Source organism: Thunnus maccoyii, chromosome 20 (genome assembly GCF_910596095.1).
Source record: "Thunnus maccoyii chromosome 20, fThuMac1.1, whole genome shotgun sequence".
NCBI classification, from domain to species: Eukaryota; Metazoa; Chordata; class Actinopteri; order Scombriformes; family Scombridae; genus Thunnus; species Thunnus maccoyii.
Window position 1 is genome coordinate 8061106 of NC_056552.1, and position 576716 is coordinate 8637821.

At 40.2% G+C, this 576716-nt stretch overlaps 4 protein-coding genes and 2 long non-coding RNA genes across 14 annotated transcripts; 1 reads left to right on the forward strand and 5 right to left on the reverse strand.

The window, feature by feature from the left end:
• Positions 1-18318: 18318 nt before the first annotated feature.
• On the reverse strand, positions 18319-26806 carry pmp22b (peripheral myelin protein 22b). The gene is made up of 5 exons (XM_042398252.1): positions 26659-26806; positions 25768-25858; positions 25315-25408; positions 21865-22005; positions 18319-20788 (listed from the first exon to the last, which is right to left on the reverse strand). Exons 2-5 carry the CDS (start codon positions 25843-25845, stop codon positions 20628-20630), a joined length of 474 nt encoding a protein of 157 aa, XP_042254186.1. The 5' UTR covers positions 25846-25858; positions 26659-26806; the 3' UTR covers positions 18319-20627.
• Positions 26807-35479: 8673 nt separating this feature from the next.
• tekt3 (tektin 3) lies at positions 35480-41073 on the reverse strand. Its single transcript, XM_042398033.1, has 8 exons — positions 40988-41073; positions 40132-40732; positions 39044-39127; positions 38865-38935; positions 38581-38724; positions 38028-38250; positions 36886-37040; positions 35480-35927 (listed from the first exon to the last, which is right to left on the reverse strand). The coding sequence occupies exons 2-8, from the start codon at positions 40699-40701 to the stop codon at positions 35711-35713; spliced, it is 1464 nt and encodes a 487-aa protein (XP_042253967.1). The 5' UTR covers positions 40702-40732; positions 40988-41073; the 3' UTR covers positions 35480-35710.
• A 33186-nt stretch (positions 41074-74259) lies between these two features.
• On the reverse strand, positions 74260-95234 carry cdc42ep4b (CDC42 effector protein (Rho GTPase binding) 4b). Its single transcript, XM_042398062.1, has 2 exons — positions 95002-95234; positions 74260-78382 (listed from the first exon to the last, which is right to left on the reverse strand). The coding sequence occupies exon 2, from the start codon at positions 78201-78203 to the stop codon at positions 77202-77204; it is 1002 nt and encodes a 333-aa protein (XP_042253996.1). The 5' UTR covers positions 78204-78382; positions 95002-95234; the 3' UTR covers positions 74260-77201.
• A 4045-nt stretch (positions 95235-99279) lies between these two features.
• sdk2b (sidekick cell adhesion molecule 2b) lies at positions 99280-372655 on the reverse strand. Of its 7 annotated transcripts, none has more exons than XM_042396795.1 (46): positions 371583-372655; positions 179971-180130; positions 164850-164956; positions 160161-160308; positions 150945-151078; positions 147857-147968; positions 147067-147257; positions 145612-145695; positions 145167-145361; positions 141868-141984; positions 141325-141492; positions 140873-140975; positions 138069-138245; positions 136970-137106; positions 136069-136216; positions 134813-134953; positions 133905-134086; positions 133226-133341; positions 131890-132085; positions 131393-131491; positions 130245-130436; positions 127886-128007; positions 127593-127702; positions 126444-126594; positions 126049-126286; positions 125055-125170; positions 124674-124863; positions 124123-124221; positions 123287-123481; positions 122529-122730; positions 121933-122036; positions 121403-121473; positions 120658-120790; positions 119905-119961; positions 119028-119129; positions 118573-118688; positions 117964-118150; positions 116419-116556; positions 115808-115969; positions 115590-115715; positions 114561-114725; positions 114279-114419; positions 112407-112566; positions 107416-107545; positions 102106-102162; positions 99280-101510 (listed from the first exon to the last, which is right to left on the reverse strand). In XM_042396795.1, exons 1-46 carry the CDS (start codon positions 371719-371721, stop codon positions 101088-101090), a joined length of 6741 nt encoding a protein of 2246 aa, XP_042252729.1. In that variant the 5' UTR covers positions 371722-372655; the 3' UTR covers positions 99280-101087. The 7 variants fall into 7 exon arrangements, with proteins under 7 accessions (XP_042252729.1, XP_042252728.1, XP_042252727.1 ...); XM_042396794.1 differs by having other exon boundaries at positions 112407-112545; positions 115808-116017; XM_042396793.1 differs by having other exon boundaries at positions 115808-116017.
• LOC121886638 lies at positions 239433-240591 on the reverse strand. The gene is made up of 2 exons (XR_006092800.1): positions 240432-240591; positions 239433-239694 (listed from the first exon to the last, which is right to left on the reverse strand). It is a non-coding gene; the product is annotated as an uncharacterized LOC121886638 (long non-coding RNA).
• Positions 293655-303589, forward strand: LOC121886636. 3 transcript variants are annotated; one of them, XR_006092798.1, is made up of 4 exons: positions 293655-294017; positions 294341-294453; positions 300844-302626; positions 303118-303589. It is a non-coding gene; the product is annotated as an uncharacterized LOC121886636 (long non-coding RNA). The 3 variants fall into 3 exon arrangements; XR_006092799.1 differs by having other exon boundaries at positions 300844-300940; XR_006092797.1 differs by having other exon boundaries at positions 300844-303589.
• Positions 372656-576716: the final 204061 nt, after the last annotated feature.

Consider the following 576716-nt stretch of genomic DNA (forward strand, 5'->3'; position numbering starts at 1 on the left):
ACATAACACAACTGTATCTAAATGACACAGACTTTATTTGCAAAACAAATCATTGTCTCCATTATATAGCTGCAGTGTTTGAACTGTGTCTTAGTTTGAGTAAAATAGAAGTGTTGACAGAGGACTATATCACATATCTTTGAAAAAGGAGTCAGGACAATTTTCAGCTTTTCAAGTCATCACTCTGTTTTGTCTTTGCTTTGTGACTCCTGACATGTGATCACTGTCTCCAAATCTATGTTTGAAAAAAAAACAGAGCACTCTAAAATCTCTGCTCATCGGCTTGTGGTGGAGTATAGCGACTTATCTTCAGAGGAAAGAATAGCTTGCATGAAAAGCATGTCTCTTTTGATCTGCTGTGAACATATCTCCATATTTGAGACGTGCGTTCTGTATCTGTATGTTTTCATCACTATAGAATAAGTAGTTTGGTCTGAAATGCAAATCCAAGCAAATATGTTAACATTCTCTTCTAAGGAAATAGAGCAATGGGCTTGAGGATAACTAGACCTCTTACGATCAGTAGTCACCTCCTCTTCCAAGCTGACATGAAAAGACTCTGTGATATGAAATGAGCACAAAGCACAGACCCTCTCCAGGTAGCTAAATGATAGATTATTCAAATTCCAGCCTATACCTCACAACCAAGAGGTTAGAAATCTAAGAACATTGTAATTACACTCTCACCGGGGAAGCTTTGGCTCATCAGCACCCACAGCTTCAAGGTTCAAAGTGAAACGATCCTTGGACCAGGTTAATAAAAGGACAAACTCTATGAATTTCATAAAACTGAATAACTTTCCATTCCCCTTGGGGTAAGCAAAGTCATTCTCAGAAAGTTTAAAGAAACATTTCACGGCAGCTTTATGATTATTTTATTTATTATTGAACCTAATAACTTGTAATACTGGATTAAAACGCAATCCGATTTGTTAGTCCTCCGCGAGAACAGAACTTCTGAAAGTAGTAGCCAGTGCTAAGTGACCGGAGACTCATTTAAACAACTGTAAAACTATATCATATTACCTGTAAAAATTCAAATAAACTCTAAAACCTAATAACTCAAGCTAATGCAAACAATTCAAGTCATGTGTTTCCATTCCCATACCAATGTATTTTCACAAAGAATATTACTAAAAACTTTCACAAATTTGTTTTACACTCATGATCAACATTCATTTGAATATAAAAGTTAGCATAAATGGACAGTATGTATGTTTTTTAAACATTTTGATATTGTTTTGATACTCTTAAAAATGCCCTCTCTGTCTGGATGGATGTAAACTGAAGTCATAACAGTGTATTTGAATGTATGCCCACTGCAGCTAATTAGAATATACCCGAAATTTTTGAATAAAAGCTGAAATGATGGTTTTGTCGAAAGAGAAACACTGTCTACTGTTGTTTCCTGTAAAAGGTAGCAAAAGAGGAGAAGCTCCCAAAACGGTCAAAAAAGGTTTAAAATTTATAATGTAGTAGGAAATGCATTCAACATGTATGTAAGACCTTCAAGAACTCATACTGTGTGTTTTGATGAGAAATGTTGAATACAAACAAAACTTTAAGTGAAAACTCCATGGGGTATGTTTTTTTAATTTGTCTGTTCCCAGCATCACGGAGGGTTATGAAGGTCAAAGCCACAGTGGTCATTAATCGTAAGTTAGAACTCCTCACCACAGCATATGATTTGATTTGAGATTTTCCTCCAGCATTAGCAGAACCACTTAGAGAAATCCAGGGACTCATATTTACAGTATTGATTCTTGAGTTATTAGCACATAATCAACACTATAATCACCCTGTTAACAGCTTTTTGCCACCACAGCACTCCCAACCTCATGCGGCTGAGAAAATCCTTGTATTATTCAGAAAGAAATGCTAATTAATTACATTAACAAATGCAACGGCTTGCAGCATGCCAGTAATTAAAGCCAGAGAAGTGATATATGATTAACATTCAGTGGATGAAAATGACTATGATTATTCCCACCGATGTTGAGTTCATTAAAAACCATGTAATCCAAAGGGGATAGCAGTATGTGGTGATATTGCAAATGCAAATTAAATAAGGGAATATGCTAAATTATAACTGAAAACATAAAAAAAGAATTGTGAGTAAAGCTTATAGTTGGTGTTCGAGCAGTCATTTGTAGAATTAACATTTACAGATTGCCTCATGACAATTTGTGAAGAACCATTACGTGACTTGATTAGGGATGTTTAATGTAAAGGAATTGTTCTTGTGCATGTGCTCATGGTCACATATAAGTCTTCATTTTCATTGTATTTATCTGTGTGGATTTCTGTCTTTCTCATCCTATAACTGTCTGTCTGTCTTAAAGTCTGCCTATACAAGCTTCTTTTTTTTTTTTAATCAATCCAGATGAGTGTAGTTGTGCCCACCATAGCATACAGCAGCTGTTCTGTATTGGTGATTCATCATTTGATTAACTCGAACAAGGCACCCCAACATATGGCAGCACTGCTTTTAAGTACACTGGCACACTTAAAAACACATTAAACCAAAACAGTAAATAAGAAACACTTGGGGTTTATTGTTTCATATTGTTCCCCAATCAGCATAGAAGTTAAATCCTCTTGCGCTCCTCTTTTCATGGGATGCGGCTCTCTTGAGTAGTGAAGAAAAGGGAATCCACCTGATCCATATTAATGTGTAACGGTTTACAGGCAAAGCTTATCTTTTAATGTTTGCCACCCCCTCCTTTTGCAATCACATTAAGCAGCTCTGCAAGCCTCTACATGATGTTTGCATTACAGTCGCACATAAGAAAGTACCAAGTGTGCAAGGATTAGAGTTAAGCAAAGGCTAAACCCATACCTGGATCATATTAGACACGGCAAAGCAGCTGGGATCAGCTGGAATATGTTTCAGTGTTAAATTGGCAATAGTTAAAACAAGACTAACTGCAAATTGCATACAGGTGAATCATAATTGTGTTGGGTTAAGAATGTTATCTACATCTATGAATATAGTAATTAGCTGGGAATTAAATTTAAAGCCACTATTTAGCAAAGTTACTGGGAAAAAAACTATAATAACCAGAGTATAAAGGACAACCATGTGAATAGGGTTGAGTTCTGATAGCCCGTTTCATTTTGGATCACCCCAAACACTATCGGTGAATTATTTTGGTATCAAGAATTTAAACACTTTTGGTAAATAGTGTTAGTTCTGTTTCCCCTGCACGTATGTCCACCCTCAGGGCTTTGAGATCCTACACACATCTATTGATCCTCCTCTGTCTCGGCTTGTGCTTAATCAAAGCTTTGCCACTGATGTGTGCAAGAGCGTCCAATCACTTTTATGATCTCCTCGTTTTAACCTCCATTGTGTATTCACTCTTGCCCCACTTTGTAAAATTCAGGTCCTCCTCCTTTCTTTCTGAATGGCGCCATCACCACCTGGTCTCCATTCACTTATTGATTGCCGCAGGCTATGGTGATCAGCTGGGTCCGGCTTGGTATTTAGCATTTATAATGCCCCTGTGCTTCAAAAGAGGCCTCCGTAAAACACTGTCAGCCTTCTCTACGCCCCCCAAATATCTGCATGATCCTCCATCAGCATTCACAGGAGATCAAGTTAACCCACCAGAGAAAAGGCCAGGCTGCACATAAGGTTTCTCTACTGGGACTTCTTTCTTTATCATTATGATTATGTGTCAACACTATGCCCCTTGCCCTTTCTCCTTTTGGGACCAGCCCATTAAGGTGTACCCTTGTTATTACTGCCTTCTCTCTTGACACTTTGCGTATCCAAAGTTGCCAATCAAACCTATGAAAGTCTCTGCAGCCCTCATTTTCTTCCCATCCAACAAAATCCATCACTCATAGTACAATAGGACAAAAGGGGGCTGTACCGCTGGAGGGTAGTTGGTCTGTTGCGGAGGGTGGTGTATGAGGTGTATGGGACAGGGTGTTATGGTGGAACTACCCCATTCTCCAGTTTCCAGAGCCAGGCAGAGGGGTTAATGACAGGTTGAATGGTTTTCTGCCCCTTCTTCTGAGCTTGCGTTATAGCTGGAGATAGGGCTTCCATTGTAGCCTTGTGTCAGTGCACTGGGACAATGGGGACCTCAAAGTTCAGGGCTTACCTCTAAAAGCTCGAAAGGAACCTATCAGTTTTTCATGTGCAATGGGGTGTGCTGGCACTCCAGGTCTTTTCAATGCCCTCTTTGATTCTGCTTTGGGTTGCAGGGACAAAGGAACAGAAAGTGAGTGTGCATGTGGGAGGAGATGGGGCTTAGGGCAGGCATCAATCTTTAACCTGTGCACTGCGGACACCAAACACAGCTGAACTCTGACAGTGGATCTCACTGCTGTGTCCGCCTCCAGTAAGGTTCAGCAGAGGGCCTTAACAAATTCCTACATACCTACTCTTTAGTTTTGTCCGATCACAGTCTCTTTGTCAAAGATGTTTTTGTCTCCTTAATGTTTTAAAACACTGCATGGCATTGAGGCTTACCCTCAGAAATAACAGTCTGCATGCAGCCTTTGCTGTGCTTAATCAAATCCGCATGGTAATAAATTTTACACTGCAAGGCCCATTACTTCTAATTGGGCCCTAATTTGGCAAATATACATCACAAGTGACATGGGGTATGCTGGCAATGTTAGACATTTTAAGGAAAGGTGTGACTTGATAATTGAGAGTCTTTTGGCCTATGCATCATAGTTCCATCGACCAAGCATGTTTTTAGCAGTTATCTTCTTATCTACAGTTAAAACCAACATGCCACACAAACAGGCCCTAAAATGGCCCTTTGTATGGCATGTACCTACTTGCAGGAGTTTTAGTTCCAGTTAATGATCCTCATTTGGTTTTTCCTGCCCCCATCAACCACAGCATGTTGACATTCCATGACGTCTACAGCTTTCCCCTTTAATTTCTGATAAGTGCAAATTGTTTGTGCTGTTTTATGGCCATGCCAAGTTTTCAGTGTTTTGACAAGGTATGTTTTACAAGCAAAGAGTCAAGATTGATGTGGCTCTAAACCCATTCAAAGAACCCGAGCAAGGTCCCTTAATGTTAGTCTGTCTTTGGATTGAGGTAAAGATGACAAGAATGTGAAATACATCACCTATCAACCATACATCTTTTACTAACTCTCACTTTTAAGAATATATTGTGAGCTGCTGAACAAACTAAGAGTTTTAATAGCTGATGTGGCTGATAGTATCTGATTTACTGCATATGAAAGCACTTTCCCTCTTTGGTCAAGGAACACAGAAGACAGGGAAAAAGAGTGAAAAATTGTTAGAAAATGACGTTAGCTAAAGAATAAGTCCATTAGACCTCATCAATCTGCCATTATCCTCTTTTACTGGCAATTTAGTGGGCAAAGGGCTGTCTATAGCCTTGCTGAGAGAGTAGACCTAATGCTATTGTCTCACTGCCTCCTCTACCATTCCATCTTTCCTGAAAAGAACCCAGAAGCCTCACTGGAGTCACCAGCAGGTCCCATGTCTCATCTTTTAATAGGCAAACAGCCCAATTATTTCCCTTCTTACTGAGTTGCATGGCCTAATTGGGGCCCAGGCTTAGGTAGCAATGCAACTATAGACCTGAGAAGGAGGGAGGAATCTGTTGTGGAAAGAGTTCTTTACAGTGAAAGTTTCCTGTGAATAGGAATTTGTCTTCCCCTCACCCCTCCTGCTCCTCATTCCCACTGGCAAAGACAATGTGTTTTTACAACAGCTCATTAATGACAGAATGACTGATTTGATGGCACTTTGAAAGGAAGCTGAGTCTCATTGTTGAGCCACTGTCTCCTGTTGAAAATTGGTTCATTTTGAGGTGATTGTTGTGGATTAGGGCACTTAGAGCCTTTCAGAGCTGAGGATAACCTTTCATTCTGCTTACTCACATTATCATCCAAATGTCCCAAATGACCCCAAGTGATTTACTTGATTGCTCTAAAGAAATAAACTGTAATTTGCATTTGACTTGTGGTTACTTTTAACTCCAATACAGTAATGAGTTTATGCAGCATTGTTGGAAAACAGGAAAAAAGGATATTACCCCAAATTAAGATATAAAGTGCACATGTTTGTGCAGAGGTACAGAATATGGGTGAAAACATTTCTTTCAAGCTACAAAAAATAGATGTGTTTTGCATCCCAGTCAAAAGTAGAGAGACTTTTAATCTTGTTTTCTCTTGACTGTTTTAATTATTTGCATGTGTACAGCTTATGATATTCTGAAGACATTATCTCACTGCCCTTTATTTTATTACTGGTGACATTTTTTGTCCACATCATAGTGTCCTATGTGACAATAAAAATATTATAATAAAAAATATGATATTAGCCATCACTGACACTATGTCAAATCATGACTTTTTATTCTTTTCTAAAGGTATATAGACCCATTATCTTTTTTGCCCATTTATAATTCTCTGACTTTTTTATGTTGTTAATTATCTGTGGTTTACCTTTATTATTGTGTTTACTTGTGATCTTGCAACAGATACATTCGTTAATGAGACTGAGGTCTCAGTAGGTTTTCCTGTAAATAAAGCTTAATGAATATGGGTTTACTGTAGTAAACTGTTTATTTAATTTAGTTAAATCCCTGTAAGCTGTGTAGTAAGTCATTTCAGGCCTTGCTGCTCTGTTCTCTGAAAATTTATTATGCTCTGAATTTGTCCTTATTTGATGCCAAACAGTGGCGTTTTTACACTAGAAGGGTGCAGGACTGCAGTTCTAAATGAGTTAAAGTGACCTCTCCATGGTGGTTATCTTGGGGTCATGACTTGTGGAAGTGGGACACAGCTGGTGCCCACAGCCAGATGAAGGAGGTGAGGTGACAGGACAGGAACCAAAGAGCTCTGCTGTCCACCTGCCGCCTTTAGAAGTTGCCCTGTCACCAGAGAGCTCCTGCTGAGTGGCACCATGGCAACCAAAGAGCTCCCCACTGATTGGCCAAGCTGTTACAAATTAGCACATCGGACAGCTTCATAGAGTCATTAACATATAAAGAGGTGAGTTGAGGGCACAGAGACGAGATCATCTGGGACGTCCCCTGTAGTGCCCCTGGTCCTCTGTAATGACCACCGAGCACCTCGCAGAGGTCCCTGAACACAGACAACAAGGTGCTTGCTCTGTCAGTCATTTGTCACTACTACCTGCAGGCTATGGTGGGTCACCAGGGAGGGTGGAACAGCATCTAGGAAGGCGTAGACAGGGCCTGTGGGATCAGCTGGGAGACAGTGCCCCAGGGTAGAGAAAGGGCAAAGAGTGCAACATCAGCATCATCGTTACCATCCCTTTCACCTTCATCATTATTATTTCCGACCTTCGCCTTCCTCAGCTCCTCATTATAATCCTTATGTTTATTTCTTCCAACCTCATTTTCCACCTCCACCTTCTCTTCCTCTTGCTATATGTGTGGGCCTACAATGACAGATGCAGAGCAGCCAGCCTCATATAAAACTGTTCTGGCAGGTTTACAGTTTAACCACTGTAACTCAGGGTCCAAAGGTCAAACAGTAGGCAGTCAATGGGGAGCAGTAGGATCAATTCTTATCATCAGTCTTAATGAGAGGGGACATCATTAAAAGCTAGTTTCTGTTAATGAAAAGCACTTCCAAGGGTCCCATTGCATTTACCATCAGTTCAATAGAGGATAATCCAAGAGCTCCTATTGATTCCATACAACTAAAGAACATGTTTGCCATCAACCATTCCTGATCCTGTCAGTAATGATTCTCTGAGATTGCGTAGAGAGCTTATCGATAAAAGTTGCCTAATAGAAGAATTCCCATCTTACTCCCTTGTTCTACACGTCTTTTATTTTTAGGAAGAAGACTGTCTTGTTTATTTTATATGGAAAACTGTAAGAAATCCAAAGAAAGACAGCTACGAGTAAGAAAGTTTTGTTGTGATCCAAGCGAGCCAGAACATATGTGGTGCCAGAGGCAGTGTTTGAACTATTACACAAGCAATACATCACGTATGGTACCACTTGGATCCCCTGCCTCTGTCTACTTTCCTGAGAAAGAATGACCGCTCCATATTGATTCTATTTCCTTCCCTGTAAGCAGTGATATGCCGAAGTCCCAGAAAGGCGTACATTCTCTAAGCAATGCCATCATGGACCTTTTCTTTATAAGTGTGCATGCTCATTAAAGAGTAATGGTCCTGTTCAAGACAATTTCATTGTGATAACATGAAATTTAAGGGTAAAAAAAAGCCAAATGTATTTTAAACACTCATTTTATCTGCTCCAAATTTCCATTTCTGTATGTAATTTGCCTCACTGACTTTGACCAATGACATAATATTCGCTGTCTGATGCCATCTTTTTGTGTGCCTGGATTCTAATGATTTCTTTAATTAGAAAACTGAGAGATGCAGCAGCCATGGAACAATAGCCCTCAGTAACTGCACCTCCCATGGTGCAATTAGGTCTGGATACAACATCCTGGTGTTTCCTGCAGCTTGCACCTGAGACTAACGACTCTGTAATCTGTTATCAATTATCACTCCTTCAGCTCTCACATCCTCCGCATCCCTGCCTGTCCTTCACTATCCCATCCTCTCTCACTGCCAAACTACCTCATCACTTGATTAACTCCCCCCTTTCTGCCATGGTAACGTCCCCTTTTATCCCTCAATCCACCCTTTGAGTCTTAAACATTTTGCTCTGTTTTCACAGGACCTTGTTTACTTCCTGTAGCAGGATCTCTCATCCTGAGTGTTGGGTCCACCCCAGGGCTCCACTGAGAACTCTTTCAAGTGTTTCAAGTAGTCCAGAGCACTGAGCTCCCTCTTCACTGCTCTCCCTCCTTTGTCCATGCATTGTTATCCCCTTTTTTCCATTTACATTGGGCACTACACTTGCTAGCAAAGATGGTACATGTTCTTTCAAGGACACTTGTTTTCTATTTGGTGTGGAATGTTCCTCTTGACTCCTTACCCTTCACCAGAAGCTGTTTGCATGTCTGATAACAGAAAGACCCTTTCAACTGGTCCATGTCAGCTGAGAGATGGACAGAATATAGGAGAATTTCAAGAGGAAGAGGAGGATGTTATTGGAATGGCTGCCCCAAGGGAAATAGTTACTAATAACATCTAATCATTTCCATCTTCCAAAAGTACTTAATAGACCATAACAGAGGATTTCTCGATAGAGGGCCTCTCGCTTTTAAAGTGCTTAGTGATAAGTGGTTTGTGAGGAGTATTTAATCTTTCGTACTGCTGAATAAGCTGTATGATATTAATCACCAGTTAAAATCAGCTCTCCAAAACACGTTTTCTCAGTTAATCACTTTCTGGCTTATTCTTCAATCTAGTTTCTTCCTTCGCAAATCACCCCTGTCTTTCATTCCTGCATTGTAGCAGTCCCCTTCATCACCCCTCCTCATAGTGACCCCTCAAAGTGAAGGAGGAAGTTTCCAGATGGTTTAGCACTTGTCAGGATGACTTTGGTGACCCCAGATGCTGTCCAGATGCAGGTCAACGGCGGGGTGCAGGACGCTGTCCAAGTGACTTACAGCATGCTGTAAAAAGCCACCATGGAAAGAAAGGAAAGAGGGTAAACTCTAAACTCCACCTTGCTGAATGAGCCAAATAGGCATGAAATGCCTTGAAGATTGAGTTCCTTATTATTGTGTTTAGTTTTCCTCTAATGTTGTGGCAGCTCGTTTTTGAGAAAGTTGACACATTAGTCTGAGGGTTGTCACCAGAGGTTCTGCTCTGGATCAGTGGAAAGCATTAAGTGGCAAGTTAAGGTTTCCAAATGTTGTTGAATTATTGCTCCCTGCCAGTAAAGGAAAACATTGCTGCAAATATCGTCATGTTAACACCTCTGCTCCAGTGTGTTTTAGCTTTGATGGCACTTGGCTGTCTTGGGCACTCTTGCCAAATATTGTGGCCCATTAACTTTTGAAGTAGATTAAATTACCTTTTATGCAGGCACTTCAGAGCCCAAAGTCACTTTCATGTATGATTAAGACACTCCAAGCAGAATGTAATCACTTTTTGTTTGCCTGTCGAATTGATATGGCCACTGAATCTCCCAGTGAAGCACAATTAGATCCAGTGAAGTGATAAAATGATGCATAAAAGAACTGATGCCCAGGGAGCAAATGTAGAGGTGCAGAAGAAACCAGCAGCAGTGTGCCATTTACTTTTTTTAAAAACACGTTATGTGCTTATGTTTTTCTTTCCTAATTAACCGGGGGGGTTCAATGGTCCCAGAGTGCCTAGTGACTGGACTAATAGAAATAAAGGCTCTCTAATGGACTGAGGGCAGACTATATTATTTTGCCCTTCAAACTGGCCTCCGGAACACCCCTCAACCAAGCTGTGGCCCATTCTTTAAACAACAGCCATAAAAGCCAATGAACCATAGGAATATGTTTGCCATATGGCCTTTGATTGTTAGGGGGAGAAATAGAAAGAGAAAGCAAGAAAACATAAAGGGGCTGAATGGTGTGTGTATGTGTGTGTGTGTGTGTGTGTGTGTGTTGAGGGGAGTGTCCTCAAAATTCCCAATGCTGCATGGGGCTACAGCGAAGTGGTGGCAGTGTGAACATTATCCAGACAAACGTGTGTGTGTGTCTGTGTGTGATTTACAGCAGTGACCTGCAAGTGCAACAGTGTTTCTAGGGATCAAGGGGAGGGGTTTTATGTAGGTGCTGAGGGTCAAGCTAACAGGGGGCTACACAAACCAGCAGTCCTGTGCATAGCCATTCAGACTTAACACCTACACACACATATACACGCAGACATATATATGACTGAGGCCCATCAACATGTCTTTTTGATAAATAATCCACTGAAAGATTTTTAAAACAAAAATTAAACCAGTGAAAGTGATATCATTGAGTCTATGATCTTTGCATTTGTGCATTTTTGTGTGTGTGTGTTTGTGGGGAGGGTATTTTATTACCATATAACATAACAGTGATTACATCTATACTGAAAAAATAAAAACTTACTTTGTCCAACTTTTTTTTTCCAACTCAGTTTTGGATTTTGACATTTGAACTAGTCACCGTCTACCACCTACTGTTTTTCAGACACAGTGACTTTACCAGACGGCAGTAGGTAGAGCTTTATTTTCAATATTTGTATTGAAAAAGAGGGTTGACATCTGGGGAATTATGATTGACATTTTCCAGTATTTTACAACATTTTAAGGACTTGACAATTAAGTTATGTTGAAAAAAATTAGATTAATCAATAATGACAATGTTTTTTAGTTATAGTACTAGTGTTTAAAGAGGACCTATCATGCACATTTTCATGTCTATATTTATATTCTGGAGCTACTAGAATATCTTTGCATGATTTACAGTCTAAAAAACTTAAAATTAAAAAAAAAAAAAAAATCTTATACTGGCCCTTTATGCAGCCCCTCAGTTCAGCCTCTGTCTGAAACAGGCCATTTTAGCTCCTATCTCTTTAAGGCCTCTGGTTGGGCCTACTCTGTTCTGATTGGTTAGCTTCCGGAGGCTGCATCTTGGCAGACTTTTGGCGGCTTACAATGCTGTCAACAAACAATAGTAGTAGGATTTCACTTCTTTTGACAATGTGAACAACCTGTGGATTAACCTTAGCAACAAAGACTATGGAACAGGCGGCCATTTGTGAGCATGCACGAATAATCTGGAATCATCAGGAGGAGGAGGTAGAGGTAACATTGCAAATGAAGTGTTCAGAGGAGGCTGAAGCCCTGGCTTTTGACTTTCAGGGAGCATTTTTACATACATTCACCTCAAGTTTTGGAACTTTGACATGTTTAACATAGTTCCTGCCATCACCTCTTAATATCCATGGGGTCACCGGTGACCCGCTTAGGCCAGTTGTAAGTGGCTTAGCATCACACAGTAATGAGTAAAAGCAATTGGCACAATTTGGCCACTAGGAGTGTCCACTTTGGAGAGGTTTGGGGACACCAGTGACATCACAAACTAAAAACTCCCAAACTCCTATAAGGTTAGGTCTTATGGGATCTGGAATTTTATACAGGTGTGGTTGACAATATGTACAAGGTATGTGGTGATTTACATAGTCCTGGCATGAAGCATGTCCTAGTTATTGTCATTTAAATATGACTCATTATAGACAAGGATGAAAAACACTTTTTTGAGGTATATTTGAACTGTTGCCAAACAGTTTTGGTTGTGTTTTAGCCAAATGCAAGCTAAACAAACACATTTCCAGAAACTAGAAGATGTTTCCTTTCAAATGAAGCCTAATACATGTATTTTGGCCTCATAGTTCTTCTATTATAAGCTTTTCCGTTTGAGTATGCCAAATAGTTGAAAATTTAAAAAAAATTAGCATTTTCTCACTCTTTTCTTTTCACTTTCTGTTACTAAAATTATTTTCTGAGCTGTTCTTATTTCAAGAGCAGATTATTTTACTGTAAACTGGTGAATAGTCTTGCGTCATGAAACAGAATTTTCTTGATGTGTGGATATATAAAATCTTAAAATGCAGTTGGGATTATATGAGTGGTAATTATCATATTGGATTAGACTTCATAGCTCTTCATTTTAATGTCATGGATTTCTGAATGTGTGAGATGTGTGGCTTGTGTATGGCATGCATATACAGTATACTGTATGTTTTCTCTTTGTTCTGTTGCCATGCATGCATAATGCAGTATGGTCTTCACTGTGGATATTCATGTCACTGCGGGCCTGTCTTATCTTCCCTCAGCCCTACTCGTTTGTCCTGGGATTCCACAGCTTTCCCAGCTACATGGGCACTTACCAGCTTGACAGTCCCCTTGCTATCAGCCCGGGCCCGCTATCTCCTGATGGACCATGGCAGACACTGCATTGAGGGAAGATTACAGCATTCGTCTTTGTTCTACTAATCACTCTGTCTCTATTTCATGTACATGAATGGTGATTTCAAAACATGCAAAAGCTGGGAAAGTAGCTGACTAATTAGGTTTAATAATCACAGTTTCATTAGCCTTTGGGTCTGAATCTATTCTTCTGTTTCTAAGGACAGAAAGACTTTTTTGGTTCGGCTCAATAATTCAAAAGGTGAGTGATATTATAATTAGGATTTGTGCATGCGCCTTTCAGAGCTGTAAATAAATCATTTGGGTATTCATCTCAAGGTGTCCTCTAAGAGTTCTAGGACATGCTTTGTTTGGGCTGATGATACAGCTTTGTCACACCAAAACACACAAAAACATTTGGTGCTGTCACACACTCTCTCCAGATAGTGGCAGCAAAGCTCATACTTGGCACTGAAACAACTGCATCAAAACAGAGTGCATAATGTTATTATGTAAATGTAATATTTTATATTCAAGTGTTTCTCTCTCAGCTTATCATAGTTCAGTTCAGCTATAACAATGTCAATAAAAGTACAGAAAAGACAGCTACAATAGCTTTCAGAGTCTGCTGCAGTACTAACCAGTGCTAGGATTGCTGCATGATGAGGCACTATACAGGCACTATCAGTAATGACTCAAAGCATACTGGGTTTGAAGACGCCGAACATTTTGCTGAACTTTGCAGAGTCAGACGCATACGTGGCATTGTGCAGGTTTACACAGAGGAGTGCACAGTGAGAGGAATTTGATCTTCTAATTCTTTGTCTTCCAGGACTGCAACAGTTTTATCTGTGGCTCATATAGCTGTCTTCTCCTGCTCTATCTGGCTGATTTAGAGCCTTTTGCCCTCACTGATGAGCAGACAACTTGCTGCACTCACATGTTAAGTCCAATGTTGTGGTTGCTTAATGGTATTACCCATATCTCTCAATCTTTGCTGTGTGCAAGTGTGCACATATTTGTGTGTACAAACACTTGTTAGTGTCTTGTTTGTGCGTGTGTGTGTGTGCACGCTATAGTAGAGTGGAATGGATGGATCATAAAAAAAAATATCTACATAACCCCCAATGAATGGGGCTCTCAAATCTGCCTGTTTAAAATGCAGCACAGCTCCAAATAACTTGGCTGCTGAGTATTCCATTCCCATAGGAGGCCCTGTTATTGCCTGGGGAATTTATGAGGCTTCATCGACACCATTCAGAGAGCTTTTACTGCCGTCCATCCGACCAGTATGAAGCTTTACTGGACCTCATGAGAGCCGTCTGTGTGTCTGTCTGTCTGCGGAGATTAAAAGCAGCCTTGTTCAGCCTGTTTAATGCCAAACTTTCTGGCTTCTCTTCTTGACGATTCCAGCTAGCAATTTTGCAACCGTTTCTGTGTGGCTTTGTGTGTGGTGTGAGCATTAAACGCTATAATTACAAAGGCACATTGCCTGTGTTATTTGCTCCATATAGAGCTGAGAGATTCCTATCGCTCCCTTTTCAGAGCGGCCTTCATTGAAATGAAAATCCAGTGCAGGCACATGCTTTGACCGTCTTGTGTGGCATGTGCCCATCATGCTGCTCATGCATGACTCTCAATTGCTTATGCTACAACACATATGATCCATATGGGTGGATCCACACTGCAGATGTTCTTCTGTCAGGGGCTTTTCAACATAAAAATCATTGATCTTTCAAAGAATCCTTGGGATTCAAATATGTGTGTGGCTCGACTTCCCTGTCAATATAAGTGTTACAAGCGCTACTTGAGTTTCATGAGGCAGAAAGTGAGCCGTTTTGTTGGCTATCATATGTTCAGTGATGTTACCCAGCTGCTAAAGGTGCATTCACTGATGCTTAAGTCATCACCCAACCATATTCACAGACTGAAAGGCACATTTCCACACCACTGCCTGCTCTAAATCCACCACAAAGCTTCTGTCCATCTGACTGTGCCACGTCCAGCACGCTGCTTCATCCTCTTTGCTCTTTCAATCCTGATAAAATGATTAGGCCCTCATTGTGAGTGCATGTTGGCGTAAGTGATTTTGATGTATGGCAGAAGCTGAAGTTGATTTAGTCTGCGACTGCATCAGCTGCCAATCTTTGCTTTATTCCCTGAGCATGATGGACGCCTGCAAGGTCGGGGGTCATGTATGTGTGGTGATGACCTTGGCCCAGTCTCGACCTTAGGAATGGGTTGGTATGGTGCATATTAGAAAGTGTTGGGTCTGTAGGTTCAATAAGGTCCTTCTTTTCCACATGACAAATGAATGATTGCGTCAATGGGGAAAAAGGAAGAAAAAAAACACACTGTGTCCACTTTGACCCCTTCAAACAGCGCTCCAGGGAAAGTAAGGGCTTGAATCAGCTCTTGGGGTTATGGCTCAGCCCCCAGCGGCTAGTGATCATGTTCATAAAGAACCCCCAGACATCCTCAGGGATTTATGGACCCACTCGGCCAGAAGTACACCTCAGATCAGGGTCAACTTTGATGAAGTATAGGCAAGTATTGTGAAGGGGTAGAAGCGAGAGTGAGAATGGTGCGTGTGTGTGTGTGTGTGTGTGTGTGTGTGCGCCTGCACATGTGATGCATGTGTATGCATGCTTGCGTGTGAACATGCAAGCGTGTCTATGCCTGTGCTAAAGTATAAGTGGTCAGATCTCCGTGTGATCTGACCAGCTAATCTAAATCTAATCTTAGCCAGCTGCATGTCCTCGGACCCTTCGGCCCCATCTCCTCCTTTCTTCTCCAGCTGAGGGAGAAAATTATTAAAGCTACAAATTACCAAGGCCCAGAGGTTCTTCCACTGGTGGTGATAGCAAGCAGATGGCAGCAAGACTAGAAGAGACCTAGCCCTCCTCCCCTACCCAAACCCCTCACATAAAGCACCATTTGCATTTCATGAGCCTTAATTGCGTCTATTGCCCTCCTCCCCACCGGCTCTGCGATTTTGTGCCTGTCACTGTGCACCCCTGCACCCTTGAAGGAGCTGTGATAGATTAAGGTGGACCTTCTGTTTGCTTCCCCCTCATTGTGCTCCATAAATTAGAAAATATTATCTCCTGGTAGGCTCAAAGTAAAAAAAAGGGGGGTGATAGTGATAGTGGGATAGGGCAAGATGGGGGGAGTTTTTAAGGCATTAATGGGAAAAGTGATTATTTTGAAAGCTCTTCTTTGACCCCATGATGGCGAAACAATGATGGGTGGAACCCCCAGACACCTATAAAGCACTGAGGTAATAATGTGTATCAGTCAATACTTGACAGACACAATACACTGATTTTGTGATTTCTCCCTTTTTAAGTAAACTTTATAATAATTAAACAGTCTGCAAATAATACTGCACTGAGGAAAGAGTGCTTGAGGGTAAAAGTTTATGATGTCCATTGAACTGCCAAAATGAAGAGGCTAAATCAAATGGCATGCTACGACAGGATGTTGATCTGTCATCGTCACCATAGGTAATGTGACAGGGACCGGACCATTCTTTCCAGACTGGTGTTGGTTCAGGATGACATGACAAATATGTCTGATGTCTGCCTGGTTTGGCTCTCCATATGTGTAGCCATTTTAGTATGAGCACTTATGTATGAGAGGTTCAGTCAGTAAAAACATCTCCAGATTTTAAAGATGATGTGAAAGGGCATTCTAGATTAGAGAGACATGGGTAAATTTGGGGGTCAGAGGACAAGAGGGAGTTATTTTGCTCCCTGCTCTTATGTATTGCACTTGTTTTTCTCAATCACTTTTTTCTACATTTGTCTCACTAACATCGGGTATAAGTTAAAGATACTTTAACTGTTTGTTTAAGACTATTCAGATGTAGAAATTGATGAGGTTTACCACATTGGCCTCAAGGTTTAAGCAATCAAAGTACTTTTAGGTTTGTTTGTTTGTTTTTTGGTATTAACAATAGATACAGATGGTGACAAATTAAACGCAGATTCTGACTAAATTAGTGAAAACGCTTCTGTACAGATCACAAGGGGTCAGTGAGTGGTTTGAATTTTGTAAGAATCATATCTTATATAACTCATAACTCACTAGATCTCCAACTAACTGAACACTGATGTTAGATTTTGGTCCAATGTGTTAGATAGCATTCACCATCAACAAAACACCAAATGAAGAAGACGTCTTGTGGAGGGATGTTATTCATTTCCAGAGACTTGTAGAAATATGTCAAGGAGCAGCGAACTGTTCAGGAGACTGATTATGTTGGTTTTTCCTTTAATTGTCAGCTAACCTGATCTGAACTGACATGTTGGTGCTCCACTGGAGCTCTTTTGTCACCTGCAGGTGAAGACTGGTTGTAAGCTACATCTCATCTTCCAGATCTGAATGTTTTTTGTTGATTGTAAGTGAAGCAGAGCATTGCTAAATCTGTGCTCATTTATTTAATAGATCAAAGGTGAAAACAGATGAGAATTGGCTTTAAAAACAGATTGACTCACTGCATACCTAATTTTCTTCCCCTTCATGAATATTTTATTTGCGACAGAGAGTTTATCATTTTTTGTCTGAATTTATCAAGTAATCTGTCAAATGTAGAAGAGTCATTTGTCTTCTGCCTTTACCTCTAATGATGTTTTGTGCCATAAAAGCCTTCATAATGGCTCTGGAGGAGGAGCATTCATTAGACTGACTGACAGATAATAGAGAGTAGACAAGTAGGAGAAATCACCTCTTTCTATCACATGTGTGCATACTAATGGAGGAGGATATCCACCCTCACAAACAAGCTGAGTTCTAGACAAGGCTTAAAGGTCGTATATAGAGTTAATGAGGTTTAACACACCTCAATAAGAAAATAATGATCCGCTAAACCCAAGAGAGACATTGAGAGTCTTCTCACTCTCTTCAGAGTACCATGGCAGAAATTGTAGTGCTACTATTGTACCACACAGAGGCAGTGTTTGCTAATGCAATGTGATATGTACATTTTGTTGCTGTTACTACCTGCAGCCACCAGGTGGGGGTATTACAGAGGACATTATAGTCTGCCTGGTAAACCTGACTGTAGACATATTTTAGAGATGGAAGTGTACTTGTGTACCCAACAACATAGAATAAGGTGACATCAGAAAGAAAGTATACATACAGAGAGATGCAGACTTTTCCAGACATGCAAACACATTACATGAACTAACACGCACACACACACCCAAACAGACCGGAGTGCAGTGTCCCCGTTTAACCCAGTGCTAGTATGCCAGAGGGGGAGGTTGTGGGAGGCTGTGACCTCTCAGGCCTGCAAGAAGAATCCTCCTTCTCAGAGTACTCTTACATTGCCAGAGATTTAGATGCCTATCACCAGCTCAGTGCAGAAGTGCTGGTTATATACTGACTGTTGTTTTTAAAAGGAATAGATATCATTCTAAACCATTAGCTATAATCTGTATAGTTCAAGCACTTCTTCATCAAAACAGGCAGGTTTTGTTTCTCTAAAAATGGACTGGATATTTTATACATGTGTGTAGTGTTATTGAAAGACACAAAAAGCTCCATCGTGGTGGTAAGAAACATCCTTTAATGATTAAACTCAAAGTAGCTTTGGTAATATCAAGAGCATTTGGAAGTTTAGGTGTAAACATGGCATAGACAACTCTGTAGCTTTACACAAAACAGTAAAGAGGGCAGTTGTCATTAGAGGCATTCTCTTCTAACTGAACCCAGTATTGAGCATCATGCTAAAACCATAACAGAATAGCTAGTTTAGGCTACAGTAAGCGCTGAATTAAATACTTTAATCCATCACAACATAGCTCTGTTTTGGCAGGATACAGGATCTCACAGGAAATGTCAAGTGGAGGGCAGACGCTTGCTTACAGTGTTCAAAACACATCTATGTCCTCTGATTTCTGATGCTGTGAGTGACACTGTTGAGGCTGAAACACTAGCTGCATGTTTTGCATATCTGGCATCGGGTGCCAACCGCCATGCCTTTGCCCCAGTGTGTGTAACACAAGTCACATAAAGCATTTGCAACCACATGCACAAGGCAGGTTATTTGATCTACCAGAGTATGAACACATACTGTAAGGTAGACTCTCTCTGCTAGACTGCACACAGGAATTTACATGTTGCATGCTGCATGTCAGTTGTGTTGTGCACTCATATCTATGATCCGTCTCTTAGCTACTGTTGATCATAACAGATTTATCACTACAAATGATTCAGAATTTGCTGTCATTTTCATATCTTCTCCCTTTTCTTGGGAGTTTTTCCACATGATGTTTTTGTAGCCTAGAGATGTGTGTTTCAGGGTTTGCAGGCAGACAGCATAACCGTCAGTCCAAGCTGCATATGCATCAAGTGTTAGCATGAATCGAGTCCCTCGTAACAGTGGAATACACAGTATTATGTTATGTGAGAGTAGTTTTATTGAGTAAGTGACTCTTTGAGGCTAGATTGTCATTGACATATGTTATGCACAACATATAAACTGTTTTATACAGTAGAGGAGAAAAACATCTGGATGTCAGTGGGAAGAGAATGCAGCATGTCAAACTTCAAGTATATGAAACAGACATTTGTATCATCACTGCAAACCTCTCCGTCATTTCTCTCACATATTGAGTTAATATTCATATTGAGTTTTTTTTCCCCTATCCTCTGGTATTTTCTTATATGGCTTCAACTCATTTATTGGCATTTGTTTCTAGTAGTGTTAAACGTATACTTTTTTTCTTAGGCTATAATGCCCCACAGTGTTAATTTTTATGGTATTCTACTCAATAGGCAAGTTGGCTTCTTGAGACTTTAACAGTCACACACACAAGGTGAACATCAACATTAGAATGAGGGAAAAAGTCAGAAAAATATCTAAAGTAAAGTTCATGTAAAGTAATTTAACTGTGATCCAACTCATAACAAACGCGCAAAATAATACTGACGTTCCAAATGACATTTGATTTCATCAATGCACCACCCCAAACTTAATTATTCATTTTATACAGTAGCTGATGAGGAAAAAAATCAGACACTGCAAATTGAAATAGGCTGTGTTCCCTAAAGAAGCAGTCAGGCACAGTGGTGTACAAGTGTACCTCTGTCTGATTCTCACTTTAATTAATGGCAAGCTGCTTGACAATAACAAAGTAACTGTTGTAAATGTTGGCTATCAGTAAGAGGAATGATAAATACATAGCACCATCTTTTGTTGAAAATAAGAAATAGAAAAATACCGAAAATAAAAACACTCAAACTTGCAAATTCACAAATAGAAAAGGACCAAATCTATAATTCATGGCTATGCTACATCCATGGATGTTACCACTCTTTTTGTAAAGCAAGCCCATCAAAAAAGAATCTTCCTAACCCTTCTATTATTATACATGCACTTTGGTTAATATACTTCAAGATACTTTTTTCATTTTACTAATTCTTTGGCAAAAAACAAAAAAAAAAAAAAAGGCAAAAACAAAAGAAAACACAACAAAATAGCGTCTAATTATTTCATCATTACAAACAAACACTGAGGCACTTAATCAGCTAAAACAAAGCTCATACGAGTATCCGTTGACAGAGCAACACAAAAACTATGTACATATATGTAAAAAGTGTTATAAATAGGTTTTAAACCATAGATACTATATACATCTTTAAACTGAGACAGTATTGGTTGATTTTCTGTTGGTTTGCTTGTTGATTTTTGGTATTACCCCCCCTCCCCTCACTGTGATCTGGGTTTATAGGCCTGGTGGCTTCATGGGCCATTTGTACTTAGGTATCCCTACTTATACTTCAGAGGGGGACTGATGACACTTTCAGTTGGGCAGAGGGGTTACTGGGAACACTGGGATGGAGTGATGGCTCATTCTCGCTTTCTCAAGATGACATAGATGAGTCCGCTGATCAGCGCCAAAGGGAAGGCCACCCACGCCAGGATGTAGGAGTAGCCGAAGGCGTCTGTCTCCGGCACCCACTCCGGACTCATCACCGTGTAGATGATGGCTCCGCTCATCACAAACAAACCTGTAGAAAAGGAAAAAGTGAATGGTGAGTAATGTTGGCAATCATATTGTTCAGTTATCAGATCATGTGTCTCTGCTATCTGACTTGTGTCCTGGGCTGAACCCTGTCTGGCAGAGGAGGAGAGCAGGTCAGTGTTTCCCAGAAGGCACCCCTCCGCATTACATCACAGTGATTCATGTTTACTGAGCCTCAATCCAGCCTTTGCAAGCCTTTCCTGCTCTCCCCACCTCCTTGGTCTGACATGGCACGGTCTGTTTGTCAGACCCCCATACTGACAGCCTTCCTGACATTTCAACTTGTGCGGCTGGCAGCATGCCCAGTGTCATTCCTGTCTGGCTGAGTGGGCACCTGCGTGCCAGGCAATGCGTTGGCACACTATAGAGCGCAAACCTGGGATGTTGGAAAGGGCTGCCAAGAGGAGACACAATAGACTGGCAGTGGCCGCTCTCTGGCCAAAGGGCATGAAGTACAATGGACAAGTGGAGCATTAAACCATTAGTATCTGGCACAGACTCTCATAATTTAATTCTCTGCCTACAGAAGATGCAGTGTGAGCATCTGCTATTGGTTTGTCTGTGTAGGTGGATTTGTATAAGTGGTGTTTTTTCAGACAACTCAAGGTTTGCTGTATTAATTAAGCACATTGGAGAAGTGCTGAAAAGATTATTCATTTAGTTTATCAACAGAAAATGGCTCAACAACAATTTTATAAGTGATCAACTGTTTGTCTTTTTTCCAGTTCCTCAAATTGAGAAATTTGCTTCTTTTCTCTATTTTATATCAGTGTCAATTGAACAAAGAATTTGAAGATGTCAGCTTGGATGTCAGATGTCAGCTTGGATATTTTAATGTATTTTATAACATTTAATGGAATAAATGATTGCTCGGTTCAAGAAGAACTACAGATAGCCTGATAATATAGTCACACTGGATCCAGTGAAAATCCCTTTTTACATTTTGTGTTGATACCAGCCAAAAATATACCCGTGCTATGTCTATTTGATCTCTGCAGTTGAGTATCAGTTATGTTGTATGCGGACGGATTTGTGAGAAGGCGTCAAGGGGGATAAACTCACTGGCAAGGATCTGGAAGGTTCCAGTGAGGAAGAAGCGTCCACCCTTCTGCAAAGTGAAGAGCTGGCAGAAGAAGAGGAAGAGAGACAGGCAGCTGAAGATGATGGACAGGATCATGAGTGCCTGGACTGCCTGGATCCACTCTGCAGGGAGATGAGGGAGAAGAAGATTGTTGTCAATAACTGATAATCATTAGCCAGAGCATAATACACATAAAACATTGAGGGTAAGAGAAAAGACAAGAAAAACAAATGCCAAAGTGTGCTGTGACTGGCTGAATTCAAGCATCCTCTCAAAGAGAAGGTAATGAGCTATAGCCTCGGCCATGTTTGCTTCTGGGAATTTTTTCTGGGAGTGAATCCATACCAATGAGAATTAAGTATCTTGTTCCTAAAAGCTCTGTGCGCCCCCCACAGCAGGACCTATGACTAAATGTACTGTATTGATCTTTATGGCTAGTCCTCCAAGGCCAGGCTGTTGGAAGCCATTAACCCATTAGACACCTGTATTGACATCTATCTGTGCTATCTATCTGGGTGTGTGGCTGTGTTTTTGACCGTTTGTGTCTATGCTTCATGTGTGCTTCCATGCCAGGAATCCTAGGATTTACAAGTAGGGTCTATTTCTTGTCTGTGGGTTATCCATTCTGCCTTCTTGGCTTCTCAGGTTTCCTAAGTACTCACTCTTTCCCTCTCTTTATTTATAAATCCCTTATTTTTGCTCATGTGTAGCTACTACTCTCCTGTCTTAGTGCTCTGCTTGCAACAACAATATGCCTGATTTCTAACACAACTGCTGCCATGTGACAAGATGCTTGAAGCGCAGCCTCAGTTTGTCCGCTTACTAGCTCCTGTCCTATCCTAGCATCAGCAAATATTCCTCTAAGTCTATAAAAAGTAGGGTTTATGACTCCATCTGTATGCACGCCACTGCTCAACTATGACATTCAAAACATGTGTCCTTCAAAGCTCTCAGGCATCTGTGGTCTATTGATTCTCTTGCATTATGTAAATCAAAGGCATGTTGTGGTTTAATGGGGGGGCATTTAAAACATGGAGAAAAAGATGCAAATGCACAATTTATTGCTTACTGCTCATACTCGCAAACAAAAAGGATGATTAAGTGGCGGCACAGCTTGCTTTGTGTAATGTTATGACTGACAAAGTACATTTTAACACAGGCTAAAATAAAAACACTTATGCATTATTTTTCAATCTGTGGCCATTTACAAAGAATCATGCACTTTTCCTGGAGAAAAACTGACATATATCTCTGTTATAGATTTAAAAGGAAACTGTATAATGACTAATTGCACAGGGTTACCAGGTTGGAGTCAGGTTTCCCACAATAACAATGCTGCAGTATGTCCTGATGACCACTGGGTCAGGGATGAGATATGGGAGGAAACATGATACGCTCAGGCTATTTGCTGAAAATCTCCATCCATAAAATGCAGCCAGCAGAATAACACACCGGAGCAACAATTAGATTCCACAGTAATGATCCTGTTTTCAAACGTTACATAATACTGTATGATTACATTGTAAGAAATGGGTGAAATGTTCCATCCCTGTACTATGAACAGCCTTCACCTATTTATAGGTGGCAGTATATACAAACAGTATATCAGTGCTTTCTGATAAACAGACATCTTTTCCTCCTTCCTTCCTTCCCTGACTACCAGTTGGAAACACTGAGATGGGGCATTTCCTTGCATTAGGTGTGGTGATATTCAGGACTCAGAATATCACTGAAACACAAGTGTGGCTCATATTCAACAGCTTACATGAATGACGTGGTTTATCATTGTGGTATGACAATGCAGAAATATCAAGCATTTTAACCGTAAATCCAAACAGGAAAATAACTGTTGATGTCTGTTTCTGCCTTCTATTTTGAGACCCAACACCCCACTCTGCTGACAAGTAGTGCACAACAAAAATAAAACTGCTGGACTGTTTACCCTGCTATGTTTATGTACTGTAGGCCCATGTGTAAGGGGGGCAGGCACAGAAGACATTCTTCTTCAATAGCTAAATTTAGAGCAAGTAAATTCTATGAAGTAATTTTCCTGGCTGTAAGGACGTGCTGTTTAACTCAAGCTCAGCATGTGATAACTGTGACATGAGTATCTGTCACCCAGGCGTCATCAGAACTAAACACAGCCATTATGTTTGTATCCAAGGCAACAACAAGGGGAAACTCATGAGTTTCAGATCTGCCCTAAAAATAACCACAATCGTGATTCACTTCACCTTCTCAATCCACAAGAAAGAAAGAAGGAACTTGATTGCTCAGCAAAGTTTCAGAAAGCCCTTTTGAACACAGGCTTGGCCCCCACGTGAGAGCTGACCACTATCTTCCATCTCCCCAAGCCAAAGCACAGACCCGGGCACACGCGCCTTCTTAAATAAACATTGTGCGTCAGTGAGCTAATGAAAGCAAGTCAAACAAACTGGCTTCGCCATCCAACTACCTGGCAGAGTATGCAGGCGCTGCTGCCCTGACAAAACACACACTGGCTGAGCACCTCATTCTAGAGAAATGACATCACCCAGCAGCTCTTGCACCGCTGTGACGGCACATTAAGCAGAAAAACATACAGCTAGTCAACAATGATCTCACATGAACTTGTTGCTAATCATTCATTTTAAGGCAGTGGGGATTTTATTAGGTTGTGTCTTCCAAATATTCGGCTCTATTATCCATAATCAAGGACCGATACATTTCTAAATAAAACATGTAGAGGTGGCTGACTGTCTAAATAAATCTGCAGCTGCTGCCTTAAATTGTCCTAATGATCCCTGCAAACTAACACTGGACACTATGATCTGACACTGGGCGTGACCCATCTTCAGCCCTGCTATGTTCTCCATGAGGTAGTCCAAGGTCTGCCTGCTTTCAAATACTCACACACAGACACACACACATATACAGATAGATCTAAAACTTTAAATACTCTCTGGAGCCCCACCCTGGTTCACAACTCCCTATCCCCTGTCACTATGGACTCCAAACACGAGACCTGAATATGGATATCACACCACGACTATTTATACAGCAGCAGCCTATCAGCTAGCACTTCAAAACAGCACTGCCACATTCTCTGCCCTAGATGGCACCAGAGTCCCAGAGGAGCTGTGACACACCCACATCATCATGATAAATGATGGATTTCAGCAAGTCATTTTCCAAAGTTCAAGTCCTCCATTAATATCAATGCACATGGTTTCAAACCAGGTTTAAATGTTATCGGCGTTTTTAGCTGAGTTGCCCAAAGGAAACCTAAAAAAATGACTAATCAGTGAAAAAAATCCAGAAATGCATCACAGCTTCATAGCAGAGCAATGATTAAAATGTCCAGTGTTTGCCATTGTACTGTAAATACACAGTAAATAAGTAGTTAACATTGTCTTAAAGGGAAACAGTAAAAAGTTAGGCAGGTGTCTGACCTCCAGTTGATGCTGGGTCACAGTGGTATCCTCCATTGGCAGTAGAGCAGTTTATCCAAAGGTCTGAGGAGCTAGTTTCACTTGATGTCCATACCTGTTATCAACAACATACAACTTGATTAGTAATATGCAGCAACAAATGGGTCAGAAAAAGTTTGTTTGTTATATATATGTGTGTATTCTGAAAGAAATCCAAGTACATCTTTACTAATCATAAATATATATCAGATTATATATATAAAAAAACACACACAACATTGCTTGAATATTTCTTCCTGTGGGAATCTTAGTTTCTGTAAACCTCAATAGTTTTAGTTTACATTTATATCTATTCATAATAATCTTCTATATTATAATATTCCTTTGGGAAGTGGTGAGATGGCTCATGATCAGTTTTTTTTTCTTTTAAATGTTATGTTGTCAAAATTTATGATAAAAAAAAGTTTTACTCACGCTGACAATTGTTGACACAAACAGCAGAACCAGAGCAGATACGTGCAGGAGGATGATTCCCAGTAGTAGGAGCAGCATCTTTACAGGCGATCTGGACAATAATGAGAAGAGAAGACAGTCTCTGTCAGTGTCTGTGTCAGTATGTGTGTTTGTGTATGTGTGTGGGGGTGTGTGTGTGTGGGGGGGGGGGTGTGTGTGCGTGTGTTTGTGTGCATGTCAGATTGGTGGGACATGGTGACATGGGTGTGTCGCTGCAACACGTTTGATACGGACAGATTTTGAGAAACTTAATCCGGAGCTGTCTGTCAGATGTCAGAGTCCATGTTTACACAGCAAGTAAATGATTAATAATAACACCATATTGTTAGTATGATACATATTGTGACGTGTGTTTGGCGACGAGATTAAACTTTGTCGCTCATCTCAAGGATGTGTGTCTTTTGATATGTTTTAGTTACTCGTGAATCAAATCAAATCAGCTCATTTCAAATTCCATCTTTGTGTTTTTCGCGAGAGCTCGTCTAGCATTTCTGTCATTTTAAGTTGGCTTTATATCATCGGATTGTCAGCATGTGTCATCTAAAAAATGAAAGTGATTTCAGCAATGACCGTTGAGCTCTAGAGAATATTTTAAAAAGCAATGCAAGAACCATTTAAAACAGATCATTCAAGTAAAACTCCACATAATTTCAGTATATTTGTCGAAAACAAAATCATTTTTGACTATCAAAGAACAAGCTTTTTGCATTGACAACTGAGTCCTTCTGTCTGAGCGCTCAATGGAGCGCTGTGTATCCCAACGAAAAGCGCGTTTCCTTCATTAATCCGTCAAGACAGACTGTGAGCGCGGCTGAATAAATGGAAGTTCAGAAGAGATTAAAGTCCACTTACTTCGAGCGGAGAGCTTTTATTTCCACAAAAAGAGGTTCAGGTTTGCAAGAGGCAAAATCAAGTTTTTCCCAAAAGAGTCCAACAGCGGTAGTCCCTCAGTCCTAAAAGTCTCTCTCTGACTAGATTGATGCCAGGGCTGACGTTCTGTTATAAAGTGTCTCATTATGGAAGAACAACGCCCTACGTGCGTCGCTGCGTCATGGAGTGACCCTCTGGTACATAGCCAAGGTTCCCAATATAGACGCGTCATGCGTAATAGCGCATGGGTTGCCTTAGTTACCAGTGTATGTGTAGTGACCTGACTGATCATTGTTTTGCTCTTGTGGTAACCGAGCGCAGCTATCTGCTTTCGAGGATTTTTTTTCTTCTCTCTGACACTGTTTCCAGGTTTTATTAAGATTTGTACAAATTACATAAAACTGCACTTTGGAATTCCTTTTTTTATGTTATTTGCTGTTTATCTATCATTTACGCATATATTTAGTGGAATTAATATCCAATATGCATTTTTAAAAAATATTTTCAATCAATTAATATTTAGCATTAAATAAGAACATTTTGACAAAACACTTAGTTTGATTAAGACGCTTATATTTTAGTCTTGACTGCTAATTTATTTTTTTCACTCTTAACCAAGCAAAATACCCTCATTAGGCTTTTGGTATATTACATTGTTTTTATGACTGTAGTACTATCCAGTAAGAGTAAGGTATTTTGGCTTTCTTCCAAAATGGGATATTTCCCCCTAAACTCATCTTTTCGTTGCCTTGGCGATAAAAACAACACAAACATTGTTGTAATGTGGTGTAGTGTGGGTCTTTCCTCCCTAGTGGCCATGTAGAGAGCCTCGTGACTCACACTATGTGTGAAAGTGTGGATGGGTATGCCCAGCGCACCACCAGTAAGTGATAGCATCTGGGGCTCTCCTCTGTTTGACATGACTCATTTCCAGAGGGAGTGAGATAGTGTTCCACCCTGAACAGGGACGTCAGCCCCTGTTGTTAATGTGCATGTAAAGGTATGCAGTGAAGTTAGTCATATTAATATGGCTTTTGCAACAAGTGGAATTCCAGGAAATATATTCAGGGAGTTTGGGGAGTGGTCAAAAAGAATAAATTAACTGCCTTATGTACCACTCCCATTGGATCTTCTTCTGCGCTACAGGATTAACCCATGTCTGTTGTCAGTGATAATTCAGCAGAAGCAGCTTTTAGCCTTGCATGTTAAAGGCATAATTTCCAAATGTGATGGTTGTGGGTTGCTGATAAAGCTGTTACTGGAAATATTACGCCTTTAAGTTATCGTATGTATATTCCTTCACTTCTAGGAAATGTCAAAAATTGATTTCCCAAGCTGTGCGGAAAATACTTGGCTTCCTCTATGGCCAGCACTGAATGAAACACACACTTTGCTCATCATCAGCGAGCTGGTAGAGGAACTTAGGAGCTGTCCGACCTCAGATAACCCCTGTCAACGTCCACTCTCTATTCTTCATCACTTAGCTCACACTTCCTGGATGCCTCACCGTGTGTTTCCCACACACTGGCATGAATATGGAGGCCTTTCTGCTGCGCTCATGTCCACACACACAAAAGGGACAGTTACAAGACCAGATCACAGACATGAAGTGCGGCTCTGAGTGAGAGCTTTGTGGCTGCTCACCAGTCAAAGTATGTGACATTCTTGTCATTCTGCGTCAAAGTGCCTCTTTGTCTGATATGATTATCTGTTGTGTACTTAACCCGGTGCAACTCCAGTGTTTACTAAATTGTCAGAGAGCGAGTCGATAGAAAGAGCAACCAGAGCTTCCACTCTTATTGAATGAGCTGTGAACTGGTCAACAGTAAAGGTTTACAGTAACACATACAGGAGAAGTCTTGTTAAAACCTTAGAGTAGCTGTACAGGCGCTCCCCATTCCCATCCCTTATATGTCAATGTTTGTAAAAGACTGACAATCAGTGGGCCGGGTAGACATGGGAGTGTTACGTTTACTGCGTTTGTGAAACCGGGGTTGAAGCCAAACTTTCTGGGGAGAGCCACATAACAAACATTCAGAGCGAGATATTGAATAATGTTACATCTGGAAGAGCATCTAACGTTTCACCTCCGTCGTTAAGATTGCATGACTTATCTCCAAGTTAGCACGGCAGACAGTGAGAGAGCCTTCAGCCAGGGGGCATGAAGCTGGAGAGCAGACATGATTGAGTTACAGTAACTCCATCCACATACCAAGACAGAAATGAGTGTTAAAATAGATGCGGCTATCATGAGTGGTGTTTTTTTTTCCCCACTAAAATAATTCATAAAATCTGTAAAATAAAGAAGCTTTTGAGAGATCACAAGGCAGGCGACCTATTCCCAGTAAAACGTCCCAGTAAAATGATGCAATTCTTATTGATTTTAAAATAATATGACAGGCTGCCTTCTTTCACTTGATTGTATTATTTACAATTTCACTGATCTTGGCTCAAATCACAATTCATTAGCTGTGTAGACTGTGATGAATAAGCGGCGCATACTCACAGCAGATATTTTTCAGCTTGACTTGGAGACATTTGCATCGCAGCTCAACCACTGGGGAATGGGCCTTTCTGCTTTCTTTGTCAAGTGGTGGCAGCTGTCAGTCAAAGTTGGGTCAGTCCTTGTGTCCTGTCATCAGCATTTGAAGTGTCGTTGTCTGTCAGTCCACTGAGTTGCAGTTGTTTAATAGCTCCCCTCCTGCTTCAGCCCTCTCGGACTCGGACTGCCCCTTTCCCGACTCACATTGGTCTACCTAACTGTTTACAGACCTGGCTAGTCCAATTCAGACAATACTAGCATATTCGATACTTGCATGCACATACACAAGAATTTGTAAATATAAGATGAGAGCACATGATGCCGATAATTACAATAATAGCAGCAATATTGCATTGCAATATTAAACGTGCAAATTGTATATATGAGCGGTTATGAGTCAAAGCTGTACAGACAATCTGAGTAGACATGGAGACAGACAGGCTTAAAGAGAGATCAGAGGTAAATACAGTCTGTTTGTTTGTGTGCCGATACTTTTTAAGCTACCCACAACCCTTGTCTTGTCATCACATTTTAATCAGACTAGACAACACAAAGGGGGTGCACAGAGGCCTGTCCTCATAACATACACTAAATACACAACAGATTGCCTGTGATATGAGTACAGATAGCTTAGTCTGAGGGGGAAGTTTGACTGGAAGCTCAAATTAACAAGATAAAAGTGAGAAGATGAAAGATTTAATTCCAAAACTATATCAAAGTATGTCATTGATACAGCATATTATCATAGAAATGTTAAATCTATGCCAATCAATTAGTAACATAATTCTAACTCTAAAAACTCATTATTTATGGGCGTGTGCATGATTGCATAATTTCATTTCTCATTTTGTAGCAAAGCTCTTAAGAGAACCCTCGCATTAAATCATCACCTTGTAGAATATAAAAGGCTTGTGTCATCTGACATTCACACTGAAATCATGACCGTCATGATCATTCACACACGTTATTCTGTGTCATTGAATCTGTAAATGTGGGAAGATGTGGAGTATAAGCATGAAAGTGCGGAAGGAAAACTGCAATTTGATTCGAGTGATTTTTTTTTTTTCCCCGCACTGAGCTTGTTCCCTCAGTACCAGATATATAAATAAAAAAATAAAAAAAATGTGATGAATGTGGCTTTAAGTCAGACTACAGTGCATAGCTCTCAGTCATCATCATCCCACTGTGATTCAGCAGGAAAAACTGCAGTGCTGTATCCTAACCTCTGTGTTGTTCTATTATCCACCCACTCCCACTGGCTGGGGCCTTTATCGAGAAAAGAATAAGACTCGCAGATCAATGTTATGGATTGTTCCAGAATTCCACTCACACAAATGACCCAAAAGACTCCCGTCTCCTCTCTTGCGCTGCGTGTCCTGGTCTTTGTGGTTGACCTGTGAACTACATTTAGGAGTTGGGCTTCTCTCGGCTTATCACGGCTCCCTGTTTGGAGACAGTTATTCGCAGAATGCTGGGGGAAGATAATGTTGATTAAATAAAAGTGTAGGGAGGTAAAGATTTCTCATGTGAGCAAGGATCAGCAGACAGTCACACACAACCATAGAGCCACTGTACATGCGGTTGGCAGTTGGTGTGGAAAACCACATAGAATATTATGCGACTTATCTGTCTGTCTCCAGCTTCCCCTCTCTAGCTCGTAACAGTTACTAGGCCGATTACTCAACGGATACCCATTTACTTTCTCTTCTTATTTCAGTCTAGCAAACAGCTATAGACAAACTTCACAGTCCATCGATGGCGCAGTCAAACAGCCTCTTGAGAAAACTCAGAGTTTTGGCACAGATCCAAAAGCCACAGGAAGAGCTGGTTCCCATGAATGTTTAGTGTTCAGTCCAAATTGAGCTTTTTGGCAGTTTGAGTAGATGGAAATGAAGATGATGAAAGAGATGAAATGAGACATGGTCCATATCATAGAGCTAGAGGGATTTAAACTATATGCTAGTAATAGCCATGATCCCTTGACAGCATTTTGAGGTAATTTGAATATTATATTATATTAACATCTGTGACCCACACAATTTTCACCACAATTTATTATTTATAACAATATTTCCCATGTCATTCACTACTCATGATACTGCCAAAATAGCTCAATTACATTTGTACGTTCAACTGCCATTTATATGGCAGCAACATTATAATTGGATATTTTCAATGGTTCATGTGCACACATATACACATTGGATTTGATGTATCAAATATCTACATTTAATGTGATATGGTTCCCTTACATCACCAGTGATGAGCGCACAATAACTATCATCCCACTCTGCAACTTTACAAAGCTATTTAGCCCCTTTAGCCTCTTTTAGCTCATTGTTTTGTTTTTACAGACAGAAATGTAAAGTTACTTGAAGGTTGAATCTCACCACTCTCATCAACCCCGTTTCCAGCAGCAACAGGAAACCATTTTCAGATAAACCCACTGTACCGTTCTTTAGCAGACAGACGATGTTAAGTACTAGCTGGTGAGTAAAGTTGCACATCTAGCAGCTAAAGACCAAAACATTATTCTCAGGAGTTAGTAGTGACCAAAATAGAGGTAAACAGCGCTGTGAGAATTGGAATTACATTAATTAGGTGGCAAGAAATACAACTTCAAGTGGATGATAATGTTGCTCTCTGTCCGCTTAATGTGTAAGTAGGCAAGTTAGCAAAACAACTTTATAGCTTGTGTCAGAGCTGTGTGTCTCTCTCCAAGTCTGGCCCCTAGTGGCAAAAAATTGATTAATATGGCTTTAATAACAAGATTAACAATTTAGCATGTGTTTGACTATGGACTAGGAAAAACTAAAAGTAAGAATCAAGTGTCCGTACGAGGGTAACAAGTAGTAATATATTGTCAAACATGTGCACTTTGTGTTTCCATAACGTCCACCATGTCTCTTCTTCAGTGATGCATGCTCAGTCCGAGTCTGTAATTACAGCACAAAACTTTCAGTGACTGACACCGGTCTCAAGTGATCTGAGATCAGCTCTTTAGTATGGTATGATGGTATGTAAAAAATATAAAATAACATGGGGCACACGGCATCTATAACAAGCGCAAGTGTTAAAAATAAACTGCCAATATGTTTGGACTGCAAGAAGAATTCCAGAGTACATTCCCCATATGCGGGGGTGGCAGAAGGGGTAATAATAGGAAGGCCTATTTGTGTACCATCCAAGAAGACAACCATAACCTCAAACTAAGCATGAGAGACATAGAAACAGGGATTCATCCCAGTTAACTGAACTGACTTCATGGGTACCTCCATTACGTATTTCTGAGCCATAAAAATGGGAGAAAGTTGGATGGGGGAAGCAAAAAGGGGATAGATGAGGGGGAGAAAACCCTAAACTCTTTGCTATCTGTCAGTATGTTTGATTATGTGGTGATGAGAGCAGGGAGTCTTTTGATGTAAGCTAGACAACAGGGGGCCTTTCTTTGCAATACTGGGGCTCAGGAATGTGCTTGGGCAAAGGAGTGGACTAAGGCCCGCACACACATTAAGACACGCATACATGTAGGAAACCATGGCAGAGACCTCCTGGCATTGACTTGCTCCTAAGGGTTGTAGTCAAACACAAAGCTGTTTGCATAGGAAAGAGAGCTTCTTGTGACTTACAGTACAGTTGTAAAACATTACAACCAAATCAAAGTGCAAGTTAGACCCACATGCACTGTGGTTTAACTTTATGATCGTTCCCTCCCTCCTGTCAGGAACTGGTATAGTAAAACTACTCTCTATTTACACTGGCGATTTTATTCTTTTATATTAATGTTGCAGCCACTAAAAGGATTTAAGTGGAGCCAGTTTTCAACCTTAAATCTTAGATTCCATATTTGATTATTATGCCAGCACAGCTAGCTTCTGTGTCCAACTTCCAGTTACATTGTCTGCAGGCACTCACTCAAACTGTGACATATTTTGGTTTTAAGGCATATCCCCTCTTAATACTGGAGCTATAACACAATAGTAAGGTGTCAAAATGAACATTGACACGTTTTTCTTGGTGTTATCATTCCTCCTGTTCATACTGGCCAGTAAGAGATCCATTCCTAATGCACTTTCAGCTGTCCTTCTGTGCAAAAATCTATTTAAAGGTCAGTGTGTAGAATTTAATGGCATCTAGCGGAACAGACCTGGAATATAATATTCATAAGTATGTTGAAAATAAGAATCGTTGTGTTTTCATTACTGTAGAATGAGACCTTTATATCTACATAGGGAGCAGATCCTCTTCTACGAAGCCCACCATGTTGCACCACCATGTTTCTATGGTAGTCCAGAATGGACAAACCAAACACTGGGTCTAGAGAGGGCCTTTCGCATTTTTCGTGAGTGTCGCAGTCACCGTTGGTTCTCATACACACTTGGAAGGGGAGGGGAAAGGGAAGAGGTATTCAATTGGTTGCGGTCTGCAACCTCACCGCTAGATGCTACTAAATCCAACACACTGGACCTTTAAACGTTTATTAGAAGCTAATATGAGGCTTCAGCCATCAAAATTACTCAAATCATGTCAGAGTTGGTAGCGTTTTTGGTGCCAAATTCCCCTTTCTTTGTTACAATCCGTCCACTGCAGCTGAACAAGAAAACACTGTCCGTCAAGACATAAATTGGGAATTTTTTACTTAAAAGACTGTAACTTTGGAAGATATCCTCTTCATTTGACTAACTCAGATGGCTGAAGCCTCATATTATCTTCAGATAAACTTTTAAATACATTTTTGCTCAAAGTGAAGACTGTGGATTTTGTCCCCCATCACTTACATTGTAAGTGCATTTGTTGAGGATCTTCCAAAGATCAGTATGAACAGGAGGAATGATCACAGCGAGCAAAACCTGTTTCAATGTTCATATGGGCATCTGACTGTTGTTTTAAGACAGACTTGAAATATTGTGAACCTATACTTTAACTGCAGGGGAAAGATTCAAAGAGTTGGCATGATGGAACAAAAGTACAGTTTGAGTTTACAAATCGAAAAACTGTGTCGTGATGTGGTCACTCCTTAGATCTGATAGTGGTGATCAATTTAACGATTGGAGACGTGGTGACTGCTGTACAGAAAAGGCCACGTTACACTCAAACAGTACCGGTGATTCAAGCAAAGTTTACATTCCTCAGTAAAACCAAAGGTTACGCAGGAAGTGCATGCAGTAGTGTTGGGTTGGGTCAAGGAGTATGATAGTGTCCATAGTGTGTTCAGGCTCTGAAAGGTGTTGACTGAATAAACAAAATGAAATGAAATCGATACTCTACACACATCTTTAAATGTTTGGGTCCAAGCCAGGGTTGACTCAATTCCATCCTTGTCTCTACTTGAACATGAAGGCATCAGCAAGGAGAAGGGTGAAAGAAAGAGGCTGATAATAAGTGAGTGGTATAGGGGACCAAGGCCTATAGGATGGGTGTGGGGCTTTATACGTAACTTAGAAGTTATTTGCCCGGCTCCTCCTGTAAGTGAGGTAATGTGTCATGGGCCACACCAGTCGATAAAGATAAAGATAAAGACATAAAACTCCTTCACATGTCCATATTTCTGACCTGGGTGGAGGGTGTTTGCTTGGAGCCCCACTGTCAAATCACAGTTTCTTACATGTCACTGCTCCTCTGAGGTGACATTCAGGTCAGTTTGAGCTGACAGATCTGAGTGAGCCTTCAGAGAGGTGTGTATTTGTCTTCCTTGCTTTCTGTGCTTTACGTGTTAATCCAGGCTGTTTGTTTGGAGATTATTGTCACAGGTGCTACCAGGATCACTGTTTGTGCTTCACTGAACTGTAGCCTGTCACCAATGTAGTGCAAAGAAAAACACAGAACGCTGGCTTGGATGGATAATCACACTGTGCCATAAACCACTTCACATGGTTTTAAAAGCAAAGGTTACATTTCAGAAATGGACTGAAAATGTGTGATATATGTCATTTTTGTGGATGTTGTCATAGAGCAGATATTAAGTGATTGTTCATAATCAAATACAATTAATATGAATGCTCCTTTTGAGTCTTGAGGTACCTCCTCCATCTTCTTGTACAACATTTAGACATTTACAGTAAGTGTGAGAGTTGAATGGGCAGTAAATATCAGTGATCAGTCTCAGTTATAAACAAGTTTTAAATATATAACTTTCAAGTATACACACTTGAGGTGTCCAGCATTTTTTAAGTTAGTTGTATGCAATAAATCTACCATGTAAAATTAAAGCAGGAGTGCTACCTGATTAATCACCATAGCAGGTTGATTCCTCAACATCACTACATTATACCTTTTTTTATTTTTGTACATGTTGCAAGTATGTTACAGGAACAATACTCAAAACTACGCAAGACCATTCTTTACAATCAGAATTTGACATCAGTGCCTTTAAAGTTAATTCATTTTGTTTACATTCAAATCACCCAAACCACCCTCTAAATCACCCCAAAACCATTAAAACATTAACAGTTAATTGTGTCTATTACAAGTCATTTTTTTTAAATACTTGATTTAGGTGTAGCCCACCAGACGGGGCATACTGGGAAAGCTCTTGCGCATGCTCATGCACTTCTCCTGGTCCAGGAAGAGTGAGTTGGCCTTGATGGACAGGTCATGCTCCAGGGTCACTTTGGTCTTGACCAGGGTCTGCAGAGTGTTCTCAGCCTCCATCAGCCTCTCCTGAAGCTTATGAATGGTGTCCTCAATCTCTCTCACCTCACTCACAAGCCTTAACAAGGAAGGACAAAGAGAAGCTTAAAGAAATTTTTGAAAAAGAAAACTTTCTCTACCAAGTAAACATGCAATTCGGTGACATTAGGAGCTACAAACTATAAAAAACATTTCCTTCTATAATAGTATTAAAGTTTGTGTAATATTGGAAACAGAGATGGGCTAAAATGTTACTATTTGTAGAATTGTTTGTGATTAAAGCATATTTTTAATTGTCCCGATGGCATTAGATTGTTTGTAGATAAATTAGATAATCCCTGTGATAATCGGTGCAATCAGTGTGGGCTAGTGGGAAAGTACATTGCTGCTTGCCACAGTGTCATTCTTAATATTACCACTGAATGTTGCCAAAGTAAAGACATTTGAAATCCTACAGCAGGTTTAATTTGGCTAATATCAAACATATTGACCTATTAAACCTTTTACCATATACTGTGTATTTTAAAAATGTCTTAGTGTCAAATTAATTGAGGTAAATTGTAGTTTATCAATGAGGAAGTAGCCACTATAGTTAGCCAATTTAATGATGATGCAATTGTACTATCTGTAGCTAATTAATGGTTTATTTGTCATTGTAGTATTACATTTCTAGGAAATTTTATTTAATAAGCTACTGAAATTTAAAATGAATGATTTCAGTTTCTGAAATCCTGGTTTTGTCTCTCATAACTACAAGTTCATTTTACCACGCGCAAAACAAATGACCAAACATACAAAAGCATTTAAATCCATATTTTAATTCCATTTAAATGAACACTTCTCATCCCTAAGCTATACAGTGATACTGTCATAGAACTTTTGAGTTTTTCCCTCTAATCTCCAACTTTCAACAATCTTACTGAGCTTGATAGATTTTAGGGAAATGTGTAGAAAGCATGTATTTACATGTCATCTGTGAAATGACACTAACAAATGTAAACTGCCCATTGGCAAAGCAATACTAGTTCTGTAGCTACCTGTGGTGTGGGTTGTCCCTGCAGAGCTCAACGTTGGGTCTGCGGGTTCTCTCCTCCAGCCTGGTTTGGGCCACTTTCAGTGGGGACTCTTTGTCTCTCAGGGCCTTCTTCAGAGACTCAATCAGCATCTCAGTCTGAAAGATCTCTTGCAGAGTCTGGGTGAGGAGAGAAGTAGGATACAGAGTAAAATGACCAAAAATCAATGAAATGTTAAATCATGGCAATAATAGCATGGGTGTCTCATTCATGAAAATAGCTGGTCAGCACATGTGGCAATTAAGGTAAAGGAGGAGTGATTGAAAAGAGCAGGAAAAAGAGGTGAGAGTATCTATGGAAGAGGCAGAGAACAAGTTTAAAAGCTGCAAACTGCAAGCTTCAGATCAGTTGAACACAGAGCTGTACAGGACTGCCTTGTCCAAACCCATTTGATGTAATTTAATTCCAGCGATGCACTACTTCTTACAACTGACAGTGACTGAGGTTTATTAAGAACTGTGTGCCTTGTATCACGGCTGCTGTCAGTGTTTAAGCCCATCCAGCTGCTGATATAGATTCAGAGTGTAACCCCTGGCAATTAACCCGAGAACAATGAGATCCAGTGTATAATACAGCACAAGCAATGAAAGAGACATCTATAACCATTCCCCTCTTTTGACAGGAATGTTTTACAGTAAATATGCAAACATTTCACCGCAAGCCATGTAGCAGACAACAAAGATTTATCTTATCTGAAATCCCTGCAATGTACACAATTTTTACAGTTGATACTTAATATAGCACCAAAGCACACCAAATGTTTGTGGTGTGTGTAGAAAAGAAAAGAGAATGGGACAAACACATGATCTCTTCCTTATAAATGGCAAATTTAGTTACCCACTGATGTGAGAGAGTAAATGGATTTTGTCTTTTTGCTTTAAGTAGACCCATGTGATTGCCTTCTTGAACCTACTTTTTCATTTTTACTTTCAGTTTTTTTTTTTAGTTTCATAAAACATAATCAGATCAGGACAGAGCTGTGATATCTAAACAAAAAAAGTAGAAAAACTAAAATTAAAATTAGATACCAATTTACACAGTTTAGGTAACCAAGACAAAATGGGAAATTATGATCTTGTGACACAAAATGTAAATACAATGGTGACCTTTGCCAGATGGGTCTGCAGGCTGTTCTTAGCGTCAGCAATTTCAGATATGCGGTTGGTGAAGGCGACATTGACGTTGTTAAACTGGTTCCACATCTCATTGGACGTGGTGCTCAGCAGGATTTCTATCTCATCCCTGAGCTTGTGGGAGGAGGCTCGTTCACTCTGGGAGTGCAAGATGTTGTCGTCTGTGAACTTGGACCACGAGTCCGGCAGAGAGAGTCTGACAGAAGAAAAAGAATGACATACTTTTCTGGAAGTTGATACTCCCACTGTCTTTAAACATGCTGTATATGGAGAAGTATTGGGTGGAACGTTTTCAGATACTTTTTATGGTATGGTTTAAACCTATTTTGAGAACCTGATAGGTCTTGTTCATGATGATTGGGCAGCAGATAACCAATGTGACACTTAAAGACTGACTAACTTTTCTGTGATTGATTGATGACAATTTATCTGAACACCATCCAGTACTCCAAGCTGGTGTGAAAATGTGAAAAATATATGATGTAACAAGATGATATTGTATTTGATCACTCAAAGCTATACTCACGAAGGGTCTAATCTATCAATCCCTCTACAGTAGCCGATACCATCAGATGTGTTCCTCAGACGATGACACCTGTCATCTATCCTCTGAGCTGTCACTTTATCACTCATGTCTCTTTCCAATTCATGCTGGGCTGCTCGGTTTGACCTAAGGAACCCCAAAGAAACAACACGGAAACAAGAAGATAAATATATCAAAATACATGTCAAACTTCATACTTTTAGAAATAATTATCAAATACAATCCTGCATTTAGTAATAGTTCATTCATTGATTTTCCACACTCACGCCAGTTGAGCAATGGCTCTGTCCAGATGTCGCCTCATCCTTTCCTGACATGACTTTATGGCTTCCACTTCCTTGTTTTGGCACAGGTAAATACAAGACATACAACCTGCTTATTTAGTTGATCAGGTTGTTATCAGATGTCACACATGCATACACTTTGACACATACTTTGTTTTTACCTTTATGAGGTCTTTCTCTACATCGTCATGTACCAGATCGATGGACATCCGCTTCTCTCTGTGGTACAAACACTCTTGAGACACCTATTGACAGAGTGATCATGACTACAGCAAGTTAAGAAGGTTGTATCAAAAGCATAATTAGAAGTCACTCAATATCCAGTATTTTTGTAGTTACAACATTCTCATAGGTGAGAAATTATGTTCATATTGGACGGTTCTTTGACTCATGATTTACATCCAATGCTAATGTTCAGTGCTAATGCAGGAAGTAATGTTCCCATTATGTGGCGATGGGGAAAATGTAGCAGGAGCTTGTAGCAGGAGATCAGACTTTGCTTACTGTTATAGACTCGAAATTTTCTTTTTTTAATTAACCATAACTACAATTTTTTCCTTACCTAACAAGTGTTTTAGTTGCCTAACCATAACCCTTCTTTAACCATAGTTAATTTGCCACAACTACAATCTTTTCCTAACCTTAACTGCCAAATGTAGATATTGTAGAGGTTGAGATTTTTGAAACCTTTTTTTGAAATTTTGCGGAATATTGACTCCAATATCTAGGTTCTTGTTTGGTGATAGGTTTGCATATATAATGCAATGGTTCATCTGCATTCTCCAGTTTCAGTTACCTGTAGAAGTCCCCAAGAAACCCTCCTGCCACATGATCTAGAAAGGTGTCCATGTCATTAGATCTCCAGCCAGATCAAGTTGACTCACACAAATGACCAGTGGTGCTGTAACAGCTTACTAATGTGACCTCATTAAGAGTTTGACCCAATAAGAGCATGGCTGCATTTTAAAGTGTTGTGAAGGACCAGAGACTGTTGCTACAACCAAAGCGGCCACCCTAGTCAAAACTGTTTCACCACAGATACTGTGACACATCCTGAGACATGATATGCATGAATGATAAAGTGAGTGCACTTAATGATTTCAAGACAAATGCAATATGTCCTTGTAGAAATGTAAATATTTTCTGCAAAATCTTCCAGTAAAATAACTCAAATTTCTGATAATACTAACCAAAGAGGAAAAATTCAAGGTAATACACACTCACTGAAGTATATTCCTTCCACCCTCACCTGAAGGGGCCCCTCGGTCTCTGCCAAGGCTCTCTCCAGCCTCCTCTTGACCTCAGTGAGGGCTGCTATCTCTGTCACCATGTTGTCAATCTCATGGCTCAGCTCAGACCTCCAGAAGACGATGTCATTGAGCCGCTCGCCAATGTTCTTGCTGGTATTCTCCTGGGTTCGTCTGGTCAGCTGCTCCCTGTCCTGCATCAGCCGCATGGTGTCTCTTCTCAGTCTCTCTGCACTCTTCCGGGATGACTCAGACTCCCTGTAGTTGTTTTGGTTGGACTTGTACCAGTCATCAGGAGTGTAGCGGGTGGTCAGCGCGCTCCTGTTGGATGGGTAGAACATGGTCTTGGCTCGAACCAGATCTAAATTCTCTCGCTGTATGGAAGAGGGGGTTGGGATAGCGCTGCTGCTCTTGTAGTAGCTGTTGGTCCTCCACTGGTTGGCACTGGGATTCATCGCTAAGACAGGCTGGGTGTTGCGATAGCTGGATGCCATGGTGGAGATGGCAGGGAGGAAGTGGCTGGTTTTTGGCCGAGCGTATGTGGCTGTGAGAGTGGATCCAATGAGCTCCATATTTAACCTCCCTCAGGGTGCTTCTGGTTTTCTGAGTCAAGTGCATAAAATAACTTTTCACAACTTTCAGTTTTTTCTACATTTAAAAAATGCATTACTTTTACACATACAAGAATTTGAAGACATTCAGATGAATAAGATTTATCAGACTGATGATAACTTAACATTGATACATAACATCAGTATATTTTTAGAAATTATGAACATTTGTTATGTAGCTCATTAGAGTAACAGAAACACAATTAAAGTCAGAAAAAAGTATCATAACAGAAAAAGAAAGGCTTACCAAGATGAAGAGAGGTTTTTTCTGGATATTCAGGCGGCGTCTCGATGCAGGCAGGCTCCCTCTCTGCTGTGCTTACCTGAAATGAGCTCAAGAACACACTAAAGGTAAACTGACATGCATAATAGATAGACAAGTTTGCAAGTCATTCATTCAGCCAGCCAATGGAAATGCACACTCTACAGGAGCTGGCCTGTCCAAGATTTCTGTTGACACAAAGGCGGTTGCCATGGGTTACTGCAGCACACTGCATGGGATTTTCAGATTAATGGTGAGCAGGTGTTTTTACTTTGTTATACTGGGATTGTTTTTTGTAATTTGTCTTGTTCTTTCTGTTTGGCTGGAGGTATTGTTGGTTCATAGCAAGTCCAAATAAGCCCACTCTACTTTTCCCCTCAAAATGATACATGTAATGAGACATTTGAGGCACAGGGCTAAAATACAGTGAGGACAAGACACACACTGAAATTTTCTGTGTTACAAATCTCTGGTATTATGATCCCCTATAGATTCTGTGAATTTGTCTATATAAACACCATGGACTTGATGTTGCTCTGCACCAATAACTTTATTTATATAGCACTTTTTTCCATACAGAAAATAGAGTAAAATGATGAAAGTCATAGGGAAAAAAGACACAATGCCAGTTAACAAAGCAAGTATTTCAGGGGTAATTACATATATGAATGTAAAAACAATAAAAACAAACAGACTAAAGGTTAAAAAAAAAAAAAGTAAAAACCAAGATAAAAACATAAATAAAAACATCAGAATCAAGAATTAAAAGCAGTTTTATACAAGTGTGTTTTGAGGAGTGATTTAAAACATGGCACTGATCTCCTCAGGCAGGACACTTCAAAGTCTGGGGGCTCTAACAGCAAATGCACAGTCAGCTTTAGTTTTTAGCTGTGACTTTGTAATGGATAACAGACTTTTGCCTGAGGATCTCAGGCAGCATGTTTGGTCATAATGGGAGAGCAGCTCAGAGATATACGGAGGTGCCAAACCAGACAGGGCCTTAAAAGTGATTAAAAGTATCTTAAAAATCGATTCTAAAAGACTTGCACTTTATTAAATGCCAAATAGACTTGTCTGATGACAAACACATTAGGATTCATCTTCCATCATTACAAAATAACTCTATTTGTACTCAGGTCCTTTATTGTTTTATTTCTTATTAGATGGTGAGCAATCTGAGCTTTGTCTTCGAAGCAGAGCGGTTCAGTTGGTCTCCAGGCAGCATCAGATACCTCACCCTCACCCTGAGAACCTAGCTGTCTGTATGGATTACAGTCACCTGTTTAATGATTCATGCCACAGGAAGAGTCCACACAAACCCCTGTAGCACAGAATAATAATCTGTGTTGTGTTACCTACCATTGCAAATGAGGATCATTTACACTAATCTGTTCTGAAGGGGTAGGGCTGGACAGATGATAGCCTGTTTTCCACTACACAGGCTAGCAAAGCTGTAGCCAAGAGTAACTCAGGTGGCCTATCTTTACTACACAACTTTGACTTGATGGGTTTCATCATTTAATCTTTCTAAAGTTCAAATTGGTTGGTGCTTACATGCTCATTATATAATGTCTTCATCATGCCTTGTCAATATTTTGGAGCCTTTCTTTCAGCCTCACATACACAGAAGTAAATCATTCCTCATTGATTGTTCATCGAACCTCATGTCTGTGAAGTGTAGTGGGGTGTTTTATGTTCATGCTGCTTACAGCACAACTGGAGTACCAGTTACCTTTGCATGATGCAGGTCTTTCCTTGCAGATGCAGCAGCAGCAATGTTTTAGTTAGATTAGTTAAGCTATTACCTTCAAATCTATAATAAGTTTTCTACAGGTTTTGCCACCAGAGCTGGAAGAAAACTATCTAAACTATTACAAGTTAATGTCCTGTATTACTGCATATTTCACTTATAGGCCCAGTCTACATTCAGTGGGGTATTTCAGATGTATTTACATAGATAGTTGAAAATATTTCATGTGTTACTGATCCAACAAAAAAATAAAAAGTCCTGCTATGTATACAAATCAAGTTTAATGCAATTTTTTGGTGTTGATGACATCTTGATGCTCATTTGTGTTCTAAAACCCGGACACTGTGGGATTAATGAAGCCAATATTTGAGAGCAAAAAAAAGAGGCTAAATAGCATTAACACTATAGGCCAATTTTACTTTATACCCCCCCAAAAAAGAATAGTACATAAAACATTGGAAAAAAAAAATCTGAAATATATCCAAGTGCTGTAAAATAATGAATCTATGTCAAAATAAGATTATAGCAATGACCAAATGCGTGTAGGCTGAAGCCATTTCGTATTATACATTAGTTATAAAATTCGATATGTACTGAGGAAGATTTAACAGTATATGACACTAACAGTAAATATAAGGTGATAGGAAGTTTTGAACTGTAAACTTACTGTCCGACCAGTCGAGGGAGATGACCGCCCACCTAGAGCCCAGTTCTGCTTGAGGTTTCTTCCCGTTAAAGGAGAGTTTTTACTTGCCTCTGTCACCACATGCTTGCTCATGGGCGAATGTTGGGTCCTTGTAAATTAAAAAGTACAGCCTTGAAAAGTGCCCTGAGATAACTTCTGTTGTGATTTGGCACTATATAAATAAAATTGACTTAACTGTATAAAACTATTTTTAATATCTATGAAAAATATGAAAATATACAGTAGGGAAAATATGGTTCAAAAATATGTAAAACTGCAATCTGTAAATGTTAACTTGAATATCTACTATAATTTACATTGATACTAACATATCCTTAAAGGCCAATATTAGTGGACAATATGTGGATATGTCAGTCAGGCTGTAGTTCTGAATGTATACATACAGTATCTGCTCTATCCACTTGTAATAGCAGACCTTGTAATTTCAAGCTCAATAATCAGTGTTGGGCAAGTTACTTTCAAAATGCATTATGTTACATATTACGACTTGCCTTTATTTGAAAGTAATAAGTTACTTTGTGTAAAGTAGCGCGGTACCTATTACACTACTTTTGTGTTACTTTCTCCAAAATAACTGCAGAAGTATAGCTAGGCATTGTAAAATGGAAGAGGGTAATGATGTTTCATAGCGGGTAGTCAACAGAAGCACAGAAGCTCAAGTTTATTGCAGTTCATTATAAATCCAATGGTGGGCGATATGCGTGTGCAACATCTTTATAAATTATCTAAATACGGTATAATAAAAGGAATCATAACGGAATCACCGGTGCTTTTATCCTGAAGAATTATGCTCATCTCTGACCACAAGTGTTGATGTAGTTGATGTAAACTTGAAGTTTCTGGTCAACAGAAGGTCGAGTAAGACAACAGTTAGCAATTAGCAGAAAATGTTAAATGTGAGGATTTATTCACTTTGAGTGGGAAACTGGCGACTTCCAGACGCTGTCTGAACTGTAATAATATTACCGAAATCCTATAAGTAAAGCGTTATATTACTTTGTTATTGCTAAAAGTATATTACTGTAACAATGGCTGTGTGATTGGCTTGCAGGTTTATGTTTCTTGCCCTGAAACCTTCCCTGTGTCCAGTATTTTAAAGGGCAGGGTTTGGTGGTGGCTTCAAAGAGCCCGTGCTCTGCTCACTATTTTGCGGCTCGTGGTCAGGCTACTATTGTTATAAACACGGAGGTTTAGATTTAGAATGGAATGATATGCCATTGCTCCACCCCTGTGGCCTCAGCATCACTTAACATGGCTAGGTTGAAGAAGGCCATCCCGCATGCCTCTGCCGCCCTGACCTCAGCCGCTATAAATACGCCCCAGAAAAGCATGAAAAGCCATGCCTCGTATGAAATTCCTCCCCTGGATAGAGCTGTGAGCGTCCTCTGGAAAAGTGCTTCCTAGTCCATCTCCCCACTGGTTTCAGAACGTGAGGGAAATGTTAGAGGGGCCTATATATACTCCTGCCTTGTGGCCCATGACAGTATGTTGTGAATTACTGCATAGTAGAAATGTCTGAGGGAGCAAGCATGCTGTCCACTCCACTTAGAGCACAGTGACACTGAACTGAAGGCTGACATGCTCATAGGAATGAAAACCTCAATAAATATCAGCTTTTACTTAAATGTTGGCCAGAAATGTACAGTATGTAAGAAATATTTCCCCTCCCATATGTGGTATCATAGCCATTTAGCATGACAGGTGACCAAAGCGGGAAAAGGAAAGTATTACAATTTCTATAACTTATGTCATGTGGTTTGGCGGAGGTGTTTGGTCCCGTTCTCATTTTGGCTAGGATGAGACATGTGGCGAATGCTCACATTTGGACAAAAGAGACAAAATAAATGATGCAAGGAACCTCCAGTCGGTGATATCAGTTGACAGGACACAGACACTTGGATATCATTGATCAGGAAGTGAGAAAGGACTTCTGGCTCGGACATGTACACATTTTAATTCTTTTATTTATGTCCACATCGTTGCAGCCTTCCTCGTAATGTAAATACTGGAAGACACGCACTTTGTCTGACATTTGAATATGTGATGTCTTCAAAACCACAAATCAGTTTGAATCACCCCTCCAAATATGGCAACGGCAGACACAAAGCAGCATATAGCAAGTAATTTTAAGGTTCACAGTAGAATACTTTTGTAATGCATGCCTAACACCTGCAAACCCCTCCGTACCAATCTACAGACATTATAAAGGCTGCCAAATATAAACACGAAGAGTTTGCATCTCTAAGTAAGCTGCCAGACACCATCAACTAGAGATTGATGCTTTGCAACCTTAGTGAGGAACTCACGGTCAAAAATACATCCCACCTCCAAAACAAACAGTCAACATCCAGTGTGTTTGCTGTAACGTTAAAAAACTAATCACCACCCAGGAATGACTTTACTTATTGATGAAGAAGACCTTAAGGCCTTCATTAACACGTCAACAATTCTGTTGTTTATTGCCGTATAAAGCAACACACACCCACTCCACCCCTGCACACACACTTCCTAAGGTCTTGACACATCCTTCACTTTTCACCATTGACCTTCAGCTTATCATGTAAGAATAGACAGGAGGTGGAGGTCAGAAGTTGTTTTCTAAACATTCCCACCTAGTGACAATAAGTCCTCGTCTGTTGCCTCTCCAGCGTGTAGTGTTTTAACTTCCGGCCCCCAACGCTTTCCATGTCAACCTGGCAACCTTCCTGTATGGTCACACCACAGCTTCCCCTTTTCAAAACCTTCATATCAGTAGTCCCACCACGCTTGCGTGCTCTTCTGACTGCATTTTAATGGGTAACATGGTAACACTCGCAGCTTTTTTTTTTTCTTTTTCTGTCTGTCACAGTATGCAGGCCACTGTAATGGCATCAGTTTCCTCTCATGAATTGTGCATGGAGCAGCCTTTGCGAATGGTGGCCACACCTGGAGAGGAACACAGGAGAGGAAATCAAGCATTAAATCTGATGACAGTATTAGAGATCCCCCACTGAGCTAATGGCATGTCCAGATGGGAATATCACAGCCTCCAGGGCTCATCTCAGGTCATCACCAATCATTTGAGACAGAGGTGGTGTGCAGTCTGGCTCTTTCCTCTTATAGCCACGATACACCTCTCTTTGTCTTTTGCCTGTCTTGATTTAATGCTGCAGTGGTCTCCATGGCCTCTTTTTTTCCTCCAGTGGTACCAAGTGAGCATGGTAACAACTGAACTTGACCATGTGGGCTGATAAAATTTGACTTTTACAAGCTTCTCAGGGGTGGCGCAAAAATCAGCACAAATGTAACAACTGTACATAAGTGGGACTTCTCTGTTGGTACACACTGTTGATGCTGTACAAAAGCAATTAAAGACTGGATTCTGCAAGCCAGCTAAGCAACATTCTGTAGTCTCTAAAATGGACCCCAAATTAATTTGCTGGTTCAATTTTTGGAGTTGCTCATGTGAAAAATGGGCAATGGTATGTGCAATTCCAATAGATTCATTTTTTTATTATTGGATCTTACATTTTATATTTTGTGGTATCTTAAGTTAAATTATCAGGCTGGTGATATTCTATATTTTTGGGGTAATGATGAAAAGACCAAAACCAACAATGCATAAGTCCATGTCTCAATTTCCGACTTCCTGACCCTGTTTGTGGCATTCAGCCCAATTCTACTGTTTCCTTCAGAAGACGTAAATCTATGAAAATTATTCACATATACTTTCATTCTTAAAGCTATAGTCTGGGACTTTTACATATAAATGAACATCTGTTACATTTAAGCCCTTGCCAAACGAGTTCACACAATGCTGATTAAGCCTATCAATGCCAAATCTAAATCTAAATCTCTCTGTATTTCACAGTATAGAGTTTTTAAATCTGGTGTAGAGTTTGACATTCCTGTGCTGGCTGGATGAACACATACTGCACATATGGGCAGAGCATGTGCACCAGAGACTTCCACTGGCCGAGCCGGCTAACTTCCGATTAGTCCTCTGTTAACTTGAATGGGGATTATATAATTTAATCATGCGGATCTGCTAGACTTTCTAAATGTTATCAAGCCGAATGGATCAAATTCTTATAGTAAAACAATATTTTGCGGGGGTTGTGTGACAAAACAATGTATCCACCATTTTACAGCTGCAACAGTAGCGACAGAGTAGGCTGCCGCAGAGCCTATGATGTATAATGTCCTTAAAACTGCTGGGCACTGTAGTCACTAACAAACATCACTCAAACAGGAGGACATAGTGTGAGGACTGTTTTCAACCATGGATCTGGTTTGCTAAGAATTTACAGGAACAAGAAAGTGTGTGGCCTCTACTCAAAGTAAAGCGCCGGTGTTAGTTGTAATGAAGGAATCTGTCACTCAGTGTAAAAGTGTGGCTCATTTATATTATATGAATATGTTACATCAGAGTTTGGCTACACAGACAGTACATGAAAGGCCTGTTCATAAGATTTGTTGACAATAAGAAAAATATACTATATCACTAGACATATGCTTTTAGAAGAGCCACATTCATTTATAATGTATATCAGTGCGCATTTGTTAGTAAAATGTTGCATAGCAATAAGGAACCCATCAACATGCCTTGTGCATGTTTATGTGGCGTTGCATGGTAACAACTGTGTTTGTAGTTTGATGTCTGCAAGTATAGCGGGAAGGCCTCTGAGGAACAGCATATTCTATGGGTTCTATTATATTATCTACACAAAGGAGACAAACGGATACTGTATTATTATCACGCAGAGGAAGCAGAGAACAGACAGTCAGTTAGGCAGCAGATGATCTATGTGTATAGCTTTGTTTATCTTTGTTCAAGTCTTAAGAGACTATAAACCAAAATTGGAGATGACATTCTCATGCACACAAACTAAAACCATTGAGATTATTGAAAACCCTGATTTAGTTTTCTCTCCTTAGCCCTTCTTTAAATTCTCTCATGCTACCATTAAGCGTAATAGATGATGGGCTGTTACTGGTTAAGAGACATCATAGAATGAATTCCACTCTTTGAACCTGCTTCATTTCCAAAATGCACACATAATTATTTACTCTATTCCTGTGACACCACACCAAACCCTTTCCATTTAGTAAGTCAGCTAAGCATACACGGGAAACATAGATCCTATGCTGCTTTTGGTTGTGACTGTTTAAAAGATTAAGTTTGTACCTCAGCGTTTTGGTTTTTTTTGTTTGTTTGTTTTTTTATGGCTGTTGGCAGTCAGATGGTGGTGCAGGGGAGGGCAACGCGTGTCTGACAGGACAGGCGAGGGGTGGATGGACTCTGGCCACCCCCCACTCTGTAATCAAGGCTCCCAGTCGCAAACTTCCAGAGTGGGACGAGGGGCCATGAATGCAGGGCTTTGTCCAGTCCATGGTCATCACATTCCACTGGAGCCACTATGTGGCGCGCAGCAGAGCGGAGGAGAGGGCAGGCCAGGGCAGGCCAGGACAGGGCAGGCATGGAGAGGAAACACTGACCAGACTCTCTTAACGGCAACACTGTCATCAAAGATGCATGTGATTCTGCGCCACTTATTTATTAGACATTTTTTCATATTATTTTCAGCTGATGGTGAACCGTGTACATGATGAAGTTTTCTGAATATTATCTGTGTCCAAAGAATTTGCAATGTCAAAATTTATCTGTAGTTAGAGATCTCCTCGCTTGAAATCCCTAGTGTCTTCATTTTCAACAGATCAGCACCTCTACCAATGTGTGGAGCAATGAGAACTTCTCTTTGCCATGATGGAGCACTTCCTGTTTAATTCTCTGACTGGGTCCCGGCCAGTGCTGGAGGGTATGAGTCATTGGCCTCAGCAGAGTGTTTGCTACTGACACAGAGAAATCCCTGCATAAAAAGCCAAATAATTGTTTTCCATTAACACTTCCATTGGTGTGCTGTTTCTCTCAATATTGAATTTGTCCGCTGGTTTGTCTCTCAATAACCTTGAAAAATCCAAATTTTTAGGCTTTGTTACTTGGCTTGAAATAGTAAAAATGCATATATGATATCAAAGTTGAGTGTCTCATTTAGCATCCACTAAAATCTTAGTGAAAATAAACATTCATAACTATTAAAAAACAGCTCATTTTGCTGTTAAGACCATTTGTCAAGACTGTGCAGGCATGGCAAATCACATTTTGATTGACACCCGCTACAGTAAGTAACGACTGGGTTTCCATCGTGCAGAGCCGCGCTTATAACTCACTGAGCCTTGGCCCCAACACGTTAAATATAAGAAACTTCCTACCGCTATGCAAAAGTAAAGCAAAAATATCTCCTTTCCCAGAGCTGCCATCTTGCTCATGTGACGTCATTTGGAGCCAGAGTCTGTGCAGTAGAGTCAGGTGGTAGGATGATGGCCTGCGGGACACGCCCCCTCAGCCATCCTGCTGCCTGACGGAGGTTTGAGATTGGCTGTCACAGCTATCAATCATGACATCACAACTCCTTTTTATACTGTCAAATATCTAATTAAAAACAAACTTATCAGAAAAAATAAGCACTTGAACAAGCATCAGCATGATATGAACTACCTAAAACGACAGAAACCATCTTTGGGAAAAATGTATTTGACGTTTACTTTGATTTTTTAGTTTGGCTCATGTCCCATCCACTAACATGGAGGGGGCGGGACTTATGACATATACTGCAGTCAGCCACCAGGGGGCAATTGAGATGTTTTGGCTTCACTTTTGGGGAGCTGCATGGATGTAATATGAGAGCTGGATAGGGCGCCGCCGCTCAGCATTGCGGTCAATTTTTCCCAATGGTCACTCTTGGTATTGCAGCTCAAAAAGCATTTTCCTCATAGACGACAATTGTAAAAGAGACGTCTGTAAAACTGTTAACAGGACACCTCAAACTTTAAACAGGGTTAGTTATGACTCTTTCTATCATGAATTTTTGATCCATGGAAGTTTTATATTTGTAAAACTTTCCTCAAGCCAAGAAAAGTGATTTTAAAATCTGTGACATCATCACAATGTAAAGTCTATGGGCCGAGCGGGAACTCGTGAGCGGGGCCAGCGGGGGAAACACCACCACGCATATTCAGTGGGCGAACACAGAAGCTAGAAATGTTTTTTGGCGTATGCGTTAGCTGAGCGATTCTTAGTGAACTGAAACGGCGTCATTTTTGGTCCGGTATCCAGCTCTTATAATACATCCATGTGGAGCTATCATGACGTCCATATTTATATACAGTCAATGAACCAGAACTAGAACAAGAACTAGAGTACATTTAAATGTACAGCAGGTAATTGGCCACAGTAATGAAGAATATAGCAAAATTAACTTGGTCTAGATGCAGATATGCTACCAATAACACAGAAACTCCAGCAACCAGAAATGAGACAATACGCTTATCCCAGAACATCATCACGTCTTTTATGATTGGTTGAAGTCCCAATTCAAACCCGATATCAGGAAAGTATACAAAAACTTTATGACAATACTTCAAATTTGGATTGAACTAATTTCTAATACTTTTTAGATGTTTACTATTATGTAGATAGAACCAGATAGGACATATTTAGAAGACTATTGTGGATTTAGGTTTCCAGTTTAAAGCGTGGCATGAAAGAAGTGGCTTTTTAAAGTCCAAGTTTCTATAAATTGAGTTAACAATGTGCTTCGAGGTTGTGACCAGCTCGGTGCTTGTAATTCTAGCTATTTCTGTCCAAACGTTTATAAAGGGGAGAGAGGTCTAATGTTTCCGTGCTGACTCAGGAGTTGAATTATTCACCCTGGGCGTGCGTATTACTCTCACACACAGACCTCCACCCCAAATTAGGGAAAATGCAGCTTGTGCTTGTCATCTACGCAAGACAGGAAGGGAGCATGAATGATAGAAACCTCAGATGGTTACACAGTGACTCATGATCATGCAAGAAATGGTCAGAGAAATATCTTGAGCCTTAATCATGAGGAAAGGACCCCGCATTCCTCATGTTGGTGCCACTTAGGAGTGAGGGTGTGAAATGAGGCATGTTCAACATGTGGCCAGCTGATGTGCAAATTGTATTGTGCATCAGAGCCAAAAAGACAAATAAAGACAGGAAGGAAACCTGGAAGTTAGTGTCTGTGTCTTGTTTCCTCTGCTTCCCTTTTATTTTTCCTCGGCTATTTCTCACGCACCGACTCCCCCTTTCCATATTCCTCTGCCATCATTCTCTTTAATCACTTGTTAAATGTTCCATTTACTACAGTTCTCTCAGTATTCTTTTTATAGCTGGCTGTAGTCTATGTCCTCTCACAAAAAGAAAAAGTGTCTGTCAGTGTTGATGAGAGACTGTGCACAGCTGGACCTTGGCAGCATGGGAACAAGGGTTGGAACTGGGACTGGGGCTGTTGGGTCCAGATGGACTCTGTGACTGGCCATTTCTGCCACACGATTAACAGCTTTCCAAACACACCGTTGTCTCCAAGAAGAGAGGTTTTGCCACGATTGAAACTGAGGGCAGAACAGCTCTTCTGTTCTTTTTTGGCAGGAATTTCCTACTAAAGTTTTTTGCTGATGTCTTTATCTGAAAGCCTGGAGTCTGGCTGCATAATGTAACTGTTTTGTTTTCTTAATTAATGCATTACATGTTGTTTCAACACTGACTCTTGGAGTCACTAGGTGCAAAGTTTGGTTTTGGTAACACTCTTTGGTGATTTTGCCCACTAGTTGCAGTTACTACTATGAGAAGTTGAAAAAAAGCTAAGTGTATTGTCATCCACGTGCTTTTTTTAAACTACATTCCCAATGGCTCATTGAACACTCACAGTAAACCATAATTTACAATTAGATAAGGAAAAGATGCTCCACAGGCAAAGTTTGACTTGATCTTGCACGCATATGTACTGTATAGTGACACAAGGTATGCAGTGCACTTACACACATTCGATATATACACAGCTGCTGCTGCTACATCATTCCCTAGTCATGCATTCTCTTTGTATATTGCCAAAGGTTAGAGTGCATCAAGTAAGCTATCAGATGAATTCAAAGGCATGTTCTTATGTTAGGCCTTCAGAGGGACACACCCTGCTGCAATGCAACCCTGCTGCCATTCAGCAGCTTCTAATTAGACTTAAAAGATGCATAGTGAACATTTAATTTTTTCTGTTTTGCTGTTTTACAATGCCAGTATTCTTCACAGCATGTGTGGAAAACTGAAATTTACCCTCAAAGTGACCGCTGTAACAAATGCTTCTTCAGTTTGAGTGCATTTATAGAGCTATTGTCTATTGTAGTTGCTCTTTTCCTGCACAAATATAGGCTACAGTGTGTACTTGACCATGAAACATTTTTTTTTGCATAAAACATAACTGAATGCTCTCTGATTTGCACAAACACACACTGTCTAAATTCTTCTCTAATTGCTCACACTAGCCAAACAAAAGGCCAAGGAAGATTCAGATTTACCGCTACAAGGCGGAGAAAGGCATTTAAAACCATGGCTTTTTTGTTCAGAGGCATTTTCCAACCCTTGTGCCCTTCCTCTCCCTCTGAAATGCCAAAGGCATCTGGTTGACAGCTCCTCACAAGCTTTCAAATTGTTCTCCTTTTCCCAAATTTGGACTGAAGCAGAATGGGGCTATTGTCAAAGAGTTTAGCGGACTTGAGAGAAATTCATTTATCTTTCCTGGCAGCTTAACAGTCTCACAGATGAAGTGGGAACTCTTCATTTTGTTAGACAAAATTGTGTTTTTTCCCACTTTTTACTGGACCCAAGGATGTAGGATGTGTTTATCAGAATCACACTGTGGTTCATTGGTATGGCATTCATTCAGTAGAGGTACCAGCATATCATAAATGCGGTAGGCATGTGACAATTATGGCCACATGGTTCCCAATTTGGGCACCACACAGAGAGATGAGCCGTAAAGATGTCTCAGTGGAATTCCAAGTGGTAACCTCTTCAACCGCTCTCCACAGTTCCCCAGCTTTAAGTGTTCACTTGGCACTCGTCGCGGTCATTTCTGTGATTATGATGATGTTTTAGTACTGTATGTGGGCATATACTGTGCTGCCATGTCAGGTGCGTGGGCCACGTGCTGGGTGCCTTGAGCTGTGAGTTAGCCCTTGCATGTCTCTGGTGGATCTGCGGCAGCTATACGCCCTCATCTTGTGTGTGGACAGGACAGGCCGCAGCAGCTGGGAATGCACATTGACCTCAGTGGGAGGAGCCAAGGTCAGCAAAAGTGAGGTCAATAGAAAGTTAAAACCTGTTGCACTGTGTCCAGAAATCTGTCCAGAGGTAAATTGGACATTATCCTGTCCCTAAAGCCAAATAGGACACACCAGTGCCAAACAAGGCCTTTTTTTCTGATGAAACCTGTCGCTGAACATATTTTTTTTTTCAACCTATTTCAGATGTGACCACTATGTATTTTGCCACAGCCCTATTTTGCCACATTCTTCATGTTTGTCAAATTTTCTTTTTGCGTAATTTCATAATTTTTTTTTACAAAAATTTACAGAAGATTTTTTACAATCTTCTGAGACTATTGGTGCACCAATTGTAAGGGAACCTCTAGCACACCAACAGAATAATAACAACAAACCGTGCTCCAGAGCTGAATTGTCAAGAATTTGCAATATCCAAATATTTTGCACTATAGTAAACATTTGCCACTATTTCAGTTTCTTCTGTCTCTAATCCTCAAGTACAAGTGCTGGCAACTCTCCTGCTCTGAATCTGTGTGTAACACAAGCTGCTGTGGTGAACTCTCAGTTGTTTAACACAGCTTTTTTTTCCATGCAGTGTTTGGGGTGACCACCCAAGGCCTCTGACCACACTGCACATTGCTCCCAAATAGAGCGGGAAGCGGAGGAAGACCTTCAATGTGTTACCGCCTCATTCCTCTCTCTCTCTCCTCTCGTTTACCCAGCACGGGCATCACATGCCCATATAGTTGATCCTGGCTGCTGAGGACAGCAGGGCACAGCTGCACTCAGGACTGGATTTCACCCACCTCACTTTGGTAAACCTCTTTATACTCTCCCCTGGACAGCTGCAGACCGCCAACCATAGGCCCATATGGGTGGCTGGGTAGACTTAGCATGGTGAAGAAATATAAAGAGATGTTGTCAGCTCCATGCATACATCTGTCTGTTAAAACTGATTTATGGCCACTGAAGCACCAAGGTAAACATTAATTTCTTGTTGTGTTAATGATAGGAACAGAGACATGCATATTAAGCTGTTTGCTATATTCAGTAGCAAACAAACATCACACAGCTTCTCCAATATGTAGCGATATATTACCTATGCTTTGTGCTTTTTTTATGGATAGCAATGTTGGTATGTCAGTTGGTCCACCACTTTGATCCAAATTAAAATGTCCTAAAAACTATTGAACAGATTTCCATTAAATTGTCTACAGACATTCATGGTCCCCAGAAGAAGAATCCTACAGACTTTTCCTATAGACCTCAACATCTACTTACTGAACTGGTACAAAATCAAAGTCTCAAAGAGCCGCAGCCAAGATAAGTGGGAAGTGGAGTAGGGGCTTTGTAAATTGGATAATTCAAATAGTGGCAATTCATGCAACACCTGAAAATCTCATAAAATAATAATGTAATGTAGTCTATATTTCAGTGGTATCCAGATTTGTTATCGTCTTTTTTTCATTTCATTAAATTGCTTTAGCAATTAATAATAAAAAAAAAAAAGTTTCTATTAAAAATGCATACAGGTTTCTGCTTAATGCACAGGGCAACAAGGAAACAGAAATTGTTCTGTGTATACAGCATCTGTTAGGTGCAGGAATGTAAAAAAAAAAAACAGATTTTTTTCCGCAGGTAAGTTACAGAATACATTGCTTTTGTCAGTGGCAGTCACCCTGTTAACACTATTCAGTGAGCACAGATACACAGACACACACATTAATTCAGCTATAGACTGCTCACAACCATACAGTGTAGCATCTGTGCACAAAAACTGAATTGTAATCACAATGGCTACATAGAAACTAAGTCACATTGTCTTCTCTTGTCCTTAGAAGGTCTGCAGATGGAGAACTGTTGCATAAGTCTTTGCTTGTATGAGGGAGGTGCCGCTGCACTGTTTATTAGGTGCAGTTTATTAGCCATGACTCGCTGCTATCTTGGCTAATGTCGTGCAGTGGGCGCAGAGGAGCCAGGATAGCAGCCCAGTGCCCCCTGTCTGCTAAGGCAAACAAAGAGCTGCCTCACCAATCTGAACCCCCACTATGCTTCCAGTCTGCCAGTGCTGAGAAGAGAAAATGATAAGCCCACCAACACTCTCCCACCTTGCAAATTGATATCATACCACCAACCCACTGTGACTGCCGTTGTGTTAGTCTGCAGAATCTACTCACTGCAAATCAGTGTGGATGTATACAACTGCATAGTCATGTCAGTGTGTGCTGGTCATCACAGTTCAATGAAGCAGCTATGACGTAAGGTATATTTACAACATAACTCTTCCTCCCCTCCGTGTCCTGTCTGCAGACGGGAATCCTGTGGGAGTGGCTGCTATGAACATTAGGGGTGGGGAGAGGCTGTAAGAGCTTTTTGGAAAATGCTCTCAGGAGGAACTGTAGGATGTAGGAGGAAGGTAGAAGTCATCCATCCGGCTGAAAAGGGCTGACGAATTTGAGAATTTAGAAGTGGATGGTGAAAAGTGGAAGGCAGGGCTGAAAATACCCAAAGAGGATAAGAGCCAGAAAAAATACATGCGTATGAAGAGGTCAGAAAAACAGGAACTGTGTGAAGGATCCTACCAATACAGGGATGCAGGAAGCAAATTATCTTTATAAGAGAGTGCCACATTTTAGATGAAAGGGATTGAGTCACTTTTAGTGCATTGTATTCTGTCAAAAATATAAAAGGAGCTCACTGTCGCCCCCTGTAGTTCATATATTTGAATGAGAGTGGAACACTGCTCCCTTTGTTTGCTGCCCCCCTGCTGCTTTTGGTCTATTTCAGACACATAGGTAATGTAGGCAGGCTGTCTCTGAGGCTGAAGATACTGACTCATACATGAGAGAGCAGCATTGAGAGAGGATGTCAAGGATACAGTTGGAGAGATGGAACAAAAAAAAAAAAGAGCACAAAATGAATGTTGAGAGGTGGGGAAAGAAGGGGTACAGGAAGGGAGATGGCAAAAGATATAAAGACAAACACAGAAGTTGGATTTGGGAGCTAACTGAGCTTGAATTACCTGGTCTATCATTAGAGCAGTAATGAGGAGCAGACAGGGCAGCAGCTCACCCCCTGACAGGGAACACTGCTTTCCTACAAAGAGTAACATTGTTTGAGTTCTGAGTTGGTAGATAGATGATGGCAAGAAGCTTTGATGTATGCAATTAAGATATCTCTGTTCCCTAATTAGATTGAGGTGATGTATCTGCACTTAAGGAATCCACACCATCAACATTAACATAAGTTCCCATCCTGCTCCTGACTGTGATTCAGATAAAAGGCAACGGCTCTTGTTTCTCAGATGACTGTTGCTGTTAAGGGTGCTTTATGTTATTGTGGGTTTTGATCTCCATCATACTAGCTAAAACAGAGGCAAAACTGAGCAGGATTTAATCCCATGGTTTCTGTCAGAGAGATAGATTATAGTAATATATTATGAATAAAAATGCATCACTGTGAATGTTCACCACAAGCAAAGCAAAGTTTGCTTCTTAAAATCTCATTTCCTGATTTTAAAGCCCGGGAGCACAAATTCCTCAGCTGTGCACTGCACATACAACGGAAGAAAGGAAGTCACCGGGCATCCTGGGCTACACTGTGCTGTACTGTATATAGTCACACACAGCGTATGGCTTTTAGACGTACTTACACATACACAGTTGTATATTAACAGTTTCCTGAGTAGCAGTTGAAGCTCCAGTGCAGCTTTAGGCATTTAGCCAGTGCATAATTGAATCACTTCACTGTTTCAGTGGTATGTTACTACTTGCCTTTGAAATGAGAAGTCATTCTAGTGTTTATCACTTTATTGGAGTTGTAGGATAACAACAGTAAAATATATGAAGCAAATTCCTGCCTGATGGAGGATTTTGCGGTTTCCCCTACCATCTCCATCATTCGTTCTCCGTCCTCCTCTTCACATTTCTCTTTCTCCCAACACCCTCTTTGGCCCTCTTTAGTTAAGTTGCACAGTATGTGTTTCTTTTTTTTCCCACCTCTCTCTTCTGACTCGAGGCATCTCCCCTCAGCCTTTAAAGTGAAATTACATCTCCTCTGGCTTCACAGCACACTGGTTGTAATGCTACCTGTAGGGATAAGCTACAGGGAACATTTCCCAAAATGTTGAGCTGTTAATTTAATGTAATTTAAGATAATGATTACAGGCACAGACTCTGATTGGCACTACTGAGCAGACATTTTAACATGAGGTAGGTGACTTATGAGTGTACACATCTAGAGGCCTGATCTGATTCAAATTCAACTTTCCAGAAAATTGAAATTTGCCGTTAAAAACCGCAGGGATCTTGCTTACAGACTGCTGCACAAACTCCATAAGATTCCAGTCTGTGTTCTCCATGTTTATAAGTGGTGTCAAATTATTAAGCCTCCAGCTGTTGTCCTGCATTAGAGTGTGTGTTTTTTGATGAAGTGCTGCAAGACTAAAAATAAGTACATTGGATGTTTTTATTTGAAACCGCGGACAGGGAAATGGAAACTTTGCATAGGGTGGATCGCAGCCAAATCTGCCTAATGTGTGTGTTTGTGTTTGAAATGAGAGAGGGCGGGCAAGCAAGCATGAGAGAGAGAGAGAGTGGGATGCTATTTTCTCGACATGCTAAAGAGGAAGGTGCTGCCCTCGTGACCTGACATATACTCGGATCAGTCAACATGGCAGACACACCCAATCAGCTTTACAAGTGACCGTTTCCAGTAAAAACTCAATTACACAACTGTTGATTTGGGCATAATAGAATATATATCTGAGAACAATATGTGAGACCTATATTTGACACTGAAAGTCAGAAAAATGTTTTCAAAGCTAGCTCTTTTGTGTCCAACATTGATAGCTTTAGGAATGCTGCAGGGCTTTATTGGTGCCAGTTCTGGTAACACCCAAAGCATCCAAAGCATGCCAGGCTGGGTGGGCTTGCAATTTATAAATACACCCCTCTAAACATGTCTGAAATTCACTGTGTGGTTTTTACTGCCACGAGGTTCACTCCTCAAATAATATGAAGAGGAGGTCCGTGTGTATTTGCATTTATCATGTGCTTGTATGTGCATGTGTCAGGGCAACCAGTCAACAAGATATCAGACAGGTCACTGCTACAGTAAGAGCAGTGATGATTTACGCTTCCTAGTCATGTATTTACAGCCAGTGAAAAGCTATCCTGGATTTATGTAAATATGCTTCACATACAGACACATCATTCAGCTCCAGTATAGGATCTGTTTATGCAGCTATAGGTCACATCTACGCCTTGGCTGGAACAACTCAATCAAATTTAGGATAGGTCTGGATTTTTTCAAGTCCATCTTAATACGGCACTCACATGCCATAAGAGTTACTGGACTCATTCCTCCTGTCCATACTGGCTGTGAAGTGATCCCTTCATAGCAAAACTATACTTTGAAAGATGGGGGATACAATCCACAGTCGTTTCATGCAAAAATGCATTCCAAAGTTCAGCTGAGGCTAGATATGAAGACTTCAGCATTTAGCCAGATCAAGTCTTTATCTTCCAGTTTTTGTGGTGCAAAATCCCCTCTTTGTGTGTCGTTGAACAGTGTTTACTTGGTACTTACTGATACTCAGACTGCTAAAGGCTCAGATTTGTGTTGGCTTAACTTTGGAGTGCAGGTTTGAACAGGATCACTCCTCCTGTATGGACAGATGAAATCATTACAGCAACCAGTAACTCTCAAGGTGCATCTGTAAGGAACTGCAAAATGATGCATTGCATTTTGGGACTGTATGGAGGATAATGATACAGAACGGTGCATATACAAAGGTGCGGGTGAGGAGATGTGAGGTGCAGGGTGTCATTGCAGTAAGCTATTCCCACACCAGAGAGCAGTTGTCCATCGAGGGGTCAAGCCTTGCAGGTGGTCTGGGAAGACTCCGATAACACTGATAGGAGACCAATTCTTTCTAGGTCTAAAAGATGGTTTCCTATCCTTCCTAACATTTTTAAAGAAACACGTTACGGTGGAAGTTTTTATCCTTCTTTTTGTGAAAGAAGAGACAAACGTCATAACTAATATTAGGGTAATTTTTCTTTACTACAGGGAAAGTCATGGTTTATTTTTAGTTAATTAAATAACTAAATTAAGTAAATTTAATAAACCCAAGGATGCTGCCCCTAGGGTATCACTTTTATCTGTTAATTGCTTATTTCCTTACTCTACATTCTCTTCAGACTGCCTCTGAGTATCTGAAAAGGGGGTGTTAATTAGGGTGCATTTTACCATAATGCACAGAAAGGCAGCTTTTCTTATCATGTATTAATTATTTTTGTTCAAATTAAGATAAAGTGCAATGGGATTAAGACACAGTGTCCATATGGGCAAGGAGGTGCAGTAAATACTGTAAGGCTATAAGTTCCAACCCCTTAACAAGTTTCACTGCACACCTCCAAAATAGCTGCACAGTTTCTAAGCCAAGACATCAATGGCCTTTTGACCTTCTGCAGCCCTGCTAGGAATGTGCAGAGGCGTAGATTTAAGGCCTCTGAGTATAGTATGTCTGAGTGACACTTCTGTTAGATTTGTTGAGTACAATTGCAAAACATGCATTACTCATTTGTAACTTGACATGTCACTGGGATGTTACTGTGTGAGTAGAAACATGACACAAGGCAGCAATTAAAGGGGATCTATTATACTTTTCCTTATTTTCAGTCATATACATAATGTTACAATGATAGATGTTCATATTAAACATGGCCGTGGTTTCAAATAATGGGGTAAACGTATGTAGAAGTAATCCTTATGAGCAACAAGCACCAGCTTCAGACTGCTCTGAACGCTCGGATTCCAACGTTTTTTTCTACTTTCAGCAAGAGCTGACATCAACTCATGACAGATTACTTTATATGGTCATCTGTTCCACGCACGGTGCCAGTTCTCTGCTCCACTCCGCTAACATTACGGCATTTTTCCATTGTTTTGGGGGTAGTAACGCCAGGCCATGTCTCAAGTCGAGTTAGCACGCTGTGACTGTTTTCTCATTACACAGCACAGCAAAGTAAAATAAGTAGTTTACCTGTTGGATGTGTGCTGGTCATCTGCAGCTGTCCATCAAATTCTCACTGTGGCTGTTTCTGCCTGTACTTTTCCTCCCTGCATTATTTCTAGCATTAATTCTAATTTCACATCTTGTTGTGTCGACCAGTTTTTAGTGCCGTTAACGAAGCTCCGCCAATTCAGTGAGGAACTCGTTTCATTTCTTTCTTCTTCACAATAAACGTCTCCCATTATTTAGTCATTTAAAAGCTATTAATATGAAGCAGTGAAGCAGGAAATGTTGAGTTTAAAAAGACAGGCACTAAGACTGCCTGAGACAGAGGCTGAACTGAGGGGCTGCATTAAGGGACAATATAAGAAAATAAGGAGTTTTTTTTAAACTGTGACTTATGCAAAGCTACTCTAGTGGAGTCCCAGAATAAAAAATGTAGAGCTGGAAATGAGCATAATAGGTCCCCTTTAAAATGTGAGTGTGTGTGTGTGTGTGTATGTGTGTGTGTGTGTGTGTGTGTGTGTGTGTGTGTAGGGTAGGGTAGGGTAGGATGAAAAATGGGCAGTGTCACAGACTCTTTACATGTGACAGTTCTTGGATGAAGTCAGACATTTTTAGAAACAAGCAGGAAAATAACATGTCAGAGGGTGGATGTCTGGCGTTATTCTTACTGTAGCTGAGGGTGTCAACTGAACAGATCATGTTAAACCAAGGAGCTGGTTGGTTTGCCTCTTTTTCCTGAGATGGTTCTTGTAGTGTTTATAGGAACGACAACAAAAAATCCTTTGAGCTCTAAAAAATAAAATTGTTTTCAGATGTATTTGATTTTTGCATTTTTGAATGGAGGGATAGTTGCAGTGCTTGTGTAAATAAACCCTTTAACCTAAAGTGGAGGTGTGGGATTTCACTGTGTGTGTGGTCCACAGTCAAACTTCTTTGCATGCTCAACATAAAGTTTCCTGGAAATGAAAAGGATTGAGAATGATCATCATACTCTGAATTTCTCCGTGGTTTAAAAGGCTTCTGTATCTTTCCTTATTCATGCTAAGTTATTATTCTGGTTAATCATTGAAATACTGACATGCATAGGTAGAATTGTGACCCTTTTAAGGCAGGACAAATTACTGTTAAACTGCCTCCTTACAAGCAACCAAGTTTTCTCTTGTAGTTTTAGTTTCTCAGCAAAGGCCTCACTTTTCCACAAATGCTGGTTAGACTTCATGTCCTGCACCAACTTTCCAGAGCGCAAAACATTTTAACTGCTACTCTGCACTTAGAGACTGTACTTTTTCCATTGCAAGCGCCAACTATCCAACGAGCCAGCAGTGTCACTGGTGGTGATGCATGACCAAGGAGTGCAGCCGAGGGTTTGCGAATGGCTGGCTAAATGGCTCATTAATCTGCCAGTGGCTGTGACCGCTGTCAGTCAACACAGGGCCTGCTTGGTTTGCTAAGCAAATGTAAGGGATTATGATTAAGCCTGTAGTGCTCCTCAAAGCACACTGTCACAACCTGGCTCAAGGCTGGACAGAAGAGGAGAGACCACACATGAGTTGTAACTAAACTAGATTTATTGTACTTTAAGAGATAAATGAAACTTGACACAACCAAAACCAAGCACGGTGGAAGCCAGAGGAGAGGGGGCAAGTGACTGACTGTCACCAGCTTATATAGAAGTCTGTCAGTCCAGATGATTTGAATCTCCCTGACAACCCAACTCCACCCACCGGGCTCCTGCGGGGAGAGGACAAGGAGGAGTCTGTCCAGAGAGGGTCGTCGCACCCTCCTCATAAAGGCATGGTTCCACCACGAACTCTGGAACTAAAAACAAGGTTAATACATTTAAAACTGGCATTCCACAGTGAGCCACTGTGTTATTTGTCCCTTTTAGCCAAACAGTTGAAATATGCACAGTATTATAGATAAAGTACACCTCCTACCAATCTCTGACACAAGACCACCTATATCACAAGTTTCACCATCTTGTCGAGCCTCAGACATCTGCAACCTTGGTACCAGAGTAAGCATCTTTAAGACTAATAAGGACACAAGAATATAGTGGCATAAGCAGAGATAAAGGACGGCAAAAACCATGTGGGATAGTACTGTACATATGACAAACATGGATGTGTCAAGGCCAACTGCCTGACTCCACAACACTAAACACAATGCATCAGGTGAGTGTCAGTATCAGGGCCCAATCCCTGACTACATGACACACACAAACAGGAAGGTAACTAACCCTTACCATTAAACAAGCCTGATACAAAAACACAAAACCAAAGTGCTGGATCCCAATATCCCAATATGTGTCAACAAAACCAGAAGGTAGTCCATACAAACAAACTGGAGCTTCCCCACTCTAGGCTCACGAATACATCTACATAAGCTCAACCCTAGTCTTCAGGCAGCTACTGATGGGGGGATTTTCACTGTAAACCAGTGGGTCTAGTAAGCACCTGCTATGCAGTTACTCATAGATCCTGAGTATATAGCTCTACTCACTTTCAATGCCACTTTAAAGGGTCAAGCTGAAACAAACTCACTGCTAGAGCTTGCTACCAAAACCTAGTAGGAAAAACTCCAGTAACATAACAGACACCAAAATGTACAATAGACAAGCACTTACCAAATTTCAAACAAAAACAAATAAAGGTATTAGAAATTTGCTCTCCCCCTAAAGAAAAAAAAGCTTATTTATGATACTCCCCAAATTGGTAACCAAGTAGGCCAAGTCTTAAGTCCAGACTTTCCAAATCCAAATGCCTACAAACAAACTGACAAATCCCCATCATCACAGGAGGTAGCAAAAACAAAAGCGGGCCAAATTACCACAAAGACTAGATTTCATCTTAACAAAATGGTTCATTTGATCCTGGACAAGCCCCCAGTTTGTCACAACCTGGCTCAAGGCTGGACAAAGGAGGGGAGACCACACATGAATTGTGACTAAACAAGATTTATTGTACATAACTAAGAAACTAAACACAAGCCAGAGGAGAGAGGGCAAGTGACTGACTGCCACCAGCTTATATAGAAACCTATCAGTCCAGGTGAGCTGAGTCTCCCTGGTGACCGAATTCTGCCCACCAGGCTCCTGCAGGGAGAGGACAAGGAGTCTGTCCAGAAAAGGTCATCACAACACTACGAACTAAAATACAGAAGAGGGCTATGTCACAGTAAATTTACTATCTCTAATATCTCTACAGCTTAAAGGACAAGGCTGGCGATTTTCTATATCTTTGTAATTGTCAACAAATCTTGTGCAGAGTCAAACCAACAATGAACTGATCCCATTTACAGTATTAAGCCTGATATATCATCTCCCTCTGTGCTGTAGACCTCTGTTGTTGTCCAAAAACTATTAAAAACATGCCAGTAAGCCACACTGCTGCACTGGGTGACATGTGACTTCACTACAAAGAGTTTGTTGAGAAACAGCTCCAAAGAGTAATAACAGTGATCACGTTTTCAGTCCCCAGAGAGCAGTTTCTTGTACAGCAGACGCCACTGCACATGTGCAGGAATGCAGTTCCATTTACAGAACTTCAGTACAAAGTCAAGAAGTTGTAATATGTAGCACAAGCTAGCGAAGCTCTGTAAACAGAATCACATTCTTGCACATCTGCTATACATGGAACTACTCTCCAGAGACTGAAAACATGATTGCTGTTTTGGAGTTGTTTGTTGTTTGTCTTTGGAGCCATTTCAACACAAACTACTGTGACCTTAATCTTCAAGGTGAAGGAACATGTTACCCAGTGCAACGGTGTGACTCACTGACATGTTTTTAATAGTTTTTGGACAACAACAGCAGTCTACAGCAAAGAGGAATAAGATATATCAGGCTTTGGATACACACACAATACTTGGATGAGTTCATTGTTGTTTTGGTTTTGTATATGAGATTTGTTGACAATAAGACAAATATAGAAAATTGCCAGCCTTATCTTGTACAGGAAGAGTACAAGACTTTGCATTTGTATTGTCTTAGCTCATGGGCCTGAATTAGCATTTCAAGTCTAAAGCCCCTTTACCCTCATTATGTAGTAAAGGCAGCACATTCCTGAGGAGGAGGATACAAAGACAATCCATGAAATGAAATTCAGGCCTCGTCATCCTCATACAGTATGAAGACAATCCAATTTGTAGATGGAATGACTTTTGGAGCACACCCACTGATTCAGCACTGCATCGTGCTGGAAATTCCTATGAGGACCAAAATCTGTCCAGAATACAGAGCCAGGTCACAGATATGTGACATAAACCAGTGAGACTACTTACTGTCTCATGTCTACAGTCTAATAACTGTGAAAAAAGGATAGCAGCCTTTTAGGCTATTAGAAATTTGATTTAGAGTATACTTGACCTTTCACCTGAATCTTTATTCTGGCGACTGAGTCTGTCTGTCATATCACTTTCAATCCTTGTATAACAGAATAGAGAGCATTTTACCTTCACATCTCTTTTATGTTCACTTATTTCAGTTCTGCTTTTTTTATTTGATAATGTTATACCTGAAAAGAAAACTGGAACATTGGATGAGGAGTGGGTGGAGGGATGTCATCATGAGGGATATCAGGTTTTTCTTTGTTGGAATCAAGACTGTAGCCCTTCAAATCCTGGAGCTTTGGCCAAAACCATAGGAACACCTCCTCTTGGTATGTTCAAGCACACACACATGCACATGCACATCTGGCAAAAAATAGACACTAGAGGGAAAAGGGAGGTGCAGATGATGGAGTAGTGAAGTATCCGTCCAGTCCATTTCCTCTTCTGTGTTTCGTTATGAAATCCCTCTCAACCCCACCCCAGCTTTTTCACTCAGAGGGAGAGAATGTGAGGGGCACGCCTATGTTTTCTGTAAATATCTTCAGTCTCCTCTTCACCACCTCCCTCCCAGGGCAAAGATGGAGCCAGTCACATGCCCCCTTCCTCCCTTTGAGCCTCCTCATAGGGAAGGAAGCTGACCCTCTCTGCCCTGTAAGAGGTTAAATCCCAGAAGGGGGAAGAGGAGGGTGTCGCCCTGGACCCTTCAAATGACAGCAGGAAACACTAAGAGGAAACTGAAAGGGATTGTGCCTCTGTTTTTCAATACTAACAGACAGGATGTGTAATGTCAGAGTGGTGTTGTGAAGCTGCGGTATGCCCGGGCTCTGTGACCTTACATTCTGTGAAAACACCCACTGTCTAATCATTTGATATCACTGTTACTACAAGTGGTTTTAACAACCTTTCTTTTACTGCATGTCTCCCTTGGAATTTAAAAAAAAAAGGAAACTCTTTACTTTATAGACCTATAGGTCCAAAAATGTAACTCTTCCAAACATCACTCCTCAACAAAACACTTGCAACTAAAAACAATCCATTCAATTAAAAGCCAAGAAGCAATATTTCCTCTTAGAAATACCAACGTGCTGCTTGAACGTGATAAATACAAAAGGCTTTACACTGTAACGTTTACTTAAACAGGGGCCAGAGCCAGACCTTTCTATCCAACATACCAGTGCTCACCACATTACCAAGTGTCATTATTATAATCACATCCAGTACTACCCCATACATTCCAGAGCAGGCCAGTATCCAAGGCCGCACTGTACTCTGTGTTACATAGTTGTTCTTAGCCTTGATATTCTTTGGATGCCGTCCAAGCAACGAAACTGTCAACAGTTTTCATCTAACACGTCCTTCACCTCTCTGTCAATTACATCAAAAGGAAGATGTATAACATAAGGATATTTTATTCACGTTTTCCTCCATTTCGTGTGTGTTCGTATTTGGATGACATTTCATTTATGTATAATTTTAATAATTCAGTACAGTTTGTTGTCTATTTTTTATGAATTTTCAGTATGATTTAGTTAGTTGTAATTTTTAAGAGGGTCATATTAGTTCAGGATTTTGTCCCAATTAAGGGAAATTTTAAAGCTACAGCACACAACGATATTTTAATTGGGTGCCTCCAGCTTTGTGGTAACAGTTTGGAGAAGGCCCTCCCCTGTTTCAACATGACAGTGCCCCCATGCACAAAGATAGGTCAATATGAATTCTATATATAAGGCCAAGGGTCATCGCCCAACATCAGTGCCCATCCTCACTAATGCTCTTGTGGCAAACTCCTGTGCAAAGTCCTCCCAGCAGCATGGAGGTTGTTTTATCGACATGTTAATGGCCATGGTTTTTGATTAAGATGTTCAACAATCACATATTGTTCAGGTGTCCACCTTCTTTTAGCATATGGTGTGAGTAATTTTGAAACCTTATTAAAATATTTATCAGCGGTAAATGTTAAATGCCAACCTTTAGACAATGTATACTATGCATTACTGAAAGGTTAGATTGAATAATTTATTCAATGTTTAATTGAAATGCAGTGACCCTGACCTACACCTTTTGCAGCCGACATCGACCCCCAATCAGTAGAGCTGGTTTACACTACAGAAAGTGTTAAAACTCACAGTTACAGACCACAAAGTGGTCAGTTTGTCACTATCAAGCAATTCATCTTTAAAATTTGGGTCTATGATGAAATGCTAATGCTGTGTATCAGCTCACCTCCAATGTTGGAAGTATGAAGTACAACAGTCAATTGTGCCATGTTGGACAAACATGAACAACATGAACCATGGTTGAAAATATTCTCAGCTGGTTTCCTCTCAATTTGAGGGCTCCCAGATCTTGAGGCCTTACCAGGGCTAGAAGAAAAGGCTTTGTTCAAGCACTCAAACCTACACCGGGGGGCCATTTCCGAACCTCTGTTATTTCAAAGTGCTCAACTGAAAGCCCTTAATGTGTGGCTGTTATCCCTTCACTTAAATGTGCTTTGCTCAGCTGAAAATGACTAAGATAGCCCAGGAAAAAAAAACACCTGCCAGACTCATTAATTATAATTTATGAGTACCAGACCTCGGACCTTGACTTGATGGATAATTTCAAACAGCTTTCACAATCAACCTATATGTTGATCAAGGTTATAATCAGAATGGCAGAAGAAATAAATTTAGTTGTATGATTCTTTGTAGTGAGTCACTGCATCAATGTACTTTGCAGTAAGTGCAATCGCACACATACATCAGGGGCTGGTGCTTCATTATCCACCCATCTTGGTTTGTTTGACCACTCTCTCATTTGAAAAGATTAATTGTCCAGCCCAGACTGGCTCAGCTCGACTAAAGTAAATATTTAAGTGTTTGAGGTACATGCGGTTGACTTCAGACCCCTCGGTGATGGTTTATACTTGAATGTGGTTTGTTTTACTCGGCCCACGCAGCAATCACACCCTCGACATGGCAACTCCACATTATGTTCACATATAGAATAATAAAAAAAATGTACGTCTGTACAAATGCAGACGATAGCCACAGAAAAGAACAATAACTCCAGTCACTCCAGCTTGTTATTCTACATGGATTGTACTGCTTGGTGTGCACACAATTCCCCTTTACTGCTTTCTTGCTTGTGAATACAATTCTGTCTCATTACAGGATAAAATGGTGGATTACAAGGAATACATGTCTGCTAAGACTAAACAAAAGACAAAATAATTGTTGGTAAGTCTGGTAAAGATTTTCAATGTTTGTTCAAAGGTGCATTTACTGTAAATGATGCTGCATGAAAGGACTCAACATAAGAAGTTCTCCATAAGAATCACTCTCGAAACATATGAACTATAATCCTAACCCTCCAAAATTACAACCACCAATCACACCAAGCGCCAAATTCAGGTTAAATTCAACCTTTGCCAAGTCAATTTTGCAGACTAATAGCCAAAATGTGCTGATGCTTCTAAAGAGGAATATTCTAGACAGTGGCATTTTAAGTATTTTGACTGATGTTACTTCTAATACACCTATGCCATTGATTCATTATACATGTACATCTATCACTTTTGCACGAAAAGGCCTTACAAATCCCGTGATATGAATATTCAAAGCATGTTATGTCCATCAAATGTTTTACAGCATCAGTGGTTTGCTACACACATGTGATTGCTTATGTAAAGCAAACACCAATCTATATGCATGTTTGTGTGAATATCAGACTTTCAAGTATGAATTGCTGCCAAGTGTAGATGAGTTAACGTGGACATTTTACCAAAAACATTTGATCAACCAAGATGACCTTTCATTCACTCCTTTAATCTCCTTAGTTACAGAGAAACCTCTAAACACCTGGAAACAATTCTTTAATAGTAAATGGCTGAGAGCAAAACATTGATGGAAGAAAAAATGACAGCCTTGTATTTGCTTGTTTTCACTGTTGCTCCAAGAAAAGCAAAAATTGTCAGATGAATAAAGAAAATAACTCCAAGAATGCCAACAGAATTAAAAAATGACACATAAGACATTCATCATTTGGTTATGAAAAGTTCTGTGATGTGAGAACAGAGTATTTTCATCAAGACGTTCAAGGTCATGTAAAGTTAGCACAACAATGATCTGTGAGAATTATAAAGAATGCAAAACAGCTGAAACAATACTGTCCCAATCATTTCTTACACTTTGATAGGTTAATTACAGTAATCACGCTATGAAAGAAAGTGTGATGTTGGGTGGGTATCAGCAGTTGAGAAAGAGAACACGGGGTAAAGTTTCAGACAAAAACTGATCCCAACAAACTTTAAGCTTATATGATTTTAATATTCTTTGTTTCAGCTGTGATGGGCAGCTGTAGAGAGTAATATGAATAACAACTCACACATGCATTTGTACACATAAACACTTACATGACACTATGCAGTATGTCATAAGAATCTGTAGTCACAGCTTTTGTACTGGTTAAATGATCAGTAGGCAGTCTGTACACTAACCACTGGCTCCATCTAGTGGTCATGAATAGATGTGATTTAGCCTACAGGTCCAGATCAGATTCCAGTGTCACCAAAATGTATTTTTTCCTCTATGAACTGAAACCTCTTTTTCATTTTAATGTAAAACCTTTAACAGTAACAAAACTGGAACATTTGAGTGACTGCTGGCATTAAAATTAATCCATATACAGTATTTTCACATTGCTGTTTTGTTTTCTAATACTTCTTGTTGGCTATATTGTAAATTTATTTAAGAAAAAAAAGAAGAAATATAGTAAAATCATTTGTGGGTCTAAATAGAATTCAAATATGTAAACATATATGTATACAGATGGAATGAGCTACAAAAACTTTGAAATTAAACTTTCATTTCACTTGAAGATTTTAAAAGGCTATACTCAAGTATTTGCTATTCCACTTGTAACTGCTTTTCTTAATGTGAAAATAATGTTAAACATGTGTGTTTTCTGTGTGTCAGTCCAGGTTAAAACTGTTTATTCCACTACACAGGTATGTCTTGAAAAAGAGATCCTAATCTCAATGACACTATCTATCTATTAAATAAAGAAAATTGAGACAGTAAAAGAATAGGTCTCAAAGATTTTATAAATCAAGACATCACATGTTAAACAATAGCAAACTTCTTCAAGAAGGGCATAACTCACTATGAGGGCTAAACTTTGCTAAACATGACAAAACTACAACCTTAAAAAAATGAATGCAGAACTGTGTTAATATATTGTTGACAGCAGGGGTTAAATCAGAGTTTGTTATGTGAGGGGACTCTGTGGTTTCAGGGTTGCCATGGGTGCACAAGTGTGTGTGTGCATAGACTACAAAATCTGATTGATATAATCTGACAAACTGTAAATAAAATCTAACAAGGTGAAACAACCCTTTGCTCTGAACACTAAAACACTAATCAGTCATTCTAGATACTGTTGGCACTGTGCAAAACTACAGCTGATGGCCATAAAATCTTTCTCTAAGTGCACTCTCCTGTATATCTGTATCAAATATAGGAATGGTGTTGTTACCACTAAAGGAGAGAATAATAATACAAAGTAATATAAATAGAGCAGTGTTTTTAAAAGTTACTTTAAACTGTCTGCAAGCTAGCTTCTTTTCCTTAATAGATGTTTATAGCTAGGAAATGGTAAAACTATCCTGTATTACCTAGCCAAGGTGTAATTTGAGTTGCTCTGAAATTCTGCTCAAACTACAATTGTCCTGACAATGCTGAGTGATTATATGTACTAACTGTTAGCTTGCCTGACAGTTTAACTTGAACTGGAGCTTGCCAGCTAGCTTAATGTAGCAGTTAGCTAGGCCAGATAGATTGGAGGCAATGTGCCTCCAATTCATCTTGTGTTAGAATATCACGACAATTTACATTCCTAGTTATTAAACCTATCCGTTTCTGACCTATTTTTCTCCCTACCTTGCCATCCACCTATCACTCTACCATCTGTGCTGTCTGACTGACTGACATGTGACTGAGGTCACTGATCCGCTGGGCAGCTTTTAATGAAACCCACTGATAGAAACAAGGGATCCCAGTGTAAATTCTGATGTTCCCAAGTTCTTACATCACCTCATTTAGGCCTATGTTCTCTACAGCTACAAAGAAAACGTGTTTTAGTCATTATTTGAATCATTATGACCGAGAAAAGTGTAAAAAAAAAATATATATATATATATATGTTGTTGAACATGTGCGTAGTTGAGCGTTCCCTGATGACTAAAAAGAATGCAGACCTATGTGCCGGCCCTGAGCCCTGGACAGCCCCAGCCCAATTTAACCCCTATTTAACAGTCTCAACAAACATTATAAAACACAAGCTTTACTAATTCCAGGCTAACACTGCTTATATCAAAAGTCAGCTCACAAAAACACAAAAACTGAATAAACACGTCATGTTACACCTTTTTTCTGATTTCTGGGTTTACATTTCAAGAAATTATCCTCATCATTCAACTCATAATGTATGTAATTCATCTCTATGATAGGTATTACTTTATCATCCTTCCCTGGCTATTGCTACTTATACTTATTGTTATTGTTATGATTGTTGTTATTCTGTCTGTATCACCCAACCTTCATTAGAGTGTAAGTATAGATTTCCACTCCCTTCATCAAAAACCTATCCCATAAAAAAGCTAGTTTTTTTGTCTTCACCAAGAAAACTTTATTTTCCAACAACACACAGTATAAGAATTGTAAAACAGCATTTCAAAGCAGTTTTGAAATGTTCTGAAAAACCCAATAGCACAGCCTCTCTTTAAGTATTTGCTATTTATGACTATGCATGAAGATGTTTAAAAATGAAAGAAAATAAGCAGTTGCGTGATCTTGCGGCCTTGTAGTTGATCAATTTAGACGCTCATCAAATATACAAGACATCATAGACAGGGAACATCAAACAAGAAGAAAAGCAGGGTAAACATTTCCAGCATAGCACACAGCCATTAATTTTTTAGCAGGATATTTCATCTCACTGGCAAGAACATAGAATGTTCCTCATCGTTGCTCCTGTGAGTCACCATGCTGATCCAGCTATTTGTCCTCCTCCAGACATCCGAAATAAAGGAGGTACATTACTGAAAGCACAATTTCGAAATCCTCTTATCTGCCCATGCAAATACATTTTGTATGGTTTTTGCTGTATTGTGTAAATGACAAGCCATAGGGGTAGGATATTAGTATTATTTGCAATTAGAAAACCTTTTATCGCTTTAGTTTTTGAAGATATATACAGGAAAAAATAAATGTGTCATTGATATTTCTTATCTATTTCTAGAGAGATAATGAGAATCAACAAACATAGCTGTAGCATTCTGACCAATACTGATATATATTTTTTATGCTTATATTATACATTTTAAATGTAAAATAGAACTGTAAAGGGAAAAAAGGCAAAAGTTTGTGTTCGAAATGATTCAGTGAAAGTAGGGATTTTCTAGTGCAACGAGAGAACTTAGATTTTCTCACACTCTCAGGATATTTCCTTAAAGAAAATTCACAGAAACAGTGATGAATGATTGCAGGTAATCTTAAAGTCACATAACACACTCACATTTGTGGAGGCTATGTTTTATTTTCACATTAGGTTACTATAAGGATTTAAATCCCATGAATAGTTTGCTCTGCAAACCCGTTTGAGGGATCAGCCGGGGCTTTGCGTGTTTGCAGAATATCCTTCCTCTCAATACAAAACCAACAGCAGCAACAACAAACCAGATATGATGCCCTGACTGTGAAATTGATGCGATTCAAATAAATCAAATTTCAGCCAAGAGTTCATCATGATTTGCTGGACTGGACTACCATTTGTTGCCAGATGTAACATTGCAGGGACCTTGAATTAATTAATTAATTTCTCACTGAGTCATGTGAAATTAAATAACAATGTCGACCTTTCCAGACTTAATTAAGACCATAATATATTATTTGTAGGCTGGATATAATTACACTTGAAGATAATAAATCTGCTGAAAATGTTTACATCATCCTCCCTTCCAATGACTGGTGCATTATCCAACAACAGCAGAACAATGGACATCTGCCCTCTACAGCTGTAGTTTGATAGATCTAAGCACTTAAAATGGAGGTGTTAAATGCTGTGTATACTCACCTGTGAGGTCTGCAGAAAAATAGTCCTTCATTTACATAGAACTGACACTAGAGGGCGATAATAACACACCTACAAATAAGTGCATTCACTTACAGTTCTTGTCTACTTAAGTGCTGAAATTTAAACCAACAGTTTTGCAATTCATGTCATCATTTTATGGGTTGTATAAAGAAGCTTTAGAGTAATCTGCCAAGCTGAAAGAAAGAGCTATCTGTTTTCGTCAAACTGCACTGAATCGTCCAAAGCTTGTGTCAGTTGTTACGTGGCTTTGAGGGCAAATATCCACAGTAAAATCAGGATATTTTTTCCCCCTGTTTGTCTCTGTAAAGTTTGCATTGATATCGTAACACTTCAGCTATTGTTCTTAGACCTGAGATCATGATGCTCTTCATGAAACTCTCACATAAACTTTCCAACTGTACTGAACATGTGTATGTCACAATATTGGCACAGATCCAATGTGACACCTCATATATTACATGTAAGAATAATGGAGAGAGTACTCTGTGTCATCTCATATCCAGATGGTCATCAACTGGAGAAATTGGATTTGTTAAAAAAAGAGAAAAAAGCTGTGATGTATTCCATCTGTACAGTTAATTTACTGTTCTCTCCATTCATCATTCATCATGCATGCACCATTTCAGCTTCATTCACTCACCTTTTGTTAAAGATACAAAACTAATGGGATTATATTAAAAAGAAGTAAATGTGCCGTCTTAAATTGCTGCATAATATTTGTAGGGTTCATGGCACGTCAAGAAATATAAGGTATGTCTGAGTGTTTTATGCATCTTTATGCTTTATCAACCAAGCTCTAAAGCCAGTTAAAATCAATGTCAGACTGGAGCTAACTGTAATTAGCTAACAAGACAGATCTTGCCCGTGATGTGGAATCTGTTACACACAACAAGGTTTTATCTTTCATTTCAGGGTTATTTATGTAGTATAATCCCCTCCAAGTGGGTGTTAGTTAAACTGTGGATGTGCCTGGAACTCTTTCAGCGACTCCCTCAGTAAAAATTCTTGGGCGTGCTTCAAGGTCAGATTTCGTATGAGTGTTCTGCCTGTTTTGGAAGCAGAGTGTGAATAAACTTGCATAAGAGTTTGAAAATGAAGGCGCCTACTGTAGTAACAGGCCTTCTAGAGATGAAACAAAAACAGCGGAGTCATAGTTAAAGATTACCAGCTTTCTCTTTTATTGAAAAATATAGCTGTTATTTCAAAGAAAGGAAAGTGAGGGAGGTAAATATATTAATATACTGTAAAACCAGACTGAAAAAGAGGAAGAGAAAACAGTACATACTTGGCATAACACTACAGCCACTGAATAGAAAAAAAAAACACATTCTACAGCTGAACGTTGAGCCAGTTGTTTTTTCGCAGTCCTTATCTTTTTTTGCCACTCGCCAAACCACAGCCGTCAGGGCACAGAAAACTTTTAAGCAGACCTGGGGCAGAAAGTATTCGCAAATTCCTTTATATGGTTCTGGCCTACTTAGAAGTTTCCCACAGAAAAACACAACAAGTGCCAGAAAGTTCAGACAATTACAAGAAAGTATGTCAGAGTAATTTTGTATACTTTTCCATAATTCTCTATTTACATCTTCCAAATTCTAAATCCCAAATACAATTATGCCAAAAATGTGCTATTTAGTGTTTAAGCCGCTAACATTTTTCTGGTTCTCACACTAGTACCACATAGTCACACTGCCGATAACAAAGATTGTTCACTGTAATTGTAATTGTAATTGATGGCACAAATTATATTTACATTACTTGATTAAAACAATGGCAAATAAGGAGTGTTTTCGTTCTTTTTTTAGTGTCCATTTCTTGGTGATGAACATGAGGGATTGCAGCTGCCCAAAACAATCCACAAACCACATATTTCACAATGGATCCAAAAAAAAAGTAAGACATCTTAAAATTTGGCCCATTTACATCAAAATGTGAAAAAGATCTGACTCAAATCATACTGCATATCTATACATTGGTAAAAAATAAACATAATCCAATATCCTGCTAACCTTACCCAATAATATGGTTAAAATATACTTGGCAATTACCTCTGAACTTCTCGCAACCTGCTCATGTAGACATGGTTCCAAAACAACAATAACTCAAGGCAGAATGGCACAGCATCCTGGTTCTAGCAATGTACACACCCCTGCATCAGTGTCACAACAGAAAATTCAAAGCTCCCATTTGTCAAATGTGGCAATTAGTTTTCTAACACCTAATAAAAAAAAAAGGTCAGACCTTAGTCATGGATACCAGACAGGAAAGTACCTCTCTTTCTGTCTTAATTCATAACTGAAACTGAGCCTACTGATTGAGCTTGTATTGTAAAAACCAACTAAACACAAAAAAAAGCCAAAGAGAAAGAGCCCACCTGTCTGTCCCTGACCCTGCTGTTCCTGGAGTCGTTCCAGTTGGTTGGGGGCCAATAATCCAGCACATTTAATGAGTAGACTGGGAAAGGCCAGATGATTGGTTGATTTAATCATCTGTTCCTACTATGTGATTTGTGTTGTGTAGAGGAGGTGAATTTTATCACTTGTGGTGCCAGTTCAGGAGTATCTTTCACTCTCACTGCCCCGAGACATACCTGATGCCCAGCTGCGCTCTAATAACACTTTGTACCTGTTTTACATCCTTTCTCTGCTTGTAGAGACAAGTATGGACAGATGTCTAGAGAGAAGAGATGCGTTTGGATGAAGCCATGACTATTAATTTTGATATAACCATGCAGCGACTCCCTTTCAGACATTTCTTCATCGTCTCTCTGCTGACCTGCTAATCCTACCAACCGCAGTAATGACGTGGAGTGAACACAGAAATACACATCAGTTGTAAAGTCATATTCAACCACAATCACCACTTCTGCCCTTGTCAGTTTTAAAACGTGTTTAAAAAACAGTATAGGACACGTAACACATACAAAAGGCCTCTTTTTTTTTCAACTTTTTTTTTTTTTTTTTGCAAATTAAAAAACATTCACTAACAGCGAGGGATTTTGTAAAATAGAAGTCATTGTCAACTAATACAGCCTTACCATGACAGTGATAGCAGGAGTGATGTGATTATTGACAATTTTATGTCTACTTGAGTCCAATAATTAAGTGCAATTTAGCCAATTTCTATAGAAAAAAAAATTGACCCACTCTGTAGTACCATTAAGAAATTTTGTAAGAAATTAAACATATCAGAAAAACCCAAAATCAAAACGTTTAAGACCTAGCAGTGCACATTAAGTATGATCCGTCCCTTATGAAAATTAACAAATAAATATCACAGATTTGTCTGTGAATTTAAAGAATTAAGACCTTTCCAATGATAGACAGTTGCAAAACTATAAACTACTCAACTCAAAAACAATGGGCTTCTGTAGACCAACTGCCAAATACTGTATGTACCTAAAATAAAGTAAAAATAGCAGAAATCACCCCTTAAAGTCAGATGTGGACAAAAGTATTATCTACTTTATCTATTTAGTGTCTATGCCAAAACACTGTATTTGGCAAATGAAGCTCAATCACTCCAACACACAGGGATAACAAAGCTATCTGAGTTTCACTTCTTGTCCTTTCCCTCTTCCTTCCTCAGAACTTGTACTACACATCCACATTCAGTTTGTGACCTTGCGTATCCTGTTTTTTTCACACATCACACTCCAAATGTGATTGACAGCTGGGGTACAGTTCTGTAATCTTGTGGTCACCCTTTACTTCTTAAAACGAGTGTGAGAAGGACAGGGTCTGAACACGAGAGCCAGTATTCTTTGATGATGGAGAATTTTCCAATACATACGAGTTCAAAGTGTGATGTTGCAAATAATTTGCAACAGTCACCGCCCACTTTGTGAGCCAGTCTTTCTGCACTCTAGCACACACTCAGATCACATCTCCTTGCTACAGTAGAGTGAATAAGGCTTAATTGGTTTCATTTTTGATGTTTGACAGAGATTAAATTGATCTACAAGAAGCTTAAATCAGATGCTGCCCTGCCTCTAAATCCCTCCCCTGCCTTTCCCAGCTTGCGATAGCCTCCCAACGTCTGGTCCTCCTCCATTAGTGTCCTTCAAGACTGTTCTTAGCAGTGATACCAGGTCAGCCTACACTCGAATCTCATCATCATCCTCATCCATGAAGGTGAAATCTCTGTCTTCCTCTCCACGTGGCGAACTGTACTTTGCACTGTCCGTGTCGCCGTCATGGATGTGGTACTGAGGTTTCTCCTCAGTGGCCGAGCCGGAGCTCGACACAGAGCAGCTATCCAGGTTGTGGTGGTTGTTCCTGGTGCGTAGCTCTGGGGTGTAGGGGTCCACCATGGCCTTCTGCTGGTACATACTGCGAGGTGGCCTTGCAGGGGCCTGCTCCTCCTCCTCATCATCTATGTGGGGAATGAGGGAGGGGGACCCACGGCCCTCGCTACCCTTGCCCTCCTCGTAGCCGAGGTCATCCTCCTCCCAGCCTTTCTTTTCCATCACACTCAAGATATCTCCGAGCATAGAGGGCCCCAAGTCAATGTGGAAGGACATCATAGATTCTGCGTGCTTCATCCCGCCTCCCTTGGGCATGGATGGGGGCAAATCTGTAAGTTCACCGAAATTACGTTCATCAAATTCTGCATCCAATGTCGCCATCGCTGCTGCTCCATTTACCGGCTTGGTGTCAATCTCCATCAGCTTCTTCATGGGGCTAGAGGAAACACTCTTTGGCATTTGGCCACCTCTGTTAGTATCCTCATCATTTAGGTAAGGCAGGGATATGGCGTTTTTCACATAGTTGGATGAGCCACCAGATTGCGCCATCATATTGTACTCATACTTGTCTCCCCGGTTTACTGACTGAGAGCGCTTGCTGCTTCTGAAAGTGCGGGACAGTAGCCCTGGTTTGGGGCCCGGGGAGCCCTGCTTCGTTTCCGGCTCTCTGGGTGGTTCCCCTGATCGTGTGCTAAGAAATGAAGTGTCCCCGAAGGCGTCACCTCCCCGGCCCACATGCATGGTGTGGCGGAAGTCTCCCAATGGAGCGCTGATCATCTCTGCAGTAAGGTCAACCCGAGACCGCCGCTTCGACTGGTTCGAGTTGTTCACCAGTTGCTTGAGAATAGGCATGATGGCTGTCTCTTTCTTATAATCCACAGACAGATGTGAAACTAGGTTCTGTAGGAGTTCCTTCCAGAGTTCTTTGGCAATTCTATGAGATGTTGTCAAAACAAGTAAAATTCCAGGTGTTTAATGTGTGCAGCCATTATGGTCCTCCAGCTCTGGTTTCATCTTATGGTTGGATCAGCCTATGAAGAAGAATAGAGAGCATTAAAGTCACATCAGTAGTTATGTAAAGCAAGACTAGCTCTGCACCTTGGCCGGCAATGTGGAAACATGCAATCAGTTACATCAGACAGCATTTTATTCTGATGAAAATGCAACATACTGCTTTAAATGCTTCTCTAAAGAGCTATATCTATTCATTTCTCATCACCCACTATCACATAACTCTCTGTTAAGATCATCATAAAGTATGGAAATTTGTGTTGCAAGCACTTCAAAATGAAGCTTCAATTTAGTGGTTCTAAATTAGCAAAAGCTTTTAAATGGAGAAATCTGTAAAGGTGTTATGTAATGGTGAACAAAGGGTTCCTGGTACAAAGTTCCCAGAACCCTCACCTTACTTCAAACCAGTGATAATACTCCCTGTGAAGTTTACCATGGCAAGATAAGTTCCCATTCGAATCTGTTGGTACAGTTCTTCTGGTACATTTTTGAGCTCTTTCTAAAAACCTTAATAGGCTTCTGTCACTTTCAATTTTTCAAGTGGCTGCAGTGTCCGCTATCACTGCTGTGCTTTAGTTCCCATTTAGGCCCCTGACTGTTACATAACCACCAAAACACAGGATACTGGGAGCCGGAGCGGTTCAAGCTGCCAGGAATAAAAGAATGAGGAAAAAAAAAAAAAAAAGAAGAATGAAGTGGAACAGCATTTCTTCAGCTCAGATCGACTTACAGCACAACTCAGAAAGTCCAGATCTGCTGCATTCTGTAACCCTCCTATCATCAACGGATAAAATGTTTCCACTGCCACTTTATGTTTCTCTTTCATTTTTCGCTTTTGCCTGTTCAGCCTTAAAGGTGAGATTTGAGCACCTCCAACTGAAAATTTTGGCCTGTTTATCACTGCCCTCATTTTATCTGTTCTTAACTCAACACACATCAATGGGCAACTCCCAGTACATACATGTGTCTACCAGCTCTGGAAATAGCAGTGACAGATTAAAGGCTGGGTAATCTTGATTTAAGGCAGGTAACTTTGATCCTGAGCTTCCATTGATGATCTTTGACTCATTTAACTGATAATATGGCTGATTTCAGCAGGATTCTTTTACTCAGACTAAACTGTCCTCAACTCACCAGTGAAGCAAGCCTTGAAACATGATCTTAACACAAAACCAAATGGAGAAGAGGTTGTAACGCCCACTTATGTGCTAGCTACAGTCCGCTAGCTCCATGTGTTACTGACATTAACAAGGGTTTCAATTGTTTCAGCCAGACAGCAATCCCATCATTCTCAGTGTTTTCAAACTGGAGCTGAAGCCCACGCTCTAGGCCTGAGTGCGTATTCCCCCTGTGAATGAATGGAGGCTTCACTCAACAATATTCCAAAGGAACGTCACCCATGAAAACATTTGCATCTCTGACAAGAACCCATTCAGCTGGAAAGCCAACTGTAGCACTAGAGGGAACAGAGGGGGGGTTTGAGAGATGATAAAAGCTAGTGCTGGGGTTTTTGTGTGCTCCTCTTTCTCAAGAGAGATCATCCCCAAAGAAGACTGAACTCTATCCACTGCCGAGGTTTTATCGTCTATAATCAACAACTTCATTCAAGATTTCTTCAGTAGCTCTGGTGGGGCTAATGGGGGACATGCACCCTATCCCCTACAGCAACAAAAAATACAACACAAAAGGCCTAACAAAGAGCAAATAACAAACTTAAAAAGCTTGTCTTCAAGTTCTATTGTAAGAGCCATTAGAGTTCACACCCTTAAACGTCACAACTGGAATGGTTACTGTTACGAAAGCTATTTAACAGCAACTGGATGCCAAACTATAAGATTATAGCTTAGACCAAACAAATACCAACAAAGTCCCTCTGAGCGGACCCATAGTTGTTAGATTAATGCCGTATGATCTATCATTAGCTAAACCCTTTATTACTTCACGCCTTGTGCAGTAGCCAATTAGCATCTGATGCACAAAAGGCTGCTGAATGTGTGACTGGCCACTCAAGACAACTCATCAACTAATATGTTCCTCCCTGCTGCCCATAGTTTTGTATTTCTCTATGGCAACATCAGAGCAGAGCACTGACTACCAAGCGAGCTTCCTGTCTCTAAGCCGGCCGGAGACAGAGAGAGAAAGATTTTATCCCCTACATGGAGAGATCAACTCATTCAGATGGATTAACCCTTCTTGGTGGCCACATGCAGGGCGATAAGACAATCACCACAGTGCTATAGCTGAAGGGGAATGCTTTTGATGTGCCTTGACACTAGAGGACATTCAACCTCAGCATAAAAGATGTCAGTGGGAGCTCAAATATCAAAAAGGTGCAAACCTCACACCTTAATTCATTCAAGGAAATGGCCCATTTTATGTCTGTGGGGGCCCCTTGGTGTTTGATGAGGAATAGTTTCACCCTCCTTCTCTTCTCCCTCCCAGGATCATCAAGACCCCATTATTGTAGGCATGACAAAAGATGAAATATAACCTGCAGGCAGTCCTGTCATATTCACTTCTAGGCTTTCAGTACTTTTTAAAAAGGTAAATCATGAAGAATGGCAGTGTCATGCACCTTCTACTGTTTCAAAATAACATTCCAAAGACCATTTGAGAAGTCTAAAAAAAGAGCTTTAATGTTCTGCATATTAAAACGGAGCCTTAAATGCTCTTTCACATAAAGGAAGAATATTTTATGTATCCTTTTCTGAATCTATTAACACTTTACTGCTAGACTGACAACTTACTGCTAACCTTTTCCTTTACCTGCTCCGCTCGCATTGACTGTCACTTTTCTGTCGCTTGCTCTCTCACACTCCCTCAACCACACACTCGCTACGCACGTATATTACGCATTTCCTCTTATAACAGTACCTTTCACGTAGATGTCCTTTGAAGAATGAGGAGAGGGAGGATGACTCAAAACAATTCCACAGTAAATAGGGTGTCATCATGGTCACACAGTGTGCGAGTGAAGATAATTAGTAGCCCATTGATATTTATGATCGTGAGATATTTTAGCAGCGGTGCTCATAAAATATAGGAGAACACTGCCTTTGTTTATAGCTTTTAAATGTCATGCCTGACAAAACACTAATCCTAATTACATGCTGTGCAAAGAAATCTTTTCTGTTATCCTGGAGGAAATATCTCCAATGTTTAGGATCCTTTTATTTCAGATCTGGAAAATCTGTAGATGATTTGTTGATTTATTCAGTGTGAACTGTCAGGTAGATTTTATTCAAGGATACAAGAGTTGGAATATGTTTGGTTATATATGGCTTCCAATCTTCATGTGACTATCAAATTAGGGCTGCGACTAATGACTATTTTCATTCTCAATTAATCTGCCGACTATTTCCTCGATTGATGGTCATTTCTGTCCATTGACTAATAGATTAATCGACTAATATATATCTCAACTCTTTGGACTTTTTCCCTTCATTTTTATTATTATTATTATTATTACAGCTAGCTTTTAGACATTTGCATAGTAAGGACTGAATGTTGCTGGACTATTCCAACATTTTACCTTACTGTATCTTATGTTTTTACTTTATTCAGTTATTTATTGTACACAGAAAATGGGGTATGGATTGGACTGCTGGTGCTTTACTCAGTGAGAATTTGTGACTATAAGGAGGATAATATATGACTTAGTCATAAATAAATCAAAGTCAGAAAAATGTGTCCACTTCATTGTCTGGACACAGAAAAACACATAGTCACAGCTGTGTGTTTGCTCATATATTGTGCTGACGTGGTGACCAGGGATTTCAGTCTGGCCTGTATGGCCCATACCACACATGCTCTGAGTTCAGCTGGGGGCAAAATTCCATCTCAGCACTCTTTCACAAGCTGACAGAGCTATACAGACAAACAGGTCATCCCACCAGGACACAGTGGGATGTGGACACAAACACACACACATTTGTTTGAACATGTTTGTGTTACAGCACTCAGTATACACAGAGAGGTAATAAGTATGATCTTATTTGTCTCAGTTGAGAATTTAATGCTCAGCCATCGTGCCATCCAGCGACAATGCCTTTATGTAACCGAGCACTCAAAGTGCCACATGACACCAGCTCAAACTGAGACAAGTGGTGACAGGGCCATGAATGATTAAGAGCATCTCATGTCGCCCGCAGACTCATGCGTACAGAATGACATCACAGCCACCACCATGCTCATCAGCGTTCAGTCTTGCTCTTGTAATCCTGTGGATCACAGGCGCCATACAGTCCTCGGCTATCCCATGCCACTTTCTCTCTTTCCACTCAATGCACAGGCAAAAGAGGCTTTGGCTGCTCGTCCAATCACAGCTTGACTACTATCAAGTTAACCAACAGGCATGCACTGACTGCAAGAGTGCCTTGGTTTTATTTTTGACTGCATTTAAATTTTTAAAGCAGAGACAGAGAAAGAGCCTATCTTTTATTCACAAGATAGAAGCCTCCATGCGATCTTACATAAAGTCAGGTAAAAAGCAATTACATAACAGTTATGGGACACCATATATTCTTTAGCAAGTTACCTTGATATCTATAGACTATAGTATGGATATGATGAAAAAATATGCTTCCCCAGTTCCAACCAGTGACAATAGTGGGCTTATGTATCTAGCTATTTATTCAGATAACCAATACCAGCTTTCCAAAGTACTTTATACAAGAGTTCCACATGGCAACATCGCATATCTGTGACCACAAATACCAAAATAATCGTCATATTAAGTCAGTAAATTGTACATGCATGTGTTTATCATGCTGCAACTCTCAGTGTATTTTTAGAATTGCATTTCTAACTGTGCTATAATTTTTCTTCTTCTTTTTTTTATCCTTTTGTAGCTTACTTTTATCTTCTATTTTATCATACTTTTTTAAATACTATTTAACTGTGTTTCTATATAGCCTTCTCTTTCTTTAATATCTTGTCTTAAAGCACTTTCAATTGTCTTGTTGTTGAAAGGTGATACACAAATAAACTTGCCTTGCCAAGCAGAAATTTTAGCAGTCATTTTGTGATTTTAAATACTACGATATGTGTATTTTTACATGAAACTCTTATGTAGACTGGTCCTCAGTGGTCTGTTTTAAATATATAATGCTCAAGACAGAGACTCTGCTGTCTGAGCAATAAGAAAATCTCTGCTTTGTTTAACCTTGAACTAGCCACAATCTCCTCCATTGTTCACTCCTATTGTTAGCAGCATTGATATGTAAATGAACATACGAGTTAGGCAACGCCGTCTATGACATTGCTAATCAATTAATCAATGGGGCCGCATAAGAATGGAAAAGTTCTCAACTCTGACAAAGAAGATCGGCAAACTTCATTTGTCCCGACTTGACTGAGAGGTCCGTAACCTTGAGCCCAAATATCTGATTCCCACGGGGGGAGAGGAGGCTGCCAAGTGTCAAGTCTTGGATAGAAGTTTGCACATTTTATTGACATATTTTATTTTATTATACTGTGCATATAAGTCATATATATCTCTAAATTTAATTATTTCTTACCTTACTCTAATTTTAATCACTATGAGTGCAGTTAGCTATAATGCTGCTACAGGAAGCTAGTTTCTGTGTTTACTTTTGTTCAGACTCTGTAAAAATCATGTTTATTCCTAAAGCAGTAGGAGGCTGACAGAGGTTGCCCCGATAACTGTCCGAATCTCAATCTGAATTGGTGTACCACCCATCACCAGCAAAGCCTCCATCTTATTTCACAGTATTTTTCGATGTGCCTCAAATTCCCCTCTAATCCACCTTTACTCACTACATGGATGATAAATAAAGAAATATGCTGTTTTCTCAACCTCGCCTAACACACCTGTAATACCTGAAAAGTGAATCATAAGGTCTAAAAATGTGTGACTTATACAGTGGACAACAATGTGTCGACCTATTACTGACACAAAACACTGTGCAGTTAACCATCCTTAGTTCCTTTGTACTAGCTCATTACCGCCTGCTACAGAAAAAAACCTGTTCTTCCTGTTAAACTTCCTATCTAGTCACACAGCTCTGAGGCTAACCCTGGATGATAAACAGCAGAAATATCTGGAACCCAAACAGACAAAAGGATGGGAATGTTAAGAAAAAGAAGCTGCATGGCCTCACCACCCATATGTCTAGGAACATCCCTTTTTCACAAAGGTGCAACTCTGACTATTAGAAAGTATGATCCCATGGTAAACAGATCCAACGCATGTAAACACACCTGGGGGGCACTGTACTAGGGATGTTACCAGTCACACCAGACATTTCACAAGATAATATATTTGTCGATGACGCTCAATATCTGTAGAACGCTTACTTTGATCTTCAACGTTAGATTTTTAGTTCAGATCTACCCCTTACGGCGGGTTAGTGACAGCAGGCTTCAGGCTGCTGCTGCTCAGGATCACCGGTAGGACACGTGTACAGCCGGGCTGTGGTGCACACAGATGCACGACCACCACTTAGAAGCAGAACCAGAGCAACCATAAGGAGAGAGACACACTGAGAGCAAGCTGAGCAGACAGAGAGCAGGAGAGTTTCTGCCAAAAACAAGCACCAAGACCCAGGGAGAGATGAGAGCAGCTACTCGCTAACAGCTACGTGTGTTTACAACAGAGAGCAGGAGGGAGGACAGACGTCTCACTCCGATACATTGCTGTGACTCTGCCGCTGCTGCAGATGGTCACGGAGCAGACACTTTCGGTTTACAATTGTAGCACAACAGCACAACTGAGCACTCCAACAGGTGCTGGAGCTGCCTAATGTCCCATCATTACCACCTTAACCTGTTTGTTTTGCTGATGAATTGATCAATTAAGCTGAATAAAGGTAGCTTGAGGAGTTATTGACCAGTAGTGATCATGTACGGTATATTTAGTGTTTTTATTATGTGTTCCACCGATGCAGCAATTAAAGCGGAGAAAAAAAGTGCTGCAATCCAAGGCAGTAGCAACACACTTTCTAAAAGACTGAGGAAATCTTAATTCAAGGTCCACTTACTAGCTTTTCCTTCCTTCCTTAGCGGAGTGTATTATTATGAATGATACAGTTTTATTATATTCCACTGAGGAAGGCTGTGAGCTGTGTCAAATTTGAAGAAGTGTTCCTGAGATATCACGTTCACGAGGATGAGACACATGGACAGGCGTACATACGTACGAGCAGACAACCCGAAAACGTGATCCCTCCAGCCATGGCTCCAGCATGGAGGAATAAAAACTAATTATAGAGGGTATATGTGCAAAAATAAAGTTTATAGCTTGTGGGAGTTTCCACCATTATGTCACTATATGGAATGCAAATGTGTCAAGCTGGTGGGTTCTAATAAGGCTGTTCAGGCTGGCAGAAATTGGTATGAAGTCACTTTGGAAAAGTGCATCAATATATGCAGAAATGTGAGCAACTATACAAATATTAAATGGTTTGCATAATTACATTTAGAGACTTTGGCAATGTAAGAGCAAAAAGTAACCTGAGACATGCAACAGGTTGGACTTGGACAGAGGTCAGAGGTGAGTCACTTTGAAATGTTGAGTGTTTTATCTGCTGATGACTCACAACAAGGTGAACACAATCATATTCATGTAAAAAAGGCTTTAGGAGAGAAGTTAAAACGGCTGAGCTGGGAAAATATACCTACATCAGCAGGACTGCTGCCCAAGTACTACAGGCCCTGTGTGTGTGTGTGTGTGTGTGTGTGTGTGAGTTTGTGTGTAAACTGCACTGTATCAGCCTCCAGGGCCCCAATGCCGCACAGGCAGAAACAAAACCACAGCAGGATTAAGGGCAGCGTGTTCAATGTGAGCAAATAAAGCCAGTATGCCTGGGCCGGCCCTCCACGCTGTGTGACGGGAGTTCAGGACAGCAAACACCACGCCTCTGTCCACCAAGATACACAAGCAAACCAACCACTAACTGCCTCACCAAGCCAGACCTCCTCAGTCTGACTCCAAAATCCATCTTCTATCTCTTTTGGTGTGTTGCACAAGCTCCTGTTATGACCCCCGCACACTATGTAACACAATCACCATGTGACTTTGTGGACCGATTTTTTTTTTTTTTTTAATCTTTCCAAATCCTAATATCCAGAAGCAGAGGACAGGCTTCCAAACGATTTCTCTGTGTTTCCAGTCAAGCTGGCCTTTTATAAAGCTGTTACTCCTGCATGGTTGGGCAGCGTTTGGTTGTATACTGGGTGGGCTGCCATGCTGTGCCAGAGAGGGAAAAGAGGAATCTTGGCTAAGAAAACAATAAGATAGATAATGAGCATTTTTCTTGACTGTAAAAATCCGCCTTTACGCAAAACGAGTCTCCTAAGAGTTTGTTTTGGGAAAAAAAATACCCCTCCTCTCAATGTATAAATTTACATTCTGAGTGAAAATGTGAGGGGGCACAACCTTTCCCATGTGGAGCAACATTACTGCAGGGACTTTCACAAAAAAAAAAAGGAAAGGCACAGATGGAAGCACTGAGGAAAAACACACCCTCAAAGGGGCGGTGGAGGGTGTCACCGCATTGGATTCACTCAGTCATGCCAGCACAGTGACAGACGTTCTTTCACCGTGCACTGCATGAAATGTACCCAAACCCTCATTACGCCCACAGTGGAGGGATTGTACTATAATGTGTGTGCGCATGCAGGTACATGTCTAATTAATCGCTGAAATCCTCCCCATCAGTATCTGACAAACAGACAGCATTCATGACTGGTACCAGTGGGCAGGATCTGAGCCAAGTAGTTGAATTAACCGTCCAATAGCTGTTGGATGACAAAACAAAGCAGAATTCCTACTGAGGTTTGTCCTAAAAAAAGACAGAGAGAGAGTCCAGAATGTTCTGTTACAGCGGGGACGCCAATATCACAGTTGGCTTGCACTATGGTTAATAAGTTCAAATGGTCTACCGGCCATACCCGCCATTGTTTTTCCAAATAAAGAGGGTCAGGAGTGCTAACAGGTTTGTTCTGAATGAGGAAACAAAATGTGCCAAATCACCAAAACGATAAGCCGATGCCAGCGTGACAACCTTCAGACAAACAGGGCACACGCACACACAAACACACACACAAACACACACACACACACACAAACTTTGGTGAAATCAGCAGGAGGCCTCTCAGTGCGACTGCAAGATAAGTGACCGTTTCAGCGCTGTGTCAACTTCTCAACGGCTCCCCGGCCTTTTTATCAGCGGCCTCCCCGCCGAAGCCAAACACACAAACCGGCAATAAAGACCTACAGGCACCGAGCCCTGACTGACAAGATGAGTTAATAAACCCCCGTGGTGTTACCTTTAATGACACCGGCGGCAAACAACAAAACACTCGCTGACAAAAGAGAGCTCACCGGCCCACAAACACGGCCACTTCAGCCTGATAATAGCAATTCACAACAGTTGACAAGCTGAAAAAAAACCCAGAACAGGAGAGAGATAAAGGCCGAAACATGTACACAGCGCCTTCCCTCGTAAAGCGTGTTGTTAACGTAATTGCTTCCTTGCTCGATTTACCTAAACCCACCGTGATGTGGTTAGTGCTGCGCGTTGCTGTGAGTAAGCACATACAGTGTGTGTAAGGTCTTCCTAAAGTGACTCTTAAGGAATGTCCAACTAAGCACACAAGGATTGGTTACATATCAGCAGCTCAGCTCACTGAGATAAAGTTGGTCAGTGTGCATGTGATCTATCTAATGTGAGCTAAATACTGTGTAAGCTCTAGTGACTAAGAATAATGCGGAAACGATGAGTCGGTTGATTATTCGATTCATATCGAGTCATTTATCAAGAAAAATGTCATAGATTCAGTGTTTACAACTTGACAAATGTGAGGATTTGCTACTTTTCTCTGTTTTATATCACTGTAAACTGAATATCTTTTGATTTTGGACTGTAAATTGAACAAAATAAGCAATTTGAAGAATTTACCTTGGGCTATTGGAACTCGTGATGGGGAATTTCCACTATTTTTAAAGATTAAGATTAAGATTAATTGAAAAAATGAACCTATCTAACTGATTACAACATTACAAACAAGGTACTTAAAAGTCACATCTTCACATCATACTTGTAATACATAGCTCTTCTGAAACCCACAGATCTTATTGCCAGATGACAAATGTGCCAAATTTAGAGCGCTTTCGGGAATCACTTCAGTATCATCAGTGTCATCTTACTGGAATCAATCTTCCTTTTATTTGCTTTTGTTAAAGATAACTTTCACGTTTGGTTTGCTTTGATTTGCCAGTCAAGCGACAATTTGTGTTTCCTCTGAGCTCAGAGTCTGCAAACATGATGTTTCTATTAGGGAAACATATACAGATGGCATGTTGCGTCTTGCTGTGTTTACATGTATTTGAACTGTGTGTGTGTGTGTGTGTGTGTGTGTGTGGTTGTGTGTGTGTGGAGGTATGAAAGCGTTGGTGTGTGCACAGAGTGAAGTCTAAAGTCCATCATCGGTTCCCGCTCAAACGGCCTCGTGCTTATGTTAGATAGGTTCAAGGGTCGTCAGGAAGAGTCGGCCTCTGTTCACTGAGCGACACAAAACGCACAACTCAAAAGCAAACAAACACACACACACACACACACACACACACACACACACACACACGCTCCCTGTTGGTTCAAAAGCCGCAGACAAAATGTCTCCACAGCCGAGGAACCCGCGATGTCACACGAAGTACAATAGAGGAGAAAAAACAAAGCGGTACTGAGGAAGATTGGAACCAAACCCTTCCAGGAAAAACAGAGAAATACACACAAACACACACAAACAAACTCAAAGGTGACCCACACATGAACAACACCCATTATTAACAGTGATTCAAATTCATTTCATACAAAGAGACAAAGGCCTGAGATGTTTATCTATCAAGGTATTGTAAGTTTTCAGCACAATCCATTCAAAGCACCAGATTGCTGACCTAGAAGTATCCTCTAAAGCCTCGGGCCAGGAAGATACGTGAGTCTTTATTCATAAGGAAACCAGCAATTCTCACAGGATCATCAGACGACCATGATAAGATCCCACAATAGGTCATGTGACCGTTCTCATCTCAGAAACCAGTTTCCCGGCAAAGATTTGTCATCCAGTGGGCACAGAGGTGACCACAGTTACGCAAACAGTCCTCCTTTGTCTTTTCAGTACGCTTGGGAGAGACCACCTGTTTCTGTGTCCATACAGAGCTGCAAAACAATGAGAGCTCGCTGGACTGTAAACAGGCCAAAGCCCGGACCCAAAATGGCCAGCTGCACACCGCCAGGCATGTGCGTTCTCAATACAAATGACTCAGTCGTAGTCAGGTCAACATATTGCACAACCCCGGTCCTGCTGTTAAAAGCAATATCAGTGACTAAGGGAGGAGGGGAAACTTAATGCAATCATACTTGGTTAATGCTTAACTAATGCACGGAAGCTCTGCGTTAATGTTGTCACAGATGACAGAGCTGGTGGAGGAGTGACTGCACTTGAATGTGAGCAATGTTTAGCAAAGAAAAGTAGGTCCACTGACTTCCTTATTGGACTGTTTCATTTACATCATTCGGTTGACAAATCTTATGAATATACATCACCTGCTGGGTTATTATCAGTTTCACACTGCAAAAAAATTATAATTAATTTAAATTAAACAAGGAGATGATGGTTTATTTTGCTTAAGACAAAATTTGAGGCATTTTTAGCACATTTTAAAAGCCATGTTGTTACTTGTCAACCTATGTGTTAGCTATATTTTTGTCCATAGCGGCTACTGGCAATGATAGCATTTTACTCACCACTTCCATGTTGGACACCAGCAAGAACAACTCCAGTAAAGGTGTTAGTATGCTTCAGACTAGGTGCTTGCTGGATTGTCAAACCTCTCACATCACCTAGGAATCAGGGAGGCTGCAGCCAGTACACCCATTTCATGCAGGGATGTGAAAATATCCTTGCATTAAGTGGATGTATTTGAACTTTTCATTCTTCACGCACCACCTCCTGTCAGTATTTGACCCTACAACAAAGTGGAACGCCGGTGTCGAAGAAGAAACTTTATCTTAAAGCATACGCCATTATCTCTCTTATAGGACTCCTCGAAATCATCTCAAACACTTGACATTGAGTCTGACTGAAAATAAAAACAGAAGTAGTGCGCTGGAAATCCTTGTGGCACTCGGAATCAAAGTTGAATAGTGAATCGTGAGCTGTAGGAAGCTTGCACTACCTCGTTCAAAATTGTTCTTGCTGGCATCTGTGTTTCCCAAAATCTCTACAAAGGAAGTGAAATGTTATCATGACCAATAAGCTTATCAGACAGAAAAGGTTGACCTGAATTTCCCTTCACTGGTACTAGCATACCACCAGGTCCTCATTAGTAGAGGTGCAACGGTATGTTTTGGTCCCCAACTGTCATGGTACAGACGTTACGGTTGGGTGCATGCAGTCATACCAAGAATACGCTTCATGAGCCAAACAATAACTGTCAAAACAGTTTAATGATCCACTTACTCTGACATGCGGAACTGTTTCAGTAATGAACCACTGTTGTAAGTTTACATTTTTCAAAATAAAGACCAAAATGTTATTTTCTACCTTTCTTTTTTGTACCAAACCATGACTTTTGTATACCGTTACACCCTTACTCATTAACATGCTGCAATCACAAAAAAAGCTATGACTATGTTTCAAAAATATGCCTGCATGATCACGTACTGTAAACAGAGAGGATTACAGAAGAGCTGGACAGGTGTGCCAGCTGATGATTGATGTTTTGAGAAGCTACAGAGGATGATCTGGAACTTTCGTAACGTGGGAAATACCCACCGTGCTGGCCGTGTTCGCCTTCACTGCAACTGCTTTAACACAAACATGATAATTATCTGAACCGGTTTTACAGCCTTAAACAACACAACGAGGTAAATAAACAATGACAGTTGCTGTAAGGGGGAAGGTGACGTGCCAAAAAAAATATACAGCCAAATTTTCTGAACATGTCACTATGAAGCATGTGTTTAGGAGTTGTGGAGTGATACTGATAGTGTTATCAAGCATCGAGTGAAATGCCTTCAGCGTAGAGTACTGTTACACCGCAAAGCAAAATAATTCCTGTTAAACTGGTTATTTTTCCCCCTACAATGATCACGTAACATAGACAGTAACCAAAACAACCACAGATGTGAGCTATTGAGTATCGGGTGCATACGGGTTGTTGTTCAAAACAAGAAAGAGAAAGTGGCCGTTTTTTTGTGGGAACAGCCGTGATATATTGCTGTTAGATGAGATGGTTAAAGGCCTGTAGCGTCACTCTGCCAGAGTCGGCTATGGTTTCCCTTTCAGTCTTGTGCTGAACCTTGAATGTTGATATATTTTCAAGAGGGTTTGGCCCAAAACAGCTGACGCAGTTCTGACCTCTTTAACGATTCAATAATCAAACTGTGTGATTCCAAAATCAGATCATTTGAAATACATCCACTCTAACTTATAATATAAACTTTCTAGAGAACAAAAATGAACTTACGGTCTTAGTCGACTAAGTCAGTTGTTCCTAACCTGGGCTCAGGGCCCCACAAGAGGTCACAATATAAATCTCAGGGGTCGCAAGATGATTGACAGGATAGCAACCATATTCTACCATATTTCCTCAAATCTTTGTTTTTTCTTGAGGATTATTGGATCATTTTACCTTTAAAATCACTCTTTGTTTCGCCTCAACATATTGAAGGGAACCTCTTTTTATAGATAATGATTGATGAACTTCTAGTTAATTTGTTTAAATATAGCACTGATGGAATTTAACTTTCCATTTGCTTAAAGTACAAAGTTAAATATTTTCTGCGAAACGCCTGAAGACACTGACATGATGTTGGGTTTCGCTACCTCATAAAGTGTGTTTAAGAATTAACTCAAACTTCCTCAACATGATTTCTCCTCACAGTTCAAAGACCTCGGTTCTTTCTTTCCATGCGGAGAGATTCCTGTAATTGTCTGAGACAAACCAACACTCCTCGGGTAGTTCAACAAAAGCCTCATTACTTTCCAATATCAACAGCTGAAAAAAAAAAAAAAAAATGACACATCCTTCACCTTGTAAAGTGATTAATACTTCACAGTAATTGTGAAGCTCCCACTGCAGAGCTCTGGAGAGCATTTCTGAAACACTTCCAATAATGTTATCAAGTTGTTTTCCAACGTTCTACTCAATGAAAACTGAAAAAAATTACCTTTCGTTCTGGGCAAACTGCCCTCTTTTTTTCTGTTTCTCATGAAATTATAATGAATTTCCACTCAAACATCATGTGTAAACCTCTCAAAACATGCTAAAAATAGCTCATAAAAACTTACTTGGGAGAATGTCTGGACATTTGGTCAAGACATCAAGACATTCTCCCATCCTTCCCGGATGATCTGCTATGGAGCTTGGGATAAAGGTGGGTGGATTACGCAAATAATTTTCCTGAGGCATGGGAAGCAACACGTACATGCAACATGCTGTAAGTTATCACATCTGATTCCAGCTAACATGCTCTATACATTAAACCTCCTCGGTTTTAACGAGAACCCGGGCACCTACAAATAAAACACTGACTCTGTGTTGATTCACAAGGAAACGAGTTGCCCTCCGCTTTAACAGTACGCAGGAGAAACTGCCTGAAGTTAACGTTTTCATGAGAAACAGAGTGCGAGTGAGTCTAACTACTTCTCCCCAACCCCCCACTCTTACACGCCCTCTTTCCAGTATAAAACTGTAATGACCTCAGCACAGTCAGAGTCGGGCAGGTAGCCAGCTTCCTCACTACGCAGCAGCAGTGTCCCCTCCAGACCAAACTGAAATAGCCTCCATTGCAAAAAAAAGCACAGTCAGAGATGACACACACACACACACACACACACCCACCCCTCCCCTCTGACTCTGAGACGCATACAATAGATCTTGATGGAGAGAGATCTGCCTGGCAGCTCTGGAGAAGCCTTACACTGAGGAGCTGGAAGGCCTGGAGCGTGTGTATGTGTGTGTGTATTTGTGTGTGTGTGTGTGTGTAATAATGCACCACTTCTATCAGAGGAAAGTCACAAAGAAGAGCAAGAAAAGTCAAACTCACTGCTGGCATGATGTCTGACCTTGGCCTTAATCTCTCTACTTAAAAGCGTCTCATTTCTCCATCACATCAGAGTGTTGGGGAAATAATTCATCAAGCTAAATGACAACTACTGACAGAGCTTAGGGCTGTTGTTTTGGGTGTGGTTGTGTGTATGCAGGAGGGGGTCAAAGGGCAGGAGCCTGACAACGCCAAGCCCATTACTCAATATGTCCACTTCAGTTGAGAGTGATGGTTTAACGAGAACAAAAGAGTTGATTACTGATGATACGCGAGGAATAATGAACGTTATAAAGCAGACCCCGCATACTTTATGGTCAGCGTAGTTAAAGTCAAGCACACACTATATTGCCTTCAATTAGAGCGTGATGAATGAGGCCGGGCAGGTATACAGCTGTGATGGCAATCCTAGAGTAAATTACCCAGTTCATCAGGCGTGATGACCACGAGGAGGCAAGCGCCAGCGTCTGTAAACACAAACAGGAACAACAAACTAATGGAGCGGGAAAGCAGACAAATTTGAGAGGGGGAGGGATGACAGTGAAAGTAGCTGCGTTTGTTTGTTGAGCTCTTGGTAGAGATTTCCAACTCCAAACTGTGTTCTCGCTGCAGAGTATTAATGTTACGTAACTGTCAGTGAAGAGGACTGATGCTTCTGAGTCCATCTGCTTCGCTCTGATTAAACCACATCCTGTCCTGAAAATGGTAATTTGGGACACTTATTTTAGACAACCTGGCTCCCACTATGGGGTAATCTTCAACCTGAATAAGTCAATTATTATGAGTCCAGAGGACCCTTAGGGGCCCTTAATGGGGCTCCCGGGGGTCCCTCCAAAAATGATGAATAGTTCAATATCAGTATTATTTAATTCCCTAGAATTAAACCCAGTCAACGACTCATTTAATCTGTTGATTTTGTTTTCGGCCTTGCATCTAGAATAGATGATTATGTAAATGTCTAATGAATTATACAAAGCATAACTTCTTGTAAAACGGGTGCTCTGTGCCAAAATCTAAATGAGGTAATTTAAAACTTCAATATTTGGAGATTCCTTGACATGAAAAAAAAAAAAAGATTTCAAATAGCAAAGTTCACAAAGTTTAACCAGACATAGAATCAATTGTAAAGCAACTTTTGACCCAAGTAGATGCTTCTTTTATGCTTAGGTGGTGACTTTCATAATGTTATGGTTTTGCCCTTTTACTTTCTGGTCTTCTCCAGGCTCATGGGGGACAGAGAGGACGCCAAAGAGCTCATTGTTGTGTCTCCATACGGGACAGCCAAGAGCCTGATGCGACTGCCAGGCGCTGATTGTCCTCTAGCAGATTTGACATTCAAATGAGATGCAGATTTCACACCGTTTGCTTTTTTTTCTTCCTTTTTTTTTTTTTTTTTTTTTTTAGCTTCAACCTATGTTTGCTGTCCGGCTTCACAGACTAGTCTGAAAACTATATTAGACACACTTGCTGTCGCCGTGTAATTAATAAAAGTCGAGTCTAATGCAAGACGACAGTACAGCTTACTTCACCGCTAAAACTATAATAGTCACACCATGAAGAAATGTTACCTTTAGGGTCCGAGCGACTGGGAAGTTTCAGGTTGTATTCCACTCAAGCTTTCGTAAACACAGGAGAGCAGCGGAACTGGGAGGAAAAACCTCTGCGTCCTTCCAAATTCAGGTTAGTTTCCTCAGCAGGAGAGCGGCAGAGTTGCGGCAGGACAGTCCCCTAGTCGATGCTCCAATGTCCGTAGTTTGCATCTGCTGTGTGGCGCACAAAGCGGCCCTCCCCCTCCCTGCTCGCTCTCTCTCTCTCTCTCTCTCTCTCTCTCTCTCTCTCTCCCCCCCTCCTCCTCCTCCTCCTCCTCCTCTGCTGGAGAGCACCACCTCCTGCTGCGTTTTAAAGGGACAGAGCCCCATTTACCCGTTTACCCCCCTCAACACATCACAATAGGCAGAACTTCAACTTGGTGGGGCTCCCAGGCCATTAGTTCAAGACTAATGGCGATGAAATAAGATCTTCAAATAGTTCCGTGAAAAACACACCAGTTTAAAGGAATAGTTTGGGCTTATTCGCTTTCTTGCCTAGACTTATGAGAAGAGTCCAATACACTTTTGTAAAAGTATAGAGAGACTGGAAGCAGAGGGAAAACTAGCCTGGCTCTGTTCAAAACTAGCAAAATAAGTCTATTAGCACCTTTAAAGCTCATTAATTGGTATGTAATATCTTTGGCGTTTACAGACTATTTCTTGGCTGAGTGCAGTGACTTGAGTCACCTTTTGGTTGACTCAACCAGAAGAGACTCCAGCAGTTACTATGCCAAACCAGTAAATAGTCTGACACATAATCCCCCCTGAAGAACCCCAACTTTCTCATTTGTACACTTTTTTGTACAAATTAAACAAATAAAGATAACATATTAGTGAGCTTTAAAGGTGTTGGTAGGTCGATTTTTTTTTTAAATCTTTTGGACAGGCTAGTTATTTCCTCCTGTTTCCAGTGTTTGTGCTAAACTAAGCTAACGCCACGTGGCTGTAGATTCATATTTACCATGCAGACATGAGAATGGTATCAACCATCTCATCTGACTCTGGACTAGAAAACCGACATGGGCGTTTCCAAAAAATGTCGAACTATTCCCATAACTCTCCCTCTGTAGTTATTTGCTCTCTAAACTGGACTTCTTCATATTTTGGAGTGAATCATTTGAACCAGCAGATGTTGAAAGAGGAAGTCAATGAATGTATTTCACACAAGCACAGTCTGTGAGAATTGGAGATCTGTGTGTTATGGCTTTATTATGTCTCCTGAAATAATTGGTGGACGCTTAAAATTGGATTTGTTTGCATTCATATTGTATGTAATGGGTTTCTTCCTTAAATTAAAGTATATATATAATAATCTATACATACATACATATAATAATAGGCAGATTTTAGACTTTAGGTAATATAATAATATGGTAATTTTTAAAAAAGTATGCTAACAACCCCATTCTTTCTCATGATTGCCACAACACACAAACTTTAATACACATGACCATGTAGGCCTAGTACCTGTAACAGGTATTGACCATGAACATAGCCCATAAAGTTCAGTTCAAATTAATGCTCCTCTCATTCATGATTTGTAGCATAAGGGCAAGTGTACTGCAAAGTAGCCCATTACTATAATTAAAGGTCCAGACATATTGATTTATATGATCACTAACTCATAATATCTATGAAGGTAATTAGGGTAGACGTGGTGCCCTTTACAGCAATTATTTTTTGACAATCTCCAAATTGCATTAAAAATGGCCTTTAATTTCACACACACAAAGCAAATTTACGACCTTTGATGCGTAACACATTTAGGTCATGTAGAAATGAGCTTGTGCTTGTCTGGTTACAATACTCATCTGGTCCTCAGGTGTGAACTTCCACTTTTGTTACCCCACTGACGCCCACCTGTCTATTAAAGCCTCCTTCGGCCACCTGTAAATATCATCAGGTCTTATATTGTTACACGATGGACCAATTAGTGGTGAAGTGTTTTATGGCAGCTCTGTTTGGTTGCCTCAGAACTTCAGTGAGGTTGTGCAGGAACACAAATCTTTGATGACGCATTACCCTGAAGTGGGCCCCTTATTCAGTTATTACTTCCTTGTGTGGCTTTGTCTTATGCGTTATGTAATGCATACAGCCTGGAAAGGCTACAGTAAGAAATTGGGACATGAGATACTCTCTTGTCAACAACAACAAACCAACGCAGGGATAACTCCAAATGGCATAGAAACAATTGTGACCAAATATGACTTCAACAATTTCAGCAATTTATGTCACAATTTCCAGTTGCCTCACATCTCTAATTAAATCTTGCCTGAACCAAACCACATACTGTGGAAAGTAGAGTCTGTCCAAACTGCAAGAAGAGTGAGATTGAAGTTGGCTTGGGCGAATGGACTCGCCAACATGGTTATGAGCACACAGCATCATTTTTGGGCTCTTTATCATAATGCACATTAAGTTAGAAACCAATTTTAGGCATCCACCAAACAGCACATTACAAAGGCATTCGTGAACAGCGCTCAGGGAACATCCCCTTTCTCAAATTAGTATCCTTTCTCCAACTGCCAGTATATCCTCTTCAAATCCCCAAACCACCCTCAGTGAAGCTCACAAATGAGGCAATTAAATTCAGGGTTTCAACTCCTTTGAACTACACCTTCTGTCTGAATCCTTTAATATCCCAACCGTGGGTTCTCAAAGCTCATCAGGGCTATTTAGTACCTTGGGCTCCCTTTTTAACAGGGACCACCAGCTCACTCTTTACTCTGTCATTCATTTCCTGAGGGAGAGAGAAGGAAATGAACATTTCAGCGAGTGAAATACCTTCCTGTCTGTGATTCTTCTGTTGGAGAGAAATTTCCCATGTGTTTTCAAAAAAGGGATTAGCGCTCTGGATGTGCTCGTTCCAATTCCCTGTTCCATCCCATCTAATCTCCTCTCTTCTCATGCCTATGTGTTTAGTAGGTTAGCCCTGGATCAAGTTGACTGTGATCCAATTAGCATCTAACACCATCTGATACTGTACATGCACTTCTGTCATGCATGTATATGTGTGTTAGTTTAGTTCCTATTTAAAAAAAAAAACATTTCTGTTCCATCGTTACTAACAGGGGTATCCCTTAACTCCAGGTATCCCTTAATGTGATGGGTTGAAAGGTCCAGCAGAGACAGTTTAGTTGGTAAAAGAAGAAATGATGAGCTAATGAATGGTTTTCCAGGAGTGGAGAAAAAAGATGAAAAAGTCAGGAGGGGACATTTGTAACCAAATAACAGGATTTCACAGCATCTGCACTGATCCAATTTATTGATGCCCTTAATAGACCTAAGGTTAAGTAGAATTTCATCAACTAATTGGCCACTGACTAATCCAACACAAACATTTAAACACACAGCACCGCTGACATGTTATTCACACTAGCATTTTTGCATGTTTTATATTTTCCATATATGTTTTTATGACATGTCACTAAATGTAACATGGTTTTTGTTCTGATTTGATTGTGATCAAAGTTGATGTGATAAACATGATATGATATCCTGTGCATGTAAGACTTTTATTGTTTACTATGTTCAGACTAAATACTGGTGTGGACATTTTGCTATAATTACCCGTGAGAAGCTGAAATACAAACCAAAAAGTCCAGTTTGTCTAAGTTTGAGGACTAAATGAGACATGTTTGAAGGTTTATCAGATACTAAACCATTGCACTTGTATATTATACTTGCACAATGATACATGTTATGTGCTCCAAGGTATTCTATCTGCAATAAACTGTACATTTGCTCAGATGTGTTACTTCTTAGCTAAAAACTTACTGAAAGACAGCAAAATCCACATAAATAACTACGATGCGATGACTTTGTCACAGATAGCTGGTTGCTGAGCTTTTAATATAACAAACAGTATTTATATTTAGACTGAACTGATCAAAACAGCTTGACAAGCAACAGACTGGTTTTACTTATAATCCAAGATAACTTAAAAAATGAATGAATGACATACAGCACTCATTAAAAACTTTGAACTGAAACGTATCAGCAAAGTGATTCTTTTAGTATTTGATTTGCCAACAAAGTTTTTTTACTTGATGATGTTCCATTGCAACAAAATCCAAGATCTAGTCTCACTAAAATAGTCATATAATTAGAATTTCCATTCCATTTCCCCATTCAATTCTCCTTTCTTTCTCTCTTTAGCGGCCTTACTCCAGTTTTATTTAGCCCAGCATTTTCACTCTTCCCCTTCTCCCATCTCCCATCTCCCTTGTCCAGTTTGCAATTGAGCACCAGAATCGCTAACATTGAAAAATAATTTATTTCAGAAATGTACTGTGATCATATATTCATTCAGATTCTGCATGATAAGCTTTTGTTGCGTACAATGAAATCACCCCACAGAGAAGAAAATAAGTAGAATGACATTTTTTTCCTTTTTTTTTTGTTGTTGTTTTTGGAACTATGGAAACTAGGAACACACCACTGAGTCTTCACTATAGCGTTATGAGTGCACCTGACAGGCGGCTGGATGGCGCCAACTCTCTGTGGCGTTACTCCAGGCAGGTTTACAGTTGCTGCAGGACAATCTCTTTATAACCAGACACACAGTGAATGATCTGTAAAGCTTACTCACGAAAAAGTGTAATCACATGCGCACACACACACACGCACACACACACATTAGCATTTGGGACGATACAGTCACACCTGAATAGTACAGAGTGGTTGATTACACAAAAGGGAAAGAGGTGAGGCAATTCAATGACATCATCTCTTGGCGCAGACTCAGCGCTGCCCCGTGATAGTGGTCAGTGACAGAGAAGAGTTATACCAGCAGGGAAAGAATCAGGAAAAGAAATCCTCTTTGTTTCTTGTCAAAAATCACACTGCTAACATTTGAGCAGGGTAAGCAGCTGTGCCCATTTCAAAGCATTTCAGTAGACATGTGCAGAATGAGACTGATGTGTGTTTATGTGAGCCAGCAAAGGGTGGAAAAAAAAAAAAAAACATGAGTTGTGTATGCAAATTAATTCACAGCCCACATCTGTCAAGATTAAAAGAAGGCTCTTGTAGCGCGAGGCCAGCCATTACGATGCCACAATCAAGGGCACTGTCAGCAGTTCAGTCACAATTGGTGCCACATATCATAAATGAGTGTTTCTCTATCAAGGCATCGTTGATCCACTGATTACACACTCACAAAAAAAGACTTTTACACTTTCACTTTAACAGATATACACCCATTTCATATATCCGCATGATCCTTCAGGCACAGAACAGTCTTTGACATTCGACCTGCCATGGCCGAATGTTGTCCGACTTTTCCATGTATTTAGTGTGCTATTGACCAGTGAGCTGTTTCCATGGAAACGTGTGATTGTTGCTCAAATGTCCGCTAAAAACTCTCCTGGCCAACACATTAAAATTTGTTCGATTTGGCATGAATTCAACATCCACGTCTGTCTTTCATCAGTTCCTTTTTTTTTTTTGTTTGTTTTTTTACATCCAGTTCATCTTCCCATCATTTCAAACGAAAACGTGTCCTTTCACTTCCACAATATGGCTCCGTCATCTTGTTATATCAGTCTCCATCAATGCAGAGTCCGCACTGACTCGATAGGTACATCTACTATATATATATATTAATATGTGTGTTTTCAAAGATTCTTGTGACTTTGTACAGAATCAAAGAGATTTGAATGTGTTCAAAGAAAAGAAACCGAAAAGGGAGGAATTAAATGATAAGAAAAAGTCATGCAAATAGTTCAAATAGCAAAATAAAACTGAATAGATATTGCAGAGAGTATTTCATTAACTGGTGAGAGAAATCAAAGTCTACACTGGCACACTTCCACGCATTAGACAAAAAAAAAAAAAAGTGCTCCAAAAAGTCTCATAGTGTTGTTTCGCATGTATCAAGGCTGACCTAAGAAAGATAACATTAACAAAAAAAAAAAGAAAAAGATAAAAGGAAAAGTAATCAAATGAAAGAGAAGCATAAATGACTTGATTCGGTTGACTGCGCTTTATGCAATGCTGTGTTTTTTTTTTTTCAACACAAGTTGGGTAGATATTTCCAGAAATCTCTATGTCCTTTTCAGCATTTTTCACACAAAGGAGGAGAAGCCAGCAATGGGGGCCCGTGAGCCAGGGGCTAGGCTGCTGGGGGGCCTGTAGAGGGTGCTGTGCTGGCTGGGGGGGTTGGAGCTCTGCTGGGAGGGGGTGGGAGTCCGGCTACCTTTGGGCCTGAACAGGCTGCCTTGGCCCTGGGGTTGTCCCTGGGCCTGCTGAGGCTGGGGGCTAGGTGAACTGAGCTGGGGTGGCAGCGGAGGTAGAGGAGGCAGCGGCGGCGGGGCGCAATGATCCGGGTCGCCTGACTCGGACTCTGTGTAGCTGTAGGCCTGCGCGCGGGATATGCCTTTCTGCTGGCGGCGCCAGGAGTTGTAGTAAGTGGGGTCACTTATGTAGTGATTGACAAAGGAGTGGGTCTTCTGTCGGTTGGGGTCCACCTCATACTCACTGTCGCTGCCCTGTGAAAGAAAGAAGAAGAAGAAGAGATATTGGTTTATGAGGTTAGCATGGGATGATTCTGCAGTGTTTCCATGTGGAGCAGTTAGAGTTGCAGAAGCTATAAATGTAAATGAACATGAAGTTATTGAATTACTCTGAATCATCATCAGTTCAGAATCATCCCTACCTAAACAACATGCACACACACACACACACACACGCACACACACATACACGCACGCACTTACATTTACAACACATCACAAGTACACACGGACACCAAGAATGATCAAAGATGGTCAAAGCATGATTATGGAAGGATGACTTGTTACTGAAACGTGCATTGTAAACGGACCATCAACACAAGATGGCAAAGGTCAAATTATCTTTAGGATTTAAAGCAATCAGTCACTGGATCATCTATATATATTCAGGATATACGATCTTTGTATCCACACCACACCAGCAAGACGGGGTTAGGTGTTGTATAGCTCATTGTACCACATAAAACCTAGAATGGGAATCAGAGGGAGAGGATTGGATGGGAACTAGCAATAGGAACCAGTCACCTATCGGGCTACAAACATTCAAAGCAGGCAGCCACAGGAACCTCACCAAATGCAGTGGAAGTGTATGTAGACCACCTGTCCCATATGAAAACACCAGCGCCTCCTATGGGTGAACAGAACAATGGGTTTTACAGTACATCACCATAACAGAATGATTAAAATGGCCCAGAAATGACGATGATAATACTAGAAATATGTGTACATAAGGTATGTAATGATCCTTTGTGTCAGTCTGTGTGAATAGTGTGAAAAGCTAACAAAAGGTAGAAAAAAAAGATTCTGCAGTGCATTTTCAAAAGAAAGTGTGATTTTAGGAGCTCATTGAGAAGGAAGTAGAATTGTTGTTCTTTATGTTTCGAGTCAGTTTGAAGTCTGTTAAGCCATCTGTAGAGAAATAACAATAATCCTCCACACATTCTCATCCCTGACCCACTACCTGGATGCAGACTGGGCTGGAAACACTATTGTGTTCAAGTAACATTCCACATGTCAAACAGGAAGCAAAGTGATCATTGAGCACTCAGTGGGAAATGCTCATGGTCAACTAATCGCCATGAAAGCAAGCTGCCAATTGACCAGCTAGCCTGTTATTAATCACCTGCCTCACAATGAACTATTGTACAGTCAACTTTGCCAAAAATTGTTGCTGGATCATTTCCCAAAGAGGCTGCCTGAAGTATGAATTAGGTGTATTACAAAATCCCTCATATTATCATGTTCTATCTTCTTACACAAGAACATGGGCGCTGGCACGCACTCGGAGGATACGCTCCAGAGCACAGCTCTAATGCTGAATATTGCACAGCACATATGTGATACATATGTCGGTAGGCTCAGATTTCCCTCCATGCCTCAACATGGTTCATGTCACCTATGCCAAAACCCCCATATATAAAGGATTTTCCTTTTTTACTTGTCAGTAGAGTTTATAAAAGTACAAACATACATTGCTTGTGGTGAATTATAAGGAAAAGGTCCCGCAGTTTTGATCCTTTTTGTTTCTAAACAAAGGAGAGTGATCCCCTCTCCCCCCCCTGCTCTTCCTTTACCACAAATAAATCAAAGGCAGATTTTGTGCACAGAGAAGTTTCCCTCAACATTCGGAAGTTGATCACAATGATCCTACTTTCTTTTTATGTTGTTGTTTCTCTCAATAAGGAGAGTCAGATGCATCATTGGCTGTGTGTGTTTGTGTCCATTTTCTTTAATGCTGTTACCTAGCTTTAAACACTTAAGGCCAGCTAGCGTTGAAAAGCATTCCCATCATGCCAGCGCCTTTAGCAACACAACAACACAATAACAAGATCCATTCACAGTGGACCAACAAGGCATGCTGAGCCACTTCAAGTGGTATTACCTCACTCTGAAAGAATTAACACCGCATTGAGAGATGAAACACCACACAAAGCATGGTTGTGTGTGTTTGAGTGTGTGTGTGTGTGTGTGTGTAGAAGTGGGAAAAGACTGAGTGCAGACCAAGTGTTGACAAAGTGAATTGCGTCCTATTCCTGCGGCTGTGGAGTGTGTGCAACAGATGTTCTGACTCTTGAAATCATCTACATACAAGTATACTCTAATCCACTCATGCCTCCTTTTGCTTTTGGTTCAACAGCAGACTAAAAACAGAAATAACTCAAGGATCCAGTTGAGGAACCTACAGCGGAGACAGAGATGCTTGAAATTTTGCCTCTGGGGCAACACGGCCTGTGACACAGCTCCTTACTTCAACTCATTACAAGCTAATTACTAGAGCTGAATGCTGTGAAAGAAATAGACTTTAGGCATGAAATGCAGCATTGCACCTCAGCCTCAAGGGAAACCACCATCTTATTTATGCAAGGATATGTGTAAGACAGACACATACCAGCCCGCGAGTGTCAATTATTAAACATGTTTTCATCATTATGATGTTAAATTAGGCAGAGAGAGAGATTAAGAAATCGGTCCAATTAACTGTGGAAACCTCTTGACAGTTTATTTTATAATCAGCATAATAAAGTTTTCCTGTATTCCTGTTTATAATCGCTGACAACTTAGTAGGGAAAACAATGTGAGAGATGGAAAAAAGGGGAAAATCAGACAGTGGAAGTGCTTCAAATATGGGTAAAAATGTCTATTTGTTGGAGATAGTTTGATCATTATTGGCAAATAAACTTGTTGAGGCAAACTATCTGAAAGAACTTTGACCTTTGACCTCAGCCTGGAAAGAGTTCAGCAGAAAATGCCATATGCTGTCATCTCCTATTCTTTTTTTTTCCTCTGCATTGGTGCCTCAAGTTGCTCCACAAAGCACTTCATGATTAACCAAGTGTTAAAATGCTTTGTAAATAACTATAAATCATACTATGGTTTATATGATGGCATGAGACTGGAACAACAATCTCCCGGCTAGCTGGGTCCCCATCCCCCCCCCCACAATTGATGCATACCCTAATACCACAGAGTGGGTCAGTCCTTTGTCCTCCGGTTATGGATTATTGCAGAAAGGAGGGGGAGAAAAGGGGGGGCTTGTCTATGTCACTCTCATTGATGAAGTGAACACAGCGGGGGTCTCCAGAAACAAAGACAATAACACTATATGTGGGTCTGGAGGGGGATTAAAAAGTCCCAACATTTTCACAGTATGAACATTTTTGTACTGTCTTAAGCAGTTTCTGTGTAGAAGGGAGGAAAAAAAAATAGAAACAGGAAGATGCAGCTGTGTTTTTGGCGTGCTGAAATTCCTGTTACATCCAAGTGAAGTTGATTTTGTCATCATTAAAACAGGGATGTAGGGCCTCCTTAGCAGCTCCTATCCCTATCCCTACCACTAATGTATGTTGCGTCATCAGAACAATTATAATCAAAAGGGATTTGAGATTTTGTGGGGAATTAGTGCTGTCCCAGACTGGTGGACTATAATGACGGTAAGCATGTGTGCTCATTATGTTTCTCGACTCATTTTTTTTGGGGGGGGGGGAACGTTTCCTTTAATTCGTCACCCCTCTTTAGTTTAAGGGACTGCATGAGTTTGTGGCTAGCTTTCATCTCACGTCATTCCTCCTTTCACCCACCGTCGCCGGTCTCTCTCCTCTACCCTGTAGTAGCGTATGAATCGATGCCATAAAATTATTAAAAACAAAATCTAATTTATTCACGGTCATTACACTTTCTTGTAGGCTGTGACATCATACTTCAGGCCGGGTCAGTCAAAACAAAGCTTTGCGTTGTCACTAGAGACAATCCAAACATTACAGACAGTATTCTCAGTTGAGCCTCAGCCAAAAAAAGCTACAGTAGCCAAAAAGACAGGGAGGGTGAGGGTGGAGAAAGAGAGAGATAGACAGACAGAGAGAAAGAGAGCATGCGAGAAGAGAAAGCAGACATTTTCATTTCTCTCCCACGGAATGCCACTCTGCAGAGAGTATAATCTACTATCTTATCTCTGACTCAGAGATGAGATCATCTGTCTTCGACTGGCTTCAGCCTCATATGACAGACAAAGACAACCTTGGTAAATGAGAAAGCCTGTATTATAAAGAAAGAAAAGTCAATGGGTCTCTACCTGCAGGGGAGCACAGCAGTAATGGTGGCCTTGTTGCCTTGCCAAGTCAATGTTAGCTTCGCCCAAATCCCCTCTTGAGGAGGAGTACAATAGTCAACTTATACCTGCTGGTGGAGGCCCCAGGGATTAAAGAGGACAGACAGCACAATGTCATACTGATAGCTTGAAGTTATCTGCTCAATAAAACTTCAAAGAGCATTCCTGGATTTCTCTGAAGCACCATTGGGTGCTGATATGGTGGCCTGTCAGGGGTATGGCAGCGGAACCCTGGGCTAACAGGCACGGCTCTGTGTGTTTTAGCCCATCAAAGCCAAAGGCTGAATGTGCAGTGTGGCATCAGGCAGGCGTCGTCATCTCAGGCTGAGGGGCGGGGGGGGGCAGTCACTGCATTAGGGCCATGTTTGACAATGCACAAGTGCGAACGGTAGATATGTCAGACAGGTGATGAAATGTCGAAATGCTTCATTTGAGAGGATGTTATCATGCTGCGAAAGGTCCTGTCTGTAGCGATTCATTGTAGGGAGATTTTCATTTGATCTGGAAATAGGACTTAGGTGCCGATAAGACCAGGTGAGGAGAGATTTTTGGCTGTGGCACTGACACCCGGGGACGTTTTTAGCTAAGAGATGTTCCGAGATAGTTTGGGAAATGCCTAGAGTAAAGAATTCCTAGATGAAAGAAAACACTGAAGGAAGGCTGAAACCGAGGAGATTCGGGACCACTTCCCCCCCCGATGCTTTCATCTGACTATGATCAAAACCAGACTGCGGACCGCAAAGATGTTTCACAGAGAGCTAGGGAATTGGGTGACATAAACAAAAACAGAAAAAAAACATATGCATATAAGACATCTGGGACAAAATTATTCAGATCAAAGAACAGGGGTGAATAAAACCCTGAAATGAAAAAGACAACAGTGAGGGAATCAGACACATGAGGGTGAGCGGCACACAGACTGATCAATGGAAAGATAGAGACAGACGGAGTGGAAGGCACAATCCATCGATTAAACTCACTTACTGGGCAAAAGCAGTTTGGCTCGGCACATGGAAAAGGCCACGAGTTAAAAGACATTCTAGTGATACTTTTTAGTCTTTTATCAGTCTTGATAGTATCTGTTTAGACAGAAAATACTTTCAAATACATTCAAAATACGTTAAAAACTATCATTTCTGACTGCTCACAATGCTTATAAGGCTAGGCTCTGCCGCAGAAGAAGAGCCACAGTAATAAAGCCAATACAGTATTCAGTGGTTTTCCTCATGAGATGATTTTTACTGACCTGACTGACTGAATCCAGTAGGAAAGTTGGATAGGCTGCCTGGCCTGAGCAGCAAATTCCAATACGTAACTAGCTCTAAAATAAATTTTGTAGAGTGCATCTGCGCTCGCCGTCTTACATAACAAGTGCTGTGGCTGAGTGCAGTGGCCTGGATCTCAGGTGGATGTTCTCAGAGTGACATTCTCCACAGGTCACTGCCTGGTCTGAAAACTGCTTTGCCGCCAGTGTTCAGAGTCATTAATCTCTCATCTCTCCATGTGCATTACTGTAGCTATATCTTATGAGCTCTGCAGGCCAAACGCATTCAGGTGAATGACAGAGAAAGGACACCATATTATGAACTGACACAACACACGGTACAGCCAACAATGCAAAGCCGAATTCCTGAGGTATTCAAGGAGATGACAGTGTGAGCACATCGACGGGTACGAATATATAACATATACACACTTTATGCAGACAGATAGTGAGCCTTTTACATAGAGAAACCATACACAATGGAGTATAAACTACAGATGTTGCTACTGCACCTGTGAGTCTGAGATTTCTGAGGGTTTCTCAGTCAGGCTGCTGCTCTCTGCAGGGATCAGGTCGTTGTACTTTGTGCTGACGTCCTCGTCTGAATAGTGGAGACTGCCTGGGCTGGGCCTGGGAGGAGACCTGGGTAAAGGATAAAGGCAAACAATCAGAATAATTCAGATGGTTACTCTCGTTCACTACAGAATTTTATTGAGCCATACATCATTTAGGCATTTCATAACCCTTAAAAATCTTAACTTATATTCATAGTTCATAGATCAGTAATAATAACGTAAACATAATTGCTAAGATTTGGGGTGGGGGAGGTTAAACAAACTGCCAGGTTAACCAAATGTATTTAGAAGAAAATGTTTACCATACTGTTTGTTGTAAACATCCATCACAGATTACAGACTAACTTGCTATTTCAACTTTAACCTTCCTATAATGGTGCATGCACAGTTTCCTTCTGCAATTATTACAGCATTTCAGGAGCGTTCTCTTTGAGTTTTAGCTTCAGATAAAGTAGTTTAGATCATCTGGGTAAACTGTTGAGCTGGCTAAATGTGTCCCTGTGGTCTAGGATGTCCATGCAATCACAACATCCTCAGTTCAATTCCAGCAGGGTATGTTTGTTTTATGCTATACCCATCTTCTAACTACAAATGTTTCTTGTCCTTTTATGTACCGAAATCTCAGCAATTACGTTTGTGAGTACAATTAATATTAGAGACAAAGGCCAAAACTTAGCAAATCACACTCATGTTGTCATAATTATACTTTTCAAATCGTAAGACCTTCCGTATTTAACCAAGAAAACAAGCAGATTCTGATAAACAGGCAAATTAAGCCGTGCAATAACTCTAGGCTTTTCTCAATTTCCCCAAATATCTGAGGAGCAAAAGTGAACACTTCCTTTGAAGCTCACATGTATCACTGTCGGTCTGTGCAGCTTGATGAGAATCATGGGACACTCATGAGATGGTTGCCTACAGTCAGTGTCTCCTGAAATGAATAATTCCTCCTGATTCACTCCTCACTGTGGGCTGAGGAATGTCAAACCACTGGGCCCTTGTGACTAAATTATAAACTGAACTCTTGCGGCGCTCAAGGGGTCATCAAACAAATGGCAGCCTCAGGCTTTGCTCTCTGGCAAATGTTATCACAGCCTGCATGAATGATTGCATGGATTAAACTGTCAGTGGCATGCTGCAGCGATCAAATATGCCACTGAGGTGTACGTTTAAAGAGCGTAAGTGATGGAACTGAGCAAAGGGAAGGTCCTTGAAGGGAGTGCGAAGTGAGAATAAGGTCAAAGCGAAGCGTTAAGTGAACCTGAAAGCTAAAAGAGAAAGTCTAAAGAAAGATAAAATACTGGAAAAACATTTCCTAAAATGGTGAGCTCTAGTCAGGGGTTCTTTAAGTAAATATGAGAGGAAGAAAGGCTCTTGTGCCTAAGCTCCTCCGTACTTTCCACTGTCCTGCTAAACAAACACCCATCTGTTTCTGCTGATTGGTGCTGGTTTGGCTGAGACTACTGGGACATACTGACTCCTGTTGACTTTCCAGGCCACAGTATCAGCCGCCAGTTGTTGCCAGCGGAGCTGCCGCAGCACACACAGCCGCTTTACACGTCAAAACCGCATTTGCATAAGTATTTTCCAAATAAATATATTTTGAAAGCATCTCAAAAATGTTGTGGGCAAATTCCAACAGTTTTCACAGGGGTGGTATTTTGTATGTGGTGTGGACAAAATGGAAAATCTCCACAGGGAAATCACAAAGCAATCTGTAATTAAATTACACTTGATGAGTTATATCAAACTAGATTAGAGTTAATTCATTTAAGAGCTATTGATGTACAATGTACTACAGTTTGGCTAATTGTGTGATATCCAGACTTTCTCTGTTTATGTGCATGTCTGAGGATGTTTATCAGAGTTTGAGTGTCTCAGTCTGTGCAGACATTTTATCTGGCTTTGCTGACAACTTAAAATTTGGACACTCCTCCTTTTTCTGATAGAGATGCAGTACACTCACCACTAAGGATACAACCCTCATGTGAAACAGATTAGATCTCCCTGTTCTGTGTCTACCAGCATAACCAGGAGTAAAATTTAATGCATTATTGAAAACTCACAAAGCATAATTTAACTGGGCAATTCCAGTAAACAACATCATATTAAACACATTACAGCTGCAATGAATAATTAGTCTCAATGTGTGCTAATCTCCTACTTTACATTACACAAATCAGATTTACTCTTTAAAATGCCAATTATAATAATTTCCCAGGACATGACGGCTGTTAAAAAGAACAAACTGTAGTAAATCAAAAATGTAGAACGTGATACTGATGAATGAAAAGACATTTGTACGGGCACGCATACACCGAAACAACAGCTTCACACTTATGGAAAGAGTATGTATGGAAGATACAGATGATGTGAATAAGTATGTGTATATATGTGTATATATTCCATTTAAATGCTCGCTGAGTTTCACTGTATTTTTCTTTTTTATTTAATTAATTTAACTTTTCTTGTTCTACTCTATTACAATCATTTTCTTTTAATGATTAGAGTTCACACTACTATACCTAGACTGTTAAAACATGATGAATGAGGGGTTGTGATGATAGTAATGGCATCATTAATGAAGTAAAGGAATGATCGTAAAGCATAAAAAAGTTAGACATGTTTTAATAGCTTTTTTTGCTTGATTAATTAATTAATTAATTAATTGGATAAATGTTGAAGCATTAAAACACATTTTTTGAACACTTTGTTGTTGTTGTCTTATCTAAAACCTCTCAGATTATACTTGCAGCAAGATAAAAAAACAACGGCATTTACGAGCTGTCTTGCCATCAACACCTGAGTGAAAGTGCGGAATGACTTTTTCAATAATTGCAGAGAAAAATTTTCTTTCTAAGATTCAGTCCAGCTCAGAAAACTTCACAACAAAGTCTTAATCACACTTCTGAAGTACTATCTCCACTTATTCTCAAGAGGACTCTGCACTGTAACCTTTATCAACTTGCATTTCTCAGCAGTCCTTGCAGCGAGCCCCCTTTGTAACACAACCGAACAAAGAGCTGGAGCCGATGTGAAGAAATGCTATTGTGAGCCTACAGGGACATTATGATAAACTGCCTGTTTAAAAACATAGAGGAAGCTCAGCCCACTTTCACCCCTTCTCCTTGACTCTCACACACTGTTGAGTGAGGCGTAAATTATTTATCAGCTCTCTCACTAGGATAGAGAAGGGTCCACTTAATCCTCTCGCAGCAAAATCCAGTCAGCGGCACATCGGGTAAGAAATGAGAACCAGGGGGTGAAATCAAATCTGCCCCCGGTCTTTACTCATTACCAGGCTCTCCTTTTGCTACAATCGCCTGTAGGGACTCATTAACATGTCTGAAGTGTTCAAGAGCTTTGTCACTCAAGAGTGTTTAAAACCATGTTAATCTACACTACATTACTTCACCAAGACCTCCTTAAACCCCAAACCAGTTTGTCAAAGTGGGTTTCAAACTAGGGGAATGTTACAATGCCACAAAGACACAATAATGATGCTGTTAATCCTTCCCTCTTTGTCATAACAGCAGTAAAACATTGACCTTCTGGATGTTAGACCTCAGACTCAAAATATGCAGTCGGGCTTCTTTGAATGACTCCAAGTAGAAGTTTATATGCTGTCGGAGTGGATTTAAAGTGTTGTCTTACATAAACTGTAACAGCATATAATAATTTAACAGAACCAGTTATGTGCTGTGGAACAGATAGAGTATGAAAGTGTTACTATTTCAGCAAAATGCAGAGTCAAAGCCAGCTTGCTTCAATCGTTGCAAATAATTCTTAGTATTAGCTTTAATCTCCTTACAGTGCTACGGGCATATTGACAGTTTAAGTAGTGACATATTAAGTTGTCAGTCACTAAAAGAGAGCCGCACTGACTTTCTTGTGATGGTGATTGAATCTACTTTAGTGCATTTTCCCCCCTTTGTGTTAATCTCTGGACAAATGGCATTTGCTGTCTGACACAGCTCTGAATTAGAACAAATACAACGGGATTAATAAAGTGTTTGATTTCTGATCCTGGTATAAGGCAGAGGACTTTATCCCGTGTTTGGTATTCTGAGAGCGGAGATCAAGATGTGGCATTAATGTATAATCGGACGCTCAGGTGTTGGGATTTTGGGTCCTCTGCTATGGGCTGAGTTCAAAGAGTGCTGATTCTGAAAGTACATCTGTGCATTCTTTCACTCCAAGGCTCTGCCTTCAAGCCAGACAGAGACATAATAGGAAGCTGCCTGGAAGCTCCTCAAAGACCTGGGCCTTCTTTGATCTGTCCTCAAGGTCACACTCACATGCACACGTACAGATGCGCACACCCAAACAACTCTCACGTCCATTCTCACGTGTACGTACACAAAACAATGTACTTTTCGCAACATGGATGTGCGGATTCATGCGCACACAGAGGAGGCTAATCCCTTTTTTCGAGTGCACCTGTCACCTAATGATATGATATCCATATGAAATAAAGTCACTGCCGACACGCCTCTTCAAATCTTTCAACTGTCTTCAACAACATGACTGCGGCTTTCTCTAAAACCACCTCTTACCTAAAGAGGTACTAACGATCTTATGCAAAGTGTACCCTCGGATCCAAAATTGGACTCATGACTCAGTCCCTGCGGCACTCTCAGCCCAGGTGTCAGTCAGAATGATTGGCTTTAAACAAGGTCATGTTCTCAGCATGCTGCATGTCTTACAGCTGGAGATTCACTAAAATACAGAAGCTCGTTAAAAGAAAATCAGCAATGAGTCTGTTTATATGCCACTTTTAAATAGCAGGGAGGGAGGATTTAAGTCCAAGTTATCAGGGGGAGAGTAATTTAATTTAATTTACACTCTAAATTAAGTTTTGTCTGGTACAAACATTTGCACTTTACATTGTCTGTTGTATATAAGCTGTGAGTATGTTGATCACTGACCTGGTGTAGACGCCGTTCTTGCGACAGAAAGAGTTTTTCACAGACAGCCGTCGGTTGTTGAGCTCCAGAGCGGGGAAACGGCCTTCGTCCAGGCTGACCATGTCTCCGTGGGTGAGGGCGTTACAGTTGGAGTTGTTACCTGGACACACGTACAGAGACACTGTGTGACCACAGGCCAGACAGACAGACAGGTTAGTGTCTGGGAGGCTGAGTGGAACCGATCAATGGTTTGATCAGTGAGTGAGTGAGTGAGTGAGTAAAGTTATGAATTAAAGGGTGAAAAATAGACAAATGAATGAATAGCAATGTTGTTATATAAGCATGTATGCGTGCACCATTGAAAGAAGAAAAGAATGAGTGAATCATTTTTCTAGAAAGGCCGTGGTTATAGAGATGTTGTTATGTCTCGAGGTATATCTCAAGATCTCGAGGACAAGTACAAGTCTGCATAATCAAGTTCCGAGTCAATTGCAAGCCTTTCAAGTCCCAAAATGCTGACTATTAAAATAACATGGCATCTGAACATTTTCCATTTAAAGCTGTATTAATAGTGTTTGTTACATAGCTTTAATACGCAGCCCTAATACACATTGAAGGTGTGTGGTAATGTGGTAATGTGGTAATGTGGTAATGTGTGGTCTGCCTGTTGCTGTCCTATTTATTTTCCATGACTTTACCAAGTCAAAACTAAGTCAAGTTATGTCTACAGGGAATCGAGTAAGCTCTCAATTCCTCATTTTTCATGACTTCAGTCTTACTTGAGAACCACTCTTCAAAGAAGTGAACTTTCACATTGAGGTCAATAAGATGAATGTGATGGAAATAATATAAACATGAGTCTGAAGCAATCAGGATGCTTAAAGATACTGAGAGATAGACGTCCATAGATACGGATGGCGATGGAAAATTTTACAGCATAGGTGTAATGACAAAGGTCATGAATGCATGAGTACAAATGACAAATCTGTAGGAAAACTTGACCTGCAAAATACACCAGAATATGATATATGAGCGTGCCTCTCTGTGCAAACACTGTCTGAGGATCACGCATGAATGGGCAATAACACAATTTTTTTGCCTCGACTCTAAGTGTCCCTCAGGATTGATCAAACGGCTCACACTGTAAACTGAGAGTGACAGGCTTGCCATGCTGCTCTATACTAGATTAATGTTAGGAGGGGCTGTTGCATGCCATGTTATAGGTTAAAAACACTTTCAACTATCCTAAGACTTATGGGGGACCAGAGCGAGGCCGAGACCTCCGCGGTTGCTCCAGGGCTACTTGAGGTCAATTGGTGGTTATGCAAACACACAGAAAAAGAAAAACCACTGGGTAGGTCCAGCGGCCCGGGCCAGATTCCTAGAGGGGGATATGGAGGCTTTGAGAGCGTCTTTGTGCTGGAGTGAGAAGGAACCTCTTGTTTTTCCTCTGTCAGTCAGAAAGATGGGCAATGACCCGTAGGGACCCCCTACCCTCCCCTGCCTGGCAGCTAAACAGCCATGGCAGAATTGCTGAGCTGAGGGAAATACCCGCTGATGTCAGAGCTCCGCTGAATGGACAAGTATGGCCCCTACTCCTGCTTCCCTACGTCTCTCCTTCGCTGCCTTTTTGTTCCCCCGCTACTCGGTCAATTATCTGATTCATTCCCAATCAGTAGAACTTTCCCTTTTTTATATTACCCTCCTCCAAAAATAGTTCACTGCTCAGTGTTTCAAAACTGCAAATCATTAAATCCCCTTATAATATGTTACTGTTTTATGAGAAAAAGTCATCAGATTCTTGGCCTTCCATACCACTGGCTTAGAAGCAGTGGTAGGAGGTTTCAATTAAAGTTAAATGCTCCATTTCATTGTGCAATTGTGTGCACTCACCTGATTCGGACTTCTTGGCGTACTTCTTGCTCTGTCCTCTGATAATGAGAATGAAAACCAGCAGCAGGATGAAGATGAGCCCCACCAGAGCCACCACAACCAGGAACCACCACTCCTCATAGAAAGGTGCCACTTTTTGAGCTGGATAAATTACAAAAAAAAAATGGAATTTATGTTTGTAAGACTAAACTGGCCACAATTTTGTGATGTCTGATTAATTATATGGAATTTAATTTAGTCTTTAAATGATTCTGATTTGTATAAAAATACAGGAAAACTCACCAGATATAGAAGGAGAGGGTAGACTTGGAGAGCCATAGCCGTAATCGTTCACTCCTATTACCCGGAAGTCATAACTGACACCTTGCTTCAGAATATCCATGTTGAATGTGTGTGATGTCACTTCTTTCGGGATGTCCTTGATTAGGATATCCCACAATCCCTCATCTGTAATGGAGTTAAGGTTATAATTTTGGGTGAGAGGAGACTATGAAACTTGTACAACATTTGAACAATATCAATATGTCATTGTTAACAGGTTGTTTGTTTGATCTGCTCCGGTCTAGCTGGCAGCTCCCGGGGTAATTCATAATTCTTATAAATATTACACAATCCATCAATTTCCCTGGTCTCGTAAAATTTGCAGCAACCAAATCCACATCATAAATAGTGGTGCAGCCATATTTCAGATGAAGAAATGTTTGATGGCTTGCTGCTTGCTTTGGAGATCCTGCCAGAGACCATTTATTACACATTGCTGCTTGTAAACATCAATGTAAGTTTGACTTTTTTAATGGGGTACACAAACATAAACAAGCTCCAGAGTTCATCTGTCATGCTGCTGAACTTTGGCAAAAGTTAGAAAAAGCTGATGTAATTCAACTTGTAGACAAAAACAAGTCATCAAGTAATATGATACTGCAGAGATTTATGGCCCTCTTCAGCATCCCCTTGGCATTAAGCGACGCCATACATTATCAACAACAGTGCTGCTAACCCTCCTTAAAATCTAGGGCTAGGTAACCCCCCACAATTTCCACTCACATATGGTGAAACACAGCCCTCCCTGTGAGTCATCTACCATCCATCACCCTCCTAACCCTGGCAGGGACTGTCAATCACAACTGCAACCGGATGCCAATTGTCTCAACTGCAGCGCCGCGATCAATAACCCATTAAAATACCAGTGACACAGACGCTGGGGCAGCAGATGTTGACACTTTACACTGCTTTCCTTTATCAAACTATCAAGAAGCCTAACATAAGGCTAGGTTTACTAATTCATGAGGAGAACGCAGCTGAACCACCCACCTGAAGGTCTGGCTTCGATAACGTAGCGCGTGATGGGAGCGCGTCCTGGGTCCCCGCTGGTCCAGTGGATGGTCAGCGCCGCACCATAGCGTGTGATAAAAGGCTCTCCTGGGGGCCCTGGGGCTCCTAAAGGATAATAATAAAGTATTTAAGTGAAGCATTTAAAATGACAAATCAAAAGCATCTGGATTTTCATAAAAAAACATCACTTCCACTACCTTCTCCCGGGCCGGTGGTGATGTTGGCCTCCACCTCGGGCCCGTAGATGAAGGTCTTGGCCCGGATGCGGAAGTTGTAAGTGATGCCATCGACCAGGTCTTTGAGTTTCAACCAGAGGGGGCCGCTTCCCTTCACGTCCACCATCACTGTCTTACTGACGCCTGGGGGGGAGGGGGAGTGAAGACAGTCGGCACAGGCCACTGAAGACTCTAGACAAACACACCACATTTAGAGCAGGTCTTATACAGGCCAGGCAAGGTGGGAAAACACTCGAGACAAGTGAACACACAGACACACACATACGCAGTAATGGAATTAGTAGAGGGACACATGTTGGCATTTTGGCATTACAGTCATGTATTATTTGTGATGATAGCAGAAGAGTGTCAGAAAGGAGTACAGTGACATATGAGCTGTTAAAGTGATGGTTAGCTTATAGCTCAAGAAAAATGCACCCCACAAGACAGGTTCCAACCAGCCAAATTGATCTAAACAATAGTTAACAATCCTATACCCATCTGAATTTGTTATCCCAAAAGATCTTGTAGTGTGCATCAAGCTTTTATGAAGCTAGCAAGGAAATGTGTTATGGATAAGAATGAGGGTTTACCATCTACAGGTGTGCAGGGTTCATAGATCAGACGGTAGCCTTCAATGATGCCATTAGGAAAGGTGGGCTCGCCCCAGGACACGTTGACCGAGGTGGTGGTCAGCTCACTGAAGTGGATGAAGCTGGGAGCGCTTGGAGCTGAAACATAGAAGGGTAAGGGGTCAATATACTTGGTATGTGTAAGGGATTTTTATTTCAGCTGCTTGGAAGGTTTTCCAATGGCAAACTGACATGTGGCAGTAACAATAGATGCCTACGTGTGTGGGAAGCTAGGTAAACTAAGATGTATCTGTGAGAGAGAGGGCTCCTAGAGATACCAGAGGAAAAAAACAGTCATATGACTGGTAAGGGTTATTTTAGTATTGGTATTAGCCTACATAATACATCTTTGTGTGTTTTAAAAATTGTAGAAGCTATTACTCTTCTTCCTTGTATTTGATACATGTCAGTATATAGCATACATCTACAGATCTAAACTGCTGCTGTTGTTACTTTTCTTTATGCAGGTCCATTGCTGGCACTGCAGCTCAGCAAAACAGATGACATTTGTTGAGCCTGGTTTTGTGTGTGTCCTTGCTCACCAGTTGAAATGCTTTGAACATCAAAAAAATGTGCAACACCACATTTTTTTGCTATACTGCGCACAGGTTAAAAAGCCTAGATATCACTTCAAAATACTATCTTGACCCGGGTCATATTAATTCACATCCACAATGACTAGCCTGACTCAGCCTCCAGGCTGCATTACAGTTGAGTGAACTTGTGACACCACTGTGCTTGTAACACAGTCTGCCCTGTTGTCTTTAAACTTGTTGAGCAGGAGTCGAGATGCTTGCAAAACACAAAGCTCCTTTGTCTACTGAGAAGATGGGATAACTATCTCCACAGCGCTCCTCCCTCCTCCTCCCCCTTCCGTCTTGTCATCTGTTTCCTCCTCTCATGACAGTGACCCATGAGGAAGAGTTCACCTCTTCCTTTTCTCCTTCCTGCCACATAAATGATTAAAATATACAAAATTATGAAAATACTTTCCTTTACACCGAGGTTTGAGGATATAAATAAATAATTGGTGTAAATGTTTAGACATGGCGTGTCTGTAGAGAGAACGTTTGCTCCGAGAAGTTTCACACCATCTACTTTCCAGACAAAACAGCAGATTCAGATTCAGGGGATGACTTCAGAGTGGGGTTGCTGATTAGAAGCGTATGCTCAGTGTGTGGTTCCGCTAACATCGTTTGGCATGCTGACAGCAACTATTAGCATCATCCTCACATAAAATTCTTTCCTCATGGATGACTCATCCACTTTTAGAAAACTCTCCGGGTTCCCCAAACTAACATCAGCACCACAAACACATAAATATGACAAACGAATGAACACAGCTGTGCATGCTCTAATTAATCCGCTTTGGTCTTGTTGTTCTGTTACCTCATTGCTTTCTTTTTCTCAGTACCTCTCCATCAAGTGTTCATTCATTACATACAGGCATATTTGCATTCAGTCATGCTTTTATAGGGAGTGAATCATTTGAAATTCGAAACGTACCTGCTTGCTGAGTGCGACCCCTCGTCGCGGGGCTGCGGGGTCCGTCCCCAGCAGCATTGAAGGGGGCTACGCTGATCATGTACGTGGTGTAACCAGTCAGGTTCTTCAGCTTCACTCCTCCTTCAGGCATGAACAAAGTCCGCAGCCTCTCTGTCTCATTCTTACGCTGGAACTCCCAGAAGTAAACCTACAAGGAATAAGAAAGGCATAAATAAATATTAATGTATGTCTACAGAAGCTGCTCAGGGAATATATAACTTCTGCTACTATAAAACTCAATCACATATCAAACTCCCTAAACGATAGAAATGCAATTTCATATTATTCCCTGTAAATGTTTTGTGGTTTTATTTGCTAAGCCTTTCATTTCAAACCCCTCTGGAAAACTGTGCCAAAAGTGTAAAAATGTGCATCTAGTGGCAATTAACATCAAATAATAGTAATCTCCTATGAGTCACAAACACATTTAAATATTTGTATAATGATGAAAACAGAACACGATACTGCTGCACTGTTGAAAAGTGATTTTCAATAATGCAACAATATTCATATGTTAATATAAAACATTTTGCTCCTGGGCCTAGTAAGGCACTGTCAATTTTTACTGACCTTGTAGCCCTGGATGTCTCCATTCTGAGCGTCTACAGGAGGAGGTTCCCACGTCACATCCAGCTGGGTGGCTGTTGCGGACTGAATGACCACATTCTGGGGTGGGGCTGTGGGTACTGTCGAGGGCCATCACACAAATTAACCATATATTTAAAGTCAAGGACGTTTTTTTCTGCACGATACTATGTGTTTATCGTAGCTTCTTTTATCCCCTCAACTTAAAGCAGAAAACCTGCACAGAAAAGCCGCGGGATTTAATAAAAGACAAATTACACCGGGAATCTTAGCATGCTTTTGAAGGAGATCACTTCAATACACACATTGCCGAGAGCAGCTGCTGTATAGAAAAGCATAATCTACTTGCTTTGAAGATGGTCTAATAATTTTGCATTTGAGACGCTGTTGATAGAAACGACGGAAAAAGCACTGTGGTTAAACGGTACACGCATACACACCTGCTTCTCCCACAAACACCTCCTGCGGCGGACTGGTTGGCCCCTCGCCCACGGCGTTGTACACACTCATGCGTATCTCATACCGCTTGTGTTTACTCAGCTCTGCAGTAGAAGTAAACAATCAGAAATATAGCATCAGGAATTGTATATAGCATCAAATAACTGTACTTTTTCATTTTTATTTTCCCACGTTGGAATATCCAATTCCCTATCCACAGAGCTCCTTGTCATTGCCTCACTTTTAGCCAATGAGGAGGTCAGCTGACCTATCACCCCCGTCTCAGGCACCCAAATAATCAGTAGGAAGTGGTAGGACACTGCTGTCGGGAATTGAACACTATTTTTCTGAGGTGATGGGTAATAATTTTGCCCTAAATGGGCATTTCTACTTCATTTACAAATTACACATTGTAACTTATACAAGGACATTGTAATTATGAGGTTGTTGAATGCTGTACAGGAGAAATATGTGACCATCTGCTTTCATAGTGCTTATCCAAAATAGACTGTCATAAGCAAACCAAAGAGTGCGTTGGACTAGGCAGGCTTGTGTACTCGATGTCCAAGAATCTGTGTGTACAGAGTGCCTCTGTTGGCCTCAGTAGGAGTGTTTATACCAATGAGATGTAAATATAAGCAATTTTGTGTTAATCTGCTCAACAATCTGCTTTTCCTGTATCGCTATTCAAAGCAGCAGGGCACTTGAGACATATAAGATCCAAAAGCAAGACAGCTTTTTTTTTTTTTAACCTGATTAGATTAAGGATTGAATCTCTGTGTGTGTGTGTGTGTGTGTGTGTGTGTGTGTGTGTGTGTGTGTGTGTGTGTGTGTGTGTGTGTGTGTGTGTGTTTGTGTGCGAGACATAACAAAACTTACTATTCAGCTCATACTGGGTCAGAGTTGAATCACTCAGATTCCGGATGCTGTACGGGGCTGTGGTGGAGAGGCAGACAGAAAAAAAAAAAAAGATGAAATAGAGAGGGAGGTAGTGGAGAGACAAATGTATTAGTATCCAAAGCCTAATATTTTCGTTGTTAAGAAGGGTATCACTATTGTCATAAAACCCACTATGGTCATAAAACCCACACAATCACAGTGATCATAGCTCTGAGTGAGCCCCAGAATGACTCAATGAGAGTAAAATTATAGGCTAAGTAACACAGAGCAGTAGAAACAGAGTGGCTCCTGAGTAAACCTAATAATAGCCTGCAGCTGATAGCTACTGATCACAAGATGAAATGTTTTGCTGCGAAGTGTCAGGACCAGCGGGGAGATCTTGTGAGCAGAATAGGCCTGTGTGAAAACTGTCCTCTGAAGGGAAATAATAGTGCAGCTGACACATAAAGACGACGCAGGAATAATCAACCATGATGGGAGTCTCATATTTATGTCAAAGTGTTACTGAAGTAAAGCCAGCATAGAAAATTACACATGCTGAATGATTGGTTAATTTCTTTAAATGTAGCATTTTAAATCACACACTGTACATATACAATAATTGCAACATACCAACAATTATTCCAAATTAAAACGTGACACTGCATAATGTATGTGTGTAAGAAACCACCTGACTGGCTGCTATATAAAATAATAAAATGTGTTGTTGTGTAAACTGCAGTTATTGCTCACCAGTGAGCTCAGCCCAGGTTGACATACTGTTGATGGTATGAACAGAGTAACTGCGGAGGCGGTCATACAGCAGCTCCCGGTATCGGATCCGAAATCCCAGCAAAATTCCATTAATCTTCTCCTCAGAGGGAGGCTGTTAGAGAAAAGATAAGGAGTTAAGGTCCAGTGTGGCCCCAACAAATCGCTTAAAATACTAATTATAACCCAGTTTTTCAGTTTTAATAAGGACATATGAACTACTAATGTAATTATTCATGTATGTTTATTCAGTGTATTATTCCACTTCACTACCTTGTGTTCTGTCTGTAACTGGAGAGACTTACAGTAATTGAGACACACAGACTCTCAGACTGAGCTCATCCGCAGGTGAGTCACATTGAGAAATCCCCCCCCACGGTTGAACATGAGAGAGCAAGCCCAGAGGGTAGAAACACAGAGAGAGAGCGAACAAGTACCTCTCTATCCTTATAAACTCTACAAGTGTTCTCCATAAAAGTGAAAATTGTGGCTTGGAGCCTCCTGTTTTCCCCTTTTATGACCTGTTAATTCAGGTGTGAGTGTGGGATAGAGTGTTTTTATTAGACACAGGAAGAGTAGAGGGTGTGTGTAAAAGTGTGTAGCATTCAGCCTATAAGTACAGGCCTACCCTGTATACCGTCATGGTCTCTCATTAGAAGCCACTTTCTCAGACAGATTTCACTAACAATGAAACATAAAAAAGGCACTTATACTGTCTCTTTCTTACCTGCCAGCGAATCAGCACTGACGTCGTTGTGTGCGGCGTGACGGAGAGAATGGTGGGTGCTTCGTCGGGCGCTGAGGCGATAAAAGTGAGATTAATGAGCTAAATTGACCTGAAAATGTGCACAATTCAATCTATCCATGTGCAGTGGCATTCATGGGGCATAAACACACAATAGCTAAAACAGAAAAGCCATTGACAGATAAGTCAAAAATAGCTTGGGGAAAAAAAAAACAAACAAAAAAAATTTCTTGTTTAGCAACACAGAGCAGGTTTTGCCAAGGTTTTAACGCTGGTGTCTTGTCTCATGGTAACTGCAGATGGTGCGCACATGATATCACCTGATGCCCTTGCCAGTAGTCTCTGCGTGCCAGTTTATCTCATTCATGCAGATATTAAACTCTTTTCATAGTGTTATAGAATGAAGCCACCCCTTTGGCTTTGCTTTTTTTTATACATTAGCATGTTAATATCAGACTTATAAACGTACAAAGGCTTTACGGATAAATGTTTCCTCATGATGTCACTCTTACCATCCTGTAGGGTCGTGATAGCTTCACTTTCCTCGCTGTACTCACTGTCCCCTATGTCGTTGGTGGCTTTCACTCTGAACTGGTAGGATGTGAAGGGTTTCAGCCTTAGGGATGGAAACACAGGAAAGCAAATCAATCTTGATGATAAACCACAGCGCTGGATCTTAAACCTTTTGTGTCACAAAGAGAAATGGACTTTGGAAGCAATAAGCTTTTCAAGTAAACTAAAAAAAGAACAAAAACACAATCTGGAGGCCTTAACAACAACAATAATATCACATTTGCATTTGTTGAATTTCTTTCCCAATACCCTTAATGTTTTTTGAGTAGCTTAAACCATTGTTTATGTTCTAAACCAGACTTTTATACCCTGAAAACATTAGTCTGTATAAGGATATTGTTGAGTTGCCAACTTAACTATACAGCTGTAGCTGAGAGGATATTACAGCAAATGTAGCAGTGGGGACTATAAAAACATAAAGCATTATCATCTACAGCTAAAGAGCACAAATAGAAAAACATTTGTCATAACAACAAGGATGAAAAATTAACCCCTGACTGTAACCAGAACCTGTTAGCTAATAAATACACTCTACCTGGATACTATGTAGGAGGTGGCCTCATGGTTAACAGAGGCAGAGTGGACAGTCCAGTTGCTCTCAGGAAGCTCTCTTAGCTGCACGGTGTAGTAACGCACAGGGGACAGGCCGTCGCTGCCCGGTTCCCACGAAAGCAAAACATGGCGTGCCTGAACGTCTTTCTGAGGCACTGTGGGACGGCTAGTAGGCTGGGGACGAGCTGGAAAGACGTAAAAGCGGGGTCGAAGGATTTAAGGAATGAAGGGAAAATGGAAGTTGGGATGAGAAGAGGCAGAGAAGGATGGAAAAAAAATGAGAAAAAGTTAGTGGTTTAGAAATGGATTCCCTCACATTTGCATGGGCTACGTTACACAGACAAGGGCAAATGTACTATTTTGATAAATGAAAAGTAGGTGAGAAATGAAAGTTGTAGAGTAAACAATCCACGAAATGCCTTGAGGCAAGCAGATGGACTGATTCGTTCTCACAACTGCATCAGAGTGCTTCTGATAAACACCCAGAGGGCACAAACAGTCCTTTATAAAAACGCATCTGCTTACTGGACTGTTAACTGGAAATTAACTATGCACAATAAAGGCTTAGCACAGCTCTCTACAAGTTGTGTCATTACCGAGATCACACACCTGTGTCTGCTCTCAGAACTATGTATTGATGTTTTTTCTTTCCTGTTTGCTAGTGAACTACAAATTATATTGCTGTCACTTTGCAAAACACCAGCAGAGAATCACTTAGTCTTAAAATACAACGATGGTTACCTCTTTTCTCCGTGGTGACCACCAGCGCCTCGGCGGCTTCGCCCCAGCCCTTCCGTGTCTGCGCTGTGATGCGGAACACGTAGACGGACTCCGGCTTCAGGCTGGTCACTGTGTACTGGCGAGCACTGGGGTTCAGCACGTCCACTGTGGCTGCGTTGCTATTGGTGGAATTGAGGTGGTACGTGATCTGGTAGGCTGGAGAGGACAAATCATGTTATTGGAAGCATCATAAGGTGTCATAAGGTTCAGTGTTTTAAATTTATTGTGGGCTGAAAAATGTTTTTTAAGGTATTTAAAGCATTTGTTGTATGTGTTGGTTTTCCTAACAATAGGAGGGAAAACAAACTGTGTAACAAGCAGCTTTGTCTCTTCTCAAATGATTCCATTAGCATCTGCTCCTGTACCACTGTGAGGGTCTGTCATACTGTACAATTTAAAATAAATTATCTGACAGATGTATTATGAATCAAACACTCACAAGGAAATCCCCCTGCTAGCTAACAAGAGAATCCAACTCCCTTTACAGCACTGCCGGAAAATAACAAGACCTGATTTCCCCCAACTAACATCGTTAATCCACCCAGTTATAAAAAACATCACCAAAGTATGTTGGAAGTCATAACGAACTACACCTACGGGTCTAGCACTCCATTAAATCTAAATAAATAAGCCTATATGTGTACAGAATTTCCATGGTAGTAGTTTCCATGTCATTTCTTGATACTAACTGCAAAAGATACAGATGTTTATAGGTTAGATTCTAGATTTTCTAGTAAAAATGCACAAAATAAATGCAACCAAGATATGAGAAATAAAGGATTTTGTATATTACTAACCAAGTATAATGCCATTGGGCTGTGAGGGAGACTGCCATATAAGCCGAACTGAGGTGGTCCGCACTTCAGGGAACAGGATACCCACTGGAGGTCCAGGAACTGCAGGAAGGACAAAGAAATGATTCATAACACTTTAACAACTAGAGACAAGGTTTCCTACTTCCATTAGGCGACCAAATATCACATGAAACTAAAGATATATTCCCCACTACCTTTTATACAACATAAATAAATCTAACTGTGAACTTGAACTGTAAATCTCCCTCAGAAAGCACAAAGGCCATTAACGTAAAACAAAAAATAATGTTCCAAGAGACATTACATCTAGGACTAGAAAAATGAAAGGTAGGTTCAAAATTTTTCTGTTGTCACTCCCTTCTTATCGAGTGTCATGGATATTTTATTAATCTTTCATGCTCTGATCTTGTCAAAATGTAATGCTATTTAACTGTAATGCTTGATGTACTTTGTACAAACTCAGGGTTAAATGGGAAATATTAATTAAAGTTTTATAGATGGCTATAAATTCATGCTTCAGCTCATTTCCCTACCATCATCCAAAGTCCTCTCCAAGATGGGTGGAGAACTGGGCCGTCCGTCTCCAATTCGTGTAAAAGCCAGAACCTGGATCTCATAGAGCACATATTTGCCCAGACCAGTCAGCTGGACACTGTGTGTGGCATTGCCCTCCACTGTCCAAAAGTGGACTGCACTGTCAGAGTCCTTCTCTTTATACACCACCTGATAAAGTGAGGAGACAGGAGATAAAGGGACGCCGGGGGGAGAAGTGAGCTTGGAAATTAAATAGAAGAAAAGTCCTTCTCATACTGTCACTCTGTTACTGGCTAAAAATAGCTGACATTTCTAAACACTAATTAGAGATTGCTGAATAAATGGAGAACAACTGTAAATTATAAAAATCACAGACGGACCTTGTAGCCCAAAATGAGTCCATTTCTGTCTGGCTCGGGGACTTCAAACCAGCGCACCAGTATACTGCTTGAGGTAGTGGCGAAGGCAGAGACGTTGGTGGGCCCACAGGAGGGAACTGGAAAACAAAGAGATGGAAGAGGTGAAAAGATTTTGCCTGAGGACTCCATTGTTTGTGCCATATATTCTGAAAAATATATTTCCCATGGTTCATGTGTGTATGTGTATTTACTCTCTTGTATGACAGAGATGCAGTTTGAGTGATCTGTTATGGTTATATTGTGTGTTGTATATTGTGTGTGGACTAGCCTTTCATATCCTGGTGTACCCTGAAGGTCTACTGAATTACCCAAGAAAAAAAAAAAAAAAACAACAACTCAAGAATAGGCCTTTTCTCTTCCCTGGCAATCATCCCTGGACATAATGCACTGATTCCTAAGAATTTGCTGGAGTGAGTGGAAAAAGGAGCACAGGAATTCCACATTTGAGTCCATGTGTTCTCAATTTTCTCAGACTCCTTCCATTCCTCACTACCCCAGCGTCTGGAGAGTGGTGTGAAGGCACAAGCAAAGCGAGAGGGAAAAGAAATGTCTTTGCCTGAATTGAGGTGGGCTGTTAAAAAGGAGTCTAGCAGGGCATTTGAGCAGGAAATAGTCTGCTCGCACATAAATCTCACATATGGCAGAGTATAAACCATAAGTGTATCTCTTTTACCTCTGATATGACTAATAAAGTAGATATTACACAAAGATGTTGCAAATATAGCATTATAAAAGCTATAGTGCTTTCATTTTTAGCTATATTTATCACATGCAACAGAATAGAACAAAGAAGCATTTATGTGCTTTTGGGTAATTGAGCAAGCAATGTTGTGTTTCAGTAATTCTAATAATATCATGTGCAGCAATTTGTTTATTATTGTTGGATCAGAAGATTTACATAAAGCCAAACACACTGTGTTTTTCACAGAGGGTGACTGATGAGGTGCAGACTCACCAGACTCCCTGGTCCTGCCTCTGACTGGCTGGCTCCAGGGTCCCATCCCGATACCGTTGACAGCCTGGACCCTGACCTCATACTCCGTCCACTCCTCCAGGTCCTCAATGGTAAACTCTCTCTCCAGGCGGTCAGCAATAACATGGGTCAGTGCTCGGCCCTGTGAGCCCGCACGGGAGTACTGTACCCTGTACCCCAACTGCTCTGCGTTCCCATTGTATTCCCATTCAGGCAAAGGCTGCGCAGATGAACATTGAGACGGGGGGATAGAGAGGAAAAGTGGGTCAAAACAAACTAGACTCCTTAGTCTGGGAAAGTTTTTCTTAAAGTGCAACATCATGATTATGAAACGGAGTGGATAATTCAGAATGACGGAGAAGCAGATCCCTGCTTACCATCCATCGTAACCAGAGGCTGGTCTCGCTCGCAGTGCGCAGGGTGACATTGGCGGGAGCCATGTCTGGAGGAGCTGGCAGGGTCTGGATCTTTCTGGAGGGCTGGCTGGGAGGACTGGTGCCCACAATGTTTACCTGACGCATGCGGAACCTGGTTTTTGGAGTTAAACATTGCATAATTATAGAGAACATTATTTTACTGCAACTTCTGCAAATTGCCTTTTTCATTTCAACTGAGATGATAACTACTCAAAATCCTCAGCATTATCGTAGTACTTGCAGTATGCCTCCTCTTACATGAGGCTTATTGCATTTGAACAGAGATCAGAGAACTGAATATGAATATAGTATGAATATGCTGAGTGGAGGCTTCATTTGCGTTACAGCCTGAATATGGAGAAAAAAAAAAAACTACATTTTGATCCAACATGAGCATTTAACTCTACTGAGATGTTAAGTGGTGATGTTTGGAATGATGAGAACTATAGCTGATGTGGGTCTTCAGGGATTGCCTTAGTGAAATGTTAATTGGTTATATTGAATCTGATCATGTAAATAAGCAGACTGCACTCAGATAAAGATCATATGCAAACTGTAAAAAAAAATAATTTTAAAACCACACCAACCATCACAAGCTTGAACCCAAATCAAAGGAAGAGAGAATAAGATAAGGCTCCTGTGATATGCATAAATCAGGTAAAGATACTTAAGCACACATACACCTGATCTGTCTTGGCACAATCTGCACAAGCTTAATTTTCATGTTATCTGGCATTAGTTAAGAACATATTGGGAAAATCATAAGCAGGTTCATCCATTATAGGATCAGTCTATTGCGATAATAATGGAATATGTTGTGTATGCATGCCCTGTATATAGAGGTACATAGTATGGTAACAGCAGATCAAAATTGTATCTGTTTTTGGCCTATGTTGTGCTATTGGAGAGTATATACTGAGTGTATTTGTTGTTGTGCTCCTTTATAAATGTTTAGTTTGTGACAAATATTATATTATTTTATTTTTAGGGGGCCTGTCTTGGCTAATTCTGGCATATTTTTTGCTAACCAAACACTGATTGCATTCAGATGCCCATTACAGATAAATGGAGGCAGACGAGCTGAAGTAGATAGAGTTCCCAGCAGGATACCTGTAGTAGGTGTATGGGTTGAGACCTGGCACTTCTAAGGAGCGAGCATCAGGCTCATTGGACACCTGGTGGACCATCACCCAGTCCTCATTTTCTCCCACCACGCCCACCTAGGACGGAGACAGCAGAGAGCATGACAAACACAGCAGAAAATGGTGATGAGCAAGAGTTCTGTATTCAATTTTGAAATCATACTGAAATCAAACACCTAAAATAAAAGAAAAGATGACTGGAATGAAATAATATATGATTAAAGGAAATGGAACTTCAGCCCTAGATTAAATCTGTCTCACCTGGGCCTCCACCTGCCATCGGGAAATGGAAGTTTTACCATCATAGCCGGGTTTGAACTGCAGGGTGACAGAGCGTGGGCCAATGTTGGAAATTGCCATGTTGGTAGGAGGGCCAGGAAGCTCTGTGAAGAGGCAGAAAGACTTAAAGTTGAGAAAGACAAAAAAATGACTGAGGGAACAAATAACTAACACTGCAATACGTGTATTTTGTCTGGCTGCCTCTCACACAGGGTGGTTTTGATTTGTAAGGGTTTGCTTGGGGAAATCCATCTACCACAGCGCTCTCTTGTGGCCGTACAGATACTGCACACAAATTAATGTCTCGGCAATCTCACTATATTCTCTACCTTGCGCTTCTAACTTCAGCTAAGACAGCAAAAGCAGATTAGATTTGGAAAAGATGCTTACACACAGTACACAGGCACAGACAATGCCATGAATGTCAATTACACTGCAGTTATCTGGAGATACGATTCAATCTGATATCCTACTGTTTACACTTCAGCTGAGTAAACAATAAAAATGGATTATTCCCTAGAAATCCTGGAGGGGAAACAAAACTGCAAATGGTAAAATTCAGAGAACAGCGGTAGGACATGTTTGTGTATATGAATATTATTGCTTCTTTGTGTGTGTATGTATGTAGCGGTGTTTTTGTGTGTCTGCGTGTCTAGGCAGGTATGTATAAAAATGCACTAGTGCATAAAATAATTCCTATTTTATCTTTTTTATCCCTTGCTTCCCTCGAGATAACATTAAACCCACCATTACATATTCCCATTCCAAAGCACAATATACTGTAGGTTACATAAATCCTAGTTGAAGATATTAATGTCAAACCGTGGTATACTGGAGTGTGGACAGTGGCCTAATATTAAAAAGACATAATCACTCCCATGGGCATACTGAGCAATTTTTTCCCAAGATTGCTTAAATGCGTGTGTATTCAACCTTAATGAAAAGCAGATTATACATGTCGTAGTAAAATTACCACCTCTAAATCATTTGCATGACTGATTATTGAGGTGGCTTTTAGCTGGATCATTACAGTACAGTTGCAGGCACATAGGCGTTTTCTTTACAAATACAAAATGGGAGTAGTCGCCATTCCGGGGACTATAACTGCTGCTCTAAAGCCTGCTTTCAATATAACAGCCTATCATTTCAAAGGTTTCACAGATGTACAGGCTGTGTACATCTGTGTACTGAATGCTTCTCTATTAATTGACACGGGCATTGTATTTCTATTACACAGTTTTGCAAATATGAAATCATTAAATACCGTAATTGTCCTTAACGCTCTCGTGGGAGCTTTTATTCTCGCTGGTGTGGGACAGATATGTGTATTTGGTGGTTTTTTGGTTCTGTCCCAGCTGAGGTGACTGGGGTTTGATTTCATTGTGTCTGGCGCCAGACACCATGGAGTGTGCTCATCGGGTTAAATGTGAAACACTAAATCTGCTGGAAGGGAAGGTTCAATAAAGACTCAAAAGGTATTCATTGGATTGGAATGGCAAAAAAATGAACAAAGTTAGAAAACCACAATTTTGGCTTGTGAATTAATTGAGGGTGATTATGCTTTATGGCCTTTTAGTGCAACATTTTGGATTGTCTTGGTGTTACAAATAAGTCTAATTTGCATCACTCCACATTGCTTGACAATGGAAGAAATGTCCACACTTAATTTGCAAATTTTTCATCCACAGAACACAAGATCAGGGACTATTTGTAGGGACTATTTCTGCAAGGGGCACTCACATGTGGAGGTAAAAAGATCTCCCTGATGATGTCATCAGGGTTGGGTTATCTTGTTGAGTTTGAGACTTAACATTTTCAACAGAAATCCTGGGGCTCTAATGAAAGACACTCCTGAGTGTGATCAATGAAATGTAGGATCCGGACGTTTTTGTAGCTTGACCCGTCCAAACGTCTAAAAGTCAGGATGTCTGGGTCTGTGTTGCATTGATTTCTTTTGTTAATCTGTCTCTTACAAGAGTGCAATAATAAATCTCCGAAGCACCCCGCTCGGTGGAAAATAGTGCCGATGAAAACTGTTGACAGTGACATCTGTGGGTTATTCAGAGTAACCAGGACATTGTTTCTGGAAAAGAAATGTCAAGATTGTCATTTTTCAAATTCAAAGTTTCACTGCTGTGAGCATCACAAATTAAATTTCATTCACTTCTGACATAGTGAGATGGAGGCAGATATCTCACAACCTGGAAAAATAACTGCGTGGCATGATACCACAAGGGGGAAGTGACTATATACAGTACATTTTCTTGCAATTTGGGTGAACTGACCCTTTAATACATATCCATATACATAGGTTTAACGTGTTGTTTGTTTGGATACCGACCTGGCGGGACGCCTGAGGAGATGGTGGAAGAGGACAGTTGGCCCTGGCCTTTGGAGGTCATGCCTGCCACTTCAATGGTGTAGGTGGTGAGAGCAGTGAGTCCAGTGACCCTGTACTCTAAGGTGACGTTCGGCATGTAGTGGGTGACTCTGGTGTTCGTGCGGTTGTACTCCTCCCACGAAATGCGGTAGCCTAGGAAGAAGCAGAGATAGGTTGACAGACACAGACAGAAAATCCTCTCAGGGAAAATTCGACAGCAGTTTTACTATAATACCAACTCAGCTCGCATGCTACAGGGCAAGCTAACCGAAATATTAAATTAACTTCATCAAAAATTGAATATAGCAAATTAAATCAGACTGTGATTATACCTCCCTGCACACACACACATCCTCACACACGCGCACATACACACACAAACACGCATGCTCACCCTCTCAAAGTTAATGCAATTTACTCCTTGGCCAGCAGCTCTTTTCATGTGATTGCATAAGGCATTAGGCGGCATTTCTTGCCAAATCAATAATTTCACATGGCGTGTCAGTGTTTGTCTCCTGGGAGAGTGCAGCACATTAAAATGTTTTGGAAAAACACTTAACAATATGCTGCTAAATCTCAACCCCTGTCATCATTTGAATGTCAGTGTTACTGGTGGATTCTTTACTTAAAGTTTATACTGGGAGAAGTCAGAGAATTGACTGGAAATTGGAACAGAACATCACTGGTGAGACCAAAATCTTTTTTTTCTATTTTTTTCTATTTTATTTGACTAATTTACCTTTTATTTTTCAAAACAGGTATAATATTTATGACACTGAGCACAAATTCTTCCAAATGTATAAAGAAACACAGTCTATTGATGTATGGTAAAAACCTAAACTGCATACATATTGTATCATAAAAAAAATTGTATTTGGCGTCTTATCTGTCTCAACCTTAAGCGCTACATCTGCTGGGCTCACTAACTAGGGTGAAGTAGTTTTTAGAGAACAAAGTACGACAATATTATCCATTTTCAGTTCCACCATGGTGCTACATTGTGTGACTGGTCTCCTGCAGTGCAGCTCACATATCACCTTGGACAAACTGCTATTTCTAGCCTTTCTTGCCTCACTACAAGTATAATTTCGGGAGTGAAGTGAATGTACCTGTGAGAACGCCATTCTTCTCGCTGGGCTCGCTCCAGCTTACTTTGAGTGAGGTATCCAGGATCTCAGTGAAACTCAAGTGGCCCACAGCACCGGGGGCTGGACGGGGACAAATAAGAGTAATGGGCAAGGTCAGTGGACAATTGATCCACTTGAAAAACAGTAAAAGCTCATTACTGATCAGACATACACACAAACTGGTGACAGCATTTGCATTTTAACAAAATCAGTAAAAACAAGGAAATTTCTGAAAAAAACTTTTCATGACAACTTGAGGTAAATTAAAAGTTTTAAAGCTTAACCAATAATCTTCAAGGGATTTAAGTCCCAGTTATGATGATCCTGTGTGGAATCAGAATATACTCATTCATTAGCACTTCTCTACAACTTCGTTCTCCATGAATAATAGATCTTGCCCAGAGGATGTGTTACTGTGAGATGCTCATGTCCCCTCTCTGCCATGGGAGAGAGAAAACTGTGGAGGAAAAGTCACTTACTGTCCTCATGTGTCCTTAATGCTCTGGGCGGGCTGCGGGGGCCGTCTCCGGGCGTAGTGAAACACAGCACAGAGGTGTAATACTCAGTGAACTTCTTCAGACCTGTCACATATCCCACATGGACGCTGTCCTGGAAGTTTGGTCGCACAGTTACCATAGTAACTTCTTCATCTTTGCCTGGCTCCCAAGCCAGCAACTAAAACAGGAAAAAAAGAGAAAAAAAAATGTGAATGTGAAGAAAATTACTGAGACAGACAAAAATAAAGAAGCTAATCATTTTTTATGTAATCATTCTCGCACATTTATTCTCACAAAACTAACAGTAGTGTCTCTCTCTGGAGGTCCTGGCCCGCTCTGAGGAGTCATTTGGTATCATAGCTGCCCTGAAGAGATTTTGACTTGGAAGTAATGACTGAATAGCTCCGCTAAGACAGGCTGGGAGGGGAAGAGAGATAAGGCTCAAGAGGGGCATGATAGCATCCCATCATGCATGTTGATTGCAGACCATACAACATCCACAAATGGGAGATTGAGGCCTGGATTGACCAATTAGGTGCTTAGGTAATGAGTCCCAATGGCAGGTCTGTTGGTTTTTTCCAGAGTGGTGAGTGAACTTGCAGTGAAGTATAGAGTTGGCAAAAGGATATCAGACAGATAGATGCTTGACTGTCTGCCACTCTTTCTCTTTTTTTTCTCTCTCTCTCTCTCTTAGTCTTCTCGGCCTCTCCCTGAAATCCTTCCTTTGCCTCAGTTTCTACCACTTTTCACGCTCTCTATCTCCATTTTTCTCACTGCCGCTTAAGTCTCTCCTTGGAGAAAAATCTGGTATTTAAAATTCAGTTTGAGTTTGTACAGTGACCCCTCTACCCAGCTGAGTAAGGCCTGTAAAGCACTATTGAAGTAACAGACAAAAAGGGAAGAAAAAAAACCCAATGACATAATTAAGTCTCAACAGAGTCAAAGGAAAAATAGAACTACCATATGGATTTGGCTTTATGATTCCCTCTGGGCTGCATTAATTTCAATGAAGGATACACACGAAACTGAGAGACAGTCTACATTCAGCCCATGACAAAATAATGAAGACATTCATCATTATGTGCACACAGCTTCACAATAAAATATATAAAAAATGATTGCAAAGATAAACAGAATGACCTCAGACTGACAAATGGGTGAACAAAGTCCATCATTCACTATGGCACCAAATACCTTTTGCCCTTTGGCTTCTCTCTCTCCACTGATACACAGGATATGTGATACTACAAGCTCAGCTTTGACAGTTCTGTCAATGGAAGTGATGGCAGGTAGTGATGGTACCATGGCAGCTACTGACCTTGTAGCCCTGGTTGATGCCGTTGATGAACTGAGGGTTAGGGGCTGTCCACGTAAAACGGATTGTTGTTGAGTTGACTGACTCGGCCTGGACGTTGCCCGGGGTGATGGTTGGTACTGGGATGGACAAGGAGAGGAAGAAAGAGGGAGACAGAGGAGATGATAAAGAAGAAAAGGAAAAAGGGAGATATGATAAGACAAAAACCAGAAGTGTGAAAGCCCATTTCGTTGACGGCTGGAAGTCTGCCTGCATCTATTTTGATGTCAGTATTGATCGCTGCTGCACAGGTCAGGGCAGAAACTGCCATCACTCTCTTTCTGATGACACTTACACCTAATACCAGGGCTCTCTGTGGGTTTGTTTGTGACTGTGTGAGCTCTTTATGGATTTTAGAGGGATGTCACACCTTTGTGTGGTCCTTAAAATGAACAGTTAATGTTAATGCAATTGGACATCAGCATTAGTTTACAGTAGATGATTTCAGTCAGAGACACATAACACTGGATACCAACAAGTAGATAGTAGATAATAACAACACTACACTTTCAGGATAGTTCAATCCAGCCTTGTTCATCATGCATATTCATTATTCTTGAATAAAAAGCTTGCTTAAAATTAACACATATAAATGCGGACTCACTGAAAATGACACTGTAACACTGATGATGTGAGCGCTTACCTCCCTGCAGAGTCCATTCAGTGACCTTATGGCTGAAAGTGCCCAAACCTGCCCCATTATAGGCAGCCACCTCAATCTCATAGTTAGTCCAGATGATGAGGTCCTCCAGCAGCAGGTTGGTCACATCTGGACTGGAAATGTTCTTGATTTGGTAGTCCACAGGCAGCCCAGTGAGACGGTACCTTAGATACAAATACATCTAATTTGAATGCTGGACTTAAGGGTGCGTGTGTTTGCTGTATAGTACTTTCTTGCTTTGGCCACGACTTGCAGTACACTATACTCCTTGCTAGGGGGAGACAAAGCACCAGCAAACAAGCAATTAAAAATCACTGACAGCACTGACTGTTGTCTGGAAAACACCTGCTGTTTCATTTGGATGAATAAAAAGCCTGACAGAAAACCAAAGTAATTACATGTTTACAGGATTTACAGTCAGTTTGGCATATTGCTGACTCTGCCTATTAGAGTTGCTAAAGTTTTTTGAAGTCAAACCAGTCATTAAATGTTAGTTTTCTCTTAGACTGAATTATTTTTAAATGTAGTGGTGTTAACTTGTCACTGTAGGGGTTCTTATGTGAATCATACTGTGTGTGATTTAATTGCAGCAGCTTACCATAGAAAGATAATGGACTGAAACTTAGGTTAAAAACTGAAAATGCAATAAATCAAGAACAAAGAGAAACACCATAGGGGATGAGCAGATATGCACAGCTTCTTCTACTGTATCTTGCTTATAAAATCAAGATATTTATATTATTCTATTATAAAAGCTGTCTGAAAGTCTAACAGGTCTTGAGGGTGAACCTCATGTTAAAACTGAATGTTGACTATTCAGTCCAACGTATCAAAATAAGAAGTAAGAAGTGTGTGCTGTCAGTAGAGGGGTGGATGAGCAGGGATCTTACCGGACGGTGTATCCCCTGAGGATGCCGTTCTGATGGCTTTCCGGTGGAGGTTGCCACTGGATCATGATGGACTGGTTGGTCCGACCGCTAGCGATAACATTCTGAGGGGGAGCACTGGGAGGCTCTTCTGGGAGAGAGACACTGCATAACACGCACAAAAAAAAACACACATGCAGAAATATGAAGAGAGGGCTGCGAGGAATGGGATTAAAATAACATTTCCTTTCTGCAAATCATCATGAACACAGAGCTGTATTTAATTTAAACCTTAAAACATAAAGCTTTGAGATAATATAACAGAGAGCCCAATGATGCATATCAATTTCAGGCTACAATCCCATATAATCTCAACTGAAGCACAACATAACTGTGTCTCAGCTGTTTCTTACCATTTTATTGCCAAAATCCCTGACCATTCCTTGTGTGCTTTAGCCAAAATATGTGCAGTACCCACAACTGAGAGAGTCATAGCATGCCTGGGCTATTCAGCCAGATAAACGCTATATATTTACCCTGACAAAATACCCTGAGCGCCTGGGGAGAAGATGCATACAAGAGATGGGAGCGAGATCAGTGGCGGTGACTTAGTACCAAATGGCGTCACAGAGCGTTCAGTGCCAGCCTCCCTGCATCACACAGACGGAGCCCCCCCGTGGCTCTCCTCTGGCTAGGGAGCTGGCAGCGTGAGGCAGCGTGACAGACTGATGGAGGGCGGGAGGTGAGGGTAAGAGGGAAGAATGAGTGCTTCAAGTTGTGTGAGGCCGCAGAGAGGCCAAACCTGATCTCGCCTCAAACCTAAATCCCTCCTGCGGCTTGAGGAATGTGAGATTGAGTCGGTGTGTTTGAGTGTGCGTGTGTTTACATGTGATTGCTGCTTGTTTGTGTGTATGTATCCGCTTTGGTAGGCTTACACGCTTATATCCCTCTTCACTGACTCTTGACAGAAGCGATCAGTCAAACTGGTTGTCTAGGAAACCTACGTCATGTTCACAATGTACTATTTCTAAAAAAATAACAGAGTCCTGTTCCAGGTGATTCTTCACATATGTTGTGATTTCTTATCGCTATTGCCAATTTAACAATGTGATAATAAATCATGGTTATAGATCCCAAGAGAGGTATAGCTCGAAGGTCCCTACACAAAGGAAAAAGTATATTTTGTACATATGGTGTTAATGTCAGATGGTAGGGATATATATAGTAGTGTGGATAATATATTCCACCACCATATAGTGTGATATCTCTCTTTAGCTCACCGGTCTGTCTCCTTGCTGAACTGCCCCTTCCCCACATCATTAACGGCACAGAGTCGGAACTGATAGGAGCGCGCCGGGATCAAGCCATTGACTGTCACTGCTGTGGATTCTGGCTCAATATTAGCCAGCAGGATGGCCCAGGGGGCATCTAGAACAGAGAGAATCAAGTTAAACATTTTACATCTTGTTCCACGTGTACGCACATCTCGTTCAGCGCTCACCATTCACCTTATCTTCCCTTAAAATTAAAAGATTTTTGTAAGGAACGGATCAAACATTTTGTAGCAATTTCACTCATGTTCAAAAAAAGGATTTTCACTTTCATGCCTGCAATCATTTTGTCATGGCGGGTCACATTTTAAAATTCAAACTCAAATAAACTATGTCATGCTGAGAAAAAAGAATAGTAAAAGCACGATGTGCTGCAGATTATAAGTCCAACACAGTTCTACGGTGCATAGACTTAAGGTGAACATGCACCTTACATAGAGAACTCTAAAGAGATAGACTGTAGTGTAGCTTATATATACAACTTCAAATTAAAAGCATTGATGGACATTCTTAATTAGTCTTATTGATCATGCTCTTAACTGCTTTTTTCAAGTAATTTGCTGTATTTGCTCTGCACTTAAGCTCTTCTGGGAAATTGGCATCACAGAAGTCAGGCTGCTTGAAAGAAAGAAAAAACTATACAAGCAACATTTAAAATATTTTTCACTCATTGCTGCAATGTTGATCCTTACAGCTGGGTTCCTTCACCCCCAAACCTAACTGATTATAAATAATTTAAATAATCTTAAAGCTGTGTAAACTGACACAAAGGGTACAAAAGCACAAGCAGTAGAGAAAGATGCAATAGATGAATATGTGACTGGAAATGTCTGGACATCACGTGACTTACTGTTCTCAGAAACCTCCAGAATGTAGCGTATGAGGGGACTGTTGCCATCAAAAGGTTTGGCCCAGGCCAGGTCGATGGCTCTTTTTTCAGATGTGCTCAGAACAGCTGTAGGGTTTTCCGGGGCATGGGGCAGCTGCCTGCAGGGGAACAGCGGGACAACTTTGATAAATAAAGTATCTCCCCTATCACGGCGAAGCGTCTGCCAGGCCATTGAGTTACTGAGCACATTTCGGTCTTCTCTGAGCATCTCTTGTATGAATTTGAAGTAAAGCTGAAAGTTTTTTTTTTTTTATAAGAGAAAGATCAGTTAGACAGGTGATGAAATGTGGCAAGACAAGACAGCAAAGATTGGGGGGTGGTGGTGGTGGTGGTGGAAAGGAATAAGGAGACAGATAGGAAGGAAATGCACAGAAAAAGACATGAATAAATAAGGCCAAGGCTGGGGATCATTAATTCATTTGGCCATAAATTCAGATAAGCAAAGACAGACTGATAGATAAACTGTATAGCAATGAACGGATACAGACGGTAACTCAGTCAAAAGGCAGCCAGCCAACAAGACAACCGATAGGGGGACAAAGAGAGACAGAAACAATCAGTCAGTCAGTCAGTTTGGCAAACAGAAAGTTACATGTCTCATTCATATTCAATTTACCCTTGCTGCAGTGACTCAGTGTGTGCTGAAGTAGAAGTAGCAGGCAATGTTTTGGAGAAAAAGAATTGAGATGACAAAAAACAATACAGCAGTGTTTGTGTGAGAATGAGTGTGTGTGGTACCACAGATAGGGAGTGGAGGAGGGGCTCCCCTGAGGCTGGAAGTGTGTCGGGTGAGAATGAGGACAGGGGAGGTGAGGAAGAACAGGCGTTATTTAAGTGGAAATGAGTCAGAGGTGTCAGTGAGAACAGGCAGAATGGCAGTGAAAGGTTGGCAGTAAGCGCACACGTGTCTGGGTCTTGCGTGTGTCTGTGTACATTTTGTTTTACTTCAAAGAACATGTTCCTTCCTGTGTCCTTGCACGGGAGAATATTGGAGAAATAAGCGTGTGAGGAAGAGAGGAGAAAGATGAAAATAGAAAGCGATGAAGGTGAGGAGGGTTACCTGACACGGAGGTGCGCGCTGCGGGAGTCGTTGCCGCCGACGGAAGTGACTCTGCAGGTGTAGGTGCCTATGTCACCTGACCAGGTTTGGGAGATGTGGAGGGTGCCGTCCGCGTCCAGCCGCATGCGAGGGATGGACTGGACGTTGATCACTGAGCCCTCTTTCTCCCAGACATGCCTGGAACACAAAGTCATCCTCAACATCATCACCATCATATGCATCTTTATTCCTTCTACAGCATCAGTGACTAGCAACATAATGTACTTTTACAGCTGCACCAGTCTTTTCCTCAAGTTAGTTTAAACATCAAACACACTGACGATGTTTAGTTATTCCCTCTTAAACCTGTCGGTGTTCTTCACAGGTTGTTTTTCATTCATTCACACTCACCAAAATGCAATCTCCAAATGTGAGGACTATGTTATTGTGAACAAAAGTCATAATGGGAAAAAAAAAAAAAATATGAGAATCCAACCCAGGCTGACAATTACTGGAAATGACAAACTGAACACAGAGGCAACACACAACATGTTTTAGGAGCCGCCTGTCTGCATACGAAATCGACAGTAAAATGCAAGTGGATATGAACAGACGCAGATTTGTCCAGGCAGCATGAAATGAGGCTTGGATGAGTTAAATTTATGTGAATACTGTGTGACAACCTTTTTTTTTGTTTTGTTTTCTTTAAGAGTTTTAATAGAGTCCCCTAAATCTGGGTCAGCAAATGTGATCGTTTAATCGTAAAAAAGTGGACTCATTAATCAGGTCCCCGCAGCATCTTAATGTATAATGTAGCACTTTTGGCTTTCACCTTCGCTGTAAATTCAAATGTGGCCAATGTCATTAATACATTTTCATCCTGTAGTAGTAATTGTTGGAATGATAGCAAAGCACGGGATATTCAAAAAGGTGGAGTGTGACCAATAACTGGGTGGCTCCGTCTATATAAACTTATAGTATAGCCACTGTTTTATAATCGTGACTCACTCTCAGTGGCAATATCAATGTGAAACACGCTCTGAAATGAACATTAATAAATGCATGAACAAACCCCGTAAAAAAAAAAAACAGTTTCAACCAGATTTCCAGAACCTGCCTTTTATCATTTAGCTACCACCTGCTGGAGTGTGAACTATGATGCAAACATGTATGTCAGCTTCAGATGGTATTTTAACTGGTTTTGACCGTAAAGCAATTAGAAAACTGCGGTTTGGTTGTTTTATATTCCACCACAATCCGAGAAAAACCTGCTATTAGTGAGGTTTTTCATCTTTCTCCCCTCTGTCAAACTCACCATCAGAGCTGCCCTGCATGCATATCATAGCGGCTGATGGCTGCATATCAAACACTGAATTCACATTCATCAAAACTGCACACCTCAAACATTGCCTCAGATGTAGTCTTCTCTTCGGAGTAGAAAGGGACAGAATTGTCTATTGATCGCTACTGATGTTGACTACAAGCTCCAAGTTCAGTAAAACGTCTGTTGTGAGGGTTGTGTGTTGCACTGGTTTCGCAGTTGTCAGCTGGAGGTGTGTGTGAGAAAAAGACTTTCTTCTAGTGACACACGAATGCACATCAGTGGTCGACAAACATTTTAAAGGCATGTAGGTGTTTACTTTTGTACAAACTGCACGGTCACATGTCAGGTACACAGCTTTCAGGACGGGGCGATAAATGACTAATTAGTAACCAAAGGTGTACAGGACAATACAGCAAGCAATGACTAATGATGAAACATCTTCTGACAAATCTGTATGCCTGAATGGCTCAAACATTGTGCATTGTTTAGTATTAACTTTCAGGCGAATAGCATAACAAACACAGAAAAAATATATGCTGATGTGGAAAAGGAATGTAGCATCCATGGCTTACATTTCATTCCATCTAGGCTATTCTATTATCTGACTTAGCGAGACAACCCTGAATCGCTTAAGTGGTCCAGAATGCAGCTGCAATGCTTTTGAACTTGTCCTTGAAAACCTACCTTCATACCTTTACACTGACATCCTATCACATACAGTCAATCCAAGTTCAGATTTGTCTGCCTGCTCTGCATTGTCCCATGTACTCCAGTAAAGTCTCTAAGGTCTTTTTGATCAGGGTTTGTTGGGCTGAAAACTAAAGGAGAGACTTTGACATGTCTCTGAAATTTATTATTTTTGGAAAATCCCATGAAAACAGCCAGACCCACAATGAATTCAACCCGCTAACAAGTCTTGCATGTGTAGCCGAAGCCTGATATAGCTTAGTCTGCGCCTTAAGGCTCAATTGTTGTCCGCAAACCATTAAAGACACATCAATGAGCGACACCGCTGCACCGGGTGGTATGTTCCTTCACGATGTTCAACGTGGGTACGGTAGTTTATTTTGAGTCAATCTCATAGACACCATGCTGATGCCGGAAATAATCACTCGAGCGCCAAATGTGTATAATAAGAAAGTGGAACATAGTCTGGCACAGATGCACTATTTATTCCTGCTTGAGTAAGCTTTGCCAAAAACTACAGACTGAGCCTTTTTTGAAAACAGAAACTATATATTTGTGACCCCCTTTTTTAAAGGGGTCACAAATCTTCATAAGGGAATGAATAACTTTGGTAGAGAGTGTCACACACAGGCTTGGGAAAGAATCGAGAGAGAGAAAAACATAACATAACACCATCCTTACGCTGTAAAAAGCAGCTCAAGACCTACCTGTTTCAACTTCCCTTTGTTTAGTTGAATTTATTTTCTCACTCTTATATTGTGTCTGTCACTGCTACATAAATAAACTTACTAATTGTTTGTGAATGTACCCTTACCTGACAGTTACACTGGGGTCATGTGTGACTCCACAGGTCATAATGGCTTTAGTTCCTTTGATAACACTCTGGTCCTGTGGGGGTGTGGTAATCCGGGTGCGAGCTGTGAAGGAAGCAGAAGGAAAGTTTCACAAGTGAGTGGAGAGAAAGCAGCATACAAAGTCTTCTTTATGAGAAGACAAATACTATAAAAAAAACTCCAAAATTTTTCATTTCAATTGAACGACATTGTGCTGCGTGCTTTTGTATCTGAAAAAAAAAAAACAAGCGAGGTCATTGTCATTATATGACACAACCTTGTTTCTCAACCTTTCTATGCCTCTCAATAAAAACTCCACCACTGTTGATTTCTTGCTTTAGAAACTACCACAGGAATGACAACACATAATATCAGGCATGTGTGTATTTGAATGGACGTGAAAGGCCTTGTCCGTCTAACCCTGCACACTTACCCCAGACCACGAGGTCAGCCGATGCCTCATCGATGCCCCTGGAGTTGCTGGCCATGCAAGTGTAGGTCCCGGCATCTGAGATGTGGGAGGGAGAGATGAGCAGGCTCCCTGACTCAAGCAGGGTGAACCTGGGCAGCTGGACAGAACCGCTGGCCAACACACGCTCGCCTGAAATGTGTGAAGAGGCAGGAGAGAAAGACGCAGATAAGACAGGAGACAAATGTGGAAAAATGGGGGAAGACGGAATGGAAAGGAGGAGGAAAAAAAAATGTAGCATGCAGGGACAGAACAGGAGAGGAAGGCGGATCACGAGGAAAAACAAGGACAGTGTTTTCCTGATCTGCTATTGGGATGCAAACATGAAAAGCCTGGTGCAGGGTAAATCCTGGCTAAAGGAATCCAATCAGGCTTTATTTGTTAAGCCACGGCAAACTATACTCCCATGTGTAATAGATAACATACAGCATAATCCCTGAGTGTGTGTGTGTGTGTGTGTGTGTGTGTGTGTGTGTGTGTGTGTGTGTGCATGTGTGCAACAAAGACCTTTCTGCCAGGTGATAGCCGGTCTCGGAGCACCAGAGGTTTCGCAGTGCAGGATGACTGACATACCGTCGATCACAGTGCTGTCGGAAGGTCCGGCTGTGATATTTGGGGCAATGCCTGAGGGTAGACAAACACACACACACACACACACACGCGCACGCACACACACACACACACACACATAGAATAAAGACAGGGCTCAGTACAGTAAAGAGAGAAGGTAAGAGGGTTATTGAGGTGAGAGAATAACTGTCTGTGGCAAAACCCCACTTCAAATGTATTTCTTGTAAGCGCCAGCCTGCTGCATCTCAGCGTTTAGTCGATCCTTTGTACCGCTAATTCTTTACGGATTGACACAACCTTCACCTTGGTGCCACAGCTGTCTGCTGCTGGTCTGTTTTTTTGCAACCATAGAGATAGAGGATATAAGGAGAGGAAGAAGGAAAATGAGTGAGGGAGAAGCATAGACAGAAAGAGAAGGCAATATGTAGATAAATAAAACCCCTATTGGTGAAATGCAATAAATCAGAGCTTTTATAAGGATGACAGAAAACCGTATCACTCCCCAGAGGAAAGGAGGAACGAGGGGTTTGTCACAGGAGCAGTGTTGATCTGAGGACACAGGGAATAGGAGAGGAGGAAGAGCGGGGACATGTTGAGGAAAAGGTTAGATCTGGAAGGAGGAGGGAGATGCGGGGAGGAGAGTTTCAGGGAGAGAAAGAGAGGGAGAGAGAGATAGCAAAGTGAGTTAGCCAGAGAGAATATCATAAATTCTGATTATGTGGTGCCGAGCGGAGTGAAGGCAGAAGGAACTGAGACAAAGTGAAGAAAATTAGATGTCAGAAAGTTGCCAAACAGATGCACAGCGAGAGTAAAATTACCAGTGATTTTCAAATTCCTGACACACGCTCAGAGAAAAAAACAAGTGATTATAGTTAGTTAACAAATATGATGACTAATATTTTTAATTTTTTTTTTGTGTTAATGTGAACGTTATCACTGTAGGTCAATTTATATAAGACAGTGCAAAGACTGAGTGCACACTTATCATAATTCTGTGATAATGCAAACAATTTCATGTATTCCTGATAAACTAAATAACAAATGCACTATAAAGAAGAACATTACTTAAGAGAAAGACTATATATTTTCTACTAGACATGTCCTGGTAAGTCTCACCTATTATCTGACTAAAGCACCCCGATCACATTTATCACAATACTGTCACATTGCTATCACATTCCTGACAAACGAATTCCTTTAGAAGGGAGGAAAAAAGACAGATATCATAGTATCACAGTAAAATTCTGTCTTTCTATGTCTTTCTGCATAATTAAAGCTCATCGTTTTAATGTCTTTTTAACCAGTTTTCACCAAAATGATTGAGGCAGTTTAAACCAGTTGTTGTCTGGATTTTATTTCCCCAGTTCAGTTGTTTCTTGCTGTGATAAGACACTGATTACTGCAATTTGAAGTAAGTCGGGTCTTTATGCAACGAGTGGGTGGTTCTTTTTCGCTGACAGCTCGGAGCAAATTGATCTCACAGAAATGACAGATGGAAATTCCAGGTAAAGTTGTAGATTTTGTCTGTTACTGCTGTATTTTTGATCACCTCAACATAGATGCATGTGTAGTTTGCTGGCACACAAGTGATTGATAGCTGTGACGTGTTGCTTAGCATGTTTATACTTCTGTACTTCTTTATACTTGCCCTGCAAGTGATATTTGAAAGCCAGATTTTTTTTACCCAGATTTTTGTCCTTTTTAGTTTTCTTAAATCTGACTTTCAGCTATTTTGGAAATTAAAATGATGAGATCTAAAACTATGTTTTTTGAGCTAAATGCAAACAACAGCATGCTAACATGGTCACAAAGTTAACAACAGCAACAATAATGATAATAATAATAATAATAATGAACTTTATTTATATAGCACCTTTCATATTAGAAAATGCAGCTCAAAGTGCTTTACAAGAGAAACAATAGAAATCAATAACACAGGTATTAAAATCAGGAGACAAAAGAGCGAAATATAGAAATAAAAGACAATTAAATTCTTAAGAGATAAAAAATAGCATAACACTAGTAATAAAAACAAGTTGAAAATGATAATCTTAAGAATGTAAAAAGCATAAAACAAATATGAGAAATATAAAAGAAATATCAAACTAATAATGTTAAAAAAGGTGGAACTAATTAAAAGCAAGATCATAACAATAAGTTTGGAGCTGTTTCTTCAAACTATCAGTAGAGGTTGCTTGTTTTATTTGTGATGGGAGTTTGTTCCAAACCTTTGGTGCATAATAACAGAAAGCTGCTTCACCATAGTTTTTGTAATTTATTTTTGGTACATTGAACAAGCCAGCACTAAATGACCTAAGGGAACAGTTTGGAACATACTCAGATAAGCAATCAGAGAGGTATGAAGGTGCTCAACCATTTAGGGCCTTATAAACAAGTAAAAAAATCGATCTTCAATGTTACAGGTAGCCAGTGTAATGACGCTAGAACTTGTGTAATATGTTGCAACCTAAAGTTAAAGTTACACATTGTTTTTGTGTAAGCTTGCTAACATTTGCTAATTAAAAATGAACATTAAGTACATCTGAGGCTGATGAGAATGACATAGTTTTGTAGGTATTAGGTCATAAACCAAAGCTATAACATTCATCCTGAGGGTGACATGTCTGAATAAGATTTTGTGCCAGTGCATCAGGTTGTTGTTGAGACATTTCACTTAAAATCACAAATGTCGACCTCATGGTGGTACAAGACGAAAAGTCAGGGAATCATCAGACTCTGCAGGCTTCATCCTCTGGGGACCATGAATGTCTGTACAAACGTTCACCGCAATCCAATTCAGAGATATTTCAGTCTGGACCGAAGAGGTGGACCTAACGGCTGACTGACTGACTGAAAGTTACACCACTAGTGTGGCTAAAAATACTTTCCTTGACGTCTTTGAAAAAGCTGTTTCGTAGATTTTTTTGAACTCTAATAAAATATGACCTCTGCGTAATTTAAGTAGTAATCATTTTGGAGTGAGAAATTGTCCACTTAAAGCAGCAAATTGCTCTTACTCTTCTCCTTAAGTCCATGTTGGAATTCTGTTCCATTTATGTACAGAAATTACACCTGGTATTTTCTGAATCTGACAAGAGGCTTGAGAGAGTTGTGTAAGGATTTAACACTATTCTGTAAAAAAGGTGTGAGGTGTTTAAAAAAAACACACACACACACACACATTGTAATTTAATAACAGTAATTATCTGTAGAAAATAATTCCCTGAAGCACTTACTGGTAACAGCCAGGTATGTGTTGGTCTGGACTTCTCCTGCCGAATTCCTGGCAAAGCACTGGAACATTCCTGTGTCATCAGGCAGGAGGCCGTTGACTTGCAAGCTGCCTCCCACCAGCACCCGGTACCTGGGTGTTTTCACTGGGTCAATGGGCAAAGCATCCTTGTACCACACAATGTCTGGCTGGGGCACTCCTGCAGAGGGTTAGATTTATTGATTATTGATTTATTGTACATTATATTTGACTTTTTCATTGAAATGTTCTGCATAGAATCCCATAGAATAGTTTAAATAATAGTTAGATATTAAAATTATTTGAATATGTGAATATTCTAACAAGTAATCACTTAATACAGTATGTTCTGACATTCTTGTACTAAAATGCACACATACTGTACATATTCTTTACACACATATGCATATATACACGTACACAACACTCACCTCGTGCCTGACAGGGTATGTCAACCACCTTCTCCATCTCAGCTGTGATGTGTTTCTCTGGTTCTTTTATAAACTGTGGTGGCTCTGAGGGACAGAGTGAAAAAAAAAAAAGGCAGGAGGATAAATAAAGAAACATACAATAAGATTTGAAGTGATGTAACTTCAAACCTGCGGCTGTAATCATCAAAGTTCCCCAACTACTACCTGTAATTGCTGACACTAGAAGATAAAGCAGTTGAACTGTAAATATCTTGTGCTTTAAAATATAACGATTTGGGGGCCAAACTACTCATAGCGCAGCTGAAAATAATGAAATTATACAGTAGTTTGATGAAATAAATCAGTTTTTTAAATGTATCCATCAAAGTCATGGGGAGAGGAAAAGGCTCAGTTAGCTATATCAAGGGAAAAGTTCACCGCACCTTCTGCTTTGAATCACATCACAACCTTGAAAACATCAAAGACTTTCAGTGGGATGGAATGAAAGTGACTCGAGCAATTCTATTAAACAGTTTCTTCAAGCCAACCATTAGTTTCCTCCCTTTTAAATCAATAACATTTTCCGCTCATTGCCTCATGACTTCACAGCTATACCTTTGCCAGAATCATATAGTGAGAATAATAATATTTATATGAATTTCATACCAGTTCTTTTATTTGAACTAAACGTTAAGTTTACTCCCACACATTTGCCTGATGTATGTAGCCAAATACTGAAATGTTTTCATTCAGTTTGTCATGCTAATATGAAAGCATGCAGCAATGCGGCACATATTGCTAATCACATTATTTTGTCTTTATATTGTGCATAATAAAAAAAAGCTCTGAAGAGAGGACAAAACAGCAAAGAATGAAATCACAGACATGAAGGAAATGTGCTCCAAATCCTGAAATTCCTCAATTATTAAAACACATTTTATACAAAAGGCAAAAGCACAAACATTGAGATAAGTGCTGTGAATATAAAAAACACAAACAAAGCACAGGGGGAAAGGAATGATGAACTTATTTTGACTCAGCAGTGGCAAAGATATGAAGCTTTCTCATCAAGGCTAGTGTAGATTTGGAGTCAGAGCACATTTCCCTAATGTTTGTGCTTTCACTCTTGTATGTGATTTTTGTCCTCAGGGTACACTGTAAAAAAAAAAAAAACCCAACTCAAATAGTATTTCAAAGCAGTGTCTGATTAAACCTACTGTTCACAGACTTTGTGATGGGTAGACATTTACATGACCGCCTCTGAATGCTGCTATAATTTCTTTAAATTCCTTTGGTCGTCCAAGAAAGAAGGTGTGAATTGGTATGGAGCCAAAGTGGTAACAAGTGTAATAAGAAGATATTGTCAACAGCAAATGTGCATGTATAAAGAAAGATTACAACAGTCCTGCTGTAAGTGCTAAGTGATAATACTGGAGAAATCCCAGGCAAGAGCATAATTTAGCCTATAATTCTTACCTAGTACGTGCAGATAAGCCCCAGCACTGACTGAGGGCACACTGCTGCTGCGGAGAATGGCTTCACACTCGTAGTAGCCGGCATCACTCACCACAGGACTGAGGATGGTCAGCCTGCGGTTGAAGTCACTCAAACCGCTGGTCACCAACACGCCATTCTTACGCCACGAGATACTCAGCTTGATAAGAGGTCTAACAAAGGAAAAAGTAGAGTGTCTTCACAATCTGTGTAAATATTGCTTATAATTGTGATTTTGTATTTATTCAAATCTATGCAACGCTGGTCTAAAATATATTTTTCTCACAATATGACACATACCATCAATCTATTTAATCTGTTGGAGAATCAGGTATTCAAATCTAAAAAAAAAAATACCTGTCAGCGGGCTGAGATGATGCCAACTGTTTTAAATTCAAATTGAATATTTCATGAATCGAGGGATGTCATTAGTGGGCTAGTCTGCTTTGTTGTTGCATATTCCAAGATACAAGAACACTTGTGTCTACAAAAATTTGCACAATAAGAGCAACTATGTTGGAATCAACAATTACCCCCAGAATATTGTGAGAAAAATGCCTTTTTAAAAAATCTCTCATATCAGCATCCCCCCATTTCTCCGGATAATCCACACATTTTGATGCAAACACTTCTAACTGAAAGTATTTGCTACCAAAGAGACCATCCTGATGAAATCTCCTGTCGGTGGGTTCTGTGGATTAGCCTCAGTGACTTGGGTGAAATGACCCTTTAACAAAATGGTGCATGACCCTGCAGTTTCTGTGATGTTTACCTGGCGTTGGCCACACACTCCATCGTGACCTCTGATGTGCCTGTGACCACGCTAGTGTTCCTGGGAGGGATGATGATGGTGGGAGCAATGGGGTCAGCTGGACCTCCGATATCTAGACAGACAGACAGACAGACAGACAGGTTTTGCCACACAAACATACCAACAAAAACACACACATATGTAGAGGTTACGCAGGGAACAACAAACGTGCTAGATAGACAGAAGCAGATATCTAATAGAGACAGAATGTGGTGAGTCCACGGGCAGATATAACGGGGTTCTCTGGATCATGATGTCCTATACATTTCATTTCCACCCGGTGCACTCTGTGGGTGCTCATCAACGTGAAATATTGAAACTGACCAGTGCACACACTGTATCTGAGTTCTGACAGAGAGATGGGCTGAATAGGACGAGACAGTGCACTGACTGTGTATAATAAGATGTCTGCTAGAGAACCAGAAACAGGGATAGAAAAATACTGCCTGACCAACACGAAGCTAAAGGAGCGAATAGACTGCTGTGTACAAAACTCTGCATGTGCAAAACAGTTAATGTCGGTTTGTTTGCTTGTGTACGTGTGTGTGTGTTTGTGTGTGTGTGTCAGAGACAGACAGCCCATGGCAGTGAGAGCACAGGGTGTGTGTGTGTGTGTGCTGCTTGAGATGTGTCATGTCTGTGATAAACTCACACTGATCCGTCAATCCCATCATGCCCTGGGAGTCTGCTTGTGGCTGAACATGTCAGATGTAGCTTCAGGGGCTGTCATGACTCAATCTTACCAATCTTGGGTCATTGGATGCTGTACACAGGCCATGTGTGCACACATAAATACACACACACACACAAACACACAGACACACACACACATAAACACACAGACACACACACACACATACACACATACACACACACACACACAAACCTTAAACAAGGCCAAGGTTTGACTGCTTGTCACCAGGAAAACACTGCTGCATATTTCAAACCTAAAAATACTCAAAAATGAGCTGAGCTGTTGTGTACTTAAAAGAAACACTTTAGAGTGTTTTATGTGTGGTGTGAAGTTTGGAGCTGGAGTCAGGACGTGGTTAATCTAACTTGGCATAAGGACTGGAGGAAGGGGGGGAGCACAGCTAACTCGGCTCTGTCCAAAGTTTTAAAATTATGCCAACGCACAGACTCCGGCTCTGTGTGCAGATATCGACCTTCATTCTTGCAAAGTAAGCAAATACTGTATGTGTCTTTCCCAAAGTTAACTATTAGTTGAACTATTCCTTTAAAACAACAGCCAGTTTGGGAGAGGAGAGTGTCAAGAAGTGGCCGAACAGACGCATTTTCAGTCTTGTTGAAGTTTAAATTTACTTTTTAAACTTCGCTCTGAGCATGGAAACTATAACATGAATAACACTGTCAGAGTTCTCCTTGTCCTTCACTCTCGCCAAGTCTTAGGCAAGTACTGCTAGAGCCAGGAAAGCTCATGGGAAATGCAGTGTCAGAGGCGTCGCTGCAGGAACAGCTGCTGTAGCAGATACTGACAGATACACACGCACATACCGTAAGCACTCACTCAAACACACGCAACCCTCAGCATTGGCTCTCCTGGCAGCCTATACATCAGTGTGTGTATGTGTGGGGTTTGTGTGCGTGCACGTGCATGTTCACGTGTGTGCATATGCGGAGCATGTGTGGAATGTTCATGTAAATGCATGGCATGATTCCCCGAGACCCATCCAGTTGAGACCTCCCACTAGGCTCTCTATCTAACCTGAACCAGAGTGTGTGTGTGTGTGTTGTAGCACAAGTATTATCAACTCTGCCACTGTTCTCCATATGTGCCACAGGCTATTTCTGCTCCCTTGTGTTGTCAACTGTAATATCTTACCCTCCTCATTCACTTCCATACTGAACTCCAGTCTAGCGTGTCATCAGATGCTCTCTGTTAGGTTTCCTCTTGTATTTCACTCTGCTGAGCTGAAGCCAACTGAATTGGTTTAAATTTGTGTATCTTGTGTTTTTTTGTTTGTTTTGGGAGCTAAAGATGCTGGGGAATATTAAGAACTGCTTGGCAGGAGAACAGACTGTCTGCGCCCCTGTCTCTGTAGCTTCCCTCTTCCTGTGTGTGTGTATGTGTGTATGTGTGTGTGTTTGTGTGTGTTTGTGTTCACCCGCAACAAAGGCTGGTGAAACACTACACTGCAGTGAAATGAAATCTAATCATAAAGGTTGAGCCTCTTGGATGTCGCAGAGTGGTGGTGGTATTCAGATCCTTTATTTGAGTAAAAGTAGCAACAACAATGTAAATATACATATATGTATCATCACTTTATGTAATATGCACTTAAAGTATCAAAAGTACTCAGTATGCATTATGGCCCTTCACGGAGTGTTACTTTATCATATGTATTATATTATTTGCAGTGGTGGAATGCAACATACAAGTACATTTACTCAAGTACTGGACTGAACTTAAAAAAAACCAAACTGCAAATAATATAATATATACTGTATATATGATAATGAAACACTGTAAAGGGCCATAATGCACTATACTTGAGTATTTCCATTTCATATCTCTTCATATTTTACTTAAGTAACATCGTCAATGCAGAAATATTACTGTTCATTATTTTTTACAGTGTGGTATTACTAGTTTTTAAGTAAAGGACCTAAATACTGATTATTTGATCATTATCACTGATGCATTAATAAGCATGTCATTTTAACGCTGTAGCTGGTTGATGCAGAGATGATTTTAACTACTTTAAAAACCGTTGGGTATCTACAACACATGTTTTATAAGCTGAGATATGATATATTTTTTAAAATCGTAAACTGCAAAGTAACTAGTGAGTAAAACTGTAGTAATGTAGTGGACTAAAAAGCTATTTATTTCCCTCTGATATTTGCTGATGTAGAAGTATAAAGGAAAATGGAAAGACTCAAGAAAGTACTTCAGCACTTTAGTAAAATTTTAAATGTTACTTTCCACAATCAGTGTTGCAAGATCTCACTTGCATCCAGACCTGTCACCTGCCTTGGCATTGATGGTTGATTGCAGTATGTGTGTATACAATATGTGTTTACTCACTCTCTACTGACAGGGTGATGGGCTGGCTGGTCTTGTTCTCTCCATTCTTGTCATTTACCGCTTGAACGTAGTATCGCCCGGCATCTGGTGCCACCGTAGACAGGATGACCAGCGTGTTGTCCAGAGTGATGGCACTGAGGAGACAAGTATAAAAAAATAAAAATTGTGAGGCATTTTGTAGATCATACTTAACGGGACCCCCTTGAAAACGAGATGACACATCTCAAGGGGTTTATCCTGATATATAATAAAATTTCAATCAGGAGGAGAAGTCAGGATAGGTGTAAGGAATCCAGTGGGATGCAAACAATTTTAAAACTTACAAGATCAAAAAGTTCAGAGAAAGCTCCTTAGGAAAAGTTATATATTTTCAGCCTTCGATGGTAGTGATAGGCCGCCTCATTAGAGCTAAATATGTTTGAAGTCTGGTTATGTATCCATACTTGATCCCATGGCTAAAAAGGGCATTAAACATTTTAACATTTTAATTACATTGTTCAATCAGCATTAGGTATATTGATTTACAATGTGTAAACAATGTGTTGGTGCTGACTGAGCAAAGTAGAAATATTGACAACCTCCCCTGCTTATACTTCTCCTTATGGTCTGTTCTGAAATATGATAGCCTTGCATAATAACCCAGAGCTTTTAATTGGCTATTTGTACCCCTCTGCTTCCTGTGGCCTGCGTTTTGGCAGCAAACCACTTTTGGCAGGAAACAATAGCATCTTCCTTGTCGGCTGCTGAAATGACACCTGAATAAATAAACCCTGATCCATTTTTCAGCAGGTGTTCTATAGGGGCTAATACCTGGTGTCTTGTTGTCTCTATCAAGTCCTCCCTTGGACTTTCCCTCGTCAATGTAGCAACCAGATAGGGAGAAACCCCTCCTCCTTCCTCTCTGCCGCCTGATGCTACAGCCCCCTGACTATGTTTACAATCAATATTTTCTTATTATCTGTGCCTGTTCTGGAGGTAGATAGTGCGTTCCAACTGGGTGCCTTCCTCCACATATATCTTTTCATCTGGCCTTATCCCTCCATCCACTGTTCCGTCCCTCCGTCCCCCCCCTCCTCTCTCTTCTCTACTCCTTCCATCCATATCAGATATTCAATGTGGTCACATGCAGAGGTGATGTTCAGTCATCTACCAAACCCAAGCTGTCTGAGGAAACAGACACACAGAACAGATATTTGAGAATCAACAAAAACTAAATTTAAAAAAAAGCATATTTCGTGACATTTGTGACACACTTGAAGACAAGGGCACTTTTACATCAGGAAAGAGACAAAAGAGATTTTCAGTCACAGAGCTATTTGGAAGCTCGGTCTTTCAGACAAATACTACTGCTGAAGAAACAAATCAATATCATTCAAATGGTTCTGGCTACCCTCTGTGCTCTGTGACATTTCTGTTTGATTTTCTCTTTGACATTTTCTTTAAAGTTCCTAGAACTATTGGCAGCGCTAAATCTGGAATAACGGCGGTGCAAACAGTAATGGCTTGTTCTATAGAAGTACTGTAATTCTCACTGCTTGTTGCACACCAGTGTAAAAACGGTGACCCCTGTCCTGTAAATCTCAGCCATGTTCCTGTTTCGCGGCAGTTGACCTCTTTCTCACTCTCCTCCTCCAATCTCTCTCTCTCTCTCTCAATCCTCTTCTCCATTCACTCCTTCCTCCTTCCTGACCTTCATCTCTTCGGTGGGGGATCTAAGTACCTGCTGTGCCTTATCAAGGGAACAAGAGCTGATGAGAAACTGGGGAAAGAAAGTTTAAATAGGAAAGAAGTAAAATGCTCATAAGTACAAACAGAAAATACATATAGGTGAGCACACATAAAAAAACCCTTCAAACTCTCATTGTAGCTCCATAAGGTGAGCTTCGGCGATATACAGAAGATGACACTGCACAGAGAGTGATATGCTGCGTGTGCTACATATAGCTACCTGTGCTGTTAGCATTTACAGTATGACGACTTATGAGATCCATCCACGGACTGATCGATTTTCAAATATCTCAAAGCGGACACAGTCACTGGGTTCATTTGGGATTCCCCATGCATGCTGAGACTGAAAACAGTCTTCTTAAAGGGGCTGGCAGGCCTCAATGGCTGCAGCTTATGATCTGCGGTAAATATTTAATGCTAGCTCGCTGGAGCGGTGACATCCTGGACACACAGCCATGAATTATGGATCCCTTCAGGGATGTGGGCAGAACGGAAGTGTCCAAAGCACTGAATGAATCCGAGGTGACTTCTCAGGACCTTTCTAAAACGGGGACATATTTCTGGACTTAACTTCTTTACCTGTCGCTTAAGAAACTCTTGAGGATGAAGATATAGGTTAGCGCTGCGAAGTTACAGGAGGCAGAACTTTATACGACCTGTCGTAAGGAGACAACACATCCTCTCTGTGATAAGGTCGTGCACTGTGTGAGGGGATCTTACAAGGTCTTTCTCTTTCTTCCCCGTTTCTACTGCCTCTGAACAGAACTCACTACTCAATAACTGTGTCCGAGCACTTGCCAAACTAAATTTCAACCAATATTTCACCATCATCCACAGCGAGCCCTAAATTCATCAATGTTAATGTGAACAGGCGGCAATTTTTCCCTCTGCTAGTTGATTTTAATGTGCTGCCCTGCTGAGCATTCTCTCCCCTCAGCCTGTAATCAGGGCTGCTGCAGTGGGGGTCACACAAAACTTTGTTACACAGCATGTTCAGCAGATCTAACCGCTCCCTGTTCTCGCCTGGCCTCAGGGATCAAAGACCACATGATGCAGGAAGAAATTAAAAATAAGCCAATTATCCGGAATGGCTTTTCTTGTATAGTGAAGGAAAAGGAAGAGGGAGATAAGAATTTGGTTATAAGATTGAAATGTAATGAAATTGTTCTTTTTTTTTTTTGACCGGCTTACTTAAGTGATTTCTTGTTTTAGCATGTTTCTTTTTTTTTTTTTTTATCTCTCCCAGTCTCTGTCTGGATGCATTTTGGTCATCCTTATCCAACTCACCAGTCACTCAGTGGTGTTGTGAGCAGATGTCTGAGGCCTGCTTGTGACGATGGCTTACCACATATCCAGCACGGTGCAGGGATTTATCAAGTCACAGAGCTGAGGAATTTGGACAAATCAGATATGTGTGAATATCAGCAATAATATAACAGTGAATTTCTCTCTGATATATATATATATATTTTTTTTATTTCTGCATCTTTGACTGCTTTTTCGTTTTATTCCAACCCAATTTCCTTTCCCATTATTGTTCTCCAGAAAGAGCTGCGGTCCACAAGAGAGAGCCTGGCAGGCTGGACAGCTGCTCAGAAAACATCTTGGCCAACTGTGCAGCTTTTTTGTGCAACCTCAATTTCACTTGCAACGAGAGGCAATATTAGTTTCATATGCAATTACTTTCTTGTGGATCAGTTTATTTATATTTAGTGTTAAGAGTGGGATTTCAATGACTGCCAGCCTTATAATGAGCACTTTAATCAATACTGATGATGAGGATCTATGTTTGATTGAAACAGAGAGATGGAAGTTTAAATGTTTTATTTGGCACCAGTTACTTCCCCCCCTCTAATTTTCATTAAAACCAATAAATTACATTATTGCAAAATGAAATAAACAATGATCCATGATTGCTCTCTTTAATTAAGAACACATTGTCCCTGGACTGCATATTTTGAAGCTTAAGAACATATCTTTGTGTCTAGCTCAACCACTGAGTTTGTCAGTCTGTATGCATATCTTATCGCGTTAATCCAGTACTGACACAGTGTGACAGAGCCGCGCCTGTTCTAACACATACACACACTCGGGAGTGTTTTGGCATCTGTCGTGGCTGTCCCTCTCCGCTGGGCCGTGAGGGGCCTAACCTCGCTCCACAGCCTCAGACCTCCATTACATGCAGACAAATGGCCCTGGTCGGTTGATGGTCTCCCCCAGGAGAGAGAGAGAGAGAGGGGTCGGATGGATCAAGCGGCTCACATGGCTGGCTAAGGTATGAGTCAAACCGCAGCCAGTAGACAGATGAAGGCAAAAGAAAGCACGAGAGGGAGAGAAGAGTGAGAGCAAGCAGCAGGCTGCATGCCCTACTGCTCAATAGACCTGTGATGAAAAAGCTACAGCTCCTGGGGATGGAGAGATGGAGGGGTGAGAGAGATGGGAAGAGGTGGGGGAGTGTTGCTCATGAAAACAGCCACTTGTTTTCTCACCGGGGGCATGAACTAGAGATTTGTGGCTCACTGTTCGCTTTCTGCTTCCCTGTTGCTTGTGGTTGGTTGAGTGTTCAGAAAACCAGCCTTGGCGAAGAAAAAAAATGATGTCCCAAATAACCTTCAAGGTCAAATAGTGTCTAAATGAACCGATCTGCTGAGGAACCAAAGATTTCACAACATGAAACATAACATGCTATTACTAAATCCATCCAAAAAGTTTACTCAAAAAGTATTGAGCAAGTATTTGATTCCCAGTCCTAGATACGTATATGCAGTGCTCTCTGGTTCCAGCTACTCATATATAAAGACAAGCTGATGTTTTTCTGTTTATCTTTGTAAACTGAATAGCTTTGGGTTGGTTGGACAAATCTCCTTGGGCTCTGGGAAATTATACACCAAATGATTCATTGGGAAAATAATCAACAAACTAATCAGTGATGGGAATTATCATTAGTTGCAGCCTATAGGTACAAACATTCATTCATTCCTGTATCCGTGTGCACGGTGATATGTTGTTCTCTGTTCTTCGAGCTGATTCTCCTTGACATCGTTTCCCTTTTGACCTGCAGGTTGTTGGGTGCCTGACTAATGTTGGTCAGTTGGTTGTAGAGAAATGCAGAGGAAGGGCTTGGCTATTCACTGGCCCTCATGACTAATGGGGAATCTATAACAGACTGACAGGATCTGAGCATCACAGGCAGGGGCCATTAATTGATCAGTAGCTACAGCAGATTACTCAAGGGAACTGCAATGTGTGTGTGTGTGTGTGTGTGTGTGTGTGTGTGTCAGGGATGTCCTCCCACTGACTCCTCCAGGTCAGGCTCCCCTTGTGTTCTGTCTTAACAGACACCTATACAAGGTTGTTTTCTGTGTAATGCAGATAAATCCATGCCTGAGTGTCAATGGAAAGTTTCTGGGAGAGAAAACCATGTAGTGGGTAGTAAGTTGTTGTCACAGATGAAATAGCGAGGGGACGGGGTCCACCGCTACTATTCAGCAGAAAGCTCACCTTCAAGCCAACAGGACTACAATTCCTGGAAAATTACTGAAGGCGCCTCTGATTTTACACCACATTAAGTCTCCAAAATAACAACAAATCACACCGGCTGAATGGAAAAGACCCTGCCAAATGCATTCCCATTAAATAAAGGAAGGATAATCAGTGATAAATAAGTTATTTTTCTCCTTGCGTTCTGCTCTGCATCACAATACAACAAAGCCGTGAGGGCCCAGGTCAAACCGATCCATTGCATCCATCTATGCCTTGCTTAACATCTCAGCAATGAGAAAAGAAAGGACAGAGTTTCTTGAACCTGGACAGTGAACCAGACAAGCATCACAAAGAATCACAAGACAAAGTGAATCCGCAAGTTTATGAGTGTACTGCGAGAGACGGCACGGAAGTCTTTGCCTTTGCCAAGAACAACAGCTGCAGAGACCACATGGCCAAAAGAGAGCAGTCACAGTGCAACAGTGAGACGCTGCCTTGCCAGGGGGAAAACTGGCAGCAGGGAGGCAAAATTGCAGAAGTTTTTCTTGGGTTTTCTTTACACATCCAGGGTCCTGGTGGTGTATTGTGTTGACACTATATTACGTATGTGTGTACATGCATCCCTGACCCTGAGGCATGGGTTTTAGTAGCCTATTCAATTGTGGATCCTGTGTCAAGTTGATGAAATACCTTGATTTTTCCTGGTCAGAGTCTACTGAAATTCTTCTTAAATATTTCATTGAGATATTCCACTCAAAACCACAAATGTGAACCCGTGTTTACACAGGGCAGGCAGGGCAAAAAGAGACAAAAGTAGACAAATGTGCGTTGTAGACTATAAGTCATATACAGACAGTGTTTTGTTATCACTGGTATTGGAGAGTAAGGCACCGAGGTGGCATTTGCAGATATGTCTACATGCTTTTTAATAAGCTAAAGCTGAGCTGCTAATTAATCTGGCCTGCAAACTAATGTTAGTGCACTTTTCCAGGTAAATACTTCTTCGGTGGCTCGTTCAACAAGCTAAGGTTCAGGAAAAGACGTGTTTCTGCTATATAAGAAGGAGACTTGAGCAGGAAGGTTAATGTGGGTTGTCGTTCAAAGTCCGTGTCTCTTGTGTTGTGTAGCAGGCTGCTGTCTGGGTCAGTGTGACCTTCTGCTCTGCCTATAATATAACGCTGGTGTTACTTCAAGTTAATGGGACTTAACGAGCCATAACCTGGAGCTTCGAATAACCTGAACCATTTGAGAAAGGTGGTCAGTTCTGCTTTGCTTCTCCATTGTATTTTACAAAGGATCGGATATACAGTATGTCACTGAAAAGACCAAATGCTTTGGATTTATGTCATTATAATATTAAAAAAGTCTGCAGTTCAAAGTTAAAAATCTCCTTGCCAATGTACACATAGAAGTGGTGGTTACTGCTATGTTGTGTATGTTGTTGTTGGGACGTGATGACACATCTACTTGACCAATCACAAGCAACAGCTGCTTGACCATCCCCGCTACGCCCATAAGTACCTGGGATTTAGTTAATACCAACAAAAATTTGCAACTGGAACAAAAAAGTCCTTGTAATCTTCCTCAAGACAAGACTGAGACAAGACAAATACACCCACTACCGTATTGTCTGACACAATTGAAGAAGCAGCTCTCAGCATTTTGACGAACGGTGCGCTCCAAACTGATCAGAATGTAAAAGTAAACACAATGCAACAAGAGATGTAGTTGAAGTACAACAGCTTGCAGAGGAAGCATTCATTTTATTAGCTGTTAAATAGTTGTAGTTGGAGGTGATTACCACAGTTATTCTGGCCTCTGGCTACGTCCACCTTAATGTTTAAAACGAAAACATTCTCTGTCCACACAAGCGTTTTTTTCCCACTTGTCTAGACTAAAACGTAATCCTGGAGTTTTCATTCTAAAACGGGATCACCAGCATTTTCAGAAGTCTCAAAAATTCCAAAAACGCCAGAGTAGTGTGGACGCTAGGCAATAAATGTAGCAAAAGTTATGCGTTTTAAAACATATTAGAGTGGATGTAGCATCTATTGCTGAGGTGTGATTAAGCAGAGCACAGAGAGAGGCAGCAAGACAGACCCCTAGGGAGGCTGCAAATTAAAGTTATGCCACCTGAGGAGGTGTAGCAGGAGAAGGGGAGAGTAAAGGGAGACAGAGAGGAAGAAGGAAAAAGCAATGTGGGAAAGTAAGAGAGATATTGTAAATGAAAGAGAAAATGGTCACCATAGTGATAGTGCACCTCTTCTCCCTCCCTTCACTGCTATTCCCCATCGTAACTTGACCCATGGTGGACCACTATGAACACACATGGATCTTGCAAATGGAACTACCGGTATCACAATGACTATAACCCTTATGCATAGAAGCCCACGTGACAATGTTTAGAGAGACCACACAGCTGAAACCAACTCTGGAGAGCACTAGTCCTTGGAAAGAGCCTTCATCAAGGTAACATTTGTGGTTCAGCGCAAAACTCTCTCTTTGGTGCTCGCTCAATCTCCCCCCACTAGTGAGACTATGATGCCTCTACGGAGTCAACGCTAGTGGCACGAATCAAATTCAATTAAATGATTTTCAATAAAAAAAAACTCCGCCTGTTATCAACGGTGCTCATTTGCACACAGTGACCTTGGTAGTGCATGCAGAATTAGCATTCTCAGAGCTAGAGGGTAGGAAGTGAGGATGAAGAGAAGCAAAGTACACACAGTGGGTGGCCTATAATGGAGGCGAAAGGAGAGGGAGAGAGGAGAGAGAGAGAACATCTACAGAAGAGATAAACGAGAAAAAGAGAGAGGGGAAGGAGCGAACGACAGAAAAGCGAGTGTGTTAATCTCTTCAAATACCAACTTGTATGCTCCGCAAGTCGCTGTTTGACTTTGCTTTAACAACTTCCCAAAAGTAATCCAGATTTCCACAACAAGACAGAACAAAATCAAAGCGACTGGTCTACCTACGGCCATGCCCGGCCTTCAGCTTCTCAGTCAGTCTGGGTGCTTGTCTCATTGTCATTCTAGGTCAGGGTATGATTACTGATGATGAGGAGCTGATAAGAAAGATTCACTCTAACCAAGGGCAAGGTCACCTCCCACTGCGAAGAAATGCAGATGTGATGAGATGGGGATAAGCGTCTTGTACACAGACACACACACACACACACACACACACACACACACACACAACATGTTCCCATATAAAGACAGAGATGTATGGAAGAAACCCCTGTACACATGTGCTACCAAAAAAGGTCTGTCATTAAAGAGAACCAGAAACGCTATCACCTTGACTCAAGATATAGAATCTGTAGCCAAATTGAAGCTATAATATCAATTTTCTTGTCTGTAAAATTGCACATTGAGCATCAATGCAACTAATGTGCCAAAACTGGGCACTGCTGCTTTCTAGGGCCAAAAAGCGAATCAGAGAGAGAGATAGAGAGAGAGAGAGCACCTCTTTCCTGATTCACTTCTCCATTTACTCCCTTCCATTTTAAGTGAGCGGAATAGAAAAACAAAAACAACAATCCCATTTGAGGCTGTCATCAGCTCCTGTGCTCCCTAGCCCCATCGGGTACTGATGGTTCCATATGAAAACCGCCAACCTCAGAGACGAATAGCCTTCCATTTTGTGACCAAAATGAAGAGAGACAGGGGAGAGGAAAAAGAGAGACAGAGACATCGATAAGAAGAGATAAAAGTGCTTTGGGTTTTCCTTTTAAAATAAAAATGTGGAGGAAAGGGGCAATTCCATTTCACACAGTCCCAAAAGTGCTTTGGTCTTGGCCCTTGTTCAGCAAAAGAAATTCCAACTCTGCTTTAGTACAAAATGCAGCGAGATGAATGGCAAACGACAAGCAGGAAAAAAAAAAACACACTCTCAAAGCAAAACACCCCAAAACAAGGCACCAAAAAGTATTCACAGGATCAAACATAAAGTAAGGTACAAAATATTCAACATGAACAAGTAAAAAAAAAATGAAAAACTTACATGCGACTGCTTGGTGGAATCTTGCGCCCATCTCTGAACCAGGTGACTTGTGGCTGGGGGAAGCTGCGGATGCGTGGTGCGGGGACAACGGCGCCCTCTCCTTGAGAGACTGACTGTGTACGTTCACCCTCCTCAAAACTGCCCATGACTGCAGGGAATCAAACAAACAACACACACACACACAACAAAACAGAAAAAAAACATGTAAGAGAGTATAAGAAAGGAAAAGGCTGCATAAAGTCACAGGCACAAATTTCTTTTTTCCTCCTTCCATCTGACTTTTGGTGTCCACAGAGCTTCTGCCATCTGTTTTCTTATCTGAAATGCTACATCGAGTGGCTTTGATGGACAGCACAATGTTGTTGCCATGGTTTCCGAAGTACATCAAGAAAGGCTTGGAGGAACCGAGACGTAATGACTCACAGAGGGACACAGAGGGGATGCTAAATTGACTCATATTCATATTCCGTATCCTCCTGTGTGGATGCATCGAAGACAATTAATCTTGATCACTCTCTAAATGTGTGCATTACTCAATATAGTGGATGACCAGCACTGTCGCTATTCTATTATCTCCTAATACATTTCATTTGTAACAGCAGATTTATTCCTCCGCTGCCTCATTATATCTTTAGAACTGACAAAAAATACTGCACTAATATTCCTGCTCCATGCTCTTATTTGTAAGTGAGATCTATGGACAAGTTAGGAATTTTTTGATGGATTTCACTGCAATTGGGTCCAACTTCTATGGTTGCTTCAATATCTGTGTGTTCCTCTGATGCAATCATATTGGCTGATGCTGACTGCAAACCTTTACAGGACAGCAGTAACAAGCAGACTTCCTCTGACGCTGTCTGAAAGAGAAAGTGCAGACTTTGGTTTTCAAGAGGTGACAGCTGAATACCTAAAGATTGTTTTTTTTTAGCTCTATAAGCGGCAAGAGAAGGATATCTCTTAAATTCAAGGGAAACAATAAAGAAAACTCTGCTGAAGTCATTTGAACATTACATCAAACACTCAATTAAGTCCCTACACAGTTTAGAAATAATAATATCTTTGAAACGTGTAGGGATCAAGGTATGGGGCTTTGAACTAGGGATGTTGGAGTAGTTGTGCGTTGATGGCAATCTTATTTTTCTCTCTCGCTCGCTCTTTTTCAAAGAGAATAAAAAAGGTAATCTGGCTTTGCGGTGCAGCTGTGATGCTTAGCTTAAATGAAAATCTGGGAAGTGTGCAAATCCCCTGACTTTGATCTGCAGTTTCGGCGATGTGATGTCCTCCTCCCCTTCCCTAATCTCTAATGCCTCGGCATGTTTCCCTTTCTCCGAGGTGTGTCTCTGCAATCCTAATTGTGCTGCCTCAATGGCATAGCTTGCAAAAGAGATCTCCCCATCTCTCCCTTTATATCTTTTTTCTCCCTCTCCCTCCCTTGTCTATCTCATCCATTTCTTCTGCAGGTGTCCTTAATTCTCCTTTTTACTCTGCCTCACCGTCCGTATCCCTTCATGAGCAACTGATGAGGGGGGAGAAGAGAATTATGGAAATGGGCATAGGAGGGAATGTAGAGAAACAGAGTAACAGTGGGGTGGAAGCAAGAAATAAATAGAAAACAGTGGTGGCTAGACAACAGTCAAGAGAGAGATTGAGGAAAATGACAACTAAAAGAAACATAGTGATAGAAGCAACAAAGAGTCAGACGGCTGGAAGACAGAGGAAATGCAGAAGGAAGCAGTTGGCTACATCAACAGTATGTTTGCCCAATACTGAAGAAGTGGACATGCAGGACTGTTAGGCCCTCTCTGTCTCCCTCCCATCTCTTTCTCCCTGACACCTGGTTGGCTGCATTGCTCAGTCAGGTACAACAGTGTGTCACATCCACTAAAATATCGCTGGAACAAGGGGAAGCCAATGACCCTGGCATACCCTGGGAAGGTGGGATACAACGGTTGTGACTATGGGGTGAGTTCTACATGACAAGCCCTGCTTCTATATTGTACTTTACAAACCAGGAAGGACTGGACATACAGTATGTCACTGAAAAGTAGGGGTGCAACGGATCACCCCCCACGGTTCAGCACGCATGTGAACTGCGGATTAATTTGCAAAATGTAATGTCTCATTTAAGACAAAGTAAACAAACTGCTGTAAGTCATGGACAGACAGCATGTCGCTAACAGGGATTTTGAAGAGCAACGACCAAACCAGCATCGAACAGGTCCGAAGTGACATCTGCAGGTATAACATTATTGACATGCTGTATAATGTGCTGCAGATGACCAGCTAATTAGCTATCTAGCTGCTAACTGACGTTAGCGGTGAATGTTTGTTTGGTGGCTTGATCAACAAACAAAGCTGCAGGACAAGATGTGCGTTCATGTTTGTAAGTTAACAAGTTCTGGTGATGTGGACACAGGCTGTTTCATTCACTACCATGTTTAAAAGAGGAAGGAATCATGCTTCATATTGCAATTTAATTTAACAATTGAGCTTTGAATATTTTATATATTTTAAGGTTTTATTTAAACATTGGGCATCTTTTATACTTAAGACCATGGGCAAAAGTTCCTTGCTTTAAGTGTTTTACAGAATATATGGAAAGCAAAGTTTTATTTGTCTCTCCCCTTTTTTTTTTTTTTTTTTGCTGATCCGTGACTCAAATCTGTGATACGATCCAAACTGTGAGTTTTGTGATCCGTTGCACCCCTACTGAAAAGGCCACATGCTTTGGATTTATGTCATTATAATATTAAAAAGTCTATAGTTCAAAGTTTAAAAAGTACTTGCTGATGCACACATAGAAGTGAAATGGTGGTTACTGCTACTTTGTTGTGGATGTTGTTGTGGCGATGTGACGACACATCTACTTCACCATGAGTGACAGCTGCTTAACCAATTGCGGGTAACAGCCCCGTGTGCATCCCCGCTACCACCTACCCTACTGTATGATACAATCTGAAGAAGCAACTCTCAGCATTTCGACGAACGGCGCAGGCCAAACTGATCACAATGTGAATGTAAACACAATGCGACAAGAGATGTAGTTGAAGCACAACAGCTTGGAGAGGAAGCATGAATTTTATTAGCTGTTAGATTGGTTGGAGGTGATTACCACAGTTATTCTGAGTCTGGGTTTTTTCCCCACTCTCTTCTATTGCTGAGGTGTGATTAAGCAGAGCACAGCAAGAAGTAGCAAGACAGACCCCTAGGGAGCCTGCAAATTAAAGTTATGACACCTGAGGAGGTATAGCAGGAACAGGGGACAATGAGTGGAGACAGAGAGAAGGAAGGGAAAAGCACAGAGTGGAAAAGTAAGAGATGTAAATGAAAGAGAAAATAGTCACCACAGTGGTAGTGCACGACATGTATTTTTTCAATCCTCTTCCTCCCTTCACTGCTATTTTCCCATTGTAACTTGACCCATGGTGGACCACTTAGATCCTTCAGATTGAACTACCAGTCTCACAATGACTATAACTATTATGCAAAGAAGCCCATGTGACAATGTTTAGAGAGACCACAGAGATGGAAATAGCTCTAGTAGAGCACTGGCCCTTGGAAAGAGCCTTCATCAAGGTAATATTTGTTTGCAAAAGAGATCTCACCGTCTCTCCCTTTAGATCTTTTTTCTCCCTCTCCCTCCCTTGTCTATCTCATCCATTTCTTCTGCAGGTGTCTTTAATTCTCCTTTTTACTCTGCTTCACTGTCCGTACCCCTTCATGAGTAACTGATGAGGGGGAAGAAGAGAACTACGGAAATGGGCAGAGTTGGGAATGTAGAGAAACAGATTAACAGTGGGGCGGAAGCCAAAAAATAAATAGAAAGCAGTGGTGGCTAGACCATATTGAAGAGAGAGAGAATGACAACTAAAAGAACCACAGTGATAGAAGCAACAAAGAGACTGCTGAAAGACAGAGGAAATGCAGAAGGAAGCAGTTGGCTACATCAACAGTATGTTTGCCCAACACTGAAGAAGTGGACCTGTGGGACTGTTAGGCCCTCTTTGTCTCCCTCCCATCTCTCTCTCCCTCACGTCTGGTTGGCTGCATTGTTCATTCAGGTACAGCAGTGTGTCACATCCACTCAAATGTCGCTGGAACAAGGCGAAGCCAATGAACCTGGCATACCCTGGGAAGGCAGGATAATGGGCGTAGGATGGTTGTGACTATGGGAGGGGGGGGTGGGGGTGGATTCAACATGACAACACTCCAGACACCTCTACCGTGCGTCTGTAATAGCTCGTTAACAAGACGAGGGAGTTGAGCGGCCTGAAACCGGCGCTGGAAATTTACAGAAACACAACGCATCTGAGCCCTATTTTCGCCAAGAAACGACAGATGTTGTTGACAAAAGAGAGAGAATGAAATAAGCGGCGGTCATATTGAAATGAAGCAAAGTTAAAAACAACCACGGCAACAATATCAATCTAATGAGAATGCTGAGTGGAACAGCTGTCCGGGTTGATAACACCCTGAATGAGATGCAGGTAGATCTTTCACCCTGCCAGCATCTGTCCCTCCCTAGTCAGTCCTTGATACAAAGGCAACCAAACAGAGTGTGGGCATACTGTGTACTCTGCAGGCATTCAAACACAGAAACACACTCTCTCTGTATCTATCATACATCCATTTATTAATCCATTGGCTCCATTCATCTGTGTTTCACCTGCAACCCTCGTGTATACTTACAGGCCACCTGTACTTCCGTGCGCCGCTGTAGAAGAGCTCCCACTCGATTCCTGACGATGCAGCGGTAGAAGCCAGCATGGGAACGGTCCAATGAAGGGATTAGATACCTTTAAAAAGCACACACAGACAAACACACACAAGATATAGATGAGAATTATTTTAAATCACAAAAAAAACGGGTAAACTCATTATGACAAAATGTAAAAATCAAAGGGGTATTCAAGTGAGTGCACAAACACAGGCATTTGCAAATGTGTAAGCACAAACGTGCTGAAAAGCCACAAACACAGATCAGCGTCTGAGCACGCACACATACACACACAAACTTAAGACCATCTAATAGAGGAACAAGGGCACAGAGGACACCGGAGCTTAGCTCTTGTTTATTCCAATGATAATGATGCTCGAGAGGCTAACCCAGCTACCACAGCGAAGCTCTCCCCCAAGACACACACACTTGCATTACCAGGCACAGACAACAAACACCTGTATCAAAATGTCTTCTATGCAAACACACACACACACACACACACACACACACACGCACAAAATTCCCTGGGACAAAGGTGGAATCTGTATGTCTCCAGCAGTTCACACTCTCCCCATGACCTTGACTTCAGTGTCCAGCTGTGGTGGCAGTACTGCCTCCCTGCCATGTGGAGGCAGCGTAACATACACTTTATACAGCTGCTGTGTACCAGGGACTACACTGTAGACTATCCACTGATTCAACTAATGTTGTATCTTTAGCCACATTTAGAAATGATGATGATGTAAAAAGAAGAAGTCAGTAAAGAAGGATAAAAGGTTAATCTCATTCATGTTGGGAAGGTGTCACAATCTTGCAAATTGCCATATGCATATACAGTATATAGGCTAATGAAGTATATAAGTAAAAATCTACTAAAATACTTTACAACAGAAAAAAACTACATAATAGACTAGACAACTGATACTGGCAATAATACTGCAATAGTATTATTACATTATTATTAAGTATATAATTAAAATATACTTAAAATAGTACACTTTAATAGAACAATAAAATACAGTGCAAGTTATGTTCTCTTTTAAGCATGCAAGCACGTACTTTGTCAATATACTTTTACATTGGTAGAAATACACTTCAACATGTTTTACATTTGAAAATTATACTTTCAGTACAGTATAATTGACTATTGACTGACCTCCCCCCAAATCTTTTTGTGTGTACAAGTGAGTACAACACGGCGGATGCCTTTGAGGAGACACTCTCTGACAATGAGACCTTTTGTTGCATTGAGACTACAAAGACACACAAAAAACACAGCTTTTGGAGAGATATCATGGAGGCTATCATGATTTTGAGTGGCCATTCAAAACAGGTATAAACACTTTTGCCTTTAGATGGGGTCGGATAATAGGTCATACAAACTAGTTTGATTCAAGCATACTAAAACCCCAATTGTCCTGTGCGTGTATAACAGCTTGCACATTCCACTGTAGGAGAGCATCACTTGTGAACTAATAACCAGTCTCTTGGCTTCAAGGAAAAGACTCCTGTAGATTCTCATCAGTAAACAATGTTTTTTGTTTGATTGCACACATGCAAGTTTTCGATATCTGCAATATCTGGGAGCGATAACCTCAAAAGCACCAGGGTACAGATTGGCTTTTGTCCATTTTGAGTCATTCAAGTAATTTCAGAAATGAGGCATCCAGACTATTCAGAGAGCCAGAAATCAACTTCTCAACAGCCATCCAATAACTAATACATGCGCGTACAGTGGGATACATGGAGCAGCCAACTGTTAAAGTGGTTGCACAGACAGTCTCTGATGGCATGTTCGATGGCAGCACAACATGTAGAGGATGTGAATAAGCCTACAGCAAGTTGTACACGTTTAATTCGGGTCATTCTAACACAGCACATAATTGTCGAAATAAATACTTCTTATGGGAAGTGAACCAGTTGCCACTAGGAGTGTGCTTGCCATCGTTGCTGTAACGTTCCTGCATCATGTGTGCTCAAGGGTGCTTACAGTAGCGCACTGCCAGGCAGAATGCCTGAGTTTAACCTTCAGTAATGGGATGTACCGGTTTCTATAGTAACCGCATGCAATTTGTTTGAAAAGTTTGCATGAATAAATGTTTAGGAAGATCATGAGTGAATGAAAGTAAAATTCTAAAGTTCATAAGTGCTTTTAATTTAGGACCAGGCAGTCTCATAATAGGAGTCATCAGTTGCTCCTCTAAAATAAGCGAGAATGTTTGTGTATGATGTTGACTAAAAAAACATGCTCCTTTTGACTGCAGTCGACTATATATTCCTAAACAGATTTAAAAAGAATTCAGGCACATGTTTTTACTGACTGCCAAAGGCTAAAGGGAAGAAAAGTGAAATGAACTGATACTTTCTAAGAGGCTATGTAAATGTGCTGAATGAAATGTAACAAAAAAATCAAAATATTATTTTCCCAAACCTGCTTACAGAGAACCAGCATATTCTTTGAAGACCCCATGACTTTGATCAGACTGACAAATCCTGTTTTTAAGTCGGACCAAGCATATGCCTTAAGGTTTGTTCACAGTAATGTTCTTCGATGTCAAACTACATCAACATCAGGGAAACAACGCTACACTGCCCAAATAAGCATACAGATGGGCAACAAGTAAAAAGAGTACATTATGCACCATTTCCCCAAAAGATAAACCCTCATTTGGTGTTTTGGTGATGGTGGTGGAGAGTGCTGTCTAAAATGTCAACAACAAATCTCAGTTGAGTTGCGATCTGGTGACTGAATATTTTTTATACCTATCAAACCATTCAGTGACCTCCTGGCCCTGTACAGAAGCATCTACATGTCATGTTTTTCTTTAATTTGTCACCTGTCTGTATGTGTCATGGATAGGATATATCATGAAACTTAATTTCTGGCCGCATTTCATTGGTCAAAACAACAACAGCAGAAACCTGTTGCTTTGTTTTGTTAATCACATGAAAATCACCAATAATGAATCCAATTAAGATATCAATGCATACCTTACTGTTAGCCTGGTTGACATCAGTTTCTCCCAGTTGGACAGATAATTGACCAAACAAGACTACTGTATGTGGGCAGGATTAAGAACATCAATATCATCTTCTTCGCCAACTGCCTAGCTACAGCCATTAAAAATAGCAAGAATAACGAGAACAAAGAAGAATAACGGCCACATGCTTGGATGAGATTGCAGCTATACAAGAACAGAAAAAGAAATAACAACACTTAAATGTGCATTTCTTATATTCTGTGTTTAAAATGTTAAGATAACTGCTCCTAGCGACAACAGCTTCCGTGTAGACAGAAAATGACTCACCGCTAATTGTTCCCAAACTGAAATTGTCCAACATAGGCAGTCTGAAGAGATGAAGTGAAACCAAAGAGCAATTCAGTCTGATCTTATCAGGCTAATATGCGAGGTCACTAACGTCAATACAAAGCAAACTTTCTCCTGTTATTTTAAGCTAAAAATGTCTAACAAGCTGCCTCTGTGCTTTGTAAGTAGCTGCTTTGTAAGTAGCTGCTAACAAATGGAAATAGTGCTGCAATAACAAATGGTTTGCTGTGTTGGAAGGCTGTTAATATCTGTAACAAATAATGAAGTGGTATCAAACTTCATTAGTAGCAGCGTCAGTTGGACCCAAAGGACTAAATGAGTTTCAGCCCAAAGTCTGTTAAGGCTTAATCAACTAATCAGAAGGCTCTATTCATGGTGTGTGACTCCTTTCATATGTTCCATCATCCAAATTAATACAATTATGTATATGTTTTATGCATAACGAGAAGGGATATGAGATGGATAGATGATGGAATAATGTGTAAAGGAATGACAAAAGCCTAAAAATGTTACTCACATCAGAGTTTGGGTGGAGAAGAAGCAGACATTAAGGGAGAAATAGCTGACAGGTGGTGTCGGGGCTCCAAGTTTAACCTCGCTGAGGCCTACCAAGAATTCACCCCAGAGCCAGAGCCCTCGGGGTGACTTTAGACAGTACTCTCTCCCTCTCTCTCTCCCTCTCCCTGTCTCCCTCTTTCGCTCTGTCCCTTATATAATGAATACAATTAACCTTTGCGGAGCTACGCGCGTTGGCAGCAGGTTGGGGGAGTCAGCGGGGGCTCGCTGTGTTGGACAGAGATTGATTGATGTTCCTGTGGTCAGCGCACTCCGTCAGATTCCCGTTAATTAGCCCCCACTCAGGAGAAATGATTAGATGGTGGAGTGGCGGAGAGACAGATAGAGGGACAGAAGAAAGTGGGAGGACGCGGTATGGAGTGGGATGCAAAAGGAAGAAAGTGTGGGAGTGTGGGAAGGATGGAGGAATGAAAAGATAGAAGGACAGAGAAGGAGGCAGGGATGGTAGGGGATGACTGACAACACTATAATCCTTGATTGAAGATGGCTGCGGTGCACTTTACAGTGAGTGTTCCCTTAATAACATAATTCCTGTGCCCAAGGTTGGCTCCAATACCATTTCACTTAAATTGCTGGTTATACAGTAAGATTATAAACCCTCATACACACATTGCGGGGAGAATTATAATTACACCCTAACTGCTAGAAAAAAAATCATAATATATTTGAAAGCATCATGACGACGAGCTAGTAGTGACAATCATATCTTTTTGCCCTACCATCAATTTACTATGATTCTAAAGGTTTTTCCTGTTATTTGGGTTCATGTATTTGAAACCATCTCATAAAAAGTAAACGCATGGCACAATGTGTCATGGCTCACTTGTTATGATATTTTTTAATGTCATCACGGTATTGTTCTGAGTTTACATCACCCTCTTATAATAGTTTGATGTCACTTTGCTTTCATTCAGTATTGTGGCACACTTGTAAGACTATAACAGCCTGTAATACATTCAGTATATTATAAGAAAAAGCAGTAGCAGTGGCAAATTACTTATTACATCTGACAGCCTTATTACTTGCTTTATTATAGTAATCATGATGGATTGATGTGTGTCATTATTCTAATACGATGATTATATACTTGTGCTGTGCATATCATGGCATCAAATATCTATCACAGAATGCAACAAGTAAAATGTTACAGTCTTTCCCCTATATTCATTCAAAATTATGAATGCCGCTGCTAAAATTTTACACGAACATTAATATCAATGGGCTACTTATGATTTTTACTCGCACGCTGTGTGAGCACGATAGCACCCTAGTTACTGTGGGACTGTTTTGAGTCATCCTCCCCCTCCTCATCCTTCAAAAGGACATCTACATGAAAGGTATATTCTGTTATAAGAGTAGCGTAGCTCCGTTAAGGAATAGGGCATTGAGTAATGTATTTGCGTTTTGAGTGTGTGGTTGAGCAAGCGACAGAAAAGTGACAGTAAATGTGAGCAGAGCAGAGGAAAAGGTTAGCAGTAAATTGTCAATCTGGCGGTAAATGTACAGTATAGGTTACAGAGTGTCAGTTAATTAATGCTGCAGCTTCTCAAGACAAAGAAAAGTCTTGTCTGTTGTTTTCCCAAGGGGGGTTAGCCTTGAAGTTAGCAACAGTAGGTTAGCCTAACCTGACTAGGATCACTTAAGGTGGACTGACTTTTAAGGTGGACCAGCTACTTTAGTGTCAATCTCAGCCGCTCTTAAACAGAGAATAGAGAAATGTCTGGCTGCTGAGTCTCTTCCAAGGGCACCCTGCCCCAACATACCATGTAAGGAACACAATCGAACATACAAACACACACCGGCACACACACACACACACACACATGTCCAATTCTTCCCTGAGCTACAGGTTACGTCTCTGAGAACAATTCCTTATTATCCTGCAGCAAATCAATAATGCGCTATGTGTTTTTGATGAGATGTCCTTTGAAAGTGTATTGGATCATATGTTGAGATCCCTTCTAAATTCTATTGGATAAGAGTTTTCATTTGTATCCTGTTCTGTCTTCTTTATATCCACCACATACAACACATGACAGGTAACAGAGACTTCAGGCTTAAGCTACTGGAAATCAATAGCGGGTAATTCGTCGACAATCCCAGAGGGACAGCATCCACATGTTCTATCTAGGATATAGATGGACAACTGTCTGGTGGAGGCAATTGACCCAAACTATTGTCAATTGTATTTTGTCACTCCTTTTTATATATTAATTTTTCTGCTTTACCATGTTGTTCTCTGTCCAGTTTGTCATGATCCCTGTAAATCTCCCTTGAGTTGCACAGACGTTGCTATACAGCCCCCAAAACTGTGAGGCAACTCTGATGGCCAACAGTTGTTTGCTGATGCATATTCACATATGACATCATATCAGTTGATTGGATTATAGGCACAAATGTCTCTTGTATTACGAATATACAATAAATAAAAGTTCATGCATCTGGTTGGGTAAAGGCAGGGGTAGCGGATGTTGCAGTTTGAGCTTGAAATGCAGTTGTAGCCACTTATTGTAAGAGCTGGGCATACTGGGAATACTTGATGAACGCAAACTGATATGCATGAAAAAACTGTCATCAAACTGTCAAATATCAAAAGTTGTCAACTGAGGTTTGGACAGATTTTTAGTCTTTTTTATTCATCGTTTGATCAGATATTTCTTGATTTAAATCAGGAAATCAAGAAACCACTAATTTGAATTTTACTTTATTTATGCAAAGTTCTTGTGTTGTTTTATTGAAAAGTTTATTCATATTGTAGAAAAACAGGCTTTTGCAGAAAACTAAATGTTTTACCTGACACAAAGTTACCGTATTGGCAACGATATTGAATCATTTCAGAACAAGAAAAATTAGCAGTGGGAATAGTAGTAACAGTTTGAATCCGGGCATTTAATAAGCTACTCTGGTTTGTAAGTGGGAGTCTAGACAATGCTTAATTAAATCAGCTGATGATCAGTTGATGTGAGTGATGTGAATAATTTCATTTCTGAAATCATCCGCTATTAGTTCCACATTCCAAATGATCTATCACCAACCAATGATGCACGCAAAGACTGGGTTTTTTTTTATTGTAGCACGTCTCTAGCCATTCTGTAACACAGGTGGTGTAATTGCTATCATGACAAGATATGATGTATGGTCTAAGCAGCCTTTCCTTTTCTTTTGGAATATCATGTGGGTCTGTTTAAATCAGAGAGAAGCCTGCAGACACCAGCAGTGAGTGCTCCCCTGCCAACACTCTTTGAATGTAGGTCAGCACTAAAATGCTTGGGAATCTCACCAGTATGTTTCTATCACACCATATCCAACTGTAGACACAATAATATGTAAAATCATACTTTACTGACTTTACCCTTATAGTCCCTGAAAATTAGTTTTAAATCTTAAGTATGTCTTTATAACATTAAATATTCATCACCAAATAAGCAACAATTAGATTTAAAAGGGCTTAACGGTTAAAAACTCAGTTAATCTCCTTAATCAGAACTGTGCTGGTGTGCTATGATTAAAATTTGAGTGACAACGCTGGAACGACAAGTCTTCCAAATTAAACAACAAAATATGTTTTATGATTCAATGACTCAATGGCTAAGGTTTAGGCACAAAAACAACTTGCTTAGGTCTAGGGAAACATCATTGTTTTGTTTTTTAGTTTTTAAGGGGACCTTCTTGTCATGGTTACAATGTCAACAGCGTGGTTAGGGTTAGTGGAGGATTGTGGTCATGGTTAAAAAAAACAATGTTGATGCAGCTGGAAACAGGAAACAAACATCGGTCTCTTGTGTTAAAGTCCGATTTGTTGTGGACACATCCATCCATCCCAATATCAGAACAGCCACTAGAGGGCTTTGTCACTTGAACGTCAATGTTGTTTTGGGGTACTTGCTGAGACAACTAGTGCCTCTTCTTTTTCAATCAAGGTATGTTAGTCTGATTAATTAACTGATAGTTAGTACCAGGTGAATACAGAAGACACTTTAAATTGTCTAGTGGCAGGAAACAACTTTGGCCTACAGCCGAGTCCCCTTTAACCTAGTTTTTATGAACAGAGTCTGTCTGGATGGACCTTTAGATTGTATGATTGGTAGAAAACTACTTTACCTCGCAGATTAAATGGCAGCCTGCTCAGCTGCACGGTAACCCAGGAGAGTTTAAACATATAACAGAGACAAGGTATTCATACAGTAGTGTTTTAACTACCGAGCATCAGTACGACCCCCGGTCAGCTCATCCTGGCTGCTAGCTGCAGGAGACTTGCGTGAGGCTCCATGAAGCCCCACGAGCGAGAGCATGAAATGCTGCGTGCCGCGGGCGGGATCCTCTGGAGCTGCCGAACCAGACCGAGGCAGCAGCTGAACATTCAATACACACATTGAAGCCTAAATTAAGAAGGGCCTAGCCTCATGAAAAAAAGAAAAAAATGTGAACCTAGCGCAGTTGTGGCGGTTGCTTGCCATCCACCATGGTTGTCTATAGCGAGGTACTGCAATATTGCAGTTATTGCAACAGCTGTTGTAGGACCTCATTCCTCATAGTAAGAAGCTGATCAATAAAATAGGTTTTCAGGCGCTTTAAAAGTAAAAACTAAACACTAATCGAACATAACTGCACACTACACGCACATAATGAATGCTGGTGAGTGGTACATTCGAGAATATTATCTTAATACAAATAGTTGAACATTCAGGCTAGTTGCTAATGCAGTCAGATGTCCTTGTGCTTATACAGAAATGTTACATAATGCTGGCTGTGGATCATCCATTAGAATAACAGCTGTACCTGCCAACAGTGCAGTGACACTGATACTCATTCAGTAACACTCTTATACACAAACACACTACATATGCATAATAAAACGGATGCTGTCTTTTTTCTTTCTTGCTCTTTTGCTTGCACTTTCTGACTCACTCACTCCACTCGTCCATAGAAAACAAGGGGTGAGCGAGTGCACGGGGGTGGGGGGGGATGGAAAGGTAAAACAAAATCTATTGTATCTGGGGGCTGTGGAGGAGAATGCCAGGGAGATAGAAAATGGACATTTTTAGTTACAGAGGGGAATCCATTAAGGTCATCCGGTGAGAGATGCTGGCTGGCTAGCTCCGTGCCAGTCTCTGACATGATGTGATTCAAGTACAGATACAAAGTGCAGACAAGTTTTCTGTCTGTAATTGGACGCCGCTGCTACTCTTCCTCCTTAGCAAGAAAATCGCTGATCTCATTAGAACAAACATGGTGACTAAATGAACAACGATAATAAAATCAAATATGAATAAAATAATCAGATTGAACTGAACCAACCAGTCAGTCGACCACTCATTTAAACAATGCATGATGATTTTCTGTTCTTATGGATGGGAAACAATCAGATCGTCCAGTCTCACCCTGTGAGATTGCCCATGCCCAACGTTATCGCCCGGGGCGGGGGGGGACTCAGGAGAGACTCAGCAGTAAATGTTTCCCTGTTATCTGCCTACATCTTTTATAATAATTTTATTAATTTTATTCACAATTGAAGTGCTCTTCACAGCCTCGTCTCAGGGATATAAAGGACTGAAATTAGAGTGAAACGAGAGTAGAAAAAGCATATAGATAAACATAAGTAGAGAAAAGACGGTCACAAACTGAATCAACAAAAAAATAATGGAGTGCGGTAGTGATCAAAAGCAACAGCAGTAGTAAGAGCAATGCATGAACTGAGACTCATAATACGATGTGATGACTCAATGGTTACGGTTTTGTTTGCATCTAGGGAAAGATCATGGTTTCAGTTAAAACATTGTGGTTTGGTTGGAAATGCTTATGTTTTTAAGGTCAGGGGACCTTCATCGTCATGGTTATTATATCAACAATGTGGTTAAGGTTTGGGGAGGATTGAGTTGTTCTGGAGATTTCTGAATGATGCAAAACTGAGGACAACGTACAATGAATCTGCAAGTTAGAAAAGGGGGAAAAAAGCGAGCAAACCGGACATTTTTATTTTTAGCCTTTGAGACCCACGCTGATCAGGCGAGCCACATCAGTTGATTGCCCTTCCTTGTCAGCCATTTACCCTCTGAAATACAACTGGAGAGATCACAACGTTCCAAGCGGAAAGGACTCATTTCTTAGAACGTGTGGAGTAAAATTTAGGTTGGTCTGAAACATACAAACATAAATTTCTTAGATTTGAATTGGAATATCACATTTATTTCTCATCGTTTCCCCTTCCACGCATTCACCTTCATCCTCCTTCCAATCTACACACATGCAGCAGTGGGGATGTCCAACATATTGCAACCTGCTGTTGAGCTAACTGTTTTGTCCGTGTATTTAAGTTATTTACAGAGAATGCAAAAAGAAAAATTTGGAAGACAGCCTTCTATTTGTCTGCTTCTGCAGGACTCTGCTCTTTGGGGGGTTTATGGCAAATTGTTGTTCATCACAGCCAAAATTGGCTGAAAATAAAGGTGTTTTTTTGCTGAACATAATTTGATATCTTTTCTTACTGAGGTTGGAGCCAGTGAACATTCAGAAAAGGAATAAGTAAAAAGAACAACAGGATGAGACCCAGTCCAGTTTCAAGTTAAGTTTGGAACCAATTGAAACAAATGGTCTGAAACTCAATCGTGTGCATCGCACCATCAGGATATTTGTTGGTGTGCGGAGTCTAAAAGCAGACATCATTTTGCACACACAGAAAACACGCTGTCATCTACCACTATGCCCCATGCTTTTCCTTCATCTCCATCTAGTTAGCAAGCTGAGCTCGTCATCTCCTTCCCCCAGACATGTAATAATATTGTACTGAACTTGTGTTAATTTGTTCAGAGCCACCATGAAATTATATCAGTTAGAAAAAAATACGGATGCTGTGTTAGTTCACATATGAGTGGATTAAACTGAGGAAGACTGGATGAACAAAGATGAGAGAGAGAGAGAGAGAGCAAGAATGTGAGTAGGAGTGGGAAGATGGAGTGAGGTCTTTCAGGAAATATACGACAACAGCTTAGTTTATATACTATATCTACTGTATGTATAGTACTTGTTTACTGCTTGAAAATACATGTTTTCTACACAATACAAACATATTACTGGCCTATTTCTGAACACACTGCCACATTTTGCAGAGACCAATCATTACTGGGTTTGACCGATGTGACACTCTATTATGCTAGCTGTCAAAATGTTAATCTCATTTTCTATGTTCTTTTTTTTTTTTCTTTCTTGATTGTGGAAAGCAGCACTGACCAAGAAAGCTCTTCTTCTGCTGTGATTGTACTGAAGGGAAAACTAATTTTCACTCCTCAAAAACTGACAACAACAAGGGACAGTTAGTACATAGAGATGAAAAGTCAATCAGAATGAACTTGAGCTGCTGGGGCTGTCATGTCTTCTCCGTCATGCCGTTTCATTTTACTTGTGTGACTGATGTTGATGAGATTACCTCTGCTTTCTTTTTTTTTTTTTTTTCTGTCTGTCCGTCTCATTTCAATATGAAAATTGGAGAAAAGTTTCTATTCCCTACAGGAATACAGAGGCCAGACTCCACCAACTGAGCCAAGAACCAACTGACAAACAAAAAAGACTCTTGACGTTGATTAATAATTAACTCTCTTAATTAAGTTTCTAGGTTAATTGGCAGCATAAAGACTGGTGGCGTGCCAGGTAATCGCCCCAGAGGTTTTAGTCATGCGACAGGAGGCTGTGACGCTATGCTGTGTGTATTTATAGACCAACTTATCCACTAAAGCATTGTGTGCGGGATAATTCACTGGCTGATGGGTTCAGAAATCCTTAATTTCATTGGATATAATCTTCAATCTTAATTAAGTTGCACTTTAATTTTGAGATAAATCTTTTAAATGATTGTTTAGAGAACCAATAACGCAGGATGCAGGCCAAACAGTGTGAATAAATGCGTGCGAGGCTGGTTGGCACTGAGACGATAATGTTGCTGTTATTTGACAGCAGTCAGTGCTGAGCCGAGTCTCTCCCAAATGTGGCACTCCCCACAGCAGATCACTAAAACTGTGCCACTCTCTTCCCTTCCGGCACTCTCTTACACACAAGCTCACACCTACATGTTGAATAGTAATGCCCGCACACACAAACACACACACATACACACACCTTGCCGTATTGATCGGTTGCCAGAGGACACAAGGTCAAGTCGCATGGTGTCAATATTTAAAGCAGCACTCAGCACTGGGGACCTCTACCATAACCTCATTAATATGGGGGTCTGCTCTGCTCAAATACACTCCTGGCACAGAGAAAGGCCGACTTGGGAACTGAGGAAGACTGCATACAAATAACACACATATGCACGCACAAATTCCCTTTCACATGAATAAGGTTGCAAAAAAAAGATAAGGAATCAATGAATATATTAATAACACATAAAAAATGCTGCCCTTGCCCTCAAAAGTAGCATCTTTACTTTCTTTATGTGATGTGCTTCCTATTGAAACAGGATGTTGCTGTGGTATACAACATGACGGATCATTCATTGAACTGTAAATCAGTGTTGGATGTTAGTTGAGCAGAGAAAAGGAGGAATTTTGATAGCACTTTTCTACCTGTTCAAAATGGGTTTCACTATTAAAAGATTAAAAAAGGTTTTTTGGTGGTTATTCGAATCAAGGGTACAACGATAGAGGATGTTGTACAGATTGTAAAGCCCGGAGGCGAGTGTGTGATATTAGACTATATAAATAAAAAATCGACTTGACTTGAAAGATTCTTTGCTATATTCCGAAACTCGCCCAGGTAGGTAGAGTCAGTACTCAAAAGTATCAAATTTAAAAAATGTTCCATTACAGTAAACCTCCAGCTGCTGCTTAACCAATAATTTCCATATTAAGATGTTGTATTAGATGCATCATTTTCTGTGTGTCTCTGGATGTTGGGGAGCACGTTATATGCTGTAGGTATCTTTACCACTTTATTTTAGCAGCTCACTCCACCTACATTATCCCTGAGCACCCTGGTGTGAAAAACAAGCGCAACCACTGGTTACGAAAAAGTCAAATTTTCTAAAATGTCCATTTCAACTGGTCTAATAGCAGGCTCTTAAACAGTATACCGTATTTCCTCAAATAGTGGCCGGGGCCTTTATTTACCTCAACTCTAGTGGGTACCAGGCCTTAATTGGAAGAAGGCTTGAGAGAGGCGTTTATTTCTAAGTATATTTACTCATATTTTGCTACAAAGCCTCCTTGTTTTCTGATATGCGCCCGTTTGCACTGTTAAATTTCTGTTACTGCATTAATCCACTGACTGCAACGTGCGGAACAATAATTCTAGCGCTTGAGTTCCACCCAGAACGTTATGGCAGTGCACCACTTAGCTGTAGCATCTGTTAGCATGCTCCTGGATGTATACTTGCTGGCTTAGCCAAGTTACCCTGGTTACTGATGCTCATGTAGTGTTACTGCTGTCATTATTATTAAAATATGTGCCATTATCTTTGTATTTAAACAGCCATTATCTGACACCCAGTTTTTAACTGACTACTGTCTTTTATTTGAGGAAATACAGTACAAACACTCACTCACACATGCAGAATCCTACACAGCTTTCTGCCTGACTACTTATTAAATCACCCGCACTATCACTCAATCACTCAACACAGTCAAACGGCACCTGAGGCCCTAACAGGTATTCTCAAGTATAGTCCATTCTGATCAATTGTCCTAGCATGTGTGTGTGTGTGTCACTTCTGTCCTTCCTACCCCAATGTTCCCACTCTGGTCTTATCTATCTCTAGAGATTGCTCCAGCTCCATCAACAAGGCGGATGTTGCTTGCACGTTCACCCTCTGTTGTTTTCACATACTCTCTCATTCTCACATATGAACACAACAGTTCAGCTAAGATCAGCAAAGTGTGTGTCAATGAGCTTTCTTTCAATCCTCTAGTGCTTCATTTACACTGCTGTCTGCACACACACATACACACAGAGACATTGGGTGCAGACACACTGCTCTCCGAGATAAGAGCAATGTTTGCCACATGATTAGGATCTTCCAGTTACCATTAAAGACGGTTTATCTCCTGCCCTAACCCTCATTCACGCCTTTTGCTTGTTCGCTGCCTCTCCAGAGAGAGTGATGGAGGTCACAGAGCCACGAGGGGAAAGCAGGGAGGCAGGAGCAAAAAAGAGAAAGAGAGAAAAAGCAAACAGCGAGAGCTATTTCTTTATTTGATAGGCTATTCCATTGTCACACAAGACTAAAAAAGAATGCAGATATTCTGCCTTTGGAGAGTCTAAAGTGAATGCAAGAGTAAAACACATTGTTCATTAGGCTTTGTTGTCAATTTGAGCTAATAAACTATGAATATAAACTGCCAAAATTTTTATTTATTTTAGGTAGCTAATTAAATGACATCAAATCACATGAATTGAATTAGAAACAGAAATTGAGGTGGCAGTTATTATACGTTATTATGGATCCCACTGCTTTTCTTGGCAAGACCCGCCCTACTCTGCCTCTCATTGGCTAGTACTTGTTGCCTTTGTTGCTTGGGTTGGTTAGGTTTAGGCATGAGGAGCGAGATTGGTTAGGGTTAGGGTAAGAAAGCCAGGGTTAGGGTTATGGTTAGGGTACCTAATCTCATGTGAGGCATTGTTGGAAAGCCAATCAGAGGCAGAGTAGGGTGGGTCTTGCTAAGAAAAGCAGTGGGATCCATAATAACACAGCAGTTATTGCTAATGCTACACTACTAAGCTAGACTGATGTCTCTAAGTAAGACTAATTTATCTGGTTTGGCTACTGCCTCATTTCTGTGGCATGAAAATATATGATAAATGTAATATACAAATAAAATGATGAATATTAATAAGATAAGATAGTCAAAATGGGTTTTTCAGAAACAGGAAACAGGTAGGAAAATGTGGGTGAATTTAGCTTTAAGGCTAGCTGTGGCCTCCTCACCAGTTAACTGCTATCTTTAACTCAGAGGATATTTGTCAAATTACTCAATTACAAATTTTAAGGCCTACAACATGCCATATGTATGTTTTTTTGCTGTAATGTGAATAATTTCTTCTGTCCATTCTGGCTATGATAAAGCCAAAATGCAGTAAGTTTTTTTGCTTGTTTGGTCTAGGTCTGTAGTTACTGCAAGCCAGTTACTCAGGTACACCTTTCTCTCCCTTTTTTCCCCTTCTCCATCTCTCTCTTATTTATTCAGTTTATTCTCACCTGTACTCCAGTGAAAAGCGGGTCAGCTCCGTGTTGTTGTGGATCCATTTGAACTCCAGAGGCCAGCTCCCCTCGGCCATACAGGTCAGTACCAGCCTGTTGCGTTCCAGATGGAGCTGGCTACGCACCGGCTCTGTCTTGAAGTAGGGGGGCACGTCATCTGTAAAAGTATAAAGAACAGAGTTTGGAATTGAAGATTCGCTTTTTTTCTTGCTGCTAAACCAAGCGAACTGAATATACCTCAAATGCACCCAAAAAAACAGAACAGCTCTTACTGTAAATCTCACACACATCCATGAACCCAGAGGCACAAATGTGCACACGTAAATACAGACTTAAGAATAACAGGAAAAAAAAAGTGTAAGCTTTAGGAACATTCCATATGAACTTAACTTTCATCTGATAATGTAGGGATAGGAAAGAGGCTAACATTGAGTTAAAAAACATTTGAATGGGAAGATCTGAACAGGGAGGCAACAGTTGATGCTTAGATCTATCTATAGCAGATTGTGGATGGTCAGATGCTTGGATCTCACCTAATACAGAGTAAACTCTACTGTATGTGATTATCACTGGCATGTAAACAACAAGCTTCCACACTCCAGATGGAAAACCCTATCTGAACGTGTCGCTTTTGAAACTACCTAATCTCACGTGAGGCATTGTTGCCTGTTGTTGGGTGATCTCGTCTTGCTCTGGGAGCGTCAGAGATGGCTGACTAACAGGGAATAGGGAGCAGAAGCATGAAGTCATGACGGATTGGTTCCTGCATCTCCTGCTCTGTGTGTTTGTGTGTCAGCAACTCATTGGCACAGCGCACCACTTTCCCCAAGCTAGACAGAGTAGACAGGAGAGGAGTAAAGCCTAGGAGGAGGCATGAAATCCTTTCATCAGTCGTTCGCCTCCACTCCGTTTCGCTGTCTTTCGCTCTTTCTGTGTTTCTTGAACACGCTCTGTTGAGTGTGAAGGAATAGATTGAGGAAGACCAGCGAAAACCTCTCCACAGGGTGATGCATGTATTGAACGTGTCAACAGACACAGATATTTTTATATCTCAATCAAGAAGCCTCACACACAATCTGTCAAGGTCCCTTGAGATTCTAATATCTCACCCTTGATAAATGATGCAAAAATGGAGAGCTTACTTGATGATCATTGTAAATATAGAACACATTAATTGGATGGTTGGATAATATAATTATCAAATTGACTGATAATCAGGCATTGAAATTAAACTGTCAAAATGATCTATAGTGGTGATATTTTGTTCTTCTATTTCAGCTCGACAAATCCAATAGAGGTAGACAGATAAGAGTGAAGGAATGGGGAAGAAAATTGGGGATGAAAGTAAGTGAGAGAGGGAGTGAGAGACCAATGATGATTTACAAGCTTTTCACTTTCATTCAAATTTGAATTTACTACTTAGGCTTCTCAAAGTATGCTTGATTTAATGAGAAGATGTATCTGTATCTATTTACACTACTACTGCTGTGCAAAAGATTGTATTATTTCCAGTTCTAAATGCTCTCATTTGAAAATATTTGTGGTCAACTGGGAAATTCTTGTTTATGCTGCTGTAACAGTTAGACTACCTCCATTGGTATAAATGGAGTAGACAAAATATTAGAAACATCTCTTAGTATAATGCAATACAGTTCGACAACAGCACTAAGTGCAACCTCCAAAATGGTCCTGAAGAAAAAAAATGGTCTTAAAAACATCAGCAACTCTCTACAACAGTTTCAATAAAAACTGAACATTATAACCTTATTGAAGGAAGGATTTATTGCAGGACTGTTGTATTAGACTGCATTAGGTGTACCTGATAAACTGGGAACTGATTGTATACTTCAGAGAAGTTGTAAAAGAGGCAGACGATTAATCATGTTGTCCCAGAATATCGCATTGCAGACTTTTTGTTACTTTTTGTTGAGGAATGATGTCAAATTGATAAGTAGCGGTGCTTTCTCCTTTACAAATACAAAATCCAAGGTGATAAAACATGGTAAACACAAAGGCACAGCAATCAAGAGAGATCGTAAGCATATGAACAGCAGTTTTTTTTGCAGTTGGGTCAAAGGTGCATAACCTATCTCTATAAGTCAACAGTGAATATTCATAAAGTCCAGCCCCGTCTTGATGTATATTTATAATGTGCACTTTGGTCTGATTTCTGACTTCTGACAACTTGAGCGCGGCGCCAGCCTGTAGGCCGGCCGGCATGAATAAATATTTATAACAAACAGAGGAAGACAGAGGAGACTCAATAAAGTACCGCACAGTATTGAGCTGTCAGATTCAACTCACATACCTAGCATTTTCAAGTTTGAAACTGTGCCACTTACCATCCTGACTGCGCTGTGCTGTTCTGTTAAAATCTGATCTCTTAAGCTAGTCAAACATGAAGAAACCCTCCATACAGCAGAGGCATGAAAAGCAAGAGCCAAAACAGAGACACAGCTAATCAGAAAGTCGCACTGTGAAGTGACGCCTCTGTCAGGAGGCAAAGAGAGACTACTCAATGAGCCAGAAGAAAAGGGAAAACTTAGGTTATGTTAAACGTAGTGTATATAAATTTGATGTACAAGAAAACCGAGCGAAATGATATATAGGGGAGCAAAAAAAGGCAGACAGAGGGTTTAACAGATGCAAAGCAGAGATAAAATGTAAAATAGACTCTGATGTGCCTTAAGAATTGGAGTTGCCTGGGCATCTCCCAAAGCAGTGTGGGTTAATGCTATGCCTGGCATAGAGGAAGATATGCTGCAAAAATGAGGGAGATTGAGATGTGCAATAGTGATTTGAGAAGGCCGAGACTAATTGTTCCCTGGCGACGTGCGCTTTGCTTTTATCTACGATGGGGAGATAAAAGAGAATGAGGAGGGAGGCAGAAGAGGAGGGAGAGAGGAAAAGGTAGAGACAGCAATGCAGAGAGAGAGAGAGAGAGAGAGTGAGGGGGGGGGGGTATGCAAACAAGAGCGAGCATGCGTACGGTATTACCCGCACACAGATACTCATTCGATCACAGGAAGGTGTGAGGCCAAAGAAAACATTGATCACTGATGAGTATCTCCAGTAGTGGCTCTCATTAGGAAGTCCATGAGAGCTCATCAGTGATATCTGACTGGAATCAGCAGCAGCAGCAGCGGGAGAAAAACACTCACGCCGATATGTGCTGACACGATGGCTTTGGGTGGCAACTAGTGATTATTTTCATTTATGATTAATCTGTCAATTATTTTCCAGTAATCCATTAATTGTTCACTCTATAAAAAGGAAGGCAATAGTTCAAAATGCTCGTATTGCTTGTTTTCTCTGACCAAAACCCCATATTCTCTATATAAAATTTACAAAAACTGAGAAAAGCAACAAATCTCCACATTTGAGAAGCTGGAACCGGTGAATTTTCAACGTCTGTACTTGATCAGTTACTTACATGATTTTTAGATGATCAAAATTAATGAATTAATATCACTATACTAATAATAATACAATTAAAGTTGCATGAATCAAAGTCTTATATCTACTATATTCTACCTACCAAGCATCAAAAGGCAGACAGGAAAAAGTTAGTGACTATCTATCTGGCTCTTCAGATGCTAAATGCTCCACTATGTTCACCAGCTAATCACTAACTGTGTCTGCTTTCCATTTGGTGCTGAGTAGGAAGTACACAGCGGGATTTTAGAACTTATTCTCTGAAAACAGCTGCGACGCTATGAGAGCAGTGAGAGTAAAACCAACCAAAGTTACTGCAGAAAAATGCTGATCATAGCCTCTTTAAAGTTAAAGTTTAAGTAACAGTACAAAGTGCTTCACATCAGGGAAGAAGCACACATTTTGCAGTGCATAAATCTTAATGTAAATGAATGTCTAACATGTAATAGGAGCTTTTCTGAAGTACAGACAAAAGCACTTGAGCACTTGTGGGTGTCAGAGGGAGGCGACGGCTCTACACTGCTCTATACTGATAACTGAGAACTTTATCACCTGCAGACATACTGGCCTTTGAGATTTGACCATCACATAACCGACATCCTTCAAGCTCATCCTTCAGCATGTACTGTAAACTACACACAACAACTGATTAATGAAGCTTGGGCAACATACTGTATCCCCTGTCTCACGCCACGTGACATGACACATACCATTATATGCAGAGGCACACCTACAATGATTAATGACTTCCTCTGCACTTCAAGCGAACGTGAACGCGCCTATGAATGTACCCACAGACAGACCGAACCCAACCCAACTCCAGCTTCCACTATGCGGCTGTGTGCTTCCTGTGCAATACAAAGCAATTATTGTGTGATAGGGGCCTCTCATTTGCATACAGTATAGCTCATGCTAGAGGATGCTCCCTGGGGCCAAGGCCCAGGTCGACTCAAAGCTAAGGCATGTGTGAGAGTGTGTGTGTGTGCGTGCATGAGTACGTGCAGGTTAGTGTGTCAGACGGATGCTCACAACCCAGTCTGCAGCACACAGTCAATTAAATCAGCTCTCTCATTAATGAGAACAGTGCCAAGTACAAATGCCTGCCCTGGGGTGAGAATTCATAATTGAGAAGAACTTCAAGAATTCATTTCTAAAATAACAAGAGTCGGGGACATTTCTCCTATTTCCCTCCAAATACTCTGCTTAGAAAGGTCAAAACAACCCTTTAAATTCTCCTTATCATCATCAGTCTTTAGACACTAATGTCAAACAGCATTGATAGAATATAATGGAAATACTTCACACATAGTTTAGAACATATGATAAAGATAATTAGCGGACTTCCGGCTTCCGACTCAAATACATCTAGAATATGCAAGTGGAGAACGTCTTAGCAACAAACTTAGCAACAAAAGCTATGGGACAGACCACCGTTTGTGGGCATGCATGAACAATGTGATGTCATCACGAGGAGGAAGTATTACAGACTAAGTGTTCAGAGCAGGCCGAGTCCCTGGCTTTTGACTTGCAGGACGGATTTTTACATACGTTTACCTCAAACCATGTTTAATATCCAATATCATAACAGTATTGGCTACACTAAGACATTAAGAAATACTCATATTTCTGTAGAATTTGAACCATAACAGCTTCACTTCATTTGTATTTGTTCCCTGTTGCTTTCTGATTTCAGGTGAACCATTTTTTACTGATCTATGCCACTTTTAAATGATAATGTACACGTGAACTCAGACAAAGGTCGCTTTCCCCTGTACTCAAGATCACCTCTGGATTGTTTTTCATGATGAACAAAAACACACTGAACTGAAGGTGACGCAGGCTGTATAGCATCTAGATGTGCTGAATTAATCTCGCCCTTTAATTACTTGTTTATCTCGCCCATTGTCGGGAAATTTCCTCTTATAATATTCATGAAAACACATCACGTCTTTTCAGTAAATGCCCCTGAGGTTTGATATGTCTGAGGGCTCGACAGCTTTACAGATGACACGTTTTCTCAGCTTTAGTGAGCCCGGTGCGAGCCACACGGCTTTCGGAGTGTTCACAGATAAGTCAGGCAGTCGACGCACACACAGGCAACTTTCCAGTTCCCAGAAGGCTGTGGTGCTGCGGTGGCAGCCATGAGTAGCAACCTCCCTCCTAGCTCAATCCTCAGGGGCCCGTTGCTCCCGGACACAGCATACATATTTCAGCTGCAGCCTGGGGGGCCCACACATGCAGACAAACACACACACACACACACAGGTGCATACTTGTAGCTTTCACACTTGCATATCAAAAATACACGCGCTGTTGTTGATGGACACACCCAACTATACATTGATCACAGATGTGTAATGATTGTGTGCCCTAGTGTGAATGAGTATTTATACACTATGTATGTGTATGCTTGTGTGGGGCTTCATGTGATTTGTTTATGTCTACATTATATGTGTGTGTGTGTGTGTTTGTTTGTGTCATTCTATGATGGCAGGTGTCTGTATGTGTGTGTTTGTGATGCTGATGAGGATGGAAGTTTGCTGGTGGTCTAACTGAGCTGCTAATGGCCCCGCTGGGTGTGAAAATCTGTTCTACTGTCTGTCTTTATTTAGCACACTGGTCTGGCCCTCTTGCTGAATGTGTGTGTGTGTGTGTGTGTGTGCAGGACGGGAAATGGAGACGCTCCAAAATGTGCCAGTTTATGTATGTCAGCACGGAATTGTACATTTTGTGTGTGTGTGTGTGTGTGCTGACTGATATTTTACTCATCCCTAAGAGACATTCAAACCAAGGCCAGCTGCTGATTTCCACTAGCCTTCGTCCATACAAAGACACACATACTGTATATGGCGCATGGATTACGCACAGCCAATCAGCTGTTCACTATTCTGTTCACACACACACACACACACCAACACACACAAATGCAGTTAATACAGCCATACATACACATAAAGTAGATGTGCACAACACATCTTGCCTCAGCACACAGCTTTTGGCTCGTCTCCAGCGTATTACTGTCAGCCCTTTTTGTTCCATTCATGGCTCAGTGACGCCTCCTCCTCCTCCTCCTCCTCCTCCTCCTCCTCCTCCTCTTTGCCGCCAGTAGCACTGCATATCCCATGAGGCCATGCTACCGGTCACTAATCTCTGCCATTGCTGGTCTGCTGTCTCCTCACGAGTTTAGTCCAGCTGGCAGTCCTCCAGCACTGCAGGTTCAAAGACCCTTGCACTGTCCAGAAGACTGACTCTCAGTGGGTAGGAGAGGATGACCCAACCAAGGTTACAAGTTCATTACTCTTTTCTATTTATTATTTATTATTTGTAATTTTTATTTATTTATTTTTCAGTATAAAATTTGATCAGACTTGAGCTTGTAATACATGTCACATCCCAGCATACAGTAGATTTGGTATTGCTTTAGAGTTTACATTTTCATTCTAATCATTCTAAGATGGTGGTCCCCAACCTAGGGGTCAGGACTTCCCAAGGGGTCGCAGGTAAATCTAAGGGGTCAGATTTTTCCATGTCTGTAATCTTGAATCTTCTGTAAATACAAAATACTTCCACCTCTTCAGGGCATGTAAGGATCTGAGAAGGACAAATTACCCTTTGGTTGCAGCAACCTGCAAAGTGACAAGGTGTTGTAAGTAGACACTGCTTTGTCAAAAAAAAAAAAAAAGTCGACAGGCTAAAAAGATTAGAAACCACTGGTCTCAAGTTTCTTTCCTGTCCTTTGTGCTCATCTCCTCTCGGTGTATGGATAAGACAGCAATGTCTTGGCTGCAATCAATTAGAGCAGCTCAAACAGTCTCAAAAGTGTCCACCTCTTTAAAGAGCCTGGGCAAAGGGGGACGGCAGTCATAAATCTATAAGCTAACCTTTAGCCATGACAGGCTAAGGTCTAAGCTCGCATGCTTACCTTTATCACTTACCCCACAGCAATCCGTCCCCCACCTCCAATAATGACTTGCAAAGCTAGACTAAGCAGCTAATGTCGCGAAACAGAGCTACACAAAGTATAACATTTTTTAATACAAAGGTGTGGGAAAGATTATATACTAAAAAAATGAAAGAGAATAATGTATGCAATACATGATTTTCTTTTCCTTTTACTTTCATGTAATTACCTGTTTCCTGCACATGCAAATTTGTCTATTTGTGAGTTTAAGAATGTGTATTTGTGTGTGTGTGTGTGTGTGTGTGTCTGTGTGTGTGTGTGTGTGCGTTAGCTCAAGAGCAAGCTGGTTTAATTTCCCACAAGATCCAGAAAGAAAAATCTCCTTAGTGGTGGAGTGTGGAGCACAGTACACTGAGCATATTATGCTATTATGTTTATGGAGGCAAATCAATTCCTGTATTATGGGACACTATAAAGCAGAGAAGCATCTCATGTGTCAGGATCATATGGCTAAAAATCCGGCATGAAATATTGCTGCAGATAACCTTCACCATGCTTCACTGAGGTCTTTGTGTACAAAAACAGGCAGTATTTAAACCCACATCTTTCATCCAAAATCCAATGTATTGTAAGATTTTATACAAATTTATGTCCAAAAAGACATTTTTACATCAGATAAAGCCTTGATTCATTTTTAAAATGGTAATAGCATGTGATATTATGAAAGATTTTTAGACCTTTGTTCAGACAACGCTGTAAGAGGAAATAAGTGCAGTCAGATGAAGTAAATGTACAAACACGCAATCAATACACACACAACTATACAAGACAGTACGCATCAGTGACCTGACTAACCCATGGCTTAGGGCAAGGGTGTGTCTGCAGTCCACCCCTGGCCTGCTGAAAAATTAACACCGCGGAACAATGTTCTTCAGCACTCAATAATGTATGGGCCAGGTTACAGCAGGGGAATCATAGACAGAGAAAGAGAGAAGAGGAGCGTACCCTCCCTATACCTCACTTCCTCTGTAAACTCCAGCAGCTCAAAAGCAAACCAAAACATACACGTGAGCAGACGCGCAGACAAAGACATACAAATGTGGATTTACTCACACAGACACACACAGGTGTTGTAAATGAGATGTTTGCCAAACTGTCAGCACAACTTCATAACTGCCTGTGTGTGCGTTGCAGTTTTTCTAGTTTATAGTTCGATGTGAGAATGAACTGAAGAGAGTGTTGCTAATGTGATAATGACATGGTAGGCACACAATAACACATTTCACACTCTTCTTGGTCACCATTCATTATATTTCAGTCAGCTATATCACATGGAAATACAACACTCTTTGCAAACATCACTGATATTTGATGGAAATGACTCACAGGCATTCCATTTAAATTTTGTAGGGTAGACTTCCTGCCAGTATTACTGCAAGTAAGGTATTAGACTATACATCCAGTAATTCAATCTGGTAAACAACTACTGAAGTGGTTTTGATGGTATGTGTTTGTTAAGGGTGCCAGTTAGAGCAAAAAATATGACAAATAATGGTCAAAACAGATGTCTTGGTTAAGTTAGACAATACAGAATTATCATCACAACCATCAATATTCATGGGCATCAATATTCAATTCAGCAGCAAAACAAATTTCTCAATTATCTCTTAAAATTGAATTATTGAATAATTGAATTATTGAATAATGCATATGTGCAGAAGTACATGACTCAGTTCAATACAGTGCACCGATATGTGTGTGTATGAGTTTCATAATTCAAATGATCTGATCAAAAAAACAAAAGTTGGTCTGTTGTCTAAACCCTGTTTCCTCAAGCCACAGCTCAGCTCAGTTTACTCAAAATCAGACAAGATAAGAAACGACTCAGGAGACAAAGCATGTTGACTGCAGTATAAATAATGTGTGAAAGATGTGTTGAAAAGATAATTGATATCAAGGGTATTTCATCATGAGACCATGCCACAATAACAAAAGCCCTAAAATATAAATGAAAAATGTAACATTGACCCATCACCTAAAACTCATTCAGAATGAAATGAAAATGAATATCAAAGGTAGTCATACAACAAACAAAAACTAAATGTAATGCATTGTTATATTGAAAAAAACCCCAACAAACAAAAAAAAAGCATTTAATTTTGTCTTAAAATCAGACCTGTAATTCATACAATCTAAAAAAAGTTACAGATCAGGGCTTTAAGCCTTTTAAAATCTCACCAAGATGAGCGTTTGCACATTGCACTAGATAATATAAATTCATTTTGAGAGGACTTGCTCGAAAAGAGGAATTTGGGGAATTGCCACTTAGTGACAATGATTAGTGCAGGTCAACACGTGGATCATCATTTGACAGCTGAGGTAATTTGAAGGAGAGGCCATTATCCAGCATCTCTCCCGATTCAACACTTGTTCACTCTGGAGTACGGCAGGAAACAATTCCACTTCATGGCCTTGTTAGAAGGCTTTTAATGTACTAGAATGGGCTTTCTAGTCAGTCTTTGTTACTGCCATATAGCAGCTGGTTGTTGGATAAAAAGGGATAGATGCCTTAGTAAATGTCATTTTAACATCAGTTCCCTTCTGATAATGTTTTTTTTCCTTTGATATCTTCTTCACCAAAATTGGCATCTCTCCCCATTTGGTCTTTTATGCTTGTGTGTCTCTGATGACAATGACAAAAAAATCACCCTAGATGGTGAATGTCATGCACTAATGTGTGTTTGCTGTGTGTGCATACCTGTTTATGCGTTTGTATACTTGTGAGTTCGTGTGTGCGTATATACAGTATGCCTGAGCATGTGCGTGTCTCCATTGGTCTCTGTATCTGTGTACAGTCATGCATGTTTTAATGCAAACAGCAGGCAGACACACACTATGTGAATGTTTTTTTTCCTCTGCACCCACACACACACACACATTGTGTGCCGCTGGGATCTTGACAAAGTCTCCACACAAACAGAGCAGCATGCATGCACACACACGTCACCCACCTCATCCATCTCATCCCTGTCTCTGTTGGCGGCTTTCTGCTCATCCTCTGACGCTCACACTGAGACAAAGGCATATACATATAAACAAGGAGACCCCCCTCTGTCCTCTTCCAACACATACACACACACACACACACACACACACACACACACACACACACTATAACCCCCGTCCACCTCCCTTGGATAAATGTGATCATTACTCTGTCCCCTTTGTACTCACCTAATGAAGGGCATGTCTAAATAAAGCCAAGTGTCCTGCCTATGGATGTTTAAAGAGAAATGGATACAGCAATGGAGGCGCATGAGGCCAAAAAAGCCACTTCCTGCTGTAAATAAATTACTTGGATGAAAACATACTTTACACGCTCTACGCGCACGATGCACCGTGAGCGTGTTCACTCCAACGGCTGACACAGCTAACTTCCAGTTTAGCCCTCCAGCTAACTTGAATGGAGATAAAACAATTCAATCGTGCGGCTCTTCTGGACTTTCAAAATGTAATAGGGCCGGATGAATCAAATTTTGTTAGTGAAACGAGTCATTTCACTGGGCTTGTGATGCTCAAAAAAATGAATCCACCATTTTACAGCTGCTCCTTTTCCTATGATTGTATGCGGGAAAAATGCTTTTTGGGGCCCTGTCAGATGTGGAAGTTGTAATTCCATGATTGGCCACTATGTCAAGTTGGCTTCAAAGCCCAGCACTGTTCCAGGGGGCTTGGTCATGCCCCAGGCTTGTTAGTTCTTTTACTAGTGTTTTAGCACCTACTAGTGGTGGTTTTGTTTGAACAGGAAGTAACCTGTATGTAGAGGAAGTAGTTCTCACGTGACCTGAAAGCAGCCATTTCTCCTCAAGCAGAAACGTATCTTATCCGCTGCTATCCTTTTGTTTAAGCTTGTGAAAGCATCATCTGTAAGTTTCTGTGATATGTAATCTGATAATCATATTTGGTGATATTTGTGAGGAAGATTCTTTTGTGAACTTTGTGAAAATATACATTGTAGTTGCTGAGATGTAACATGTGCTTACCTGGTGTGCAGCTGGTATGTAGCAGTAAGCCATAGCTTAATTATCATTGCACCAGCTCTAACACTGTTGAATTGCTTATGTATTTTGTTGTGTTTTTCTACAGTTTTACGCTTGCATCTACAACGGCATCTTATTAAAAGGTGCAGCTAAGATGATCCCTGACTCTTATGTATTTATTGGACTGAGTTTGGCTTGCTGTTAAATTGTGTTGCTACATAATGAGAACAGTACACCAAGGGAATGGATGGGGCTGGTTTCACTGCTCAGCATGCCTATTAACTCCTTCTTACCTTCTTCCATGCATTTCTCTTTGACCTCCTGCCGTGTTCTCTCACAGTAATCATGGTTGCTCTACCCATTGCTTTCCTCTCCCCAATGATTGCTTCCACTGAGTCCCTATTTTTAAAGTGTTTTGAGAACCAAAATGGAGCAGCAGAAAGGAAAACAAGTGCAGTGGTAAGTGGACTAAGTTCTGTGGTTTTGCTTTTCTTTCCTATTCTATTATTTCTTGCTCACAAAAGTTGTTTATTCCTTACTTTTGAGTAGAAGGGTCATGACTTCTGGTCAAAGGTTTTTTGGCACAAAAGCTCTTCTGTGGTTCTTTATACCCATGCATGGGTCAATGTTTCTTTCTTTTGTGTTGGGTTCTTTCTAATGTACTGTATATGGGCACTGAATAAAAGCCCTCTGTGGCTATTCAGAGGGACCATAATCTTTCATTAATGAGCTTTCAATTGAGGTATTATTTGTGATCAGGACACAGTTTATTGTGCCAGTCTACCCGGGTCACACCGAAGAATGAAAGAAAGTGGATAACATATAAAAGAGGAGGATGAAAGGAAGGGAGGGTGGGAGGAGCAGAGCGATTATGAGGTTGGGGGTACAAAAACATTCTCTAAATGCTAAACTGTATAATGAAGTCCACGGATTAGGTTATGGGGAAAAACAAGGGTTTTATTTACATCACTGCACACAGAAACTATAAGCCAGAAGCCTTATTGGATAGGTATTAGGACTGGATATTGTGTTGCAAAGGCTTGCAGGCACTGGGCAGTGAACAGGGTTGCCACAGTATGGAGTATACTGCTTCATGCCGCAGTTTACAGTCAAATTATGCCCCGTACTAATCTGTCATGATATGTTGAGTTTGCAAAACATAATATTACCTCGTTTACAGTTGAAGGTGTCCTGTCATGACATCTCTTTTATAATAGTGGTCTATAGGGAAAATGCTTTTTTGGTTTTAGGGGATTTTTTTCGCAGTACCATTGTTAGTCATTGTGGCAAATTGGCACCAAGGGCCCACTCCTGTTCTCACTGGTTAGCTTCTGGAATTGAAGTCTCAGCCGACAGCTCGGGAGGCTATGAACATACATATATATTTGACTTTCAGAGAGCATTTATCCATACATTCACCTCAAGTTTTGGACCTTTGGCCGCATTTAACATAGACATCTGATCATCATAACAGTATAAAAATATCAGAAAACCACAAAAAGCACGATATGTCCCCTTTAATACATACACGGTCATACCAAAACCAGAAAGGCTGTAACAGTAAAACCCCTGAGTGTGGTGAACTGAACAAGGGTGTGTTTTATTCAGCTTTTTTTCATTTGCAAAGAGGACAAATGTACCCTTCTTCTTTCAAAGGTTACATAGAAATTACAATTCCATGACAACTACAAAAACTGCAGCTGCTAATGAAGATAACGTGATATGATCAAAAGCTCCAGAACGGGGGGGGGGGGGGGGGGGGGGGGGGGGGGGCTAATGAAGGGGACCTTGAGGTGAAACGTAATTGTCAACTACTGTTTCTAAGGTCGAAAATGAACTTTGAACATTTCTATTGTATCCACATTGGTAAGGACATGTCTGAAAGGGAGGTCTGGCCCATTTGTGGTCTAAAAGTAATCAGTAAGATCTTAAAATTAGGTCTGGCGAGGAAACATTTTGGATAAGCTGCAGTCAGGGGCAGGCATGCTTTTTGCTGTTGCCAGAGTACAGAGAATTAGGCTATACTGTGTGAGTCCAGACAGAATCTTATGAAGGCATGTACGTGACAGTTTACAGTTTTCTTTTTTGGTTTTTTTGGGGTTTTTTGTGAAGAGAAATACTTTAATGTCAATTGAAAGAAGCAGTATGGCACAACTGTTTTGAAGTGCTTATTCAGACAAAAACTACACCAAGATTTCAACAATGTTCATTAACATATTGGGATAAAAGACAAAGCTGGTTGGACATCTGAAAGACCTTTTCGGTTTCAGCCGCAGGGATTTTTTGAGACATCTAGTTTTTAATGTCCTGAGACAGTTGGGTCACTCAAGTGGAGACAAATATGGCAGCAAAGGCAGTATTTAAGCAGAAAAAAAACAGACAACTGAGAAGGATAGAGATCTAGGAGAACCAGAATAGGTTGTAATCTAATAATGGTTTTTCCTTCATATTTTTTTTTTTTTTTTTATGTAAAACCTGATCTGAACTTTTAAAAACACAATCTTTTCATTCATAAAAATCAGAAATTTATCTACAACAACTTTCTTCCAAAGTACAGCCAGAAAGAGTTTTAAGAGCCGGTATAAAAAATGTTTATTATTCGGGTCCAGTGTTGTTGTTTTTGTTATTCAGTAGAGGTTGTACTAGAAAAATTTTTCTCTGCACAGGAGAGTTGAGAACTGTTTGTGGTTGAAAAAAAAAAAAAAAAATCATCTTTAAAAACCTAGAGAGATGTGTCAAAAAGGCAGATGGAAAGTTTAATCTTGTTTAGTCTGTACTTTTGTCAACAAGGGAGCAAACACTGAATTGAAAGAGAGAGGTTGTAACTTTTAGCCAAACAGAGTTTCTGCTGGTGTGATGTCCTGTTTAATATGAGATTCCTTTGAGTAAAAACTTATTGAACTTCCTATAGTGACTCCAAAGTTATTTTTTTTCCCTACATTGAGGTGAAGCAAGGACAACCTCGTTTGTAGTGAAATTAGAAGGGACACAGCTGAAACTGGACACAGCAGCACTGACTGAGAAACCTCACCAACCACCATAACATAGGATCAACTTATACAGTCACCAGTACAGGAGGAGTTGAGATCACAGGATCCCGAAGGTTAGACAGTTTGAGGAGCTGTTCGAGGCGTTTCAAGACAGTTTTTCATTTAGAGGGCTGACATTTAGACAGCAGACATTTGACAGAGAAGCCATATCATCCATTAGCTCAGCTAGCGGAGACAGCATGTTAGACTGGAAGAGTTATTCTTTCCTCTCTGTCAGTGGAAAGCCACTGGAGCCCCTGGTGGAGGACACCCCGGAGAATCGGAAGCAGAATTAGCAGAATTTCAAACGAAAGTGAAGTTGAAGCTGCGTATGGTGGCAGCATCATGTTACATAATTGATTCTTGATTGCAAATTACATCTAAATTTGTAAATCTGACATAGTTCTTCCAGAGGTCGCAAGCAGGCTATTTTTGTTCTCATTAATAAAACATGTCAACATGAGGGAGCAGATTTGATCTCATGTCAAAAATTGCAGCTTGCATGTTGTAAGATCGGTGAAATGGGCTCCAGGCTCTTAAGAGGAAGCCCACAGCCTCAAATAATGTATGAGCTACAATTTCCCAGAATGGGAAACTTTCTTTCACATAATAATAATTTAAAGGAAAATAATAGAGAAACCTAACCCTAACCCTAATCCTAACCCTAACCCTAATCCTAACCCTAACCCTAATCCTAACCCTAAAGACAGCAAATAAACACACACCTAAAGCATTGACTGCATTCCGGTTTTTAATTCAATAACGTTTTCTTCATCCACAAAATAACTATCTCTAAACGCTGTAAGTAGCAATTTCAGGTACAGGCTCAAGTAAGTGGCAGCTCCTCTCCCTCCAGTTTACCAAATCTTTTTCTCTCCTGTTTTTTCCCCATCCGACCCGTCGGCCCAGTCTCTCTCTCTCTCTCTCCAGTGACAACCGTACCATTACTGCAACTTTCAGGTGATTGACAGCTTCCTCAAATGGAAGTGTATTGGCTGTGCTGTGACTGACAGGTTTGCCTCCCACCTACGTAACCATGTCTCCCATTGTTTGATGAGCATCTGTCTAAAAGTGGACACTCAAAACACACACTCAGCCACTCCACTGCTCTCAGTGAGCTACTCTCCCCCGCCACTTTATAGACTAAAAAAAAAAAATAAAAAAATTTTCCATTCGATTTATGTAAGATGCATTCCAGTTTACAGTGCCCATTTTCCATCACGCTGCATAATGTCCCAGCAGCCCTGAAGAAACATCATTCACATGAGGTGTGCCAATCTGGTGATATGCTGACCTGAGCCAAAATGTATAAGCTGGGGTGTGTTATTTCATGAATGTTAAAATGATGATCACTGCACTGATGAAACCATTTTTCTTTATTTTTAAATTACATACTTGATTCGGGTTTGAATCTAGAAATGCTGGGCTTTTTATTTATGTAACTTCAAATCTGAATTTCTTGTCAGTGTTACATTAATCTTGAAAGAAAGAAACAACAAAAAAGCAAAAACAATGTATGATTTATTTCGCTATAAACTGTAAAACCACAGAATTATCTCAAGATCACAGGGTTTATGCCTATCAGAGAAACAAAATGAGAAAAAAAAAAAAAGATTTCATGTCATCTGAGGCACATGTGTGCATTTATAGTGCCGTATGAAGCGATCGCAGCACCAGTTTAGCTGTTTCTGCACACAGAGTCCCACAAAATGAGTTTGCCCTTTTGCTCTGTATCTGTTATAGCTGTATCCAATTCATACTGGAGTAAAAGAGCTGAGATAAAGCCAATGCTGGAGACCAGTTCGGGTATCACTGAGTGTATGAACACACCACATGAGTGTGTGAAGTGCTGAATCCTAATGTGGCAATATCTGTGGAAATCCACTAAATCCAACTGATAGTCTTGAGTTGTCATTTTCACAGTAGTTCATATATGTATGAGTAGAAGTAAAAAAACAAAAAAAACAACACACAAATGAATCACAAACATAGTGATTTCAGTTAAAAGAATCCTCTTAACACATATTCCATGGTAAAATTAATCAAGACTGTAGAGGAAAGGTATGACTCATAGATTATACGTGTGAAAATCCTCAATTATTGCAACTCCCGTAGCTCCAGAATACACACCGGTGGAACCGTTCGTGACTTCAGCAGACACAGCGGCCAGGTGATGAATGGGCAGCGGCACCGCACGCCGCATTCAGACAAGTCTTGCAAACCTCTCTGCCTAATGACACTGCAAAAAGGCACCGAGGTAGGACCATCCATCAAAGGTCCCTGCGCTCGTCACTGTCTATGGGAAGATCACAACCTCGTCGTGCAATGTGGGGTTTCACCTGTCCTTTACCCATTCTAAACTCGCTCCCCGTTTGCTTTTATCAGCGACCTGTTGCCCTCACTCGCATGTCGTCCCTCCTTTTGTTTGCATTTCTTTTACTGTCCCTCCTCCTCTATACGCTCTACTGCTAACTTTCTTTTTTACCTCTGTACTTAACTCACTTTTCACTTAAAATAAAAACCTACCATTATTGATCCAAAGCACCTAACCTTACCATGACTGTATATGCTAGTAGTATATAAACAATCTCCTGACTTTGCTCGTATTAATGTTGCGTTCTACTCGCTGAACTCTAAAATGACCCCTTTGACTCATCATTCATTCAACAACATAACTTCTTCATTTTATCTTACAGCTTTTTCTTCCTCTTTCTTTCTCTGCACCACATCATTTTTCTTTTTGACCTTTACTCCATCCTTGCACTTGTAAACCTCTTTCCAACCCACATCTATGGTGGTGGGTGTCATGTCCCTGTCTGGTTTCACCCTGTCTTTGGTTTGAACATGAAACGATGCACCCATCAGGTGACATTGAACTCTGGTTGTTGAGAGGAGGTGGGAGTGGCCTTTAATACATGTGCGGCAAGAGAAATGGGGAGAGAGACAGGGAGTGGGAGAGGTGCAGAAGTGTAGTCTAATTGTTCTGCCTTGCTCCCTTGTCACAGCTGAAGGTCAGAGCCATCCCTCACTCTGTCACTAGCAGCACCGTCATGACAGGTGAAACACTTGTGATTGACATCCTATCAGCTGTCTTTTTACATCCTCATACATGCGAGGTGCACACACATGGACGTACACTTTTCGGTATAGCTTGCACAAAAGCGTACGCTATCTGCACAGTAATTCAGTGTGCTTGAAAGCATTCACTACTTGTTGCGGTCTTGCACACTCTGCCTTAAGCACACACGCACACACAACACACACTCCACCTATCCAGCACCACCTTCATATATCAGACGGCTCTCCATTCATTGTCGCCAACTCCCCACATGGCACAGACGAAGCACGCTCCATTTCTCTCTCACCTCATGCAGACACAGATCAGTTGTTGGCCGACATGTATTCACCATCACATTACAAGAGCACATCACTCTCTGGCTGCCATGAAGAATAATGATTCCTTTTAGCTGTATATGAAGTTCTCTTTGCAAAGCCAAACTGCAGTTGTTGTGTATTACTCTCTTTTGTATTCATGCATATCCACAAATGAAGTATCAGTGCCGCGACATAATGCCACCATAAAGGGAGCTCAGGAAACGAATGGATTTTGTTGGTGGGTATGAACAAAATGGATACAAAGCGAGTGCTTGAGGGAACAGTGGCAAAGTGCCTGGAGAATCTCTATGTCCTTGAGTCTAACAGCAGCTAAAGCTAAAGTATTAGCAGTGCACTATTGTGTGTAAAACACTGCTACAATTTACAGTATTGCGCTGCATCTATAATACTATGGCTCAAATCTTTTTACTAGAGAGTTGCTAGATTCATGCCAAAGTCTCATATTACTCTGTGATGTCCTTGGAGAAAAACTCGGATTTATTACAATTTGGGTTTTATATTTTTTAGTCTTGACTATTTTTTATTCATTATGATAACATTGCACTTAAAGTAATCTGGACAATAAGATCTTCTAGATTTTCCAAACCATTTTTTTAAGGGGGGAGGAACTAAAAGACCACACCTGAAATGTCAGTAATAATCCCTCATTACACAGGAAAACTGCAACACCATGGTATAGGTATAAGTTGAACCAGGAATCTGTAAACTGTACTGGATGTTTACAATGGACAGTTTGGCTAACATGTATGATTGTCTTCAGTTCATTGCCCCATTAAAGTTCTTTTTAGTGTTATCACTGCATCCCTATGTTAGGAAAAAATACTACAAAAATATGAGCCAAGAGGTAGTAAACCAGACTAATCATTTAAAATGTTCACACATCACAGGTGTACTCTGTTGAGTTATTTAGGAGCTACTTGTTGGCTATTTATTAATACGCAGTTATTTCTTGATGTGTTCCCTACTTGCTCACTAGTAAGTGCTCAGGTATTATTGTAAATTATTGCCATGTTTTTTTGTATGTTATTGGCCTTTATGATTCCAAGGCCAATGAAAAAAAAAGAAAAAAATAATGCTTGAGCTGCAAGCTAAAACTCTCTTTCTCCCTGTGCCCTCTACCTGTCTACACACATCTAACAGCAAGAAAACCAGGCTAGCGTCCTCTGTGCAATTAGCCCAGCCTGTCCTATTCTTACCTGCTGCATCAGGCTTCTTTTATAATGCAGATCAGAGCCAAACAAAGTACTATGATGCATTGTCCTGGAAAGAGGAGCGTTGTCATTGTAAGAAAAAGGGCAGGATGGCCTTTGCCAAGCGTGATGAGATGAAGGGCTAAGGTCCTTTAAAAGCAAGACACCAGAAAGCTCTTCCCTTTGCCATTTATATCCCAGATGGGGGTCATACAATGCAGCTTCCTTGCTTCCGTTTTCTATGCGCTCTCCCTCCGCTCACTTCCTTTTCAGTCCATCACTTTGTTCTTTTTCATGACAAAATCCCAAATCTCTTTACATTTTTTTTTTTTTCCTTTTACTCACATAGGGAATAAGTAAGCAAGTAAGTTAAGAGGCAAGTAGGACTTCCTCAGAGTGACTGTGCCTGAGAAGATATTTAACAAATGTAGAATAATTGTGAAAAGATGGAGAATTAAATCAGTGTTTTGAAGCGTTACAGTTTTGGGGGAGGAGGGATTGGAATAGAGGGAGATAAAACCTCAAAAGCTTCTGTGGAACATCAGCAAGGGCTCTTTGCCCTCTCATTGAAATTATTTCTCTGAGGAGAACAACGTCACAATGGTGTTTTGATTGGACGATATAGGTGTGCAGGAATGAGCATGAGTGTGTATTATGACAGCACTATTTCAGCAGGCGTGGCACGGAATGTTAAAATATACTTTACATTGATAAACATGAGAGAGGGCAGAAGAGAGGCACTTCTGGAGCCAATTTGAATGAGTGTCTGGAGCTGCTTTGAGGCAGCTACAAGTGGAGTGGAAGTGTTCATTAGTCATTTCAGGTCTACGAGACTCACTTGGAAGAAGAGCATTATATTCACAGAGTGCATTACTGTACATGTAGTATTCTTCATAATTATTACATCATATTATATTTTTTACTATACTATATATTATATATATATATTATACTTTAATCCTTTTTTTGTCATGTGGGTAAATGGTTAAACTCTTCCGCATGAAGTACACTTGGATATGTTTAAATAATACATAATGAAAAAATAATATCCAATGAACATCACAGGACATTCAGGGGTGGGTCTGTCAGTTATTGTTGATGTCACGTCTTATGGATACAGTAGTAGGCAGAGGCACATGGGAAAATCATGTCTATGAACAGCGTACATCCAAGATGGATATTTTTAGATCAGGAACCTTGTTATCAAATGTTTGATTGCATGTTTATTCTTAAGCTCAACCTCATTTCTTATCCCGGTCTCTACATCCTCATCCTATATGTTTCTATCCAGTTATTCCAATTGTGTGGAGGGTTCACCAAGTTGATGGTCACCCCAAACCAATTAATGGGCAGCCGAGGTTCATTACAAAACCTTGTACAAGAATACCTTTGTGTATATTCAACCCTACATTCAGACCAGGTACAGATAGCAGATTAAGTATGAAACCTTATTGAGTGGTTATATTATATACCTTAAAAACATAATAGAATAATCTCATGGTAGCTTGTCAAACATTTTGGACAACTGACATATCTACCAAATATGACACAAGGTAGTAGTAGTTGGAAGAACCCTAAAATGGACTACACCAGTATGCATGTTCTTGCAAGTTCTCACAAATGACCTGACCCTTTACATTGGTCCAGATCACCAATGGACAGTATAGGCCATACATAGTCAGTAGGCAGACCAAATAACAATTTGATCCAGACTGAGAACATAATTTAACCACAACCTGACCCGGACCGCTTTTGAGTGACTCATCGGTTTCACATCACCTCAGCTGTCATCATTCAGCTGCCCACCAGTCTTCACAGTAACTAATTTTGTTGTGGAATGTAGGAGCTCCGGTTGATAGAGTAAAATGGCTTGTTTAAAAGAGGCTGATACAAAAAAAGAAAGACTGACAGTGAAAAACATGCATAAGGATGACTGGACTGAGAAATGCGCATTCATTTTGTCCGAGGGAAGTATGAGACCATTGTGCTTGATTTGCAATGAAACAGTGGCCATAATGAAAAGTGGGAACAGAAAACCACACTATGACACCAACTATGGCTGCAATGAACGAAACTCCCAAAAACACAGAGGAAAGAACCAGCTGAAGTTGTGGTATCAAGACTGCAGCAGAGTAATTGTAAAATCAAACATTTTCAACGATGAATGCAGTGAAGAACTGCAGCGACTCATTAATGAACACTTATACCAGTGTCTCCATCGCACCTCTTTATGCTCAAGATTAAGGACTTGGTTAGACAACGAAGGTGTTGTTCATGTACAGTTCTGGAGTGGTTGTACTGAAATATCATCATATAATGCACCCTTACTGGTTCTTTGATGCAGTGGAATTTCATTAAGACCTGTATTTGAATACCCCTGGTATTGATTAAGAAGACAGCAAGCAAATTTTCCACACATATGCTACATACCTTCACTGAAAAATTACACTAATTCAGCATTAACCTTAAACGTATAAGCAATGACCCTAAACTAGCCACTTCCCAATTGAAATGAAAGTGAAACTTTCTCTGTAACACACAACAACAAAACAACATTTTGAGCTTAATGAACTGGTTTAATGGTAACCTTGGTTGGTGGTGTGTGTGCATGTTTTGTAGGTGCATGAGTGTAGTATTTAATGATAATGCAGCATATCATAACGAGAGAGGCTGCTCCTGAATGGAAGCCCCCGGTCTCACACTGCTCAAGGTCATTAGTGCTAATGCCACGGTTTTTGCCATCTGCTGAGATTGTTTACACTTGCCTAGATAATTAGCTCCTAATTAGTAGTGGATGGTGGGGAGTATATGCTCTGTCTGTGTGTGTGTGAGTGTGTACACATTTGTGTGTGTTTAAAGGGGACCTATTATGCTCATTTCCAGCTCTATATTTTTATTGTGGGACTCCACTAGAGTAGCTTTGCATGATTCACAGTTCAAAAAACTGCTTATTTATCTTATACTGTCCATTTATGCAGCCCCTCAGTTCAGCCTCTGTCTCTTAACAGCCAGTTTTAGCTCCTGTCTCTATAAGGTCCCCCCTATCCAATGAGCCAACTCTGTTTTCTCTGACTGGCCAGCGTTCAGGAAGTTCAGGAAATTCCTCACTGAATTAGCAGAGCTTTCTTAGCAGCACTAAAAAATGGTCGACACAGCAAGGTATGGAGATATTTGGAGCTCTTTGTTGAGCAGATCAGTTAGATGTGACGTTTGATGATGTTTGATGAAGAGCTGCAGATGACCAGCACACCTCCAACAGGTAAACTACAAATTTTACTTCGCCCTGCTATGTAATGAAAAAACACTCACAGTGTGCCAGCTCAACTCGAGTCATGGCTGGGCGTGACTACCCCCAAAACAATGGAAAAACGCCATAATGTTAGTGGAGTGGAGCAGTGAACTTGTGCGCTGTGCGTGGAGCAGAGGACCATGTAAAGAAATCCATCACGAGCTGACGTCGGCTCAGGCAGAACGTTGGAAAAAACGTTGGAAGCTCACAGGGATTACTTCTGCATACATTCACCTCATTATTTGACACTTTGACCATGTTTAATATGAACATCCAACATTGTAACATTATATATAAATGAAAATAAGGAAAAGCATAATAAGTCCCCTTATTAGTTATAAGAGATGGCATGTGTGTCAGTAAATATATGATTGTTATTAAGAAAGGACGGTTCACTAGAGCAATTACAGATCTGCCATAGAGATGGAGAGAGAGAGGTTTGAATGTGTACATCTTTTTGCACATGGCATCAAGCTGCAGTATTGTACAGTATTGTATTTTCACTAAGGTAGAGTAAAAAAAGGATGATGAATGTTATTCCATAAGCCAAATCACAAAAAAGTACTTTCTACAACAGAAATTGTCCCTGTAAACACAGTCCATATAATTGTCTGTACAAATACAGACAGTCAAAAGGTCCAGTTGCTGGTAGCCTGCAAGCTGCAAACTCCAGAATGGTCACAGGTGTACAGTTCCCAAGTCATCTGCTTGTCACACTGTCACTCCATAACAGAGTCTCACCCCCGTGTCTGTGCCACATGTCAGAAAGATATGTTTTGCAAACATTGTTTTTTTTAATTGGAACAAAAAAAACCCATCAAGGTAAAATAACAACACAGAGAGCAAAGACTGGAGTACAACAAAGACAGAATTGAATCTTAAGACAGAAATGTAATGTTTTTGTTATACTGGGTTCCATCTATTTATATTTAACCTTAAAACCCTTTGATTTGGATTTAAATAGTTTTCATTTCAATGACTTAGGTTTTGTTCTCAGTTAATTAGTGTTTTGTCTCAAAACTTTTTTTTTTTGCTTTTTTTAATTTTTTGATTACAGTGACAATCCTTTACTCTCAAATATACTACATTTAACGCTACATTAAAAACAATTTTATCCCCATATTTGAGCAAATCAAATTCCATTTACCTCCATTGTACTGTGGTGGCAGCAAAAGACTCAGAGATACCTCAAAAGCAGGCCACATAAATAATTTGAAACTATCTGTATGGCTCAATGCCAAACAATAGTGAGAAAATATGCTTTGTTTTGTTTTGTTATTAGGGTAACTAACGCTTTAATGGCATTTCCTTTCTCTGTCCCTGATGCTGCCCCCTGCAGAAGGATAATATGGCGCAGCAAGACCCCAATTGTATTACACATGTATGTAACGAAGCTGTTAAAAGTTGGCACCTTAATGAAAAGACTAGAAAAGCCACAGTCTGGCCCTCAAATCCAAAGAAACACAATCCACAGACTGCACCTTCTCAGCACCTTTCTTTTCAACTATTTTCCATTCTTGTCTGTCTCTGTTATTCTTCTCTTTGACTTTGTATCGAGAACACGGATTCTAATCACTTGATGAGATTACATCTTGTGCCCATGTGTTTGTAACAGAGCATGCGGTTTCTCCCATAATCTCCATGAGCCTTTATAGTAAAACAGATGTCATGGAGAGAGATGGCCCTAATCCAGTGATGTACTATAATCCACAAGTCCTCTGAATGGTATCACAGAGGATATTATTTTTCCTGGTTCAGCTGTTGTTACGTGATGGGGGGGGGAGACAGGGTGGTTAAGGGTTTGTGTTGGGGGGGTGGGAGGTTGGATTAATGCACGCAAACTATGCAATCTGCGTTCGAAAGCAATTTGAGTATTGCTGCTACCCTGCTTTTATAACCTCAGAAGAGACTCATGGAAAGGAGGTCAGAGGTCATTTTGCTGGTTCCCAAGCTCCAGCATGTCTAGGTAGATTCCACGAATCCAACTTTGCACTGCACCAACGAGCCTCTAAATCAATTGTCAAGAAAACGCACGCCTTTGTTTTACAAAATAAGAACTGAAGGGGAATCTGAGACCCAAAGCTTCCTTGGTGTTTGGGTATTTGCTGGCATATCTGAAGTATAGCCTGGGGCCTTATGAAAAGTTGAAGACGGAGCTGTTTGCTTCTTTTTCTTGTAATGAATGAGATGTGACAGCCATGGGTATGGAGGAGCAGGAGCTGAGAAACTCAGTGCAGCAACGCTGTGGGTTGATCAACATGTAGTTGTTGTGTAACAGATGAGAGGTTCATAACCCCGAGTCCACACTGTCAGATCCAGCAAGGGAGACTGTTCTCTTCTATTAAACAGCTTGAACTGTGACCCTTGATGACAGGGTCTGTTTTGTGTAGCATCACCATGCAGAAATACTTGACCAGCCCTCTTCCAGATGTTGAAAAGATTACTCTCGGCAGCAGATGTTTCAAGTTGTCTTTTATTCTCAAATTTGAAATGTTAATTTTTTTAACACAAGTGGATGAAGACCAGAGTGGATATTTAGAATGAAGAGCTACATATCTACTTCGTTTTCGTCAGTTTTCCGACTTCTCACTCTCTATCCACATCAAAAACTACCCACTTCCCTTCATAATTGTAGGCTACCTCTTCCTGTTGACTGATGTGGAGTGCTGCTTACTGTACGCCGGATGATGCAAACCCATTCCTAGCAGCATTCAGCTCAGTAAACCCAGCAAAAAACCACACCGTTCAACACTGCAGCTGCAGAAAGGGAATCGATTCTCCGCTAATCACTCATCTTGGGTAATGGAGTTTTGTAGTCCACAGAGTATGAATCTTGGGCAGATGGGAGATGATAATTCAGCCTCTCTAATGTTGATAAGAGGCTTGAAAATTGAGTGCAATGCAAAAATGATAAAGAAAAAAATCTTTCTCTCTCGCATTTCAATTTAGAAAAGGAGAATTTAAAGCGCATAATGCTTTTGGGAATTTGGAAATGCGTGTTACAAAGATAACATCCCTTTTCTAGACATCATAAATATTACTGTAATAGCGCACGGCAGAGTGCATCACTTCACAAAAATGTGAAATATGTGATTTTAGGAAAGAGTTAAGAATAAAATCTTGCCTGAGGCCCCCTAGAGGCCTGAGCCAGCACTGTTCACAGTTCAAAGATGTTATTGACCTCCATGATCTCCTCTGGACTGGGACTGGGAAGAAGATCAATATTTATGTTTTTGCCAGATCAAAGGATCACTGTACAAAAATAAACACTCTGCCCACCTCATCCACAGACTCCCACCACTATCACTCTCCACTTCAGTCTCAAATACTTTTTCACCTCAAAAAAAAAAAATCTAGTTTTCACAGCTCAGTGGCGTTAACTAAGTTCCAACTAAGTTGAACACAGATCTCTACTCAGCCAGTAAACAGTCAATCGGAGGCATTGTATGTAGTTGTGATGAATTTCTCTGAAGTAGAAAAGGTCAAACTCTTCTCACACTCACCAGGAATGGAGAAAGTTAACACCCACAGTTGTAAAGATCTTTGTTTGGAGCAAACGTTTTTCTTTTAGCCCTTCTCTTACTCCACGCCTCCTTGTGTGCTCTTTTAACTTTGCATTGTATTTAGCATGTCACGAAGGCAGCGTTTTATCCTGAGGAGAGATGTTAAGATGAGGAAAACGTGTGTGCAAGTGTCAGAAAAGGGCATCCCGCGTTTTGGAGGTGAGAGGTTTTGCAGAGGTGACTGAATATAAAATGAATGCGTTCTTTGTTCTGGCAACAAGTAAAATGAAAGAGAATCAGCTGTTATGTAAAACTGAAAAGGATGTTTTTCAATGAACTACTTAGGAATGCACAATATCGGATATTCGCCGATATCCGATATGCCGATATTTTCCGACTCATTTTGGCCGATTGCAGACGCAGATATATTGCAGAGAACATCAAGTTTCCTGTAGTGGAATGAAACTATTATTACGCCTACAGAATAAAAATAAGAAAAACTACTTCAACTTAGATTACACGTAGAACATGCCATATTTATTTTTATGTAACATTTTCAGACAAAACAGTAAGATTCATCCTACTTTATCAAGCTTGGATGATGCTCTCCCTCAGACAATCCTGACAATAGCCACAACCGCGGTGAATCTGACCTATTTCACAAGTTGCAAAACAAGTAAATAAATGTAATCTCTGTCCACAGGGATCATGTGAAAGTAAGAGCATTGTACAACCGTACAGCAATTAAAGCCAACTGGAAGAACATAAATAGACACAGCGTACTCTAATGATGTCATATATAATAATATATCAGTCAGAGGGACCAAACCACTACTTTTACTGCAATACTTTAACTACATCAAGCTGATAATACTTATGTGCTTCTACTTGATTGCAGGTCTTTTACTTAATTAATGGAGTATTTTCACATTGCTGTGTTGGTACTTTTATTTTAGGATCTGAATACTTCTTCCACCTCTACTATAAAGCTGGATAAGATCCAGAGACAGTCAGTCATGCAGCTCCTCCGCGCTGCACTGCTCAGTGCTGCTGCTGCTGCCTGTTTCTAGCTTGGAGGATAACTAAAGCCGCTCATGTTGACAACTGACAACAAAATTAATTCATTTAGCATCTACACTGTTTGATTTGGGCTTTTATAGCGGTTAAAATACAGATTAATCCTGCAGTTTAACTTTATCCATTACACCCTTTTTCCTCTTCGCCTTGTAGCTACATCCCCCAAAACATGTGTCCAGCAGCATGAAGCTAGCCAGATAAACAGAACAGCCCCGCTTGATTACACACATAAACAACACGGGAGTACAAATCCTCTGGGTGCCTTCATTTCACTGCTTTTTTAAATACCTTACATGGCGATAACATCCACCGGCATGAAACTTGTTTACCAGACAAACAGTTAAACAGTTTGTCGAGCATTTAGTCAACAGTTCGCGTCACGTGTGCTTAATTAAAGCGTCATCTTATTGGCCTGTCATATCAACAGAAATGTGCATTTTAAAGCTTTTATCGGCCGATACTGATGACTCGCCGATATCACTGTGCATCTCTCGAACTAATGCTCATTATTTCTTTGCATAAAGAGAACAAGACAGAATCAACATTGAACTTTTCCTGATAAACAATCTGTACAATAATTATCTTAAATAACTTTTTTGGTAAAAAAAAAAAAGAAAAAAAAAAAAAAAAAGATCATTGTCATTGTCAAATCTTGGCTTGGCAAAAGTTTTTCGATATACATCAGAGTTTTGCTCCTTTAGCTTCCAACCTCTGAATGGGCGGGCCAGAGTATGTGTTTGATTGACAGCTGAGCCAGTAGAAGTACAAAGTTACACGATGTAACTGCCTGCAGGCTATAGCTTCATATTTACCATATACAGACATGAGAGTGGTATCAATCTTCTCATCCAACTCTCAGTAAAAAAGAAAAAGGACCAGTTTGTTCTCCAAGACAAGACATGTGTCCATACTTGTAGATGAAAATGAGGCATTAGCTAGAAAGTTCATTCGGTTTGTGGTCAAATTTGGTGGATCTTTTTTTGCGTTGTGTGTCAGGCTGCTGTCTCGTTGATAGAATGGTGATGTTACTGCTTTTTTTTAATAAGTTTGATAGTAAATGATTTTATTAGCCATATGTGCAGAATTTAATTAGCAATTTTTACGACATGTAATTTACATAGCTGATCTGTGTGCTACAACAGAAAAAAAAAAAAAAAAAAAAGGTAATGTAATTTCTGTTAGACTTGCCAACAGTTACCCAGCAACCAGTTAAAAAAGCAAGTGATGCACTAATTCCTGACAGGTATTCCCACAGCCTACGACTGCACTGTTTGAGCTCAGTTTGTCTCAGTGTGAGAAAAAGTTCTCATCAGTTCCGCTAAATGAAACATCAAGGCGACGGCAGAAGTAGTCCCCCTATGTTTAAAAGTCTACAATTACAGCAAACTCAGTGCCCAATTATGCTGAGACAGGACACATGGGCACACACACACACACACACACACACACACACACAAAAGAAAGAAAGAAAGATAAAGCTTTTACAAAAGTGTTAGCAAAGTCCCTGCGTTTTAAGGAGTAAGGTGCCAGAGCACAATGTAGAAAAAGAAAAGAAGAGCTGTAGAAAAAAAAAAAAAGCAAGAGCAATTATGTCTGCTTAGGAGAAAACTGTAATGTAATAAGACCCTGTGTTGCGGAAAATGTCTTCCCACTGTGAAACATGGTTGCTGACACAATGTGTAGATCAATAGTTGCCCACTAGAACTCCCTTCATAGGCCTAATCCAAACAATAACAATGATAATACTTGTAATGGCCCGGTCACACTAATAATAGCCATAACAATTACAATAAATTAACTGCTGTTCCATGTCAAACTTGAAACGGTCATTGTCCATTAAACAATATTAATCATGCTGGGAGGGAGGGGGAAGCGGAGTATATGTTGTTAGTGGATGTATAGAGGTCCTGGTCTCTCATCTGTCACTTACAGAAACAAGAAAGGAAGATAAATGTTTGTTGGGCAGGGAAAGGTAAGAGTCTCTGATCAGGTGGATGAACAGACTCAGAGCAGAACCAAAGTCCATGAGTGTAGGGGTCAGGAGGAAAAGTGGTATTAATACCCATTTAATGGACTGTGGCAGAAGATGCGAGGTGTCTCTGTCTGTGGAAGTGCGTTTTGTGTTAGGAGATGGAGACTCAAGGTTTAGGGGTTTTGCGGAGAGTCATTGTGTGTTAGTTTAAGCTTCAGATTTAACCCCGCTGCACAGGGAGCAAGATCAGCTATTACTGTCAGCAAAGTTATTACAGCTACACACCAGTTGTAGGATTACTCTCCGTGTGTGACTTTGTGTGTGTGCCTGCGTGAATGTGTGTGAGGAACATCAGAGTTTACATTGTACGGCAGATGTGACAGTATATTACATGTTGTTTATATGCTACTGCCAGTGTGTAATGTGTGCATACATGCATGACAATGTGTCAGAATATAGGACATGCATATGTGATATGTGCTTGTCTGTCTGAACTAATTTGTCGCCTTATTCCTGTGTTGCACGCTGCCATTAATAATGGCGGCGTATTTGAACCAATCTCAAGCACAGATGATTGAACCAATCACGGTCAGCAATCGCCTTTTTTGAAGGATGAAGGCAGTCAATGTGAAAGTGGATGATTTTCAGTCTTAAAACACAAGTATGAAATTGGTTATGACATCCACTTTGGGAGAAACAATTTTAACATTATCACTTTTGACCGACCTCTTCATTACAGAAGTGAAAACGCTGTACTGTGCACAGCAAGTTTCATTACAATGCATTACTTATTTTTGGCAAATAGATAAATTACTTTTTAAAAAAAAGAAGTGATCTGAAATAACCCTCTTTGATATAAGGAAACCTATAAAGCCAGTCTGGATTCAGACTTCAGACAGAGCATGAGAATTTCATGGAGATGAAATGAAATCCATGAAGATTTCATGGAGCAGAGGCTTGTGGGGGCTTGTGCATTTTTTTTTTTTTTTTTTCCCTTGGATCGGCTGATACAGCACAGCCCAGTAAGCGTGGCTTTGGTGATTTATACTGTGTGTGAAATAATATCTTGGTGTCAGTTAAAACTAGGCTAAATTTGGTTACAAAAAAAAAGTTCTCAGACATCTAGCTTACATATAGCTGTTGTTTCACAGGCAACTCAATGACTGTTAAACATTTTAAGTGCTACAAAATACATGAAATCCATTTACGTAGAGTGATGTCACACAGCTTCACATTTACAGTAGATGCGACTGCGGTAGTGGTGGCATTTAGCATTCAGGTGTTATGCTACTGTTGCGTACATATAAATATTAGCATATGTATGCACTTCTGTGTGTGTGTGTCATGTAGTCATCTTCTCTGGAGGATGACTAGATGACCGCTTGAAGTATTACTGCCAAACCTCCTGACTCAGACTATTTCCTTCCAACATACCAGTAGACAGACATCACACATTCACACACACATACAACACAGACACAAATGATCCATCCCCGGTCTCTCTTCAGTCAAACGCTCTGCCTCTCAGAATACAGCTACCATAACATATCTCCTCCAGAACATCCAGGTAAAATGGACTCGTCTGTCTCGCTGTTCTATCTCCCTCCCTCTTGTCTCTTATCAGCAGATGTCTTGTCTCCTGCTGCCCGCTGACTCTTCTCAGAGCTTCTATTTTAAGAGACGAGTTGCTCCGTTCGATCACGCTGTCCGTCTTTAGGTCCTCAAGACGACGAAGAGAAACAGAATCTGTCTTTGTGTATAGTATGTTTTTGTGCGTACATGTGGGTCTTTGTATGTGAATCTGAATGTCTGTGTGTGTCTGCTGCTTTGTGTTATGCGACTATTTAGACAACCTACACATCCCCAGTTAAAACAGCAGGCCAAAACAGAGTGTTTCCAGATGGAGACACTCTGTAAACCACAGTGGCCCATCCCTTCAACCACAAAGCGCACGCACACACACACACACACACAGAGGAAACATGTCCTGCTGGGGCATACCATATCTCACTCTCCCACTATGTTTATCTCCAGTGACAACTTTCTAGGCCAGGCTATTGTTTCAGTGTTTATCTGAACCTCGGGCTCCAAAACCAGCAGCACTATGATTCAGTCTTTCTGCTCCCTTTTATAGACTGCGGGTATGAAGTTGGGAGGGAAAGCGGTTTGGAGAGGAATGAAGTGAGGGAGGCAGCATGCTAAGAAATGAGCGCTTTGTTCAAGGTCTCGCCAAGGTCTCATCATTCAAAACTCATCAGAGCCTGACAGGCATTGATGAGACTGGAGATAAAGTGGATCTGCAAACGTTTAACAGGCTTCCCTTTTAACAGGGATTTAAAAAGGTCAGTTCTCCCAAATCACACACCAAAAAAAAAAAAAAAAAAAAGCAGAACTTGCTTACTACTAGTGGCCATGCAGATAGTTTCAGTTTTATGTGCCAAGGTTTTGAGATATCCACCTTTGAAAAAAAAATGACTCAGAAAAAACTCAGTGTGTCTTTCAGTAAGAATGCAAGGTTTTGTCTGGAAAATCCACAAACCCCACTCTTAAAAACTTTCGCACCACGTCCTTGAAAGCGGTTCCAATTATAAGTGTACACGGTGAGGTCTGAGGATTATCCAGAGTAAGCAGGACATTGTGGAGTGACACATTGCTGTTGAGTTTCAAATACTTTTTTTCTAACTCATTCAGAAGCACAATAAAAACTCTGTTGACCTTCATTGTAGTAGGATGGAGGCAGAAAACTCTGAATCTCAAAATCCGGGTGAATAAAACCAAATTTATCAGCAAAAGTAGATACTATTGACATTCAGCCACAAGAGGGCTACAGAAAACTTCTGTACTGACTGTCTGACTGACTTTCTTTTTTCCTTTCTTTATTATGTTCTGTCATTTCTCCTCCCCTACTTCTTTCTTAACCTCCGTCTTCTCCCCTTCTCTCCCATAAGGCCTCATTGTGGTCGGCACATTGTCGAGATGGTGCTGTCCTTTGGAATCTTAGAGCTGAGCCAAGGACAGCCCCATCGAAAGAAAGAAAAAAAAAACGTAAACAAGGACAACCCAATGAGCACAGCTGACTGGAATGAGCACGTCTTACAACAAAACTGAACTGCAAACACTTCTCCTCCTTCCAGCTTTGAAAAAGGGCAACAATGAACCAAATCTATTAATATGCCCTTTGACATATGCGTTCGCAAATCTTTAAATGTTAATAATTGAGCAAGGACAATGCAGCTAATGAGGAAACAATAATAAATCTGAAGAAGAGAGAAAACACAGTTACTGCCCTCATCCTCAGTGGATGGTAAAGCTCACTCTCTGTTCTTGGGGAGCTCTGGTAAGCTTAGAGCCCATTTCAGTCTGTTTCACTTCGACAAAGCGGATGTCCTGAAAATCCCCCCCTTCACTCTACACCGTCCACCGGCCTAACTCAAAGCCCCAGCACTGACTAAGAACCCGTCAGAAACACCACACATTCTTTTTAATCCCCTTCTCCTTCGGCTTTGCTGTTCCTCAGTGCAACTCAGAACATGCAAGTGCATTAACTTCTGGCTCAGGCGCTGGCTTTGACTATTTACTCTGTCCAATAGGCCGGCATATAGCAGAGATGGCTTCCATTTATAAACTGTTTTTTTTTTTTTTTTTTTTTTTGAATAAAGCCAATTTTGCTACAAATTTCAGCTCCTACCTTTCCTTTCCTTCCCGGACACAGAATAAGGCGGATTCTAACTGTAGGAGATAACACTAAACCAATAGGCTCCTGAAGCTTAGAGGAAATTCAATACACAGGCTATGCCTACAGATCTGCCGCCATCTTTGACTGGGAAACACTGCTGTGCCAGCAATGGACTTCTATCATTCTGTTCACTCGGTCTGCTGCCATGGTGATTCATTTCGTACACGGAGAGCTATCTATGTATATACATCAGCAAGTGACAAAGGATTCATAAAGCCACCATTTCCTTGAGGCGATCATTCTTTGGCGTGTAAAGCTGGAGGTGGTTTGATCGATTGGAACCAAAACACACACAGAAGAGCAAAACATAAAAAAGGGCTTCTCCACTCAAGATGTGGACGTCCTGCTGGGTATTTAGGGAATATTTAGCAAAGTAGAGTTTTCACTGAAATGCAGAAGATCCTCGTCTCTGAACCGGAAGATGGCGGACAAGCAGGTTCTCATAATTCTCTTTAAGCAATTTAGCAGCTCAAGGTTTCAGTAGATGAAAATGTCACACGTCAAGAAACATCATGGATTGTAATGAGTAATGTAAGGAGGCTAACAACCTTGAGGCTGTTTTATTCAGAAAACCACATAATAATCCCAATGGTCAGTACATATAGTTAATCTCTTTGCGGATGTTTGATTGCCAGGCACCAAAGGCATATGAATGCAAAATATAACCCTGCTTCTTTTAAAGATTAACACAAAGGAAAGATTTGAGAACAGGCTGTAATACATGTTTAAATCCTTTGCCACTTGGGAATGTGTGAAATGAATACAGACACTAGGAGAGAGAAACAGAGAGAGATGAAATGTAAGTAGAGTTGAAAAAAAAAAAAAAGACACCTCCTCTTTTAGTCCTTGTTAGTGAGGGCCAATAACCTCACAGTTCCTCCATCCCACGCTGCTCAAGCCTTGGCAAGTCCAGAAAGAAATGCTGGCACCGCCGCCGCAACGCTAGAACCAACTCCACAACCAAAATTGCTCTCTCCATTTGGCCTAATGAATATGGATGCCAAATATCTTTGCTGTAATATGCTGGGCCTCTCCACCTTATCCAAACACAAGGGAGTGCCCTGAGGTGTAACAGTCATAATAACACACTAGGATAAGAGGCTAAATGAAAATACTGAAAAAATGCCTGGGGGAGATTCGCCCTGCCTTGTGTTGTGTCTAATTAACGCTGTTAGAGCTCTGTTTCTAAACTCTCGCCGCAAAGGAGGAGTTGTCAGTACGGGGCTCTCGTACTGATCCAACTTTTTGCGGGATGAAAACTTCGGCCGGATCACAATAACGAGGTTTGAGCTGCACGTTCGCTCCCAATAAGACCTGATCTGTGATCTGTTTAATGCAGATGCCCCCTTGATATGTAACACATTCACATATTTCGCGCTTGCTCACGTTATGTTTCACACTTCAGGATAATTGATAAGTGCACAGGAGATCACACAGAGTGTCAAATGAATAGGATGAGAAGGATTTACCTCTGAGCTATGTCAGCTCCCACCCTTTAATCAAATCCCATCATCTGCAAGAGGTAAAATAAGTTTCCTCCAGGCAGCTATTTACATTTCACAAATCTGTGTGTCTCTAATCCTTCCTCTGGTTCTACGAGGGTGAGATCCAAGTTATCTCAGACCGAATCATTTCCATACACAGGGCTCTGAGGCGGAGGGGTATCCTGAGCGTTTTTTTTTTTTTTGCAGCAAATGGCCTCTGAGCTTCAGGCTTGCCCAAAACACTTAAGACTTTTATTACAGGCACTTAACCATAAGGCCCGTCAGTGTTGGCGATGGGCTCTAAGTCACAGATAATGGGCCGATACACACACACATATACAAGCATGCACACACACACATTTAGGTTATGGTATCATTATGGTATCATCATCTGTTCTCAGTCAGCAGTGTAAAACTACCCCAGTGTTTGACGCAGAGAGGAGTTTACAGCGTGGATCAAAGGGTTTTTTGTGTGTGAATACAGAAGTGCGTGTGTGTTTACTGCGTGTGCGTGCGCGGTGTCAGAGTGTGTTTATTGTGCGTGTCTTTCGTGTAATCCTCGCAGACTCCTTAACAAGAATCATATTGCCGCTATAGTAATATCATCAGTATGCACAGTAACTATGCAAAACATTAGCACACACAACATCCAATGAGGAAGTGAGTGTGTTTATGTGTTGCGCATTGCATATGTGTGAGTGTGAGTGTGTGTGTGTGTGTTTGTGTGCATGTCTGTGGGCTGATTTCATTTCTTATTGCTTTTTCCAGCGGTTGCACAGGACAATTAGCATGCCAGTCCGTTCCTCTGGTCTCCTATGAGATGTCTCCTCATTTGAAGATGATACATCCCCTCAAGCTTATATGAGTGTCAGAGAGAGAGAGAGAGAGAGAGAGAGTGAGAGAGAGGGTCGAGAGACGCTCGGTTTATGTCGGATGGTCGAGGTAGGTGAGCTGAATATGCACAATTCTTCCATAGTTGAGGCTTTGAAGTGCAACGTTAACCTCGACCCTGACCTTGATGTAAAAACGTGGCTTTTGCTTCTCAATCTATAGCGTGAGCCGACAAATAGTTCGCCGGCTGTATATAATACATGCACAACGGTGGACACACATAATACAGGCATGAAAAAATGCAAATGTGTTCCAAATGCAAATCAAACACACTTAACTACATAAACACACACCCCGGCGTACGCATAAACACACAAACATGCACCGCACACCCGTATCGACCCTTTCTCCCATGAGTCATCCACTGCGCCCTCATTCATCAATATTAGCACTCCACGCACACACACTTTTCCAACCTAAAAGGGATAACGGGGCAACATCCAAACACACACACACACACACACACACACACACACACACACACACACACACACACACATTTACCATCCTTACAATTACTCTGCAGCTTCCTCTGTGTGAGCCAAGTAAATGGTCTGAAGGAGAACGTTAGAGGAGCAGAGGACACAGAGCTGCTCTGCAGTTTCTTGCCAAGCAGTTGACTTTTAAGCAACTGGCAGCCGCGGCTCAAGCTTTTTCTGATGGAACCGAGCTGATGTGCAAGAATTTAATCATTTCTTCCTACTGTCCCATTTACTCATTTAATTTTCTCTTTTCGTCAGCAACTTATTTGTTTCTCTTGCTCTATTATTCCCTCCTTTTCCACTTCTATCAGTCCGTCTTATTCCTTCTCTCCTCTCTTCATTACTCCCATCTTTATATCTCCTTCTCTTTTAGTGCCTTTTCTTTCCTTCTCTCTATATTCTGCAAGCTTATCCTTCAGTTTCTGATAAAAAAGTAATAAGGCTTCTAATGGCTTCAATTCCCTTCCCTCTCGTCTCCTGGAAATCCACAGTGTATTGCATTCCTGAAGATAGCCTTTATTGTTCCTAAAACAAAGGGCAAATGCATGTGAGTGTGTGTATTCGTGTGCATCTCCAAGGATGTTTGTGTCCATACTGTGATCATATATGTAGGTAGGTGTGCGTGTGCATCAGTCTGCGTGCGTCTGAGAGAAAGAGAGAGAGAGATCCGGTCTTTGCTTTCCAGCGTTTTTTGTGTATGTACGTGCATTTGTATATTTATGTGTGCAGTTCTCCCATGTGATTCCACTCTACCACTTAGGCCAGGGGGTTTAATTGAATAGTGGAAGTGGTTGGCTGCTCTTGGCTTCAGTGGAAGACACTGCCCATAACCCCCCTCGGGCCACGCTAGGGGCTTGCCCGGGGCTATAAAACTTTCACTAAAGCAATCTCATGCATGCTCTGGTCATAGTGGAGAGTGTGAATAAAAGTCTTGACATGTGTGTGTCTCAGTGTGTGTAGAGAGAGAGAGAAAGAGAACGAGAAAATCACTGAAGGTCAGCGTCCCTCCCCCGTTCTCTTCTTCCAAGCACCATAGATCCACTTTTAATCTCCCCTCTGATCTTCCACCGTGGCTTAAAGAGACCCAATATGGGTCTGGGCTTTGGTCCTATTGTTATCCTTCACTCAGACAATGCTTTGCCCCACCATGGAGGATGAATGGGCCTCATAAATTACCTGATGTGAGACAGAATTGTCAACCTGTGAGGGAGGGGGTTCCGATAAACGCTAAACGAGGGTTAGTCGGTGCTTAGTTTTGGCTACTCTGTTTTCAACATGTTTCTGAAAATGTTTGAGGTGAGAAACGGGCAATGCAGTAACAGAATCTTGATTCATATTTGATTAGTATGGCCTAGTTTTACTCCTCCTTGGTTCCGGCACACAGCTTGACAACAGCTTGACAATGGCAATAGGCCCGTCCGTGATGCTGATTGGCTAAACCAACCCCCCGTGGCGCTCAATGGATCGATTGCTTTTTCAACCAAGAAACCGCTGTTTCATGTCATGATGCCAGACCAGAATCAGTCAACTCGGTGGAGTGGCTGGATTCAAAGGTCTGGACCAAGGCAACTTCATAAATACTCCAAGTGAAATGGAATCCATCCAGAAGCACAAATAGCCTTCAAAATATGTGCATATATCGGTATCAGCACATATATCGGTATCGGCATCAGCAATCGGCCACAGTGAGAGATATCGGATATCGGCAAAAAAATCTAATATATGCCTACTATTTTCCTTTTCAAATGTTTTTAAACTCATACATCATACTCCCTTATTTCACAGATCTCTTCTGTTGCATCTCATCTCCTCCGGGCCGGTTTTTCAGTATGTATTTTGTATAGCCTAAGGAGTGCAGGGTTGTTTTGTATGTGTGTATTTATGTGTGTAATTCAGGAGAGTGCTTACTTTGTTCATTAATCAAGTCATTGCTGGCAGATTCTGTATAAATAATACGATTCCTTTCTTAGATTGATAAACAACCAGAGAGAATCCATAAATGTGAGTGAAAGAAAAACAAGAGATTGGAGCAGGGAGAGTCACCAGCAATATTATTGATAAAGCTGTGATTAGACCACACATTAAAATATTGTGTGAATGCACAACGGTGTTTATGATGAGAAAAAAATAATCAAACCATGAGTATGCGCTCCATGATTAAAGCAGAGATGTTTCAGTGGATCGCTACCAATTATGTGTAATTTGACATGAAACATAACCAGGTATCCATTAAAGTGCTGTGCAGGTTTTAAGGGAATATGTGAAATCTCAGCAAAATAAAATATGAATCAGACCATCTTTCCATCTTCTACTTTCATGTGAGTATATTCAAGAGAACATGACATGATTACATAATCAAACACCAGTAATTCGAGTATATTAGGGCATTTCATTGCTGAATGAAAATTAATGAAATTATAATTTTCATCAGCCAGTATTATGTCTTCTCTTTTTTCATATATTCCCACTTCAGCCAAGCATAAAACTTTTTTTTTGCAAAATTTTGGCTATTGTTTTGAAATTTCTGGTGTTCCCATTGTGGGAAAAATGTGCATAAAAATAGGCAGATGGAGCTGTACTTTATATTTTATATTTTCAGTGCTCCACAGCTGAAGTCGCAGTTTATTAATGTATCCCAAATTTGTCTAAAATACACAGTGTTCAATCCAGTTTTTTTAATGCCGGACATTTGGCATTTGAAGATTGGCTTGAACGGTTTGTTGACATACACAACGTTTTTGAATGAAACTCCAGTTTTCTTGTGAAAACAAAAAACGGGGGATGCATCTGTCTTTAAAAAAGCCTGCCTGGATACTTTTTTGATAAATAATGGATGTCACCTCTCCAAAACAATGACTGACCCCTGCTCGTTTCTTTTTTGTCTCTGTCTGGGCACACTCCCAGATGAGATAGCCCTTGAAAATACTCTTCCTTGACTCACTTCTCTATCTCCTTCCCTCTCTATTCTGTCAATTATATTCTCAAAATGAGCTGAGAATGAGTGGGAAGAGAGAAAAAGGGGCTCCAAGTTAAAAAGAGAGAGATGGAAAGAGGAGCGATATTAATAGTGACAGGGCAGAGCTATTGAGAGCCTGACAACGGTGACTCTGCCTCTCTCTGAAGGTGTGGGGATGAGGTAATGGGTTGATGGTGACATCTGGAGATGGAGGGATGGAGGTGGAGAGCTAGATGAAGAGCTAATGCCTATAGATCGTGACCTCTGGGGAGTGAGATGCCATTATCCTGACAGGGTTGGGCTGAGAGGCCTCTAAAAGCCTGAGGTTCCAGCTCAGATCTAACTATCATCAGTCCCTAGACTAAGCTAGTAGGGGTTTGTCTGGATAAGTGGACCTGACAACCCCCAACAACGGGGTCTCCCTGCAGACTCACTACTCCACTGGCACACCGTTTAGTTCAGCCAAGGGTATGTCTGCAGGGATTTGTCTATTTCCATTTGCTTCCTACAGGTGCTCTCATGTCTATGAATGTCACCATTAGGGTAGCAAGAACAGGCTTTTTGTTAAGTGAACTCGCCAATTTCGGCATATTAGTGAGGTGAGTCCCAGAGAATTAATATCATATCACATCTCAACGTAAAACATGTGCACTGAAAATGACACCACATCCTTCCCAGGGATTAAAACCCAAGAAAAGATTTGTGAGCCTGAAAAGTTGTCCAGGAGAAAATGTGTACAAGGTATTGAATTTAGTATTATATGAATTTAAAACTACTCTATGTCCCAAAATCAGGTATGATGCCTAAAAACTTTAAGCCCTGCCTTCCATATAGACATCATCTGACTAAAAAAGCAAACATTTGATCCTCTGGAGGCTTATTTATGTGAAGATATACAGTATACGGTGAGTGATTTTAGTATCTTCCCTGCACATCTAAGGCAGCTTTTGCTTTCATGTAGTACATACTGTAGATAGATCAGATTGCTAGGAATGCGTTCCCGTATGAAAGCAGATGGTAATGCATTAGTTGAAATGATAAGATACAGCACATCTAAGGTGAAAGCACACATACACTGTATCTTCCAAACACTTGCACTTCACTCTGTAAATGTAATTTAATGATCAGGATCAATTTTGAAAAAAGCTTTTGAGCAATCTTCAAATAAAAGTTGCTCTGTATATAAAATGCTCGAGACAGCGATGTAACACACTGTTAAATAAACCAGCTGACAAAACAATCAAGGTGCATGTAGTACTGTAGCTGTTTGGAGCTTTCCATTTTGCCCACGTACTTCTCATTGAAGTGAAGATTTTCATATTTCCTGTTTTCTGAGCATTTTTAGGCTCCACATTTGCTTGAAATTTGAGAATGAACTAAGATCAACTACGACTTAAAGCGCCAGTACAGTGACTACAACTGAAATGCGGTGGGATTATTTTTGCAATGGCTGTTTGCCATACCATAAACCACTTAAAGGCCCTACATATCCAAATAGATGTTTTAACTACCCAGGCTGTTCAGACGTCTTGTCAGGTCTAGTCAGTCAATGCATTGGAGACATATGTAAAGTATGAGGTCACCAAACTCTCTGGGTCTAACAAAACCACCTAGAGAGTGAGGGAGCTGTCAATCAAGCAAAGTTTGTACACACCGGCACAGTCCTGAAAAGTCTAATTAGGCAAGTGAAAAGTTTTACTGGCAAATAAAAAATTGAGCAAAATCAAAATCAGGGCCAAAACTTACTACTTTGACATCTTATCAATTTTCTAAGCCCAAAAGCATCAGCGTGTGTTCTGCTAAGCCGTGTAAACAGAGTTCTATATGTCATATCTGATAAATTCATGAGAGTATTTTTTTTTACTGGTAACTTCTAGTAGGTTGAGTCAGGCAGGGGGGGGAGACTCCCCCCAGGGCTGTATATGGTCAACTGCAAAATAAGATTTATATTTCATCACTGAGGCAGCATGAGTAAATGCTCTTCTTCCTTGATGATATTTTCAACTCACTGCTGTTTTCCAGCAGTGCTGCCACTGTGGTGAGGGGGGAAAAAAAGAGCTGCGGATCTCTCTTATCATGTGTCTCTAGCTGTAATGGTCCTGTCATGTTTGAACAGAGTCAACATAACAGAGACCTTGTATGTTTGAGATGCCAAAAAGCTATTACTTTAACAGACTGATTAACCCAGCATTATGCTAAAAAGGAGCTATGTACACATATTGCTTGTATAAAATGGAGTGCAGTTGCAGAAGTAAACCTGCAGCAGTATGTTTTGTTATTTGCATAATGGAAGAGACTGTAGCTGTCACAGCATCACACTTTAGGAGGCAATGGAGAAAACAAAACATGTAAAATGTAGGGCTCCTAATGTGAGACGTGCCAACGGTTTTTAATTAATTCATGCACCTTGATCATGTTGATGCAGAGACCCACCGAGGGCCAGACTCCTTTTGTTCACTTCACTACTATTCCTCTCAAGTCCCTGCCAGCTTTTGAATGCTGCTGTTTGCATCCTCATTCTTGCTAACTTAATAAGTTCATATGCATTTATAGACGTTGCTCGATATCCGTTTGAGCATTGCTGTCACAGCAATACGTCCACACATGTAGAGAAATGATTAGGAATACAGTTACGAGTGTGAAAGGCTGAGAATTTAGTTTTCTTCAGAAGAAATGTGGCTGGGGTAATTTCTCGTTTACGTAGCGTTTAAGAAATCAGGTTACTGCAGTGAGCTGACTGTGACCTGGTTACTCAAGTGCATGTAAATGCACTGGCTGTTTCTGCTACCACATTGTTAAAGATCTATTTCACCTCATTCTGCTGTCCCTCAGATTGCCCCTACACCCTCCTCTTAGGAGTTTGGATGTATTACAGTGGGTGGCCTCAGATTTGACAATCAAACAGTGCTATGGCTCTTAAACAACTTGGGCAAAATGTAGAGCAAAACGCATCCGCTAATGAAATATGAAAAGATGAAAAGAAGGGAAAAAAGAGATTAGGCCAAAGGCTTCCTTTGGTCTACCTCCCTGTCTCCCTTTCCCTCACTTTTCCTTTGCGCTCTTCCAAGGTGCCAGACGCCTCGTTCGGCTGGCAGAGCTACAGAGAGAGTGAGGGAGCAACAGGGAGAGAGACAATGAGAAGAGGAGAAGTTTAGTAAGGGCCAAATGGCTAGTAGGCCTCAGGCAACGGATCAGCATCGACTCTCTAGGAAGACTGCTAGCATTTCAGCGGCCCACTTCAACTTGGGCCAAACAACTTTAGGAGAAGGTCATGAAACCATGCTGATATACTTTGCCTCCCACCTGTGCCTAACAACTGTGAGTGAGAGCTAAAAGACTCAAGTTTCGTAATGTGTGCTATTTGTCATCTGCCTTTAGAAACACAGGCTAGCCAAATGCCTCCTTACTGAATATAAACTTGATCTTCTGTATTTATTATCAAAAGAGGGAAAGTACTGTCAAAATATGTGTGTGTGTGTATGTGTGAGGAGACTTTTATTGATTTATTCTAACTGAGGAGTGCTTTTAATATTTCAAAAATTCAGCACTGCAGTTTCAGCGTGGCTAAAAGTGGAGAAGGCTGAAGATTCAATACTGAATAAATCTGGTGGAGTTTTCCTTCAAAGGTGCTGGAACATCCATGAAAACAGCATAATTGTCTGGCTGTTAATTTCCTCGGCGGCATAGACAAAATCAGATTTTTTTAGAAGTCAGTCTACAGTCGTCTGCAGGCCTCCAAGCCTCTGACCGAAAAAAAATGCATTAAAATAAATACTTTCTTCATTATCTGTGTTGGAAACACCACTGACTTATGCAGCCTTTTCAAAATGCAGTGTTGTCTGAGTCGCAGGTGGCGAAACAAAATAGGTCACAGCCAGGCTTGTTGATACAGAAGCCAGAATGACGAGTCAGCGTTTCTCAACCATCAATGAACAATCCATGCTAACAATTTAGTCACTGGGTCTCGGGTCTGAGAATTCCCAACAAAGTCTGGTAAATTGTCATGAACGTATTAAATGAGTTTGGATGTGTCCACCAGCACTTCTCCTGCTGTCACGTTTTGTCGGCTATGCTCACATTATGATCACAAAAGTAATGATGTGGATACATCTTTTTAAAATAGGTTCAATGGGGCAGCAAGCATGAATGGTCAGACGATCATACAGGTTGTAAACAAGCCAACTAAAAGTTAGCATAGTGTCACTAATCCCTCATTGCACAGGAAAAAACGTGAGTGTCCCAAAACTACGACGAGTACAGCAAGTCGAAGTTGTATCAGGAGCAAGATATAATTAAAGGAAAATTCCACGTCATTACATCTTGCGGTTGTTGTTGTGTCAGTTAGCATCTGACTTGCTTAGCTGCAGTTTAAAGTGGATTAAGCTAAACCGGAACTTTTAGGGGTTTACAATACATCTGTATGCCACGTTGAACCACATTGCTTTGGCAAATCAAGCGCAAGTTCAAAGGAACCACAGCTAAATTGCTGCAAACCCACACATATGATGAAGATACTTTATAAGGTCAGACAGAATAATTAGTTGCAGGTCTTAAAGCTAATTGCAGCTATGCTAATTAGCAGAGCTCATTTTTCTAACGGTTATGACAACATTTTAATCACCAAAGAAGACAATGAGATCTCGAAATATGGTGACATCGCAACAGTGAAGTCCAGCGAGGCAAGAAACGTGAGAGGTGAGTCCTTGTGAAATGTTGGTACTAATCCGTAGTTGCACATACTAATTCTCACACATGACAATCACAGTAAATACCAGGTATCCAGGCTGAACTGTGTGAACAATGAAGATTGATGTTGGATGATGGATAACGAACAGTTTGGGTAACAACTTCACTGTCCGCCTGTTTTCTCTTCCAAATAAGTTTCGCCTCACCGCTAAAGTCTCTCGCCCAAAATGACTTCTTTTATGTTGCCACATTCCCAGATCTCTGCAATTAACCCGGTGAATTCAGTGTTATCATTGTTGAAAGGAAAGATGGACAAAGCTATGAAACGAAGACCCAGGCTGTATAAAAATGGAATTCAGTTTCATCAAGCAAAATAAAAGTTAGTATGTATGGCTTTGTGGGTTGGAATTCAAACCGACATTCTGTTCTCTTTCCTTTTTACATTTGTTTCACTGATGTACTCTTCCTGTCTGTCTCTGTGCCCGAGCCTAGCTGAAAAGCCCCGTCAGACGGAGCTGACATCACAGTTCCTCCATCTGTCTCATTCTTTCTCTCCCATTGTTGTTCTGATGGTAGAAAAAAAAAAAAAAACAAGAATGAGAGGGGCGAGAACACAGCCCCTCTAGCTATGTCCTTCTTCCTTCTCCCTCCTCCCTACCTCTCAGTTGATCGATATGCTGCTGAAGGGAGAGGCATGGAAGTTTGGATCAATCTAACTACTGCTGGGAGCAACCTTGACGGGATGAGGGAGGGAGCGAGAGACTGAGAGCGTAGAAGGAAAAAGAGACAGCGAGAGAGGGAATGTGTAGCAAAAGACTGAATCATAATTCACAGAGGCACAGCGGGGCTGAATGCTACAGCACTGAATGTAAGAAAAAGAAGATTCAGAAGTGAATATTTGAAACAATGCTTGAAAAAAAATATAGTTTCACTAAAATCGGAAGATTCCACATGTAGATCTAAACAGAGAGAGGATAAAAACAAACAAACAAACAAAAAAAACTCTCAAGGCAGCTCATGTCTTTGTCTGGAAGGTGCTCAGGTGCACGACGTGATCATACTGTAACAGCTGCTATCCATGGTGCTGCACAGCAAAACACATCCATCTTAACAAGTCATTTCATTCTATTCAGCCTTCAAGACTTGTTTATCCTAAAATAAGTAGCCTGCAAATGAGAAGAGATAATTGCATTTGTCCTCATGCAGAACTCTTTTCCTTGTTTCATGATTTTTTTTTTTTCGAAAGAAGTGTCAACATCTGGACATGAGAAGCTACCGCAACGGTTTGAAGGAAAATTTGGTTGTAAAAGCTGATTGAAAACGAGTAGATTTATTGAGGTATCCCATTGGAAGATTTATTTGATGTGTGTTTGAAAATGTCTAAATGTTATGACCAAATAACTGAGATTGACTGACAATGACTCCTCAACGCGAATCCATAGACATTGACCATATGGTATACTGCACTTCTCATATGCAATGAGTACAGTATATAATCTTTACATTTGTCAGAATGGTTCCTTTTTCTGTTCTTTACTTGCTGTTGCTGTTTGCACCAACTATTCTGCTTATGTGCCTTTGCTATTGTCTGGGTCAAAAACCTCTCTGTTGCAGGTACAAAACATCATGTCTCATGCACCACTTTTGAGAAAAAGATTGAAAAGAAAGCAATGTGGAAGGCCAGGCAGAAGTGTCCCCATCTATGTCACCACAGCAGCATACTGCTGTGAATCTAAGCAACAAAACAACTGCTATATAAAGGTTATATGTTATTAGTGGAATCTGAAATATATGCCTGTAGCTGGATTTGGATCCCATGAGTCCTAATGCTAATGCTGTAAGCAAGGGATATATTTACTCTAATGTGGGCAATCAGCATCATCATTGCCTTTAGAGGCTTATTTTCAGTTCATGTCTTTTAAAGGTAGCTTAAGCAGCCGGGTAACTGTACAAGCATTTCTTTAGAGTAAAAATAATCTATTTTATTTTCCCTGTAAAATGAGGAAGGCAGATTTCCAATAACAAATATCGTTGTGGGCAAGAGTGGGAGGGCATATGTGGAGGAGCAGACAGTAATGGTTAGAATTTGATAAGGAGTCCGCTTCAGACTTCTAGTCTCGAACTAGTCTGCATGCACAAGGTTTACTTTCTGACCTTAATACAAGCCAGAAAAAAAATTAAAATAAAATATTTGCTTCCAGTGTGGTTGACAGTTTCAGTCACCCGGTAAGGTTTGACTTGGCTTAAGGGAAGAAAGTGGTGGGAATCTGAAAGGCAATTAAAACAGCTATGACTACTCGAAGCAATGTATTACAGTTAGTTCAGAACATGATGCTTGATCAATTGTTACTTCCCTAAACTCCTCACAGTATGGAGTGATCTGCTAAAATGTAATGAGGCAGATCAAGGCCAGATGCCACTGGATTTTCTCTTGCTATTCCCAAAGCCGTTAATTTGTAAGTGACACTAAAGATATTACGACTACCCTTCTATTTTTTTTTTTTACCACTGAAACAGGACTAATATTTCAGTCAGCAGGTCAGGACTATTGTTTCAGTGTGTGTGTTTGAAATCAGAGCATCCCAGACAACCTTATCATCGATTTGCTTGACTGGGTTAGCTGCACAGTAAAATTACATGGCACAATTGTGTTCAAAGCCCCCCCTCTAAAGTTTGGCAACAGCCATTTTGAGCCTGGAACCACTCTCACACACACTAAAAGCTGGCAAAGAAAAAAGAAAACAGAAAAAAGGCAAGTGAAGAGATTTAGAATTTTGTTTTCCAAGTGAAATGTTCTTAAATACACAGCTGGAGGGAAAAACCAAAGAAAAAGTTGTTGTTTTTATTTACTTACCACTACTGATCTTCAATTCAACTTCTCATCAATTTCCTCTGCTTTTGGTATTACCCATTCTGTCAGCATTATGACTAAAAGCATGCACAGTCAAGGATAACAGAATCAACATCAGAAAGATGATAAAAACAACAACATAGAGAGAAAAAGAATAGAGTGAATCATAACTGCCTCTCAAGGCAAACCTCCGGAGACATGGTGCCTGCAGCTGCAAAGCCAGACAGAATGGAACTGTACAAGAATTAAAACAAAATATTAATCAAAAAGGAAATGAAAGTATCCTCTTATAACCCTCTTTCTCCCTTTCTCCGTCTCTGTGTCTCTTTTCCGACAACAGAGCTGAAGTTTGCCTTTGAGAGCTCTGATTTGAGTCCAGAGCGAGAACCAGAAAGAGATTGCCATGACGGGGGCCCAAAATGAAAGCACAAGGGCCCGGCTAAAGCAAGGATTAAAAGAATGGCTGTTCTGAACAGAGCACCATAAGCTGCCCATTTTGTCTGAATGGACAACCTCGAGATGGCAGCCTGATGAAGGACGAATTAGAAATGCAGTATTGCCTCTAAAATTCAACTCCAGTACCCAGGGCGGCAAATGGCACTTGAACTAAAAACTAAAATGTCAACAAGACGTTTGCTCATGTTTACTTCTGTGCCCATGGAAATTGGCTGCATCTTAAATTTGTGTGGTCCCTGGCCATCAACATCCAATTTAATTTCCGCACTAGCTAGATTTTGTTCTTGGAGCAAGTGTACTTCCTGGCATCTTCAAAATGGAAGAGAAGCTGATAAAAGCCATTTAAAGCCTTTGAGGGGTGTGTGTCTCTTCCTCTCAGATGGTTGGACACATAACTAGATACACAATCCACAGTCTGATAGCCACATTTGTAAAAATACAATATGCTAATTTGATCATATTCAATTCAGCCACACTTAAGATTAGATATTTTTAATAACAGGAGAGTGACTGCAGCAAATCAGTTATTTCCTCAATATTTATTTAATCAGAATCAAAAATACCCCTGAAAATGATAACATCTGCCACACCAACAGTACAGGACAGGATACCATTTCTGCTAGCGCCTAAAACGGGTGAAGGGTCAATGTCATCCTTCCAAATCAGGTTTTTTAAACAACTCTGCATGTCCTTGTAAATAATAACTGGTAACTGTAAAGAGTTGGGACTGTTGTATCATTAGCATTATCAGCTAACACTAGCTTTACTTGCCTAGTGTTACGTATTTTCTGATACAATTGCACATCTTGAAAAATGGTAATGCAATGTAGAGATTTTAAGCACTGTTGGACATAGTAGTACGACGTTTCTTTCAGTGTGGGAATGTTGTGGATGGCCTGAAGCAGGTATGTGATTTACATAGAAAGCTAGCAGGAGAAGGGCGAGTCGCTAATACCGATATATATTAGAGGTAAAGGAGTGCAGAGAGAGATTTTGACTTTTGACAACTGTATTGAATTTATTTCAAATTTGTAGCCGAGTTTTCTGGTAGTCTTTACATACTGTTTTCTACAACATTTAAGAGAAAGACAGAGCAAGGAGAGTATTTTCTATGAGCATTTGCCATTCACATTAGCTAGCCAGCTTTGTCAAAAAGGGTAAGTTCACCCAAATTACCAAAACATACTTTCTTACTTTATCTCTCTACTGGTATAGACATTCAGATAATTTTGGTTTTATTTGAATGTTTTTGGGATTTCTATCTTCACCAAAGTACGATGGAGGTGAATGTACGTTTGTAGGTGGCGCTCACAGGATTGAACCAAAAACTGAAATGTCCAAAAGATGTTTACTGCACAATCTACCCTTCTTTTGTCTTCTCCTGTCATTCTATGTTCATCCCTTTTCCATTTCCGTGTGTGTGTATGTTCTTGTCACTAGATGTCCCTGGCTTTCCCTGTTTTTTTTTTTTTTTTTTTTCTATCTTCCTCTCTCTATCTGCCTCTTTCGCTCTCGTTCTCAGGACATGCAGACGACACGGGGCTTGGCCAGACAAAGTGATTCCACAGCGCCGAGGTCTGCCAGGGAGAGATAGCTTAGACACAGTGTCACCGCTGTTAGCTAGATGCAGGCTGCAGAGGGAAGGGAGACCTGAGCTGGAGTGTGAAAGCAAGAAAGAGAAACAGGGGAGAAGGAGCAAGAACGACACCTGGTAAAATGGCTTTTAGAAACCAGAGGATGGAACCAATGTTCAAATGCAAACAGAGTTCCACTATATAGCACTTGCTTAATGAGACTCAAAGGAGAGGGTACTTTTTAATGTACTTTGTTTTATCCCTTTTCTTGAGCACCTCTATTAAATCCTAGAGGAAGTTGGCTGGCTCTGGCTAAATGAGATGCACCCCTCAAAGAAAATCTGTGCTGACCCACTTCCCTCGGTATGTCAGTTATCTAGAGGGAGGCAACACACTCTACTCTCTACCACCTCAGAGGCCATTACTTTAGCTAAAAATAGACATATACATCCAGCCCTGGTTCCCTTAGTCTTTGCAGCTCTCAGATAACAATACACTGGATATGTGTTGGTCCATATCGATCCAGAAAGTAGTCTTCCTCTGGTTTCATCTGTTTACACATCCATTCATCTTTCCATCCTTCCGGTATTTCTCCAGTGTGGAGTAATAAAGTTTCAGATGTAGGCTGTGAGATCTCCCAAGCCAGACGTGATGAAAAGAGGAGGATTTCAGAGAGAAGACTTGTGTCCAGCTGTCAATGTCATCCTATCCCCGTTGTGGAATGTGTCTGTGTTTGTGTGTGACTGAGTGACTGGCAACTGCTGGCAGTCTTGTTCAGGTTATGGCCCATTGGGATCTACCAACTTCATAAACAAAGAGTGAAGGATGAAGGATAACCCTGGCACACATTTTATATAGCAGCTGTGTGAAACAGGTGGTTTCACAGATTTATATCGTTGTAAATTAATAATCTTTGGGTTTGGGACTGTTGGTTGAACAAAACAAGCAATTTGAAAAACACCACATTGTGCTGAAAAATCTGTGAAGGGAATTTTTCATTATTTTCCAACAATTTATAGACCAAACAATTCATTAAAAAATAATTGATAGAACAACTGAAAATAATCATAAATTGCAGCCGTATGAGAAAGAAAATTGGACTTTATATAACATCCGCGCCATTAAAGCATGCTTGGTCTGTCTTAACGACAGACAGTGAAAGAAAAAGAATAAAACACAGCATAACTAGATTGCAAAAAAATAAAATAGAAACCATCAAACGCAGAACAAAAAGCTCCCGTTCGTCTGCTGTACCTCTGGACATGGGTGGCATTTATTCTAGATGGCTGTAATATGCTTATGAGACTTTTCAGTTATCTTTCTGGATAGAGGTGGATGCATCAGTAACAGGCACCAGAAGGAGTGTATATGGGTTTACTATACCACCACACAGCTGTGTCTGAAAAAAGTCAACACAGGGACTTGGAAATGGCACTGTTGCACAATGCCAACTGGCCCAGTCATCTCCGAGTCATTACCAGATGGATTCACACATGCACAGACCGCACATGCACAGACACACACACACACACACACACACACACACACAAGGAACATCAACCAGCACTGGTGGGTTGGCACACTGAAAGTACTAGTGGCATACCTGAAAGGCATCCAGCACTACAAAAAGATACAAACACACATACACACACACACACACATACACACACACACACTTTGGGCATCTAGCACACATGGGCGGATTGGCACGGCAGTAAAACTATCACCCTCCCTGTAATATATCCAAGATAGACAAACACATACCAACACAGTGCTAGCCCTTTATGGCCGGGTGTGATGCCATGTGGTTTGGTGTTACCTGACGGGCATATCAAAGTCTGACACACATCAGTGCCGCAATTCTAACGTAGTGATGGAATGGAGTGTTAATCTGGCAGTAAGGCAGGAGCTGTTTCTTTAGGGCATGGTGCCTGCTGTTAAATCCCTCTCTACCTCTACTGCCTGCCTGCTGCAGTGGCACGCTGACCCCTGGCCCAGTTGTTCTGGCACAATTGATGAATGAGGGGGCAGTAGAGTATGAGTCACGCAAGAGAGAGGATTGTGCTTGTGCGGGTGTGTAGAAGGTGGCTGAGATGGCTGATGAGTGAACGTATATTAGCCTGTGCCATGTACAGTACTTGTGTGTAACCATATATTCAGGCTTCAAAAAACAAGAGTAAAGCACTACTGGAACTCCAGTTTCCTCCTATAGAGCTCAGTGAAAAGGGAAACTCTGCCAATGTGTGGTTGGTTGTGCAAATCTTAAACATCTGTATCTATATCATCTATCATCTACATCACCGATGTGATATTTTTTGTTTTTCCTAGGGGCAGTAGTGCTTCTTGGCATGTTTAAAATGCATGAGAAGGTAGTTAGCCTGAGTTTTCTACAACATTTATTTTTAAGACTACACAAATAGAGATTTTCATTCATGTTTTCACTCAATGTTACTTAATTAGCACTTAGCAACTTTCTTAAATGGGAGAAAAACACTATAATCACCCTTCTAAATGCCCCTAATCACCCTTCTAAATGCTTAGATCTAGAAAAGGACACACTGCATGTCCAATCTGTCAAGATACACAGACTCAAGACAATCTGACAGGCTTTAAACAAACTTAATTTGAAGAGAAATTTAAACATAAAGTTATGTGTTTCTTGCCCTGTTGGTCTTGTTGTAGTGATGATATATGATTCTTACTATGTCTCATTTCCCTTTCATCTGTCTAATCCTACATTTGTCACCATTTCTACTAGTCTTCCTCCTCAAAGCTTGGTTGTTTTACTCTCGTTCTCCTCTCTGCAGGGGAGACTCAATCAGATATCAAGAACTCCTCCACCATTCTGACCTTTGTGTTGGAGAATAAAAACACTGATTTAAGATATGGGTATGGTTCTGATTACACTGGTTTGTCATTCAATTCATATTGTCTGCATGTGCAACTACTTCTTTTATGGTCATGTCCAAATCAGGGGAGAGCAATAAGACAATGCAGTCAACAAAACTGCTATCCATGGGGCAATGAGATACAGACACATAACTTGATTATTGACCATTGCTGTTTCCCGACCACGGTGAACAACACAGTGACTCTGGGAAAACAGAGTTTACATATTGACACACGATTGTTTGTGTGTCACTTGACCTTGCGGTCAGTTTAGATCAGAGGCTAACTGGAACTTTAAAATCGAAGAAAAGCTTGAGCGAAAGAGACATTTCGGTAGCTGTGTCAATACATGCCAATGCTAAATACATCCACAGTATGTGAAGAGCCGTGACACAGGGCACATTATCACTAGTGACTAGGGTGTTATACTAGGCTGACACATTGATTTCCTTTTCACTTTTGGCTTTTAATATTTGCATTACTTGCATCCCACCTAAATATTACACATTTTCTGTTCTTCTTTAGTAGTTCTGTAGTTGCTGTTGTGATCATTACTTTTTATTCTGATATACCAGGGGAACTCCCCATACTGATGCTGATGCGCATGTGTGTTTTCTTGGTTACATAATGATCTTGTAAATAATATGTAGGTCTCTTCTTTGACAGTTGCCATGAAGAACAGATGGGTTGTGTACATGTGATAGTAGTTTAGCTTATGAAATCAAATGATCATATATCTATATCAACTACACATTTGAGGCAGGATGAGACATTTTCTTTCCCCAGGTGAACTCGGTGCAGTTATACATTCTGCACCAGAGTTTGACAGACAGTGTTCACATCAGCCCTAACAAAGTGAACAAAAAAAATCACCCTCAGAGAGCTTGGGCCAAGTCTGGAACAGTTGCTGTTGTGCACCTGTAAAGCCCTATCATACATGTGATACCAGGCTATACAAATTAACTTGAAACATGGCTTGAAACGCATTTACACACACTAATATTGACCTTTCCGATTAAAAGTCTGTATGTTTTTAACATTTTTTTAAAGAGAATTTTTAGATATATAGTATATTTTTGTCCTTTTTGTTGTTGTTGCGCTGCTGTGGGCTGGGATGAACAGCGAAAATGACAACAAGCTAAATCTTGATGTAATACTCCATGTGTTTGTGTATGAATGTGTACATGCAGTATGTGTATCAACCCCCGAGCAAGTCAAGTCTGCTTCCCCCATTGCTTGACACTGGTGTAGGGCATGTTCAGAGGGCAAAGCCAGTGGCCTGGTTCTGGCTGCACTGAGCAGCTTGATGACTGGCCTGAACGCCCGATGACACAGGCAGCTGGTCCCTACAGACCTGCTGGCACTGGACAGCCTTGTGTATTGTGTGTCAATGTGTGGGCATGGCTATGTGTTTCCACATGCCAGCAGCTGCTGTCCTCACACCAATTTCTTCTCCCACAGACACACCTGTACAGAAATATAAAGTCCAGGTTGGAGCTGGCATCTGGCACATTAATGCTTATTTCACTTTGCCCCTAGTCAGCACACAGCTGCAGGCTGAGAAACATTTGTCTTCAAGTCTTCAAACAACCACTGGTATACTTAATCAGAGGCATAGTAGACAAGAAAAGAACAATAAAACAGGAGTCCTTTCACCATTCAGCCAGGGCATATATCCCAGTTGCTCAGAGGGTTACAGCTTCACAAGTCAGCGATTTTTCAAAGTAATATCTTCGCTTTGTGTATCACCTCCACCTCTTCTTCCAGTGAATCAGGTGATGCTGGTGGTGTGGAACAATTCATTCAACTTTGGACTGTCTTCTACTATTGACTTCTGCGTTAAATTGAAGATGATATGGACTGAACTGGTTGGTTACGAGTGAATGAGTGGGTTAAATGGGAGTACAGGGTTGGTGAGTGAGTTAGTGGTCCATTGGATAGGCCTCCCCTGCTTTGCTGCCATGATCAGTCCTTGCTCGTATCTGCAGTTTTAAAGCTACAACTTAATGTATGAATACCCAAATACTGTGCCAGGTGCATCAGCATGTTAACTAGGGCTGCAACTACCTGATTTTCATTATTGATTAGTCTGTCAATTATTTCTAGATTAATCAATTCATCATTTGGTCTATAAGAAGTCATAAAATTGAGAAAAAATGTTGAGCATGTCTCCCAAAGCCCAAGATGCATTTTTCTTAAAAAATAACTCAAAATGATTAATTGATTATCAAAGTAGTTAGCAATAAATTTTTTGTCAATCAACTAATCGTTGTCGCTCTAATGTTAACATTGTCACTGGCATGGCTGTAGATGATTGGTATGCTGTAAATATTTGACATAATTTGAGTGTATATGTTGGGCTCAGTCTTGGACCCACACCTGTGCTGAATCATGGAAACCTATGGACATACACTTGGTCACATGCTGAGTATACTTGATGAAGTCAAAACATCTTAGCTTAACGCAATAATTTTTTTCAGGAGCACTGACTTAGTGAGTGGGCGCCTCAAATTTGCTGGTTGCAAAAGGTCCTCCAATAAACTGCAACCCTACTCCTCACTGCTTCTCCTACACTAGAGAGCAGGGAGGTGAATTGGACTTAATTGTACTGAATCGACTTAATTTGGGAATTTTTCAGTGGCAGTGTCTGCTTGGTGCTGGCGCTTGGCTGGGCTGCTCCTCCTTTTGCAACTGTGATAACTGTACAGAATGAAGAATGAAAAGTGAGAGAGGAACAGTGCAGAGGGAGGGAGGAGAAATGAACACAGGAGGGTGCACGAGACAAAGACGCAGAGTACATGAAAATGGAGGTGTGAGTGGATGACAAAAAGAGAGACAGCCATGCTTATTCCTTCCGCTCTGTACTTTGTAATGCTCAGACATATAGTAGAGTCCAAGGTTGGAGCCAGCATTAAGTGCATTCAACAAATGGGTCCCTGCAGAGGGACCTGTAGGTGTCCAAACCAAAAGTGGCCGTACATTAGGGGCTCCCTTTGTCATTCTCTCACTTTACCTTTCTCTCTCTCTTTCACTCCCACACCCACACACACACACATACACACACTCTTTCATGCACAGAACACACTCACATCCCCACACCCACATTGTGGCTGCTGCCAGTAAGACTTTTGCTTCGTCAGTAAACAGTTGACCGTCCTTGTCAGTAAAATGTTTATGTAGCTGGCCATAGTCCTGGTGAAGCTGGCAGAGGGAGCCGGCTCCGTAGATAAGGCTACAGATGAAAGAGGAACGCGATGATAAATAATGACACAAAGCCACAAAAGAATAATTACACAGAGAAAAACAGAGAGAAAGTGGGATATTTAAAGTCGGCCACACAGAGATTAGCAAAGTGTGTGTTTTAAAGATTTGTGGCCCCTCACATTCAGACGAGACTGATACACATCTGGGCTAACTGCTGCTCAAACAGATCACACCGGGCCAGACGGCGGAATGAGCTAGTGTACATGCTGCAAGGTCAACTCACTGTAGAAGCATTTTGGATGACAGTGCAGAAAATGTAAATATATTCATCCCTAATACTTGCACACATAAACCATCAGTGCAGTCCTTTGCATCTTCAGTCGGTCTTTCTCATGTTGTTTTTTTTGCAATCTTTTCCATTATGTGACCCTTTCTTCTTCTTTCACTTCTGTCCTTGCATCTGAGTCCTTCAGACGTGTCTTCCCACAAGTTACCCACCCCACCAGACACACACACACACACACACTGTTATTATTTCCTCAGCTCACTAATCACTCGATCTCTTCCGTTCTCCATCCTGCCACTGAAGCAATTCATCTTTCTTCCCTCCACCAGTCCCATTTTTTGTATTTTTTTTGAGTCCTTCTATACCTGAGATTTAAAGGATAAAACAACACTATGTCTGCAGTCAGAAGGATGGGAAAATACCCCATTGTTAACTTGGGCATGTTTACTTATTCAATGATGGCTGCCCCAGTGTCAGTCTTGTAGCCGCCCCATATAAATGGAAATTAAGCCTCGGTCTAATTAAGCCATTTTTATCCAATGTGTAGCAATTTGTTAGATATCGCTACACTGTGTGGGCTATATAGCTCCCTGTAGAGTAGCTTTATTTAAGGTATTAGTGTTAATATTGGATTTCATTTTACTACACTAACCTGCCAGCATTGGTAACTTTGCAGCCAAGTTCCCAAAATCTCTTGTTGTTTAAACTGTGACGCTTTTTCCCCCCACTTGAGTTATTTATTTACAATCTGTATGATGTACTGTAACTTCAACATGGCGACGGAGTTACACTGTGACTTATCTCTCTGTTGTCCATCTCGGCCCCTCCACCACTAGTGACACTTCCTCACTCCCTCCCACACTTTTCTCAGACTCAGCCATCTTCCCCTGGAAAGCTGATCTGTCTGAGTCTTTGCTCCAGGTTGTGGCTGTTGCAAATCCATTACATCAGATAAAAGAGGGGACAGAAATCTGATGCTGCTTTAGATCCCTGTGGGGTTGACAGAGAGGAGCAGATGAAAAATGGGGGATTACTCCACTCTCTCTTTATTAAGTCTCCACAGAAGGAGGTCCGTTGCAGCCATATGTCTCCTCATCAACCCTTATTGGAATCTGATTGAAATGTGGTGGGAGTAGAGCTTGGGGGAGGGGGGTGGGGCTGCTCCCCTTTTCTCTGAAGTCTAAATCTCAGTCAACAACAAGACCAAATACAAAATAACACATGAGGAGGGGCACAGCGCCAGGTTGGTGGTAAGCTTTACATTTGTCAGGCCCCACAGTGGAAAGGCCACTCAGCCAACTAATAATCCTCTATTTCAATAATGGCTGTTATTCTATTTCACTCCAAGCTCCTCTCCATTTAGGCTGGTTGTAATTTCTTCTCTTATCTATGGCCCAGCTCCCACAACTCATGAGAGTTCAATCTGCATCTCTCCGCAGACCCACTGAATGCAAAGCGAGAGCAATCATGTATCATTTTTCTCCTTCCTACACCTTGCCTTTGCTCTCTCTCTCTTGGTCTCTGTTTGCTTCAGTCTTTGTTCCAATCATCCTCTTCTTGCATCCCTCTACTTCTGCCGGCTGTCAGCCTGTATGCTCAGCCACGTATCCTCCCCAGACTGGCCACCTTGCATTGTCACAGCAGACATTTAAGGTGGAGGGCTCTGAGATGAAACGATGCAAGTAGTCAGGCTGCATTACCCTTTTCTCCATTTCCATTTAGCTTGCACAACAGAATCCTTGTTGATACTGCTTGGACAGACAGAGGAGGACGAGACAGGGAGGTACAGAGGGGAGAAAGTACAAGGTACAGTATCTCATCGCTCTTAAAATGTTTCTGAATAAACTCTGGTGTGGTAGATGCAAACAGGAGCCTGCCTTCAGAGGATACAAAGCAAAGTTCATCTGCCACCATTATGATAACAACAGCCGCACCGACCCAGAGCACATGACAGAGGCTCACAGCCATGGTCAGAAACGCTTCCAAGACATGCTGTGGTAATCGGATTTGAGGCAACACTGCACTACAGCTTTACTTACAACTTGGAACCATGTGTAACTCCCTTCACAGGTCTTGGAGAGAGGAGCACAAGTAATCTGCCTTTATTTTCTCTCCTGGGAAGTACTATTGACTTCCATGAAACAAACAAAACAAAGTCATACTCAGTAGCCCACTTGAGTCACAGCTCCTATCTCCTCCACCTACTGACGAAAAGAGCCGTGTAAGTGGATAAAAAGTTTCAAATGTCCCTGCTGCTCAGGCATTGATTCTTTACTTGCCCAAACCAATGTTTAACCCTACATCTACTTACTACACATTGCTAATCCTACTCCTGAGAGTAGTCCTGGAAATGAGTCAGTAAGTTGATTTATTGGTTCGTCGATTGACAAAAAAAAAATGAAAGGAATAGATTGACATTAGAGGAATACACTAATTGCCCTTCTAGCCAAGAGTTTGATGCCAAGCATCCAGCAAAGGCTCCAGGAAGTCTCCGTGCCCCTATACAACCTTTCCTGTCATTTTTCCATTACTGTTTGTGTATGGATTAAATAAGACAAGATACACTATGTTAATTAGTGAGTCTTACAGGTGCTGGTAGGCATGTTTTTTACCTTTGGAGAAGGTTTTGATTTCAGTCTTTACGCTAAGCTAAGCTAATTGCCTCCTGGCTCTAGCTCTATATTTGAGCTACACAAGTGTTGTATCCACCTACTCCTCTCACTCTCGGCAACCAAGAAAAAGAGCAGTTTTCCTAAAATGTCTACCTATTCCTTCAGGTGACAATAACTTTGATTATCAATTAATTGTTTCAGTCATTTATAAAGCAAAAATGCTTCAAATTTGCTGGTTGCAGCTTCTTGAATTTGAGGATTTGGTGCTTTTTGCTCTTTTATATTATTGCAAATTGAAAATCTTTGAATTTTAAAGTGTTGGACAGTAAAAACAAGCAATGGGATGATGTCATTTTGGGCCCTGGAAAATTGGGTCAGCTAGTTTTTACTATTTTCATGGACTCTTCATAGACTAAATAATTAATCCATTAATTGAAAAACTAAACATCAGAAGGTAATAAAAATAATAGTGAAGTGCAGCCCTAACTGGGAGTCATACCATGACTTTTTTGTGGCAGCATAGGGCAGCAGTCTGATTATAGAAAATGTAACTTTAAACGTACGATATAAATATTTTTGGTACAATCATTATCACCTTTCCTTGTAAAGTGTATTCTGGCTCCTAAAAGCCTAAAAGTTATCTTGGCTGCATTTCTGGGTGCGTTTGACTCCGTTGGAAGTCTCACATATCAGTCAAATGTTGTCAAATCTTGACTATCTTTGATACATAGCTCAATGGGTCGGAGGAAGTCACATCACAACAGTGCCGCTCTCTTCAGCGGAACTTAGCGGAAGTTAAAATATCTAACCAAAGATGTGGAAAGCAATTATTGACAAGTGTTTCTCTGTCTATTTCCCTGACATTCTAACTATTGTTGTATAAAGTTGTCACAGTGGTTAATTGAGACAAAAACTTTTGTGTAATCAAGTTAATTAAGCTCTCACTTCCCCTGTCTCTATTGGTCAGAGATGACATAATGGTTACTGAGACACTGAGTCACGCCCCACTCACGCTATATGTCTCCATCACTTTCTTTTTGTTTCCTAACAATTATTCATCAGAGCTGACACAAAGGTTACTACGACATTAAGAGAGTGGAGCAAACATCAATGTTCATTAACTTGTCTGAGACAAATGACACTGTTTGGGGAACCACTGAGTGAGTTCACTGCGGGAGCAGCTGGGTTTGTTAACATTTTTTCACTGCAGCCCACTGGTCTGTATCCCAGTCAACCTCAGTAAAACAAACTCATCAAACTCTTTGATCCACCCCAGACCAACGTTCAGAACAGTACATACAGTATATGATACATCATGGCAGTATAAGACAGGAGATTCAGTGTTTTTACAATGGTTGTCCAGGCTGGCAACCAGTTACCAGTCCAAATCCTTGTAATATTTTAACACAAACAGCCATTAATAATTTAGCTAGAATTCAAGAGTTCACTCATGTGTTTTGATATTTTCATGTCCTTTTCCAGAAAAGCAGATCAAACTTCCATTAATTTGCATTCTACATGACCTTAAGTTTGCATTTGTGATAAGTATTGTTTTTCATTTCAACGTTTTACTGATCTATATTGCTTTTATTTGATGAGCTAAAGGTACAATATGTAACGTCTGGCTAGTTTAAAATTGCTCCAAAGATTATTTTAGTATTTTAGTGCCTTTGTCTGCTGACTTACTCAACCCTGCGCAGGTGATTGTAGTACACTGCGGGTCTCATCGTGTCCGAGGCCAGGCCTTTGTTCACTGTTGCCTATAGGTGGAGTGCACTTTGGCTAACGGTTAGGCTATTGCCAAGATGCTGTTTCTTGTTTGCCTAAACTGCAAACTATTTTAAAAAAATATTTCTGTAAAAAATAACAATTTGGAAATGCCTATGCATACATAAATACATCTGTTATGCCTGTTTGTGTAATCAGGCTACTTATTCCTAAACTGTTTTCATTACACCACAGGTACCACATGATAATCTCCAGTCGACCAGAACAGCAGCCTTACAATCAATCTGGCAAATGAAAAGAAAACTTTGATAGGAGATGGGAACTACTTTAACAGTATATGTTATTATTAAGTTTGACATTTCATTTTGTCATGGTAATGGTTGGTAATTCTTAGTTAAGTAGAGAGCTGACACATTTAGATGTAATTATCTCTATAAGTGTAATAAAATTTAAAGTTCTATAGCACTTTGTCTGTCATGCTTGCTATGTATGAATCCAAATTCATACATATTTAGCTTTGGTAATGTTATGACACATAGTTACAAGTTTTAAGCAGTAAAATGTGATACAAAGCAATTCAATGCAAAAGAGTTTTAAAGCTCCAGTCAGAGAGCTCATGATTCATCTCTGGGTTATTTGAGTGCTGTAATGATGTATCGCACTGCATTGCATTGAAGGGGCTTTTTCGTTGGTGCCAGAAAAAGAGTAGGTACAATATGTATTGTTTTTAGCCAAAACAAGTATTATGAAACATTGGATAACTGTTTTTGACACATAAGGACATCACAAAGATAGGCGCAACCTTTTATTACAATGTAATGCAAAAGAAAATGAAAACGAATGAGTCAAAATTACAAGTACGGGAGAAGTAAAAATAAATCAAATGTTCCGAAAGCTATTTCCATAATGAAAGTGTATGATGTCTGTTGGCATGTCCCTACAACTCTGGCAGATACACTACTCCCTAACTAATGGCAAGGACATCAGAAATGAGGCTGGGGTCCCGGTTCAGGCAGGTCTGCAGGACTTGGCGACAGGTTTCAATGACAGTTTACTGGCAAAGTAAAATAAAAATACAACTTTATAAGGTGACTTTCCCCAGAAAAACAAATTAGTCTGCCAGATAGCTTTTCTTGTAAATGGCAGCAGAATTACTTAAATAAACAACACAAATAGTAACTGCTACAAATGGGTTTAGTTGCCAGTGTATTATGTCCACCTAGCTAAAACTAATACAGTCTAATACAACAGTCCTGCAGTAAATCCTCACTTCATGAAGGTTATAATGTTTTGTTGAAACTGTTTTCAGAGGTGTTAATTCAACTGTATGGTCATTTTGGAGGTTGTAGTTTGTGGTACTGCTGAACACAGAGAAGTGTATCCTGTTATTTAGCCTAAGCTCATTGATGTAAGGGGGTGGACACAATATTAAAAATCCCTGTCAGTATAGTACAATACATTTCAACAGTAGTACAATCTGTAGCCTCCAAAATGATCATACATTTAAAAAAAAAAAAAACACTGAAAAAGTTTAAACAAAAACTGGACATTACCACCTCCTTAAATGGAGGGTGTGTTTACAGGACTGTTGTATTAGATTGTTAGTTTTAGCTTGGCGACCTAATACACTGGCAACAGAGCGCGTAACTTTATTAGATGTTATTGCATTGCAATCTATGCATTGCCATCACTGTAATGCTAAACGTAACACTAACTAGTTTTTTCAAAATGTAGGCTCCACTACAATCTATCATTTCATACTGTGGTAACTGTAAAATATGCAGTTCTTACCAGGGAGGAGGACGTTTTGTATGAACGCTGTTAAACCCATCAGAAGAGCTTCGTTACTTCTAGTCCCCAGAGGGAAATCAATACCGTGGCTGGTGCTTTAACGAGGACGCAGGTGAAGGTGAAGCTGATTCCATAGGAGTCTCATGCTTCAGCTACCTCTACAGCTAGAAGATGCATGAACCTTTAACAAGTTAAAATTAATACTCAATATTTAAAGCTACGTTCATTCATATTTTTACTTTATAAATGGATTAAATGACTATGTGGATTTTAAAAGGGGTTGCTTGTAGTGACAAACTGACAGAATTATCTACAGTTCCCTTCAGCTCTATGGAGCGTTTTAGTGTCTTTCAGCCCATTGTTTTTATTTACAGCACTCAACTTTTGGCTCACTCTCACCTATCACTCTTATCAACCTTATTTTTAGCAGCAGCAGCAGGCAGATTTTCATAAAAAAGTAATTTTTTTTTTTGTATGCTACTTGCCCAAAACCAAACAGCAGACAGGAAAAGTTAGCAACTAATTTATGCTAATGAGCAAGATATTTTTTTCTCAGGAGTGGAGACCATAACAGAGATAAAAGGAGATATATTGGACTATATTGGACTTATGTTTATCAGGCTGCTCTAAATTAAGGCTAATGTTGCCCCTTGTCTGCTGGATGCATAATAATGTTTGCCACAAAAACATTAGAAAGTGACAATATATCAGTGTTGCGTTTACAATTTGTTCTTTGTTATCTTCTGAGATATTAGAGAGTTTTACCACTTCAAGCTCTTAGAATGAAGCAATCCGAGAAGGGAACATCACTTTTTGGTGGAACTGCTCACAGCACAGTGACATATGCAATCTGTGGCAAGCAGTAACAAGTAGGCTTTGATTGGAACCAGAGGCAGGTCAGTGGTGTCAAAAGCCATTCTGGGAAGTGACTAACTGAACCAGAAGTAGATGAGACACTTTGAGAAAAAGTGGCCGCAACAAAAGGTTAATTTCAACATTTCATCAGAAAAAAAAAAAAAAAGAAAAATCACTTGAAATGTATTGAACATCATAGATTGAAGGTGCACTACACAATAAAATGAGAGTATCTGAGAGTGCACTTTTCTATTCAGGTGTACAGGTAGGCAGTTATGGCACTTTGGATAAAGGCTTCAAATAAATGTACTGTATGGCTTGTCGCCTCCCAGTCTTTGCATTCGCACTGAAGTTCGCAGACTGCTGGGCTGGCATTTTATCAGCATCATGCACTCGCTGCTTTTATGTGAATTATTGAATTTTTTTTCTTATTTCCTGTGTGTGAACAAGTCAAGAGAGCTAACTCAGCAAAGGTATGTGCAGTACGTGACCCCCAGTTTGATTGAAGACTTCTTTTTTTTTTAAACATTGGGGGGAGGTGGGGAGAGAGACGAAAGGTCTTTGCCTAAGATACCAATTTGCTTCCAGTGAAATGTCTTCATGTCTACACAGCAATGCCCTTGACCATTCTATACAATAGTCAGGGGTCTGGGGTAAATACAGTTGTGGTCATACAGCAAAGAGAGCAAATGAAAGGGTTGATAGAGAGGTGAGTGAACACCTCAGAGGGAAGATAGAGGAAAGTGAGGGAGATGAAACTGAGACAGGAAACAAGAGGTCAAAAGCTCTGATAACTATTTGTGTGCCTTAGTTGTTAAGCTGCTGGCTCAACTTGCTAAAGAGCAAATATTCATTATCATCCCAGTCATTCATCACCCTGTTTGTCTGTGTGACTATTTTTGCAGGTGTGGGTGGCTTGATGTATCAACAATGCAGGCATAAATAAGCTGGCATCTGGATCTTGCAGAACTAATTCATTACAGTAGAGGAAGTAGGTCACTGGAGTTATCACCCCGAAACCCAGCATTCAAAGATAGAAAATCAGAGAAGAAATAACAATGTGTTGATTACCTGTTAGCATATCCATCGATGAGAGGCAGCAGCAGGAAGAGAGAGAAAGAAAACAGTGTTAGAATATTAGGAACATCTCTATTTATTAGATTAAAACTGATAAATCTGAAAACGATGTAGATTCTCACACCAAAATCAACTATCTTTTCTTTCTAAGTCTTAATCTCCTACCAGCAATCATTCCATAGGAATAAGTATCACTGGATATCTCATTTTGCAAATGTCTTTGGTTCCAAGACAAAAGAAAGACAATAGCAGCTCGCTTTCCGTTGGCTCTATTTATGCAGCGTTTCATCTCAGTGTGAGTCCAGTGTTGGTTCCCTGTGTGCCATAAAGACTGGCAAAGGACCACATTAGTTTGAAACATTACAGGAATAAAACTCCGACCAGTACTCAGTTAGGCAATATTCTTTGTTTTAAATTTAGAATAATTACAGCCTGTAAAGTCTCCAAAGTTGTGATTCATGGGCAACAATTTCTTGGGATGCACTAAACTGGCTTCATCTTGGTGGGGATTTGGCACCAGCGCTCAAACACGACAACATGACTGTGAATAGAATCAAAATAAAGTATGATGATCACAGGCATCATAATATTGTCCCTATAGCTTTGAGGTAAGCGTATATTATTCATGACAAATACATACATGGGTTGTACATTAACAACCTGTGTGTTCTTATCCTATGAACAGCATTATCATCGTTATCATTTTCACAGCACCATGTACTCTGATGATACATCCGACCTATTCTGTGCAGTAAAGCTCGTTTGGTTCTAATAAAGACATTACTGAAAAAGAGCTGTACTTTGTCCACAGGTTTCATAGCTTAGCAGACCTTGAAATGGAAGACACTGATATTTCAATAGCCACTTACTGTGTTCCAGACCAATAAAGTGTAAAACAGCATATCAAGTGAAGACTGCAACACTTTCGACCACCTCACACATGCAGCCAAATAAGGAAATTAACTTTTAAATTCTGCCTCCTGAGTTTCAAGGCAACGAAATAGAATATAACTAAGAGATCTAAAGACTAAAACCACCTAGAGGCAAAATTTACTGGTGTGCCTGGCTACCACAGTTCTAATATTTAAATGTACTCTGTCATTGTCTTCACAAATGAATATCTAAAGTCATGAAATGAGTTTGTTTAATCACCACCTGTGAACTTTGCATATTTGGGTGGTGTGATATTATTATAAAAACGACATTCATCAAATAATGAGATAACTCATGTTATTTAAACTACCAAAGTAGCCTAAATACCACAAATGGACAGTAATGAGCCGTGATAACATCAATACACAACTACCATACTTATGGGTGAATTAATGTTGCAACAAAATCGATATGACGAAGTCAAGCGCACAATTTCACCTAATCAGTTATTAATTTAGGCATTTCACCAATGTGTGAATAAGAGGACATCATAAAGAAACTTGAGGTAACTATTAAAGCTTTTTTTTTTTATTCATAACATTATAATGTAAACATATATTTCTCTTATGGTGTTCTGTTCATGAAAACAGAGGAAAGCAACAGGCAAATTAGACTAAAGAGCCTATAAACAATAAACGGTAACACGACAAAACAAAAATGAATGAATAATCAATTAACTAAAAATAAGTTTTACACACAGAGATAGTTTGTGAGTCAGCTGCATTTGAACACCACATGTCCCTCAAACACACTCTGAGCAGACATTCAGCGCCGTGACAGTGAATTCTCCATAGACGGCCTTCCTGCATTTCAGCCACTTGGTGCAGGTCATTCTCCTCTGTTCTTTTCATAATTTATATGTGACTTGATGTAGCTGTCAGATCACACACTCCAACCATTGCCTAGCAACGTACGACGTTTAAACCTGAACCACATGAAAATAAAAGCATTTCATATACAGTAAATTATAGGTTATAGGTATAAATGCCTGTGTTTTTGATCTGGATTCATCTTCACGATTTTTAACAATAAGGGGTGCTTCACAATATTATTTTAGGAGAAGTCAAAGACTGAGGTACATGAATATTTTATTAAAACATAGTAACATGCAATTGAAAAACCGCCACAGGGTAATTACCCCGTTCTAGTGTTACAGCAAATCAATTCTTTGTTCCTTCTGCATTGTCTCTTCATGATTCTTTCCCTCTCTTGTCCCTCATTGTCTCTCCTTCTATCCTGGAGAGTTAGGAGGTGTCACAGATTAGCCAGATAATCGCTGATCTCTTCAGATGCAAAAAAAAAAGTTAATCTAACTCCTCTATAGCGTTTGTCTTAGAGTTCTGCATTGTGGAAAACGGTTGAAAATTGGCTTTCCCAGGTCGAACTGTCCCCTTCATAGATCACCGAGATGTCCTCCAGATAGCCGGCCCACATCCACTGCCAAGGCAGCGTGCCCAAATAACTCTCCTTGATAGCTCCCTTTCTCTCCCTCCACTATCAGGAACCAGCAAAGCTAATATCAGATTGAATTCCTTGTATGCTGGCAACACCCTACACTGACATGTATTATCTGAGGACAAAAGAATATATTCTTAAAGTGTGAAGATGTGAGCTTTAATGATAATAGCGCTGATAACTGATGGAACTGATTTGAAAATCTATTTTGATAATTGATTAATAAAATCTATATCACAAATGCTAAATATTTGTTGCTTCCAGCTTTTCAGATGTGAGAATTTGAAAATCTTCAGGTTTTGGATAGTTGGTCAGACAAAATAAGCTATTTTACAACATGACCTTGGGATTTTGATATTTCCTTACACTTTATGTAATACACTTTGTGTAATAAATAAAAATAATTGATGGCAAGTTAATGACAATTGTGTTGCCCTACAATAAGTAAGCTAGACAAGCATTGATGAGAAAAAAGGAAAAAAAAGAAGCTTGAGTTAGTTTATACAGTAGGTGGAGAGCTGTGTTTTTCAGTCTCTTTCTTATCTGTCGTTTCTACTTCTGTTTCCCTCCCTGTACACTGGCCTTTACACACACACATACACTTTTTCCAGTCATTATTATCTTCCCAGACCTACTACTTGCAAGTGTTGTGAATTATCTTTGGAGCAGCTTTAGATGAGGTGGTGTATTTTTTTTTTTTTTCTTCTTCTTTGCTCTCCTGACTCTGTCGGGACATTCTCTTTCTGGCAACTAGCCAACCTGTGTATATGTGTGTCTGTATGGCTAAATGTGTGTGTGTGTTGTGTGTGTGTGTGTGTGTGTGCCTGTCCTGCCTGTGCAGCCATGGGGGACGGATGTAGCAGCTCTCCGCTAACTGATAACAAACCAATCTAGCACCACGGACAGAAGGACAAACATGAGGACCAGAGAACAAAGAACAGAGGACAAGTACGGAGACTGACAAGGAAAGAAGGGAAGGGAAGAGTATTGAGAACAATTGACATCAGTCTCTTCAGACTTCTCTTTTTCCTATCTGCTTTCTGAAAGTCTAACAGTCTGATAGGACAGAAGAGTGACCCATGTCTATTCCGCTTGTCTGATTCCTTTCTCCTACTGTTTAGCTCTCTCTCTGTCCAATTTTCTTTCAGCTTCTCTGATGGCCTTCCTTTTTCCTCTCTCTCTCTCTCTCTCTCTCTCTCTCTCTCTCTCTCTCTCGCTCTCTGCTTATTCTTTCCCTTAGTCTCCCTTGAAGGACAATTGGTCTCATTCAATATGAGGAACTGGAGGCAAATCAAACTTTGCTGCATAAGTGGGTACGGTGGAGTGGGTGAGGGAGGGTGAGATGCAGTGGGAATTGAAATCGACTGGCACTCAATGTCAGAATGCCAATCGGGATCAGTGTCATACTGTATAGGAATTGAAAGCTGCTTTAATAAGGGCACAACTCTATTCAACTATCTAGATGACTCACATTCGCTCACGTTGAAACGCACCCCTGCAAGAATAAACGCTCACATGGATGCAGGGAAACATACAAGAACAAACATCCAAACACACATACACATTGCTGCACACTCTACGGCGTCAGATTAAAGACCACGACTTCAGAAGCGTGGCCTTTAGATGACACACTGTGTGAACTGTGACTGTTTGCTGACATGCAGAACAGAGGGGTGTGTGTGTGTAATTGACCAGTTATAGGCACTGTGAGAGGTTAATTGAGGCATTCCCTCTTGTAAAGGTGGGGGAGTTTCAATTAATGTTGTGAAGGTTGCCATCAGAGCCGAAGCCGCAGGAACATCAAGTCCATTAAAGGTGTAATTAACAGTGGCATTCTTGTGCAACACATAGGCCGGCTTCTGATAGAATTCATTATGCCCAGTATCTACAAAAAGCAAGGGCTATATGTAGTATCTGGGCGATAAATGAGGCTATAGTTTGCTACTGTATACTACTGTGTGTACACATACATACTGCCTCTACAGTACAGTTTGCAGATTCTACAGCTGGTTGTCATAATGCAGTTGTTTTTGAGAAAACTGTCAAGTACTGAACTGAATGTTTATTCTTTGATCAGATATTTCATGATTTTGACAATGTTCCTGTACAGCTGCTGTGTGTTAGAGAAAATTAAAAACTGATGCATTTGACAAGTTTTGCTTTTTTTTTTTTTTAAATAGAAAAAGGCTTTGTGCTTCATTTTAGGATGGCAGTGTTGGTTCACTACTCTGGTTCATACTGAAATATCTCAATAACTACTAAACAGGTTGGTTCCTAGATGCATATGAACCATATGATGAATCACTGGTGATCCCTCTCAAGCAAGAGTTTGACACATTTGGCTTTTACTGAAATATCTCAATTAATGCTGTATGATTTGCCTTGAATTTTGTACAGGTATCCATGGTGCCTAGAGGATGTACCCATGTGACTTTGGTGATCCCCTGACTTAAAAAGAAAAAGTTGTCCTATGATATATCTCAACATGATTTGGTACAACATGTTGTACAGACATTCATGGTGCCCAGAGGATGAATCCTAATAACCTTTGTGATTCCCTAGCACCACATTTCAGTTGACATTTGTGGTTTTCAATGAAATGTCTTGACAACTAGTGGATGAATTGTCATTAAACAGACATTCATGTTCCTTTAAGGATGAATTAGAATCAGTTTGATACTTTGCTTTATGACCAAATACCTTAAAAATGATTACATTCCCATCATCCTCAGTGGTAGTTTGTGTTAAGTGCCAATTATAAAATGTTATTATCTTAACATGCTAAACTAAGACTTGTTAACATTTAGCTCAAAGCATGCTAGCATGGCTGTAGCCTCTTAGTCTTGTTTATATATTGTAGATATACTGTAGGTATCAATTGCATAACCTTATTCTTTTGTTAAAATTAGAGACATCTTAATATTATTATTTAACATAATTATCTCAGGTATGTCATACAATCCACCACTCACTAACATTTATATGATAATTACATTTTCAGCTCAGTTGATTTCTTGCAGCCACTTCAACTGCAATAGTGCACAACTAAGCTGCAACAAGTAATGGCATAAGTAAGATTCTCCCTTTGGCCAACTATAAAGGAGCCAAAGGTTACCTTCTACGAAGAAATATAACTACGTTTCATGCACTAAGTGACTTGTCTCTATAAAGAGTTATGTATCTACAATTCCCCTTTTATGGGCTGGGATTTGGTGAGGTGGGAAATGTGGCTTCAAAGGAGAGGGGGGTCACTCACATCACACTGTGCTATTGCTCTTAGATGACACTGCAGAGCTGCTATTGGTCATGGCCATAGTGTCTGATCATGTCAGTCCAGAGTAAAATGACTCCCTGAAGGTAAAACCACTTACAGAGGCCGGGACGATTAGGCTTCATTTTATAGTACTGTTCCATGGTGTGGCTGCCTGGCCCCCGACCAGATTTACTCTGCCTGGGGGAGGGAAATAAACTCTATATGTCTATATGATGGCTGAAAGAAGTAATGAAATGGCAGTCCCATGAGAGGCACAAATTCACATACTGTAGGTATTCCCAAGTGTTACAGTCTGAATCAAAGGCTCCTGTCTGGCAGGCATAGCTCAGAACACTGTCAGCCTGACTAAAGATTTTCACAAGCCATAGCTGGTGGAAATTCTTAAGACATCTGAAAGAAAACCTGAAGGGGAGCAGGCAGAAGAATTCAACATGGAGACAGAAGAAAGATTTCATCTTTCGTGCAATGTCTATTTTGATTCACAGTTAAAACGGATACAAAAGATACAAAAATCAGATTAACTGTGTGGGTTTGGTTAATAGCATGGCTGCCACTTAAGTGCATTGTAGTGTTAATTTTGTCAGTAATTTTTTTTTAATTTCTTTTTTGGTCTTGGTCTTAGTCCTGTGCCAAATGTCCTTGTTAGTTTTTAATCATATTTAGTCCACCTCATCCTGTTTTTTTTTAAGTCTAAGTTTTAGTTGACTAAAAGTCTGGGCATCTTTGTCTCATCTTCACCAAAGAAAACCATAGTCATCAGATTATACTAAACATTTCAGTCAATCTAGTCTAGCCAAAACCAATAATCTTTGTCATTTTAGTCAAATGTATTTCTCATTAGATTTTATCTTATCATTATCTGATAAAAAAAAGACAGGTTGAATGATTAAGAATTCAGCTTTGCAGTGTCTGGTCTGATGTTATCAATTTAAGGAATTCATCCAGACATGGAACATGTTCTGATTTGCATATTTATTTTTAACCAACACGATTCAACAACTGGGTTTCCCATTAATGTATTAAACTGTGGCGGGGCGCCACTACAGTTTATTTTGCCCCACTACAGTTTCACATTGGCATCCCTACACAGGATTTCCGCCAGTGTATTGCAAGCCAGACAGCCCACCAGGCCTGAGTTGACCCCCCGCTGAGCCTAAGCATCTGGGATTTTTTTTCAATGTATTTTAAGATGTTTTCTAAACTAAAATGTGTTATACAAGTAGTGTAGTTCCTTTAAGGAATAGCTCAGTGCATAGTGGAGAGAGAGAGAGAGAGAGAGAGAGAGAGAGAGAGAGAGAGAGAGAGAGAGAGAGAGAGAGAGAGAGAGAGAGAGAGAGAGAGAGAGAGCATGTGTGTGACGATGAGGGTGGCGATGAAGCAGAGAGTATGAAGTTAGCAGTAAAGCTTTTTTCACTTTTTTGGTGGAAAACCTGCCCTGACACACACACACAGTCATGTTTCCATCACTTCAGAGGACATTACGTTGACTTAAATTCATTTCCTGGAGACTTATCCTAACCTTAGTCATAACCACCACATGTGTAACCCTAACCCTTACCCTAACCTTCACCAGTACCATACATTTAAAGATTTACCCATAGAATACAGTAAATACTGAACCATCTTTTTTCTTTTTGTATAATTATCTCTGCAGATTTAAAGCACTGTACCTAAATCCAAACGTTGAAACGTCAGTCCTCAAGCAAATTCTAGACATCAATTTTACCCACCATACTGTAACAGAGTGACATACTTAACCAGGACAGGGAGTGGCAGTGGACCGTGTGCACACTGTGCTCTATATTCCCAGACTCCTATTGATTTTCCTACTCTAATATACCATTTGGTAGCACAGGCTACAGTAATGTGAGCCAGGGACACACTCCACCCAAGCCCCATCCACCATCAGTAATGACTACAATGTTGCACTTTTCAAAGTCTGCCTTGGGGTGAGCAGGGTGATAAAAATGGATCCACATATTGATAGCCAATACCAATGACTGTGTCAGTATGTCACATTCAACTGTAGTTAAAGTTTAGACAACATGGTTGCCTAGAAATGGAGTTTGAGAGCCTCTGCCCTTAAGACCCTAAAACACAGTTTCAGAGGCAGACTCTGATACTGTTGCTCCAATAATAGGTCAATAGTAATCTGATAGAGGAGAGAAGGGTAAGATGATACCATTACAGTGCAGAGATGTGCATATAACTCGATACAGACAAATACAGTAGGTCTATCATTCATTTATACAGATGGAGCCAAAAATTGGTTGGGTATCTCTGGTAAGTAATGACTACTGTCTTTAGATTGGAAGGAAAAAGGTTTATAAAGAACTAAATATCAAACTTATTTTTAATGGTGACATAAAGAACTACAGAAGCCGAGAATGGCTGTGCTTGCAATTATTATTTTTTTAATGCTGTTATCGCAAGATCATGAGTTAATTATTTAATTATCTCGAGAAAATGAACTTTGTTATCTCGAGATAACAAGATAATCAACCCATTATCAGGAGAAAACAAAAGTTTGTTTCCTCTTATTACTTATAATGTTTATCAGAGATCAAGAGTGCCATGCCAGCATACATAAATAGCATCTTGATTACTGCACCAATTGATTTCACCTGAAAATGTCAGATCAAGTAGTACCCATTATTATTAACAGCACCTTTATTAATGACATTTGTGTCACGGCCAAATGGCAAGTCGATTAACTCCTGGTCATAATATGATGGGATGTTTCATGTAGGAGAAGTATTAAACAATACCATTCAAGGATTTTCATTTTATTAGACTTAATGAGAGAAAGGAGAATGGGATGGAGAGAGGGAATAAGAACCAACATATGATGATATGAACCCATGTCCTTCAAAGCCACCTGTAAGCTTCTTGTGCTTGATCTAAATAGTTGAGCTATCCATGTGAGGGAGACATGAAGAGGAGAAGACAGGAATGAACAACTGAGAATGAGCTCCATCCATGATAAAGCTCATGATAAATTATGTGGTTTTCTCAAGAAATTAGCCTTTTGTTAACTCGTGATCTTGAGATAACGGCATTAAAAAAATAATTGCAAGCACGGCCGTTCTCGGCTTCCGTAGACTTCCGTAACTGACTTCTAATTTATATGAATCCTGATTCACTATGTGCTGCACGAACACAAAAAAATGCCACACATACAGTATGCCCAAACACAGTTACAGAGTGAACATGTAGATATGATTAATTCCTTGCTCAAATGAGCTTGAAATTTTCCTTGATTCTCCTATTGTGAACTTAATTATATTTTACAAGGGATGAAATCCTCTGTTAACTATCGTCTTTCTACATGAAGGGAAAATATTTGAACTTCTCCATTCCCCCACCATGCATACCCTATTCTGCATGCGCAGACTTCATCTAATATTTGAAGCTATTACAAATTAATTTCATATAATTTGGAGCTGTGAAGGCTGCACATTCTGGAAGGTGGTGGAACTGATCGGAAATTTTACATTATCATCATCATTGGCCAGGACGGACTGGAATGCGAGACAGTGGAGACTTTTGACCTTGTCCCAAAAAGTAAGTGTATCAGTAAATTGACTGATAAGTAAAGAGCACATTTTGTTAGAGTTAAGATCTTTTTTTAATGAAACAAACCTGAAAGTTGGGTCAGGGTTGTTTCTTTCCCAGAAGGGATTGTAAAAGTACGTGGAAAGGAAGGCACTAACACTAATCACTACCCAGTAAAACCCAAGCCTCTGCTGTCTTTCAGTTTATCATTCCTACTTATTCCTCAACGATGTAACCTTTCCTTTCCCTTTGCCCTTGAAGGTATCAGTGTTGACACCAGTCAGACAATCCTACGCCGACATATTCTGACCATAGGATGCACCTAATAAGTAATAGTCCCTCCATCACTGAAGGCTTAACATTGATTTCCACTTTACATTTGACCAGTGACCCTTTATAGACCAGGTCATACTATATTCCATGAGCTAAGAATGTGATGAATTGTGAATCTGTGCTATGGGTTTATTTACTGTAAATCCCCCTCAAGCCTGAAAGCTGACCTTTGCTTGTCTTAAATCAATGCCTGCGGCGGTGCATAGGGCCTTCAGGGCTGTAAGAGATGGGAATTGACGTTTTCGCTCTGGGTTCGAACCAGAGTGCTCCATATAACCCTGCTGGTATGCTGCTCAGACTTGTGTACAGTTCCAAACCACCATCATAATACATTAGTATTATGACTTAGTAAAGGGCAGAAAACTTAGTAGAGGGCAGCATTTTAACACCATTGCCAGGAAATGTGATTTGACGTATGAAGGAAAAATGTGCGCCACAGTAAACAGAGCTACGTGAGCTTGACTGAACCAGCTGCAAGGACAGAAAAATAAGTATTCCACATTCATTAACCTCCAAGGCAAAAATACTAAGTGGAATCAAGTTGGGATGTTATGTGAGAATCTCCATAATGCTGCCATCATGACATGAATTTTCTTCATGTGAGAGTATATACTGCATTATGACTGCACATGAACCGTACCGCAGTTTGACTGGGGGGCATCTCCTTCAGGTGGACTTGGGTGTGTTTTTTTTGATATGTGCTCTGGGTTCTTGAGCTTCCCTGGATACAGACTAAACTACCAGTGTGAAAGCAATCCAAGCAAAGGGAGACTTAATTCACTAATCACAATGTCGAGCAATGAGGACAACCTTATCATCAGACGAGAATGTCCAGTGTAATTAATAGGGGTACTGGGCTGGGCAAAGGATAAACCCCTCACTATGAATGTGCTCTGTGCTGCCTCACATGCTCTGCTCTACAGTATTTTGATTCAGTTTATTGTTGCAGAATGACATTGTGTTTTGCTATTACATTGTTTTGTACTGGATTTTCGTGTTTTATTTCATAGCATTGCATCGATTTATATTATGTTGTTTTATACATTACTGCGCCGCATTGTGTTTGGCTGTAATATGTTATGTGTTGTGCTGCTGTGCCTTGAGAGGCGCTGTGTATTGTCTTGATGTTTTAAACTGTGTTGTCTAGCACGGCACAGTGTTCCATTACATATCATTGCATTGCACTGTCACCAGGCAGGTGTATAAAGGCCTGAAGGATTACACTCATCCACAGAGGAGGTGCCAGAAGTGGGCCTCCAGGACACAGGGCTTTGGGCTAATCTGGTTATACAACAACACTATTGTTTGTCACAGAGTTGTTTAAGTGCCGCATGCTTATAGAGGTATTAGTGACATCATCGCAAGCTGTCCAGTGTTCACAGGATTACAGCTTGTTTATGTTGATGAAAGTAAATACAACTCGGCTAAATGTTGTGTAATTGCAAAAACATGGTAACAAGGCAACAGTAAAACACATACAAATTTCTTATTAGCTAGATAGCTAGGCAGCTAGATAGATAGACATTGCAGAAAGCACACACATCCAATACACACATATACCCCTTAGACATACACACATATACAGCTTCATCCACCAATCACTAATTAATTGGATGAAAAAGCAAGGCGTATTGATTTTCCAATGACACGGACTCAGGGTTTCAAGATCACAGTACAGGCAGAACTCTCTGTGTGTGTGAGCGTGTGTGAGTGTGTGTGTGTGTACTCAGGGTGAGTGTGAGTATACGTGTGCATGTTTGTTTGTGTATGCACATCGGTGTGTACAGTATACCGTGCTATCTGGGACAACGACTGTTCATGCCCATGTTTGGGCTCTTGGAAAGCAGGCCTCTACAGTGCAGTGAATGTCATGTCTATAAAATGACCCCCCTCAGACACACATGCACAAGTTTCAGGAGCGATGTCATCCATTCTCCCTGTTGTACAAAGCAGATCGTTCCACTCTGAGAGCTGAAGTGGCGGGGAGGTCTAGCCAGTGAGGTATTTTAATGAGATTCCATGACGTTTGCTTTCAAACTGGCTCACTCTTATCGTTCTCTGGCAAACAAGTGATGTGGGATAAAGTAAAAATGTACCCTGGAAATCAGAGTCATGTGTGCCATTCACACATCCTGAAACAATCATACTTGCTCTAATCATACTCTTATGCTATAGTTAAAGAATTTTTTTGTGTCTCTCATTTGTGACCTGGAACACAACATAGTTGTGATTGAAACTGTTCTCAACAGTTTGTATATTGCAATGTTGTTTGCACTCAATATTATGTTAATGTGGTCTTCAGTGTAATTGATTTTTGTTGTATATTTTGCCAAAATAAAGGCTGGGATGAACAGATTTTAAAGTAGGAGGTCAGGATAAAAGGTTGGGTGTACAAAGTGTGTAACTTTAACACTGGAGCCTGAAGTCTACTTTCCTCTGCTATGCCAACAGTCAAATGTGGTTTCTTTTAACCATAAAGAGTGATCTTTCCTACACTTAGACCAAGTAGTTTTGGTTGCCTAAACCTACTTGAACCTTAACCAGAGATAACAAAAAAGAAACTGCTCATGAGTCATCTTGGAAGGTATTGATCAACAAACTATGTAGTCATGGGTATGAAGACGTGTGCCCAGATTGCAGGAAACAGCCCATTTAACTTCTACTGTATGCTACCATTCATTTTCTCCTCTATGGAAGTATGGAAGTAGGTTAGTATGTGGTAAAGGGAACAGGTCCAGTGCAGACAGAACCAGTGTGGCTGTAAAAACAGGAATTTTTACAGTGTTAGCTAAAGCTGTAGCCCATCCTGGATCAGAAATTTATATAGTAAGACTTTGCCAGGCCAAGCAGAACCCTCTGGGTGAAGGGCTTCACCATACTATCTCTGAATTAGGTGTGAATAATAAAGAAATGTATGTTAGCATGAATATGTGTGGGGTGGTGTGTGTAGCGTATATTTCCCGGTGGGCCTGTGAGTGAGTCTCCAGAGAGTGGGGTTAAGCAGGGGGAAAAAAAAGCAATAGAGGACAGGGAGGTAGTGAGAGAAAGAAATCTGACTTGTGGCTGGCTGTGAGACACAAAGCCCTTAATTACACTGTACAGGCATCACAGGAATAGCAGTCCGCCTGGCTGTAATGGGATCCAGATGAGGGAATTACACCATTTCCTGACAAAATGGCTTCAAGATGGGGGACAGCGCTACCGTCCTGACTTCTAATACAGCCAATAGGAATCAAAAAACTTCAATTTGCAGGGGGAGCCGGATGGGGGGGCTGCAACACAGTAGGGGGCAATGTGTGTGTGTGTGTGTGCGCACAGTACAGTACCCATGTTGGTGTGCTCAGGATAAGGTCGAATGATTTGCGGTAAATATGTAACTGCCATTTGAATTGTCATCATGTTCTATGAGGTTAACTCCAGGTCTGTATTTCTGGTCTAACATAGTATTAAACAAGATACAAGATATCTGTCTGAAAATGTGGTGCTTCTGTCTCAACAAATCCACCTTTGCTAAGTATAAATACTACAGTTACTGGCATGCAGAGAGCATAATAACTAGATAACTGCTGAGAATTTTACTTTGTAGTTTGTCCATCTCCCTGAATCAACATTAGCCTCACCTGGCTAAATGTACAGATGACAAGTGTCACTAAAACCATAAAATCATAGGTCACAAGCTAAAACTTTTGCCTTTTACACCTTGTAAAGACATTGTTGTATAATGCAAGTTATAATAAAAATTGTGTGGTTCTTGCAATTTCAAAATTGCACCCATCTATTTGCTATTTTGATATAAAAGCAATTAATTTCAGCCCTAGCTCAGGCACATGTGCAAATATGTGTGCATTTGAGGTTTTGTGTCCCTGTTTTTATGCCTGTTTGTTTGCATTGTGTGCTTTGCCAGGGCTCTGTGGGCTGCCTGTGTGCCAGATACAGTATCAGTTGCTGGCCCAGCGCTGTTTCTTATTTAAGGCTATGACCGAGCGCCAGAAATATGCTTCTCAATACAGTGAATCTATTATGGCCAGAATGATGTAACAACAGAAACATGTGATTTTTTTTATGAATGTGAGACTTTGATCTCAGAAAACAAAGCAGGCGTGATGACACCAGTGACCACTGAAAGAGCGAGTGAGAAGAAAGAGAAAGAGCAATATCTTGACGAGTGTTGTGTTATTGTTGCAATAACAGAGAAAACACCACTCAGCTTCATTGTTTTCTCTACCATCGCCATCTCTCACAGCCTCTAACACTCTTTTATTGAATCAAATTTGCCACAAGCCTCCTCTTTACACTCTATCCATCCACACTCCTGTATTCCCCTTCTTTCCCTGCTTTCTTGTTGTCCCTAACACGTTTTGTCAGGTGACATTTACAGCGAGAAACGCAGATGTTACCGAAGTGCAGTTCCTGTGTGAAATTCAGCTTTTTATGTGATGAATCACACTTTAAAGGAAGATTTTTTTTTTTTGCCTGTGCACCTTTCTTACGTTCTTCTATCTCTCCCAGGTTTGTGTGAGTGATGAGAATAAATAGTGGGACAGAAGAGAGAGAAGAAAAACACACCGGGGACTATTTTATCTTCGAAGTTTCACTCTTTCAAACTCATATTCGTTCTCCTTCCAGGTGCAGTTACGCCTTATCCCTTGACATCTTGTTCAAGCCTTTGTTCTTCACCAATCTTTCCAGCAATGGTCTCTTGATGATGTAAAAGCTAGGCATATGGCTTTTAAAACATGGCAGATAACTGAGGGGAATAACTGTGGATTGTTATGATGCAACAGTCTTAGACTGGACACCCTGGGTTGATTTAAACAAAAAGGTAACAACAGAAGTGAATGTGGGGATGTGGGGGGTTGGGGTGTGGCGGGCATTAAGAAAGGAAGTAGTGGGGAGAGACCGAGACAAAGTGTGACACAGACAGACTGTGCCAGAAAATACTGCATGCCGAGCACCAAAGAGAAACAGAAAAAACACAAAAAAGCAAGGGCAGCGGCAGAGAAGTTTATAGAAAAGGAAAAGAGACAAAGAAAGAGAAAGAGGGTGGGAGGTATTAGAGGCAGAGTCCAACTCTCTGGAGGGGGGCGACGGCATTAAATAAGTGATAAATATTCAACAGAAGGCAAGCAGGCACTCTGGAGACACCTTGACAGCCCAAACAAATACTTAGTGAGCGCACTTTAGCAACCATACTAACATGTACCAGAATACACAACAGTCCCCAGTCGATTTTACTGACAGCAGACAACACAGGCAGAATGGGACTAGGGAAGATGCAGGTGATGAAAAAGAAGGATGTGGTGGTCGGCAAGGGAGAGATGGGAGGAGGAGGTGGAGACTGCAGGCACAGCACTGGGGAGAGCTTGTTTGTAAGAACTGACAATTTTTATCAGAGATCATGTGTTTGGTCATGTGTGTCTGTGTGTCCATGTGTGATTTTATGACTGTACGCTCAAGGACCTCTCGGTGTTGCAGTGATTCACTATTGTTGGAAAAGCTATTTTATAATGCGTTTTATACCGCCATTGACTGCTGACTTCTCACTTGTCTTAACCAGCCGGTAGGGGCTGCAAATGATCAACAACTGCAGCAAAAGGCATTTCTGGCAATCGGCTAGGCTAAAAACAAGTCTGTTGCAGGCCATATTTTGGCCTTTGTTGTGGCTCAAAAACTGACATCCATAAAAAAGTTTGGTCTCATCTTGAACTGGAGCATCTGCAGATTAATTCCTTACCCGATATGTAATGATCCACTGAAGTTAAGCATGATAAGAGATTAATAAATCCCTGTTTTTGCTGGTTTCACCACCTTCTTGATTGCAAGGGAGCTGGGAGGGACAACTGAATGAGATTCAGCTCTTCTTTGTTTGGGAGGGGAGAGGGAGGTAGGGGGGAGTTTTAATTTGTGTAGTGTGTTAAACCCCTTAACATTCCTTTAAATTCCTGTAAAATTAGTCTAAAATGCCTATCCAAGGCATACCTAAAGTAAATTGAAAGCTGTTCCTGAAACATAAGGAGTAAGTGTTACTGGCATTGAGTAATGCATTCATTGAAGTGTGAACACACTGTATAAGGTTTTTATTTTTGCCTGAATATTTTTTTGCAAACAGATGCCTGCAGATGACCTATAACTGAGACTTATTATCCGGAAAACACAACGGGACCAGAGCATCAAGCCTTACCTAGTCCAATTTCAAATTTAATACCAATACCACAGAAAATGAATATTTTACACGTTTTTCTGAGGGTATTTCCAGGCGTCTTCCAAAAAAAGGCCATTTGGAGACACCTAATAACCCCTGCTTCAGAGTAACTGAAGCATAAACACATTATAATCTTTGTTCCCTTGTTGAAACTAAACTCTGTGCATATAAAAGAGTCAAAAGAAACGCTGTGGTGGAAAAGCAGTTCATATAAAAAGTAAATCACAGCAAACTATTTATATTCACATAATTTCCATGTTGTAACTTTATATTATCCACTAAAGCGTCATATCATCATTTTCGGAATTTAATTGGCTATTTGAAGCAGCAGTCATTGGCAGACTCTGTTCCTTTTTGCTTGGTCTTTACATGAAAGAAGAGGGGCACGCACCTCCTTTCAACGTGGATTCTCGTTGGCTATTGTAGGCTGTGGACAGGACATGGAAGCTCCTATTGGGTCAACTGAGGTGTCAATTGAAACATCAGATTGTAGTCACTATTTTGATACCAAGATGTTGCTAATGTTTATATGCTAGCGTGAGTTATGATGGAAAATACGTGGGAAGACATGTGCCAAATGACGAATTTGAAATGATCTAACAGCTGTGGATATTTATTGATGTAATAATGTGTTTTGGACTAAATATTTTACTGGATTGGATCAACTGCATCTTTGCCAATGTAACATGACCATATTTCGTGGAGTTGTATCAGTCAGTGGATTGATGTAATTGTTTGTTTGTTGGTCGATTGTCTGACAGAGGCGTTGATTGTACCTGCTGTTGTGATTGTATCATGAAAAGGTTTGCATCAATCGAATCACAAGCATCTTAGTTTTCCAAAGAAGTGTTGCATGAGTGCCCACTTAAAGACAGGAGTTATGTGCATAGCATAATTGTGTGCTTAACAGTGTGATGGCCCTTGGGCGGGCCGTCGGAACGTTAAGGGGTTAAATGTGCTAAATAAATAAAAAAATGTTCTAAATAAATAATGTTTAAATTGAGATATTTGGACTCATCGTCCCATTTATTGTTACCTTATTAAGTTTATACAGGGGAACCCAGGAGGATGCTTGGTTACAATACCTTTACACTATTCTACACATCTTAAAAAAAGACTGATACTATACATGCCCCCAGACACACCTTGCGGAGAACTGAACTCTACTGAGTGCACTCCTCTAGTTAGTATTTTCTTCAGTACTTCCTTTGCCCCCAACATGTTTTTCCTTCATTTCTCTTTTCTCAAATCTGTGCCAATCTTGCCTCAATTCGTCTCTCTCCATCTCTGCACTGTAGCACTCTGAAAAGTCCCAGAAAGCAGGCATGACCCTTCCTGCAACCCCCTCCTAAGGGGCCATCCATCAGCTGCTGGCCCCGGACAGATTGAGGGAGGACAAGGGGCTGGATAAAGAGCTGCAAGGAGGGATGGAGGTGGATGGCAGAGAATTTTGCGGGTTAGGACTGGAGGACAGAGTGGTCAGGTCCAGTGGGGAGAGGGGGCGTCTGTACCAGGGGAAATGAGGTAATATGTTGGATCAGGTGAAAAATGGCCGTGTCGCCCCACCGGGATGGCTTCTCAGCCTCACTTCGCTGGCCAGAAGGTGAGAGGGACTTTTTCTTGTTCAACACACACACATGATAAGACACATGCAGCAACATGGCACACACATACAAATACGAATACAAATCAACAGATTGCCTCCTTACTTTTTCATACATTAAGACAAACACACACACACACACACACACACACACAAAATCATAATTGCTCAAATTCACATATGTACACATTTGCTGGCACAGCCATCCATCACACTTGCATGTACATGAACAAACATGTATACACACACACATACACGTAAAGGTTTCCATGTAGCTGTGGAGTATAGCTGCCATGTACTTTGCAAAGTAAACAGGACAAACATCATTGCTCCACAGTTTCAGTAAAAATAAATAAATAAATAAATCATTAAAAAAATGCATTTGACACAGTGTCACGATGTGCATTCACACCTTTTACTCAACATGTCTGTGGTGTCTAGACTATTAGACAGCACTCCTGAAACCACATTAGCATTTGATCACGGCCATCGTTTAATAGACAATGAGAGACAGAGATGGAGTGAGACAAGGGGAAAGAAAAGAGACAATTTAGGTTTCCACAACTCTTTTGTCTATTTCAGCCCGTCTGGCTGTTAATGTCACCACCAATGTGACTAAACAAGAGTAGAATGAAAAGACACTTGCAAAGCACAGCACACACACTGCCAAGCTTCTGTGTTTTGACTGCACATCTGAGCTGAGCTGCAGAATATCAAATTGTAATTGTGATTCTGTGCGTCGGAGCTCTTTAAGTTGGAAGAACTGTCAGTGGAGGAATGGAAAAGAGCAAATGTAAACAATAGTGTTATTTGGCTAAAAGTAGTCTATGTGGCACTTTTACAGTCCAGTGTACCTTGGAATTGCAGGCATAGTAGATGATTCTGCGATAGGGGTGTGCGATACGGCAATAATATCATATCACGATTTTTTTCAGGCACGATCCATGATCTATCATGATTCTTTTTCAAGTTGGTTTTTAAGACTATTTTGCAAGTTACTGAACAGTACTCAAAATTCAAAAAACTTTATTGTCTATAACATAATGATAGAAATTAGTCTTGTATTTCCATAAATAAATAAGAGCAGGTGTACAAAGCTGCATTAAAAAGTAGTGACAGTCTATTTGGCCTTGTTTAAAATGTATATTACAGTGGGAAACCAAACTAGAAGCGTTTGTGTGTCGTTTTGGATAACTAGCAGGTGCATCATTAAAAAAAAGGCACCCACACAATACACCAGAGCTGACATCATGCTAACTTGTGGCGTGACAGAAGTTAGTGCTACCACTTAGCAGGCAAGCTAACCACTAAACAGTGGCATTTACCCGCAACCCAGCTGTCAGTTTAGCATGACATGCAGCAGGTTAGCTTCCTAGAAGGACATTAAAACTTCTGTAGATTTCACAAACACGCTACCAAGCATCAAATCTGCTGGTGACACTGGTGAGCTGGTGACATGACGATGCTCAGACAGGTGGCAGGCTAACAGCGAGGCCCGACACATGCATTGCTCCTGGCTCTTTTCGTAGCATTTACCCTTAAAATCAAACAGTTTGGGCTCCTGATGTGAAGCATGCAGATAGTTTGCTCTGCTGTGAGTGCTCCATCACAGAGCTGGACTGATACAATGTGTACTGTAGCATGATACTAACTATCTCTATCAGCATTTTAAGTCCAATAAAGTGCATAATATGTTTTGTAGCGAGGCAAAATATAAGAGAATGGAGGTTGTGTTCTAAAAATATAAATATAAAAGATATTCTATATATATATATATATATATATATATACACATACATACATACATATATACAAACACATATATATATACATACACACACACACACAAACACACCCTCACTGATGAGTGAGAAGTGGCTATAAACAGACAAATCTGTACCCAGTTCCTCCTTTTAAAATGAAGAGACTGATTATACGTTGAGGAAAAGTACAGGAAGTGGGCATCTTCAGCCCTTGAACACCACAACGACTGTGAGCCAGAGTTTTCCATTCCAAGCTATGGTCCAAAAAACATGTTGGTCCACACGTACACATCCCTACATTTGACCACTGAAACTTTCTTCATTTCCAATCACAGACCTTTTCTTTGGTCCGAAAACGGTACATTAACATTTGGAACACATCCACACATCATCATCCATTAACCAACCCCCTTCTCCCCTCTCGCTCCTCACCCCTCTCCTCACACTCTTCCCCTTTTCCAAATCATTAATAGTATGTAAATCCCATCATCACCATCACTCGCCGTGCAATGTTGACAGGCTCCACATTTTATAGGTCAGCAACCGAACACCAGAGCCGGTTAAAAAGGGTGAGCTGAAAGGCCGCTGGGAAGAAGGGAGTGACAGAGGGAGAGATGAGACGACAAACACAGGAGCAGGGAGGGGTGACTAGCTTCCTCTGATGTCACAGGCTCCCCATGGAGTCTGGACTCTTTGCTGGTTGTTTGCTGTGTCTTTTTCACAAACCTTTCAAACTGTACGTCAGTGACAGGGACAGCGACGGCAAGCAACACATTCGTCATACTGTTCGCAGCCTGCTTTTAGAAGTCCTTTGAGACGGGCTCTACAAGTAGAGAGAGGGAGAGAGGGCTACTGGCTGCCCAGCAAATATAACAGGAGACAGAGAGAAGCAGACAGACAGCCAGAGACTGGATGGATGGAAAGAGACATTTTGCCATGCAGGCAGAACCAGAAAAATGGGGACAGAAGGGAATAATCAGAATGAAACGGAAAGGACTAATGAATTTTTGAAGAGTTTTCATAAGGGAAACCTGCCTGGAACTCTAGCTTAGCAGCTCCCTCAATCCCTGAGTTTTGGGGCAAAAGTCTAATATCTTTGAAATAGTAGAGCCTTTCAACTGAGGCTCGTCTGAGTGTGGGCCCAGAGCTCTCTTACTGTCAGTGACTAATTCCTGCACCAGTATAAGGTCCTTTGGAACACTTTGTACAGTCATGAGGTCTGCTGACAAGCAAATTTGAAGCTGATTTGTTTTGTGTTCCCTATTCGCCACCATTCACGCTTGCAGAGACCATGAACTGAAGACTCTTATTGCTTTTGCTTTATCTTGGAAAAAAAAGGCCTTAATACATTTTGGGCAATAGCCTGAATGAAAACTGAGTTGTTTTATAGTCAAGTGTGGGGTTCAGCAATAACTGATGGATGCAATTAATGTCAGAGTGTGTAGATAGAGCAGAGACAGAAATATCTGACTAATGGTGCTGAGTTTCATTCTGACCCATTGATGACTCATTGCTGAACTGAATACAGCCATTAGCTATTGGTTCATTTCTTCCTGTAATAACACAGTTTTTGATAAGTTGAGGTGCCAGCCCTCAGCCCTCTTATCATATCATATCATGTTTTGTTTCTACTATCATCCGTGTACACAAGGGCAGATGAGATGGAGCTGTAGAGACAGAGAGAGGAGAGGAGGTGTCCCCATTAAGTGTAAATCAATCACATACAGGAAGCAATCCAGCCTGGCACAGGTAGAGAGGAAATTAGAGAAAAGCTGGCAAACCACGCACTCAGACACACACTAACACACATACACAAACGTGCATGCACTAGAACATAAGCATGCACGTACACACACACACTTGGTTTGACTAGTCTTGGTGAGGCTGACAGGAAATTGGACAGTCAGGAAGTAGCCCTGAGTACTGGGCGGAGATTGTTGTGCCATGGGAGTTTCCCTCTATTCTGTCTGTCTCTTTAAATAGCTACAAGAAATTGGTTTCTACTCACTGGTAACATTAGATCCCTGTTATTGGCTCACATGTGGCCAGAGCAGCAACTCTTTTTTAGAAAATATTTCTCCCTGACAGCTAATATTGTCTGCTAAAGTACTCTTGACACTTGTGTTTTTTTGGAGGGGAACCTTTTAAATCAATGATTCCATAGAGTTGTGACTTTTTGCTATTACAAATTACCATTTTAAAATATTCTTGGAAAAATATCCTCAATTCTCCTTAACATAGAAACACCAAAGTCTCTTAGATAATTTAACACTATGATAGCTTTATGTCGTAACTATCGGTTTTCTGAGAAGCCTTGTTTTTTGCATTAGTCTGGTATGGTGGTAAAATATAGTGAGCCTCACTGTGTTTGCTGTTGCAAAGAACCCTGTTCAAAGATGTAATAAATTCAGTTCATCATTGCAACTGGGAACAAAACTCTGCACCATTGTTACTAAATTAACTGACACAGCATCCAAAATTGAATTAAACTAAACTGTTGAATGTATCATTTGGTTTCTACAAAGTGTTATATTTAGCTTACACTCATACTTAACAGCGCAGAAATGCTCCTTGGGAGTTCATGTCTCTCCTTGAGTTTTTATGTATGGGTCTAATGCACCATGAAACACAGCAATGCAACATTAAAGACAGGGAAGAAGAAAACTGCATGCTAGTAAAGATGGATGTGAACAATGCAGGGTTTAAAATACTACTACTCAATCAACTTTGTGTTACGAGGAAACACACAATGGATTTTGATGAGTAACACTCAATGTAAACATAAGTTTTGTTTGTTTACAAGGAAACTCCATAGTGCACCTTTAAATTAAAACCCCTACCACTTTCTACTGAGCATGTTTCACAACTCTAACCAATCAATAAAGTAGATTAATGATTGTTAAAGTTGTTAAAATTGAACATGTCACGTTTATTTTTTTAATTCAAATGTACTGCAAGACACCATCTAGCACAAAGTAAAGTGAGATGTATATATGCTGTATGTGAGTTTATCCATCTAGTATGAGTTGTACCAATGACCCCAGCATCCAGGGAGCCAGCCTCCTGCCAAGATCCTCAACCTCTCACCTTGACGGCTCATCACTAAATGCTGACCAATCACTGATTATGACCGTGATTCTGAACCCCAGTGACTCTTTCCTACAAATCACGAACACACTCTCGCAGAAACACACATACGCACATGCAGAAAATCCACTGCACTTAAATGTGGTTACATGGTCAGGTGTCTGGTGTTTTCCAGTGAGATTGCCGACTGTAACTGTTACCAATGTGCGCTTGTGTGTGTATGTATTAAACCCGCGAGTAGTATTACGTAAGTGTACGTGCATGTTTTTGTGTGCATCTGAGGTCAGTTCCATTTAGGTGCTTGTTAAATGTCAGGTTGCGGTTAGGAGGCATAAATATTTCAGCGTCTGGTGGTAAGATAATCACTCTGATTAAATGGCTGACGTGGTACAAGGCTGAATAGGCCGATAGAGGATAACTGCGAGTGATGTGGGAAAGGGGAGAAGAGGAGGCAAAGTGAAGAGCATAACACAAAGTCTAATGTTTACTGTTGTGATGACAGAAATGGAAATGTGAAAATACAGGAGGAAACAGCTTTGACATTGTTTACTGCGTAGAAACTGTGGATGGATTTACTGTACCTATTGGAGAATTTGACTTGTAAATGCAAATTTCTTTTTAATCCCATAGGGGTATTTTACATTTAATGTTGATGTTAATAATGTGACAATGCAATCTAAAGATATACAAGAAGAAAAATACAATAATGCTAATGTTTAGCAATGTTATATTGTCAGCTGTTCAACAGAATCACAGTCGGCCTGACTGTGATTCAACAAAAATATATTAAACTAATGAGTGTAAATTTAAATAGATCCGGGAGTCTGGTATGACTGAGCGCAAGAGCTTTCACTTTCTTTCATTAGGTGCAAAATAATATCAGTCAGGATTCCAGACACAGAATTATCTCTGACTGAAAGTGTTCGGTTTGATATTTCTATGATATTGCAGTGTTGATCTGTGATATCTTTCACACTACAAAAACCTGATGTCAAATTAAATATCAATCTTGACGAGGCATTTGTATAAATTGTCAGACAGTGTGAGATACATTGTTATGCTGGACAAAAAAAAAAGTGTCAAAGAAGTAAACTTTTTGGGGGAAATTGGACAAGCTTAGTTGCTTCTCACATGCATTTTTAACCTTTTCAGAGGAAAGGTTTAGGTGCATGTAGGACATGAAACACTTCTACACATGGCCGAAAATGCCAGCTGTCGGTTAAAGAAAAAAGAAAAAGGGCAACAATAGAGATATTTGCATTCAGTAAGACAAAGAGACAGGATAGAGACCAGTTTTTCCCCTACGGTGACTGCTTTGGAGTGGTGGCAGGAAGGGGGGCACCTGAATCTCAAGCTGGCATAATCATTAAAAAAAAAAAACGCAGCCAGACCGGATCATTGGTGCATTTGAACTCCTTGCCTGCTGAGTCGCTGACAGCTGCCCCGCCCCTCCCTGATTGATGTAATTTTTGACCCGTGACAGGCTGTCACAGTTTGTCTGACAGCCTGTTGTGATGCTCAAGTGATCACTGTTGTGAAGCGTCGCAGTTGACTTAAGTTTTTTTTGGTGGCAGCCAAAATTGATATCAGAAATTGGTCCCCTCCCCACAAAGAAAAAAAAAAAACAGCACAGCAGCAGCGAGAGCAGGTAAGTTAATGACACTACATTTCTATGAAAGAGAGAGCATGGACTTCAAAAACATGAGTCAAATACACCCTCTCTTTGTGTCTGTCTGTATCTTTGTCTCTTCACTTGCTTCAGTTTCTTTCCTGCTGGTTAAACGTGTGTAATGTTATTTAACTCTTTGCTGTGCTGTTGTTGTTGATTGTTTTTTAGCTCTTATTTTGCGCTGTTTGTGGTTTGTCTGGATGCTGAAGCTGTTTGTTGTTGCTGCTGTCTGTGGAGCCTGCCAAGGCTTTGAATAAGTTGTTTGCTGGTTATTAAATCACCTGTTGCTGCTGCTGCTTGTCTGTGATTTGTGATTGTTTGGAGCCTGTGCAGAAGGTCGGCTGGTTGGTCCTGAAAATGTCTTCATTCATGACTTGTTTTCAAGCTATGTGTAAATTTTAGTAACTAACTCTAGTATTGTACGCCTTGAGGTATATTTTTTGCATGTCAAGCATATAAATTAGGGCATGTAAGTCATGTATCTGATACATGCATTGATACTTTTTGATGTGAACATAAAGTTTTATATCTTTTAATGCAGAGTTCAAACCTGTATAGGGATATTATAAGCTTTGTTGGTCTGTAGCCTATATATTTTTGTTTGCTAAGTAAATAAGAGAATTGTGCAACAGCCTACTTGTGATATGTGGATAGCACAACCAGTTGGAGTGATTTCCTGGACAAGTAAGCTACTGTTTCCCTCCTAATGACCCACTCCATCAAACTATATACGTGTGTCTGTAAACATATCAGATCTTTAAGAGACATATTTCTAACAAGCACTGAGGTGTTGTTCCATATTGTCTTGCTATGGGATGAAACTTAAGCTCTGCAGAAAAAAGAAAAAATAACAGATTCATTTACATTCTAAGCTCAGCTAAATATAGCATCCACATTAAATACATTATATACACTCCAAACTATCTGAGTTTATTTCACTAAAATCCTGCAGCTACATTTCTGCCAGCTACATCCCAGCTCATCTCAGTGGATGTTTCTTATTGTTTTAAACCTTGAAGATGTGCTGACACATATAAGTGATACTAATGTGCTTTTTGTATAAATTGTGCTTTTTGATGGTTGAAGTAATTTTTGAATGGGACTTGCTTCTGCAGCCTATTGAGTCCTTGGCTGAGGGAGGAATTGCCAATGTAATGACAGCTTATAATCTTTGTTAATCTGACACTTTGCTATATTGTTGGATACATGATGCTTACTTAATTTATGTAAGTGGCACTCTGTCTGTTTTGCCATGTAGAGGCATTGTGCAAATAGCTTATAGGCTTTAAAAACATGGTTGTTTGGTTACCCTTGCTATTAGAAAATCTGATGTGATGTAGTTGCATGTTCAACGCTGCAGATGTTCAGTGAGTAAGTTAGACATATAGATCAGTCATATATATAATGTTACAATGTCAGATGTTCATATTAAAAATGTCAAATAATGAGGTAAACGTATGTAGAAGTAATCCATGTGAGCAAAAAGCACCGGCTTCCGACTGCTCTGAACGCTTGGTTTCCAAAGTTTTTTTCTACTTTCAGTGCAAGTTGACGTCGGCTCATGACGGATTTCTTTATATGGTCATATGCTACATGCACAGTGTGGAGTTCACTGCTCCGCTCCACTAACATTATGGCATTTTTCCATCGTTTTGGAGGTAGTCATGTAGAGCCATGACTCGAGTTGAGCTGGCATGCTGTGAGTGTTTTTCCATTACACAGCAGGACAAAGTAAAAAAAGTTGTTTACCTGTTGGAGGTTTGGTGGTTGTCTGCAGTTCTTCATCAAAAATCATCATCACTGTGGCAGTTTCTGCTTGTACGATTCCTCTCCGCATTATTTCTAAACAAATAGCTCCAAATTTCTCCACATGTGACCGTTTTTTTAGCACTGCTAACAAAGCTATACTAATTCAGTGAGGAACACATTTCGTTTCCTATAAATTCTTTACAATAAAAGTTTCCTGTTATTTAGTCATGTAAAAGCTTTTAAAATGAAGCAGTGAAACAGGAAATGTTGGATTTGCATCAGCGGTAACTTAACACAACTCCAATACAGCTGCCCCTCAGCAGGCTTCTGGAAAGCTGGCCAATCAGATCATTTGGCTTATTGGGAGACAAGACATTGGCTTAAAGAGCTAAAACTGCCTGTTAGAGACAGAGGCTGAACTGAGGGGCTGCATAACGGGCCAGTATAAGATGAATAGTTTTGAACTGTGAATCATGCAAAGCTACTCTAGTGGAGTCCAAAAATAAAAACATAGAGCTGGAAATGAGCACAATAGGTCCCCTTTGAGGGAGCTACACTACCAAGAGTTTCCCAGGCAACGACACAGAGGTTGACGCACGTCTCAGAACAGCGCTGTACAAAGGCTCCCAAATGCTATTGATTTCTGAATGAATGGATATTTGGTGTTATTTTTGGAGGAAAAAAAAAATTAACAAGATTGTTTTGGCCTGGTGTGGGTTCTCATTGGCCTGCAAGACCTGTACAATTATAGGGGAAACACTGGAGACAGAGCTAGTAGTCTTTTTTTTTTTTTTTTTTCCATTTTTCTCTTACCTGTAATGTTCAGGTTGGCTTGGAGGAAGAGCAGCTACACACCTTTAGGTTTCTGCCAATGGCATTGACAGGAGAGTTTAGTCCAGCTGTGTTTGGTACTCGATGTGCGGTGTAAATATTCACTATTGCAGAATGTATTCGAAGGATGATGGATTTCAAATTGCCCTATGGATGTTGCACTACATTGGTTGTGCATGACCCCTAGGTGTATCGGGTGAGGATATGTGGAAGGATACATACTAATTACAACTTGAATATTAGCCTCTAAATTAATCTTCTTTATCTCTATCTGTTCTGCATCTACATAGGGCCATAGCGCAAGAGCATTTTGAGGATGCCATCTATCATCAAAACCACGGGAAAATAATCTCCCCTCTGCCTGAGCAATAGACTTCAATACTAACAGGCAAACCACAAGAGACCATTCTCATTACACTGATTCCCCCCTTTTCTTTTTTCTTAATTCATTTTCTGCCTCACATTTATCGACTTGATTAAAAGATAAGAGAAGGTTGATTAATTATTAATAGGCTTCCATCTCTTCTTTTGGGTTCCACAGTAGTATGATGATTTTTTATTCGCACTCTCCTTGCTTCTCTCATCTTTGATTTAATGTGTCTTTCACTGCCATATGCAAATACTACACACAAACGCACACACAATTTAATTGGAAGCCAATTAATCAACCGCTTTCATGCTATTCTTTTCACTCCTTCGCCCTTCTAAGTGTTCAATCTAAGGTGTAAAACACAGAAAACAAGACAGTGGAAAGAAAGCAAAATTGTTTAAACTGACTGTCTTGTCTCCCAGGACTTATCCCTACTATCTGTCCCTAAAGCCCATACTGAATTGGGCAAAAGGGTGTTTAAGTATGCTGCTCCCTCTGCTTGGAATCAGTTGCAAAATTACCTGAATCCTCAGGAGCTGGTCTCACTGGTTGCATTTAAAGTATTTCTAAATGACTTGGAGGCAGGCACATCTGACTGTAGATGTTTTTGAATGATTCATATTGCCCCTGTTTGATCCCTGATGTTGATGACTCGTGAAGAATATTGATGAATATTTTGGATACTTAAAGATTCTGTAATTTATTCTTTATTTTCATTGTAAATTGTTTTATGTTTTCATGTCTGCAACCCTGTTAATTATGCTGTTGCCTGTCTTGGCCAGGACGCAAGATTTTTAATCTCAACTTTTCCTGGTTAAATAAAGGTTAAATTAAAAAAAAAAAATGTCCGACACCACTCAATCAGATAAGCTAGTAATTAATTCTGTGCTTTTACTTACTTATCTTACTCATGCTGTTTCTACAAACGAATGCAGCATCCTGGGCGAGCACCTGTTGATGGCTCAATAATTAAACTTCGAGCCAGAATGTGATACTGTAAGCCAGAACTGGGATCGCTCACAAAAATCTGGGGTTCTACTGGGATCCAGGTGTAAATATGACTCCAAGTAAGCGTTGCTTTTGTGTGTTTGTGTGTTCAGAATGAGCCATTCTGTACACAGGTGCAAAGATTTATGAGCTTTCAGGCTCTTAAGTACCTGAAGTGACTTAATACCTACAATAACATGTACGTGCATGCATGGGGGACAAAAATCCACATTGAGTGTCTGCTTTAAGTCATATCTTACCACAGAATTGAAATACACAAACAACATAAGGTCCTTTCCTTCACACATGCTACAAAATCCCCATGGAACTACAAACTGGTACAGTGCCATTCTTCTCTTCCCACACAACTCCCCGCTATTACACTCCCACCTGCTGCCAACAACCCTGGAACAAGAAATCCATCCCTTTTTCACCTGACACTCCCCTTCCTTACATACCAATGTGAGAATCTGAGTATGCACAGCATTAAAAGTGAAATTGAGAATTAGAAAAATGCTCCCTACCAGCCATAGAGTAAATAGACACATGATTTGCATAAAAGCGCTTGTAAGGAGGAGAGAAAAGCACAGATTATGCATTTCTCACACCGAGAGAGAGCAACCAGCTCACTTTCACACGATAAGCCACACTGGTATGAGGCTGAGTTAAAAGCGTAATTGGAGAAAAAGCTTGTTGATGTGAGCACACCGCTGAAATCTTAAGCTTCTCTTGTTGAGCAAAAATTGGAAACGCAGCACTTTTGTGCTTGTATCACACTGCAAGGTGATGGCGAGAATCGTGCATTAAGTGTTCCTGGGAATCTATAGACATACAGTAGTAGTAGAAAACAGATGAGGCACTCAAAGGTTTACCAAAACTTGATGGTCTCCAGCCCCACTGCACACTTCTCTCTCTCAATGGGAGTCCCAGACTCAATTACGCCACCCACAACAATAGCAGCCTTGGCAGCATGCAATAAAAGTATAAAACATAAAGAAGTTATCGTCTTTCTACGAGCGTGTTGCTCTTCTAAGGTGCATAAAGGCCAAATATATGTATTATATCTTTGGGTGAAATGATTCAGTCCAGCTTATTCTTAACCCAAAGTCTGCATTACCTCTCTGATGCAATAATGTGAAGAGAAAAACAACACGGGGGCAAAGGGATTGTAATGCAATCCCATGAAGGCACTGCATCTAGCTGAAACGTCAGAAAAAGCCTCCTCCTCCCTCGTTCTGCAAATATGCACACTCCACAATCCATCTCGCTCACTCCGCTCCCCCAAAGGATATACTGGTATATGGGAAAAAAAAACCTATACATAATAAACATCCAGTGGAGCTTCTTTGTTTGCAGTTGGGGCCTTTGGACTTTCTGACAGAATGCTTGAGGAAGTGTGTGCACCGCAGTACATGCTGGGCATATTGTGTACACTCTCCTTTGTTGCTGCAGTGATGAGAATAGGGGGAAGAAATGAAAAAGGGTGGGGAGGTGTGGGGGGGGTAAAGGTGTGATGTAGCAATTCATCTCCGCATGAATCAATCATAGAAAGAATACCATGGAGAGAGAGTGTTGACTAATTGTGTGTACGGTGTGTGTAGAGTTTACTGCAGTGCCTTCAGATGCTACCGCCACAACGGCTTGGAGGTGTGCACAACACTTGAAAAGAGAAAGAGAGAGAGAGGGAGAGTTAAACCTGTACAAGTAGAATTATAAATGTATAAAAAGGCACTACAGATTGAGAACCATCCCATTACACAACTTGAAACAGTGCATCCTACGCAGCAGACTGGAAAATTAGAACGCTCTATATTGGGCACCTCAACCCTAAAGTGGTAAATCGGATGCTGCCACATGCTGCTGGGTTTTCTCCACATATCACTGTGCGTGTCATTGAAAGTGAAGGCAGGCCCTCGGCATGAAAGGATGAATTACAGCACTTTGCCTTTAATAGACTCTGCTGGTGACTATGCTAACAGTTACACCTCTATGCTGCCCTACCACTGAGACAACGGCTATGACAGGCATGAAATGTCACCAGTGGGACAAACAAAGCCAGAAAGACAAAGTCAGAGAAGGAGGGAATTGTGGTATGCAACACATATTAGTCAGTAAAGAAAGGATTGTGCCTAGGCTATGCTGAGATATTCTGCTGTTTTGAGCAGGCTCAGGTGAGACTCACACAAAGAAACACAAGGATCAGACCAACAGAACAACAAATGCTCCAAAAAAAAAAAGTTTTTTTTTTTTTAATCTTCTCTCAACATTTCTCCTATCTGATCTGACCCTGACAAACAATAAGCAGGCTGGAAGGAACTGAAAACACTGTGATGGCTGAGGAAAGTGGACACAGCATGAAATCACAGAACCTCATTGTCACCAACATTAACCACTGCAGGCACTCTGGGTAAAATGGAACAGTATTTTCTGTGAGGCACTTTTCTGTTTTGAGATCTACCCTGTCTTCTTTTTGCATTAAAAAGAAAAGGACAATGAAGTAAAAGGAAAAAAACAAAAAAAACACAAAAAAGAGAGACAAGGAGTGAGCCAAGAAAAGTGGATGACAATGGACAATATGCCGCTCTTTCGACTTAATAAAAAGTTAAAGAGGGGAGTGAATTATACATGACTATATGGAAAGACATCAGCCTGCACATCCATAAAATTGTCAGCTGTGTATTAACGATTCCCTTTGTTGAACTCTGTCCCAACAGACACCACCCTCCGCTGCAATCATCTGCGTACATTCTGCAACATATCTTCAAATACGCTCATGGAAGAGGTTATCGTTCTTCATTTATCATTCTCCAAAAATAAGCTCGACAAAAAGGATACAGTGAAGAAACAGACGATGGAGACAGGAATGGGAGCGCTCTTTAGCGAGCACTCAACCAGTGATACCAATTGCATAAAGTCAAATATTTATATTGCTTCCTCTATGACTGAGGAGCAGCACTGCATGTCAGTGGACTATAAAATTCAGCAGAACATGCTATCAGACAGTTCAGAAGGTTATTAATATTTACTCTGCATACATGACATCTTGCCCCATGACCTTTAACACGCTTTATTCATGAGACACAATGCAGTGTTTGCAAGGGTAAAAACCTTTCAAACAAGGTAGCAGTTGTCCTCTTCTCTTTCTGATCTCCTCCAATAGTTTCCATAATGCAGCTTTTTCAGGTTGTTATTCACAAGTAGTCATTTCTGCCGTGCCACATTAAATGTGTTATGAGCTCCAGTAGGGCACACAGAGGAGACAAGAGGACACCGGGGTAGGCTCAGAGACCCACGGTCAGAGTATGTGTAAAAACTGCAGCCTGGTCTGGGAGGCTGACATAGCCACAGAGGTAATTAGATACTTAGATGTCATGTTAAACATGCTCTGTCTCTCTCTTCCTCTTCCTCCTTTTCATTCCCTCCCGTTCTGTCTCTGTCAACTGCCCTCCTCTTTCTCAAATGGCTAATAGCACACATTTTGGACATTAGGGTTAAAAAAAAAAGAAAGAAAGTGTGGAGTATAGAGCTTTACTTCACTTAACTGTTCAGGGGAAATAAGTGTCCAAGTCAGTAATAAGATATTAGAACAACTCAACCTTTTGAAATCATGCAGAACCTCAGATTTCTTATCAAACTCTAAGTTTAACCTACTCAACCCCTACGGACCCAAAACTCCAATCTAATTGTGTTGACAAGTGTTGTAAAAAAACAAAAAAAACAAACACAGAACATCATTATAAATTCTACTCAAGATCAAACTAAAGTCAAATATGTCAGACTGAATTACAAGCAAATGTGATGCGAGTGCAGCTAGTAATGGGCATTCCTTCATTTGGTTTTTCAGTCACGCACTAACACACACTCTCCCCATCAATCTCTAAGAGGCAGTCAGTATTGGGAGCACAGAAAGATTTTCTCTGACTGTTAGCATTTTTCAGACTGCCTTTTTTTTGGGCCAGCCATCCCTTGACATGGTGTGGGACAGTGTGTGTCTTCACTGCTTGGCAGATTACTCTTTTCCAATCAGTTTCTACAGTATCCACATTGGGAGATGCTGTCCAAAATAGGTAAGCTAGCAGACTTTGTTGGTTGCTCACAACACTTTTGTGGGCTGACAAACTCTTACCGATGCAGTGTAGACCGATGGGTAGAAACCCGCTAGCTTAACGACATTAAGGCTACAATAAAATCCAAATTACAGCACAGAAGTCCTGAAATCACTAGAGAGAATGTGAGAGTGAAATCACATCCACTAGTTTCTGTAACTCTGTGAAATTGCTGATTGAAGGTTATTTCATCTAACAGCAAAATTAAAACATCATTTTGGAGTTTTCTTTCCATATTCTGAGATAAATAGTATTTGCTGTAGTACTTGCTGTTAGAACCTGAACTCTAACTCTTTAAGTTTTAAGCCAGTGTGCATGTCATCCATATTTCTTCTTCTTCTTCTACATCAGGATCATCTCTGAAAAGGTAAGAAGGAGACTATTGTATTGCCACGTCTGGACTGGAGTGATTGCCTTCATTCTCATAGCTTGCCACTTGACTGGCTTCAGTCTGTCAAGTTGTCTTGGTCTTATTGGAAACGGTGTTCGTTAAAAGCAGGAGAATGGATTTTTATTGTAATTTGCGTCATTCAGAGTGTCAGTGTAATTTGGATTTACTGTAGGTTTTCCTGCACCTGGAACGAAAACTTGAAAGTTCGGATTTAACTTCTGCTCATTATTGGCCATAGGCGAGCCAGTCTGCCTCCAACTGGACTGGAGGGTGGAGCAGCAGATTGGCAGTAAAGTAAAATAAAATACTCTCAGATAAACTTGTTTATTCTAAATAGTTAATTAACCGACATTACATTTTTCATGATTCATTCCCCAAAAGACTTATTAACAAAATATTATCATGTCTTCTTTCATTGATTATAGCTTACATGTACCCTCTGCTCCTAATTGTAGATGCTATACACTCCAGTAGCACATATTCTGCTGATTCTGGTTGATTACAGTGTGTAATCATCCTCCTTACTACACTATCATCAATAATGATCACAATTTTCAGAATATATTTTTGCATCACTGCATGGATATTTTATTCTTTATGTCCAATCAATTAACTTGTCAGATCGGACGTCTGAAATGTGGAAAAATTAGGTTCTACCTCACTATGGTAGATACGAGCGCACACAAATGATCAGCCTCTCTCTCTCTCTCGTACAGTCCTTTGCACAGACCATGAGTCATTTTCCCAGCCTCAGGGAAGGGTGTAATTGAAGCCTGGTGAAAGATAATGTAATTTGGAATAGATCATAAATAATGAATAGTCAGGACCCAACTAAAGTATATGGGAGGAAATATTATCTGGTGTTTTAACTGTAGGCTGGGTAAGTGATAAAGTGGATATATCTCCAGTTAATACTGCTGTCTAGCCAGTGGGCAAGAGGAATTAAAACAAGCAAAAGAGTGTATGGTAAAACCCCTGAAGCCAAAAAGGAGAATAAAACATCTAAACCTTCTGTCTTAGGCTACACTTCAATCATGACATTAAGGAGTTTAAAATGTCGCCGACAGGAAAACAAGCACGCATCAAGCAGACAAAACACACCCACATTTTTCACTCTGAGGCTTTTTGACCCAAACAGCCAGATGCGACAACTCCATAAAACAAAGAAAGAAAGAAAAAAAAAAAGCCATCTGACAGTTCAGACTTCCAGATTCCTGCTGCGTCTGATGGAACCTGCTATTCACCATCTCTCCCACGTCAATCCTCAGCGCGGACACATACATCAAACTCACACAGCAGTCCGTTAACCGTCGTCTCTTTCACCTCTGCGAGGTCAGCCGGAGAGATGAGATTCTCGGATAACAATGGCTGCAGGGGTGGGACCGGGTCAACAATGACTGACTGCAAGGTTTAGGCCTTGTGACGAGGTTAGGCCCCCCTGTCTGACCCCACTACCACCAGCGCTCCCTTTGCTCCTGTCTTTCCACAGCATGCACCGTGTTCCCCTCTGCTTAAGCTGATGGATAGGGGTGTGGAGAGGAGGGGAGGATTGAACAGGGCAACAATGATATCTGCTGTTTTGACATTGATCCCTGCTGGCCATCACTCAGCAGAGAAACTCACATCATCTCCTTTCTCCCCTGACTCCTGTTGCCATCTTAATCTGTAGTCACCCTGCTCCCTTCATCCAACAAAGTCTATTGTTTTACTCTGTCTTCCTTCAGTGTCTGGCTACATCTGGTACATTTGCACAGTTGTCCACCCACAGTTGAGATGCCTGGCAAACCAGAGTCTCTTAACCTCAGTCCCATGTGCCTCATTTAAGATGAACAAACAAAAAGAGTGGGGACATTTGAGTCCAGAAATATTTTTGGCAACAGGCAATTTTCTGTACTTCAAGTGCTGGAATTGAACACGGCGGGGCCTTGTCCCACACCATTGAAAAGGGCTAAAGAGGTGAAAAATTTAACAGAGGCATTTAATGGAACTGAGTGCCGTATCAAGCAAATCCTAAAATAAATAACAGATTCAGTTAAATTGCTGTCTGACCTTAACGCGATTCATCTTAATTCATTAGACGTGAGGAAAAATAAGCTCAACGGAATGAGCTGTACATTGCTTAAATGGCCCAGAAAACAATTACTGAAGAGTTAATAACTATCCATTGTGCCTTGCAAAAAGAAAACAAGAGGGCAAGAGCGTAAATTCCACTGAATGACAAGAGTACAACGCTACAGCAATAAGGGCATCAGAAGCCTTATACTTAATCCATATTGTTGTGGGCAGTGGCAGAGTCCTGCTTGTGTCCTCTAAAACTCAACCGGCCCAGTTGTTGATAACAATGCAGCCTGGCACACAGCCAGTTTTTACCCCACAAAATGCCACCATTTGTCCTGAGTTGACAGATTCCAGACCCGGGGTGAAAACAAGTAAAAAAGCACACCCACAGCCTACTGGCCCGGCCCGCTGTAACATCCTCGACCTCCATCACACAGCACTGACTGCCATCTGTGGTTTGATCTTTGCATTTGGGGGAGGGGGGCTGAAAGGGCTCAGTCATCCAGCAATGACAAGCAATGTTCCTCTGCTCTCATCTATCCTGTCTGGCACTGAATAAAGGAGCACAACACAGCACACACTCACATATAATATATACACACAAACAGACTCACTGACTGTCAGCATTATCATTGACTAGGCCATTGCTTTGCTAACTGTAGTCATGCCCAGTTGGCCAAAACATACTGGACTCAGATGATATACCTCAACTTGCCAGTAATTAAAGTTTATTGACTTTGTGTGCATGGTTTGCATACTTTCCATTAAAGATATCTCATATTTTAAAAAGGGCCCATCCTTATTTTTTGGCCATGATAGATTTGAGCTAAATGCATATACATTTTTGTATATTTTTTGTATATTTCCAACTGATCATAACTGATAATATAAGTTTATTTCACTGCTGTGTTTACAGACATTGCTGATGTTAACATTTAGTGTGTGCAAGTTTTTAGCCCCATTCACTCCTGTCATAAAAGACCTGTCAATCAGGATCCTTTTGACTGAATTTTGCTGTTTAGCAATGTTTTTGTTTACAGTTGCATCTGGGATTATGTCTTTAAACATAAAGTACTACTAAATAAATATAAAATGCTAGTTTAGGGAAGTTTTCATCTGTTCATTAACCCTGAAACTGTTGCTCAAAATCTGGTGGGTAGTTAGTAATTAAAGAAAGAAATCATGTTCTTGTTCTCAGAAGACACAGGGCAGTATGAGGATTGATGGTGAGTGGAAGAAAATTATGTCAAGACCTCACTTTTTCTTCCCTACATTTCCTTAAACTCCCCAAAGGATTGCCTCATATCTGCAATCAGCAGCTATGCGTGAGCCGCTTGGAAAACCAACTGTTTACTCTTCATTTCTTTTCCTCACACACACACACACACATACACACACATTTGACTCTCTCATCCTTTCTTTTTCTTACACAGATTTATTTACATTTTCTCTCTTATACAGCAGCTTGTTTACATCTGTTTCTCCTCACTCACTTGCTCTATTTTTTCCCCTCCTTCCCTCTCTCTCACATATATATACAAGCTTATTTACACACCACTGTGTTCCCTCACTGATCCCCTTTTGAAAACCACTTAATTAGAAAAGCCTGCAAGGCTCACATGTCCACCCCCCACCAACACACACACACCTCCTGCCATCCCTTTTTACAACGCCAACTCTTCTCTCCTTTTCAACTGAATCCTCCTTGTATTTCTTTCAGACTTATCGTGTGTCTCTCAATGCTCTACCTGACTAATTACACTGAGAGATTAGAGGCGGTGGCGTGGCCCGGTAAACAACACAACAGCTGTAAGGACATTAATATTCATCTAGGTATTAATATAAGGAGTGCAGCGCAGATAGGGCAAAGTAGGGGACAGGCTATTGAGTGCAGGACACGAGGGGAAAGATGTCTGGATGAGAAGGTGGCTGCAATCAATGTGTTCGGTGGCACAACACCATTTTAACTAGAAGAGTGCACTCAGTAGAATGCAGATCTCCGTCAGGTGTGTCTGGTGGCATGTGGGAGGGGAACAGGAAGTGCAGGGCAAGAGTCAAACAGTTAAATATCACAGTTGAAAGCAACACAATAAAGTTTTCTGCAGTCTGAAAAAGATGTAGGCTGAAGCTACAGCTTATAATGCCTTCGTTTTTTACAACACATCATGTTTAACCACAAAGACAGTATAAAACAACAAATCAAAGGTAGAAAGCGAATCAGTCTACAATCTGGCCTCAGCGTGGAGAGTTCGGCTCTTGTCGTCTCATCTCCATCTGTCCATTTCTCTTTGGTAAGCAGTACAAAACAGCAGTCAATGTGTTATAGGTCTTGAAAAAATTGTTAATCACATGAGAGGTCCTTGAGTACACGGTCATAAATGTTCACAAAAAATATTAGGCTGATGGGTCCAGTAGTGTGCGAGATTAGCTGCGGACAGATACACACACAGACACATGCACACACACACGCACGGACACACACGACCAAACACATGATCTCCTTCCAGGCTTACGCCTGGTGGAGATAATTAAGGGAGACAAATTTGAAAAAACACATAAACTTCACTGGTTCAAGAGACTCGGGGAGAGGACACACACTCATTAGCAACAGGTCTACTTAAGAAAAGTACTTGTGGGAGGGTAGCTGTAATGGGCGCCCACATATCACTGGCCATCAGCTCAAGGATGTAAACCCTACTTTCATGAGGTCATCAAAGAGGCGACAATACTTTCGGCTAACTGTCTCCATCAAAGTCCTTTGAAGAGCTCTCTAAATTACTGAAAAAGAACTGCTGGATAAAAAGCATACATCTAAACTTTTAAATAAAAATACAAGAGTTATTTTTTCCCCAATTTACTGTAGCTATGGACAAAAAATAGAAAACCTCCAAACCATAACAGATCGCAACCCAAATTTACTTAAACGCATTCCTCTGAACTCATGAGATCATGGAAAGGAACTACTGGTTCATGATTAAAACCACACACCATGCCTTCCCTTCTGTCTTTTGTCTCTCTTTGGATGTGACTTGGAGTGTACTGTTGTTAAATCTTCTGTTCAGACCCACATATAACACACACAGCACTGGGGGGGTTGACTAGGCAGTGTGCTCTCAGAGTCACACGCCGACCTACTTACCCTGACAGCCGGGAGTGGTGTTGCATGCCCGGCCCGGAAAACTGTGGCGGTATTGATATGCTATTTATAATTTCTTTTTGCATAAATTACATTAGTCAAAATAGGAAAGAGGAGTGGAGAAATTGGAGATGGGGCAGAGGCAACCTAGTTTGTGCTGTTTGCCTAGCAAGTCTTATGGATTTGTTTTGCTCTCTCTCAGTTCTCATTAAGACCTGAGATCACAAAGTCAGGCTAATGAAGGTGAGTGGGACATTGTGTGTGCTGCTATGTGTGTGTAGGAGTTTTCTGTGTGATGACAAACCCTTGTCAACAACTCTCATAGGGATGACAGGATTTTGTCATTGGCAGGACTTATGCTATGTGACTAAACACTCACAGATCAAGTGTCTACATATTGACTTGGACCAAGACTAATGACAGAAGGGAGAGTGAAAATACTGCAGCCTACATGCTGCTAATTGGCTTAACTCCGAAGTGGGCACACTTGATTGGGTGGATAAAGGGGTGCACTCCATGACACATGGCTTAGTCATGGGGAGCATATTTAAAAGGCAAACAAACAAGTGGTACTTTGCTCATCGCTTAAGCATTAACAATGAAAAGCAACATAATTGACTAAGAATGACAGAACACAAAATAGTTGGAGCGTTGTTGCCTACCTTGTGTGGACCATATGTTCATCTCTGCCCGCGTAAATGCGGTTCAATAAATATTAATTACTATGTAAGTTTTAATATTTTTCTTATCTGAATCTTTTTTTTTTTTTAACACTTAATGATCTTTTTCTCACCATAATCCTTAGGCAAAACCCATCCAGTGGCAAATGGTACTCACCTCAACAAAGACCACAGGAGCCAGGATATAAGAAGCACACATTAGTAATGTGGCAACAGGTTTTTAGTAAATCCTGTTGTGAAGCATTAATGAAACTGATGCTTTCAACTGTCCTTGACTTAGTCTGCAGTCTACGCTAACCGAGGAAGATAGGATAGAAAATCCAATGTCCTATGTGTCATCATGTCTAGTAAAAACTTAAGATCTTTGCTTCTTGAACTTAAACTTGGGGTCAGAACCAAATATGGATCATATTATATTCGGTTTGGTTCCCATATATGACAGAATAAAGTTTTATTAAGTTAGCACCCGAGGCTTGGATGCAAAACTTCCAATATTGGTCCCGAACTTATGACATTTTAGAGCCCTGGCTCTGCACTATTAGGCTCAACACTTAAGCAGACTGAAATGTTCACTTTTCATCTTGTCTCCATTTCTTCGTAAAACAGCAATGTGCCCTAGCCACAAATCATAGCTGCCTTCATGCCAAGGTACCAAACCAGAGCTCAGTAGCTTCTACAGTGCAAACCACCAAACCAATTCACTTATCAGCTATCTCCATCAGCCACTGAATAACAGGAAACGTCTGCCAAATGCATCCAAACCCTGATCACTCTCACCCTACTCAACCTTCCAGCTTTGGTATACACATCTATACAAAGCCCAAAATGAATTGGATCACAGAGAAAGTTTAAAAAAAAAACAAAAAAAAACAGTCAGCATCCATTTATAGTTTTTACGGGAAAGAGTGCTAATTACTGCAACAGGACGAAACATTTATTTGGATTCGTTCTGCTGATTTATTCATGTCAGTAAAGCGACTGATTGAGAGGAGTCAGATTGGAAGTGGCAGGCGGTGTAGCTCCCTTTCTTCCCATTCTGTTCCTTTATTTATTTATTTATTTTTTTTTCCATTTTGCAAGCAGCAGGAGCAAACACACGCCTGCTGATGGTCATCATCGCCAGGTTCAATAAAGCAATCATCGCTGAAAAATGGCAAACTCTCATTTCATCCTGTACCTCTGCATCACAATGCCACAGGGGCTGTTTTAAGATGTGAGATTTAATCAAGGCAATGGCAAGGCAAGTAGAAATTTCATCCTAATCAGAGCTGAGAGGGTTATTATATTCATGCTGTTTTTTGCCCTACAGTTCAGCACAATATATTCCTCTCCATCATTTCACATCAAATACCACCTCTTCCTATGTAGCTTTTTGCAAGAGGGCATACTGCAGGGTTGGTAAAGAGCCCACCTTGGGGTCACCAATCATGTGGAGGACTTGTACATAACTCTGTCACTTCCTGACACCTCCCCCTTCAAATGGGAGAGGAATGGCAGGCATAAATCGCAGCTAGAGGCCGCCCAATCAATAGGCTGCCCAACTGACTGACGTGCCATTTGTCAAAAGAGGGCTGCTCGCTTTCCTGTACCTGCTAAAGATGTGGCTATTTCCGGCATTTCATTCTAACTGTAGAGTCCTACTCTACCAAAGAAGGTCTAAGTACCACTGAGGTTAAATTATGGCATGAATAAATTGCTTTGGGAGACCCAATCTGTTGATTTGTGTTGACTTTGTTCATGACAAATGCAGTCTCAGTTTATGAAAATGCAAAGACTGTCTTCAATCACCTTTGATGATCTTAGCAATAGCATTTAACAATGGCAAAGTTCTTCTTGCAAGTCTTAAGGAGAGGTATGAAGAATCTTAATTTGGTCACATTCTCCATCATGTTTTGGGAGTAGTGGCCTGGATCGAAATACTACTTTGCATTGAAAGGCCACCAGAAGAGCAATTATTAAGGCTGACAATGTTCATAACTCCGTTTATGAGATGGGTGATTATCTGGTGCTTCAATATGGAGAGAAAGATATGTCACTTTGGGTGAGCCCTGCCTATTCTCTCCAGCCTTGGCCTGTCATCATTAGACAAGCAAATATAGAATACCAATTAAGGAACATAAAAGAGAAAAATTCTGGACCAGTGTTGTTAATTATGTGGAATGCCATTCGTGGGATCAGTGCGGTAGCCCTTAGAGAATAGCCAGGGCACCGGTTTCACTACAGACAGTTTTTTTTTTTTTTTGAGTGGTCAAAGAGGTACTCCATAATTGCTTCCACTTTCAATGGGTTACAGAAGTTAAATGCTCGGCACATTCTTCCCGTTTAATCTATTAATGCAGCTTAATAATTGATACACTGCCTCTTTGGCCGTGGTCTTGGCCCATAATCAATTAGTCATTTTAATGAAAGGGCCAGACTAGAGGATTCACCATGCACTTTATAGAACCAGAATCTCAAGACAATGCTTAATTGTAGCCATGACTTGATTTTGACCCTAATGGCACCCAAGGGAAAGCTGCAAACTTCTTGCGCATGTTCTGATTTCCTGTTCTAACTAAACGTATTGTCTTTATCCCTATCTCTCCTATCGCTGTTGTAATTTTGTTGTCAAAAGTGTGTGCATTCTCCTAGTTGTAATTTGCAAGTATGAAGCTGTAATGGAACTTTGATACTGATAATCAGGACTGGATGTGCAGCCTGATCCCTTCATGAGATTGCTTGACGAATACATCAACCCAAATGTCAGCCATATTGTTTGACCTGCAGGTGGAAAACATGGAGAGTGCGAATTATCCGCGGATTCTTTGGAGATGGGTGCGACCAAACAAACATTAATTACTCATACGCTGATTCTCCAACTAGGCTCTCACTCATTATTTACTACATATCACCAGCTGCCTTGTGAGTCTTACTGAAAGGTTAATGAAGAACTGAGAGATATGAAGGCCGCCCAAACCTCCTGCCATTCCTCTGGTACGTCTTGTATGTGTACGAGTGTTGATGTGTGCGTTTGTGTGTGCGCCTGCATCCCGTCAGGTGGCTGCAACAGACGCGGGTGTGCCTGCCATTTCTTAATTATTGATAATGAAGCCCGCTGAGACTGCGGCGAAAGATGAAGGGGAAATGGCAAACTGATGCAGTCAGACATAATAACAATACAAGTCATGATGGTGCTGTAATGAGAACAATTACACAAGTATACCCTCGACAGCCACAACAGTACAACTCATTCTGCAATTTAAAGGAGTCTATTTCTGTATGATCATCCTTCTTTTCGCCCCAGACATCATTTTCATCATCGGTTAAGCCACTTTAACCAAAACCCTTCATCATCACTAAGGCTTCCACATCTAAAGACTATATTCACCCATGTTTTCTTCTCTGCTGGTTTTACAAAACCCAAGATGCATTGCCATCCCAGTGGAGGCCATGAATAATTCTGTCAGTAGTCGAGGTTGTGATGAGTAAAAACTCACAAACAGCAAAGCGGAATGTGTAAAAAAGCCCAACACCCTCTGTGCCACATTAAACAATCCCTGTGACCTTCCCAGCCTTGGGGGAGATGGTTTTACATCCCAACACTCATTAAATCCCCTGCGGTTTAGGGCCATGATAAAGCAAACAAATGGCTCGTAATCACAGCGGTAATAAGCAGAGGGGTGGTCATTAGAGATGCTATTCATCCCATATTGAACGCCTCATCGAGAGCTGGAGACCCTTCTCTTATTGTGCCAGAGTGACTTATTGTCTCTGGCAGTGCAGCGACAGATCGTCCTTGCCTGTATGGGGGGCTTATATTCAAAGCCCGGCCGCCTACTCGCTTTGTTTGCAAGGCTATATTAAAGCCCAGTCTGTACTGACTCATGGCTATATGAGAGTCTCTGCATACTGTATTCAACCTCAGGCCTGAAACTTTCATTTCCACTCATAGCAGCATAAGGAAGCAGACAGAGTGAAGGATTATAGAGCCAGCGCCTGGTCTAGGCATCATGGCAGCCTATTAGAGCTGGCAGGGGCTAGAATGACGTGGTGTTCTAACACATTTGCCAGGCTAAAATTGCAATGAACAAAAGATAATAAGTAGGTATGGGTAGGAGGTAATCGGAAAGGTTGAAAGTTAGACTTTTTAAAAAACTCAAAGTTATTTGTATCAAGCATATTTTATGGGATGAGCAGCGAAAGCCTCTGTGGCTTTCACAGTTCTGTGCATTGTTTAGAGATAACAGTAGAAATAGATGAACCAACATGCTTCTAACTAGGGTAAAACGTTGGCTGTTAAGGTTAATAAATAGTTATGTTCTTTTGGCTTTAGGTCATATTTTTAAAAGAAATAAAACCACATTTAAGGTTTGCTTTATATAACAATGTAGACCCCTAAGGTTAGGCACAGACATCAAACAGGGGTAAACAGCTGTGAGAACCTATCAACGTGGCGTGAACCATGGCTAACCGTGGCTAACGTGAACCATTTCGTTTCCAGAGAGAATGGGCTAGAAGTGGTGGTGGAGTAAAGAGAAGACAGGAGAGAGAGAGAGAACAGAGCAGAATTGAAGTTTAGAGAACTGAAGACAAGAGGAAAAAGCACCGTATGTGACATACGCTGTGGTACTACAATGACACTTTCTGCACTGGGATACAACATTGTTTGTATTAGGTGTAACCATGAATGTCACTGAAATATGTTTTCTCTATTATGTAATTGCTGCGGGTCAGCTAACTTTTTGTGGGGTCATCTTTCATCAGCATGACACTGCACATCACTAAGGAAAAATCTAAGGGACACCGCAGTATTTGGAGACTTTTATCCAAACCAAAGTTGGATCTTTTGTTTATTCAGGGTAATTGATGCAGACCTTCAAAAAAAGACGTACAGCAAAAGATACACTAAAGAAAAAAAATTCAGTAGAGCAAAAATAATTGATATATCTCCTTGAATTTTGTGCACTGGCTTCTTTTGATTTTTGATCTCTTTTCCATTGGAAAAAATACAAGTCCAACCTAGATTTTCTCCACAATCAATAGCTTCAGACTGGAGAGAAATGTCAAAAGCAGTCTGGGGTCTTTTTTTACCGACAGCAACCCCACTGTCTCTCTGCAATCCAAAACAACAAAACAGATTCAGCAAGTGACTGAGATTAAAAATGAAATTTCTGCACTGTGGACTAGTCTTCATTAAACTACTGTATCATTTATCAAGACATGTAGTAAAACATGCCGAGGGGACAAGTGAAAAGGCAGTAAATAAAATTCATCCGCCTTCTTATATACAGCCTTGCAGCTAAAAAAATAAATAAAAAAACAGCTAAAGATTTTTCTTAATTCATCCAAGCTCCCTTGCACAAAAGTTAACAGGACAGTTTAGGGAGAAAAGCAGAGTGCAGACCAATGGTTGTCTGTAGATGTTAACTATATCCTAAATATTGCTCAATTTTCTTTGACATAAGCCACAAGCTTGTTTACTTACTATCCAATTTAAGAGTTTTGCTAATTGCTTTCTTAAAGTAATTATCCAAAGAGGTCTTAGAAAGTCCCCAAAGCCACTTGTAACTTTCTGCTCAAGCGTCACAATAAACAAAATGCATGCATAATAAAAAAGGGCTCTTACCTTTATTTGCAAGCATTCAGAGTGAACAGCGCCAGGGGAAAAAAGAAAGAGAGAAATAAGATTAGAATAGGCAGTGTGGTAAATTAACAAACTGCAATGTTCTTCTTCACAGCTAATCCCGCAATTTAATATAATGACACTTTAGTGGAACTCGGTGAAACTGAAGTATGCACGAAGCATCTGGAGACTCTGTCCTCATTGCTTCCTGCAACAATACACTTTGTGCAGTGCCCTGTTGACAAGCTGAAAATGTATAATTAAAAAAATACTGTTTAATAAAAAAAGAATTCTGTTTACTATGACTTAGATTTTGTACTGTAAGAGGATTAGACATGAAAAGTTAAGGTATCAGGATGAAGTTTGTGTTGTATTATTTTCTATTTAGATTTTGTTAGATTCATTTCTTTGTTATTGTTTTGCCAAATTTATTTGCTTAAAGGCATATGGAGTGAAATAAGAAGGTGGAAGTAGGGCTGATGAAATGCCAGAATGGTCAGCAGCAGCATGACTGTAGCATCAAACATTGAAATTAGCAGTAATGACTGTAGCAGCTGTGGTTACGAGATGAGCAATGAAGCATCTGCAACAGCAAGAATGTGAGGAAGTATGATTTAAATGGTCTGCTTTATTTTAATTGGGTGATAGGTACAGTATGTGTAGCCTATATGTGCCTGTATTGCATCACACGTAGCAACATGACTCTGCCTGTATGGACTAGCTCAACAGGCTCTGCTCCATTAGTGATAACATTAATTTAAAGACTTGTGCGTGTATGCAATGCTGCCCTTTTACTGTCATATTCTAGGGATGAATCTCAATATCCTTGTTTTATTAAACTTTAATTCTTAAAATCAAAAGGGAGTCAATGGCATCTGCTAGAGACAAAAAAGGTAAGAGTGATGCACGTTATATGGATATGTTTTGGTGTCTTGCAGGCAGCAGGGGGCTGCTGAATTCCTTTTGACTGACTGGAGTATGCACTGCCATTTGCAAAACAACCCAACTCTCTAGACTTATGGTTCCATTATAGTTCCATTAGCTGAGAGGAAAAAAAGGGAAGGAGGGGCGGGGGGGGGAGGGCGAAAAAAAAAAAAATCCAAAGGATGATAATTGAAGATGAGAAAGAAGCAGGGAAGGTTGAGAGGGTGGAGAGAGCTAGAACATGATGAGCTGAAGAGCATACACAGAGGGGGAAAATAGTTCTTTCATCTTGTCAGCTTTCAGGAAGACTCATGCTCTGTAAACTGAAAGAGTAAAGAACAAGCCCAACCCATACTTCACGACTATGATCTAGATTGAGAGCCAGTCAAAAAAAAAAAAAGAACAAATGAGAGCTAAAAGAGTAAGAAAAAAGCATGGAAATGAGGGTATGAAGGAAAGAGATGAGGGGGGGGAAATAGAGAATGAGAAGGGAGGAGAACATCTGCAAAACTCAGAGAAAAGTACACGATCAGAAACTACTGATAGCTCTAAATAAGGCTTTTTCAATTTCCAGCTATCAAAAAGTGAGAGAAGTGAGAGGTGAGCTGTGTTCCACCGTGTTCCAGATATGTTATCTCTGTTCAGCTGCACTGACAAATGGTATCAGATATTTTGCTGTTCACCCATTCCTACAGACAGTGAGTGAACCACATGTGACGCATTAGCATCCATTTCTATCTGCATTATATAAAAAGTTGTTACGCATTATCCTGCTGTACATTCATATCTATTTCAAAAAATGTTAATGCGGGTTTTAATCTTAATACATCAGGACATTTTTGTTCTTTCATGAAGCGGAGTCTGATCTGTATGGGGCCAGAGCAGCGACAGTTAAATTTTGGCATTGAAAATAAAGTTTGGCATTGAAGCACTTGTACTGGAAAAAGTTGTATTGGCACTGAAACAAGTTCCACTGAAAAATAAAACAAGGGCATTAAAAAAATTACAATCTTATCATTTTGTTTTATTTTGATTTTTTTTTTTGCATTGTGATGTGTTTTTCAATGTCAATCTTCAGATTTCTTCTTAATGTCTGTTTTTTTTCAGTTTTTTTTACTTTTTTTTCAGGGTCACTTGTTTTCAGTTTCAACTTTCAAAACATCATTTTGGCCTACATTACCCAGTATGCTTTGCAGTCTGATGAAGATATCCAAGGGCAATAGAATGATGGTGGAGATTTTGAGCCAGACTTGTAATTTTCGCTCTAGGACTGTTAATATGCCACTTTATTAAGATTTAATATTTTTTCAGACAAGAAAGTAAACATTTAGATTCCCAATATGTGGTCAGTTTATCCAAATAACCTGTTTGTAAATCTGCTCTAGCGTTATTGGAGGTGTGAGGAGCCATTGGCCGAGTAAGACCAGCCGGGTCATCTCACAGCAGCAGCCCCGAGTCCTGCGTCGTCATCCAGGGGAGAAAATGATCCGATGAACTGATCTGTGCAGCTCTTTGGTAATTTACCGCTGGTTCTAATGTCTCTGTAGCATTTTGATATATGATATAATTCCTTTTGGAAGATAAATGTTGGTCTCACAGATGAAATCTAACAATTATACCTGCCACATTTAGTTTGTCTGAATGTAAAGTGAAGCTTCATGTTTTTACTGGACAGAACAACAGCCCTGCCTCTGGGGCTCTATATGTGCAGATATCACCGCATTTCAATAAATATAAATGTATTGAAATGAACAGATCAGTCTATATTTCCTTTGCTTTTTCAGTTCAGGTTATGTTTTCAATGCCAAATTTTAATTGTCACTGTTCTGGCCCCATAAATCTTACTTTCTCCACAGAATTAATACAAAAACATTCCAAAGTAAAATAAAGTCACCCTATTTTCTCTATGCATAATGCATGCACCACAGTTTTTAATTTTCACTGTCAGCCAGACTGATTACATTGCACGCAGTTAATGAGGAAACAATCCTGCAACAAGAAGCCCCCACAACATTAAGCTAAATACTGTGGATTGCCTGTATCTTTTTTCAAATAATTCATCCTCTTTGCCACACTGGACGCAGCGCAATTTCAGTATTCATCTTCACAGTGTCATCTGTGGTCAGGTCTGGTGCACTAGTCTATCAGAGAGTAATTGGAACAGCTTGGGCTGTAAAGCAGGGCTCTACTTAGCTTAGTTTCTCTGTTAAAGCTTCGGCCAATGAAGCACCCTGCCAATTCCCCTCATGGTGGCAATCCAGCTTTATTGATCCCATCATTCCTATTTTTATTAAGGCTGCTCATGTCTACCATATCCAAGTAGCAAACTCTCCACAAAAAGGCAGACTCTGCCCACAGACACAGCAGAAAAGCTTTGTGATTGCTCTTTTTTTGGTTGATAATTGGCTATTTGGAAAGAAGCAAAGAAGGCAAAAGAGCTCTGGATATACCGCTGCTTTCATTCAACCCACTCCCGTTGCTAATGCGTCTTAGACATGAGAAGTCACAGAAGCCTTGCAAACTCCTGGTTACACATTAAATGGAGATTTTTGAAATGAAGTATGGCTCACTGGCTTTTAACTCAAAATAGTTTTAACTCAGAGTAAAGTTGGTTGTAAAAAAATATTGCCCTTAAAGTGCAGTCACACACTTCTGGACTCCTCTCCTCGTATGAAAATGCTTCCAAATGGCTCCCGTGCTTTAATGCACATGGACAAAAGTAACTGGAGGGGAACAAATGATTGGACAATCTATAAAAAGTATCAAAACGATGGAGTGAGTGTAGATGGTTTTCTTTTAAAGCCATTTGCTTTGTGTGTGTCTGTGTGAATGAGTCTGTCATAGTGAACCACAGTTCATGCAACCAGACCAGTTCGGAACAAGAACAGGTCAAAAGCTAGTATATGGCCGGACCGTATCTGAAACACTAGAGGGCTTTTAAATTGTATGTCACCTGGTTACCATCATACATGGACATCACAGCAATTATAAGATGTCTGTTTATATGTAATGTTAAGTTTATTTATTTGTATAGCACTTTTCATACAGTAGTTGTAACTCAAGGTGCTGTATACATGCATGAGTTTGTCCCTCCGGCCCATCCAATCTAGCATTTACTATTTACTATTTAACTTTAAGTTACACTGGCGACGGCGCACAGATCCTCTTTTCTCATGTAAATGTCACATAACAGTTTCCTTCAGTAGGTAATTGTGGCACTATTCTCACCTGAAAAATATTAAAACTTTACAAAGTGACATATTAACAGTCCTAAAGCAAAAATTACAAGAGCTTAATCTCCGCCATTGCTGCTTGCTGTCGGTTGGTGCGAAATGCTTTCTGGGATACTTAGCTTCAGCGGCGTTTGGCTAGCTTCAGCCAGCCAATGGTGTAACTTCATCACTCAGTCAGTGACTCACTTAGTGTGTATGGCATGCCCTGCTGTTGCAGTCCAGCCAAAAATAACTAGTTATTGTGACAAATCAGTCAGGAAGCTGTTGACAGTGTTCAGTGGAAAAAGCTTGCCATTGAGCCTGTTCACACCCCCTGATAATCTGCATTAGCCCTGAGTGCATCCCTAACCCCGAAACCTGATTCAAGACTCCAATCTAGATTAAAATCAAGGTTGAAATGTGTCAGTGTGAATATAATCGTACGCAATCAAAACAACATCTGCATGAATCTCAGGAACTTCCTTCAACTTCACAACCATAAATGTGTCATAAATTATTCATATTTGAACCCTCTGTATTCAGACATGAGCATTCACAACAACTTTTTATGAGAAAATTATGCACTTGAAGTGAACATCTGTTTATGTGCACAGCCTATGTAGTGGATACCAAATGTGTGTGTGTGTGGGTGTGTGTGTTTATTTGTCTATGTATGTCTGCATAAGGAAGAAGAGAGTCTCAACATAAATTTGCATCAAAAGCTGTGTAGGTTTCATAAAGTATTTTTGTTTGCATTCATCAGTTCATTTACAATTACAGTGGATTAGTCACTGGGCAAACACACACCTGCACAACACACACACACCACACACACACACACATACCCGCCTACTACAACATTGACTGAGGGGGTGCTGCGCCACCTTCCTTTATTTTCATCTCAAGACTTCCGAGGGCTATTATTGCATCCACCTCACCGTCTCCCAGGACATCAGCATCTCTCAATTATAAAATCATTCAAGGGCAATTAATCCCACTATAAAGAGAAAAGTCAGATGATACAGTATAGAGAAAAAGGGGAGGGCGATGAGGCAGAGCAGAGGTGGGTGTAAAGGGGGAAGCAGAAAAGAAGGTAATTGGGAAGGAACAAAGCCAAGGAATTAATGTGGCTTTTAACTACACTTTGGTAAAGCAATTCTCCATTTTGGTAGAGCATTTACTCTTCACATGGCCCTAAATGAGGCTGACTGGACTGATCTGTTCTTTCCAAAATTATACTTAGAAGTATTCACATTCTCTGCTGCTGAAATGGGGCCTCAGGACACAGGGTTGGGTTCAAAAAATGTAATTCAATAAATTTGTAATTACCTGTTAAAAAATGTAGTCAGTAACCTAATCCAAGTATCATAATATTAAAGTAACATAACTTGATTACTTTCTGTTACTTTAGGATTACCTCAATACCAAATATACAAATAAAGACAAGAGAAAAGAAATATCAATAAGATGACTTTAACTTAAGCATATTCTGTTAAAACAGAACTGTAAACTTTTAGCATCAAATATGTGTCCTCTGCTCAGTGTATTTTTAAAGAAAAACTTTTTCACCAAAAAAAAATTCAGGCAGTAGCCTTTAGACCTAAAATGAAAGTTACCACCAAACATGATGTGCATTTGGGAGAACATTCTCAGGGAAAGCCTCTGACCAAACAGTGCTTGGCCCATTGGCTGTGTGAAGCTATCACACAGGTATACTGTATGTTACAGTGGACGAAGACCCCCCACCGGGTATTTGTGCCCATTCTACGAAAGCTTTGACTCCTCCACAGCTCCTCTCAGAGGAATGACAGTGGCAGACATACTGTATGTACAGCGGCATCATGGGCTTCACTGTGTCCTTTTATATTTGGTTCTATCTGTGCGATACGTCTGAGTTTTCTCTAACTCATTCAGTATTGAACGCGCTCGGCGACCAGTGGCACACTGTCAGCTCTGGGCAAATTATGCACACGCAGTCATCTCGGTGGAGAGCCGTTATGTGCGCAACAGCAGTCACATACTCATACAGCTCTCTTTTAACTTATTTGTACAAGTCTTTGGGACTGCCACAGTGCGTAACAACCATCCCTGCCTACTCTCCCAAAGTTCACTGCGTGTGAAGTGTGTGTATGTGCGCCAACTGTGTGCACCTGCGTGTGCCATGTGGTATCATCCTCTACTCACATCATCGTGGATCAGTGAGTTATTTTGCCCTCTCATTCCCGTTCTGCTTACGTTTGGGACTTTTACAGTGAATGGTAGTATATTGTTCTTTAATTTAAAATGCATTTTAAAATTGTAATCCTGCGAATAATCCCCATTTTCGCTAAATGTATTGGTAATCTGATTATGTCTTTTTTTCTGTAACTTCAACAAAATACAGTTACCTTATTTTTGCTAATTACATAACACCATTCCAGGTATTTCGTTACTCCCCAAGCCTTTCAGTGCAGTACATGCTCTGTCCTTGCAGTCCAGTCCCAGCTTTCAAATTGACAACAGCTAAAACCTTGGTTTATCAAAACAAATTTGAATTTTAAGAAAGACATACATTGGGGTTACATTTATGTTTAAGTGTTGAAGTCAAGAGTTTTTCTTTTCACTGACCTCAGTGAGAAACATCCTCATAATCACTACTACATACTGAGGTTCTTAGTGAGCCTTTGCCAAGCAAGACTTCCTCAGATTTTGTTAACAAAATGTCAAACATTCGCAGGCAGATAACCCATCCAACTCAAGATGTAACAGTCGAGATGAAAGCTCATGTCTCTCTTGAGTCTTTTCATTCTGTTTCCACTGATTCCCCCACTGAGACTGTGATTTAAACGAGGCCTTCTTTCTGCCCTCTTGACAGACTACTCACAAGGATTCGATCAGTAGTATATCATTCTATTTATCCACATAGACATAACATAACACATCTAAAATTAAAATGTTATTTTTTTAAGTTGCTGACAAGATGATTGCTTTTATGGATGCTATCTAAGATGTTTTAATGTGGGTTTAGAGCTTTACTGTATATTACATCCAGACAGCTCTATTTAAATTAGCTATTCATTATTCACTTTTATGTCATTATAGCAGAGAAATCCTCAGTTATAGTGCTCAAGGTGCTTAAGTGCAACATTTGATACAGTTGAATAACTTAATCCTGTTTGACAAGATTTGTATCTCGCGTACTGCTTACAATTTGCTTTTGCCCTACCTGCATGTACTCCTCTGACTTGTGGGACACCTCAGATGTCTGCTCTGGGCCCAGTTATGCTACCTCTTATTTTTTTTTATATCTGGTTTTATTGTTACAAACTGATTTTTAATAAAACATATTTAATAATGCTTTGGTTCTTTGACATTTTCTTCAGTGATTAGCTGCTGTGTGGATAATTATTACCTTGCATTATCACTTCTGTTCTGTTTCATTTTCTTTAGTGAGTAGCTGTTGTGTGGATAATTATTTCCTAGAATATTCATCACTTTAGCGCTTCAATAATATCTTCTCAATCTCCTTAACTGTTTGTGTCTCAGGGTTCAACATTAACCATGGCCCGATAACCTGTGGCCACAAAAAGCTACTTTGTGGCCACCACCTGAAAATACACCCATGGAAAGACAAATCACATCAAATGGAAAGTGGACAGCAGGAGAAGATCTTCAACATTGCATACTATTCTGTACGTAACAAAATCATGTTCAGTGCTTTCCCATGGATACGCAAATGAAAAAGCCATAGCAAGGTGGGTTGGTTTAATTCTAATCTAGTTAGCTAGCTAGCTGCTCTACTGACTAGCCTTAGCAGTACGTTAATTTGCAGCTATCTTGCTCATTTAAACCTAACCAGCTAGCTAATGTTAGCTTCCCTTCACCTCCATGGCTATTAGCTAGCTTAGCCATGGAGGTTAGTTTAGCTACCTGGTTAGGTTAGCTACCTAAATTAGTAGGAAAAATAACGTAGCTACTCTTCATCAGCAGTCTTGGCTAGCTTGCGTGTCTTTGTATTGCAGCTAGTTGTTCATAGTTAATGGTGTTAACATTGTTGTCTTCAACTTTGGGGCTCTAGATTCATTCCCCACATCTACAATGACATCTGGGAGCCAGATGCAGTAGCAGGAACAGGAACACAGTAACAGGAACACTGTTGTGCACAGTGTCACATGCATGCAATAAATACTGGTAGGTTTGTCCTAAGTTCTCTTGTTTAAAAAAAAAGATTGTATTTTTTTTTTTTGTTTGTTTGTTTTGTTTTTGTATTTTCTTAACCTTCCAGATTTTATTTTCTAAGTTTGATACTCCTTGGCCTTACTGGTCATTTTCAGTGGGGAATATGTTCAAACCCTAAATGTTAAAAAATAACTGTTTCATTGTCTGTGTGTGTGTGTGTGTGAGAGAGAGAGAAAGCCTAAAATAGTAAAATAACACACACACAAACACACATATGATGCAGTAATAGGCAGTCCACTGCCAAAGGCCAGTACCAAAGCACTCTAATTAAACAGAATGCTTACAGAGAAACCTTGACAAATAGGGAGAGCAGAAAATACTCATGAAAAGAAAAGAAGATGGGATTAGAGATGAACACAGCATGTCATCTTGAACATCGCAAACAAAGAACTGAAAAACTACAAAAGTACATTCCTCAAGTTCTTTCATGTGTGCATATGTGTGTTTTGCATGCTAAAATAAGTGCTGCTTCAAGAAGATATCTGCTTTTCTATTCTGCACTGGGCAGAGGAAATGAAGCAGGATTCTACTTGCGTCCTAATTGTGTGAGCGTACAGTTAGCAAATTAAAACAATTACATCTGCGGGCCAGTAGCCCAGCGGACCGTGAACTGCACAACAACAATATGGAGGGAGATTTCGGCAAGAAGGAACAGCCTCATTAATACAAGGGGGCGGGGGGGAGGGGGGAATAAAGCAGTGTAATGAAGCTGGAGCTTAATCAGCTGAAAACATCTAAGATTTTGCCAAAGATATGCAGCTACAGCTGGGAAGCATACAAACAGAGAGACCTAGATTAGCTGTGATTGAGTGTGTGTGCCTGTGCGTCTTGGTGTGTGTGTGTGCGCGTGTGTGTCTGTGTGTATGTGGGGGTGCCTGCACAAATACATGTGTGTCTTTGTGTCTGCATGTTTCTGTATGTGCTCTCCTGAGCACAAATATACGCCAAATCAATTCAAATTAGGTCATCTCTTCACTCAGTCTAATGTTCCATAAAAGATGTAAGAGGCCCCATCCGTATCGCTGTCTGTTTCTGACATTACTTATCTCTAGGTGTCTGCTGCAGCCTCTCAGGCAATACAGGCCATTTCTACAGCAAACTTAATGGACTGTTACATAAGCCACCTAAAGCCTGTCCTGCCATTCGTGACACTGAGTGTGAGAAGTGACTGTGAGAGGGTAATTTTAAGGGAAAAAGCCTGAGGAAATTACAAGCCCTAAAAGGGTCCTAATCTAGACTCCCCCCATCGGCAGTAGGCCTGGGCTGTGGGTTGTCAGTGAATGGGTCAAACCCAACTAGCTTCCTGACATGAAACGTTGGACAAGTGGGTGAGGAGTGAGTGGCTGGTGAAAGTGCCATAGGCAAAGGAGAAAGGACTGGCAGCTTGCAGGAAGAGTGCATTTTAAATATTTCTCACACTTTTTTCCCCATGATGTTTTAAATGCTGAATTGTAGCAATGTCAAAAATTAGCAGAAATTGTGATAGTGAGGATGTAGAAAATGAAAATAGTGGTACAGAAGGCAACCTAAACAAACGAGAGAAATGACATCGATATCTAAAAATAGAGGTGCGCTAACTGAAAAGTTTGTTTCAAGGCACACTGATGAAAAGGTTGCCAGTTCAAACACCGGCCACCAAACTCTTCAAAGGAATGGGTGATGGGTTTAAGTTGTGTGCGGGTTAAGCCCACTATCATCCAAAACCACTCAGCCTCTCCTTCAAGCTTTGCAGAAGTTGCAAAGTGAAAGAACCTGAGTTGAACTCTGTTCTTTCCTCCTTCTCCTCTCCTCCTATCTCCTCCTTCACACCACACTGCAGAGCATCCCAGTGGGTAGACCAGCACTCGCATCTGAGCCTGTGAGAAGACTAGCGAGGTGGTAGATTGAAATCATGCCCCATGGGGAGGGATTCAGTGCACTGCGCGAGGCGCCTGCCATCCAGAAGTTCACGACATCAAACAGAGATGTCAACATCTGTGTCAAAAAAAGCCAAGAGAAAAGACTAAGTAGGTGACAGACAGTGTGTGTGTAGAACAAGAACAACAGTAAAAGTGGGTGTTTGGTAGAACATGAAAGGGAAAATGTTGCAGCTTAATTTAGAAGCATGAACACCCACGTACTGTACATCAGTACTACTACTAGCTGGTTACTGTATTTCACAGAGCTTAATGAGAACTCACACAACAAAGTAGGTCGCCACCATCAGGCTCATCAACACTGAAGTATACAAATAATTAAAAGCTTGTCATTCAGAGCCAATATGCAGGATGTGATGTAATTCCTTCTTGTGTCATTTCACATTTGTGCCATGAAGTCAGCTTCTATGTACTGTGTCACATCTTTACCAAAACTAAACCAGTCAGCATGAATGCAAACTGCGCTGTCCAACAAAGATCATTCCAAAACTTGCGTCAATAAACTGATATAAAAATGACATGAAGGCTGCGCCAAAGTAAGCAATTTTGAAAATTAGCCAATTGTTATTCATTCATTCAGTAAAATCTCAGATAACTATTTCATTAGGCTCACGCAGCCAGTTCTTGCACCTACTTGTGGAATCACCAAATTACTGAATTATAGTTGAAAACAGATGTTCAAGGACCAGCCATGAGCATCTATTTTAGTGCGAGTGAGAATAGCCATTTTTCACTGTAATACAAGTGTCAACACCTTCACTTGCACAATCTATTTTGCATAGGACACATAAATACCAAACTAAAGGGCAAAGTGCATTTCATAGTCTGGTAAGGAAAATGTCAAAGTGTTGTTTACGACAGTCTTGACATAGAAATAAAGCCCTAGTGTCTGAAAAACAGACTCAAAATACTGGGAAAAATATTTGAACTTGTATATATATATACATATATTGTCTGAACCCCGCTGATGTCATCAAGGTTATCTCAGCTTGGGCTCGAGAGATACATTTTTAACATAACTAGACACACAAACTAGAGGTGGATTGAAAAGAAGTAAGCATTAGATGGCATTCAGACCGACATTAGCTCTGCCTGAAAAAATGCAGCCCTCTCATTCATTTGAATGGGGCGATGTGTTGAGGTTCAGAGAGTTCCGTCAAAACCTGGTCCCACCTTTGCTGCAATGCAACACATCATCCGGCAAGGCATTGCATTGGCCAATCATAACGGTAATGAGTATAAGCATGCTGAAAAGCTTCATTGAGCATCACTGGCGATCAAAAAGTACCAGATAGAGCCAACAGTGATTTATCAGACTTTTACAATTTATAATTAATGGCCTCTAACATACAAAAGGTCCACACAGTTCTTAACATCAAGACGAGGTGGGAGTCTGTATGTCATTGATAATTGAACGCCTTCAGTCAGAGATTGGTTTTGTTGCATTAAGCCCATACATCATCGGAAAAGACTCAAAGGAAGCTCTTCACTCTTGGCTTTATAAACTCGTGATTACTTTCATTACGGAGGCTTTTGTCCAAAGGAACTTATATTGCTTATCTGGATCAATTTTGGACTCAGGGTCTTGCTCAAGGACACTTAGAGTTGTGACAGGTGGAGCCACAAATCAGCCAACTGGCCAGACAGTTGAGTGTCCTGGTTATAAACGACCCAGCTATTTCAGTTCAGAAACCAATTTCTTTTTTTAAACGTTTATTCAACCGGGATACGTTTTCTGAGCACCCTGTACCACACTTACAGTTATGCACCTGGAAGCTGCCCAGCTCAACCATCTGTTGGCTGTGTGATCTGTTTGGAACCGAGCAGCTCCACTGGAACAGCTGGGGGTTAAGTGTCTTGCTCAAGGGCACCTAAGGGTGGTCATGAGTGTCAAGAAATCTTCTGGCAACAATTTGCAGACTGTTTACAGAACAGCTCCATATTTTAGACTTTACCAAAGTCGCTTGACCCTCACTGTCGTACTTCATACAGAGAGGAGAAGTTGCATTAACTGCCACTGAAAGGGAAATAATAGGAAGGGAAAAGCGCCTATTTATGAGAAAATATGCATATAATGATAAATGTGTGCTGCATCTATGTATTATATTTGCATGAGATTTTCAGTGTGTTTATATATATGTGTGTGTGTGTATATGTGGATGTTTGTGAAGCGTGTTTAATTAAATTTCACACGCTGTGAAGTGTCAGATTGAGAAGGCACCCCCCCCCCCCCCTCTCTTCCACCTCTGTCTCTCACAAACATACACAGTCATGGTACTGGTAGTGGGAAGCAGATGAAATGTGATTTGAGTGGGTGGGAACACACTCCTGATAAGTGAATGGCTTGTTTTTAATTACCAGTCTGGACTAAACACAAGCATATGAGAAGGGCAGTTATACAACTTCCACATGTTGAGCGCTCACACTATTGCAAACCTGCTCGGAGAAGTATAGTTTACTACTGATGATTCAAAACGACGTGGTGAATGTTGACATTGTTGTGCAGATGGATACGTTTTTTGGCTTCATGGAAATGCATGTGGATGAGCGATTGGTGGAGGGACAAAGAGGGGAGGCAGATTGATGTACGGATGGGAATTAAAAACAGAAAGAGCAGAGAGCGGCCACTGTTTTTGACACTTTGGTGCTACTGTACACACAAGGGTGCTCAGATGAAACCATCGAAAACCACCAGAATCTATCCCAGACACACACACACACACATACTCACACACACACACATGCATGCAAAGAGCAGGAGGGACCAAAGAGTCAGCGTTGGTTGTGGCTGTAGAGTGTGTGACAGGCTGTGATATTGCTCTGTCACACTGCGATGCACCAGGATTTGATAATGAGGAGCAACAATAAGGCATTTCTGGTCATGTCTCGTCCATCTTGATAGAAGGAGGAATGAAAGAGCAGTGACACTCATACACACATCATGTTAATGCATTTAGGTTATAATTGAGCTCATCATTTCCTGTTTTTTACTTCATTGAGATTTATTTATGTCAAAGAAAAAAAAATCTATAATACAAAATCTGATTTAAATGTTTATCATTTAGATTCATTTAGACTCCGGTGTATCAACAGCTCATTTGTGTTTTCTCCCAATTTTTCTTTTCACTCTGCATCACTGGAGGCATTTTCTAACTGTCAGTGTCACAAGATGAGTTAATTTACCGTAAACTTCAGTAAACCTGTCTTTTTTGCAGCAAGAAACACAACAACAGTATGATATATGGTGACATAAAATCTGGATGAAAATCAGTTCAAACCAACGTGCTCCTTTGAGAACCAGGTGCTTTTTCAGTGGAAACTGGCAAAGAATGCTGACTGTTAGTCATTTCAGGTCCTCCGCAAATTACTGTCCTCCTATATATCTCCTGTTTACGACAACGACATGTGCTTGATGCATGCAGAATGCATTAAAATCTGCAGTAGAGGTAGTTTGTCATCAAGAGGAAACTTTTTTTGAAGTCAAGACAAAGTGTCTGGTCTCGTAAAATGAATTAAGAATGGGAAGCGATATCACAAACGACGCGCCGGGCCTTAAACTAACGAACAAAACCTGCACATCATAAGAAATCCGAATATTGGATTTGCACAGGCTGTTTTTAGCTCAGAAGTTTTAAAAAATTAAAAAATCGACTTCAGCATAATTTTTTGTCCCTGTGTGGCCTTCCTCATTCCAGTGTCTTGCTCACGGCAACATTTTTAAATTACCGTGGATCAAGGTAATTTAAATCAGCGAAAAACCATCAAGGGAATTTTCATTGGCGATGGATTCAACGTTTTTGTCCAGTCATAAGTTAAATCTTGCGTACCAGACACACGAACGAACACACAATCACTATAATCTTACACAAATATATACAAACGTGACAAACAGAAAGACAGACATTTGCATAGATAAGATCCTCTGAGTTACTCACACACACACACACACACGTCTCATTTGTTCTCACTTCTGCATCACACATGAATAAATCTATGTTTTTTTCCCCCATTCTAACCCCCTAAAATGGATGATGACTGTTCGGGATATATTGGAACCCATTTCATCTGTGGTCTGGGTCATCAAATGGGTTGACTCATCTGCCAAATAAAAGCTGAAAATAAACAAACAACATCTGCCCATATATTACTGTATCTTACTGCATAATGAAATAATTCAACTGATTTCTCCAGAAATGCAAACTCTGGAGATGAATTGAGCTTGAAATGTTTTTGGGGTTTTTTTCTGAACAGGCCATTTTTCTTCTTTAAATTAGAGCTAAAAGGAGCAGGTAGAGAGAGGAGAGAGGAGCCTTGCCGTTAATACTAAACAGACCAGCTGTGGGAATATGCCGTGTAAGCGTCTGCTGAGATGTACATCATCCCTCAGTTGGTTTGTGTGTGTGTGTGTGTGTTTTGTTGTGTATAGCAAAAAAGAGAGGCAGAGAGGTGGAGTGAGGTCCTATTACGCACACACCTACGCACACGAGAGACCCCCCAAGGCCCTTCGATGTAGGTACTGTACTGTAAGTAAATAATCTAGATCCCTTTGTGTGTGTGTGAGATAGTGTTAGGTGTGTGTGTGTATATTCCCTGTGCCTTTTGTGCCACTGTAATGTCTCCAGAGTGGCTTGTGTTTAGATGTGTGTCAGAGAGAGAGAGATTGGAAAAAAACTGTGTGTGCGCCTCCTCATACATGTTTGATTGGAGGATTTGGTCTTCTCTCCATAAACAAAGCTCCCTCAGTCCGAGCAGGGCAGCCCATTTGAGCGTGCATAGGTAAGCCAGCAAAATCGCCTGATCAACATTCATACAGCATACACACTGGCCAGTGACTCCTCTCTCATCTCCTCTCCTCACTTTACTTTAATTCGGCTCAATTCAAGTAATTTCAATCCAGTTGAATTGTTTTATTCCCTGCTCTTCTTCTCACACTCTCCTCCTCTTGTCTTCCTGTTGTTTTGTTCTATTGTCATCTTCCATCCTCTTCTCTCCACTCATGTCCTCTATTCTGCTCTCCTCTCTTTAATTCGCTTCTATTCAAGTCTTTCAGTTCCTTTCATTCTCTTCCTCTATGTCTCCTCCTATCTGTTCCTTCCTATCTACACTGTTCTATTGTCATATTTCCTCTCTTCCCTCCTCTCCTTTCCTCTCTGTTGTGATCCCTTTCGTCTTCCGCCACGCATGTAATATTCATGGAAGGCCATCAAAGAAAACACACACATCAGGCTAAAACAGACCTCGCTTAGACAAGCATGAAATAAGCAATTCTGAATACAAAACAATAATCCGCAGGAAAATCAGCAGGCGCCTCACACGACCGATTGCTGCTTGCTAAATGACCACTTTTCCCCCCCACCTTAACCATCCTCATCACCCAAAACCCGCTCTGTTCTGTTTCATACAGATTTTCTGTTTAAGGCGTTTTGTCGGTTGTGCAAAGTCAAATAAAAAAAGCAGACAGCAGGAGTCTGGAAGGCAAGGGAAAGAAGCTCCTTAGTCGACTCCCCTTAAATGAAGTGACACTTTCAACTTGGGGACCCTGAAAGTATGAGCGGCTTAATGTCAGACAATGTTGCTGTTGTAACTGTGAGGGGTGCAGGGGAGGAGAATCAAAAGACCAGACATCTACTGTCATTTAGTCACAGGGAGGAGACATGAGAAAGAAGTAATTAGTGAGAAGTGGTTTAAGAGACGGAGAGAAATGGCAGCGAGGGAGAAGAAAAAATACCACTGGGAGAGAGAGAGAGAGAGAGAGAGAGAGAGAGGGAGAGAAAGAAAAGAGAAGATAGTGAGTGGGAGATGTGAGGAGTGAAAAGAAGGCTAAGCGAGGAAATGAAACTGCAGAAAAAGAGACGGGAAAATGACAGAAATTGAATAAGTGGAAAAAGGGAGTTCAGAGGAATTATTATAATGTGGGTCTTATTTTCATAGTTTTGACCGTGGGTTATGGTAACATACTGCTGATGTGTGGAACACAGGAACATCAGACATGCTGTAAATAAATCATGGATGTGTGCAACGGACAATTTAGGTTATAATTCTACTGTTAGCTGAAGTTTTCTCTTCTCACTAAGTTAGCTAACTTGGGCCTTTGATTAAAACTTGTATGACTGTCTGACTGCTTGTGTTCCTTACCCTGTTATCTGACTTCTTATTAGCAATACTACAATGCCATTAAAAGAATGACGGCCGAACTACACCAAGACTAAGTAAGTAAGTAAAGTAAGAGTATTCAGCCCTGCTAATGCTAATGCTAATGCTAACAATAGCTTGTTAACACGCGCTGATGGGAATGGCATTAGTTCTGTAAACCAAAGTATTTGACAAATTACAATTTTGACCTGATGATGGCACTAGATGAAAAGTTAAGGGATCAAAAAAAAGTTATTACAAATCATGCTGTGGGAGACATGACCAAATGTCATGGAGATCCGTCCAACAGTTGTCGAGACATTTCACTCAAACTCACAAATGTCAACCTGCTGGAGGCTCTTCGATGAAAATTCAGGGGATGGCCAAAGTTATTAGGACTCATCCTCCGGACAGGATGGATATGTGTACAAGATTTCATGGCTCATCCAGTAATTGGAATATTTCAGTTTCGACTGACCAGCCTACCGACATTACCGCCCCTAGAGCCACAGCACTAGCAGTGCTAAAAATGAGATCCAAGTTGTAATAAACTTTAATTTCCTTTTAGGCAGAAAAGAGAAATGGAACCAAAAGAGGGAGAGGAAGAAGAAATGGACATTGAAGGGCATCCGGACCTTTAGTTAGCAGGTGGCGGTGAGGTGAGGAGTGAGTGATGCAGAGGCCTGGTATGTGGTCCCTCTTGAGAGCAGCGGGGCAGACAGGGGTCCTGTCCCAGCAGCTAGTATTATGGCAGCTTGATGTTGTTTTGGCTTCGAGAGCTGAGGTGTCATGCTACACAGGGCTAAACTTCACTGACATAACAGCAGTATGCGACTGTGTGTGTTTGTTTTTGTGTGTGTGTGTGTGTCTGCCACACCAGCCTCCCCAGCAGTTGGAACCTAGGGGAGGCCCTGTCACGCCTTTCACAAGCCTGGCAACTCATAATGCCATTGTTAGCATATGGTTGTGTGCTAAGTGAGTTGTCTTTTGCCTTATTAAATATTCACGATTACAAACAGAGTGAAACCATCGCCCTGGTTGGCATTCATGTTTAATTGATGGCTCTCTCTCTCCTCCTCTCCCCCCCCCCCCCCCTCTCTTTTTCTTTTAAGTTTTTTTGTCCCATATTTCAGGGACTGAATTCACATAATATTTTATAGCAAAGATTGGCTCCTAAATGGCTGATTTTTGGGGAAACTTAAAATTAACCCAAATTAAAGGGGAATTTCACCAATTCCACACATCAAACTCTGGTCACAGGTAATATTAGTCAGCCTGTAAACTCCATTGTATGTTCTGCAGCTCTAGAGAAGGTCCAGATGATGCCATCAGGGATGGGTTGTGCAAACCAGGGGTGGGCGATATGGCCCTAAAATAATATCACAATATTTCAGGGTATTTCTGCGATAATGATATTCTTGATGATATCACAATAATACTGAAAAATATTGTATTATTAATTTCAAGAACATACAATTGCAACAAAATAAGTGTTCTAGTTTTATATGGCAGCATAAATGTAACAACCTACCTTCAAATATTCAGTAAAAACTAAACAAAAAGGATCTCTCAGTTCTTTAGGTTGTAAACAGTGTAGTTTGTCTGCTTGGTTTAAAACTCACAATAGCTGTTGAGCTCTCCTCGCCAGATTTTTGGCCCTCCTTGTACTCAACCGGGTGCTTCTGCTTGAGGCGGTGAAATAAGTTTGTTGTACTGTCCCCTTTTGTTGTTACAGTCTTCTGGCACTTCTTACATATTACCATGGTGTGTTGTACATATGATGTTTGACCAAACCACTTCCACACAACTGAAGTCGCTCCCCCTTTTTGGAAGTAACTCCTCCATCGTGAGCAATACAATACGGCCCCTAGTGCAAACTCTGTTGAGTTGTATTATGGGAAGTTTAGGATCTTCTGTAGGTTTCTGTCTCTTGTGAGTTCCACAACATTATGGAAGTACCATACTAATCTCCTGGTGTACTCTATAAAGATATATTGACATATTGTATTTAAGCACTAAGCTTCTAATTGTGTCAAAACGTTAGGGGTCATCCAGCAGGCTCTCAAGTCAATGAGACCTAATCTCAACAAGTCCTTAAGGAGTCTTTTGTTAGTAGTCCACCTAAAAACCATGTGAATGTGTTTGACAGACTTATTTACAGACTTTTTAAACATATATTGCTTCAAATGTTGGAGTATTACAACGAGAAAATGTCTAGTTCTATACCTCAGCTGTATGTTGGTAAAACTTCTTTCTAACCTTCACAAAACAAGCCAAAACAGTCATTGCTGTATTATCCAGTGTAGTTGGTATTACAGATGCAACACATGCCCACATAACTGCAGCATCAAAGGATGAAGACGTGTTTTGCAACTGGAATAAATATCAGCCTCTTATCGACACACAGCTGGGTTCCACTTGGTACAAGGACAGGGTCTGCCCCTGCAGACAATTCATTACAACATGTGGGTTCACAACATGTTGACTTTGAATATGCTGCCATTGTGAACGTGGCAAGATTATTATTTATCTCCTGCTGTTGTATTGTTAAAATGAATTTACCATCACAGCTCACCTACCAACTAATCACTGTGGTTTAAACAACCCTTTCTCTAAGCTGAAGAATTCAACTCTCAATATCTTGGCAAAAGTTGCTCATACAGCTTTGTCCAGAAGTTTGTGTGCCATTAAGAAGAACTCCTAGTGGTAAGATAAAATGCTTAGTGTATACCAATACAGATGTTTTGCTTAGTTGATCATCTATTTGTTGCCTTGCCTGTATTCCTCCCTCCCACTTGGATAAAAGCTGTTGTAGCATCCGTATGCAGCCCAATCAACTAGTCACAAACACACACACACAAATGCTCGTAGGGGGTACCCAGGTCACCATAGCTCTTTCATGTCTTGTTTTAAAAGAACAAAGTCCAGAATCCATACAATGTCTCCCACTTCTTTCATCATTTTTCTGTGTGTTTCTCTTTGGAACTCTGTCTGTGATGAAGAGAAACAAAGAGTAACACGTCTCAATTCACTTTGTACATGGTGAAATGCAGGTGGTTTCAATTCCATTACACAGTATGAATCTCGCTTTTGTTACGCCGCGACAAAGTTAGAAGGAGAAAAAAACTTTTAAAAAAACAAGAAACAGTAGGACGTAGGACTAGTAAATGTCTAAAAAACTTATGAGTAAAAAAAAAAAATGTTGGCACAATTGCCTTTGCATAAATAAGTAAATGTTTCCAGTAAAGATTCACTGCAATGAACCCAAAGTGTTGTAAAATAAGAACTACAGTGATGACAAATACAAATCCACCAAATACTGGAAGCAGCTTCAGTGTTTATCATCCATCCATCCATCCCTCTTCCTCCAACTCCTACACAAAGGATACTCAGGCAATGCTAGACCAGTTGGGAGACACAATATTTACAGCGTGTTCCACTGAGGTGTTTACTTCAGCACTGACATTATCCAAATATGCACATACTCATCAATTATCCAATTGCCCTGACCCGATAATTATATCCAATTTAGAAATTCTCATCCCCCGACACCACCTGGATAAAACCATTATTTCTCAGTCAGTGCAGTCAGCTACTGTTATTTTCAGCTCTGTATGTGAAAGGACCCCATGCCTGGCGTAATGATAGTAGTAAGTTATTAACCATCAATTTTAACAACATGTTGAGATGGTTTTTTAAATATGACCTCTCTCGGTTCATAAAATCTTTTAAAATCTTTAAAAAAAAGCACATTTTGAGTAAACTGATGCATCTGCTGTCTATTGGATGGTTTCACTTGTGTTGAGGACTGAAACATATATTGATTGGTAAACTGTAAATTTAAAAAAATGAGTTTGGCTCATACTTGAATGAATCCAGTATTTATGGAGAGACCAGACTGTCAAATATGATTCTGTTAGAAAAGGCTCGAGATGCAATACCAGAACTACATCAGTATGGTGTATAATTATGTTTGACTGTGTATGATTTACCACTCACTACTTGGGGGATATAATGCTTTTCCAAGTGTTTTAACTCACTGCATTTATTTCTGAAGTTTCAAGCTTGACATACAAACAGAATAAATCAATCTAAAATCAAGAAAACATATATTGTTGTCTTTTTTTTTAAGATAGCCATGGAAGTCTGGATTAAATGCCCATTGGAACTATCTTGACCGTTAAATATGTGGTTATGTTTGCTATCTGTCAATGTAACACACACATGTATATCTCCCAACAGGACTGAGAGGGTTTTCTTCCATCGTCTCTCACTTTTCTGTCTTATTGTTATTATGCAAAGACGGCAGAGTGCATGTAAATTCCACAGACTGCAATCTTTTATTAAAAACATTTTATTAAACTGAAATTAAAAATAGTTTGTCTCTGTCTTCCCATAACATACAACTTAAAAGTTTTAGAAAGCTTTACACTAGTGTGGACTAGTACGTGTCTGGATTCATCTCGCAAGTCTAAGATAATCAAAAAACTGGCAATATGGTGTTTTATCAGTTGTGTGCAGTCATATGTGACAGATTGACAGATTGTATCTGAGTGGAGGCTGATAACAGTAATTCAGTCCAGCATTATAGGACCTCAATGGAATACTTTAAAAACCTTAAGATTCGGAGGAAGTTTGCTGCCCTGAAATTGGCTGGTGTTCTATACCGCTGACATAACTTTCAAAGAAAAGGTCAGATATTGAATTACATTTGAAATATTTCTTGATGTTTGTCAATCAATATTTCATCAGTCAATGTTTTAATGTTCAAGCTGATGCGACTCTCAATGGGCTCAGTTTCTCCAAAAATGCATTTAACGTCTTACCAGCCGTTTATTTTACGGGGGCAAGAGTTGAAATATTTCTTTAACAGTGGAACAATTTGGACCTCCAGATCAATGCATACTGTGCACACGTCTCTATCGCACTGTTTTTCTCTTTCTGTGCTCTTTTTATACTCTATATTACATCACATATGCTCTGTCACGCAAACACACACTCACACACACATATTGCCTTTGTGCTACAGGCTACAGCCAGTAATCAGATTTTAGCATTAACAGGATTAGACCTGAGCAGAGGTTTTCCCTGTGCAGAGATAGGGAATGAAAACTGTCTATTATACCACAGACAAGAATATGGCAAACACAGATATAAGATAGCGGAAGTGACATGCTCTATCATATCAGATCACAGCAAATGATATCAAGCGATCATAGATCAAAATAGTATGGCTTTCTTTTCCGCACCAACAAATGAGGAAGATCCCTTCTAGGGCAGCAATATGCAGAAGGAATTTCAAATAAGGCGCATATGTACTGGAGCTGTCTCCCATCAGATAGGTTTTGTTGCCTGTGGGGATGAAACAAAGCATCTCTGGACATTCACTCAGGCATTGTGATGGACGGACAACCGCCGGATCAAGACCCAAGAGGAAAAGGCAATGGATAGACAAAAAGAGGAGGCTGTAAAATTTCTGTTTCCTTCAGGGCAAGGGGGTTATGAGGTAGTGTGGAAGGGTGCCAAATCAGATACCAGCACATCAAAACTAGCCTCAGGGGGTGATATAGTCGAGGAATGACATGAAGTCTTTGGCAAAACAAAAAGCACTCTTACACAGGCCCGCATACAGAGAACACAATGATTCTTGCTCTATATATCATAAGGGTACAAAATTGACACATGAGCGATGCCATCTTTCTTTCCTCTTCCCTGAAAAGAAACTAACACACATGCTCAGAAATGCCCACCGGTCAATAGACATCAAATTTTCAACCTACCCCCGGCCACACTTCAGTCACAAAATCGCATTACCTCCACCACCCCAATCCAAAATAAGCACAATGTAGCAGCTAGATCCACCTTGTCAAACCTCTGAGAAGGCCATTAAGCTGCTCCTCAGCACCGTGTTGTGCCTGCTGGAGAAAACAATCAAAAAAGCACCCATCCATCCATCCATCCGGAGAGAGAGAATAGGATACCATTTCCAATTTTTCCTCTCATCTGGGACGGTAACGAGCTAGTTTGAAAGAATGGAGAAGGTGAGGTAGAAGTGCAGCCACAAGGGAATGAGAGGAGGGAAGGAAGGAGTAATTGTATGGCATTTAATCATCAGTGAGGGGAGATAGGCCTGCGGGCCGTTGGTGGCAGCAGTACAATTGGCAGCTCCGGTCATTCATTTAGAGTGACATTCATTAGTCTGCCCTATAATCTGCCTCCTACATGGAGGGTAGGATGAAGAGCAAGGTGGAGAATAGGCTCTATGAATCACAGACATGGACACTATCGTACCTGGGCCTCCTCTCTTACTGGCCCCATAACACGGAACCTTATCAGGGCCTATAAGCCTGCAAAATAATGAGGCTGCCAGATCCTCCACAGCACAGCGGTCGGCTGAGGAACAGAAATACAACTGATAGTATGTACGGCAGAAACTAAGACACACATGTGGGTAGTACGGGAGAAAGGGTATACCTACACTTTAAAAAGTGCTGAAACAATTAGTCAAGAATCTCAAAATCTCATTTTGTTATTTAACCATTGTTTAACCAAGAAGTCTCTTGAGATAACGTATCTCAGGAGACACCTGAGAGAGAAATGAATCATTTCATTCATTGTTTCCAGCTTCTCAAATGTGAGGATTTGCTTCTTTTCACATCACTGTCAACTGAAGATTTGGGATTTTAACCTGTTTTCACTCTTTTCTGACATTTTATAGACTAAACAATTAAGTGATTAATAAAAAAAAACCCGATTTGTCACATGAATCAATAAAAAAAAAAAAATAGCTGCAGCCCCCCCCCCAAAAAAACAGACACACACATTCACACTCAGCCATGCACACATGCATTTGACGTTTAATATTATAATAATTCATTTGTTGAACTGAGTACCCCGACTTGACCTTTGAGAAAGCTACCATCAAGTTAAAAGAAAGAAAGAAAGAAAGAAAGAAAGAAAGAAAGAAAGAAAGAAAGAAAGAAAGAAAGAAAGAAAGAAAGATACATGCAGCAGCTCCAGCAACTTGGCACAGCAACTCAATATCATTTTTAGTCTTTAATTAGGGTTAATTAGGCTCTCAGTGGGTCTGTACATTCTTCTCCCTCCACGTGAGATTATTGAGCAGCCACTCAGAAGAATATGGCACACTGCTGGGACAAATGAAACAACCCTAACATGCTGAGCTGAGGAGGGAGGCTGAGCGAGTGTTATCGTATGTGTGTGTGTGCGCGCGTTTGTTTCTGTGTTTTTGTCCGGTGTGTGGTGTGTGTGTGCTCAATTTAATAGCTTGTTTCCTCTTATGCCAGCATATAAAAACGCACTCACATTCAAACCTACACATAAAAAGAGTACAAACTGTCACAAAGCAGTTTTATCAATACCACACCATTCAAGGGAGACACCGATGGCTTTAATGCTCAGTGCCTCTCCAGCTAATTGGGGCATCACAAGTGTATATCTGTGGTTTCTATCACTTTCTCAACTACATGTGAATTTTGTGAGCTCAGTGGATCGCCCCCACTATTCTTCTTTACTGACAACAAAGTGTGGAATATGTCCTGGTGTTGAATGCTTGCTTACTTTTCTTTTGTCAAATATTTTCTGATCTACATCAGGAAGCCAGTAAACTTTGCTAATTTTAGACTAGTGTATTTGAGCTAAATTACTGTACACCTGCAAGATTTAAACATTGATGTAAGGCATGCTTAGCTTTGTTTAGGAGAAATAAGGTCAAACTGAGGTATTGACAAAGGGGACCACTTTGTAATAAGGCATCCAAACAAGGTATAAGTAGTAACTACTGGATTTAATAAAAGCTAATAAATCATTCAATTAACTAATGCTTTATATATCTGTTGTAAGCAAATATTAAGAATGACTTTTGAGTTGCCACATTAAAGAAAAACAAAACTTCCATATGTGTTTATCCAACTCCAGCATGGCACTTGCCAGTGATCAAATTGGAACAAAAAAAATAGCTAAACAAGTGTCATGCATCGCAATAAGTTTTTTAAATTAACATCTCCTACTCCTTGTCTGTGTGTTTGTCTAATGTGTGATTGAGGTGTTTAAGGAGGTGTCCGGGTTCATGAAGTACACCCTGTACTTCAGATTGAATGCTAAAGTCAACAATATTGTGGCTTTGTCATCTTGAACTAGGCATTAGAAGCTGAAACATATCTTAGCTCCTTGAGGTGAGATGACTCTATAACATGTAAAATCCTGAATTTATGTATAAACTATAAATGTTAACCTTACCACAAGAAAAACTGCTTAGTTCTCTAAATGATTTAGCCTAGGGAAATACTAAAACCAATACAAAAAGAACTGTAATCTGAATTCTATTCTACCCTCCATACCTTTCATAGATTATAGCCTTGAGGCATAAACCCCCACAAGGATTTCAAGCTTTTGGTATATGGATAAAAAAAAAAACACACCGCACCAGGGGAGTCTGAACAAAACACTCTTCCGGGAGAATATGTATCTTCAACTTTAATTGTGGCAAATTAATTGGTGGAAACTTTTGTCCCTGACAAAAGCAGTCCTTGTTTCATTAACAGTGTCATTAATAAAAGATGACGTTTCTTGTCTTTAATTAGAATGAGCAAAGGGAGAATTGAATGAAAGGGAAAGAGACGAAGTGAGAGACAGAGGAAGGTAAGAGGGCATTTAAGGGTGGGAGGGTAAGAAATAAATGGAGGGGATATTAAGGAATTAAAGAAGTAACTGAGAAACAATGAAAGGAAAATCAAACGAGAGGAGACAAAAGCACAGCAGGTGCCAATAACCTGAAGTACAAATCAGCAGCTTAAGCTCATTGTTTCACACTGAGCAAGTAAGATTGATTAATTGATTGATCAATCCATCTATTGATCTATCTATAATCCCAGTAGACCTTTTACTACATGAAAACTTCTCTCCCGCATTAATGGACTTGTGACTCGTTCTAATATCATATCAAAATGTGGGAAAAAAAGAACACGTGTGTGTGTGTGTAATTTGTTAGCTGTGAGGTGTAGCATAACTGTTGACGTAAGTCAAAGAGATAGGGAGAGATGAGACTTCAACTAGTTCCCTTGCTGCTAGCACTCTGAGCAATAAAGCAATAAAATGACATCTCATCTTGTACTCCGACACCCACACAGACACACACACGGAATCCAATCTTTCTCCATGTTGCCAATAGAAGTAAAGAAACTTTTAAATGAGTCATGATAAAAGCCATCTGTTTGTCTTCCGCATACTCTTTTTTTTTTTTTTTTTGTCTTCCCCTCACAGTTTTCAGTCCGCCGTCTGGCTAAGTGAAGATAAGTGAAGACAGCATCATATTGAACTTGAAGTGGAGAGATACTTATAATCAGTTAAAGAGCTAAAATCCAGTGCAGCACTGCATGAGCCTGTAAGGTACACATCGTCTATCATTTAAAGCCATCAAAAAAAAGCCATATAATACAATGCTGATTGGGCCCTAACTGTCATATTTTCTAACCCGGCAACTTGGCCCAGGAATTTACGTCCTGCACTGATTGATTTGTTCTCATCTCTGTCACGGAGAACATTCCAATCATTTGATTGCAGGGGTGGAAAACTGTTACTCAGCCCAGCAACAAGCAGAAAAAAAAAACAATCAGAAGCTGGGGAATCGATATACTGTTGTTCTTTTTACTTAACTTGCCAGACAGAACATTGATATTGTATGGGACAATTCTGAAAAACACAGATAGGTTGAATGCAAAAGTATTCTTGCAATTATTTCACCTCTTTAATTGTTAGTCTAAGACAGGACATGAACTCTAAACGCTAGCATAAAAGTCAGACATGCTACGTGCATCCATCACATGTTTGTCACTAATATATGATCTTGATGGTGGTAAACTCACAAGAGGATAAAGCCTACTGACTTTGGCGATACCCTGACATGCCATAAGCATGTCAAACCTTTTGACTCAATTATTCAATGAAATATCTCAATAGATACTAGACTACAGCATATAATTTGATATAGACATTCATAGTGCCCTGATGATGCATCCTAATGACTTTGGTGATCCCGAATTTTTCTCCTCTGCCACCATAAGGTTAATTTGTGGTATTTAAGTAAAATTTCTCGACAACTGCAGTATGGATTGCCATGGAATTTGGAGCATACATTGATGCCCCTGCAAGGATGAACTGTATTAACTTTGGTGATCTTTAAACATTTTGTCTAACACCATCATCAGCTCCACATTTCAATGTGTCCAATACCTTTGCATACCACCATTTACCTAAAGCAAAAGTAATCACACTCCCATCAGCCTCAGCTGTACTTCTTGTTTGACACATTAGCATGTTAACACACTAAGACGGTGAACAGGATAAACATTATACCAGTAAATGAAAACCAGTATGTTAGCATTGCCATTTTCAGCATGTTAGAATGCTAACATTAGCATTTAGCTCAAAACACAGCTATGCCTAAGTACAGCCTCACATGAAGCAACACATGGAGCTAAAAGCTATTACATCTTCTGTTAAATCACTAATCTTACTCTTAATCTAAACTTCTCTTCATACATTTGATTCATACATTAAATTAGCATCATCTGTTTATTGTGTTGTACAATATTCATATATTTATATCATGGTTAAAATGTGACTAGATTTCTACAAAATAAAACTAAACTATGCAAAACAAAAACAACTGAAACAAGTCAACATGAATAATGAAACATACTTTGGCTATTTTGGGGCCGTAAAATAGATTTGAGCATTACCATGTGGGCCATTACAATATTCAGCTGTTTGGCTGTAAGGAGTCTTGCTTGTGCACAGTGCACGAGGCAGGAAGGTGCATACATTTTTTATTGAATGCCTTGTTACTGGGGTCAGAGATCATCCCTGGTAAATGTCCTCTTTGTTGTGATAAATTGATGTTCTCTTTGTTAAGAAGAAAAAAAAAAAAACAGCTAAAGATGTGATTTCCCCTGTGCATACGTGTGTGTGTGTCTGTGACTTGTCTTTATGTCTATGAGTGTATGTATTAGGGTGTTGTCTGCGTATGAATCGCTAGCTTTTTTCATCCTCCATTCTCTCTATGTTGTGTCTATCACGGAGGAAACTTGTTGACCTTGCGACTCCTGGAGAACAATGAGCAAATGCTTGCTGTATGCTAAACAAACTGAGACATAGTGTGTGTGTATGTGTGTGTGTGTGTGTGTGTGTGTTTGTATATGAACCTGGCTGTGCATAATCAGCGAGAGTTGGAAGAGCTGGACAGCTAGAGGAAGACAAAGAAATGGAGATTGTGTGTGTGTGTGTGTGTGAGAGAGAAATGTTTGTGTGTGTGTGTGTGTGTGTTTCAACAGCAGATGACAGTGTATTTTTAATGCCCGCAGGTTAAAAGCACACACACACATACACACACGCAGACTGACTTGTTTTGTCTGAGCGCAGACAGTTTTCTGTGTTTCTATTGTAAGTTTTAATATGTGATCTAATCTGTTATTTGTACCCACTGTGAGTGATGTTACTCATATTTCTAGATGCTGTTTTTGCTATCTCCTGCTTTTAGTGCGTCTACCTGCCTGTCTGCCATTCTGTTGGTCTGTTTGCCCGATTATCTACAGAAATAGCAGCAGGTGTCTGGGCTGCAATTCTTCAGTAGTTCTCTTTTCCCTAATGCTTTGCTCTATATTTATGAAGGCTCTAAATACAGCAATAAAAAGCATATAGGCTGGAAAACGGTTATGGATCCCCAGTGGTAGGGTTTCAATGTTTCTTTTTACGGCAGAAACACAAATGATGTGTGAGGTTGGAGGCAATTAGAGACGGATGGAGGACCGTACATGTCTGCCAGAGAGATGAAGAGAAAAGCAGACTCCTAGTAGCACATACGAATGCACACGTACCAGACACAGACACAGCTGCTGTTAAGGTCATTTAAATGATTCAGATGGGCCTGTGGGAAATTGTATGAGTCACCTATGAGTGGGGTTTTTGTTTGTCCACCAAGTTGAGCTTCTTGCTTTAACACTTTTGATAAATGCATTGACACAGCACATATTTCCTGCATGTGTGCAAAGTTTAACATGAAGAAAAAAAAAGTTCAAGAGGCAATGCATAAGATACTGCTTATTTATTTATCTGTGTGACAAGGTGAGAGATTATTACTTCGGTTCTTTCAGGGGAAAAAAGAAGAAGAGAGAGGTTTCCTGGGGCATCATTAGCGTCACAGATGACATAATAATAATATAAATGTGTACAAGAAGACACCCACGCAGAGCTCACATGAAGACAGATAGACAATGTGCTATCATGTGCAATAATATGAGTCTAATGTATCATAATTAGGTTCAGCAGGTTAAACAATCAACTCCTGAAACAAGAGAACCAACGAGATCCAGTATGCCACAATGCACACTTCTCACCACCAGACAAGATGGCCAAAGGCCTCATTTAGTAAATGAGACGGCAGACTCGGCTATTGTCATCCCCCCCCCCCGCCCCCCCTCTCTCTCTCTCTCCCTCGCTCTTTTTCCCTTCTTTGAAAGACAGCACAAGTGTTAAGTAATTACACGCAAAGACTTTCTTCTCCTGTAAATGTGACATGGCTTTGGCGCCCCTGCACAAACTTGCCAGAGCTGAAATTAAGATAACTCTGAAGACTAGAAATGCAAACAAAAAGAAGAAACCCAGATTAATTGAGGACCCCGATAAGGAAATCATAGGCTATTTCTCTATGCAGATTAGAAGCAGAGAGTGTGCCTGAAATAGATGAGATGTCTCTTTTGACATGAGCATTGTTCCAATTATTGTTTTCAGCCCAGAATTAGAAAGTCAAATAGAGAGCTCAGTGGAGTGAGAAAGGTATGCATAACAGGGAAGGATGCGTACACATAATGATCCGCGATATACATGCGACTGACACGAGCAATCAATCAAGCATGGATTTTATTATTATTCACATACAATAGCCTCCACACAGCCCATAAAGTTGGTTTCAAATTAGCTCCCAGCGGAATCAACCTTAGTCAAGGACACGTTTGCGCAGCGATAGCCGGGCTAACATGCACACTGCATGTACAACTGGCACATGCAGAGACGCAGTAAGCCTGCAAGAAGTTCTTTTGTGTGTCTGAGCACTTGTGTAAATCTGTCGGCGTGCTTACGTGTTGCCACCGCGCTCTACTGTCACAGTGCACCAGCTGCCTGGCTCAGGGTGGTAAGGGATCTTTAATCACACACCCACAGTCCCTGGCAAATTACTGCCTGCTGACTGGAATTGATAAACCAATAGCCACAACAACGGGGGAGCCGAGTCCGTTTGTGTGGCAGAACCTCCTAGGTGGATGTGTAGAGTAGAGAAAGGTTTGTAGTTAAGAAAAAACGTAACCCAGGATTCTGTATTTCTCATGTCAACATGTAAAAGCTTCAGGAAAGAGGAACCTCAATAGACCAACATTACTTATGGTTGGCCTCTGGCTTTAGATCAGTGAAGCAAAGATCAGACAAAGGCAAGCAGAGCGGAGCATGAGGGAAATAACAGCACAGTCGGTGAGATGTGGAGGTGGAAAAGAAACGGACCAGAGATCACAGATGTGGGGGGAAAAGTAAAGCAGGCTATCCATAAGTTGCTGCAGCAGCTGGATGACCATGCCCATATAAATGACCTCGGCCCTCGGTATGGGCGAAGACAGCAAACAAGAGTTTTGAGGATTGATCCTAATACACTAATGATGCTGCAGCTGTCACGGACTTATCACTCCCCACTCTCCAATGCTCTTTCCACTGCTGCATACAGACACATCCCTCACGCTCCTTTGATCTCTTCTCAGACCTTCCTCCCTGCCTCCCTTCTCCTGTTTTTCCACCCGCTCTCTCATTTATCTTGACACATTCCACTACGTTTCTTTCCTTCCCTTCTGGCACGTTCAGGTAACCTTGTGCTTTTTTTTTTTTATTCTCTTATCCCTCACAGGGCAAGAACTTGGACTTACTGTGCCAATGGTATTTTTAATCATTCTTTTTTCCTGCACAATTGGAAATACAATGCTGTCTCTATTTCTAACAATATAGCTAAATATTATCCTGTCTCTTTTTCTAAAATGACATGTTTGCACACCTGCTGTTTGTTTTGCTTGAAAGATCCATCCACATCCCTGCTCTCCATCCCTCCACCTGTCTCCTTCCGTCAGAAGTTGCCTATGCCAATCTCACGCGGCAGAGAGGCAGCTAACATCTCCAAATGTCCAATTGTTTTCCATGGCCAAGTGTTTCACACTTCTCCCGGGGTCCAATTTGTCTGGTGGCGCCTGGAGCCCGAGTGCTGTCGTCTGCCTTGGCTCACTGCACACCCTGTAAGAACTCAAGAAGGCAGCGCGCAACGAGCGACGGATGGCATTTTCCTGTAGCGAGGTGTTCTCACTTTGATTCACAATGGCAGATGTTGAGTGACACCTTTTGGGAAGAAAGCCAGAGGAAACAATGTCTTTGTACCAAGGCGCATCACTGGCGGCTGACAGTGACATGCCATGTGACATTTTCTTCAGAGGAGCAGCTAATGTCAAATCTAGTATGCTTCTTTTTTTTTTTTTTTTTTTTCTCCCTGGATTTCTCCTGATGCATTAAGTGTATTTACTGTAACAGTGACATGGGAGAGAGAAGGTGCTGCTCATCAGCATAACTGAGAACAAAAGGCAAAGCACTGTTGCAGAGTGGTGGGGAAGCACCTGGCAAAAAATGTCAAAGAAATCCAATCACAGTGTAATTAGTGCAGAGAGCATTTAAGACAAAATTTGGACTAAAATAATGGAGGATTACAATTATCACTGCTGTCACAGACATACTGTATGCCAAATCAGTGATTAAATATGAATAACTAATTTCATTAAATGCATTTCTTTTTAAAAATTCAGCTCCAGGCTAGCAAAAGAGCCAATCACGGTGTTTCATTCGGTAATCAATTTCTGCATATCAAGCTTGTGATCCGACATTGCTTTGATGTCATACTGTAGCCATAGCACGTGACGAGATTTTTGTTCCTAAGATGCAGTATTGAAATTAATTACTGCATCAAGCCAATTAGGGGTTGCCAGTCAACCTACAATATGAATTGGAAACAATGAAAATTAGCAGTTGTGTTTTGTGACCTGTATCTACTCTATGGCCAGGCCAGGACACAGCACACTGTCTGTCTGGCTGCCTGAATGTTTCCTACTGATATCAATAAAGGTAAGGGCCACACTTTAAACGTAGAATTTTGCTTTCCAATTCTAACTTCAGTGGCTCCGAATGAAATGTTTAACTGTGTAAACCCTGGCCGATTGTCACGGTACAAGGATAAAAATAACAGTTGAAAAGAACATTCTCTGGCTGCAAAGCACATGAAATGGTACGATGGGTCCGGACTCAGTGAGACCATGAAAGAACCCAGAGGAGGGAGAAGGAGCCTTGATACCAGATAAGCTCTATAGTCACTGAATGTACATTTAGTTCATGATCATACACCAGTTGACAGCTGGGATATTGATTCAACCCCCATCTGAAACCATGTTCTGATTTAATTAAAAACAATCCACAGTGTCAATATCAGTATGAGGTGGAGGGATTAACTTTACATTCCCCGCGGAATAATCAAAATAAAATTAGCACCGTGCACAAATGCTAGATTTAGGCTCCCCTGGCAAAACAGCACATAGGCGGAACTGACAAGTCACTTTGTGAAAGAAGGAAACTGGTTGAAAGGAGTAGTTCATTAAATTGGACTTGGCAAATACATTCACTTCGGTCATAAATACACACCCAAGGGGTAGACAAATGGATGTCTGGATGTTAGGTAAAGCTGCCGGAGGATCAGATTTTATTGCATAGCTTTTTGTTGTGTATGTGTGTATGTGTGTGTGTTGCTGATGTTGTTGGGAATGTAGCCAGGAAACCAAATACCAGATTATCGCAGCTGATCATTATTCAGACAAATAAAAACAAAGGTGTATCCCAAAGCTAATACACATTTTGAAAGCTAGACATATTGGATACAATAACATGCTACACTGATCTACTGATCAGTTTGGAGCCATTCCTTTGGGATGAATAGAGCAGACTAAAAGCCCATATTTTCCTGAATAGGTTTGGAACCAGCAAATGTCATGCTGGGTCCTCCGCGAAATGTAAAATTAGTAATGCTAGCAATCTTTCCAAGATTTGAATTCTCTTTCACTGCTGTGAATGTAAGGAAAAAAAAAAAAAAACGAACTAAACCAAACAGAACATTCTCAGTCACATTTATGGCAGGCAAACATCCCACAACGGGGCTAATCTGAAGCAGACATGGTATGAGGCCAATGCAGAATCCCTCACACAATGACTGACAATAAACTGACTCTGTACTTCATTAGTGTGGACTTCATGCTGCAAAGTATTCCAACAAGCATTTTAGCCAATAAGAAAATGAAAAATTATAGTTGTTGGAGGCGAGTAGGAAGTTCCCCTGGCAGTCATATGGAGTCTCCTACTGTAGGAAAGTATTTGGCACTCACCCCTGCCATAATCAGACATATCAGGCACTGCTGCAGGCAGCGCCCGAGCTCCCAACTCCCAGTCAATTTGATATATTAAACAATTATTGAATATGCCACCAAACAAAACTCAGTGACACAAAGAGCTGTGTAAATCTCTGGCTGGTTCCCCTAAATTATGTATGACTCAATGAATTATTCATAAAAAGGAAGTGGAAGAAGAAGAAGAAGAAGAAGAAGATGACGGCAAATAAGAAGAAAAAAAAAAACGGAGTTGAAAATAAAACAATAGACTGGAACATGGATTAAAGGGGGTAAAAATAAATGCTCTGTAAAAGGCCGAGTTGCTTCTGTTTGGTGGCGGCTCGTGAACTTGGCAAATCAGAATGAGTCAGTCAATTCAAATTGAATCAGCTGTCATTCATGGATGAATAGAGGCTTATTATGATGATAACATTACGGTGACGGCTTGCATGCATGACGGATCAGCAGTCAGTGCGGTGTTACAGAATGATAATGTGATTGGCAAACGAAAAGTAAAGGCAAGAGATTGTGTTGGTGTATAAGAGTTTATGTCTGTATCTGTGTGCGTTAGTGGGGGGGCGTTGAGGAATTTTTGAGGGTAAACCCAGCTTTTAGGGAATTCGCTACGTAGATCTGCATGGATTTGAAATTAAGCCAAAGAAAACTCAAGTGTAAGGTCTAACAGTTGATAGAGAACACAACAAAACCGATGATCAATGCGTTGTGGTTCTGTGCAGGTTTGACTTTTGGTTTTCTCAACATGGCTGTGCACTGGATCTGATTGCAGACTATAATTATGGCAACGCAGGTGCTCCGGGCAGCATGGGTTAGCTGAGGTGTCACTGGCCCCCTGCCTCACTAGCAACAGGGTTTTACATATAGATTGAATTACCTGGAACAGTTCTGCCCTATGTAAATGACCATTATGCTAATAGTGTGCAATAACACACATCCTGTCAGGCAAGGCTGAGACACAGAGACGTGTGTGTGTGTGTCAGGGAATTTCAACTCAAGTACTTTGTGAATATTCTTTTCCAAGAACAAAAACTTTTCATTATCAAACATTAGCTTGACAAAAAAGATTGAGAGGAGATGGGACATCCCTGACCTAACAGACAGACAGCGAGACAGAATCCATGCAGACACGCAGACTGCCCACGGCTTAGTGTCGACGACAGCACTAAAGGGAGATGAGGTCATGATGGGGGGAAGACATGGGACCCCAGAGAGAGAACAGGTGCAAAATATAAGAACAGAGGACAGCTGCACGAGCCTAACTAATGAAGAATGTTATTCTGTATGAGACGGTGAAGAAGAAAGAAAAAGAGGAATACGGCGAATTAACAAAGAATGAGAGATATGTGGAATAGAACATGATTAGCTCGTGCAGAAACGAAGAAAAGGTGAGACAGAAGGTGAAAAAAATATTCCCGGTTTGTTCAGAGGGTCAAAAGGTGTCACATTGTAATTCTATGAGCAAGCAGCAAAAGACAGAGATGATGATGTATGCATGCTATACAATTTGAATGTCATTGTCATTCAGTTTCAGCTAGCAGAGAAGAGACAAAGGAGCAGAACCACTGTACTTGAATTCAAGGAAGAAAAGGGAAGCGGTAATCATTAGCTGAATGCCAGGCCTTGGCTAATGAAGGGCGCACTAGAGCACAGAGCTGAGCACTGGGGAGCTGAGCTAGCTTTCACTGACTATTTCTGGGAGCGAGGGCCGGCGCGTTCCTGCCGCCTGCTATTCCCGTCTGATTGGAGTGGTCTGAGGCACCCAGCAAGCTCATTGTACCAAGGTTGGGGGGTAGGGCAGAGAGAGAGAGAAAGAGACCACAAAAGAGATGCTTGTGCCACAGGGGATCAGGTTGCAAGTGTGAGGGTCACCATCTCTGGCCTCTTTCACAGGCTGCATTCCTCGGGCCAGACTAATTTAAAGCACATCTGTTGCTCTTGTTCCCACAGCACAGCCTACGGCGTTTCTTTCACTGCTTCCATGTACACCCTTTGCTCCTACCGCGTCCTTTTCTAAGATTTGCGTTGGCTATGTTTCTCTTTGAATGTCTCTTCGTATTGATCGTCTATCGCTTTCATCTTTCACCAATATGTATTTCTCTATGACTCGCTATCTTTTTTCCTCACTGGTTTCTCTTCCTAAGGCACAGACTTCTTTTTGTCTGTCTATTTGTTTGATGCTTTGTTTGTGACCAAAATACAGTATGTGGGTAACTAATGACCAGATTTGCATGAAATTTACCTCGCACCTTCATGTTTGCAAGAAACCTATTGATTTTGGTCACCCCATCCCACACAGCCACCATCAGACCAAACCTGCCTTACATAACTATCCTATCATCTACCAGTGTAATGTTGACCGTAAAAGAAACAGCTACTGTACCTGGGGAGATTATTAGGCCTTGGCGCAGAGGTCTGCTTTTCTTGAAGCTTTTCTTATTCTTTATGTTGCCTCTGGTGTTTTACGTCTTGCCAAGCAGATTGATCAAAGATGCCAAAAATATCCCCCGGACTCATTCAGATAGCGGGCCAGAAAAACATTTATTTATGTGCCATCTTTAACAGTGATCTTGCTGTTTGCACCCATAATAATATACAATAATGACCATAAAACAGGACACAAAACAGAGTCCTGCTTTGGTATAATTAACCCTATAAAGGTTGCAATGTCCCCATTCTGTGAAGACTTTCCAAAGCAATGTATTTATCACATTGTGCCCTAATTAATATTCAGAGGGATTGATGCAATGCTAAACAATAAACTGAGACACCCATGTTCAAAGCTGTCTGAGCTGATTAGCATGCCCGCTGGTATATCCTGGGTGAGTAATTATTGTAATGTCTCTAATTGCACACTTGTCGATTAAACCTGCATTCTCTTTCACAGTGACCCTGACAACTAGGTGACCAAAGATATAGTGGGTGCTATTACTTTGCTTACGTTTTTGCCTCTTTTCCCAATTAAACATGAAGGGCTTGATGGAAAAAAAAAAGAGAAATAAAGAAAGTTGTGAAAAGTGAGAAGTGTTTATGTGCTCTCTCTGGTTAATTAGGAAGCAAACTGATATAAAGGTTGAATTTCTCACATACATTAATGCAAAGAACCACTCTGTGCATGTGGCCAACTCCATGACCTAGCAGGTAGACATGGGTTTAATTGGATTATTAGGCTGGCTGAAATGATTATGTCTTAATAAAAAGTTCTCTTTATTCAAATATTGAAACTACTCTGTTTTAACACCAGCGTTGCAATGGATGTACTGAATGGCAGGTATAATTAAAGTGAATATATTTATTAAATCTCCCTTTTCCCTGATGATGATATAATCACAGCATCAAGTGCCAACACACATGCACACAAATGTCAGACTTCTCTTAACTATGCAAGAAAACACAAAAAAAAGGTTTGAGGTTTAGCATAGGCCATGCAGAATAGTGCGTCATTTCAAAATACAAATATACAGGTATGTTGTTATTCATGTACTAATCTTTATGGTTCAGTGATTGGTCCAGTAAGTATTTACTGAGATGCGTCAATTCTTGAGTGGCGGCTTTCCAGACATTTAAAAAATATATATTTATAAAAAATAAAAATATCAAATATCAGAAAAAAGGTCTACAATTGTTCAAAGACAACCTGCACTGTGTGGGACACCTAGGGGGAGGTTAAACAGTACCACAGGTCAGCAGGGCTCAAGCTGGTAATTGATTGGGTTGGCTCAAGCAGCTCAAGCAGGGAGAGGCATGTCGGAAATCACCAATTACAGGTCTGGGTGAAGCGGCTGGGAGCTGATCACATGAAACAAACATGTCAAGCACATACTAGCCATAATGGAGGACCAATATGAGAAAAAAAGAGAGCCCCTCTTTTTATGGCTAGTACATATATAATATAATTTAGCTTAAACAATGAAGTCTTAAAGAGCCTCCCTGATGAAACACATTTCTGTGACACCAATTGATGTGAATATCTGTGCGAGGCGCGACAATTCTGCCAATTTGTAGTACTTGAAGTACTTGTTCATGATTTTTCACGCATGATGATCTGTATAAAAACAATAAACCTTGTTCTGACTCATCATAGTGCTACAGGACGGTCTGTAGTTGTATTTGGAACCTACAAACGCTGCCACACGTTTTACTTCAACTTGAAATTAGCAAAATGGATCAAAATGTGTTTCCAAGCCCTCTCAGTGGATCAGACGCTTCCCTTTGAAGTGGATAACGAAGCTTTAAAACGGCCGTGGAAATGCTCAAACGGGCCCCCTGACAGCCTTTTTGATTGATTTTTCATTTGTCCCAGATATTTCATTTCATTCCTTTCTGAGTCTTTAAATGATTAAACAATATTCCTCTCTCTATATTTCTTTTTTGTGCCTTGCTTTTTTTAAACTTTGCGTGTTTACACAGCTTAAGTAGAAAGATGACAGCAAGCGACAGCTCACATAAAAATGATGCTGTCCCAATTTTTGTCTGATAAAATGTTTTAATTTAACTTCCCTCATTAGAAAAGCGTCAGGGTGATAAATATATGTGGCTTGCTCGACACAAGAGTAATTTACATGAGGATATTAATAGATTCAACACCCAGGCTTAAGCACATCAATTATGAAAGGCCTGTAACCTGTGAAAAGTAAAAAAGAGCCCCATTGAAATGTTGATGAGAAATATAATTACTGCAAGTACAGCTGAGGCAAAACAAACACATTAACAATAGGTTATAAACACTGAATAATGAAATCAAATTGTGTATAAATAAATATGCTTATTTATGGACATAATGTTTCATAAGCACTCAGGAGTAATTAGTAGCTGCTTTCTAGTGTTTCGATTAATCATACAGTGTACATTGGGGAATTCATATTTTATCAGTGTGACATGTTGTGTTTGCACAAGTGCCTCAGTGGCTGCTATTGACAATTCAATATTTTATTCATGTCAAACTAGTGTACGTACCCTAAACAATACAGGGGGTCTAATCAAGCTGAAGAAAACGCAAACTGTTTCTGATTCTTATTTAATTACATTTTATCTCGCTATCGCTGAAAACCAGTAGACTCTGTCTGTCCATTGGCAATGTAATTTGTGGGTTTAACGAACCGATTCTGACAGTCAGCAGAAAGTCAGTAGCAGCTGATTTATATCTCTATCCAAGATACTGAGAAGTTCATGATCACTGCTTTCAGCTACACAGAACTCACTGCCCAGGCAGCAGTAACATGAAGATTTGCATTTCAAAAGCATGTCTCTTCAAACCATGTTTAACCCTGAGCCCCTAAAAAAGCAATCTAAGCTGGAATCCAACTTCACCGTTTCCTCCTGAAATACAGCTGCTGTGTTAAGGTGGGATTTCAGCTGCATTCCACACAGTAAATTAATAAACTGAAGGAACACCTGAGTAAATTCGGAAAAGAAGAGTCTTGCCAGAGGAGGAGCTGCTTGAGGGATTAGTTATGTTTGAAGAGAAAACACAAATGTACCGAGAGGAAACATCTGTGTCAGAGAGTGTGACCTCCTGAACATGAGGGGCCACGGCCCATAGTGGTATAGCCGAGCTCTTTGCACCATGTGGTGCTAGCTGGGCCTTGGGCCCACAGGGAGAGCCGTTTGGCCTTGGGCCTGAGGGAAAACCTCCATCAAGGATATCAAGTGACTAAAGGGATGAAGGGAAAGAGGGAAGGCACAAGGGGAATAGCAGGATGCCATGGAGCAGCAGAAAGGAGGAATGGATGATTGGGTTAGTATGGAATACGGTTGTGGGTATAATGGAATGACATACATGCCTCAGATGACGGCTATGGGCCTGGAATTTTTAGCCTATGGAACAAGTCACGTAGACTGTAAGTAAAATGAGAAGGCCTTTGTGACCATGATTATGGGATCACATCAGGGGGGAAGAGATCAGACACAGAGCCACAATAATGCCCCAGCTGCTGTGACATGAAAAAGCTGTGGATGACAAGCACAGGCTGCTCTGGGCTCCAAGATGGCCCTGAAAGCAGAGTTAAGTCTCTACGGCACCTCTCACAGGGCGCCATCCCACCCCCAGTCCATCCATTCTGTCTTAATACCCAGTTGGCACTTGATGCCACATGAGACCCGATGTTGACTCTCATGAAGTGGGCCAGCGGGGTCCCCAGAGGTCCCCTGTTCAAACTGCTTCATGTGTGTCTGCTTCACCCACGCTATGGACACATCCCCATGTGAGTGCCCTCTATTACAGTACAGGCCGTGGTATTTAAATGGAGAGGGTTACAGTTTGCGTGTCGTACTGTTAGATAGGCGACCTACTTAGGAAAAGGACAGCACAGGAAAACTGGATTTTGAATAAATTGAGGCTATAGAATACTGAATCAAATGTGTGACCAAGTTGCCACGGAAATTGTGCCCCTGTGGGGAAGATTATATGGGAGAGAAGGGAAGTGAAGAGAAGGAAGAGGGATAGAAAAAAAAATTGGTAACCTATCGTGGAAGTGCTACAGAAAAATAATACATTGTGAATAAGTGATTTCTGTCTCGTGTAAATTCCAGGTGACGGGAGCTCATTTGGTTCCCCGGAGCCTATGAATTCATAACGCCTCTCACACGCACCTCTACATGTCAAGAGTGTGAGGGGAAAATAACTGAGACAATTTCAGCCAATACTACCCTCCTGCAGACACAGTCTCTATCTCTAGCTATCCTTCACCCGCACACATCCGACACAACCACTGCTCTCTGCCAATTCTTATTTCTCCCTTCATAAAATTTTTAAAAAAAAAACGCCTAAAGTCGGCATACTCTTTAATCCCTTTTTGGAACAGGATGGCATTTACAAATCAACTTATAAGGGACTTTTATCAGCAGTGGCATAGAGAAAGTCGACACACTAATTCTTACTAGTTTATGAAAGTTGTCTCTGCTGTCAGGTGCTGTGTGTATGCCTGTCTTCATAGAGCTTTCACTGACAAGGGCCCCTCAGAGGGGTGGGGCGAAAAAGATGGAACCTGAAGTTCAGACATTCAACCAATTTCTAGGATAAGCATGCTGGGAGAAAGTCTACTTAATTCTCTTTTTGCATCATCAATCTCTCTGACTTCTTTTTCCTTATATGTGACGGGTTTTTTTTTTTTTCCCCTCTTCCCTGTCACTTTCATGTGTGCCCTCCATCTTTCTCTCTCTTTTTTTTCCCCTTCTCCCTGATGCCCTCGCAAGGATGAACAGCTGGTACAACTCTGAGAGTGTGTGTGCGTGCGTGCGTATTTATGTGTGTGGATGTTTTTTGCGTCTGACAGTGTGTTTATGTGTGCTTTTTTGACTTCTTGGAGATTCACTGTAAGCAAGTCATTGGTAAGAGATGAGAGGAAGGTTTTGTGTGCATGCATGAGCATACAGTAAAAATGTTGAAACATTTCGTCTGCCCCAAAGAGCCTTGTGTCTCCAGGGATGTGCTCTACCCTCCCTCCCGCTTTCTCTTCAACAGAGCCTAGCAAATGTGGCTGTCACTCCTGATCTACTTCTAGCAAAGGGGCGCTCGCATTTCTTTGATATATTGTTGTACTTAAATTTCTTCCTTTAAATACCTTTGACCAGGAAGTCTCCAAAACAGGGCCAATGACATGCAGCGAAGGCGTATAAGCACACAGGCACTGCAAGGCATCCGAGAAGGTTAGTTGCAAAATATAAGCAGCAGGGGGGTTTGATGCAATGCTGTTTGATATTCAACAGGGTGAATTTTAATACCACAACATCTTGTTTATGAGATATAAAGTATATGTCTAGGCAGAAGAAGACATGTGGAGAGGGGTTTCAATCACACATGTATTTCCATGTTAAGCTCATGCTCCGAGGACATGTAATATAAGCAGAAGTGAGAGTTTACACAAGAGAAAGTGCAGCAGCTCCGAGCGCTCTCCATCCTTCTCTCTGCCCACTGTATGCTAGCAGGGTGAGCCACACCCAGTCCAGCGCCAGACAGGCAGTCTGCCCTGACTTTGTGGTCTAGCTGCCTGACTATATATGGAGATGAAATAGCAGGGTTGAGCCTTGTAAGGCCTTCAGGGCTGAGGCCTCAAAACTAACCGAAACCTTAAAACAGCTTGTAAAAAGCCACTTCCTCAGAGCCAAGATGATTATAGTCCAGAACAATGCAACAATGCAAAATGAATGAAAAACCAGGAGCGGAGAAGGGGTTTTCTGCTAAACTTAGCAGCTGACACATTTGTGGCTTTCCTCTTCTTAGAGAGTTGTTTTAAGTCATTCATATTTTATAATAGAGATACTAACATCCATTTGCAGTATAAAAAGATTCCTTATAATATTCCTTCAAAATCATACATGGACTATAAAAGAGGATTCAGTAAAGGGTACCTAGTGTTATTGGGTATTATTGTGCTAATCGACAGATCAGCCGCGTCAGCATATGCATTCAGTTCCTTAAATCAGTTTACAATGATGAATGGCCCTCATTTAGCCCCACAGCTGCTCTTGTGCTGAGTGCTGTCCCTGTGTTTTCGTTTGTCTCTGTCTCTGTGGTTGGAAGATTATTCCATAAGATTCTACCGGGGCGGCAGATGGGTGATGGAGCCAAGACGCTGAAGAGGAGACGAAAAGTGAAGGGAAGGCAGAAAAGTTGCCCTACACAAGAGCAATTACATATGGTCAGGTCAGGCCATGTTAAGACTTTCGTGCGTATGCGGGATAAGCGGTGAGCACACCAGGATGAGTCGTGCCAGCAGCCCACCTGTAGCCTGTAAAAAATAACTCATGGGTCAGTGGTGCTTTTGGAACTATGGCTAGAGGAAAAGAAATATGTGCGGCCTGAAGGTTGCACCAGGGAATTGAGCTCAACTGCCTTCACAGCCCCCCATTTAATGAGTCACCATTATGTCAGCCAGAACCAAGAAAAAGCTTAAAGTTAACAAGCCAGACTAAGAGCACACTCTTGTCTTAGTTCTGAGAGAAACCACACTGATGATCAGGATCCCCAATGCAAATGACAAAGCAGAAGTGAAGAAGGCATCTACACTTGATTGAACCATGTTGGCACCTCTGTGGGTTATAAAGCAAGGTTTTCTGATACGTATCACAAGGCATTTTGTTGTTATCGTGCTGCAGTCAGCTGTTTCTCTCAGCTGTTTATCTATCAATAATGAGGGGCTCAGCAGCGGCAATCACAGAGACTGATTGTGTTTGTGTGAAATACAAGAGGTCTTTGTTGGTTGGATCAGGTTGAATCACATTAGGGATTTCATAAAAGCCTTTGACATCTGGACCAGTGGCAGCGGGTCTTTGTCTGTGGCTCCAATTTGAGTAATGGGCTCTCACACTGTTCCAGAATAGCATAGTAGCACAATCCACAGTGAGATGGAAGTCTGTTGTCAGCACCAAACCAAGAGGCTCATTCAGTTTAATATGCAACCAGAAACAAATGATTCAACCTGCTAATAAACTGCTGGGCCTTTTCTTGGGAAGGAGAGAATTCAATTAGTCCCCCCAGTATGTATCTGTGCCTGCATGTATCATTATATTGTTCAAGTCTCACATTGATCTCACATTTGGGTAATGCAAATATGTAGTCCAGTAGTCTGGATAGAGCTATTAACCAGGGTAAATGTATTAGTTCATATAGATCTTCTATAGTTCAGTAGATAAAAGATACAACTCAATAACCGGGTTGACATTCAGCCATATTGGACAACAAATCATCTCTGGCTTTTAGTTTTTGGTTTCAACCTTGTGAACTTTGTAATTAAAAACTCCTGACATCAGGTTTTCACTTTGTTAACAAAGCAGCAACACCGCTTTTATACCAAAAGTTACTTTCTCCTTGAAAATAAGGTTTAAAAAGTAGAGCATGTGCAAGAATCCAGAGAAAATCACTTTTCCTTCCTCTCTCAAATTCAATAAAACCATCTTGATGAGGATCTGTGATCAATAGAGCCACTTAGCATGTAATTGAGTAAGGTACACTTGGTCTCACTCTATCTCTCTCTCAATCTACCTATCTTTTTTCACTTTCGCTGACCATCTCTCCCACACACAAACACACACAAGCACCGCCCGCACACTCGCGCATAAAAAAAAAAATCAGACACATACACATCCCGCACCTCATTCGAACACTGTTGCAGTAAGATGCAGTAACACTGTTTTCATTCCAGCTCAGTGCTTAATCGCTCATCACTGCGGTCATCCGGGTGTAAAGCTGTCCCATCACCACTGTGTCTGAAGCAGAGTCACTAATTGAAAGGTATCTCTTAATGCTGCATGGTTTGGCACTCAAGGGCTGGAAATATCTCCTCTCTGCACTCCACCTCATGCCAAGTCAACAAGAGTGGAGGGGGTTCCAAAGATTAGCTAAAGCAACGGATCAATACCCTAAATATAACCCACTGCAAATAGTAACGGTAACAACCATTCTAGGCTTTCAGATATCAAACAAAACATTAAAAAAGTTACATCTTACGTCTGGTTAATGCCTCTAAACAGTCAAAAGAGGGTATAATAATAATAATAATAATAATAATAATAATAATAATGTGACTGCATGTAACTTTGGGTGGCTATCATTTATTAGCTTCAGTTAAAGGATTATGTGGCCCTTATGAGTTGACACAAACTTTATGAGCCTGACGTTTATGAGCCACTTTCAAAATCTCATTAGATAAACATTTTGGGGAAATAAAAGATCTTCCTTCAAGCACAGTGGAATATTAATTGCATCCCTTTCATTAACATTGTTGGCTTGGCTCATCAAGTCGCTTCGGCATACATTTGCACTTTATGTAAAATCAGCAAAAAAAGCACACACACAACATTAATACCTCACAATGTTTCCTGTCAAACCACGTCTCCCCTTGTCACCCCCTTGTGATGTCACGTGGTACGGCCATATACCGTATATTACAGCTGGCCGGGTGGGCCCAGTCTCCACTAATGAGATTGAGAATGTTTGGAAGAATCTTTTGTGAATTGAGGGTTGATAACTCTGAGATCTACAAATGTGTTCTTCTCTATTTAATATTTTATATTGTTATTTGTTTCTGCTGTCTCACCCTCTGTTTCCCAATTCATTTCCCCCTCCATCTCCCTAATAACATGTTGCAAATTTTGCCTCTCTTTTTTGTTTTTTAACAGGATTAAACCCAATCTTCAGTGCAATGATCTTGTTTGTATTTTAATTAAACAGTATTGAGCTTGAAGCACCTTCATAAGCCTCAACACCTCCCCTGCCGCTTGTACATCCACCAGGAGCACTCCAGTCCTGCCAACCCTGAAACTCCCTCCAACTCCACTTCAAGAATTTGTCTTTAATGCATCTCAGTTTTAGTGTACAAATCCTGCCAGCTATTGGGAAAACACTGCAGGAGCCCACTGTCATCTGTAAGGCCATGACCTACCACAGAGGTCATGGCACAGGTCGACTACATTGATTCTCCTTGCGTTCAATGCGTCTTAAGTAGTGCTGGCATAAAATGAGTGAGCAAAATCCAAAGTGCTGATTCATTCGTGGGTTCGATACGTATCAGGTCTGTACTGGTAGGCTATATTTTGCCACCGGGAAGTAGCCATCTTCTCTAAACCACTCGTTTTCTCCCACATACTTTGTTTTATATGATACCAGACTAACTGCCAGCGATAAAAAAGAGAAGCCATATTGATTGATCTTCTTTAAAAACCGTGCATGTACTTTTGGGACAGTCCTTAACTTCTTACTACTTATCTGTGTATATCCAAAGAATGTATTCATATTCGTTTACACCCTAACCTATACATGTATACATGGTGCGCAAAATAAACACATCAGCACAAACATGTACAGGTATTGCTTCTTGCCTTTCATACATAAGTGAAGTGCGACAGATAGCGCACAGGTGTTGCTTTCAATCAATTCATGTAATATTCATAGGAGTGTAACCTGTCTCCATACACTTGAACAGCAGGTTTTACTACATTGATTGATGGCTTCAACAAATAAAAGGGTTAGAGGCAGATGTACATATTCTCTATGGTAGAAAAAAAAAGAACATCTAGAGACCTATTATATGGCCTAAAAATGGCAGCATCTGTTGCCGTGAGCTTGTTATTCATTCATTTTAATTTATCTATCCAACACCTTCAATTAGTTTTCAAAATGTTTTGTCATCTCCGTTGTGATGAAACAATCCCTGATGCTTTTTCTGACAACTAGCATAGATGCTTTTTTTTGCTGATATCTCACTGTGTTCAAGACATGGTAAGGTCTATCAGTCATTCTCTCTGACACTAGGACCAAAACACCAGTTCTAACCATAGCAACAGTGCTGGAGGAGAGAAAGCTGTACCATGTTAAGATGACAGGAACTTTTGATGGAGGAGGAAAGCCGAGGAGCGTTCTGATTGGGTAAGAGGCTGCTCTATGATGTCGGGCCCCTCATCCATAAACAAATATGTGCTCCAGTTTAAGATGCATCTTTGCCTTGTGAGGGGAAACTTCTGGAGTGCAAAGCACAATGGTAGCAGATCACATCAAAGGCCTGATCTTCAGATGGTCTCCAGAGAGCAATATTTTTCTTTTCTCACTTTCTGCTCCCACATGCTATACCCAAGTGAAGTTAAAAAAGAGCCTTAAGTACATACAATTTCTACACTGTGTTTTTAAAACATCATCGTAGGTAATAAAAAGAATTTCCAAGACAATCTAAATGGAGCATTATTGTTTGAGGAAAGCATTTTCTAATCAAGTGCCAAACCATTTCGGGTGCTTTTTTACAAATCTACTCGTACATATTCAGGTGCTGCAGTTTACACAAAAGAAGGCAGGTTTGACAGATGTTTATCCCAGAATTTACTTATCCAAAAATTCAGAAACCAGTGTTTGACTGAACAAGCATTTTGATCATGTTTACAAATAGAGGTTTGTACCATTCAAAGAAGATTTTTTTTTTTGTCTTGTCAGCTTTAGACCGGCCTTTGATTTTTCAGATGTTGGACACTCAAGCTCATTACTGACAACCATCCATCCTACTGCCACTGCTTCACAAATGATGAAATGTATTTTGTTTCAAGGCAATTCCATTGAGAAATACAGGTATCTGTCATAGTGTGAATGACATCAAAAGGTCCCACATACAAAGTGGTACTGGTATGCCAGTGCTCGACCTTTGTGAGGACCATCTGAGTGGTAGTCGGTGAGCGTGAGGACATTTTGGCCAGTTCTCGCTTCTTAAAAGGGCTGTTTAAGAGGGGCTAGAGTTAGAGTTGTTATGTTCCTGAGGGTCCTCACAAGTATAGGACCCAAATACAAACGTGTGCATTAGGGATGCCTGGGTGAGGTAATTTTCCCACCGGTTAATAAACTCGTGACCAGTGTTACCGATTACACCAGACGTTTTCCAAGATAAGATATTCGTTGATGATGCTCAGTATCTGTAGAGCGCTTACTTTGATCTTTAATGTTAGATCTTTAGATTTTCCCCTTACTTAGGAGATACTGATGAAGGGCTTCAGGCTGCTGCTGGTCAGGATCACCAGCAGGTCATCTTCTGTGTACAGCCAGGCTGCGGCATACTCAGACACAAGGACAAGCCGGAGGACAACTGGCGCTTCGAACCAGAACCGGAGCAACCCGCTTGCCATCGGGAGAGAGACACATCGAGAGCAGGCTGAGCAAGCAGAGAGCGGGGGTGTTTCTGGGAGACGTGAAAACAGCTACACAGCTATGTGTGTTTACAGCAGAGAGCGGGAGGGAGGACAGACGTCTCACTCTGCAGACGGTCACTCTGCAGACACTTTCAGTTTATAATTGTAACGTGATGAACATGGGCACTGATAGGTGATAATGAACTAAATGGGTTTTATTTCTATTAAAAAAAAAGAAGAAGCAAAATGATGGTGGGCAAGTAATGTAATTGGTGTATTCCCAAACACCGTGTAACACAGGTAACACAGACTACCGCGGCAAGCCTAGTGTGCATGTATGAGGAAAAAGTAAGTGCAAAGAATGTAATTCTATGAGCTCAGGCTCCAAGACTCAATCACTGCACAACGGCAATATAAGGAAAGCTTCATTACATGTTATTTAAGCTGAAAGCCGATGACAGTGTGGTGTTCTGTAAGCCTGATTGCAGACCTTCACTTTGTCACGCTTAATCAATCATGCTAATATTTGCAACAGCTGTCAATCAAAAATGAAGCTAATATGAGAGGTCATTGTTATGTATTTGTGAGCAAAATCAAACTGCAACAAATATGCCATTTTCTAAGCTTTCTAAGCAATGATCACCACACAGATTTAATCAATTTAGCACACTCTTCAATGAGAACTTACTTGAAATAATTTGATATGCCATGTGAGAATATTATGTGGCCTAAACCTTGTTAACTTCACCGGACTACCAACTCAATTTCTGAAGCAATCACCTAATGTACAATGCAACTGATTCAGTGAGAAACAGATCAGTACAAATGGCACAAACACACACAGGGAGGCTGCTTCCTCTGTCTGAACTTCTACATTAGACAGTGCTACATTCATTTAGAGAGAATAAAAATATCCTCTGCTGTATATTTTTTCAGCCTGAGATAACCTCCTGGAGCAGAAACAGAAAAGAAAAGGGAGAACAACTGGAGCTGGCTTTGTGAAGATCCCTGCTTGTGTTTTATCAGCTCTCAGATGTACGTCGCTTTGGTGTAATTGTAAATTGTGAAGATGGCTGCAATTGGTCCGGCCCAGCATGTGCTCAGGCTGTCGTGACATTGCTGTTTTTTCCAGCTGGTGCAAACCCAGTTCTGACAATAAAGCAGCTGCAGCAAAACAATAAATAAGTACAGGTGTCACCATTCTCTAAATCCACTATCCGATTTGACTTTCAATTTTATGGTCATGATTCAATTTTCGATTGAAACCTTTTGTTTTTTTCCGTACTGACGGCTATGCCATTGTTAGACTATCAAGTCTTGATTTGTAAAGATCAATAGATCATCGGCTTTATGCCCTGACAACTGTCATTTACATTTTCAAATTCTTCTTCCTACAAACCTTAGATTATTTTAAAAACCTTTCTATTGAAGGCTTTTTCATCTTAACTCTTGTTATTTTCTTTATGTTGTGTGTTGTAGGTTTTTAACACTGTAGCACGTAGCACTTCCTTGTTTTCTTTTCAAATCATTAATGGTCCTCTGTATGTTGAATACCTCATGCCAGGGATGTTTACCTGTCATTATTATGTACATACGCTCTTGCACCTATGCTAAGTGCTAGCTAAGTGGCTACTTTCCGTACTGCTGCTTGCCTCCTGCTGTAATTACACCAAACAGAAAGAGTGCTAGACTTAATCAGTGTCCATGAAGGGGCCTTCGCCATGGCTCTGCAAGGCACTGAGGATCTGGACAACCGGGACGCTAGTAGCATCTCCCTGGCCAAGGAGATATAAATTAGCTTGTCCACATGGAAGCTTCAGATTATTCCTGTTAGATATGAAATACACTGTGATTTCAGCTACATTTTATTGCAATAAAATGGCAGTAGTTTGAAATTACTCCTGTGAGATAGAAAATGTTCTGGGACATGATCAGTGGAGAAAAGCAAAAACACCACTTGTGTTCCAATGTTCAAGACTAATACTGTAAGCCCTAATTTAAAAAAGAGAGACCAGGACAACTATATCAATATAATTGACCTTGAAATAGAGCTGAAACGCTGTGGACAGTTTTATTTAGTGCAGCATTGATTGCCTGCAAAATTCAGAACCCTCTCAAAATACACTCCATTTTGTTTGCCCATTGAAGCATTAGGACTCTTGGAAACAACTCCGTTAACAGAAAAAAAAAAAAAAAAAAGAAATTGGCAGAGGCAGAGCCCTTCAGAATGAAAAAGCACTGAGGAATCTGGAGTGGGGATGTTTCCATCACATATACCAAGCTGCAACGCTTCTTCAAGGATCCAAGAGGAAGCCCCCTGGAATCAAATATGGGAGTGCTTGATGTGTTCCTCACATCTGTCCACTCCATATGGAAGTCAGAGAGTTTCCCTGCCATCTGAGGTCTCCGTGGACGTAAGAAGAAGTAGAACACAACCCTGCTTCAGCTTACAAAAGATGTACACAGCCATAGTTCCACAGTGTTATATATGCTAGTTTAGTGACGGATGTCACACCCTAAGGCAGGTGGTAGATAGTGCAGGTTGGGCTTTTAGAGCTCGCTAACAAGCCTCCCTAATCCCTGTGATCCCACCTATTCTCCCCCAGTCAGCTGTTTTCACTGCTCTGCTGACAGTCCAACTACTGTACTGGCCTGATTTCTCTCTCATCCTCCCTGTCTCTATCTCTTTCTCACAAGTTATCAGCTTACACAAAGCCAGCTAGACCAGTGACCTCTGACCTCTGGCATTGACTGCTTAAACCCCAGGGTGAAGAACTCTGGGCCCTCTCTAGACAAACTAGTCTTGAAAGCACAGGTCTCACATATGTGGGGTCATGATGCTGAGGAGCAAGTGAGCACATCTTCAGTTCATCCTCATCTGCATATTAATTCTGCTTTCAATGCAGTACCGAAAACGTGTCAGAGCCAAAGAAGACTTCTTCATTGTCACATGGTTGAAAAGATCATGGCACTAGCATGTGCCACCTCACTGGAGGTGAGTTATCTGGCTGAGGAGGAAAGATGGGAAAACAGCCTAATGAATGCGGCGCATTGAGTCCCCTTGAGTTAGAAAACAAGAACAAAGCAGAGTGCGCGGCAGGGTGTTGGCTGGTGAGTGATATGAAGAAAGCGGAGAGAAAAAAAGATGAAGAGTGGAAGAGAGAGGCCTGTGGGCTTGGTGGAACCTTCAGGGTTGACTATGGGCCCATCTTTAATTGGCAGGCCAGTGCGCCTGGATGACCACCAAGCAGGACTAGCAGAGATGACCAGAGGGCAGAGTGGGCACGCCACCACATGGCAATAGCTCCCTCCCACAACCGTCGTCCTAGCCCTTCCTGAGTCTTCCCACAATCCCACAGGCAATTCCATCTGCTTCTGTTGTTCCTCTGCTCTCATTAAGAAGGGCTGGCTGGAACAGCACCACCAACACAAAACACACCCAGACAGGACAGGTGCCAAGCCCTGCAAATATGCCATACATGGCAATGCATCTCATTGACCCAGTAGGGTAATATCCAACTCAAAATAACCCTTAGGTTAGAGTAGCTTTCATTATGAGCTAGATAGATTCAACATCCCTACTGTTTCAGATTATAAAGGACATGAAATATTAAATAAACATACTGCAACTTTTACAAAATTACCCAAACTTGACATGCAAAGTCCTGAAAATATGGAGAACATCATGACGTAGAAGATTAGATGGAATTCTTTTTTAACTGCATTTTATGTTTATTGCTTCAGCATGAAAAGATCCAGCTTTTATTGTACTATATATTGCAATGGTAAAGCTTTAAATACTTTAGACAAAGAAGGCAGTGTTCTCCAGTGAAATGAACCTTGAGGGCAGTTAAAATAACTGAAATGGACGTTACTGGCGTCATCCAAACAAAACAGAACAAAAAACCGCGGGTGTATCTTCCCACTTCCCTCCCCATCCTGAGGAGTCCGTGTGTACATTCCCCAGCCACAAACACAGTTTTTTGGTCCAGGGCTTAGTGACCATCTATTATCAAGTGTTTATTTAACTCCAGGGAAGCAGACAAAACAGGACGTCTACGGGGTTGTTTGGAATAGTCTGTTTGGATTTGAAACACTGAGAAGAGAAGACAGTCAAGTGACATTAAAAAAAAAACATTGAGGATGTGATGACTAAAATCCCAATGACATTTTCGCAATCACTGTTTGAATGCTTAATCCATAGCTGAGGTGATAACATGCATACTAATCTCAGGAGGAGCTGAATCCAGGTGTCCGCTGACCTGCATATGTTGTTGCTACAAATGAGCGGAAGCACGTCATATCAGAAAAAAATTCAGGATAGGGAATAATTGTAAATATATAATTGTATCATGAAGACTTCTCATATAGAGATGTCTATTGACAGTTCTCATAAATTAAGTAAAATTTTTAAGATGTTAAATTATTAATAACACAATTTTGCGTAGGTAAAACACTGAAAGACATCTGACTTAATGGCATGAATATAAGGAACTTTTTAAAGGGGACATATCTTGCTTTTGTTCATTTTTATACTGTTATGATGTCAGATGTCTACTTTAAACATGGTCAAAGGTCCGAAACTTGAACATATGTCCCTGAAAGTCAAAAACCCAGGCTTCAGTCTGCTTTGAAGGCTTCATTTGCAATGTTACCTCTAATTCCCCCTCGTGATGACATCAGATTGTTCGTGCATGCCCACAAACAGCCGTCTGCTCCATAGCCTTTGTTGCTACCGTTGTTCATGTTGTCCACTTGCATATTTCGGATCGGAATCAGGCTCCAACATGTACACGTGTGTTTAAGAGGTTTCCATTTTGAGTAAAGAATGAGACAAAGAAGTTAAATCCTACTACTGTTTGTTTACTTAGCCTCCCCAGTCCGCCCGAGATGCAGCTTCCCGAAGCTAGCCAATGAGAACAGAGTGGACTCATTGATTGGGGGCCTTAAAGAGACAGGGGCCGAGTCTCAGAGGCTGAATTGAGAGGCAGCAAGGGCCAGTATGAGTTTTTTGTACTGTAAATCATATACCAATAAAGCCACAGAATGTGTGTGATACGTCCACCTTTAAGCCATGTAATATGTAGTAAATAGTGCAATATATCAATATTGAAATAATGCTGTGATAATTAAAGCCCATAATAAATCCATGCATATTTCTCTGTCCCACTGCAGTACGGTCATAGGTCTTGTTATCGATCAATTGACATTTACACTGTCTGTTAATTGGCCCATGTCTGGAATGTGAACTTATTGTGGTTACTGATAATGGTTTTTTGTATGTAAAGAGTGCACAAATGCATACGCTTTTCTGACTGTGTCTTAACTTTTTCCACCAGGCCAAACCCGTGGCAGTAGTGGCTGATATGGCAACGAAAGATTTTTTCATTTTAATTTTGCATGTAATGACAAACGGCTTTAGACATGTTGAATGGCTGACAGGCAGACAGCATGTAGATTAATTATAATCCTTAAAACCTAATGCCGCCATAATAAAACACTATATTTAAACAATAAGTGCTGACAGCTTTAGAACTCCATTGGTCTGGTTCGAGCTGAGAGGGCATAATTATTCAATTGTTTCTTGTAAGGATATTTGTGTTTCTTTTTTTTCGCCAACTGGTTTTGCATTTGTTAAACGTATCTAAGACAAATGGCTTTGCTTCGCTGGGCTCTTTCTCATGAATGAATAACAATGTTAATCAGTAGCGGCTTTGTTCCTCTGCACTGCATGCTGAACAAGTACAGGGTGCTCACCTGACCCCTCTATCAATTCAACACAATACCTTTCCTAATTCTTTGACTGCAGGCACTTCCTCCATGCAAATTAATTTACCTGACTCCAAAATACTATAGAACCAGAGTTTTAATCAGGCAGTATGTGGACTATACAAACTCCTCTCTCAAGTGAGCTCTTCCCAGGGTCACTTCAAACCAGCGCTGTTAGAATCAGACCGGAAAACAGAGAGGATTTGTGAGAATCTTCTTTGGGGCGTGACAGCGAGAGGAGAGCTTAAGTTTGATTGGGGTGAAGAGGCATGAATTATAACAGCAGCTTCTTATCCCTCTTGTAGCTTTCACCCATCTCTTGTTTCAATTAGCAGGAGGGGGTATAACCGGCGGTATCTCTGTAAATCTGCAACTACTCACCACTTAACCCCACTTGTTGAAAGAGCAAAAACTAATTCATGGGAATTCCTTCCTCTTCGGTTCTCCAACTTTATCTCCCTCATGTCATTTGTCCTTATTTTTTCCTTTCCTGTTCTGTATTTATCTGTTCTGGAGCGGAGGCTTGTTCAAGGTTACAATAAAACATGTCAGTCAAAGGCCAAAGGGCAATAGTCAGAGCTTTGCTCTGGATGTAATGTACTTTACATACTTCTTAACACAGAAACTCCTGTTTTTGCTCTGAGGATAAGAGCTTGTATTGTTTTTATGGTAGTCATACAACACTATGGAAGAGAGGCTAAGCTTTAATATCCATCAACCACGAAGGATTTATTTTCAACAGGAGAGGAGAGTACACAGAATAAAGTGCAGTCTTGTTTTGGAATCAGAAAACATTTGGCCCTGAACTTATCTTCTCTTTTTATTCAAGAGGAGTTTATTTCAATGTCTAACAGCTCATCTAGCCTGAAATGTAATTGGTGGTCGAGAACCAGTACTAAATTGGTAATAATTCCTGACTGATTAGTACTGAAATATTGATAAGCTCCTGGACAAACCTTGCTGCTATCGGTATTTATGTAACGTTAATTCATTCTAACATAGATGGCATTTTCAAATTCCTAATGGTCTGCCAGTGTCAGGTGATTACGCTTGACGTTGCGTAACTGCGTGTTTACATTCAGTCCTCTCCAGATGACAGATGAGTAAAACATTCCAAAGTGTGGGCTCACTTTACCAAATTTAATGAAAAAGCAGCTAAATGCAAAGGGGTAAAACCAGCAACCTCATGAAACACTTACAGATACAACATACTATAAATCAGAAGCAGTGCAGCGTGTTTGATTAAGCAAAGCGGCTGCTGCACCTACGTCCTCAATGCAGCCTCCCGGCTCGGATGCTGATGGGATTTGCCAAAGTAAAAAAGCGACTGTCTCAACCTTGTCAAGTCAAGGTAACACAAAAATAAGTCTGTAGTTATTAACTCAGGACACAGTTAGCATCGGTTTTAAGCACTTTTAATTTGTATTCCTAAATAGACAACATCGGTCAACCGGCAGCCACAGCTGCAAACTCAGGAACAATTTAACATGTTATTTTCTTTTCACATCTTTTCATGTCATGTCTTTATTTTTTGCACCAAATTATGGAGCATAGTATCAATAAGAATATCAAAAAGTATCTGTATCAATAAGCAGTGTCGATATCCATATCAATAAAATCGTAACAATACCCATCCTAGTATTTAGTGATTTTTTTCCTAAAAAATCATCAGCATGATGCATTTATTCAGACACAGCATGAACATTAAACGCTTTCATGGCCAGATGTTTTCTTCCTTAAACAGCCACTTTCCATGACATGAGTGTGCATGCTTATATGCGTGCTGCCTTGTTATACACCAAGCATGAGGGAATGCCTCTCATTTAAACATTCTACCTCAGAGCCATGGGTGATGTTGTCTTTGTCTAGCCTGAGGGCAGTGATACCAGTGCTCATACATTTTTCACACCTGTAAGACAGATGAGGACCACATGGGCCGAACATGAGCAAATGCTGTGGACAGCCCGTGCTAGTACAATGCGTTGGATTCTCCAGTGCCATGGGAATATAATTAAAGTTCTTTAAACTGGGAAAAAATGTGAATGTACAGGATAAGAGAATAACACAGAGAAAGCAACCTGGAAAATCCTTGGGGGAGACAAGGCATCGAGAGAAGAAAACACGAGAGAGAGAGAGGGTATAGGAGGATGATGGAGATGGAGAGAAAAATATGCCTGTGGCAGGAAAAAGAAACCAAACCAGCTCATTACTGACCCAAGCGCATAGAGCGAAGGAGATGGGGGAAAATAAAAGTTGAAAACATACTGCAGTACAAAGAGGGAAAAAAAATGAGAGTAGAAGAAGAGATAAAGAGAAAATATTTTGGATTTTGGTATGTTTATACGGAAGCATATCATCGTTACGGCGATTTCATCACAGCGTGACAGCAGCATATTTTGGAGTGCACTGTCACACAGGCGGTCCCCGGGTCAGCTGAGCACGCCCTGTTAGAGGAGTCTGCAGGGTCCTCTAATGAGCAGCAGACCCTCAGAATAGCAAACAAGCTCACTCTTGAATAGTACAACAGAGAGGAAGATGAAAGAAGAAGAGCCACCCCTTCATCCAAAAGCACACACACACACACACATATGCACACACACAAACTGTTCGCTGCCTTTACATTTCTTTATCTCAGCATTATAAGCTGGCATTCTTTCTTTTTTTTTTTTTACTTTTTCTCATTCTATCTTCCTTCTCCTGCATCTCTTTTTGCCTACACCTTCTCTTTTCTCCCTTTTGTTGCACAAACCTGGTATTCACAGATGCTCCCTCCTTCTCCGTATCGTTCTCTTTCCTCTTATCTTCTCCATCCTTGCAAGAACATAACAAGCTCACTGACTCCTACTCTATGTGTACCAGTGCTGTCCTGTTTTTATGGGGTGACAAATTAGCCAAGTAGAGAACCATGCTGCCACTACTGAGAGCAGTAAACAACAAGCTCGCCGGAGTGGAAAAACACAGGGTTAGGAGCTGCAAAGGATCCCTTCACTGCCACTGCTCTCCATACCGCCTCCTTCCAACCAACTCCTGCCTCTCTCCAGCCTGAGGAGCATGCCCACTGCTTCCACATGGCTCGTGCCCAGCAAGCACAGCCATGGTGCAATGAGCCACAGCTTAACACCATCTCAGACACTGACAGTGTGATTGCAGCTAAGGAAATGGAGCAGAATGGTGACTAGCGAAGCCAAAATGACAAGTCAACAGGCCTGAGAGTGGGCGATCACTGGGTAATGAAACTGTAATATTTTCTGGGTGTTTGCGAGTTAACAGGAAGCAGGAACTATAGCTTGACATACTACGACCTACCAGACATGAATTTAGTACACCAGTTAAATTAGCCACTGTTTTGAGGGAAAATTTGTTGCGGCAGTATTAATTTACCCCAAAAAGAAGAGATTCTTTTCAAATCTTTTCTGGGTCAGTTTCTGTTAACATAACTCAGTAATGGCTTCTCCCATAATCCCCCCCATCAATAAAAAAGGTCAAAGGGGTTACAAGTCACAAAGCCAGACTTGTGAAGGATTATGCACAGCTATGACTGACCCTGTAACCAACATCTCCTTTCTCAACAACCTCAGTACATTGACATACATTAACACTAGTAAAAATAAGTTTTTTGTTTATATTGAGGTCCATCACATAATGGAAAATTTATGCAAAATCATATTCACTTCATTGTTCATTGATTATTTTTTTTTCAGTCAATTATATTATCTATAAAATGTCCCAAAATATTGAATAATGTCCATACCATTTTCCCTGAGTTGTCGTTGGCATCATCAGATGTCTCTTTTTGTCCAATCAATAGTCCAAAACCAAAATATATTCAGTTTACAATTACATAAAAAGCAAATCATCACACTGGAGAGACCGTAACCAGAGAATGTTTGGCATTTTCAATTAAATAATGACTTATTCAATTATCAAAATAGTTGAAATAAAATAGACTGTTGTAATTATTTGTGTTATAGCTCTAAAATCAAGAGCTTCATATGAACATACAGTATAGTAAACATACAATTCTACTGGGGTTCACTAAATAATAATGTTGACTCATTGCCCAGTCCTAACAAACACACACAGTTATCAAGTTATCAGTAATTTCACCTTAACCTTGGCATCCACATTGGATGCTCCTCACAATTTATGTCCGATGCCAATATGCAGTACCAACGCAGAAAGTAGTGTGTGGAGGTTGAGGTGGTGGGTGGGTATGCAGCATGTCTGACTTTAATGCCGGACACTTAAGTTTGGATCCCCTCACAGACCTATAATTAACATTTACAATGTCCTTTTTATTCACCGAGAACATTTTACCATAACGTTAACCAAGTACTTTAGCTGCCTAACCCTAACATTTAGCTATGTGAAATGAGAATTTGTTTGCACTGGAAAGAGAAAAAGGTGTTCAAGCAGTTCATAAGTCAGACAAACAACAGTCAAAGTGAGTCAGTCCTGTTAATCAGCCAGTGAAAGTCCCATTATCCCTACTTGCATAGATATATACCATAGCTAAAGTCACTCTGCAGACTTACTGTACCTTGCTGTGCATTATATTTCTCTTCATAAATCAATTTCCTGGACCTATCTTTGAGGGCAGAGGACATGACAATAATCTCCTACGCAGTACCATACCAACAGCTCCTGCCTCTTTCCTCCTACTCAGGCTAACAAATTACAATCCAGCTATGAAAACCAAATAATAATGAGTAAACAAAAAGCCATTTCATGAAGTCCTAATGGAAAAAACAGCCCTTAGGGAAGGAGAATATATTTTAGTTAAATAGGCGCCACAGTAATCTCACATTTTAATGGTGAAATCTTAATTATAGAGAAATGGTGCTACCCCATGGGGCAAAGTAGCCATCATCGGGGCAATAAAATTACAGGGAGGAAATATTTATTGTGGAAATTCATGTAAACACACATATATAAGTACAAAATGCACACCAGCTCTTACAATTAGATGTCAGATGAAACATATCCAATGGTTATTCCACATGGCCTGGCTCAAAGAAGAACGAATTAGGCCCAAGAGCCATTAGTCATATGTGACCCAGCCAGGCGTAATCAGAGCCTAATTCAACAGAGATACCACCACTGAGGCTAAGGCACGGTCCTCATTAATCATTACAGCATCAGCTACAGCGCCGGCCTATGGCTCTAGTCTTTATTAATGGTACCCCACTTTAACTCCCTCTGTTTCTGGTCAAGCTGCAGCGCTACAAAATGGCAAAGATCGAAATCCCAAGAGGCACCGATAGCAAACAAGTGGTCCTCAGAATAAACCAGAAGGGGTAAATTAAGACTAATACAGCTAATATTACTGAACACAAATGCTCTCAATTAATTTCATTTTAAACAGCACAAAACAGCTTAAGAGGTTCAAATCAGGCGTCAAGTAATCCGCTACAGTAAGACTCTATCTCTCTCTTTCTCTCAGATAAAGAATTAGCTAAATATAGGGAGAAAAAAGATGTCTTGGGAATGCACTTGCTCAGTGAATTCATTATGCAGAAAAGATGTCATTGACACAGATTTCAGGAGTTTTGGGGATTTTATTTGTCATTTTGTGGGCTGTAGTACAGTGAAACAGCACAATGAATGCAAAGTCTCAAAAGAGAGACTGAGTGTCTTTCTGTTTCTGGGATACATACGCTACATCCTCTAATTATTACAATTTGGGAAGTTATGAATTGTTTTCATGCGGGGGCAGATCTGGAGAAGTATTCATGGGGTGGTAATAGGGTGGCATGGAGACTTTAAGGGGTGGCTGGGGAACTGCTGAGAATATTTTTGACTGTTTACGCATGTCGGTCTATAGGTTAATTTGCATGCTTGGGTGTTCTAAACTCGTTACTTCACATTATTCACATATGATCAATTGGTGCCAAATTTCGGTACTTTGCAGGATTGTAAGTGAGCGTGGCTCCAAAATAAGTTTTAAAAACACACATTTACTGACAGAAGCGGGGGGCACCAACCCCCAGATACAAAGAGATGTGACGGATTTTACCAGCCTGCACGGCAGCTAGCAGCTAGTTAGCATGGCTAGCATTGTAAGCATAGCCGTGCCGTGTTGTGTGTAGCTGATAGACTGTATGAAAATAAGGTGTATCTGCAGTGTCTCTGTTTTAACAGCACCGTGCTGGGCAGGTGACGTGTTTTTACGGTGTTTGCGTGCTCTGTAAGAAGTCACGGTACGGATATAAAGTAACACAGCTGATAGACTGTTAGCCTAATATGTTAATCCTACAGTCTATCTGTAATAACAATGTAGGTGTTACTTTGTTTACCGATATGCTGCCAACCAGTGTGGTAGAGGGCGAGGCATTGAAAGAGATAGTTCGGTACCTCAAGCCTGAACACGTTACGCCATCGAGAGCTACTGTGACTTAACGCATTGAAAACACTGAGGTGAAGAAGGATGAGCTACAAGTCAAAGGGCAGACAAGCTCGCTCTGACCACCTACTGCTGGACAGCTCTCACAAACGAAAGCTATATCACAATGTTTCATCAAAATTTACCAGTTGGTTACTTGTTAATGGGTGTCGGTCTATCAAAAGCAAAATTAACCAAAACTGACATCCCTAGGGGTGGCAGAAGTTTATATATGCTGATTTAATTAACAATCACATATATCGGTATTTGCTTGGAATAGCCCCCAAATGAAGATATTTTAACTCAAAAACATTACATTATTCCAACACAGTGAGTAAAGCATTGAATAGAAATATCTAAAGGTGGCATCAGAAATCAATAAATTGTTTCATTTTTTCCAAATACGTGTCATTTTTCATTGAACACAAGCCCATCACTTAGCCCTCCATGTGACAAAAACAGATCATTAAATTATATGTATTAATATATGTATTTTAACGCATTATATATAAAATTGATCTAAATAATTGCATTAAATTTGACAGCCCTAATATACATATATATTGACATAGACATATCTATGTATATACATACACAAAATCATTTTGTTTGTCTTAATGGCTTTGGATGTTCCAAAACTAAAACCAATAAGAGGACAAGTGTTTCCTATAAGATTCAGAGTGACTTAACTACCACATTTTTCCTTTAACAGTCATCATTATTAATAATAATATACAACTTAACACTGAATGTTGTGGAAAGTTTGAGTGAATGTGTATTGTTTTCCACTTACTGTCTGTTTCAACCTCCTGCATGCCCCTCAACGTTTCCCAACAGACTTCGGAAATAAGATTCAAAGTGATCAGTTATTATGTTTAAACTGTGTCACTTGTACTCCGTGAAGCCACACATTTAGTGTTGCCAACAACCAAAGATATCCAGTGTTTATCCAGAAATGTGAATTAAATGGCAAAAGTCCTTTTATCCGAGCTTCAATTTGAAAATGTGGTGAAAGTGCAAACGCTCAAGTACTAAGCTCTGAATGAACTGTCACTGCATTGCTGACTAATGTGGCTTTTTGTCTGGGGCTTGGAGTAGTGATTTTAGCGCTTTCTGGGTTCTTTTGTATGTTGCACTTGCATGACTGATCTGAAATTTGGACATGTTTGTCTGCAGAATGAGCAGTTTCAGAGATGTTGATAGCTGCAGGCAATCCAAAGACACTCGTAAGCACCGGTGAATATTTGGGTTTAGTCAGGTTTAATCCGTCCCTAATCCGAGTTACTATTACTAAACAAAGCATGCTTCAACAAAACAACCCCACCACTATCCATCTGCGGCAGTTCTGTATTTCTGCTAATGGAAGTTGACAACCCTACAAACACATTTAGAAGGAAAAACAGCCATCAGCAGTTGTTGTGTGCGGCCGGAACCGGGAGAAAATGGAGCTGCTGCCCACTGCAGGGATGGCTAGCAGCAGCTGGGTGAAACTGGTCTGTTACCAACCCTGTGTCCTCTCATGGCTTCTGACAGTCCTGACAGTCATTGCCAGCACCGGTCGGGGTGATAAATGTGCCCCGGCTATCTCCCTGGCCAGCGCTGCTTGCGATGTCTGTCAGCAACCCTTTAGCAGGAGGTGTCAGCTACCGTACTAGTGGCTAGCCAGACAGATAGCCAAGTTGCAGCTTATGTGTTTGGTGATATTTGTTGAGCTCTGTTTCAAACACTGTATTTGAAAGTACCTACCACTTCAGAAAAAAGCAACTCCGTTTAGGCTCACTCCCCTTCTAGCTAGCTAGATGCTAAAGTACCGCAACCACAAGTTTATTGACATCTGCACGCATGAACCCACTGAACAGAAGTGATAGGAATGGAAAAAGGATGAGAGTTGAGGGCGAAGCCGTGAGGTGACATTACTCTCTGATATAATATAAAAGGTTGATACTTTTAAATAATATTTTAAATATTCTCGGAGCAACTCCTGATATTTGTCTGTAGCTCAGTAATGTATTTAGTGACTTAGTGTCCAACTTTTTCTTAAATATTTTATTTATCTATGTATCATATCATATAGTATAACATACTGCTGTATTGTTGAGGAGGATGAATGATATTTTTCATATCCTCCTGGCCTCTGTTGCATTTTATTTTGCCAACTCTAGCCAGACGTTGCTCAAATAAAGGGAAGGGGATCTGTTTTTGTGGTAATACACAGGTGGTAATACTAGGAACTCCAGTTGTTTCTATTATTTTCCTCCAGGCCCTCTGGTTTTGTGACTGCCTCTGTTCATTAAGAAAGTGGAGGTAACAACGAATTTCGTTTTGCTCTAGTTGAAACATTTTCAACCCAAGCCTGACGCGTCTTCTCCGCCTGGGGCGAATCTGCGCCTGTTCTCACTTACGTTCACGTCTTTCCATCGACTTTCTATGTCATCATGCCACTGCTAAATTTCGCTTTGTGTAATTCAAAATAAGGGCAGCATTTATCATATTTTCTATGGAGAGAACTAGAGCCGGTTTCCTCTCACTATGAGCAGCGAATGGTTGGGAAGTGGGAAATAGAAAACTTGGAGTGGCCTGAAGCAGAGTGATTATAGTCTGATTTGAGCATGGAGCTGAAACTGATGCTATTCCACTCTGCTCACATGTGTGTGTGAGTGTGTGTGCGTATCTGTTCCTACACAACACATAAAACAACTGCTACTGTTTCAGCTAAGAGTTCACAACCATTTAAGTGCCTCTCAGGTACTTGTCCCTCGTACAAAACCAGGGATAATTAGGCACAGTACCTGGTTTTAAAAGTCCATATTCGGCTTTGCTCCTTGAGAGGCCAAGGTACATTTGTGGTTGCAATGAAGATGCAGGCCTGTCCAGGCTGTTTTTCATTTTCTAAATATAGATTTATTAAACTGTTTGGACAATGGTCAATTCCTTCAAACCAAGTAATGACTTTCACAGTAGCCCAGCTTAGATCTACAGTCCTCATAATATACACAGACTTAATTGCATCTGTTTGATAGTTTAATTGGGTCACCTGTTAAGAAAGGCAGTCAAAGCCAGCACCTCTACTCCAGGTAAAAGTCTCTTTTAAAACTGTGCATTAATACTAGTGTAAATATGAGTGAAGGATTTATGAAGGTCATATTTATGTATGTTTTTTTTGTTCTACAACAGATGTGTGAAACATACCTAAAAGTTTAGATCGCAATAAGGGAAAATGTATAGTTTCAATTGGGGTTCAAATAATTCTGTTAAAAGGGACAGATGTGGCCCACAGGCCAATATTTGATGCCTACATTAAACACTCAAGAAGGGTCTAATGACAGCGTCAGGGACGTGCCTAATGGTGCACCATGTATGTACAAAGTAAGTGCGTTTTTGCAATTTTTATGGTTACTGGTAAGGGGATTTGTACATGTCCTCATAACCTCAGAAGTGCAAAGATGTATTGTACAGTCTAGTCTATGCTCACACATACAATATGCACATTACTATGCATAAGACATGTTCACATTCACACTGCACGGTGCAAACCAAGCTGCGCAAGCCCACCGCCAAGCGTACAAGCACACATCCACCCTTTCACTCAGATGATAACTAGCTCCATTTTACACAAGCTGAAAAAAGAACACAATCATTAGCAAGACATCACAGAGCGATGAGAGTTTCTCAGAATGAAAGTCAGAGTGGGGATCTGGAGAGAATGAGATGTGAAACAGAAAAGAGTGGGATCAGACTAGGGGGGCAGGGAGCCGTAAGGTAGGGGGTGAGAAGAGAATGAAGATGACGCACTCAATCAGTCTCCACTGAGAGGCCTCTCATTAACTATTCCCGTGATAATGACAACACTGAGGAAGCTACTTGCACTCTGTTATTAGAGACAAAGTACTTTCTTCTCCTCGCTCATCTCTACACTTTTTTTCTCCCCACTTGAGTCTCTGGAGAGAACATCATATTCCTCCCTGTTTTTCTCTGTCCTGCTAGTCTTATTTCCCTCATCTCAAGAGCAAGGCCACTTTAAACCGGTATTTTTCTTCCTACAGTTACTCTTAGTTTCTGAGGACATCACCCGCAGAGAGCTGCAGTCTTCCACACAAGTACACCTTCAGACTGCACACACATAAATGCCACGCAACAAAACAAGTATTCCAGTTCCCTTTTAAAGGTTTCATATACTGTATGGCCTTGCAAGTACATGCACAGCATTCCAGCCCACTCCTTATTTCCACTGGTTATACAGCCTGCACTCGTCACAATACTTTACTCTGATAAGCACTGAGGCAGAGAGAGATAGAAGGTGAGGCATGGTCACTCCTGCCTTGCAGACAAGACGTCAAAAGAGAAGCAGTGGACGTCCTGTCATCTGGAAAAAAAAAAAAAAAAAGGTTGCTGATTCAACGCAGCAGAAAGCCACACTTCTGCACCCACGCCCCAAATTAATCACAGCTTTCTGGAATAAAGTTTAAAAGAGGAATGCTGACCTTCAAGTTTTTCTTCAGTTTGGACAGATAATGGAGACTTTGTCAGATACCAGTGAAAAAGACACGTCCAGATACTCATCTCACATCCCCTCGTATAATTGGCATGTATTTCATCATCATTACAGTGTCCCTCTACACTTTAGCTTTGCCTTGGAGACAGCTGTTTCTGGTTATTCTGTCTGAGGTGCTTTTAGTCTTAAAAGGTCAACGCACATGTTAATTTTTCTGTTGGCTCAGATATGGTTTTAAAACCTGTGGAACCTTCTGCAGACTTGTTCCTTTTGTTTCTTGTTGACGACCTTACAGCCGTGTTGGCTTTTGTTATCTCCTACTGCCACATTCGTTTGAATTGCAAGAGTATAGCAAAGCAATCAATTAATGATTTACTGATGATTGCACTTAACTCTCCAAATTTTAGGAATTGCTCCTGGGGATTTGAAGCTGCAACAATATAAATACCAAACCCTTAGTCGAATCCTTGTTGTAGAAATGGTGTTTGATGTCTTTGTAACCATTACTTGTACTCGTCCTTGCCATCCAGTAAATGTGAGCCCCAACAGTAGAGCACAAACCTTATATCCAAAGGCAAAGCACTAATTTCCTTGAGCTTACAGAAACACATGTAGCGACTGTAGTCTGTGCATTGATCTTGTACTGTAAGTACTGAAGCTGCTGGAAGAGTAATTTCATGCCAGGTAGACTCCCTCTCCTCTCCTTGTCTGCTTGCTCACCCCTGACTGAATAACCAGACCCAGAGGGCTTCTCACAGCAGGTGCTCTGTTAGTGCCTAACCCCCCACGCCCATCCGCCCACCCACCTTCTCCTGCCTCATCACTCCAACCACATCACAGTCAGCACACAGGAGGCCATGTTCCCCTCAGCATTAAGACGCAACACTATGTTACAGCTCTATTAGCTAACTAATCTGAGAGAACTTTATTTTATTAGCCCCTTAAGACTCCTGCCAAGGCCCTTTTCATCCTTTATGGATTCAGTAACTGTGCAGGCTCCGTCTCCCTGCCCCCTCCCTCTTCCTCCTGTCTCTCTCAATCTTTCAGTCCCTCCATCTTGCATGCTTACTCGCCCCTTCTCACACGGTCCAGTTATGTGGTACTTGCAGAGTTGCAGCAACTGTGCATTACAGACATGTGCACACACATACACAGGCAAAACTGTATACAATTCACATCTCCATCTTCCCTCAGCCAAGGCCCACTGCAGGCCAAATGAGCAATAGAACCGACGATGTATGAAGAATTGAAAGGCAACAAAACGCACAGCAGGGACCTTCCGTTTCCCGCAAAATGGACCTCCAGTAGCAATTCAAACATTTAGGTGTGGACTAATGGCCCCACTGACATCTATTGTTGATGTTTGCGTTATACGGTTTCTAGTCCGTCTCCCTACTTACTCTCTTCCTCCACCACCCAACAGAAAGGCATGCTGAGGTGTGTGGGTGGAGGTGAGGATTCAGCACGTTGCTGGGAGGGCTCAGCGTCGAGCAAGACGGGAGCAACGGTGGAAAGGGAGCCCATGACATGACACGTTGTGTGAGTATAACAATCACACTTTTCACATACCACACGAGATGTTCACTTGGACAAGCAAGCCACCTAAAAATGCTGGTGCACAGTGCCTTTCAATTTAATGCATACATTTCGCCTGCAGTCATATCAAAATGACATCTTCAGCAGCAGTCAGTTTCAAATGCATACATTTGATAAAGAGGAAAAAAAAAAAAGAATTGGATTCTTTAACGGCAAAGAAAATGTGAAATATTTCACATGCAGTGTTTTCCCAATAACTGTGCGGGCCTGGCGAGCATCCAGGCCAACGAGAACCTCCACCAGGTCAAAAAAATCTCTTTTGTTGCCAAAAATAACAACAAATAACCATATTTATATCCATATTCATTCGGAAATCAATAGCATTCGGGAGCGTCTGGGCAGCGCTATTCCAAAACCTGAGTCAACCTCTGTGTCGTTGCCTTGGAAACTCTTAATAGCATAGCTCCTTTAAAAATAGGGCAGTGCGAAACGTGTGTGCGTAGCGAGGGTGAGGAAGAGCGGGTGCGAGCGGCAGAAAAGTGACGGTGAATGTGAGCGGAGCAGAGGAAAAGGTCAGCGGTAAGTTGTCAATCTGGCGGTAAATGTACAGTACAGACTACAGTGTGTCAGTTAATAAATGCTGCAGCTTCTCAAGATCAAGAAAAGTCTCGTCTGTTGTTTCCCCAACTGCTGGAAGGAGGTTAGCCCTGAAGTTAGCATCCATGGGTTAGCCTAACCTGACCAGGCTCATGTGAGGCTCAAGCGAGTCTGCATATTCAATTATAGACATCACTTTTTGTTTGATGGGCTAAGACAAATAAACTACACTTGCTATCTCTTGCAATTAATGAATATGTCACACAAATGCAACAAAATGCTTGTTTGGGTCTTTTGATGAGATTTCTTATCGATAATTAAAAGATAAAATAGCACCAGCCTTATCCTTTAAGTGGTGCAGAAAAGGCAGCAGAGGTGAGCTTTGATTCAGCAGGTGGTTTGAGGCCTTTGCTCCTACATGCTCCAGATGTTTTTCCGTCATAGTGATCCTCCATTATCTCAGCTACTGTGTATGACTGTGCTGATGGGAGGCTTTGGTGGAGGAAGATCAGAGCAAAACAGAAGTGACATCAAACAGAGGGCAGCTCCCTCATGCACGGCACTGGAGGGGAGCTTGGACGTCTTGCTCAATATGGAAGGGCTGATGGCAGGGCGGCCCAACGGCTGAATCGGGCCCCGTGCCAGAGGAAGGCAAGGCACGTACTGGCATTCATACACAAGCACACACAAGACAGACAGAGGCATAAAAGATACACCATCACTCAAGCAGGGATTAAAAAAACACACACACAAAAAAATCATACAAACAAACACACACACACACACACGGCAGATACTCTAATAATGCCATCAGAGATAGCCTAATGATATTGGAGGGCAGAGTGTGTGGGCTCTCTTTGATCTTCCCTCTTTCCCTCCTCAATCTCTCAAAGCTTGTTGCAAAGAAAGAGACTGAGCTGAGCAGAAGGAGAACAAGAAAGACAGAGAGAATGAGTGAGAGAGGAGGAATCGCCAACCTCCATTAAAAAAACAAGAAAAAGAGGGATGAGAGAGACTGGAGCCTTCAGGCAAAAAAAAAAAAAAAAATCTGTTTCTTCTCGCCTGGCTGTACCTGCAGAAGAGGCAATGGGCAGTTGACAGCCCACTGCTCTCACAGCTGCCCCTCAAGCCCTGGCTGAACGTCAGGGCTGAATTTGGCCACAGTCCGACAGATTGTCTCTCGGAGCAGCCGGAGACAAATACAGCATGTCTGTCTGGTCTGTCAGTCCAGCTGCTAGATACCAGCATTAACCCTGCGCCACCCCCGCATCTGCCTCCTCCCATAACAGACTGATGAGAGAGGTAGTTTCTGATCACAGCTGTCAATCAAATTTCAAAGCCTCTTCTCCCACTGATAACAGAGGGAGAAAATGTCAGTCAGTCAAGGAGAGAATGGTGCGAAACGGAGAAGTCCCGTAAGAGCTCTGTTAGCACAACATCGAACAGCTTGTTTGTGTTTGTCATTTGGTACATGATCTCGGATATCCACCATATCCTTTGACGTGACGGTGTCTTCCGGCCTAGCAAGCTCATCTGACTTCATGGCCATGATGGATCACGAGCGCGGGTCTATTTTGGGGGATCTGACAGAGCTCGGTGGGTCAAAAGATCAAGGCCTATGTGTGTCTGCACCTGAGGGGCAAGGCAGCAGCTGCAGACACCGAGGACTGACAGTTGTGAGGAACTATCTGACCAGAGCACTGCATCTAAATCTGGACACGGCCCTCTGAATGCTCAATGAGGAGACTGCATCATTGCTCAACAGAAAATATTCAGGTTAGGAGGTAGTATTCTACAACAAAATGGTATCCTATCTCTTTTGGTTGACGGAACAAAGGTTGCCAGCAGCAATGTATGAAAAAAAAAAGAGGAGATAAGGAATATTTGTGCTCAGAAAATAAAGACCTTCAGTACAGCAGCGCGGTCAGCCTCCTGCAAAGTCCTTTTTGGAACACTCCGACAATTTTGTTTGCAGTCTAAGCCAGAGTGAGATGAGAAGATCAATACTGATTTCAGCTTGGTAGGTCAGGGATGTGGTTAGGGTAGCTTAGCACAGTGATTCTCAAAGTGGGGTCCGGGGACCCCATGGAAGCCTTGAGGGTGTCCCAGGGGGTCCCTAACAAAAAAGGGGAATAATTTATTTTCACTATAATTCAATCCATAAGTAACACAATGACAGAATGTATGACTATTTTGGTCATGGGTTTCATACACTTTCTGTAATAAAATGTCTAAAAGCAAATATCTTATCAGATGGGGGACCCTGGGACAAAATCTTATCAAATTGGGGTCTAATTTGTGTCAGTTTAGGAGTCCTTGACATGAAAAGGTTTAAGACTGTAAGCAGTTAGCCTAGCTCTCTGTCAAAAATGAAACAAGGCATTCCAACTCCAAAGCTGTCTTAAATTATATGTTGTATTTTGTGTACTGACATATGTAAAAATAGAAAATATGACATGGTTTGATGGAGCAATTACCCCAGGCATTATGGGTTTTTCTCAATCAACACCAGCTGAGAGACAGCATGAGATTCGTGGAGTGGGGTCATGCCACACTGTGACTCACACTTTGAGATGTCGCAAGACTTTATTGTTCATGGATGCCAGCAGAGAGAGAGACAAACACAACCTATAACTGTTTGATCGTAAGGTGAGCGGTCAACTTGCCGCGTCTTGTCCGATCATTGCCTCGCACGGTTTCTCAGAGAACAGCCGCATGTGAGAAACACAGATGTGAAAAAATAGCAATGCCACCACACAGTTACAGAATTTAGAGGTGAAATTTTCAGTTTTCACTGAACCCCTGCTGTTATGTTTCAGCGACACTTAGAGTGGCTCTAACACATTCACAAGATACGCTGGCAGGTTGTTTTACAGTAGTCAGTGTGCTTCAGCAGCTAAAAGCCATTTTAATTTGTGTATCACTTTGGGTGTTTGGTTCAAATATAAGAGTGGTAGAATTTGAAACTCGACAAATGCAAGACCATGTAAGACAGAAGTTGTTTTCATTTGTTTGTTTGATATGAAGGACTGAGAAACTGGAAACAGGGGAAAACAGCTAGCCTAGCTCAGTCTGAAAGGTAATCAACTCTATCTACCAACACCTCTAAAGTTCACTAATTAACATGTTATATTGAAGATGTTCCCTTATATAAATGAAACGCAAAAACACCTCATGGTTTCTGGGAGGGGGTTATGTGCTGAACTACAACTCTTTCAGGTTCTTATAAAATCTCATACTTATAATTATATATTTATTATACTGCACTAAACTGAAATATGTTTACATAACAGTTTGTCATTTCTTTCATATGAAGGGATCCTGAATTATTAAATTCTAATAAATATATAAAATATAAACATATCAGTGATATTTCAGAAGACAGCACCTTTTCTATGTAGGACATTTATGTAACGAACCCTCTTTGCTAGATAAAATGGCAAAAAAAAAAACTCCTCTATTTCGCAAAATTTCAGAGTGTACACTTAAAGCTTACAAAAACTATCAAATGTAAGTGTCACATCAGGCAGCTCTTGAGTTACACACACTCAGCTTTGCCGACAACTCAAAGGAACAGCTTTTTCTCTGTTTCTCAGTTTTCTCTGCCCCGGTAAGTGTGTGCCTTTTTTGTGGTCTATAAAGACTAAAACATCCTCATACAATCATTTCCTGGCTCCCACAGGAGAAGAAAGAAACAGATGTGGAGTGAAACAGTGCGCTTGTCTGTGCTCAATTCCATAGAAGGGAATGTGTGTATTTGTGTTGTGTGTGCGTACATACGTATGTGAAGGGGTCTTAAGCATGCAGCACTCTGCCCTTTGTGTGTGTTAGTTTGTTTGTTTGTTTTTTCAGATAGTGTTTACAAGAATAAGCCCGACGGCATAGAATGGCATTCTTCATGCGGCGATGTATGTTTATGCACAAGACTGTGTGCGTATGTGTGTGTGAGTAAGAACCATGAGGGACTGAGGAATAGCGAACCTGTGCGTAGGTTGTGTTGTGTTCTACAGCTTCCAGAAGGAATGAAAGAGGAAGTAATTGGCCACACAGGAAACTTTTCCTTCTGTGTTGGCATCACACTGAAAAGAACCTTTTCACCTCTTCTCTTACTGTATTTTACTACCACTGAGTGAATGAGGACAAAGCACACGTCACCTTTTTCTGTCTTCGTTGTACAGTTGATGTTATTCCTATCATTTCTCGGAAACCGTCTGCATGATGTCATAAGTGATCGGGCTACGCTAACTGTTTCTGGAACACGAGTCTATGGAGAACTGTAGCTTGCGCTGAGCCAGTCTAAATCTAAAATTTGAACGTCGGTGGAAACAGCTTTGTGCTCATAAAGTCAGAAGTGTATTACAAAACCTGAGATTTCTGAACCACATCATGCAGAGAATCAACACGCTTGTTTCTGACATTTAACACGTTTCTCTCTGAGATTCTCTTTCAGCTATGCATGCTAGGATTTCTGACAGGGAGAAAATCTGAATCTCTGAAAACAAGCAGTTCGGAGACAACCCAAAGTGAACCCGGTGGGAAATAAGAGGAGAGTCAAGGTTACGGATTTTCAACGCCTAAATTTTGGTCAGGACTCTAAGAGATGCGGCTACATTTAGATCGATCGTAATATTTGTTTATGACTCTGTAATTTTTTGCAATGTGTCACACAATATAAACTCAGTAATGAAGTGTGACTGGTTGACCGTCTGTTAGTTCCTGCCCATCTCCAAGTCTTTCCATTAGTCATCATGTCAACTGTAACTACAAAAATCCCCCACAAGCCACAAGACACAAACACTTTCAAAATACTCATTAACTCCTTCATTCAAACATAGCCCACACACCGAGAAAAAATATTTAAAAGACCCAAGTTTCAGTTTACAATAGGACCAAATAAATACCGTAGTAGCCAGTCACTGAAGTCACTGGAGTGTTTAGCTTTTTACAGCTTTCATAACACTTTTTAAAAATGCATTTTACCAATGTCATGACATCGTATACAAAGGTTGTGACACACTAAAATATACAGCATTTAAAATGCTATAAAAGTAGTTTATCAAAACTGAATTCTACTCTTTTATGGTGTAAAAGAACAATCAACCACAACAATTATGGTTTGCGGTTTTAGATTTTTATAAAATCCTACCAATTCTCTGAGGATTCAATAACAGACAATAGTGAAATTAGCCTTTTAAGTGGGCCCATTTCATGCAGACTCAAGCTGGGGAGGTAGGCAGTCTGGTTGGCTGTGATACACAGCAGCTCCGGAGTCCTGTCATTTTATGAGAGGTTTAAAGCCTTCTGCCAGGGAAGGGAGGAAGATTTAGAGAAGGTAGCAGTGCTAGCCAATCCAATGGACTGTCCTCACTTCTTTGATCACCGGTGTATATTGTCTTCTAAAATGGCATTAAAAAAAGGTAGGAGCCCATTCCACTAGACAGTTGAGCTGCTTGAAAAACAGCCACACATATTTAGGCTACAGTTTTGAGTAAAAGGTCTCTGGCAGCTGTACCTCCAAATCTCCTGCCCCCTTTAACTGTCACATAATGGCAACAGTGATATACTGCATTAACTTCCCTGTACTCAATCACTACCTATTGCTCTACAGTAACAATGGGCCTCTTTCTCCTTAATATGCCACACTCCTGGAAGAGTAAAATATGGTGTCTCTTCTTTACAGGCACTTATTCCACACAACACTACTCTGCCTGCAGGTGAAACCTTAACACTCAGTAAACACAATATACAGAAAGAGAAATTGAGGAGTACAGCAAAATAAAAGACAGAGAGTGAAGGGGGAAACTGCCCCCCTTGAACATAGCAATTAATCAATTATCCAGAACGAATCGATACTCCCCGCCCAGCTTGGCAGGCTGACAGCACTCAGGTGTAATTAAAATTGTAACTATTGACAAAACAAGATGGATGGAGCACTTCCTGCCTGTTCTGCTCAGCTCTGAGAGAGTGATTATCTTTGTGTGACTAATACCAGACCTGCCAACACTCCCGTTTTTCCCGGGTTTCTCCCGTATTTCAAGGCCATCTCCCAGCACCCTCCTGTTTTTTTTTTTTTTGCTTCTCCCAGGAAACTCATAGTAATTTGCACGGCCCTCAAACTTTATTATGAATAATCGTCATACACAGATCCATACGTCTTTTATATATGTAACACAATCTACACACACAATCCACACACGACATACAATTTCAACCCATGTGTCACTGCAATCTGGCAACCCACAATCTGATTCAAGGGGCGTGTTTGCAGCTGCTCTCTACACAGGTAGGCTGACTTAGCTGTTGTCAAAATGTCAGGGGCATGACAGCGTCTCACCTAAAAAATCCAAATGCACCTGCAAATTTAAGCAGAGTTGGACTGACTCCATCTAAGAGGGTACTGACAGCTGCCAAGTCAGCCACATAATTACAATAAGTCTTTCTAGTGCACAGAACCTGGAGGAGTAAGAAAGTCACACATGCATACCAGGTGGCTGGTGACTCAAAAAAACCGGGGAAGACAGGAGGAAAACCAACCCACCAACCATCATGTTATTTGACACTAGTTGGCTACTTATCTCTACTTTCTTATGTTCAAGTTATGTTATGTTCTTATGTTCAAATGCAGGGCAGCGCAGAGACATTTAGACAGGCAGCTGCTCAAAGTTAAAAAGACCATAATTCATGGTATAACCTGTTGAAGTATAGCAACAGGTTGTTTTATATGCCATTCAGTGAATTTTACCAACAAAGTCAACTTCAAATTTATAGTATTATTCTATTGTGACAACAGATTTATGTTCTCATCAAGAGTAAACAACATATCACATGATTTACATGTGTTTCCAATGTATTTCCTTAGTATACAAAAATAAATAAAAGCTTATAATCTGATACAGGTGCTGAATACTAGAAAGACTGAACACTAAAACATTCAGAGATCTAACAGTGTAGGTTCACATTAAAAAGTATGAATGCATGTATCAAATACATGACTTACACACTCTTATCTATATGTACAACATACAAAAAGTAGCCTACAAAGCTGACAGTGTTAACAACGTTGTTATTCTAGTTAATTTAAGCTTATTTCTCAACATACAGCACAGCTTAAAAACGAACAAGAATGAAGAAATTCTTACAAGCAAGCAGCCAGACCTCCTGCACGCTCATTCATACATCACACAACATCAACAGGTGACTGAACAACCAGTTAATTAAAAACTGGATAAATTCCAAATGAATCAGGCTCTTTCCATGTGAGTCCAGACAGCCCACTGTAACTCTTCAACAGCTTCAGTGTCCAGGCAAACTACCTACAAGCACATTGACTCACGTTATCTGACGTTTTTCTTTCTTTCTTTCATGGAGATGAAGTATTCATGTCATAATGTCCCGCTGTATTTGTGGCTGTTGGTCATCTTGTTTGTTTCTTAACAGACCTTTGCCGCTGCTAGTTAACCAGAAGCTAACTACCAAAAGCTAACTCTCCCAGATGTTTCATTTAAATTATGTTGTTAACTGTCTGTTGTTGATGAGAGGAGTTCACTTTAGAGCAGCAGCATGTTGGACTGCCACACGCCACCGTAGTCCTGCTGTTGATGCAGCCCAGACAGCTGAAATTCATTCTCACTGTTAGTTTAACAGTCCTTTACAGTCCTTCAGGGCTGCTACAACAAGCTAAATGTTGTGTTGGCTAACGCAAGTAGCTATCTACAGCTCAATTAAAAAAAGGGAAAGTAAATCTGAAAAAAAGGAAACTTGGACTCTGTTGAAAGGCCTAAATAAAATGTATTTTCTTTAGTTATGTCTTTAAAAGTAGCTCGCAATTTGCACGTTATAATTTATTTTCTAATATGCTACTGTATGAAATTCTGTTGCTTTACCACCAGTTCGTCACACTCACGTGCAATACAGTGGTAGAGAACTGAAGATGAAATTTGGAAACCCTCATTGGACCAGCGCAATGTCAATATTGTATTCTGGTTGTTGACTGGTTAGGGAGGACATCTGATGGATCGTTATTTAAATAACAGATTAGCATGAAAAAAACGAAGCACATTAAACTGATATAAGAGTTCCCGCCCCGAGGAGGACAGCAGGAGCCCGTCCTCCTCTGCTCTCCTCTCACCGCTTCACACAGACTGCCCTCTCCCCTCTTGCATGCCCTGCAGGTGTTGCTGTTGAAGCATTTTAATCAGAATTTCAATAATGGATCTTTTCCAAAGAAGAGAGAAAATATATTTTATAAATGATAATGAGTTTTGGTAATGGTGTACTTAAACCAATTACTCTTTTTTACATTTTGGTCTCCCTCTTGCCCTCTTGAGCAACCTCGTCTGCCTCTACGGACCAGCCTCCACTGATGCTCACTTATACACACACATACTTATAAGTATACAACAACACACACATAAACTCAGAAGCAAATGCATACATAGACATATTTATTAATATTATGTTCATGGAATGACAAATTTTAATATAAATTTATATGTGTTTTGTACCACAGTGTTAAACTGCAGGGTTTCTCTAATAAACTGATCACATAATCATAACATAAATAACAATATAAACAAATCTGGTTATTTCTTTATTTATTTACTTATTTCTTTACTATCCACAAGTCCCCATCCCAGCCAAAAAAAACCCTCCTGTATTTTGAAACCTTGGCAGGTCTGCTAACACACATAGGGGATAGAAATTTGAATGCGTCTGTGAGAGCATGTTGCATCCATGAATGTGTGCAAGGTGCTAGCAAGGCTACCTATTAGTGTGCCTGAGTTGAGGTCAAGTGCAAGTAATGCTGCGGGTCAGAGCCCTGTGTCCAAACATCCATCTCACTCCGTCACCTTCCATTATCATCGGGTCATTCCCATTAATTTGACTGTTAAGAGTGTTAAGTGACTTGGTCATGTGTGAAATGCATCCAAGCAAATGATAATCAAAATGTTAATCTAACAAATCTACATATGGGAAACTGCTCAAGTGTAAAGAAGAGCTGTGAAAGTATGCCATTCTCCCAAAGTGGGAAATGTTCTTCCACCTTTCAGTATCAAAGTACGCATCTCAATTAGCAGGTGATATCAGATCATAAGTGTCTCAGCAGATACCAATAGGGGAACTGAATGTTATGATGGAAGAGCAGCTGTCTGAGGAAGCAATAAGAAGCTTTTCGTTCTTCAGGTGATAAAATTGTCAGACACTGACAAAAGTTTCAAATGAAGCCTTTGATTAGCTTCCAGTTAATTGGTGACACCGCTATCACCGTCTTCCTTTTTCTTTCTGCCTCACTCCCTCTCCGTGTGCGTTGCTTTCATCACATAAGACGACATTTTTGAAGTACATCTGCTAACAAAAAAAAACATTTGAATAACGCTTGGTGTTTACATGGTACTTGGCAGGAGTCAAAAGGAACTCTTCAAAAGCAATATCATAGCCGTCCATGATCAATGCTCAAATACCAGCAGAGAATATTCTTTTTTTCAGAGATGTCAGACGTGCTCCCGATTGAGGGAGCCATGCCTTAAATCTCTTGAGACTGGCCCTTGAGCGTCAAACAAGGACAAAAAAAAGGAAAATAAGAGCATGTTTCAGAAATTTAAATGAGTACAGCGTTCAAAGAAGTGCTAGGAAGCAGTCATTTATTGCATTGTTAAAAGACAGGGAAATATTGGCCTTGCACAGTTGATGCTCTAAGAGGGAATCACATTACATTATCCTGTTTGAAGCTCTCAATCAGTTCAAAGTTCATTCTTCAGCTAATAACATAAAGAAACATAATATGTCACAATTGCAGAGAAAGTTTAGTATATCCTCCTTTAAAAGCTCTGGAAAAGAGAGCCCGCGATTGTCAGACATATAAAAAATTCAAACGGTGCCTCATGTGCTGTCTACCCTACTGACAAGTACAAAAAACGGGTACGCAAAATTGAGATCCATACAGAATTCTCCTCACAGTATTTAACATATTGGACTCTGATGCCCAGTCTCTTTCATTATGGTTAACATTCTAGTTCCAACTTTACTGTCATGCTGCATTTCATTTCATTTTCTATGTGTTTCCACTTCAAATATCATCTTCTCGCTCCCCATCTTTAATCTATCTGCTGTTTATCCAGCAGTGAATACTATCACTGGGATTTGCAAAAAGAAATCTATTCAACAAAGGATGTTTCTAAAGCTGAGACTACATCACTATATAATTTGCCTGTCCCAGACACATTTTTCAGACCTGTGAGGGAAAAATCCTCCAGTCAGCTTGTGCCCATCACGAGGGTTTGTCAAGGTCAAGTGGTTAAGAGGCGCGTCTTGACCTCGATGTGAGCGGTCCAAGGTGCTATGGCAATTTTCATCCTGGGTTCATAGTCGGAATACCTTGGAGACGAGTCAGAGACAGGACAACTGGACATATCGTAATTATTACGGTGAGTTCAAGGTAAAAAGTAGCCTCTAGCCTCTCTTTAATCTGAAGCTCTGTGGGTATGTTGCGTAGAGCACGTAATTTACATACTCTGCTCTGACTGAACTGTTGTTTTCTGACATATCCGCCGTTCCAATAATCCATGATCCGGTGATCTGTTTCCACACGTCGCTATTCTTTTTAAAGTCCCGGTAGCTCGTTAATGTCACGCTGTAGAGAGAACTGGGAAGCCAGGCACCGCAACGATCAGTTTTTCCTCCACTTTGTTTAAAGTTCTTTCATGCAGTGGAGTGGAGTAGTAAACAACTCTGTGCTTCTCTTTCCAAAAGAAATAAAACCAAGGGTAATTGGCTCTCTCCTGGTTGATGCTCACATTGCGTAAGAGAACATTTGCATAAAGTTGAGCCTTTCTCCACCTTCCTCTGTAGTGTAGATGGGCACCTTTTGAGGCTGTTTAGCTCAGCAAAGGGGTGCCGGGTTGCAAAGCCAGGTCTCATTCACAATGACTAGCAGCGTATTGCTGTCCAAGCATTTCAGTCCGTATGTGTGAACTGCCTGTTCCCTCTAGACGCAGATCTCTGCAACTGGAGTAATGTTGTAATAAGTACACACTGTCTGAGATCAGTTGTGTTGTTTGTGCACACTCCACCTCAACATGACAACAGCCTGAGACAAGGTCTTGTAGTCAGCATTAGCTTTAACAGCAAGTGACAATAACAATGCACTTGCAAGAGACACAGTTATATATATAAGTATAATTCTAGGATTCCTGTGCATGATCTGGGATGCATCACAGACCCTATGTTTTGGACAGTAAGTAGGTTTTGTCAGCAAATGCAGCCACTTGATAAAAAGCATGTATAAACAAGAATTCTGGCAGATAAAAAGGTATAGAACGCTGCATGTGTAAAGGATTTCAGCAGACATCCTGTCTGATGTGACTGCCTTACCTGAGGGATTAGAAGGAGAGCTTCCTGTATCGAAATGCTAAGACGCCACCACACATAAACATATTCAAATGTCACTAGACGACTGAAAGTAAAACATAAGTCTCCGAAGATAAAATTCAAACCGAAATGAATAAACACAGTCATTTCTTCTATAATGTGTGAGTAATGGCTCATAACAGCAAGGTTATCCTCCAAATGCATCTGGAAGCTGGAAGCGGAAAAAGTCATGTTCTAATAGTTCTCTTCATTCCACGTCATTATTATGTAAAGCATAAAAATGTGTTCTCTCGTCAAATCAAAGCACCCCACAAATCAAAGTTAAGGCAATTACAATCTTATTCCACCCTTTCAAATGGCAACAGCTGTTTCCCTTGGTCAAAATTGCAGTGTAATTGCACACGGTAGCATATGGTTATGGCTGATTAATCCAACTGGGGGTGAAGGCCCCATTATTCCTGCATGGGATGGGTAAATAGGCAGCAGATCCAAGTGCTGGATGGATGTGTAATGGGATGGCAAAAAAGGGAATGGGCCTTTGATGAGATGTCTGTTAAAGATGGCGTGATTGTCAGAATCGATCAGGCCATCTACTATCCCTATCTAAGCCATTAAATTGATTTGCTTGTCATCCGGCTTCTTCAAGAGAGAATCATGCCAGTGATACCAAACTATGCAGAAAAGAGGAGCAGTTTAGGCTGAATTCATATTCATTCAGAAAATATATGGCTCTAGGCTTTTGCAATTTAATGTCCCTTCATGAACTCCATGAACTAGAATTGCAGGGTCTCCCCCACCCCCCCCATCTTTTTGTTCATCCAGCACTGCAGGGAGATCGTTAAAGCCTCAGGGGCCCAGTGTGTGGCAGCATGTCAGGCATGTCATGATAGCTAAAGGACTGCTTACTGGCCAATAGGCTTAGATTGGCCACCACTTGTACACAGACACACATCCACAAGCACACACACCCACTGATACAGTATACACATACATTTCATCTGTGCGCACACAACCACACACACTACCACAAAACACCTCCCCCAGGGAACAGCAATTACAGGGTTCAGAGGTGGTTTCCGAAGCCCCCGGCCAATCCGAGTGTATTTATATTATAAACACACAAGGATCTGCATGAGTGAGTCGAGTTTAGGGGCTTCCTGAAGCCAGTGTCACTCTAAGGTGCATGCTCATTTCCATCTGGCCAGACGGGGGATGATGCTGGTAAACAAGCCTTTACTGTGGCTCCCCCCTGCCTGTCGCCGCATGCATAATGGCCCTCTTAAAGAGCAAGGGAAAAGTTCAAGTCCATAATCACATCCGTACCTCCGGCTTATTATTTCTTAGAGGTCATTTTGGAGCCTACTTTGAAGGACATGTGCAAGCAGCGGTTCACGCTCACTTCCAGGTACTTGCGCAGCTGAATCTCATGTGTGGTGCAGAAGGCATCCAGATGCTAATTTAGGGGAAACTGTAAGAGTAGAGAACCGTGGGTTGGCTTGGCACAGCAGATATGGCAATACAGGATACGGTTTCACCACAGTGATATTAAAACAAGGTGTAATGCTCTACTTTTAAACCCTTCAATCCATTCTAATCACAAAAACCTTGTTCAGGCCAAAGCTTTATTGTTGCAAGTCACACATTGATTGAAAGGAGCAGGAGCCTCAAAAGAAAATAACGCTGTAGTACTCTTACTGAAAAGCCAAGTACAATATACATGTAAGCTACCAGTGCTCTCTTTACTGCACATCAAAGAGTAAATACTACTACTTGTAAATAGAGGTGCGCGAACACACAAGCTTAGCCTTTACAAATGCATTCTTCAAACCATCTCCATAAATGTAAGACCTACTGAACATGAAAACAAATGCACTCACAAACACAAGCCACAGATAGAGTAATAATTCCTGAGCAAGTAAACCACCGGCTTGCTTTTGTGTATAGCAGACTGATCAAAAGAGCCGTTAGAGACTATCTCACAAAAAAAAAAGCAAAATCAACAATACCGGGTTAATCCAGTTCAGTCAGATCCCCAATTAGGAGCAAAGGGATATAGAGCTGAACAATCATAATCAGCCCATCACTACTAACGCCAAAAGAGAGACAAGTGGTCCCTCTGTTTTTATTGACAAGAATTAAAAAATGTTTTCACTCCGATAGGTCATTCCACACTGACCCTTGTCCGTCCCAGTGTATAGTGAGAATTCCCAGCTGGCCTGGGTGGCCTCGTTTTCCCAGTCCGCCCAGCAGTGTGAACAGTAACTAAATTAATAACCATGCAGGGACAAATAGAGCAGCCCTGGCAAACACTAACCACATTCCTTTGTGCTGCAGTCCAGACAACGGGCAAGATGACAGGTCTTTGAATAGAGTCTATTTGTGAATAAGGCTACATCTTTTCCTCAACCCAACAGTTCTTGTTCTGGTCCAGCTGTCCAAGCTGAATGGCGCTTAAAAAAAGAGAGAAGAAAATGTACAATCTTTTTTTCTTTTCAATCCAGTAGTAATTTTTTGGGTTACATAACTGGTGTTTCAAAGAGCAGGACTGGCTGAAATTTTCGGATTACGGTTCTTAGAATGTACTCTATGAGATGAGAGAGAAAAAATGAAATATGGCTGGCAATGCCAATGAGGGAATTAGGAAGTGAATGCGGTCACTGAACAGATAGCTGTGAAATGGCATTGATTATGCCGCATCATTGTCACCTAGAGGAACCCTCTGATGAGCAAGCCTTTGCTGGTGGCATGATTTTTATGTCATCTCGACCAAGTTAGGCTGACCCCATCTTTGCCTGCTGCATTAAAGTATTACAGCCAGAGTCACAAGGTCCTCAAAAAGAGCATGCACATCCCGAAAACAGTAGCTTACAGTGAGCTAAAGGCAATGCTTTTAAGTCTTTTATGCTTGTCTGTATTCATGTATGATGCTGTAAAAAGGTATGCAGGCATGTCATTTTCTTTCTGGTTTGTGCAGCTCTGGCATCTTGCAGCTAGAAGGATGCAATCAGCCTATAAGTGCACTGAACAGAGAGTTTAGTGGGATACTAACATTGGCAGGGTGTTAACATGTAACTCCCTCGTCTTCATACTCTGTGCCATGGTCTCTCTGCATACACAACTCATTCAAGAGATCTTCAACAGCTTAAGGGACGCAGCTTGTAAATTTGCCTTTTTTTTCCTATTTGCAATGAGTGAAAACCAGGTAGCATTAGATTACAGCTGAATTCATACCTTTTCGGTTCTTTAAATACAGAGGATTATCCAATATAATCAGATACCTCGGATGATGTCAAGCTGCATGATAAACGCAGGGAAAAAATCAGACTGAGTTTGGCAGGATGTTGTAGCGTAGATTAATCCACGATAAAGCTTGAGACAAAGACGCTTGACACAATTCACACATCTCTATACTTCCCTCCCTTCCCTCCTCACACATTTACGTGGCTGCACAAAAGCAAGAATCTTCACACAGTAAAAAACGGGGACACAGCAGGCCCCGACGGAAGAGGTTGAAGTCTTGTCACATACACACATATTAAAAAAAAGTCTTACACTCAAGAAAAAAGCCTTTCTTTTCAACACAGCTGTCATATAATGTATGTACAGTATATATTCCTATTATTGTACTGTAGGAGGCAGGTCTGTATATCCAGGAGAGGGAAAAGTGCTGAGTTGTGTTTATGGCTATCAATAGGTGAGAAGTTCACTGATGGAGTCTTTCAGATTCATTCCTTTCACCCTGACACCATGTCTACACAGGAGGCACAGCGTGAGCAGCAGCAGCAGCAAGCAGCAGCAGCAGCAGCAAGCGCTCCGTTGTTGTGTGTCTGCACAGGATACGTGCGTAGTTGTGCACGTATAACAGAGGAAAAATAAACCTGCAGCGTGACAATATGCTTCGAGTTGCGGTTATGCACGTGTAGCCCGAGTGAAACAGGAGCTGTTATACGGCCTGTGTAGACAGCTGTATTGATTAACATAGAAGCTTATCTGTTCCGTCAGATGTGCTTGAGACAGACAACTGACAAATGTGGTTGGAAACGCTTTCTGTATAGACACCTTCAGCCCCACTAAACAGAGAATATGTAGCACCGAGCATACTTTGTATAAGGAATGTATAATTTCATGCACATATATGTTTGTGTATCTTAATAGGAATGTCACGGTAGACCTGTCAATGTGTCAACAATATCCTCCCCTTTCTTTCTTTTCTCCTGTGCTGACGTTCTTGTCAAGTGACAGTGATATTGACAGTGATACTTTCTGAATAACACAAGTGTTAACTCTCTTAAAAATAAGAATCGTCTATATATATAATTCACAAATAGGTTTAACCTTTTAATCAAGCAAGAGTCAAACATGAAAGCAAACTGAGTTTACTTTCTTATACTTATTTTCACATTTTCGCATTTCTGTCTAGCGTTTCCATTTGTTACACACAATATTGTATGTTTTTATCATGTGTCTTACAGACAGTTTGAAATCAATGAATAACATTTTCAGCACCATGGGAGGTGCCACAAGATGCTCTAAAGCCATTAGCACGCTCTCGCTCTTATTTTATCTTTCAAAACGTGTGTAAAATTTTAAGAACGCTGATGGAGTCTTGCTTAGAAAAAAAACTCTTAACCTCCTCGAATAAAATCTGGAAACAGGGGCTCAGATAAACAAAAATAGACCCAAATCTTGAAAGAGAGAAAAACAAAAGGTCTTTAAGTTACGCCTCTCTCTTGGACATGCCACTACCAGAGACCTTGAGTAGGAAGTTTTGTTTTATTGAACGTAGCACAGTGAAACTCTAGACATCCCTCTGAGAAATCTATCACTGGACTTTGACCATGAGTATTCTCGCCAGCCCTGAATACTAAAAGCGATATGTTGTGACCTTTTGCCAAAGTGCTGGCTGCGGGGATCTAGGACAGCCTCACTTTTTTTTTTTTTTTTTCTTCTTTTCAAATCATTTCACAGGGCACAGCTGCTACAAGGAAATCAAGATCCCTTGTCTGTCAATTAAGATGAGTGACAAATCAGGGCATTTGTAGTCTTGAGACATTCTTTCAACTCCACTGTCTGCGCGGATCATTCACGCTCCGATCTCAAGCTGTTTCTTTTTCGTTGGTTTACCTCACTTTAGCTTTCCCCCCACCCATCAAGTTAATTCAAAATCTCCTGAAAAGAACACTTAGACCTGCCGCCTCATAAAAGGCTGACTCATATCGAAGACCAAAGGTGGCTTTGAAGGGTGACAAAAAGAAAAGATCAATAATCTTGATTTCAAAAGTGTCCCTTTATCTAAATACAGTGCTTCAGACATCTGCTGCCTACATTATACCCCTAAGTCTCAAATATACAAAAACAAAACAGACAAATTCTGACACATACACAAACACAACATCTTCATGGTGCAGGTGTCTGACCGTTCAGTGGAGAAGAGGACAGAAAGGAAACAAAAGAGGAAACTATTGTAATAATAGTCTAAAATTTCCACACGCAATTTCCGCCTCTTCAAGCCATTGACCAGCTCACAGAAAATTTCTGCTCCATGTCTATGATTATGTGCCATATGTTGTTGCCTGTGATAAGACTACATCCAATTTTACTTCCTCCTGAAGCAGTCAAGAGGTGCTACCAAACTGCATGCATTTCATTCCAGCAATACAATTTAAATCCAATCTCCTAACAGATTTAAAATGAAGATGACATCCTTGACTTCTATTACTGTGTCAAGGTCCATGTCCAATACAGTAATCTAAAAACAGACTGCCACTCTAAACATGCCGTGACCCCCCGCCCACCCCCACCCGACACACACACACTCTGTCATAACCATCCTTATGGATGTTAATCTGAGTGCCACGCCTTTGACAGAATGAAGTCCTCAACTCCCTCTAAAGCTCCCAAAGTCAGGCTGTAACCAGTCAGGCTAATCCGCAGACATTGAGTGATGCAGAAGTATGTATGCCAAACATGACATTCCAATAGAGTGCTCCCCCGCTGCTCCGAACTCCAAAATAGATGTGTTAGAAATGACAAAAACGGCAGGCCGGCCCAGCATTGTCTCTGCATGACCTCAGTAAATGAATGGAAATGAACAGTGGGACGGACTAGACAGCTCTTACAACTGTCACTTTAAACAAGATATCCAGGGTGAATTGGGAGGAAGGCCTGTTTTTAATATGATTTAAAGAAGAACCAAGAGTGTGCTTATGTGTCAGCTACAAAAATAGGTTCTTAAGTGTTGCAGAGCCTTGAGATGCAAAATGCTTCGCCCTTTAAAATAAGATTATCAAACTCCTGACAGACTGAGTGTAAATTTTCTTGCTGTCAATCAGCTACCAAAGTACCTTTATTAATATTGAAACTTTTTTTTGTGCTGTCATTATGAATGACAATATGATTATGAATGACAACACGCAAAATAGAAGGAGTGAAGATTATCTCTCTCTGCTCAGCAAGCCTTCAAGCAAGACTTCATAGCACTTTGGTCTTATGAAGGCCGTTCTCCCGTCGTTAAAATGCTGTTTCAGAAGACTGGTCATTAAAATGTGGCAAGCAGTGGCTGACATGTCCATCCAGAGGCATGCTACTCGCCTCATCATGTTCTTTAATCATCGGATGGAAAGAGAGCAGCCCACACTGGGGTCACTTTCAACGAGCCGCTCTCCGAACGGTCTGAAGAGAGTCCAATTAAATCCTACATTTCTGACCCAGGAGCGACTACGTAATGATATGTGGGCTACTGCTGGATGGACTGAGCAGAGAAAGAGTGAGAGTGTGTCTGGCAGTCTTCATCCGTAACTTCTGCACATAAGCAGTCACATGCATGCATATTGATTCATGCACCCATGCACATTCAAAAAAAAAAACAGACAACGCCTTCTCTCAAGCCACTTCTGCAAATAATGTGTTCTTATTTAACTTGCTTGGTTAAATAAGCATTAAAAAGGGAAAGAGAGAGGACAGGAACCAAGCATCCAGAATCAGATACAGACAGCAGGGAGAGATACACAGTTATGGAGAGAGGGGAAGCAACAACGTCAGGATTCTTAATCCCTAGGACACACAAGTTATCAATCTCCAGTAAATGTCAGGCACTAGGATATGCCCTCATGAATGATGGATATCTGACTTGTTTGTTTTTTTCATCTTCTCTACATTGTATTATTGAGTGAACACTACCAAAGGCTTAGAGTCTATCTTGAGAAGTAATACTCCCTCCTTACAGTGGCAGCAATACCTGAATCCCAATTACCTGAGTGGAGAGGGTGCAACAAAGGAAAGCAAAGAGCAAGAGAGTGCCTTTTTTTTTTTTTTTTACTGCATGTGTCATCATGCAAGTGTCACCCAAGATGAGGTATTGCACGTTCAAACACCTGAATGCAACAGAATGTACTGCAAATATGACTAAATTTGAGGTTTTCAAACTTCAAGATGTCAACAAAAAAAAGGAGTTCCGCTTTTCACCCCCTGTGATAAAGACAACAGAGAGGAGAGTACAGCCTTCGATCATGATCATCATCCAACCAATGGTTCTAACTACAGCTCAGGTCTAAATGTACGGTAGGCTACAACTGTTCTGCTTGAGATAACAGCTATGTGCGTTGTCTCTTATATCAGAATATGTCTTCAACATGTCTTCAGCAGGCATTCATTTCCCTTAGTGACCAATAATGATCACTGGCTTTTCATTTTTTCAATCATTTCTGACAGAAACAGACTACTGTACAAACATCACATAAAAACTAACACCTTAAAGGGATATGATGGTTGTGAAGAAAAAAAAATATATATGCCTGCGTTACAGCAGACTCTCTGCTGGGCACCAGAGACGCACTCCAAGTCTCCACAGGAATATTACAGAGATCTTGTGGGATTATTGCGCTGATAATTTCAGTCGTACAGCAACCACTCGTGAAAAAAACTGAAAGAAAAGAAAAAAAAAAACACACGCACACACACACACGCTCTTCCAGTCCCTGCAAACTGCCACACATGGCTGTGGCTGTCCTCATGCTGCGGGGAGAAACAGGCTGCATAATTCTCAGAGAACCAATTAATTTTCAACATTTAATGCCCCCCACGTGCGCGCGCTCGCTTTAAACGCCGCACATCAATATGTTGTTTATTTACTGCGCGCGTTTGCCGCGCGAAGTTTAATTGTCGAGGGAGAGGGTTGATTAATTAGTTAGGACTTTTTAATCAGATTGACATTTTTTAACAGCTGGGCTTCTAATGATACGTTCAATGCATATGTTCAGCGGAGTGGAAAATTCAGTTATGTTTGCAAACATAACAGCTGTAAAAAAAAAAAAAAAAAAAAAAAAATGGTTCTTTAAGACTACATTAAATCTCAAATTTACAACAGCAACTGGCACCTCGAGCATTGTCTAAACTCTGTAAAGTTCAGGTTTAGGTGAAGTGAAGTTCGGGGCTATGAGGGATCCATATGTGGAAAAAAAAGTCTCTTTGAAATGTTTAATCAGGGATAACAGCACCAAGGGAATACCAGTGTGTGGGTCTGTGTGACTAGCCTGCAATTAAGAGAGTGTGTGTCAGAGTGATGTGTAACCTAATGAGAAAATTATAGGCTACGTGCAAAAGGCAAAGAATAATGAACACATCACCGTTCCGATGCCGCCAGAACGGAAACGCTTCCACACAAAACATTCAACATAGCAGAGGAGATAGAGACAGTAATGGGCCTGTGTGGTGACTAATCGGCACCGTGCCGAGTCAGTGCCCCCTCTTACCTTGAGCTTGTGTGGAGTGGGTGAGTAAAGAAAGAAATAAAATCCATGTGGCGCGCCACATCGATCTGCTCCAAGAGTCATCAAACATGCTCCCAAACCAGGTGGACTGGACAACAAGTGCCCGGTGAGCTTGAAGCATGCTACAGTGTCCAAGTCCCGGTGTGGTTCTGCTGTCCGCCTGCTGTCGGGTCTCTCTGTCTGGGAACCTGCGGCCACTCGAGCCGGTAGGAGCGCACGGAGCTGGGAGCGCAAGAACGAGCCGCTGCTGCAGCCTGTATCGACCGGACAAATTCGGTCAAACAGTGTCTAAATCTATTACAGGTAGTTTTATTTAGTGGTAGTAAAATGTTTCCCTATTAGGGCCAAAACAGTCTTGAGTTGGTTTCTTTGAATCACTGGATGCAACAGTCAGATGAATCCAGGTTAAGTCCAAATTCAGTCCATTTCTCGCTGCACCTGTAAGAAGACAAGCTGCGCCTCATACTTTTTCATCGACACTTCTTTCGTCTTTGAAACGATGTTGTCCTCTTCTTCTCCCTCCACTTTAAACTTCAGCCTTCCTTTCGTTTTTTTTTTCTTTCCCCAAAGCAGCGAAGACTTTTCCTCGAATCCTTTTTGGAGAAGGGGCGCCAGCTACGAAGCACACCCCCTGTAAAGTTCCTTCCCACAGCAGCGCACTGTCAAGGTCGGCAATTCAGTTTGACAGGACCACTGGGGGGGAAGAAGTTCAGCAGCTCGCAAAGCAGAGAATGAGAGCGGCGAGGAGAGAAACTTGCGCGCAGTCACACTGTCATGGTCGACTCGGAGCCTGCCGTGGAGGAGAGCCCGGCTGCCGGTGTGCGTCGGATGAGGACGGATCCCGGGTTCTTTATGAGGAAACATTAGGCTCTGATGTGCTGGGAGCGCAGCGCAGGTCGCCACCATGCGGCCAAGCGCGAACACACGCTCCCCGTTACAGCAATACAGCTAAACACAGAGCCCAGGATTTCCAGGAGAGGGTTTTATTGCTTTCCACATCACATAAAGGTGGAATGAATATAGCCCATTGTTAAAATGATTTAAGGAACACGTGTTATTTGCCTGTGTTGCCAGTTGTGTGGAGTGGAATGGCGCTTGAGTGCCTGAGGAGAAATCATTGGAGTAGCCCATTTCTATTGGGATTTATAATCTGTCTGAGTTTATTGACCTTCTAGTATTTTTCATCCCTCGTGGCATCATTATGGGGATTTATATTTTGGCTGCATTTTAGTACATTCAGCAATGATACTGTGAGGTTTGTGCAGCACCCTTCTAAGCATGGCTGTATTGTTCTTTTCCTTTTTTTCCCCCCTCTCTCTCTTTTAGTTTATGGATGTGTAATTCCCCACACTGTTTGAGGTGCATGACATGAATAGAAAAAGACACAAATGGCTGTGCTAAGTCTTTACACAGCCAGAACTAAAACTGCTGCATGTTACCTTGTCTGTGTTTCCGCCTGTGTAGAAGGAGGACAAGAAAGAGAAGAGGATGAGAAATTAATGAGTGGAGGACAGAAGGAGGAAGAGCAGAGCAGAGAAAGAAGAGAGAGGAGGGGAGTGATAGAGAGTGACTGAGCAAATGCTGTTTCCAAAATGACAGTATCGGTGAAATACGTAGAGGCTGAGGGAGAGAATGAGAGAGCATGACTGTGCAAATGTTCCTGTCTTGAAAATGACAGTGCCTTGCCAGGAGAAAGCAGGAGTGCTTAATGTTTGTAATGTTTTTTTTTTTTGTTTTTTTTTTGCGAATGGTGAGTCCCATTTAAGCCACCACAGGGCAGAAAGGAAATAATGCACCATGGTAATAGCCTCCGTTGTTTCTCAGCATGATCTCCAGTCTCCTGTTGGCGTTCTCCAACTTATCCAAAAAATGTGACACCTTGCACAAAAGTTAATAATAGGAGAGTTCACATCAGGAAAACCAAGATGGAGTGCTTCCTCGGCCACCCCCAGGGCTGCTGAGGGACCCGATTATGATTTTTCAAAGTACTTACTGTGACTGAACTCAGCAAGAGGGTAATTTAGAAAATCCCTGGACACAGTATTTTGAGCCATAGCTTTCTGCACACAAGTGGCAAAGCCGTTTGTTTGTGTGACTTTTTTTCTTGTTCCAGATGCCACCTCCGCCAGGTGTTACTTCTTGGTGTTGTTGAGCAATGGCTAGCTGTGATTAGCTGTGATTTCAGGTGCTAAAGCAGCTCACTGCAAGCTGTATTCACTTCAGTATGAGACATACTCTATCCATCCAGCCCTAGAATTAACCACACAACTGGTAATGATGATTTGGAGTTATCTGCAGCAGACTGCAATTATTTCGAGTTATTCTGACATTTGCCCTGGGCATCCATATTTAACATCTTAAACCAGACTACCACTGGATGCCATTTTTGGCACAGCGGAGGAGACAGAGAGGAGGGCTTAGAAAATCTGGAAGTAATTGGAGAATACACGCATACTCCCCCCTTAAAGAGCCATATCCAGTGTGTTTGCAAGTTTTAGTTCTTTAACTACAAATCATGTATAGTTTATTTTGCTTATCATTTTCAAATGCATGCTACAGTTTTAGATGTTTACTTTGATGTATTTTTTTCTGTTTTTCCTGGCAGCCATTGGTTTCCGTTCATTGAAAAATTATACAGAAATCATCATCACAGACATGAGGATTGATAGATGTGTTAGATTACAGAACTTGAGAGTTCCAAGAGTCTGTTTATTGATTTTCATACAAGAAAAGAAGAAATCAGTGGCTGCCTGGATTGGTAGAAATGTAGATGCAAGTTAAAGTACACCTGATTTGGAGTAAATTGACCAAAATCTACAAGAATCACTGGTATTGTCCTTCAAGCACAAAAAGTGTACCTGCAACCATTACCACTGTACTGACTCTGAAAACAACCCTCACTATTTCAAATGACAACCTTCACCCAAAACTTCCCAAACACGATTTTCATTCACTCCTCTTACTGACTGAATCATCAATCATGAATTGTAGCACTGACAATAAAATTCAGCTCTCATTTCATTCTGTCAAAAAAGTTGTTTTTTTTTTTGTTTTTTTTTTTTAAAAAAAAAGGGCCCACAGAGGTAGAGCTCCACCTGCATCTTCTGAGGCCTGGAGTAGAGCAACAGAGATGTAGGGAGGAAGGGAGGAGAGGCATCTTTGAACAACAAACGGCATCAAATGTTTGAAATCATTGGAGATACGCTCAGATCAAAGGCCCGATCAACAGCTCAGATCCTCACCTACCTTTGGTTGTGAGGATCTTGCCTGAGATAAGATCACAAATACACACATAAACATGCTCACAGCCTGCAAAAGCGAAAATAATATCAGAAAAATTCTGTCGGCTGCCCAGATGGGAAAGACAAAGATCGACAACCAAAAGGAAGAAAGACCTGAGGGAAGACTCTCGAGTGCTTCAGAGAGATCTGTGAAGTCCACCTCATCCACATAGACACACTCATCACTCTAATGTCCTGATGCACTGACCCCGATGATAACTTGAGGGTAACGCTGGATGCATTAACCTCCAATGATATTTTACTACAGGACAGTGTGGCCGTGGCGGTACGTACTGTACCTCCATTTGCAGGCGGTTTTAAAATGTTTTCCCTGAGTAAATGCAGGTCTGAATGTCTCACCATTATTTATCAAACATTTCTCCCTTCATTAACATTTCTCTGCCAATTAGTACCCATTTAAGGAGCGGCATCAAAAGAAAAGGGATCTTCTTAACCAAAGTGAATTCTCCATCCTCTCTCCCACCACTCACACTGACCAGTCTCACTGGAGGTTTAATGAATCGGAACGAGCAGGGGATAATGGAAATGGGAGCTCAGTGGGAGGCCGATGGGGTGATGAGCATTGCTTATTACCTCCAAGGCCGATTACAATAAAGATCTGTCATCCCTCTGATAGCAGAAGACTCAAGGTCTCCCATATGGGCCCCGCTGACCATCTGAACAACCCCAGTCAACACAAACACACTGAACTGAACCCAGCCTCATTTACAAAGTTATTTATGCAGCATTGTTCATTCACAAGTTTAGGCCAGTTTACTTACTTACTTCTAAGAGCATTAGCATGAGCAGGCTTAGTTGTAAGCAACTTACTGCACCTCAACCTTCTTTCTTTTTTAATTTTTAACCATTAAATGAGGTTAAAAAAAAGGGGATTGATGTTTAAAAAGTAATCATTTACACGTTTATATTTGTGAAATAATGAACTAGATGGTAAAACTATATTTACATGTATCTACATCCCACAGTCAAATGACCTCCCAGTGTAATTACTGCTGAGAAGGGTCATAGGATGATATCCTGAGCTCAATATGCTCAGCAAATAAACTGGGTCCCTTTGAGAATATTTTCTTTGGTACAGCACATCTAAGGCCATGGTACTTCACTGTCATATTCACAGCAGGGAGGCTAAAATGCATTGGCTCTGCAAAAAAAAAGAAAAAGAAGAAAAAAAGTGACATTTAAAAATACCTGATCGACAGTCTAATTTATGTAAGGATCTTTCATCGTAGACATTTTGGCAGATGGAGATGCAAGAAAAATCCAATAGTATTCATCAGAGAGAGAGAGAGATCAGTCAAAAAAAGTAGAGGGAGGAAAGAGGAGCAGAACTGTTTGTGGAAGTGAGACAGATGGTCAAAATAGCAAAGAAATATGTTGAGCAGTAATGCGCCAACCATGGAAGAGAAAGGCCTAATGTAGAGAGAGGTAAAGAGGCTATAGGTGTAGGAGTTAGGATAGAAAGAAAGAAAAAAGAAAATCGTTTTAAAGAGTAAAGTGGTTTAAGATATAACCATAAACAGGTGGGGTGCCTTCTCAACATACAATGTGCTTGTTGTTTTTGATTTGCCTGCAAACTCATTTCACCACCCCCACTCCGAATTTCTCACTTTCCCCACTCCACACGTAGGCTAAACTGCTTAAATGTTTTTTTATGAAGCTGAGTGCATCAATATGATCGTGCAGCACCTCAGAGGCGATTGCATCTGACTGCATCACCCTCTGATTCACATATGCACCTCACTCTGTTTCTCACACATTCAAGAGACTGCAAAATACATCATGAAGCTTCGAGCAACATCAGTAATTATCTTCCCTGAAAAAGATATTTTACCTGGAAGTGGTATCTAGTCACGCTTTTGGTTTTATTTGAGGTTCCTATCCCAATACGATGGAGGTGACCATATAGGTAGAAAATTCAGCCAGCAAAAACGACCTATAGTTACGCCTTTTCTGGCCTTTAATGCTTTCTTAACTTCTCTGATACCCCCTGCTTGATATCAAAAACATCAGAAGATTTGGGGATTTTTTTTTTTTTAGAAGAAGATAAACAGGGGCCAGATGAATAAATGATGTGTATGCACACATAAAAAACATAAATACACCATTTCCCACAAGAAGCATTTGTACAAACCGTACATATTTGATGATATCTTTTGCTTTTGTTCCTTGTTGTCCCAAGAGTGCAACGATCATTTTTTTTTGTGTCGGAGGACCCGCTCAAATCAGAATCATTTTTCATTTTATCATGTTGCACTGCAGTGATTTGAAGATGCTGCTCAGACTGTGTAATGACTGTTGGAGAAAAGCTGACACAGTGTGTGCTAAATATAGTGTGAGCAGAATGTATAAGTTGGATATACATCTCACTGTGAATGGCTCATTTTGCCTTTTCAGGGTCAAGTATACAGTTCTCTATAGCAGATACAGAACAATGGTTTTGTGAGCTATTACAGTCAATCAGAAAATAACCTCACTTGTTAACTCTTGTGGAGGGGGAGAATATTAGAAATATAAACTCGACACTGGCTAAAGGCTAGAAAGTTTGTATTTTAATTAAATCCAAACGCCCAAAAAAAAAAACCCAAAAAACAAAAATGAGCAGATGATTCTTTATTTGGCTGTGGATTCAAGATGCAAGTTTTTTGTCAAGGTGGAGCAGCATGTCAGAGGGTATGGATAAATGTGTATAACGCACACTGGAACATGCATAGATGCGCACACATGCATCACACAAGCATGTACAGACAAGCAAGCAAACACAGCCGTGACTACGACTGACAGATTACCTGGGCCACAGAGGCACAGCCCTAATATAGATTGAGAATCCTCCTTCACTTTTATTAGTGGCTGGGGAAAATGAATATAAAGCCACGTCAAAGCTGAAATAGAGCATCATTCTTTTAGTCCTGATTGAATTCTGGGCTATAAGCCCATGTGACTGATCCGACACTGTCACTTTGTATGGCTGAGACACTGCCTAAAACCCGCTTTGTGTTGAAAAAATGTCAAACTAACACTATTTGACTCAGTAGTGACTCAGCCGTAACCCTTACTTGCAAGCTATTAGAGCTTTGCCTGTAGTGTATTATATGGACACATGAACATATATGAATATTGATACAGCACATATACACCTAGGCATCTATAAATGGAAATAAAGTGCAACAGAGCCAACATAAATAAACACATGGACACACCAAGCTCCCACTGGGTTCATTTCTTTGGGGCACCCTCAATCAAATATCAGTCAATGCAGAGCTGTAATTGGTGCAAACGTAAAACCTTGGGCACCTACATCAGATCAAATATTGACATTCTTCCACCCACTAATAAGAGTTTGGGTCAATGTATGTGTAACTAAGCCTGGAGCCAGAAAAGGCATTTGCTGCCCAACTTGCTGCTACAATGGCAATATGCTGCTCCAGCCTCCATGTTGGAGTCTCGACCCTCACGCCCCCGCACTGTTGAAGGCAGTAGAAGGTGCCACAGCTGTTGGATATTTATTTTGTTTTTCCTGCTTTTCTCTGAAAGGAGGTTTTCATTGTCTAACATTAAGGTTTCCTTAAAGAAAGAGGTCATTTAGCCATCAGGTTTCACTGAAGAACATTTTACTTTTTTAATTTTGTGGTTTCAGATTGTTACATGTCAGGACAGGATGTAGCCTGCCAATCGATCAAGCTGCTTTTCTAGTAGGAATTTCACATTTTGAGTGTTTATTGAAAGTCTTCCTTATCCGATGCAAAATTATGAGCCACTTTATGTATCAGTTCATCATGCCTACCTGTCCATGTGGGTGGTGTACAATGGAGAGAAGGACAAAGTTCATGCATAAAGACCACACACAATACTCAATATGTGCCAGCTCGTTCAATAAGCAGCTATTACCTTTTCAAATTCATCCTCAGACCTAGCCCCTGTCATATTTAATGGCTTGTGGAGAGATTTTTTTTTTCTTCTGTGCACCTCAGAGGAGATAATGGCACTCTGTCAGGAAGTGGAGGAGCAAGGACACATGATGGATTCAGTGTTGGACTTCCTCTGTACCCAGTAATTCAACTCACTGCCTTTTGCCATAGAGCTTTCATGGTAGTATGGCGGCCTTGCCTTAATTATGCGTTTTTTGTGTCAACATATCAGACACACTCCTGAATTATTTGTGAATGCGCTGAACTCATGCACATTAACATACATAGCATGTCATTCAGTTTTTGAATCCTTTTTGAATCCCATCTGTCCTTGTCCCCTGTTCACATATTATGCACTAGCCATTGATTTCTGACGATTATGAACACGGTTTTTCTTGTCTTATAATTCAATAAAATATTCGTGAATCAACCTTCATGTACAGTAACGCCAAACAGGGCCTTAAATGTCACCAAATCTAGCAAAAAAGTTACAACAGTTCATCAAAGTGATTTTATGCAAGCCACCCACCATTATAGTAAAAACAAATTAGTTTGGGTCGTGATGCTAGTTCAGACAAAGATGCAGAACATTTTAAAACTGCATCTGTTCTCTCTGAAGTTAAGGAATAAAAACAGCAGTGAGTTTCACAGGGAGAGATTCTAGTCTGGGAAATGAGGCTTATTTTACCCAATGCTGAAGGAATCCTTTTAGGAAGCCTGCAGAAGAATTGAGTGCAAATTGCTAATTTATTGTGAGATCTCGAGCGAACACAGTGGAACTTTCTATAAAGAAATGAGAATTGCTGGGAGGTCTTATTTCTAAATTTGTACAGTTATTACAGACAGTCATAAAAATCCCTATGTTCTGTTCTCAGCAAGTGACAAACTCATTAATCCTAATCCATCTAAAAATTAGGATATTTTTTCCTCTTCTAAGTGTAGGCAGTGTAACAGGTTGGTGCAGCAATTAGTATAAGTCAGGTGAGTCTGGTAACACTAGAAATATGAAACGTTATAAAATGTGGCATGTTGTTCAGTAGTCTTACATTATTCCGCTCTTTCATTTTTGTCCTTCTGCATCTATTCTACAGTAGCTCACACAATGTCAGACTAATTGTGTTGTGGACAAATGGAGGAGAAACGCTTATAGCAGCTTTGTTAAGCCATGCTCCACATGCACCATGTGTTCATCCACAGGGGTGTGCTTGTTGTGGCGATTCAGGGAGAACCACAGGAGGCAGTCAGTATTTTGATTTGAGGCAAACATATCAATCTCTACCCATCCACCCATACTGAGTGAAGATCTGGCTCATAATGCCGAGGTGCAGATGTCACTGTCCTGGTGGCAGCTATGAACTGTCGTGACATCAGCATTGACGTTTTGAATGTCAGGAACGTGGGGACCTTTCACGTAGCAAAGGTTCTCTTTGGCTCATATCCACAGATTCTCTGCAGCCTTCCACAGAAAGCCTGGACCAGACTTCCTGTTGTATTTTGCTGTAGTCCACCACTGCATAGTTGTTGGCCTGAACCAACACATCCCTACCACTCAGAAAAGTTCCATTGATCTAGTAGCTTATGTGCAGGAGCCCCGGTTAAAACCCAGGGCGAGTGTCTCTAGTAAAGACTCAGAGGGCACAATGACAGACCTGACACCACAAACCCATGTTGTACTTGTTGAACCTGTTGGATAAAAGACATATCTGTGCTTACAAAGCCCGGCATGCGATGTGACAGAGTTCAGGTCTTATATCACTGAAATATTTTTTTTTTTTAGACCAAAACACCACCAAAATAGAGACTCTTCTCCTCTTCCTCTACTGGAATTACTGAGACAGCTACCTGATCATTGGCTTCACATTTCATTGGAGAGATTGCTGCATTTCTCTGGCCGCAACAGAGAGAATCTTTTGCAACTGGATTGACTGACACACTTGTAGTGTACAGTCCAACCAGCCTTTCACCATGGAGCTATTTCACCACACACACTCTGACTTAAAACTCACCACACAAACTTTAGAAAGCTTTGGAGGCAATGGAAGGCCAGAAAGTGACTGTTCTCTGCCATCAAGCTGCATCAACTGGTAATGCTGCAATTGGCTGTTTCCCCATTTAAAATAACAAAAAGCAGAGGACAGCCAATAGCCAATTAGATTCCTCAGAATGAAGGGTTTAGAGAGTTATTATGAAAATTAATTCATTTGATAGGGTGCACCATGTTGAAAAAACTAAATATTACAGTTTTTTTCTGGGGTAGTAATGCCTTTAGCTGCATAGGAATACCCACTGATGGAATCTAGACCCAGGTGGAGGTGAATATCTGAAGAAGACTGAGCCTTCAGTTGAACATCTGGATGAATGTGACCTGGAGTAGGATTCCTAGCTTATTGGGTGGACCCAAAGCTGGAAATACTCTGGGGCTGATGAAAAATGGAGGTGGAGGGTAAGGGATGGAGGTGGTTCTCATCAATGTCACACTGAAATGACAGCTGACAGCAACCCAGAAAGAAATAGGCTTAAATCTGATGGCCATAAGATGATTGGTTAACAGAGGTTGCCGCAAAATTGGATTGGTTGTAGTAAGTACTACTACTATACTAAGGGAAACACCCACAGTCAGCAGATTGAGTCAGAAACATGAAATATAAAGAATAATAACAGTGAGCAAACATAAAGTTATTCTTGAATCAATGTTTGCTAAGCTTCATTTGTCAGTGTTGAAAATGTCTCTGTCTCCTGAAGTAAGCACAGGGGACAGTCACTGAAACATGCTTTGGCAGCTAAGAAGCCAACCGCGTCATATTGTCACCTCAGCTAAAAGTGTAGGGGAGATACTACAGTTTTTTTTTTTTGACACTGAATCTCAATATCTTCAAGTTAGCACAGAGCAGCAACTAACTCACTATCAACTTGTGCAAGGAGGAAAAAAACAAGGCAGACAGATGAGACAAACAGGGTGGGCATCAAACATAATTTCAGATGTGATGCACCTATAATAACATGGGATAAAACACCACAAATTAAATAAAAATCAGCCCTTATGTGCAGTTTCCTGTTATATTTCCTGTTTTCCTTGATAAAACTAAATTCTGAAGTTTTGACAGTCAGCAACAGCTGATCTTAATGCAAGTTTAAAGTCCCCCTCCACTCATATGTGATGTGTTTTTCTGATTGTCACCTGACTGCGATGTTTGAGCTTACTATGTAGAGCGATATATGTGAAGAGTTTGACGCTAGAAAGCTGTTTCTGCCAAAGGAGGAAAGTTTTTCTGTGCTCACTGAAAATCTGAGTTTAAGTTGTGCACCTACAAGCATGATTTTTGACATCACATCCAGTTTGGAAGCCAATCGTGGTCAAGTACGCAGCTTACACAAGTTTGACGTGGAAACATGAAGTCCCCAGTGCACATACACTGAAAATGGACATTTTAGTTGAGTGGGAAACATCTTATGTTCAGCAATTAAACTTGAAGAAATTTTAGCTGGTTAACTGAATGTTTTTTGTGAAAAACACATATCAGACACAAATTATTAGTCAAAAGAAGTTATTATTATCTTAAAACATGTCTGCAGGAAATCTTTAAGCATCCTTGATCATTATAATCATATTTTTTTGTAATTATTTCCACATAAGTTTCAGATCTAAGTATAGAAAATCAGATTTTTGTCACTGTTTTAGTCTTGTATGCGCTAAACATTTGAAAGCATTTGTACAATGATGTGCATCTAAGCTGTTGCACACGTATATTTATGCAGAATCACAGTGTCTTGTGATTCTGTGAAAGGCAGCCTGAATTATTTAAAGGGCTTCAATAAATTTTACAGGGCTGGCATACCAATATATTAGCCTGTTGGACCTAACTGGAGTGGGAGCATATGTGCCATGACATGTGGGCTGCATCTCCAAACACTGTGTTCCTAGTGAATATACACTATTGCAGGAATGTTCTTTCTCTCAGTAAATATTGGATATGTTAATATTAGAGCAATTTTTGCCTCTATAAATAAGGGTAGCATTCAAGATTGGCTTACCATGCACAATAAGAGCAGTGGAGCATTTCTTTATGTACTGAAAACATATATGGAGCAAGAAAATTTAAGAGTGAATAACATAGTGTCATTGCAGCTTGGCAGCAAATACACAATTACATGCTTGGTTAGAAATATGATAAACACAGGCTGGGCATCAGAGCACCATGATACACTATGGTATTCTAATGCATCTTGGCAAAACATGTTTGTTATCTTCTCAATCACAATGATGGATCACCTTCACTTACTGAAATAGACATGTTGGGAGTCATTCTGTATCCTGATTCTGTAAACTGATTTGAATACCCTGTTCATCACAGTGTATGCATGTAAAAATAGCCCAAGATTACATTAAACGTGCTTTCATGCATGCAAAATGCAAAAAAAAAGAGGATAAAACTCATAGTCATGCTGGAATGATCCTGTAAAGAGGTATGTTTTCAGCAGTTTTTGTCATGCCATTCACGTATAAGACTTATGAGTGACAAGACCTCTAGTTTGACTTTTCTACATCACAGGAATCACTAGAAAATCCCCTTTGCTTTACTGGGTGGGCTCTCTATTTGAAGAAAGCAAACACACAGAGATAGAAGAGTCTACCTTTCAAATAGAAAGAGATTGTCATCATCTTCTTTCCCAACTCAGCTGAGATTGATGAGCAATCATTTCTTTCAAAGTTCTCTGTCAAATTTTCCTTTAGACTGAACTTTTCCTGTACTTCCGCTGTCTCTTCAATTTTTTTTTTTCAGTTACACTGTTCTTACTAAAGCCTTGATTCCACCAGGCGCGGTTGTGTTGCGTTCTGGCTGCAGTGGGGTTTTGTTCTGTCCTCTGCACACTAGAGCTACTCCTCTACCTGGAGAGGAAGCCAGGGACCGGGACAGTCATGGCAGCAGTGGTGTCATATAAAATCTTGTGATTTTCCACTTCCAAAATGAACCTCTCGTTGTCCATGGTGACAAATATCCTCTGACTAGTTGACTTCTGGCCTGATGCCACCAGTTATAACATAATGTTGATGTATGGATGCTCTATGCTGTTCCTGTGTCTGACTTCCTGCCCGGCTCATCTGCTCTGTGCAGCTTGACGTGGCTACCCTCAAAAATAGACTTAGTGCGTATGTTTAGTGGAGCAGAGCGGAGAGCTGCTTCTGGGGTGCTTCTGAAACGCGCTGCGGCACGTCTGGTGGGATCACAAGCATTGACTAGAGTGGCAGCGATCAGCTCCTGCAGCCACGTCGCAGCCAGAACGCGACACAGATGCTCCCGGTGGAATCAAGCCGTCAACACTGTCCTCAAACCTGTTGAAGAGCAGTTGAAGTCTTTGCTTCATATGAGGGTTTTAGAGCTGCTCTCTCTGTTCCTGTTGCTGCCTAATCTGCCAAAATAACACAGCTCTTGTTTCGTTTGTCTCCCTGTGTTGCAAATCTCCAATGTTGATCTGTACAGAGAAAAAAATATATAAGAATCCTTGTTAAAAGAACTGACTTGAAGCCAATCTTGATGACTGTAGGAAGTATAAAAAAAAGACCAGAGTGTGGTTGCATTTGTCAGCCTTATCACTTCTGAATGTCATGTTTGACTCCAGCATTTGATTCCTTTGAGAGAAGTTACATATCAGCCTTTGCTATCTGTGTTTCCATTAGTTACATTTATATAATGTAGGTAATGCCCAAAGTAACTCTCAGAGGGAAACACAATAAGATTTTTGTGGGTGGCACACCGTTTGAAGTGAAAAGCTACAGTTAAACTGAATTTGCATTTCACTGCCGTAATCTGTGACAGCTCACAAAATATGTGTCCCCGTTTGTGCCCAATACTTCTCTCCTAAAGCTTTAAACCAGATGATCAAGGTTTCTAGAGTTTAAATCTCGGAGCTGACTCAATCGTCAAGTTATTGGCAATACATTTGATAGACTCCTACAAGATCCAAATGGTTTATCACTGTTGTGACAAGTATTAACCCAATAAATTGCGTTGAATCGCATAACTGTGAAGACAAAGTGGGCCACACAAAAAAGCTTAAATGCTGCTCTAAGATTTGTTGATAAAATATGTAAATTCCATGTTAGAATGGATCTTGCTTTAACATTTCCAGTAAGGAAGACATCAGCTATGATTCATTCTTTGAGGATTACATTAGTCATTTCCAAACCCACGCATTCGAAAATCTTGCAATCCCATATCTACATGTCTGTCCATCAATCTTACTTTGCCAAAGCATGATGAGTAAGGATACTAAAAGAGAGAGAGAGAGGAAGAGAGGCACGAGCCTTGATTTCCCCAGGATTGGTTCACCCTAATTGCCATGTATGGGCGTCTGAGTATACACGTCAGCCCCCTTTATCCACACAAAGCCTCTCATTAAGAGCTGGTTGGACAGCGTGCCTGGTGCTGAGTTGAACGCTGACTAGAAGCGCCAGTCTGGCATCCACATGCAGGTGCAGAGCAGCCTGCTTTAATTGACAACAGAAGAAGAAAAGGCTCCGTGCTGTGCATGACATACCCACCTTCTCTCTCTTTCCCTCTCTCCAGCTCTCCCTTTCTGATCTATCTTAACCAGGTAATGGGTCCGTCTGACAACACATCAGCTCCTCTTCTCTGTTCCAGCACTCGGCTCCAACTTTTGTTCTCAAAATTTCTCTCCCTCACACAGCACCCTGTTATTATTTGCTTGATGAAACATTTCAATGAAATACAAGTTCTCTGTCTCGGTGTCTCTTCTTTAAAAATTCAGTGTGTAAATTGTGCACAGGATATATTTGCAAACCTGGAGGAGTTGTTTGTTCTGGAAGTATTTTTCCTTTATTTTAATGATATTCTTAGTGGTCTTCAACATAGAAACGTGTATCCCCTGGATAATTTAATACTAAAGGTCTATCTTATGTCCATCAGTTTTACTTATTTCTTTCTATTACTTTGTATTGTGGGTGACTCTAAATACAATCCCATGAGCCTCAGTGGCCATGGAAAGAATCCAGACAATAGTGCCAATCAGACTTCTACTAAAACTTCTATTAAAGTATAAAAACTAACTTTTAAACAGTCCTTTAGCCCCCTTAAAAATGTTTTTCTATTCTTGCTTTTCCTACACTGAATTGGTTTTTATACAAAAATTTTTTTTTCTGTTTTCTTTTTAAAACCTGATGATTTTATGACCCGTTTTATTTTGCTGCCTCGAGAAGTTCTTTGCAACTTGGATTTTAAAAAGTGCTCTATAAATAAAGATTATTATTGTTGTAAAATAAAGATTATTAACTTCAAAATGCGTCATCATTGCAACTAGGAGAAAGAGATAGTCGCCAAATTCATCCAAAGTAAACCCAAAATCCAGAATTAAACTGATTCAAGGTGCCGTGTGTAATTGGATTTCTACAAGTCGTAAACTTTAGCCCCTGTTCTCTCTTTAGCAATGCAACAGAATTTTTATCTTGCTGATTGGATGTTTCGTACTGAAATCTACCTTGGGAGCTGTAGTTAACATGTGCACAGGCTTTTATCACTGGCTTTTAAAACTCAAAGAACCAGATATTTTCCGATGAAGTTGTTCATGTTTTGTACTGATGACAGGGAGAGTTTCATGTCCATCAAAGCCTTGGAAGTGCTCCAGCTGCCTGCCAGTGAATGGCACTTTTACCTCTGTAACAGTGGACACTCGGAGCAACTCCTCCCACTTCGCAACACTATAGAGTTCACATTATACACCGACATAAAAGAGCCACTTAAGTCAGAGGATCCAACTGAGAGTTATGAGAGCCAAACTGATCCGACTACACCTTTGAGAGAAAACTGAAAAAAAGAAGATATAGAAACAATTTGCTGAAATATGGAGCTTTGATGCTTCCATGAAATCAATACCTTTTATCACTATCATCACCACACTGAAAACTTTTTTTTTTTTTGTCTTGGAGGCAGGCGAGTTGGATTGGTTTCAGCTGGAAATGTCCATTTGTCTGAGGCATTTGGCTTGCTGCTTAATGAAAAAGGGAGAGTGGTTGGACACAAAACGTCTAATTAATTAAATGTAATTTTCCACTTTTTGACAGTGAGAAAAGGAATGCATTCAGATCTCAGCAGCTGCAAAGTTATGTCTTTTCTTTTCTTTTTTTTTTCTTTTTACTGGTATCAAATATCTGACATGTTGGTCCATTTTACCTCCATCTCTTCATTCATTTCAATAATTCATTAATTTTGAAGAATCATTTACACAGGAAAGAGTTTTCAATTAAGGATGGAGTGCCAAGCATTTTTTTTTTCATATTGACAAGAAAATACACATTCTGGAGACATGTGTGAAATGTTTCTATTTCAACTCGAAGCAAGCATTTTTTTCATATTGACAAGAAAATACACCTCCTGGAGACAAATGCGAAATGTCTCTATTTCAACTCGAAGCAGGTATTTATTATAGGCTGAGCATGCATTTCTACAGACGTCATCTGAACATGAGCAGGCAGGAAGATGAGAGACGAATGACAGTGAATTCTTTATGATTCACACTCTCTTGGTCCATTTGCCCACCTCTTTCCACAGGTGTGTTTTGTTTATTTATTTATCAAGAGAATACAGCTGCATGAGACAACACCTGGTCTATGTAACAAAAAAAAAAAAAAAAAAAGATCATACATTTATTTATTTATTATTTTTTGTTCCTCTGATTCGAAATGGAAAAATGCCAAAACAAACGAGGAGGCGAATCTGCACGTCTACAGAACACATACAGTACTCCCAAACTACAAGAGCAAATGTAAGTTAGACAAGCTGCATTCCTCTTGCTAGTTTATTAGGTACACCTGCTGTTGCACTCTATTTTTTATTTACACCAAGTGATGTCAGCTGTCTTGTTTTCACAGTCAGAGGTACTTCCTTCAGTGTTGACAGAGAAGGCATCTCGAGACTGGTGGCGAAAATAGAACGCCTTCATGAGGCAGAGATTGTCGTCTTCGCCTGGCAGTAAAGCAGGCGCTAGAATGCAGGACCTGAGGACCGAGACAAACATATATGTCAAATAGCAAATACTGTATAACAAACAAAACCCCAAGTACAGCACATATTATGACAGTATACTTACAGGTTTATTAGGTATACCTGTCAATCTTATGCAATCCAGTACAACAGTTCTGCAATAACCACTGCCGTTATGAAGCTCATACTGTGCAGTAATGTTTGTCACAGAGAGGTTGATTTGACTATCTTGTAATTTCTGAGGTTATTATAGTTTTGGTGTGGTTGTTGTAGTGTTGTATTGTAAAATATTTAAGGAGAAACACATCCCAATCTATACAGGCGAGTGAATCAAAATTGCACTGTGGGTAATGTAAGCATGTATGGAATAAAAAAGACATGATGATGGTGATTGTTCTGCTGCATCAAGTTTGATACTTTTTTTTTTGAACCGCTGATCTTGAATCTGATAATGTTACAGCAGTACAGTGCTAAATTGGTGGATTACTCTTTTCAATAAAAAAAGTCAAAAGTGACTTGACTTGAAGACAGGGTGTGTCTACTTTATTAACATTTAACTGGAACTGCCTTCTTTCCCTAACCTTAGCCAAAGTGTTTTTGTTGCATAAACCTAACCACTCACTGGACTCAGGAAGTGGTCCTCGGTTTCAAAATCCTGGGCTTTTACTTTTGTTTATTAAATGAAGAAAGTTTTTTTTTTTTTTTGACCACATATATACAAAGTTTTTTCCTATACAAAACAAGCATAAGCCAGGCAGCAACACTGACAGGGTTTTCAGGGTTCAAGGTTGTGTTTGCATTTTCATTTGAAGCTGCAGAAAAGAAAAAAAAAAAACCCCAGTCACCACATTCACAATTTGTTGCTCATGGAGCTGCTCTTAAGACTTCAAAACAAACAAACATACAAACATACAAACACAACTGACACTAATGCTCCTTTCACACACGCACTGCAACCCTGAAGTTATTCGTGGGAGCTGTATGTGAGAACACAAATGTCCAAATCAGTTGGACTGGACATTAAACAGACTTTTTCCGATTGAGCCCATGCGTGAATACAGCGGGTCATTTTCTGGAGAATTCACAGCGAGTGCATGAGCGTGTTGATGATGTTTCTATTATGCCGCTGGCACAAAACCAGAAGAACACAAACATCCAAGGGTGAAGAAGAAGGGTCATTTACATAAATACACCAATGAAAATATCTAACTGGAGACACGATGAGATTTGGGAGCTTCTGACGGTAAGGGCCGATGCCAAAACCATCAGGCAAATTCAAGGAATGGCACGGTGTTGGTTGTTTATGATCAAATCATGAACCAGCTATTTGACCTTGTGTACTTTTTGCATCATGTCCTGCCTCCTGCTCACTCTACCCAGGCGCCACCCCTCGCGTAAACCAAATGGAGTAATTCCAGTGGGTGAGAACGCGTCTGACATGGACTGATGACTGATTCTCTGGACATTTTCCAGAGTTCATATGAGAAACCGGCTTAAGTCACTACCATCATGGAATTGGCCATTTTAAGCGAACAGTTCTCCAGTTAGATTCGGAGGAAAAGGCTCTACTCTGTGAGGGAGCTCTCAAAGAATTCATGTAGCAATGAGGATTTTGCTGGGAGAAGTAATCAGCAACACCAGAAACATGGCACAAATGGAGGCGGTTGGGGCAGTGGAGAGAGCCACTGAAGCAAATGACATTAGCATGAGCATATCAATAGAGTGACAGGGAGTGTCAGGTTATTATGGCCACACTGTACACCTGTATGAATATTATTGGGTGCTTCTAATAAGCTGGTAGCCAAGCGGCCATTAGCCAATCTGCTAATGCAAGCACAGCTTAAGTGTTTTGACTGTATGAGTGCTTTGCTCCATCAATAGAAGCCATTTGGGGAAAAAGGATAGAAAGCAACTAAGGCAGTGAGAAGGTGAATCCAGATGCAACAGCCTTAAACATTCAGCACTGCTCACATGAATTTTGTATTATCCATTTATACAGTCTTCCCTCTTCTCCACTGCACAATCATTCCAAAAGATTTGTCTCAAACAAGAATTACATCAACTAGTTTGATGTGTTTCCTTACCAAATCATTAATTATTTCTAGTATAAACATGTGGCATGATCTGCAGTCGCAACAGCAATCGTGTGTTTATTTGTGTCGCATGTGTGGGTGCGCAACAGTTTTCTGGGTCCCCAGGTGTGTGTGAGTGGGAGGATGATGGCATTCTGTGTAAATACCAAGTGATTTTGTTTTTGATAACAGTGGCATTTCTCCAACCTTGATTTCAAATATTGTTTTTTTCCCCTCTAATCCACTTTTGTTTTTTCTTTCTGTTTCTGAGACACTTCCTTTAGGGAACCAAGGGGTCATTCAGATGTTTAACATTTTTCCATTTGTTCTTGATTAATCAATAAATGTTGGCTGGATTTACCAAATCAATCATAGTTTTAGAATACTGTATACTGTATATTATATACAATTATAACAAATATTTCTTCTCTAAATATCTGTTTTGGGCCCTGTTTGTCATACATGGGTAACTGAGTTATCCAGATTAAAATGTTGATGATTTTTGGTTCTTCAAAGCTTTCTTAAAATTAATCTGGAACTGTTGCTCAAACTTGCAAAAGTACAGGCTTATTGACAATTAGCTGGATCATGACAAAGATGTTTTAGAGTGAACCACAACAAACGTGAACTTATTTTCTGATTCAAATGTTTGGCTCTCTTAGATTAATAATGAAAGAATTGCTGATATAATTATGATTTTAGATGAGAACATTCAGATGTAATTATCACAATTAAATATTATAAAAAAGAGTTACCTATACTTACACATGAGCAAAATAGTTAGGAATACTCTGAGCAAAAGACATAAACTATACTAAAAGATTCTAATTGTTAAAAGACCAATGGAGTCAGACCATGGCATTTAATATTACATTTCCATGGGAATTTGTCATTTGAACACTAAAATTTGATTGACCACAGAACTCACTGTGTTGAAACAAAGTTATGTCATTAAAGCTGCTTTTTGAGATGTTTTAATAAGATTTCATTTATTCAATGCAGACCAGATTCACTGGTAATATCTAACTGTTTAACAGTGATGAGAGTGTGGAAATTAAGGCATCATACAACTCTGTCTTGGTTACAGCTTGTTCAAGATGCAGCAGCTTAACAAGGCCAAACAATAAAGATCTTATTCTCCCTTATATCATTCTTACATTCCAGCCTGGTCACCGGAATAAAACGTTGGCATTGTACATTTCTGCAAACCACAGAAACGTTTAATATCTATGTTTCAACCCGTGTAATACGTAGCATATTAACATTTCAACAAAACATAGCATGTAAACTTTTCTGCAAAACATAGCATATTAACATTTCAACAATACGTATCATATCAAAATGCCAACAAAACGTATCATCTCAACATTTCTAAAGTGACGTAGTTCACATGCCATTCATATGAGCTGACTTTCCCATTAGGAGGAGGAGGGGTTGGTGGATGGCTAGTAAGTTTCTTGGCAGCAAGTTGGAAATCAATCCTAATTCAACCGACAAAAGTGGATGTTTTTAGCGAAACGTCAGGACATTTGCAACCGTTTTTCTGGCGAGAAAACCGGGTGTTTTTAGTGAGACATCGGGACATTTGCAGCTGTTTTTTATTTTTATTTTTTATTTTATTTTTACCCAAGCCATGATCCCTCCCTAACTCTAACCAAGCGGTCTTTGTGCCTAAACCTAACCAGACCCTAACCACAGAATTGTCACACCATAAAACATCATTATTCAACGGATAGAAATGGCGATATACTCCGTTTGTAGAAATGTTGATATGATACGTATTACGTATTGGGTTGAATTGTATATGTTCAATGTTTCTGTTGTTTGTAGAAACGTTCAATGCCAACGTTTTGTTCAGGTGATGGTGGGTTGTACGTTTGCACTACATTTCTTTAGAGTTCAGAACTAATATTAAAATTCAACTCATCACCTTAACTTTAGCTTTTTTTTCAGGGAAGGCCACCAAACTGGAACTCACTTTCTGATTTGGACTTTCCAATTGAGTTTTTACATCAAAATGTCATATAAAACCTTTTCTATGTAAGGAAGGCTTTTATGTATGTGCTCTTACTTTATACTTTAAAAAAAACAGCTTTTAAATTTAATTTTGTGACCTGTTCTATTAACTTGACTTCACCTCTACTATGTTATTTTATCTTGTTTAGCACAGCTTTAATTTGTGTTAATGACACTTAACCTTTGTTTTCATCACTTGATTTAAGTGATTTCAAAACTGATTAACTGGTGTTCGCTGAATTTAATTGAAAACGAAAATAAATAGCTTCTGCTGGTCTAGCGCATGAATGTCCGTGTGTGTAGGTGTGTGTTTTTGAGTTGAGTATTCTGAAGGTCAACATAAACTTTCCAAGAGATTCTAATTAATTCATCACTAGCAAACTTGTGTCCAGCAAAGGGCTTGAGTTATCAGAACATGAATTATATCTACTTTTTTCTCTGTCAGAACGGTGAAGTTATTTGGTGAGTCAGTCTTGCACTTTAAACACATTTACATTGTTGCACCTGTAGAAGATACATTCCCTAATACACTTGTTTCAGTGTAAATGAAAAGTTCATCATTGAACTGTATTATAAAAAAAACTCCACAATTACAAAACTGCTGACCACTTTTTGACCACCACATTCTTCTCTGAAAGAATTTGCAATTATCCTCTGAATATTTGTACACCCACACAAATCAAGAGTCCAACACTAACTACATGCCATGCCCTATTTCAATGCATATTTGACATAAGAAACATTATACAAAAACATCAGTTTAGCTTAAGAGTCAACATGTCAGAGATCCATACGAGCAAAAGTGAACTTTATAAGGGCAGAACTGAGAAAAGACATTTCAAAATACATAAAAATGCACCCACACATCTATATGCCCTTTCCCTTTGTATATTGGAAAATATATAAGAATTGCTTTTTTCAGTTTCACGATATGTGCTTAGGGAGAAGAAAGGTTAAAAAGACCTGTTAGACTGTACTTTGGCACAGTGGTGCTTTGAGCTAAAGGCTAAGGTCAGTATGCACACAGTGACAATATGAACTTGCTAATGCAAAAAGCATGTATGATGTTTACCATGTTCACCATCTTAGTTTAACATATTAGCATGCTAACATTTAGTAATATGCACTAAACATGGAATACAGCTGCTGATGGCCATGACATTAGTTTTGCAGGTATTTGGCCATTAACCAAAGTATTGGACAAATTAGAGACTGTCCTCCCAAGAAACGACACAATAGGTCGTAATGCTTGTCGCCAAAAAACGACAGTTACATTTCAAAAAGACACCTCATACAGATGTTCATAGATAGCTGGAATGAAAGTGAGGCACGCTGAGGGATACCTCTTATGTCACCTCAAATATTACTCTTTTTCTTGCCAATCAAAACTCCCTCTGCCTTCATATCACAGCATCTGGCTCAACTGTGGTTTGTAATGTGAGACTTCCGTTACTGTGAAGTCTAATTAAAGCAAAAATTTTGGTGCCATTCAAATTACATTACATACAATACTTTTTGGTGTCTCACATCTCAGGTAGATCAACACACTTCTCACTTGAGTTGATGGGTGATAACTTTGTCAGACCTCTTGAGCTGCATGTTGGTTTGGTCTCTTATTTATTGTGATAAGCTCGTGTGATGAAAGCTAATGCTGAACATGGTGGAATAAATTGCATTCTGTGAGAGTAATTTGTCCACAGTCATTGGTTCATTTTCATTGTCACATTTCCCATTATACTTCCCTACTGCCATCATGTTAGACACCGTCAGTTTACACCCCACCCCCATTTTTTTCTTTTATCCCTACTTGAATTAAAAAATTAAATGGCGGCAGATGAAATAAGGATGAAATTGATATAATAACCAATAGAGCATTATTTTTACATATCTACTGCTGATTGACCATTCTCCAGTGGTGGTGCCTTTCTGTATTTTTTCTGTAGTGTAGGTTTTTATCTATTTAACATCAGTGTATGTCTTTTTTTTTATTTAACATTTTTACTGTATATTTTATTATTATGTTCTTAGATATGTTTTTTGGTCCCTGTATTTTATGTATGTGGAATGTTTTTTTGTCTTTTTTATAGATGCAGCACAGGTGGAAGCTTGATCCAAATGTCCTACAATGTGAGATACTAAAGTGAATCTTGAATTTATTTCCATCTATCTATCAATGCATTTATTAGATTTGCAAATTTTTTTTAAGTATAAATAAAATATTTATGTGAAATGTACAGTATGTAATACATTTACAATATTTGTGGTGAGAACAATGTGGAAGCCAAAGAGGCCACACGGGTTTTTATAAGGCAATCACTGCTACTTCAAAACTTAAAGCAGCTTTTTCCTTTTCTTGCGTTAAGATGGAACACATGCTTGGTAAAATCAATGTACTGTAGATGCCCCTTTGCTCTCCCCTCAAGGCTGCAATCAGGACTGTATTGTGCGAAAAACATGTCCATGGCACAAGTCATTTGAAAAACAATCCTCCACCGTAGGCTAACTCAATACATTTCTTGGTGGAAGGCATTTAAGGAAAAAAGTGGTGAAGTAAATTCAGGGCAAGAGAATGGTGGTTTTACAGTTTGTTGAAGGTGCATCTTAGAAGCCAAGATACTCACTTAAAAGTACCTGAAAGGAAAAGGCTGAAAAAGGTGTTCTTCTGAGGACAGGGGAGTATAGCCAAGCTGTTAAAAAAAGGACTGAAAAAAAATCCTCCAGATACAGGGAATTTTGTGAAGAACAACACCAATAGGAAAGGGATAGAATATCAATGGCAAAATACAATACAAGGAATTGGAAGAGGTTATCTAGTGATCAAACATAATCAAAGTGTAGCAGTAACAAATAAAGAGAAAGTAGAGGTGTAAGTAAGTACATAACTATGGTAATTAGGGAAAGCAAGGATGAGAGTCAACAAGGAACATGCAATTTAGAGGCTTTAGAGAAAGACAATAATGTGATGAGTGTATTGTTTACACTGGGTGAACTGAAACAAACACTAGAGCTAAAATTGGCATCACTTCACAAGACAGAAGATGAAATTTATTGTTAGTGGAGGGAAGGTTTTGCCAAAGCTGGAAAGAAACAGTTATGTAGGAAAAAAACCCCCCAGAAGATTCAACTTTAACAGCGAATTATAGACCAAGCAGTAAGTTTCCATATTAATCAATCATATTAATTTATTCATATTGATAATAACCCAGAAGATTTCAGTCCTGGTTGTTATAGCTGTGGATCAGTCACAGTGTTCACATTAGTCTGTGTTGAGCTATTGCAGACACCGTACTTAGAGGAAGTAATCCTGCGCATGGGTGTTACTCAGTGGTGTCCCGTTGGTACTGGTTGGTGTGTAACCGCTGCCATGTCTGTCATGTTCCTCAATATCAATAAACTAGGTGTGAAGTTATACTACTTGTCTTATTCTTGCAAAAATCCAACAATGGTGACACCCGTGGGACTGGTGTTAACAGCGACTGTGGTTTAATACTTGAGGCCCCAGTATTTTGTGGGCAGCAAACATTTGGATCCGTCAATAACTGGCCTTTTTCCATCACGCATGAGCGACCGCGATCTGATTTCATGCTGCACAAAGTGTGAGTAGTTTTCCACATAACAGCAGGGCACAGTAAAAGGAATTGCTATCTTGCTGAGGAGTTGGAGGTGTGGAGCCCGCAGCTCTTCATCAACAGCTCACTGTTGCTGTTCCTTCTTGTTCCGTTTCTCCCTGAAATGTTTCAAACTTATCTGCCGTAAAAAAAAAAAAAGCCTAAAACTGTCAGTTTTGTTTTGTGGATGCATGTCTGATGAATGATCACTGCCAGGTTAAACCTTGGTGTCAAATACGTTGCGTTTTCTGTGACTGCTCCACAAAAAAAACCACTTGAACACTTTATATGTGAAGCATTATCAAAAGGAAATGCGCAGTTTGTGTTTGCACTAACTTAATTATATTCATGTATAGTTTCCTGTGATTCCCCTTTGTATGTGAAGGCAAACTGAATCCAACTCAGGAATGGCAGATTCCACCATTCACAATGAAAACTACTATATAGAGGTTACAGAATGTAAATACATTGAATGGCAAAACAGGGTTTGATTTCATGAAAATCTTAAGGATTCTGACTTTAAGTTCATGACCAAAAGTGACACTGACCTCATGGAATAGACTAGAAAATCGAAAAAACACAGATGTCATGCCCTGAAAAGTCCCGGAACAAGGGGCAGTGTGCACAGTGATCCTGTCTTTATTATTGTCAGCAAACTGGCTTGTCACACTGTAGCTCCAGACACCAGTTCTTTTGCCTGACTCACCTCCTGACACTGTAATCAAAGAAAATAGAGTGTGATCATTAGAAATTACAGAAGTAGTCAGACTTAGAGATTTTCAGCCATGGTCCATTGAAGAAAGAAGAAGAAAAAACAGCTTTCAAAGCCACAAGGAGAAAAAGAAACAACAGAAAAAAAGGATCCTCACTTAGATTCTTGATACAGATTTCTGTATCACAAAGAATAATTGTATAACAGAAAACCCTTGGTTGATGTTTTCTAAGTAAAGGAACATTTTTTTTCACTTTTTAAGAGTTCATGTCTAGCACTGTGAATTATGCAGTATTTGCACCTGCAATCTGCCCTGTTTTAAGGATCCTATTCACAAAAGATTTTGCGCTAATGATATGCCGGTGCAAACGCGCCCATAAAGTTTTGCAGTTGAGTGCAATTTGCCCTTGTTTTGCATCTGACTGAGTAAGCGGAGCTGTTTTCAGTATTTCAGGCTTTTCAACACATTTTAGTACACAGATTGGTCCATAATGAAAACTGCAGGGAGCACAAAAGCCTCAAATTGTGTCTTTAATAAACAGAGGTGTGCACACACTAGCTTTCATGCATTTGTACTTCTCTAGTATTTCGCATCTACTTGCAATTTACTGAGATTTCCATCAAAATACAGCTATTTATGTGACTCAGGCAGGTCTGAAACATGTTACAGTAATGTCTGAATCTTACAAGAATGTTGTTCAGGTGTTGCTGAATGCATGGACCACGGCACTCATCTGAACAAGGGCGGCCATAATTTCATGGCACAAAGAGGGGATGGGGAGTATTGAAACAGACATAGGCCTATATCACTGATGTGGGTATTGAGTAGCCTTACAGAACACTTTTTTAGTGCGACACCACACACAGCCACATCTACATACATGATGAACACGCACATACACATGAAGATTAACCCCTCTGATGAGACATAAAAATTCACACACAACAGGCCAAGCCTATTTACACATAAACACACAGATGAAACAATAGTGAACAACAAACATCCACTCCACAACCAAAACACATCTCGCTAAATCAACATCATATTCATTACTATCACGAATCAGCACTCAGGAGATAAATATCTCATACATATAGACAGGTAGGGTGTGCAGAGCCCTGTAAACACCCACACGCTTGAGACAAGCGCAGTGAAATCAAAAGTAACCAACACAGTAGCCGTACCATAGAAAATGATTATGACAGTAATATGTTGGTTATGTAAAAAAACTGACTTACTTCAGTGTTCCTTGAACTTCCTGAAGACCAGTCTGCAACGCTTATTTTGCTGGACAAATTCTCTTGCGACGGCAGTCAGGTCCACTTGTGCCGTGACAAGGACGTCCTTGCGTATATGGCAGCACATCAAGCCAATTTTGACCACTTTATGAATATTACCTATAACTTCAAGTTGTTTTTATTTTTTGTTTGTTATCTTTTGAGTTTAAAAGGAATTATTGAACTGTTTTTGTCAACGTTTGTAACCCCTTATTTGTGTAATATATTATTCAGATATCAACAAACTGCGTTTGGAATGCATTTTGAAAACCATCACAGACGGATACATGACATATGGTCAGGTAATTAACGATAATTAACGTTCTGTGTTTTGCTACACACCTACACTTCAGCTGTTACACACACATTCCAGGTTTATATGGTGGAATTGTTTGTAATAAAGCAGCCCCTTACTGTATGGATGAATCCTGAGCTCCATCAGCGCTGTTATTTTTATTTTAAAATCCAAGATGAGCCCATAACCCCACTTGATCCCCCACCATGCCTGACCGTAGATTTCGCAATTAATATCATTCAATATCAGTCCAACATCATTCAAGCTTCACAAGCTTGAGGATTTGAAAAGAAAGAGACAGAGAGAAAATGAATGAGGAGTGAATGTGTGCGCACAGTTAACACCAACTATCTGAAGATGCTAATAACTCCACCCTAAATTGTGTGTGGCAATTAGTGCTGATCTTTGTGAATTAGACAGTTTTTGCAATGAGGCTTATTTGCAGAGAAAGGGGCCAATTTTGTGTCGAATGTGTGAATATTACCTAATTTATTAACATGCAAATGGAACAGGTGCACCATGATGCTATTTGCTTGGCAGAGCAGTTTGCGGTGCATTTCACCCTTTGCGGGTGCTTTGTGAATTACACGCTATCTTTTTGTTTCGTTTGCGCAGGTTTAGCAGCTACAAAAGCCACGCAATTCTTTTGTGGATTTGGCCCTATCAGTACAACAACTTTAGAACAAGGTATGGTTTCTTTATTGATAAAATCATGCATATAATTTGTATAGTTAGACTTTTCCTCTACAAAGTATAAGATTTTATACAAAACTCAATTAGCCTCCTTGGTGATGTAAAAAAATACAGATTGTGGTCTAAGCCAATTCCAGAGATGAAGGCTCTTTATCTCTTGCGTTAACACATGAAAAATATATATTTGTTTAAATTAATTTCCACCAATTATACCAACAGTTGGATTTAGGAGAAAGTTGTCATTAGCTAAAGCACTCTCACATTGTATCTTCACATCAGGCTTGGAAAAAGATGCAGGTGGAGGGGTAATGATGAAGACTTCAGGAAAAGGTAGTTAGACAATTTGAAATAGGGAGTCAAATTCAAAGCTTGACACTCAGTTGCAACAATATCAGAGATGGAAGGCTATAGCCAAACGTTGCTAACAGGAAACACCTCAATGACACAAGCATTGAAGCTGAGAAGTTCAGAGAGCTGTCAAATCCTAAAGAATTACATGGCAATAAATGGGAATACAAATAGAGTTAAGCATCCAAGTTGAGAAGGTCGGGGTTAGGGTTAAACATTGGAATAGGGGAAAACACACAGAGATACTTCTATGGGTGGGATTATTGGATGAAATCTTGCACACCTTGACAAAAGTCTCCAGCACACATATGCACAGGCCAATGCATGACAGATCAAGCAGATAAAGACAGAATAAAGAAAGAAGCTACAGTGTATTTTTGTAAGATTCAGTGAATAAGGGTCGAAGAGGTCTGATCCATCGTAGGGTGCACAAGGTTGGGTTCAGGTAAATCCAAATGGTTGGGGTGAGGATTAGCCATCGGTTAGAAGGCGAGATCCAGAGATCCTTGTAAGATGAAGAAGGGCAACACACACCGCTGGCGTGTGATTCAGGATATGCCACTATTTTATTTTACAGCTTTAACACACACCAATTTTACTTTATCATGACTTTTATTTTTTATCAGATCCTGGTTTCTGTACATCGGCATGTGTTTTTTAGGGCATAATTTGACACACATCAAATGGCACTATGCTATGTCACGCTGCAGATATGTGTTGCACTTTAGGGATATGTTTAGCCTTAGGTGGGTAGATTAAGTGCAATACACAAGGGGTTAGAGTTAGTTTCAGTAGTGAAGCAGTGCTGTTACGGCTTCTAATTCAAAGAAAGAAAAAGCAGTGTGACCTTTTTATAATTTTGATGTCTTACGTTTCATGCTTTCAGAATTCTAAATTCAACTGGCCTTTGTAGTGTTAAAAGCTTGCTATTACCTAAAAGCACTTGAATACACTAACCCTGTCTGCAGGGTTGGTGCAGTCAAGTGCCTTTAAAACTATCTGTGCTTTCAAATGCATTTCCTCAATAATGGTAAAAGAATAAGACATACTGTTTACTGACATAGATGCTGCCTGAAATAAATAAAAACCACAGGTTGCCTTGAGGGACTGAATAATGCATTAAAAACTCATTGTTTTCAAAGACATTAACCCTTCCTCTTCAGGAATGAGAGGTGAAAGGACACATGGATGGCCACTGCTCTGTGAGAAAGTATGCATTTATTTTGTCCTGGTGAATATATTGAGTACATATAAAATGACATAATCATATACTGGCGAAATAAACTTTAGAGTGAAAGGCATTCAGAGGTTCGTCTCTAATGTAGTGTCTCTAATGTATGGACTACATGTTGAAAAGGTGAAGCCATTTTATTGATGTAATGAAATGTTTATACCAGTGTTTGTATCAGACGATTTGTGAAATCCAGAGTTGAACCGTCTGGGCCTTCAAGGTATTCAGTGAAGGCCTAAGAAAAAATATTGATTTTTCATACTCCTAATAAATATTTTTAAAGTTATTTTTATTCACTGAAATAATTGTAAGAATTTCTAAATCATTGTTACAAACTAATATGTCTTGGCTAACAGTGGGTTAATATAAGAGAACAGGAAATGGACCAATCACAACTTTTCTTCCGACGGTATCTGGGTGAATCAGCGACTCCTTCCCTGCCAGGACCTTCAGTAACTGTAATGAATGCCTGTGTAATTCAAGTCAATGTAGGCATGAAGTTGATTTTGACAGTTGTCTTAGCCAATTATATTTTATTGAATTGTGGGTGGGACAATATTCTGACATGTTCTGGGCATTTGCAAATACTTAGTGGATAAGCGACCTATGAAAGTAGTCAGTGAGTGAATGAGGGAAAAAAGAGACGACAGAACGACAATGAATGGTAACTCAGTAACCCAGTAACTCCCAGTTCAATTCCTCTGCTGAATGAGAAACATGAATTTACTTGTTGCCTTGTTCTGGGCAAAATTTGACAAGAAAACTTCAGTATATTTGGTTGAAGATGTTTGAAAATATATGCTAACTCCAAACTTTTCATAATGGCTTCACTTGCCATATGAAAGCAGAAAGTCATTGTTAACTGGTCTCATGGTGAACATTGTCATTCTGTGAGCATTTGTATTGTTGAAACTGTAACTCTGATTTAAGGCTGACTTTTGTTCAATTTTGTGTCTTAATTTTTGCTGTGTTTGAATTTATTTTGAGTACTGCAGTGTTCAGGCACAGAAGTTAGCATGAAATGGGTAAATTTGTCATTCATTTTCCTATAACTATCCTGCAGCCAAGACACATTTTAGTGAGAAATAAAGAAATTTGTTTTATCATTTGATAATCACAGTTCTATATGCAAGTTATAAGAAATATACTGTAAGACTACAATTTGCGTCTCTAGTTTTATTGCCATGGATATGAAATGGCAATAAATGGCTTAATTAAGGTGAGTGAAAAATAGCTGAGCATAGCTTACAAAGAGCCTCTTTCTTTTCTCATTTCACCTCAGAGGTGTGGGCTGGACTGAGACAACTGATATCTACATTTAACTTGTTTGTATGGTATTGCTGCCTTTACTTCTGGCAAACAGATATTAAATCTACATATTAAATTCAAACAAACACAAAAACACTGTATTAGCATTGGATCCATCTTTAGTTGTTGAACAGTAACTAATGATTGTTTTAGATATTTTACTTTCATTCCAGCTAAACAAATATATGAAATAAGTCAATTTGATTTGCTTGTTTCATTTATTTTCACAAGATAATATAGGCCTAGTCGTTTACATGTCATATTTGAATTTAGTGACGTCATGATAGCCAGCTTTGTGTGACTGGTTTTGTTGTGAAGCCAGTTAGGGCAAAGAAACCTTTAATATGCTGAACTTCCATTTGACAAGGCTCTGGTGATTTTTTTATTTATGTTTGATTTTCTATCGCTACTTGTGATCCAATTGAAGGTCCAGGGTCCAGGGCCACAGTTCACCACTGGTGAAAGCAGCATCTGCTTTCAGGAAAACCTGAAAAGAACAAGTCCCTGACCATGAACTTAGACCAACATTGTACTAATAAATGCGTCCAATGTATTTTTTTCTCCATTCCTTCACAACTGATCCATTCTGTTTCTAACTTTACTCCAATTGAATACAAATGATGCCGATGGGAGTGAAAAGAAAAAAAGTATGCATGCATTTACCAGCACTAAGAAATGAGTAAGTGATTGAATATCATGCTGAATTTGTGCACTCACTCAGCCCTCTGTGGTTTTTCACAGAGTATGTTCTAAACAGACCATTTGCAAGGGTCAAACAATGTGCTGATGTAGGATTTGTGCAGAGGCGTCAACAGTATCCTTGTTTGGCAGTGATTCTACTCTTGTTGAGACAACAAACTTTCAGCTTGTGAAAGTTGCTGCTGACCTGGTTTTCGCAGCGTTTAGGCTTAGCACTATGATATTCAGCTCACACAGAACCATTTTATGTCTAATGTAACTAATGTAAGGTCTGATTTCTGGTTACCTTTACAGAGAATTTCTTTTTTTATAGATGTGCTTGTTTCTTCTCTATTTCTCCATCAGTGCTGGTGCCTTAGCTTCCCTACTTATGCGTTCATGTTTCCTTTCCTCCCTCAAAAGTATCACAGTTCTTGATTCACTCACTTTGCTGATTCAAATCATTTTGTTCAGCTCAGCTCAAAGTATGCACTGACTATGTAATTTGTTCACTTTTTTTTTCAAAGCTAGGCCACCATTGTTCAAACGTAATGTTCATACCGCCACAATTACTGTCTTCAGTTCAGTAGCACGTTCAGTCTGCTGCTGGTTCAAGTAGTTACATATAGTTCAATGCAAAACTAGCCCATATGAGCACTATTCACAGCTTAACGGTTAACTATTTGCAAAAGAGTTATTGCATCATGATTTTTCTGTGTCTTTTCTGTGGCTGAGCTGACAACAGTGTTCTCAGTCACCCGTGAGGAGCTCCTCTGTTAAAAGCTACTGATTCGTTCAGTGACACTGATGATTCAGTAGTCAGTTCAGTTGGAAGATTCTGTGTTAAAGATTAATTCGTTCATGTACTGAACACATCTCATCAAAATTTAAAGTACCTATTTATATGGCATGGCCCCATTCAGAGTTGCATAGCTGGCCATGTTGGATAGTTCATATCTTTATAAGGTAGCATATAATGAAAGTACTGAATTAGCGCAGTACAAGTACCTCAAAGCTATTCTTAAATATCCCCTCCAGACATGTTTTAAGACATAAAATAATCCTCTGCTTTGAATAATAAATTGTGTCTAATGTGTTTTTCTACAAAAAATGTTCAGTTACCATATTAAAAATCCTTTAAAATGGCATCTACTCCTTCTCCCTCATTGAAAAGTCCAGAATCTATGAATATACAAATATTGTTCATTTCAAAAGTTTAACCGCCGGACACAAGATGTCTCCTATTTCACTTCTCATTCTCTGTGGCTTCTAGGTTTCCCAAACACACTTGTGAAAGTTGTATATCGGCCCTGAAGTGGCTCAAAACTAGTTGTGATGTATAAATAATCACAACTAATATAAATCATGCTTGTAGGTACACGCCTTTAAGTGAGATTTTCAGTGAGAACTTTCTACTTTCAGAAGATGAATGTGACAGCAGCGTTCTAGTGTCAAACTCTACACATACACCATTCTCCTCAGTGAAGCTAAAACATCCAACAAGAAAAAACTCATTGTTTGCCCGGAGGGGGACTTTAATCACAGCACTTGGGTCAATGTACTCACTTTCCACCACTGGTATTTTTACTGAATTAGCTCCGGTCGCAAAGCCTTGTTTTGAAATTCTTTATTTATTTCAATTCCTCATATATTATCCATCCTCGATTTACTTATACCTCATTGTCATCTGTTGTTTGTCCTCTCTCTGTGCCCCTTTCCTCAATCTACAGTATGTGACTCACTCCCACGAGCTGACCCTTAGCTCCTATATGCTATGCGGTCACACTTGGCATCCACTCAGTGTCTCTTCACCTCCGCTGAATAAGAGCGAGGGGAAGACAGGATGCATTATACATGAATTACAGGCTGGCAGACAGCACCGCACATGGCACCCATTTCACTGTGATGAGCCTGGGAGACTTCTATTAATTCTACTAAAGCATGCATAGTGTAGACAGCGCACAGAAGAGAGATGAGACGCTGCTGAAGAGCCGTGGGTAAGAGCTTTTGAGGAATTGGGTGGGGGTGGGGTGGGGTGGGTGGGAGGGGGGGTAAGGGCAAGCAGAGAGGAGGCGTGTTTGTTAAAATATTCAGGCAAATAAAACAGCTAGTGAGGATGAGTGCATGGTTTTGTGTGTGTGTATGTGTGGACCTGAATTTGTATATGCATGTGTATTTATCATTAAGAGCTTTTGAAACCAGCATGTGTAGTTTACATGCAGGGGGCCGTACTGTATGTGTATGTTTGTGTATGTATATTTGAAAGGCTGATGAGCCACCGGGTGTGAGGGTCCAAGCAAATCCTACATAATGAGACTCTAAAGTGGTCCACTGAGGTTCTAGTCACGTCTTCAATAAGTCACACACTGACACGCAAATACAAACACACGTGCTCAGATTTTACAGCACATATATCAAGCATCAAGGCTCTCAAGGTCATGAGCTAAATGATAGATCTTAAATTCTGTTTTTTGGCCCCTGAAGCTAAACCAAAATGGGATCAAGTGGCACTAAAGCCGAGATTGCTGAGTTAGTCTCATCACTGACAGTGTACAGAAAAAAAAAAAAAGAAAGAAAGAAATTCTTGAGCATCTACAGCTGGGAGGATATGGTTGTTAGTGCTTTTGGGAGGCAGATCAGAGGAAATCTTGTTCACACAGTCACAAACATACACACATGCACGAACACACTGGCTCCCATTCCATCTTCAGTCTGTCACTGATGGAGTGCTTGTCTGAATCCTGATGCTATTGATCTGAAGCGCTCCTTGATAGCTCTTCCATGGCCACAGTCACAGTGACTCCACGTTGCCTACGCACAGTAAAACTAACAGCCATTGATTCTCTTCCTCCTATCAGCGAGACATTTCATTTACTGGAACAAAGCCAATTGTGCTTTTTTTTATTTTTTATTTTTTTATTTACTGGGCACGGTGACAAGAATAAAGCAGTCTAGGTGATAACTATGATTGGGTGAGTGTGATGAAAAGTGAGGCGGGGTGAGGACTCCCAGGGTCACTGTAGCATAAGGCTCAAATTTAATGATTTTTCTTACATATGCTATTATTTGTTTCCAAATTTCCTTAATTTGCCATCTGTTCAGTGTTAATGTATTTAATTAAATTCAAGTGTAGCCTGTAAAAATAAGAAGAAGGACTTTAGAAGCTTAGATTTTACTTAGTTTAATCAATTCTGGATGCGATCATGATAGAAGAAACGATTGAAGAAACGACTGAAGTAACAACTTGACACTTAACCACAAACCGTTAAGCAACTTAAGATCTCCGCTAGTACACCCTGAGAGGAGGACTGGGGTGGTATATTACATCACATGCAACAAGTGAACACCAAAGAGCCCAGACAAGAGACTGAATGAACACTAGAAACAGACAACATGGTGATGCTGTCTGTTGAGTCTGTGAGTGAGAGACCGAAACCAGTCACAGCATCAACCAGGAAGGTGTCAAAGTCATTGACCGGGAGTCATAAACTATGTGTATGCACAAAAACAATGCATACGCTTAAACCCACGCATAAATTGGTATTTATAAATGCAGCATGTGGGGTGAGTATGTACATGGTTTTCTGAAGAGATCTGAGTGTAATATGGTGAAATGAGGGAAAAATAAAGTGAAAGACAGAATCTAAATAATTCAACAGTTGTTTTTTTAGGCTGTTTGCCAGTTTCACGAGTTGTGTGATTCTTTTTTTTTCACTCTACATTTGCAAAATGCCAATAAAATGTGCATTTGCAAACTTAATTTAGATTTTAATATCATTTATTTAATATTATTTTCATTTGATCCTTTATTCTGACGCACCTTGTAAAAGTCTGTTTCTTCAACAGTGTCATAAGCTGATTCCTTGATTATCCTTCTGACTTTAACACTGATATCACGACCAATGATAGTTTATAGGACTACATGTGATGAATTAATGATGGCTTCACTTACTGGGACACTCCTGCTATGAGAAGTCATAATGTCTGCTGTCAAAAAGGCCTATCGGTAAAACAGTACTCCATCTTCCTGTTCTTTTCACTGACAGGTTTAATGAGTGAAAGAGAACCTTTCATACACATGGCTATAATTCTTATGAGAAGAGAGTGTATACATATTTCTGTTTTTGTGTGAACAAGGTGTACATGAGTACGAGGCAACTGGCACATCAGCCATTTGGTCCTGTTTTATGCAAATAGCCAACAAATATGACGAAAGAGTTCTGACGAAACTGAAGCCCAACTTATTTTTAGGAAAATCAGAAGTCTACAAGATTTATGCTGTTAAATGAATTCTGTATTTTTGCAATATAATTCACTGATATTAAACAGGTTAGGACATTGTCTTGTTTATATATCACCCAGCTAATTAGAGAAGGTTTTATTGTTGGTACAGGAGGTGGAACAGGATTTTCAATTATTTGTATAAATGTGTCTTTGAAGCATATAAAATAATTATTTTAGTTTCTATGACTTTACATTCCTTCTTAGAGCATTATTATTATTATTATTATTATTATTATTATTATTACATTGCTGCTTTTTCCTACTACGGCTACTTAATCGAATTAATTGATAGCGCATGATGCTGCTGCCTGTGTTTGTATTCTCTCTCTGTTAGGGGCTGTTTGAGTCAACTGCATTTTGGATCAGGTCCATTATGCTCAGGTCTATTCGGACTAGCTTTGGCTGTCCCTCAGACCGGGTGACTCTCTTTTGAAAATGAATTTATGCATGTCATGTTTAGGTAGGTTTTCCACGGGTCTGTGTCGGATTTTGGACCTGTGAAGACCTCTAGTTTCCAGATCTCATATTACATTTGTGGGTACATATTATGTGTTATGTGTTATCAAAACCTATATAAGTAATGGCCTAACTGCCAAAATAAGACCCAATTTGTCATGCTGGTGTACTTATGGACAGTTGTTATGATAATGTTTTAGTGTTTGAAATGTTTCTGGTAAAGCACAGATCCATTGAAATATCCCATTTACTGCTACATTACAATGCCTTCGCTCCCTTTTGCTGATTATTTAAGACTATGCATACACACAGTAATAATAATGATGATAATAATAATAATATTAATAATAATAATAATAATAATAGCTTTATTTATATAGCACTTTACAAAAACAAGTTATGAAGTGCTTTACAAGGACATAAAAACAAAAGAAATTACCAGATAAATAATAAATAAAAGTAGAATTGATACACCTTAATCGCTAGTTGCCATCTGCCATTAAACAAACGCCAAACAGAAGAAGAAGAATCACAAACTGCCAATCACGCCAAACACCATAACCAACTTGAAGGATGAAGCCATCGTCGACAAAAAAGATCACTCAACCTCAGTAGTAAGACATAATTTGGCTATTTATAATCTGACAAAAAACAGTGTGCACTGCAAACTGTGCCAAAGACACGTGCCAGCTAAGACAGGAAACAGCACAAACCCATTTCATCATTTGAAACAATATCACTTGTTGGAACATGCAGAAAGTAAGAAATTATAGTCCCAAAGAGTACTGTTAGTGGATCCTTGACAAGCACCAGACCAGTATGTGCAAACTATTGTATCAGCATTTTCCAGCACCGTGCAGTATGACAAAAAAATGAAAAGACACAAAGACATCACACATGCAGTTGCATATTGCATTGCAAAAGACTTCCCATTAGCATGGTCGGAAATGAGGGATTCAAGAAGCTTATCAGAGTCCTTGACCCCAGATATGAGCTGCCTGGCCAGAAACATTTTTCATGGACTGCACTTCCCCAGCTGTATGCGGAGTGTAGGGAGACAGTGGAGCAGCAGCTGCAAACTGTCTCATCCTTTGCCACTATGTCTGATAGTCGCACATCTGAGCCTTATATGAGCCTCACTATCCACTTTATAGACAAAGACTGGAATTTTCAGAGCATATGCCTCCAAACGGCATACTTTCCTGAAGACCATAAAGGTGAAGTTGTTGCCCCAGGAATGATTGAAGCACCCGCCTCCTGGGGGCTGAGTGAAGACAGAAGTATGTATCACAACTGATAGCAGGTCATACATTGTAAAGGCCACTTCACTCAACAAATGGACATGGCTCCAGCATTTTGGACATCGACTACACACGGCAATTGGTAAGTTGTAGCTTGTAGAAAGTAATTACTGGTCAGATAACACTATTTTGGCCACCTTTCTTGTATCGTTAATTCAATGCAATTCAATTAAATGTAGCCTTACTGGCGTAAAGTCCCACAATGGGTTGCCAGAGCTGTAGTAACAATAATGATGATGATAATAAAAAGAAAATAATTTAAAGAAGAATCAAATCAATTACTTTCTTTATTGTTCTAGTCCTCTGTGCTTAAAAGTTCAATAATGATTACAAGCATAATGAAATACATGCATTACTGATATAAATATTTATATGTTCATATGTCTGTTCCGAATGTTTTTTTAACATATTGTGGATGTAGTAAGATATTTTCTGTCATATTTTCTCCTTGCTCCGAAATATTTTTATTAACCTATCTATTTCCTTTCCATTTCTTCTTCAGAGAGAGTCTAGAAGGACAAGTGGGTGGCACGAGCCCTGGGGCTGTTTAAAAAAGTTTTGGCTGTCTTCTTCTCCTGGAAAAAAAGGAGAGACCTGGCAACTTTTCAGAAAGAGCTTAACTTACCCCTACACAAGCTAGTTACAGAGTCACCCACCAGGTGGGGCTCACATCAGAAGATAGTGTAGTGGCAAGGCTGGTGGAGCAGCACAAGGCCATCAGTCAGGTACTCGCTGCTGACAAGAAAACCACGCATTTGGTGCCCACCTGGCAGGACATGGATGTGCTGGAGTCTATGAATGAGGCTTTACAGCCACTTCTGGAGTTCACAGATTCATCCTACCTTAACCTGTGCTGCACCTCTTCAGAGTAGAGGTCCTGAAACCCTCTGATGATGACACACAGCTCTGATGATGACCAGATATCAAATGACCTGCTTGATATGGCATCCTTGGTCGATCCCAAGCAGCAACCTCTGGAGCTGAAAAATGAAGCCAGTGCAGAAGTGCCAAAAACTGCAGTTCCGTGAATAGCCACTTGAGGCTGGCTCCAAAAGCGAGTCACCATGTTAAAATGCCCAACTCACCTGTTTAAATTTTATTTAGCTGTAAAGTTATGCATAGTAAAGGACATGGCTGCTTTAAGTGTCAGGTCGCTAGCCACTATGTTGTTTGTTTCAGCAACCAGGCTTCATTCGGCCTGCCTCAGCTCCACCTCACTTTTGCCCACTTTGGATTTGGGAGTTAGGCGGAGTCAGGAACTGCCAAGATGGCGATGGCTGGAGCTGCCTACTTTGAGCTTCAAAACTGCTCTTCAGAAACCAGTGGGTGACGTCACAGTGGCTACGGCCATATTTTTTACTGTCAATCCACGTTTCAAGACCCAATATATCAAGCCAGACAAGACTGAGGCCATCAAAATGGGAGTGGTGTCTGAGATTCTGGAGAAAGACCAAGGTCCATCCACTTCACAGGCTTCAACAGAAGAGGCAGAGGGAGGAGTTGCTGCAGCTCTACCTGCCAAGAAGAAGCAGAAGTGACTGGGCAGCTTTTTTAAGAAGCCATGCCCCAGCAACACAGGACTCATTGATATGCTGTCAGTGGAGGGGGAGCTGGAAAACTACTTCATGGCTCCAGAAGCAGACACTGAAATGGAACCCCTGGATTGGTGGAAGATGTATGAAAGAAACTTTCCAAGAGTGAGCTGACGAGCAAAGCACTACTTGTGTATCCTTGCCACCAACTCCCCCTCTGAGATGATTTTTAGCACAGGAGGGAACACTGTGACCTGTCACAGGGCAGCTTTAAAGCCTGAGACTGTAGACAGACTTGTCTTCGTTGTCCAGAAGTTGCAGGGTAATGGCTTTGCTTGTTTAAAACTTGTACAGAAAAATACTGTCCACAGTTGAGATTTTTCTTATGTCTATTTATTTTCTTTTCATTGTCAGCTAAAACACTTACAAAATGTTTAAACTGTCTGTACAAAGGGTTTGACCTACTGCCGACCACAATTAATTTTTGATTTTGATTTGTCTGTTTATTGTTTTATTTATTGACATTATCCATTAAAACACCTTTAAGATTTGCAGCCTGGTAACATTTTTGGTCATTTCACTTAGCCCTAATTCAGGCACGTATGAGGTTAGTAAGTCAGTGATATAATCAGGGGCCAACCCCAAACAGTAATCATTAAAATTTAAAAATCAATTCTAAAACGTGCAGGTAACCAGTGTAGAGATGCTACAATAGGTGTTATGTGGACTCTTCTATTGGATTTTATGAGAGGTTATATTGAATGGGAAATGAATACAGCAACTTACATTAGTCTAAGCGGAATGTAATGAAAGCCTGGATGACAGTTTCCAGATTCTTAGAGGATAAAAAAGATCTAATTTCCAAGATATTACGCAGTTGCAGAAAGCACGACTGAACAACTGACTTCACCTGTTGGTCACAGTTAAGTTTGTTATCAAAGATAACACCTAGATTTCTGCACTGGATTTTGATGCAACAGGATAAAGAACCTAAGTGAGAGGAGAAGTGCTCGCTGGAGGGGTCTGGACCTATGGTAATGGTTTCTGATTTATCTGAGTTTAAATGAAGAAAGTTTTGAGAGAGCCAGTTTCTGGTGATGCGCTTGTCTTGAGTTGAAAAGCAGCGGGCTGTACCCATCATGGCTGTGACTAGTGATCAAAGTCATGGCTGTAAAATGGCAGATAAACACATTTAATTTCCTATAAATTCTTCACAATAAAAGCCATTAGTTTGTCAGTGAAAAACTTTTAATATGAAGCAGATGCAGCAGAAAATGTTTTCATCTACAGTAACTTAATGCTCCAACACAACTGAAAGCGATCAGGAAACAGTAAAATAAAGCAGATATCTGAAAGTAAAAACAGGGACACAGGAGAGAAACTTAACTTCAAACCACAGAGATTCAGTTGAAGCTACAAAAATGCTGAGACCTGAACACATGAAGGCTTTTAAAAACATCTTTCTCTCTGGTCTCCAGCACAAACGATAGTTGAGTCTAACAGCACAGCTTGTTTGAGGGGGAGAAGCAGGAGAAGGGGGGGGTCGTCACATGTTGGCTGCAGTTGGCGAGACGTCCTGCTTGGAGGTGGCTTGGGTGCGCTTTGGCCCAACTCCGGAGATGGTCCATCTTGGGCACGACTCATGTTTAAACTGGTAATGGAAACACAAATCAATGCAGCATGATTGGACTTGGCATGGCCAAAAGTGCCAATTGAAAAACCTTACAGTTGTGTTGTGTTGTATGGAGTCAAATGAGAAATAGATCTGGGAGTTGTCCGCATAAAAATGGAAACTGACGTTGTACTTATGAAGGATTTGACCTAGAGGTACCATATAAATGGAGAATAATAAAGGGCCAAGGACTGAGCCTTGAGGCTCTCCATAGGAGAAACAGGAGGTGGAGGATTTAAAGTCAATGGCCACATAGAATTTCCTATTAGAAAGATAGGAATAAAACCAATCTAAAACTGTACCTGATATGCCAACCCAGTGCTTAAGGCATTCAATTAAAATCACATGGTCAACGGTATCAAAAGCTGCAGTAAGATCTAAAAGCAATAAGACAGATGTTTGGCCATTGTCAGCTGCCAAAAGAATATCATTAAGAACTGTAAGAAGTGCTGTCTCAGTGCTATGGCCCACCCTAAAACCTGACTGAAATTTATCACAGAGCCCATTGCCATTCATATGATCGATGAGCTGCCCAGCAACTATTTTTTTCTAAGACCTTAGCCAGGAAGGGACATTTAGATATTAGGTGGAAGTCATTTAAAACTGATGGATCAAGAGATGGCTTTTTGAGAAGTGGTTGAGCTGTAGTGGATTTAAAATAATCAGGCACTTGACCAGATAAAAGTGAGGAATTCATAATGGCTAGGACAAATGGGGAGATTGAAGGAAATATTTCTTTAAAGAAGTGAGTTGGAAGAATGTCCAGTGAAGAGCAGGATGATTTCATGTTAGTAATGACACTGGTTAGATGCTTAATGGTGAATGACTTAAATGCTAGCAAGTGTGTTTTATAGCAAAGGTCAGAAGGAGTTTGAGAAGGAGGGATGATTGCGTTCCTAACAGCTTGAACCTTATTCGAGAAAAAGAAAAATAATGATAAATAAAAATAAAAACTCTTCACATTTATCGACTGAGGGCTGGATAAAAAGTGGGGGAGAGTTTGTGGTGTGGCTGATAATATCGAAGAGGCATCTGGAGTCATGTTTATGTTTAGCTATAAAATCTGAAAAATAATTAGAACATGCATTTTAACTTCCAAGTTAAAATTTTTTATGAGATCCTTTCAAGATGAGTGGAAAGTTTTGTAGCCCTCTATTTGCATTCTGCTTTACAGCAAGTTCTCTTTATTAAACGGAATTCATCGTTACGTCAGGGCTGAGATGGGATTTTAAGCTTTCTAAGCCTAACAGAATCAATATCGTCTAAAATATTTACACAAGTGGAATTAAAAGAATTTAAGATAGCCAAGGTGTTCACTGAGGAGCAGAGCTGGAGGTCAGAAGAGGGCAGGGCTTTGCAAAATTTACCTACTGAGGATGAATTGAAAAAATGAGAGTAAGCGACTTGTGCAACACAGCTCATGGTATTGGAAAATGAGTTTATGGTCAGAAACCCCAATTTCTCTACATAGCATGTTATTCAGTACACAACCAGAAGATAAAACCATGTCCAGGATGTGGCCCTCATTGTGCGTAGCTTCAATAGAACATAGTGCTTTAGCAGTAAAAGGTACAGCTGTAATTATAGATTAGATAAGAACCCTGAAAAAACTGCAGCTCAACCAAGAGACTGACATTATAAAAGGTACATTTAAACTGCGCCAAGGTGCATTAAGCAACAAGGAGCATTTTCATCGACAGACTAAAGGTCAATAAGGGGACATGGAGTGGATCCAATGTGCCTCCCACTCTTTTGCCATGGCGGTCACAGACGAAGACAAACTGTGGTGCCAGCTATCAGTGTACACCCACTAGCAATCGGCTGCTAAAGATCAATGTGAACTACTCCTACTCGCTCCATGAAAAGTCCATAAAGGTGACAGGCTGCTGGTGGTGGTTGCCAAGTCTGTAGAAATCAAATGATCAAATTAATCAAAAAAACAAGGCAGAGGAAGAGGAAATTGCATCTTGGCTGACATTATTCTTTAGTTTTTTTATGTGAACACAATTTGAAATCCAACGGAGTCCAACAAGATTTCACACACACACACACACTGAATCTGAAAACTGACTACAACCGATCCTGTCGCTGTCTAAGACACTGATGTTTTAGTCTCAAAAATGGAGTAAAATGCTACTTCCCTCGCTTATTTCTAACTTTCTCTTAAAACATCCTGTCTCTATATATTTGACACTGGTGCTGAGAGGGTCTGAGTCTCTTGCCTTTCATCAAACTAGAGCCTATGGGTCCAAGGCTGTCACTTAAACTTACAGAGCTCTAGTGGATGCTGACAATTCCTCTGTGAATTAGCATCCCCCAACTGCATGAGGGGAAAAAGGCGAAGGGAAAAAGGCCTGGTGGATTTATATAGTATGAGAAGCATCTGCCAAGTCTCAGCTGCAGAGGGCTCCCAGCCAGTGGACCATTACATTTATCTGCATCATGAATGTACTCTTTGAGTGAAAAATAGAACAGACAGAGTGCGAGGGAGATTAAGGTAACGATGGAGATGGATAGAGAGAGTGGGAGGAATGGAACAGAAGATGAGGGGGAAGACAGGTGAGATGGAAAGAGTGAGAAATGAGAGAATGGGGCAGAAAGGGAAAGAAAGAAAGATGGAGATTAATGTAGGAGAGGATGAACAAGAAGCAGCAGCTGCACAGACAGGCCTTATTAGGGCTTTTTAAGACCTGCGCTGTTTAGTCTGGTTGAATCAGACTTTGGTTCATTTTCCCCCTTGGTGTGATTTGTTTGGCAGGTCTGAACACAGCAGTCATATTGGGATTTGGACCAGAACAACCATACCGAGACCCTTTGAGGATGTGATCTCAGTCTAGTCTGAAATTAACTCTATAATGGTTTGTTTGCAGTGGAAACATTATCTGACCTTGATCTGACCCAACTACAAGGCGTACCCTGCAGGTTTGAGCTAAACGGCTCCCGCAGCCAGGTGCACTTTGCATACTGGGGTGTGGATGAGTGAAATCTTCAGTTGCTAGCTGCTAGCTGGAGAGTAAATCAAGGTCAGATTGGGTCCGATCTGGACTACCGAAAAGAAATCTGTTGCATTTTTGACATCTGGCAGATAGGAGATTCGTTAGGACCTTCTTCCTGTGTTTATGTTTTTGTTCCCGCCCCAGACACAAATGAGCTTGTGTGAAAAGAAACTGAACCAAGGGGGAAACGCATCAAGTTTACCAGCTCAGCCACTGATTCGGACAAAAGCAAACAAACTAAGTTTGCCCTTAGATGGTGCCTTGACTAAGTGATTGTCAATCACTAGTGGGGGTGGGTATCAAGAACCAGATTCCAAATTTAAAAAAGTATTTGATAAGAACAGTATTTTTCCACTTAACAATACCTGAAAACAAAGTTTGGGCCTATACCAGTCCCTTTTCATCAACTAAAAGTCCTGAAAGTGGAAGAAACTCTGTGTCATAAATGCTATTTTTCATAAATGATTATCTTTCTGATGCTTGATGATCATGACTGAGATATCACTGCTGTTGACATGTGACACTTTAGATGCCGTTTGCATAACGACGGCTGCTCCAGCATTCTTTTCATTGACAGGTCTAATGACTGGTGGAGCACACAGAAGTATAATATGAAAACAAATGATTAGGGGTGTGGCCACATTCATTTATGGGTTATTGTGGTAGTGGAAATCAGTCTTGTGCACAAGTTCTCATTGAGGGGGCAGGGGTTTGAAGGGGCTGATTGATTGATCTTGATTGGCTGAATACACAAAGATGTATATAATTTTAGAAAATGCTAATTAATGTGTTAATTAGCTAAATTAATGACTTAATTAGCATAACAGCTTATATTCAGTATATCACAGTGATTATGATGAGAGATCAGGTATCTGAGCTTGAAGTTTTATACATGGAAAGTAACAGCTACAAACCAAAGTACCCTATAAAAGGTCCATGTGGGTTTAATGTTATATCATTCTGAATAAAAAGGGAGAAACTATTTGGTGAAAATCTATGTGTGTAACATTACATTGTTACAAATACATTTTCTCTAGTCAGAGAGGCTTATTTAACTGTGTGAAAATATCTACGGCAAGGCCAACAGGCCTTGTGTTGAACAAAAAAGTACACTTTGTATTTGTGTATCTGATTCTCTTTCCCTTACCATGGTTCTCATATTTGCTCTTTGTTGCCAGTTTGCAGCAGAGGAAAAAATACCAAAATGATAAAAAAGAAAGGCATGAGTGATGCTACACTAATAGCAAGAAAATGCAGGTGGCTTGCAGGTGGCTTGTGAAAATGATTGTTTAAGTACCAATAAACTATCCCAGACAGGTAATTTGGCAGCCCACCACGGCAAAGTGTACGTGTAAATCAGACTATTTGAAAGCTACACAGAGACTCTGGCAATGATTACACACACACACGCACGCACACACACACACACTGATGACAGAATGACGTGCAAGCAGACCACTGATTCACAAACCTACACTCCATATTCTCTCTATATATTCTTGTATCAGCATGTATGATTGGTAGTCACCTCAAAATCAAGCCCTTCATCAGCTGAATGCTTGAATGTTGAATACATCAAGCAGGTGGGGGAAAAGGGACGTGTGGAAACCACAGATTTGAGAGAAAATATTTATTGTGAAAGGTGGTTCATCATTCATTTTCCACCAATATTTTATTTTATTTAACCTTTATTTTACCAGGTACAGGTCCCATTGAAATCAAAATCTCGTACAAGTGAGACCTGGCCAAGGTAGCAGCTATACAAAATCATAACACATTAAAATGCAACATATACAACATGATACACAAAAATTCACAATAAAAAAGAAGAACAGCTATTCAAACATAATGGCCTCTCAAGGAAAACAATTACATGCCTCCATCACCACATTCTTTATGATGCCCTTATATTCATCAATGGATATAAATGTCTCTAATTTTAGATCTTTTTGCAGATCATTCCATGCCCAAGGTGCATCGTAAATAAATGCAGTTTTTCCAGTTTTTCAGATTTGTCAAAACCCAGAGTACATTAAAAAGCAACCACTTGTAGGATTGTAGCTGGTAACTACCAGAACTGAGACAGAGAAGGGTGCAGAGGTAAGCTGGAAGTTTACTCATTATGGCTTTATAGATAAAAATATACCAGTGCTGTTGACTGCGAATGGTCTATGATGGCTTTGTCCTTTATTTCATCTGAGCCAACCAAAATGTGTTCAGGTAGGCTTGAAGCGACATGTGTACCTGACAAGGGTTTCATTAATTTCCAGAATTTTGAGGAGTCTGTAGCTGACTTTAGATAAACTCTGATTTGGAATTTCTGATCATTAAGGTGCATTTGTTCCTTAGGGTACTAAATGTAGTCCAATCAGCAGAGGAGTTTGACAATCTATCTTGGGCCCAAGATTTTTTTCTTAGAAAATCTTTTTCTTGAAAATTGAGTGAATATATTCCAATGCCAGTTCAAAATCTGGAATCAGAGTAACTCTGCTAAGATCACTGTAATACAAATCATTCAGGAAAGCCTGCTCTTCAAAGCTTTTATAATATCTTTTAAAAATGAAACAGCGCTTTACCTTGGGGATTTTTGTATTCCTGACACAAGCCATTGCACAATGATCACTGACATGCCAGTTGAGGTGTATTTGTAAGATGTGTTCATTATAATTAAATGAAGTGAGGCAGATTTATTTTGTGCTTTAGGATTTGGCCTTGTTGGTGCATTGATGAGTTGCACAAGGTTTAAGGAGTCACACAGTTCTTTAAAACTGAAAGCCATGAAAGCCAGTCACGATTTAGATAACCACTGAGGATGAATTTAGAGTCATTTAATTCATGTAAAATATCTGAAAGAGATTTGAAAGCATCCTTTGAGGCAGACAGGGGTCTATAGCAGCCAACCACAGTGATATGAGAATCCTTTGGTACACTCACTATGATGGCCAGGACCTCAGACTGTTTAGCTTTAGTAACTGACAGAATTACAGAGCTTATGAACATTGATTTGAGATACATGGCAACCCTGCCTCTTAAACCTACCCAATCATTTCTATAGACTTTACAATAACAACAATATAAATTAAGTCATCAGTTACTGATTTCTCAAGGGACAAGACTTCTAACATTTAAATATAGAAGACCAAGGCCTGTTCTACTTTTGAAATGATGAAGTGGGTAAAGTCTGCACAGAGGTAGTAGGCCCAGGACTCTGCTAAACATTTCCAGTCAACATCTATAAAAGCATAACCATACATCACAATTTTAGTTTGACAGAAAATGATTTATCAGGGCCGCTGTCACCTACCCATCGTAAATGCTGTTTTGTTGAGGACAGACTACTTAGCAGTGTGGAGTCTCAAATTGGTCAGTGCAGGTGGTCGGATCTGCAGACTAGGAGAAACACAGTCACTCCACCTCACCCAGGGTCCACAGCTATTCACAGTCAGTGTGTTACTAGGCCATAAAATCCAGAATCCAGCAGTAAGAATGAGTCTTTAATTCAGGTTTGAAATAACACAAGTAATCCACTGTGTGTGCAGAACTGCACAGTGATAACAGGGTAGTTAAAATCTGGCAACCACTGTGCCACTTAGAGGGTCTGTGGAGTGCTGCTCTGTCCCCTTTCAGTGCTGTACTTCAGCTGTTGGATTCCAGGTAGGCCTAGGCGTCAAACAACCCAGATTTAGAGTTATGTGGCAATCCAATAAAATCTAATAAAAATGTATCATCTAGAGATCCCAGACTGAAGGTAAGATGTTACTCTTGGAAGGTAACACTCATTCAGGGAAAAATGACAAAATATGCATAAAAACATAAAAGACTTCAGGTATTGACACACAAACAATGGACTGACTCAGCTGCCAACTGATATACAGTACACGATACCTGCATATAATGCATTTAATGAATAATACCTATGCCTGAACAAAAAGTACCCACAGAGGTATTATGTAGGGTAATATCGCTGTCAATCTCTGTCAATTATATCAAGTACCAGTCATTCTTTACCCAGTTGTTATTTCTGTAAGTGAAAAGCTATAAAACATTGCAAGAAATATCCAGATCATAGATACTCACTGCTTTGTATGCTAGAGGCATGTACAGTAGCTCATTACGCACGGCATGTGGTAATCAGACAGTATATGATGAAAGAGATAAGGGATGTGAGGAGGCATGACCAGAGTGGCTAGGAAGCTGGTGCTGATTTATTCTGGCCAGTATAACAAAAAAACAAGTGTCTCAAAAAAAAGAAATGAATACAAGCAAATCAAATTTAAGTGGCTTAATTCAGGGTAACTCAAACTAAGGCAAGATGCACACAACCTTTAATTTCTGCTCTCCTAAACCAAAATCTCTCCCCTTAAATAGCCCCCCTAGTCTTCTAGACAGAACCACATTTCTTGCAGGAGTGTCCTTTCCCTTATACCAACAACTGGCATATATGTATACAAACAAATATTTCACCCTGAAGCACGTTTACACATGCCATCTCATTAATCACTGTGCCGGGGTCTTTGACAGCTGGGATACAGAGGGGTCCATGACAGTAGCTCACCTCTTCTTCTTCCCCTACTCCTCAGGAATAAAAGTATTCCCCCAGTCTGATTCACTGTCTTCACCAGCACACACACCACAGTGTTGAAACTACAACCTCACCCCTGCTGTGCTTGATCTGAGGCTTGATCTATCACTATTGCCTTTGCCAGTTCTCTATGTGCCATGGTTACAGTCTAGACAGCAGTGTGGCATGACATGCAAGTCAGTCTACTAATTAAGCTCAAGATGTTGCTATCTGTTGGAAATAAATTGCATACAGACTCAGACACAGACTTACAATGTCTGAGTTGTTGAGCCATTTAAGCAAGGATTTCGTTCAGTTGGAGGTTTGAAGTGTAAGGAGTAGTTGCAAGCTTTAGACAGTCTGCAGGACTGAGTGTGTTTTTAGCCATGCTAGCAGCTTGGCTCTATAGAGATGGAAATGTTGGACTGTCAATTGGTCCACCGCTTTGGTCCAGACGGGTATTTAACCAGTGTTGGTCAGTGGTGAGCATTTTTCCCCTTGCAAGTTCTGGGAGCCTCAGTCAGCATACCACCATAAGAGGTTTTCAGGCTGGAATAGTTATGGCTTGAATCTGTTCCATTACATTTCAAAAATAGCTCTATCAATAGCTCAATAATTTTTACAAAGTAGGATCATGTTTATTATGAACTCAAGGTGTGTAAATTTGTGTACTGATAACTAACTTTGATATAATTAATTAATTAATAATACCAAAGATGTACAGAGTGTTTCATAAATGCCTCAAAATAGTGATCTATTGTCTCAAGACCTTCTAAAACTAGATGTCTATTGCACAAATCAGTTACATACTTCTTAATTCATATTTTACTATTTTAATTTGTACATCACCTGCATCACTGAAATACTTGTAATTACAATAAAGAACATATTAGTGGTTGTTGGGGCTTTTATGCATTGCTTACCAGTAGATTTCTGCTCAATGAAAAGTTTTTGTCAAGGTCAATACAAGGTAAAAATGTGCACAGGAGTTGGCATGTAAACCAAGAAAATATTGCTTTCTGTGCTTAATAACAAATATGAGAATGGTGGCAATTTTAATATAATTTCTATGAATGCAGCACATATTTCATCACTCAGATTACTTCATTTAATTACTTTGTATAAACAGTATCCGTGAAATAAAGAGGCTTTTAAAGTATGCATGAAGTGCTCACCTACTTTGACACTTACTCTGCTTTGATGAAAGTAGGAAATGTCAGTTATTGATGGTTCTATGAAAAACTTTGAGTTTATCAAAGAACACCTGATTAGAGTGTACCAGAATAATGGAAGAAGGAATGAAGCATACATAATAGTAAGAGTGCAGGGTTAAATACAAAAAGTCCTCCAAATTAAATGAAAAAATAGGATGTTTGACCATGACCAGAACAACCCGTAGGAGCGTTTTCTAATCAGGCAACTCTATCAGCAGTAACCAGCAGGACAACATCATCTGTCTGTGCTTTCCAAAATCGTTACAAATTACTTAAAAAATAATAATGTTTTATGATGTGACAGTACTGTGGTTAAAGTCTGGTTAGGTCTAGGCGCAAAAACTACTTGGTTAGGTTTGGGGAAAGATCATGATTGGGGTTAAAATGATCACTTGAAACATGATGTGGGTCAAAGTTACTACTTCTTTAAAGTTTGGCAATATTCGTTGTCATTGGCAACAGTAAACACCACGTTTCAAGTGATCAACAACACGTTTTTTAAAAAACTGTCCAGACTCACGATTGGAAATGTGACACTTGTGGTTTGAAACAGAAAATGAACAGTGGTCTCCTGCAGCAAAGTGCAGTAAGTCCACTTTTTGTCGGTTAGGACGCAACTCACCACCTCCGCATGTGGAAATTTGTCACCTTATATATACGTCATCTGAACTTCGCCAGGTCTCTGGGTCATAATTACTATGGCTGCTAGATGCATCTGTCACTCAAATGTAACTATCGGTGGTTTTTGATGAATGACATTACTGTTATTGAAATTTTGAGCTTGTCAATTCAGAAATATCAGGAGCCTCGCATGTCTTACACAAAAAGATTTATTGACAATCGATTTAGGAGACAGTCAAAGTGTATAACAGTGAGTGGCTTTCAAAGTCTACCAGATATCTCTCAGCATGCATAGTTAAACTTTCAGATAAGAATTTGCTCCCCAGACAAAACATAACACCTTAGGAGAGGCACAGCTCGACCCAAGAGGAGACAGCTGGATAATATGGAAAATTCCTTCACAATAACGACCTATTGTGTCGTTTTTCTTTGGAGGACAGGCTTGTTAAATTGCAGGGGGGATGAATAATATCCCACTGCCCCATATTCTCTTCTTTTTTGCCTTCGGGCAGATCTCAGCCCTGTTTTTATAGGATTTTTGCTTAAGTGCAACAAAATGCTTTAATTAACGATGCATTACACATAATGATCCTCCTCATTTCCATTTTTTGCCCCTCAGTGAAGACACGAAACACAGCGGTGTGTATTATACAGTAGGCCCATCATTAATTAGACAGCCTCCAAGCAGGGCTTTGGCTATTTTATCTACCTATGTCTGCTGTTGGGTTTATACCTACTGTGTGTGTGATACATGTGCAATATAATGTCTGATGTTTTTCATGCAAGTTGCAAACCTGTAGCTAGTACAAGTAAGGTTCACTCTTCATGCAAACACACCTCGGAAAACATTTCGAAATGCAAATGAAGACAGACACAACCTCACACATGCATACAGACACCTATTACATGTCGACTGTTTAGATTACAAATAAATTCAAGCTTACTGGTGTTTACTGTAGATACCCAAAGACACAAGTCCTTAGGGTAAAACCCAGTTTACAGAGGAAAGAGAGTGATAAGAGGAAAAGAGCATACAATAGGATCATACTGCATGATAAGCATAAGAAGATGTGGTGTGACCATCAAGCCCTGGGCAGGCAAAATAACTGGTTTGTGGAATGAAAACAGAAAATGATAAACTGTAGTTCTGGAGGAAATGAAACACAATCATGGGGATTTTATTAAACTTTCAGGAATTTAACCTTCATCATTTAGGATAGGAAACCAGTTAATATGCACTCTTTGTGTTTAATTTTCAGCAGCATCCTAGTTTCCTCTCACAAATATTTTCACCACTAGACCATAATGTTTGCCCTCTGCTGCCTCCTCTCTGCGGCATGCGCCCTTGCTTGTGTGCCGGGTACGGTATTTGCACTGACCCTTCCACCTGTGCATAAAAATAAATGTTCTAAATGTGTCAGCGTCTCCTCCTCTTTGACTCCTCTCCTGTCATGACAAAGGCATGACTTGTCTGACGCTTGTCTTTACCATGAGAAGTAATTGGAACTTACTGTACTATTTCAGACTCTTCTTTCTTATCACATATTCATTTTGCATCTTATTGCATCTTATTTGACCAATTTATGAGTTTGTTTTACTGTTAACTTTCCATTTACTGGTGCTTTCTTTCATTCTCAACATTCTCTCTGTGTCTTTATTGACTACTCCTACCATTATATAACTTCATTTATGGTTTAAGAAGTAAACCTGAGACAAATGGTTGCATTTAGAGAAAACCAATAGGAATACAGTAGATTTAGGTGACTTTGTTTAGCCTGCTGGCTTCAGTGAGCGTGAGCAGGCCTCCACACCATGGGGACCCTCCTGTCTGCTCTGCCTGTTCACCCAGTCTTCCATGAACATCAACATCAGCAGCAGGAGGGCCAAATGCTGCACAGCAATCTCTTAACCAGATATGGGGAAGAGAATGAGGTTGGTGTTTGTTTTGTGTTGGAGCAGGAGAGGGGTTAGGAAGGTGGATTAAGTGAGGGGAGTCTGTCTGATGAGACATTTGTTGGGTTGGTGAAATGAAGAGAGTGCTGGTGGAGTTCTGTTGTGTCTCTTGGTGCCATGCTACAGAGTGGTGCAGATAAACTAGAATAGGGGAAAGGTAAGGAGTCTGATCTTATACATTCTGTAAATATGAAAATAAATTGACAACCATTACGGTAACAGTTAAATCAATTGTCAAGACCAAAAAAAGAAGTTGGTCTGCTGGTCTAACAAAAACAAAGCATTGTAAAGACTCCTGGAACTTGTGATGGTCGTTTTTCACAATATTCTGAGATTCCGAAATTAAACAATTAAGTTAACGCCAAAAAACACTGATACATTAATCCATGACTAAAAAGAATCATCAGCTGTGTCGTAAACAAAGTTATGGCATGTATTTAAAATAATTAATACATCATTTGTGGGTGCATTTATACAAAACATATTAAAAGGCACATCTCATCATCATGCACTTGTTCCAGGTGTACATTTATATACTGGAGCTCTACTGAATATCTTAACATGTACAGTTTAAAAAAAAACTGTATTTATCTTATACTGGCCCTTTATGCAGCTCATGTTCAGCCTTTGTCTGAAACAGGCCATTTTAGTTCCTGTTTCTTTAAGGCCCCCCTCCCAATGAGCCCATTCTGTTCAGATCTTGTTTTGAAAGTTTGTTTCTAAGTGAGTCCAATCCTGCCCCCTTTTTTGTCCTTAGGTTTGTTTTCTGAGTTTGTTCAGGAATGGATATTTTTTACCTTCTACTTTTGACAATTATTGTGAACTTTGCCTGGAGTTACCAGCATTCCCAAACAATCAAGTACACGTGTGAGTTTCTCCTGGGATAACAAAGGAATTGCCAGGCTGTGGAAGATCTCATACACTCTTTGTTGGATAAAAACCCTAACCAGGAAATATTTATTGTGAACGATAATAACTTTGGAAAGTCGCGTCATGTCAGGAAACGAGAAAAGAAAGGCGGCATGCATCAATGCATCAGGAAGCAACAGCTAGAGAATCACATTCCTCTGCCTTCTATAATCTTAATGTTTAATCTTTGAGGAACAAGACTGACGAGCTACAAGGAAATGTCAACCACCTATGTGATTAAAGGGATGCCATTCACTGAAACTTGGCTGACTGACTTGGCTTGTACAGCAACCGCAGATGGTGCAGTAATGTTACTGTGCGTGAGTGGCTGTGCCTTCCTGACACAGAGCTTTTGTCTGTGTCAGTTAAGCTGTTTTAAATGGTAAATGGTAAATGGACTGTACTTGTATAGCGCCTTTCTAGTCTTCCGACCAGTCAAAACGCTTTTTACACTACGAATCACATTCACCCGTTCACACACATTCATACGCTGAATGGGTACAGGGGCTACCATGCAAGGTCCCAACCTGCCCATCAGAGGAAATCTAATCATTCACACACATTCACACACTGATGACACAGCCATCAGAAGCAATTTGGGGTGAAGTATCTTGCCCAAGGACACATCGACATGCAGATTGGAGGGGCTGGGAATCGAACTGCCGATCTTCCGATTAGTGGACGACCCACTCCACCTCCTGAGCCACAGCTGCCCCCTTTTACCTCCCGAAGGGGTTCCCTGAATTATTCCTTACTGTTGTTTACAGTCACCCCAAGGGTGACGCCACATCTACTGCTGACACCAATTTTAAAGTGACATGGAAATTGCATTGCATCTCTCCTGATGCTCCAAATATTAAATGAGTTTAGTTATTATTGCAATCTCAAGATATCTTTGGACAGTTTTTATCAATATGTCATCTGCCTGCCTATAACAAAACTCTTGATCTTTGTTATGGCTCCATTAAGGGGGTGTATAAGTCTAAGGCGGGACCTGCACTGGGTTCCAAAGAAGTTACGATTTTTCCTGACAATAAACAATGGATTTCCAAAGACATTAAGGATCTGATATGAAAAGGTAAAATGTTTTTAATGAAGATGATGTCGGTGTGATACAGAGAGGGAATACTCTCTCTGATACAGAGAGGGAATCAAAGAAGGAGGCGAGGGCTGAAATAAAAAAGGATAAGCTGAGGCACAAGGACAAAATTGGGGAAGAGCTCAGCAGTAACAACTTAGAGCCTGGAATGGAATGAAAACTATGACAGGATCTCACGATAAGGGCAACAGGTAGGGTGGAATTTTATTGAAGATAAACACCTGGCTGATGATTTAAATTGTTTTTATCTAAGATTTGATCATCATGATTTTACTGCACAGATGAAAGAGATGAGAGAAAAGACCACAGCTTCTCTAACATTTGATATTGATGTGAAGGGAGTGGCAAACTTCTTCAGGCATACTAAGAGCTCAGGACCTGACAACATCTGTGGCCAGGTACTAAAAATGTGTGCAGACCAGCTCTGTAGCATCTTTCAGTATATTTTTACACAATCTGTTAAGCTGCAGAAGGTCCTCAAGCTTTGGAAACACTCCATTGTTGTCCCAGTAGCCAAAAGCAAAACCCGTTAAATGATTTCAGGCCAGTAGCTCTGACTTCTTTCGTTATGAGGTCATTTAAGAAGCTTATCAAGAATGAGGTTTTAATGCAGGTCAAGGAATGACTAGTTCCATTACAATTTGCGTACAGGCCTGGTAGCGGTGTGGAGGATGCTGTTGTTACACTGTCAAACTTTCTGTACCAGCATTTGGAGCCCCAAGTCTCATGCCAGACTCTTAGGCATTTCTCTTAAGCATTCAATACATCCAACCATTCCTGCTTTTCAAAATTGATCCAAATCTGATTAGTTGGATTATGGACTTTTTAACTGATGGGTCACAGTGTGTGAGTTTTAATGGTGCTCTCTCCAAGCAGTCAACCTTGGAAAGGAGAGACAGGATCATGGGTGGTGGTGATGAGTCTTTTCTCCACCTAAATGTGTCAAAAATGAAAGACGTTATCACTGATTTCAAGTCACCACAAAGCCCATTCCCAACTGTAATAAAAGGTGTTGACCTTGACCTCGTGGATAGCTATAAATGTTTGGGTATTGCTCTTGATAACAAACTGTGTTGAAAAGGCCGAAAAGGTCCAGACTTTTTTTTCTGAGAAAATGAACTCCTTTAACATTTTTTCTCAGATGATGACTCTCTTTTACAGAGTTTTCATTGAATCTGTTTTAACCTTTTGTATTACTACTTATAAACTTGAAAGACTTGTTAAAATGGCCAGTAAGATTTCAGGGAGGAGTCAGGCCAAGCTTTTGGTCATTTACAGAAGGCAGGTTCTTAGGAGGGCTACTGCTATATTGGAGTGCCAGGACCATCCACTCCAGAGGGAGTTTAAGCCCTCAGGATGTCATTTCATGGCACCCGTTTGGAGGACCAAAAGATTTCATGTCTCCTTCATCCCTAGTGCTATTGATATACTTAATGGCAAATAGCACTCTGGCTGCATCACTTGCACTTCCCTTGCACATATGCACACTTGCACATTTGTACATTTGTACATTTGAATTTCCATTTCCCCGCTCTAGCTCTGTGTTTTATTGTGTTGATGTGTCATTGTTGTTGTCCTTGTATTCTGTTTTTATGTGAATCTTGGCTGCAAAACAAATTTCCTCTCGTGGCACAATAGGGATAACCCTGAACTTCGAACCTTGTACTTCAGTAACAAAAGCTATGGAACTGTTTGTGGGTATGTGCGATAAATTTGACATCATCACGCGGAGGAAGTTGAGGTAACATTGCAAACAAAGTGTTCAGAGCAGGCTGAAGCCCTGGCTTATGGCTGGCAGGGAGCATTTTTACATACATTCACCTCAGGTTTTGGAACTTTGACCATGTTTAACACAAGCTTTTTTAAAAATTTATATAGCACTTTTTAAAACACACAGTTACAAAGCGCTTTACAGACACATACACATGCAAAATTGAAACAGATAGATTAGTAAAATAGACAAACATGACACAGAGAGAAATCAACCAAAATGAAATAAAACAGGACAAGAAGGGGGGTCTATAGAAAGGCTTGCTGATATAAATAGGTTTTGAGGCGTCGTTTAAAACAGTCCAAGGATTTGGCATAGACATTGACATTGGACATCAAACAGTATAAAAATAACAGAAAATCACAAAAAGCATGCATACTTCTCTATTAGGGGTGTGTCCAGATTAATTTATTGGAAAAGGTGACCCAGGTGTCGCACAGCATTACAATGTGGGGGCCACTGAGAGTTACAGGATAATTTATTCTCATTCGCGGCTTGCCTGGTATGTGCTAACATTACTGAAGATAAGATAAAACCTCACAAAAACTAACTGGAATTGTAGGCAATCCAACAGCAGCTAACAAGGCACAAAGCTAATACAGCACTGGCAATGCTATACCAGTGTTCAAACAAAGCTGACAGAGAACAGAGCTAATGTCTGTACAAGCAAATGACCCAAGCAATGGATGTTTCAGCTAAGGGAGCACAGATTGTGGCCAGAGTCTCCTGAGAGAGTAAAGACAGAAATAAAGAGAGAAAGAAAAACAGACGGGAATACTAGGATTTCTTTTACTCTGCATTTCTTTTTCTCATCCTCCCCCTCCCCTGTATATATCCCTCCTTTCTACCTTTACCTCGCTGTTCCTCAACTTGGTCCTTCACCCTGAGGGTTATGTGATGTGCAGTCAGACTGTCTGAAGTCTGTTTTTCCATACCTTTACCTGTCTATCAGTCACTTAGGATTAGACTTCCTGTCAGAGGTGAGAGAACCACAGCTGGAGGAATTGGCAAGAATGAGAGAAGCAGCAGTAGTCCTCTTCGTTTATTCATCCCAATCATCTATCCACTGTTGTACGAAACAAAACAACAGCGAGACCTGGAGCACCAGCACAAAGGTTATTAAAGGCGAGGAAAGCTCTGCCCCTGAAGCAAAGAGCAAACAGGAGAGTTTAATAATGAATGGCAGTGAGGAACATGACAATGTCAATGCATTCTTGTAAGCAGCATGTAGTTAAATGTTTCACTGTCAGCCAAATTCCCCACAATAGTTACAAAAGACGCAGATACAAGAGTTTTTAAGAAAGTAGGTGTGTGTGTGTGTGTGTGTGTGTGTGTGTGTGTGCTCTTACAACTGCCGGAATTGCTCGCCTCTGTTTTGTGTCATCCACCCTTGTAATTCCCAGCTGTCAGGGAGTACTAACACTGTTGCTTAAGCGGATGTGTCACTATCTACCAATTATTCCAGTCATTTGTGCTCATCACTTGCTATATCCCTGTGGTTAAGCCTCGGGTGTTATTTACTTTTTTAAGAATTTCCCCTTGTGCCTGCAGTGAACCTCATAAAGCACCTTGTTAATTCAGCCAATTAAGTTGTGTTCCCTGCTCATACTCTCATACACACTCTGTCCTCCACCATCCTTCTACATATCGTACTTCAGACTCTTTACATCCCTTGGTACCCCTTTCCATTACCACTTTATGAAGGCTTATCAGTTATCTATTATAGATCGATAGTAGGCCATTAAAACAACTTCTGGGTTGCCAGGTCACGAAGAACTGCTTTGTCTTTTTAGCTCTTTATCTTCTGAATTTAATGGACAGTTCAATCATTTACCTTGTGGATAAAGGCTCCGAAGCATCTGGACCAAACTTATTAACATTCACAACTGCAGACCTGATGTATTATTGAGGAGTCCTTTAATAATGTCTTATTAATGGAATTTATAAGTGAAGTCTTGACAGGTTATTAGATGGCTTATCATTATTTCTCATCAAAGTTTATTAAAAAAAAATTAGCTATCAGCCACAAATAAAGCAATTGGAATTGGATATGGATCTAAAGCACTAACATAAGAACAACAGTCCAAAAACTTGGTTCAGTTTTATTTTTACCAATATGGCTCTAGGGTTGGCATTAGCCGTGATTCAATTAGATCTGCAAGATAATTTTAAGCAAACTTTTGAAATGTCGCAAAAAGGAAAATGCGAATTAGGTACGTTTCAATCAACTGGTTTGAAGCGAATAGGCTTAAATAGGTGAGGCTTAAATAAGAAAAGAAAGAAAAAACAATCGTAGATCCATTCCTGGGTGTCACGAAGAGGACAGTATGGGCTGTCTATCCTTACCCCCGGTGAACATTGGGAATGTTCATAGTCGGGCCTGATGAGGGAAATTTGTCGGTGAACACAAAATCATGTTAAAATAGGGCTGATTTGTGTTGTCTGATCTCGCCATAAAGTTTATGTGTAACAGTATACAGTGAAATTCTAAGACAAACAGAATCGCTGTTTATAATTCCCAGCTACGGTCCTACAACAGCCATTTTAAACATTTTACATTTCCTTTGTTAATTCTGACTGTTACACATGACCACACAGCAAACATATAGCAAGATATTTTCAATTCTGTTTGGTATTACCTGTCAGTCTCATTCATTCTCATTAAATTTCAAACAACATAGCATAGATGAAAGCTCTGGAAAGTTTAATTCAGTCAGTGCAGGTAGTCCCTGACTGAGAACACTAACCAATAGCTTTTTTTTGTTTTTTGCAAAATTGCACCCAATCACAACCGCGACTCAGCCAATTGGGGTTATCCTAGTGAAGGCCAACATTGTATATCTTGGATCCTAGCCACCTAGTGGCAAGGATGAAAATGTATTCTCTTTCTCTTATTTGCTGCATAAGTGCACAGACATATGGGTTTGGAGGCAAGTGGCATACAATGCAGTAGTTAAGGACTTATGTCACCTGTTGTGCTTGTCCTCTTGGGCAATCAAGCTCCGGTCTTTGTAAAGCACCACAGGAGGATATTTCCCAAAAGGCTGCTATGAATAATTTATAATAAGGCAGTCAATTAGGGTGAAATCCATAAAGAGCAATTTCTCTCTCCTTCTCTCTCTGGCCCCATGCTGAAGATCTGATTCTCTCTGAATCTCTCTTGTTCGCTCCACTTGTTCCACCATGTTATTATTAGGAGCCATTGGGAACATTAATTGCACTCATTGGGAGAGGGGCCGGCAGTCTTGCCAAGCTTTTGAAGTTGCTCATTCTCTCAAACAATGGATTTTTAATGATCATTCCCCTCAACCACCCCCCATAATCGGAGAGGCAGTTGTTGATGAAAACAACAAATCAATCAATGCACTTAAAAAGAAAAAAAATAGACCAATTAATGAAAAGGGAGGATGTTGCTAAATACTGTTGGTTTGCAAAGGTTGAATCAAACTACTCTAATTACAAAGGTAAACGTATGCATGGTACCATGAAATTTCCCACTGCTCTGTTGCTTCTCCTCTCATTCAGTTTCTAGAAGCTGACCTGGGTAGTGCTTAAAAAGCGGTCTATTCAGAATCATTATAATCTTTATTGGCCAAATATGTTTATGCATACAAGGAATTTGACTCTGGTTTAGTGGCTCTCAATATATTCACACACAACACAACACAACAATCTTCAGAAAGATATAGAAATAATGTCTATAAACAGGTGAAACTGTTTTTATGAACTGTAAACAGGATACAAATAGTGCAAAGAAGAAGAGTGCATGGAGTGGTGAGATAAATATTGAATGGTTACTTTATATACATATAGAAATTGGTTATGTACAGTATACGCAGCCTGTTCAAATATACAGTAATTAATAAAATGTAATGCACATTTTGTATTTTAGACTAGAATAAATATATTGGTATATATAAAAAGACTATGAATAGGCAAGTATGTAAGCAGAAGATCTGATCCACAGATAGACCTGCAGAGTTGTGTTTCCGCACTGCGCTGTCTTTGAGCATCTTTAAAGCCTAATGTAGTGGAGAGGTGACAGAATGTGACTAAAAATTTCCTCATAATATTTCAGCTTCAGCAATTACTGAGATGCTGGGAAAAATTTTTTTTCTGGACTTTGCTCTAATTTCTGCTTACTGGATAATTTACCATCAAATCATAAGCTATTTAAATGAAACTATATGAGAAGTTTAGAGGGGAAATTACTCTTTGGTGCAACTGCCAACAACTCATAGACATCTAAATAAGTATATAGTATGAATATTAAAGAGTATAAAAAAGAGTATAAAAAGTAAAGTACAAGTACCTCAAAACTGTATTTAAGTATAGTGCTATGGTCACTACAAAGCACAATCCTTAAAATTGGTTTCCCATACTTCTCTTTATCCTTGAGTTCGATAATGATGCATGTACTGTTAGTCATTGTTCTACAGTCACCTATTAAAATAATGAGGAGGGTCTAAAACAACAGTATGGAGTAACAACACTTGGCTTATGAATAACAAAATTGAACCCAAGGAGCTGTCAATTCCATACAGTCATTTTCTTTATGTCCATTTTTTTTCTTTTCTTTCTTTGTGCTGCTTCTTGGTTTGATTTTCTGACAGCACAGCTCATTAATGCAACTCCATTTGGAGCCCAACTCTCAATATTGTATGTTTTGTAGTCCCACTGACATGTTCATAATTCCCTCCCAAATGTACTTCTCTTTTCTAATTCTTTCTGTTTTAACACTCTACTGAAATAGATGAATTTCTCCTGTAAAGCTTATGAGAAACATTTTGTTGTACAACACTCAGCTATTGACTTTCTTGTTTAATTAAGTGTTTATGTTGTTCTACATTGATATTAGGTTTGTTGTGCATAAACCATGGAGACAACAGTAAAGAAAATACACTCTTTTGACTGTGAGACTAACAGTGAGACTAACAAGGATTTGACAAAAACCTGCATAATGTAAAAAGAGAGATTAATTAAAATCATCATCATCACTCATGAATATTTTAGATTAAGGAAATGATATATGCAGATTTCTACAGAAAACAAGGATGTTTAGATTAATTGTCTTCTAACATAGACACATCTTTTTAAAATCTCTCTTCAAAGCATTACAAAAGTTGCGAGTTGTTAAACATTTCTTTACCAGAAATTTAAAGAAGTGTGGTAACAGGCTTCCACTCACATGACATTAAACATGACCGTCTACATTAATCTGCAGTCATTGCAGTAAAAACATGCCTTTCAAAGAGAGCCCATATACCTTAGAAATCACAAAAGCGTGGCCTTCATGGTGCTCCCTCACCTTGTATTGAAACATTCTTGCTCATCCAGTTTTTTGGTCTCGCTAATGTGTAAAGCGTTGCAACTGCGGTGACCAGTGACCAATAAATAAATAAATAAATAAATAAATAAAATGCTTCCAGACATTTGAAATGCAGTTGCATTGAGCTGCAGAACACGGTTGGCACATATTTACTGCTAAAAAAAAAAAAAAAAAAAAAAGACATAATCCAACTCAGCGGCGTAACACAACAGTGAAGCGGATCATTTATTCTTTTCAACACAATGATTTAGCTGTTGCGATTATTCCAGGACCATAGTAACTTTAACCACATCAGTTAATGCCTGGCAGCACAACAGGACTGAATCTACGCTTGTTCTCAAAATACAATGGTGTACCCATGAAGAGCTCTTCAAACTCAGATTCACTAAGCTCACCAATATGTGAAGTTGTCCTCTCGTCCTCTGCATGGAGTGGCCATGAGCCTCACCTTTTCACATCAAAGCAATCTCATTGTCTATTTTTCTTCTATCCACTGTTGTTTCATTCAAGGCTGGCCAAAGAAATATATTCAAACTGCCCGGGGACTTTGAAGTTTCCCCCCTAAAACCTTGGTACTCGATTTGTTTAGTCCTCACTTTTCTCTTTTGTCATTTTTACCTGAAGCACATAACAGAGGCAGACTCTTCTCACAAAATGCTGCAACTTTATCCACTAGCTTTATAATATAAGGTTTGTGACAGAGTATGGAAATATATAACATTCCCCTTTTTTGCTTTGGTGTCCATGAAATCTGATGATGACATCCATTTATTTTTTTGAGGCTAAATAGTTCTGAATGAATCCTGACACTAATTGCGGGTGGGTATGCTGATGGTTTTGGCACCTTGAGTCTCATTATATACACTTTCTTTCTCCAGCGTACATTTACATCACGTCCTTACATGACAGTGCATCACTGTGACAAGAGTCATACACATCATCCAATAATGTTAACGACATGAAAGGATACATGTCACTTTCATACTGAGGTGCTGAAGCAAATATCTGCCACACTACATTTATATTAGCTGAACTCAATCCAATAAAACCTTAAACTTGGCTCTGTGAGTGACTACAAGGACAAGTCTTACAGCACTGAGAAACAAAGAAGCTAAATCTCCACACATCAGCACTAATAATAAAACTCATGAAACCAGTTTGTTTGAACAACCTTGCAGTTCTGTAATTCTTGACATTTGATTTGAACATTTAGGTAGTTTTTCTTCATCTGCTGTGGGGGCGGAGAAGAGAGAAGGAGCACTGATGGAAAGCAAGGGCATTTGCAAATGCTGTGAACTTATTTTGATACTGACTTAAACTTAAACAATAGCACTCAGGTGCATCAGCAGCAGGTGCAACTTGATATAGACCTTGCTGTTGATTCCTGTATGGGTATACAGTATAGGTTTGTGAATGTTCAACCATGTCTTAAAACTTTAAGTTCCTTCATAGATTACTATTCATATACTAATTTGCATTAGCAGATACATTTTGCAGGAAGTCAAGTCAAATCAAGGCAATTTTTATTTAGATAGCACAAAATCACTAATCACTAATTTTCCTCATAAGGCTTAACAGTCTTTACATACAGCTCCTTCTATCATTAGACCTTTGATACAGATACAGAAAAACTCCCTCCAAAACACTCTTTTGCAGGAAAAAAGGAAGAAATCCCAGGAATAGCAACAGAGAGGGGATCAGTATAATGAGGAAACATTTATATTGAATGCATCTTCAAACTATGCATTCACTGTCAACTCAAAATCTTTATATGTAATATTTCTGTAAAAAGGCTCACTGTCAACTTATGTAATTTGTTTTTCCTACAATATCCACCCCTGGCAACTGCAGCATGATTTCATAACACTATAGAGTTATGTTTAGTTAACTCAAAGCATTTGCTCAAGGTTGCATGGACATTTTCCAACATTTAACTAAAATCACATTCTTTCTTTAACTATAGCAAATGTTTTAGTAGCCTAGTAATACAAAGACATTGGTATCCGGTGTCAAAGTTATGTGCTTTGGACACCCAGCCGTTCGCCCTAACTCCACACTAGTACTACTGTGCAGTATAAGAATGTTTCCGTTTGGAAAAGAAAAAAAAATGCCAGTAAATGTTACCCAGGCAGCAGTTATGTTTCCTTTAAAATGTGTTTTGCGTAGTAAATTAGTTATGTATAAACAACATTTGGAAGAGATGCATGGCTGAAATTTGCATGTCTGACTGGGGTTGAGGTGCTGAGTCATTAAAGTGAGTTATGCTCCCGCAGTCTGTTTCTGTGGGAGTTCTAGTCTGGCCCGGCTGTGTCTGATCAACAGTATCTCAGTACACTGGCCACTCATGTACTGTCTACCCAACTGCTGTGCTGTGAGAGAGAGAGAGGAAGAATGAGAGAGATATGGAGGGCATAAATGTGTGTGTGTGTGTGTGCAGCTATATGCAAGTGTGTGTACTTTACAGAAGCAAAAGGAGACGGGGAGGTAAACGAGTGCCCGAGGGAGACCACCCTGGGAGAGGAGGAGGTGGTAGGAGGACAGGCCACGGAAAAGTAAGATTAATGATGCTTGGGAAAACGAGTGCTCCTGCTGGCCCAGACTTTAAAGACAGCGGGAGTTAGTTACTGGCTGCTGGTCCAGCAGGGATGAGTTTCCGGCAGCTTCCCATTAAAAAACATTCAAAGATCTCTGTTGGATCCCAGGCAGAGAAGACAGACTCTCGTCACTTAAGATATATACGGTACAAGTCTGATGTCAGCAGAAGCATTTAAGGTGAGCAACTGACCCCAAAGGCTCCCGTCTTCCACTGTCTGCCAACCTTGACTGGATCATAGAAGACATTTTGCCAGGTTTTAAAAACTTCTCACTGGTCTCCTGCTGCACATAAATCACACTTAGGTGCAAGGAAGACTCATTTTCCCAGCATGGTTCATTCCAGTGTTCCCGCATTATGTTGCTAGACTGTAAGACAGGCATGCTGCACAGCCCCGAGGCCACTAAACTCAAACTGCAGTCCACAGGAACTTTATTCCAGAGTGTTTTTATCTGTCATGATCAGATGAGAAGTCATAAACAACCAAGGAGACACACAGAGAATATTAAATAAAACAGAGGAAATACTATGCTCACAGTGAAGAGATGTAAACATTTCGCCGTGCAGATAATATTGAGCCAACAGAACATTCCTGCATGACCCCCACCAAGTGCAAACTGAGAGCCGTGATAGCATCTAAATCGTACTCCCACACATCTGAGAGATAAGTTTGTGCCACACGTCTTGGTGTGTCCACATTAAATTCTTACTCAGACTGTGGGGAAAAACACCACAGACAGATAGACAGATATATGGGAGAGATAATGGGAGTCGACAGTCAGCCATTAGAGTGAGTGGTTGAGAAAACAAGCTGATAAATGCTTATTGTATTACACAATGGGAGGAAGTTTATTGAAGTTGTGGAGGTGGTTTTCATACCCACATCCCAATCTTTCCTTTAAAAGAACTGGTTGAATGTTTCCTGGCAGGTTGTGTGGTCACCAGCAGCAGCAGCAGCAGCAGCATCCACTAAACTAGTTTATGATGGCAATTTATCACCTTCTACATCCCCACCCAAAAGCAAATTTTGTTGATTATCCATTGATTCAATAAGCAAGGCTGAATGATCGAGCACTGGCAATTTCCTTCGGACAGAGAGGATTCACATTTTTAAAAATGAACCAGAAAATCTATATGGATGGGGATAGGTGTAGTAAGTTCGTTATGGTGACAGAATATATGTTCCAGACTAGAGCTGAGGCAATTAACTGATTCAGCATTTTGCAATCAAACCTGATTAAAATATGTTGGTTCCATTTGCTGATTTTCTTCATTGTAAATGTTAGGTTTTCATTATTTTCTGACATTTTATGAGCAAAGATTAATTGAAAAAATAATCTGCAGATCAATCAGTAATGGAGGTTATGGTAAATTGCAACCCTACTCTGTTTGACATAGTCCAAAAAAGAAAAATGTCGGGAAAATGGTCTCAATGCAACATTGATGACAAAGATAACAGACCTTCTTGTTCTACATCTTCAAACAAGATAACAACTCTACAGCTATGCCAGTAGCTCTGTGAGGCTATACTTCGATACAGCGGTGCTTTAGCTAAATTCTAACATACTCACAATGTTTAGCAGGTATACTCTTTACTCTTTATACTGTTTACCATCTTAGTTTAGCTAAAGCATTGGAAATTTCTAATTTTGACATGATGATGAGATGCTAGATGAAATGTAAGTGATCACGTCATCATCAAGTTATTATTCCTGAGGGAACTGTATGTACCAAATTTCATGGCAATCCATCCAATAGTTGTTGAGACATTTCACTGACAACCACAAACTGTCATGGGATTGCCAAAGTCAGTAGTCTAGGCTTCATCCTCTGGGCACCATGAGTTTGTGGCAATCAGTCCAAGGGTTGTTGAGATATTTTAGTCTGGGTCAAAGCGGTGGACCAACCCTCCAAGAGACTGATATTACCTTTGTTGCTAGCATGGCAAAAATAGCAGCAAAGGAAGGTATAGTGCTGGTGAGAAGCTCCTGAAATCCTCTGTCTTTTAGACGCGGCATGATTACACACAAAGTCAATGTAAAGACATGATTAGATATGAATTTGTTCGGGGCAGTGCAAATTCATATGAAGACGCGGCCACTAGCATTCTGCCTGACTACACCATAGACTTGACTCCAAACTTGCCATGTCAAAAAGGTCAAAGCAAGGTGCAGTTTGGAGGGCAGCTGGGGTTGCAGAATGTTGAATGCTGGGAGACGAAACTGAGGATGGCCTCATGCCTGGCTGGATGTCAGGCTGGAGTTGATTCCAGATTACACCGTGGTGTGGAGGTGTAATGAGCACAAGGCGGAAACACAGGGCACTTAATGGGATTACACCAGGAGACGTTAATCTAGGGAGAGCAGGTGGGGAATTAAACAGATCATAGGGCTGCAGTGAGAAGGATGGAAGAGGGGCTGGAGAGTCAGAAGGGAGGGACACAGCGAGTGGGAGAGAATACCAGAGAGAAAGAGGACCACAGAAACTCAGAGGAAAGAAACACTATTACACTACAGAGTTGCTCATTATCATTTCTGCTCCTCTTGTTCCTTACTTTAAAGACCGACTCAAATTATCTTTAGTGTTTTTATGCAAGAAACTAGATGTGAGAGACTCATTTTCTTGTAAGACCAAGCTAAAGATTTATAAAATGGCCCATTTCATTTCACTAAGAATACGGACTGCGGGTGTGTAGTAGGGAGCTGTTTTTTCTCAAGATAGATACATAAAGAATATACAATAACTGTCTGGCCAAAGCCCATTAGCCCGACACACATTGAGCTGTAAAGTTAGAGGAGTGAAAGGACCCTTTGATAATCAGCCAACCCCAGAGGACAGCAAGTGCTTCATTTGAATAAAACAACAATTAAATTACTGGCTGCAGTTTCTGCTGGTCTTATTAAATCCCTTACTGTGAATGGACTATTTCCATTTTGTAATTTAGCCTCTAAAACTGCAAATTGATTTAGAAATCTGGTATTGTTGATGCAGATTCCAGACACTATGACCTTGCTTGTGAAGGTGTATGACATCTTAATTGGTTTAGAACACAATCAGCCACAGCTGAATAAAATGTATTGAAATTAGGATCTGTGCATAAAGAAATTTTGTTGTGTCCGTATCCCATTGTGGTGCTAATTAAAGATATACTGAATGGAGCGTTTTCAAATTATGTGGAAACCTTGAAGTAAGGAACAGTTCTCTTCCCTTTGCCACAGTCTGTACCATATTTTTTAGGCGTTTGGGGGAAGACTACAGGCTTACAAAGGCAGCAGAGGCATGCGACAAGACTATGTTTTGACAGTCTTTTGTTTTTTTGGATGACTTTTTTGAGTCACCAAGAAATTTAAAAAAAAACAAACAAAAAAAAAAACAGTTTGGTTTTTGGCATTTTCAGTAAGGCTGAAGATTTGCTTAGATTTGCTGCAGTATACCGTAGACCTCCATTGTTGTCCAAAAACTAATAAAAAGACTAATCGAAAATATGTCAATGAGTCACACCGTTGCTCTGGGTTACATGTTCCTTCATCATGAAGATTATGGGCATGATAGTTTGTTTAGAAATGGCTCCAAAGACTAATAACAGTGATCACGTTTACAGTCTCAGGAAAGTAGTGTGCATGCACGGTAATGTGGTTCTGTTTATGGTGCTTCTCTAGCTTGACACAACAAAATAAGATATATCAGGCTTTGGATACACACACAGTATTTGTAAAGATCAGTTCATTGTTGGTTTGGCTCTGCACATGAGATTTGTTTACAATAAGAAAAATACAGAAAATTGCCAGTCATATCCTTTAAGCTAAGTCAAAAGTAGCTACAGTCAAAGCCAGGTCTAGCTATAAGAAAATTGTTTCAAACAAAAATTGTTTCAGAGATGTTTATCTTACTGTTATGCAGAAAAACATTTGGTTACTGCAGGATATTTCAAATGCCTGCAACCTGGGAGCCTGGCTCCTTAAATCTGATGTGAGGATTTTCCTATTTGTTCCTCCTGAGTGTTCCCTGGTCTGGGGGGAACAGGTTTAACTCATGCGTAGCCAAAGGAGTGGACTCAGGAGTGTCACCCATGGGACGCATCCTTCTTGTATGAGGCTGATAGTGATGGTTGTCAGGCTGGTAGGTCTCTTTTGACTTTGGCCAGCCCACGTTTCCTTTTTTTTTATACAGTAGACAATTCAGGTTTCATTTCATCTATGAAAGTGTGGGTGGTTAAGTTCCCAATAGTCAAACATAACAAATCAAACAATTCACCCTTTTGGGATCATCGTGGCAAGGCAAAACTCAACATTTCCACCATTGCTCACCAGACATCTCTCAGGTGTGTTGTATCAGTGGCTAATTAAGAATTCTACCAAAGTAAAATACTTACCAAACTTAATGACAGGCTGGTGTGCTCTTGTTGCTGTTGTAAGAATATAATCATGTCAGTGTTTGTGAAATGCAAAACTCTGCATATAGAGGTGAGGAATGAATGTTTTGTGTTAAAGACATAAGGCACTGTTTACTTTAGATGAATTGGTCTTATAATTCATCTGGTAAGTTTAGATTTCTAAAAAATATCAAACATGACTTCAAATGATGGCTGGTGTTGCTCTGTGTCTGCTGGATGTGTAAATAAGCGCCTTTTTGCTAACAGGTCAACTTATGATTATATATCAGATGTTGTGTTTTCAGCTTGTTCCACCAATGGGCGCAACTGTTTACATACAGCTGTCCTGGTTGACATGGCATAAACCCAGACACGGCAGACACTAGATCAAAGTTCAGATTTCAAGTCAGCAATCTAAAAACAGTCCAAGGAGGCAAACAGAACCAAAGGATCAAAAGCAGACGAGAGATGGTCAAAGGGCAGACAGGCGGTCTAAACAGTAAGAAAAATCATGCAGGTAACCGGCAGGCAGGAATTAGCTTGAACGCTAACTCACAAAAGACACAGAATTGGTCGGAAGCTGCTACACACTGATGCTGATTGTAAATTGAAGAGACATTGGGCAGACAAGTGCCTTTTAGCGTTACTAACTGGTGCTAATGGGTTTAGTTGCGATAACTGATGTAAATGTGAGACAAAGAGAGGAGATGGTTTTTTCTTGCTCTCTGACATCTTGTATTCAGCTATACTTTTTTGTCTCTCATCAAGTGAGCTGTTGAAATCACATTTTCTCTTTCAAAGCAGTTACCCTTTCAGAGTTACTTAAAAGAAAATAAAAAAAGCTGAACACAGAAAAAAAAAAATATTTACAACACCCCAATTCAATCAGCAGGTTTGAACTTTATTGACTTCCAGACCAGTAAAAAAAGTGCACATAGACTGTTGGAAATTGCCAACAGTTCCCCTATTAAACAAGGTCCCAGTCCAGTCACAGAGCAGCCAGTGAATTATTGCCTGTTCATCAGCCTATAGGGCTCTGACTGTGCCCAGGCTTGTGTATTAGAGAAGGAAAAACTGTGATTCATGGTGTGTGTATGTGTGTGTGTGTGCAGGCATGAATGTTAGCGAGTATACCCCTGCTACAGTTCTGGGAGAGGCACATTTCTGTAAGAAATAAACTCTGGCTTAAGAGGAGAAAAGAAAAAAAAAATAGAATGATCAAGCAGCGTGTCCAGGGAACACAAGCCCTCCCTCCCAATCTCTCCACACAATCATCCACTTAACCCAACCAGGCCAACAATTGAACAGAGATTGCAGAACAACAAACATGCACTCACTGACATGTGCACACATATACACTCACAAATACAGACACCCACCCACACAGGGTGTATGGCACTGACAAATTACCAGACAGGGTAAAGCAGGGTAAAATAAGGCCGCTCCAAGCATATTATCAGGCAATCTTAAATGTATGACCTTTAAGGATAAGGCTGGCATTATTTCATCTTTTTTTTCGATGATTAGCAGTTCCCCTGAAGAGACTAAAACCATCAGTGAATTTAACAAGTATAGTCAAGTCTTTCTTTTGTAGGAACAGCCTCTATGCATCACCGTGGACTTTACAGGATGAGCAGACATTAGATGACTGTGGTTAGTCTTATCTTCAGCTCACAGTAAAATGTGACAACATTAATTGGTTGAAACTACAGGGGTTGAAAGATCAGTTCTTATAAAAATTGGCATTGAGAGAAACTCAATTTCAGTTTTCATGAAACTAATGTTGCATAAAAACTGAAACTGCAGACAGGCAGTTCAGGGTTAGCAACACCACAATATGCTGTATAAGGTTTAAAAAACATCTGTAGCTTTTGTAACTACAAACATCTTGGAGATAAGAATATAAGAATATTGAAAAAAGGGAAAATGAATATCTAGGATTATTTATACTATTTTTACAGCCAATGTTTAAATTATGCCTGCATGAAGAATGTTTTACTTTTCTTCCAGTAATTTATGTTGCACATTCCTGTCCAAAGATATAATTTTTTTATTGTATTATGTTGTTTGTATTCCATACCATGTTAATATGTTCTTGAGTTCATAAAAATATCTGAAATCTGAGCTTGCTTTTACCTCCGTGTCATAAAATGGCATTGTTTCGGTATGTTGACTCTGGTGCATAAAGAGCAGCTCCTTGGCATGTTCATCCATTTTCCTCTTACTTTTTATTACCAGAAGTGCTTTTTGTTTGCTTGACCAACCCTGTCTCCTAGAAGTGATTTTTAGATAGTGTTAATTTGTTTTTGAAATTACACTATAGTGAAAACATTTGAAAGTGTTTGCAGAGAATTGAGACAATGCTCTGAACATGTTTATCCCCCGAGTGTATTTCACAGCCCTGTTCCTGGGGTTTAACTCTCCTAATGCCAAACTGGCTTAAACCCCAGAAAAGTAAGGCAGCACGGACACCTGGATTGAGGAGAAATTAGAACTATGTGTGAGGACAAAGCCTCTTATTTGGCTGTTTCTGTGGCATCTCCGTGGCACACTTGCGCCCTACTGGCACAGCCTTTGAGTGCAAACAGAGCAGAAGCATCCAGGCAGCTGAGGCCGGGATTAGTCTCTGATTCTTTGGAGGCATCAAAATGAACCAAGCAGACACTAATCCCCCTTTTCCTGTATCTCACTAGACCTAGTCTCTACAGAGGGAAAGAGAGAAATAGTCAGAGAAAAAGAGAGAGACAGAGGGAGAGAGAAGGAGAGGGAGAAAACTTAAATGAACTGGAACAGGAGAAAAGAAGCTATATTAACTGAATGTGTTAAGTATGGTTACGGGTACAGCCCAGTTTATTTGCCCAGACAGTGGCATATTTCTGAATTATATGCAAGTGAAAGGTGAGGCAAAAGAGAAAGGAAGGAGAAGCTGAGCAATAGAGGGGAAAGAACAGTCGATATTAAGCTTGAATTTAAAAAAAAAAAAAAAAAAAGCAGGTTGAAACCGATCTGTAAAGGGCACCATTTACAAATCACCCGTTCCACTAGCCCTGGATTGAGGGATTAGTTTGTGTTACTTAGGCGGCTTTTGGGCACACAATCCTCAGCGGAGAAGAAACTCAGAGACTGATTTGTCCAATAGAAAGAAAAACCTCTCCCCCTCTTTCCCCTCCTGTATCTCCTATCGCTCTGCTCCCAATCCATCTCCTTTCTTTTCTTCCATTCAGTTTCTCTTCTTGCCTCCACTTGTTCAGCAACTGGTCTGTCCTTCAAATTTGGTCTTTTCAGACACACACTTGCACACACAGCCTGTGGTCTTTGAACCTAAAATAGTTATTTTATAAGCACCCTCATTCTGATTTCCATATTGGCTTGCAGTGCCTTCATTACTTTCCTGTTGGGCTCAGCATAATTTTACCATTGGAAAATGGAGACCGAGGCTGTTGTTGAGCAAGAGCAAATAACGGGGAATAAGAATAAGTCAAAATGCCTACAAAACAAGGTCTGACAAATACTTGATCTGAGTGTATGCGTAGAGAGAGAGCCCATGCTTTGGCGTAGTGTTGCCATGCTTTATCATTACACAGTGACAGTGAATTTTAAATGCGTCTGCACCTCCAGCTTGCTCATTTCTCTTCCCACCCTTCTTGTATGAATGTATTTTGATTCATAACTCAGCTGTTTTTTTTTATTACTAAGGTGCATTCCACTCAAATTTAATGCCGACCCCGTATCTTATTTATTGAGGAGGTGAAAGATATAAAGGTACAGCACATAAAATGACTTCATGATGGCTCCTTTTGCTGACAAGGCTATTGGCACTTGTTTGATGTTATTTGTTTTTTAAGTGACTGATTTACTGACACATTCCCTCTGGAGAAGAATCATCACCCACCATCACTTACACAATGTCTACAAAGGCTGCATAGAGAAAGTAGCACGTTAGCAGGGCAGCAGCAACAGCTTTAGTTGTATATCTGTGTCTACACAGGATGAATTCAGGCACAGTGTTGAGTCTAGGTCATCCCCGTTTTGGAAGCACATAATCAATGTGTATTACCTACATAAAACGGAAGGAAATCGCTTTCAGCTGTTAGTCTGTTTGCTTCTTCATCCTGCAACAATTGGGATCTTTTAGAGCCTGTTGTGTCTTCATGTTGTTTTGTTTAACACCAGTATTTAACATGGATCCACAGTTTCCCTTTGGTGCTTCCATCATTTGTGAATCCTCTGTGCTTTAAGCAACATGCTGTAAATCCTCATGATCAATTGTCTTTCTGAAACCAAATGTAACCTTAATCCTACTGATATCCAACACTCCATGAGACAGGTTGAGCAATGCAGGGGAGAGTCAATGTCAGAGATGGAATGATCACAAAAAGCAAGGGAGAAAAAGGACTAAAACGTTAATAGGCTGAAAGGTTTTCTGGCAGGAACTATATAGTGTTCAGATTAAGCCTCTGGTACAATCAATGTTCAAGGACAGAGGATGTTTTTAGTGATGAAGGTGTCATGAGGAGTCACCAGGAGATATAGTGATTCTACTTGCCAGCTGCAGGCAGACAATGGGTGAAAATATGGTACAGTATTTAGCTAAAGGGAGCCAAGCCAGACCTTGGAAAAAGGTATGATCAATCTTCCCACGCCGACAGTGAGAATACAGGAAAGAAACAAACACTGTTAACCTGGCATACAGTGTTTGGCAAGTGGCAAAAGAAAACTGTTTCTTTCGTTTTTTCTCCCCAGTGACTGACAAGAAACGCAATATTATATTTTTTTTGCTATTTTTGCTGCCATCAAGAGAACCTTTTCAGATTTTAAGAGGGAATGAATGAAATGGAAGAGTGGAAAATTTGTAGCCTCTTTCACATTTCAAAAACAGATAAACAGCCCAGTCAAACAACTGGAGACACTTTTCAATGGGACTTGATTAGTGCTGTCTGTTAGAAAGCCAAAAAGACTGCTGACGAAAACTAGCCTGTAGACACCGTGCAGAATTTCGTCTTCTGTAATGAGACCATCTGATAGGGCCCATTACACGAGCTGACCACTGATCCCAACCAACACACAGGCACCATTGTCTCTGTGCTGTCATGGAGAAGGAAGAGGCAGAAGGATGAAGTGAGGGATACTGCAAAAAAAAAACCCCAAAAAGAACAGTGAAAATCCTCAGTTTAAGGTTTAGTTTAGTTTAGTTTCGTTAAAAGCACACTGCTGCAGGCCTTTACCACAGTGGTTCCGAAACCCTTTGGCCGAAGACCCCTTAAAATTAAGGTTCTACTCACACCCTTCTTCACAGGTTGCATATGTCTGTCTCATCTCAATAATTTTTTGTGCGGTAGAAATATGTTTTATTTAGCCATGCCAGCGATGTGGGTTTTGGGATATCAGTTTCAAGTAGGTTGATCCACCACTTTGACCCGGTCTGAAATATTTAAACATATTGGGTGGATTGCCATAAAATTTTGCACTGACATTCATTGTCACCAGGGGATGAAGCCTGAAGACATTCAACAACTTAGGTGAGAGCATCTGGAGGAAGATTGCAGCCTTAACAGGAAAGGAGGGCTTCAACTGTGTGGCTATAGTCTTTGACAGATACGACCATTCCCCATCAATAAAAGACCTTGACAGTAAACAAAGAGGCATAGTTCAAGTCAAGAGACCTTCATGTTATTACAGGAAGAGCAAATGTTCCTAACTACAGAAAATACCTGAAGTGCAGTGGGAACAAGGCTGCAATATGTAGCTTTGTCAGCAACTACATAATGGATACAGGACCACAGGGAATCACATCAGAGAAGACCGTTATTTTGGCAGGAGACTTTGTAAATGGTGAGGAGGTCAAGATTGTCAGCCAGTCAGGAGTAGAAAGCTTAGTAGACCTATACAGTAACCAGAAAGAGGCTGATTGGTGTTACATGCAGTACACCTTGCACAATCACATTCTTGTCTTATCATTAAATGTGATGACACAGATGTACCTCTTTTGCTTGTCTACTATGCAGGCAAAGGGATGTTTGCATCATCTACTGTCTACATGCACTCTGGACATGGCCCAAGGGAAAGATTTCTCCCAGTCTGTGCTATCTGTGCTGAAGATGCTTTTAAGCAACATGTTTTGAGAGCAATGTATCAGACAGCAGTGTGGCGTCATAGCCATCTTCCAAAGGCACTTCTCTGGAATCCCATTGGAAAAGGTTGGACAGTCATAGAAGACGGAGCCACTGAGGCCACATTGTTCCAGAAACCATTTGCTCCACAAGAGCTCAGAAACATCACACAACTATACTGCAGTGATGGGACCTGCAGTGACCACAGGAAATGCCAGTGTCTTTCAGTGGGATTGATGTGCACTGCTCATGCCCCTTTCCGGAGTGCCCAAACATGACACATTTTGTCACAGAAGATAATGTGGATGAGTGACATGCTGCATACAAAAGATGGAAAAAGCAAGAACAAAATAGACCAGGAAATAATTTGTGTTTGTATGAGTGTTATATATTCATACTTAAAAGTGTATTTTGCCAGTGCAAATTATTACTTTTGCATCTAGAACATTAATTTACCCCTGAAATTAAAGTTAATACAAAACTTTCAAGTGGTCAGTTACAATTTCTCCCTGATTGAAGTGTATTTTTTAGTCTTTAGACTGCCATTTCATTTTGCTTGGAACACATCATACATTTCTTTATGTAGACCACTGACCATACCTGCTACAGTTACATATCATATATTGCTGGATTCAACACAGTCATACCTTTCCGGCAAACCCTGGTTGGTGGTTGGACTATCAAAGCTACCAAAGCTGCCATAAAGTAAATGAATACATTCATCATAGACCTTTATATTTGATATTTCCACTTAATGTACTTCTGTCTTTGTAGTACTGCATTTACTCTATGAATCAAGATATTCACATTCTGTTTTTAAAACACATAGAGGGACACTCTGCCCACTGTCACACCAAATTTGGAATCAATCAGAGCTTGCATTATTAAATTACATGAGTTCAAGTATATCATCTCCCATTCTGCCTGGCTTTATTTTCCACTTCTTTTAGTTATGGGGTGTGCCACAATATCTCTCACTTCTGCAGTATTATTATTTTTCATACAAGAATCCATTCCATATGTGGGAGACCTTAGAAAATATGAAAAACACTGTTGTGCTTTGTTCTACCTCCAGTAGGGATATCTCAAGATTTTGGGTGCCTTCCCATTAGGCTATTTCTCTGCCTACGAATGAGACAGGAATAGCTCTGATATTACATTCAAATATTCAACAATCCAATTGAGCATTTTAAGCCTTAAAATAATTTAGCACTTTTTCTCTCAGTAAGTCAGTTTGTGTTTCTGCTCAGAAAAGGAAATATAATTGTCTTGACAACTGACAACTCTCTGTTTGCTTAATATACAATTTAGTAATGGCTAGTTTATATCTCAATTACTAATTAAATATCAGGCTTATAGTAACATATGGTAAAACATAATTATCAAAGTTATCACTTAAAGAATAATGCCATACACATAATTAAAAAGTCCTTAAACATTTACATAAGGCTTGACCTATATTAAAAGTCTCTAATATAGGTTCATAGTATTTTCCAAATAATGTTTTTTTCTTCCAAAAGCTATATATTGTTTACAAAACAGTGTTATTGTGTTCCTTCTTTAATCTCCTCACCTTTATCTTTTTAAATCTCTCTTTCAATCTTGCCTGCCGTCTTTCTCCTCTCAGATCTGCTCTCAAGGTCAAATGCAATGCCTTCCATTTTTCCCCTCTCCTCAATTACAATCTTCATGCCATCTTCTTTGCACGCAGCACGCTCACATTCCTGCCGGTTTCAGATGCAAATCCTATTTAAACCTGTCACCTGCTGCCACACGCACAGTGAGAGGAATGGAAGAAAATAGGCCACCAGGATATAGCAGCAATTTGCAAAATGAGCATAAATTCGTTTTATGGGATATCAGGGCTTAGATGTGGGCAACAAGTTGACATAGAAGGGAACTAGTGTCTAGTGTCTTGCTGATCTGTTCCAATAATCATCAGGCTAATCTCATTGCTCAGGCTTGAATGTTGCTATAATCACCATGATCCTGTGGGTCTTAATTAAGTCTGAGACGAGCATTCTGCCCTTCTTTGGCATTCCACTGAGCACATTTGACCTCTGGCTCTCACTCGTCTTTTTCACCCTTCCCTGTTTTGTCCTCATTTTATAGCAGCCTATGTTTGTTAGAATTTGCAACCTTGTCAATCAAGGGGCAACTTCTGTTCTCTTGTGAGGTCCCCACTGCCCTTTGCTGTGTTCAACATGCAACTAGAGTGTGCCACATTGCATCTAATACTATCTAATAACACGGACCTCTCCACCTCACAGCTCCTGTCTCTCCACTGCAGGACCAAAGACGATCCCCAGCGCCAAACCGTGCAAGCTCATGGTTTCACCCCTCCCTGTACCAGGTCATCTTGTCCCATCGTCCTCAGCTGCTAGCTTGACAGCTACACTCCTACCATTCTCACACTCTGTGGAAAAGGATCCTAGAACCCCTGATATGAACATTCACTGGCCTTTTACCTATCACTTCTAATAATTGCGTGACAGCCAGTTATATTGGAACATTTCCAGAACTCTTAGTTCACTGAAGTAGCTCTGTGAGATAGTTAAGCTGGGCAGACACTGTGTATTTTCTTAACTGTGTGTGCGTTGTGTTAACTCACACTACACATTTGAATTGACTGTTAATCCTACAGCCTCTGCGCCCACACTGCGCTCAGACTGTATGTCCGATCGACCAGTCACGACTTGAGTGCTCACTCTGAACATTTAGACAGAACCCCCGATAAAGTTTATTTAAACGAGATGGCTGCATCCTCGAAGATGTTGTCAACAAAGAGAACTGCACCTTTACTTTTAGTCATTTTACTTCGTATGGAAGCCACTCCAGAGCTCAATTAACCTGGTGTCCATCGATTCTGTCAACACAACGCACTCTGTACTCAAGTGTATTAACTTTGTGCTGCAACTGAACCCAAGAACTGCTCAAACTTCAAGATAGCTGACCAAAAGTTCGGACATGCCAGAAATCCAACCATTCATCCAAGAGCCAGATTGTTGATTGTTCAGGTAATTAATCAGGCGTCGTGACCCTCCTCAACTGCAACGACAACTGATTTGGCAGATATTTGACCAGATTCTAAAATCAGGTGCCACCAATTCAAGGTTAAAATCGGGCTAAATCCATACAGCGTACGGTGCAGTTCAAGAGACAGTTTCATGTCAACATGCTGTTTTAAGCTGTTGCTTGTCACTGCTGTGTGTGTGTATGTGCAGCTATATGCAGCTATGTGTTTTATCTGTTTGTGGAAGGCTAACTGTGATCTGTTTAGAGCATGTTTTTTTAAGAAATGCTACATTTATTCCCTTTTAATATTTCATATTTTCCCATTACTGTTAATAGAGAGAATAAAAGTAAGTGCTAGAAGCCGCCTTATACATATAATAAGAAATTTATGTTGTAAATGAAGTTGCTACTGTTAATGTTGATCTAGCAATTGTGTCGTTTTTCTTATTATTATGGGTTTATATCTGAATATCCTTGGTTTATGGCTTATTTGTTTCTTTGATATAGAACATATACACAAATCAACAAGTGGATACGTGGAGAGTGTAAATTGGTGTAGTGATTACATTTAGAAAATATACTGGAAAACTATTCAATGCCTCATCCCTGACCCTATGTCTGTGGCTATTCAACATACTGAACCAGATAGTTTCAAGGCTATACTACTATATATATATATATATATATATAAAGACTTTCTTTCACCCTCAAACCGCTTCACAAAATCTGTTAAGTATGATACTGCCTGAGGAATACTTAGTAGTAAAACTGGCATTAAACTGCAGCAAACACAGCATATGGTAGAGTCCAGTCTGTTTGTTTTTCTCCAGCTTTATTCAGACATTCAATATGGAAAAAATACACAAGCTTTCAACATTACTCTCTAATAGGATGTAATAATGAAGCCAGCTGACAGTTCAGTATGATAAAGGCTTCACAAGGTCGATGCAAACTGACTGCACAGAATTCCTCATCTTTTCCTCCTTAGCTGTTTTAAATATACACCCTTCTTACTCTTTCAGATGATTTTTTCTTATATTAGTGTAAAATGGATGCAAGAATCCCTTAAATGAAGCAACAAAAAAGCTTTTTTTTTTAAAAGGAGATATTTATCTACATTAATCAGAATAAAGCAGAGGAATAAAAAATATCTAGATGTGAATGACCTCAGAAAGATCAAATGTCCTGAGTTAGAGAAACATGGGCAAACCTCAGTATAAACATCTTCACACTGACAAACACTGATTTTAGACTTCTGGTGTAGGATAAGGACATTTTCTGTGACTAGGCAGCTGAGACCTCTCACAGTGCACAGTGTTAATGGATGACATTAATGGTACCCTCTGGCACTCAGTGTATGCAAACAAAAATTAGTACCCTTTGCAAATCATAACTGAACAAGTTTAGTTAATGGTGTGATCCATTTTTTTCAACTCTACAATTTTGTATCCTAATATATTGAGCCTTGGTATATTTACATTCCTACTTCCTGATACTGTATTAGATTACAGTATTAGATAGTATTCTGTACATTGCTCTCTCTGGGCCAATGGTCTGTGAACATTTTTTTCTCACCCTGTTAGTGTCACAGGAAGGTTGGCTCAGCAGGTGCCCTCTCATCATGGCTTGGTCTAATATCTTCCTAAATGAGCTGAAAGGAGGGCTGCCTCCCCATGACTCTGCAGTCTGTCAGGCCCAGATAACGCAGTGGGAGGAACATCAATGCTGTCAATTCTTACTTCTCTCCTTGACCTTGGCTCCCACTGCATGACTCAACTCATCAAGTACCTCTCCTTTCCCCTCACATGACACCAGCAGGACCCCACATTTTAACATTTGACAGAGACAGTGAGTTTCATTAAACATTCTGGTGCTATAGTGACAGAAATTTGGTCTTTAAGGTAGATAATAAAAAGACTCGACGGTCTGCTACGACCTGCAAAGTAAGGGTCGCGTCACTGGGGGGTTTAGCCGAACTAGCATTACTGCTATTGAGGTAATGTGCTGGCATGTTTACAGCCAGCTGACAACTGCTGGCTGTGTGAGCTATTGCAATGTTATCTAATAGATCAAATGGGCTGTGAGTTTGACCATGTTTTATGGTGAGTTAAAAAAATGTTACAATGGACACGCTTCAGTCGGAATTAGTGACTGAAAATGATAGAAATGTAGAAATTAGAAAGTAATTTATATTGAGGGGATCATTAAATGTGATTTTCAACGTGTGATTAACCACTGCAGAAGTGTTGGAATATTCATAATGGATATCATGTCTCTCCATATCTCTTATAATCTTGATTTTTACATTTTTACATTGAATCACATTTAGTCAAAATTAGACAGAGGTGAAAGAATAAAGATCAGCAGGTTGACTAACATGTGCTGTTTGCTCATTTGCTGTACAAAGGATAGTGGTGTTGTGTATATCTTCATGTACAATAACAATAAATGAGCTAGCAATGTTGCTAAAGATATTACTGAAAATTACCTTTTGGTTGTCTCCGTTGGTCATGTGATCCCTTATCTTGCATTTTGTAGCAGTCTGTCAAGAGTTTCTCATTGCAGCATCGGTTTGTTTGTCTGACTCTTTCCTGTCTTGTGGTTTGTCACCATCTTTCCATGTCTGATTTAGTGGTTTTTGTCTGTTTCAGAGACTGCACTTGCTGGCACACGCACTTTCCGCTGACACCTCTGCACTCTAAAAATCACAGGGGTATCTAATTATTCACCATCCTGGTGTACAGTAACAATTTACCACAAAAAAAGAAGAAAAAACCTAGACAAAATAGCAGCAAAGCAACCATTTTTAATACAATGTAATTGTAACAACATTTCTAAAAGATGACTTTGATAATCCATTAAATACATTCTCACTCATAATGACAGCGGTTATCACTATGGATAGAGCACAGCCACTTATCAACTGATCAATTTTACTCTTGCATGACCAGCTGAGATCTCGCTGCTAATCAGAGGTTGCAACAGCTAGTTAAAGATTCTGCTGGATGTCTGCAGACTATCTAGAGACCTGTAAAGAATGGTAGGTTAATGCGCTGTCTCGTGCTAAGCAGGTGCTGAGGAAGTTGTTATGCACAGACATCATGGGTCCTCACATTAATTAAGTTTTTTGAGCCTGCCTGTTTCCCCAGTGCCTACTAATTAGTCTTAATTAGTGGCTGGGCTGATGAAGTTGTAGAAACAGATACAGTGCCTTGCTAGTGATTATGCACTCCCTATAGTGTCTTCCAACTCATCCCTTTTTTTCTCATTGGACCTTGCCTCGACTCCTCCTGAATTGCCTCCTGCTATTATACGACTGGGAGTTGGCATCCAGCAAACACTTAATATCTAAAGTGTATATTTTTGGTCAAAATGGCAAGAATACATACGAAAGGAGAGAACATCATTGTCATTGAAGGGTTTGCTGATGGGTTTTTGTTTTTAGTCTGCATTTTAATTTTTGCATGCAGTCAGCGTGATGACATTTACTAGTGCGTGGGTGTCCATATTGTAGATGAACCCTAACTGCAGGGAGGAGTTGACTTATTCCTCACTGACTGACAGCTTTAACAGCAGTCTGCAGTGACCCGCAAAGAACAGCTGCAGAGATAATCATCTAATGCAGATAATGACCCTGATAATGACCCTGTGTGATCTGACCTCCATTTTCGGCCATTACCACTTCAACCAGACGGCCATTGCACGAGTGAACTTGAAAGATGAAAGGTCACTTCAGAAGCAGCAAACAACATTGTTGCTATGACAGCCAGGGGACTGGAGATCACTTCCCACAGTCCTTGGTAATTCCTCTGGTTCATGACTGAATATCTCATCTCAACAACAACAGTATAACCGCAGCTGACATGGCTCAGGGCTGCAGGGCTCAGGTGGTAGCAGGACTTTCCTGACACCAGAGGACAAACCTTGGCCAAATATTTAATTTAACTACTGTATTATAACAGTAGCTACATTCCTGGAATGTGCATAATTATGTTAACAATAAAAAAGTACAAAAAGTGTACACACACTACAGTATATTACCGAATTCTTATTTTGTTTACTTTTGGTTTGAGGCAGTTTTTCTTTCTTAAATAGATTTTGACAACAGTATGCTTAAGACTTTAATGTTTCAACATGACCATAACCCTGTGTTCAAGTCCATGTCCATAAATCATTTTTTGAGTTTGTTGCAGAGGAGCATGACTGGCCTGCACAGTGCCCTGACCCCCGACCCCTTCCAACACCTTTGGCATGAAATTGGTATCAAGTATGCCTTCCCTCATCTGGAAAGGGTTGGTAAGACCTTACCCAGTGGCCACAGACAAACAGGGGGACCAAAGTCTCTAGGTTCACTAATTAGTTTGTAGTAATATATGTAGTAAATACGTTTGTAAATACTGTAAGAGGTATTGTTAGAAGGAGTACTCCAAACCACAAATATATTTAAATGAAAAACGTCTCTAGGGGACCACCGCACATTTTTGCCCTCTTGTTTGTTAATCCAGCCCTTCAAAAATCACATATGGCTGTAACACTTTTTCCCATGTAGTGTGCTTTGTTTTATCTTGCATGGTTTACGAATGTCACAAGTATGAAACTCCAAATAAACTCCATCTATCTGGTGGAAAGAAATTCTAAAACAGTATCTGAAAGTACTGTATGATAAGGATTAGAATCCAACATGGATAATTACCCCTTAATTAAAACAGGACCTGTAATGAGAAGCCAATTACTTCCTGTCAGGATTGAACATAAATGGATTGCAAGCAATAGGATTAAAACAATGTTATTAGGTTCATTGTAATTATCTGCATTACATTCACTAGTAACTCTAACCTTGTACATTTAGTGTAAAAACATAGAAATCACGCAGCAGACGCATTTAAAACAATCATTACAAACATGAAATTCTTAATCCTAACATAATTTTCTTTAATCAAATGAGACCAAATGATTAAAATGATTCTGTAAGTAGGACACACTGTAGTGTAGTGTATACTCTGCGGCTGCAGTCCAGAAATACCTGGAAAGCAGATTGCTAAATATGAGCTTGCCAGCAAATTTCTGTTTATATTAAAACGGGCTGATAATCTGAACCAGCTCACATTTTCATCTTGAAAGTAACCTGTTCAACCCTGCTTCCAGCGCAGTGAGGATGAGAGGGCTATGGAGTGCACTCTAAGCCCTGTATGAAAGGCATTAATGTCAGGCTACAGATCTCTGGGATGCTGCATAACCACTGGCACTTGTCATTGCAAAATTGGGAAGACTTTCTTTGGCAGCGACTGACAGTGAAGAGACAGGGTCTGTAATGTGTTTGAAGAATAAGGGAGGAGAAAATCACTTTGCCCACACACTTAGACAGAAACACATGCACACACACACAGCGCTTCCTGTCAGCATATTCTTACCATCCATTGCAGTACAAAGGCAGCATTTACGAACACTTTGCTATAAAGCTACAGTCACACTGGCACCTAAAGGTATACTTTCTTTTCTTTTCAAAGCAAGCCACTGCAGCAAGAAAAGTACAGGCATGCTAATTCCTCTCTGGAGGTTTGAGGAGAAATACAAACAAGCAAACCCTCCTTACCTGACCCACTGTATTTACCCTACAGTTGCTGAGAGAGTCAAAAAAAAAAGAAAGAAAGAAAAAGAAAGACAGGCAGAGAGCGAAGGGGTCAGGGAGGGTGCTGTGACTGTAGGTTGAGAGTTCAGTGCTCACTTCAGCATCGCAGCAGAGAGGAGCCAGCGCCCTGCAGTTTACATTTCCTGTGTTGAGAGTTTGCCATTTGCACTCAAATGTTATATTGGTTTTTCTCCAGTACCAGTGGGAGCAGTCAAGTGAGCATGTTGTTTGCTATAGAATAAAACCTCCTGACAAAAGTTACCATGAGCACAGCAGAGTTTACAATGAAAGGGCATGGGGTCAGGGCAGAGTGGAAAGATGTGGCAACAAATTGAGCCAGTGTCTGTTTTATCCCATCAGGCACTCAACATGAGCCTGCTGTGTGTGTGTGTTTGTGTGTGTGTGTGCTGATCGCTTGCCTTGTAGTACCCAGTATCTGTGTGCTCGTACACATAATTTCAAACAATTACTGTTTATATTTGTTGTGCGTTTTTGAGGTGGGGAGGGTTGAAGGCGCGCACAAAGACTCTTTTGATGCAAGCTAATTCCCAAGTCTTTTTCTTCTCTCCACTCTGCTCCACCTCGGGCCATTACATTTTAACACTCCATTGAAGCCGCAAATTACAATTTTTGGCAACAAAAATGCTCGTCTTGAAGTTGAGTTATTTCTCTTGAGACAGAAATTGGCACTTGCAGGACTTGGCTGCAAGCGTTAAGATGCCAGATTCTAAAGTCTACGGGCGTATTATATATCATAGCCATAGCATGCATATTATTTCCTTTTGTTGTTGCTGATATGATCCCCTTCGATATGAAGAAAAAATATTGAAAACCTCTGATGAAAGTAAACTGTACCATTTTCTATGCACAGTACAAGCCTGCAGTTCTGACATGTTTATGAAGGCTGTAATCTTTTTGTCCAACACAACCTACATATCGATCAGACCAAAGGGGGCAATAATGAACAATTTCCCACTTAAAGTCTCTGAGACGACTTGAGTATGACTGATGTTTCTTAATTTCTCATTAAAAGCCATGAGAGTAAAAGCAGTTAATGAAAGCCCATAAACAGGGAGACTTGAGTGGTGCTCATTTATTTTAATAGTGTAGTAACATTACAGTAAGCAAGAGCGGAATAATGAGAGAGACAGCTGTGACTCTGTCGCCTTATTCACCTCTCTGCTGCCGCATAGAATTATTCTAAGTATATACAAACTTATGTCGATATGCAACTGTTGCACTGTATATCCAGTGGATTCTGCTATCATTTCCCAGTCCTACAGTATGGGGGGTACAAGTATGCAGATTGGGTGCGAAAGTGACCGAACACCTCTCTCTTGTGGAGAAGCTACAGCCTGTTGAACATAATTAGTTTTGTGAATATGAAATTGTCTTTCAAGACCGTTCAATGAGGTGCTGCAAATCTGAAAACGTAAACACTGACATTAGCGTTAGGGCAAACGCTACACATGAGCATTGCCCCTACCTTGCCTCCATATCCTTCCTTTGTTGCACTATGCAAACATCAGACTACTTCCTGCATTGGCTATGGATTTTGCAAGTGAATGTAAATTGCTCATGCACAAAGGATGGATATAAACAGAATTCTTAGTAGACAGATTTGCAATAACACAAAAGTACAAGTCACTGGAGCCTCTTTTCACCAAAGTAAAAATACATGAAAACGCTGTCAAACAATATATTGATTTTGGTGTTATCCTTCTTCAAGAACAAAACAAAAAACAGGAGCCTGTGGCCTGAAATGAACTGGGCCTCACCTTATCAAATCAATATCCAGTAAAGGAACAACAAACATAGTTGTGAAATAATCATCTTGTGTGTACACAACAATTGTTTGAGAGCATGTTTTATAGGAGAATAATGTGTGCATGTGTGTGTGCGCATGTGTTTGTGTTTATCTGCTGGTGTAATCATGCTTGTTGCCCATCCTTCTCCTCCTCCAGACCTCCTCTCCCGGCCTCCCTCTTTATTTATTTACCCTGGTCTCATCCAATCGAGCGACAGATCCGTCTGTGGAAAGGGCAGCTTGCCAAGGCAGCCCTCTGTGACAGAGCAATGCATTAGGACATTAAGACACCCGCTCCTGCGCAAAAAATCAATCACGCACCCCCGGATGCATTAGAGGCAGAGAAGGGCACCTCTCACACCTTTCTGAATGCCATGCTGGCTGGCTCTGTGGCTCTGTTCCCATCTCGCTGCCTCTAGCAGCGTGCACACCTGGCTGGGCTTGTTTGCCTCACTGTTTTCTATTCATGCCTCCCACCCAGGAGCAGTGAGCTGGCTTTCAAACAAATCATTAGCCTTCTCTATGAGGTGCGAAGGTAAGCCTGAACAGCCAATGTAGTCTGAAAAAACTTCCCTTTTCCTTTTCAGTAGAAAAGTTTCAGTTAGTTTCAGTAGATTTAGTTTCAGTAGATTAATGGGTGGCATATAATTGTTTACTCTCTTTCATCTGTTTCCTCTGTCTCTTTCATCTCTTTGTTTCATCTATCCTCTGAAGGTAGGGACTAGGGGAACTGTAGCCTGTAGATTAAAATGATTCGCAACTTGCCAAATGCTCTGAACTGAATGAAATGCTAGCATGTTTACAGATGAATCAGTTGGTTCAAATATGACATGCCTGAGGTCAGGAGATAAATATGCTTGCTGTCGAGTAAGCAATGAAATACGCTGGATCAGATGTATTGCTCATAATCATGTCTGAATGATGGGGATACCAACCTCTTTCATTTCCCACTGAATGCCACATTGTAGGTGCTTATTCTTATTGCTTCCCAGCAGTTTGTCTAAACATCCTCAACTGGGAGAGTTTGGTTATCACTGTTGGTTTCTTTTCTCATTCTTTATTTACTCAAGTTTCACTGACAACCATGGTCTCTATTCACACTCCACAATTGCACAAATTCACACCTGGGAGCTGCCCTGTACAACCATAGGCTGATATGTTTGCCACTGACAACCCTGTTTCCTAGAAATTACATTTATATTTAACTAAATTGTTTTCCCAAATACATTACGTTGGCAAATGTAATCACTGCCTGAATTATATGCACAGGCAGTACTTTTCATAATGAAAAATGTTTTTCGAATACAGATACAGATACATTAATACATGAATCAAAGGGAGGAGGTCGTGGTTGATGGCAGGTGGAAAAGATGCAGGGCTCTGACATCAGAGTCTCAGGTTTGCATCCTGAGTGGTTTGTGGTTAGGTTTAAGTAACAAAAGCCCTTTGGTTAAGGTTAGTGAAAGATGTTGAGAGACACTGCAATTCAGCCTGCATTACGTCTCAATTGCAATTTAGAAATATATCAACATAATTTCTAGGGGACAGGGTTACCACTGAGCAGCTCCACTCACACTGGCCAACAGTAGTTGGGTGTTAAGGACCTTGCTCATGGGAACCTCAGCAGTGGTTATGAGGGCGGGCCAAACGCTACTCTTTCAATTTTCCCACCTATATTTATCCAATCCAGGGATCAAACTGGCAGCCTTACAGTGACAAGCCCACGTCTTTAACTGCTGCTGGGAGAAGATTTACTGGAAACTTGCTAATATAAAAACAACCAGGTTGGAATGCGTATTGTAATGTTGACTGCAGCTTCACATCATAACATCGATATACTGAAACTGAAGAGGTTTGACAAAAATGTGAAATGACAGCCAGAGAGGAAAAGGAACGAAGTTGGACATTTTGTACAACAGCAAATGAATCTATGAGGAGAAATCTTCCAAAATTGAATAGTCTGTTTTTCAGAACTGTAGAATGGGGTACTGCAGTGATTTTAGATGGAATTTTCCAATTTACATAGAGATTGGTTTGTGTCCTGGTCAACACTTCTACCGTACAGGTACATGGCATATGTGGAAACTCAAAGCTAAATGTAGATATTAGTTTTAGCATTAACCAGGTTTAAGTCCTCCTCTTGTCTCCAGTACTTTCACTTTGAGCACAATGGAAATATTTTGTTAATACTATTCATTTATCTATTTATTGTTTGGGGTCCATACAGCCAGGGAGTGCTTTTTGTTTTTTGTTTTTACTTTTTTATCATGGGTGCCAAGACCCTTGTATACCTCCTTGCAGATCTAGTTAAAATTATTATTATTGTTAGTTTTTTTCTGTTATTCAATTGTCAGGATTTTACTTTCTGGGTGGCTGTGGCGCAGGTCATCCACTAATCAGAAGATCAGTGGTTCAGTTCCAGGCTCCTCCACTCCACATGTTGAAGCGTCCTTGGGCAAGATACTGAACCCCAAATTGTTCCTGATGGCTGTGTGTGAACGTGAATTTGAATGATTAGATCCTCCCGACGAGCAGGTTGACACCTTGCATGGCAGCCCCTGCCATCAGCGTATGAATGTGTGTGTGTGTGTGAATGGGTGAATGAGGCATGTAGTGTAAAAGTGATTTGAGTGGTTGGAAGACTAGAAAGGCGCAATATAAATGCAGTCCATTTGCATTAATGGATTGTAAGAAATGAAGACAAAGAGGACAGAAAATCAGAGATCAAAACAGACCACGAATAAAACTCAGATAAACCGAAACTGTGAGAAAACAAGAGAAATGCAGGTAGATCGAAAAGAAATGGAGAAAATGAATGAAAGGCAAAACCAGTGTTATAGGGAGTTGGATGAGTGGATGTGTTAGCTGGGTGCAGACTACCTGCTGAATCAACCTGGCATTAGTCAGTCCATCTAGCTAATGACAACATGTCTCCACAAGGGACTCGAAAGAGCAGTACCATGGCAGCTCATTAGAAGGCGACACTAGTCATTTCTAGGGGCAGGTTATTTAGTGCCCAATAAGTCATTAATTTTAAGTGCTACAGCAGTGTACCTTAATGAGTGGTTCCACCACACAATGTGTAAAAATTGCTTCTAGAAGTTTGAGCTTATGCACAAAATTATTTTAGGCATGGTTGGATAAAGACAGGAGGAAGAAGACAAAACTTGTAATAACATGTGCTAATTGGTCACAATGAACATTTTAAAGCCTATTCTATGTACCAGCCACCTCCAATGTAAAGATATTCCAAAGCAAAGAAAATTTAAAAAGTCATGGTGCTGCAGAATATAACCAACCAGTAAATAACTAGATAATTTAAATCTGTTAAACCAGAAGATGAAGTTCCTAGTATATATTACTTTTTTTCTAATAAAGAATAGTTTCATTTCTGGCTGGTTGGAAGAACAAGCGCACCACTCTGCATTCCCAGCACACTTTGTTGCATGAGAAATCCAGGAGAAAGGAAATAACACTGAGACATTATCTGTGGAGGGCAGCCCCATTAAAAAAATGAATATTGCTTTTCTCCCCTTTCTCTGCTCCAGCACCAGATAATGTCTAAACAAATAAATAAATAAAAGCTGTAAATAACCGTTGCCTGTTGCTCCAGTCATTTCTCTATTACTTTGGCCAGTGGAGTGAGACCGACTTCTTATTTCTTGCTCTGAGAAGCAGCTCTCAATTTCTTTGATAAAAGAAAAAAGGAGGAATTGGAGGAAAGGAAGGGGATTGAGGAATGGGCGGTGGGATGCAGTGACATTGGATTTTGTGAATGAATTTTTGTGGATTATTTAAGCATAACCCTGGGTAGGATGTTACCTGTCTCCCTTCCCTATCGGTACCTGTGGTGATGGCTGACCTGTTCCTCCACCCCATTAATTATGCACACACACACACACACACACACACACACACACACACACACACACACACACACACACACACACACACACACAAAGCTGACTTCTGCCACACAGATGCTGAAAAAGAAATAAAGATTATCCTAAATTTCCAGATCACCCTTTTATTACTTTAATGGTTCAAGCAATTAGCCTAACTCTATCCATAGTCATAAAAGACATAAAAGTAGATGAAATAAAAACTGCCCATTTTAACAAAGATCCAATAGCTATGCTTGAAGATAGTGGTTTGGCTAATACCCCCATAATGGATCCCCAATGACATAAACAGCCTGTTGATCAGGACGCGTTCAGTAAAAGCAGTGAACTGGTGAAGCCATTTGAATAATTACGGCAGTAAGCAGATGTGAGGAGCAGCCCAGCTTTTGTGTTAAGTGCACGGCCAACATGTTTCAATCAATTTACCCCTCTGCCTTAGAAAAAAAATTAAATACTAAATGAATTATCATGCCACACCTGTCCCCGCAGAGTAGTGGCAACTGATGTAGCTTTTGTTGGGAACAATGAGTCAACTGCTCTATCCATCATAATGCTGCTTACTCACTTCCGGTAAATGCTAATCAGGGTAAGTCATGTGTGCTAACAGTTTGCATTAAACAGCCAGAAGCCTCTTTTCCTTGACAAATTTGCACCAGCCCAGTACAGAATATTTTTTTTAAAAATCTGTATTTTAACTTTTAAGTATTTTTTATTTCAAGTATAATACTTTGCTAGATTTGATGTTGCGTCAGTCCTGTAAGTAATTAACAAGAACAAAAATCACAGAGAGAGTGAGAGTGGAACAAAAGAAAGATGCCAAATTGGCAGCTGCAGAAAAGAACCGCATGCACCTGAAGAAGCTGTTGGTGTGGCCACTGCCACAGGATGGCAATGCTCAATGTTCAGTACCGCTTAGCACTCAGCTATAAAGTTAATGAATTACCAAATTTATTACCATTCATGACTGACTGTACTAAATTTATTGGCAATCTATCTGCCAGCTGCTGAAACATTTCACTAAAAGACAAAAATAAGGAAAAGTCAGGGGATATCCAATTAGGGTTAATCCTCTGGGGACCATGAATGTGTGTACAAAATTGTTGTGGCAAGCCATCTAATAGCTGTTGAAATATTTCAGTCCGGACCAAATTTTTGGTCAACGTACCAACTGACAGGCCAGCATTGCTATAGAGCAACACCACAAGCATTAAGATGTGTTTGCATTGGAATACACCTTTTAACATCTCCAGTAGCACTGAGAGACGACAGAAAGCGGAATTACCTGAGGATGAAGTTATTTGGCATTCAGGTCCTATGACTGGAGATTCCTCGGAGCCACCGATGACAACAATGACATTCGGTAAGAGATGGGACCAGCTGAGCATGACTTCAATCTAATTCTGTGCCCGTTTCTGTGAAAGTCACAGAGCCCAAATGATTCTGTCCAGTGGTCAAAGAAGAAACAGGGGAAATATCAGGCCACAGTCGACTACTTAGGAGAATCAACAAAATATCTTATTGTGCTGGAATAAACTTGAGGAATAAAGAAATAAAGACTTAAACTGCTATTGTCCAGAGGGGATAATTGCAGAGGGGGCGCTATACAGGCACAGAGATGTGGTTCATTGTCATGATGTTTGAAGTAATTTCAATCATTTCATGGATAAGCCTGCACTACATCCAATATTCACTCACTCTTTGCATCTCGACCTCACTTTACAAGGATAAGAGCACAAACACACAAACATGCACACACCCATATCCCAGCTGCATGAAAACAAAGCAGCACAATACTTGTCGGCCTGGCTTTTTGCCAGCTGCGCCATCTCGTCATGTCTGTAAATAACATTTAATTTCATATCTGAGTCCCATTAAATAAGATTTAAATCGTAATTACAAAGACTGCAGCAGTGACTGTTCATGTTTTTATGCAACGGAGGACACCAGAGGAGTATCTGTACAATAACATTCAAACCTGACTGTCATAGAAGTCACAACATCATTAGAGTACAGTATAATCATCGTATATTTTCAGCATCAGAAAAATAATATACAAAAGAAAATTGTTATTTAAAAAGACCTCGGTGGCCTTCCAACATAAACGTGGCACCAACTACAAGCTCATAATAGAGATTAAAGCCAAAACTATTATTAAAATGTCTCTTCTAAAAGCCTCCCAGTTTTACTCTCTTTAAAAGAGGTGGCTATTTGAGAAGACTTAAAGGTCACCGAGATTCCCAAGGAAATCATTTGAATAGGTTGGCTGACACACACACACACACACACACACCTACACGCACACACACACATGCTCTCTCACTCGTGACTGGGGAATAGTGGTTTTGTCTGCAGTTACCTCTCTCACCAATAAATCCCTTAACTATTGACTCAAAGTATGGAGGTAGAGTGGGAACTTGAGCTGTGCCCCAATTCTACAGTTACAGAAGCATATATAACTGGATGTTTAGTGTGTCGCATTTTTGGACAACAGTGTCCATCAAGAACACACTCAAAAATCAACTGAATTTAGTCTACATACTGACATCCTCCAGTATACTTGACTAAACTGAAAAATCACACTGTTGCACTGGTACCACTAATGTCGCCTGGTTCGATTCTTGGACAAAATAGATTCAAGTACGAGGTATTTTTCAACATATCCGTTAAGAGTGGGTAATAGACAAGGTGTAATATTGGCAGAAATACATAATTTAGGGCTAAATGACATTGCCATTTCTCATTAAACGTTCTATGTCCTTTGTATGTTGATTATCACAGTGCATAAACTGTGCATAAGTTATGAAATATGATATCCTCCATTAGCCATGTAAGGGCTTTTTAATAAAGGCTGTTGGGAGAATTTTGTTGTGTGCGATGAGGGTGTGTGGGGGTCGCTCAGGATCACTTTGTAAAGCAATATTTCACAGAGCGCCTTCCATGGCGTCTTGCTTTGTTGGCAATTATTTGCTTATTAATTTTTAACCTCGTCCCAACAGCTCAATAAATAAACAAATGCATTTAATGAAACAAATTGGTTCCATACCAAAAATAATTGTTAATAAATCATTCAAAGCATGTGTATGGATTATACATGCTTCACCCCTGATTTCCATTAAAAAGGCAGGACTGAATTCTTAACAATTGCTCAGGGCCCCACAAGGCATCTGCTAATCAATATGTAGGACTGGATTGTTTGGGCCCTTGAGGGAAGACAGAAACTTTGTGCATATAGTTGAGGTAAACAAATCATTCCTGGCCTAAAAAAGTTGAACAAGGAATGAATGATGTACTGTATCCATGCTGTTTATAGACTAGCTTGCTGGTTCCTTTGAGGTACTGAGTAGAAGCTGGGTACAATAAAACAATTTTTTTTTATTTGTTAGTGGCAATGAGTAAATTAGTTCTAAGTATGAAGGTCATAGTGTAAACCCCCAGGACCATCCCCTCAGTCTCTGAGGCAGTCAAATGACTGAATGAACTGAAGCCAAGCACAGTAAAGATGACTGCAATATGTGCTTATTATGATAACACACAGTGAGATGCACTTTTATCATAGGGATGCTATTTGGCCTTTGAAACACACATCATTATGACAGTCCCCGGGGCTTCAAGCACAGCAGTCATTTGCTATCAATTACCAAGCCACTTCCATTGTTGGTGATGAGCTGTTTCTCCATATCCTTCCAGAGCCTCTTATGATTCGACACTAATCAAGTTGTAGCTCAACTGTGATGGGCATTTGTCATTAGCTGTCGTGACCGGATACAAATGGTTCTTGGCTGTATTCTGTCATACCTATGACAGCCCTCTGAGGTGCTCCATGATGGAGGGTTTCTGTGAGGTGTCACCATGTTCCTCTCAACGACCCAAAAGGTAACACATACTCACCACCTCTGCTGCACACTACACATTATAAGCTGTGACAAGGCCCTTAGTTATCGCTGTGCTGGGAATCAAATGCCTCTATGAATGTCTTTGGAGCTTTCAGAAGCTTGGCCACAGAGATTTTTACAGGATAATTGCTGCAAGGTTCATAAACAAATAAATGTTTATGTTGACATATGGATTAAAAATCATTTTGTCAGCAGCCATATTTATAAGTTATATTGCCACATTTAAGATGATGTTTTGTTTTCTTTAAAACTCCGTTTAAGCCTGTAAAAACAGCAGCTGCATACTGTAGAGTGGTTATTTGGCATCTCTTCTCAGGGTTTCCTCATTTACACTTTCATATCATTAATACTGCTAGCAAATCAAGTTGGGGTGATCTTAAAAAAACTTCCTGTGTAATTTAGATGAAAACTATCTTCAATATGTGCCAAAGATCCAACCTCCTATTCTCACTCAAAAAAGCAGGTGGTAGACTTATTACTGACAAGCCTAAATCAAAATGAATGCATGCCTCATCTCTCCCTTCCACAAATACAGTTAACGTCCTTGTAACTACAGTGGGAAGGACTTTTTCCCTATAACTTGTCTTCTCAACCACAACTATATTGCTTCGATCAAGCTTCCCAACTGACTATTTTTCATGTGAACCATTTCTAATCTAATACCTAATACCTGGGTTTATGTAACATGTTGTTAGGAAGCAGTAAGGTCACCTTGATTTTAAGGGAAAACAGTTCAGAAACCTCACAAGCTGCACTGGCCACTGGCTTACAGCAGAAGTTCCTATGAATACTATGATAATGGAATTTCTTATTCCTCATTTATAAACTACTTTTACTCAACTAATTAGAAATGATACATATGATGAGGATGAAGTCAAAACTTGAGCACTTGTAGTAAAAAAGAGGAACTTTATTGTGAGATCAAAATGTTTTGGCTTGCGGCCTTGATCAGATTAGTTTTTTCACCTTGGGTTTTTTAGCTTTGGCAGGGAGACCCCCCTAATGGTGTCCTTGAGCCTCCAAAAGCCTGTCCTTGTGTCTTTGGTGACATATGTCTACACAAGTGAGTCTGTGATGAGCCTCTGTTGCCTCTGGCCAACCAAGAACACAACATGGTGAGGCTCTATTTGAAACGACGACATGGCAGAGAGTGCCTCCAAGGAAAATGCATTCTCCTTTGAAATGATGAACAGCTAAATGCAGGAAACACAGTCTGCTGGTCCCATCAGGCTGTTGAGGGAATATATCAGTGTGGCGTGGCGATTTCTTGAGCATCACTCATGTTTTGTAGAAAGTCAGACAACCTCTTGGGATACTGTACCTGGAGGTGGCTGCTTTGTCAAGCCCCAGTTAAACGCCACATACGGGCAGGGGGTTAACAGCCTTCATGTCTTCCGCTAGGTCACAGGGTGACATCCCCCAACAGATGGCAGCGGGCCCATGTCGAGCTGGCTATGTGACACAGCACATGAGGAAAACTAACAAGCAGTGTAGCCTTGAGGGAGGATGGGTAAGACACATGACAAAAACAGTTTAGCTGAATGCCAAGATGTGGTCCACAGCACTCCATGTGATGATCAAGCTTTATTTCAAGTGGCAGCCCCCTGCCCACCTCTCCCTTGATTAATGAGGGCAGAGCAGATGCTATGGATATGGAGCAGAGGGAGTGAAGCAGGAAATGGCGCTCTTATCGGCACCCCACATGGCGACAGCCTTCATTTCCTCACCTTTGCATCAGGCATGTCTGGCTGTGTCCATGGGTGTGCGCACGCCTGGGTGTGCACACCCAGAGAGTCGGGGAGTCTGTTTGCTGGGGTTGAACTGGCCATTTTAATCTTAAAATGTGGTGATGAAAATGATATTTGATACTTAAATGATTACTTACACTAATTTACAACTGCAACTAACAATTATTTTCATTATTGAATATTTTCTTGATTAAACAATCAGTCATCTGGTCTTTAAAAGTCAGAAAATGATGAAAAATGTCAATCACCATTTCCCAAAGCCCACGATGCAACCTAAAATTTCTTGTTTTGTCCCGATCAACAGTCCACAGCCCATAATCTGTTTACTATTATAGAGGACTAAAGAACCCAGAAAATATTCACATTTAAGAAGCCGGAAGCAGAATTTTTGGAAGCATTTTTTCTTTAAAAAGTTCTCAAAATGTTTAATTGATTATCAGAATAGTTGCAGATTAATTATCTGTCAAACAACTAAGCGACTAATTTGTTAATCGGCTAATTGTTGCGTTTCTACACAAATTATTTTAAGCATCATTCCAAATCAGCTATTCTAAGCTTGTAATCCCTAACTTTTCGCATGTTGTAAAGATGGCAGAGCTTGTTGTTCATTTTCTCATCTTGTTGTTGACATTCAGCGATCAAGCAGAGTGAAATGTACACTGACCAGCCTGGTTCACATGAATGTGAATGTATTATTTTTAGATTTTTTGCCATTGTCAACTGAGACAGGTGTGACCTGACAACCTCATAATTTTTCAAAAGCAGAGCATGGAAACACCTCCAATCATGCAAATGTGCCATGTGCTCTAGTGTCTTACTCCATTATATAACTAGGATATCAGAGTGAGAAATGAATTAATAAACAGTAGCTTTCAATTTCTAATGTGTGATAATCTCCAAAATAAAAAAAAGACTAACAGCTCCTTTGCTGGAAATACTGCAGGAGTACATCTTTAGTATTTATAGTGTTGTTAGTATAAACATATACAGTAAATAGTTGATAATACAATGAGTAGGGTAGGAAATGCCAAGCAGGTTGATTGTATTCTGGCCAATGAGAAACAAAAAAATATCTGAAAAAACAGCAATTAAAAAATAACAAAATAAACAAAATGAAATATATAAATAGATATGAGGATTCCTTTGTGAGGTGTATGTTCTGTTTCCAGTTCACAATGAAGGGAATGTATTTGACTGACATGCTATGGAAGCATTTCCCCTCCTGTCACTTATAAATCACTCTGAAATACTGTTGTGGAGGGCACACACCTCTTATTGCCATTTCTTGCCCTGGGCTACTCCTTGCTTTTACTTTATGTATTTTTTATCACCCAGCATAAATTAGTTCCTGCTTAAGTAGGAAGACAGGCTTGGCCCTGCAAAGCTAAGATGAGTGTCCTCCTAACCACTTGTACAGATTTAGAACTCCTTGTCGAGCAAGGGCATCTGAAACAGGGAGTCATATATTAATGATCCTAGCTGGAAGCAAAACAACCATAACACTGCAGGACAGAAAATAAACTCTCTGGCACATTATGAAGGCAGGGAACGAGTATTTTGTACCTGTTTCCAATTATAGTGCAGCATATTTTGCCAATGGATTATTTATGATGAAGCTTAATTTACATGTGTTGCATTTGGATGGGATATAAATACTTCAGTGGCCTAGCAAATTAAGCAGTAAAACAACCAGCAATGTCAATACTGTAAGAGCGTGATGCTGGTCCACAACCAGCTGTTTGGCCTGACTCCTGTGCACATAGAGGCTGATTTTGTCCTTCCCGAGTTGATCCTATTTGCATGTGAGGAGATATAGCCTAGCTGGCTGCTTGGAAAGGTCAGGTCTAAATTGGGAGCGGGGAACAGATCTTTCAAGGTTTAAGTATCAAATCTCAAAAGTCACTTTAGGAACCTATATAGAGCCTAGCGAGAGAGGTAAGAGAGCAGATTTTCTCTTACCTTGTTCTCGGTGTTGCATCACACATGTAGTGTGACATTAATCTTACTCTTCTCAGTAATGGTATTTTCTTGTCCTCCTCACCACACTATGAAAAACTAATGACCCCTCTCACTGCCATACAGGAAAGACTGTGTCCTGCACTTTAAGAAAACAACAATTTACATCTCAACAATTCAGTTCTCCTCTCAAGTATAGACATAATGTCTCTGTAACACTGTTTGTCTCAGTGATTGCTCTTCTGCATTAATATGAATATTTATGTACACCTCCAATATGTCCTTTTACCTCAATTACCCACCAATGAGAAAATCTGCTTATATAATTAACATATCAGGGTGAGTCATCGTATGCATGAAAACAATCTTTTTACAAGAAGCATTTAATGCATTCTCATGTGGACAAAGGCCTGTGGAAAAGAGCAACACAGAGAGGTGAGGTCACTTATTCATTTATCTTCTATTTATGTTCCTCCTTTTAATTGAATTTTCTGCTATAGACCTGGCCCATGGATATAAATCATGCCTTTCAATCGGTCAAGATAGCCAAAAGACGGCTCTTGCTACAGATGTACGAGAAGGGCGGGCAGGGGGCAAGAGGAGGCCAAGATTTATGTGTGCAAGGAAAAACATGACCCTGGGTCTCTGCTGCCTGTCAGCGGAGCATCTTTTCCATTACCTTGAGGATTCATAAGCACTATATTTCAGTCAGGGGTCCTTGAACAAATTCAGGACCGACACAAAACCCCAAATAATTCCAGTGCACTCTACAATGTTTTTTTTAATTTTATTTTTTTATAAAATACAGCGATTAAAATTTGTTTTCAGCGAAACAACATAATGTGAATGCTGTTTATATGGTCTTTCAAAAGCAGTGTTTTGTTGAATAGGATGCCCTTGGGTCCTCTGATATCAGCATGAATGAGCATTTGTATATTAAATACTGTATGTATCTATGCCAAGAAAGAACCTTATCCACTCTCATGAATGGCTTTTGACATTGTTCACTTTTGACATTGTTCACATTCAACCTATCTTTCAGCACAATACTAAGTACATATTCACAAGGGAGGGCTGCATCATCAACTGAGATGTGGATTAATTGTTACATATGAAATGTATTAGTAATAACTAGCAGATGAGAATGGTAGAGCAGGATGATGGCTGCATTGTGGGGAAGGCTTCGGGTAGGCTCTACCTTGGCTTCCAGCCCCGGCAGTCTCCCCAAAAGCCTTAGAATACTAAGAGACAACTGACTACTGTGCAGGTCTTTTATTTGAAATAGGTGAAGTGAGACAAGAATAGCCAAAAGAGTAACTGGCAACCTTGTGCTGGCAATGGAAACCATGTGAGCTAAAGGAAGTGAGGGGAGAATAGTAGAATGAGTAACCCAGTGCCACTAACTGCAACATCAGGAGGCTCTTGAAACTAGGTAAAATTAGCCAAATTAGTAACTGACAACCCAGTTCCGGTAATGGTAGGAAGTTATTGTAGTGAGACAAGGGAGGGCCGAATGTATAGCTGGCAACCTGGTGTCAGTAACAAAAATAGCAGGAAGTTTTTGAAGACAGGCAAGAATAGTCAAATTAACAACTGGCAACCTGGTGGCGGTGACAGAAAAGGCCAGGGTTGGTGAAACCAGGAGAACAGCCAAAAGTGCTGGTAATGGAAACATGAGATTGCAGGAAAAAAAGACAGCACAACTTAACTGGCAATCCAGTGCCAGTGTTGAATGAGGGGAGAATGGCCAAGTAAGTGACTGGCAAACCAGTATTGGTAATAGAAACAGGCCAAGACTCAGACCATTTGCAAACTTCTTTTCCTCTAATAATCAATTTGGGACAGAATAGAATATGAAATTGGCAACCTGGTGCCACTCACAGAAACAAGAGGTAAATTGCAGATGGAATGACAAGAAAATGGCATTCCAGTGAAGTAATAACATTTGATTTACCAAAGACAGGAGGGGGCTGTTAGGGTACCTGAGGGATGGTGCAAACCTGGCAACCTGGTGCCTGTAGGAAGTGTGTGTACAGTGAGAAACTCAACATTTTTGGCAATGTTTTGCTGGAAACAATTATTGCAGAGCAGGGTATTGTTTTGATTTTTGGATAACTGGTGCTGATCTACGAGATGGGAAATGGTGGTGGGGAAAAGCAGTGAAAGAGACTCAAAGCTCTCTGGAGACTGGCCACTGCCTGTTTGGAGATTTTGACTGGAAATTATTGTTCAGATACCTAACCAGTCTGTGGCACTGTGGACAACAGCTCTGAATGTTTATTGTAATGCTTTTGAGCTTGACTCTCATGTACTTGCCTGCCTCAGGAGACTTCAGGAGTGTGTGGAAGTTGAAGAGGCATAGAAGATTTGTTTGGTTCTTTTGTACAAAGTGGCTACTCTTCCTCAACTGGGTCTTCCGAGATTGTAACTAACCAGCAGTGGCTCCCCAAGGCAGTTGCTGTCTTTGGAGTGGCCTGAATGTTTTCAGTGTTAATTGCAGAAGTTGTTGAGGATTGGTGAAATGTGGATCTACTGGAGCTGGGCTGAAGAAATCTCGTAAAATTGGGCTGGGGGATAGCAGGTCTGCCGAGAGACGGTTGTTGAATGGAGATGAGTTAAAGTAAACATATCAGTACTTATTGTTGTTGGTAGCTTAAGTTTGTTGCAGAAACCACACTTCAAGCAAACAGGATGTTCTGAGGTTGCATGCATAGAAAACAAGAACAAAGAGGTGTGCAGGGCAAGAAGGTTTTTACAGGCCTTGGATGATGGTGAAGCATCTTTAGCTCCACAGCTACAGTTCAGACATTGTATTACTTGAATACACAGACAAGACAGAAAATATAATATTGTAAATTGTTGTAAATGCTTTTTATTCTTCTTTTGCAATGTGAGAATATGTTGTTGAGGACAAGGACATGAGCTAGCTAGACATTAAGAGACAAAGCCTTGAGGTAAACATATTTCATTTCTATGCTGTGGCCATTTAGTTGTTGACTGTTGAACCAAAACTTATTAACTGTAGTTTATTTTTGAGGACTTAACCCTAATCAACACATGGCAGCTCTATAAAAACTCTTTGCTAAAGAAATGAATTAAAATGCATTAGCTGACTGAGGACATGGCTTGTTACCAACAAAGAAACCCCAATGCCTACAATTCAATATAATCACTCCAACAATACCAGACCCCATACACACCCCCCTATGTGCCCAGCATACAATCCTGTCTCAGTGTTCTTCAATAAAGTCCCCTCTGACAAACATGATGGAGAGCCACTCTGCTTCAGAGCAGGATACTCAGAAAACGACTTGAGGATAAAATATTGCCATCCCGGCAGTCGACTTGCCAATCCAAATTAAAAAAAGTTAGAGTGGCCAGGTTTATGCTGCACCCTTCATCACCACTATATTTCATGCTTTTACACCTGCTACACACTCACATACTCACACACTTACCCACCTATCCTCTCTCCCTTCTCAGTAAGGGGTGCAATGCCCCATAACCTAGTAAGTATAGATTTAGTGAGAGGCCTTTCATCTCTGGTTATTGATGCCTTATACCACCCTTAAAAATGGGAAAATTCAACAGAATTGAGACTTTATCTACACCCTATACAGTAAACATGAAAAAAATATAAATATATATTGACCCACATCATGGTGGTGAGTACATATATATAATATAGAATATTATTTGGAGACTTCAGTCACTTATAGCCCAAATTGTGTGCACTGCTGTCAAATTATTTTACTTGCTACTAATTCAAGAGGACAGTTTAAGTAGTTGTTTTGCCTTTTTCTTTTCTTGTTGTGTCTGCTTACCTGAGGTTCATGTTGAGTTAATACTATTTGATAGGCCACAGTGATCACACAACTACCATTGGTACCTTATTTTTTAAAATGACATGAGCTTCTTCTCGGTTGCCAGGTTGCGTTGAAAATGTGGTATGTGTATCAGCAAGTATGCACACTCAGGCTTCCTATAGTGCCCTTGCAGAAAAATAGACTATGCAGCTCCAAAAAAAAAAAGAAAAGAAAAAAATACAGGGAAGCAACCATGCCTCATTTAATTCAGAAGTTAACATAATGTCAACATCTCCCATGCACACTTGCATGGTCAAGCATTCAACCTTGGCATCCGTGGAAAAGTTCATTGCATAAGGTCATTGCTCAATAGACACAATCTTAGTTTACAAATCTGATAAAAACTTTATTTAATATACACTTATCTAAAGAACTATTTATTTTCTTTTTAATAACATTTTTTGGCTATGTGGATTTGGGGTTTATACAGTAGAATCCATAAACCATGACATGTAAGTCAAATATGTTTAATTATTGGTTAAATGATTGTTAAACAAACATGTTAATTCCCCGTAACACTAATCCCATCGACATCCCCCTTCAAAGAGACTATCATGTCCAGTTCAGTCAAAACCATTTCCATTTCCATTTTTATCTGAATACAATTAATTTTGCTGAGAGACAGATACAAATTCAAATAATAACTGCCTTGAGACACCCAAAAACACAACATGGAATGTTATGAGATTGAAGCTCTCGCAACTTCTGGATTCATGTCAAGAAAACTTGATTGTTTGGTCATTGCTGCCTCGGCTCCATAATCTATAGACCTTCATCAGGGTGTGACAGCATCAGAGAGCAAGAGAAGAGAAATGGCTTCTATCAAAGTAATTGCAACCTGCAGAGTGTCCCCTTTATATGGATCAACATGGTTAGGTTTGAGGTTTTTCATTATGTTATTGCACATGTCTGTTTGACTTCAGCCAGCCATTTAATTTGATCATACATTAGTACAATAAAACCGACTCTGGGGTGCAACAGAAAATTTGAGAGCTGGGAGTTGACACAGCAGAGGAAACCATAAAGAAACTGGTCATCCAGCAGGGGTTGAGGTCAATGAGAATTGCATCCACATGAATTATAAGACGGACTACTGAACCATCTCCCCCTGTCCACCACATTTAAAGCATCATTGATGAGTTTTAATGGTGTTTTATTGTGTGAATTGGGCCTGTGAGGACATGCAGGGGTGGAAGGAGGAGAGCTATGACTTTTCACTGATGTTTTATATCCAATTATTTTCATGCTGAGTGGAGGAAGGAATGGCAAACACGGGCTAAATGGTGCGTTTCATATGTGGTCAAACTCGCTTCTAACCTCAGGCTGCGAATCAGCTGAGCATGTGCTTCCTAGTCGGGTTGTTACCTTCTTGTATTAACTGATGCACAAGGACAAGAAAAAGTCTGCATAGCTGTTTTCGATATCCAAACCAATGTCAAAAATATTCATAAGCGGAAACAGGTGCGCTTCTCCTGCACTGAAAATTCAGTCAGATGCTCTGCCTTTAAAAAAAAACAGCGTCTATTTTTCTACAGAACAAAGTCAGGAATATTCATAGTTTTAGCCATTTTTTTTAACTATGGAGTGCTGCCTTTTTCCTGACTTTGTTCTAGAGAATAAAGACAATGTCAAAAATATGTTGGAAGATAGTTGCCAAATCTGTTCCAATATACAATGCTCACATACCACCGCTTCTAAATGATGGGTGGCCATTTGTAGATTTAGATCAATTAAAATTCAAATATTGTCCCTGCAGTTTATTTGATGCCAGCCAGTGTTTTTTTTAATCATTTTATTTTGACAGTTTGGAATGGTTTTATTCAGTGGGTAAGCATTCATTTCTATAATACTTTATGCGATATTATAGATGCAAAAGCATCTACAATAAAATCTAACAACCATCAAACACAGCATATAGGCTATTCTTTTCTCTCTCTCTTCTTCTTTTTTTTTTTTTTATGTCATCTCAGTGGTCACTAGCAGTGTGATGTTGACTGTAAGAATCATGATTACCCATCATACCAAAATAAATATATTGGTTGTTTTTCACATCTAAGTTGCAGCAGAATTAATGGAGTCCCTACAGCATAATTGCTGAATTTATGACCACCTCTTCCCCTTTTGTATGATCAAGATCACATCTGCATGTTTGACAGCCATTCAGCGGTTAGTGCTCCCGTCTCAGTATGTCTATACAGTATGTATAGATGTGTCTGTGAGAGAACATGTATGTAAATAATAATGTGCAAACATAATTAAAGTAAAAGAAATAAAGAATACAGGATGTGACTGTGCTTGAGGGAATGACAACATAAGAAAAGAGGAAAAGAGATCATATTGTAAGACGGAGAATAGTACTCACGGATGATTAAAGTCAGAGAAATGAGGATAAAATGAACATGACAGAAAGAGGCTTGTCCTCTCAAGGCCAAATTCCCTACATGAAAAGTTAATAGCTACGAATTTTCCCACTCTTTAATTTCTTGATGATTCTCACTTTAATAAAACACGATGAACAGCAGTGGAATGAGACAAAATACATCTCCACACACAAAAGGCAATATCCTGAGAAAATAACCATTTTCAATTAAGTTGAGGTTCTGAGGTAACACTGAGGAGTTGTGGTGGCTCTCTGCTGAATCATTTCTAGCATGACAATTAACTCACAATTTGACAGTATTCAGCTATAGCAAATCACACTTAATTGCTTTGTATTGTATGTGTACCGACATTGTAATATATGAATTTGTAGGTGTTAGTGAGTCTCCACTTAATGTAAAGCTCCGATTTATGAGACAGACTGTAATTAATATCATATCATATACTGCAATAGTATCTATATTTGAAATTAATTGCAAAAAGTTTAATATTTTGAATGTGTCATCAAAGAGAAGGTAGTGATAGATGAAAACTCACTGAACAAAAAAGTGCTGGGAGTAAAAAACATAGATGTCAACTAAGTTTACTGATACAAATGAAGCAAAGCCTGCAAGTATATACACTCACATGGCATTCTCTTCTCACTGATACATACTGCTGTTCATAGATAATTTCAAAAGCTTAATGCCCAACCATAAATCCACCTATAGATGCTGTGTCTATGCTCCCAAAGAGGAGAAGTTATTATTGTTACTTCCTGCTGTGCTGAATTTGGTGTTTTCTTTTGGGGAGTGACAAGGTCGGAGCCTGGACACCAAATGGTACAAGTTTGTCTATATTGCATGGGAAAGGAAACCATCCATATTGATGTTTGGATGTGGAAAGGACTTTGTAATACCATGGGACTAAACATTGCTTTCGTTTTTACTCTGTAAATTGCAATGTCTTACTTAGTAATGTTGCAGAACATACATGGTAAAAGTTTATGTTTATTGCATGGAAAAGGGCATAACAGGTTAAAAAGGATATGGTAAGAGCTGGGTAATACCATGGAAAGAAACAAGGCTTCCTTTTACAGTACAGTTTCAGCTTATTTACTGAGTAAATTGTCATGTTTTACTTAGTAATGTTGTGGAACATATATGGTTCAAGTTCCTGTTAACTGCATGGGCAATGCAATAATTATTCAGAATAAGAATACTTTATTGATCCCAAGGGAAACTGGATCATTTTACAGTTGCTCACATTCTAGAAGAGAAATATATATATATATATATATATATATATATATATAAGCACAGAGAAATTATAAGAAAAAGAGAGATAGGAAATAAGAAACATGTAAAAAAAAATATGTGCATCATACTACAATATATAACAACAGTGCAAATAATAAGGCTGAGAAATATTAAATGTGTTGAAGAGCAAGAATAGTATAAATAAATAAATAAATAAGAAATATTAGTTGAAATATACAGTATAAATTCAATATTAACGCAGTATACATACACACCAGACTATTGCACAGTTGACAGGGTTATGAATATATTGACAGGGGTGACATAAGTCCAAGGGCCAGTCTATCGAGTGTCTGACACTCTGAGGGACGAGTTGAAAAGTTTGATGGCCATAGGCAGGAATGACTTCCTGTGGTGCACTGTGGTGCATCTTGGTGAAATGAGTCTTGGACTGAATGTTCTCCTGTGCTTGACCAGCACGCGATGGAGTGGATGGGAGACATTGTCCAAGATGACATATAACTTGGACAGCATCCTGCTCTCTGACACCGCTGCCAGAGAGTCCAGCTCTACCCCCACAGCACCATTGGCCTTGAGGATCAGTTTATTGAGTCTTTTGGCATCTGCTACCCTCAACCTGCTGCCCCAGCACACAACAGAAAACAGGAGAACACTGGCCACCACAGACTCATAAAACATCCTCAGCATTGTCTGGCAGATGTTGACAGATTTCAGCCTCCTCAGAAAGTAGAGACAGCTCTGGCCCTTCTTGTAGAGGGCTTCAGTGTTCTAAGCCAGTCTAGTTTGTCATCAATGTATACTCCCAGGTGCTTGCAGTCCTCCACAATGTCCACACTGATCCCCTAGATGGAAACAGGGGTCACCAGTTCTTTGGCCCTCCTCAGATCCACAACCAGCTCCTTTGTCTTTGACACATTGAGCTGCAGATGGTTCTGCGCACACCATGTGACAAAGTTTCCCACCACAGTATTATACTCAGCTTCCTCACCCTTGTTGATACATCCAACTACAGCAAGGTTGTCAGAGAACTTCCGAAGATGGCAGGACTCTGTGTGGTAGTTGAAGTCCATGGTGTAGAGGGTGAAGAGAAAGGGAGACAGGACTGTCCCTTGCATGTCCCCAGTGATGCTAACCACTTTGTCTGACACACAGTGTTGCAAGAACATGTACTGTGGTGTGCCAGTCTGGTAGTTGACAATCCAGGACATGAGGAGGCATCCACATGCATCACTGTCAGCTTCTCACCGAGTAGAGCTGGCCAGAGGGTGTTGAAAGCACTGGAGAAGTCAAAAAACATGTCCCTCACAGTGCTCACTGGTTTGTCCAAGTGGACGTAAGTGCAGTTTAGCAGGTAAATGATGGCATCTTTAACTCCTAGTCAGGGTTGGTAGGTGAACTAGGGGGGTCCAAGAGTAGCTTGACCATGGGCTGGAGCTGCTCCAGGACAAGTCTCTTCAGGGTCTTCATGATGTGGGTGGTCAATGCCACCAGTCTGTAGTCCTTGGAGTCACTGGAACACGGCATCTTTGGCATGAGGAATGAGGCAAGATGTCTTCTACAGCACAGGGACCCTTTGAAAGCTCAGGCTCATGTTGAGGATATAGTGAAACACATAGCTGGGGGGCACAGGCTTTGAGCACCCTGGGGCTAACATTATTAGGGCCTGCAGCCTTGCTTGAGACTCATCGGCTGTCTTCTTACATGGTCGGCTGAAAAGCACACTGTAGAGGTTACAGGTAGGGGAGGGGTGGAGTCGTCAGGTTGAAGAGGGCAGTTAGGCCATATTCAGACCAAATCAGGCATTGTGGTGAAAGTGTCAGTCCTCCCATTCATTTGAAAGAAGGTAATGCGTTTAAGCTGCAGGGGTTTTGGTCACAGCGGCACCACAATGGCCTGCAGCGAGAAAGTTAATCTAGAGTTAGCTTTTGGAGAAACACAACCTGACGTCATGCTGTGGTGGCCAATCACAGCTGGTGATCATACTGATCAGAGCTGTAAAACTCTGAGGGTAACCCATGAGGGAGGACAAAGACGTTACTAAGAGAGGAAGACATTTCTATTTGTTTGATAACGTTTAAAGTTAAGTTAGACTTTGCTGTCAGTTTCCCGACTCATTTTAAGGGAGAGAGAGAGAGAGAGCTGAGAGCACCAGCGAGCAAGAGAGGGAGAGCAACTGTGGTTGGGGGGAGCTAGAAAGTGAATGAAGAGAAGGAGTGGTGGTGGTGAGAAAGCTGGTGAATCAGATCAATAAAATGTTATTTTCTGATTGTTTCACAGCGGTTACGTTCTAGAGCACAAATAAACACACCCACACCCCCACACACCTCGACAGAACCCTGTGGTGGTGCGCTGCAATGGCTGATTTGGTCTGAACACCTTAGTCTAGCCTTAGTCTAGGAGCCAGAGGAGGGGTGAGTAGGACCCTCACTGTAATATGGGGGGCTGGGAGGGGTGGTGGAGTAGATGGTGGTTGGAGGCAGACAACAGATGAGTCAAGGGCGGATGGGCAGGGGCCATCATGTCATGTCATGCCCTGTTCAAGCTGCCTTCAACTCTAATGCTGCCAGTTGGCCTGAAACCAGTGATGGTCTTCATGCCACTCCAGACCTCTCTCATGTTGTTCTGCTGGAGTTTCTGCCCCAGCTTTCTCCTATACTTCTCTTTAGCCTCCCTGATCTTCACTTTCAGGTCCCCATGTATTGTGCTCACCTCCTCCCTATTGCCAGCTCTAAAAGCCAAAGGATATGGTAAGAACATGGTAATACCATGGAAACAAATAAGGCTTCCTTTTACTGTACAGTTTCAGCTTACTTACTGTGTAATTTGTAAAAACATCTGCAAGAATGTACCCAGTATTTCAGAAGATGTACCACGACACTAGAGGAAAACTGTTCCTGTGGAGGTTGTTACCAGGTAAGTATAAGGTAAGTCTAATAAACCCTTTATAGATGGGTGTAGCCATGAACAATAACTATATAAGAAAAAGTGATTTATTGGAAAATACTATCTTAATTTCTAAATAGTAAATATCTATATGTATATAGCTATTACTATAGCTAAAACAGTCACAACTACACAGTACTTAGTTTAGTTGATAGTGGAGGTTTTTCATAGTATTTCAGCTGTAGTTTCTCTGTATTTACCTATTTATTATCAGTCGTAATTACCCAATAATATACCATAATTTACCATATATTTACCAGGTAAATACTTAGTAATTAGGGGACTGTAAAAGACAGGCTTAGCTTCCTGGTCCGGCAATGTGCTGTATGTGAGAAGAATAGATAATAAAATGTAAAATAAAATTAGGGGACTGTAAAAAGAAGGGTTACCAAAAGAACAAAACAGAAGAAAAAAACCCAACAAATCTCAGATATGACAGCCTTTGTGCCACCATATTTTAAAATCAATAAAAAAGTAGAAACTTATGTTCACTAGAAATCAGTTATAATGGTCTAGACAGGTCAACGACTGCAAATAGATAGAGAAAGATATTTGGGTCTTCCTGTATGGGGGTACTGTCTGATCCCACTAAGCATAACAGCATAGCAGAGACCTACATACATTTCTGACAGTTTGACAGACAAGTGCAGATGAAAACCAGTCACACTTTTGTAAAGCTGAGATTTTCTTGAGGAACTGTAAACCAGATTCCAGGCAGGATTTCCTGTCATCTTGTGCAGTGTTCATTGTACAGAAAATGAAGGCGACAGGTGCACTATCGACGAGGATAATGCAATGTCAAGGGTAGCTTATTCTCCCTTCATCTACTACTTTAACATCACAGCTTAACATTTTGTTGCATGGCCGACTGTAGATGCACTGCTACAGCCTTGAAAATAGTCGTTTTGAGAAGTATTATGTGCAAGAATTATGTGCAGCTGTGTACAGTAAGAGCTGACAAAGTGCATCCTGGGATTGTGGTAGCTGCTAGGGCTTGTGTTCTGATTAGATGGACTGCTTGTCATGTTTCTCACAGATATTGGAAGATATTGCCTGCATGGGTAATAGAGCAACTGAACAGATAAAAGACAAAAATGACAGAACTGAAAATGCAAATGCCACATCATGTCCTGCTGCCACACACAGCACTGATTACAGCAAATGGTCTGGATACACATGGGCGACCCAAATTACAGTTGACTCACAAGTATTGCTGCACTTTCTTTTTATGCTAATAACCATTACACATTCTTGCCATTAAACACCCTGATGGCAGTCAAATAGTACTTCTGATTTCCAATTTTCTTTTGGCTGATGAGCAAAATTGTCACCTTGGCAACATTTTCCGGAAGCAGTTAAGAACTGAAATGTGGATGTTGTGACTCTGTGAATCATGATAAAGTAATTAAAATCTGAAATGGATTCTGAGATTTGCTTCAGTAAGTATGCTGTTTGAATGAGAAGCTACAAGTGATGAACATGTGTATATCCTAGTGTTGTTGCTTCATTTATTCTTTTTTGGTGCTTTCCATTTAACACTGCCTCTTCATGTGCATCTCGTAGCAATGTCAAAATAATATTACAATGTTTGGTTACTAAGCTTAACAAAACAGCATCCAGCATGTGTCATGCTGTAGTCCTTTTTTCTTTGTTCCCCTGACTAGGAACCCATCAATGCCTTGCTCAAGGACTTTTCAGCAACATAGATACTTTCACAGCTGCTTAAAACACTGCCTGTCCATATGAATGACTGTCTCTCTAATCACCACGTAACATACAGTAGATTTCTTTTCTGACATGGGATAATTTTAGTTCTGAACTAGTGATGATTTTTTCATTATCTGTCTGATTGACATTAGAGTCAAAGAAACAGAGAAGGTAGCATTCAGTACTATTCATGACCAATGTAATATGCAGTATCAAAAACTGTACAAACCTGCATTATGTTTTTTCCTATTAAAAATTAATCAGCTGAGAGTCTGTCTGCTTTTGGTAGTTACAGAAAATAAAAAATGGCAACATTTAGAAACTGCCATTACCTCCATGTTGTCACAGTGATCATTCATTTATAAATGACTGAATTTGCAGCACCTTCTGCAAAAAAAAATGTGACAAATGTAGACAGACAGATTAATCGGGTTAAGTTTGAAAATTGTCAGTCAGCTGTAAAAATCTGCATTTGTTTGATTAATTAAATGATCATAATATGTAGAAAAGCTTTAGTAAAAGCAAAAAATAGTTGTGCTCTCAAACCCACATCAATGCAAAACACTGGGATTTGAAATTATCTTTGACTTCTACTTAGAGGGGACATATTAGGCTTTTTGATTTGTTTGTTTTGTTTGTTATTCATATACTGTTATGATGTCAGATATCAAACATGGACAAAGTTCCAAAACTTGAGGTTAACAAGAACAACTAGAAATGCTCCCTGCCTGCAAGTCAAAAGCCTGCTCTAAACGCCTCATTTGCAAGGTTTTTTTTGTCTACCTAGACAATCAGCTGACGTGCCTGCATCACACATGTCGCTAAACAGTTGTCCGTTCCATAGCCTTGGTTGCTAAGGTTGTTGCCATGGGTTTTCCATGTGTTGTTCATGTTGTCCATTTGCATATGTTGGATTGGATTCTGGCTTGAACATATACAGATATATTTGAGAAGTTGACATTTCAAGTGAGGAACAAAAAAAAAAAAGGTAGTGAAATCCTACTACTATAGGTTGTTTCATGGTTTGTTGATGTAGCCTCCCAAAAGGCCTGGAGTTGAGTTTCTAAAAGCTAACCAATCAGAACAGAGTGGGCTCATTGGGACAGGGGCCTTACAGAGACAGGAGCTAAAATAGTGTGTTTCAGACAGAGGCTGAACTGTGGGGCTGTGTAAAGGACCACTATGTGTTAAATAAGAAGTTCTTTGAACTGTAAATCATACAAAGATATTCCTTTGGAGCCCCAGATTAAAAATATAGACCTGGAAATTTGCACAATATGTCCCCTTTAAGCAGATAAATGCGACTTCTACATGGGCAATGGTAGCCAGTAGCCTGCGATAGCTAAGCATAAAGTTGTTGAGTCTAAGGCACAATGCTGTGTAGCACTGGCAGAATGCTACATGGTTAGTTTTAGGTATATATTAGAAACTAAAATTTGGTAACTTTGGAGAAACTTGGGTTTTTATTTGACTATGATTCCTGGAGGAATTATAACTATCAACAAGTAGCAGCATTCCTATGAATTTAATGGCTAAACAACCTTGACAGAGTCACAAATTGATGTCAGAAAAAAAGTAATGAGTGGAATTTAACTCAATCATCCAACAAAGATGAAAGGTTTCTCACATTGTTGGGTTTTTAACATTGCTGAAATCTTCTCCTTTGTGCGTTTTCTCCGGTGGCACCAAATTCTTGTGTATTACATCTATGAACAACTGTTACCACTCACCAAAGTAGAATGGAAAGTATTGAGTAATAATATGTTGTTTAATTCGGGACATTTTCACTTTTTAAGTGCAACAGTTGAATGTCCTTGGCGGGATGAAATACCATTCTTTTGTGTATGTTCATTATAGAGTCATGCATGAGAGAGAAAAGAACCTCATGGACATGTTTTATTGTTGCCAGTATTCCCCTGACACACACACACACACACACACGCACAAGCATGCACACACGCACCCACACACACACACACACACACACACACAGAAACATTTGTTTTGTTTTCCTCTCTTCCTATTCACCAATCCAAGTGTATTGTTAAGACAAAATTAATAAATTACTGTGCATTTTACATTTCTACATTTATAGATGATGAATGGCTCAGTTAGTAATTCTGTCTCTTAATGGAATGCGGTTCTTTGAATATATTCAAATTATTTGTGCTTTAATTTCTTCCATAAAATTGCTCTTCTCAATTCATCATTGTTCATCATGTAATGAAATGTGCTGTCTAATCAATTTATTATTCTGTGTAATTATTTATTAAAACTTGATTGCATTTCTGCCCCAACACTTGGTAACACACTGGTGCAACATATTCTGTCACACAGCTTAGAAGAACAACAAGTGCTCCAAATTAAACAACCAAATGGGTTGTTTGACCATGCACTCCAGAACAACCCATGGTAGCATTTTCTAATCAGGCGCCTCTATCAGCAGTAATTGGCAGGACAACAAAATGTGTCTGTGTCTTTCCAAAATCGTCACAAATCACTGTTAAAAAATAATTATGTTTTATGGTGTGACAATGCTGTGGTTAAGGTCCTGTTAGGTTTAGGCACAAAAACCCTTGGTTAAGTTTAGGGAAAGATCATGGTTTGCATAAAAATAATCACTTGAACTGTGGTGTAGGTTAAAGTTACCACTTCTGTAAAGTTAGGCAACCTTCGTTATTATGGCAACAGTAAACACCACGACAATCATAGTCACAGATTTTAAAAATCTACGGCTGCTAGATGGCGTCTGTCACTCAAACGTAACTATAGGTTGTTTTTGGTGACTGACATTATGACCTATAGTGTCACTTTTCTTAGGAGGTCAGGCTCCAGAAGAATTGTGTTAGTTATTGGCTATTAAATGACTATATTACTGTGTGGAGATGAATTAATGGAGGAATTATGCAAACGAAATGCTGAAATGTCACAGACTACAAGTCTGTCTATCTATCTATCTATCTATCTATCTATCTATCTATCTATCTATCTATCTATCCATCTGTGAGTGTGAAGCATTTTCACATACATATTGGAAAAATTTGACTTAGACAGAAAATAGTCATAACTGAATATAAGACTACTTTACTTCTGTGTTTAAAAACATTACAGATGTAAACAAACTTTTAACAGCATCAGATAATATTGATAGCATAGATTGAGTTGCTGTCCTCTTTTAGTCCCTGTATTACAGCAAACAAGCTGTCAATCATTTTGGGAGTGGTTAGAATTTACAATTTATTCTTTTTGGATGGGGCGAACCTCATGTTTACACTTGCATTACTGATTGCACCTTTAAGACCCAGCACACAAGTAGATGGCGTGTTTGATGTAAATAAACTCATTCACGTCAGGCGGTTCACTTGGACAAACTTGTAAAACCTGAAGACACACCCGCTCTGTTCATGTGAGCAGAGTCTGACAAAGACACTGACACCCTTTTGTTCATGACTAGTGTGTGAGTGTCTGTAAGGTAGAGGGTGAGTGTTGAATGCACTCCTGTTAGGAAAGTCTACTCTACAGAGAGAGGAGATTCAAACCGACAAAGAGGCACCTCTGAAAGCAAAGGGTAAGACCATTACTCTTTTTCTCTACTCTTAATGGCTCTCTCTCACTTCCTTTCCAAGTTGCTTTCATAGCCGAGGAGGATGATGGAATTTCATTACTTATGACTGAAAACCAATGGAGTTCTGAAAGCAGAATGAGATGGAAAGGTGCACTTAAAATGCCAGTATACCCTCCAGATGCCAGTAATCTAATTTACTGTCAACGGTAATAAATGTCGAGCCACTGGATGGCACACAAGATGTTATTTCACCATCAGGGTTATCACTTAATATCTGATAATGTCTGCGGGGAGCAATTGTATCAGACAGTTAAAACAGGGGCCTTAACACCTGGCAGGAGAAATGATCATCAGTGTGGAAGAATTGTTAATCTGTCAAATCAATGTGACTTCACTCAATAATGTGTTCATAAAGGGACTTAAATTTAGACTGCAGTGTTAATGAGTCACACTTGTGCAGGATGAATTCTGTTTTACTGTAATGAAACTGAGCAGTACTCTTCATTTGCGGTTCTCTGTTGTTTAAAGAGACTAATTTGTATATAGATTTATCTGAGAATGGACATCTCCATCACACTGATTCAGTAGGGTACATTGACCTGTCTGGTAAAATGGATTTCACATTTAAATAGTGCTAAACTGCCTCTTTGTGTGTTAAAATAAAGGTTATACAATATCCTCTACGTTTTAAGGAAGTGTTTGAACCAGGAATGTTACCCAGCCAGTTGCAAACATTCCTAAAACCAAAATAAAATGTATGTGGTAATAAAACACGCCCTAGTAACTGCAATGAATAAAGATTGAATCATAGCTTTCATTGATAGAGCAAGAGCTGCTAGGTCTCAACACACACACAAAGAAAATCACAGCATTATGACATTGGACATTGGATGTTGTTATTGTAAACAAAGCCTGCATTGTGACATCTGAGAGCATAGGAGTTGGCACACAATGTAGTTCATATTATTCCCTGTGAAAATTCAGCTGTAGTGAAGCAGTGGAACAGATTAGTATTAGATTTCTGCTATTTATTTCTATATCTCACAGCTCTGATCCATCTGTCCTCCAACCATTATATTCCAGACAAAAAAAAAAACAAGCATCATGGGAAGAGGTGAGGGCGAGGAGTGGGATGAAAAGCACCAGGAAACGAGGCAAACTCAGCCAGAGAAACACGAGGACACAGAGAGTAAAAGCTCTGGGAGTAGCTGTCCCAAGTGCTGCTTGCGGACAAGGGACTGTCTGATGAGTGCGGAGTGTGGCAGGGCATTACAGATCTCCAGTGTCGTTGCCTGGTGTGGCATGTGCATCCGCATGTGGATATGTAAGTCTCAAACTCAGAAGCAAGATAAGATGCTTATATAACCATTTGGCCATGATCATTGGTTGCTCAAGTTTACAGAAGGGAACTAAATTTCCTCCTTAGATGAGTATGAATCTATGCAAACACAAATATAAAAAACCTTAACCTTTCAAAGGTGAATGTGTTAATTTGTGTCTTTCTATCTGTGTATATAAACTGCAACATTAATTTTAGACAAAATATTAATCAGACAATTTTTCATTATTTCCATTATATAGAAATCATTTTGTTCCTTCTTTTAATTACAGAATCTGTTCATGGACATCAGGACCAGTTTTCCAGCCTGTGTTGATTCTCAGCATGCTGCAAGAGTGTCATGTTGAATGGTTTTCTTCTAATCTGAGATTTTAAAAAACTCACTTTGGGTTCATTTCATCAGATAAAGTTTCCTTGAATTTTTCATCCACAAATGATTTAACATAAACAACAAACTGTTTCTCTAAAAACATGTAAATAAAAACAAGTAGAGAGGCAATATTCATAAATAAATTAATTTACATAAATTAAGTTACACATTAAATTAATGAATGAATGCATGAAAGAATGAATGAACGAGGCTTTTATGTGCATGTCTTTGTAAAAGGTTTTAGACACTTTGATGCCTAGCTGATTGATTAGTTCTGACTGATCAAAAAGCTGCTTAGTCAGTCTTAGAAATGGTGTATATGTAGGTGAGGACATTTTGCTGTCAAACCCATTTGCTCCACTGGCAGAGTGGGACGACAGCTCCAACTGCACACCCCAGTCCCTTGAAGCCCCTGCTCAGAGACCTTGTCTTTGCAGCAGGATGCATTGCCTCTGTCCCAGGGAAGGATTACTTATAAACTTGCAACCAAGAAGCCCCACTGTAGTTCCTGATAGGCTCTGCTACAACTCCCGGGAAGCTCCTGCATTCACAGCCTATACAGTCCCCGCTGCTGACCATACTGACCACAGCTTCAACAGAGCATCCACAAATCTTAATGTGTATGGGAGCAGCAGTGACCCTGAGCTCCCACTGGTGGGAGACTCAACAATTAGGTATGTGTAGTTATTAGGGATGTGCAGAGATCCCAGTATTTGTATTTGTATCTGTATTTGTTGAGGCAGCAACATTATTTGTATCTGTATTTGTATTTGAATAAAAGTGGAAAGAGGCTTAAAAATCCTGTTTTTGTTTTTATGACACTTTTAATTTTAGAAAGTTAAAGTGTTACAATAAGTGTTCATGAATAAACTACCATATGGAGGAGGTCCCCATATCAGGTCTTGAACTGGAGTCCCAGATCATAGACAACTGCGCCGACCACTGAGCTAAAACTTTACTCATCGCCTCATGCAGACAGATCTCTTCCTATTTATACACCCATAACACAGAGACAGCACACTGTGTAATGTGTAGCGAGGAACTTCAAAGGCAATTATTGCTTTTCATTTTGCATTTATTGTCTATTTTTTACAACCTAATTTTGTGGAAAGGAGAAGGGGAACAACAGGTTATGGAGAGTCCTTTGGGAACACTTTGCTTGTGTCAGTAGCTCAGTCGGAATACCCCCAACAAATAATTTTTTACATATTTGTATGAAACAAATATTAGTATAAAACCCACTATTTGCACTTTGCCGAATAATGTATTTGTATTTGGGCACACCCCTAGTAGTTAACCAAGGAGTGTCACATACTGGTTTTTCCAGGGCCAAAATTAAGAACTTATTGCAATATATCCCTTCCATCCTTGACTGCCATCCCTCTGCACATATATTAATTATTCATGTGGGCACCAATGACATTAGACTCAGTAATTCCATAAAAATGCAACAAGACTTTGAAATGCTTGCTGAAACCGTAGAAAGTCTGATTAAATATGTGTACTCTCTAATTCCAGCCATGAAAAAAATACCTTGACTCATTCTGGAGAAGGAGAGACCTCCTCAGAAAAGACAACTTGCACCAAGTAGGAGGGGTATGAGACTTTAAAAAAAATTTTGATAATTGACTGACAGCCAATATACCAGTAAATATAAATTGCAAGCCCTGCAACCCCCCCTCCTACAGATCTGCCAATCATAAAGTTCAAATTCACATTCAGTGTCAGCCCAATTGAGCACCAATCTCTCTTTTGCCGATAAACTTCAGCCTCCTTAATGTACGGTCATTAGGGAACAGAACTTTTATTTGCAAAGATTTACTTCCTACAATGTTGACTTTTTTATGGTTACTGAGTCTTGGCTGGCAATAGATGACACTGTGCCACTGGTTGAAACGTCACCTCCTAGCTACTCTTATTTAATCAAGCCTAGAGCCTCAGGTAAGCGAGGTGGAATAGCTGTGTTTTATAAAAAAGGCTTTAAATGCTTGATGATTGACCCTTTAGCACCTGTGCTTTCTTTAAAAAGGTTCCTTGGAAACTTTGTGTATATTAGCATACAGACCACCAAAATTGACTGGTTTTACATATGAATTTAAAGAACTGCTCTCCATCATCATGCCAAAGTACAAAACTATCCTGATTTTAACATCTATGTGTGCGTTCCTGACAATATTTTAGCCATGGAGTTTTTAAAGCTAGTTGATACATTTAACCTTTCCCATACTCTAACAGGGCCTACACACAGTAAGGGACACACTCTTGACCTGATTATGTAATATAGCGTCATGATTAGCAATGTTGTATGCCAATAAAGTGTAGTATCTGATCATAAGTGCCTTCTTTTTAATACTTATGTCCATAATGCAGTGAATAATAATACAAACTTGTCCTATTCTCTCATTTTTAATTCCACTTCAGCTGCTAAATTCTGTGATGCTTATGCCTCCTCTGACATAGGTCTTGGCTCTTCAGTGAGTATTAATGATGCTACTACTATTTTCAATTCAACATGCAACACTATTCTGGTCACTGTGGCTCCCTAAAGAGCTAGAAAACCCAAAACCACACCTCCGCCCTGGCTAACCTATGACATCAGATCTCTAAAGCTAAATTATGTCATAGGACTGACAGAAAATGGAGGGGTTCTCGACAGCCTGTAGACCTACAGACTTTGATGGATCTAATGAAGACCTTTGATCAAGCAGTGGAAACGGTCAGAGAAAAGTATTATAATGACCTCATTAATAAACATAGATCTAACCCCAGAGCCCTCTTCAACATTGTAAGTTGCACATCAAGTCCACCCCCTGCTGTTTTTGAACCATCAATTGACAAATGTGAACAGTTTTTTTTTTCTCTGACAAAATCAAAAACATCAGGGACAATATCTCATTTGTTGCCCAGACTGACACCAAACCCTTCCCTCCTAGCACCAACTGTACCTTAACTTCCTTTGATAAACTAATAATTGAAAATGTAACTGAAACCATTGCCAAAATGAAGAACTCCACTTGCTCTCTTGATATCATTCCTACTCACTTCCTTAAAGAAACCATGTCATAACCTTTCCATTTCTAGTGAATTTATTCATTTCCTCACTCTCATCTGGACTTGTTCTTGAATGTTTAAAAATGGCAGTAGTACAACCTCTCTTTAAAAACCCACACTAGACCCAGATACTCTTAATCATTTTTGACCAGTCTCAAAACTGCAATTCCTTGAATAGGTCTGATAAAAAAAATCGCAGCAGAGCAGATAATTTCCTTCATGAATGGTAATGATCTCTTTGAGAAATTTCAGTTAGGTTTTAGGGGAGGTTATAGCACAGAAACTGCACTCATTTAGATTTTAAATTATCTTGTTTTAGCAGCTGACTGTGGTCAACACACTGTATTACTCCTGTTGGATCTGTCTGTCTTGGTCATATTATTAAAAAGACACGATATCAGTTACAATTTCTATGCTGATAATACACAATTATATCTCTCCTTTGACACTAATGACACCAATGAATTAAACAACCTCCACATGTGCATTGCAGATATCAATAACTGGATGGTGTCAAATTTTCTACAGTTAAAATCATAGGTCCAGACTTATCATGGAATCACATTTCCTCCCATCTTGGTCCTTTCTCATCTAACATTACTAACTCTTGTAGAAACCTCGGTATTATCTTTGGTAACCACCTCAACTTTGACAAGCATATTATTTCTGTTGACAAAACATATTTTTTCCGACTAAGAAAAGTTTCAAAAATCAGGTCACTTTTATCTGCCAAGAACTTGGAAATAATATTTAATGCATTCATTTCATTCTGGTTGGATTACTACAATGCACTCCTCTCATGCCTCTCACAACAAAACCTCAATAAACTTTAGCTGATTCAAAATGCCACAGCCAGATTCATAACCAGGTCCAACAGGAGAGAACACGTCACACCGGTTTTATTTTTCATTGGCTCCCAGTCCATCTTAGAGTGGATTCTAAAATTTTAATGATCACTTTTAAGGTTCATAGAGGGTTACCTCTAGAATATATAACTGACCTCCCGACCTCCTACAAGCCTGAATGCAGCCTCTGATCCTCTGGTAGGTCATTCCTGGCCATTCATTGGTCCTGGCCTTTTCTGTTTGGGCCCCTCAGTTGTGGAATGACCTGCCAGAGGAGATCAGGGAAGCCAACACATTGTCTTCTTTTAAGTCACTTTTAAAAACTCACCACTTTAGATTTGCTTTTTATTGATTTTACAGTTTTTATTATCTTTTTTTGTATTTCATCATATTTTCTTTAACTATTTGCTTATTGTCTTTTATGTATGTAAAGCACTTTGAAACTTGAAAAAGTTACAAAGTGCTATATAAAAGCACTATATAAATAAAAAGTATTATTATTATCATTGTACTTGAGAGTTCAATTATGTAAAATAATTGTAATATTATAAAAGTAATAAAAAAGCGAACCTGAACATGTGTGGAGGAACGTGATGTATTGTATCTAATGCTACCATTCTCTTTTAAATTAACAGAGAGGTGAAAAGACGATAGGGGAAAAAATGGGTGATAAAGAACTTCTAATACAGCTTTCAGTAACAACACTGTAACAAGGACAAAAGTGTATTCAATTCAATGTCACTAATAATAGAGACATGTAATTAATTAAAATGCATTGACAAGCATGATGTAACCATCTGACAATCTTTACTGTCAGCAAACGTCTTTTCTGAGGTCATTTGGAAAAAGTTATCCAGTACACTCACAATAAGCAAGCCAAGAAAGAATTAATTCAATTATTCTTTAATTTGAGCACAAGAAAATAATGTATGGTATCGTTCTAGAGCTGGGTCTTGTGTGCCAGCTGTCTATTTTCATGATACAAAAATGAAACACTGATATGATACACTAAGTGGGGGTAAAATGCTTGAAATTCAGGTCTGACCCAATTTAAAGGGGACATTTGGTTACCCTACATATGAGTGACAGCAGTGGATCTAAGGTGTCGAGCCTTTAATATAAATACATGTCTCACATGTCGTCTAGTGAGATGGAGCGTGGGTGGAGAGCACAGGCCAAGGCATTGTCGGAAGGCATAGTACATGATGGGAAGATAGATCATTTGCCTGAAAACTTGAAAGAAATTCACCGTTAAGATGCTGCTCAAATCACTACTGAGATGTTCGGCACACACCTAATGCGTGTGTTGGCATGTGTGTGCTAAGAATGGGGTTGTTAAGAGAGTTTTGTTATATTTCAGATGCAGGGAAATACAGTATATTCCCTGATTTAGCTCAATAAGGATAAGCTCACCACTCTCAATACCTTTGTACTTGTAAGCAGAGAAATAAGAGAGGTCTGACTTTGTCTGACCCTGTGGAAAAAAAAAATCCATTGAACGTGAAGATGCATTGTCTAGGTGCAACAAAACGTTTACAAAGTATAGTTTGATCACACATTTCTCAAGGCGTACATTCTACACCCAGCCTATTAAATTGGCGACCAGCAGGCCACATCAGGCCCAGAAGCAACCTGGCCCAGAGAGCTTGAATTAAATAGACTATTTTAATAATTTTACAATTATAATATTATCTTATAAAAATGATTTGTTAATAGCAATGTTATTGTGTAGACTAAATAGTTACAGAACTGCGGCTGTAGTCTAAAAACCATAGGCAGCCAGGAAACAAAACCAGAATGAGAAACATATTCTGCCCGTCACTACAGGATCAACGGGGATGTGAATCGCGCACGTGCAAGCGGGTCTGCCATATTGGACAGCTAGGTACGGCAACACCACTTGGACAAACCACATACATCCACCCAACTCAATTGCGCCCTGTCAATGGACGTCCACTAAAAGTGCTTGATTTTGCCACTGACATGCTAAGATTGTTATTATAAGTGTCTGAGAACATTATGAAAAAGACCATACAGAGAAATAAAGCTTTTTTCTTTACCTTTCGCTTGATCCGGTCTTTTTGTTATTGTGTCTAACCAAGGAGAAGTCTCGCTCTGAAATCTCACAAGAGTTGTATTGTTGCAGTAGGACAATGGTGGAAACATGAGTGAGAGATGGAGAGAGGAGGGCCGGGAAGATTTTGTTGTGTTGGAGTACAGAAAGCTAAGCTTCGTGTCATCTAAAAGATTTTCAAAGTCATGGCTGAATATTTAGCTGATTATTTAGCTGTCTTCATGGACCAACTAAAGTCTCTTGAGATTTCCACGCAAGACTTCTGCTTGAGGGAGACTTGATTAGACTGGATCAAGCAAAAGGTAAAGAAAAAAGCTTTATTTCTCTGTAGGGATCCTTTCCATAATGTTGTCAGGCATGTATAATAACAATCTGACCCTGTCAGTGGCAAAAACAAGCACTTTTATTGGACGTACATGGAGATACTGGTAGCAAGAGATAGAGTATGTTATTGGTTACTGTTATTGCCCCTTGTTATGATTGTTATGATTCTGTGTATTGATAGCGCTTTATTATTCTGTTGCTGCACTTTATGATGTGCCTGAGTCAGATATGTGACCAAAAATATTTTTTTATTTCAAAAGTGAAACAATAAACATTACTATTTTTTTTACGACATTCATTTGCATTTGTTTGAAATTCATCATTTCCAAAAGCTAAAAAAAAAGGTTTTTAAATAGGCTGCTGAAAATGTCTGGCCCATCTACATTTCCTGGCTTTAAAATCTGGCCCAATTGAATTTGCAATTGAATAGCCCTGTTCTACACTATTACATGATGACAAGAGAGCTGCTTCTATTGCTGACCTTGACATGTCAACTTGGATGACTGTAGTGGTCACCATTTTGTTTCCATGCCAGAATGATGTACAAGCATTTGGAAAAAAGACAGACCATATGACTCATGAAGCAATCATAGTCCACAAACCTTCAAACCACAATGTACAGCAGAATCTGAAATGTAATAGGTGTAGTGCTTGACACGGGAAGGATGACTCAAAAGTAGACTTGAAGGACAATGTAAAAGAAGCTGAAATATTTCTTTATTGAGTCTAGAGTCAGGCTTACAATCAGCAACGTGCAGGCAGCCAGATTCAGCAAACAGAACAAAAAGCTAAAGGCACCAGGCAGGTGGTGGTGGTCAAAAACAGACAGGGGGTCATTGGTACAACAGCTGACAAGAACAAGACTGGAGTACAAAAGGAATTGGCAATGCAGACGATCTGGAAAGAGTGAGTACTGTATATATAGTAGGTTTTGTGGGGAGCAGCTGGGTACACAGCTACTGTAACTAGTTTAAACAGAGTGCATGACCAGGAAACCCAGCAGTGGACAAGTGAGGAATGGATGATGTGCAGTGGCAGTAATGGGTATTTGATTTTTTTTATGGGATTTCTTTGATTCGGATTCCAATTTTGAGTCTGCTAATTGATTCTTATAAATTTCAGATTCTTGGCATGTAAAATGAGAAAGTAAAGAAACCAAAACATGATGAAAGCAAAAACAACCCTTGTTATGAGATTTAGGCCATTAAAAATGGTCATTTGTCATCACTAATAAGACATAATTCATCATCTCCAGCATGCCCGCACACTTAATTGACAATGATCCTCAGCCTCACACCTTTAAACAAACTGGTGTGTGCACCTGAATAGGCCAGCCCATCCTCACAAGAAAAACAACAGCATAGGTCTGAAATTCAGGCTGGCAAAAATGACCTATAGTTACATTTACGCCATCTAGCAGCTGTAGTAATTATGACAGAGTGACACAGTTCAGATAACGTCAGTATAAGGTGACATGATAAGATGATTTTTGCCTTATTAGGTGAAGGCAGGTTGAGTGGATGGCTAGATAGATAGATGGCATACATTGCTGAAGGAGATCACTGTTTACTTCCTGTTTCCAGCCAAAGCCTAACCAAGTGGCTTTTATGCCTAAACCTAACCAGACCTTAACCACAGCGTTGTCACACCATAAAACATAATTATTTTATAACAGTAATTTGTAACAGTTTTGGAAAGTGGCATATAGTATGTGGTCTGGTCCACATCCGTCCTACAGAGGGTGCTGAAAAACATTCATAAATGTTGTTTTGGGACTCATTGGAAATAGACCTATTCTGTTGTTTTGGTATGAGGACGTGTTAGAATAGGCAGCTGTAGGTTAGCCAGCTGGTAACCACATGAGTAGATCTCAATGCAGTTAGCTGCAATACAAACAGAGCTTTCGGTGTTTACTTTTGTCTGGACTCAGAGAAAACATTTGAAATTATTTATGCTAACTTTAAGTTTATTTGGAAACGTTTAGGAGGCATGCGCTACTTTCTTTGATGTAAGTTGTTTTGCCAGAGTCACATTTCCTGAATCTCTACAATGGAGGTAGTGTAGGGGAGTAATTCAGTCATTCCCAGTTCTTAAAAATAGTCTGTAATTGCTCAAGATTGTGGAAAAGTGTTTTTTTTTCTGATGCCCAGTTTTTGAGTAAAGTCTAGTTCAGTTTTCGGAAAGATTTGGATCTTTGCAAGTGAAAACTGTAGGAACCCTGAGAGGTTCCTACAGGGGTTCCAAAACTAATTCAAAACTCTAATGAAACAGAGCATGCCAAGGTTTTCAAGCAGAATAAAGGAGACATTTTCTAAAAGACTAAACAAAAAACCTCCAAAACGAAGGTTAAGTTAGCTCGACCCATTAATCAAAATAGCCACATTATGAGAATAATTTTATTTCAAGCTTCTGTTAATGCAAAACAAACACTTGAAGTTGCTGTCTCACTATTAACATTTTCCACTATTTAAAACATTTGGTAACACTTAAAAATACAGGTACTTAAATGTAGGTACATCAGGAGAAAACAAGACAACAAGGAACAAGGGAGTAACAATTGGGGATTTAGAGTGTAACTTCCTGACATTTACTATGTAACTTACGGTAACTTCCTCATATGAATCAGTATATATGTATGTGGATGAGTGTAATAAAAACAAATGCTTTTGCCCTTTGCTCATGGCAGTTGTGACAGTCATTTTTTATGCGTGTGAGTTTGGCAGGCAAGCTTCACCCACACTTCAGGGATTTATTATGCTTATGTCTTCTACTTCATTGTATGAATTTGAATAAGAACAAGTTGAGAAATGGGTCTATACTTCTGAAAATTAGCTCCTAGCAGGCATCATCCAGCACTGCAGCAGCTCATAACAGGCAGGCTGGAGTAGAAAGCAAACTTACCTCTCTCAAGTGCACAGAAGGCTTGCATTGTCAGCCAAGGATGAAAAGGTAACAATACAGTAATGTAATAATAGATATACATAGTATATCTTCAATTACACAATAATAAGATTTGCAGGGAGTTATGAATAATGTTTTTTATCCTTTAATTACACAGAAACCACAAGGTATGTGCTGTTCTCCTGTTCTTATTATATAATTACAAAGTATAACAAACAATCACAGTAAACACTGTCAACATTACGTTGTTTGACAGTATGGCTGTGGCTCAGAGGTTGAGCGAGTTGTCCACTAATCGGAAGATTGGCGGTTCGATCTCTGGCTCCTCCAGGCTGCATGTCGAAGTGTCCTTGGGCAAGATACTGAACCCCAAATTGCTTCCGAAGGCTGTGCCATCAGTGTGTGAGTGTGTGTGTGAGAATGAGCCTTAGAAACTGCTCCTGATGGGCAGGTTGGCACCATGCGTGGTGGCCTCTGCCAGCAGTGTATGAATGTGTGTGTACATGAATGGGTGAATGTTGGCATGTAGTGTAAAGCACTTTGAGTGGTCAAAAGACCAGAAAGGGCCTATAAAAATGCACTCCATTTACCATTACAGGACCTATACCCACCCGATATTAAAATAAGGGAACCAAGACTAGCTGTTTGGTTCAGTTACTGTTCATGTCACAAACAATTACTAATATTAATATATATACAACTACTGATTATTGCTTTCATTTCTTTTTAGATTTTTGTTTTTTTTGTTTTTGTTTTTTGCTCTTCTTGCTCCTCTTGTTATTCTTGTTCTTCTTTTTCTTCTTTTTTCCCTCCTCTGATGAAGATGTCAGCACGGAGGACAAGAAAGAAGCTGCCACCCCTCTCTTTTATGCATTTGTCCATAAGAAAAAAAAAAAAAAAACACAACATGAATAATTATACTTTTCATATGTGATTTCCCAAACACTACTTCAAAGTCATTATTATATCCTTCTGCATGATTAAGTGAAGTGAACCATTAAAAACATACGCCACTAAATATGTTTTCAGTATCACATGCTGGAAGCTTACAAGGTTGCTGTATAAACTGTGCAGTTTGCTTCTTAATGGAGAACAGTGACTGTGGTGAGCTTTGATTCCGGTCAGTGATAATGGATTCAATTGGTGACTACGCACAGTTTCACAGTGGGATTTAAGCATCTTTCTCAAACAAATGGTCAATTACGCAACTCACATATCAATCCTGTGAGAATGTGCTTTAGTTTACACATGATGAAGTGCCCTCTGCTATTCTTCTAGTTCTGTAGCTCCGTGGCAATAACTGGTGTTTTTAATACATCAGTAATTTAGACCAACTACTGAGCTAAGTCTTAATAAGTGAGCTAAGAGCAGAAGATGGGCAGAGTAACGTACATAGTGACGTTCTGACAACAACACATTTTCTCTTTGAAAGGAGCAAGAACCAGCTCTAACAGTGTGTCTGTTGATTGAAAGAGTGTTGCATTATGGGTTGTTTTTAGCCTTTAGCAAGTTTCTTGTTATGATCAATTGTGTAAAACGTTTTGCTGTCACAGAGAAAACAAATGTAAACTGTCGCCCTAAATTTTTACCGCAGGAAGTGACCATTTGTCATCTGTCAAGTAACAAACAATTACAGAATGTAACAGAATGTAATGACGGGAAAACCAAAAATAAAAAAAATAGTCAGTAAAGGACTGTCAGCCGCACTTGGAAACAAACTTGGACAAGCTACACAAAGGTGGGAAGTATTAGTTGGTTATTGTGTTTTAATAGATTTCTACATTTAAATGTAACAGAAAATTTAAACAGTTATAAAAATAATGTACAGATACATACACATACACACAAACCTGAAGGACCTGGAGCCACAGGAATGTTGGAGTGGGCTCAGGACAGATGTTACAGTAGACTTAAATTTCTCCACTTGTTCTTGCAAAAATGTGCACTTATCTTTGAGAAACATGATCTCCACCGCCAGCTTTGCCACCTCAATTTGAGCTGTAAAACAAAAACAGAACAGAGTATAATAATTTCAAGGGTTTCCAACCTTCCCTTGTTAGGTTAAGTTTCAGGCAATGGATTCATTTCAGCAGAAGAGGGCATAAGAAACCTGCCTTTCCTCACAGATTTTCTTTAACCTTGCTTAACTTTAACAAATTGTGTCAGGATATTTCTGGTGTGTAAATAATAGAGATATGTTTGCAACATACAGGCAATCCTTTATCACTTGGTAAAACAATATTTAAGGTTACTAATCACCATTAAAAGTAATTCTACTCAGAAATCATAACAATGATGGGTAGATTTAGCTTTTCATTCTGTACACTCCTGAGCAGTGTCAGTACCTGTACAATGTACAGTTGTCTTTCAGAATAAATACAAACATAAAAGCACAGCAACAACACACCGCAAGGGACAGTGCTCCATAAAACCATGGATATCATTTTTCATGAAGCACGTCCAGTGTCGGACTCGCAGGCGACAGAACATGAAGACATTTGCTCTTTGATTCTTCTTTGGATGCAACATTTTTGCCAGAAAAATTTTTCTTATTACGTGCCGTTTATTCATGAGGTGCTTTATGTAAATTGGCCTTTACACTGCATTTAATCCATTTTTACCAGACAAATCTTAATCCCTTTCCCTGAACCACTGATTTTATCTTATACTTAATGTTACACATTAAGTATGAATTTCTTCTTCTAAGCTTTCTTTTCCTCTTCCTCATTCGTGTTAATCTTTCATTTATTACTATATTATTGTATTTATTATTGCGTCTTTTTAAAAATTCCATAATTATCAATACAATGACATTAAGAGGACAGGAGATATAGAAAACGATGCCATGGTGACATCAACAGGTCCACCAGGAGTGGTCTGATTTTTGAGGGTTCACACTTGGAACTTTCAGTATGGCTCAAGCTTACACAGTGAGTACATTGTGTTTTATAAAGAGTGTATATGGTGTAAATTGTTATAAGGTGCATGTTGGTAAAATGCTCCTAAATGTGACAGTGAGTGTATCATGCAAGGTATGTTTTACACAGCATGATTTGTGCACAGTAAAAGTTGATAGTGTGAGAAGTAGGATTGTGAAGCTTGCTGATTGTTCCAGTCAGTTTGCTGAAGTAATGGAAAAGGGATTTTAATAAAGTGGATTTAAGAAGTACAAAGTAGTAGCAAGTAGCCCAAACTCTGCTCCATCCAGCGCATTTCCTGTATACATATTACATGTCTGACACAGAGTTCCCCAAACACCAGCTGCCTACTACTGGCCCCTTCTTTATTATAAAGGGGTAACATCAGGGTAGAAGGGAGGGGGCAGAGGGAGAAGTCTGACACGATCATGGGCTGAACAACGTAATGAATGCACTGGTAATCAGCAAGAATGATGCTACTCCTTGATTTCTTGTTTAACTGATCTACACTCGGCAGTCAAAACAACAAAACAGCTGTATACTGCCTTCTGACAAAAGCTTCCCCCTGTGCACCATGAGTGATGTCAGCTGTTGTTGTTTTGTTTGGGCTACAATTACTCGCTCATGATCACACACGCATATGCTAGCTACACCTCCAGTTTCCCACACTTTAATGATTTTATTTGTGTATGTTTGTATGTAATTTAAATGGCAAATTGGATTCCAGGCTTTTCTGGATAAGACAATTTACACTTAAGTGTTACTTAAGCCGATATTGTAATGACAAAAGATGGCAGAGCGCCTCTTAGATTCTACAGCAAGTTGAGTTCCCATGGGAGTAAAAGTGTGACTCCCAGTATGCTGGGCTGTCCTCACAACTACTGTATTTTCTCATTGGGTAGAACAAAAGTTTTTACTCACAGAATCAGCTACAGAATCAACACTTTTTGCATATGTTAATGACCGTATCTTACTGTGGTTTACGTTCAAATGTAAACCACATTTCAACATTTCTTATCATCAGTGTACACAGAACTGCAGCTCTGTACAAATTTAGCAATCTTCATAAACAGTGTGTGTTTTTATAATTACTGCTCAGGCATACTGTATGAGTGCCATGCATATGGATTATTATTATTATCATTATTATTATTGTGTCCTTTCAGTCTGGTTCAAGGTCTCAGGAGGAAACATATGGACTTGATTAAGGATGGTGTTTGTGGGAGTGGCACTTCAATCACCAGGGTGTATGACAGTCTTCGTGACACCTGCATCGCATCAGTAGAACGTCTTGAAAGGATTGGTGGAAGAAATGCTTTTGTGGTCCTCGATGAGAGCCAATTCTGCCACGAAAGTACTATATTCAATATACATACTATAAATAATTTTCGTTTTAAACTGGTCGTCGAGTGTGTGTGTGTGTGTGTGTGTGTGTGCAATTCGTTTTGGGGAGTAGTGACAGCATGATGACTTAGAATCGCACCTGTTTGTCACATACATGGAAATAACTGTACTAATGAGTTTTTCAATTCATTCACTACAATTGAGGAAGATTTGGCAGAACGTGGACAATTATTCATGGATAATTTGGAATGCTGGAGGTGACAGGGGAACGTCGAATGCCGGTACTGTAATTGGTGAAGCGACATTCCAGAAGGTGCCTACCTGGAACATATTTTGGAGAAATACAGTATGTGAAGCCTGGAAGTGAAGTAATCAGTGACTGCTTGAGGGCATACCTGCAGCAGAGAGGCTACATTCTCTACCAGGTCAACCACTAGCATTTTTTTTGTTCATCCAGAGACTGGGGCACGCATTCAGCACCTTGAGTGTGCATGGCGCAACGACAAAGACATTGTGTAGAGATACGGGGGTAACCTTGCAGACCACTCACTGAGGAGAACTCAGTGAGTTTTATTGAGTGGAACTACTGACTTGGAAAACCACATAGACATGGACAAATTGGCTGCTTACTCCATGGCATTAGAAAGGTGTACAAAGTGTAATGCAAACACAGAAATAATAATCAATTTTATTACCTTTTTTAATACTTAGGTAATACATCAAATTATTACTCAATGAATAATAAACAACGTACCGTGTCAGTATAGCAATAATTATGAAAGGCTTGTCTGAAGACAGAGTGAAGTGATAGAAATGTATAGTCTAAGTGTATATATACATATAAGTGTATTATAAGGACCATAATATTGTTCTGTAGGTTTGAACTAGAAGTATAAATGCTCTTTACTTTATTTCACTGCAGACCAATATCCAGTACTTTCTGCACACTACACCTCTTCACTGACATTGGGGGTAAGACTTGCTTTTGCCTTGTGAGTGTTACTAGTGGCAACTCTATTCAACATAAGAAAACATGTATGTTTATTAAGAATAATACATTACGGATACATAGATGGGTCTTCCTCTAAATAAAACTGAAAGTCATCAGTTCAACCTCATTGTCGAAGTTTATTTGCTAATCCAAATGTTGTCAATTTATAAGTACAGCACTCTAGATGTTGTCATTAATTTCTGAGGGTGTTTGATTGCTTCCTCTCCTATATACGTACATGGGGAAACAACATAAGAGAGGTACCTGTCAATAGAACACAACATCCTCAAACTACAGCACATTCTTTGCATTTAAACCAAAGTGTTATAAATCTTTGATGCATTTATGGGTACTGCTTTTACATTTTAAAAGGCCTTTTGTTGCTGCCCAAACAATTTCACATTTTACTGTAATATTTATTGGTAAAAAAAACTTAGTATCTTTTTTTTTAGGTTACAAAGCTTAGTACAATAAACATTAGGGACATTCTGGATGATACTGTTATAGATCAAATGTAAAGACTACAGACTGACTGTGGGCATAATTCAAACTACACTGTACGGGTTCTTGTTCTTTCCTCAGCTGAATGATTTAAATGTCGAGTTAATGATCGCATCACAAACGGACAACTAATGCATGTGGCAATGTCACCCAGCAGGAACATCATTAGCTCGCTGAAATGATCGAAAATTCAGGGAGTTGGGCTCTGCATTGTTGGAGAACGTGTGTGGGACAATATTAACGAGGGCCTCGGCAAAGAAGTAAGTATTGTCCTACATGTGTGACTGCCAGGCTCCAAAGAAGACACTGCGATGATTCTGGTGCAGATAGAGGCACAAATTTGGATGCTTATAGAACCGGTGTTTCAGCAGATATACCAGTAAGGTAACCCAGGAAAAAATTCAGCAGCTACAACAGATATTAATATTACAGATGGTCATTTTGCATATGTTCGTTATTTCAGATGTGCACGCATGAAAATGTTTTATCTTTATAATTGTTACATTGTGTATTTAGTGTCATAGTGAGTAAAACTGCCATTTTGAATAACTTTCGATAGCAGCTGAGTAGGTAAAGTTCTATGACGCAGAAGATTGCTTCAGGTTCGGGTGTTGGGGAAAGTTCAGGTCAGTCAGGTCAGTCATGACAGCACTCCTCACAATATGTAAAACCCCATTTTGAGTTTAAAAAACATTGATTCTACCTTTAAAATAAATCACATAAATGGCGTTCACCAGAGATGGTCAAGATCTAAAACCATGGTACTTATATTTATCAAACCAGGAGATTAACATGGAGGGCAGGGAACTCCTTTCCCATTTTCACAAATTGAATTAAGGGTTTGTGAATCGAAAACTGGGGTTTAAAAAAAGCTAATGAGTCCAGGTTCAACAGGTCGTTAATGAACAAAGTCTTTTGTGATTTGGATGGAGAAAAAAAGTGAACCCATCCTTTTCCTGCTTTCACAAATAGAATTGAAAATCACAAATATGATGATTCAGGCATTCACCAAGATGTCTAGTACCCTTCACAACTTGTAAGTGCTGTAACAATAGGGAGATAGTTAGCCAAATCCTTCAACTTTCCCCTTAATTCCCTAAACAGAAGCCAACTTTAGTGCCCTTAAAGTAAACGTTGTGTCATTACAGCTGAGCAAGCTCATCGGCCACGTGGAGAACAGTCGTCAGTCGACGTCAGTCCAGGAACAGTTTGTATTTGCCTTAATGTCATCGGTTTGTTTATTCCTTGCAGATGTTTAATATATAGAAAAACATGTATATGTTGAATAGTCTGTTTTTTCTTGGTGTTTACACCCGTAATAACATTAAATGTATTTTTTCTCTAACAGCTCCCAGCACAGTTTGTTTGTTTTTTCTTTTGCAGATCTAATATGGAGAGCAGTGACTGACAGTGGAAACCGTGGTGAGAGTGATGCAGACGGTTAGTAGTGCTCCAAATTTCTGCTATGATATAGGTCAGTAGACCTTGTGATTATGTTAATTGTTGTGTTTACTGGGAACATGTTGAAATAGTCTTGATCTGCAGTAGAATAATAAGTTTTCTACATTAGTTTGATGTGTTCTGTTAACAAATAGTCTATAAAACATGTCATACACAGGTGTCAAGAGTATAACAAACCATTTGTTAAAAATGGTTTACTTTTCAGCTTATACTAATAATTCATGACGTGAATTAACTATTACTATATTCAATATCTGAGTCAATTAGTACAGTTCTATACCTTTACATTTCCAAAACAGTAATTTAAATGCATATTGACAGGTGGTGTTGTGGACTAAATTGAAATTTGTAGCCAAATAAATCCTGGTTACCTTCTAAACACCTAGATTTTTCTCTTTTCTAAAAAAACCCAGTGTGATGTTAATGGGGACACAGGTCTTTGTATGGATGTGTTGAGGTGCCCAGACCTGAACAAAAACTTAGTTGGACTTCTCTTGTCTATCACAATACAGTTAATTTTCAATAAAAATGGGCCAAAACCAAAAATCTTCACTAACCAAAACCAAAAAAATAAACTTTGGGCACACTAACCTGCGCTCAAATTTTTTTTCCAACACTGCATCAAATAGGCGTTGATTCAACATCTGTCTGACACAGGAGTTGAATCAACATTTCAAGTGTTCATTTTGGACCAAACAGCAGACACCACTGCCACCTGTATCACCTGAGACTATGTATGCAGAGACTATGTTGAGAGATAAAATGTGCAAATGTAGTATATCTGATTAAACAAAACAAAAGAAAGAAAATCTATGCCTGGCTAAAAGATAAGTTTAACTGCTGTTGTGACACCTAATTCCCTTATGGTACATAAGTCAAGTGTTAAAGATTACTTTCTTTGTATCAAATTGAATCCAAGTAGCACAGTAGTACTGTGGTCAGTCTGGTGATGGCAGTGGTGACAGTGCCCTGTTCAGATACCTACAGTATCTTTTGTGTTATTTGGGGACCTAGAAATATCAAGTGTTAATCAAACTTGGTGCATGTTTAGCAATCAAAGCCCATGATTGAAAATGTTTGGACATGCAATTGTTATGAACACACAGGAGGGACGCAAACACAGGACACAGAGAGGGAGAGGTGGTAAGAAAAGAGTTTAATTGTAGGGGAGAATCTGGATTACAGGCTGGGAATGTGGAACCAGCAACAGCAGGTTTGAATGAAGGAAATAGAGGAGTGTGGCTGGTGTGAACAGGGGGGAATGAGGGGCAGCGTTGCAGGCAGGGATGTCTTGGAGGCTTGGAGGTTGTTGACAAGCAGACGGACAAGCAGGAGGACAGGCAGGCAAGTAATGATCCTGGGACACAGGAAACAAGTTAGCATGCGAGACACGAGGAAACTGAATCACTAGGAATATAAAATAAGTTGGCCTTGAATCATAGCTTCCACTGTGGTTGAAATAACAATCTGGTGAAGAGTGGGTGAAGAGCCGGAGTAGATATACTGCAAGCTGATGAACTGATGAGAGGCAGGTGAGCAGACTCGGTGAGGTGATGAGCCGATTGCAGACAGGGGTGCAGGATGAGCTAGAGCTGGAGAGGGTGCTGAAGCGGGGAGGTTGGGCTGAGCTGCAGGCAGGGGAGGGGAGTGCTGAGTGGAGATGAGGTCAGCCTGGTCTCAGATCCAGTGAGCATTGGCTGAAAGGTTCCTGAGGGTCTCCACAACTTCACAGAGGACCTGATCATGTTGGCCCACAAGAGTGCCTTGGCTGTCAAGGGCATGGCAGAGCTCGTCTGGGGCACGACGGAGATCGTCTGCGTCTGTTGGGTTCATGTTGGCCAGATTGTTCTGTTATGAACACATAGAAGGGACGCAAATGCAGGACACAGAGGGATGTGTGGTAAGAAAATAGTTTTTATTGTAGGTGAGGATCTGGATGAGAGGTTGATGGCAAGGAAAGGGGATCCGGTGACAGCAGGGCTAAATAAAGGAAATGGAGGAGTGTGGCTGGCGTGAGCAGGAGGGAATGAGGGGCAACGGTGCAGGCAGGGATATCTTGGAGGCTTGGAAGTTGTTGACAGGCAGACGGACAAGCAGGAGGACAAGCAGGTGAGTAATGATCCTAGGACACAAGAGAAACAAGTTAGCATGCAGGACACGAGGAAACTGAATTACTAGGAATATAAAATAAATTGGCCTTGAATTGTAGCTTCCACTGTGGTTGAAACAACAATCTGGTGAAGAGTGGGTGAAAAGCCAGAGTAGATATACTGCAAAATGATGAACTGATGAGAGGCAGGTGAGCAGACTGGGAGCCAGGAGAACGAGGAAGGGGAACCACGCCCATGCCAACACACACACACAAACAAAACATTAACACAGAGAGAGACAGACAGGGGAGCACTGGGAACACAGGGAAGGTGAAACACAAGGAAACACTATGGAATCCTCTGGTACCGTAACAGCAATGCTATTTGACCCAACTTATTCAAATGACATTTTCCAAATAATAGCCATGCCCTGGTAATTAGATCATTTGGCCCTTTGATAGTTTAACTTCTGTACATTTACATGTCAACTTTAAAATTATTCTGTATGTCAAGCCTGCATCATGCAACTAATATTAGATACAGTCCAAGCTTTCCTCTACTCCAAGCCTTCTCATTTGATTACTAAACACATGTATTGGCTTGTACAGTACAGTTGCTTGTAGCAATGTGTAATATCATGTCAATGTAAGCCTTGACTACAAATCAATTTTGAGGCACTGTTGTACCTGTACTGTACATAAACTGTTATAAATAAGTAGAGACACTGGTATATATTATTATCTGTCCTGTTATTCCAAAAGTCATATAAGAGAGCAAGGGAAGTACATTAATAAGTACATTAAGAGTGGATGAACCTGGTTAAAGAGTAAACACCCATTCTGACACTCTAAGAAGTAAAGCAAACATGCCTGCAAAATTTTGACATTTGCTGCACAAACAACCCAAAAGCAGAGCAGTTATCTGAGAGCAGAGGTTTCACGAGCATGCACAGAAGAAGCTTGAGTGCGAGGAGAAGGCCTGAAGCTTGAGCAGGAAATCTCTGCAAGCAACAGTATGAGTGTAAGTATACAGTTTGAGCAGAAGCAGAGCCAATCTAAGTGCAAACAGGGGCTATTCGAGTGTGAGAGCAGGGTTTTGAGGGAAAGAATTACAAAATCTGAACATGAAATCAATAAATCATGCTCTCAAATTGAAAGACCAGGTTCTTGAATAAAGATAGGAAAAAAGCCCCATAAAGACATAAGCATAATAAATCCTTGGAGTGTGGGTGAAGCTTGCCTGCCGAACTCACATGCATAAAAAATGATTGTCACAACTGCCATGAGCAAAGGGCAAAAGCATTTGTTTTTATTGCCCTTCATCCATATACATATATACTGAGTCATATGAAGAAGTTACACCATAAGTTCTGGGAAATTACACGATAAATGATGTGAAGTTACACTCTAAAACGCGGGCTGTAAAGTGTGAAGAGGCTAGAGAAGTAGTGTTAATTTATGCAAACACAAAGTGCAGTTTGGCTTGGTTTTTAGCTCATTTATTGGATATGCAAATTTAACAATGTTGTTTAAAGCTACCACACACAAGCTACAACCCTGAAACATTTCTATAGAAGTTTATATATATATATATATATATATATATATATATGTTTCCAGTCGACAGTTGAACCAGGCACAATCTTAGAAAAAATCTTGTCATAGAATGGCAAGCAGGAAAGTGAGAGTGGAAATGTAAAAAAATAAAAAAAATGTTATGTCAATGATATTAGCGGGTAGCTTTCTAGGTCTGTCTCAGTCGCTGTCTCTTTTCTTTAGGGACTTCCTGTGGGTAGCAGTGACATTTCAAACCTGACTTGGTAGATAGAGCCTCCAGAACGGTGGATAATCACCCTTTGATCAGCTCATGCAAACATGCACACTGTTCTAGATATACAGTATTACCGACCAACCAGAGTAGTACGATAAATCCCTTGTTCTTCTCCTATGTTTGAAATAGTGGTGAAGCTTCAAAATCCTCTGCAATAGATATCAGAGCTCAGGGACACAACTGAGAGGGCACAACATGTATGTATAATTTACAATTACTGTGGGTAATGTTGAGGTCAAAAACCACAGGGACAAGTACGGAGTCTTTAAGCACCAGTGATTTCAGAGAATGATGTATAGGTCATCTATCTTCTTCTCTTGCTTTATTTGTGTTTTATTATTTCCTTTTCTTTCCTCTTTCTCTCTTCCTTTGCATTTCTCTAATTTTCTCCCCTTCTGTCGCTGCCTCTCGTGTCCCACTGTGTCAGTGTAAGCATCACAATACAGGGGTGACATTTCGAGCAGACAGATTAGGGCTTCACTCCAATTAATTTTGCTTTCCTTCCCCTGTTAAATACACAATCAACCAAAGGCAAAATGTCAGTGAAACAAACAAGGAGTCGCCATGTGGCTGACAATTACCGCCAAGCACCTCAGAAATGCCAATATGTTAAAGTGGGAGCAGTGTGTGAGATGAATGGGGGACAAACGGCGATCTTTGAGGAGTCTCGTTGCAGCGGCACTGAAGCCATTGTTATCAGATGTAATGACACACACCACATAGGAGGAAAGGTCAAATGTCATTAAAAGTGTAAGGATTTTGGATAGATGATATGCAATATACCCAATAATATCTTCATTAACTCATAATATTGGCCATGATATTGCAGGAAGGGAAGAGAAGGAGGAGAAATGTTGTTTGGTAATGAAATAAACCACCTACTCTGATTTTTAAATAGATTCAAAAACAATTTTTTGTCACATTTGCCATGTGATTTTGATAAGCTGTAATGTAAGCAGTTGTTACTCAGAGAAAAAGTACAAATACTTAACAGTAAAAGTAATTAATTACTCCTTGTGGTGCTTTCTGTTACTCAATGTAGCTCCTTCCAAAAACTCCAAAGCTGCCACCCACATGTCAAAAAACAAAAAAAAAAATTGGAAATTATGGTTTAATGAACAGCAATTACAGTTTGGATGTATTTGCTGACCATCACCAATCAGCTTAGCTGGGGTGACTGCGTACAGTTCTCCAGTCCTGTCCAAAGTGAAGCCATGGTTCACACATCTTCCAACTTGGAACAAAATCCTCGTAACTCCTGAATGTAGACTTAGCAATGGTTAGCCAGCTAAGATGGTAGAGCATGTAAATAAGACGTTGGAGTTACTGGAACACGAGCCACCTTCCAACACCATCAGCCCACATGCCAAACTAACACGACCAGTACTATATGCAAAGAAGAGACTAAACTGATATAAAGCCTCCCATCTGGAGCACCCTTGTAGCCGGATGTTTACTGCATATGCCACATAACCTCCCCGGATTTCGTATCCATCTCGCTCCCCTTATTTTCTGTCTGCTACTTTACTATCTACTGCCTATTAAAGGCAGTAGATAGTCATTCTCAAAAACAACAAAATATACCTCCCATCCATCCTCTGGTGAGACAGCAAATAAGCCGCCCGTCCTCTAAATATCACAGTAATGGAGCATTACTGGGATTAGGTTAAATACAGCGATATTCCTTGCCCATCACATTACTGCAACACTTTATTCAGTAATGCATTACTACCCAGTTCAGTGTACACTCATTTTCTCAAATTGCTGCAGGTCAAATGGCCAGCAGTATGTGTTTGAAGGATGAACAAACACAGACATGCTCACATATACAAATCAGTTCACCTTGCCAATTTGCTAAATATAAATATTACATTGGCAAGAGAAATCAAGCTGTAAATGTGTTGAGAGAGGGATGGAAAGGGCCAAAGGAAATTGGGTCTTTGTGGGCATATTATGGTGATATCGTCCACAGGTGACCCTCTGTGGGGGTGCATGGACTATGTTGAAGGAGAACCACACCTACTTCAACAAGAGCAAAAACACATTGAGGTTGAGCAGGATTTCAAGCTGTTCCTGTTGGATAGTGATTTGTTTTGTACGCATCCCGGCCCTCACCTTCGTTGCCAAGTCCATCTGTTGCCCCCCGCTCTCAGCCATCCACATCTCTCCGCCACATACCTTGTAGGGCTAAATGTGCCAAACTTGGGTGAAGTGCACCAGCCTGCCTTCTCCCACACCTGAGAGCAACAAAGTAAGAATGGAGTAAACCTAGTCAAGTGTGCTGCTAGCAGCCTGCATCCTGTTTGTCAGGGTGGGGAAACAGAAATGCTCCTCGCTCTTCCAAGTCAGTTTAATCACCTTCTTTTGCCAAGATGCACAGCCGGCCTTGCCTGTGATTGACTTGGCTCACAGCCAGCCTCAATGCAATTTGTTGCATAAATGCTGAATGGATGGGTCATTACACTAATGAAATGACATGACGGAGGGACATGATAGTAGAATCAAGGTTCTTCATAGCTTCTGGCCATGGTTGAGTGCCAAGATGCTGAAATGTTGTAGAAATGCTAAATCTCTTAAATTCCTTAAAGTTGATTCTGAAAATGGCCTTGAATCCAGCCTGTGACAATTCCTCTGTCTACTGATGTGTGTATGTCTCTCCACACTTGCACACAACAACTGAACCAACTGTTATTGGACTGTTTCCTAGTTCACCTTCCCATGAAAGCCCACATTAACAGCCATTTTCACAGTTGAGAAAAACCAAATCACTTACCACTTATTGACTAGCTCCAGCTCTCAGGGATAAAATACAGATTATATGACATAAAAGGTCTCATTATGGGTATTCCAACAGAGGAAGAGCAAAACAAAGGCCATGGGATCTTGAAAGCACACTCTGCCTGCCCACTTAAAGATGTCCGGACTCCTAATTCATCCCACTGAGTCACAATTCACATCTGCCTGAGGACCTTGAAGACTTGCTCAGACTCTGTCTGGGAATTTTTTTTTTTCAGCACCCTCTACAGCCATCATGAAGATGAAAGGGGAGTAAAAGTGATAAAAAAAAGTTCAAACATGCACTGTTTGTGTGAGTTGCACAGATGCAGTGTTTGTGTGAGTTGTGTTTGTGTATTTGGTTGTGAGAAAGCGAGAGGGAGAGATGAGAAAGAGTGTGACAAAGAAAGAGAAATGTGATAGAGAAAGAGAATGAGAGAGAAAGAAATGAGATTTGTGATCTCATCTCTTCACCCAGGGCCTCTCTCTAGAGAGACCTTTTAGTGTTGTCAGTCATCTCCATAGAGACATCTTAAAGCTCAGATGGATGGGAGGCTCTGATGCATTTCAAACATGCCTGTGAAACACACTTAAGAGTGAGATTTTAGATGGATGTCACTCACTTTGTCAGGCCTGATTACAGTCCCAAGGCAAAAGAACCTAGCCTAACCAGTTTTTGCCAAATCAAACCATTGTAAGCAATATTGGAAAAAGCTTTATACTTGAACCCGTAATTTACCAGAGGATGTAAAAATTAATTCAATACGAGTGGGCCTTGGGAGAATAAACCAGAGAAAGGGGAAAAAGAAATTAAATGAATGTGCAGTGTTTTTATATTAATCTTTAGCAGAGTCATTTTTTCAATCCTCAATGTCAGTGAAGAAAAAATTTGTCTGGCAGTAAATCCTGCAGCCGTGTTGTGAGATTTAAATAATTACTGAAGGTATTCACACTCACACACTGCAAGCTGTTAGTAAAGAATGCACAATTTCACAGTGGTCTGAGTGTGTGCCTCTGCCAAGCAGTTGGTCTGAGCAGGCGGAAATGCAAGTGAACATAATCCATTGAAAACATTGTGGCTGCTTATGCATTTATCCACAATCTGCATGTTATCACTGTGTTGTTTTATGTTTATTTCTATCATTCATTCATTCATTCATTCATTTTCTTAGGCCATTGTGCACCCCAGTATCCTGGCACCCCTTAACATATACCTACACTGCCTATGAGGGCAGCCAGCAGAGCCTGTTTGATTACAAGTACGGGTCGAGTTGCAGGTCTTACATTAAAGGAATAGTTCAACATTTTAGGAAATCATTTAAGTTATTTAAGCATTTATTTCTTTCTAACATTGACTATAACTCCCCTGCAACAAGGTAGGCAGAGTAAGGAAAGCCTGTTTTAAGGTGGGTTATGTGCCAAATTATTTCTTGTTGGCATGCACTGCTTTATGTTAATCTGATGGCAATTTAGCATATTGATCTCATGTCTGAATAAGCACCCAAGTTACTTTTTTTTTTTACCTTAAAGTCACAATGGCAATCTTACTAGGTTGGACCTCGCAAGATTTCTGTAACACTTTCAATACAACACAAATCTGAATTGAATGCCGGATTAACATAAAGACAACAGCAGCACAAGGTTACAGATGTACAGACAGAGAGAGAGGGAGTGGGAGACAGAGAGAGAGAGAGAGAGAGAGAGAGAGAGAGAGAGAGAGAGAGAGAGAAATGTACATCTTGGTCTGCCTTCTAAGATCACAGTAATAAATGCATTATCTCAATCTTAATCTCATATGCAAAAATAAAATGATATCTGTTTAATAAACTATGAAACACTGTGAAAGAGCCAGTTTTAAGTTGTTGAGGAGATTCATATCTGGTCAGTCTATAAGAATTATTTCCCCTCTCACCTCGACTGGGGCAAAAGCGGGGAAAAAAACCTCAAACAACCACAGTAATAATCTGACTAGTAGTCCCTCCTAACATTTTTAGTTTCAATTCATGCCAAATGCATTGATGAATAAAATGATCATATCCAGCAAAACTCTTTAAATACACCATGTGAGCTAACAAGAATTAAAAGAGAGTCCCAACTTAACATCCTGTAATTCAAAGCTTGTGCACTGTGAGACTTTATAAAACAGCAGCAGAATTCACTCTCTAATTACATTAAATGAGAACACTGAAGTGAAAATGTTTGAGTGGACTCACTGTGAAAAGTGGGGCGAACATTATTTCATCATTACATTTCACTTAAGTGTTAAAAAAAAGTAAAAATTAGTCTAAAGTGGTTCTTAACAAATCGGTCTTCCTGCTGTATATTAGATATTAGTTGAGTGTACAAATTATAACAGTAATAGCAGGAGGTTTTGTAACCTTGTGAGGAAAAACATGGTGTTGGGACATTTGTTGCGCCAGTTTACTACTGTCAAACTAGTATAAAGTGTGACGCTTCAAAAATAAAACACTGCCCCCAGTTTCACAGAGGAATGACACAATATAGCATCAGTACACCATTGTGTTAGATACACTGGAATAACGTAAAAATTCGGATGGATACACCAACAAACTGGACAGCTGATGAAAAATCTATACTGGCTGCTAAGGGAAGGGAGAATAGCTAGTATTCTGTCTGTTTGGCAGATAGCTCTGAAAGATGCCCTTGTCTGCTTCTCTCCAGGAACAAGGTCTCAGTGTCGTGCATTCTCCCCTTCCAGCAAACAAACAGAGCTGATGTAATCCTCAGTTTCCTTAAAGCCTGATCAGAGCAAGCCAGGGTCAGTAGGACCAGATGGAAGAAATACACATGGCGTATCATTAGCGTCACAATGGCTCTCTGCAGGATTAGCCGGGATGCTTTCACTGCATTTTCAAGGCCAACTTTAACACCCAGCTTTGTGCCTCAACCAAGGGATGTGGAAGGAGAATTCAATGTACTCTCTTCTGTTTTCCTGAAATTTTATGGGAACTTCAACAAGTCTTGTCTTTTGGCTGACAGCCTTTACAGCACTTACTTTGACTTTCACTGCCATTACACCAGGTGATATAAAAGGGCACCTAAAAACTGAGAGGATGATTCTCCCAGAGGACAAGAAGTGCTTTAACTCAATCTTCCCCCTAAAGAGAAAAGAAGAACCAAAAAGTCCCAAAGAACATTCTGTGTTTTACACTGTAGACATCCTCTCCTGGAGAAAAACTCCTTCTTGAAAATGGATGACTGTCACTGACGGCATGCAGTGGATTGCAACTTTTTCTGAAAGTCAGTCATTAAGATATTATTTATGGCAGCACTGAAAAACAATGATGATGTCATTATGTTGTCTACGCAGCAAAGATTACATTTTACAACTTCGACGTCACGCATTAATTGGGACTGTACCTCAAAATATCTGTTCTGACATTTAAGAATGCAAATTACTGTTGTTAGGGTTAGGGATACTTGATTATTCTCATTTTAAACATAATGTGCTGAATTACAGAGCCAAAACAATAAAACACCATATCACTGTCCTAATTTGCTCAAGCAACATACATCAAAGTTAAATCTTGACACAGACCAGAATACATAAAAAAACAATATAACTAACCGAACACAACAGATCCAGGTCTTTTCTGTATTCAGTCAGTATCTTCTTGGATAAGTCAACAAGCTTTCACCTGGCTACGGAATTTACCACCTTTGAAAGACTACAGGATGCATCAAAAGCAAACCCTGTCTTGTAAATATTGTGTAAATCAAAAAGCTATTTAGATTGCAACAACATGGTGGTTGCACAACCTCCTCTTCGAAGATCACTTGTTCGTTTGATATAAAGGCTGACTGTTCCGGATGAAATTGCCAAGTAAAATCATAGCGATTCCCATCAGAAGTCTGTATGTATGTGTGTCCCACACCCTTTGAATTGAAGATGAATTCCACTTGAGGTGAAATCTGATTAAATTCAGCTTCAGTGACAGGCTCATGGCATAACAACATACTAAGTATTGCTTGTTTGTCAATTTTTTTTCTTCTTTTAAATTGGTCTGCCTGTGATACCCAATATTTATGCATCCCCTTATTCAAAAACGGAAATATTTGCACAGTACAACTTCTTTGGCTGTTTGATGTTTCTTCTAATTCAAAGCAAACGTGTTTGAGAAATTGTAATTGCAAATGCAGGTTCTGTTGTATAATTTTGCATGCAAGATGGTTTGTCTTTAACGTAAAATATCACAAGGAGTACCAGATATTTTACACAGTGTGTTCTTTCAAGTGATCTGAGAAAAGGATCTTAAAAAAAAGGTTAAAGAGTTTATGAACTCTTCTCTATTTCCCATTTCCCCAGTGGTCCCAGTCTGTTGGCAGAATGACATTATTGGGGAATAATTATAACGACACCCAGGGTCATTGCTTCCTCAGAAACATCATTTGTTATTTGATATTGTGAGCCACCTTGTACGGCAATAAAATGGCCTTATGTAACACTGAGGCAAAAAATAAAGATGCCCCAATTAAGTGAAACCATCATGGACCATTAAATTGAATGTCGTGACACACTAAAAGCTTTACAGCAATTACAAGATGTTCACATTCTTCAAATTATTGTCACCTAGGAGCTATTTCAATTCCTCGTGACAAAAATGTCAGAATTTTAAAACTAATGGAAAAAAATAACCATGAATGCATCACATCTATAAATAATCAACTTTAGGACAGATGAGATAAATATCATGAAATACAATATAAGATCCTTCATAAACTGATTAAACAATCTCACTTAAAGGCCCATTTGGTAGCTGTTATGGAGCTGTCCATTGTATTACACAACGTTCCTCAAGTGAGAGAGTTTGTCAATTTCCATTATTCTGAATGCTGTATGAAAACATTTTATGATAACTGGGAAAACTCCATCTAATGAGGAAGATCAAGTGATACTATTCAAAGCTCGAGAACAGCTATTGAATGGACCTTGAGGTGAAATAGTTTTTTATGGTCAAGAATGATCTTTGAAACTCAAATTCATAGTTGCATTTAACACAAATCAAATGTAATGATTTTTGCCCAATATGATCGATTGGCAAGCAACTATTTACGGTTATGTCCATTGAAAGAACTGGGTGATTTAAGGAGCAACAGTTCCAATAAAATATATTCAACCCTTTGTCTGGTAAAGTACTAAATTTGCTTAGTTGGAAGTGTATTCTTCTTTTCGAGAGTTTATTCCTTTGATTGCAGGAAAGCTTAAATGATTTTGTGATTGTGTCATATACAATATATGTATATATATAATGTTTCTTTCTCTCTGATATGTATTCTGTTGCTGCAACCCTGAATAGAATAAATGGTTTAGAGGATGGATGGATGAATGAATGTATAGATATATGTTTTCTTTTTTGTAATTGAGCTGTAATATAGTCTAGATGTCATTAATTCAATATGCAGTCTCCCTCATCCTCAGCTTTTTTTCAACATAATAGTTGAAAAGCTTTGTAATTCTGCCAAGGATTTTATGATATAAGAAAATAAAAAAATCAGGCCAGTAACTGAGCGATAGTATATACCCAATCTAGAAATACACACAGAGACATATACACCAGAGAATGAAAACACTCTACAATGACCAGAGTAGGATAGCTAATACAAATTCAATTACTGGTGCATTAACAGGGACCTATTGTGGTCATTTACAACTCTGTGTTTTTATTCTGGGACTCTAGAGTAGCTTTGCATGATTCACAGTTCAAAAAAACTAACAGGCAGTCTTAGCTGCTGTCTCTTTAAGGCCCCCCTCCCTATGAGCCCACTCTGTTATGATAGGCCAGCTTTCCAGAAGCCTGGTGAGGGGCAGCCATATCAGAGTTGTGTTAAGTTACTGCTGATGAAAACCCAACATTTACTGCTTTTGCTGCTTCATAGTAAAAGCTTTTAAATAACTAAATAACAGGAGACTTTTATTGTGACCAAATTACCATATCACCTCCAACAGGTGAACAACTTATTTTATTTTATTTATTAATGAAAAAGACTCAAAGCGTGCCAGCTCAACTCAGCTCAGTGTGACTACCCCTAAAACTATGGAAAAATGCCATAATGTTAGAACTTGTGCACTGTGTGTGGAGCAGATTACCATACAAAGAAATCTATCACAAGCCGATGTTGGCTTAGGCTGAAAGTAGAATAAACCATTGGAAACCAAGCGTTCAGAGCAGTCTGAAGCTGGTGCTTTTTGCCCACAGGGATTACTTCTACATACGTTTACCTCATTATTTGACACTTTGTCCACGTTTAATATGAACATCCAATATTGTCACATTATATATGAGTGAACATAAGGACAAGCATAATAGATTCCTTTTAATAATGGAAGATTAGATATCCCATTAGCAGTCACATTTCAAGCTGCTCACAAATTTGCTCACAGCTGAGGTCAGACACATGGAAGTAGTAACAAGCAAATGAATCCAATAGGGAAGAAGTACTGAATATGAGAGATCAAGGGGTGTGCATATTCTGCCAAAGAACAGAGAAAAGTAAAAATGTGCTACAGTGATAAAATCACTGATGAAGAAAGATGAGATGCCAGCTACTGGGCACTTCTCAAAATATGAAGAAAATTACTTTTGAGCAATTAATTCTCTGTGGAGATATGGTCTTGAGCTGTTAGATGATGATCATCATTACAAAGATCAGGCACTTAATCATTTGAATGTCAATAAAATGCCAATAAAACTATCTCAGAAAGGACTGTGTGAATTAATGATGGTTCTTTGTCTCCTGAAGCCGTAGCCCTGTGTGTGACCTCAGCACTCCATGCATTACTCTGTGAATCGTACACATAGTGTTCCCTGCACAGACACGAGAAAAAAAAAGTTACTTTTTTGACCTGTTTCCAGCAGTGGGTAGCATCTTCACAGGTATTTTTGTGATCCTGGAGATATCAATTGTCTGCCCAGCATGAAAAAAAATGTTTGCCTGATGTGAAAACCAGTGTTTTAATCTAACATTTCTACAGACTTCACCACAATGCTCTTTTTCATTAGCATAGACTGTGGAAACCTTTTATCCTTCCAGACAGACAGCAGACATCTGCCAGATCATGAAAATACTTTTAAAGATGCAAAACAGCACTTGATAAAAAAAATTAGACTGATCTCAGGACTCAGCAGTAACTCCACTCGCTTCTCTTCCACCAGCTTCTCTCCTTTTTTCCTCTCTGTATGTTTATCAAGTTAAGTCGTGTCGCCTCAGGAGAGTGCACATTTTTTGCCCAAGTTGAACCATTCTCACACAAGTTCACTTCAATTGTCCATTGCTAATTTGTTCATGTCCATATTCATGTCACATCTCTCCATAGGCCCTTCTCACAGCAGACATTTTGACCTGTCATAGCAGGAGAAGCACTAATGCTGTTAACAACGGCTGTTTTCCATTTAAGTGCTCCAGTATTTAAAACCAGGCCAGTTAGTGAGCATGCACAACTTCTGCACCGTTGAACTGACACACTTGAATGAAATGCTGCCATTAATTAATCTTATTATTTACACATATGCTTTTCCTACTATGACATGGACTATTGGCTTTGTATGCCACAAAAATGTGTGTTCAGTGTGAACACACCTTTAAACATTCCTTGCCTGCAGTCTGACCAGTTTCAATCCCTTTAGGATTATAGACTGTATATTGACTCTCAGTGTGTTTTTATGTCTTCATAAACATCTCTCTGTCATTTGTGGTATCATTTCTCTTGTTGCCTGGTGTGGTTTATTACCTCGGAGACTTAGCATGTTGTTATTTGTGTTTGTAGGCGCATCGCTGGAAGCCAGCACTCACAGCAGTCTGGATCGTGGCCTGATTCAGTGGAGCTGTGGAAAGTGACCTTCTCCACAGTATATTTTACATCAGACCCCAGTGGCCCGGAGCCCTCTGTTCCAGCTGGAACACACTGTTGTGCGACAGATGCCACATTAAGCGACACTCCCCCCGCCATCAACCTGCTTCCAAAATCCCTCCACTGTCACTTTGCAATGGCCTCTCAGCTGGACACCTACTGGACCGTGTCTGTCTGTGTGTGTGTGTGTGCATTGACCAATGAGGTGAGGTTTCTCAAAGGCTGAAGCCATCAGAGTCATATTGGACATGTGTGCTCATGTTTACACTTAAACACTTGCAATGACTCTCCAAACAATTCTCTCTCTCTGATGTGTTTTCCCTCATCCCATCTAGACTGAAATGATCCATGGGCACTTTAGACATAATGGTGGGGTAATTTTGTTTCAGTGCTGTTACGTTTCATCTGAGAGCTACCTCACATTATACAATTAGGTTTTATTACAAAACAATAAAGCCATACTTTTGTAGCATCACAGTACGTTCAAGAGACAGATTTAAAACCGCTTTTTTTCTCTTTTGGCTGACCAAAACCACATTTTGCTTGTATCCATCAGGTCATTTAAGTGGAGAAGAGAATACCTTGCGCTTTCAACCACAGCTGTGACTAAATACCCTGAAAACATCCACCACTGAGCCTGCAAGCTTTTGAGCTGAACTTGTAAAGATTTCAGTAGGAATATTCTTGGACAGCTCTATACTCCTCCCTTAGAAGTGAAGGAATCAGGAGAGCTGTTGAAAACTGAAAGACGTTTTTTTCTCTGAGGATGCTAATTATTGTATTTGAGTCATACTCTTCACTGCCTCAAGCAATAGGTAAGAAAACACCTCACACAAACTGTGGAATGATATTGATTGCCTCCGGTTTGCCAGACAGTCACACATCAACCTGAACAGTTGTTCCAGAAGTTTTTATTTACTCCCTGTTCGATGTCTCAGATGCTCTCCTAAACCTTTGTATAGTTTCTTTTGCCTGACAGGTACACAAACGCACACCAGCAAAACAAAAAGAAATGCACTTTGACGCTTATACTCCTCAGAACACACAAATGTAAAGGAGTCTCTTTCTATTTAGAGAAGTTGTGCTCCAACTAAAGTTTAATTCAGGTCTTCAAAAATGTTTCATATTTCTTGACCTCTGGGAAATCAATATCTTAACCACATCATTATTTATGGATGACCATAAATACCCTGGCCACTGTAAAAAGTGAGAAGCTAAAGTTGTTGGGTTTTTTTGTAGGAAGTCACTTAGTAAAAACATATTTTGCTCATTTAGGTTCTTTACCTCCTGGTTCCCTGTGTGTTATGAGGAGTCTATTTGGGAAGTGTTATGTGTCAGGAAAAGCCAGACGTGCAGTATTATTAGCTGGGAGCCTGGCTAACGCCCAGAGCCACCACGCAGTGTGATTACGTTTGCCCCTGCAGTTCAAAACAGATGCTCTTCACCAGCACTGGCAGCATGGAAAAGCCTGAGGCAGGCAGCTATTTTGGGTAAATTAGTAAAGACAACAGTTGCTCCCTAGGTTGACGCTGCCATGCTGAGGTGTGGTGCAAGGCGACAGAGTGGAAAACATAGACTGAACCTGGGCAGCACAGCCCCGCGGGCGTTTGTCATTTGGAGGCTCTCCAGCCGACAGGTGGCTGCTGTGGTCGACTGCTCCCCATGCACCTTATCCAGGTAATTAGCCATTCAGCTCGGGCATGCCGGAGAAGAGGGCAGTCATTGACAGAGACAGGTATAATGAAGACAGGCTTGCTGTGGACACATTATTTTTGTACACTTCTTGTCATCAGATTTCTGAGTATGTCTCAAGCTACTAAACCAGTAAACCTCTGCTTTTACGTCATACAGCCATACCTCCCCTTGTGGCAGTGGTGTAAAAACTGCATTCCATAATGACCTCACTTATATACAATTATGTTACCTGTGTAGCTTACAGTACGTCTTTCTCAGAATTACAATATGTTTGGCCCCAATCACAGCGAAAAAACAGGCTGTTCTTTCAACCCAAAGGAAGAGGTCATCCATGCATTTTATCACATCACATATCAACTACTGTAACACTTTATTCATCTGTCCCAGCAAATCTTCACCATTGGCTCTAATAATTAGAGCAATTAATTAGAGTCTAATTGATCCAGAACTCTTCAACAAGGTTTTACACCATTTTTTAGATTCTCTAAACTGACTCTCCATCACCTGATTGAATTCAAAATTGTACTTTTGACATACAAGACATGGTCAGATGTTTCTTAAAAGAGTTGTCATGCCCGTTACCACTGCCTTAAGTGCACAGAGCAGAGTCAAGACTGGAAACTCAAGGTGATTGTGTTATTCTTGCTGTTGCTCTCAGAGACGCCAAATCTGTTCACTTTTTAACGACTCCCTTGTTTTGATACCTTAATTGTTTGTGATTTCTGCATATTTTTATACATTTTCTTGTCTGCCTCTTTTATTTTCCTCTGGTCCTTTTCTCTTGGTCAATCTCTTTGCAACTGCCCTTTTGTGACCAAAGTACTATTTGTACAACTGTGTTTATCATATGATGTCCGCTTATAAGAGACGCTGTAGTTATATTGGCACACTTTTTCTCAACTGGTATCACTCCTGTTGTTCTGCAACTCATGCTTTTTGTACCAAATAAAAATCAATAAGATATCAGCTTGCATTAACTATCTTTTTCTGTACTTTCCAGGAGACAGACGTCCAACCAGTTGACAGGAATCTTTCTCCCAGTGAGTACAGGCTTGATTACCTACATTTTTGTGCTCATATTCCACATTATATACTAAACATTTCTAATTGCACAGTCAAACCCAAGTAAGTCCTCCAGTGCTACATGAAAGCATTGACCTTACCAAAAAGCATGTAGACACAGTATTGGTAATGAGCTTTCCACAGCATTATTCTAATGATGACTTCTTTATGCCCTTTTGGCTGTCTGAAGATTTCTAAATGGTTCTTTTTCATGAAGCACGACATGGTTGATGGAAGTTGGTCGTTCACTGAATGTTCGTCACACAGCTGGAGTTGAAAGTTCTATGAATGGTCTAGTAGTGGATAGTTGTGGTTCAGTCAGTCTGCATTGATGGGCAGTAAATGGGGAAAGGGAACTATGTAAATGGAAACCTGGCTGGTGCTGCTCTGTTGGGAAATCAGGTGGCCATTTGAATATTCAACCCCAGGGCCAGTGCTCTAATTCCTTTCCCCTCAACATGCCACACAAGGAGAAAGGAAGTGACAAAATGGCAAGGAGTGCACGGGCAAGAATTTGCATTTTAATGTGCCTGTCGGAATCACTTTGGCTAAGAGCTGGGAGTATGAGAGACCACACAACCCCATGGGTCAGCAACAAACAACCTTTAATAGCCGCCACCCAGAAAACAACATCCTGCGTGAGAGGAAGTTGTTGCAAAATAGGAAAGGGGGGAATCAATGTTGTTGGGAGAGCAGAATAAGTTTAGATCCTCAAGGCGGGTAAAGGCCCAGGTAAGGCAAGGTGGAACAAGTAGAGAGGCTGGAAATATTTTTGAGATAGTTCTCATTTGGAAACTTTTCTATCTACTAACAATAGAAACAAAACACCCACAACCTTGAGAGAACTTCCTCTATAGCTGTGATGGTAAACATTGTCATTAATTGCAATGACAGTCTAATTATAAAGATTGCTTTCCTGAAGGACAATTGAATTTGTCAAGTCTAGAAAAACAACCAACTCCCAAAGCTATAACTGTGAGGACAGGATGTTTTAAGAAAGCAAACCATACAAACACAGATCATTATTCTTCCCACTTTGTACCTACACTATGGAAATATTTCCCTTCTCCAGATCAAAGGAAAAGCGTGTTTTTTTCATCTCTACAACTCCTAAGAGATGAGGATGGCAATTTGAAAACACCAGCCTGGGAGTTCATCTTCACACTGTGGCACTCTGTTATTGCTATTTAATGTCCTCAATCACATTGTCATTTGGCAGAAGGTGAGGTGAGTATCGAACGCCTTGATTAAATCAGTTCACTTTTATCCCCCACCGTTACAGAGTGTATCTTTTCACGTATCGATGAGTGTGTGTCGCGCCCTGGCAGACACAAGGACACTGAGTGAGTGCCACTCAGACACTTCCACTGTCAGGGACAGTCAGAGAGCAGACAGCCAGGCAGCAAGGCCAGATATCAGGATGGTATTGAGAAGCCAGAGTCATCCTAGAGGGATGAATCGTTGAGGCTGATTCACCTCATTGTTGAAGCCATTTTGTGCTTTCAAGGTCCTTGTTCAGTACAGCTTAATGAGACTGCAGTCTCCTTGGATCAGCTTGGAGCAGCTGCCTCTAACTTTCTCTGCCTGTCAATGTCTTTAATATTGAATAAATATGTTTCACTGAATTATGTTAACCTTGAGAGGACATTTTCTTTTAACCTTTTGCTATGAGTATCACATTTCCTCAGTGTCTGACAAAGCTGAGATCAAGAGCCAAACACCTTGATTCATATCCTTTATTTTTGGCTGAAAGACCCCATGAAATGGGCATTTAAAGAATAACCTACTACAAGGCTGATAAGCAGTTTTTCACTACTCTCCCTGGTTTAAAGTTTCATAATTGTTGCACAACTGACAACACCCAGCATCAGTGATAGGTGTGGTCAGAAGTGTGCTCTGTTGCACCAGTAACACTCAACAGTGATGTCACAGTGTGCCTCCTTTCACAATTTAAAAAGCCTTTCTCTCCATACCTGATTACCATTTCAACAAAAATTAAATCACATTCAGGACATAATATGCCATTTCTAGGGACCTTTAAGTTTGTCATCTGTGCGTGTTAAATGCCACCTTTCACACAACAAATCCTTAGACCAAAACCACAAAATAGTTCATTTTTCAGCACCTTCCCGAAGGATTCTGATGACTGTTCCTACGCCAGTCCTATGGATAACTTTCAGTGATTAGTACTTGGTTAAGGTCAAAGAATGATTAAGACACAAACTACTGTCCCCCAGTATCAAATTTACAAGATTTTTACTGCCTAAGACCTTTTATATCATTATAACATCTTTATGCTGGGTCACTTGTCAGGAAAATGGACTAGGTCTCTAAGGATTTTAACAAATAACTAATGCTGGTAAAGACTGGTATCACTTTTTTGCTTTTATTAGATGCTTTGGAGACAAAGAAAGGAGGATGACATGCAAACATAGGTTGCATAGGTTGGAATCAAAGCAGGGCTGTTGGAGTATAGTATGCATCTTAAACCACCAGGCTACCAGAAAGCTCCTTTTCACACGTCTGTGTGTCTCACATTGGCACAACTTTTCTAATTTTCTGTGTTTCTTCCTCTATTTCTCATTCACTCCATTTTCTATACTTCCAATATCTTCCATAATTTTTGTTTAGCCTCTCAGTCAGTCTGCCTTGCTCTCTCTGGGCCTTCCCTGTCCTCTAAACCCTTTACCATTCTCTTGTAATCTGACCTGGTCCTCTATGCCATTATTGCACCAGCTCTCCCAGATCCGGTCCTAATGCAATTGGAAGAGCTTTTCCACTCTCACTGTTTCCCCATTTTCACTTAATAAACCCCCTCTCATTGTTTTAGGCCACAAACAGAATTCCGCCTCAGTTGAATTTATGACACCGCTTTGGGCTTTGTGATACGACACCCTTCTTGCCCTATTGCTCTTCTTACAGCGTAGTTTGTTTGTTTGTCTGAAGCACAGCACATAGAGGAGAGAGAGAGATGAGGAAGAGAACAACTGGAGCTTTGCAAGAAAAGATGTGGAATTTATTTCATGCAATTTCCATGGATTCCATGGATTTTAATTTCATTTGGAAAGGGTTTGTCGCTCTGTAACAGAGCTGAAATGGCTGGACTAACTTAGTCCTTCAGTAGAAATAATACCCTAATTGATTTGGATCAATTACAAGCTGTGATTAATTAAGCCAGCTAACATTGAGTATGTTTATGTGCACTGACTGTTCAAGTAATCAGGTTACAGTTTGCTACTTATGTCTTGAATGCCATGTAAGTGAGAAACGGGGTTCCAGTAATCGGGATAGGGGATTAGAGAAACATGGTTTCCTCAGATAGATTTCTCCTGGAGAACGCCTATTTCTTAGTCTCTCACTGCACTGTCAGTCTGCTCTGACACACACATACACCAAAAAGAAAAAAGAGAGTGTCAGGACCGACGCAGCACCTTCTGTCACCGATACTTTTAAAATAAGACAACCAAGATAAGGTTGGTAAGGTTGCACATAAACACATTTTCCAATTACCTGCGTAAGTGCATGTGAACTTACTGACTGACACTTAAGGTCTGATGCTGGAAAGGGAACTCAACTTAAGAACTCCTTGCATGTGATAATGTTATTTCTTGCCACCACAGTAATTAAATGGGCTAAAGAGGAACAGACAAAATAATCAGAGCAGCTGAATCAATACACCACAACTTCCGAGCTTCTTCTTCTCCCCCTCAGGTCTTGTGTGCAGGGCCAGTAGGGAATCTCAATGCGGACTTCAGTCAGAGGAGATGAGCGCTGACTGTGCTCCTGAACAATCATTTCCTCGAGGGAAAAAGGTTCCTGTGGGTTTAATATGCAGCTGATGGCTCACTTGATTACCTACAGCTTTCTCCACTTCCGTCTTGCTGTTTCCCTCCACTCTCTCCTGCTCTCATTGGTTTCCATCCTCGTTTGACCCTATTGATTTGCCCCAACCCGAGCTCCTGCTCACTTGCCTTTCCTTATTTATTTGCACAGTTAATCTGCAACACAGCTTTGACCCATTGTCTTGACAATGAAGTAGAAACAAGCTGCACCGGCTGAATGAAAAGCATGGCAAATGTGCTTCAATTGCTGTGCAGCAGGGAAAGCGGCAATGTCACAAGGTTAAAGCCGAGTAAACTACTTCTAAACACCAAAGCCACAACAACACAGATACTAGAGACCAATGGGAAAATAATTAATCGTCTATTTATAAGATAAGGTAAAAGATGATAGATAGAAGATAAAAGAAGGTGTTGAATGTGTGCACTGCAATGAAAATTAATAAAAGTCAGTAAATTAAATGTTATCCATAAATCCCTAATAACTACCTCCAATGACCCTGAGCCATCTATCCAAACACAGAAACTCTGTGTCGCTCTTGTGCCAGTTTGGTGCACTACCAGCTACATGGGGAAACCCTGGAAATGAATTCTGGGATGTTGCACCCTCAGAATGAATGCGCCTCAACACTCTGTGCCACAACTTTTATTAGAGGTTTGATTTGGGGATATTAAAATAAAAATTTCATCCCCTTGTACTCTCATCTCCTTTTTTCTTGTGTTACTTTTACAGATTTTCAGGAAGAAGCAGCCTGTTAATAAAAGTCGCCTTGTATACTCAAATGACCAGTTCTTGCATTTCACATAACACAGTAAAATGTTATTATATTCTAATGATGTTTAAACAAGACTCTTAGAATAATGAAAATAAAGAAATCAGAACTATGATGCACACAATGTCCCAGGCATAACATAGTAGCCAGGGTTGATTAAAGGTTTCATTTTTCAGTTATGGTTCTCAAGCCACTTTTACTTATTGAGCGTATAGGCTAATCAACAGAGCCTGGTGTGCTGTCTTCTCTCCATCATATCTTGCGAACACACAACAAGGAAATCCTCGGTGCCATACAAATGCGGTATATCAGTTCACGTACAGTATGCTGGTCACCTCTCTTCACCAAAGGGACAGTGTTCTCACTGCAACTCAATTGCAGACAATTGTCAAAGAAAGTATGGCAAGAAACAATAGCAACATGTATAAATCCAAACACATTATGCTGAAAAATAAAGACCTTCAGAATAAACATATTATGATAAACATATCATTACTGCATTAGCTATGTCAGAAATTCGGTTTAAAACCTTTTCTTCTATTTCCCTCACTCTCATTTCCTCCTTGACTGATTTTGCAGAGCTATTGTTTGGCTACAATTGCCATGTTACACTGCCTGTTCAATGTCAAAGTGACACTAAGACAGCTGTTCATTATTTCAAGTAAGTACATTTTATGGATTATAAGACAGAAATCTACAAGACTTGCTCTATTATTTGAATGTTACCCACACAATGGCTCACTTGCTGTCACAAAGGATACACAGAGGAAATGTACTGTATGTTTCAGACTTTACCTCACACTGTTATAAATGCTTCATTTTTTTATAATGATCTCCATTAGCTTCATGAAAACAGAGGCTATTCTTCCTAGGGGTCAATGTTAAATGGTTAATAGCAGGTATTTGCTCTTCAGTTGGTGGCTAATTGGCACAAGTAATGTGGTAAGTATTTTGTCAGTACCTCTACCGCTTGTAGTATGAGTGGCAGTCAGGCACTAGCAGAGGGTTATTGAAGAATATGAGCAAAACTCTTGGAAACACTAGGTATACATGACTACTCATGAGTCACATTCTCTTGTATTATTTTTAAAAGGCCTCCAAGGACAAACTTGCAAGTGTATGCTGAAGGTGTGAACTTTAGGGCCATAGCAAAGTCGCCTGCACCCTCCCATATCCACTCTTCTCTCTTCATCCGTGTTACAGAAAGGGCAGATGAAATTGACATGCCATGGTCAGACCCACCGTTTGACAGTAGCAGGTTTATTGTCATTCTCATTATCATAAATCATTTGAACATGTTGGCCAAACTCACCCTATAATTAGTTGTGGTTGGCAAGCGAATGTCCACTTGGCTGCAGAGGATGCTCATTTGTGACTCTGGCACATGGCTCGCAGTTAAATTGTTTGCCTAATACTCTCAAAGAATTACTCCCCATGTAAGTGAAACCTGTACGTCTGGACTGTTCCCAGTTTGGAACAGAGTCTGAAAGCCAGAAGGCTTTGTTCTAACTTAACTCAGATGCAGTGACAATATTTGGGTATAAAATATTGGCTGTAAAGCCTCCTGTGAACAGCAGTGTTTCCAGAGAAAGTCCAGTGACTGTAATTACTACCTCAACATGATCATGAATTTTATCCCCAATAAAATTAATAAAACTTCAGACTATCCCCAGCTATTAAAACCCAGCCCCATTTGCATATCTTGTTTAGCTGATGTGAAACAATTACCAATCAACTTTAACCTGAACACTTTTACTTGTGTGCATCTTTACAAACAAATCGAACCTCTTACAGATTTTTTTAAATACAACAGTTAGGCATACATTGGGGTGGCATACTTTTTTCAAGTTTGAGGCCATTCCAGTCTGTTGAGGAGCGTGGACAATGTGAACAGTCTGTGGAACAACCTTGGCAACAAAGGCTACGGAAGAAACAGAGCGTTCAAAGCAGGCTGAGACCCTGGCTTTCGGCTTTAAGGCGGCCTTTTTACATATGTTCACCTCAAGTTTTGGAACTTTGACCATGTTTAACATTAGAACAGTATATAAATGAGATGAAATCACAAAAAAGCATGTTATGTCCCTTTTAGAGCTCTACTGTCAACATCTGTTTCATATAAACAGTGGATTAAATGATTACATGTAATGTGAAAGGATATCTCATAGTGACCATCCCACAGTGAACTTTTACTCTGTGGTTCCCTGGAGCTCTACAGAGCATTTTAGCCCCTTTTAGCTCATTGTTTTGATTGCACAGAAATAATGTTTTTCAGCTTGTTGTGGAAGTGGCCAAAAAATCCTTTAATGCAGCTTTAATAATAAACAATATTCTACCAAGCCTGAGTTGTGGGTTTCAAGAGATACTGAACATTAAACTTAGCCAGAATCTCTTTATCTGCTTAAGAATAGAGAATAGCCGCATGTGATGTCATAGTGTAAAAACTGTGGTTTTTACTTGGTTTAAGATTTTAAAGGAATGCCGTATTAAGATGTACGGAGAGCAGTTATCACATGTTGTTGTATTTCTGTGTTTCATGTATCAGACAGGTGAGTCAGAGTCTGTACGCTGAGGTTGAGAGGCCACCTGCAGGGATGAAGAACCGCTGCCCAGGTTTGGCATCCAGAGCATAACCATCTGTTGGGTGTCAAGGTAGGTGCAGCTTAGCACCATGCTGTGTGCTAATGATCATAATTAGATCATGGAAGAAACTAGATCCCTGTAGTGTTCCCTAAGAACATCTGATCACTTGTGAGAGATTACTGTAGGTTAAAAAAAGAGGGAAAAGGGTGGGTGATTCTTCAAAAGTGTCAAGGTCTGTGTAAAGCTGTTTTCAGACTTGGAATACATGATTTTGCTGGCTTCATCCATCTGTTAAAGTGATGGCTTTTAGTCGTTTAGACATAGGTGTCTTTTATGTTAATGTTCTGCACACAGTTTAACTCAAAAACAACAGGGCGTTTGCAGAAAGCCACATTGCTTGCACATCAGTTAGCACCTGATGTGCAAGAGGGAGTGTAGAGCAAAGAGAGAGAGAGAAAGTGAAAGCAGCAGTGAATTTAAAATGTTGTGATAAGGGGGAGTGTCTTCTGCTCTCTTACTGATGGGTTGATGCCTTAATTAACCATCATGAGGACAATGAGCAAGCTCCCCTCTCCCTTTTTTTTTATAGTTAATCCACTGATACATTTTCACATCAATTTCATCATTTAACATTATTAGACAGCATATTCTGCTGCCTATTTTATAATATCCGACTGTGCACAAGCATCGAATAACAGGGCGTTAAATTAGAATCAAGACTCTTGTTTAATTCCTGTTTGCTCACATGCTGTATTTAAAGCATTTTTTCAGATACTCATTTATTCATCAAAGCAGTTGGCTTGTAAAATATAGGGTCGGGTTGTTACCGAGTTTTTAACCTCCTCTGTCCCGGTCACACTGCAAGGTGTACTTTCAAATCAGCAAGTTTCAGATAAAAGTTTAAAGAACAGTGCTTACCAGCCTGTAGACATTTGGGTGGTCACTACTGGATCAACACAGAAAGTGATAATAAAACCAAACCTAATCCAACAAAAAAAAAAGATTTGTGACTCTTAAATAAGCACAAGAAGTGCAATGTCTCAAGTCCTGACATTGAAAAATAATGAACTCAGTGGAGGGGATGATGAAGTGGAGTGGCTCCGCCTTCGCAGCATCCATTATTTTTGGGACACCTCATCATCTTTTATCTCTTACACATCATTCATCATGATTAATGCATTTTTAATGCCAATAATTAATAAAACAATACAAATGTTACTTTAAAGAAAGCCCCTCACTAAGTATGGGACTTGCACAAGTCATATGGCATCATTCTCATCAATCACTAGGAGTACATGAGGTGGCTTCATACAAACCATACATCCCAGTGCAAGTAATGATACTTTTTTTACTGATATTGTCAGAGTTTATTCAGCTCTGTAGTACTTTTAAAGTCAGACTTGGATTACCGAGCAACTGTACATACAACTACCCAAAATTCTCCAGCTTCAGCTTCACAATGTGAACTAGTTTGTGGTAATTTGATGACATTTGTTTAGGAATATGCACCATTATTAGACGTAAAATATAAAACTAAACTTTATCACACTCTTGTATATCGCATATTCCTAAAGTGAGAAGGGAACAAGGGAGTTAACCAGGGCGAATTTTTGCTCCAGCATCCTCTCGCATTTAGTATGTTTCATAATAAAGTGATGGTAACAATCTACATTCCTTGCTGTGTATTTCAAAGAACATTGTATGGAGTAAATCTCAAGTAATCATCATCAATCAAAACTCCTCACCCTGTACATAACACATGTTCTTGTGTTTTGTGTGTGTGTGGGGTTTTTTTATATGGGAAGTAAGCTTGAAATGTCAACCTCATCAAATCTGTTATCTTGTTATCTTTTGCAGAGTAACAGGGTTGCCATAAAGGGAAAAGGTTCAGGTTCACTTTGGTTATAAAATTCATTTTTTCATTAGCTTTCTCTAACACTGGCCCCTCTTAGGACTATAGATCTGTGTTTACCAACACCTTTCCTTCTCTGCTTGAAGAAAAAAAAAAGACAGTCCTCAGCTCAGTCCTCTAATTACTCTACTGTTATAGGTGTAGGAACATGTTCTTACTGTAAGTAAGTGACTGTAAGTACTAGGGCACAGCACAAATAGTGGGTTTTTAACAAATATTTATTTCATACAAATATTTTAAAAATGATTTGTTTTCAGGAAGAAAAAAAACCCCATGTCATATATCAGCATGCAAGTCGGTTACACCGCTGTCTCAGTCTCTCCTCTGCTCCACTGTTATCTATCAGCAGGTCTCAACGAGGGGAGTCACATCCACCTGCTACATGACGCACATTTCCTTATTTGGACATCACTCCTGGAGTTGGGGGTGTTCCCCACAGATAAAGCTGAGCTACTGACACACTTGAAGTGCTTTCAAAGGATTCTCCATAACCTGTTGTTCCCCTTCTCCTTTCCACAAAGTTAGATTGTAAAAAATAGGCAGTAAATGAAAAGTGCAAAGCAAGAATCGCCTTTGAAGTTCTTCACACACCGTGCTGTCTCTGTGTTATGGGTGTATAAACAAGTAGAGGTCTGTCTGCATGTTGGCAAAGCACTCAGTTTAGCTCAGTAGTCAGTGCTGTTGTCTATGATCTGGGAGACTCGAGTTTGAGACCCAGTGTGTGGACCTCCTTCATAAGATAGTTTATTCATAAACACTTATTTTAACACTTTAATGTCCTAAAATTAAAAGTGTAATAAAAACAAAATCTGGATTTTTTTTTTTTGCCTATTACCACTTTTATTCGAATACAAATACAAATTTAAATCATTCTGCTGCCAAACAAACACACAAATATTGATACAAATACAAATACTGGGATCTCTACACATCCCTAGTAACTACTGCTAATACTGTCATAACATTACAAAAATGGATTACAATAACTTGGATGTGTACAGTAGGGAATGATGGAAAAGGGTCTATCTGCGATCTTGCAGACCTACATGACACACACCCATGATGTTGTCACTATAACGGCATGCTACGTGACACACCCCAACCCCTAACCCTAACCATCTCACTGCTCATGCCTAAACCTAACCACACAAGTGTGTCATGTAGTAAAATGTGAGTGTTGTGTAGATACTGAAAGTCTGCAGATAAACATACTTGGAATGACGTGGAACCAATTACAAAAGTTTTATGGTCCTAAATACAAATATAATGTATAAATGCATTTTATCATTGTGGATGACAATTAAAGCACCAAAATGTTAAAAGTTTTTTGAAACACAATCAATTCTGAACAAATGTGTCGGTGTGTCTAACAGGGTTGATGTGTTCTTGTTTGCTCAAAATCCACAGGATTCACTTTCCAGTGCAACCAATATGTTTATCTGCAGGTTTCCTTAAGAATGTTTAAAAGACTGTAAATAGATAGCTGAAAAAAGGCATCATGGTGTCAAAAAATGAAACCACTTCAAGGAATGACTCCAAACCAATTAATTTGGAAAGCAGGCTAAGCTGGTGGTTCTGTTTGTTTTCGCCTCTCCAGGAGAAAAACAGATGATGCAGTGGCGTTTGAAGTGTAACAAAAGACAACATACTGCAGGAGAGGAGACTGAAAACAAACATTGGTTAGAGGATTTGTTCACTCTCAAGAAAGAGATGGGGAGGAGGATATTTTTCTTATCCTGACTTGTCTAGAGGCAAGAATAAACATGAGAGACAACAAAGTGAAACCTGCCAATTACTGCTACCATTTGTCATATCAGATTTTTTACATTTTGCTTAAGCTTACATTCAGTGGGCCCAACAAGACATAATAACCTGAGCACTTGAGAATAACGCTTTGAGGACTAGTGTAGCCCTCACTCGCCCACTTTTTATCTCTCCTAATCTCACCCTGTCTCTCTATCCCTCCTGTATTTTTCACCAAATCCTTCCCCCGCTTTCCCTCCTTTATTTATTTTCTCTGCTTCTGCAATCTTCTTTTGATTTTTCTATTTTCTGTAATCTCAGAGAAAGTGTCAGTGTTGGACATCACGCTGTGTCACCAGCTGACATCTGACACAGGCCAGGCAGCATAGTCAATAAAGCCCTCTAATTGAGTGCCACTGGCTGCTGTTTATTGACAAAATAAGACCTGGGAATTAGGCGTGTCCCCGTCGGGTGCTCACGGCCCTGCCGTCCTCCTGCCTGTCGACAGCTGTCCACTTCCCATCCATCACCGGCTCAGCTTGGTCTGTTGTCTGTGTCAAAGGATAGTACCTCTCTTGAAAAACAACTACTTTACCTTCCCTCCCGTGTCCAAATGGGAGTGGGTGCATGAGCCAGAAAGAGAGAGAGCGAACATGAAAAAGGAGACAGACCGTAAAAATGGAAATGAGATTTTTGCTTATTTCATGGTGTGTGTGTGTGTGTGTGTGTGTGTGTGTGTGTGTGTGTGTGGCGTCTGTTTCCATCTGTATCTCTGTAATGTCCATCACAACAGGCACCAGCAGACAGGCCTTCTCACAATAAAGTACTCTTGGTAATTAATTAGTGTTTATGCTGCTGAACACTATCTCTGTCGCCTAGCAAAAGCAAAGATAAGATTCTCGTTGCTAAAGCTCTCTCTACCTGCTTAATTAGAGGCCAGGCAGAGCCTTAGGCTGCGATACCAAACAAAATTCCATTATCTCCCGTTCAGTTGTTCAACACGAAGACTCTTATCGTCTCCCGCTTTTCCTTTCTCCAAATTAACTTCAGTCATGTGATAATGGTTTAGTGGATGATCGCGCCTGCTTGTAGGCCTTTACCAGTCAGGTTATCTGAGTAAGCATGCAGTAAATCTCAGGAGAAATGTGGCATCCATTCCTGTAATGGCTGCCAGGATGGTGACTGAACACTGTTGCCGCCAAACCTCAAAGTCACAGCTGCACTACCTCGGGCCTTTTCCCTCCTCCTCCAGCCCCTTCTTCCCCTGCAGCGATGCTGCAAATCTCCAGGACCAGGTGGGAGCGATAAGGGCGAGATGGTTGCGCGACTGGCTGGTGGACTGGAGACGCCACACTAACAGGCCTCGGCTGACAGTGATGAACGAGCCATCCAGCCTTCTGATAATTCGTCACTCACAGGCAGAGAGAGGTCCATTAATCAAAACAAGTGTGGCGGCGCCGCATTTTCTAATACGAACCTGCATTCTCCTACCTCCTTCGATCCTTAGCTCCTCCGCCTTAAACTGACTTGACTAGCGGCGCACTGAAGAGCAACAATCTGTTGCACAATTGGATTTAGACCCTGAATATATGCACAGAAGGGACAAGAGAATGTGGTAGAGAAGTGCCCATTCAGCCAGTGATTTCCCTAACTGGTGATGGTGGTGGAGAGGCATGCATGGGCAGTGCAGACTCAGAGTGTAGCCCCCGGCACAGTCCTTTGAGGAATCAGTGTCCTGGCAGGCAGCAGGTGGAGAGATGGGAGTAGGTAGATTGATTGATCCGTTGCAGCTGTAATGCATCAGGAGTTTCCCGGTGGAGAAAGGTTGTGTGCAGAATGTTAGGCATTTCTGTTCAAATCTGGGCAGCAGGGCACAAATCAGCAGCACCAGAATCTCCAGAGAGGTTCCCATTACCGCTGCTATATATAACAGTAATCTTGTTAAGCTTCCATTCCGTCTGGGCCCTGTCAGGGGGGTTTGATTCAGTCAATAAGTGACCCCTTGGACTGTAAATGAGATTCAGCCTGTTCTCTCAGGCAGCCACATACAAACACAAAAACCACACATGAATGCATACATAAATGCTTACACATAGGCACACAAGCAGATGTAACTGGTTTGTTTTTGTGTGTGTGTGTGTGTGTGGAGAACAGACCCTGTTTAATGAGAGTGGGGGCCTAACCTGTGTGCTCTGACATGAGCCTCTAATGACAACCATTTGGAGCCTTTTCTGTTTGTCCCTTCATTTGGAAACCATGCTTAATTAGAAATGGCTGTTTTTCAAGCAGAACAACTCACGCTGTCATCCTAAAAGGCCCCTGAAGAACTTCAAATATTTTGGTTGGGAACATCTGCTATTCTCCTGAAAAAGAAAATGAAATAAAATAATGGAAGTGATGTGTGTTGTTGAGGGAGCTTGGAAAACATCGGTGGACATGTGGTTTAATTCTGTTTTCCCTTCTGTTGAGCAGTAATAGCAGCAAATGCATCTTATCCTTGAACCAAACAGAATACCTGAAGATAAACAGACATATGCAGTGTGAGTTTTTCTTCTCTGAGGAAGTGAGTAAAATTCACAACATTTACAGGCAAAAAAAAATCCTCTATAGCCTCAATATGATCTGAAGTCAAGTGAGAGGTAAAGTGAGGGCAACGGATAACAAAATCACATGCCATTGCAGATATCTTGGCATATGTTAATGTCGTTCTCAGCAGAAGTCCCAGACTCAGACGGCTGTGTTGTCCTCAGCCCACAGAGTCTCAATGCTCTCGTCCCTTTACCATACAGCATGATTTACCCCCCAAGAAAAGCAATGAAAATTTCCCTTAGAACCCCTCAGAGTGACTCCATCAGTCTGTGCCTGCCTATCTGCAAATGCCAGCTCATTTCTTGAGCTAGACCCCCCCAGTTGGACTCCAAACGCTGCTAACTGCTCATTCTTATGCATCCCTCTTGCCAAATAGCACATCAACTGGGATGAGGAAAGAGCCTGAAGTTTGCCTGGACTATATTTTTGGTGCCGGGAGATATCAGAGGAAGCTAGTTAAGGTAGCTTTTAGGAAAAAGTTATTGGATTGGTTCTGGGCCTCTGAAGAACTAAATGAAATAGGAAGAAAGGGGAGACGGTGAGTTCTACTACATGTGAGGAATGGAAGCTTGTCGCTCAGTGGTGTATGTAACACAGTGGAGCTCCAGGGCTTACTCTCCATTGTTTTCCATCTAACTTCTTTTGCTCTCAACCTCCATCTTGAGGTTGTGTCATTTCCACAGTGTAGCTGGCTCTCTGGCTCCTCTGTATATCCCTTAGTCACAGCTGCTTCCTCCTGCCATCTGTCCAAGTGATGTTGGTGAGTCTCAGAGAGCAGGGCCCTGCCAAGCTCCGCACACCCCAGCCCATCAGCTAGACAATTTAGACATTAATGAGAGGAGGGAATTCAAAGTAGCTGTCGGACTCTTTTGCATGTTCGGTTCTGCATCTCGAAATCTCACAAAGACGTGCTGATGGAGGCTGGCAAGCCAGAATAAAACCCTACCCTGGAAAACTGAGAGTAGCAATGTTTATTTGCATGTATTGATCCTTCCAGTTTTCTACAAGAGCAGTTTATGTCTTAGTGCTTTTGAGTGCTTTGTTACTCACTCCCAGTATAGATAATGTTTCTTACAGAATTTCATGATTTCTTAATGTGTAAAAACAGCTGTGATTCAGTTCTTGCGCACCTAAAATGACAGTTTCACTGTTGCTATGATGACAAAATGGTCAGTACCTAAATCAGTCCACTGTCACTTGCATGCAACAGCTATACTTAATTCTTCAGGTGTGTGTGTGTGTGTGTATGTGTATGTGTCAGTCTCCATCTGCCCTGACTGGCAGCACAAGACAATTACAATACCATCTTATCTCAGTTTTGTATTGTCACCACAAATCAGATTTCACAGGGAATTACATGGCTTAAGCTCATCGTCGTTGAAGGGAAAACTAGGTTTTGAGTTTTGCTTTGCGCCAGATGCTGTCTGCCTTGTTATGGGATGCTGAAAAAGAATGTCTCTCAGTAGGGAGATAGCTCCACACAGGAAAATCCTAGGAAAGTGTAAACAAGGTCTTATAAACGGTCTCTCTCACCCTATAACACATTTTTCAAGCACCAGCGTAGTAATCATGCTGGCCACCCACTCACTACAAATAACTGTCAACTCTATAAAATAGGAATTTTCTTTTTTTTTTTTTTTTTTGAGGACAGGCAGAAAACAGTTGTTGACAGCTACTCACAACGTTTCTTGTTAAGATAGCTGCAGTGTATCACATTTAAAAGAGCAGGGTGGGTTACATACACATGTATACAAGAATGTAAATCAGCTGCTCTCTAATAATCAAGTGCACCACTTCTCTGCATGTGTTAATAAAGCTGTCATCCTTTTAATTACAGCTCATTTTAAGTGCCTGGTTAATATACTCCATAGAAAACTCTACTCTCACCTCACATCAGTTCATGGATGAGGCAACAAATCCATATTACGCCCTGTCTTTATAACTTACAAGGCTATGGCGCATTTGTACAGTTCACAACTTCCACAAAACATTTGCCCTTATCAAGCATGGCAGCGAGTGGTTCCAAAAAGCTTTCATCCTGTTAGTATGCTAAATAAGCTCAGCTGACTGAGGCACTGCATATTCATGACAGGTTTCATTGCCACTGAGGTTCCTGTGAAACCCCATTTTCACAACAAGGGACTTTCATTAACAGCACTTTCCATTCTGCCGTTCTGGAGCCATTTGGCCTTTCGTCTGTCATTTCAGCTTAATTCTCTCTGTCAGAGAAGAGGAGTACTTGTACTATGGCTGTGCGCCATCTACAGGGACTGCTGGTATATCAAAACCAAAGAAAAACAAGGAGAAGTAAAAAAGCCCAAACACGACAGCTAGCTGAACTGAGGGCCACTGTGTACTTACAAGCCACCATGTCTGTATCAGCCGAGCCTCTGCAGCGTCTCGGTTGATTGGCTGAGTTGGCGATGCTTTGAATAGGTAATCAGACTGTGCTGCCTTTATTCACCTTGTAGTGCGGTGATAGAAAGCTACTGTCTGTCCTGTACACACCAAATCTCCACTAGTGTCTCAGTGTGTCAGTAAATAATGTAGGATGCCAACCATGCACTACCTAGTGAGCCTGGCTTGTGGACTAATGATGTGGCACAGCCTTAAAGTCACTTTCCTGCGTGTCCCCATCCACCTTGCCCTTCCTTATCGCTCACAGACACAACACACTGCACAATTCTATGCACACATACATGCAGCAATTATCTAAGTTCTAATGAAATAGGATTATGAAACAGCAAGAGCGAACGGACGTTCATATCTTCTCCTCAGACTCTACAGAACCTTCAGGCTACAAGAACCGTGGATGTTGTTATCATCGTCAGGCAAACACTTCAATTAAAATAATGTGCCTCTGTATGTTTGTTTTCAAGACCTAATTTGTTGTTTTGCTCTGACGCTGGTGTGGAATTATTAATTCATGCCCACTTAACAACAAATACATTTGTCATGGCTCTGTCACCTCCTAATACAAATCCAGTGTGCACGTTTCTAATAAAAGCAGTAGTCTAAACACTGAGTAGTGTTATTTCTTTGCTTGTGAGGGGCACATTGTTGAACAGATCTCCCTCAGGTAAACTCAAGGTTGGTGAACAGTGTTTCTGTGTCTAATTTGCTTAGTAATATTCCTCGATTGTCACCTGAAAGGAGGGGAGCGGAATTTGTCATCTTGTGGACTCAGCTGGTAAACAGAATGGGCTACTTGCCCTCTCCCTCAGCCCGACCTATTCTCAGGAGTCTTTTCCCACACATCCTCTACAAACAAGGCCCATCCTGTCATTCCCTGTCTGGAAAAAACTACCATAATTGCACAAATCAGAACTCGCTGTGTTTGGCAAGCAGACGCTGAAACACTTGACTTCTCATATCATTCTTGTCAGTCTTCCTCTGCTTGTCCCCTTTCACTGCTGCACACCTCTCCTATACTCTGTCCCTGCATCATTACCACGCGCTCTGCTGTGCAGGGCCTATGACACCTTTTAATATCCAAGAGGAGTTTTGTAAAAGGAGGGGGGCTGGGACAAAGCAGGCAGGCTAGAGAGAGAGAATTCATTAGTCAGACCCTTCTGCGGCCTGCTCCAGCTACCACCTTGCACATTCCATCTCTCAGCCTGTGAAATGGAGCCCCTGCCTGTCCTGCACATCTACTGTGACCCCATTACGCTGCCACATATATACAACCTTCTGATGAGGGCTGCTGCTGTGGCTCTGCCATTCTAAAGAGAAAAAACTTGTATTACAATTTACCACCTCATATATACACACACACACACACATACACATCTACACACCACCTGAACATTCCCATTGTTATACACACACTCCCACACACACACACACACACACTTACTGTATATACACACAAAGACACACGTACAAAGCCACCTGCTTACCTTTCTGTTCTTTGTCCCAGGCCTCATTGCTCATGCTAGATGAGACTCCAGACGTAAATATACTTTTTTCTTTTTTTTTCCTCAACAGTCTGCATCAGGAGAGGGCGCAGGCAATATGTAACATACCATACACCACACTCAACCCAAAACTTAAAGAGATACAGATGGAGAGAAAAGGAGACAAGCAAGAGGGAGGTGCTGTAGTTGCATGTGGAGACATTTTCAGTACAAGCACGTTGTTTTCTTTTGCTCTCTCTGTGCTTTGAAACATAACCCTCTCCAGGATGATGGGGTCCATCTTCTCTTACACTTACAGTACTCACCATGGAACCAAACTAGTATATAACTAGTGTATTTGATGCAGCATGCATCCTGGACTCCACTCTTAGATACTAATGCGCCAATACATATTCTAGGCCAGCTGGCTGTGTCTCTAGCAAAATCCTGGACTGAGGACTCAAAATAAAAAATATGGAAGTGAGTACCTTAAAAATCATAAACCATGTTTCTAAGGTTTCAGTTGTTTACTCTCTGGTGCATTCTGCCTGGATTATTTTTATGAACAGAGACACTTTTTTAACAGGACTACAGTCACCAAAACAAAAGAGCCTTATCTATCAATAATATAATTCATGGTCGTCCCTCTACTCTGGCCAACTACCATGACACATGGAATTCCAGTGAGAATTGGCAGCGATAGCTGCAGTAATAACGCTAATCCAGACACACAAAGCTCTTGCAGATAGTGACCTGTGTTGTGGAAATTTTCTTTCAGAAAGAGGCACATGGAGACATAAAGAAAGCATTAAACATTGTTACTTGTTGAAGCAGTTGTAGACACTGTACAATCCATCACATCATCGGTAACAATTATACAAATGTCCACACACAAACAAAAATACAATCATCTTGTATTTTTGGAGAGAAAGCATGTTGTTCAGCTGGCCTTTTCCCTAAAGCCAGCCCTTTCTCTAAAGATTGTGAACCCAGACAGCTTTTTACCTCTCCAGAAGCAAAGCTAAAAACAGTCTGGTCCCTCAGTGGACACTTCCACAAACCGTTACACCTTCTTACAAACAAGTATGGTCTCTAAAACAGTAGGCTTAAGACTAAGATATCTCTAGCTAACCCCAGAGGTCAGCAAGCAATCCTCAGGTAGAAACAGGTTCAAGAGTTCAACTAGCCTAGGAGTAGGACTTCTTCACCAACATGTATCCCCAAAATAACAATGACATTACATCACATTCAGTTGATAACAAACATTGACTCCTTAGTTTGAAAACATTTGTAACATATATACAAAAGATTTATAAAATGATAACCTACTATTCAATTTTCTTTCACACCTGGACCATCAAAAGGTAGAAAAACCATCTTATGTTGCTCCAAAACCTGTCTGGTCCAAACCCTGTCCAAATCACATAAATTCTCTTTCAGCCTCAGCATGCATATATAACATTGGAATTTACAATTAATATTTAAAGACTAAAAGTTTGGCTCCATTCAAGTGAGAATCAGCATACTATACATGTACTTTCAAATACCAACCAAAATAAGCACAGTGGTTAAACTACTTTACTAACCAGGTAGATCAAGCTCAACCTCAAAACTTTTCATCCTCCAACTCTCTCTTCTCTTTATCCACTGCTATGTACCACATCTTTGCAGCTTTGCTTGAGTTTAGCGCTTATAAAGGTCTGAAATACTTCACGCATTGCCTTTACTTCTACCTAAACTAAGATTAGTCATAATATTAAAGTTATTTATACACTGAGCTTCCATTTTATTAGCACAATTGCAAGCTTAGAAGGTAAGAGTGGGGAGACAGCATGCAGCGGTGATTAATTTGATGAACTCATTTAGAAGATAAATATAGCCTACATATGTCTCATGTTCATATCAGTAGCCCTTTACTGATTAAAAGTTAGATTGTTCATAAATGTATTATTGTGAACCTTCATTTGGTGACTGTTTATCTTTTATAGAGAGCAGAGGAGGAAAGAAGTGTTTTTAAAGGGTGAATACGTAATGTCATTAAGATCTGTCCCCTAAAATCAAGAGGGGAATGAAGGAGCAGCTCTTGACAAATTAAAATTTTTGAAGTAGCTCTCATGATTAAGAGGTTGTAGACCTCTGATATAGGCTGATACTGTTAAGATTGGAAGAAAAAAAAGCCTAGCAATCAGTTTATCTTGATTTCAACTAAAAAAAAATCCAATGATATTTTATTATGGAGGAACGGGAATTATAGCTCTTCAGCATCTGAAAAAAAACATTGAAAAAACATCAATAATGTAAAAAAAAAACACATTTTTGCACAAATTAAGGTCATTGTGCAGGAGAAAACCATTTTAGTGTTGACTGATTTAGCAAAAATAAGCAGAGATAAAAGATAAATCAGTAAGTAAAATGATGATTAAATGTGAAATTCAGTTTTGTCAAGAGAAGGGCAAGGGCTCACTGTTATAATGATGATGAGTAATTGCTGTGACCAAAGTGATTTTAACAATAGGTGGTGGGACAATGTTCATCTGCACATTCTTGCAAAATATAGGCAGTGCTGAGTTGGTGAGGTAGGGAGTAGAGAGTGTTGCTTACTGCTTACTTGCTGACAAGTTAGGAACATACTAGCACTAGTCAGTCACAACCATGATCACAATTGAGAGCTGAAGTCAATCCGGAACTTCCGAATTCCGTTCTGGAAGTAAGAAAACCTCAGTGAAAATCCCACTGGCATTTGTAACTATGCTAATAACTAAAAATCCAGGTTTGGATACTTTCTCAGTATGTCCAAAGTGTACTAGAAACTAGAAAGTTGAAAAATGACTTTAGAAGTCTTGGTGGGTTTTATGGTTATGGACAAAACCAAGTTACAGTGACGTAAGTAGCCTACCCGTGCTGCTACGATTGTAGTTCTTTTATTGGGGGCTGTAGCTTTTTCTGTGCACACAACAAAAACGTTCAACTTTCTTAAAATAACAAAGGTTTAAATTTCTGATAGAAACTGCTGTAGTGGATGTTGAGCAGTCTTAGAATATGGAAAGTAAACCTCAGGAACACGCTTCATTTTTTTCAAAAATGCATTTTGAACTGAGTTACAGAAGCTAGCAGAGCAGAGGCTAACCAGACATGACGTCATGATATGTCTGTCTATAGCTCTCCAAGCTTATTTTTGTTCTCACTGCCATTTCCTCCCACATGATTTTGTTCTTAGGATTTCATTTAAGAAAGAGTAATTGAAAAGGAGAAAAAAAACCTTGCTGATCCAGCTAGCTTGCTCTTTCGCTCAGTTGCTAACCAGATGATAAGTTCACTCAATTTATTCAAAAGACATCTTTGTGCACTGACTCCTGTGTCTTAAAGTATCGTCTGAACAACATGTATCCTCAATAGATAAGTTTAGACTCCAACAAAGGAGGGTTATATAAAACTGGATGGTGCAGTACAGCTAATAAACTACGATACAGTAGCTTCCTCCATTTGGGACACATCGGTTCTGTTCCCTAAAATGTCAAGCAAGATGGCTTGCTATTGGCCAACAGCAAAAATTTGCATGTCTTCATCAAACTTCATCAAAAGTGAGCTTTACTTGAAAGATATTTACTTAAACCTCACTGCATGGGGCAATTCCATTTTGGCATTATGCTGTTGTAACAGGCCTTAAAACAAATATTTTTCATGCCACTTTGAGAACTTTAAATTTGTTTTGAAGATGCAAGATACATTTTTATTACTTAAATTGCCCACAGAAGTTATTGCACAGTTTGAACACATTTTTCTCCATTTGGTGGCAATATCTGAGCAACTGTCTCCATTTAGTGTGGCCCAGGCAGCGTAGATGGGTCATGTTGAATACTAAACAGCACTTTTTACCTCTCGAGGCTTAATCTATGGAGCTGTCAGGACAGGGGAGGTAGCAGCAACTGGTCCGGTGAGGGAGCATATTTATGTAACCTTAACACACTCACTGCATCTGTCTGTTACCACACCGTCAGGCACTGAGAGCACCTGAGACCACCTGCATGCTGGGTAGATACACAGGTGGTAGTGTGGAAAGGAGGGAGATGGTAATCGTTCTTCTTGCTCCCTTGGTCACAGTTTAAGATACCCTGCAGCCATATTGAGATGGATGCTGGCCAGGTATTTGTGCTTCGTAAGCGTGAAATGCAACTACAAACAACTGAACAGATTAGATACAATAAGGAGAATAGTCCAAGTGTGTGTATGTCTGTGTGTGCGTGTGTTTGTAAGCCCGTGATTTTTTCTCTCTCAGTTGTGATGTACATCTCCACTAAGTCTGAATGTGACTCCAAGACCAAACAATTGTTTTAGTTGTCTCACTCAACAGCCGCTGTGGTCTCTGATCACAGCCAGAAGTGTGTCTTGGTACACCTTAATTGGAATGTATTTTATGCACAAGGTAAGCACTGTGAATAAACAGACTAAATTCAGTATCATGCAACATTCAGAATTCAGCCAGCAGGTCTGGTCCCTCTATGTGTAAACTGAATGCTGCATGTCTAACTCGAGGCACAAGAGATTCAGTCCCATTTCTGCTGAGGAATAATGAAGAAAATAATTTCAAATTCTGTAATCAACTTGCTCTTCCTTTACAGATTTGATGACATCGTGACCCAGAGGCAATTTTGGGATTGGATTTTTGTGAGGTGAAGAAAGAGTAATGTTGGTCACTGGGAAAATTAAATGGCTATAATTGAAAATGGCATTTTGGGAGGTGGCAATAATCCCAAAATGACTAAGGCTCTGAGGGCACATTATGTTTTATGTGACTAGCATGTTAATCAGTGGGAAAATGTTGTAATACACATCACCATAATTACTAAACTCCATTCAAAATGTTATTCCACCAAGCATAGCATGAGTAACATCAAGAGTGCACAGTACATGGACTGTACCTTGTGCATTGTTGGTAGCTCCACTCCAGCCAGCGTGTGTCCAGAGAGGGGAGTCCAACCAACCACCACACCAAATAGACTGGAAACAAATTAGTTTTTACAATGTGTTGTCTTGTCATATCCGTTCATACCTGTTCAAAATGCCCACACTTAAAGATGAGGCAAAAGCCCTGCCTCCATAGGGAGCAGTGACTCATATAAAGCGATGAATCATATAAACAGACAATGCACACTTTTGGACAATCTCTCCTCAAAAAGGTATTCGTGGTGTTACACCTGGTTGTACACACAATAAGTGACAGAAGTAGTTGTGGGAGGAATGAAAAAAGAGAGTTGGGGAGAGACATTCAAAGCCTGCATACATTCTCACCTCCACAGTGAGGAGAGTGAAGTGGGCACGGTTGTCGGATTGTCAGTCTGAGAAAGTTACAAAAATTGTTGGATGCAGCCCAGATTCTGTTCAACACTCTGACAAGCACTTTGTTTTTGAGGCATACTGATGCATTTTTAAATCTGGCATTTAATAAATGCTGCATAACTGAACACAAAAGCAAAGTTCAAGTGTATCCCTGCATGTTAATATGTTGATATTGCATGTTTCAGCCCACTACTACATTTTGCTAACCATTTTAAAAAAACCATACTGCTCTGTGTGTATATATGTACCATTTCAGACATCCATTGATTTCCATTCATTTCTGTACATATGAAAATCTAAATTAACACAATATTGAAACTTGTATCAGATTTGTAATGTCAAATTTGTCTGTTAAATTATTGTTGTCAGGTAATACAGCAAAAAAAATAATGCAAACTTGATCTTGATCATTATGTTGGATTATACATGTCAAAAAAGTTTCAATTGTCTTTGATTGTCATAATGTATTGAAATAAATGGATGCCTGAAACAATAATAGCTATACAAATGCAATAAAAATAGCATAGGAAGTTTAGGAAGCAAAAACTTGCAACTATATCCAAGAGGAAAAGCACAAGCATGGGAATTTAATTTTTGTGAAATCTTATACTTCTTTTTCCCTACCAACAGTATACTTAATTCAACATGCTTGCTAACAACTGAAAGCGTTAGCTCATGTTGAATTAGTGTAGCCCTGCTAATGTTAGCCTTGTGTCTAATTACCAAGCCAAAAGGAAGAGCGCTGGGCTGTGAAGTCAATTTGACATAGTGGCCAAACAATGTAATTACAACTTTCAGGTCCGTCACATGATGCACACCAGCCCAGAAAGCATTTTTCCCACACAATCATTGGAAAAGGAGCGGCTGTAAAACGGTGAATACACTTTTTTTTAGCATTACAACCCCAACAAAATGACTTGTTTTAGGGCATTTTCACACCCATAGTCTGTTTGCTTTGGTCTGAATCAGTGGATGAGTTGCTACTTTGTTGCATTTTCCCTTTGGTTTCACATGGCAAAATTTCAAGCGAACCAAAATCTATCAACAAAAGCCATGTGGGAGCTGTCACTCCGTTCATTGGTCAGAAATCTTGTGGAGTTGGCAGGTGGAGAAAGGAGAGTTTGTTTTTCCAAAACAGCAGGCTACAACATTTATAAAGGACTTGAATTTCCTTCTTGCCTTGGTAAAACAAAAAGTAAAACTAATGTGTGAGCCGTAGCACTCAGGAATACAAAGGTGTACTGGTCCACATGGGATTAGTAAAATGGTCTTTGAACATATTTTCTATCAGCAATAAGGTGAACTACTATTATTATTGAAATAAACAGCATCTCTCTATCTCTCTCTCTGTCTCCATGCCTCCGTGGTGCTGAAAGACACACAGCAGCCGCTACTTTTCCACTGTTTTCTTATTCTTATTATTCATATTCTTATTAATAAGAATAATGATAAATAAAAGCTAAACCAAGCTTTATAAATGGTGTATCTGCCACAAAAACTATGTTTTTCATTTTTTTCACATTGGTGCTCCCCAGCATGATAAATTGGCTGGTGCCCCCAAGCACTCGCCCAATGTGATATATGGATAATCTGGCCCAGTCGTTTGGGCCATATACTAAGCCAAAATATGACCGCTGAATGGCACATTTCAACGCACTTCAAGGCAACATCTAGAGAACAATGTGTTGCTTCACGTTACACGAAGAAGATGTGCTGAGGAAAGGGAGAGGGGAGAATAATGCACAGCGCAGCTGACTTTAGGAGCTGGTTTAATCCAAAAGATGCGTAATGCTTCCTGCAGTTGGGTTGGATCTAGGTCAGATCTCGCTCATATGTAACCAGAGTTCATTTGTAACCGGACCGAGACCACCTCTTCAACAAGGTCTCAGTCCAGTTGTGTTGGTCCTCACCCGAGTGCAATTGCTGCATTCACACCTGCCCAAATGAACCAGAGTTTGATTCAACCAAACTAAACAAGGGAGGGGTGAAAGCACCCTTACTAATTTGATATATAACATTTGGAAAGTGCCGCATGATTAAATGATTTTATCCCCATTTAAGTGAGCAGATAGCCAACCTGGAAGTTAGCCAGCTTGGCCAGCGAAGGTCTCTAGTGCACATGCTCTATGGGCCCAAAAATCAGGAAGGGTGAGCAACATCCGGGTAATTTCTTTACAGCTGGAAGCCAATTTTTTGGCTTCATGTGCCACTGAGCAACATTCATAGGAATGAACGGGGCTCTCCTTAATACATCTATGCTTAGTTACCTTCTGTTGGTCTCCCAATAGCTACAGTTCAGCTAATGTTATCTGCTTTATTGACTGCATCTGAACCATCATTAACAAACTAGCCAGCTAAGAATGGGAACAGATGATCATTATTTAAGTTCTTGCTGCAACCAGTGATGCCACAGTGCGATGATAAGCCGCTGCTGTCCTCACTGTGATAAACTGGTCTGGACAGCTACAGTAGATGATGGGACACACTGTTCACACATTGTTACCAGATGAAAAGCATCAGCAGGATGTATGTAAACCATTTTAAGTTGTAGTTTATTAAGGGGGAAGACATTAAATACAACAATCTTCTTCAAACTGAACCACATGGGTATCCAAACAGTCACAGCTGAAATAACTATGCAGCAGCTGCTACTGCAAAATTGATGTATTCTACTTATACTGTGTTGTTTTGAGTGTGAAAATGATACGTTGTGTATTAGGGGCTTAACTGTGAGGAATGTGCAAAAGCTGTAGCGAATAGTAATTGCTGTAAGTCATGTATGGTAGAGTTTAGTGCCAATCATGGCATCACAGAGAGGATAATCAAATGGGGTCTGCAACCTGCTTAATGCAGAGCAGCAGAGAGTAAAGTATTTCTTGTCTGTGAACCCCTCTGCTGTTTGATATGAGCATGGCATGGAGGCATATTGGTTCTTACTTGAGTGACAGCATACGATGGTCTCATGTTTGCAGAACATGTCTGACTGCAGCTGTAAATCCAGTGAGACTTTCCATGTGAGCTGCATTGCTTCCGTTATAGTCAATAGAAGAAAGCGGTTCAGTCAATCAAATCTAAACTGTCAGAGGAGTCCCTCCAGAGCTCTGGAAGCTTGCCTTGTTGATAGGATCAGTTAAGCAAACATACAGTACATCTAGGAGGAAACCAAAGCTAGAAAGCACATTAACATCTTATGGGACAGCAATATATGCCACATTAATGGCTCCTCAGTTATGCCTCAGAGACACGGATAAAACTCCTCATAAAATCAAGTGACTGTTTAATGAGAGTTGTATGGCAAGCTGACTGCTGTAAAACCAAGGTTTTTACAACATTTTTTATTCATACCACAGTAACGCATCTCAAAGAGATCTACATCTCCTCTATCATTTATTCATTTATTTTTCTTCTCAGAAAGAAAAAAACAGCAAGTTTATTATCTCAACAATCTTTTCTCTTATATGACAGTAAAGTCTGCCAGCCCAGCATGAGACTGTTAGCTTTCCACTGCAAGTCTAGACAGTTCTGAAACAGCTACATCTTTAATGCTAATCACCAGTGTTTGTTCGTTGTCTCCCAGTCCCTGAGCTTCAGTGCAAGTGACAGCCCATTTGAACAGCATGACTCATCGCCATACCATAATGAGAGCGTCTATGCATGACTCTCAGCAGGCATAGTGCTGGCTCTGATTCCGAAAATGATATTTGCAGAAAGTTGTTCAGAGCTGCTGCACCTGTGTCATCTCACCCTGTGTGACCAAGCTGCTTTTCACCTTTTCAAACAGGTGCACATCTAATTCCCTCTTCTTACATCTTGTCCCTGGGCTCCCGCTCAAATCCTCCAGAGAACCAGAGAAAAAGACAAGGCTGAGTTGCGGCAGTCAGAAGTGTTAATTAATAGAATCTCTTATGTATCAGTGAGTTGGCATGACCTATTATCCTCTGCTGAAGGAGTGTACTGGGAAATGTACAGCAGCCCACCAGGCAGTCCACCAGAATTTGTCCCAGTATGCCCCATGGCTAGTACACCACTGCTCAGCTGCAAGAAAGGATGGGAAATGGGAAGATGAGCAAGGTAGAGGGGTGGTAGCTGAACAACTGAGACTCATTTCTCCTCATTCTCCTTACTGTAGACACCCCCCTTTCCTCACAATTCATTGTTTGTCATTTGCCAGCACATGAACACACAGTTGCTCATTCATCCACCCTCCCCTCCCTTTTTATCTATTCCCAGTTGACACCCCACATCCCCTTATGCAACCCTCCGCCATTACCTGATGTGTGGCAGTGACAGCACAGCAGCAACAGTGGTGTGATAAATGCAGGGCCATGCTTTGAATATCATCTATAAAGCATGGTAACTGAAGACATCAGTCTTCTTATTTGTTCATTCCTTTTGCTGGTGGAGTCTCCCTTTCTCTCCCTTCCTCCTCTCCCGTCTGTCTCACAGTTGCTTCTCTGTCATCGTGTTGAATCTGCTTGTTCTCTTTTCTGTCGCCATCCAATTCTTTATTGGTCTCCTTTGGAGTTGTCTAGGCTAAACTCCATCTTAATGAGCCGCACTGATGACTTTCTTAAAGGGTGTAGTCTGATTTAATGAGCCCTACAATCTTCACAAAAAGTCATGCTCTATATTTTACATCTGCTCATACCCTATTACATACTGCTATATCTGTATCTCATAAAAAGTTGCATGATTAGGCTAATTTACAGGGTTACATACCCCAGCTATATTTTGCACTTGATATTTGTTTAACATTCATAATTCATCTTTTTTTTTTTTTTTTTTTTTTTTACTGTTGCTTCATATTATGAATCCACATCTCAATTACTGCCTGGTGAAAAACGGATATGAACAAATATTAAAAGATATATGTAGCTTTCCAAGAGTCCTGATATGGATAAATGGCCTTTGTTTCATTAATGTACAAGAAACCATTTATGTCTTAGCTTTAACTCCAATCATCTGAGTGTTTTTTGCCAGCATAAAGTCCCATTTACCCCTCTAAGCCAATTCCCTAAAAGCATTCAAAATCAATTAATCAGAGTAATGGAATTGTTTTGTTGGTCTGTTTAACTCTTCCTACCTAAAGGTCAGTGGTGCCCTGGAGACTGTAGACAATGTGTTAGATGGTAAAATTCTGCTAACTTCTTTTTTAGTCTGACCAGTGATAAAAACTCTCTGAACAATAGTCATACAGTATTTTATGTGTCCACCACTCGAGTCCATTCAGAGAAAGGCCCCTAGAATTCTGTACAGATAGAAATGTGATAGTGCACTCGCCTCCAGCAGCAATGTGGACTTGCAGAACAATGGTTTAGCCAGTGAATAAACGTCTACAAGCACAGACTTGGTGAGCTGCACAGAAAAGACGTAAAGAGCACGAGATAGGAAGGACACTGAAAGAGCAAAGCTTGAACAAAGAGGGATTAGCCAAACACACAGCAGCCATCATTTTATTCCTCATCAGGCTTTCAGTTTAAGTTACAGCAGGATGTAAAACAGATAGCAGGTAGTGATACGAGAGTAAATGGGAGATTTAAATTACACTGCAAAGATGATTCTTGCAGCCTATTTAATCAAGTGATCTTCTTAGGCAAACTCATTTGGGACTTCTGTGTGCCTTTTTTATTGCGAGTGGAGCTCCGCAAACAAGAATGTTTGTCAAGGCTAGAGACATCCAGTGGCTTTTTTTGTTTTAGAATGTTAGAACTGTGTGCGTAAAGGGGGTGAAGGTTCAACACTTCAGGCGCAAGATCATACAGCCTGCTAATAAAAAATTAAATATTTCAACATTTCTGAAATGAGTGACAATGGGGAGACAGTGGAAATTAAAAACTGCAGCAGAAGAAATTTTAGCAGACCGGCTGTAACTGGAGAGGTCATACTGGAAGAAAGAGAGGTACCATGAGGTGTACAGTCCACACCATGACAAATTGTGCAATCTGGTCATGAATTTGGTACAGTAGATTGCCCGCTTGGCTTTAGTGGCTATACAGTAGATTATATTTAACATTCCTGCAATAAACTAAAAAACTATATATTTTGGTAGATTTTGCGAGATGATTTCTAGTAGAAAATCAGTAGAAATGTTACCTTTATGATGATGCTGTTAAAATTAGGGATCACCAAAGTGTAAAACCTTTGAGGGGGACATGAATGTCTGTGAAAAATTTCATGACAATCCATCCAACAAGTTGCCAAGACATGTCATTAAAAGCTAAATATGTCAACCTGCTGGTGGTGCCAGAGGAAAGGTAAGGGGATCACCAAAGTCAGTTGGCTTCATCCTCATATTTCAGTGTGGACCAAAGTGGGGGACTAACCAACAGGCCACCATCCTTGGGGCCATGTTGCTATCATGGCTAAAAATACCAGTAGTATACTCTATTTCACCTACAATATAACTTCTAATAGTATTTGGATATATTTACAACTTGTATATGTCCAACTACAGCACACAGATCTGCTCTGTAAATCACTTTTCTCTTGCTGTAAATCTCAGTTTTGCATTAATTAAAGCAACATTATGTAAATATTTTACATTAAAATAACAGCTTCAAAATAATTTTGATGGCACACTGACTTGTAATAGGGAGAACGGCGCCTCTTTCATTCTCACTCTACAGCAGAGGCCACTGTTGCTGCTGCTCAGCAGATGTTACATACTCTTGCTCTAAATGAAATACTCTTCTGTTATCCACCGAGGCAGGTGGAGTTCTTATTTCAGTACAACAAATCAAATCTTTTATAGAGCAATAACGTGGCGTTCAATCATAGGCAGAGCAGACGGTCACACTAAGCCTGATAGCATCCTGCTACACACCACAAGAGCCACAGACTCTGAACAACCCACGTTAGCTTTGCTGCTTAAGTCTCCTTCTTATCTAACTTACAAACATGAACATTTGTCTTGTCCTGCACCTTAGCTTGTTGAACAAACTAGAAAACAAACATTCACCAGGGAAAATTGCCCCGCTAATGTCAGTTAGCAGGCTAGATCACTAATTAGCTGCTTAGTTGCAGCACATTAAACAGCACATAAAAACATAGCTGCAAATGTCACCTTTGTCCTGTTAGATTCTGGTTTGGTGATTGCTCTTCTGTTAACAACACACAGTGTGTCCATGACTTGTAGCTACAACAGTTTGTTTATTTTGCCTCCGTTCCTATGGTGCCAGCACTCTGGCAGCCTGCCAGCTAATGTCAATCAAACACAGACTTTGACACGCCCCTCCAGCTGGCTGAGACAAAAAGGAGCATTCTGATATTTCACTAAGACCTTTTTTCTTTATTTCAATAATACAAAACTATTGTTAATATATTTATAAAACATGCTGACATTATTTTTAACTGTAAAGTGGGATGATTAAATGTGACTTTATTCTCATGCATTGGTATTCAGAAGAAATGTATTTAAATAACAAAAAAAGCTGATCTGTGTGCAGCAAGCTTTCAGTCTGGTCCTCTCTGTCACTGTCTCTCCACTCTCCCTTTCAGACAGGCTCATGATGAACTCTCTTGCTGAATTGATTACAGCAGCTGTTTGATTGTTAGCCGTCCATCTGCTCCGCCCTTTAAATTGTAACCCCTCCAAGAAATGGTGGCTGGTTGCTCTCACATCCCTGTCCCATTCTGCGCCACTTCCATCAATAGCCTTATTCAGTTACCCTTGAAGCACATGAAATCAAATTCCACACAGTTCTGAGCTTTGCCCCTGTTGATTTTTAGTGCGGGATAAATTATGTCTGCTTTTTGCAGGATAATCTGAACCCAATTACTTTTTTGTACTTCTGAATGATTGCAAATAAGACGACACGTTTCTTTTTCTGATTTAAAATAGCTGCTTGTTTGGTTACACTTAACAGTTTGGAAATCATTTGATGTCTTCTGTTTACTGTCATTGTCTGCAATGTGCTATTTTTACCTGCTGATATACAGTATGTGTCTGGTTAAAGGCTTGCTGAGTATAAAGACATAACAAGGTGGGTGGTTTACGTAGGCAGCGGGTGAGGCAGAGGATGGGGAAGGCTAATTTTACCACAGTGGTGCTGGGGTGTGGGTGGGGTGGCTGCTGCTGCTGGGCCAATGATGCATCTCTCTCGCTGGAGCCCCCCCATCCCCAGCACCCCTGCTTCCTGGTGGCTGGCAACCTATAGGCCCATTTGTGTTGTTGCAATAATTTATTTTTTTCTGTTGTGTGCGTGAAAAGAACTGGGTGCGAGACACGTGGCTAACGGACCCAGCTGACACACGCTGATTTGAATTGTCTCCGGCAGCCCAACAGAGCTGGAACACGATGCCGCCACTTACTGTGGACATTACACTCCACCTCTACCAGTCCATGTAGGCTATATTGCTTTTTAATTCACGTGGAGCAGTGCAAGCTTTCCAGGTGATTTCTTTATTGTGTGTTGTATTGATGTATGACTGTTTTATTTAACGATTTACTTTAAAGATTAGAGAGGCTGCTTTCAGTAATTGTAAACGTTTCCATGCGTGCAGTAATGTCACTGCAGCAAATATCATGGGACACTTAAGCAGCAAAACTAAAAACTGCAGTTATTTACAGTTTAGAGGACAGAAGAAACTCTCCAGGGGAAACAAACTTAAACGTTAGGCTTCTGAAATAAAATGTATAGACAGCTCTGATAGAGCTCAGGATCAGGAGGACAGCTGCTTTACTCCAAACAATTTCACTGTAGAAACCTGTGTGCGTGTAACAGCTGACCTTTTGGATATGTAGAAGAACACAGAACATTATTTAAATCTCCAGACACAGTAATAGTCAGCATCCCTACACCCCCAACTGAAATCATGTTCCCACGGCCATGGTGGGCTGCTCAAGTGGCCCATATACATGCCGCCCCTGGTGGTTTAAGTAAGAAAGTCAAATCTGAGGTTTTTCGATAACGTAACACCCATCTTTGCCTCCAAAAAAGGCTTTACCTTTTTATCTAGTAAGGTTTCCAGTAAATATTATGGTCCTTTCCTTATGCACTCAGGCAGATTCAAGAAAAAAGTGACCTCCTGTGAGGTTCGTGCTGGGTAATAGCCTCAATTTGTATGTCCCTGTGTGTAATCTTTATATTGTATTGTAATTGGCTTGGCCTTTGGGTGTCTGCATCACATGTAGCCCAAGCTATGGCTTTGTGAAATGAAAATGAAAAAGAGATATAAAAGAAGATATACATAGCTAAATTGGCATGAATCAGAGGATTTTTTTTGAACAGCATTTTCAAGACTGTCCTCTCTTCCATAGGAGCTGCAACTATAAGCATTTGTCAGTCTCTTCATTTAGATATTGTTCTGTCCTTCTGAATTGATTAATGCGTGATTTTGTGCTTCATGTACCAGGTCGTCATGTGGGCTCCACCTGATGTGTATATTTGGTGACAGCCACCCATGCTGCACCACTACAGTCAAGGAAATCAAAACACAGAGAGGAATATCCATCATTATTTTGTGGGTAGTGCCATTGAAATCTTGCATCTTTAAAGACATACCAGAACATGTCTGTTAAGCCAGGGAGTGCAAATAACACAATAATAAAGAAGAAATAAATTGTCTCTAAATCTAAATCATAGTCCCACAAAAATGGCACATTTATGTGCTGACTCACTATAAAAGCATGTGTTACTGTGAATTATGATGCCACTTGACTGTTAGATCTCTCAATATTTATGCATTTGAATACAACTGTGTCAACTGGGTCACATGCTGGTATTTGTCTGCTCTGGCACAGTGGAGGTCACTCACTAGAGAAATGTGCAGTCCAAGCTGGAAAAAAAACCCTCTGTTGGCTAGTTTGTCTCTGCCAACAATTTCAATATGCATTTCTCAACTTTTGGGCAACATGTTTTCATATCAGTTGAATTGATCATAGATTAAAGGGATAGCTCAACATTTTGGGAACTAGGTACTGTTTGCAGCTGGTTAGCTTAGCTTAGCAAAAAGACTGGAAACAGGGGAAAACAGCTATCCTGGTAACAAAATCTGCCTACCAGCCCTCTCCACTGGTTGCCCAGCAACTGGTTATTTTTATTTTCTTATTTATTTTGATGGCACTATTAGTTTTGACTAACCATAGTATTACAGTGGCTTTTCATAGCTTTGGCTATCATTTCTACCAGTAACAAAAACATTGTTTAAATCTGGGAACACGGCAACATTACTAGAAGAAGAAATCTGACAAGGCAAGAAACATGAACAGTCAGTTGATCAGACAAGTTGTAAACAAATAAGGTTAGCCTTAGTTATTTGGAAGCAAAAACAAAATGTGAATGTTAAAATTGTTACCCAAACTGTCAGTTTTAAACTCGCCTGGTTTTCTAACTGCTCATTTTCCTGCACAGTTTTATTTCATTGTCACACATTTTGTTGAATACAATTTAATCATAATCACGAAAAAATGTTGGCCAAAACTATGGGAAATAAGATCCAAGTTATAATAAAACAGAATTCTCCTTTAAAACCCCTTTTTAAACTTTAGTTTTTAAATTCCAAAGAGAGAAATCATCTTCCATACTCTGCTGCAAATTAAAGAGCCAAAAGGGGGAACTTATCATGGTGTAAATTAAAAGAGCCTAAAAGGAGGGAACTATAAGGATGTCTGAGCCTAAGTCAGTGGTTAATCTTGTTAGAACAGTAGGCTACAATACAGTGTATGAGAACAGGATGTGGGAGAGAGTGTCTCAATGAGAGTAGAGCCTGTGTCATCTGTAACTCCATGCAACAGTAACAGTCAGCCATAGTCCACTCACACACTCCCTGGGGCGAAAACTCCTTAGAGAGAGAAAATTGGGAGGATAGCTATGACTGAGCTGCATAGCGGCAGCTCCACCTCAAACAGCCCATTCCAAACTCAATTACCACACATCTGCACCCCCGCCGCCAGTCCTGGCAATCCCAGGAAACTCTGGGATGGTTGGCCCAAAAAAAAAAAAAAAAAAAAAAAAAAAAACAGAGCTTTATCTTTGGCTGCTCAAGTAACAGAACGCCTAAGGCTTTGAGTCTGTCGAGCACTGGGACTGAGACTGCAAATGAGGTCTGTCACATCAGCATTCGCAGCTTTTCATAGCTCTAAAATGTCATAAATCCTATGGGAAAGAAAACGCAAGCTTGATTTGGTAGATGGAGTTTAAGGATGAAAACAGAAGCCCAGCAGGACAGTTGAGAATCCTGTGTAGACATTTTATCATAGTGCAGGATGAGGAATGAGCAAAGTACTGTGGTATTGCGTAAAATACCAGTCTTAACTTGTTTCAGAGTGATGTCTTGCCTCTCTATGGGTTGCAAGGAAAGCAAATATACAATGCTATCATTGGCAAGTTTATGCCATGTTGCTGGAGTAATTTAAAACCCGTTATGCCAGAGATTGTGTCCATAAAACCCTTACCAACTTACAGAATAGCTCTGCGATGGCGTGACTTATAGTTTTTTGTATTAACCTGATGAATAGCTTAGGTTTCACTTTCACTAGGTGTCTTTGTGTGTCAACATTCCTCCATTAATACAGTCAACAAGTGTTCAGGCACAATGGGGGGTGTCTTGTCTCCCATGAAAGTTGGAACATTATGATACCAGACAGAGCTCTGTTTAATTACCTTCTCTCTTTCTGCCCCATTGATTTACATTGTGAGCCCTTTAATTATACAATTCATCACCTTTTAAACATGAAAAACGGTGTAAAATGCACGCTAATTAAACCTTGTCGAAAGGTTTTCTGCAAGGGCCCAGTAAATCAAGCAAATGGGTTGTGTGGACAGTGTGTATGTAGAGTATGTACATGTATGTTGTTTCACTGTATTTTTTTTTTCTTTCTTCCGTACACTGCCATCAGTTCTACTTAATCCTTGGCAGCGAGCCGATGGAGACACAATGTCTTTCGAAAGCAGGTGCCATGAATTAATTTTAATGCCTTTGCTTGCTATGGCTTTTGTGTGTGTTGTTTTTGTTCTGTGTCATAATGAGAAGAAGCGAATAGGGAGAATACGGCTCATTCTCATCCAACATCCACAGAGAAGGAGAACTGATGACTGGAAAAGTTCTCTGATAATAGAAATTAATGGATTCACACCCCCTGTTTTGTCACGGTAGCTGCTCGTGTAGAAGTGGCTTTGTGGCCACTTGCATGCACAATTGCCATTTTAATTTTATTCCTCCTACTAACTGTAGCCAGTAATGGAATGTCCCTTCTGGGCTACTGTAGGGCTAGACTGTAGGCCTTAGCACCTCCTACCTCTGTGTTTTCAATTTGTTTGGTTTAATATATAAGCCCTAAGTACGCTGCTTTTCCTGTCTGGTCCCTGGTGTGACAGGTTGTAACAGGTTGTAACGTTACATGCAAGGCTCTAGTCCTGCTCCATAGCAACCCCCCCACTTCCATGTGTTGAGCCATATGGGTATTGAGCAATAATCAGGTTGGCAAGGTAAATGACAATATTATGTTTGTTTGTATTATGCATTTGTTTGGCAGCGTGTTAATTCATTTAATTTCTTTTCTTGTAGACACTGTTTGCCATTTTGTTGTTAATACAGTTGCTTTGTTTTTGCTGTATTTCTGTTCTATTCTCATCTGCATTTATTTAGCCTTTAGTTCAATTAGGTGGTTTCTGTAAGGTTATTTATTATTGTTACATTCTATGCCAGCCCTTCGCTCGCTACTCTCCCCCAAGAAGTTACTGACATAGGTCATTGTAGCTGCCACACACAGCACCATCCAGACAGTGGGGGTTTGGGGAGTTCTTCACCTGAACTAAAATTTGTAATACCAAATCTGGGCCTTGCCACAGCTGAACTGAAACACAGGACTGAAATACTAACTGAACTAACGGGGAGATGAGGTGCAGGTGGGGAGATGGGTGGAGAAACTCAAGTGAGGGGAGTAAGGAGATGAAACAAGAGAATGGGAAAGAAGCTGATAGGCTGGGGAAAACACTGGGAAAAGGGCAGGGTTAACAAAGCTGAATGCAGGGCAGGTGTAGAGGAAAAGTTTGAGAGAAAAGCAGGCTGGGGATGAACATAGAAACACAGGAGGGAAACAATGCAAACAGACAACCAAAAACACAGAAAACACCAGTAGGCTCAAGGAAGCCTTAAAAATGCAGGCAGGCCAAATGCCAACAAAAAACATTCTGTGCTACAGAGCGGCCTGGCTCCATCCAGACCAGCCCAGGCTAAGTGGGCTGCAAGATAATCTGAGACATGCAAACTCTTAAAGTCCAAAACATAGATCTCTTTCATTACCCAAAGACTGATATATCACCAAAGCATTAAACCTGGCTGCTCAGAGAAACCAGCCTGAAACACATTCTCAAAACAATTTGACCATGTTTGACCTTAACCATGTGATGGCAAAAGTATTTATGCTCTTCCAATCGAGCACATGTATTACAAACTAAGCACTAAAATGTCTGGACAAAGGTTCAATGTAATTAGCAACAGTATCTCAGGTGGTCTTTTAATATAATCTGCAACATATATTATCTGTTCTTCTCCCACTCAGTCCAGTCTAGACAAATAGGGAAGAAGTCTGACAGCAACTGGTGGACTGGTGGAGGGACACAGAGCCAGACTGGGACAGAACCATGGCATTGTCTTAATTTTTCATTGTATGACAATAAGAAAAATATAAAATAAAGGCAGCCATCCCAAGAGCACTGCAAGAGAGTCCAGGGACATATATGGCTAAAGTGGCTTGAATCACTGACCTTTTGCAATACAATACTGCATATTATTAGATCACTTTAACTCTTAATAATGCATCAGTTCTTGCCGCTGCTGCACTGATTCTAGTTATTATTATCATACCAAATTATCGCTTTTAAACACAAATTAAATGCTGTTAATAAGACAGTAATAGCAGGTGACTGGGCATCCAAGCTGTATTGAACTGTGTGTGTGTGTGTGTTTGAGATGGAGAATTTTCATTAAGCTGACATGCAGTTGCTAAAACATTGTAGAGGAGCTTGTGATTATACTTTCCCCCTTTACGTATTGTCTGGATTTCTCATCTACCTGTGTGATTTGTTCCTTTTTGATGTTTCTGCCAGTAAACTCCCATGATCTCCCAAAGCCAAGAGCAACTTAAAAAGTTAACACTACATTAGCGGAGCAATCCATCTCCTTGTGTGTTTGACAGAGTATACACCGCGCCGCTTTTCAATTAAAATAGCATCCTTTTTCTTTTACCTTTTATAGTTTCATTGCTAGCACTGAGGCATATAGCCTCATAGAAATGTTTATCTAAAAAAAAAAACTTTCTAGTGCTAGCTTTAGGTGTAATGAATTGAAGTCAATTATTTTCTATTGCTTCCCTTCTAATGTGGATCTTTACGATGTTTACAGTGTAGGTTTGCTTATTTGGTTCATTTGATTTGATTTACCTGGAAGCAAGTTGGGGATGTCCTCTTCAAAGAGGCAACAGCGACAGAGGAAGAAAGAGCTAATGAAGGTAGCAAAAGGAAAAGTATTTATGGAAACCATCAAGTTATGTATTATCCTTTAAGTTCAAGGCGGAAGTTATGAATTGAAAGGTGCATTTTTAATCTAACAATTAAATTGGACATTGTTACTATGTTTATTCTATGTGTATCAACAAATCAGTGTTTCATCCTTGTGCACACAAGCATGTGTGTGTGTGAGTGTATGTGTGCCAACATTAAAAGACTTGAGAAGAAAGCAGTCTGTGCAAAGATGCTCTTTGTTTTTTTGAGTCACTGCCCATCAAAATGTCTGTGCATGACTATCAACCATCGTCTACCTCCATTAATATATATCTTGTGCAATTTATCCCCACAGAATACATGGTCTGTAGAGGCCCTAATGAAATACTGTCTCAAATAGCCATACCTCAGACAGTGAGAACCACTTTGTCTCTCAAATCCATTCACTGCTGCGAAGATGATGAAAGTTTGAGAGGGAGAACTCGCCTCTCCCGTTGGAAATGATGGCTCTTTCTCCTTCCTGACGCGTTGCACTGTCAACAGCTGTCACCAGTGTAGCTCACTGAAATGAAATAGTCACGGCAATGTTCAAACAGTAGAAAATTCATAACAACAACAGCTCATGCCATCTTGTCTAGGAGTCTTGGGGTACAGGCTGCAGCACAAGGGGTAGATGTCTTCAGGAGCTGGAGCAGCTCTGAGCATTTACACTGAGAAGCAGAGGTCAGTAGTTCAGCTGAGACCATGTCTCGAAACGAAATTGCAATCTTTATATGCTTTCTTTCCCATATGAAGACATAAGGTGTACTTATAATGTATGAGGTATCACTGAATATACTGTTTAATGCAGGTGAGAGGTCTAAGCTCAGTGATGTGACACTGTATAGACAATGTCAATCAAGTAGTAGAACCATCCCACAAGGACATAAACACTCACACTCACACCGACTGTATACACACTCCAATATAAACCAGGCTACTGCAGTGTCATTGACAAGTCTATAGTTTCAGCTAAGGAAAGCAGAGGCATAACCTTGCCTAGTGTATAATAATTTCAGAGAATTCTCTTGTATTGTTATGTTGTGCAGCTCGTATCCAAAGGCAAGTCATCAGTGAATTAATTTCAGTAACTGGCGAAATATTTGGTGTTGGCGGAGAACTGGGGGCTTTTTAAATGTCACCTTCTCTATATTCTGGGGATGCTGAGGCTTTTTAAATGGCACTGCATTAATGATCTGCGATTAAATTCTCAATATCAAATAGAGGCTGCTCCAATTACAATTTGTTCAGTTTGCTGTTGTGTGGCCTTCAGTTTCCCTTCATGAAAAGCAACTTATAAAGACACACGTCACGGTGGCGCACGTTGGCAGCTACGAAATTCTCCCAAGATGATATGTGCCATTTTCAGTGAACTCCTTGCTGGAACAAAGACTCCTTTTGTGTCTTTCCTCTCTTGATCCAACATCAGTGACCAAATTGAAATCCTCTCCTCTGTAGTGACCTGCAAATATCTGGGGACATGAGATAGGAGCGTTCACTGCCTTGAACAATGCCACAGAGTTAGGCTCTGATTCATGCTGAAAACGGATTAATTTCTCCACAAATTAACTGCTAATTCTTCTCTTATCTTTGCCCCAGACTTTCATTGAGTGAGTCGCCTTTCTCTCCTCAGCTCTGTGTTTCTTACTCGTTCACGGCTCTGACTTTGTGCGACTGGGCTTGGACGTGAGCTGTGACTGGCACTATCCTTTGGTAGCCTTTCCCATGAGTCTGTTCTGTAGAGCTCAGAGACATGTCCCATATGTCCTCATTTCCTTCTCTGAAAGACGTCTGCAAGCTAATTTGCCCCCTGAGCTACTTAAGTATTTAATGACAGCGACCAATTCAATTAGATGTTTTAAAGTGCATGCCTGTCATACACCCATAAATGGGTACAATAAACGTAAATATAAAACTTAGTATACAATAACATGAAGTTATTTACCACTTGGTGAGAAATGTGAGAGAGTGACCTTTATTTTGTAAAGAGGACTGCATCATTCTTTCATATTATGGAGGGAGGATGTAGGATGGTATTTCGTCTGTTTATTTCACAACACAAAAGAGAGACAGCCACAGATCGAGACCCAACAAGCAGAAAACAAGGAGTAATGGTAACCACAGTAGCTAGCACTATAAGCTTCACATACTGCTACACCTCCTTGCCCTGTCTGATACTGGACCTTTAGGCTATCGACAGCCTCCACCGAGGAAGCCTTTGTAACAAGGGGATACAGTGAATAGCTCAGCCTAGATAACGTCCCATCATCAGATTAGCAGCACCTAACTCATAGAAGGGAATGTACCATCGTGTCTGCCATTTAGTGAACTTTAGAAAGGACACCAAGAAAGGACATGGATTCATTCAAACACACCTCATCATTTATTCATGAAAAGTGAGGAGGGGAATTCAAAGCTGTCTTTCTTTTCTTTAAAGCAGCCTTATAGAGAATAATATATTTCTCACTGGGCGATCGTGGTTTATCTACCTACCGCTCCTCATCTGAGACCTTTAATGGGCTAACAGTCAAAACCAGAATGTGCTTACAGAAATGTAGGCACGCATGTGCTCGCAAGAGCATTAATATGCACACATGCCACCACACACACATGCACATTCAGATTCACAGGTAAGAAGTTATACCACTATTTTCTAATATGCAAGACTGCACCACACATGAACACTCACACATAGAAACTCCAGAATTGATTTGCCTATTATGGTCAGCAGGTGTTGAGATTTCTATGTACTTTCTGTGCACTATCTTCCAGGTCTCTGAAGAAAATCTCTGCCTGTCTCACATGAGGGTTATGAGTCCCTTTGGGACACTGGTGTTTCCATAAATACTGTGACATGATTCAGGTGAAATGTCCTTTGAAGTCAACAGTGAGTCACGGCGAGATTGACAGTGGCATTTAACTTCACTTGGCAGCTCCTTACCCTTTCATACCTTGATTAATAAGCCAAACTTATTATTCACTCAAACTCCCTTAATATTGAGATAATGTGTCACATCAGGTTTTTTTAGGAGTCATTTTTCATAATCGTTGTGATAACCCTCCTTGAAAGGGGTGGCTGGGTGCATGGAGAGCGAGGGTCGGCGAGGTAGTAGCAGCCAGGGACAGCTGTAGTACTCTATAAATGAGTATGCTAATGCTGACTGACATTTCCTTGAAAAGCGGAGAGAAGAGAAAATGTTTGCTCCCAATTATCCTTAACATCAGTGTGAAATAGGAGCCAACACCCATCTGAGAATAATTCAACAAAAGTAAAAGAATGTAGTAAAAATAATAACAAAAAAAATGTGTAAATTTAAGTTGAAAACCCTTTTATCTGGATTTTCATTATAAAATAAAAATCTGAGATTAGCATTACCTTTTCCACAATAGAGACCTACCAAAACCGTCACACAGACCAGTTTATAGGTAACCTTGTGTCTTGCATTTTTGTGATGTTTTCCCACTCTGAAGGTCGGCACTTACTAGCTGCTTCAAAATTCACTTAAACTGTTAAATAATACAGTCTTTGTTTTCAATCAGCAGTTGTTGTTCATGTCCGCACACAGACCTCAGTAAGAACTGCATACCAATGAGGTTGGAACACTGCAATGACAAGAAGGTCATGTACACTATGTACCTGCATGGTTAGGTGGGCGAGAAAGAAAATTATTCATTATTGTACACTTTCCTTCAAGGTTTCTGAATTCCAGAGGGATTTGTGCCTATGTCAGCATGACACACAAGTAGAAATTAATTACAATACCTCATGGACATACATGTGTGTTTTGAATAAGTATAAAAAGTATGTTAGTCTACTTACAGTCTGCAGCCTTGTGTACTTTTGACTCTACCCATTACACCTGTTGGCCTGGGGAATTAATAATGTTTTTCATCACTTTATATGTATTTTTCATTCATTTGAACCGATTTAAAGTTTACAGTACACTTAAAGATACAATGCAGGATTTGTTAGGCAAATGTAGTTACAAAGATGTTTTCCAAAGACAGCCAGTAAACACTCTCAGCTGTTTTTGAGACAACAAATGAAACCTAGTTTCATCCTTGACATTTAGGCAACATTCCTACTAAACTACAATAATACTTGCTGCTCTTACTACAACATTTACAAATAAATTGAATGGCCTGTATACAATTTTCTGAAAATTCTATTACATTCAATTTACTACAAAATGAAAGTAACAGCACCAAAACGTTTTTGATGTGATATATGGAGTTGGTGAAAAATGTATTAGGCTCTAAGACGGCTGACCTTCAGGCATTGTAATTTCTCTAGTAGAGTTATTTTGAATGGAAATGCTTTGCTAGCTGTAAAACCTCACTTTAATCTTTGGATAAGTTAACTTTTTTTTATCCCCAGCAGTGCCTGAAGGACAGCTTCATGTAAGAAACGGTTGTGTCTTTGAGAAAAGTAGCACACAACCTTCCACACAATTGAGCATCTGAATGAACACCAGTGACTCCGGCTTTATGGGAGCTGTCCTCTAGAAATGGTGCTGAACTGCTGAATGGGAAGGCAGCAGCAAAATGCTTTTCTGTCACTGACTACTCCAGTGTGCACTTTAACCACAAACGATCAGTTAAAATTGGGCAGCTGGGCAAGTTAAAGCTGCACTAATAAATATTTTGATATTAACAATAGATCAAATGACTGTGTGTAATACAACAGGGGTTGCTATTAGAAACCACCCACTGCCGTCTCACCCAGCTCTACAGAGCCTTTAAAGGATAGGTTCATAACTTTTCAAGTCTGTCCTAAAACAACAGTCAGGTGCCCAAACAAACACAGACATATGTTGTTTTTGCTGTAATCATTCCTCCTGTTCGCACTGGCCATTATGAGATCCCTTCATAATGTGCTCACAATGTAAGTGATGGGGGACAAAATCCACAAGCCTCCTTCCGTGCAAAACTGTGTTTAAAAGTTTACTTGAAGCTAATATGAGACTTCAGCCATCTACATTAATCAAGTCAAGTCAATATCTATCAAAGTTACTGTCTTTTTAGTGCTAAATTCTCTCCTTTTGTTATGATTCTTCCACTGCAGCTGACAGGAAAACACCATCTGTCGAGACACAGAGGCGGGTTTTTTACTAAAAAGCCTTTAACTGTGGACTTTATTTGACTAACTCAGACAGTTGAAGTCTTATGTTATCCTCAGATTAACCTTTAAATACATTTTGGATCAAGGAGGACTGCAGAGGGATGATTACAGCAAGAAAAACCTGTTTCAATGTTCAATGTTCACCTTGTTTTAAGATTGACATAGAAAAGTGTAAGCCTACCCTTAAGGTCTATTTTGGCTCATTGTTTTGGTATTCTGGCCCACAACTGCACTCTCTTCAGCCTCATTTCAAGGGCTGCAATTAAAGATAATGATGATTACATCTTCAAATGTCTAACAGGGGGCTAAGAAAACCAGACACATCCTCATATGAGAGGGTGAACGCAGTGAATGTTTGACATATTTGATTAAAAAATGAATGATTTTATGTGGATCCTGGTAAACATAGTGGAGCATGTAACAACTTAAGAGCAAGATACTTGTAGTTGTTGGAGACCAAAAAAGAACTAAAATGTGAATACTGGGCTTGCATTTGTCGGCCAACAAGGAAATTGACTCCAAATTAATGTTAATGTCTCTCCATGTCTGCTGGTTGTGTAAATAGGAACTGCTCAACAACTTTATAAGATAATCATTTGTTATGTTGTGTTTTCAGCTTGTTCTGCTGTTGCCACATGGCCAAAAAAATCCATTACAAGAGCTTTATAGTTAAAATGTCTTGTGAATCTGTCTTTATATTGCAATGATAGGAAGAAAGGTTAAACCAGAGTTGGCTGATTACAAAGATTGCATCAAGTGTATCTTGTATTCTTTCATTTTGTTTGGAGGCTGATACTACCTGTAAACATGAGCCAAGCCATTTTGTTCCTTACGTGATTGGACTTTTTTTTTTTTTTTTCCTTGACCCAATGATTAAAAAGCTCCTCATATGTTATTTCAATTGGACTGCAGCCTATTCATCTGGTTGACAGGAGGTTGTGCATATTCCATATCAGGCAAGTTATTAATCCTCATGTCATGCTTTTAGATTAGGGTCAGCAGAATTGATTTCCTCTGTGCAGGTTAGCAAGAGAAAGAAGAAACAGAAAAAGCAGGAGAGTAGGAGAAAAGATGAAAGCATTGGCACACCAACAGCTATAATTTCTCACAGTCACATATGCAGGAATTTCGTGCATATACATATATTCATACACATACATTTATGCATATAGTGTATGAATGTATGAAATGAGGTCATCACTTACTACATGAAAACAATTATGGGCTATATGAGAGCCATATAAGCGTGGGTACTAATTTTTCCTGCTGTTTCCAGCATATATTCTTTGTCCTCTGGATAAATGAGAATTTGATCCAGTTGTTTTTCCCTTTGTCCCTAATTCATGGAGACATATGAGTGGAGACTCTTGTGGATTTTCTTTATAACACTGCAGTGCAGAGGGCTGTTGTAAATGTTGAGGTTCAGATGCCATCACATAATAGCTATTCCATAACTTTTTTTTATAATGAATAAGGTGCAGCTCTGAATTCACAGTGGCACAAGGGAAGCTTTGAAGTCTAAACCATGCACCACAGTGTTTTGAGCTGAATGTTAATGTCAACATACTTACAATGATGATGCTAACACGTTGATGCTATGCAAATATTATGTGTATATGTTCACCAACTTAGTTTAGCATGTTAGCATGCTAACGTTTGCTAATTGGTGCTTAACACAAAGCAAAGCTCAGGCCGATGGGAATTCATTTGTTCATTTGTTTGATTTTTTTCCAAATATTCAATTATAAACAATTTTATTGATTTTATTAGACAAATTTAAATTTTGATTGTGCTATAATGGGACTGGATGAAAAGTCAGGGAATCACCAAAACTTTTTTGTTTGTTTGTTTGTTTGTTTTGTTTTGTTTTTGCAAAAGTTATAATAATTCATTATGTGGGGGACATGTATGACCATACCAAATTTCATGTCAAAACCACATTTCACTCAAAACCATATATCCTCATGGTGGCTCTGGAGGAAAAGTCAGGGGATCACCAAAGTCATTACAATTCAGCCTCTGGGCACCATGGATATCCATAATATAGTAATAGGATTGTCCTTAATGAGATATTTCAGTCTGGACCAAAAGCATCCCTAGAGTCATGCTGTTAGCATGGCTAAAAATACCACAAGCAACAGTACAACAATATTTTCAATTACATTCATTTCAAATGCTAAGTGTGAATATTTCCATTTCAGATTTTTATATTAATGTACACAGTATTCTTATTATGGTATTGGAGCTTTCAGATTTCTTGTGTGAATTGACAATAGAGAGAAATATATATATATATATATAGCTGGTAAACATAATAAATAAATATAAAAAAATGTTGTATCAGCTCTGACTGGAACACCAGTGAGTTTTCAGACCGACAACAAGGCAGCTAATCAGGGACAGCAGTTTGAGAGGGATTTAACATGTGGTCCTGTGGTCCTTTACCTGCAGGAAGGGTTATCGATCAGTGCAGACTTTGCACCTGATTAAACAAGACAAGAGGAGTTAACTCTGGGATGTGACAGGAATCTGGAACCCTACTGGCTTTATTTCTCTGTGTCTTTGCTCCGGTAATGGATTTACCTATTAGTTGTGGAGAAGGTCATTACAGGAATTAACTTTTTTTCTCACTGTTTTAAGGAAAAAAGGAACCTACATGAACCAGTGAGACTGATGTCAGCACAAAAGGCAACATGAGTTGCACAGAAACAGGCAGCTGAGTGGCAGTTGAGAAAAATGAGTGTAATTGTTTCCAAAATTGCCTTGGGAGTGATACATTGCTTTATGGTTGATTGTTACTTGTTGCCCTCATTAGGGGCTGAAGTCAGCTCAAAAAAGATTTTTTTACATCTATTAACAGTGAGAACATTAGTAATTGTGGTGTTTTTGATTTTTTTATTGTGAATGTCGTTGATTCTTTCTGTGTTTGACTCTGCTTTTGTCATCATGACATTGCAAACAAAATGAAAAAGGACATGAGAGTGAAAACTCAGTGAAGCCATTAAGCTGCACCTCTCAGTAGGCCAGTTATATTATTTGGACTCAAGCAGTATCAGCATATGAAAAATATATTACATTTGCCATTATTGAATTCAAGGCAGCTGAGCTCTGTTTTGTCAAAATTCTCCCATGGTGAATGATTCAGTTAGAGTGCATACCGGCTTGCTGGCTGGCTGCCTGGCTATCAGGGTGCCGTTTTTATTCAGCTATGTAAAAACACTCTGTGAAGCTCTCAAGCTGAAATTTGTTTTTTAAAGAGATTTTTTTTTTTTTCGGCATGTGCTCAATTTTGTATCTTTGACGGAGCAGGAGAAAAAGGTAGACAGGATGGCGGCGGTGGCAGGGGTTTTAGGGAAAGACAAATGGGAATGAGGAATGGGCCGTCGAGCCCACTGCTCAGCTAATGGATCATGTGCCTTCCCCTGGAGTGGTCGACCTCACCTTCTACTGACCATGGTGCTGCTGCACTGTAATTACCTGCAGTGGAGGGATAGCTATTGAGAGAGAGAGGGGCCAGCAAAAGAGCAGATAGAGAGAAAATGAGTAAAGACTGACGGGACGGAGGGCCACTTGTCACTCTCACCTGCGGGAGGAGTTCTTAATGGCCTGATTCATCTGATATAGGTTTACGACCCTTTGGATTATTTATATGAAGATGGGAAAAGAGTTACGTGTCAAGAGCCCTTACTGGATAACTTCCTTTTTTTGCCCCCAAATTACACATTCTTTTGACACCACCACTCTAACCTTGTCAGCTTTTTGCAGTCTCTCATGATGCTTTGACCCGGTTCACTCCATCCAGAGTGAAGTTCTCTTTTACTCTCTGTCTAAAACTTTCTGTATATAGATATATATATATATATATATATACTGTATATAGAGTTATTTGATTGTGTACTGTATGAAGGCAGCTCATGATTTTCAGTATTCTTTATTTGTAACAGTGAATTAGGCTATTAATTTTCTCTAAGGTTAAAAGGATGTTATTTTGACCCAGCAGTCTTCACGCTTTTCCATGACCTCTGCAGCTCTAACCCAGTTCATTGGGGAACACAACAACTCATTCTCTGCCTTTGTTCCAAAATGTCTCCTTACAGCAAGCTAGTAACTCACTGTTGAAAGTGGAAAAATACTCAAGTTTCTTTTCAAACATAAACCTACAACACGGTGGCCATCGATAACCTTTCCTGACATGTCATTTCATTTTTCTAGAGAGGATTGAGATAACAACGCTAAGAGAAATGAAAAACAAAATCAGCAAAAGAAAGAAAAGAGCAGAGAAGAATTAAAATCCAACTGTTCACACTCTCCCTCCAACTCTCTCTTTCTCCTTCTCTAATGAAGGCGAAGTGAGATGGCTCCTTGGTATTCACTGAGAAAGGAGAACGCTGGGACAGGCAGGCTTGCCGCGGGCTCAGGGTTAGTGCAATTAAACGGCTGTCTCATTGGATTATTGTGAAGGTTGCCTGGGCAAAATTAATAGCAGCCAGTCCTTTTGTGCTCCCTGATCTCACCCACCTCTTCCCACACACGGGGTCATGGGTGCCTGAGTGTCCAGAGGAGTGATATGAAGGGCAGGGCAGAGAGAGAGGTAATGGACCAGTGAGCCAGAGGAAGGAGAAGGGTGAGACTGAGGCACACATATGAACGTTGAAAAGAAAAGTAAGCCTCTGTGCACTCTATTATCCCCTGGTTTCCACTCAGTGACATATTAATAGTAGCTGAACGTACAGAGGCTGCATGAGCAGCATGTTGTTAAGCCTCAAGATGCTTTCCTATGCCGTGTCTCAGAGGGTTCATTTTTTTATGTGGTCTGAAAGCAAAATATTGGTTTGCTGATCTGTCTGCCACAAAAATGGCAGAAAGATGTGGAAGTAAATAAGTGCAAAGAGTTAAACATTTAATGAACCAAAGTGACTCACAAGTTTTTCTAAAGAGGGATGATAGGCGATAGAGTACTGGACTTAAATTTGGTAAGTGCTGAAACAGAGGATTTCATTTTGATGCTCATGCTAGTCTGGTTGTGTCTGAAAGTATGAGGTGCATGTATTAGTATGGCTAACATGTTAGCCATAAGCTGATACATTGATATTCAGTTGTATATCAAGAGTTAAATTAATTACTTCAACATCATTGTTTAGGGAAAAATGTATACTTTGTTAATGTTAGGGGACGTTTGTCGTTTCAAGATTTAAAAACCACAACATTGACTGTCAATGGGAAATGGGAAGCGAACAGCGGCCTCCAGTGTCAGTGTCGGAAGTTTTGGCAGCAATGTAAATATTGTAAAAACTTCAGGAAGCTGCATTCAGCTGTTATTCGCCAAGAGTTACTTACAGCGTGTAACAACCGTAAAACAACATTGCTGTCATTTTCACATTTCTGTTCTGTATTTTCTCATTTTGTATAGAGCCAGGCTAGCTGTTTTCCGCTGCCTCTAATCTTTATGCTAAACTAGGCTTACCTGTCCTGACTCCAGCGCCATACTTAATGCAAAGTAGATTGATATGAATATTCCCATCTCACTCTAAGAAAGATTTACTTCACAAAATATTGAATTGTTTTTTAAAACTACATCTTACTAATATTATCCCACTACTATTTGACTGATAACTCACTATCACTATCAGAATGGTCTCCGCGCTTCCATCAGACAATTAAGAGATACCATTTTAAATCAGGATTGTTATGAGTAATTTATGGACTCATAAGTTTGTTTGAACTGCACAAAATGAGATTCATTTGCAGAGTAAATACATGTGAACCAGAAAACATACTCTAATTTACAATGTCTTTTTCTTTGTAATCTGAGCAGCTCAAAGAAGTTTTTCTTGATACCAGAGTTAAAGAGACTCTTACTAACAAACAAGAATAAACTATTCTTGGTAAAAGACATGCCAGAAGTGATTTTAGGCTTTAGATTTTTAAAATGGACATGGAAGTCTATTGGACTATATAGGCCATTGTTGTATTTCACACAATCTCATTTGTCATGAATTTTAAAAAGGTCCTGAAAATGAGTGTCAGTGCTGCACACGTTGCCATTGTTGTTATGCAAATTAATATTTTACAGCTGTTGACTCCGGCAGAAGCTAAACATTGTTGCTGCAGTGTGCAGTGATTCGAATGCAGCATATCCAGACAAAGTCCTGCAGATATTAGTTAGTGAGAAACACGACAATGATGCCTGTGAATGGAATATTTTATGCACTGAAGATAAAACCAATGGACAGTAGAGGATACTTAAAGGATTTGGCTAGCTATTTTTTTCTTATTGTCAACAAATCTCATGTGCAGAGCCAAACCAATAACTAACTCATCCTACTTACATGTACTGTGCGTGTATCCAAAGTCTGATATATCGTATTCCTGTGTGCCATAAACCTTCGTTGTTGTCCAAAAACTATTAAAAACACATCAATGAGCCACACTGCTGCACTGGGTGACGTGTTCCTTCGTCCCTGAAGACAGTGGTTACTGTAGCTTGTTTAGAAACGGCTCTAAAGAGTAAGAAACAGGGATACAATAGTAACTCTCAGGAGTTCCAGACGCCATTGTGCTTGCATGGAAAAGTGATTCCATTTACAGAGCCTTGCTAGCTTGTTGTACCACATAACACAACCTCCACTACATTATAATTTTCTAGAGGTCAAGAGGTTGTGTTGTCACAAAGCTCTGTAAACGGAACCACAGTTCTGCGTGTGTGCAGTGGCATGTACTATTTTATTGCTATTTTAACTCTTTGGAGCTGTTTCTAAACGAGCTACAGTAACCGTTGTCTTCAGGGATGAAGGAACATGTCACCAAGTGCAGCAGTATGGTTCATTGACATGTTTTTAATAGTTTTTGGACAACAACAGAGATCTACGGCACAGAGGAATATGATATATCAGGCTTTGGATACATGCAAAATACTGGAAAGTAGGTTGAGTTAATTGTTTGTTTGGCTCTGCACATGAAATGTGTTGACAGTAAAAAAAAATATAGAAAATCGCCAGCCAAATCCTTTAAAATTTCACATTTCCATTTTACTCTCTGCAATGAAAATCAGGGGAAGAATGTTGGGGAGATGGCATGAACTGGACAAAAAAACTCAACAACACTGATGTGTTGCTTTTACACATGGCTGCTTTAATTGGCTTCAGAGATTATTAGTAACGGACTAGTAACCATGCCAGAATTATCCCAATTATCCCCCTCTTGCAGAGTAGGTTAGGGTCATGATTGATGTTTGGGTCATAAAAGTAACCTTTTAAACATTTGTGGGCTGGAACAGTGCTGCATTAGGTGGTGCCAGCGATAGACATGGACCTCAATAATGGGTTGTTACAGACAATAATATACACTGGAGATGTATTGTCATTTAAAGGCCTAATCGATGAAGGAAATGTGGCGCCGTATGTCACACAAATACAAGCTGTGTTTATGTAATGACTTAGATTTGACTGCACAACCTAGCGACAACAGAAAGAATATCTTGACTTGTAACTTTATAATAAAGCTGTAATTGTTTACATTTATATTGTCAGCTTGAAAAGCCTGAAAATTTAAATTTTTGTGTAGAAAATATACCTGCAGAGATATGATGAACAAACAAATACAATGCAACCAGCTTTGTAGTATTGTTTGTAATGGTGATTTATTTATTTCAAAGTCCCTTTTCATGCAGTGTTAATGTTATTTTGTCTATTCCCTCTATTGTTGCTATAAAATAAAAATGAGGCTACCTGTCTGGACCATATGACTGTCTCACTTCTTTTTTGTCTGTTTTCTCAAGTGTGCTTAGGTTGCTGCATTATTTGTCAAAAACAACACAGGGGAACATGTACATACTGCAGCAAATTTGTTTACCTCCTCTCATGTTTAAGTAGGAAAGGTACAGTTGAATAGAGTTGGTTCTGGAAGAGCAGTGGCTTTTTTTTTTATTAAATCAATTTTAATCTCCTTTCCTTGTTTTCCATTTAAAAAGAGAATAAGAATCAATGCAATAATACATATCTGTATGATTCGCCCATCAGAGTTCGGAGATAGCACATTATATTCAGAGTTTATTTGCCAGACCTATTTGATTGTGACAGGTTTGTCTTATTCCTCAGACAGAAATTGTCTTGAACTCTGTCGGAGTGAATATGGAATGAAAGTGGGCCTTTCCTGAGAAAATGAATAAAAGGTTCATCAAAGGTCAACTCTGTGAATTATTTAATCTCTTTATCTCGGTATGGTAACATAGTCCATCATTTGAGAGATGAGGGTTGTGCAACCTACTAGAGGATTAATTTGCCAATTTTGATGGAAAGCCAGTGGGACGAAACCTGAATCGGTCGTTTTATGTTTTATGTTTTCTCTCACTTTTGATGTCTTCAGGGACTCATTGCAGGCTCTGAATTTCTCTTTGCTCATATTCTGCTTTCAGAGACTCACTGAATTTTTTACAAGGCCAGCAGATCTTCAGGTGGCACCACTGTCTTTGAATCCATTGAGTATGCATTGGTCTGTATCTGTGGTATAACTATACATAATAAATGGAGTGAGACAGAGAATGGCCTGCTGTAGCCTAAAGCGGCAGCAGTATCTGCCTTTTCATTTTTAGTTTTTATTATTTCTTTTAGTAAGTGTCAATGATTTTTTTAAAAAAATATGAGTCTGAATTTTGTTGAATTTCTTTTTTTTCCATTGTCTTTTAGTTTTAACCCTCATCCTACCAACATATTTAACATACAGGACTACCGACTGCATTTCCTGGAGACCCCAAGAATAAACTACTGTAAGAAACAACCATCATAACAAAATATTAACTTATTTCTTCTCAAAACATTAACTAACTAATAATAATAATGTCATCTGAAAAAAAACAGATTAATATTATTTTAGGAAAGTTATATTTAATTTGGCATACTGTGTAAAAAGAAAATACATACTTTTCTTTAATACAAATTGCAGCTTTTATGGGTGCTTTTGACTGACGATACATTGGTATTTTTTAAAAGCACTAATTATAACAGAAACAGAAAAGAATGATATGAAGTCATTAGGAACAAATTGATTGACAAAGTCATGAAAAATTGGAATGATAGTATGAAGCACCTATGAAATATGACAAAAAGTATAGCTGTGGGGTCTGCAGGTACCCCAGTCAGTAGGATTAAGGTTAATCCTGATTGCCTCTGATTGCTGTAAAAATACTGATTTCCACATTTATTTCACAAGTGGTGCTTCATTGAACATCTCATTAGTTGAGTTTCTCCTCCTCCCTCACCCATCCACTCATACACAAACAACTTGCACATGGTCCGTATCTCCATGAGTATAATTATTTGTAAGTGTGCTTATTGGGAGAAGTTCAATCCACTCTGTCAGTGTTTACACTCTCGAAGCCAAAAGCCATCGAGCCAGAGAGGATTGGCTATGAAGAACTAGGAGGGCCACCACCCGAGTGCTGTTGTGGTCCGAGCGTGACCCCATCAGACGTGAGCGCTCACACTTCTGTGTTTACTGCTGGAGTTCAGTGTCTAACAGGCCATGAAATTACATTTCCACTGTGAGGAGAGGTCATCTCTTCAGTGCTTCACCTGAAGACAGCAAGCCGATACGGAGTCAAACTGTCATTTTAATTAGTGTCTACTGTTTCATATTGAACACTTATTTTAGCTCATACACTAACTCATTGATCTGTCACCCAGTGGGTTGTAGGAGGTATGGCGATCAGAACAACAGACAGAGAGGGACTGTCTTCACAGAAGTTCAGAGAATACTCTTAAAAAGATAAATCGATCTGTCCTCTAATGCTTGATTGTCTTGCCTCACTTTTCGGTCATAAATTGTTTAAAAAAAAAAAAATTAATGTAAAAGTATTTTTGGTCAGTGACTTGTCTCTGATGTGCACGTTTAGGATGTGCAACCTAATTGCAGGTAAAAAAAAACCCATTCTCAAGTTTTACTTTGACCCTAAAACTGAATTGATAACAACCTTTTCACTATTCTATCTGGACATTTTACCACCCTTTCAACAATGGAAAACTGGCTCCAAACTATTTTCAACTTTAAAATCATTACATATGAGTAAACAGTCTCACAGATATGCATCAGCATTGTTATCAACTTTTTTTTTTCTTTAGTTATATAATTTCCAGATCTAGCAACTGACCACTGATAATATATTGCAGCAATATCTCAAGACTGGACGTGGTAACTGTGATATAATCACAATATATCACCGCCAGGAGTAAGATATTGCTTTATAAAATGGTTACCAAATATTACAATATAAAAATTATAGACACAATCCAATAAAAACAGTTGTATTAAATTACATTACAAGAGTCTGTTATGTGGAGTGGGGATGGTGGACCCAAATGCAGGACACCGTAGGCAGAGCAAGGCTAATAACTTCTTTAGAATAACTTGTTTATTCTAGGCTTGTGTAGGCAAAGCAAAGCTGGCAGAGCAAACCAGAAACACAACTGTACAGAACAAGACTGAATAACACACAAAAAAAAGGATCCAACAAGGCTGAATTGAAACACAGGACTGAAATACTAACTGAACTAATGAGGTGTAGGTGGGGAGATGGGCAGAGAAACTAAAGTGAGGGGAGTAAGGAGATGAAACAGGAGAACGAGAAAGGAGCTGATAGGCTGGGGAAAACACCGGGAAAAGGGCAGGGCTAATGAGGCTGAATGCAGGGCATGTGTGGAGGGAAAGTGTGAGGGAAAAGCAGGCTGGAGAGGAGCACAGAGCAAACAGACAACCAAAAACACAGAAAACACAAGTAGGCTCAAGAAAGTGTTAAATGCCAGCAGGTCAAATGCAAACAAAAAAACACTCTGTGCTAGAGTGGGCTGCAACTTTAAAAGTCCAAAACATAGATCTCTTCCAAAAACTGATACATCACCACTTGGGGTGTGAATTGCATGAACAATATTAAACCTGGCAAGTCAGAGAAACCAGCCTCAAAACAATCATACATATTCATTCTTAAGCAGGTGAAGGCAAAAGTATTTCAGATTTCATTTCAGTTCTGTTTGCTCTTCTAATCGAGCACATGTATTACAAACTAGGCAGTAAAATGTCTGGACAAAGGCTCAATGCAATTAGCAACAGTATCTAAAGAGGTCTTTTAATATAATCTGTAACATATATTATCTGTCCTTCTCCCACTCAGTCCAGGCTAAACAAACAGGGAAGAAGTCTGAAGGCAACTGGTGGAGAGAAATAGAGCCAGACTGGAACAGAACCCCGACAGAGTCATTTACAAGAACATTAGTAAACTGCTAAACTAATGTGCAAGCTGGTCAGCGATCTAACAAGAGTTTATTTATTCACATTAATTTGAACGTTCCCATTAATTGTACACCCATGGAAAAACTGTCACTGGGGTCATGTTAGGCCTACGTATTTAGTCAGGAGATGCATTGCTTGGTGTGGCGAGGATGCTGCTCCACCTTCTCCAGACATCAGTAATTCTGAAGAGAGCGCTCACATTTTTGCTCACGGACATTATCTCTTTTGCTTCAAGACCCGCACCCCAAAGCTTTTGCACCATGGTGCTGGTGAGACAGTGGTTGGTGTAGCTCTGCATCGTCCCTGCTTGCTTACAGATTGCAGGCAACATTTTAATGGTAGCTGCAGAGTGATAATTAAATATGAAACTGTAACAGGACATTAAACATCATAGCTGTAGTGTATGCTCATTATACCATGGCTATCAATCAATCAGATTGTAAGATTTTAACTACCCGTTTTATAATTTCTAATATTTTTTGTTATTCTATTTCTTTTTTCCCTTTTCTGTTTCTATAATTTGACTGTGTTGCATGGTATCTTTATAAAAATACATTCTTCTCAGTCATGATCATGCTCATAAATACATATTGTTTGATTGTCATCATTAAATGTCTAATGGGGGGAAAAGAGATTAATTCAGCATAGCCTTTTTAGCTTGATCTACTTAGAAAAAAGCAGTGTCTACTTGCGACCCCTCCTTAGAGTTAGCACAAATATGTCTATGAGTTGTGAGCAGATCAACTATAGAGTGATTTTCACTTCTTAGATTGTTTCATCTGAATACATTTCAGAGACCTGAAGAGGTGAAAACCTCCAGGATCTCACAAGACAAAAGCAAAGATCAGTGAAAACTCTGGAAAAAAAACAACTGATAAAGCACAACCCCAAACCATCATAACAATAAAACATGAATGAGTAATTGCTTAATAAATCAAAACTGTCAAGCCTGTCAGTCCCGTCAAACTCAGGCCAGGTCACAGACCTGTAACACAGCCAAAGACTTCCACAAACTCTTTTTAGGAATGATTTGTGTAAGTTCTTACATTAAGTTATAAACTGACAAGAACTTTAATATCTGCTCAGTGATGTGTGACCACAATGCTACCAATGCTAGGTACGATTTATTCACATTCAGCAAGAAATTATGTGTGATTGCTGTAAATATTGCTGATCGGCATAGCTTTTCTGCCAGTGTGTAAAAATGACTGAAATTATAATCATGTGAAAAAATTAACTCATTGACCTTATATGTTATTGGATATATTGGCCCTAAACACTTGCAGTGCATTTCAGCTTTAATGCATTATATAGCTCATAATTCATAAATAATTTGTACTGTTTGTACTGTAAATTCTACTGTATGCAATGACTGATATATTGTATATATAAATACAGTGAGAAACTCCACAGCATTTAGAGCATTTTATAACTCATAATAACTCATAAACTGTACATGTCATCATCATAAACTTATAGAAAATATTGTGCAGTATAAGCATTTTAAAATCTGAATGAACTTTGTACTTAAAATAAAATAATGATCATTAAGTAAAATAATATATTAAGAAATGTTCTTTTTTCTTGCATCAAGATAAGTTAAACCACTCATGGTCATGGTCATCTACTCTTAAATTGCTCTTTACAGTCTTATTTTCTTAAACCAAGTTAAGAATGATGCCAGTGTAGTAACATTATTGCATTCTGTTTCCGATTCGAGTGTTTAAATAAAACGTATTTCCTAAAATCAAGTTTCACCTTTTCAATTCTAGTGCAGCGATCTTTCCATCCTTTCTTGTTTCTTCTTTGATACAGAAACAAATTTCTGGAAAAGTTTCTATGAGAAACATGTTGAAATATTCTTATTAGATTGGTAGATTTACACTTTTTATTAAAAGAACTCACTTTAGGCAGATATTACTTGATAAAATGGATTATTTTTGCAGTATAGTGTATGTAGGCCTTAAGGAAGCCTGATAATGATGACATTAAATCGCTGCTTACAACAATCATATAGTTTTATAAATGTAAATGTGTACTTTGCTTGTATAATTAAATTCCCCGCAAGAAGAAAATGCAGAGGGCAAAAAAAAAACCATTGCAGGAAGCAGAGAACTTGAACTGTAGAGAATCTTCATTTCTGAGAGGATGCTAATAAGACATCCACTTCACACACAGTGAAGATGTTGCGTGTGTGAGCTGGATGTCTAAATGCAGATCAATATCCATCTTCATGAAGATGCTGAATAGCCTGGTTCAGTATTTCTGAATACTGTATTATGATCTTTCACAGATGTCTGAGGCAACTTTCTTTTTCATTTGTTCGATTAAAATGTGTGCAGCATTGTACTCCCAGGGAAGCCAGCGCCCGCATATATTAGATTCATTATACATACAGTATACACATGATATAATTTCATACATTCCACTCATTGTGCATGTGTTTGGTCCACATACAATTGCTGTTTCTTCACTTTTTGCTTGAAGGAAATTGCTGATTTCAGCTGAAAATCCTCCATAGGGGTGCTATCTTTCCCTGATCAAATATTCATTGATCAGTTTCACAATCTGTGGATGTGTTATAGTATGTCCATTTTCCTTTGTTGCATTCTGTTCACAGCCAAGGTGGCCTTTACTATTCAGATCAATGCACATAGACCTATGCTGCTTTTAATATTTCCAGCCACATCATTCAAACTGCCAAACACTAATGAAATACACATACTGTAATATTCAACACCTGTGTTTCAACTCCCCTGGTAGGTATCACAATCTCCTTTCATATTCAGGTTTCAGGAAAAATGACGATTTTCACCTCTGAAGATTACCGGAGGTCATTGTATGCAGGAGGAAAATAAGAGGGAATAGAAATAAGGAGAGGAGTGCCTCTTAAAAATTCATACTGTGTTTATCCCTGACGTGATTTTGCACTATCACTATGGAAGACAAGACAATGCATAGGCGATAAGATCTATTGGGTTTATTTTCATTGTCTCTGAACTCCCAATCTCCTCCGAGGCACTGCCTGCCCTCAGCCATGACCTTCTCCTCACTTACATTGCAAGTTTTCACTCCAGTAGATTTCTTTCCATTTTTTACTTTCTTTTATTCTCGTGCTTTGGTGTGTGTGTGTGTGTGTGTGTGTGTGTGTGTGTGTGTGTGCGTGTGTGTTTTTTTTTAAGTCAGCATTGGTATATAGCAGTTGGTCAAAAAGTTATTAATGCAGGTCATGTAAATTATATGCTGTTGTTGTCCGATCGCAACAGTAAAACTAGAGCAATAAGACAAGCTCCAAATGTATGCTCCCTTGACATCAGCATTATGTTGAGGATGTGTACTAGTTTGAAACTTGTCAGGGGAGTCTAGAATCCCTTTAGTTTCAGGAAACCGCAGTCCATAACCTTCTCATTAATTTTTTACACACAAAAGCCTTCATTTAAAAGTCCAACCAACATGATAAACCAAGCATTTCACTACTGATATTTTAGCAAATAATTGCTATCAAGCCAAGTAAAACCTCACCCCCACCATCACATCTGCTGTTTGAGAACCGGGGAATAATTAACTCTCACATGTGTCACAGCAGCTTCCTTTCTGTATGCTGAATTTGCAAGGAGACAAGTCTGATTTGGTGTTCGACCCATTCCAAGACAATGTCCTCTGTCTTCCCATTGTGAAATTCTGCTTTGCTTCCCACTCTATGGTCACTGCTGTGAGACTTAACTTACTTGAGGTAGAGATGAGTGATATGGATAAAATCTTACATCACATTAGGCCTACATGTAATTTTCAATAAGCCTTCAAAACTAAACAACAAAATATGTTGTTTCTGATTACCCTCCAAGCTGACACACACATTTTCTGATCTGACACCTTTATTGGCAGGAAGACATTGTCAGTATCTACAAGTATGTTACATGACTGTTACGTTTTTTTAGGTTTAGGCACTTGGTTAAAGCTGCATTAATTGATTTGTTTTGGCTACTTGGGGACAGCAAAAGCTGTTGATGGTTAAAGTTGATTGTGAATGTGTTTATAACAGTTGCCTATTTAGACATCACTAGATAAAGGGCAACATTAGCATTAATCTGGAATCATGTCTCTGGCCACCTGATGAGTCTAAGTCCAATATTCACTCTTCTGTTCTCTGTTTTGAACTCCACCAACTTCTGGAAAATATCAGGCTCTTTCCTATTTAATGCTCCTATGTGTTCATTAGCTAGTTGCTAACTTAATCTTGAAATGTTGTTGACGAGACTAAACCACAACAAGCTGAAAGTTGCTGTAAAAATCTGTGAAGTCAAGGGGAACTGCAGAGTTATAATTTGTTGTCACTATAAGCAACCCCTTTCACTGTTCCACTGTTGATATGAAAATACTGGTTTTAGCAGCTGTAAAGTTAGCAATCGTGATTTAGGTTTAAAAAAAACTACTGGTTAAGGTATCCATCCACCTTCTCCCTATGAGGTTTTCAGCCTCTGTAACATCGTCACACTACCTCCACCTTTGCATCAATAGAGGTCCTTGTGAAGTTTTGAACAAATATGAGGACAGTCTTGTTATTTTATATTGCAATATCACTATGATACAGAAGTATTTTTGGAATTTCAATTGAGAAACCATTTATAGATGAAAAAACAGAGGGTAATGTCTGTTTTTTGGCTGATCCTGTGAATTAAATACCTGCCAAATTAAGGTATTTTTATCACACTGATGCAGCAATCCTGCATCCCTAATGCTGCCAAAAAGCAGTCCAGCTCAGTGATCTGCCAACAGCCAGAGATATCAAGAGCCTCCTCTGTATAAAAATGGCTGTCTCAAGGTGTATAGTATCTTCATATATATCATCCAAACTATAACATCTTAATTTTTTGTCATTTGAATAAATTTTAAGAGCAAAAGAATCCAAGCCTCAAATTCCAATCAAAGAATAACAATAAATAAGGCAGTACTTGAGAAATATTTGATCATTAGGACTATACTTTCAAAGGACAGTTTCTCATCTATGTTTAAATCAATAACAACACAGCTTTGAAAGAAAATGTTCAATGTCAGACACCTGAAATACTTTCACTGAATTGCAGTTTGCCCTCAAGGACGTGAGACTTGACTTGAGACTTAATTTGATACATCTTAAGCCTTGACTTGCCCCAAAAGACTGGCTGTAAAACATACATTAACACGTACTAAATTACTTGCAGTAATTAGTCTGCACCCTTACTTCTGGGAGTCTGAAG

Bases quoted from the DNA above. Each gene is read 5' to 3' on its own strand.
- pmp22b (XM_042398252.1), bottom strand. From the start codon at position 25,845: ATGCTGCTCCTACTACTGGGAATCATCCTCCTGCACGTATCTGCTCTG. The intron at 25,409-25,767 runs GTGAGTAAAACT...TGTTGATAACAG, and splicing joins TTGTGTCAACAATTGTCAGC to GTATGGACATCAAGTGAAAC. The intron at 20,789-21,864 runs GTGAGTTTATCC...CCTTTTCTACAG, and splicing joins AACCTTCCAGATCCTTGCCA to GTTTGTTTGTGATGAGCGGA.
- tekt3 (XM_042398033.1), bottom strand. From the start codon at position 40,701: ATGGAGCTCATTGGATCCACTCTCACAGCCACATACGCTCGGCCAAAA. The intron at 39,128-40,131 runs GTGAGGGTGGAA...CTCTGTCAATAG, and splicing joins AGACCGAGGGGCCCCTTCAG to GTGTCTCAAGAGTGTTTGTA. The intron at 37,041-38,027 runs GTCACCATTGTA...CTCCTCACCCAG, and splicing joins TGCAGACCCATCTGGCAAAG to ACTCTGCAAGAGATCTTTCA.
- cdc42ep4b (XM_042398062.1), bottom strand. From the start codon at position 78,203: ATGCCTATTCTCAAGCAACTGGTGAACAACTCGAACCAGTCGAAGCGG.
- sdk2b (XM_042396793.1), bottom strand. From the start codon at position 371,721: ATGCTTCAAGCTCACCGGGCACTTGTTGTCCAGTCCACCTGGTTTGGG. The intron at 145,696-147,066 runs GTAAGAATTATA...TCTGTCCCTCAG, and splicing joins GGCTTATCTGCACGTACTAG to AGCCACCACAGTTTATAAAA. The intron at 132,086-133,225 runs GTCAGTAGCTGC...TTCCTGTTTTAG, and splicing joins GCATCAACCAGGGCTACAAG to TTGCTGGCTTGGGAGCCAGG.